The sequence below is a fragment of the Elephas maximus genome, chromosome X (genome assembly GCF_024166365.1).
Source record: "Elephas maximus indicus isolate mEleMax1 chromosome X, mEleMax1 primary haplotype, whole genome shotgun sequence".
Classification (NCBI taxonomy): Eukaryota; Metazoa; Chordata; class Mammalia; order Proboscidea; family Elephantidae; genus Elephas; species Elephas maximus.
Window position 1 is genome coordinate 157,000,111 of NC_064846.1, and position 576,716 is coordinate 157,576,826.

General features: G+C 40.5%; 4 protein-coding genes and 2 pseudogenes across 7 annotated transcripts; all 6 read right to left on the minus strand.

Moving 5' to 3' along the window:
- Positions 1-120,247: 120,247 nt before the first annotated feature.
- On the minus strand, positions 120,248-121,471 carry LOC126068873 (E3 ubiquitin-protein ligase Hakai-like; annotated as a pseudogene).
- Positions 121,472-146,768: 25,297 nt separating this feature from the next.
- Positions 146,769-390,379, minus strand: PHEX (phosphate regulating endopeptidase X-linked). 3 transcript variants are annotated; one of them, XM_049871405.1, is made up of 23 exons: positions 390,232-390,379; positions 386,646-386,789; positions 378,601-378,669; positions 371,574-371,735; positions 333,143-333,229; positions 331,855-332,081; positions 309,311-309,379; positions 300,179-300,295; positions 294,983-295,066; positions 292,968-293,113; positions 281,914-282,007; positions 279,666-279,794; positions 260,164-260,265; positions 225,543-225,620; positions 217,558-217,661; positions 197,654-197,712; positions 179,578-179,632; positions 174,936-175,003; positions 172,682-172,812; positions 162,731-162,796; positions 161,591-161,695; positions 152,855-152,931; positions 146,769-150,334 (listed from the first exon to the last, which is right to left on the minus strand). In XM_049871405.1, exons 1-23 carry the CDS (start codon positions 390,290-390,292, stop codon positions 150,232-150,234), a joined length of 2,337 nt encoding a protein of 778 aa, XP_049727362.1. In that variant the 5' UTR covers positions 390,293-390,379; the 3' UTR covers positions 146,769-150,231. The 3 variants fall into 3 exon arrangements, with proteins under 3 accessions (XP_049727362.1, XP_049727363.1, XP_049727365.1); XM_049871406.1 differs by lacking the exons at positions 378,601-378,669; positions 386,646-386,789; positions 390,232-390,379 and adding an exon at positions 375,231-375,353; XM_049871408.1 differs by lacking the exons at positions 378,601-378,669; positions 386,646-386,789; positions 390,232-390,379 and adding an exon at positions 373,858-373,920.
- A 23,790-nt stretch (positions 390,380-414,169) lies between these two features.
- On the minus strand, positions 414,170-476,433 carry SMS (spermine synthase). Its single transcript, XM_049871411.1, has 11 exons — positions 476,297-476,433; positions 453,058-453,178; positions 449,571-449,664; positions 448,550-448,614; positions 433,792-433,967; positions 432,116-432,270; positions 431,546-431,635; positions 425,695-425,809; positions 425,006-425,085; positions 416,632-416,747; positions 414,170-414,690 (listed from the first exon to the last, which is right to left on the minus strand). Exons 1-11 carry the CDS (start codon positions 476,343-476,345, stop codon positions 414,651-414,653), a joined length of 1,101 nt encoding a protein of 366 aa, XP_049727368.1. The 5' UTR covers positions 476,346-476,433; the 3' UTR covers positions 414,170-414,650.
- Positions 476,434-476,956: 523 nt separating this feature from the next.
- Positions 476,957-478,913, minus strand: LOC126068874 (cytohesin-1-like; annotated as a pseudogene).
- Positions 478,914-520,605: 41,692 nt separating this feature from the next.
- Positions 520,606-573,760, minus strand: MBTPS2 (membrane bound transcription factor peptidase, site 2). 2 transcript variants are annotated; one of them, XR_007515756.1, is made up of 12 exons: positions 573,566-573,760; positions 570,257-570,405; positions 568,664-568,871; positions 556,951-557,054; positions 555,250-555,377; positions 542,698-542,816; positions 541,588-541,768; positions 529,484-529,578; positions 528,931-529,126; positions 527,166-527,241; positions 525,052-525,701; positions 520,606-523,576 (listed from the first exon to the last, which is right to left on the minus strand). XR_007515756.1 is itself a non-coding variant. In XM_049871409.1 (11 exons), exons 1-11 carry the CDS (start codon positions 573,638-573,640, stop codon positions 525,479-525,481), a joined length of 1,554 nt encoding a protein of 517 aa, XP_049727366.1. In that variant the 5' UTR covers positions 573,641-573,760; the 3' UTR covers positions 520,606-525,478. The 2 variants fall into 2 exon arrangements, 1 of the variants encoding a protein (XP_049727366.1); XM_049871409.1 differs by having other exon boundaries at positions 520,606-525,701.
- Positions 549,495-551,360, minus strand: YY2 (YY2 transcription factor). Its single transcript, XM_049871410.1, has one exon. It carries the CDS (start codon positions 551,057-551,059, stop codon positions 549,914-549,916), a length of 1,146 nt encoding a protein of 381 aa, XP_049727367.1. The 5' UTR covers positions 551,060-551,360; the 3' UTR covers positions 549,495-549,913.
- Positions 573,761-576,716: the final 2,956 nt, after the last annotated feature.

Genomic DNA, 576,716 nt, shown 5'->3' on the forward strand with positions numbered 1-576,716 from the left:
TCAAGTTGTGCTGACTTCCCCAGCATTGTGTACTGTCTTGCCCTTTACCAAATTTACCACTTATCTATTGTCTAGTGTTTTTCTCTCTCCACCCCTCCCCTCCCTAGTAACCATCGAAGATTGTTTCTTTCTGTGTGTAAACCTTTTCATGAGTTTATAATAGTGGTCCCATACAGTATTTGTCCCATCATTTGATTTCTTTCTTTTTTTTTAATTGTGCTTTAGGTGAAACTTTACAGCTCATGTTAATTTCTCATTCAAAAATTTATACACCTATTGTTTTGTGACATTGGTTGCAATCCCCACAATGTGATAGCACACACCCCTTTTCCACTCCAGGTTCCCTGTGCCCATTCAACCGGTTCCTGTCCGCTCCTGCCTTCTCATCCTGCTTTTGGACAGGAGCTGCCCATTTGGTCTCATATATTTGATTGAGCTAAGAAGCACATTCCTCATGAGTATTATTTTTGTTTTATAGGCCTGTCTTATCTTTAAAGAGTGGACTTTGGGAATGGTTTCAGTTCTGGGTTAACAGAGCGTCCAGGGGCCATAGTTTCAGGGATTCCTCCAGTCTCTGTCAGACCATCAAGTCTCATCTTTTTAAGTGAATTTGAGTTCTCTTCTACGTTTTTCTCCTGCTCTGTCTGGGACTCTTTGTTATGTTCCCTGTCAGGGTGGTCATTGGTGGTAGCTGATCACCATCTAGTTCTTCTTGTCTCAGGCTGGTGGAGTCTCTGGTTTAATTGGTCCTTTAGTCCTTTGGGCTAGTATTTTCCTTGTGTTTTTGGTTTTCTCCATCGTTTGATTTCTTGACTGCTGCTTCCATGAGCGTTGATTGTAGATCTGAGTAAAATGAAATCCTTGACAACTTCAAACATTTCTCATATCATGATGTTGCTTATTTGCCCAGTTATGGGGGAAAAAAAAAACATAGTTCACAAAAATCATAACCTGCATCCATGGATCTTAAAAACTTGCAAGTAGCCGTCTAAGACACAACTATGGGTCTCTACTTGCCAGGGGCAAAACAGTAAGAATTAACCAAAACCTCAGAGAAGAAACGTGAGCCACAGCCTCATCTGCCCTAAGGCTAGAATAACTAGATGGAGCTCCGCTACCATCACTGACCATTCTGACTATGGTCGCAGTAGATGGTTCCTGATAGAATGGGAGAAAAATGTAGAGCAGAACTCAAAATCTTATTTAAAAAAAAATTTAAAAGCCAGACAAACTGGAATAGTAGAGAACAGAAGGCTCCCTGGACTACAGCCCTGAGACACTATTTAAACCTAGAACTCAGTCTCTTCCCCTGAGGTCACCTCTCAGTGAGACAGCAGAGTGGCACACAAAATAAAGGATATTACCCATAAGATCAGCGCTCTACTTAAAAACCATCAGTATGAGGCCAAATGGTCAACAATTACTCAAAAGCAAAGATAAGAAGATAAAGGGGCAAGGAAACTAGAGCACTAGAGTACTAGAAACGGAACAAACAACACAATTAAAGAGAATGCTGACACATTGTGATAAACGTAATTAATGTCACTGAACAATTTGTGTGGGAATTGTCAACTGGGAACCTAATTTGCCTCAACAAGACAGACACAGTGGCTGCAACAATGGGCTCAAGCACAGCAACAATTGTGAGGATGGTGCAGGACCGGGCAGCGTTTCGTTCAGTTGTACAGTGGGTTGCTATGAGTCAGAACTGACTCCATGGCACCTAACAACAACACAGACCTTTATTTGCACCAACCAATCTTTTTTAAACATTCAAATATCTCCCAGGATTCATCATCCTCATATAGGTTATTTTTGTTTGCTCCCTTCCTCTAAAAAAAAAAAAAAAAACTTTTTTAATTCTCCCTTGTTTCATAAATTTAAACTGAAGACCAGAAATTTTAAGCAATTTTTTTCCCAAGATCATCGAGCTAGTCACTGTTGGAGTATTGGATGCAAAGCTAGGTCTTCCTTTTTCCCAGGCCATAGTTCTCTTCTCTATATTATCAATGATTTCCAAGCATTTTCCCCATGAATCGTATCTACGTAGCCGTAATATATGTAACTGATAAAGGCTGCATTTTATACCTATAAACCCCCAAAAAACCCAAAACATGTTGCCGTTGAGTCAATTCCAACTCATAGCAACTCCATAGGACAAAGTAGAACTGCCCCATAGTTTTTTTGAGGTTACAGATCTTTACAGAAGCAGACAGCCACATCTTTCTCCCTCGGAGCCACTGATGGGTTGAAACTACAGTGACCTTCAGTTGGCAGTCGAGCACTTAACCACTGCACCATCAAGGCTCCTTTATAACATCAAAGAGAAAAACGAGACTTTTGAATTTTTTTTGAAATTGGGGCTAACAGATGCCAATAAATCAGTCTCTGCACTCAATTCCTTTCTTAATTTTTATTACACGGTATTGAGAAAATCCTGATTCACTCAGAAAAATAATTGCAACGCAGTAACACTTTTTAATAACTTTTCTTGCAATCCCAGGATGCTCTTGAATCGAAATTTTGCTCTTGAACCAAACTGAAAAGAATTTCAGGAAAACCCTGCTTAGAACATAATTGGGAAACTGCTGCAATTAAACTATGTTCTTTTTCTATCTTTTACACATTGCTGTCTATTATTTTATCCAGTTCAGTACTGGAAGTCAATATCAGCAAACTAAAATTCTGACTAAGGATGGTTAAAAAAAAAAAAAAAAAGGAGGCTGTTGGAGGATGGAAAGAAAGGGAAAAGCAAAATGAAAGAGTTCAGTTTTAGCTTGAGTGCAGTTAGTTGAAAATTAATCCAGCAAAAGAGTAATTTGCCAAATGACCAATTTACCAAATGTATTGATTTGTAGAAAATGTGTTTCTTACGACTGTATAGTTCAGAGCATTTTGTATTGAATGTGATGCTTTTAACAGCCTTTTTGAAGATTTCTGCTCAATTTTAGTTGACTGGCTTTCATTTTGCTCTCAAAGCTGCGTTTTAAGGACAGTGCAATTGACCTTGCTCTATCAACCCGCAACTCAACAGCAGGGGGGGAGACCTCAAGCCGGAAAAAAGCACCCCTGGGCTAAGCATCTAAGACTGGGGGTTACTAGTGGGCAGAGAGCGAGGAGATGAAGGGGTAGAAAGGGGGGACTGAGGAAAGATGAGGGGCAGAGAGCAGAGAAGCTGAATGATAGTGTGAATGAAGAGCAAAAGGCAGAGATGGGGAAAACCGAAGAGTGGGGAGAGAATTCGAAGGCCCCAGAATGCAGGAATGTTCTGGCTTTTTGTAGCCATCCTATGCCTTACCAATTCATCCAGTACTAATGGATACAGACTTCATAAGAAATTAAGTTTTAGAAATGGGTAAATTTGCTGAATATAAGATATGCATTCCTAAGATATTTAGAGAAACATGAAGTTATCATGAAATCCCAAAGTATACAATAAACAGGAAGTGAGGAAATTAGGCCTGGAATGAGGAAGCAATTTTCCCACAATTCCAACTAGAGGCAAACCTTGGATTAAACTCAGATCCTCTAACTTTTCAGGCAAATGCCTTTCTATTGCTCCATGTAGATTTCTAAGGTGGGTATCGCCTGTCTGGACATTGACCTTTGTTTGTTTTTAGAGTTTTCTCCCCCAAACAATGGCAAAGCAAAGTAAAACATATTACATTATCCAAGTTAATTAAGTGTGCTTTTTAAATGAGTAAATAAACTAATAGGCTAGAACTTAAATCAGGGCAAAAATATTTATGCTTATAAAAACGAAGTCTTTCTTAAACACGAATTTAGTCATCACGTTTTTGGACGCTTTTGTTCAAGCGTGCCTCATTTTTAGAGGTGTAAACGTTGTTATGCTTTTCCCCATTCTTTGAAGACTCCCTGCAAACGAGACATGCAGCCATTTTATAAAAATGATAAATTGGCCTGTTAGAAGTAGCCCAGGATCCTATTCCTCATGTCTTTCTCCCCTCACATTGTATCATTTTCTGGAAGTATTAATAGTTGCATTTCATTTTCCTGTATAAATATTTAAGGACTGTAATTCTGCCCAGTTGACATTGCCAGTGCCTATGCACAGCAATGCTTCATTATCCGCGCCTCGTATCAACATAATCTTGTCAAACTTTGTTTCCAATAAATAGGGCAGGCTGTATTTGGAATACTTTAATAACGGAGCACAGTCATATTGCTTTCAATCATGGTCTGCTTACAAATCCCCAGCTAAGAGGTGCAGTTATATGGAACAATAACCCGTGATCAGAGTGCCAATATATTTTCATTAGTCAATGACACCCAGCTGCAGAAGAAATTATGCTGTGTCCTTTAAAACCCATCGTTCCCTTGTGGCAGAACCACAGCAGGCCAGATTGGCTGCACCAAACCTTCCTGCCATTGTTCAGTGAATGCTCCAGCTGGGTTGTGTTCATCATAAACACTAAGTCTGCAATTTTTCAATTCCATATTAGGCTTGGATTCAAAGCCCACTGTTCTGACATTATTGGGAAGGCAGACAAGAAGAATGTCACTGAACAGCTATTGCTTAAAGAACTTCTTCTCACCTCATTATTCTGGGTCATTTGGAAAAATAGTTTATTTATGGAAACTTTGGAAACCACGATCAGTTTGGCACTACTTATGGATTTTTTTCCCTGGACTTTTAATTTTTTTACAAGACTCAAAGAAAGAAGTTACATTTTAGACTTTCCAGATCAAAGTAGCCCAAATGGGGACACTTGAAAGGAAACAAACACTTCTGCTGGAAACGACTTGTTTTTAACTTACATTTTCCTCTTTTTTGTTTCTTTTACCACTGGTTTTCCCTACTTTTTCATCAACAATCTTAAAAGCTAAGATGTTGAAACCACCATTCTCCATAATAGATGAACTGCCATTTTGATTGGCAAGACCAGCACCCCATTTCACCCTTTGCTTTTCAACCTTTCAACACTCTATTTAGGCCTCTTCCCGTGCCCCCCACACTCAGCATGCTGGCATAAATGGAGGGAGATTGTGATGGCTAAATGACCCATGCTGGAAGTGCAGCCCATGGGTGCTACGAGGTGTGATGGAAACCCCAGTGAGATGGGCAGCCCAGCTTCTGAGGAGGGATGCTATATATATATATATATATATATATATATATATATATATATATATATATATATATATATATATATATATATATATCTCGACGGCACTGGGTTGGTTGGGTATATATATACCCCAAGCCAAAAACCAAACTCATTGCCATTGAATGGATTCCAACTCATTGCAACTCTATAGACAGAGTAGAACTGCTCCTTACAGCTGGTGGATTTGAACTGCCAACCTTTTGGTTAGCAGCCAAGCTCTTAACCACTGTGCCACCAGGGCTTCATATATATATATTTTTTTTTTTTGTATTTTAGGTGAAAGTGTACACAGCAAAACAGTTCCCATTCAACAATTTCTACACATATTCTTCAGTGACATTGGTTACATTCCTTACATTGTGTCAACAGTCTCACTATTTCCATTTTAGCTGTTCTGTTTCCAATAACCTAATCTCACTGCCCTCCTACCTTCTCATCTTTGATTTAGAGTAATTGTTGACCATTTGGAAACCCTGGTGGCATAGTGGTTAAGTGCTACGGCTGCTAACCAAAGGGTCGGCAGTTCAAATCTGCCAGGCGCTCCTTGGAAACTCTATGGGGCAATTCTACTCTGTCTTATAGGGTCGCTATGAGCAGGAATCGACTCGACGGCACTGGGTTTGGTTTTGGTTTTTGGCTGACCATTTGGTCTCATACAGATGATTTTTTAAAGGACTGCAGTACTCACAGGTGATATTCTTTATTTTATGAGTTAGTCTGGTATTTAGCTAAAAGGCGACTTCAGGGGATAGTTTTGGTTCAAGGTTTAAAAAGTATCTCAGAGCGAGAGTCTCAGGAATTCTTTCAGTCTCAAGTGGTCCAGTAAGTCTGTTTTTTCTGTTAAGAATTTGAATTTCTGTTCCCCATTTTTCTCCCTTTCTGTCAGGATCCATCTATTGTGGCCCTGATCAGAACATTTGGTAGTGGAAGCCAGGGACCATGTAGTTCTTCTGGTCTCAGGGTAGAGGAGGTTGTGGTTCATGTAGACAATTAGCCCTCCAGACTAGTTTCTCCTCTGAATCTTGGACTTCCTTCGTTCTCTTTTGCTGCAGACGAGTAGAGACCAATAGTTGTATCTTAGATGCCCACTTGCAAGCTTTTAAGACCCCAGACACTACTCACCAAACTAGGATGTCGGACATAAACTTTATGAACTGTATTATGCCAATTGACCAAGTTGTCCCATGAGACTATGGCTGTAAGCCTTCAAACCAAGAAAACCAATCCCATGAGGTGACTGGTTATGTCTAAGAAGTATCAGTAACTGTGCAGAAGGGGGGCTATTCTTAGGCATGGTTTTCACTGACACCATAGATGCTGCAAAACCAGCCACGAATAACTCCCCAGATCTTCTGATGAATTCTTTAGGCTGATGTCAGTCCTTGCCATTAGGTTTACAGTGCCATTGGCAGTCTTTCTTAACCCTGGTTGCACATTAGGTCTTCTGATTTTTAAAAATATTGATGCTTGGGCCTCTGCCCCAGAGATTCTAGCCTAATTGGTCTAAGGTGAAACTTGGACATGGGTATTTTTTAAAAGTTCCCCAGGTGACTCAAATGTGTAACCAGAGTTGAGAAACACTGCTCTGTGACATTTGTGAAAACCATGACTAAACACAGCAAAGTCCTGTTCCCTTAATTTACCACTTATATTTAGACAATCCTTCGACCAACTGTTTGTGACTCTTGGAAGTCTCAGTAAAAATAAATTTAAAAATTGAGCTGCATACCTGGATGGGGTTTGTATTACACTGGCATTTCCTCATTGAGGCACTTTTCTAGTCTGGGTTGTCCGGGGTCAATGAAACCCAAATATGTACAAGGACTGGGAAAATAAGTAAACGTGGGAAGCATGTAGAGTGTAAAACATAAGCACAGAACTAGATGGTGAGCTGCCCATTCTAAAAGGGGCAGTTGCTACTCAGGTCCTGTTACAAGCCCCCTTTGGCCAAAGATTTTGATTTATTATTTTTTAGAGAAACTAGAAATCTAAATTCTTAGATGAAATATGCCAATTTTAGAACATTGGCATACATTAAAAAATACTTTGTGGGATAAATAAAAAATGTCAACATTAGCCTCAGGGCCTGGCCAGTGGGTAACTAGTTTACAACTTCTGTAGACAAAGCATAAATGGGCAAATCCATCATAATCTGTTCTAAATATTAAGTCATTACTGTTGTTGTTAGTTACCGTCGAGTCAGCTCCAATTCACGGCAACCTTATGTATTAGTACAAAACATTGCCTATCCTGAGTCATCCTCACAATCTTTGGTATGTTTAAGCCCACTGTTGTAGCCGCCATATCAATTCATCTCATGGAGGGTTGCCCTCATTTTCACGGACCCTCTACTTTACCAAACATGATGTCCTTTTCTAGTGATCTACTTCTGAAAATTAGCCAGTGAAAACCTTATGAATAGCAAGTCATTTAAAAAAAAGTTGCTTTTGAGTTGATTCCAACTCATAAAAACCTATAGGACAGAGTAGAACTGTCCCATAGAGTTTCCAAGGCTATAATCTTTACAAAAGTAGGCTGCCGTATCTTTCTCCTGCAGAGTGGCTGGTGGGTTCAAACTACTGACCTTTTGGTTAGCAGCTGAGCACTTAACCACTCTACCACCAGGGCTCCTTAGCAAGTCATTACTAGAAGCTTAAAATGTTAGTGCTAAAAGAAAACTAAAAAGTCATCCAGTTCAATCCAGCTTCTTAAAAATAATAATAAAAATGAAAAAAAAAAAAAAACCCTGAAGCCTAACTTTGCTCCTGATGCAGTGAACAGATGTGAAGGTTCCACACTCTGGGCCCATAGTCTGTGTTGAAGGCAAAGTGAAACCAGCCTTGACTCTGTAACTCAGGACTATGGTTTGAACCGGTTCTTCAGTTCTTTCTGGTGCAATCATGGCTGAGGAAACGACACTAAAACAGATCCAAATTTTCAAACTTTGGGTAAACTGAAACATAACTGGAAAAGGAAAAATTACGAGCTGAAGACCTACTAGAAACTTAGTTTCCCTCTTAGAAAACAAGGGCAGCCTACGCATTGCATAGCAACCGGATCTCTTGCCCAGTGGATCTTGCGTGGAGTGGTTAGAAACAGCGGTGCCCCACTCAAAGATCGCGGCCAACTTTGCCACTTTGAATGTGTGGCTCTCCTCAGTCCTGGCAATAATTCAGTCTCACACATCAGGCTTCTGAAAGGGCTCAATATGCCTCTCGAGTCTCCCATTCTAGGGCTTTGACCTGTCATTTTTCCTGTTCAGGTTATGGTTCCAGATCACCCAAATTGTAAAAATTCAGGTCTCTTCTGATTTCACTTCGTCGGCTAGAACTGAACTGGTTCGCACCAGTTCGAAGCCTTCCTCAGGACATTTCTTCACTGAAATGGCAAGAGCCACGGTTTGGATAACAAAAACAATAACAGGTAAACTGAAGATGTCTTATAATTTACATGGTGAAGATTAAATGCCTATAATATTTAAAATATTAATCAGTTAACATCTAGGCGACTCTGAGTCACAGTGACCCCACCTGCATCAGAGTAGAACTACACTCTACAGAGTTTTCAATGGCCGACTTTTCAGAAGCAGATCACCAGGCCTTTCTTCTGAGGTGCCTCTGGGTGAACTCGAACTTCCAACCTTTCAGTTAGCAGGGGAGCACACTGTTTGCACCACCCAGGACTTAAAGTATTAGGGAAAATCATTTCAGCCTGGGATTGTTGAGGGAAGAACGTCTACTGGTATATAAAACAGTATGAAATCCCTGCTCTGAACTGTGCCCCGTACACAGTAAAAACAGACACATGCCCACTAATTTACGGTCTAGTGAAACATAAAACTTACTCAGATCTTGCCACTCTCTGCTTAGAATCTTTCAATGGCTTCCCCAAATTTAGAATGAAAGCCAAACAAATAAACATTTACAGAAAGAAGTTAGGCAAAACAACAAAAAAAAAAACAGACAAAGAGAAGTTGGAGGTGGGGGGGCAGATGGGAATTACAATTGTGGTTACTGGTGTTTCTCTCACTTAATAGAAGAGAAAAAAAAATAATAGAAGAGAGGTTTCCCTGAAATATACACGTTTCAAACAAATCATGTATTACATTGACCCATACAAAATTGCCAATATTTGACTGTTTTTTAACAACAAAAATAGCAATTTCGCACAATTTAATCTAATATATAGAATCCTAGTTGACAGTGATTTGGATCATTTAGTTCTCTCAGGAGAATTTGATGTCATTAACCCTTTCCCTTCTCTTTTGTTGACTTCCTGAAATACTCTTTTATTGGCTTCCATGATGCCTTGCTTTTCTGATTTTTTCCCCCTCATTCATTGGCCACTCCTCTTCTAGCTCCTTTGCTGGTCCTTCCTCCTCTATTGGAACTCTAAAAATGTTGAGTTCCTAAGGCCTAGGTCCCAGGTCTGCTTCTTTTTCCTAAGCATTTGTCTATAGTTTATTTTTTAAATATCTATTTGCATACAATGTCCAAATTTACATCTCTAACCAAAATGTCCTTTCTGACCACCAGTCTCATGCATCTTAATGATAACTTGGCATTTCCACTTAGATATCTTCTCCCAGTCATCCCGAACACATCATGTTCAAAATCATGTGTTTGGTCATCTTCCAAGCCTTTCTATTCCGTTTCAGTAAATGTTACTTCTGGCCTCCCAGTTGCTTAAGCCAGCAAACTGGGAGTCATCCTGTACACCTCACACATTCTCACCACCAAGTTTCGATGGTTCTGTCTACAGAACACTTATCAAATATATCTGCTTCTTTCCATCTCTAATGTTTCCACTATAGAATAAGACACCTCTGGCTGGAATACTACAATACCTCCCTAATAGCTCCCCTTTCCTGATTCTGATCTCTTTTCTGCAATACAACTACATGGATTACTTTACTGTTTTATTCATTATTCATTTCACAAATATTTTTGAGGCTGACTATGTACCGAAAGAGTTGGTATGTTTTGGAGATTAAATATTGGGCAAAAAGCGCTCACAGAGCTTCAAGGCTAGTGGAACATAAAGCAAATACCAGATCACGACTGGAAGTCAGGAGATCTAAATGCAAGTCCTGGGTCTGTGAGAGGCTGGTTATTAGACATCTCATTGGTAAAGTGAGGGGTGAACTGTATGCCCTTCAAGGGCTCAGCATTAAAGATGATCTATTCCAAACTCTGTCTTGCTGACGTGGAAGCCAAGGCCTAGAATAGTTCAACTAACACGTCACAGCACGATGAACAGCTTACAACTCTTGGGTTGGGCAAACCTTTTTTCTTAGCACCATAGGAAGCTGTTGGACGTTGACATTGAACAGGTTGTCTTGTATTTAGGGGGAAAAGACAGGCATATTCAGCTGAGGTAGCAATTAAATATGTATGCGTTTGCAGATAGGCAGAATATAACAGTCAATTAAGAACCTGGGATGCTTAGTTACAGAAAACATGTTTTGTAATGATGTGAACATTCTGTACAGCAGGTGGACAAACACTGTTCATAAAATCACTTCGCTGGTCTATAAATTCTGAACTTTCCAGTATCAGTACTTTCATTAGAAAACTGGTTCAATGACCAAAAGATGGAACAATATGGCCATCTCCCTAGGAGATAAATACTACGAATAGGTCCTAGAGAATCTCCTGACATGAATACCTCAGACAAAGGAATCTGTTTTCTAATTCAAATCAAGCTATTAAACTGAAATAAGGAAGCAAAACACCTCAGGAAAAGGAACAGCTGGCTGAGATTGGTGGCTAAGATTTAGACTAAATAAACCACTTCCCCAGAGACCTTAAAAATTAGAGTTTGCAAGTCTAGGAACAGAGGAATAATATGGCAGGTGGCTCAGTGGGCATGTTCATTTAATTTCTGGAGCAAGAGTGTGAGCATTTATTTCCCAGGTGTCTCAAAAGAGGTGGTAACAAAGAGTCGAATATTCATTTTATTATCACACCCTGTGTGGCACTTTCACTACAAGTAGACATAGAGGTAGTTAGTAGAAGTAACTAAAAATAAGGAAGTCAACAACAGAAACTTCAGGAAAAATTCATTTGCATAGTTTATTGGTAGCAACTTATGAAAACTTGAATTTCGTCCTCTTTCATAATTAGGTATGTAGAACCCATCAGATGGCGTAAATATGAGCCACCTTATTCAACACTCAAGCAATAAAACTGAACAGGAATATTTTAAGTAGAAATCCGAGGGAAGATGAAGAAGATTTAAGTGTTATAAAGCTTTGTTTATGGTATATTTGAAATCTAAATGAGACAGCATGTAATAATTCTTCCATCTTTGGAAGAAAAAAACATAGAGAATACCAAATTATCTTTTCAAGGGAAAATAATTAAGCTGGATACAAAAGAGTCATTTTTAAAAGCTTTCTGATGCAATTCCTCTCACTTAAAATGTCTGTCCTCTTCCCCCGCACCCCTTATGATGTTCTTGTTAGGTGCCATTGAGTCTGTTTCAAATCATAGTGACTCCACGTGATAGAGTAGAACAGCCCCATAGGGTTTTCTTGATTGTGATCTTTACGAAAATAGATCGCCAGGTCTTTCTCCAGTGGAAGCACTGGGTGGGTTCAAACCACCAACCTTTTAGTTGGCAGCTGAGCACTCAGCCATATGTGCCACCAGAGCTCCTTCTTCATTTTATAATCCCACCTAAACCTCTCTTGTCCTTCTCCAATCCAATTCCCACCCCAGAAAAATATAGAAAACACTCAACCTTATTGAATTACAAATTAAAGCAATATTTTTATTTTTTTAATTTTCAAATTAGAAAAACTTTTTAAAAGTAATAATGCTAAAGTCAGTAAAGGTACAATACTGCAGAAACCTGTGTCTGGTTGGGAAGAATGGTGGGAATTTGGTAAAATATATCAAAAGGGTTAGAAAGACTCCTATCCTTTGACTTAGTAAGTCTGTTCCCGGGAATTCATACAGAAAGATATAATCAGAAATTATTGAGAAAACAACCTTTGGTGCATAAAGATATTTGTTTCCATATTACTTATAAAAGAAAATTGGAAATATTAATATGGCCAACAAGACGGGAGTTGAAACTGTGGTAAATTAACAATTGCCATGTTAATACTTTTCTTCTCCCTACTTTTTATGCTTTAAAATTTTTTTATGCAGTATTACTTTTGTAAAGGAGCCCTGGTGGTACAATGGTTAAGCACGCAGCTTCTAACCAAAAAGTCGGCAGTTCCAACCCACTAGCTGCTTCACAGCAGAAAAGACCTGGTGATTTGATCCCATAAAGATTACAGCCTAGGAAACCTGACAGGGCAACTCCACTCTGTAATATAGGGTCACTAAGAGTCGGAATCAACTCGATGGCACACAACAGCATTAGTTCTGTACTTTACTTTTTTATAATGCTGCATTTCTTTTATACTGCTGAATTACTTATTTCTTTTAAATCTTGTCTCTAAAGAGAAGTCTTGGTTCTAGTTGATTTTTAAGAAAATTCTGTAAAGTTATATTCTCACAGTTGGAGACAAAGCTAGGATTATGACTATGGATATTGTCACTGAAGGAGAATGGTGTAAGACTTTGCTTGAGATTGGCTAGTGTCCTTTGAAGACTGGGGGGCCTTGAAGATTGCCTAGCCCTTACCCAGAACTGACAAGTGTTACTTCTAACGTAAGAAGGGAGAAGTTTTTGTATTTTTTACATCCTACCAGAGGAAGAAGTTGATAATTAGAGCAGATTCAAGGTCAGAGGTTTCAGAAGAAAAGATCCTTAGGTCTAATAAGTGGACTGAATAAATGGGTGCTGTAGATAATGGGGACACTGATTTCTCTTGCGAATTCACCTGAAGAATGCTTGAAATTGCTAGGCAGATAAGTTAGGAACAAGCATTCTAGGCAGGAGGATCAACATATGCAAAGGCAAAGAGATATGGAAAGGCATGATGTTTAGACCTGCTAGAGTGTAAAGAAGGAGCCCCAGTGGCACCATGGTTAAGGGATCAGCTGCTAACCAAAAGGTTGGTGGTTCAAACCCACCAACCAGCTCTGTAGGAGAAAAAACCTGGAAATTTGCTTCCATATAGACTACAGCCTAGAAAACCTTATGGGGTGATTCCACTCTGTCACATGGGGTCAATATGAGACTAAATCGATGCAACGGCACATAACAACAACAACAGAGTATAAAATGAAAACACAAAATGAGAGATGAAGCGTGAAAGAGGGTAAGGAGCCAATCACGGAAGGCCTTTTGTACCATGTTGAAAAGCTGGAGATAAAGAGCCACAAGTGATTTTCAGTCGTGGGAGAGATATGATCAGATGTGATGATTAGAAATACATTAATGTGGAGGAGGAGGGTAAAACTGGAGGCAGAGAAGCCAGAAAGAGGTTATTGGAATAGTTCTCCAAAGACACGAGAAGGATTATTGTAGCTTGGATGCAACTTCAGGTTCTGAATATACATAATGTTGGGTTCAGAAGAATATTTAGTAGAACCCAATGAGTAATAAAAGCAAGGACAAATGCACATTTCTGCTTTCACCAAAAATGTTCAGGAATTGAAGAGCAATGACCATGACTATAAAAAGTTTGTTAGAATTTGATAACTCTTGAAATCTCCCTGTATTTGGTTGCTTAAACCTGTGGTGGTTTTAACATAAGTTCCCAAGTTCTTTGATCCTTCTCCCATTAAAAGATAGAGTCTAATTACCCTCCCTTTGAATTCGGCCAGCCTTGGCAGCTCACCTCTAACAAACAATATGTAGCAGAAGATGACTTCCGAGGCTAGACCATAAAAAAAAAAAAAAAAAGGCTTCCAACTCGCTTTTTCCCTTGGGATGCTTGCTCTTGGAAATCAGCTACCATGTTGTGAGGAAGCCCAGACAACATGGAGAGGCCACTTTTTCCAGCCTTATGATCAAATATTTGCTCAGCTGAGGTCCCATTTGACAGCCAGTATCAATGTTAAGAAATGTGAGTGAAGAAACCTTTGAGATGACTCCAGCCCCAGTCACCAAGCTGACTTCAAGTGCATGAGAAACCCCAGATGATAACTGGCCAGCAGATCCTAGTCAACCCCCAAAACTGAGAGAGATAGTAATAAAATGTTTGTTGTTGTTTTAAGCAACAAATTTCACGTTGATTTGTTATGCATCAAAAATCCACAAGAGCCAAAAGACGACCTTGATTATATTCCACCTCAATTTAGAGACCATCTAAAGAATAGATTTGATGCATTGAATACTAATGACCGAAAACCAGATGAGTTATGGGATGACATCAAGGACATCATACATGAAGAAACCAAAGGTCATTAAAAAAAAACAAGAAAGAAAGAAAAGGCCAAAATGGATGTCAGAAGAGACTCTGAAACTTGCTCTTGAACATAGGCCAGCTAAAGCAAATGGAAGAAATGATGAAGTAAAAGAGCCAAACAGAAGATTTCAAAGGGCAACTGAAGAAGACAAAGAATTATAACAAAATATGCCAAGACCTGTAGTTAGAAAACCAAAGGGGAAGAAGACATTCAGCATTTCTCAAGCTGAAAGAACTCAAGAAAAAATTCAAGCCTCAAGTTGCAATATTAAAGGATTCTGTGGACAAAATAGGAAACCTTGGTGGCATAGTGGTTAAGAGCTATGGCTGCTAATTAAAAGGTTGGCAGCTTGAATCCACCAGGCACTCCTTGGAACCTCTATGCGGCAATTCTCCTCTGTCCTATAGGGTCATTATGGGTCGAAATCAACTCAAGGGCAACAGGTTTTTTTGGGGGGAAGGATTATGGGCAAAAATGGAAACCCTGGTGGCGTAGTGGTTAAGTGCTACAGCTGCTAGCCAAAGGGTCGGCAGTTCGAATCCACCAGGCGCTCCTTGGAAACTCTATGGGGCAGTTCTACTATGTCCTATAGGGTCGCTATGAGTTGGAATCGACTCGATGGCAATGGGTCGGGTTTCTGGGTATGGGCAAAATATGGAACAACACAGGAAGCATCAAAAGAAGATGGAAGGAAAACTAAGTCACTGTACCAAAAAGAACTGGTCAACATTCAACCATATCGGGATCAAGAACCAATGGTATTTATAGAAGAAGTCCAAGCTGCACTGAAGGCATTGGCCAAAAAAAGGCTCCAGAAATTGATAGAATACCAATTGAGATGTTTCAACACAGATGCAGTGCTGGAGGTGCTCACTCGTCTATGCCAGGAAATTTGGAAGACAACTCCCTGGACAAGTGACTGGAAGATATCCATATTTATGCCTATTCCACAGAAAGGCGATCCAACCAAATGAGGAGATTATTTGAACAATATCATTAATATCACACACAAGTAAAATTTTGCTGGAGATCATTCGAAAGTGGTTCCAGCAGTACATCGACAGGGAACTGCCCAAAATTCAAGCCAGATTCAGAAGAGGATGTGGAACAAGGGATACCACTACTGATGTCAAACAGATCTTGGCTGAAAGCAGAGAATACCAGAATGATATTTACCTGTGTTTTATTGACTCTGCAAAGGCATTCGACTGTGTGGATCATAACAAAATATGGATAACATTGTGAAGAATGGGAATTCCAGAAAACTTAATTGTGCTCATTTGAACCTGTACATAGACCAAGAGGCAGTCATTCAAACAGAATAAAGGGATACTGCAGAGACAGGACAGAATGTAGGGAATTAGGCACTATGAATCACAGGCTTAGGGAGAAAAAAAAACTCTAAGGAATAGAATGGCAGTAGGGGCTTCCAAGAGAGATTTACATTAGAAATGCTAACAACAACAATGACATATATTTATTCTAATTGATAGATGATATAGATAGATGAGAGAGAGAATGGCAAGAAAATGGAGGAAGTCCTCAATGACCAACAGAAGCAAAAGCAAGAATCCAAAGAGATAAGGAAACACTAACACCGGCAGCTGCCCCGAGGCTATCTGCAGAGCCCTGGCTGCTTAGAGTTTTGAGTTTTAAAGGAACAATGATTCTAAGCAAAGAAAAAAGTTGGATAAGAGATTCCTTTATAAAGCCAGCACCCTAACAAGCTGTACCCACTATAGAAAGGGGCACCAAAAAACCAGCTCATAGAGTTATGATGAAGACATTGACTTTCTTGGCCTTGTTTTTGGTGGTGGAGGTGGCTGAGGGTTCCCTCCTGAGAATTTATTACCTCAAACTGGCACTCATGCAAAATTGGGTCTAGAAATCATGCTACTTCTGAGAACTGAAAAAAAAAAAAAAAAAAAACACAAGCAGAGGTTTACTTTAAAGAGGTCCAGAGATATCAATGAAGTAAACACAACTGCTTTCTGGAGGAAAGCACATTAAACCCAGGTTTCAAAGAATTCTCACAGACATAGTTTCTACAAATATCACTCACCTCCTCCCTCCCAAAAAAAGGAAGGACAGAAGGGAGGGAGGACAAAAGAAAGAAAATCACAAATATATAATGAAATAGGCCACTTATTTTGCACACTTCGCATCCTTTTGGCTTTTCTTTTTTGCCTCTTGTACAAGCTGCCTCTGTAGAGATGAGCTCTGTATAGATTCCATCTGATTCCAGGCAGGAGAAACCTGACAGTGCCTCGTTTCATACCTGGGTATTGCACCTCTTGTCTACACCCTGAGGCTCCCTGCTAACATTACCCTATGACTGGACACAACTTAGAAGCATAAAAGAACTCGTATGTCAAACTTAGACCAACGGGAGCTAATAGCCAAGGGATGGATTGTTCTCCTTTATTCCCACCGACAGCAGGGTGATGACGCAGTTGGTTTGGCTTATGGGAGACAGTCCCTTGGGACAAACTCTGAGAGTGTATGCTAGCAATAGACCTTCAATAAAGGAATTCCAAAGAATGCATTTCATGAAGAAGGAAGATGACAGAAGGCAGATCTGAGATACAAAAGAAATGGTGAGCCAAAACTGGTAAACATGTTGGTGTGTAAACAAATATAGTCTGTATATGGCAAAAAATAATTTCTAATTTGTGATATTATAAAACAAGATGTAATCAAAATGGTCAGGATTAAGGAAGAAAAGTTAAAGTTTTCTAAAGCCCTCATATTCTTCAGGAACAGGGTAACTGTTGTTGAACTTTAGGCTTCATTATTTCCATAAAGATTACAGCCAAGAAAATCCTTTGGGTGCAGTTCTACTCTGTCACATGGGGTTGCCATGAGTCAGAATTGACTCCAGGACACCCAACAACAACAACAGGCTAAATATACAAGTGTAACCAGATGTTCAAATGGACTCTTCCTGCCTCATTATTAATTGAGATTCCAATAAATAGAGATCAGATATCAAAGTGAATGTGCTACATAGTTGTCATAGGAAAGATTTAAGAGCCAGCCCCATGATACTCCCAGCCAGATCAAGTCTGAGGAAGCTGTTGCCAAGTTGTGATTTTCTACTTTCCCCTACGTGAGAGGACTGGAGTGGTGTTTCCTCTCCAGCTGAAGTCCAATCAGGGGAACTTTCATGGTTCCACTCAGAGAGCTTAAATATATTGCCCGTAATTGGAAGACACAGAAGGCTTGTGATTGTCTCATGTCTAAAAAAGTTAAAGCAACCGGTGATAAAAATAGCCACCTAGAGATTCCAGCTGCAAGAAGCTGGGTAGCAAATGCTGAGTTCCTAAGGGCTGTAAAAGAAAGAGAACCCCACAACAAACATCACACTGTGCAAGTTCAAAGAATCCCCTTTGAAACTAGGAACAAGAATGCTCCCTACCACCACTTCTATTCAATGTTGTCCTGGATGTCCTAGTCAGGCAATTAGACGAGAAAAATAAAAGATACAAGAATTCAAAAGCAAAAAGTAAACCTGAGAGATGCTATGATTATCTATATTGTTGTTGTTGTTAACTGCCACCGAGTCAGCCCCTTACTCATGGTTACCTGAAGTTGGCCTTCGTTTGTAACCCAGGTGGGGACTGCCTTACGCAAATGTGTGTATGTTAGCCCATTTGATTATCCAATAGGGAGGCTTCAGGATAAAAACAAAATGAGCTGATGGTGTTTCCATTGTGAGGTGAACACCCCCCCCCACACACACACATCAAGACAGCTCATAAGACATGGTTCCTTCTTTCTACTTTTTGTTGTTGTTGTTACCTAATTTTAAAATAAGGTTTGAGTTTCTTAAAACTCCAGACAGTCTCAGCCTTAAAGCTCACTTTTAAGGCATTTTATTTAACATATTGCTAGGAGCTCTGGTGGTGCAGTGGGTAAGCACTCAGCTGCTAATTGAAAGATCGGTGGTCCAAACCCACCCAGCAGCTCCACGGGAGAAAGATATGACTGTCTGCTTCCGTAAAGATTACAGCCTTAGAAACCCTATGGGGCAGTTCTACTCTGTCCTACTGGGTCACTAGGAGTCAGAATCCACTAGCCAGCAAGGGGTTAACATATTGCTATTGCCAAAGGGGATCCAGAAGGCTTTCCAAAGTTCCGACAACCCTGATGGAAACAGGTTGAATAAGACAAGTCAAATCCAAATCCACATCACTGCCGGGTAAAGGGGAAGAAAAAAAATACATACATATATATGTATGTGTGTATGTATATTTATATATATTCACTTCCTGTTCATAATATTTGTAACAGAAATCACAAAGCCAGGTTTTCATGTACAGTCGTTAACCTTGCGACTGTCAGGCAGCCAGCTCCCTGTGGATTGAAATGGACAAATCCATGGTAAGCCCATGAATACATTCGTTTCTGCCTATCTTTCAGGGCGTTCAGGAGCTCTGTCTGAAGGAAGACTTAAGGTGCATTTGCTTTTCCCATCTGTTTTGAGCCCTGATAATCTTTTAGTGTTTTGGAGGTTTTCGTTACTGGAGAACAGTGAGAACAAAAAAAATTAAGTTATTCCTCCTAAATTCGCACAATCAGTCTCAGCAACCTGGCCACATTCTTGAATCTATCTATCTTTTCAAGCACTTCTTGTCTCAAGTTTCAGATTCACGCAATTTCCCTGGCTTTGACAATCCACAGGCTGTTTTAGTACCCAAACCCGATGATTACAGTGCCAAGCCCATTATTTTCTTTAAATTCAAAGGGAAGACTTCCATTTTTTTTCTACTTTATATTCAGCATTTGCTGCCACATTCTCAATGTCTTCTTTGCCTTTCACAGTCTTCTTTCAAGTTGGAAGTGAGAAGCTAATGAAATTCAGGAAGAACAACATGTATGCAATCTCATCCCCGAGGAAAAATGCAGTCCTTCATTTTGCCTAAGATTGAAAACCTCAACCAATGCTCCTTGAAAATGTGCTTCCAGGCCATCTTCATCATCACCCTCGTTCTATTCTGGGTAAAATGAGAAAATCTATGTGAAATACTTGGAAAAGCTTGAAGCACTGTACAAATATAAGAGTTGGTTATTATTATACCCAGGAAAGCTCAAGAGTGTAATTCTCTTCCACAATGACTCAAGGGTTGGTAAGTCTTCTTCCAACTGGTCCAAGAATAGCAATTAGTAACTTATCTGACCCTCACTCTGGTACTGAATGGAGTTTGAGGGTTGAATGAAGACTGAAAACTAGGTAGTTTCATGATCTTTACAGTATCAAACCAGAGTTGGGTCTTAATGTGTTGAACTCATATCTACCTGGGCTGGGCCAGAAGAGTTTTTATTTAAAGGCCTGAACCTTAATATAAGCTGGATTCATATTACTTCATATTATAATCAAACTTCAAGCTTTGGGGCAGATAATTCAACTTATTTTACACATGGGCCAAAGACATCCAAAGAGGTAAAGTGACTTGCCCACAATGACTAAGGGCCAAGCAGGAACTCAATCACAGTTCCAATGTAGCACCATATGCTGAATCACCTGCCTTTTGCTGAGCCACAGTGATCATAGGCTCAATGATTAGTAGACATACAGGCAGACCACAGACAGATTTTTCATATAATATTTATGGATGGGCATAAGAAGCTGGTCTGAACAATGAGGATTTTGTTGACACATCTTGTGAAAAATTCTACAAAGTTATTTCCATCTGTGGTAAAGTAGCCCTTGTGCCCATTAATAATTCATAACTCCGCTCGTCAAATGGAGCAGAGAACAAACCTGAGCATTAATGGAAACTACAATTGTCAGCACTAATAAAGGTAATTAACATCGATGTTTAAGTTTTTTGCTTACCAAGTAATTGGCAAGGGTTTTAAAAATAATTTTATGAGGAAATTAACCAGCCATCCCATAACTCTGTACTTCCGTTCCATTGTTTTAAAAATCTTAATTGCCAGTAAAACTTAACCACAGAAAATGAAAAAAAGAGGTTGGAAACTCAGGGAATGTGGTTCATCATTTTCCACAGCCAACTTTTTTCATTATAATACATTTTCCATTTTTAATTAAATGAATAAAATAGCTGTGTTGCCTGTGAGATTATATACAATTGCCAAAAAAGCTGCAGACATCTCTCTCCTTAACGTGCTTAGAGAAGACTGCTATGCTGTCTTTTAAATAGACACATTTTCTGCACATATCTCGTTTTGAATTTTTGCTGGCTTATAAAATCTCAGTGGATATTTCCTGTGGGTACCTGGTACCAAATAAATTGTACATTAGTTTCCCATTGGTTTTTCTTTCTTAGCAGTCATCAGACGATTCTTTTGAGCTCAAAGTTGGGTGGGACAAACTCAATTCTATTTTTGTATCTTCTCTGTACTCTTGAATGGGGGATGAAGGCCAAGTCAATAACAGTAAACTGGACATTCAGAATTTTTTTTTAAAAATGTTTTAAAAAGGAAAAAGGGAGTTTGATTACCTGCCCATCTCCCATTGCATCAAATTTTTAAAGTCAACATACTGATACACCAACAGTCATTTACTCTGTACAGGACACAGCAAGGCACTAGGGAGGATAGAGAATTATGAGACATGATCTCTAACTTCAGGAGACTACCATCAAAAGTAATGAGGAGTTAAACACAAGAGCAACATATTGAAGGGAGCCATGGAGTTCCTCTCTCCTGAGTTCTGAAAGCATTTTCAGTGGGTAAGGACTGAGCTATAAACAAGATGGCTTCTCAAGCTTCCTTAGGTTCTATGAGTCAAACTCTACCCAGAAAAACATTGTGGGAATTTGAAATATTCGGCAAAATAATACCAAATTTCAGTGGCAAAACATGAGCTAAGGGAGATAGCATTGAAATAGGCTCTGCTATCCCCATGCCTCATTAGAATCATCCAGTATAATGATCGCACTTGGATAGAGAGGGAGAAGTTGGGAAGGAGCTGAGGGTGATGTCTTCAATGACTCACCAAGAAGTCTGTAGGAGACAGTGCAAAGAATGAGGTCTCAGATATGATTGGTTGGCGTGAGTCTCAAAGGAAGAGTGGTTTCCTAATGAGAGTGAAAACGCAGTGGCCTGGCTGCACTAAGAGAATGCTAAGTCACCTCTAGGTCCTGCGTCTCACAGAATGGTTATGAACAGCACCTGCATGGTTATAGTTTCAAGAAAGAGAAGGGATGATTATATAACTAGATTGAAGGCATGGAGACATTTGTTTACAATGGAACTGCATGCAAGAGGGCTGACTGGAAAATGTTAAAAAGCTGAAATAGCAAGGGACCTGTGAGTGAACTGTGGGACAGGACAGTCCCAGGCTGGATGAAGATAACACCAAGGAGAATGGAGGAGCAGAGAGTTGAACATTTGTGAGTGAGAAGCAGGGCTGTTAGAAGTAGAACCATGAGGCCACCAAATGGCCTCTTTTCTGCTCTCATTAACTACCAAGCCTGGAAATGCTATGTTCCCCAATTTGTAGAGAGATGGGGATATTTCACAAAGACTGACAAGCTAAGAAATAAAAACTTGTTTCAGATATGCTTTCTTATCCGAAAGGCCTCAGTGTCTTCAAAACTGTCCACATCTTAGCCCAAGGAAGACATACCCTTGTTACTTTTCCACTTCACTGTTTGGGCAACTCCCCTCCCCAGTTCTAAAGAGCCATCATCATTGTCACTTATTACTGTAAAGATGTGATGATGTGAGAGCCTAGAAATTATCATTGCTGGTCTGACCCAGCTTTTGCAAGCATGGCTATGACCTGTCCCTGTCACTTCTGAAATTGCTTGTCACTACTCAATGCAATGTGTAAATTGTGGCAGCTACAATTGGAGCAAAGAAGCTCATGCTGCTAGTTGTGAAAATTGTTCCGAAGCGTGTTCTGCAAGGCAGCTCTTTTCTAAAAGTCTCCCATTATTTCTTGAGTTTTAACCATTTTGTTCTAACAAGCTGAAGGAGCAATAGGCTAAGAAGTCGGTGTGTACAGAGTTGATGACAACCTGACCCCTTTCCCATGTCCTTTCTTGCCCTCCATAGCTCATCAGCTGAACTCACTAGTAGCCTAGGCTCAAAAAAAAAGCCTCCCCTAAAAAAACCAAACCCATTGCTATCAAGTCAATTCCAACTCATAGCGACCCTATAAGAAGAGTAGGGCTGATACATAGGGTTTCCAAGGCTGTAATCTTAAAGATTTAAAAAAAAAAGTTTTTTATTTTTTTTAATCTTAAAGAAGCATACTGCCTCTTCTATCTCCCGTGGAGAGGTGAAGAGGCTGGTGGGTTTGAACTGCTGACCTTTCAGTTGGCATCTGATCACTTAATCCCTGTGCCACCAGGGCTCCTTAGCCTCCCCTAGTTCCTGACATACACCCAGGTTTGGAAACTCCTGGCCCAGACACAGTAGCTGAGCTCCTGTGTTACAACTGGGATTTTCTTAACCAACAAACAGACCTAAGATTGTCTACCTTCTCCACCAGCCCCAACCCAGGACAATACCTTAACACTCCTGTAACCTGAATCCCCAGCATCCCTGCCATCACTATGCTTTTTCTAGTCCTCCTAGAATGCCTTAGTTGCATTCTTTAGCTCTCACTCTCAACACTGGCCATTCTAGAAAAGAAGACCCAGGGCCAGGACATGGGTCAGCACTGGAGAGTAAAAACTCTGTTAAATTTTGTGCCCTAGGCATACTGTTCTTAAGGAGGCACTCACTCTCAGGCTCTCAAAAGTGCCAGTCCTTCACTTGCATGAGCTTCAGTGTGAATGCCTCCTTCAATTTTTCACCCTGGTCACCCCCCTTGCCTTACCCTAGTCCTGGCCCTGAGAATACCCATCCTGATCCACAGTCCATTCAGCAGGACCTTGACACCTGTGTATCAGTTAGTTATTGCTGTGTAACAAACCACCCCACAACTTAGTGGCTTAAAGTAACAACTATTTGTTTATATCATAATTCTGGGCTCAGTGGGACAATTCTTCTGATCTCAGTTGGGCTCCCTCCTTGGTTATGTCTGGGTGGGTTAGGTAGCTCTGCTTCTGGGGGTTGACTGGTTGTTGACTGGGGCACCTCACATCTCCTCCATGAAGTCTCTCATCCTCTAATCAGGGCTAAGTGAAAGAAGTCAGACACAAAATGCTATATATCAGATGATTCAGTTTATAGAAAAGCCCAGAATAGTTACAATCCATAGATACAGAAAGCAGATTAGTGGTTGCCAGGGGCTTGATGAGTGCAGGGTCTCCTTTGGGGTGATGCAAATATTTTTGAACTAGATAGAGGTGGTGGTTGTACAACATTGTCAATGTACTAAATGCCATGGAATTGTCTACTTTAAAATAGCTAATTTTATGTTATATAAATTTCACCTCAATTTTTTAAAAAATGTCAGCTCTGAAAAAAAAATCAGTTGTTTTGAATTTTGCCTGTGCATTAGACTCAGCTGGGGAGTTATTTAAACACATTGATACCTAGTCCTACCCAAAAGAATTCTGATCCGATAGGTCAGGGGTGGAGCCCAGGCAGCAGCATTTACTAGAAACTATCTTTTTTTTTCCTAGTGATTCTAGTGAGTAATAATGTTTGAGAACCACTGATACACATAAAAAGGAATGACTGAAATTTAAGTGATGTAAAGCAATTTATCATTGAGTGTCCACCAAATACTGCAGCGATTTGCTTGGCACAGTGAGAGATGAAAGGATGAATTCCAATTCTCACGATTCCTTGCTCATCTTCTACACAGGCTCTACCTGTGGAGCAGTGCCAAGCAACCCAGAAGTTTTCCTGATAGGCCCCCACATATCTCTGGAGGCCAAAGATAAGGAAAACAAGGCCACCTTGGGTTCTTTGAGAGTTATCAAACTTTCTAATATGGGCTTCTAAGTCTTCCACATGTAAGAGATATTATCACAATAATAAAAAATAATTTTTTTTTCTGTGTAACAAATCACCCCAAGCCTTAGCAGCTTAAAAAAAATTATCCTCATGAATCTATGAGTTGAATGAGATGTCTCTGCTTTGGGCTATATTGACTGGAGCAGTTCTGCTCCATATGTCTCTCATCTTCTTCCTGAGACAGCAGGCTAGCTGGGATATGTGTTTCTAATGGAGACAACAGAGGTGTTAAGAGAACAGGCCCCACTGTGGAAGCACATTTCATGCCTCTGCCTGTCACAGCTTGGCCAAAACAAGTTACATGGCCAAGCCCAAAGTCAGGGGTCAGGGGTAATACTCCATTCACCACAAAGAGGCTAGGGAAACATTTCAAAGTTATGTGGCAATGAGCATGGATACAAGGAAGAGTAAAAAGTCAGGATAATAAATTAGTCTACCACACACAGTAATAATAAGTATGAAGATGGTACTAAAAATAATGTTATTTATTGGGACCTTACTATGTGCTAAGAATTGTACAATTATTGTCTCATTTAATCCTTAAGAACAACCCTGTAAGGTGGATGTTATTATCTCCATTTCCAAAAGAGGATATGGAAGCACACAGAAGCTAAGCATTAAGCCCCAAATCACACCACAAGTAAGTACCAGAGCCACGGCTCATACTCAAGTGTGTCTATCTTAAGTCCTATGTGTTCTGTCCATGCCAATATGGTCCTGATAACAGATGTTTGGTTTGTGGGGAAAACGTCTGATCCCCTGTTGAGAAGGACCAGCAGCAGGAATATGCTATCCTGGATAATACAGGGATGTAATCCTGGGGGCTGGCATCGATCTGACATGGTAGTTTTCAAGAGCATGCCAGAACAACTAGAGCCAGAGGGTCTAATACATTTTTTTAATGTCCAAGAGGAAGCAATAAGAGTCCAGAGGTAGGATACCAATTTATCACTACATTCAAAAGTCAAGTCTAAAGCTGTGAATGGGAGAGTGAGCCAGAGGTCAGGAGTAAACGGGTACAGAAGAGGAAGATAGGGAAATGACGTGGGTCTTAGGGTAGTTTCAGCTAAGCTGTTATAACAAATTATCCAAAAATATAATGATTTAACATGATAAAAGTTTATTTCTGTCACACTCGTGTGGAAATGAGACCATAACAATTTTCAGGATTAGGGCAGAATGAGGAGGGAGTTGTTTTGTTATAGACAATCATTTGGGAAACTAGGCTGATGACAGCTCTGCCACCTTCAACATGTGGCTCCAAGGTAACTCTGAGTACCATCATCTCTATCAGCTGCAAGAGGAAAATGTCATAGAAGTACATGAATGAGAGAGCTTATTGAACTAGGCCTGAAATTTCCTCTCAAATTTCATTGGTATGACTCAGTCACATGACCTCACCAAACTGCAAGGGAAGCTGGGAAAGATGGCAAAGCTGTGTTTCCCAAAAGAAGTGGGAACAAATTTTGATCAATAGCTAACAGTCTACCACAGCAGGAGAGTCGAGAACTTGTGCCTTGCTTGGGGCTGAGTCACCCAGAGGTTTCCTGGGTAGCCTGGATTATTCAAAAGATCAAATTAGACAGGTCTACTTCCTCCCTGTGGCAGATCGCCTATTAGAATCCAATTAACTACGGCTGTCTGCATCCACACCCTTGCCATGGTCTCACCATAGGCTGAATATGCTCCTCTGCCCCTTGACTTTAATTTTGGCCATGTGACTTGCTTTGGCTAACAAATTGAGGCAGGAGTGACAGTGTGTCAGTTCTAAACCTAGACCTTAGGCGAACTTGTGTTTTTCTACCTTCTCTCTTGTTGCTCTGCCATCGGAATGGAAGAACATGCCTAGGCTGGCCCACCCAGTATTCCCAGGTGTTTCTATGAGAGACACATGGAGCAAAGCCAAATTGGCCCAGTTGAGCCCAGCCTAGATCAGCTGATTCCTAGACAGCTTCCAAACTTGTGAGCCAAATAATTGCTTTTTGTTGTTTGCTGAGATTTTGTTGTCATTTGTTATGCAGTATTACTGTGGCCATAGTTCACTGAAACACCACCCCAGCCTCATCTCACCGTAGTTCACTGTTACATGGCAAACAGTGGCCTCAGACATGCCAGGTTGGGGACAGCACTCTTATCTGCTTCTTTCTTCAAGCTAGGTATTCTGCTGATTTTCAGGTAAAGGCAAGTGTGAATTGCACTCTAAATCCATGGACACCCAAGAAGGAAGACAAACATCCCTCCTTGCCAGCTGATTAAGTACACGATGCTGCTAACTGCATCATATTCAAAACCTCATGACTCCTAACATGATCCACAGAAGAAGCAAATGTCATCGTGACAGGATTTCTTTGTTTTCTCAATAGATGCTACAAGAGCTGCCCATGCTCTCTAGAGCAGGCAATTTATCAAGAGATCAAGATTATTCACTGTGTTTTATTAATACATTTTTATGCAGTCATACTGATTTCAAACAAAGGTGTCTTCTGTCCAATTGTTTTTGCCTCTTATCTGATGGGAGCATTATTTTAGAACAATTGTATCAGTCCAAATGTTATCTTCAGTATAAAATGTAAAAAGACTACATGAAGTGCTTCTACCTATAATGAGGTGTCAAAAACTTCCTGAATCTGACAGCTTTACCTAGAAATTGAAAATAACATTTCGCCTCCCCCCCCCCATAATATCATTTTTCTTTTTAAACAGGAAGTAAGACATTAGATGCCATGGAGTTCTCAGAAGAATAGCATATAGTAAGACTAGCTGCAAATCAAATGGGTAGGTGGCCTCAGCTATTTAAGCAGGCGAGTGGTGTGATCAAACGCTAACCAACATGTTTATCTCATTCCCATTCCTCCCAACAAAAGTCCTCCCTCTTTGTGAAACTACTTTCACCATGTGAAACCCTCTTTCTGAACCACTGAATGCAGTAGGAAAACAGAGGTATTGTACTGATTATTGCAGAGTCTCCAGGGGAGGTTGGAATCTTGTATATTCCGGCAGTCAATAGGGTGTGTATCGCAGAGTTCCAACTATTAGGGGCCCAGGCCCCGGGTGCTGTGCTCTAAAATCCATTGCTGCATTTGTGCTGGGGCCACGCATCCCAGAAGATGTTCCCAGTCAATGACTGAGCAAGACAGGTATACTAGGTAAACTGGCCCATTCCTGGGAGACATGGGACAACTCTGATGGCCAGTGTTGGCTGGAGAACATCCTGACAGCCTTGCCAAAACTTCCATTGACTGCGCACCAGTCTCAGATGTTTCCACCCACCCTTTTCTCATTCTCCCCTTCACTCTGGGTCCGAATTGTTTTGTAGTCTGGCTGTCCCAGTCTTGTCTAGCTCCCTCCCCATTTTCTCTCTGGGGTATTTCCCTTAATAAAAGCCTTGCACTTTCCAATGCTATCCTCCAGGCACCTCCATTCTCACTGTCTAATTCCTAAAGAATTAGAATGACATTTAAGGAGGAAGAGCTCTGGCCCTGCTTCTGCTAAGCTTGATAAACAATAAGGAAGGGGCAGCATTGATTGACTAGGAAGAAGCAGAGAAGGAGGATTAACATCTGAACATGGCTCAACATCTATGCACTCTCACCTTGTCTTTTGAATTAAGGCAGCTGATCATTTCAACATAGTGTTTTTTCCTACAGGAATAAGAGTTCCCCCTGGATATCAGCCTCCATATTGATGGACACCTGTTTTCTAAATGTTTTTTAGTTAGCAACTCTCTGAGCAGCATTTTCATTACAGTCTGTAGGAGAGGCTAAAGGATGCTAATACTGATTTGCCTGCCCAATGTACAGGAGAAACCTGAAACCTCTCTTGGTGAGACCTCATCTTGGACCCTGCTCCAGCCCTGAAGCCTTACTAGGATGTCACCTGCCAACCTATCTAAGTGTGGTCTACATAAAACTCTCATGGCTCTGATTAAATGTCATATTCCATGTCTCCCCATTTCCTGATGCCTCTACTGTCTCTACCCTGAATTTCCAAAACCATATTCTATTCTGTGCCCCAGTACTAGGCTCTTCTTAGTTCTTGTTCACTGGTTCTTGACTCCTCTTTGGTTCTGTACCATATTTGCTGCTTGGTCTGTGATTGTTCATCCCTTCAGTGCCTAGCACATGGGGCACTGTGGCACCATTCCAGGCAAACAGCCCCAGATCAGGGTGTGGAACAGACTAGAATGAGGAAGGAATGGAAAAGAGATTGGAACACAAGGCTATGACATTGCTCCTGAGTCATTTTTCAGCACCATCCAATTCCTCCCATAGGACATTAGCTACTGACAGTGAGGGTACCTACGACATCTCTCAGGCTCAAATACCACCCAGATCATTTGTGAATAAGGCCCCAACCCAGAGTGTGGGCCTGGCCAGATTAGAGAATGAAAACAGACTTTAGAGAGGCATTATTTCTCCAGAGTCTTTTTCCAAGAACTATATGTCCCCAGAATGTAATCCATAAAAAAGAAGTTCCATAAGTCATTAAGAGGTGCTATGTAAAAAAAGAGAAACTTTATTTCCATAGTCAAATAAGTCTGGGAAACTATGGCTTAAACAAAGCTAATTTTATTTACTACAGAACTTCTCAGAGCCTTTACTGTGCTAGTAGAAATTACAAATCACCAGGAATTAGATACAGCATGAAGTTCTCAACCTTATTTGGCCATGGAAGTCAGGGCTCCGAACCGGTTTGGTCCAGTTCAAACCCCTGCTGAGAATTTGCATTTCTACCCGATATACTGAATCAGAACCTACAGTTTAACAAGATCCACAGGCGATTCTTATGTATCATAAAATTTGAGAACCACTTCTCTACTAGTGTTCCTCAGAGTTGGTCCCTAACCGGCATTAGCATCACCTGGGAACCTGTTAGGAATGCAAATTCTCAGCAGGGGTTTGAAACTCTGATGGAAGCCATTTTCTTTTTCAATGAAGACCTATTTATATCTTGCGTAGCTTAGTGTTCAGAAGATCATAGTTTGGGAAACACTAAGCAAAGATAATGTCTCTCAGTCACAGATTACATACCAAAAAAACCAAACCCACTGCCGTCGAGTCAATTGTGACGCATAGCGACCCTCTAGGACAGAGTAGAACCGCCCCATAGACTTTCCAAGGAGCGCCTGGCCGATATGAACTGCCGACCTCTTGGTTAGCAGCCGTAGCACTTAACCACTACGCCACCAGGGTTTCCCGGGAGTAAAAATGATGGAAGACAGTTGTTTCCTTCCTGCAAGTGACCCATACAGTCCTCCCCCAACTGTGGAAAATTGATATTGCTGTTGGTTTCCATATTCCTGGAAATTCAGTTTGGTTGGAGTGACCTTGAGAAAGTTAGAAACCTATCTCGTCACGGTTCCTACCTTTATGACAACTGGCCATAAAAATATATCTTCCCACTCTAGTTCCCAAAGCTATAAGAATTAATGGAGCCATTCCTAAGGAGAGATATGAATTCCTTGGAGAAAGTCTCTATGTAAATACAAGGTCTTGTCATCTTAAATGCTATGAATTTATGCCCTGGACTACACAGTAACAGCCAGGCAGAGAGTGTGCCTCTATTATTTTTCAAAGCCATAGAAGTCTGATCAACACATTAGCCTTTCAGTCATTGTCATTTATAAATATAGCATCCTCCCAAACCCTGCCTTTTCACATGAAATTCGTATTTCTTCCTCTGTGAACTGATAAGATGTGGCAGCAGTGTACCCATGAAAACCAGAACTCTTTAGTATTTCAGTTTTAATATTTCTAAGAGCCTGAAAAGGTAAGGGACTAGCAATGTGGGCTGCGTGTATAACATTGAGTTACAAAATAGAGGAAAGGGCCAACATGGAAAGAGTGAATTAAGCTCTTCATTATTTATGTAAATTGGCCTTTGAAACCCAATTCATGTGTTTAATTGGGTGAAGGGAAACTGATGCAAGATTTCAAATTAATTTGGCATAAAGATATATTCACTGTATCAAGGAATACAAATGCTTTGGTGGTGTGGATGTGTTGTATTTGAAACACTGGGTTCAAACTGACTCAGATAAATTTTACTGCAGATCAAGGTTTTTGGTTTTGGTTTTGGTATGTTGAAAAATAAGCCAGGAAAGGAAGCACAAATACTAGGGTAGTCAGAAACATGAATAAGATGCCTTTTTTTTTTTTTTTGGTTGTTTTTTAGTAGCATCAGCAGACATAGAAAACACATGTTGATTGACTAATGTAAACTTGGCCAATGTCATATTGGTTGTGGGTGATCATGAGCTAAGTGGATATGGAATATCTGGCTCAGAGAAAACAGGTGGTTACATTCCCATGACAATTTTTCAGGGATTCTGTGCTTTGTACCTAATCTATTATTGTGTCTTCCCTGCCCCAGGGAATTCTTTGTTAGAGCTGAGTTCTTTCTTCCCACCTTGAGATTTGTCGTCTCTATTACTGCGATCTTTCCTCTGCCCAAAAGGCTTTTTATCTCCTAACCTATAATTTTCCTTTTGTTTCCACTCTATCTCAAGAAAAGTTTCTCAGCTCTTCAGAGACAAACTGAGAAATAATAATAAAAAAAAGTCTGTCCCCTTCAGTTTTTCTTTTTCACCCAATTTAGACTCCAGGGTGATTCTTGGACTCTGCCTAGTGCCTCGTCATTCTGCATGTACCTCAAGGTATTGATCTTAATCTAAAATTCCAAATTGCCCCTTAGGAATGAATGGCAGCTTAAGAGATTCATTTTACCTTTTTAGAGTCTCTGAAATAACCCCATTAAATAGTCAGATAGCCTGCAAGAATTTGTGAGATGACGTGGGTGGAGACGAGTGGTACTTAGGGAATTTTTAATTTTAAATTTTTTGCTGCCATTCACTAATCCAAACTAGCCATTTTACACAACAACAACACCACTTTATTAAATAACTGGGGTAGAAATATTCCATGTGTTGTTATAGGAAACTGAATCTAGTCCTTTCATTATTTTAATGTTAGTTCTTCATGGCATGTAGACATAGAAACCTTGTCAAAACCTGTGATGAGAAAAGAAGTTCTAGAAAATTCATTTGTTTTCTGAAAGTTTATATGGAAAGAAAAAAAAAACTCTTTCAATGTAATCAATAATACTTTGGATTCCTGACCCAGATTTTGCAGCATTCAGTTGTTGATTCAATAAATATCTGTTAAACACCTACTAGGGCATATTGCATGACTCCATTTATATGCTACTCTGGAAAATAAAAAGGATAAGAACAGAAAACAACAGTGGTTGCCAGGGGTTGAGGGATGGGACAGGGCATGACTACGAAGGGGCAGCACGAGGGATTTTTTAAATGATGGAAGAGTTTTATAGGGGACTGTGATGGTGAATGAAGCCCTGGTGGTGCAGTGGTTAAGAGCTTGGCTGCTAACTAAAACGCTGGCAGTTCAAATCCACCGGCTGCTCCTTTGAAACCTTATAGAGTAGTTCTACTCCATCCTATAGGGTCTCTATGAGTTGGAATTGACTTGACAGCTGTGGGTTTGGTTCTTTGGTTTGGTGCCAGTGAATACATGACTGTATGTATTTGTCAAAACCCATAGAATTGTAAACCACAAAGAGTGAAATTTACTATATGAAAATGTTTACATCAACCAAAATGTGGGGGAAAGATGGAATGTAGACTGTGACAAATCTGACTGTATTACAAATGAATCATATAACCACTCTGAACATGGCGGGGAGCTGACCTAAGTCACACTGGAAAGTAGTGTTTTGACAGGACACTCTAAAGCAAAAGGCAAAAAAAAAAAAAAAACACTGCACACAAATACTGTGCTCTAGCTGGTAAATTTGTTTCTCACAGGTTACAGGTTACCAATTCTGAAACTATTAGTATTCTAGGGGTAATGTAAGTAAATATACTGTAGATAATGGCAGCCAGGTTCTCATTGTCAGAGAAAGAAGTTACAAATAAAGTAAGGGGGAAGGCTAGAATAAACCTTGTGGAGTCAGAGATATCAATATGGGCTCATGATTTTTTAGATATATATACAGGTAAATGGAGCCCTGGTGGCTCAGTGGTTAAGAGCTATGGTGAGCTATGGCTACTAACCAAAAAAAAAAAAAAAGTCAGCAGTTCGAATTCACCAGCCGCTCCTTGGAAGCCCTATGGGGCAGTTCTACTCTGTCCTATAGGGTCACTATGAGTCAGAATTGACTCGAAGGCAATGTATTTGGTTTGGTTTTGGGTTATACAGGTAAGCAGATATGGAAATGAATATAGTTGTGTGTGTATGCATATATACCCCAGTAGCAATGTTTACATCTAAGCACCCAAATCTTGGTTTCTAAATATCATTCTCCAATAAAAGGGACCAGGACTCCTTGAAGAACTTATTGATTATTGGGGTATAGTAAGGAAAATACAAGATGAGCCTGGAGCATCTTTTGGTTCCAGAAAGAAATAAAGTGCTCCAAAATTAGAAAAAAAAAAGGGGGGGGGGGTGAAGGCATGTGGAAAGGGCATAGGAGTCAACCTGAAGGAGTTCCCAATGGCCAAAGTTGGAACAACTTGAGCAACAAAATGAGTGGATTATAAACCTATATATAAGTAAACAAATAGCCATGAGTCCATGCTGATATAAATAAATAAGTGAATAAACAAAATAAATGGGGAGAAGAGGCAATTCTTTCATAGAGAAGAATTCTAATTAAGTAATGTAGAAGGTATGAAGAAAACAGAAAATCACGATTAGAACACCACAGGAATAATTGCTGCCGGCAAGATCTACCAACGGATGCAAAAATTAGTCTGCAAAACTTTGAGTAGAAACAAGATATTTGCTTAGTCTCAAAGTACCTCTCCAGGATATTTGGTAATTACAAAAAGAAAAAATAATAATATTATAATAAAGAATCCTGGCAGGCACTACTTAGCAGATTAGCCAAGTGATCAAGATTAACATCACCAGTAATACATAAATAACATCATGTACCCCCGATATCATGTTCTGAAAAGGGTACATCGCCTCTGTGATATATTTTGCGATACTGCATAACCTCAACCTAATCATGAGAAAACATCAGACAAATCCAAATTGAAGAACATTCTACAAAATAACATTCTTCAGAAGTGTCAAGGTCATGAAAGACAAGGAAACACTGAGGAACTGTCACAGATTGGAGGAGAGTAAAGAGACAATAACTGAATGTAATGTGGGGATCCTGGATTCGATCCTGGGACAGAATAAGAATATTAGTGGTTAAAAAAAAATGGTGAAATCCAAATAAATTCTGCAGATTAGTTAATGATATTGTACCAAGGTTAATTTCTCTGTTTTAATAAATTGTTCTATGGTTATATAAGATTTTAATGTAAGGAGACACTGTGTTAAGGGTATAAGAGAACTCTTTACTAAATTTGTAATTCATCGTTAAATCTAAGATTACCTCAAAATAAAAAGTTAAAACAAACAAAAATAGAAGTCTAACTCAAGCTACTGTGGCAGGCTGTAGTTTCCAACAATGGTCCCAGCCAAGTCAGTGGTTTCCTGCCCCACTTGCTCTTCCAGAGCCTTGCCATTCCCCTTGCCTTAAATCTGGGCAGGATTTTATGACTACTTCAACGAGTAGACTAGACACTGTATGACTTCTGATTCTAGGTCATAAAAGGTGATGCACCTTCTATCTGGCTCTCTCCCTGGATACTTACCCTTGGAACGCAGCCACCATGTTGTGAGGAAGCCCAGGTCACATGAAGAAGTCACATGTCAGTGTTCCAGCTGACAGTCCCAGCTAACCTTTGAGCCAACAGCCAGACCTGTGAGAGAGCCTGCCTTCAGATATTTCTAGCCCACAGCCTTCAAGCAGTCCCAGTTATCAGTGAGTGAGACAGGGATATGGAGTCCCCATTGGGCCCTCCCCAAATTGCAGATTTGTGAGCAAAATAACTTGTTTTTCTTTTAAGCCACTAAGTCTTGGGGTGGTTTGTTATGCAACAAAAGATAACTGGAATAACAGCCTAAACTGATACGATTCATTGCTGTTAGAAGATACTGGATTATATTCATTTCATCCTTTAAAACAAAGCTTGAGTCACAATGGTAAAAGGAGCACTCATAGGTGGTGTGAGTTTGGTAGCATTTTTTGCCATTTTGTTTCTACAGTGATTTATTTTCCAACAGAGTATTACTTTCCAAAGGAAATCAATATGACAGTGAGTTATTGGGATTTGTCCTAAGGGCACATTAGTTTTGTGTTTTGCTAGGTCTCATTCTAAGCACATCCACATTAATGTCTACCTGTTCATTTTCAGAGCTAAGTCATTCTATTTATCAGTAAGGAACAAAATGGTCATTGTCCTCAATTTTCCCCAACACCCTGTGCCCTGTACTCACCCTTTAAATTACACCTGTAATCTCTTAGTTTATATGGATTCTTGCCTTGTAAGTAGAGTTGAGAAGACACAGATAACCATCATTTGTTTGCAAAAGGATATTTTAATGGTCTTCAATTGGATGTTTTTCTCAAGTTTGTCAACTTATGTAGAAAACTCATCTAAAAGTAGAAAAGCAAGACAACTTATCTGTAAAATATGCTTATATCAAAGACACTAAATAATAGGACAATAACCATTTATGGATATTTGAGAATCTCTTTTCCTTATGTATCCCCTAACCCTTAATTTTTGAAATTAAGCTAAATTACTTTCTTGATCTTAAAGAAATTGCAAAATAAATTGTACCACCTTCAAAATGTTAACATGGAAGAAATAAAACAGAATTATCAATGCTTATTTTTCTCCCTAATATAACTACGGAGCAGACTACTATTCTAGGGATGAATACTATAAAATTCTTTTGTTCCTCTCTATTAAAGTGAAGTGTGTTTCAACACAACCTCACTGAAGTCACTGCTACCATCTGAGCTCATATAAATCTGTTTCTCTCCACTTTGAGAGTAAAGAGAGATACCATCAAAAACCCACTGAGTTTTGAGTTAGAAACACCAGAGTTTGAATCCTGGTTCTCTGTCACCTACCTGCAAAGTCAGTGGTTCTCAGAACTTTACAGTGCCTCAGAATCCCCTGGAGGGAATTGTTAAAACAAGCATGGTAGTGGTGATGGTTGCTGTTAGTTGTCGTCCAGTCGGTTCTGACTAATGGCGGCTCCGTGTGTTACAGAGTAGAACTGCTCCACAGGGTTTTCTTGGCTGTAATCTTAACGAAGCAGATCACCAGACTTTTTGTCCCATGGTACCACTGGCACCACTGTGTGGGTTCCAACCTGCAACCTTTAGGTTAGTAATCAAGTGCAGTAGGGTGCCGTGGCCCTACCCTTCTAGAGTCATTTCATATTCTACAGTCTACAAACCATATTGCCTTTCTAAAATCAGAAAAAAAGGCCTGAATCCTGAAGTACTAGCCCTAAATATTTTGGATAAGGAACTGAGGACCTGTCCTTAGCATTTCAATGTATTTTCCTTGACATATTTCAATATTTTCAGCTTTTTCAACTTGATTATAAATCCCTCAAAAGCAGAATCATATCTTATATGGCATCCCCCACATAACCTAGTACATACCAAGCATGAAGTGTGTGCTAAATAAATAACCACTGGATTGAATTTGGGAACCCTGGTGGCGTAGTGGTTAAGTGCTACAGCTGCTAACCAAAAGGTCAGCAGTTCAAACTCATGAGGTGCTCCTTGGAAACTCCATGGGACAGTTCTACTCTGTCCTATAGGGTCGCTATGAGTCAGAATCAACTTGATGGCAATGGGTTTGGTTTGGTTTTTGGTTTGGATTAAATTTATTGAGCCTAATAAGATTCGGGTAAAAGACTGACATGATTCTATAGTATGAGATTCGAGAAGGAAATATGAATTAAAAGTATTGCAAAGCTCTTAAAATTTCAATTCTGACTATAATCCACATAATCCCGAGTGATTCTGACTAGAAGAAAATGTGACAATGATGATCCTGCTGTTCTTGGCACTTGTCACATGGCATACTTAAAGTATTGAAACTGGACCCCATTTCCTATCACCTTCTCAAGTGCCTTGAGCCTTCCATTACTCCCACATTTCTACATCTTTGACCTCTTTTTTCTCATTTTTCCTTTCCATCAGCATTTATAAATGCTCACATCTTTTGAATCTTAAAAAATTAAAAAGCCTTTTCAAAAAATGGTACTGCAGAATTGGACAGCCATAGGCAAAAAACGAACCTTGACCTAAACCTCACACCTTATACAAAAATTAACTCAAAATGGATCATGGACTTAAATCTAAAATATAAAACTATCAAACTTTGAAGAAATATGTAGGATAAAATCTTTGCAATGTAGGGCTAGGTGAAGTTTTTAGAACTAACACCAAAAGCATGATCTGTAAAAGGAAAATTTGATAAACTGTAATTTATCAAAATTAAAAACTGTTGCTCTGTAAAAGGGATGAAAAGACAAGCTACTGACTGGGAGATAACACTTGCAAGCTACATATCTGACAAAGGGCCAGTATCTAGAATACATAAAGAACTCTCAAAACCCAGCAGTAAAGCAAATAATTTAATTGGGAAATGGGCAAAAGACATAAACAGAAATTTTATCAAAGAGGATCTACAGGTGGCAAATAATCACATGAAAAGGTGTTTAAAATAATTTGTAATTAGGGAAATACAAATTAAAACCACAATAAGGTATCACTAACACCTAATAGGATATCTAAAATAAAAAAACAGACCGGTAAAGATGTGGAAAAACTGAATCATTCATACATTGCTAGTAGGAATATAAAAGGTTACAGCCACTCTGGAAAACAGTTTGGCATCTCCTTATAAAATTAAACATACAAATATGAAAAGACCCAGCAATTTCACTTGTGGGTATTGGGGGAAAGGAAATAATCAGACTTTTCGGGGATTACTGTATACTGGCTCTGTTGTTGCTGTTGTTGTTGTTAGGTGCCATTGAGTCGATTCCAACTCATAGCGACCCTATGCACAACGGAATGAAACACTGCCCGGTACTGCACCATCCTTACAATCATTGTTATGCTTGAGTTTATTGTTGCAGCCACTGTGTCAGTCCACCTCGTTCAGGGTCTTCCTCTTTTCCACTGACCCTGTACTTTGCCAAGCGTGATGTCCTCCTCCAGTGATCCCTCCTGACAACATGTCCAAAATATGTAAGATGCAGTCTCACCATGCTTGCTTCTAAGGAGCATTCTGGTTGTACATCTTCTATGACAGATTTGTTCGTTCTTTTGGCAGTCCATGGTATACTCAGTGCTTTGAACTGGCTCTGAACTGACACTAATTCCAGGAGACCCAAAATGTCACTGTGGCCCACTAGTCAGAGTGGGGGCATATGGAGGCCAGGTTATTAATGGAGTCTTAGCTCATGTCCATCTCACAGTAGGTCCAGTAGATCCCCAAACCCATCCTGTAGTGATTTTCCCAGTTCCAGAATGCATACTTGGAATAGATATACTCAGCAACTGGCAGAACCCCTACAGTGGACACTTGACAAGAGGAGTAAGGGCTATTATGGTAGGAAAAACTAAGTGAAAGCCATTAGCACTTCCTCTACCTAGGAAAATAGTAAACCAAAAGCAATACTGCATCCCTGGTGGAATCTCAGCAATTACTGCCACCATCAAGGACTTGAAGGATGCAGGGATAGTGATTTTCACCACATCCCCATTCAACTCGCCTATTTGGCCTGTGCAAAAAACAGATGGATCTTGGAGAATGACAGTGAATTACTGCAAACTTCACCAGGTGGTGACTCCAATTGTAGCTGCTGTTCCAGATGTACTTTCATTGCTTGAGCAAATTAATACATCTCCTGGTACCGGGTATGCAGTTATTGACTTGGCTAATGCCTTTTTCTCTATACCTGTTTTGAAGGACCACCAGAAGCAGTTTGCCTTCAACTGGCAAGGCCAACAATACACCTTCACTGTCCTACCTCAATGATATAATAACCCTCCAGGCCTGTGTCATAATTTAGTCTGTAGGGACCTTGATCACCCTTCCCTTCCACAAGACAACACACTGGCCCATTACATTGATGACATTATGGTGATTGGACCTAGTAAGGAAGAAGTGTCAATGACACTGGTCTTCTTGGTAAAACATTTGAGTGCTAGGAGTGGGAAATTAATCCCACAAAAATTCAGGCATCTTCCACCTCAGTGAAATTTCTAGAGGTCCAGTGGTGTGGGGCTTGTCGAGGTATTCCTTCTAAAGTGAAGGGTAAGTTATTGCATCTGGGCCCTCCTACAACTAAAAAGGAGGCACATGCCTGGTGGTCCTCTTTGGGTTTTATAGGCAACATATCCCTCGTTGGGTTTGCTACTCCAGCATATTTATCAAGTGACTTGAAAAGCTAATAGTTTTGAGTGGGGCCCAGAATAAGAGAAGGCTCTGCAACAGGTTCAGGCTTCTGTGAAAGTCCCTCTGCCAATTGGGCCATATGATCTGGCTGATCCAATGGTGTTTGAAGTGTCAGTGGTAGATACAGATACTGTTTGGAGTCTTTGGCAGGCCCTATTGGTGAATCACAGAGCAGACCCTTAGGATTTTGGAACAAGGCCCTGGCACCCTCTGCAGATAACTACTCTCCTTTTGAGAAACAGCTTTTGGCTTCTTACTGGGCCTTAGTAGAGACTAAACACTTAACCATGGGACACCAAGTCACCATGTGGCCTGAGCTACCCATCATGAGCTAAGTGTTGTCTGACCCACAGAGTCATAAAGTCGGACATGCACAGCAGCACTCCATCGTTAAATGGAAGTGATATATACAAGATCTGGCCCAAGCAGGACCTGAAGGCACAAGTAAGTTGCATGAGGAAGTGGCCCAAACTTTCATGGTCTCCATTCCTATCATATTACCTTCCATCTCCCAGTCTGTGCTTATGGCCTTATGAGGAGTTCCTTATGATCACTTGACTGAGGAAGAGAAAACTCATGCCTGGTTTACAGATGGTACTGTGTGACTTGCAGGCACCACTAGAAAGGGGACAGTGGCTGCACTACAGCTTCTTTCTGGGACCTCCCTGAAGGACAGTGGTAAAGGGAAATCCTCCCAATAGGTACCTAGCTGTTCACTTTGCTTGGAAGGAGAAATGGCCAGATGTGTGATTGTATACCAGTTAATGAGCTGTGGCCAATAGTTTGGCTGGATGGTCAGGGTCTTGGAAGGAACGTGATTAGAAAATTGCAGACGAGGAGGTACGGGGAAGAGGTATATGGATAGACCTCTCTGAATGGGCCAAAGAAGTGAAGCTATTTGTGTCTTATGTGAATGCTCACCAAAGGGTGACCTCAGCAGATGAGGGTTTTAAAAATCAAGTGGATAGAATGAACCTTTCTGTGGAAACCACTCATCTGCTTTCCCTAGCAACCCCTGTTATTGCCCATTGGGCTCATGAACAAAGTGACCATGGTGGCAGGGATGGAGGTCATGCATGGGCTCAGCAACATGGACTTCCACTCACCAGGGCCAACTTGGTTATCGCCACTGATGAGTGCTCAATGGCCAGCACCAGTGAGATCAACACTGAGCCCCCAATGTGGCACCATTCTTCAAGGTGATCAGCCAGCAACCTGGTAGCAGGTTGATTACATTGGACCTCTTCCATCATGGAAAGGGCAGCATTTTGATCTTACTGGAATAGACATTCACTCTGAATATGGATTTGCCTTCCTTGCATGCAATGCTTCTGCCAAAACTACCATCCATGGGCTTACAGAATGCCTTATCCACTGTCATGGTATCCCACACAGCATGGCCTTGGATCAAAGGACTCACTTCACAGTGAATGAAGTGCAGCAATGGGCCCATGCCATGGAATTCGCTGGTCTTACCATGTTCCCCATCATCCTGAAGCAGCTGGCTTGATGGAATGATGGAATGGCCTTCTAAAGACACAGTTACGATGCCAGCTAGGTTATCATACTGCAGGGTTGGGGAAATGTTCTCCAGGTGGCTGTATAGGTTCTAAACCAGCGTCCAATATAAGGTGATGTTTCTCCCATAGTCAGGATTCATGAGTCCAGGAATCAAAGGGTAGAAATGGGAGTAGCACCACTCACTATTACCCTCCAGTGACCCACTTGCAAAACTTTGGCTTCCTGTTCCTGTGACCCTAAGCTCTTAGTTCCAAAGGGAGGAACACTCCCACCTGTAGATACATCAATCACTGATTCCGCTGAACTGGAAGAACGCCACCCAGCCACTTTGGGCTCCTTATACCTCTGGATCAACAGGCAAAGAAGGGAGTTTCCATATCGGCTGATGTGATTGATCCTGATTACCAAGAGGAAATTGGTTGATATTACATAATGGAGGTAAAGAAGAGTATGTCTGGAATGCAGGAGATCCTTTAGGATGTCTCTTAATACTCCCATGCCCTGTGATTAAAGTCGATGAAAAACTACAGCAACCCAATTCTAACATAACTACCAACGGCCCAGACCCTTCAGGAATGAAGGTTTGGGTCTCCCCCCCAGGCAAAAAACACAATCAGCTGAGGCGCTTGTTGAGGGTAAAGGGAATATGGAATGGGTGGTGGAAGAAGGTAGTTCTAAATACTGGCTATGACCAAGTGACTGGTTGCAGAAACCAGGACTGTAATTGTTATGAGTATTTCTCCCTCCACGCATCTATCAGCTTGTCGCACTGTGGTGGCTTGTGTGTTGCTGTGATGCTGGAAGCTATGCCACCAGTAGTTCAAAATCAGCAGGGTCATCCACGGTGGACAGGTCTCAGTGGAGCTTCCAGACTAAGACAAACTAGGAAGAAGGACCTGGTGGTCTACTTCTGAAAAAATTGGCCAGTGAAAACCTTATGAATAGCAGTGAAACATTGTCTGATATAGTGCCAGAAAATAAGCCCCTCAGGTTGGAAGACACTCAAAATAGGACTGGGAATCAGAGCTGCCTCCTCAGTGTAGAGTCAACCTTAAAGGCATGCATGGAATCAAGTTTTGACCTTCATTTGATGATGTGGCACGACTCAAAATGAGAATAAACAGCTGTAAACACCCATTAATAATCAAAATGTGGAATATACGAAGTATCAATCTAGGAAAACTGGAAGTTATCAAAAGTGAAATGGAACACATAAAGACTGATATCCTAAGCTGAAATGTACTGGTATGGCCATTTTGAATCCAATAATCACATCTTCTACTATGCTGGGAATGACAAACTGAAGAACAATGACATCCAATTTATTGTCAAAAAGAACATTTCAAGACCTATTCTGAAGTACAATGCTGTCAGCGATAATAACAAGGAAGACCAGTTAATATGACTACTCTTCAATTCTGTGCACCAACCACTGAGGCCAAAGATGAAGAAATTGAAGATTTTTACCAACTTCTGCCATCTTAAATTGATCAAACATGCAATCAGAATGCATTGATAATTATTGGTTATTGGAATGTGAAAGTTGGAAGCAAAGAAGAAGGATCGGTACTTGGAAAATATGGCCTTGGTGATAGAAATGACGCTGGAGATCGCATGATCGAATTTTGCAAGACTAATGACATCTTCCTTGCAAATACCTTTTTTCACCAACATAAACGGTGACTATACAGGTGGACCTCACCAGATGGAATACACAGGAATCAAACTGACTACGTCTGTGGAAAGAGACGATAGAAAAGCTCAATATCGTCAGTCAGAACAAGGCCAGGGGCAGACTGCAAAACAGAACATCAACTGCTCATCTGCAACTTCAAGTTGAAACTGAAGAAAAATAGAACAAGTCCGTAAGAGCAAAAGTACAACCTTGAGTATGTCCCACCTGAATTTAGGGACCATCTCAAGAATAGATTTGAAGCATTGAACACTAATGAACAAAGACCAGAGGAGTTGCGGAATGACATCAAGGACATCATACATGAAGAAAGCAAGAGGTATTTAAAAAGACAAGAAAGAAAAGACCAAAATAGATGTCAGAAGAGACTCTGAAACTTGTTCTTGAACATTAAGTAGCTAAAGCAAATGGCAGAAATGATGAAGCGAAATTGCTGAACAGAAGATTTCAAAGGGTGGCTCAAGAAGACAAAGTAAAGTATTATGATGAAATGTGCAAAAACCTGGAGTTATAAAACCAAAAGGGAAGAACACACTCAGCACTTCTCAAGCTGAAAGAACTAAAGAAAAAATTCAAGCCTTGGGTTGCAATATTGAAGGATTCTACAGGGAAAATACTGAACGACATAGGAATCATCAAAAGAAGATGAAAGAGATATACAGAGTCATGTACCAAAAAGAGCTGGTCAACATTTGGCTATTTAAGGAGGTAGCATATGATCAAAAACAGATGATACTGAAGAAATTCAAGCTGCTCTGAAGACATTGGTGAAATACCAGGAATTGATGGAATACCAATTGAGATGTTTCAACAGACAGATGCAGGGCTGGAGGTGCTTGCTGATCTATGACAAGAAATTTGGAGAACAGCGATCTGGCCAACCGACAGGAAGAGATCCATATTTGTGCCCATTCCAAAGAAAGGTGAGCCAACAGAATGTGGAAATTACTGAACAATATCATTAATATTACATGTGAGTAAAATTTTGCTGAAGATCATTCAAAAGCGGTTGCAGCAGTACATCGACAGGGAACTGCCAGAAATTCAAGCTGGATGCAGAAGAGGATGTGCAATGAGCGATATCATTGCTGACGTCAGATGAATCTTGACTGAAAACAGAGACTACCAGAAAAATGTTTACCTGTGTTTTATTGTCTATTCAAAGGCATTCAACTGTGTGGATCATAACAAATTATGAATAACATTAAGAATGGGAATTCCAGAACTTAATTGTGCTCATGAGGAACCTGTACATAAACCAAGAGGCATTCGTTCCAACAGAACAAGGGGATACCAGGTAGTTTAGAGTCAGGAAAGGTGTGTGCCAGGGTTGTATCCTTTCACCATGCTTATTCAATCTGTATGCTGAGCAAATAATCAGAGAAGCTGGACTATATGAAGAAGAACGCGGCAACAGGATTGGAGAAAGACTCATTATAACCTGCAATATGCAGATGAGACAACCTTGCTTGCTGAAAGTGAAGAGGACTTAAAGCACTTACTGATGAAAATCAAAGACTATAGCCTTCAGTATGGATTATACCTCAACATAAAAAAAAGGAGACAAAAATCCTCATAACTGGACCAATAAGCAACATCATGATAAACATAGAAAATATTGAAGTCGTCAAAGATTTCATTTTATTTGGATCCACAATCAACGCCCATGGAAGCAGCAGTCAACAAATCAAATGATGTATTGCATTGGGCAAATCTACTGCAAAAGCCCTTTTTAAAGTGTCGAAAAGCAAAGATGTCACTTTGAGGACTAAGATGCGCCTGACTCAAGCCATGGTATTTTTAATTGCCTTACATGCATGCAGAAACTGGACAATGAATAAGGAAGACCAAAGAAAAATTGACAGCTTTGAGTTATGGTGTTGGCAAAGAATTTTGAATATACCATGGACTGCAAGAAAAACAAACCTGTCTTGGAAGAAGTACAGTCAGAATGCTCCTTAGAAGTGAGGATGGCAAGACTTTGTCTCATGTACTTTGGACATGTTATCAGGAGGAACGAGTCCCTGGAGGAGGACATCATGCTTGGTAAAGTAGAGGGTCGGCAAAAAAGAGGAAGACCCTCAAGGAGATGTATTGACACAGTGGCTGCAACAATGGGCTTAAACATAGCAACAATTTCGAGAATGTTGCAGGACTGGGCAGTGTTTCATTCTGTTTCAAATAGGGTTGCTATGAGTCGGAACCATCTCAACCAACAGCAACACCCATGAGAAGGTGACAGATTCCATTTGTGATCCAGGAAACAGGGTTGGGGTTGGTAAGCAGGGTAAGGGCAGTTAAGAAGGTCCATCTCTAGAGGTTCACAAAGATACTCCAAGAGCCCGGCTCTAATCCAGAAGATAAACTTGAATGAGAAAGGTGATACCAGGCAACCGGGTCAATTGTGGTACAGAACAACAGATCTTGTTCACCCAGGTTTGTTTTAATGGTCAGTACATATGTCAAATTTTTGCCCCCCAGAGTTTTAAAGTCACTAATCTATGAACAATCCTCTAATACTGTATGCCCTCACCTAGAAAAGCTCCCTTGAATCCAATAGCCCAAATAAAGAAAACAGCAACACGCTTCAAATGCAAGCATGGGGGCACAAACAAATCACGTCTTCCCCAGAACTGGGCCGCTTGGTAGGATCAAGAATTTCACATGATGTTGATGAACCTGGACCGCATGACCACCCCTCCAGATATATGAAGTGCATCAGTGGGCTTTCAAACTAACGGCTATAGAAATTTGGAAACCTCTTCTTTTTCTTAATTTTTCCCAGTAACATCTAGTGATCTTCACCGCTGGTATTCTGGTAAAACACATGTGCTTAGAAAGGAGATACAGGCAGAGAGAAAGAAGAAAGTTGGGGGTGGGGGGAGATAGAGGAAAGGTTATGATGCTCTATATGAAATTGCCGATAGCCTACTGTCTTTTAGGTACAAAAATGGCTATTTCATATGGTTCAACCTAAATATAAATATAAATAACCCCACATTTTTACCAGAAAAGAGAAGAGAGGCATTATACATAAGGATGATCTAGCTGCAGATGAGGAGTCCCTGGATGGTGCAAATGGTTAACAAGCTCAACTAGTAGCCAAAAGGTTGGAGTTTCGAGTCCACCCAGAGGCACCTCAGAAGAAAGGCTTGGCAATCTACTTCCCAAAAATCAGCCATTGAAAACCTTATGGAGCACAGTTCTTTGATACACATGGGGTTGCCATGATTCAGAATCGATTCAATGGCAACTGGTTTACAGGTTTAGCTGTATCGGGGTCCTACATTTCCATAATGCTATCTCTGGTCACCTACTGTTGGAGATGGAAAATAAGTGGCCATTATGCACTGAGTCACAGTTTAGGGGCCCACAAGAATGGAAGGAAGGTCTTAAAAACAGCCACATCAAAATGAATAGTTAACAGGTCAAATGCTAGACCCATGCCTTCTGAGTGGTCATTCTCCTCTTAGATTCTTAACTCAGTGGACCATCAATTGACCACTTTCTCAGAGACTGCGCTAAAATCCGTCAAGGAGACACTGGGCATTTATTCTTAGTGCTGCCTTTACTGAGAAAGTCCCAGGTTTCCTCCGTGGTATCTGTTGGAGTGCCCAGTGCCCACAGACTGATAAAACCACAGGCTTCTATTTCTATGTATTTCTTCATTCCATGGTGAGACTAGTCTGCTTCCGATCTTTGTCACTTGACAATTTGCCTTGTGTCAGGGTCAGTGTTTCTCACCTCAGGGAAAGGGAAATGGCAATAATTTATTTTCCTCTCTTTTTCCTCCAAACGTATATTTTCCTGACGCTCCACTTCTGGTTATTTGAAAACTGGATCCATCCCAGGACCTCAGAATGAGGAACATGTTGTCATCACCAGGGAGAATAAATTGGGCAGTAGTTCTCAACTCTGGCTGATTCTCACGCTTACCTGGGGGAGCTGTTTTAAAGCACATATTCTCAGGTCAGAAACCAGCTTTAAGGAGCCCTGGTGGGGCAGTGGTTAAGCACTCAGCTGCTACCTGAAAGGTCATTGGTTTGAACCCACCACCCACTCCATGGGAGAAAGTTGTGGCAGTCTGCTTCTGTAAAGATTTATAGCCTTGGATACCCTCTGGGGCAGTTCTACGCTGTCCTATAGGGCCACTATGAGTGGGGATCAACACAATGGCAGAAGGCTTCTTTTTCTTTTTTTTCTTAAACCCAGGCCTACTGAATAGGAATCCCTGAGAGGCTGTCTTCTTGGTTTAAGTCAGCGGTTCTCAACTAGAGCAATTTCCCCTCCCCCGCCCAGAGGATATTTGGTAGCGTATAGGGTCACTATGAGTCAGAATTGACTTGATGGCACAGGTTTGTTTTCTTTTTCTTTTACGAGACATTTTGGGTTGTCACAATTGGGCAGATGGGTGCTATTGGTATCTGGAGGGAAGAGGCCAGGGATGCTGCTGAACATCCTACAATACACAGGACAGCCCCACACAGCAAAGAATTATCCAGCCCAAAATGTTAATAATGCCGAAGTTGAGAAACTTTGTTTTTAAAACTCTTCAGGTAGTTCTTATGAACTGACAGGCTTCAAAACTACTGGAATCAGGCATACCAAGAAAATGGGTAAGAATGGGAAAGATCACAAGTGGGTGACTTCAACTTATTGGTAAGAATAATTGCTAATTACTAAATCAAGTCTACAAGAATATTTCTATTTTATAAGGCCTTGGGAGGGGGGAAGTTTGAGCATAATGCCCCCCCCCCAAAAAATTGCACAAATTTTGCCCTTCCTATGCGCAGTGGAAATCAAAAAGACGAATTGCATTGGGCGAATCTGCTGCAAAGGACCTCTTTAAAGTGTTGAAGAGCAAAGATGTCACCTTGAAGACTAAGGTGCACCTGACCCAAGCCATGGTATTTTCAATTGCATCATACGCATGTGAAAGCTGGACAGTGAATAAGGAAGACCGGAGAAGAATTGACGCCTTTGAATTGTGGTGTTGGCGAAGAATATTGAATATACCATGGACTGCCAAAAGAACAAACAAATCTGTCTTGGAAGAAGTACAACCAGAATGCTCCTTAGAAGCAAGGATGGCGAGACTGCGTTTTACATACTTTGGACATGTTCTCAGGACGGATCACTCCCTGGAGAAGGACATCATGCTTGGGAGAGTGCAGGGTCAGCAGAAAAGAGGAAGACCCTCGACGAAGTGGATTGATACAGTGGCTGCAACAGTGAGCGCAAGCATAACAACAATTGTAAGAACGGCTCAGGACTGAGCAGTGTTCATTCTGTTGTGCATAGGGTCACTGTGAGTCGGAACCCACTCGACGGCACCTATCAACAAAAACAACGTGCGCAGTGGTTATGTGTTGGGCCGCTAACCAAAAGGTCAGCAGTCTGAATCCACTAGTTGCTCCTTGGAAACCCTAGGGGGCCATTCTACTCTGTCATGTAAGGTCGCTATGAGTCAGAATCGACTCAACAGCAATGAGTTCAGTTTGGTTTATGTTTCTTACAGGAGTCCCTGGGTAGCACAAACAGTTAAGCTCTCAACTACTAGCTGAAAGGTTGGCAGTTCTAACATACCCAGAGGCACCCTGGAAGACAGGCCTGGCCATTTACTTCCAAAGGTTACAGCCATTGAAAGCCCTATGGGACAGTTCTACTCTGCACACATGGGAGCCTCCATGAGTCAGAATCGACTTGATGGCCATTGACAACAACAGCATGTTTCTTATATTAGTTTCTTACACACAGATTATGGAAAGCGAGGCTTGTGCATGTGGCTTGTGGCATATTCCAGAGGAAATAATGTTCATAACGGAGGCAAGGAATGCTTCTTTTTGTTTCATATCTTGTCTGATCCTCCTTGTAAAATCTAGAGCTTTATAATGAATACTGAGATTCCAATATTGACTCAGTAGGCAGAAAGAGACAGCTTCTGCTATACCTACTTGGTACAAACCTTTCTACCAATGAAAGTGAAAGGATTTTATGATCGTTGTTGTTTGTTTCAAGCCTCTTACATGGTGTCTGGGCACAGCAGTGAAGAGAACCCACCCTCATAGACTGACAGGAAAGTGGGAGACTCCATCTTTTTTCAGACTCCTGTAGTTTATGACTTCTCTCCTCACATGAATAGTCATTCTGGGAAAAACTTACATAAAAATATGAAAGTAATTTGGGCCTTATTTCTACACTCATTCATTCATTCACTTACATATTCAGTATTGCCTGAGAGCCTACTACATGCCAGGCACTGCTGTAGGTGCTGAAGCTACAGCAGTGAACAAATGGGCAAGACTCTGCCCTCATGGAGTTTACCTGTTGGTGGGGAAGATACACATACAGCCCAACCACTAAGCTAAAAAAAAAAAAAGCTAAGCCATATATAATTGTCAGGTGAAGTAAGTGGTATGAAGAGAACTATAGCAGGGTAAGGAGAAGAAGGACTGGCAGTGATGGGAGTGGAGATGCTGTTTTATAGTGGATGGTTAGGGAAGGTCTCCTTGAAAAGGGAATGTTTTGGCAGAAACCTGAAGGAAGTGAAGGAGCAGGGCTAGTCAAGTGGATATCTGGATGAAGAGCATAAGAGGCAGAGGGAATGGCAAATGCAAAGACCCTGGGGTAGAAGTGTACACAAGGAGCAGAGAGTAGGTGACAATCTAGTGGGCCTGATTGATCTCAAATTTTTGAAATTTGTTTTAGGGTTTCTTGGAAAGTTTATAAAGCTAAGTTGGGTACTATGGCTCTATTCATTTCTCTTCTCCCCACCTGAAAATAAAAAATAAAGTAACAATCAACTAAGGTCAGATAACTATGCAGTTTGTTTGCACAAACAGAGGAATTTTTATTCTGTATCTTTTTCTGGTCTATTTTTAGGGAAATATTGTGCTTATTTAATAGTGGGGTAGCAACAGCATAGGAGCTCCCACTTTGAAATGACAAGAGTTTTGGAAAGAGGAAAAAGAGGATTGACTCCAATGTTATATTTTACAAAACACAAGTGGATAAACAGAGACGTTGTATTAGTTTCCTAGGGCTGTCATAATAAAATACAACAAACTGGGTGGCTTATAAGAACAGAAATGTATTGTCTAACAGCTCTGGAAGCTGGATATCCAAGATCAGGGTGTCAGCCATGTTGATTCCTTCTGAGACTGAGGGAGGATCTGTTCTATGCCTCTCTTCTAACTTTTGTTACCTGTAGGCATTCCTTGGCTTGCAGCTTCAGGGTCATATGGTGTCCTTCCTCTGTCTGTCCCTCCCCCACTCCCCGTCTCTTCTCCATTTTTATAAGGAGTCACTCATATCGGATTAGGACTTACCCTACTCCAGTATGACCTCATGTGAACTGGTAACATCTTCAAGGACCCCAACTCTAAACACAGTCACAGGTACCAGGGGTTAAGACACATATCTTTTTGGGAGACACAATTTAATTCAATCCATAATAGACACTAATCCAGGACATGTTACTAGTTGCACAGAGTGTCATCAACCCAGGAAGTTATTCATGCTTAGGGGAGAGTCAAAAACCAATGAGCATTACTGTTAAAATTAGTAATGTGCTCAAAGCCTATGGACTCTCTTAATTAAAACACAGATACCTGTTTCAGGGGGATCAATGAGCAAGCACCTTGAGGGCCTTTGGAGAGCAGTAGAAAAAGCCCTCAAGGAAAGGGCTGTCTTTAAGAGGTTCTTAAGAGGATGTCCAAAAGATGCCAGAGAGCAAGAAGCCTCTTTCCAGCCCTTTAAAAACTCTAAACAGGGGTGGAGCTTACCCCTCCACAGTAAGCTGTGTTTCTTGCCAGAGATGTGACCTTTACATCGTCAAAGCTCCAGGCAAACCCAGTCACCTTACAGCCACGAGATGTCATCAAAAAGAGCCCTGTTGTTTTTTTTTTTTTTTTAGATTTCCCACCCTTGAAATTCACACATTGTCCTAAAGCTTCTGACTTTCTGAAATTGACTGAAAGAGGAAAAAAACAAAGTCTAATTATTCAAATTTCTGGGTCAATGGTTCTTAAACTTATGACCACAGAAAGAGAACCTGGGAGCTTGTTAACAATTTAAATGTTTGATCTCAACACCAGAGATGGTGAATGTAGTTCTAGGAAGGGACCCATGAATCTGCATCTTTACAAACTTCCCAAGCCATTCTGAAGCCAGTAAACCACAGGACCTTACTTGGATAAACATTGGCACAGCTCCTCTCTCTCATCCCCCAAAAATTCTTTTTCTCACTGATAATATGTGGTTGTTTGGGGGAGAGAAGTAACACATGGAAGTTGCCCAAATTGCCTTCTGATAATCTTGAATCTTGGCTCCTGATGGCAGAAAGTTTGTGTTTTTGTTCTTCTCTGTAGTCAGATTCAGATATTTCTTGACACAGTATGCAGCTGGCTACATGGCAGAAGATGAAGAGAAGTGACAAGCTCACCTGCCCAAAATTGTTGTTCCTAATGACCTGCCTGGAATTGCATTTTATCTGGGTCAAGTTGGCCTTCCCCCTAAGAGGACAGTAAAGTACATCGGCCATGCCTTGTACCAGCAGAGACTCTTGAGTGAGCACAAGAGGAGACAATCCAGAAAAATGCATTTTCATAGCAACTCAGTAAACTGAGAAGTGCATTATGGTCTCTTCATTTTAATGAGACCCATCAATCCGGTTCCTGTCCTTGCCTCAGAGGTTAGCTCGGATTTCTTTTAACCAAAAGCAGTGAACACTGCCTGAGGGAGTAGAGCAAGAAGAGAGCTGGGAGTTGGGACACCTGGGCTGCAGACCCCAGAGGAGCCCCTCAAGTTGCTGTGTGACGTTAGAAAAGTCACCTCCCTTCTTGTCTCCTGAAGAATCAGAAGGTGGATTTAAAAACTTGCGAAGCCCCTTCCTGTTCTCACTAGGCAAGATTCTATGAACTGAAGATTGTCCTTGGTTAGCTTACATGGTGGAGTTAAAAGCCAAGCACAGGGTTCTCTCCAGGCAATAGGGGAACACAGCAATTGAGGCCATGAGACACACGTGACACGAATTGGTTGTGAAAAACCAGGGCAGAAGAAGGGCTGGGGGAAAGGATGGAGAAGCAGGGAGAAGAATGCCTGAACCAGGGTTTCTCTACCTTGGTATTATTAACATTTTGGACTGGACAATTCTTTGTGGCAGAGGCTGTCCTGGGCATTGTAAGACATACAGAAGCATCCCTGGCCTCCACCCACTAGATGCCAGTAGCACCTCTCTCACCCACCATAGTGGTAATCAAAAATGTCTCCAAAAAAAACAAACAAAACTTGTCTCCAGGCAGTAGGAAATGTCCCCTGAAGGGCAAAATTACCACTGGTTGAGAACCACTGCTGTAACTCAAACAAAACACCATGGCTTTATCCAGCCACCCTTCTTACTAATTATCCCACACACTCAAAAGGAATATATGTAATTTATACCACTGGGCCCATAAAGTATATCATTGCTTGAGTATTTTACTTGTTAATCATGTAAATCTGAAAAGTAAAGACCACCTCTTCTCAATTCCAATCTCCATCAAATTAAGATATCGGTAGAGAAAGGAAAGCTGCCAGAGGGTATAAGAACCCACTAAAGGAGTAGAAATGGAAAATAGGTAGAAGACAGAGTGGAACTGGGACTATTGGGGGTCAGTCTGGGTTGAAAGAATGGAGAGACCCTTGAGGGTGAAGGGAAAGATGTGAGGGTGAAAGAGGAGGAAGTTGGAGCCTACAAAAGAATGAGGAAACTTGGAGAGCCAGGGACTGAGCCATAAAGGTGTGTGTGTGTGCGGGGTGGTGTGTGGTGTATATATGTGTATGTGGTGTGTGTGTGTGGTGTGTGTGTGTATGTGTTTAAGCAGGTTTCTCAGGTGAAGGCAGGGAAGTCTCTATGGATGGAGAATCACCATATTCTGAGGGAAAAAGAGACTAGATTGCAAGAAGGTGAACTAACAGCTGGACACCGGAGAGAAGAGAACAGGAGGCTAGAGCCAGAAGAAATGGAAGCACATGCGAGCGTAACACCCGAGCCGAGAACGTGAGTAAGAAAGACAGCAGCAATGATTGCTTATCAATAGAATCAGCACAGTGCTGCCTGCTGCCCCACTGACCGCTCATTTAACATCGATTGCTGATGGTTGGATGCTAGTGAGGGCCTACTAAGTGCCAGGCACTGTGTTAGCTCCTGGAGATCTAAAGAGCAAAATCCCTTGCCCTGCCCTCAAGAAGATGAAGTCTATCTGGTCAAGTTCATGAAGAGTAAAACAGTCCATGATTGCCTCCCTGGGAAGAAGCACTTGGAGACTCTCAGTTCATGTTGCTTAGAGATGAAACAGCATAATCAGGAAAGAAAAGCAGCTCCCAGCTTGCTCCCTACCATCTTCAGATGGCTTTAAAACCGTGATCGGGATAAAAGGCTTATATAAGGTTCCAGAAAACCTCCAGCCACCCCTCCCCTGGAAGAATGAAGCTGTCTGTGATTTACAGCACTGATTTTCAGGGAGACCCTCTTACTGTCAAGTCAGCTGAATTTCTGTGATTTTTAGGTGCCCAAGGGTTGGTTTGCTGTTTTGAATTAGTTCCTCTTGCCAAGGGATATAAGAAAAGGCTCCCGAAGGAAGCCTGCAAAAACAGCTCATTACTGTGCAATCCATTCCCCCTCCACCTCACTGAAGATTCAGGCGGAAAAGCTTTGTTGCCACCGTCTGATAACAGAGGTGGTGGCCTGAATACTAACCAGAAAAGCCGCAGAGAAGGAAATGTTTCTGAGAAAATGAGTCTGTTCTGCAGGTGGGAAAACAACAAGACAAAAAAATATGGGTCTCCACACAGAAAATCTCAAGTGGGCAAAGCTGCAAGCGTCTTGGGAAGGCTGGAGAAGGTTAGGTCTAGGGGTCTGGGTTTGTAGAAGCCATTTTCAGTGCCTCCCTTATGCACACTCAGACACAGTGCAGTTGGTTTGCTCAAATGAGTGCAAACAAAGGAATAAATTTGTTTGAAAGGGCAGGCTTCATTATAGTCTAATTAATGTAAATCTCACCCACAGAGAGGAACCAAAATAAATAGCTATAGTAATTAAAGCTTAGGGGTTTTGTTTTGGTTTTTGGGGGGGGCGTGCGGAATTCAGGAGCACTTGCAAAGGGTTCAGATTTGATGGAGTTTTAGAAATGGATTTTTGTAGAATAATTTTTCCACAGAACAAACTACCTGAAACAGTTGGGTGGCTGCCCCTCCTCCGGGTCAGTAAAATGCTCCTAGATAAAGAGTTCTCCCATCCTTTCTCAAGAGAGAAGAGGGAATCCACCATGTTTCCACCAGGGGGGTTTGGAAAATAGAAATCAACTTCTTTTGGTGGTGATGGGGGTGTGGGGAGCAAAGGATGTGGTTTAAAGACTCTAAAGTACCAAAGCACCTAAGATGGTTAAAGAAAAAAGCCCAAAACAGTAAAGAGGAAGAAAATGAAATTATTAAGGCATGGTCATATAGCAAGGCCAGCAAAGCTGTAAAATCAAAGCTGAGTTTATTGCTCACCCACCCATTGCTATCAAGTCGATTCTGACTCAAAGCGACCCTATAGGACAAAGTAGAACTGCCCCATAGTGTTTCCAAGGCTGTAACCTTTACTGAAGGAGCCTGTTGCATCCTTCTCCCATGGAGCAGCTGGTGGGTTGGAATGGCTGACTTTTCAGTTAGAAGCCAAGCTCTTAACCACTGTGCCACTAAGGCTCACCAGCCAAGGGAAAATCATGTCACACAAAATGAAGTTCAGTTAGTCTCCCCAAGCAGAAGGACTGGATAGGATCAGAAGAGGCAGTTTGTCATATAAGGCTGGATTCTGAAAGACATTATTTGATTGGTTAGGGAGTGGATTACAAAGTCTCTCTGGGGATTGGTCATTGCTTGATTTATGTCACAAGGGCACGAAGTTCTCAAAGTGGTCTGAGGGATGTTGCATTGACCAGTCAGGTTCATGGTCATGTAGCAGCCACTTACACATGTGCATGCTTGAGACTTGACAATTTTTTTTTCTTTAACTGGTACCCAAATAATAAAATTCCTAGCAATGGCTAGCCATTTCCAAGTTGTATGTTACAAGTTGTCCTGATGATCTTACACAGGATATCAGTAAGGCAAGTCCAATGAACACACACATTTCTTGAACTGGCATGGCAATTGATGCTGTGCTTGCTTCTATCTGTGACATATTCACACTGCCTTGGGGAGGGAGCCAAGCATGCAAAGATCCCATGTGATGAAGAATCAGCAAGTGCAAAGGCCCAGAAGTTGAAATGAGCCTGGTGTGTTTGACAAGCAGCAAGAAGGCCAGTGTGGCTAGAGCAAAGTGAGGGAGGAGAAGAGTAATAAGAAATAAAGAGATCAGGTAGGGTTCAAATCTGTCTGGGACATGGTAGGACATGGAATTTTACTCCATATGGGATGGGAATCCAATGGAGAATTTCGAGCAGAGAAGTAACATAATCCAGAGGTTTGAGTAGAAGATCCTTTAGGATGTTGAAGGTGCAGGAGTACAGTTGCCAGATTAGTAGTGGGGAGGGATGGAGGGAGAGAGCCATGGGCTGCACCACCGAAAAAGGGGAAGTGACCAGGAAGTGAGTAGATGCATGGAACAAAAGGCCAGTAGGATGGTGGCATGCATGGCAACGGAGCTTTGATTTTTTGGTGGGGGAGGGGAGGAGTAAGAAAGACACAATCCCAGCAGGCCCAGAGTAAAATGAGTGAGGGAAGTGGGCTGAAGGGAAAGCATTCTCTTGAAGGGAGATCAATTAGATAGGTGGTTCTCAACTGGAATGATTTTGCCCCCAGGAACATTTGGCTATGTCAGGAGACATTTTCAGTTTCCATGACTTGGGGGCGGAATGCTACTGGCATCTAGTGGGTAGAGGCTAGGGATGCTGTTAAACAGCCTACAACGCACAGGGCAACCCCCACAACAAAGAATTATCTGGCCTAAAATGTCAATAGTGCCAAGGTTGAGAAATCAAGTTAAATTAAGAAGGTGAAGGTAAAGGTAATGTGCGAAGGAGAAGGGGCTTTTTCAAGAGGACAGAGGGGAAGGGCTTGTGGGAAGCTGAAAACTGAATGGGGATCAGGGTCCAGGCATAAGAGAGACCCAGGAAGATTGGCTATTTGGAGGTGACTGAGGGATGCAAGACACTATGGGTTTGGTCCTAAGGAGGAGATGGCAAAGAAGTTCTATTTGCAGCCTTCTTTGGACTAGTCTCTTAGGCAAGTTGTGGAGATAAGGTAGGTAGGCTGGTGGATGGAGGCGGTGGAGTGCTCACCAGGAACAGAATCCCAGGGGCTTCTCTTCCATCTTGCTGGGAGTCCCATGGCAGCCAGAGAAGAGGCTGTCTCCACAGAAGCTTAACCTAAGCTTCAAATCTAGTCCAAGAAAAGAAGACACGGTTTTACTGTACGATAGCAAGATAAAAATAGATGCCTATAAATGGGCAAAAACTCAAAGTCATAAAATCTTCTATTAAAATGTCACGTTTTCAAAATGATGGAAACTGAATATGTGCGGTGTGATAAAAAAAAAAAAACTTGTAAAGTGTTACTGTGCCAGATGAACATACCTTAAATGTGTCATTTACATTTTGACAGTTTCAAATGCTCCCTTTTTATTCTCTCCTTTGTGTCAGAACACCGTAAATTCAGGAGAATTCGTGGCACTTGGTGTTGAAAGACATTTTCCTCCTATTTTCATGGACAGATGTTAAAGCTACGGATTTCTTAGAAATGTTTTTCCCAAGCTGATCAATAATTTTACTGAGTTTTTTTTTTTTTGAATAAAAATAACGTTAATGAAAACTCACTATATGTCAAGAATTGGGACCAAAAGGAATATACTACTTCCATTATAGCATTTCTACCTATTTCATTAAAATACATTTTCAATTCTCGCCAAGCAAATCAAAAGGCACAGAAATTTAAGATGGTTATTCATATTCGATTGTAACATTTTAAGTTCTACAAGGGTTTTTAAAGTTTCCTATGAAGGAAATTCCACATTTAAAAAGGTGCTACTTTAAATTAAAAATATATCTGTGGTTTAAGCCATTTAATAAGATTTCAGTAGCAGGTATATTTAAATCCAGCCAGCAGCCAAAACATTGTTTACAGCCCCAGGTTGTTTTATTTCAAGTACTGACTTATTAAATCATGCATTATAAATTCAGATTGTCCAGGGATGTTTTCATAATGAGAAAATGATCAAATGGTATCAATATAGCTGTTTGACTAACTTAGTTAAAACTCCACACTAGTGATATTTCAGTGGTATTTACCACCATTCCAGGTAACACCTTGTCAGGATGTGTCCTTGGTCTGAAGAGGAGCTGAGCTGTACAGTGTGGATAAACCAAGAAACTATGTTGCTGTCAAGTCAGTTCTGACTCATGATGACCAGACGTGTTACAGAGTAGAATTTGCTCCATACGTTTTTCTTAGCTATAATCTTTTTACAGAAGCACATTTCCAGGCCTTTCTTCTGCAGCTTTCTTCTGCTGGGTGAGTTCCAATTGCCAACTTTTAGGTTAGTAGCTGAGCGCAAATTGTTTGGGCTACTCAGAGACCTACAATGTGGCTATATCAGTACCGACTTAGTAATACTACTGGGGATACAAGGAGCCTGGGTGGTACGAGCAGTTTGCGACTGGCTGCTAACTGAAAGGTTTGCAATTTGAACCCATTCAGCAGAAGAAAATCCTGGCGGTCTGCTTCTGTAACGATTATAGCCGAGAAAACCCTATGGAGCAATTCTATTCTGCAACACATGGGGTTGCCATGAGTGGGGGGCCAGCTCAACAGCAGCTAAGCTAACAACAATAACTGGGGAAAAAAACCAAACACTGATAATGAGTGTAATGAAAAGAGTTTAAATTCAATTCCCACTTTAAAACATTGGTTAAATGTCGGTAAGATGTTTTGCTCTGGGAGAATAATAGTAGGTCCATAAAAAAAACTTCTGAATAACTCTAATATCAAGGTTGTGTATAAAGTTTTCTGTAGGTAACATCTTGCTAGGACTACCAAAAAAGTAGGGTAAGTCAGTGAAGTTGCACCCAGCTCCACTACCCCCACCACAATAGGTAAATCAAGACGGAAAGGGATTGAAGTGGGTGAATTAAAAGGAATCAAATCATTTATTGCTTCTGCGAAAGAAAAAGAAAAGGCAGTGGGAGGAAATGAGAAAATTACTCTATCCATCTAAAACTTCTTGTGTAAGATCTTTTCCTCTGCTTTTTAGTTTTCTGCCCAATACAGAAATAAACAAGAAGAAACAGAGACAAGAGGAGGGAGGGGAAAGAAAAGCGAGAGACGGGGTGGGGCGGGGAAGGAAGGTTGGAGAAGAGAGAGAAGGGAGAGGAAGAGGAGAGAAAGAAACAGATGCAAGGAAAGGAGAGGAGATGCTGTGTCATTCTCTCCCCTCTCCAGACTCCTCCTCTGGCAGCGGATGAAGACAGAGGCTGAGCGAGAAGCTGCAGTCCTGTTGTGAATGAAGAAGCTATGGGGACTTTAAATCAGAGCAAAGTCACAGAGCAGTAAAGCCAGAATGAGTTCAGGGAGTTCAACACCCCAGCAAGCAGATGAGAAAAAGGAGCCAAAGGTTTCTCTCTTTAAAGATGTAAAAGTTAAGAGAGAGCAAGAGCAGGCATTACCATAGGTATGAAATAGTGAACAAAAGAAGTGCTTTAACTTAGGCTCGCTTCCTTTACAAGTTGCAATTAAATAGCTTCTTTCATGGTGTATCTGTTTTATAACTTCAATAAAGAGATGCATGTTTGATGATTATAGTGTAGAAAATGCAGTTATTATTAATCTTTGGGAGGGGATTTAGGCAGAAAATGCAATCCAAGCTTCAGCCAAACAGTTGGCCTGGCCACCCTGAAACATGACCAAGGCATTGGCACTCAGTTGGCACTCAATAAATACCTGTTGAAACAATTAATGGATGGATGGATGGATGGATGGATGGATGGATGGATGGATGGATGGATGGATGGATGGATGGATGGATGGATGGATGGATGGATGGATGGATGGATGGATGGATGGATGGATGGATGGATGGATGGATGGATGGATGGATGGATGGATGGATGGATGGATGGATGGATGGATGGATGGATGGATGGATGGATGGATGGATGGATGGATGGATGGATGGATGGATGGATGGATGGATGGATGGATGGATGGATGGATGGATGGATGGATGGATGGATGGATGGGTGGGTGGGTGGGTGGGTGGGTGGGTGGGTGGGTGGGTGGATGGATGGATGGATGGATGAAAGCAAGCTGGTCACAGAATTCTTAAAATTATAGGAAAAAGTATGTTAAAATTGAAAAAGCAAGCTCTGGAAAAGAGAAAGCCAAAGTTAGAAATGAACAAAAAAATGTCTCCTTTAGTGGTCAAGAGCATCACTCAGCTTTTAATGGCAGAGTATATACATTGAACTAAACACACGGACTTGACAGCTTAAATTAGTGTTTTCTCCTCTCTACTTTGTTTCTTCAGAAATCTGCTAAACAAGAACTAAATGCCCGAATATATGCATTGCGGCATTTCTGATGTTGAATGACAACTCACAACCTTCGTGGCATAGTATGACAAGCATCTCCTCCTGGGAAAGCTTTCTAGGGCATAAAACTTGCATCCCATCTGTGGTGCTTGAGACAGAGTGATTTGCCCTCCATTAAACATGCTTTGCAGTTAATCCTCTCAAAAGTGCATTCGAAAGCCAACCAAAGAGCTGTGCACATTAAGTGATTTGGTCAATGACCATGTTTTAATGACCATCAGATCATCAGGCAGTAGAGTTCTTTTCATCTGCACTTTCACCCTGACACAGCCTTTTTTAAACATGTAGCCATAGGGAGATGGGCTGGGAAGCCAAGCCAAGAGGAGGGAGCATGAATTACCAGAACATCAGAGTCTTGGAAAGGCAAGGAAATGACAAGCGTAGTCCAGAAATAGAAATGTCCCTTAGCAGTGGCCTTCTGTCTCACACTCCATGCTGAGTCTTTTACCTGTTCTTTCAAGTGACAAAAGATGGCACAGCAGGAACTTGTTAGGTGCCCTTGAGTTGACTCCAACTCATAGTGACTCTAGGTACAACAGAATGAAACACAGCCCAGTCCTGTGCCATCCTCACCATCATTGTTATGCTTGAGCCCACTGTTGCAGCCATTGTGTCAATCCATCTCATTGAGGGTCTTCCTCTTTTTCATTGACCCTCTACATTACCAAGCATAATGTCATTCTCCAGAGATTGGTCCCTCCTGATAACGTGCAAAGTACATGAGATGAAGTCTCACTATTGTCCCTTCTAAGGAGCATTCTGGCTGTACTTCTTCCAAGACAGATTTGTTGATTCTTCTGGCAGTCCATGGTACACTCAATATTCTTAGCCAACACCATAACTCAAAGTTGTTAATCCTTTGGTCTTCCCTATTCATTGTCCAGCTTTCAAATGCATATGAGGCAATTAAAAATACCACAGCTTGGGTCAGGTGTATCTTGGTCCTCAAAGGGACATCTTTGCTTTTCAACACTTAAAAGAGGCCTTTAGCAGAAGATTTGTCCAATGCAATACATCATTTGGTTTATTGACTGCTGCTTCCATGGGCATTGAATGTGGATTCAAGTAAAATGAAATCCTTGACAATTTCAGTACTTTCTCTGTTTGTCATGATCCTGCTTATTGGTCCAGTTATAAGGATTTTTGTTTTCTTTATGTTAAGGTACAACTCATACTGAAGGCTGGAGTCTTTGATCTTCATCAGTAAGTGCTTCAAGTCCTCTTCACTTTCAGCAAGAAAGGTTGTGTCATCTGCATATTGCAGGTTGTTAATGAGTCTTCCTCCAATCCTGTTGCTGCGTTCTTCTTCATATAGTCCAGCTTCTTGGCTATTTGCTCAGCATACAGATTGAGTAAGTGTGGTGAAATGATACAACCCTGGTTTGCCTTACAGTGCCCTTCTAACCTGACTTAACACTTCCGTGACTGCATGTGCTCCCACCTCTACAACACACCCAATCTTATCTTTGTCTCCTCTGGGCTATTTTTTATTAAAATTTATTTTTGGAATTTTTATATAGATTTGGTCAGTCCAAGATCTTGAATCAAATAGATGACTTCTGGATTTGAACCCAACACTTTCACTTTCTGGCAATGTAATCTTGGAAGAAATAACTTTAACCTCTCAATGTCTTAGTTTCTTTACCTGTAGAATGGGCTAAGAATACTACCTCTTTCATGGGGTTGTTGCAAGAAATGGGATAATGTATGTAAAATGTTCAGCAGAGTGGCATATAACACACATTCATTAAATATTCACCGATAATAATAATAAAAAAAAATAGCTATCTACTATTATAACTATGAAGTATTGTTAATGTGTTAGGCTGCTAACCGAAGGGTTAGAGGTTCAAGTCCACCCAGAGGCATCTCAGAAGAAAAGCCTAAGGATCTACTTCCAAAAAATCAGCCATTGAAAACCTTATGGGACACAGTTCTCTTCTGACACACATGGGGTGGCCATGAGTTGCAGCTGACTCGATGGCATAAAATATATATATGTGTGTGTGTGTGTGTGTGTGTGTGTGTGTGTATGTCCTATGGAATTGTCAAACCTTAAAGCTCATAGAAGCCTTAGAGATCATTAAAGACAAGGCTCCCCATCAAAATCACCTGTTATAATTGTTCCGTTTTGTTTTTAATACTGATTCTTCAGGTTCTGCCCTCAGAGTTTGTGATTTAATTGATCTAGGTGGAGCCTGGTCATTGGCATGCTTTTAAGCTCCCCCAGTGATCCTAATGTGCAGGCAAGTTTGAAACCACAGACGTACTACAACCGCCTCTTCTTATAGATGAAGAGACTGAGTCCTGGAAAGCTGAACTGACCTCCTCAAGGTCACATGTCTATTTGGCATGTCTAAGACTCGACCCTAATATGCTACATTGGGAATTATATACTCTGTTTATAACCCTAAAGGGTCTCCTCGATAAAGTTCTACCTCACAAGACATTATTTATCTTCTTAAGTATATATTTTTCACCTACAACAGGGCTTTGGAAAACAAGAAAGATGCTTCATCTTTGGGTGATAGGTAGCCCCGAAGGGCCAGCACAGTCCTTGGTCTGGGGGAGCTAAGATGCCAAGGGTCTAGAACCCAGAGATATAGATGATGACACGTGTTTCCGGTCAGTGAAACAGTGCAGTGGCTCTGGGGACCTATGGGAATGAGCACTATTATTACTAAATGGTTGTGATGTTGTCACCAGAGGTGTATGTGACTGAGGGCTGTCCTGGGGCAGGGTTACCCTGCCTGGTGGTCAGCACACTGGCAGTTAAGAAACAGACAATAAAGTCCTATCTACTATAAGCCAAAAAACCAAACCCACTGGGTCAAGTCAATTCTGACTCATAGCCACCCTATAGGACAGAGTAGAACTGCCCATAGGGTTTCCAAGGCTGTAAATCTTTACAGAATCAGACTGCCACATCTTTCTCCCACAGAGCGACTTGTGGATTCAAACTGCAGACCTTTCAGTTAGAGGCCGAGCACTTTAACCGCTGTACCACCAGGGCTCATTGATATTCTGCCCATGTCTTTGCCCCTCTATTTCTCTACCTTCTGAGTTTTGGATTTCTAACTATGAAACCTGAAACCTTAAACAACATGTCATTGTTAGCTGTCCTGGAGTTGTTAGCTCCAGGAATTGGTGGAATATCAATTGAGATGTTTCAACAAACAGATGCAGCCCTGGAGGTGCTCACTCTTCTATGCCAAAAAATATGGAAGACAGCTTCCTGGCCAACTGACTGGAAGAGATCCATATTTATGCCTATTCCCAAGAAAGGTGATCCAACCGAATGTGGAAATTATCGAACAATATCATTAATATCACACGCAAGCAAAATTTTGCTGAAGATCATTCAAAAATGGCTGCAGCAGTATATCGACAAGAAACTGCCAGAAACTCAGGCCGATTTCAGAAGAGGACGTGGAACCAGGGATGTCGTTGCTGATGTCAGATGGATCCTGGCTGAAAGCAGAGAATACCAGAAGGATGTTTACCTGTGTTTTATTGACTATGCAAAGGCATTCAACTGTGTGGATCATAACAAACTGTGGATAACACTGCGAAGAACGGGAATTCCAGAACACTTAATTGTGTCCGTGAGGAACCTTTACATAGATCAAGAGGCAGTTGTTCGGACAGAACATAGGGGATACTGGTTGGTTTAAAGTCAGGAAAGCTGTGCGTCAGGGCTGTATTCTTTCACCATACCTATTTAATCTGAACAAATAATACAAGAAGCTGGACTATATGAAGAAGAATAGGGCATCAGGATTGGAGGAAGACTCATTAACAACCTGCGTTATGCAGATGACACAACCTTGCTTGCTGAAAGTGAAGAGGACTTGAAGCACTTACTAATGAAGATCAAACACCACAGCCTTCAGTATGGATTACACCTCAACATAAAGAAAACAAAAATCCTCACAACTGGACCAATGAGCAACATCATGATAAACAGAGAAAAGACTGAAGTTGTCAAGGATCAACAGCCATGGAAGCAGCAGTCAAGAAATCAAAAGACACATTACATTGGGTAAATCTGCTGCAAAGGACCTCTTCAAAGTGTTGAAGAGCAAAGATGTCACCTTGAAGACTAAGGTGCGCCTGACCCAAGCCATGGTAATTTCAATCACATCATATGCCTGTGAAAGCTGGACAACGAATAAGGAAGACCGAAGAAGAGTTGACGCCTTTGAATTGTGGTGTTGGCCAAGAATATTGAATATACCATGGACTGCCAAAAGAAAGAACAAATCTGTCTTGGAAGAAGTGCGGCCAGAATGCTCCTTAGAGGCAAGGATGGCGAGACTGCATCTTACATACTTTGGACATGTTGTCAGGAGGGATCAGTCCCTGGCGAAGGACATCATGCTTGGCAGAGTACAGGGTCAGTGGAAACGAGGAAGACCCTCAAGGAGGTGGATTGACACAGTGGCTGCAACAATGAGCTCAAGTGTAACAACGATTGTAAGGATGGCGCAGGACTGGGCAGTGTTTCATTCTGTTGTGCATAGGGTCGCTATGAGTCGGAACCGACTCGATGGCACCTAACAACAACAACAACTATGAAACCTGAAACCTTAAACAACATGTCATTGTTAGCTGCCCTGGAGTTGACCCCTGATTCATGGCAACCCCATGCACAACGGAACAAAATGCTGCCCAGTCCTGTGTGATCTTCATGACAGGTTGTGAATCAGACCTTTGTGATCCATAGGGTTTTCATTATCTGATTTTCAGAAGTAGATCACCAGGCCTTTCTTCCTAGTCTGTCTTAGTCTGGAAGTGCCGCTGAAACTTGTTCAGCATCATAGCAACATGTAAGCCTCCATTGACAGACAAGTGGTACCTGTGCATAAGGTACATTGGCCAGGAATCGAATCCGGATCTACTGCATGGAAGGTAAGAATTCCACCACCGAACCACAAAAAAAAAAAAAAATACCTAAACCAAACCTGTTGCCACTGAGTCGATTCCAACTCATAGTGACCCTATATGACAGAGTAGATCTGCCCCATATGGATTCCAAGGAGCAGCTGGTGGATTTGAAGAGCTGACTGTGTGGTTAGCAGCTATAGCTCTTAACTACCATGTCACTAGGGCTCCACTGAACCACCAGTGCCTCTTAAACGACACTGACTCTGTTATGCCCTCACTCCAGTGTAAGCCCATTCCTGCCTCTGGGTCTTTGATTGTGCTGTTCCTTCCTTCTGCAGTCCCCTGCCTTCTCTTCCTTCTTTCTCTCTAGGCAAAATTCTACCCATTCATCAAGGCCCACCTTTTTAACTAGCTCTACCTTGAAAAATTTCTCTTGCCTGTGAACTATCACAACAACAGTCAATATCACACAGTTCAATACTTACTCCAATTTAGAAACTGAATTATGAGCTCCTAAGGGTTTTTTTTTAAGGGTAGAAACTTACAACAACATTTTTCTGTATCTAATTCAATGCTGGAATGGCTGAGCACATATCAGGTTCTTGATATACAACTCTGGTTTGGTTGATTTTTGGTCTATTCTTCGAGGGAGGGTAGGGTGTAGGAGATGAAGAACGAATATTACAAATAAGCTAAGAATTAAAAATAAATAAATAATAAGTAGCAAACATAAGAATAAATCCAGGAGGAAACTAATATAACAGGGATCAAATAAGCATGTTATATAAGAGAGTTCCTTAAAACCACCTAGCTCTCAACTCATATAGACAATTTTGAAGGAGGGTTGAGGAAGTCCTTTTTCCCCTTTGAAATTCAGAGGGGAAGTCGATGTACCATCTGTGATAGTTTGGACCATTGTTCAGCAAATATTCATTCTCCTCTTCTCCCACAATGAGCGGACATATTCCCTTGCCCCATGGATGTTGGATGTTACCATATGTGATTGTTAATTTTATGTGTCAACTTGGCTAGATTATGGTTCTCAGTTGTTTGGACAAACACTAGTGTAGTGCTGTTATGGAGTAGTTACAAATTCCTTTATGGAGTAGTTACATGTTATTAAATCAGTTGGCCTTAAGTAAAGCAGGTTACCTTCCATAATATAATCCAATGTAAAGTAATGACCTTACATCTAACGTAATGTAAGAGCTCCCTGGGTGGCACAAATGGTTTGTGCTCGGCTGCTAACCGCAGGGTTGGTGGTTCGAAAGTAACCAGCAGCTTCGCAGAAGAAAGGCTGGACAATCTGCTTCTGTAAAGATTACAGCCAAGAAAACCCTACAGAGCAGTTCTACTCTGTAATACATGGGGTCACCATGAGTCAGAATCAACTCGACAGCAATGGGTTTAATGTAATTAATGCAAGGCCTTAAGAGCAAAAAACAAGTTTCTCTAGGGCGTGTTCTGCCTCCTGACCTACGAAATTTGGGATGCAAGCTTGCAGGAGTCTCCGGTCTATTGCCTGACCTATGAATTTTGGACTTGCCAGCACCTCACAATCACGTGAGACAATTCCTTGAAGTATATCAATCTCTCTTTCTATATATGTGTATATATAAAAATACATGTATATATATAGTTGATGTGTCCCATTAAGTCACTTTGACTCATAGCAACCCTATAGGACAGAGTAGAACTGCTCCATAGGGTTTCCAAGGCTGTAATCTTTACTAAGGCAGACTGCCACATGTTTCTTCCACAGAACAGCTGGTGGGTTTGAACCTCCAACCTTTTGGTTAGCAGCCCAGCACTTAACCATTGTGCCATCAGGGCTCTCCCTCTCTCTAAATATACATATATAACCATTTGTTCTGTTTCTCTGGAGAACCCTAAAACACCATATGACTTGCTTTGAACAACCGAACAATGGCATGTTAGAAGACATGATGCAAGCAAGGTCTTAAATGTGCTCGTGCAACTTGGCTTGGCTCTTTCACTCTAAAATTTACCCATGAGAAGACCATGCCTCAGTAGCCATTGCCCTTCAGCCTGGGCTGCATAATGAGACACGTGGAGCAGGCCTGAACTGAGCCCACAACCTGGAGCTAAGTCCAGCCAATCTGCAGCTTGCAGGATAGCCAACCAGCCTTAACCAGCCGAACCACGATCAACTTACAGACTTGCTCCTGTTATTATAAGTCACTGAGTTTGGAGGTTGTTTGCTATGCAGCATTATTGGGCCAATAACTGATTGATACATTTTACATAGTCTGAAGGGGAACATTGGGTTGAATGTGTTGAAAAGCAATCACCCAATAAATCCATTGTCTGAGTCTCACACACCTGGACTTATAGCTTACATGGCTCATGGCCCAAGATAGAGATAACTGGAAACAAACAGTCCCTGGGAAGGAAAATATTCCCCTGCCCATGCAAGCATTTTCTTTACTGGTAGCTCCAGAACTTGTACATAAAAGGAGGTTTGAGGAGGTAATGAGCTTGGGGAGGGGGCGGGTTGGTGCAGAGAGCTAAAATCTCTATTTGCATAACACTTAATATGAGCTTCAGAAATGTGGCCTCTCCTCCAAGTCAAAGATGGGTGGTGGCCAACAACAATAAGGAGGGAAGTCTAAAAAAATCTCTTCTGCTACCCCTTGTGTTTTCCTCCGTATGATGCCATAAACCAAAACCAAACCCACTGCCATCAAGTTGATTCTGACTCATAGTGACCCTATAGGACAAAGTAGAACTGCCGCATAGGGTTTCCAAGACTGCCACATCTTTCTACTAAGGAGCAACGGGTGGGTTCAAACCACTGACTTTAGATAGCAGCTGACCACGTTAACCTCTGTGCCACCAGGGTTGAACAAGATTCCTCTGATCCTAGAACAGATAATAAACTAACAACTTTTTTTTACATTGAAAGAAGCTAAAATTTATAGAGACATCAACAGGTGAGAAAAAAGAGAAGGTGAAGATAAAAAGCCAAAGGATTCAAGATTTTAAAATCCCTGCTAATAATGTATCATTGTGCCTTTAAATTACACATATGCGCATACATATTTATTTTTTTAAAGGTAGTACATTCATGTTGTTGAATATTTACATATATGTATATATGTATTTACATATATATGTATTTGTATGTATAGAGAGAGAGAGAGAGAGAGAGAGCCCTGGTGGCATAACTCTTAAGAGCTTAGCTATTAACGAAAAGTTGGTGGTTTAAATCCACTCAGTGGCTCTGCGAGAGAAACATCTGGCGATCTGCTCCCATAAAGATTACAGCCTAGTACAACCTAGGAAACCCAATGGAGCAGTTCTACTCTGTCACATGGAGTCATTATGAGTCGGAATTGACTTGACAGCAAACTTTATGTGTGTGTGTGTATATATATATATATATATATATATAGTGAAAAGTCTCCCTCCCACCCTGTTCCCCATCAACCAAGTTCCCCATCCCCCCCTCAAAGCCCATAAGTAATTACTTCTATTAATTTCTGGAATATATTTCCAGAGCTTCTTTATGCAAATATAAATATGACATTATAACTTCCTCATATTTTATTCTCATATTTTATAAGATTTTTAACACAAAAGATAGCATACTCTACCCACTATTCTATACTTTTTTTTTTTACTTCATAATATATCCTGGACATCTTTCCATTTCAGGACATAGAAAACACCCTCGTCCTTTTTTTTTTTATAGCCACATAATATTCCATTCTATGATTGTTATTGTGGCCTTTTAAACTTCCAATAAGACTGTGTTATTTTTTATTGCTTGAATGATTTCAGGTTTTATATTTCTTAGAGATAAACGGTTTATCACCACATTTATTACAAATGGGATAATAATGATTCAAAGTGAAAATGTGGTAATTACAGGATGAGTTTTATGGTGTCTGAAAACAATTGCTGAGATGCAGGCAACCTTAGTATTAAAAAAAAAAATCAAGACTCCCAAAGGCCTCTTGGCAGAATATGTGAATCTAGGAGTAAGAAACTCTTCCGGAAGGAACCATTCATCACAAAGCAGAAGAGTGGACTCATAGTAATGAAAGACCCCCAAGATGTGAACAAAGAGGTCTTGTCCTTCCATGTCCATGTTTTAAATCCTTTCCTGGGAGTAGGGTGTAACAAAATCCTGCCTTTTGTATCCTGTTAGAAGTCCAGGGATTTAGCTTCTGTTTCCACAGGTCTTTTAGGGCTGTGTTTTCTCTTGTTTATATCCTCTTCCAGGGCACCATCTGGGTTTGGATTAATGTCTGTTCAAACTCTCACTTTTATAAAATCAAATTCCTTGTTTTTCAGATTCTATGAGGTTTTTAAAATCTTGCATAGATAAAGCTTTCCCGTCTTTTGCTAATTAAATCCTAAACTTAGCTTGGTCTTAAATAAATTATAGCCATAACCATGGGTGTTTTGATTATCAACTGCTGTGTAACGAAATTCTCTAAAACGTAGTGGTTATAAACAAACATTGTGTTTCATGAATTCAGGAAATGCTCAGTGGATTGGGTCATCTCTGATTCACATGGCGTCAGCTGGGGTGGAGGGCTAGAGGATCCGCTTCCAAGATAGCTTATATGTCTGGAGTCTCAGTGCTCCTTGGTCTGTCTCTCTCCACATAGTGTGCCATCCTCTAAGACTTCTCCATGTGGCTTGCGCTTCTCACAGCTTTGCAGTCAAAGGATGACCAGAATTCTTATTTGGCAGCTCAGGGAGTGGTTATTTCAAGGGACATGATGTATATAACACATTTTGTTTACCCATTCCTCTGTTGATGGATACGTGGTTGTTTCCACCTTTTCACTATTGTGAATAATGCTGCAATGAACACTGGTGCTTAAGAATCTGTTTGAGTCCTTGCTTTCAAGTTTCTTGTTTCACATAATCTTGTGGTCAAAACACTTACAGAACTTGCCCATATTTTCAAGGAGAGAGGACACAGAAGTTGATTTCTCATTCATGACAAGCCCAATCAGAGGTTGAAGGTAGGAAAGATGAGGCCCCACTGCACATAGTCATTCAAGGTTCGAGGCTGAAGGAGGTTCTACATTCTTCAACAAGTATCTTCCAAGGTCACCTTGGGTGTTAACATCCAGATGTCAGATGGAAGAAGAGAGAGAGGAGGGTGGGGAGGATTTCCTGAGCAGTTTCTAAGGATTAGGCCTGCATGTGGTGTAGGTCACTTTCATTTACATTCATTTGGCCAGAACTCAGTCATATGGCCCTTCCTAAATGCAAAGAGGTCTGGGAAATGTAGTCCTTGGCTGAGCACTTTTTTTTTGCAGCAACACCACTACACTATGGAAAGGAAAGCACCAATATTTGGTGGACAACTAGCATTTCTACCGTGGTGCTCAGTAAGTGTTAGCATTTCTAACTTATTCTTACAATGAAGACTGATATTTTTTCCTCAAGCTGGAAACTGAAAAAAACAAAGGAAAGGTTAAAAACTCCATCTCATGAAGAGATCTACTATTACTATACCAGATTATTGCCAGGTAACCTTCCTCCACATCCCTACACCCCTACACCCACACATACACACCTCTGAGAACCAACAACTTTGGATCCCAAATTTCAGATACTAAAACTAATTCTCAATAGTTTGTTAAGCACTTAATAACGAAAATTAATTTTTCCAGGCCACTTCAGAGTGACTCAGTCATCTTCCCTGGGAAGGCTAGAGATACACGTCTGTGGTGGTATTAGAGAGGAAGGGCAGGAGATGATTTGAGGCTGGGATGGGCTTTTGATGGCAGGTGGCTTTGTTTTTGCCAGGGAGGGTGGTGGTGGTGAGAAAGACATTTACCTAACTGACATTCAAAATATGCCCAACTGACAATGAAAATTAAAACTGTTGGAGGAGATTAGCACCTCTTGCCTGAGGGGATCAGTAAGAGCAACACTGTCAAGAGATTCAAAATCCAGAAGTCTACACAAATTTGGGTAAGTGGCATGAACAGAACTTTTCTCTGATCCAAATTTATTATTAAGTCTTCTTAGGAAAAACAAAAACTCTACTCGTATGCTTTATTAACCTGGGATTTGTGGGCCCTTGGAGGCCCATAAGGAGCCCTGGTGGTGCAATGGTTAAGTGCTCAGCTGCTAACTGAAGTGTCAGGGGTTCGAACCCACCAGCCACTCCATAGGAGAAAAGACCTGGTGATCTATTCTTGTAAAGATTTCAGCCTAGGATACCCTATGGGCCAGTTCTACTTTGTGCTATATGGTTGCTATGAGTTGAAATTGACTTGAAGGCATACAACAATAGGCAGTCCATTGATGGTCTTCAGAGGCTCTACGTATTCCCTGAGATTGCATGCAACCATGTGTAAGTGTGTACAGGCATGCATATATATACACATCCCCTCTTGGTCACCACCTTCATACAAGCTGTTTCCTATCTGAATCACTGTCAGTCCTGCAGCAGTGTTCAGCACAGGTTCCACAACGTTATTTGGTATGAGTTAAGGAATACGCTTTATTGGGGAAAGGGAAATTTACAAGACAGGATCAGGAAAAGGGGAAGCCTCAAGCCCCCATCCTCCCATTACCCCATAGAGAGACATGCTGAGACTTCATCTGCTGGAAATGCAGCCTAGGCTTGCATTCCACTAGAGAAATGATTCACCATAGGAGGCAATTTGCCCTTTGGGATCATTTAGCAGTGTCTGGAGGTAGTGCTGATTGCCACAACTAGAGGGAGTGCTGTTGGTATGTATGGGTAGAGGCCAAAGATACTGCTAACCATCCTACAATACACAGGGCAGCCCCCACAACAGAGAATTGTTGGGTCCAAAACGTCAGCAGTGCCAAGGTTGAGAAACCCTGCGCTAAAAGGACTTTCCAATATGGCAGTCCCTCTCCAAGTAGGTTCAGACTTTCAAAGAGGTCTGCTCTGCTCCCGTGCATTCAGTTCCACAGTAGGAGAGGTATATTGCCTCTTCCTGAATTTAGTTTACACAAAAAGCAGAACCTGAGGCAATGGCTTGGATACAGGTAGTTTGTTTAAGAAAGTAGTCCCAAGGAAGAGAAGTGCAGGCACAGAGAAGAGTGAAACAGCGAGGATGGCACGTCAATATAAGGGCACATTATTAAGCTGACACCACTGTGGGCAACTGGGGCTCAATCCCCCTGGAGATCCCCTGAGGGGTCATATACAATGTACTTCAGAATTGTCTGCCCATGGGACTAATATTTACCTACTGATTTTCATCCCCTAATGGTCAAGGATTTTCCATTGGGGGTTAGCTCCCTTCAGATTTCTGCATACCCTCAGAACACAGAAGCTGCAGGCAAGCTCTGAATCAGGTACTTAGTGTAGCTAAGGTAAGGTCTTGTCAGGTTCCACTTACACAAAGCTGGTTGCCAACACAGGAAGAAAAGTAGTACAAGAGGATATGAAATGGGACGTAAGATAAGTCTAGTACACTCAGTCTAACAATTAATTATGCAGTAGGGGGCCCTGTGTTAAACCTTCCCTGTTACCTACCATACAGCTTTAAAGATGGAAACAAGCAATCAAGCTTCTGGCAATTTCTCTATCCACGAGTGAGGCACTAGCCTGGAGGGAGTCTGACTCTCTTTCCTGGTAATCTTCCATTTCTATCTGTACTGGATTTTTTCTAAACATCTCCTACGTGGTATGTTTAGGATGCCCCAGCTACCCAGATAATAGCCTTAGGTAGGACCTTTCTCACTATCCTCTATTATTAGGGCTCAGGGCTTTCAGACTCCTGAGGGAGGAGGGTGGGCTACTTCAGCCAATTGCTGCCACCTTTCAGCACCCAGGATTCTCCTCTCACAGTGAGTCCACCATTGAAGGATTCCCAAATGACCAGCTGCTCCAACTCCTAGTAATCTGCAGATGGAAGATGCAGCCACTGGAACATGAGCCATTCCTGGGCTGAGTGGCCTGGCCTGCCCTCTCAAGGGCTGTGATCACTCAAAATCACCATGTGAGTCATCCAGTGGCTTTCTCTCATTTTCAAATGACCCTGTTCACCAGCCCTCCAGATGCCTTTTCTTCACTCCCAGGATAGATATCTCCTACTTCCAGGGTGGCCGATGAGACCCTTTCAGGTGTTTCCGCGGGCCCTTCCAAAAGGCCTTAACTAGACAATCTGAATTCTCCTCTCCTGCTGTGCCAGGTGTGTCCATTTGTAGTCGTCACTTCTTGGGTTAAATAACTTAGAACAAATTCCACAGTGTCTGACCATATAGAGGAGGTGGAAACTTCCAAAGCCAGGGCCATAAGAGAAGAGAGGGCTTGTGTCTCCCACTCTCCCAAGCATCCCAGGGCCAGGGCATGAGTTGGCATTCCAGGCAAAAGACTACCCTCTTTCTGTCTTAGAGCAAACACGAGCAAATGGCCTTTTCAGAGAGGACACAAACATACTCCTGGACAACAAGTCATTTGGATTTGGGTCCCAGCTGTTGTCAGGAGTTGACTAGGACCACCAGGTGGCCAGTATCAGGGGCCCATGGGGGCCATGGGAAGGTATAGCTACTTTTGTCCAGGTATGGGAGCCACTCGGTCCATGGGAAGTTAGGCTTGGGTACAGCCACTCTCATTGGGAGAAGTGGCACTGACAAGGCTGAATCAAGCATTATATTTAGTGATGCAATATTCCATCAGAAGGTTCTTTGCTCTGTCTCTTTTTTACATTTCTGAGAAATATGATGGCTTATTTCATATAACATCCAGCCCATTTCCATATTTGTGTAAACCATATTGTTGAGAAACAGATAAGTTACTTTTTATTTGCTTGTCAATTAGTTATCTTCATTATTTAGGGACTCTTAATAGCCAATTCGGAAACCCTGGTAGCGTAGTGGTTAAGAGCTACAGCTGCTAACCAAAAGGTAGGCAGTTCAAATCCACCAGGCACTCCTTGGAAACTCTATGGTGGCAGTTCCACTCTGTCCTATAGGGTCGCCATGAGTCGGAATATGTTTTTTATATATATATATATATAGCCAATTTGCTTTTTAACAAGTGAAATGACATGATCAGATTTGTTTTAGAAAATAATCTTATGAACAAGGCTAGAGAATAGATTAACAAGTAGACATCAGGTACCCAGACATTCCTATTGGGAGAAAGCAGGGGCCCCAGTGCAGCCAGCTCAGTGGTCAGGCCACTCAAAATGAGACCCCCAGCTCACTGTTGTACAAGCCAGTTCTTTGCATCCTAGCACCACTGCCAAATGCGAAATGTTTTAGCAATGTCTCAGTGGACTACTTCACAGAGCAGTTCTAACTTCACTGCTTGGAATGCCCTCACATTCACGTGCACCATTCACTTCTTCTTACGGCATTTTCCTGGCTCTGCACGTAGGCCCCAGCCAAAAACCTCAGCTCTTTACACTGATCACAGAAAGACACGTAACTCTGTTGTTGTTGTTGTTGTTGTTGTTAGCTGCTCTCAGGTTGCCCCAGACTCATGGTGACCTCATGTGTTACAGATTAGAGCTGTTCCACGGGGTTTTCTTGGCTGTGATCTTTACAGAAGCAGTTCGCCAGGCTTTTCTTCTGCAGAGCCACTGGGTGGGTTCGAACCACCAATCTTTCAGTTAGCAGGCGATCGCAAACAGCTTGCACCACCCAGGCTCCTTAATGTAACTCTAAGTAGACAGATTTCCTAGCCAACTAGCCATGTGACTGTCCAATTCCTTAAATAAATAAATAAATAAAAATTAGAGAGATCCGCCATGGTTGTATTAAAATTTTGAAGAAGTAAATGTACTTGACTACCAAAATACAACTTGGAAGAGTGGGAAGGGGATAATGCTGGCTTTTGATATTGGACTGGGAAATAATGGGGTCCACCGACAAGCAAAAAAAGTGACTCTTTCCAGCTTCTCTCTCTGGCCACTGCTGCACTCATTCATTATCTGTCCGGATGGCAGCATGGCTCCTAACGTTTGCCTTGCCACTTTTATTTTTCCCCATCAGCTGCAGCAAAGCCCCTTGCAAAAGAAAGTAAAAACAAGCACCTGGTGAGGAAAACACAAAAACAAAGCTTCATTGGTCTAGATAGACGTGTGCCTGCATCAGCTCTGACAGCAGCCTTAGAAAGGAGCAGGCCAGATGCTTTCCTTCCATTCTTAAAAAAAAAAGACAAAATTATGATGCAGATTGGGGAAGTTTCCTCAAATAAAGGCTATAGTAAAAAAAATATTGCCATTCTGTTTGAACACAATTGATTTCCAGTGTGTTTATGGCACAGAGGAAATAAACATGAAGGACTGCAGGTAAACAAAACTGCAAATGGCATTTGGTCCCTAGGGATGCTGCACCCCAGCGACACGTGGAGGGAATCCGTAATCACATTTTCTTTCAGCCTGAGGTTAACAAATCAGATAGCAGCACAGGGCTCTCTAGGTAGAATGGTGTTCTAAAAATAACTGCCTCTCCTCCTTATGTAACCCAGAGGCAATCTCATTCCGTTTCTAAATTTAGAGTCCTCAGCAAAAACCAGTGGGGGGGCGGGGGAAGTGGTTGGTGGTGCCAGTTAGCAGAGTGACTCACCAAGCTCAGCTAATAAAAATCAAATTTAAATATCTCTGGAATAATAGATGAAGGAATACAGGTAGGGGAAGGGTTTTTAAAGCCCCAAATAAGATAAAGTAAGCTTTGTTATCGCAATCAGTGCGTGAGAGGAAGAAAGTGGGACCATTTAGACTCAAACGACCTTGTAATAGAAACAAAAATCAGATTAAGCTTATGTGGCCATCTTCTAGGGAGCGATTTTGAAGGCATCAATGAATCCTCTGCTAGCAGACTGTTTATATGTGTGGGTCAGCAACTGGGTTCACTGTGACAATTTCTGAAGCAAAAACAAGATTTACTGACTTTGAAGTTTTCCATTAAACAGACACATGCTTTCCTTCTCTGACCCTTTCTGCTATTCATCCCCTGTATTGGTTCTAACAGCAAGTTTACAAACAGAACGACACACACTCACACAATTACAAAATAATTTCTCCTTCGTAATATACCAGGATGGTTGAATAATAAAATCAGCTTTGTTTCCAGTCTTTAATCACAAATTATTATTCACTCTGGTAAAGCTTCCATTTATTCAACATGCACACTACCAGAACATTCTAATGGCCAGAACTGTTTTGCAGTAACGTTCCATACTAATAAATGGTCACAATGATGGTTCAAGTGTTACAATATCCTGAAGTATTTTCTGAATTATGAAAGACAGAAAGATTTATTCATTTTCTGGTTCGATGGAAATATATTAGGATTCCTCGAAATTGCTTATCTGTAGATGAATGAGAGGAATTTTTGATGGGTCTCAGGGACTGCAAACCTGGGTTCAGGTTCAGACTCACTGGCAATTCATTTCGGGACCATTCATGTAAACATTCTTAGCCTCATAATCCTCATGTGTAAAATGGAGCCAATGATAGTATCTCAGCAAAGTCCAGTACGCATCAAACCAAATATGATATGGAAAACTACTTTGTAAATTATAAGCTGTATAAAATTATTGGGTTTTGTTTTGTTTTTTCTTTTCTAAGGTTAGCTAGAATATAAAATTTATCAGCATAACCCTTTCCATAACCATTCTGTATTGGGGATATATCCACAATGGAAGAAAACAATTATCAAACTCATAACTTGTACTTTTATTTACATATCTATTCCCAAAGCTATTTATTCCAATATGAGCATCTTGCCTAAGTAGAGCCTGTAGGGAGATGAGATGCTGCAAATGAAGAAAATATGGTAGTAACACCTAACACTTATATTGCCCTTATCTTATACTAAGGGCTATCTTTCGCTGTTCAAAGTGATTTACAAATATCAAATAATTTAATCCTCCTAACAAGCCTCTAAAACCAAAACCCGTTGCCATCGAGTCTATTCCAACTCATAGCAACCCTAAAAGACAAAGCAGGACTGCCACATAGGGTTTCCAAGGAACGGCTGGTGGATTTGAACTGCCAACCATTTGGTTAACAGCTGAGCTCTTAACCACTGCGCCACCAGGGCTCCAACAAACCTCTGAGTAGGTACTATTATTATCCCCATTTTATAGATGGGCAACTGAGGTGCTGAGAGGTTAAAAAGAACTTTCTAAATGTCTCTCAGCATCTGAGTGGCAGATGAGTGAGTCAAACTCGATCCAGCCCTTGAGTCTGTGTACCCACTAGGCTACACTGCCTGGACCCTGAATCTTATTTTCCTCAGAGTGAGAAATCAGCGTGCTGACCTTGAGTTTGACTCAAGTTGGAGAGGCATCTCAGATATTTGTAACTATTTTCTGTTAAGGGTATACAATGCCTGTGGAGGTTTTCCCTAAATGATTGCATTAGCCAATTATAAAACACTCAATCACAGTGCAAAATGAAGCCTTCCCATGCCAGCAAGAACAAAAGAAACCTTGCCCCCAGCACCATATGTATCAAAGGATGCTCTGCTGAGGTCCGTGGCATCTGCTCTTCTTTCTACACCTGCAGCCACCTTTCTTCTGCAAAGTTTCTGATCCTTTGCTCAGTAAATCAGGTACTTGCAATGTGGTGGGAGTGGGGCCTCCCTGCCATTCCATAGCCGATTAGGAACTTGTAACAATACAGGTGGCCTGCACTTTACAAGTGTGTTTCCGCCTCCACAACATTTAAAATTCGCAAGGAAGAGCCAGTGTGACTAAAGTGCTCAAAATAACGCTAGATAACAAAACTAATCTGGAACCCAGTTCTCTCTCATCTCTGTCACTAACTAAGGGTTGGAACTTGACTGGATCCTTTAACCATTAACCTTTAAGTTCAGAGCTTCTATCTTCCTTTGTAAACTGGAGTAGAAGACTGCCCAGGCCTTGTGTATTAAGATTCCACAGCTTTGAAAGCACCAAATCCAACTTACTACTGTCAGTAGATTCTGACTCATAACAAAACTATGAGACAGAGTAGAATTACCCCATAGGGTTTCCAAGGCTGTGATCTTAACAGAAGCAGATTGCCACGTCTTTCTCCCATGGAGTGGCTGGTGGGTTCGAACCACCGATCTTTTAGTTAGCACCTGAGTCTTTAACCACTGTGACACCAGGGCTCCTTTTCTGAAGGCACAGACTTGACTTAAACATACAAAGAAACTTAAAAGTAGAAATATACACATAAACACAATTATGGAGATTTTCTTTTTTATTTTACTCAATAAAATCATAGGCCTAACCATTGCCCTAGAAAACTCCCAAAAGCCTTGGGCTCTGGAGGTGAATGGGGCCCTAAAACCCAACCAGAAAGTTCATTACAGCCATCTTCTCCTTTCAGGTGGGTCTGCCAATTCAACAAAGAACATCTGCAAAGTGTTATCCCTGCCTAACACATACTACTCTGTCAGCTACACCCTCTAACATTCCAGACAGAACCATAGCCAACCAGACTTGGAGGGCCTGGTGAGCAATAATGCTTGAGGGGAAAAAAAATTTGGTGGAGAACAAACTACTGAACACCAGAAAGAAATGGTGTCATGGTCTCTAAATTCAGAGTAAATAATCTATGAGGGAAGTCAGAAAAAAAAATCATACAAAGAATATGATCACAATTGTCTTGTCTGTAATTACCTACTTAGCTAATCTAACTACACAGAAAATAGTTATGAAATTACATGGAAAAAAAAACTCTGAGCAACCAATATAGATGGCACCAAGTTCATGTACAAAGCTCATACACTTTGCTCATAGAAAAGAGCCTTGGGTCCTCACTCAGAATTTATGGCTTCATTTTTTTTTTAACTTTATATGTTGTTCCAACAAACTTACAGTTACCTGGTTGCCATGTAGAAAAAAGATTAATAACTGCAAGTTTCAGCGAAATGTATTAAGAAAACGGTCTGCATTCCACTTTGGTGAGAGGCATCTGGGGTCTTAAACAGTAGCAAGTGGCCATCTAAGATGCATCAATTGGTCTCAACCCACCTGGAGCAAAGGAGGATGAAGAACACCAAAGACACAAGGAAAATATGAGCCTGAGAGTCAGAAAGGGCCACATAAATCACAGAATCCATCAGCCTGAGACCAGAACTAGATGGTGCCCAGCTACCACTGATGACTGCCCTGAGAGGGAACACAACAGAGAATCCCTGATGGAGCAGGAGAACAGTGGTATGCTGACCTCAAATTCTCATACAAAGACCAGACTTAATGGTCTGACTGAGACTAGAAGGACCCCACAGGTCACGGCCCCCAGACCTTCTGTTAACCATTCCCAAAGCGAACTCTTCAGACAGGGATTGGACTGAACTATAAGACAGAAAGTGATACTGGTGAGGAGTGAGCTTCTTGGCTCAGGTAGACACATGAGACTATGTTGGCAACTCCTGTCTGGAGGGGAGATGAGAAGACAGAGGGGGACAGAAGCTGGCTGAATGCACATGGAGATACAGGGTGGAGAGAAGAAGTGTGCTGTCTCATTAGAGGGAGAGCAACTAGGAGTATATAGCAAGGTGTCTATAAATTTTAGTATGAGAGACTGACTTGGTTTGTAAACTTTCACCTAAAGCACAATAAATAAAAAAAAAATAGCGCAAGTTTGAAGGGGAGGAGAGGGTGGTAATTGGTTGAAATAGACACACCGACTGGGGTAACAGACAAAGAGGGGAAAGTCACAGAAACTTAAAAAGGAAAAACCCAAGTATTCCAAAGATCGCAGGCTGTTTAAGGAATCAAAGGCTCTTAATTATATCAGTAGGCCCTGAAGACTCAGCACAACCACCGCTAAATCATTCAAAACTTTGAGACCATGTTCAGAATTCTTGAATGAAGGGATCAAAGAGGATAGAAATACATTATGAAGGATTTCCATCAAAAACTTAAAATAAATAATATGTTGACATGCATATAATTTTTCTCTAAGTGGAAAATTTCTTTAACTGGAACATATCATTTCCTTATAATGCCAGCATATTCCATGGTGATTATCTCCAAGAACCTTGCAATGCACACACTAAGAGCTTGAAGCAATGTTATGCAAATTAAGGCAAAGCTAAAAGAGAGGCTGCAATGTGATGAAGACGGTTACCAAGGATGAGACGGAAGAAGAAAGAGCATTTACAGTTGGAATGACATTATCATTTTAGACAGAAAATCCCTAAAGTGATGATAACATTATCTAAGCTCCCAAGTCCTAATCAAAGTACTTATCCTATGTGAAGGGATGAAATCTCTGAAATTTTAATCCCTGGACATTTGCTCATGATTTCTTGAGATTGCAGTCCCAACACCTCGGTTTTCAAGAGATGCTTAGAAGTCTCGAGAAGACGGCAATCTTCCACAAAACCCAGTTCCACAGCACTTCAGCGTGAAGGAACGCCACATAGGGTGCCTGCTGTTATATAAGCACCTTTTAAGGCAGGTGAGTGAATGAAAGAGCCAGGAGAGTTTTTGGGTGCAGGACCTGGCTGAACAAATCTTCTTACTTCATACTTCAAGCTGACCATGAAGCTCTAAGCAATATGGTGCTAGTTTTGTACCACCAGGGACTGGGAGCTCAACAAATCCTAATATATATACACATTTAGGTGAGTCCACAGCATAAACACTCTTTATTTCCTCCTCGAGCTGCGGAATATTGATTTGACTGCTGTCCCTGGGCAGAGAGACTGAATTAAGATTTCATCTGTCTCATTCAGAAATCCTTTCCCTCCAATGGGGCGTGGAGGAATGACCTACATGACCAGGGAATGGTCTTTCTTTCCTTCTCAGGTATTTGTGTTTTCCCTGTATGTGTGTATATACACTGTAGCTTCCCCCACAATCACATTGAACAGGAAGAAGTTGAAATAAGGTGCTGGAAAATCCCCTTACAAAAATCCCTACTGCCAAACAGCATCTCTTACTGAGTCATTTACTCCTCTAACCGTCTAGAAAACGGCCTCTTCCAGTGAACTAAATGGCATCTCAAGTGGCTTGAGAAATCTAATGCACCTCCTTCTACCAGGCAATCTGTTCTCTTTTCATATGTAGCATTAGGCCTATTATGCTTAATTCCACACCCACACAGGCTGTTACCTAGGCAACAGCATTCCCAGATCACACATTGATCAACCCCAAATTTTCATCCATCTTGGTGAATCAAACAGGTGGCTAATATGGTCAAAAATACCAAAACTAACTTTCAAAACAGTTCGAAAAGGGATTTTGTCAAAATAGCTAGAACCTCAGTGGTCCAAAGGAAGGCTGATGTATGCAGGCAAGTTTTAGTCGGTGTCCAGGCATAAGGAGAAGGCCTCCACAGGCCAGCTTAGTTCCCCCAATGCACATAGCAGCTGAGCAGGTGCTGGTGGTAATTTGGAGGAATTTTTTTTTTCTGTTTCTTGGAGGAAAACAAAAATACATGATATTGTGTCAATTTGGAATCGGCCAGAAGCAGACTCTGTGAGTCAAGGTTGTGGATGTAAGTAGGTTTGTTTGGGAGGTGATCCAGGAAACATTCTAAGAGAGAGAAGTGAGACAGAAAAGGGTGAGATGCCAACAATGTATTAATGAGCTGGTGGTTACTGCTGTGAATAACTAGGGCGCTATCCCACTGGAGATCGTCTGAAAACAGTATGGCACACACTTCAGAATTATCTGACCGATAATGGTGATGGTTGTGCAACATGATAAACACAATTAATGCCACTGAATTGTACGTGTAAAGAATGTTGAAATGACAAATATTATGTTATATATATACCACAATAAAAAATGAAAAAATAATTATCTGACTGAGGGCAAGGAATCTGGGGTATGTATCCAACTATTCCCATCCCTTACTTGTCTAGGGTCGCTCCTGGTACATTAACTCCCTGACGCTACCAGCCTGCTCTGCCCGGGGGCTAAGCAAGCACCTGCTGCCAGAGAACGTCTCTGGCAGAGACACAGAAACCTAATGGCTGATGCTGGAACTATCTGCAGTGACCTCCACGCCTCTACTGCAGTGATTAAGATGACTGTACACATAATTGAAAATCCACACCAGTTTCAAAAGCCGATCAATACAATGTTCAAGAATTCCAAATGTGCAACCAAAATATCATGATTGAAATGAGGCGACAAAACTTTTTACCAAAACAAACAAGGAGAGCAGAGATTTGAATCAGGACCAGTATTAATTACATCGTAATTACTTCTCTGATAATTATACGGCTCAGAGAGAAGCTGACCTCAGAAGATGATGTTATAAGAAGAGGATACGCATGTTTGAGGTTCTCACACAGCACAGAAAGAAGCTGACTGTTGAAGAGGGCAGGCAACCACACCAAAGAGAGAGTCAAAAGAAATGCTTCTACACACACAAGAAAGCAGGGAAACCCCCACTCTGCCCCTTGGGGCCAGCTCTGACATTTGGATGATTGGTAGTTGGCCAAAAGGTCAAGGAGAAAGCCAACATATCACGGACTGGGGAAGATGCACAAGGACGGGGTGACAGCAAAAGCACCTCAGGGAGTAGTGGAAGAGTCTATCAGCCAAGTCTGGCCCACCAGGTCAGTTAATAATCCCCCATTTTGCCCACATCTACCCCGGCAAGATTGGCCTGGAAACTCAAGGGACCCTGGGCAAGCGGGTGAGGGGAAGGGAGAAGGGCATTCTTAGATTCAGCTAAAGGACCAGGGAGAGGAGATATGCAGGGCCAGTGAAGCTGGGACTGACAAAGGAGAAGCCATGGAGAGAACTGTATAGAAGATCAGAGGGGTTGAGAGCACAGGCTTTGAATTTAAGACCCATCTAGCCTTCAGTGAGTTTTCTGACTTCTCTGTGCCTCACTTTCTTCATCTCTAAAATAGGGATAATACTAATACCCACCTCAGAATAACCTCAGAATTGTTGTGAGAGTTAAATGAGATGATATTTATAATGTGCTTAACACAATGCCTAGCACAGTACTCACTAGGTGGTAGCTTTTAGGGCTTTGGGGGAGGTTTTGTAGGCTGAGGGCACAGAAGCTGTGGAAAATGAGAAGTTTAAAGATAAAGTTGGAAAACAACATCTCAGAGGGAGAGAAAGGGGATGGAATCAAATCAAAAGCATTAAATTCCCTAGGGAATTCTGTTTAAATTTCTCAAACAATGACTTATCGTGTTGACTAATTAGTTGTCTATGGGCCTAGACCCTGAACTTCTTCATAAACATTTATTTGTTGAGCTTAACCTATGTGCCAGGCACTGTTCTAGGTATTGGGGATGAAGTAGAGAACTAAACAAAGTACTACCCTTCTAGGGCTTGCATTCTAGTAGGGGTCCCAAAAACCCAGTGCCGTCAAGTCAATTCCGACTCAAGGGGTAAACAGGCATAAATAAAGACACAAACAAATAGATAACAGGAAATGTGGTCAGGAGAGCTATGGGAAATGAAAGAGGATGGAGCACCCAGTGGAGGGTGAGGATGATCAGGGAAAGTTTGGCTGATAAAGTTGCATTTGAATAGAGACTTGAAAAGTTGGCGAAGGGGTCAATGTGGCTACCGTGAAAGGAGCATTCCAGGCAGCAGGAGCATCATTGAAGCGTGTGAGGACAGCATGGAGGCCAGTATGGTGGCCAACGTGCATGGAGTGGAGAGAGCAAGGGGGAGAGTGGTCAGAGATAAGGCCAGAGTCAGCAGGAGGCAGTGGTGTCACTAAGGAGGTCTGGGGGGTGCAGACCACACCTTGTGACACTGTCAGAGAGGGTGACACCAAAATGACTGTCTATATATTTTTTATGCAGTGTTTCAGCAGAAATTTATTATTTTTTATAAAAATATCCCTATAGTTAGTTATAACAACAACATTTCTCATAAGCCCAGCTTACATGTACCAATATACTTAATAATATACTTATAAGCCTAAAAAAAAAGCCTAAAACTCTATGCTAATTTACTTTTTGAACCTTCTAGTATGCTCTGGTCAGAGCTGTCACTATTATCCAATTACAATGGCACTTCGAATCATGTGGTTTCGTCTACATGTGCTACAAGCACATTGTTTTTGTTGTGGTAATTAGTATTTGTGAACCTGTATCAATCACTTTTTTGAGAATAAAGTAGTAATTAAAGGAAACCAAAAACCCAAACCAAACCCACTGCCGTCGAGTCGCTTCCGACTCATAGCGACCCTATAGGACAGAGTAGAACTGCCCCATAGAGTTTCCAAGGAGCGCCTGGTGGAATTAAAGGAAAAGGAGTGATATATATGGAATTACAATTTACAAGTAACATTAGTACAAAAAAAACATTACTAAGGATTCTGTGTGATCTGGTACCGGAAGGAGGAGGTCCATGGGGGTGGGGAGGTGATACCATGAATTACTGCACTGGTTGACACCAATCCTAGTGATGCCACTGGCAGGAGGGCAAGACCACATAATGCACAACAGAGTCACCTGGGCAGCTTTGAAAAATCCTCAGTTCCAGGCCACAGCCCAAACCATTTTAATCAGAATCTGGGGGTACCGTGGGCTATATTGTGTCCCTCAAAAATCTGTGTTGGAATCCTAACCCATATACCTGTGGATGTAATGCTGTTTGGAAATAGGTTTTCTTTTTATGTTAATTAGACCATACCCCAGTAGGGTGGTTTCTAAATCTCATTACTTTTGAGTTTTAAAAAGAGCCCTATAGATACACAGGAGCCCTGGTGGTGCAGTGGCTAAGAGCTTAGCTGCTAATCAAAAGGTCAGCAGTTTGAATCTACCAGCTGCTCCTTGGAAACCCCATGGGGCAATTCTACTCTGTCCTATAGGGTCACTATGAGTAGGAACTGACTTGACGGCAATAGGTTTTTTTTTTTTTTCTTTAATAGACACAGAGTCAAATACAGGCGGAGGACAGACACCATGTAAGGATTATCTACGACCAAAGGATCGCAGGCAGACACCAGAAACTAGGAGAAAGGCTCACAGATGGAATTGACCGAGACCCTGATTTGGACTTTTAGCCTCTGAACTGTGAGAAAATAAATTTCTGTTTTTTAAAGCCACCCACTTGTGGTATTTCTGTTACAGTAGCACCAGGAAACTAAGACAGGGGGTGGGACTCAGGCATCAGAATTTTTTTTAAAGATCCCTAGGTGATCAGTGGAAACCCTGGTGGCATAGTGGTTAAGTGCTACGGCTGCTAACCAAGGGGTCGGCAGTTCCAATCCGCCAGACGCTCCTCGGAAACTCTCTGGGGCAGTTCTACCCTGTCCTATAGGGTCGCTATGAGTCGGAATTGGCTCGATCGCCCTGGGTTTGGTTGGTTTTGGCAGGTGATCAATGGGTAGCAAAATCTGAGAACCACTGACCTAAATCTTTGACAGCCATTTTAAGAACTCCGGCTTCTACTCTGAGGTGAGAAGCCATTGGAAGGTTTTGAGCAGAGAAGGGACGTGATTTTCATTTTAAAACTCTGCTGTGTATAGAGTAGACTAGAGGGGAGAAAGGAGTATGAGAAAGACCAGTTAGGAGGCAAAACACTATCTTATTCATTTTTTGATTCCCAGTACCTAGGGCAATATAATTAAATTTTAGGACATAAAATTAATATTCCAAAGACATTATTCTGGCCTGAAACTTGTTATTACAGATTTGTACATGGTTTATCACCATATTTCCTTCATAGGGTTGTCACATAAAATTCAGGACATTCAGTTAAATCTGAATTTCAGATAAATAATGAATATTTTTTAGTATATCTCATGCAATACTGAAGAATTACTCATTGTTTATCTGAAATTCAAATTTAACTGGACACCCTGTATTTTTTTATTTGCTAAACTTGGCAACTCTACCTTTAGGACTTCCTCAGAGGAGAGTATCTTTGACTATCAAATACAAATGTAAAGCACTCTCCCCCACCCCTCCCCGGGATTTTCTATCTCCTTTACCTTGCTTCGTTTATCTTCAAAGCTCTAGTCATTGCCTGAAAAATGTTATACATTGATTTATTTATCAATTTTCTCCCCCATTAGAACATGAATACAGGAGACAGGCACTCTGTTATAGTCGCTATGGTATCCACAGAAGCTGGAACAGGGCCTGGCATATAATAGATACTCAACAAATATTTGTAGAAGGGCAGAAAAAAAGGGAGGGAGGGAGGAAAAGAGGGAAGGAGGGAAGAAGTGTAGGAGAAAAGGAGAAAAGAATGGATAACACTAGAGATATGTTTCCTGGAAGAGGAAAAGGAGTTTAAAAAGCTCAATTCTGACTTTTTTTCTCAGAGAATGGGAGTTGAGATTATCTTTTAAAACTGTGGGAGGCAAACTTGGACAGAAAATTCAAAGAGAGAGACAAATGTTTAGGATTTCTCGTCATAGCGAGAAAATGGGACAGTTAGTCAACAGTGGAAAACAAAGAATTGTCAGAGTAACAAGGACTACCTGAGGTTGGCAAATGCAATTTGTAGTGAGGCTCATCTAGGTGGGGTTGCAGTTATCTCCAATGGGGCTCTCAGTAGCCTGGGGTAAAAAAGAATACACATAAAGGCAGTTTGGGCAAAAGGTTGAGGTTTGAGAGGGTCAAATGATCAAGGAACCCATGGAACTGATTCATAAGATTTAGGCTGGTCTGGGAACTGAGGGACTCCTGGAGGAAGATACTAAACTTGTACCTGAAGAAGGGGCTAAGAACTGAATCTTGGCAGAGATGGGTGGAGTGTCATCAGAGGGAAGAATTTGAGAGTATGACTCTTAGGAAGTAGCAAGGTGAAATCAGAGTAGTTAAGAGCTCAGTCTCTGAAGCCAAACTGTTGAGTTTGAATCCCAGCCCTGCCATTTATTAGCCATATAACTTTAGGTGAGTTACTGAATATTTCTGTGCCTAAGCTCCCTCGTCTGTAAAATAGAAATCATAATTGTACTTACCTCATAGGTTGTGTTGCAGTGATTAAATTAGTTTTAAAAAAAAACTCTTGCCATCAAATTGATTCCAACTCATGGCAACCTCATGTGTTACAGGGTAGAACTGCTCAATAGGGATATCTTGGGTGCAATCTTCATGGGAGCAGATCACCAGGCCTTTCTTGCATGGCACCAATAGGTGAATTCGAACCACCAACCAACCTTTAGGTTAGTAGCTGACAGCAAACCATTTTTATGTAAATTACTTAGCATAATAGGTAGTTTATAAGTGTCAGCTATTATAAATATAGGTGTGGGTTGTTGCCATTTAGTAGAAATGAAAGTGATTGTAATACAGGTAGTCCACGGTGAGACAAATAAATTAAACGTGCATATTTGTTTCATCATAAGAAAAAGGCAAAAAGTAACTTCAAGGGAAAAAGTAAAACTAAAACAAATGTACGGAAAACAAACATGAAAGCATCCTAACAACAGAACAGGTCATTCAAGACTTAGTTCTCTAGAAAATTAACAAATCTACTTTTTAAATATCAAAAAAATAAAATTTAAAATAATGCAGGGCATGAAACACCATATATTCATATTTTAATAATTGCAATCACATATGAACTACTAGAGAGCAAGAGTTTCATCTTTTTCATCTTTGTACCTGTTGTCTATTACGCTAGCGTCTTATCAAATTTTTTTTAATAAATAAGTATATGAAAGGAAAGTTTACATCTTTTTTCATTTATCTACTATGATCTTATGGGTTTCTTTTGTTGTTTGTTTTTCAATTTGAATATGATTCCAGGTATAAAAGGTTAACTTGCAGCAGACCAAATGTTTACCAAGAACCACTAGGAAACACAAATGAGATGCAAAAGATAAAGAAAGGAAAGATGGAGGGAGGGAAGGAGAGAAGAAAGGAAGGAAGATCTGTTTGAAAGCATCAAAGAGCTGCAAAGGTAAACAGGACCCTAAAAAGGGAGGGAAACTGCAAGGAAGTGAGCTGGCATTTTGCATCTGCTTTTTCCATGGGGGCAAGAGGCTGAGAATACAGGATTTTCCCAGAGAGAGGACTGCTACTAAGAGACAGAGAAACAATTAGAGTTTTTGACAGACTTGGCGAACTTAAGAGTGAAAAGGTAGAAATTTCACAGTTCAAGATTTCAGTGAGAAAAGAGAAACAGAGATCTAAGTCTTGTACTTGACCAGTTTTCCCTTTGAAACATTTTCTAAATTCTGAAGCTGCACAAGACAGGAGGCTAAGAAGCTAAGCAAAAACCTGTAAAGAGAGGTGGGGTATTCAACAGTCTGTCATTGCTGAGGAGACTAAGATTAGAGTTGGAGACCTACCAGGGAAGAGGGACCACACAGAATAGCCCAGATGCTGGGGTGGAACTCTTGGAGAATTATGCTTTAGGAGCACAAAGCAAACAGTAGGCAGACATGCACTTAAGAAAAAGCAACCCAAACTTGAGGCACTCTCCCTGATTAAATTAAGGCGATCATCTCTCCTCTATCTGCCTAGAAGGGGAAAAATTAAACCTCCACGAAAAAAAAAAAACATCATCCAGACCCTCTAAAATTTTTTACCCACAATATCTCACAGTTAATCAAATACTACCAGACATTCAAAGAGGCATAAAACCAAGAGGAAAATGGATAATATTCATAGACTTCCCCCACAGGCGATACAGATTTTCGAGTTAGCAAGGGAGAACCTGAAAATACCTAAGATTGTGCTCAGGAAATACGGAGAAAATAGATGAAAATATGGAAAATATCCTCATAGAAATGGCATTTATAAAAAGAATCCAGTGGAATCTAGAACTGAAAAATACAATATTTGAAATTGCAGTGCAATGAATTACTTAATATGGTCCTTCTAGCCATGGCCTTTGCGACTCACACAAAATGATTCAGTGGGACTGTGCAAATAACATATGTGGAACCTGTGAAGGTTGCGATGATGCGTCAACTTGGCTAGGCCATGATTCCCAGTATTGTATGGTTGTCCTCCATTTTGTGATCTGATGTAGTTATCCCAATTACCCTCCATTTTATGTGTTGTAAATCCTAACCTCTCCATGTTAATGAGGCTGGATTGGGGTGGGGTGTATCTTGAGTCAGAGCTTTGTCGAAGGGCGTGACTCAAGTTCCATCCTTACTCAAGTTACGCCCTTCCCTGGGGTGTGGCCTATATCCAAGATATGCATGTGGTTTTTTTTTTTACCCTGGCAGGGCTCTCTCTCTGCATCTGGATCCTGCATCAGGTTTGCAATTGTCTAACCTCCGGATCTTGGGACTTGAGTCAGAGGCCTGCCAGATGACCTGCTGATTCTGGGATTTACTAGCTTCCAAAGCCCGGTGGTCTGGTGGCCTATCATCTGACCTGATTCTCCAGCTTCCACAGCCTTGTGAGCCAGCAGCCTGTGGTCTGACCTGCTGGTTCGGGTTTGTCAGCTCTTGCAGCCACTTGGGTCAGGAGAACCTACACCTGACCCATAGATTTGGGACTTGCCAGCCTCTACAACCACATGAGCCATTTCCTTGATACGGTTCATCAGTTCTGTGAGACATTGCAGTGAATTACAGAACCCAAAGATGAGAGGGACAGCACTGAGGGGAGGAGGAGTAGTTAGAGATGATGGAGCGGTACAGCAATTTGGAAAAGTTGGGCATTTGGGACTTCTTTAACGTCCGCCTCATAGGAACCAGCTTTGCACTGATGCTTATAAAAGAAATTATTCATTTAGAAATTAATAACTAAGTAGATGTGTTTAATGAGATAAGACATACCAAAAAATAGGATTTATAAATCGGAGAACAAGTCAATAGAAAATATACAGACTGAAGCACAGAGAGAAGAAAGAAAAATACCCAAACGAATATAAGACACACATAGGAAACGAGTAAAATATCTGACACACATGTAATTGAAATCACAAAGATAGAATGGTACAGAAGCAATACTTGGAGAGAGAATGAGAATTTGCCAAATGGATGAAAAGCATCATCCCACAGATTCAAGAAGCTTAGTAAACTCTAAGCAGAATAAACACAAAGAAAACCAAAGCTAGGCATATAGTAAAATTTCTAAAAATCAAAGACAAAGAGAAAACCTTAAAATCAGAGGTAAAAAAAAGATACTTGATGGGAAACAGTAAGACCTACAGCTTACTTCTCTAAAAAAAATGATAGAACCCAGAAGGCAATAGAAATGGCACCTTTAAAGTGCTAAAAGAAAATAACTGCCGACCTAGAATTCTATATGCAGTAAAATAGTCTTCAAAAATTAAAGTGAAATAAAGATGTCTTCTGCCAAAAACTGAGAGAATTCATCACTATCAGGCCTGCAATACTAAAGGAAGGTTTTCTGGAAGGAGAAAAATAATCTCAGAGAGAAACATGGAAACGCAAGAAGGAATTGAGAACAAGAAAATGGCAAATATGGAGGTAAATCTAAAAGAGTATTTAATATATAAAACAATGAGAATATTTTCCAAACTCCAAATTTTTTTTTAAAACTATATAGTTTAAAATATATGTAGAATTAAACTGCATGACAACGCCACAAAAGACAGGAGGGGAGTATATAAAGTTCACCTCTTCTAAGATCCTAGCATTATCAGGAAAGTGGTAAAAGCAAAAATTTATATTAAACTAATAAATTAAGAAAGCATGTCATGGTCTCTAGGGTAACCATTACATGAATAGCAAAATTATGTTTAATCAACAAGCCAATCAAGGGGAAAATTGAATAATAAAAAAATACTGATTATCCAAAGGGTAATCAGTAAGAAAGTAGAGAAAAGGGAACACAAAAAAAGGTATAACAATTAGAAAAATATATAGTAATATGGAAAGATATAAACTCAAACATACTAGTAATTGCATTAAATGTTCTTTGTCTTACTGGATTGTTGTTGTTGTTAGGTGCCATCAAGTCAGTTCCAACTCATAGCGACCCTATGTACAACAGAACAAAACATTGCCCAGTCCTGCGCCATCCCCACAATTGTTTTTATGCTTGAGCCCATTGTTATAGCCATTGTGTCAATCCATTTCATTGAGGGCCTTCCTTTTTTTTTTTTTTTTTGATGACCCTTTACTTTACCAAGCATGATGTCCTTCTCCAGGAACTGATTCCTCCTGATAACATGTCCAAACTATGTGAGACATAGTCTCACCATCCTTGCTTCTAAGGAGCATTCTGATTGTGCTTCTTCCAAGACAGATGTGTTCCTTTTTTTGGCAGCCCGTGGTATATTGAATATTCTTCACCAACACCACAATTCAAAAGCCTCAATTCTTCGGTCTTCCTTATTCATCTTCCAGCTTTTGCATGCATATGAGGCAATCGAAAACACCACGGCGAGCACAACAGAGAACACCTGAGGGAGCAGGAGATCAGTGGGATGCAGACCCCAAATTCTCACAAAAAGACCATACTCAATGGTCTGACTGAGACTAGAGGAATCCCGGCGGTCATGGTCCCCAAACCTTCTGTTGGCACAGGATGGGAACCATCCCCAAAGACAATTCATCAGACATGAAAGGGACTGGACAGTGGGTAGGAGAGAGATGCTGATGAAGAGTGAGCTAATTATATCAGGTGGACACTTGAGACTGTGTTAGCATCTCCTGTCTGGAGGGGGGATGGGAGGATAGAGAGAGTTGGAAGCTGGCAAAATTGTCACGAAAGGAGAGACTGGAAGGGCTGACTCATTAGGGGGAGAGCAAGTGGGAGTACGGAGTAAGGTGTATATAAACTTATATGTGACAGTCTGACTTGATTTGTAAACGTTCACTTGAAGCTCAATAAAAGTTAATAAAAAAAAAAAAACACCGTGGCTTGGGTCAGGTTCACCTTAGTCTTCAAGATGACATCTTTGCTTCTCAACAGTTAAAAGAGGCCTTTTGCACCAGATTTGCCCAATGCAATGTGTCCTTTGATTTCTTGACTGCTGCTTCCATGGGTGTTGATTGTGGATCCAAGTAAAATGAAATCCTTGATGACTTCAATCTTCGTTTGTCATGATGTTGCTTATTGGTCCAGTTGTGAGGATTTTTGTTTTCTTTATGTTAAGTGCCATCCATACCGAAGGCTATAGTCTTTAATCTTCATCAGTAAGTACTTCAAGTCCTCTTCACTTTCAGCAAGCAAGGTTGTGTCATCTGCATACTGCAGGTTGTTAATGAGTCTTCCTCCAATCTCAATGTCCCATTCTTCATTTGATCCAGGCTTCTCGGTTATTTGCTCAGCATACAGATTGAATAGGTATGGTGAAAGGATACAACCCTGATGCACACCTTTCCTGACTTTAAATCACGTAGTATCCCCATGTTCTGTTCAAATGACTGCCTCTTGGTTTATGTACAGGTTCCTTGTGAGCACAATTAAGTGTTCTGGAATTCCCATTCTCCACAATGTTATCCATAATTTGTTATGGTCCACAGGGTCGAATGCCTTTGCATAGTCAATAAAACACAGGTAAACATCTTTCTGGTATTCTCTTTCAGTCAGGACCCATCTGCAATCAGCAATGATATCCCTGGTTCTATGTCCTCTTCTGCATCCAGCTTGAATTTCTGGCAGTTCCCTGTTGATAGACCACTGCAACCACTTTTGAAAGATCTTCAGCAAAACTGCACTTGCCTGTGATATTAATGATATTGTTCGATAATTTCCACACTCAGTTGGATCACCTTTCTTGGGAATAGGCATAAATATGGATCTCTTCCAGTCAGCTGGCCAGATAGTTGTCTTCCAAATTTCTTGGCATAGACAAGTGAGCACTTCCACTGCTGCATTCATTTGTTGAAACATCTCAATTGGTATTCTGTCAGTTCCTGGAGCCTTGTTTTTCTCCAATGCCTTCAGTACAGCTTGGACTTCTTCCTTTAGTATCATCAGCTCCTGATCATATGCTACCTCTTGAAATGGCTGGACATTGACCAATTCTTTTTGGTGTGGTGGCTCTGTGTATTCCTTCCATCTTTTGATGCTTCCTGCATCGTTTAACATTTTCCTCGTAGAATCCTTCACTATTGCAACTCGAGGTTTTAATTTTTTCTTGAGTTCTTTCAGCTTGAGAAATGCCGAGTGTGTTCTTCCTTTTTGGTTTTCTATCTCCAGCTCTTTGCACATGTCATTATAATACTTTACTTTGTCTTCTCGTGACGTCCTTTTAAATCTTCTGTTCAGCTCTTTTCTTCATCACTTCTTCCTTTTGCTTTAGCTACTCAACTTTCAAGACCAAGTTTCAGAGTCTCTTGTGACATCCATTTTGGTCTTTTCTTTCTTTCTTGTCTTTTTAATGGCCTTTTGCTTTCTTCATGGATGATGTCCTTGATGTCATTCTACAATCCTTCTGGTCTTTGGTCATTCGTGTTCAATGTTTCAAGTCTATTCTTGAGATGGTCTCTAAATTAGGTGGGATATACTCAAGGTCATACATTCACCCTCGTGGACTTGTTCTAATTTTTTTCAGTTTCAACTTGAACTTGCATATGAGCAATTGATGGTCTGTTCCGCAGTTGGCCCCTGGCCTTGTTCTGACTGATGATATTGAGCTTTTCTATCGTCTCTTTCCACAGATGTAGTCAATTTGATTCGTGTGTATTCCATCTGGCGAGGTCCACGTGTATAGCTGCCATTTAAATTGGTGAAATAAGGTATTTGCAGTGAAGAAGTCATTGGTCTTGCAAAATTCAATCATGCAATCTCCAGCATCATTTCTGTCACCAAGGCCATATTTTCCAACAACCGATCCTTCTTCTTTGTTTCCAACTTTCCCATTTCAGTCACAAGTAATTATCAATGCATCCTGATTTCATATTTGATCAATTTCAGACTGCAGAAGTTGGTAAAAATCTTCAATTTCTTTATCTTTGGCCTTAGTGGTTGGTGCATAAATTTGAATAATGGTTGTATTAACTGTCTTCCTTGTAGGTGTATAGATGTTATTCTATCACTGTCAGCGTTGTACTTCAGGATAGATCTTGAAATGGTCTTTTTGATGATAAATGCAATGCCATTCCTCTTCAAGTTGTCATTCATGGCATAGCAGACCATATGATTGTCCAATTCAAAATGGCCAATACCAGTCCATTTCTGCACCTAATGCCTAGGATATCAATGTTTATATGCTCCATTTTATTTTTGATGATTTCCAGTTTTCCTAGATTCTTACTTCGTATATTCCATGTTCCGATTATTAATGGATATTTGCAGCTGTTTCTTCTCATTTTGAGTCGAGCCGTATCAGCAAATGAAGGCCCTGAAAGCTTGGCTCCATTCACTTCATTAAGGTTGACTCTACTTTGAGGAGGCAGCTCTTCCCCAGTCATCTTTTGAGTGCCTTCCAACCTGAGGGGCTCATCTTTCAGCACTATATCAGACAATGTTCCGCTGCTATTTATAAGGTTTTCACTGGCTAATTCTTTTCAGAAGTAGACCACTGGGTCCTTCTTCCTAGTCTGTCTTAGTCTGGAAGCTCAGCTGAAACCTGGCCGCCATGGGTGACCCTACTGATATTTGAATACCGGTGGCATAGCTTCCAGCATCACAGCATCATGCAAGCCCTCACAGTATGACAAACTGACAGATGCATGGGGGCTTACTGGATTAAAAAATAAGTAATTTTTTTAAATCCTTACTGGATGAAAAACAATCAAATCCCAAGCCTATGTTGCCTATAAGGGAAACACCTTAAAAATAAAGAATCAAAGGTTGAAAACAAAATTATGTAAAAATAAATATCATGCAAACAATAATCAAAAGAAAGCTAGTGCTGTTATACCAATATCAGATAAAGTAGAATTTAAGGCAAGCAGTAATACTTGAAATAAAGACATTTCATAACAATAAAAGCGTTAATACAGCACGAAGACTTACAAGTTTATAGCTACATGAAACCAGTGACATAGCTTCAAAATATATAAAGTAAAAATTAACAGAACTACAAGGAGAAATAGACTAATCCATAATTGTAGGATTCAATTTAATTGCCCACTCATGCAGTATGAGAATTAGACCTTCAGTAGTAATATTTCCCTTTAAAGTATTTTCCCAGTCTATTATCTTTCTTTTACTCTATATATGTATTATTTATATAGCTGTATGTCTACATATGTATTATTTCTATAACTGTATGTCAAATGCTATTATTTTAAACTGACAAATTAAATAATAGAAATACATTTAACAGTGCCCTGATAAACACTAAAAAATATAATACAATCAACTCATATCAAGTGGGAGAGTGGGGTAAAAAACAAGTGTACTCATTTTATCATTTCTCAAAATAAAAGATTAATAGATACTTTCTGAAGAAATGGAGACTTAAAAAGCATTATAGGGAGTTACAATTATAAAACTAGTCACAAAAACAAATATACAAAAATTTCTAATTGTCAGAATCAACCAACAACCACCTTGTTGCCGTCAAGTCGATTCCGACTCATAGTGACCCTATTAGGACAGAGTAGAATTGCCTCACAGGGTTTTCAAGGAGTGGCTGGTGGATTCAAACTGCTGACCTTCTGAACTCTTAGCCACTGTGTCACCAGGGCTCTAATTATCGAGTAGACTCATAAAAAAGTAAGCAATAAAACCAACCAAACAATGAAGAATGTTTTAAACGTATTTTAAAAAGAAACTACAACAGGAAGTTAAGATGAGTGGACTTCTACTTCTGATAATGACAGATTAGGTAATTTGGACACACCCTCCACTAAGAACCACTAGAAAAGGATGACAAAATGCTTTTTAACGTACCTGGAGCATCACGATATTAAAGAGATAAAGAAGTATTACCCGGACAAGATCCAGGGAAGAATGGATGCCCTGGGAAATGAACCCTGTGTTTGGGGCCTCTTCACTCCTGAGAGTGATTGATGATTCTAGAAGGGACAGCTGAGACGCTGAGAGGCTAACCAACAATTCAGTCAACCTGGTGGAGCTAAAGGAACAGACATGGGCATCCAGGAGCCAGCAAGGGGGAGGGGAGGCTGGGAAACCTTCCTCACTTTGTGTTAGATCTCCCAAGGTCAGCATCCTGAGATCAGTGTGGACTAAAGGTATGGACTATTGTAAGGACTGCAGGTAGTCTTCCAATCCTCTCAGATCTCTGATATTGGACAGAGGTGACCAAGATGGCTAGTACCTCTGCGCCTCTGGCAGAAGCAAATGTGAATCCCCTCGGAAATATAATAACACCGCCTTGGGCCTCAAATTATTTCTACAAACAATTTTTCAAATACAATGTCCAGCCTGCAAACAAAAGGTGACAGGCTGGAGACAAGACAACATGAATTAAGACCAGCAGATTAAAAAAAAGAAGAAGAAATAGAAAAACAAGGGAATTTATTGGAGTTATCAGTAAAACACTTTAAAATATGCTCGCAAATTTTAAGGAGATAAAAAGCAAGTTTGAGAATTGCCGCAGAGAAATGAAAACTACCTAAAAGAATCAATCTCCTCTCCCAGCACAAAAAATATATGTGTCAAGTCCAAAAGCAAGTAGACATTCTTTGTAGCACTGGTATGTGAAACTACTGATTCAATTATTTAACGTCTTATTTAACAACAGGCGAGTTGTGGAATGACATCAAGGACATCATCCATGAAGAAACCAAGAGGTCATTGAAAAGACAGGAAAGAAAAGACCAAGATGGACGTCAGAGGAGGCTCTGAAACTTGCTCTTGAGCATCCAGCAGCTAAACCAAAAGAAGAATTGATGAAGTAAAAGAACTGAACAGAAGATTTCAAAGGGTCTCTCGAGAAGACAAAGTATTATAATGACATGTGCAAAGAGCTGGAGATGGAAAACCAAAAGGGAAGAACACACTCGGCGTTTCTCAAGCTGAAAGAACTGAAGAAAAAATTGAAGCCTCAAGTTGCAATAGTGAACGATTCCATGGGGAAAATATTAAACGATGCAGGAAGCATCAAAAGAAGATGGAAGGAATACACAGAGTCATTATACCAAAAAGAATTAGTTGATATTCAACCATTTCAAGAGGTGGCATATGATCAGGAACCGATGGTACTGAAGGAAGAAGTCCAAGCTGCTCTGAAGGCATTGGCGAAAAACAAGGCTCCAGGAATTGATGGAATATCAATTGAGATGTTTCAACAAACAGATGCAGTCCTGGAGGTGCTCACTCTTCTATGCCAAGAAATATGGAAGACAGCTTCCTGACCGACTGACTGGAAGAGATCCATATTTATGCCTATTCCCAAGAAAGGTGATCCAACCGAATGTGGAAATTATAGAACAATATCATTAATATCACACGCAAGCAAAATCTTGCTGAAGATCATTCAAAAATGGCTGCAGCAGTACATCGACAAGAAACTGCCAGAAATTAAGGCCGGTTTCAGAAGAGGACGTGGGACCAGGAATATCATTGCTGATGTCAGATGGATCCTGGCTGAAAGCAGAGAATACCAGAAGGATGTTTACCTGTGTTTTATTGACTATGCAAAGGCATTCGACTGTGTGGATCATAACAAACTATGGATAACACTGCGAAGAATGGGAATTCCAGGACACTTAATTGTGTCCATGAGAAACCTTTACATAGATCAAGAGGCAGTTGTTCAGACAGAACAAGGGGATACCGATTGGTTTAAAGTCAGGAAAGGTATGCATCAGGGTTGTATCCATTCACTATACCTATTTAATCTGTATGCTGAGCAAATAATATGAGAAGCTGGACTATATGAAGAAGAACCGGGCATCAGGATTGGAGGAAGACTCATTAACAACCTGCGTTATGCAGATGACACAACCTTGCTGGCTGAAAGTGACGAGAACTTGAAGCACTTACTAATGAAGATCAAAGACCACAGCCTTCAGTGTGGATTACACCTCAACATAAAGAAAACAAAAATCCTCACAACTGGACCAATGAGCAACACCATGATAAACGGAGAAAAGATTGAAGTTGTCAAGGATTTCATTGTACTTGGATCCACAATCAACAGCCATGGAAGCAACTGTCAAGAAATCAAAAGACGCGTTGCATTGGGCAAATTTGCTGCAAAGGACCTCTTCAAAGTGTTGAAGAGCAAAGGTGCGCCTGGCCCAAGCTATGGTATTTTCAATCACATCCTATGCATGTGAAAGCTGGACAATGAATAAGGAAGACCGAAGAAGAGTTGATGCCTTTGAATTGTGGTGTTGGCCAAGAATATTGAATATACCATGGACTGCCAAAAGAACGAACAAATCTGTCTTGGAAGAAGTGCGGCCAGAATGCTCCTTAGAGGCAAGGATGGCGAGACTGCGTCTTACATACTTTGGACTTGTTGTCAGGAGGGATCAGTCCCTGAAGAAGGACATCATGCTTGGCAGAGTACAGGGTCAGCAGAAAAGAGGAAGCCCTCAACGAGGTGGATTGACACAGTGGCTGCAACAATGAGCTCAAGCATAACAACGATTGTAAGGATGGCGCAGGACCGGGCAGTGTTTCGTTCTGTGTGCATAGGGTCGCTATGAGTCGGAACCGACTCAACGGCACATAACAACAACAACATTGAGCTGATTTTCTGTATGAGCCACAATTAGATACAGAGGGAAATAGCAAGGTAAATAAAACATTGATAACCTGGTATCAAGGATCCCTGGGTGGCACAAGCAGTTTGTGCTCATCTATGAGCCTAAACCTTGGCAGTTCAAACCCACCCAGCCACACAATGGAAGAGAGGCCTGGCGATCCTCTTCTGTAAAGAATACAGTCAAGAAAACCCTATGAGCAGTTCTACTCTGTAACTCATGGGGTCACCAAAAGTGGCAATCCACTCGGCAACAATGAGTTTGGTTTGTTGTCATTGGTTTTTTAGCCTGTTATGAAGGATTTTATAGCTTATAGCCACACTTATCACACATAGTATCGTGCTCAAGAAAGCATTGACTGGCAATGCCCCAAGGTCCTCTCTATGTTGCTTTTTAAAAGGTGAGGAAAAAGGAATTTTTTTGATGTTTAAATGGTTTGGTCCTAAATCTATTCTGTAGGGAAGTTGCTAAAGATGGATGGATGAGAGGCCATCATTACCGTGTGATGTGGACCAAGGCTGGAATCTGGAATGAAGAGAGAGGAGCCACAATCAGTCATACCCCAGAGCACAATGGCTTCAGTCTAAGTATTATTATCACACAGGACTTCAGGTCAGCGCCATTCTTCAGCCCACATCAGAAGCATAAGAAACTTGGCCCCATCTCTATTTGAAGCCATATTGATTTGGGGACCATTGAAAGCAATATATTTCCTTTCAATTTCTTTAAAACAGAAAACTGCTAGGGCCTCCTGGAAAAAATAATCTATTCTCAATGCTGAGAGGGCACTTGAATTAAAGCATAAGTTACTTAACTCCCATGATAAATATCCCTTATAGCAAATATGGCCTTGAAAAATTTCAATTTGGAGCTGAGGAGGGAACAAAGTAATTTCTTAGAAGCGTGAACTTCTTCCCTGAGACAAATTCCCAAACAAAGGGGATGAAAACAGGTCTGTTAAAAGAAAACAGGCCCTACATATCCCCTTTAGTGTGGAAAATCAATGTCCTCTTACACCACTTGCCTAGCCTTTAACCCTGTGTAGCCACATGGTCCAGGGCATAATGCTCCTTAGGTTCTTAGGTAGTTGCTGCATGGGTTATGAAAGGAGCGTTTTACTTCCAGGGTGAACCTATGACCGTGTCCCTAAACTTCTGTGACTGATCTGGGTGATCAGGCATGGCTCTAACAACACATACAAAGTAAAGACGGAAAGTTATCCTCAAGATCTGAACAAAGCAACATATTGTCATAAAATATAAAGACAGGAGAGGCGGGGCCAAGACGGCTGACTAGGTAGAAGCTACCTCGGATCCCCCTTGCAACAAAGATTTGGAAAAACAAGTGAATCGATCACATACATGACAATCTACGAACCCTGACCATCAAACACAGATCTAAAGAGTTGACCTGAGTGACAGAGACTGAGAACCAACAACCACGGGGAAGCAACAACTGATTTCGGAGCCTGGAGCCAGCGCCCCAGTCAGGAAACCTTGGCGCCGGGCTTTGGACTAGGCGCAGGGGAGCTGAGCACGGCATCCTGAGAGGGTGCAAACACAGGACGCAGCCCTAGCCCCCAGAAGTGACCACGGGGGAAGCACAGCCACTGCACGCAGGCAGCGCGGCGACACGGTGACAGGAAGAGAAGTCACCGGGAGGCAGTGACTGGTTTTGGAGCCTGGAGTGCGGAGTCCCAGCCGGGGAACCTTGGCGCTGGGCTTTGGACTGGGAGCGGAGGAACTGACCATGGCTTCTGAGACAGCTCAAGCACGGGATGCGGGCCTGACCCGCGGGGTCAATCTCGGCCCAGCCAATGGCACACAGGCTACACACCCCTCAGGAATCTCAGATAAAACAGTCGTCACCAAACAAGATAAGCAACTTTGTATATATTCCGGGGTGCTACTCTCTCCTATTTATCTGATCCCTCCCCTCCCCTTCCCAGGTGGCTTCATTAACATTGGAATTTCCTGAGCCAGAGAGTGAACTGTGCTGTGGTTTTTCCTTTTTTTTTTTTTTTTTTTGGTCTTTTCCTAACCCATTCTCCTGGTCTGAGAGAAGCAGCTACAAAAAACCCAGGGACCAAAAATCCTTCCCTAACTGGACTAAAAATACAGAACCAGCTCCAGCCAAGCATATGTGATCCACAGTCTTGGACATTCATCCCTACAGGGAACAAGGTGGCTATTATAATACAAAGGCGATTCTGATAGGGATCTAACTGTAATTGTTTTAGCAGATTACTGGAAAGACAAGTTTCCCAGTTCTGATATCTCTGCATATTCAACAGAGCCCTCACTGACCCACAACAGGCAACTGAGGCCTGAAGCTCCCCGCAGACCACCTAGCCTCCTGCCTTAGGGGTCTAAGGAGGGTGACACCTACCAATCTGTAGAGGTACTTGCATTGGGGGCCTAAGGTACAGCTGCAGAGCCCACCCACCAAGGTGCTTTAGGAATAGAGACACACCTACCTCACTGGGACTTGGGGGAAGCCTGTCAGCAACCTGACCCCCCCCGGAGTGTGAACCCCTGCTGCTACTAGAATCTGGTGCACACAACTATCACCACTACTTCTCTAGGTGGATAGGTGACAGTCTGCACCACACACTTGATGACCCAAAATCAGATTCTACTCAAGAATAGTGAATGGACTCAGGTTTATATATCTGGTAACAGCCCAAACCAGCTGGTAATAGGACATAAGTGAGTCAAGGGCTACAAAAATCAAGACAGCACAATCTAGTAGTGCATCTACGTATATTGCAAGAAAACAAAACAAGATAAAACACAGTGAGCAAATATAAAATAAATCAGTACAATATCTTAGAGATGGCTCGGAGATAGCAGTCGATATCAAACCACATAAAGAAGCAGACCATGATTGCTTCTACAACTCCCCAAACTAAAGAATCAAAATCTTTCCCAAATGAAGACACAATCCTGGAATTGCCAGATACAGAATATAAAAAACTAATTTACAGAATGCTTCAAGACATCAGGGATGACCTCAGAAGTGAAATAAGGCAATCTACAGAAAAAGCCAAGGAACACACTGATAAAGCAGTTGAAGAAATCAAAGAGATTATTCAAGAACATAGTGGAAAAATTAATAAGCTGCAAGAATCCATAGAGAAACAGCATTCAGAAATCCAAAAGATTAACAGTAAAATTACAGAATTAGACAACTCAATAGGAAGTCAGAGGAGCAGACTCGAGCAATTGCAATGCAGAGTGGGAGATCTGAAGGACAGGGGAATTGACACCAATATAGCTGAAAAGAAATCAGATAAAAGAATTTAAAAAAATGAAGAAACCCTAAGAATCATGTGGGACTCTATCAAGAAGAATAACTTGTGTGTGATTGGAGTACCAGAATGGGGAGGGATAACAGAAAATACAGAGAGAATAGTTGAAGATCTGTTGGCAGAAAACTTCCCTGACATCATGAAAGACGAAAGGATATCTATCCAAGATGCTTATCGCACCACATATAAGATTGATCCAAAAAGAAAATCACCAAGACATATTATCATCAAACTTGCCAAAACCAAAGATAAAGAGAAAAATTTAAAAGCAGCCAGGGATAAAAGAAAGGTCTCCTACAAAGGAGAATCAATAAGAATAAGTTCAGACTACTCAGCAGAAACCATGCAGTCAAGAAGGCAATGGGATGACATATACAGAGCAGTAAAGGAGAAAAACTGCCAGCCAAGGATCATATATCCAGCAAAACTCTCTCTGAAATATGAAGGCGAAATTAAGACATTTACAGATAAACACAAGTTTAGAGAATTTGCAAAAACCAAACCAAAGGTACAAGAAATACTAAGGTAAATTGGTCAGAAAATCAATAATATCAGATACCAGCACAACACAAGGTCACAGAACAGAACATCCTGATATCAACTTAAATAGGGAAAGCACAAACACAAATTAAGATTAATTTTAAAAAGAAAAAAACACTCAAAACAGGGAATCATTGAAGTCAATATGTAAAAGATCACAATAATCAAAAAGAGGGACTAAATACAGGAGGCATAGAACTACCATATGGAGAGGGAAACAAGGCGATATAGAACAATACAAGTTAGGTTTTTACTTAGAAAAATAGGGGTAAATATTAAGGTAACCACAAAGAGGTATAACAACTCCATAACTCAAAATAAAAACCAAGAAAAACATAACGACTCAGCAAGCATAAAGTCAACTACTATGAAAATGAGGAACACACAATTTCCAAAGAAAAACGTCTCAGCACAAAAAAGTAAGTGGAAAAATGAAATTGTCAACAACACACACAAAAAGGCATCAAAATGACAGCACTAAACACATACTTATCTATAATTACGCTGAATGTAAATGGACTAAATGCACCAATAAAGAGACAGAGAGTCTCAGACTGGATAAAGAAACGCGATCCATCTATACGCTGCCTACAAGAGACACACCTTAGACTTAGAGACACAAGAAAACTAAAACTCAAAGGATGGAAAAAAATATATCAAGCAAATAACAACCAAAAAAGAGCAGGAATAGCAATATTAATTTCTGACAAAATAGACTTTAAAGTTAAAGTCTATTTAAATCCACCACAAAGGATAAAGGATAAAAAAGGACACTACATAATGATTAAAGGGACAATAGACCAGGAAGATATAACCATATTAAATATTTATGCACCCAATGACAGGGCTGCAAGATACATAAATCAAATTTTAACAGAACTGAAAAGTGAGATAGACACCTCCACAATTATAGTAGGAGACTTCAACACACCACTTTCGGAGAAGGACAGGACATCCAGTAAGAAAATCAATAGAGACACGGAAGACTTAATTGCTACAATCAACCAACTTGACCTCATTGACTTATAAAGAACACTCCACCCAACAGCTGCAAAGTATACTTTTTTTTCTAGCGCACATGCAACATTCTATAGAATAGACCACATATTAGGTCATAAAACAAACCTTTGCAGAATCCAAATCACCGAAATATTACACAGCATCTTCTGAGACCACAAAGCCGTAAAAGTGAAAATCAATAACAGAAAAATTACGGAAAAGAAATCAAATACTTGGAAACTGAACAATACCCTGCTCAAAAAAGACTGGGTTATAGAAGACATTAAGGAGGGAATAAAAAATTCATAGAATGCAACGAGAATGAAAATACTTCCTATCAAAACCTCTGGGACACAGCAAAAGCAGTGCTCAGAGGCCAATTTATATCGATAAATGCACACATACATCAAGAAGAAAGAGCCAAAATCAGAGAACTGTCCCTACAACTTGAACAAATAGAAAGTGAGCAACAAAAGAATCCATCAGGCACCAGAAGAAAACAAATAATAAAAATTAGAGCTGAACTAAATGAAATAGAGAACAGGAAAACAATTGAAAGAATTAACAAAGCCAAAAGCTGGTTCTTTGAAAAGATTAACAAAATTGATAAACCATTGGCCAGACTGACTAAAGAAATACAGGAAAGGAAACAACCCGAATAAGAAACGAGATGGGCCACATCACAACAGACCCAACTGAAATTAAAAGAATCATGTCAGATTATTACCAAAAATTGTACTCTAGAAGAAATGGATGAATTCCTAGAAAAACACTAAATTTTTTTTTAAACTAACACAATCAGAAGTAGAACAACTAAATAGACCCATAACAAAAAAAAGAGATTGAAAAGGTAATCAAAAAAACTCCCAACAAAAAAAAGCCCTGGCCCGGATGGCTTTACTGCAGAATTCTATCAAACTTTCAGAGAAGAGTTAACACTACTACTACTAAAGGTATTTCAAAGCATAGAAAATGACGGAATACTACCTAACTCATTCTATGAAGCCACCATATCCCTGATACCAAAACCAGGTAAAGACACCACAAAAAAAGAAAACTACAGACTTATATCCCTCATGAACATAGATGCAAAAATCCTGAACAAATTCTAGCCAATAGAATTCAACAACATATCAAAAAAATAATCCACCACGACCAAGTGGGATTTATACCAGGTATGCAAGGCTGGTTTAATATTAGAAAAACCATTGATGTAATCCACCATATAAATAAAACAAAAGACAAAAACAACATGATCTTATCAGTTGATGCAGAAAAGGCATTTGACAAAGTTCAACACCCATTTATGATAAAAACTCTCAGCAAAATAGGAATTGAAGGAAAATTCCTCAACATAATAAAGGGCATCTATACAAAGCCAACAGCCAACATCACCCGAAATGGAGACAGCCTGAAAGCATTTCCCTTGAGAACCGGAACCAGACAAGGATGCCTTTTATCACCGCTCTTATTCAAGATTGTGCTAGAGGTCCTAGCCAGAGCAATTAGGCTAGACAAAGAAATAAAGGGCATCCGGATTGGCAAGGAGGTAGTAAAGTTATCTGTATTTGCAGATGACATGATCTTATACACAGAAAACCCTAAGGAATCCTCCAGAAAACTACTGAAACTAATAGAAGAGTTTGGCAGAGTCTCAGGTTACAAGATAAACATACAAAAATCACTTGGATTCCTCTACATCAACAAAAAGAATATCGAAGAGGAAATCACCAAATCAATACCATTCACAGTAGCCCCCAAGAAGATAAAATACTTAGGAATAAATCTTACCAAAGATGTAAAAGACCTATACAAAGAAAACTACAAAGTACTAGTGCAAGAAACTAAAAAGGACCTACATAAGTGGAAAAACATACCTTGCTCATGGATAGGAAGACTTAACATAGTAAAAATGTCTATTCTACCAAAAGCCATCTATACATACAATGCACTTCCAATCCAAATTCCAATGTCATTTTTTAATGTGATGGAGAAACAAATCACCAACTTCATATGGAAGGGAAAGAAGCCTCAGGTAAGCAAAGCATTACTGAAAAAGAAGAAGAAAGTGGGAGGCCTCACTCTACCTGATTTCAGAACCTATTATACAGCCACAGTAGTCAAAGCCTGGTACTGGTACAACAACAGACACATAGACCAGTGGAACAGAATTGAGAACCCAGATATAAATCCATCCATATATGAGCAGCTGATATTTGACAAAGGCCCAGTGTCAGCTAATTGGGGAAAAGATAGTCTTTTGAACAAATGGTGCTGGCATAACTGGATATCCATTTGCAAAAAAATGAAACAGGACCCATACCTCACACCATGCACAAAAACTAACTCCAAGTGGATCAAAGACCTAAACATAAAGACTAAAGCGATAAAGATCATGGAAGAAAAAATAGGGACAACCTTAGGAGCCCTAATACAAGGCATAAACAGAATACAAAACATTACCAAAAAGGACGAAGAGAAACCAGATAACTGGGAGCTCCTAAAAATCAAACACCTATGCTCATCTAAAAACTTCACCAAAAGAGTAAAAAGACCACCTACACATTGGGAAAGAATTTTCAGCTATGACATCTCCGACCAGCGCCTGATCTCTAAAATTTATATGATTCTGTTAAAACTCAACCACAAAAAGACAAACAACCCAATCAAGAAGTGGGCAAAGGATATGAACATGCACTTCACTAAAGAAGATATTCAGGCAGCTAACAGATACATGGAATCTCATCGGAGTTTTAATTGCATTTCTCTAATGGCTAATGATCGAGAGCATTTTCTCATGTTTAACAGATACATGAGAAAATGCTCTCGATCATTAGCCATTAGAGAAATGCAAATTAAAACTCCGATGAGATTCCATGTCACTCCAACAAGGCTGGCATTAATCCAAAAAACACAAAGTAATAAATGTTGGAGAGGCTGCGGAGAGATTGGAACTCTTATACACTGCTGGTGGGAATGTAAAATGGTACAACCACTTTGGAAATCTATCTGGCGTTATCTTAAACAGTTAGAAATAGAACTACCATACAACCCAGAAATCCCACTCCTCGGAATATACCCTAGAGAAATAAGACCCTTCACACAAACAGATATATGCACACCCATGTTTATTGCAGCTCTGTTTACAATAGCAAAAAGCTGGAAGCAACCAAGGTGTCCATCAACGGATGAATGGGTAAATAAATTGTGGTATATTCACACAATGGAATACTACGCATCGATAAAGAACAGTGACGAATCTGTGAAACATTTCATAACATGGAGGAACCTGGAAGGCATTATGCTGAGCGAAATTAGTCAGAGGCAAAAGGACAAATATTGTATAAGACCACTATTATAAGATCTTGAGAAATAGTATAAACTGAGAAGAACGCATACTTTTGTGGTTATGATGGGGGGAGGGAGGGAGGGTGGGAGAGGGTTATTTACTGATTAGTTAGTAGGTAAGAACTATTTAGGTGAAGGGAAGGACAATACTCAATACACGGAAGGTCAGCTCAACTGGACTGGACCAAAGCAAAGAAGTTTCCGGGATAAACTGAATGCTTCAAATGTCAGCGGAGCAAGGGCGGGGGTTTGGGGACTATGGCTTAAGGGGACTTCTAAGTCAATTGGCAGAATAATTCTATTACGAAAACATTCTGCATCCCACTCTGAAATGTGGCGTCTGGGGTCTTAAATGCTAACAAGCGGCCATCTAAGATGCATCAATTGGTCTCAACTCACCTGGATCAAAGGAGAATGAAGAACACCAAAGTCACACGATAACTATGAGTCCAAGAGACAGAAAGGGCCACGTGAACCAGAGACTTACATCATCCTGAGACCAGAGGAACTAGATGGTGCCCGGCCACAACCGATGACTGCCCTGACAGGGAGCACAACAGAGAACTCCTGAGGGAGCAGGAGAATAGTGGGATGCAGACCCCAAATTCTCATAAAAAGACCAGACTTAATGGTCTGACTCAGACTAGAGGAATCCCGGTGGTCATGGTCCCCAAACCTTCTGTTGGCCCAGGACAGGAACCATTCCCGAAGACAACTCATCAGACATGGAAGGGACTGGACAATGGGTTGGAGAGAGAGGATGATGAAGAGTGAGCTACTTGTATCAGGTGGACGCGAGACTGTGTTGGCATCTCCTGTCTGGAGGGGAGATGGGAGGGTAGAGAGGGTTAGAAACTGGCAAAACCATCACAAAAGGAGAGACTGGAAGGAGGCAGCAGGCTGACTCATTAGGGGGAGAGTAAGTGGGAGTACGGAGTAAGGTGTATATAAGCTTATATGTGACAGACTGACTTGATTTGTAAACGTTCACTTAAAGCTCAATAAAAATTATTAAAAAAAAAAAGAAGAAAGAAAGCATTCTCCTGCCCCTTCCTCAAAGATATATTATGTGATAACACATAATTTTATTTCTATTTTTTAAAATATTTGGAGCTGCCTTATTTTTTAATATATGCACAAAATTATTTTGATAGACCCCCATGGTCTCTAGTTGCCATCTGGGTCATGTTTTCTTCGGTGGTATTGTTAGGTGCCATCGAGTCAGTTCCGACTCATAGCGACCCTATGTACAACAAAACAAAACACCGCCCGGTCCTGCGCCATCCTCACAATCATCTCTATGTTTCAGTCCGTTGTTGTAGCCACCGTGTCAATCCATCTCATCAAGCGTCTTCCTCTTTTTCCTGACCCTCTATTTTATCAAGCAGGATGTCCTTCTCCAGGGAATGGTCCTTCCTGATAATATGTCCAAAGTATATGAGATGAAGTCTCACCGTCCTCGCTTTCAAGGAGCACTTTGGCTGTACTTCTTCCAAAACAGACTTGTTCATTCTTTTGGCAGTCCGTGGTATATTCGATATTCTTCACCCACACCATAATTCAAAGGCATCAATTCTTCTTCGATCTTCCTTATGCATTGTCCAGGTTTCACATGCATATGAGGCAATTGAAAATATCATGGCTTGGGTCAGGCACACCTTAATCCTCAAAGTAACATCTTTGCTTGTCAACACTTTAAAGAGGTCTTTTGCAGCAGATTTGCCCAATGCAATACATCGTGTGATTTCTTGACTGCTGCTTCCATGGGTGTTGATTGTGGATCCAAGTAAAATGAAATCCTTGATGACTTCAATCTTCCTTTATCATGATGTTGCTTGTTGGTCCAGTTGTGAGGATTTTTGTTTTCTTTATGTTAAGTGCCATGATACCGAAGGCTGTAGTCTTTGATCTTCATCAGTAAGTGCTTCAAGTCCTCTTCACTTTCGGCAAGCAAGGTTGTGTCATCTGCATATTGCAGGTTGTTAAGGAGTCTTCCTCCAATCCTAATGCCATGTTTTTCTTCATATAGCCCACTTCCTCAGATTATTTGCTCAGCGTACATATTGAACAAGTATGGTGAAAAAATATGACCTTAATGCACGCTTTTTCTGATTTTAAACCACGCAGTATCCCCTTGTTCTGTTCCAACGACTGCTTCTTGGTCTATGTACAGGTTCTGCATGAGCCCAATTAAGTGAAAGTAGATAATCAGGTCCTTCCTCCTAGTCTGCCTTAGTCTGGAAGCTCCATTGAAACCTGCCCACCATGGGTGACCCTACTGGTATTTGAAATACTTGTTGCCTAGCTGTCAGCATCACAACAACACACAAGCCACCACAGCACGGCAAACTGACAGATGAGTGGTGGGTTTTCCTGGGTAACCTTGAGTAAGGTTCAGACTTTACAATCACAACTCTAAATCCTGAAGGGGGGGCTCTTTTCAATAAAATGTTATAAATCACCACAAAATTTTCATATCACTTTCTTCACAAGAAATGCCAATGATAAAAATAGAATTCTGAGTCTCTTCAAGGAGCTCATGTGTTAAGGGCAAAAGGCAATATCAATTTTAATCAAATCCCCAAAGGATAAGAATGAATATTCTGGTAGGCAGAATAATGCCCCCTCCCCAAGATGCCCAGGTCCTAATCCCTGAAATCTGTGAATATGTTATGTTACCTGACAAAATGGAATTATGGTTGTTAACCAGCTGAACATAAAATAAGAAGATTATTCTGGATTAGCCAGGTGGTCCCAATGTAGTTACAAGGATTCTTATAAACGGGGAGGATGCAGGTAGAAGAGTCAGAACCAGAGAGATGATATCACGAAAAGATTTGACCAGCCATTGCTGGCTTTGAAGATGGAGGAAGGTGCCATGAGCCAAGGAAGGCAGGCAACCTCTAAGAAGCTGGAAAAGGCAAGGAAATGGATTCTCCCCTAGGGCCTCCAGAAAAAAATACAGCCCTGCTGACACCTTGATTTTAGCCCAGTGAGATCCTTTTCAGACTTCTGACCTCCAGATGTATAAGATAATAAATTTGTGTTGTTTAAAGCCATTAAATTTGTGGTAATTTGTTACAGCAGCGAACTAATACAAGTGTTGAAATGCTTTGTAGCATTTTGCATATCCTTACAGTTGCTGGCATGGAGTACAGTATTTATGCATCTTCTTCCAAATCATTCCCATGTTTCTTAGCATGCCACCATGCCCAACCACTCTTCCCTAATCACAAGATATTTAATGATTTGCCCCCAACAGCAATTACTGGGCCCCACCCCTGGAGTTTCTGCTCTGGGGTTGGGCTAAGAATTTACATTTCTGACAAATTCCTGGGTGATGCTGATGCTGCTGGTCAGAGAACCAAACTCTAAGGACCACTGGTCTAGTGGGGAAGTGAAACATGTAAACAAACGATTAAAATCCAGTGTGTTAACTGGCATAATATAGGCATACAAATGGTACAACAATCACAGTGCAGAGGCATCAAACACCAGATTCTACCTGGTTAAAGAAAGATTTTAGAATGAAGTGATATTTACGCTTAGGCTTGAAGAATGTATAAGAAAAAAACTAGACAAAAAAGACAAGGTAAAGTGAAAAACAAACGAGAAGAGGTATGTCTGTCAGCGGGAAAACCACTGTAAAATGCTTGTAGTAGTAATAGTAGCATCAGAACCTGTCTAACTTCAGGGGGGATAATGCAAATCAAGATCAGCCCAAGGGGGATCCTTATGAGGTGAAGGTCAGACATGCTTCCACTCTCCAAACTTTTTACCAATTCTAATACCAGCCATCCCTCCCACTGCACTCTCTACTTTACCTCTCTTCTGGGTTCAATAATCTGTTGCAATGGTCACACAAAATTCAGGAGCTGTACTTACAGTTAAGTGGTTTATTAAGGAAGCAACAGGGTACAACTCAGGATCAAGATCAATAGGCTACAAATCAGCATCAGGATCAGAAAGCATGCAGGCAAAGTCTCCCTTCTTCAGTGCAGGACAGCTCTCTCGGCTCCTCTCAGCCCTGCAGGCCTCCTCTCAGCCCTCTCAGGAAAGGCTCCTTTTTACCCTGCCATCTGTCACCAACTACTCTGCCGAAGGGCTCCTCCCTGGTCTGTCACTGCTAATTCTGCTGCTGGGCCCCTTCTGGGCCTCTCACTGTCTTCAGTGCTATACCCCTTGACCCATGTTACAGCTCTTTTAGGAGGTTCCTTACCTCGTCTCTCTCTGCTTCTTTCTTCTGCTTCTTCCTGCTGCTTCCCTTCCTGCATCTTTCTGTCTGAAAAACCTTGTGGCTGCATATATACACAACTCCTTGTCATTTCAAGGCATGGCCCCTCCCAGCAGGGGCTACAAACTGACCAATCCCCTCTTGGTAAGCCTTATATACTTCATTTGCACAGTAGGCTATAGTCACCTCATTTGCATAGTCTATTGACCAGTCCCTGCAAGGTGCCTATCAATCACAGGGCAGGCTGCAGCCCAGGACCAGATAAAAAATATCAAACCACAAGTTGTTTACAGCTTACCCAGGAAATGTCAATCAACCTGGAAAAAAGAAACAAACCCTCTAGGGTAGAAAACTAGGGCAAAGGTAACTCCTCAGGGCTTAGGGGGAAAATTCCTCAAGCTGTTTTTCCAAAGAACCAAGGCAAAAGGCCACATAAAGGAACTCATTTCACCCCAACTGTACAGGAAAGCACAAAATTTGAAATTGCTCTTTCTTCAGGACACTGAAAATATACAACTGGAGAAAAGGATGCTCTTGAGTAAGTGGTGGGAGATGAGGCCTGAGAGGAAGACCAGATATAAGGGCCTTTGTGTACTAAGCAAAGGAATTTGACATTATTCCAAATGCTACAGATATAACTAGTGTCTATAATCAGACTTACATTCTAGAAGGCTTACGTGGCAGCTGCACTGGGTGAGTGGGGCTGGTGATGAGACCAGAAGCAGGGAAACTGATAAGACAGCTCTTACAGGAGTCCAACAAAGAAGTGATGAAGGCCTGCATTATGGTAAAGGCATAGCTAGGAGAGAAGCATGAAGGTAGAATCTCTAGACCTTGGTTACCAATTAAATATGGTAAGTGAGGGAAGGGCGTGGAGAACTAAAGGGTGACTACTAGTAGAGTTCTGGCTTATGCATTTGGTTGGTTAATGGAAGCATTCACCAAGAGACGAAACGCTGAAGGAGGAAGGAGTTCACTTGCAAGAAGAAGTGATGATTAGTTACGGTTTCACTGGGGTTGAGGCATCTGGGTTATATCCAAGGGAAGATGGCCAGATGGTAGTTTTAAACAGCTGTGAGTTGCCAGTTATGTGGCACAAGAAGAAATTTCATGTTCAAATCAAGTAAAAATGTTTACTTACAGACTTCCTAAAAATAACAAAAATAGTTTTATTTTTTTTATCAGATACTTTTATTAAAACAGAATGCAGCATCCTCCCACTCCTCCCAGGCCTAATGTGTGGCCAGCCCCTTTCAAAATCAACAGGGTTGGAGAAGAAAAAGAAAAAACCAACCAAAACCCACTGCCGTCGAGTCAATTTTGACTCATAGCGACCCTACAGGACAGAGTAGAACTGTCCCATATAGTTTCCAAGGAGCACCTGGGGGATTTGAACTGCTGACATTTTGGTTAGCAGCCACAGAGCTTAACCACTACACCATCAGGGTTTCCCAAAGAAAAAAAAATAGTAACTATTTGTGATAGAATACACTTCATGGCAATTATACTGCCTGAGGTAGATGATCTTTCTCAAAGCACATGCTTTGGGGTTGGCTACCACTTTTCTCCTTCTCCTCTGAAAGTACATATGGGCTTGTGGATATGTTTTCTGTTTACCCTAAAGAGAGAACAAGGCATATCGATTGCAATGAAACACAGGCAAGGTGTAGAGCATGTTTGCGTTGTTGTTGCTGCTGAGTCTATTCTGACTCATAGCGACCCTATGGGACAGAGATACCTCCTAGGGTTTCCGAGGCTGAAATCTTTACAGAAGCAGATCGCCAGGTCTTTCCTCCCATTGAGCAGCTGGTGGGTTCGAACCGATGACTTTTCAGTTAGCAGCCAAGCTCTTAACCGTTGTGCCACTAGGACTCCTTTGGAGTATGTTAGAGGTCATGTTTTCAATTTTCTTTTAAGAAACCATATAGATATTTGAGAATTAAATAAATTTATGTATATTGGGCCCTAACTAAAGTATATCAAATACCATTGTGTATTAAAATGCAAACAAGTCATGTGGTTTTAAAAGCTAAAGGTTGACCCTTTAATAAATTTAAATAATTAATTATCAATGAAAGAGAAAGAGTGGAGAAAAAGTGCATTCTGGAAACTTTTTTTACAGAACACGACATAAATGCATTTAAATATATATAGAGAAGTATATCATCTGTAAGACAACAGATAATTTTAATTCTTCTTTATCCTTTCCTATATTTTATGAATAGTCAATAATGAGCATGTATTGCTTTTATAAACTAAAACACAAAAAATATTTTAACACTATTTCCCTTAATAAAAAATGAAAGTATTTTTAAGTACCATTATTCTAAACTGAAAACCTGAGATTATGCAGACATCTGTCCCTAAAACAGCTGTTTGCCCAACTGCCTCCTCCTGTCTAAAATGCAGCCAAGTGGCGTCCAAAGTGATGTCAGTCTTGGTGACAGATGTCTGGGCTTTTGCAGAACTAGGGGGCTAATAGCTTGCTCATATGTGATCGGACTATAACAGAGTAAGGTGGGAAGGTTGGACTAAACACAGAAAAGAAAGCTTTAGGACATCAATTTAGAAAGCCATTTCAGGTTTTGGGGGACCATGAAAGGGTGAGGTTAAGTTGATCCTCCTTACACGCAAAAATAGAAAATATACATCGTGACTATGGCTCTATAGACTCCCTGAAGACAGATCTGCCTGTCATACGCACAGAGCTAAACCTTCAAGGTAAGTGCAGGCTACCACAGCTCAGGTGTCACACAAATGTCCCCACAAACATAGGACACCCCAAGACACCAATTCAGAAGAGAAAATTGGGAATGAGGATATATGCTGATAAGCACAGAACTTTGCATATAGTCTTCAGTATTTGATCACCGAGACGAAGGGAACGCCAGCTGCATATGTAATGTCTTCTCAAAGTTAAATCCTCCTCAATTTGCTCAAAGTTATTATGCAGTTTATTGAGGTTAATCATCCTTACGACTTGGGTATTAATGAGAAAACTGGGAAAATAATATGTGACGAGGACAAAACCTGAAGAAAATGTTTAGTGTGTTAAACCCTTTCATAGGTGAACTCTCCCCATGTCTAAACATCCAATATTTGTAATTTGCGTTTTGAAAACATCTAACATTAGAGCAAATTTTAATTGTAAAACTGGACAGTGTGTAATTATCTGACTACAGCGGAAAAGTAGAGTAAATATGGCTTGTGCCAGTTAGCTATTACTGTATAACAAACCATTCCAAAACCCGGTGACTTAAAATAATAAGCATTTACATTGTTGCTCACAAAACCACAGGTAATCTGGGTGGTTCTTCTTCTCTCAGCTGGGCTCCTACATGGGTCTGCAGTCTGCTGTGGGTTGGGTTGGCAACTTTCCTGATCCTGACTGGGTGCTTTCACATGTTTTGGGGTTGGCTCACTATAGGCTAGTTTAGGATGGCTTTGAATGGGAAAAATTACTCTCCTCAAGATGTTCTTTCATTTTCCAGCAAGGTAGGCCAAGTGTGTTCTCACTGTAACAGGGCCCCAAGAAAGGGTAGAGAACACAAGTCTTCTAGGTTCAGAACTGGCACATCAACACTTCTGCTACATTCTGCTGGCCAAAGAAAATCACAAATCCAGCCCATATTCAAGGGGGTGAAAAAATACTCTACCTCCTGATACTCTGTGAAGACACATTGAAAGGGCGTATACACAGGAAGGAGTGGAGATAGAGGCCAATTTTGTAATCAATCTACCACATGCATAAACCAAACAATAGAATATACAAGTCAAATATTAGGAGAAAAAAAAGTGAAAACACAAGAGAGTATGACCAATGAAGTATACCATCTCCTTCTTCTTGTGTGATGACCTACAATGAAAGAAACCAATTTCATTCAACAGAAAAAGAACGGCCTGTACCCCTACTTCAACCCAGCTGAATAGGAACTCCATCTGTATCACTTTTCACCTAGGTCTGACCTTGAAAGATATGGAAACCCTGGTGGTGCAGTGGTTAAGAGCCATGGCTACTAACCAAAAGGTCGGCAGTTTGAATCCACCAGGTGCTCCTTGGAAACCCTATGGGGCAGTTCTACTCTGTCCTATAGGGTTGCTATGAGTCGGAATCAACTCAATGGCAATGGGTTTTTTTTTTTTTTTTTTTTTTGATTTTGGTGACCTTGAAAGATACAGGTATCCCCAGCTTTTCAAAAGTTCGCTTTACACCACTTTGCTTTTTACAAAAGACCTACATTAGCACCCGTGTTTACTAACTGAAAGAAATCTGAAGAGGATTTCAATTTTATGAAAAAAGGTGAAAAGTGGAAATAGTGTTCAGGGCTTGTTTGCGGTGAGCCGTTAAAAAGGCTGCGCACACCCGGAGCAGCCAGAGTGGCGTTGCCAAGCTACTTCCCCAGGAACCACACTTCGCATCTCAGCATCAAGCTGCCATAGCTTTGACCTGGGTCTGTGAGCATCTGTGCTTCATCTCGGTTTATTTTGTGTATTCATTAGCAAGATGTGTCCTAAGGTATCAGAAAAGCCCATGAGAGCTCGTAAGGGTTTTACGCGTTATCTGGTAGGTTATCTTGGGGGTCTGGGAATGCTCAGAAATTTTTTCCGTATAAATTAATGGTAATTGCTTCTTCGCTTTAGGCCGTTTTGGTTTATGAAAGGTTTCAAAGGAGCTCTCTACTTTTGGATAGCGGGGGGAAATCTGTATTTAAAATATAACAGAGTTCTTCCTATTTGAAATAACAAACATCTCTTGACTATTTTATCAAAGAAAACATACATTACAACTCAGCATAATGTTGGAACTATTAGATGATGTGCCAAATTCTGGCACTTTTAAGAGTGATTCAGATGTTAAACTTCTGCCAAGAAAATTCTAATACCTGAGGCATTTTTCTGAATTATCTGTTTAATCGCCCACTTCTTCCCCTTCCTTTGCTTTTGTAGTTACAGGCCAAGCAGGCTGCATTTTCCCGCCCAGGGTTACTGAGCCATTTGAAAATCAAGAGTAGTTGGATCTGGAGTAATAATAAAAAAAAAAAGTTTTATAATAAAAATATTTAACAAGCAGGATGGCATGGGCACTGGCCAATCAAAACATAGCCTCGCACTGTGAGCTATGCTGTGAGTTCTACCACCACCTCCCCCCTTGGAAAAAGGGATGAAGGATACCTCCCACTTCACCTCCAGTAAGGAGAGAGGCACTTTATGAGACCACTCTGAGGGCTAAATATGTGCTCCCTGGAGCATTAGGGACACTGTGGACTGTTGTCTGGAAAATCTAAGGTGCAGGATACAGGCCAACTAATTTCTTTGACAGCTGAAGGAAAGGGAGCTGGCAACATTGATTTGCCAACACACCCAGGGTTTGTCAGGGAAAAGGTGTGTTTCTCATAGACTAGATATTGCACCCCGCTAGAGAGAGCCAGTGTGGGGTCATCTTAGATCTTGTCCAAGAGAGACACCTGGAGAGAGTCACGCAAGTCAGCAGAGAGAAGCTGTGGGTGTTGCCAGATTATCAGGGGCTGAGAAAAAGGTAAGGAACCAACTGGAGGAGAGATGCATTTATCGTCACCAAGGGAACTACAGGGGGAGATCCAGAGCAATGAGCGAAATTCCTTATCAACCACGTAAGTGCCCACAGAAGAAAGAATCAATTCATAAAACCTGCAGTCAGGCCCAGAAAACGCTAACCCAGTTTAACATCGTACCCATCAAGTAAGACCTTCCTACTTCCCTTACCTCTCTTCCCTCCATCTCTTGTACTCCAATTCTGAAGGACCAAGACCCTCACTTAATGAGATATTGTTGTTATTGTTCGTTGCTGTTGAGTCAATTCCAACTCATGGCGACCCATCTGTGCAGAGTAGAACTGCTCCATAGGGTTTTCAAGGCTGTGACCTTTCAGAAGCAGATTGCCAGGCTCATCTTCCGAGGCACTTCTGGATGGGTTCCAACTGCCAACCTTTTGGCTAGTAGTTGAGGGTTTCACCATTTGTACCATCCAGGTACTCCACTTAATGAGATTGGGAGAAGAAGTATAAGCAAAGGTGGGCAAAGCAAGAAGTTGACTACAAAACCCTCCTTGACTCCTAGTTTCCTACCAGACACAGCTGGGGAAGTAAGAAAAGGCCTCCTCCTTAAATCAGTTCTGAAGTTTGACCGTAACATGGGACTGGACGTTTTAATTACTGTACAAAGGGCTTTCTATTACCTACAAGTGTAGAGAAAGGTCATGGGATAGTCCCTAATTTTCACCATGGGCAGAATAAAATGTAAAAACAAACAAAAATAAGACTGCTTTATAATTATATACCATTCTTTATCCTCCTTTGATGGATAAGTACAAAGACCCACCTCCTTGGAGATGACATGCTAGCAGAGGAAACAAGAGTAAATAAGAAAACAATTAGTTATATAATAACACGTAGCAATAAGGTCATGAGGAAAAATAAAGCAAGGCTGGGGATAGAAAGGCATGGCTGGGAGGGAGTAGGAGGAAGCAGTATTTTCAACAGGGTAATCAGGGGAAGCATCTGAGCAGAGACATGAAGTGACAGAGCCAGCCTTATGAAGATCTGTGGAAAGAGTGGTCCGGGCAGAGAAAAGAGCAAGTGCAAAATGCAGAGGCAGGAATAAGCTTGGTGGTCCGAGGACCAAAAAGAAGGCTGTATGGCTGGAGTAGTGAGAATGGGGAGAGAAGGGTAGGTCACGAGTTCGGAAAACTCACCACTAGCCTAGTCACATACACTCATGAAAACGGAATTAGACTTGAAGTGCAATGCCAAACCATTTGAGGGCTTATTTCTGTTCTGAAATGGTTACCTTGGTTGGGGTGTTGCAGAGGAGATGGTTGGCCTGTGGGTGGAGACCGGGTGACCAGTGACTACATTTGTGAGGCAGTTGTTTCAAACTCACCTACTGTTTCAAGCTTACTAAAAGGACAGGTTACTAAACCCCGTCCCCAAGATCTAGTGCATGGAAATCTTGTGGGAATAAAGGGCACTATTTTTAGCCATCTCTACAAGATTCTCTCATGATGTCAGAATTAGGAATCACCACCCTGTAATACACAAGAGAACTTTTGCTCAGTATCAGAAAGACATATGTTTTTCATGAAATGTGCATGTTTTTATCTTGCCTCTTCGCTTTCACCACATTTATTCAGCATTAACATCAGTAGGAAACCCTGGTGGCGTAGTGGTTAAGCGCTACGGCTGCTAACCAAAAGGGTCAGCAGTTTGAATCCTCCATGCGCTCCTTGGAAACTCTACGGGGCAGTTCTACTCTGTCATATAGGGTCTCTATGAGTAGGAATCAACTTGACAGCACTGGGTTTGGTTTTGGTTTTTGGTAACATCAGTACAGGATTTTTTGGTTCAATATTTTTTTGTTATTCCAAATTTAATTTGGGCTTGATTTTACTATATGTACCTTCATTTTCCCTTTGTCCTGATTTTTTTCTTTACCTTTTTACTATTTACACTTCCATTTTATTTTTTTTTAAGAATTGAACTGCCGCTTCAGTAGTCTTCAAAGCAATATAATAAACCATGTTGTTATTGTTGTGTTCCATTGAGTCCATTTCAACTCACAGCAACCTATATGACAGAGTAGCACTGCCCCATAGGGTTTCCTAGGCTGTGATCTCTACAGGAGGAGATTGCCAGGTCTTTTGTCTCAAGTAGCAGCTGGTGGGTTCAAACCACCAACCTTTCAGCTAGCAGGCAAGCATTTAACCATTGCACCACCAGGGCTCCTATAATAAACCATACCTACACAATTTAGACTCATGTCTATTATAGCTTCAAAGACTTCTCTGATATAAGGCAGGGATCCACATTGTTTCCTTACAGAAATATTAATAGTAATTTCATTATTTTTTTACCCACCACCATCATTCAAACAATAGCTGGATGAGTTCAAGTCTACATTTAGTCCCCAGATTACGAATGAGTTCCATTCCTAAATCTATCTTTAAACCGAATTTGCACATAAGTTGAAACAGGTACGGTTCATATCTAACATCAGTTAATCAAATGCTTGTCTTAGTATATAGTATAAAAAACATTAAAGAAACACTTCCAGATACACTAAAAACGTCTTTAATATAATAATAATAATGTTTTGATGCAAGTCACAAAGTAGCACCTGTGTGTTATTACAAACCATTGCATGTACCTCAAACTTTCACGTAATAGGCTTTACTGGAGTTCGTTCATAACAGGTTGTACACAAGTTGGACATTTATAACCCAGGGACTGCCTGTAACACCAGTTACAATCTTTGCCTGCTACAACATGTTTATCTCTTCTGCTTCCCTGCATAACATATATTTCTTAAACCTAACTGAAAATAAATCATTTTTTAAAAATCTAGTTTTCTTAACATGTGGATTTTTATCATGCTACTGATTTTTTTTGTGTGTGCAGTACATAGTCTAAGTGGTTTCATATCATATTCAGGCCTAGTGATTTTCAATAACAATGAGAGAGCTCTTCATAGATAGCTGAGAAGCCTTACAGTGAATCTGGCTATTTTCTTGTCACATGAAACAAAGAATGGTATCGGACTGTAACCGCAATATTTTAATAGATTCTAAAGCGGAGCATGAAAGGGAATCAAGTTTATGCCAGTTCAAGCACCTACAGTAATATGATAAAAGCATTCACTGGCAACACTTCACAATATTGCACTTCATGCTTCTAATAACAAGACTTTTGCACTAGCAATATTGCATGAACGTTGGACTCTGCAGCTGCAAGCTGTGGAAAATCTGTCACTTAACTGAAAACAATATATGCGTTTTTTTAGCCTGGTCAAGGCTGAAATGGCCATCGATATTATTTCTAACTTCAGCTCTAAGCTCAGAGTTGTGCTTGCATCTGATTGGCCAAGACAAGGATTTGTTTTGCCTGTGCCTGACAGAAATACATATATATGGTAAATTAACAATTAGTTCATTCCTTGCCAAGAAGAAATATGTTCTAAGTATACATACTAAAAACCCATTGCCATCAACTCAATTCCACCTCATACAACCCTAGACGACAGAGTAGAACTACCTCATAGGGTTTCCAAGGCTGTAATCTTTATGGAAGTAGACTGCCACATCTTTCTCCCACGGAGCAACTGGTAGGTTCAAACTGCCGACACTTCAGTTAGCAGCCAAGTGTGTAACCACTGGGCCACCAGTGATCCTTAAATATGTGTACTATAAACTAATAAATTATGTCTGCATACTACACATTTTGTGTTTATATTATATCACTTGGAAGGAGGAAAAACTTTACAAGTGTTTATTCAGATGATATATAATAATATCCTAAGAATGTCAGTTCATACATTTGATTTCTGTATAAAGTGTAAGTGGTCATCTTACCTGGAATATAAAAAACCCTTATAATGCAAGAGCTAATCCTAAGGGCACCTTATGAAGCACTGAAATTCATATAATTTAGCCATTACTTTTTTCTTCTCCAACATTATTCACTGTTACCTTCATGCTAAAATGTTCCAAGTTTAGATTGCTTTACCAACTAAAAAAAGGGATGGGGAAGAATTAATATAAATTTCAAGTTAAAAGGAAAAATCCTTATCACACAATAATGAAATCCAAGCAAATGTGAGCTTGTGATTACAAGAACGCCCTTCATTGATACAGTATTCAAAGTCCTCCTCCACAGCACTCACACTGTAGTCTAAAACCCAGTAAACAAGAAACCACGTGCAAACACGATCAAACTCTACCATGAAATGAGGAATTATAATAAAGTCTATTCAGCTCTACTCAGTTTAGGACAATGAGCAGAGTAGGACACACTTTATCTAAATGACACCATTTAACAGTGCTATTAAAAAAAGAATCATTGCCATCAAGTTGCTTCCAACTCACAGCGATCCTATGGGACAGGGTAGAATTGCCCCCACAGGGTTTCCAAGGCTTTATGGAAGCAAGCTGCCACATCTTTCTCCCAGGGAGCAGCTGGTGGGTTCGAACTGCTGACCTTTCAGTTAGCAGTGCTATAAAAAAACGTTACTTAAGATTAAGAAGTGCGGTACATTTTGATTCCAACCATTCCGTGAGAAAGCATTAACAAGCAACAGCATCGCCCCCAGCTCGGAGCCTAGAGAGTCAATTACTTTGGCCATCTTTCCAAATGATTTCGTAATGCCTTCTAATATTCCAAACATAAATGTCTCCTACTACTGGAATTCCACTGCATTTTGGTGTTTCTGGGGCTGCCTAAAAATGGAAAAGTATCCCAGTGAAATGCAAAATTTCAGTACCCAAAATGTGAAATAATACTCTACCATTTAATTGTCTGCCGTACGGTACATTCTAGTAGATTTTTACTTCTAGGAATTTTATTGTACATTGGAAATTAGCAGTAAAGCCTGGTTGTAAAAAACATTATGTGACCACTTCTAAGCCTTTTGGCTAAAAGCAAGTGTAAACAGCATGCGGCTGTGCTTAAGTTCACATAAAAGTAGCATCTTGCACAATCATACTGAAATGTACTCCTTTTACACAGGTTAACAAGATGTATCACACACACACAAATAAACACAACACTTGAATATGGAATAATGCAAATTTATTTCAGGAAATCATATTACATATGGTCACCACTGGGTCAATTCACCACACTAGGGGAACAAAGTTGTTAAAATACTGCTGTGCTCAATCCACGCACTTGTCTATATACAGCATAGAATTTGAAATAAATCCTCAAGTCAAGCTTTAAAACCATTTCAAGAGACAAGACCCTAAGTGCTTTATAGCTAGCTTTTCCTTCTCAAAATAGTCAAAGCTTAATAAAAAAAAAAAAAAGTTGACTCTATATAAGGGTTTTTTTTTTTTTTCTTCATCAGGTCTTCAGTTCAAAATACTATTATTATTATTATGGTCTATATTTTGTCTTATCTGTATGATGTGACCCAGAAGGTGAGGTTTGAGAAGGTGAACTTTGCATTAGTGGAGGAGGTGGCCGTCCTCTTGATACAGGTCAGACACCAGGCTCATTTCTTCTGGCTGTTTATTTAAATAGTGGGCCCAGAGTTTCTTCATTTCCAGTAAACTGAGGTAAAGACTTAGGATTGTAATAATAATGAAGAGGGAACGCATTTACGTATAGACCACCATTCTGAAGTAGGGGAGATCCTTGAGGAAAATACTTCATATAATGTTGCCACTGGGCAATCATAAACCCAAATGGAGGGACCGTTAGTGGGACAGGGGTCATTGCTGGAAGTGGCACTTTGTTATAAGCCAAGTGAGGAGTACTTGCAGCCTGGGGAGAATATGGCATTGGATGGCTTACTGATGATCGAGGTGCTGGTGATACATAACGTTGCTGTGAAGGCATAGGATGACTTTGGTATTCAGGACGATGGTGAGCAGGTGTCGAGGCAGGAGGTGGTGGTTCTTTAGCCCCTGAATCTGAGTTATCCTGAAGAGGGACAATTATTAAATTCTGGCGCTTTCTTGTTGAAGTACGAAAGGTTTCATGATAGGCTGGAGGAGGTGGAGACAATCTTACTCGACGAGCACGGCGATGCTCATGTGGGTGATGATAGTGCTTGTATGGAGGTAATCGTGGCATCCTGGTGTGCTTCTTTGGCAGACTGTGGCTCATACGGTACTTGTCTCGTGGCACTGACGGTGAGGCAACACGAGGATGAACTCTCTCTAGTGAAGCACGGGGAACAGGTTCCCCAGCTCTTTTATGACGGTGCTCGATATGAGCCTTTAAATCTCTTTGAGACAAGTATGTTCTCTTGCATCTTTCAACAGTGCTACACATGAAGATAGAACCTCGTCTATATTCCTCAATTCGCAGCACAGGATAACTACAGCCTGGACACACCTTCTTTCCTTTTTCTCCATATAAGACAGCACAGGCATAGCAAAAAGCGTGCTTGCACGGAATTATTCGCCCATAGATCTTAATAGGCAATTCACATTTGTCACAGAAATGAACTAGTAAATCGTCCTTCTCACCTATGATGTTTATCTTACAGTTCTCCAAGAGGTATCCAAAATCTTTTTTCTTTTTTTCCAACAGTTCATCTCCCTTACAGCCATACCATCCTTTTTCATTATAATCAAATTCTTCACCAGCAATCATCCTATTTAAGTACAGATTTGGCTTTGTTCACTTGCTCGGAAATGATCTTTGGAGGAATTCACCGGGAATATGAAGGCCACACAGCAATCCAGAACTACTAGCACCTGGTAACCCATTATGAGAGGGAACCATGATTCCACTCGCTGAGCACCATGGGAGTGGAAGTCAACTGTGCTAAGTACCAGGTGTCCCAGGGAGCGCATGCGCACCACCTAACCAAGCCGGAAGTGCTATCAAATTCAACCCCCTCCCTCCCGCTCTTCCGTTCTTCCGTCTTTGGCCCTCAAGGGCATCCTTCTGCTGTAACTTCCCCTAATCCACCCAGGGGAGGGAGTAAGGTATACTTTGGGCAGAGAGAAAAGAGCTTCAGTGTTGAGGTTGCTAAGGCTAGTCTTCATATACTAAAAGAGAAAGTGGCTTATAACTGTAGAAAAGGAAACTGGTGGAAACGGGGAAAGCGGAGCAAGGGGAGCCGAGCACTAGCGAAAAGAATAAGCTCCCAGGAATAAGGCAGCTCTTCCCAGCAGAGTGTTGCCTTCTGGTACTTACTTATTTCTCTCGTATCGTATTTTTGTAAACCCAAACTCAAACCAAACCCATTCCCATAGAGTCAATTCCAACTCATAGCGACCCTACAGGACAGAGTAGAACTGCCACATACAAGGTTTCCAAGGCTGTAAATTTTTATGCAAGCAAACCGTCCACTCCCCCGCATCTTTCTCCCGAAGAGCAGCTGGTGGGTTGGAACCGCTGACCCTTTGGTTAGCAGCGCACTACTTTAACCACTGCGCCACCAAGGCTCTTGCGTTTTTGTAAACTGCCTTAATCATCCTTTGGAATAAGATGGGGTGGTGTTTTACACACACACACACACACACACCCTTTTAAGATTTTGTGGTTGCTTGATACAATGAATTTAAAATCACATTTGTCTGGAGGAAGGGAGCATTGCGTTTCTCTTATCAAGGAAGAATGATGTAGAAAGTAGTGAGTATGGTCATTTGCTTGTTGCTGTTCTCACTTAAAGAATAATTATGGGTTTTTAGGCCAAGTTTCTCCAAGTCTCACGTGCCTATAGGTAGAAACTGGATCACAAAAATAGAACGAATCATATTTTTCTGGCTCCACCCTCCCACCCATAATTGCGGCACCTGTAACACCTCAGAAGAAGCCCTAATGGTGCAATAGTTAAGCGGTCAGCTGCTAACAGAAAGGTTGGTGATTCCAAACCCTATGGGGCAGCTCTACTCTCTCACATGGGGTTGCTGTGAGTTGAAAATTGACTCAAGGGCACCTAACAAGAATTACACCTCAGGGAGAATGTTCTGAGTGTGCAGATATTCACTCCTTTGGCCGTGTCAACTGTCAAAAACCAAAACCAAACCCTTTGCAGAGGAGTTGATTGTGCATCATAGAGACCCTATAGGACAGAGTAAAACTGCCCCATAGGGTTTCCAAGGAGCGGCTGGTGGATTTGAACTGCTGACCTTTTGGTTAGCAGCTAAATGTTAACCACTGCACCATCAGGGCTCCAATATCAACTGTCAAGCCCCCCCCCCAAAAAAATACTGATCAATTAAAGCAATATTTTCTAGACTTTCTATAGTATGGGAGAACATTACCTTAACAAAGTCTAAGTAGTGTCCCAGAAAGTGTATGATGGGAGGATATTAGGGACTGGGATGGGTGATTTTAAGGCAGGTCTTACAAGACAGGGACCTGATTAGGATTGGACAGGTTCTATGACATGATAGCCATTGATTGCTGGGCACAGTGAGGTGAAAATCTTTAATCGAGGATTGATGAGGTTATTCTTGTTGAGTAAATTGGATCACGATCTTATCTTTCAGGAAAAAGTATTTCCTGGAACAAGTAACTAAATTTACTTATTCTCAGAATTGTTTAACATAAGAACAGAAAACTATTCCCAGTCCCATTATTGTTAAACACAGTGACAGGGCATTATGTTGGTTTCAGCACTCAGCTACCATATGGCGAACTATCATTTTCCTTTTCTCTGGCTTTGGCTACTTGGGGTGTTGATTCTTGGCTACACCAATGGTGAAAACAGAATAATGCCCAGATGGCCACAAAAGGCACCATTGCCCACTGATGCCCAAAGTCGCTGCTGCCTCAGCAAAGACACAATACCCACTGACGGTGCTGCTGAGTCCAAGAGGATAAATGGACTTCCTTTGCCCTCTTATTTCACTTGATTGCATTAGTTACAGTGCACTTCAGACTAATACTCCCCATGTCTTACAAAGATTTTTTCCAAAACCACTCTTAAAATTTTTACTTGCTCTCAATTATTGCCTCTCCTGCCAAGGACTCAGGCAGTGCAAGCTAATGGTGGCTGTTTAAATGTGAAAGTACACCACCACTCCCTTCTAGCACCCTCCTCTAGTTCTTGAACTTTTTCAGGATCCCAGCAATGCTGCCTTCCCTTAGGATTCATTCACTTCCGCGAGGCAACTTCACTTTTCATGCAAACAAATTCCTTATGGCTCCATCTCCTGGAGTCTACAAACACACCTAACCTGCCTGAACACCAAGGCCAACACAGTTTATTCTGTCAAACCAGGTCTCCCATTGTACGGTGGTATATCTTTTAGATAATTTGAAGTTTTGTTGACTTAAAAAAAGAGTTGTATTTTTTAAAAGCTGAAGTGGTTCTTACAAAAGCATGTATGTTCTGCCCCTATTATAAACCAAAAAAGCAAACAAACCCATTGCTGTCAAGTCAATTCCAACTCACAGTGACCCTATAGGACAGAATAGAACTGCCACATAGAGTTTCCAAGGAGTGCCTGGTGGATTCAAACTGCCGAACTTTTGGTTAGCAGCCATAGCTCTTAACCACTGTAATTCTGAGCAAATACTAAAACTTAAAACATTACAACACATGCAAATATTCCCATTTTACAATGACTGACTTGCCAGGCTTTTTATGAGGCCTCGGTATTTTTTTAATGATGTGCATATAATTCAAATATCATGAATGCAAAGGGGAAAATCTGTCAAATATAATGTCCATAGCTAATTCTTTCTTCTCTCCTTAAGCCAATATTTTTTATGTCAAAAATGAGACATTTTTCATGTGACAGAATTTTGTTTTTACACATAACCCTGAGGGAAAAGCCAGATCTCTTGGCTGATTGGCTAAATTTGCTTTTGTTGGTCATTGAGTCTACTTCAGATTTTACTAATAAATTATAAACTCAGCTCGGGAGTAATGAAAGCATGCTTTACTATAGACCAGCGACATTAGCTTCTAGTCTAAACATTCCAAACCCAAGGAACTGCTATGGTTCAGCACTTCGGATATCTCTGCTTGGAGTATTTGCGTGTTTATACCTGAGAAACCTGACCTGAAAGCCCTTAATAAATATTATTTGGTGAAATTGTTGATAAGATAAAGGGTATTGACCCACCACTTATCCCCCCTCAGATTTAAGAAGCTTTCTTGGTACTCTTGAAAAGCTGCCTTTACAAATTGATCCTTATTTAGTGCCTTTAAACAAAAAGTTAAATGGGCTTCCATTCAGCCGCCTCCTTTAGGGATAGAGACTCAGTCCTTCAATCTCATTGCGCTTAAAAGTTGCTAGACTTACATTCAATTGACAAAAGAGAGATTCAGGTCTGTCAGCCCGTAACCGTGATTGGATATAAAAAGGTTGGGATTTGGAGATTTAAAAGAAATTGAACCTTTTGAAATTGCTTGGATTCATGGAGGCCTGTTCGAATTTGGCTGCCTCTTAAAAAAAATCAAAATGAGGTTGATCACGAAGAATTACGGACTGACCGCAAAACGAAGGAGTATCAACATGAACAATGAATACTAGAAAACAGGTTGAGAGAGCTCCGTTTAAGCCACATGCCATCTGGCCCAGAAGCAGTCATTCTACCAGAGTAACACCAAAGGTCAGCGGGAGCAAGAGCTGTATATCCTGCTGCCAGGCTCCTTGATTTTATTTCTCATTTCAGAGAATCTGATCTGTCATTCCTCTGGCTCCTGTGGGCTTTAAATTCACATAATCAACATATCACTGCCAGAGACTTAGTAATAGTTGATGCAGTTTAAAGGTGAGTAGAGAATAATCATGCTTCCAAGCCAGATGCCTTCAGTTCTGCAAAGAAATAAAAAGTCCATCTTAGGCACCAAAAAGTGAGGCAAATTGCTCTGTGTGAAAGAGACCTGGCCTCTCCTCCCAGCTGTGCTAGTAGCTATATTGTACATCCTGGGAGGGCTGGCCCTTTGCAAAATTGTAGAGCAGTGGTTCTCAAAATATGGCCAATGGATCCCTGGAGATTCCCAAGACCCTTTCTGAGAGTCATTGAGATAAAAACTATTTCTACAGTAGTACTAAGATGTTGGAGTCCGTGGGTGGTGCAGGTAATTAAGTGCTCAACCACTAGCTGAAAGTTTGGCAATTTGAACCCACCCAGAGGCACCTCGGAAGGCAGGCCTAGCGATCTACTTCCAAAAGGTCACAGCTTTGAAAACCCTATGGAGCAGTTCTACTCTGCACACATGGGGTCGCCATGAGTCAGAATTGACTCAACAGCAACTAACAACAACAGATGTTATTTGCCTTTTTCACCGTTTGGCATTTGCACCGATGGTGCAAAAGCAATTGTGAGTAAAACTGCTGGCACCTTAGCACAAATAAAGGCAATGTTACCAAAGTATACTAGTAGTTATTGTGCTTTTCACTGCCACATAGTAAAAACAAAATGTCAGTTTCACTTAAGAATGTCCTCGATGAAGCACTAAAATGATGAATTGTGTTAAATCTTCACCCTGGAATACATGTCCTTTTGATATTCTGGTGACAAAATGCAAAGTGCATATAGGGCATTTTTGCTGCATACCGAAGTGCAATGACCATCTCAAGGAAGGCATTTATGCCATCATTGGAGTTAGAAGGTAAGCTATATTTACTTGAAAGAACAACTGACAAAACGTAGATATTCAAATGCGGGTATTTGGCAGATATTTTCTCAAAAAAGAGCAAAGTTAACCTGTCACGCCAAGGAAAGCAACTGATGGTATTTGCTGCCAATGACAAAATTCAAACTTTCAAGTGAAAATTAGAATTTGGAAAAACTTGTGTCTGCCACAATGAGCATGACAGCTTCTCAGTACTTAAAGACTTATCTGATGAGATCAGTGGTGATTAATAACGAGCTTGATTTTTTTTAATTGTATAATGAAATGTGTCAACATTTGGAAGATCTGCGTAATTCAGTGAACCAGTATTTTCCAAATGACCAATGCTTGATGTTACAAAACTATGCATGACTAAAAGACCCATTTAAAGTCAAGGCAGCAATGGATTTTAATGTAACAGACAATGAAAAATTCATTGCTATGTTTCAGATTCTACATTGCAGGAAACCTTTAAGAAACTACCACTTGTTGAGTTTTGGTTTAGTTTCAAAGAATAGCCACAGATATCTGAAAGGCTATTCAGATAACCCTACCTTTTCCAACAATATATCTGTATGAGTGGATTTTCTTCATATACTTCACCAAAATCAAATATTACAACAGATCGAATGCCAAAGCAGATACGAGAATCCAGCTGTCTTCCATTAAGCTAAACATTAAAGAGATTTGTAAAAATGGAAAACAAGGCTGCCAGTCTCATTAATTATTTTTCTTTTGGAAAATATAGCTATTTTTCATAAAAATGTGTTACTTATGTTAATGTGTAATGGATTTATTAATGATATTTTTAATAAATTAATGAATAAATATTTTTGAAGTTTCTTGATACACTCTACATAAATAAATGCTCTTTGGGGGTCCTCAATAGTATTTAAGAGGGTAGAGGTGTACTGAGAGCAAAATGTGTGAGAATCACTGTCCTGAGTGATCTTTAATGTCCTTTCATCTTCCCTCTCAGAAACACTGCCTTCCTTCCCAACCTCCACTGCTTCAACGTCTGTCCCTACCAAATCGAATTGGCCAGAAGGTCCTGGAACTTTACTATCTTCAAAATTAGCTGATGCTGGCATGGAGAGGGGAAAGAAAGATCAAGATCTCTTAACCACCAAGCACTGTGCCACACATCTAATATATAGTATGTTATTTAATACTCATCATAGTCCTATGACATACTAATGATATGCCCAAATAATGGCAGCTGGACACATGGGGCACCAAAGTGATTGCAAGGGTCAGCAAAACTACATGCTCACTCAGAATTATCTATAAACCAAATAAATAAAACCATCTTATAAATATAAAAAAAAAAACCAAACCCAGTGCCGTCGAGTCGATTCCGACTCATAGCGACCTTAAAGGACAGAGTAGAACTGCCCCATAGAGTTTCCAAGGAGAGCCTGGCAGATTCGAATGCCTGACCTTTTGATTAGCAGCTGTAGCACTTAACCACTACGCCGCAGGGTTTCCCTTATAAATATAGTACTATTAATTTTCGAATTCATGTAGATGTTACTATACTTGAATACAACTTCATTGTAAAGTGTTATCAAACTCACAAAAGCTTCTGGTCATTATGTTGTTGTGTTTTTAAAAATTACAATCAATGAGTCACTCGCACATGTGAGAGATATAAAAAAATTGACAATAAAAAGGGAACAAAGGGATCTTCATCTTTGAAAATACTGAGCATCACTGCACTGTAGCATTGTAACTACACTGAATCCATTGTAAATTCAGTACCTTCAGGACAGTGCTAGACTACTTGGAGTAATACTCTTGACTCTAAAAGCCCACCTTTCCATCAAAGTATTTAAAAAATCTAGTTAGGGGAGTATGGCTGGGTTAGTTAGGGGAGGGGAAAGCCCTGGTGGCGTAGTGGTTAAGTGCTACGGCTGTTAACCAAGAGGTCGGCGGTTCGAAGCCGCCAGGTGCTCCTTGGAAACTCTATGGAGCAGTTCTATTCTGTCCTATAGGGTCGCTATGAGTCAGAATCGACTAGACGGTAGTGGTGTTTTTTTTGGGGGGGGGTTTTAGTTAGGGGAGGAAACCCTGGTGGTGTAGTGGTTAAGTGCTATAGCTGCTAACCCAAAGGTCAGCAGTTCGAATCCATCAGATACTCCTTGGAAACTCTATGGGGCAGTTCTACTCTGTCCTATAGGGTCGCTATGAGTCAGAATTGACTAGACGACAATGGGTTTGGTTTAGTTTACTTAAGGGAGTCAACACATGCATATGAAAATCAACTAACAGCCTGGTACAGTCCAGGGTTAGATGAGGGAACCCAACGGAAAAGTGGCTTCTAGCTGAGGTGATCCTGGAGGAACGAAGACTGGATCTGTGTCTTTAAAGACAGAAATGGGCAGAGAGTTGCTTCCTTCTAAGGCAAGGAAGCAACATGGACAAAGACAGACATGCAAAGCACATCTGCCACATCTTTCTCATGAGGAGCAGCTGGTAGATTCAAACCCCTGACCTTTCAGTTAGCAGCCAAGCTCTTAACCGCTGCACCAAATCACCAAAAACAAAACTCACTGCCGTCAAGTCAAATTCTGACTCATACTGACCCTGTAGACAGAGTAGAACTGCCCTATAGGGTTTCCAAGGTTGTAAATCTTTACGGAAGCAGACTGCCACATCTTTCTCCTGAGGAGCAGCTGATGGGTTTGAACCGCCAACCTTTTGATTAGCAGCTGAGTGCTTTAATCACCAGGGCTCAAATAAGGAAGTAGTGGGAGGTAGGGCTGGGAAAGGTAACTTAGGGCCAAATGTTGGAGTGTTTTGACAGATTAATAAAGAATATAAACTTATCCTCATTGGCTTTTCAGAATCAATCATTGAATAAACATATAAAAGTAAGAAAGTAGAGTGTGGGGTAGATTGACAAATTGGGACAGGAATTCATTTACAGTTCAGGACTTAAATTGTTCAGGTCTGACCAGTGGAAATAGAAGCCAAAAGGAATGAGCATGAGGGAGACATTGAAGGGGCACAATATGATGACTAACTCAATAGGAGCAGCCAATGGACAGGTAGGAAAGAGAGAGGACTCCAAGTTTTCAAGCCCAAGAAGCTATCACATGGTCCAACTGGGAAGGAATCATTTGACTTGGGGCCCATTTTCTGACTCTACATCCTCTTAAGTTTGGTCCTGATGCACTGGAAGATCTGAGGCCTATGTTTAGTGACATGGGGGAATTTTGACCTCACCTGAAAAGGTAATCAGAACAGTATCCTGAACTCACTACTGGCCAATTCTTCAGCTGTTTGGGAAATGCCTACTCCTCCCCACCTCATGACACTAAGACCTGAATTTATCTTAAAGGCTGCAGCTGCCCACGTCCAGGCTGCTTCCCTAACTAACCGATTCTGTGGGATTCTCCCTGGGCTTTTGGACTGGCAAGGCCTTTGGACTTGGCTTGATTTTTTTGAGGATCCTATCTTGGATTGGGAGCCTTGGTTTTGTACTGACATCTTGACTTTCTGACCTATGACTCAATTGTACACAACTTTACTCCACAGCTGTGGGCAAGAAGCCCCTGTCTCTACTCTCCCTGTCACTTTCCCAGACTCTCTTTAGCCCCTACATTATCCCCATCATTGGAGAGCAAGATCAGATGGGCTTTTTGCAGAATATTGAGTCCAGTTCTGAAACACATTTGGTAACAGTTAAAAGGAAGGGGGTCATTAAAATGATGAGAAGTAGAAGGATAAGAAAACAGCTAAAGATTAAAATTTTCCGTCTGAAAAAGGGGAGGTAGGGTGGCACAATGATGAGATAATGGCCTTCAGGTACAGAAAGGGGCTCTGCTGGAGAGAGGAAGCCTGGCTGTCCTCCCTTCCAGCCAAGGGCAGACCAAGGGGGATTTACGTAAGACAAAAGAATTTCTTGAACAAATGCGGAAACGAGTTTCAGATGGGTTGTGTGTAATTGCCTTCACAGGAGATGGCTAAGAATAGCATAGCTCCTCCAGCAGCAGGAAGGCGAAGAGGTGTTCTGTGGACAAGCAGGAGGTAAACTTAGGTCTTTCCTTGTTCTCCTTCCCATATCCCCCTCCCTCTTACTATAGGAATAGAACTTCTGGAATCTGTTAGTCCACCCCCACCCTACCCCGTGAAAGAGTTGGACTCTGAGCCCTCTTCAGAGCAATTCCTGATCTTTTTAGAATAAAATCCTCTAGTAAAGCCATTGTACCAGTGGTCACCAGAGCACTGCAGTGGTGATAATTCCAAAAGGCATAGAGGCAATTTCTGACTAAATGATATCCTAGGCAGACTAAAAATTGTTTCTTTAACTGGAGGGTTGCATGGCTGGTTTTTAATTAGAATGGATTAATACAGTGTTCCCATTTATAAAAAACAAAATTAAAAGGAAGGAAATGCAATGAGGTAATTAAAGTGAGGAAAATATCCTCTGGATCCTCTATTACCTAAATATCATCCTTCAAAAGGAAAATTACATAAAAATATGTCTTACTCCTTATATACCTAGATAACCTTTGTATCTAAAATCTCAAGGATATCACATAGTTGTATAAGTTGCATCTGTCTATCCACCCATCCATCTATTGATGTGTGTTGTGTGTGTGTGTGTGTGTGTGTGTGTGTGTACGGAGCCCCTGGGTGGCACAAACAGTTAAGCACTCAACTACTAACCGAAAGGCTGGCAGTTCAAACCCACTCAGAGGCACCTTAGAATTAAGGCCTGGCAATCTGCTTCTGAAAGGCCACAACCTTGAAAAGTCTACGAAGCAATTCTCCTCTGCACACATGGGGTTGCCATGAGTGTGAATTGACTCAACTGCAACTAACAACAACAACATGTGTATATATACATATATATTTATTCATATGCGTGTATACATATTTTTGTACCTATATAATCATATAAGCACTTATAAATGTTTTTTGCTTATGATAGTGTTTGACAGAATAGGCACCACTTTTGTTTTTCATTTCCAGAATGGCATTAACATAGGGCTACTCAGATAAGTTCTCTTTTTCATCTCAACTGGCTCGTTTGGTAAAATCACGAACTTTGCATGCTACTGCATAAAATGACCTACATGACCCTCCACTGAAGAAGAAAGAAATGTGTCATTGTGTTTTCATTTAAAAGAGCAATGGGAAGTAGTTGGTAAGCCTTTTCCTGTTTGTCATGGCAACATCCTTTGACTTATGCAACTGTAGAAAGGTGCTAAAGGGAGGAAAAACAACAGGGAGAAGCCTAGATGTGTTTCATCATCTATCAAGATAAAGATTCCAGCACTATTTTGACTAGGAAAAAAAGCACCATGCCTACATAGCACTTCCAAACCCATCAATTACCAAGTCCTGTCAGAACAATTCTGTCTCCTTGATCCCGCTCATATATGTCCCCACCTCTCCATCCCATACCACCAGCATGTTATATCTTCCATGGATTATTGCAGTGGCCTCTAAACTGGTCTCCTACGCTCTAGTCTTATCCTTCTTCAAGCATTCTCCAAACCATCATCAGCTTACTCTTCTTTAAATGGAAATCTAATCACGTGACTGCATTTAAATTGTTTGGTGGCTCCCAGATGCCTACAGGATCAAGTCCAAACTCAGTGGCATGACCCTTCAAGGCCCTTCTTGATCTGGCCTCTGCCAAAAAATCCTGCTTCATCACTAACCCCTCCTTGGCTACTCTCCAAGCCCCAGCTCAAACTATTTACAAGCCCCTCCCAATGAATTCTTTTTTTTTTTTCCATCACATTTTCATGCTTTCCAGAAGTCTGGCCCTTCTGCTTGGTACACTCTGCTCTCCACTTGCTCCCCTGGCTATCTCCAACAGATGCTCCAAAACTCTAGTCCAGCTTTATCTCCTTCAGGAAGTCTCCCCAGCCACGACCCCACGCCCTGTCTAGTCTCTTCCCTGTGTTCCTACAACACATGCAGGATAATCCATGAGCACCAGCAAAGCAAGGGCTCAAAAAATGAGAGGACAGAAGATTTTTTGAAAGAATTTTATATTCTTTGATATTTCCCACAAAAAGCATCAAAGAGTTATCATGGTGGGGGGGGGGGAGTATCAGAACTTACTTGGACACTTCCTTGCATTTATTTTAGAGTTAATTTTTTTACTTTTTAGTGAAATATAACATATATGCATAAAAGTACACACAGCATTAATGTAAACAACATTCAGATCAAGAAACTTAATATTAGCAATAACCCAAATAACCCTTTGTGTGCCCTTCCAGTCACTAATCCCCAAAGGGTAACCACTCCTCTGACTTCTAATCAAGTAGATTAGTTTCGCCTATTTTTGTGTTTCATATATATATTGAGGATCATAAAGTATGTTCTCTTTTGTGTTTGGTTTCTTTCATTCACAATTATGTTTGTGAGAAACAATTGTTGCATGTAGTTGTAGTTTGTTCTCATTATCAAAGACTAATATTCAATTACTTATCCTACTGTTGATGGGCATTTGGGTGCTTTCTGGTTTGGGGACATGACAAAATGTGTTTTTATGAGCACTCTTCCACATGTCTTTTGGTGAAGATATGTGTGCATTTCGGTTGGGTATACAATAGGGTGAACAAAATGAAATTGCCAATCATCAACCATTTTTTACCTACTAAGATGGCAACTTAATACCTAGGGGTGGAATTTCTGAGTCATAGGATACAAGTATATTCAGCTTTAGAAGATACTGCCAAACAGTTTTCCAAAGTGGCCATACCAATTTATACTCCCACCAGCAGAGTATGAGAGTTCTGGCTGACTACATCCTTTTTTCTTTTTTTCCTTTTTAGCCACTCTGGAGAGTATATAATTGAATCACATTGTGGTTTTAATTTGCATTTCTTGAATGACTAGTGAAGTTATGCATTTTCCTTCTGTTTGTTGGTAATTTGGATGTCTTCTTTTGTGAAGTTCCTGTTCAAGTTGTATGCCCATTTTCTATTGAGTTATCCGCCTTATTCATTTTATTATGATTATTTTGAATCGCCAAGCTGAGGCATTGTAATTCTTTCATTGCTTAGCTCTATAAATATTTTTATCCAGTCCTGTTTCCAAAGAACACTGTGTTCACCTCTATTCTTTGAAATAATACACTGTTGAAACTGTTATTTACCTATCTACTTTTCCTTCTAAGTTGTGAAGTAATTTTTAAATCATTAAATAATTGGAAGCTAGAACTCTTACTCATCATTGTGTCCCCAACCCTAGAATAATATCTAGCAAGTGACTCAATAAATATTTGTTCAAGTAACTAATATGCATTTGATATTGTAGTCTTCTTAAATTTGTGTGAACTCTTTTATACTCCTTTGTATGGAGTTTATTCCAGCAAGGCAAATTGTGTGAAGTAGAACATTCTGCCCCTGTCTCCACTACATTGCATAGGAACAACCCTAGTTGCAAATGTACAAAGATGAGGATCAGAGAGTAGCAATTTTTTTTCTATTTAAATAAGTAACTACAAATAATAAGCAAAAAAAATTCATAAAACTGATGTGAAAAACAATCGAAGTTTTAATAGCTTAATGGGTAAAGGGCATTGGTAGGTGAGTAATTTACACCAGGAGACACAAAAACCAAAAAATCAAGTTAGTAAAATAAAACAACCAGTCACATGTCTATATATAGTTAATAGATATGAGATTAATAACACCTAAATCCTGGGTGGCGCAGGCTGTTTGTGATTAGCTGCAAACCTAAAGGTTGGCGGTTCAAACCCACTCAGCAGCACTGTGGAAGAAAGGACTGGCGATCTGCTTCTGTAAAGATTACAGCCAGGAAAACCCTACGGGGCAGTTCTACTCATTCTAATCCGTAATACATGTGGTCACCATGAGTCAGAATTGACTCAAGGGCAACAGGTTTTTTGTTTCGTTCTGTTTTGTTCTTTTAAAGCTGATTAGGTTTTACTAAGTGTGGTATCTTCTTACATTGTTCACTTCATTGTGCTTTATATTATAGTTGTTGGTTTACACATCTATTTCCCCGCAGTATACTGTAACTTTCTTATGGGCAAGACCCATTTCTGATCCCTCATGGGGTCTCAATGAGTCAGAAGTGATACTGGTGATACCCTCAGGAATACAATCTTATAAGAAAGCAATTTGTCAGCACATTTCAAAAGCTAAAAAAGCCTATACCTGTCTTCTTCAGTCAAGTAAATGCATTCCTAAGTATTTATTCCAAGGAAACAACCCAGAGGAAAGAAAAATGCTCTACACATTGAGGCATTTATCTCTGTTTTATTTACAACGGTAAAAAAAAAAAAGTCAATAATAAATTTCTAACAGTAAAGAAATGATTGAACAAACGATGTCATGGAAACTCTAAGGAATATTGTGCTACCATTAAAAATGGGATTATGAAGGACCATTGACAGCCTTGGTGATAGAAATAATGCCGGAGATCTCATGATAGAATTTTATAAGATCAATGACTTAGTCACTGCAAATACCTTTTTTCACCCACTATACACATAGATTTCACTGGATGGAATACACAGGAATCAAATCAGCTACATCTGTAGAAAGAGACAATGGAAAAGCTCGATATCATCAATCGGAACAAGACCAGGACCCAACTGCAGATCAGACCATCAGCTGCTCACATGCAAGTTCAAGTTGAAGCTGAAGAAAATTAAAACAAGTCCACAAGAGCCAAAGCACAAACTTCAGTATACCCCACCTGAAGTTAGAGACCACTTCATGAATAGATTTGACCCACTGAACACAAATGACCGAAGACCAGATGAGTTGTGGGAGGACATCATACACAAAGAAAGAAAAAGGTCATTAAAAAGACAGGAAAGAAAGAAAAGACCAAAATGGATGTCAGAAGAGATTCTGAAACTTGCCCTTGAATATTGAGTAGCTAAAGCAAATGGAAGAAGTGATAAAGAAAAAGAGTGGAACAGAAGATTTCACAGGGTGGCTCAAGAAGACAAAGTAAAGTATTATAATGACATGTGCAAAGACCTGGACTTAGAAAACCAAACGGGAAGAACACGTTCAGCATTTCTCAAGCTGAAGGAACTGAAGAAAAAAAGCAAGCCTCAAGTTGCAACACTGAAGGATTCTATGGGCAGAATACTGAACAATGCAGAGAGCTTCAAAAGACGTTGGAAGGAATACACAGAGCCACTGTACCAAAAAGAATTGGTTGATATTGAACCACTTCAGGAGGTAGCATATGGTCAAGAACCGATGGTATTGAAGGAAGAAGTCTAAGCTGCACTGAAGGCATTGGCAAAAAACAAGGCTCTGGGAATTGATGGAATACCAATTGAGATGTTTTAACAAATGGATGCAATGCTGGAAGCACTCACTTGTCTGTGCCAAGAAAATTGAAAGAGAGCTATCTGGCCAACCTACCTGAAGAAATCCATATTTGTGGCCACTCCAAATTAAGGTAATCCAACAGAATGCAGAAATAACAAACAATATCATAAACATCACACACAAGTAAAATTTTGCTGAATTAAAAAATGGTTGCAGCAGTACATCACCAGAGAACTGCCAAAAATTCAAGGTGAATTCAGAAGAGGATGTAGAATGAGGGATATCATTTCTGATGTCAAATGGATCTTGGCTGAAAGCAGAGAAAACTGGAAATACGTTTTCCGTGTTTTATTGACTATGGAAAGGCACTCACTGTGTGGATTGTAAAAAATTATGGATAACATTGCAAAGAATGGGAATTTCAGAACACTTAACAGTGCTCATGAGGAACCTGTACATAGACCAAGAGGAAATTGTTTCAACAGAGCAAAGGGATACCTCACGGTTTGAAATCAGGAAAGATGTGCATCAGGGTTGTATCCTTTCACCATAATTATTCAATCCGAATGCTGAGAAAATTATCCAAGAAGCTGCACTATATGAGGAACAGCATCAGAATTGGAGGACGACTCATTAACAACCTGCATTATGCAGGTGACACAACCTTGCTTGCTGAAAGTGAAGAGGACTCGAAGCACTTACAGATGTAGAACAAAGAGGACTCGAAGCACTTATTGGTGAAGATCAAAGACCTCAACATAAAGAAAACAAAAATCCTCACAATTGGACCAATAGCAACATCATGATAAATGGAGAAAATGTTGACGTTGTCAAGGATTTCATTTTACTTGGATACACAATCAACACCCATGGAAGCAGCAGTCAAGAAATCAAATGATGTATTACATTGGGAAAACCTACTGCAAAAGACCTCTTTAAAGTGTTAAAAAGCGAAAATGTCACTTTGAGGACTAGGGTGCACCTGACCCAAGCCATGGTATTTTCCAATTGCCTCATATGCATGGACAATGAATAAGGAAGACCAAAGAAGAACCGATGCCTTTCAATTGTGGTATTGGCAAAGAATATTGAATATATCACAGAGTGCCAGAAGAACAAACAAATCTGTACTGGAAGAAGTACAGCCAGAATGATCCTTAGAAGCAAGGATGGCGAGACTTCATCTCATGTTCTTTGGACATGTTATCAGGAGAGACCAGTCCTTGGAGAAGGACAACCTGTTTGGTAAAGTAGAGAGTCAGTGAAAAAAAAGACCCTCAATGAGATGGGTTGACACAGTGGCTACAATAATGAACTCCAACATAGCAACGATTGTGAGAATGGCAAAGGACCAGGCAGTATTTCGTTCTGTTGCACACAGGGTCGCTATGAGTCGGAATCAATTCAAGGGCCGCTAGCAACATAACAACAATGGATGCATGCCAATACTATTAAATGAAAAAATCATGCAAATTCATATTATGCTCTGACTAAAATTACACCCTGTAATTATTCTTGGACCCCAGGAGCAGCATGGAGAAAGACACATACAAAATAAATAGTTAGAAAATTTAAGGTAGCAGGATTAGGAAGGAGTTTCTGCTGTACATTCCCTCCACTGCTACACTCCTGGACACAGCCCCCCTTAGCTCTTGCCTGGATGATTGCAACAGCCTCCTAACTTGTCTCCCTGCTTCTTCCCTTCCTCATCTGCAGTCTATTCTCAACGCATTCAGAGTCATCCTGGGAATCAGGAGTCAGGTTAAGACAGAGAACAGAGGGGCCCCCAAATCTGCAAACAAAGTAACAGGAAATGGGCCAGGGAACAGAAACAAAGCCATTCCCCAGAATAATGGGGAGGGTATCAGAAAAAAGCCTGCAAAAATTCTTTAAAGTTGTGTTTCAGAAGCAACTGGATAAAACCAGCCCCAGGGACATGCACAGAACATCCACCTGTGACCACTGTGTGACCTTCCACTGGGGCAGTGAGGGGCTGCAGCCGCAGCTGGAGAATCGAACTTGGGGAGCAAGAGATTGTGCAGGTACGACACCCCATAATAAGTCCTGCTACAAATCCCAGAAACCTCCAGGACAGGAGCCATCTTAGAAAGCAGCGGCGCATGCACCGTAGTTAACATATCCCCGCCCAAAATGGGCTACTTGCTGGAAAACCCCACCTATGCCTCTGAATAAACATGAATCTTCCCCCCCACCCCAAGAATTTTTAAAAGCCCATGCAAGTCCTTTGTTCTGTAAGATGGGGGTATGTGTTGCTTAGGCCCTCCTCGTCTCCGCTTGCAAGCCTCTTCAATAAAGCTTTGCTTGTGTGGAAAACTCTTCGTGCCTTACCTGCTCATTCTGGACCAGTGAGAGGCAAGAACCTTTTTCGATTCCGGCAACAAGGTCTTGTCATTTTTCTGCTCAAGAATCTCCAGTGACTTCCCGTCTCCCACAGAGTGAAAACAAGAGTTCCCACACAAGGCTACATGACCCTAAATGATCTGAAGACCCGTTTTCATTCTGACATCATTCTATTCTACCCTTTTCCTGGCTCACTCTGCTCCAGCCACACTGGCCTCTTTGCTCTTCCTCAAACATCCTAGGAACGCTCCATCCTCCAGTTCTTTGGACTCGCTCCTGCCTCTTCCTGCAAGCCCCTCCTCCCAGGTATGGTCTTTGCTCAAATGTCACCTTCTCAGTGAAGCCTTTCCTGACCATCCTATTTGAATTTGCAACACCCCAATACCCACATGTTGTATCCCCCCTCACTTTTTTCCATAACAATTATTACCATCTAATATAAAATATATTTATATTTCACTTAATGTGGTCAGTTTATTGTCTGTCTCCTGGGGATAAGCTCTGTGAGAGTGGGAACCTTTATCTGTTTTGTTTATTGTAATATTAGTTAAAACCAGTTGCATTTGAGTCAATTCCAACTGATGACGACCCTATGTACATAAGAGTAGAACTGTGTTCTATAGGTTTTTCAGTAGCTGATTTTTCAGAAAAAGATCACCAGGCCTTTCTTCCGACATGCCTCTGGGTGAACTTGATTCACCAACCTTTCAGTTAGCAATGGAGTGCATTAATTTTTTGCACAACCCAGCAGTCCCGAAACAATGCCATTTTGTGAAATGAAGGAATAAGTTTGCTCAACATGTATCTGAGGACGTATTATGTGGCAGGCTCTGTTCTGAGTGCCGAGGATATAGCAGTGAACAAGCCAAAGTTCTGACATCGTGGAACTTACAAGCTAGTGGAGGGAGACAAACAACTTAAAAAAAAAAAAAAAGATAGAAAGACAGTACCGGTAACTAGCAAGTGTGGTTAGACCTAGGAAGGTATAGGCTCAGTAAAATGACAAACTGTGAGGTGAAGGGGCCAGTTTCTATGGGTGATATGAAAGGCATGTGAAGAGCATTTCAGGCAAAGCAGCAGACTGAGAAGACATGAGAAAGCTTGGTAAATTTGAGAAACAGAAAGAAGACAGTGTAGCTAGGAAAAAAACAATGGAGAAGTGGCAGCAGAAGAAGTTGGAGGGCCCGGTAATGTAGGGCCTTCAGGTCAAGGTAAGTTGTTAGGATGTTACTGTAAACGCAATGGAAAGATGACTGAAGGGTTTTTAAGCAGAAGGATGGCATGGCTGTTATAATATTGTTTGTGCAGCTTGTGGTTAAAGTCACCAAAGTCGCAGATTAATCAAAATGCAATGACAGCTAGCACTCCGCCTGTGTGCTGTTGTTGTTACGTGCCATTGAGTCGATTCTGACTCATAGTAACCCTGTAAGACAGAGTAGAAGTGCCCCATAAAGTTTTCAAGGCTTTAGTCTTTAAAGAAGTAGACTGCCACACCTTTCTCCCACAGTGCAGCTGGTGGGTTCGAACCACAGTCCTTTCAGTTAGCAGACAAGCACTTTAGCCATTGCACGACGAGGGCTCCCTTCACGTGCTATAGGCAGATAATAAATGACAGTGGGCTTTTATTTATTTTTTTTAATTCTATAGTAAATATCACCAAAGGAGCTCGGTGAGGGAATACTTTTATTATTACTTGCATTTGTGGAGTAAATTTGGGCCCTGGTGGTGCGGTGGTTAAAGCACTTGGTTGCTAACCAGAAGTTTGGTGGTTTGAACCCTCCAGCCATTCAGCAGGAGAAAGATGTGGCAGTCGGCTTCTGTAAAGATTTACAGCCTTAGAAACCCTATGGGGCAGTTCTACTCTGTCCTTAGAGTCGCTATGAGTCAGAATTGACTCAAAGGTAGTAGTTTTTTTAGCAGGTGGACGAATTTTAATGTGCTGAACGCTTTAAAATTGTTTTTATAAGATGCTTCCAATAAAATTGAGGCACTGAGCTGTCAGTTCCTAAAGAACCGTTTATGTCTAAAAAGGCTTTTGATTGATTTCTTCCCAACAACCTATGTGCATAACCTGAAATTCAGTCTGTGCTGGAGCCTGTGTATGTGCAAATGAGAGTTGAAATGTGAATCTCCAAGGAGCCAGCTTGGCCCTTGTTGATAAGTAAAAATTTCCTCTGAAGCATTTGTGACAAATCCACTCTAGGGTTCTCCTGGATGTATTCATAGGTAACTTTGGAAGGTGGACAGAGATGCATTCGTTTCATCTCAAATGAATTAACCAAAGACTAACTTATACATCTTTAGGAGAAATGGATGCTTGTTTCATTGAAATAACTAAGAAAAAATAGGATCAGGTTCTGCTTAAAATAAAATCCCCTAATATTCAGCAGTTTAAAGGAATCTTTCAACTCTTTACTTACAGGGGTTGCTGGGTAGAGGCAATAATTCAATATAAAACTGTATAGATAGCAGCATCTCTTTCAAAATGAATGCTATTTTATTTTTCCATTAAAAAACAAAACATGGACTTCCAGTTAAACGTAGGGGACTCAAATGCCTATCTACTCTACCTCCTACAAAAATAAAAGATACTAAAAGTATAAAAAAGGTATAAGCCCACATGAACAAAGATAATGGACCCCTACTAGAAGCAAGTTGATGTACACCATAGAATACCAGAATGCCTCAGGACTTGGAAGCACTAGGTAACAGTATCAGAATCTTGAAAACATTGTGCTAAGTGAAATAAGCCCAACCCAAAAAGACGGATGTTGTATTCAACGGGAAAATGCATATAGGCAGAAAGTGGATTGGTAGTTGCCATGGGCTAGGGGTAGTGGGGTGGGGAATGGGCAGGTAATGCTTAGTGGGTACATGGTTTCTGTTTGGGATGATGAAAAAGTTTTTGAAAAAATAATGGTGACGATTGCACAACACTGTGAATACCATTAATGCCACTGAATTGTGCACTTCAAAATGGCTAAAATGGCAAGTTTCATGTTATATATAATCACAATAAAAAACAAAACAGGGTGATTGCTTAAAAGTCTGTAACTGAAGTTACAGGCACTGAACTACCTATAGGCAGAGGTGCAAAGGTTTTGTTCTATGGAGAAAGTGACCCGGAGACATTCTGGTTTCAGGAGACTGACAGGAAGGGCCCGAGCTATCACAGGGCTGAACACAGGCAGATTTAGTAGCAGTCTACAAACTGAATGTGGGGATGCCAACTTCTTGCCTGCAATCTCTATTCCCAGAATACAGGCAGCCAGGCAGGCATACATCTTCAACTAGAAGACCAGAGCATGCTTGTCTACAAAACTGAAGAAACTCAAAAAGTAGGCTTCAGTGTTGACTTTTCACAGTCTTGACTTGCTTGCCTACTGGTGGCCAACCCCAAACAACATAAGCAGACCTTCTATCAGCTTTCTAATACCTCACTTTTAAAAATGAAGACATAGCAGAGGATTACCAGGCATTTGAAGAAAGCTTCCAAAGCAAAAGAGAACAAACATAGTAAGAGTATCTGGAGTAAATAGAGACAATGCAGAAACCAGAAGAAAAATTCAAAACAAATGATATTTTTGTGTTCATAGAGGTAAGAGAAGACAGTGCACCCCAAAACAAAAACAGAATGCAAGAAAATAAAATGAGACAAAGCTCTTGTATATTAAAAATATGACAGCTAAAACAAAAAAAAAATACTCAATAGAAAAGTTGGACAATGAAATCAAGGAGACTTCTCAAAAAATAGAACTAAATATAACAGAAAATAAGAGACAAAACGAGAATATTAGAGGATTAACCCAGGAATCTAATCGTCAGATGACAGTAGTTAAAGAGAGAACAACGAAAATGGAGAGAAGGAAATAATCACAGATATAAGTTGCCCAGATAGAACCAAAGGACCCAGGTCTCCAGATTGATAGAGCCCACCTACTGCCCAAAACAATAAGCAAACAGAGACTTTCACCGGTAGATATCACCATGAAATTTCAGAAACCAGGGATAGTTTAGTTGGGCAACAATCATCATATAAATATCTCATGACAGTTCAAAAACTATTGTTTTTGCATTTTTATCTAAGTTTTCTGAAACAAAGGTTGCATGGGCAAAATCCGATAAAATGTAAAATAAAACTGCAAGTGGCCTGAAGTACTCAGGTACTTTAGGTGTGCTCCATTTCATTTGACTCAAGCCCCCATCTCATATACAAATATGTAACATTTAGTTGTTTATTGAACAAACCACTGTATGGAAAAGAACTACATTGCATAAAAAGGATATAAAATGTATGGGAACAAATTTGAACGTGTAAGTAGAGTATCTGAAATCAGAGCTGGAAACCCAGGGCTCAGGGTCACCATAGCTATACGCTTGCCTAAGGGAACACTAGGAAAACTGGATTCAAATCTGACTCCACTGCTTGCTAGCTAAATGATCATGGGCAAATCATTAACCTTTCTAGGCCCCGGTTCCCTTACCTGTAAAATGGGAATAATAAGATGCATCTGAGTTGTTGTAATGATAAAGCTAGATAATATAAATAAGGCACTCAGTACATGCCTGGCACATGGTACAGGCTCAGTAAGTGGTACTTTGTGTTCTTGGCAAAGAGCAGATTCTGAAGAGCTTTCTGAAGGACTCAAGATGAAACTCCATCAAGTATAAACACCTGTAAACTGACTCTTTCTTCACGTTATTTTCTATCAGACGACTACAGAAGCAGAACCTGAAATCTTCAATAAGTCACATGTGAAAATCAGGTTTGTGAACATTGTTCCATATACCCAGTAGAGCATTAGAGAAGGGGCTTTGGAGTCGAAAATTGACTTTATTTCTGGCTCTTCCAAATGCTAGCGTGGGCTTGGCAAGTCACGTTGGTATTCCTCACATGTGAAGTGAGAATAGCAACAACTATTTGTAAGACTGTTGTGAGGACTGGCTACAATGCACACAAGGGCCTAGAAGAGTGCCTAGGACACAGTGGGTGTCAATAAGTGGAAGACATTTTCATTACAATGATTACATTATGCAAAAAAAAAATCATTTACAAATGCCAATTGGAAACCTGGTCAATTCTGGAATAAACAGGCTCTAGTTTTTTTTAGGATATTTGTGCCATTCATCAAACCTCACTGAGGTGGGAGGTTGTCTAACCAGTATCAGGGTCCTGATGCCACTGAGCTCTAAATCCATTTGGAAATTGACAGAGTATACTTCTAAATGGCAAGCTGTCCTTCTCTCTCTCTTCTAGGACATTTGCGGATATTGCAGTCAAACTGGCAGCATAAATGGGACTCAATATTTTAGGTAGATTTTACATTGGGGGGATTTTAACATAAGCATTTAGAGTTTTTCTTTCTCTAAAGTCCCAAGCCAGAATTACTTAGAACAGTACTTTTGTGGCTTGTACATGGACACTTCTTGGACTCTGAGATTCAATTTCTTCATCTTTCAAGTGGATAAAATGTAAAACAAAAATATGGTGAATAGCGTTTTTTATCTCATAACCTGTGAAGTAAACAAAACTGTATATAAATTCTTTAAAATTGGGCAGAGGACCTGAATAGACATTTCCCCAAAGAGGATATACAAATGGTCAACAAGCACATGAAAAGATGCTCAGCAACACTGGCCATTAGCGAAATGCAAATCAAAACCACGATGAGATATCATTTCACTCTCATTAGGATGGCTAAGATTTAAAAAAAAACTGAAAATAACAAGTGTTGGCGAGGATGTGGAGAAATTGGAACGCTATCCATTGCTGGTGAGAATGCAAAATGGTACAGCTGCTGTGGAAAACAGTTTGGCGGTTCCTCAAAAAGTTAAACATAGAGCTACCATATGACCCAGCAACTCAACTCTTAGGTATATACTCAAGATACTTGAAAACAGCAATATAAACAGACACACGTATGCCATTGTTCATTGCAGCACTATTCACAATAGACAAAAGGTGGAAGCTATCCAAATGTCCTTCACCAGATAAACAAAATGTGGTACATACATAAAACAGAGTATTAATCAGCCATAAAGAGAAATGAAGTCCTGATACATGCCACAACATGGATACCTTGGAAATACGTTGGGTGATGTAAGTCAATCACAAAAGAGCAAATACTGTACGATCTCACATATATGAAATACCTAGAATAAGCAAGTGTATAGAGATCAAAGTTTAATGTTTGTTACCAGGGGTGGGAGGGAGGGGGAAAGGGAGAAACATTGTTTAGGAAGCATTGAGTTTCTGTTTATGGGGATGGAAAATTTGACAATGGATATTGGTCATGTTTGCACGACATGATTGATATAACTGGTGTCACTGAACTAAATTTTACACATGAAAGATGTTAAACTGGCAATGTTGTGTTATCAAAATTTTTATAACAATGAAAAAATACTTTAAGATATGGTATTTCCCATCTTTGCACAAGATTTCAACTCACAGGATATTTTACTTACCATCTCAATTGGATATATTTTAAAAGCATAGACCATATTGTAAATCCATGACATAGCGAAAGAACCTTATGTTCAGTTACCTTCCTAATTGAGACCATTAACAAAACAAAATACACATTCAAATGAAACATGTATCTAAACCATTTAGGAATAATTAAAATTAGAGATCAGGTTTTCTTTCACTGATCACAAATTACGGTAATGCTTCTGTGCTGCTCATTTCCGGGCTCGCTTTGGTGTGTTTATTGAAGCACGGTATTGTCAGATCACAGGGAGTATCTCATTTTCATTTTCATATCTCCAATTCTAAAGGGGATTAAATTATCCAATTAAGCTGTTAATTAAAAAGACTCCTACAGAATAAGCTGCAGGCTACCAATGGCATTTAAATTTTTCATTATGCTGCGCTCAAAAGCGATTTTCTAAATGCAAAAGAGTTCAAAGTTAACTTGCTCTTTCACTTGAGAAGGTGTGGCAGATATTGCTAGCTGATAGCCAAACCCACTTCCTCCTCTTTCGGGCACACAGCTGGACTACATGTCCCAGCCTCCCCTGCAGTTAGGCTTGGATATAGCACTGAGCTCTAGCCCATGGAATAGGAGCGGAAGTGATGTTGACAAGTTCCAGGACTAGCCCAAATCTTCCACACATCTTCTACGGCCATTTCCCCTCCACTGGCTTCTTGCAGATGAGCATGTGTTCAAGCACGTGCTGAAGACAGTAGAATCACAATATGGAAGGAGCCTGGGTCCCTGAATCACGAATTGGAGGAGAGTCCGCTATTCATTAACACCCATTTTGTATGTAATGAAAACAAGAAATAAACTGAAATTGAATTAAGCCACTGAGATTGCCTGTTTCAACAGCTAGCGTGGTCTTTCTTAATTAATAAAGAAAGCGAGTGAACTTGAGGGTCATGTAAATACCTTAAACCTAATTGGAAACATTACCCACTACCCACTGCCATGGGTACATTAATGGAAACATTGGGCTCCCTCAAGTGTTGATCAGGACCACTTAGTTACATATCTAAGTACCTGAGCAGACTTAACACGTCTTGGGTCTCACAGACTTCTTGCCTCCATTCTTCCAAAGCCCCTCCTTCCTGTCCACATCCCAGAGATCACTCGTAAACTATTATTTCTATACATCTTGCTTTTGCCCCATCCTCGACATAACAAATTCTTATTTCAAATGTCAGCTCTCCAAGAGGGGCACCAACAAGTCATATTCAGCCACTTATTACCCATCAGCTCTGTATCACCTCTGATGTCTATTTCCTCTACAAAATGGTACGGCACACCTACTACACAAAAGGGCTTGCCTAAGACCCTGTAAGGCAGTGCTTTTCCAAATCTTATGCCAGTGCTAGAAAGCCATTCAAAATAATCAACAAGGGACTCTACTTGCACTGCCAGCCTAACCCATAAATGCCCCATAAATTAATACGGATTTGATGATATGCTTCTGGATTTGTCTGGATTCAGGCAAGGGAGTTGGGCTTTCATAGTTCTCAAACTCCCAGGCACTTCCAATTCTCTGAAAGGGCACTGGGCAAAGGGGCTCCAGTAACATGAGGGCAGCCACCCTAGAGAGTGGCAGAATGTTAGAAACAAAAGCACACAGAGGAAGCACCGACAGTGTCTGCTAGAAGAAAAAAAAAAATTTTTTCCGCTAGAAGAGAGACAGAGAATTCCTTCTCTGTGCTCCACACCACACCTGATGTATTTGTCTGTCATCACACTTATCATTCAGTATGATCATTATAACAGTTCATGTACCTGTCTCCTATGTTAGACCGGACCATTCATTGAAGTCCAGAGATTATATATTATCCACCTAAATACATTGCTTTAAACATAATGGGTGTTCAGTTCTTGTGTGTTGAATGAATGACTGTAAACTGACTAGACCGTTAAAGAGTGGTAATAGCACATGGAGATACTTTAGTTTGATAGTAAGAGTAATGTTCATTGTCACTTTTCAAAAACCAGCCCTATCATGGTTGATCATTTCCTCAGAGGCCTCTCTTTTCCCAGTAGAGATAGTGTTGCAAAGGCAATAAGCCACAGCTGCTAACTTACATGCTGGAAGAAAAAACATTGACCACTTTGGAAATCTCTCATTGTCTATGGAGAAGTTACTGCAAATCCCAATTTTCTAAACCAGGAAGGCTAGTCTACTAGAGTGCTCTCTCTCTCTCTCTCTCTCTCTCTCTCTCTCTCTCTCTCTCTCTCTCTCTCTCTCTCTCTCTCTGTGTGTGTGTGTGTGTGTCTAATTTGGTGAATAACAGTGACTGAAACAGAACTGAATATTAGAGGATGTAATAGGTATTACTGTCTTTAAAAAAAGGAGAGAAACAGAAAATCTTCAACCAACTTTTTATTGTCCTTAAAATATTTGTTCACATTGTTTCATGAGTAGGGGAAGAAAATACAACCAAATTAGTCTCACGGCGAACATTTAGATATAAAATGCACAATCCAAGAACACCTTTCTTTAAACCAGTGGGGCATTGCCACTGGCGATGAGAATGTTGTTGTATGAAATAACCATATATTCTTCCACAATTTAATATGTAACTGAGGCATTATGCTAAAAATATCAAGGAAGAAGCCTATCAAACACTGAATGACAAGAGAAATGCTGAATGCACTTAGAAATAGGGTAGCCGAAGGGATGCAGGTTAATCCAAAAGCCAGTAGCCCAAAGCGCAGAGGCTCTGCCTTTCCTGACACTGGGCTACTCGACAAGCTATTTCATATTCTCCACTCCTCTGGCAGGAGCATTTCCTGTCTGGCAAGCCATAGTTCCTAGTTGCTTCTTAGCGATGCTCCAGGGCTAAATAAGAGAAAATTTATGTGCTCTGCTTTAAGCTCCATTGAGGAAAGGCACTAAATAAACTTCAGGATAATTTATGAATCCTGAGCTTGTATTAGTCATGTCCAAGTCCATCTCATAAAAGGAAAAAATGGAAAGAGAAAGCCAATTCTGGGTGCTTGGTGAAAAGCTCAACAAACCTGGGGCAATGGTGATAAGCCCAGGCAATACCACTTCATATACATACAATCCTTAACTAATCCAGGAGAGTTTCACAAAAACCTAACTCCCTCCAATGCCCAGACAATACTTCACTGGTAGAACATCTGGTATATGAATCAGAGAAGTGTGTTATGGCATCCCTAGTCTAAGAACCAATATCTAATTTCCTCTTAATTTACCATAATTATTTTTGTAAAGCTTTATGGCTCTTGGAAACCCTGGTGGCGTACTGGTTAAGTGCTGTGACTGCTAACCAAGAGGTCAGCAGTTCGAATCCACCAGGCGCTCCTTGGAAACTCTGTGGGGCAGTTCTACTCTGTCCTATAGGGTCGCTATGAGTCGGAATCGACTCAACGGCAATGGGTTTGGTTTTGGGTTTTATGGCTCTACTCCAGTGGATGTGCATAGCAAGGATTCCAAAATCCTGTTTTCTCGTCAGAGCCAAATTCTTAGGCCAGCTTCTCCAGGCTTTATTTTCTTCCCTTCCAGTTGCTTTTTACCTTCTTCCTTCTACCACTTAATCAGTGTCTGTTTCTTTTAGCAATCTGTGCTGTCGAGGAGGGACAAGAGTGTGATTTGGAGATTGAGACATGAGCATGTTGGAAATCCAGTCCTACTAGAAAATTGTTCTAGCTTATAGCGATGATTGATATTGCTTCTTTTGGTTTGTTTTTTGTTTTGTTTTGAATAATGGCCATCCTAACTACAACGTTCAGCATAACGGAGTTCCATCAAGTAAAGTTAATCAGGACAAGGTAATAGTATCATGTAGAAACTGTGGGGGTCCCAATTGATCACCAACCAGTTTTCCCAAATTAGTAATTGACTTAATGATTTCCATTTCCGAAGTCATAATTCTATGCCTTCATCAAACACCTTCTCTGACCTGCAAAATATGCTTCTTTGGAGTTCAAAAAGAAATAAGAAGGAAAAGACTTCATATAAGCATGACAAACCTCAACGGATTTTAAATGTCCATGTGCAGGAATAAAACAAGAAGTATCTTATGTGTCTAAACCAAATCAGAATGATTCCTCCAGGGAAAAGGCACATTAATTTTCAGCACCCCTAATCTAATATCACTTGGCTTTCGAAATACAAACTAAGGTCACATTAAGCTACGGTTAAGAGGAGGGAAAGGTAGCTGCCCTTCAGAAGCGTATCCATTTGGAGAGGAGGAAGTTAAGGGGAAAATCCCTCTCTTCTGGCTAACGTGGTGTAATTGTTTTCCTCATCATGGTGCCCCTCCATTTTTCTCTCTTCAGAAGTTCCCATGGTTACAAGAAGACCTGGCACACACTCGGGTGTATCTATATTTTAAAAAAGGATAACAGATCATAGGAATGCAAAATGGGCTCCTGTGCTTACTCTGAGTTTGTCATTTTGCTTTTGAGATTCTCCTATTGCCCCACTTCCCCCAGTACCTCATGTACAATGAACAATGTGAAAAGGAGGAAATGGCTATTTTAAGAAACTGGAAATGCCAGGTAAATTGCTTTAAGGCCATGAAGATTTTATCCTCCACACACACTCATAAGAGATAGAGGAGTTCACTTAAAAGGAAAAAGGTCTGAGGATCAAACACACAGTGCTGCTCTTTCTTTCAGACTCTTAGAAGACTTGAAGAATACAAATTACGTTTCTTGGGACTGTGCAGGAAATTTTAAATTTGAAAATGTCTTCAATCAAGAACTTTTTCAAAAAGGTTTTCTAAAACAGAGGTAACATCAAACAAGCCGAAAAGGAAGGGCACTTTGCTCCCTCCTCAGGGTGGTATGTGTCCCTTTGCACTAAAGGGACACAAAAGCCATATGTTCCTAATGGGGAATTAGAAAATCATTTTCTTAGTGCCTCCTCATTTCAGAAACAGGAGAATGCACATAGAGAAGGGTAACAAGACAGACAGGAAGTAGGCTAAAGAAAAATAACCCAGGCTAGAGCTTTCTCCAGCAGATAGACATAACCACCAAGGTTTGTTTGGACAGACTAGATAAAATTGGGGAGATTACATTTCCTAGTTACCCTGCTGCTGCATGACTAGGTGCTTTGACTTCTTTCAGGGTCTGAAGCTATATCCTTTTTTCTATTTGATACGCTCAAATCCTTTACCAAGTAGCGTTTCTGCCAGCTTCATTCATGCTGACTTGAACAGGGCAATTAGCTACATCAGACACAAGTTGGAAGGCACGTTTCCAGTCCGATAGGACTCAAATTGAGGGCAAGAACTTCAACAAAAAATTGAAAAGTGAAGATCCAAAATATGTCTAATTTAATTTATCTTAGAGGTTAAAAATGCTGTATAGTAACGTACATAAAATCTAGCACTGTATTCTACAGAGCAGTAGACCTCCAAGGTGTCCAAACATGTGTCTGCATCATTGAGGGTTACCAGTTTAATAGATGATTGAATTTATATGGATCCAGTCTATTTAGGCCCCCTGCAAAGCTGTAGATTAAGATGGTATGTGCCACTTAGCTGCGCCTAACCTACTAAAATGGACAATAGCAACAATTTGGCAGATAGCGTTTTAACAATAGTAGCCTAGGCATTTATTTTTGTTGGTTTGGTTTTCTAAAGTAGCAGACTTGGTCCATTTCTCGTATTCCGTTGTTTAAGTCCTAGAACTTTGAACAGATACTATTAAGATCCAAGCAGATCCCCTATCCAAATAATGAAAATGCATTAAAAATAAAAGTTCTCAGGGAATATAGGCCTGAAGCAGTGGGAGCTGAGTGCTCAGTGCGGCATCTAACGGCACTGTTCAGCTCGCTCTAGATGGCAGAAAGCAGAGGCCCAGCTACCAGAGTCGGCAGGAGTCCATGCCTCTGTTCATCGTGGAATTGAGTGGACAGTTAAAAGCTTTCTGGAACTCTTCAAAGTTGCTAATTGCACCATTGACTCTGAAAAAGATATGTCAAAGTCCATGTCATTTAATTTTTACGTACCAACAGGTTCTGAATAGAACTGTAGCAGTGTGTTGCTAGAAGGGATATTGGCCTTTATTTGTAGTGTGTAAAGGAGAGACAACTGAAGCCTGAAATAGTTAAGTATTTCCAAATAAATAAACAGAGTTGAGACCAGAGCCTCCTGAATGCCAGGCAAATGTTCCTACTACTCTGCCTATTATATCAAATTTCTGTAAAACCGTATCATCACCAATACTTAGCTTTTCTAACTACTTTTTATTTTTTATGAAAGGTATAACATACATACAGTGAAGTGTACAAATCTTAAGGGTAGGACCCATTCACTTTTTTTTCCATGTGTATATGCCCATGTTACTATCACCTAGATCAAAACATAGAACATTTCCAGCATCCAGAAGGTTCCCTTATACCCTCTACCAATAGTACCCACAAGGATAACCACTATTCTGACCCCTGTTACCACAGATTAATTTTGTCTATTTTTGGACTTCATATATACAGAATCATACCATATATACTCTTTAGTCTCTGACATCTTTCAATCAATTTTATGTTTGTAAGATTCATCCATGTTGTTGCATTTTCAACTATTTTTAAATAATTCATTTGATTTACAAAAATACTTTCTCAAAATTCTTATTAGGTTTGGAAGGTCATATTTACCTAGAATTTGGTTCATGCAACAATCAACTAATGAATGGTGGCTAGTTGGTACCAGTGAGTAACTCTTTAAGAGGAGTTACCTCTAAAATCTGATCTTCTTGCCAGTTCCCGACTGCAGTAAAGACTTCAGATTCCTACTCAGCACTTTGATTGTAACTGCCTTTTGGAAGTGGTATTTCCATTGTGTGATTTCCACTGCACTCAAAATCTACAGTTACTGCAGACATCAGTAACAAGTCAGACAAAAAAAAAAAAAAGCTCCCCCTCATCTATTTTGCACTCAACTGCACAGCCAAAGGGTTGACTAGAGACTCGGTATTCTCAGTCACTATTTTTTCCCTGTGATTTTGTTACCTGCAGGCATTTGAATGAACATAACGACTTGTATCCAAAAAATCCGCATAACCTCTTATGTTTTAGCTGGGATCTATGGGGAGGGATGCATATTTCATAGTGTGATTCACTCTGGGCAGTGTTAAAGATGGAATTTAGCCGACAATCAGTAAACATGCTCTGCAAATTGTCGGCTAAAATCCAACATTACAGGCAACTAGTTAGTAAAAGGAAATTGGTTTCTAAAAGCTTATCTGTTGAGTAATTAATCTACTGTGTGGTTTCATCCGCACCATTTGTCAGTGGGAGCACATTTTAGTCCATTAGAGACAGTCAGCCTTCAGACAGTTCAGCCCAGTGGGGGAGACTTTCCAACACAGTGATTAGATTTTTATGCTACTGGGTAATTTATAGTCAATTTCTGAAGCATTTCTACGGCAAAGTTTTAGGAATAAAATTTTAAAATATACAAGAAATTTTAGATGACTTTCCTGCAATATGCTAATGGATTCATTTAAACATTAAATATAAAGATACCCAGATATAATATGTTCTAAGCAAAGAACGGATAAATGTAAATTATCATCGCTTCTTGGATTTCTCAGTATAATTCTCTGTCCCCTACTACAGACAGTTTCTCTCAAACTATAGAACCTAGCAGAGGGTAAGTAATATTAACCTTAATTTTATTTTTTCTCAATATTTTATACATTCTGACAATGAAATAAGATTGTAAGTCACAATCCTCTCCCCTTCACATATAACCAATTGTTTCTAAATAGGATTAAAACCAAAAGCTAAAATGTAGAGGCACTTTGGACTCTATACATGAATTATGATTGCTATATATCACCATATATCCTCCCTTGCGTTCAGAGCTATTCAGAAAGTGGGCGTTCATTCGTGTTTGATGGTCAACTTCATGAAAGAACAAGAGGTGTTAAATAGAATATTCTTTACCACAAAATAAGCCAGGGCTCTAGGCATTTTAAGGCAGAGTCTATAAGATCTCAACCATTTTTAAAACAATAAAGATTGTTATTTGACCAGACAAAAAAAGTGGGTGATTGGATAAATCAAATATTCCAGTCTACTGAGAAGTATCATATATGGCACCCATGAATTGCTGCCTTACAAAAACTGCAAGATAATAAATGAGATTTAATATGAAAGCTAGGATTTGGATTCCAAATTATCTTTGGAGTCTTGATAAAGCAGTATATTAGAGGTGTGTACAAGTTTTTTACAAGCAGTCACCAGCAGAAATTTAATTGAGAGAATGCTAACTAAACCTGCTTACTGCTAATAAAGAAAAGATGCTTAGTTTCTGCCTGGCCAGATTTTTTTTTTTTTTTTGCCTGTTAAATGGAAATCACACTGTTGATGACACAGGCTTTTGTTCAGACTACCTATTTAGTAGAGAACTGGGATGGCTGGGTGGGAGAGGAGGTGGGGAGAGGCAAGTGGAGAACTGGTGTCTCCAACTCGCTCATTTACCTAAACTGAGGAGGGCTGTGAGCACCAATCTGGACTTGTTCTCGGGCAGCTTCCGGTCTGTAGGAATTGCACCTCACCTGAAAGAGAAAAGCACCCCCTAAGTATACTTCTATTCTAATTATGTATATTTCTATTCTAATTATACATTTTCTACTGTCTTAAGTGTTCCAAATTATACTGAAAAATGATTTTAGAATCAATGGATGACAAACAGTTTTAGTAGATCAGATAAAACCTGCATCAGCAATAACATCTATTATTCTAATCCCCAGAGTAGAAGGTTTTATCAATGTGGATAATTCCAAGACTGGACTGAATTACGAAGGTTTCCAGACAAGTGCTTTAAATTAACAGAGACTAATATATGTGCTCAAGTGCTCAGGAATCGACCAATGCATTCATACAATTAATCTAATGTTTGAAAGAGCCCTTACCAAATTTAACCATATTCATTCAATAAGCTGAATCAATCATCTGTTATTGAGTATGGTCATGAGAAGTTAGTATTTTGCACGCTAGGTGCTTCACTTGCCTCACCCTAGTCTGGGCCTTGGATAGGAGTGCACTCTCCTGTCTCCTTTGAAGGTACACGTGGCTATATGAGCTGCTCTGGCCAATGAAATGCAAGTAGAAATGATATCTGTTACTTCCTGGCAGAAGCTTTAGAAACCTGGCAGAAGTTGTAAGAGCCTTAAAGGCAATTTAAGATGCAACATAAGGACCAGCGTGCATTTCATCATATCTCTTTCCTACTCCTATGGTGACCATGGAAGCACGTGTCGAGATAAAGACTCTATGAGCAGAGCCCCACAGCTGACCCATGCTGGATACAGAGCGTAAAAATGAAATAAACTTTTGTTGTGCTGTTTGTTTCTGCAGCATAACCTACTTAATCCTGACTTGAAGTATGTCTTGATGTACAATGCAGGCTTGAAGTATGAATGGGTAGGACACATAAATATGGGGAGAAAAGAACATCCCAAATGGAGGGAAAAATGGAAGCAAAGACACAGAGGCAGAAAAGAGCGAGACATGCTTCAGAAAAAAAAAGCAAGACATTTAGTTTAGCCAGTATGTGTGGTGCACAATGTGCAGCAATGGGAGACCAGGTGAGAGAGAGGATGTTGTCAGGTTGCTGAAGTCCTGAGCAACAGGCTAAAGTGTTTAAATCATAGTTGAACAGTGTTTTTGGGCAGGAAAATTATACAATCCATATTTTCAAGAGATTTACCTGGCAGAGGTGTACAGTAGGAGGAGGAAATTAGAGACTAGTTAAAAGATTACTTCTAGGCACCACACAGATCTCAATAAATGTCCACTAAACACATAGACATGGTATCATGGATTGAACTGTGTCCCCCCAAAATATGTGTCAACTTAGCTAGGCTATGATTCCCAGTATTGTGTGATTGTTCACCATTTTGTCATCTGATGCGATTTTCCTATATGTTGTAAAGCCTATCTTTATGATGTTAATGAAGCAGGATTAGAGGCAGTTATGTTAATGAGCCAGGACTCAATCTGCAAGATTAGGTTGTGTCTTAAATCGATCTCTTTTGAGATATAAAAGACGGAAGCAAGCAGAGAGACAGGGGGACCTCATGCCACCAAGAAACAAGAGCTGGGAGAATAGCGCATCCTTTGGACCCAAGGTCCCTGTGCTGAGAAGCTCCTAGACCAGGGGAAGATTGATGATGAGGACCTTCCTCCAGAGCCGACAGAGACAGAAAGCCTTCTCCTGGAGCTGGCACCCTAAATTCAGACTTTAGCCTGCTAGACTGTAAGAGAATAAATTTCTTTTAAAGCCATTCACTTGTGGTATTTCTGTTATAGCAGCACTAGATAACTAAGACACAGGGGAATGGAGAGAAGTAGAAGGATGAGGTGAATTGAATATCTGAGGAAAAAATTGGCAGGTCACAGCAACTACAGGGATATGGAAGCAGGAAAGGCCATATGATTCTATTGCTTCTGATGAAGATAAACAGCAGTCACTGTGGTTCTGAATTTGACATTGAAGATATTTTCGTAATGTGATTCCTTAATTTCTTCAGAAACTAGCTAATGTGAAGTTATTTCTGGCATTTGCTTTTACCTCATTTCTTCTTAAGTTATTTCTTCTTATATTCTTTCATTATTATATAGTATTCTCTTTGCTTCATTTATCATTTAAGAGATTTCTGAAGACACATTGTCGTTGTTATTTTTTCCTACTGTCTTCCCAGGAGGGAAAATAACTTTACTCCTTATAAACAGACTTACTCCAAAGTGGAAAAGATTAAAAATCCTCCTCATTATGTTAGTGGGAAAAGCTCCAAGATAAATTTCTCCTTAGTGATATAAAATAGCTTTCAACTTTCTTTTTCCCCAAATCTCTTTAGTTTAAAATAAATCAGATATCATTTGACATTTTATTTGTAGATGCCTCAAAATTATGACTGTAACATCACTATCAATTAGATTCTTTCATCTACAAAGAGATATTGTGGACTAGGATGTAACTAAGAACTGATGGACCTTTGTACTTTGTCTGCTAGAGCAGGGGTGGGCAAACTTTTTCTGTGAAGGGACAGATAGTAAATACTCTAGGTTTCGCAGGCCATAAGGTCTCTATTGTTAACTACTCCACTTTGCTGTAGCAGTGCAAAACCACCCACAGATGTACATAAATGAATGAGCATGGCTGTTTTCCAAGAAAACACTGTTTACAAAAACAGGCAGCAGATCATACTTGGCCCATGGGCCCTAGTTTGCCAACCCCTGCTCTAGAAAGTTCTAACTATTTTTGTATGTTTATTTTAGATATCGGACCCAGTACTGACCCAAAGGAAAGTCTCCCTAGTTGAATTTTGTTAGTCTTATCCTTTTGGATCAATTCATCTAAAAATGTCAAGTATTTTCAATGTACCCAGCATTTTTGCTGGATGCTATGGAGTTACATAAGAAGTATAAGGATCCAGAAGATTAGATGTGGGGATAAAACTAAAAGTCTTGAAATTTTAACTACTCAACTTCATGTTAATGAAGGTAAGTGTAGGAGTTGGAGATATTAATGAGGACTGGAGTGGTTGGGGAAGGGTTTGCAGAAGACGTGAAGGAAGATGGAGAAAAGATTGAATAATCTGGGGGGAGAAGGGCCAGATTACAAAAGTAAAAGCAAAGCCAGAGACAGTAATGGAGTTGTAGTGAGGAGGCCTGCCTGGCTACAGTTGAGTCTTGTGGAACTGTGGAAAACTAAAGCTGGTTGGTAGAGTGGGTCAGATTCAGGAGCACTTTGAAAGTCAAATGGAGGAAGGTGTTTGGCCTGGATGTGGTAGACGCTTGGGAGCCACTGGAATTCTCTCAGAAGGTTAGTGATGTAATAAAAGTGTATTTCAATGGCATGTAAGATAGATAATGATAGAAAGATGTCGAAGCCAGGGAAACTCGACATAAAGCTGTTGAAATAATCCAAAGTAGAAGACATGATGACCTAGCCTATAGATGACGGGATGGGGTAATGTGGAGGGTAAGTCTGAAAAGCATTTAAAAGGATGAAACATACAGCTTTTGGGACAGGCTGTAATAAGAAGGATAGATAAATAAGAAAGAAAAGGTATCCAGATTGGAAAAGAAGAAGTAAAATTATCTCTATTCAAGGATGATATGATCCTATATACATAAAATCCCAAAAACCCCACAAGAAAATGTCTAGAGCTAATAGAGGAATTTATTCAAGTTGCAGGGTACAAGGTCAAGAAACAAAAATCAGTCGGGTTTCTACACACCAGCAATGAGAAATCTGAAGGGGAAATTAGGGAAACGATTCCTTTTATGATACCATCTAAAAAGAATAAAACACCTAGGAATAAACCTAAGCAATGATATGATGATATGAAGCACTTAAACTACAAAACACTGCTGGAAGATATTAAAGACTTGTTTTTGTTGTTAGGTGCCATCGAGTCAGTTCCGACTCACAGTGACCCTATGTACAACAGAATGAAACACCGACCAGTCCTACGTCATTCTTGTAATCGTTGCTGTGTTTGAGCCCATTGTTGCAGCCACTGTATCAATCCATTTCATTTGAGGGTCTTCCTCTTTTTTGCTGACCCTCTACTTTACCAAGCGTGATGTCCTTCTCCAGGCACTGGTCCCTCTTGATAACATGTCCAAAGTACACAAAACAATGTTTCACCATTCTCACTTCCAAGGTGCACTCTGGCTATACTTCTTCCAAGACAAATTTGTTCGTTCTTCTGGCAGTCCATGGTATATTCAATATTCTTCACCAACACCACAATTCAAAGGTGTCAGGTTCTTTGGTCTCCCTTAATCACTATCTAGCTTTTGCACACATATGAGGTGGTTGAAAATATCATGGCTTCGGTCAGACATACCTGTCCTCAAAGTGTTGAGGTCTAATCCATACTGAAGGCTGTAGTCTTTGATCTTCATCAAAGGAAGAAAGAAGACTTAAATAAATGGGAAGATGTTCCATGTTCATGGATTGGAAGACTTAATATTGTTCAGATCTCAATACTACTCAGAGTGATCTATAGATTTAATCCAATCCTGATCAAAATCCAATGGCCTTCTTTACAGAAATAGAAAAATCAATCCTCAACTTTATATGGAATGGCGAGAGGCCCTGAATAGCTAAAACAATGTTGAAAGAGAAGAACAAAGTAGGAGGACTCACACTTCCTGATTTTAAAACATGCTATACAGCCAAGGTGCAGTGGTTAGAGGTTCAGCTGCTAACCAAAAGGTCAGCAGTTCAAATCCACCAGCCGCTCCTTGGAAACCCTGTGGGACAGTTCTACTCTGTCCTATAGGGTTGCTATGAGTTGGAATTGACTCGATGGCAAAGTTTTTTTTTTTTTAATACAGCTAAGTAAGCAAAACAGTCTGGTACTGGTATAACAATAGACACATAGAACAATGGAATAGAACTGAGAGTTCAGAAATAAACCCACACTTCTATGGTCAACTGATTTTTGACAAGGGTGCTAGCTAAGTCCATTTGATGGGAAAAGAAGAGTCTCTTCAATAAATGGTGATGGGAAAACTGGATTTCCACATGCAGAAAAATGAAACAGGATCCATGTCTCACGCCATACCCAAAACAAATTCAAAATGGATTAAGGACCTAAATGTACAAACCAAAACCATAAAATTCTCAGAAGAACAAGCAAGGGCAATGCTGTCAGGCCTAGCTTTCAACAATGGATTATCCAATATAATAACAAAATCACAAAAGACAAAATAAATAAATGGGACCTCATAAAAATTAAAAACTTTTGTTCATCAAAAGACTTTACCAAAAACATGAAAAGACAAGCTACCAACTGGGAGACTATCTTCAGAAACCATATATCTGACAAGAATCTAATATCCAAAGCTACTGTCAAACACATGAAAAGATGCTCAGTACCATTAGCCATCAGAGAAATGAAAATCAAAACCACAATGAGATATCATTTCACTCCCAGGTAGCCCTGGTGGCATAGTGGTTAAGAGTTCATCTGCTAACCAAAAGGTCAGCAGTTTGAATCCACCAGCCACTCCTTGGAAACCCTAGGGGCAGTTCTACTCTTTCCAGTAGGGTTGCTATGAGTCAGAATCAACTCAACGGCTACAGGTTAGGATGGCTAAGATTTAAAAAAAAAAATAGAAAATAACAAATATTGGTGAGGATATGAGGAAATTGGAACCCTTATCCATTACTGATGGAAATGAAAAATGGTACAGCTGTTGTGGAAAACAGTGTGGCAGTTCCTCAAAAAACTAAAAATAGAACTACCATATGACCCAGCAGTTCCACTCCCAGGTATATACCCAAAACACTTGAAATCAGAGACTGAAAAAGAGATTTGTACACCAATGTTCACTGAAGCACTATTCACAATAATCAAAAGGTAGAAACAACCTAAATGCCCTTCAGCAGATGAACGGATAAACAAAATGTGGTACATACATACAATGGAATACTGGTCAGCCAGTAGGAGATATGAAGTCTTGACACATGCTACAGTATGAATGGAGCTTAAAGACACTATGCTGAGTGAAATAAGTCAGTTACAAAAGGACAAATTTGTATGATCTCACTTATATAAAAGACAAGAAAAGGCAAATGTATTGAGACCAAAGTTTATTAGTGGTTACCAGGGGTAGGAGGGAGAGGGAAAAAGGAGGTTAAAGGTGATGGAAAAATTGCATTGATTAAGGGTATTGCACAGCTGATTATTGTAATTGTTGTCAGTAAGTGGTACACCTGTAAAAAGTTGAATTGGCAAAGGTTGTGCTATATATTTACAACAACGACAACAAAAAGAGTAGCTGCTGAAGCTGCTTATGTACAACCAAACACCTCACGGGATTTCATTCCTTGGTTTGGAGGTTTAGGGTCATGATTTCATGGGACATCCCAGTTAATTGGCCTAATAATGTGTTTAGTGCTTCTGTTCTACCTCTTAGTCCATTGCATAGCACCTAGGGTCTTGAAAGCTTAAAAATGGCTATCCAAGGCACAACAATTGGCCTCTATTCATCTGGAGCAACAGAGGTAGAAGGAGAATCAGGAAGGATATAGAATGTGTGGCTAATTGCCTCTGTGAACAACTGTCTCCTTTGCTATGAAACCAGAACTGGATGGCGCCCAGTTACCATTACTGAACATTTTGATCAAAGATTCCATAGAAGAATCGTGATCAAAATGGGGAAAATGCAGAACAGAATTTCAAATTCTCATGGATTCTAGACTTTCTAGAGTCACGGAGGGTGGATGAACCCCTGAAACTATTGCCCTTGTGATAATCTTTAAACTTTAAACCAAAAATATCCCCTGAAGTCATCTTAAAACCGAACAACAGTTTAACTAGTAAAAAAAAGTCTGCCTTAAGCATTATGCTCTTTTAAGAACTACCTATGTGGATCAAATTGACAACAGTAACTCAAAAGATTAGATAGGAATCTTTGGGGGCAGAGAGTTTATGTTAATGAGGAAGGAACAACTCAGAAAAGGAAGGTGAGAATGGTTGTACAGCTTGAATAATATAATCAAGGTCACTAAACTGTACATGTAGATACTGTTGAATTGGTGTATGTTTTTCTGTATATATTCTCAATAACAACAGCGAATTAGATAAAATTTAGAAAAAAAAAAGGGGGTACGTGAATTAAATAAGACCTAAGAATCCAGGCTTTCTGGGAAGACCCAAAGACTGGTGGTGTGTTGATAGAAATGGGAAAACAAAAAAGGAGAGTCATTTTGTTGATGACTCCAGTTTTGTTGACATCAGGTTAATAAATGGTGATTTATCTAGTGTTATCATGTCAGCTATAAGAAGTAAGGAAACCCTGGTGGCATAGTGGTTAAGTGCTACGGCTACTAACCAAAGGGTCAGCAGTTCGAATCTGCCAGGAGCACCTTGGAAACTCTGTGGGGCAGTTCTACTCTGTCCTATAGGGTTGCTATGAGTCGGAATCGACTCGATGGCACTGGATTGGGATAAGAAGTAAAGGACCCCAGGCAGATGAGAATCCTTTAACCAGAGTTCATAGTTAAGACGTGGGGATGAATGAGTTTTTTGGGGAGTGAATTCAAAGACTTAGGAACAAACGATTGTACTGATGAAAAATTTGCCCATGCATCAAAGCCTTCATCAACCCACCTTTGACCTCTTTGAAAACAGGGCCTATACTTTTGTGACGTACAGCGAATAACCACTAACAAAGAATTGGCACTTGCCTTGTGAGCCAGAGACTCAAACTCAGAATTTTGCCTTCTTTAGTGCACATCTTCCTTATATCAATCCCTTTCAATTTCTGCTCAGAAAACCCACTAAACTCCCAGCCGAGTGACATGACTCTCTTTGCCTTTGTTTTTTTTTGTTTTGTTTCCAGCTCTAGTAGTCTTCTCATATTCATTTGAAACTTAAAAACATAGCCATAGGTGGAGAGGAATGGATCAAGTCAGCAAATGGAGCAAAGGAGGAGGAGAAATGCAGGAAAGGGCAGGGCCATGAAAACCAAAAGAACAAGTTACTAGACATGGTTATGTTGTTGTTGTTTTTAGGTCTCATCAAGTCAGTTCTGACTTATGGTGACCCTACGTACAACAGAACAGAACACTGCCTGGTCCTGTGCCATGCTCACAATTGTTGCTATGCTTGAGCCCGTTGTTGCAGTCACTGTGTCAATCCATCTCATCGAAGGTCTTCCTCTTTTTTGTTGACCCTCTACTTTACCAAGCACGATGTCCTTCTCCAGGGACTGATCCCTCCTGACAATATGTCCAAAGTATGTAAGATGTAGTCTTGCCATCCTTGCCTCTGAGGAGCATTCTGGTTGTACTTCTTCCAAGATAGATTTGTTCATTCTTTTGACAGTCCATGGTATATTCAATATTCTTTGCCAACACCACAATTCAAAGGCGTCAGTTCTTCTTCTGTCTTCCTTATTCATAGACATGGTTATAAATGGTATCAAATACATTAAGAGGAAACATCATTAATAAAGAAATATCAAGTGAGTTACCATGTGGTTGATAACCCACTTGCTAAAAAATACCAATAAACCTTGATTCAATCAGTTAATTATGTACCATAGAATAGTAACGATGTGAAATTTATCCTAAAAATGATCATCAATATACAATTTTGGCTGAAATCAAAACTATGTCACTAAATTTTGTTTCAAAACTTTGATTACGGGAGCGAGCCACAGTGCCACAGTTCTCGATCTACTCACGTGAGCATAACTCAGGAAGAAGAGCTGGTTGTTGGTGAATGTGATGCCTGGTAGGAGAGGCTCCTCCATTCCCTGCCTGTGGTCTTTTACCCATTTCCTATAAGCCTAATGAGAGAAGAATAGATGATCTTCAGCAATGGCCTTTCTTTCTCTTTTCTCCTGTAGAGGAGTAGTAGAGATACTGAGAGAAACCGCAATGCAAATCTCTTCTGCCATGGGCAAAATGCATTGTGTCAAACTTCCCTTTAAGAAAACAAGTATCTGAAAATGCAAGTCAATGTGCTATTGCTTAATAGTGAGGCAGGTTGGCCTGCAAAAGGACCTTACACCCAATAGATACCAAAGCAAGTGGGCCAAAGGGTTCAGATGTTAAAAAAAAAACAACTCTATAAAGAAGCTATTCTTTCTATGCCTACCAGGGGACAAACAAACCTAACACAGTGGTGAGGTCTGCGGCAATAAATTTTGGGGTCAACATGTAGCCACTTTTTTTATTTTTCCAAGTACGGGGAAAAGCTATCATCTTCTGTCACCATCATTTTTAAAAGAAGATATATTTTAACTAGAATACAGGAAAGACATAGCCTCAGAATAACAGCCAGGTCTTTACATTGAATGTCCTTAGCTTTATGAAAATCTTTCCACATTATCCTTATGTGTCTTGTTTAACCACAGACCAGCGTATAATGAAAACATTATTATGGGCTCTTACCTGGCCCAGCATATGAGAACCACTAGCCCGTGGCCATAATTTAGAAGTTTGGTATTTTAGGAGAGAATTATAAAGAGGGCTATAGAAAGAGCTGTACTCAAAGAAAACTTGCATGAATCTACCCCTGAGGAGATTTTTGTAGCATGCTTTGATATTATTATGAATCTCTTTTTAGAAAACTATTCTATAAATATATGATTCTTAATAACAAATATTCTTCTTTAGGGTGACTTTATACCCCAAAAAGAAGAAAAAAGAAAATGCAGCTCTATCTATATAATAGCATCAATGGGGAAATTCAATTCTATTTACAGAAATTCTATAATATCTAATTCCTCAAGAACATGTCTGTGGTGTAAATTGAGGTGCACCCATACGGTGTTTTATAGCTTAATTTAAAAAATCACAGCCAAAGTAGCAGTGCATACCCTGAAAGCTTCCCGCAGACCTCCATTATCAGCAATATTTTCTCCCAGGGTCCTCTTCCCCTTCACCTAAGAAAAAAGAAAAAAAAAGAGTGCTTTACAGTCAACTATCATTCAACAGGAGGCATAAATATTATAGCAAGAAAAAAGTGTCATATTTTAAACAGAAAATTACATCCAATAACTCAGAGGTAGTCATAATACATTGTAAGATGGTAAACTAACCCCAGCAAGGTACTCCTGAATATAATAATTTATGTATCATTATGCTACACGTTTCTTTCTCATCCACCTCTATTCTCATCAATTTAGCCAGCTCCAGTAAAACATTAATAATATTCTGAGTGACTCTGGTTTAATGGGAGAAAAATAGAAATGTCAACATACAGGTTACTTTCCCTGATTAACGCACACAATCTGAATATTCTTCTCACCGTGCCTGTGTTGCCAAAAATTTGCCATCCATACAGAAACAAGATTTCAAGACCAACCATCATCCTTTCACCTTCAGCAATTTCCATGAAAAAGTGAAAGAAGGGTAATTCTCACAGGGAAAAACAAATCAGATAAAAATAGTGCAAACCACAAAGTCGAGGTTTGCAATACGTATGACAACCAGTCAAGTGTGGAGAAGAAATTCTTCCAAACATTTGAAGATTGTTTCTTAAAACATTAAATGAGCTAGGACAGAGTTGAGGGTCGTTGTTACAAGGAACGTATGGCCCACAGATGCTAAAATATTTGCTCTGCCAACCTCTGTGTAGCAGGCAGAATAGTAGGCCCCCAATGACGTCCATGTCGTAATCCTTGGATCCTGTGACCTTGTTACCTTACGTGACAAAAGGAATTCTGCAGATGTGAAGTTAAGGATCTTGAGATGAGAGGTTATCCTGGATTATCCAGGTGTGCCTGATGTAATCACAATGGTCTTTATAAGAGGAAGAGGGAGGCAGAATAGTCAGTGTCAGAGTGATGCAATGTAAGAAAGGCTGGACTGGCCATTGCTGGCTTTGAAGATGGAAGGCGGCCATGAGCCAAGGAATCCAGGCAGCCTCTAGAAGCTGCAAGAGGCAAGAAAATGGATCCTCCTCTACAGCTTCCAGGAAGGAACACAGCCCGCCAATACCTTGATTTTAGGCCATTGGAAGACATGTCAGTTCTGACCTACAAAATTGTAAGATAATAAATTTGTGTTGTATTAAGATACTAAGTTTGTAGTAATTTGTTTGTTAGACCAGCAGTAGGAAACTAATACATCCTGCTCTAAATTTCAAGTCACACGGATCCTGCTAACATTTTACTTTTAAGCTAGCCCAATCAGCCAGGTATCAAGCATATTCCAGTGAATAAAAACAAACTTTTAAGAACATGATTCACTGTAATCACCCAGGCTCCTCCTAGCTGCAGTCCCAAAAAGCTACCATTGCTGCTTTATAAACACTCTTTCTTTTACTACAATTATGAGGTAAGTGCAACCCTGGCGGCACAGTGGTTATGAGCTTGGCTGCTAGCCAAAAGATTAGCAGTTCGAATCCACCAACTGCTCTTTGGAAACCCTATGGGGCAGTTCTACTCTGTCCTAAACGGTCACTATGAGTCGGAATCAACTTGATGGCAATGGTTTTTTTGTTTTGTTTTGTTTTTGTTTTTTAATATAATCATCATCCTTGCTGAACAAATGAGGACTCTAAAGCTCAGAGCGTGTAGCAGTGTTGCTGGTACCACGTCCAGATCCCCATTTTCCTACCTGGCCCGTGCACCCATTCCTGCAACTGCTAACAACTTAGGAAGATTAAACTTAGCTTAAGAGAGTGGCCTCACCTGGAGATTCCCCGAAGGTTATACCCCACCTTCTAGTAACTGACTGATGTGCAATTAGAACAGCCCAGCCCAGCCCCTTGCCCCCACGCTGAACAATGTCTATGGCGCTATTCATGGCCGAGAACCCAATCTGTGATCATGCTCAGGCTAAACTTCTCCTGAAACCCACATGCTTCCCTCACTCCCTTATACGTTTCTTCTGAAAGCACTTCCTCAATAAATCATTTGCCTAAGAAACCCTTTCTTGGGCTCTGCTTCTAGTGAATCTAAGACAGGGTAAGTAAGTGCACTGCCCACATTTAACAGGGATTCAAACCCAAGCCATATGTCTCCAGAGCCTTTGCTGTGCTACCTTCTCAATTCTCAACTCCTTTTGACTCTTGGCACTTCTGTTTATACTCACTTACATTTATCATTTATATTTTATCTCCTTGCTTTTGACTTTCAGCATTATCTAAATTAGAGGCTTTGGGAATAGGCTCACCCCTCTGGCTTTTCCCACTCTGGCTGCCTCACTAGACCATATGACCCTAGGTTTGGCCTCTCTGGACTCAACAGCTGCTAACAGTCTGCTTCTGTGGTGCCCCCAATTCACTGCAAAGAAAGAATTGGACAGAGTACTGAGTACTGGCCTCCACCAATGAAGCCAGAAATATAAAGCATGGTTCTTTATATCCACAAAGGAAGCAATCCACTCTCCTGGAAATGAAATAGAAGCTGCTTTCTGATAGCTAAAATGGATGCTGTAGTATGTCACCTCTCAGGACCAGTATGAGGATAAAATTCATTTCCATAAGTGACTGAAAGGTCTAACTCTCATGCCTGGCATATAAGAATCACCAGGAAATACGCATTCCCTTCCTCCAAGGAAACAATTCTTCTATTGTGTTTTGTTTTTTCAGTCCCCAAGTCTTGTCTTTGTTCTCTCCTGGGATGGGGCACCTATGAATATTTCACAAAGTAGAGGAATACTAACTACCATTTACTGAGCACTTATCACATGTCAGGCATTGCGCTGGTGCTTTCCATTACTTAGCTCATTTAATTCTCACAACAAACTACTACATTCTGAAATATTTACCCCTTTACAGATGAAGGCTGTGAGACTGAGGAACATTAAGGAACTTTCCCACGTTCATAAAACTAGGAATTGGCTAAATCAAGATTTGGACCCATGTCTAATGGTACAACCCTTCCACTACGCTTTTCTTGAAGCAATCTAAACTCTAGATGAATTTTCACATTGTGCTAACCCCGTTGAATACAGGTGCACAAAAGCACCCACTTTAGGCCTTCTCATGTCACAGTTGTAGATATATGGTCATGTTCATGATTTTGTAGATACAAACAAACAAAACATGGGCAGAGAAATGGCTTTTGAGGACACTGGCTAAAGGAGATAGAGCTGTTTCACAGGGATATTGATTTGGGTTTCTCCCCTGGGATAAGGAGTGGGCTCGCTTGTTCAAAGTGTGAGCCCAGTTAGTATTACAAACATTCCCTTAAAAAAGAAGTGCAAAAAAAAAAAAAAAAAAAGAAGTGCAAGAGTATTTACCTAAATTCTAAATTCCTGGAGTGGTATGATAAATCCCAAATGTAATAGAGTGAAGACATAGCAACTATTCAGGTTTTCCTTAACCCCAGAAGATAACAGGATGGACTATATTCTTGGTTAAGGGACCAAGAGACCTTGGGAAAACCATACCCAGATATACTGATATGTTCCAGTTCTTTGGGGTCACCCTGCTCCTGTGAGGTGCTGTGCCCTTTGCTAAGTGAATTAGGAACATACAGTGTGTGTACATGTGTTATAAAGGCAGGTCTTCCTGAAGAGTCATACTGACAAGCAGTTCATTACTGCTATCTTATTCAGCACAGAAAAGTAAGTGGAACAAAGAAACTGTCAACAACACACACACAAAAAAAGACATCAAAATGACAGCACTAAACTCATAAAAAAAAACTTATACCTATCAATAATTATGCTGAAAGTAAATAGACTAACTGCAGCAATAAAGAGACAGAGAGTGGCAGAATGGATTAAAAAAAAAACATGATCCTACTATATGCTGCCTATAAGAGACACACCTTAGACTTAAAGACACAGACAAACTAAAACTCAAAGGATGGAAAAAATATATATCAAGCAAACAACAATCAAAAAAGAGAAGGAGTGGCAATATTAATTTCTGATAAAACAGACTTTAAAGTTAAAAGTTAAATCCACCACAGAGGATAAGGAAGGACACTATATAATGAATAAAGGGTCAACACACCAGGAGAACATAACCACGATAAATATTTATGAACCCAATGACAGGGCTCCAAAATACATAAAACTAACTCTAACAGCATTGAAAAGAGAGATAGACAGCTCCACAATAATAGTAGGAGACTTCAACACACCACTTTCAGCAAAAGACAGAACATCCAGAAAAAAACTCAATAAAGACACAGAAGATCTAAATGCCACAATCAACCAACTTGACCTCATAGACATATACAGAACACTCCACTCAACAGCGGCCAAGTATACATTCTTTTACAGTGCACATAGAACATTCTCCAGAATAGACCACATAATTGGCCATAAAGCAAGCCTTAACAGAATCTAAAACACAGAAATATTACAAAGCATCTTTTCTGACCATAAAGCCATAAAAGTAGAAATCAATAACAGAAAAAGCAGGGAAAAGAAATCAAACACTTGGAAACTGAGCAACGCCCTGCTCAAAAACAACAGGGTTACAGAAGAAATTAAGGATGGAATAAAGAAATTATTGAATCAAATGAGAATGAAAACATATCCTACCAGAATCTTTGGGACACAGCAAAAGCAGCGCTTAGAGGTCAATTTATAGCATTACTGGTATCTTATTGGCAAATACAGTTAGAGAAATATGTGTCTGGTTAGAAAAGCAGGGGTAGGAAATGCAATGGAAAAGTATGAGAAAACAATAACAGGAAAAGGGCATGAAAACAAACCTGAAAAACCAGCAAAATAAGGAAAAAGAAGTAAAAAAATGTACAGTAAATAACATGTATACAGAAAGTGGAAAATAAAATCGAGTATACCAATCATTTCTTTAAATGTGGTCAAAGTGAATTATTCCATTAAAATGCAATATCTTGAAATTAAAATTTTTAAATCTTTAACAAAAAAAGATAATTAAAGAGAAAATTATAAATTTTGCATAAAGCAACAAAAAGGAGAATAATTCATACCAAAGCTTATGGAGTAAAGGGAAAAAATGCATTCAAAGAAGAATGAATAGCTTTATAAATATACAAATTTATCTCTTTAATATAGAAATAACTTTATACATGTATAGCCTTATAGGCTGTGTTTTAGGAAACTAGAAAAAGTGAAATAAGCCTAAAGAATTTTGGAAAAAAAGAGTGAATAAAGATAAGGTCTGAAAATAATAAAACAGAACAAAAAAAAAAAACCCAGAAATGAGTTAAAAATCAAAAAGATTTTAAAATCAGAACACTAAGGTACATAACTAACTCCCTTTTGAGCATGATTAAGAGTGAGGACAAATACATGAGATTAGGACTGAAAAAAGAGACATATCACAGATAAACAATACAATAAGCATTTCTGTAGCAATCGAATTTGGAAAAATAGAAATAAATGATTTTATTGTAAACAGATGACCAATATTGACCTAAGAAAATGTGGAAAACTTAAATGGATCAACTCTATAAAACAGATCAGAAAGGTGATTAAATTTCAACCACTCAAAAGAGATCAAACCAGAATTTGATCTAACCTTTAAAGAACAGACAATGTCAAGGCCAACTAAAGTTTTCTATGTCATAGAAAAAGAGGGTAAGATCCCCAATTCATTTTATGAATCCAGAAAAACACAACAAGGTTAGTTTTTAAAAAATTAAAGAAATTATAGGCCTTCTCACTTATGAATTTGATAGCTAAAATTTTAAATAAAATGGTAGCCAAAAGAATCCACAAAGTTGTAAAAGAATAATATACTGTGATCAAATAGGACTTATTCCCCACTTTGAAGGAAATATGTCTACAAAATTTATTACATCTACAAATTAAAAGAAAATAAACATATAACCTTATCAATAGATACTGAAAAGACATTTGATCAAGTTCAGCAGTCATTCTTAATTCATTCCTAATTCATTTCATTCCTAATGAAATGCTAAGGAAAAGAGACATAGAAGAAACCAGTTAACAAAGATTACTTATTGAAAAATAACAAATATTATTCTAAGTGGCAAAACAATAAAATCACCTTTAATTTTAAGGTAATTAAAATCTAATTTTAAATTATAATTAGGAACTGGGCAAAGGTGCCCACCCAAACCATCATTATTAACATGGTATCGGAAGTTCTAGCAAATGCAATGAGAAAAGAAAACAAGATAAAAAATCCTTTTTTTTTTTTTTGATGATATGATTAGAAACTTAAAAAAGCCAAATTATTCTAGTTAAAAAATTGAAAACATATTTCAGTTAGCTGGATGAATATAAGACAAATAGATTTTATTTACTCTAAAAAAGAATCTAGAAAAAGAAATAAAAAAAATAATTAATCACAACAGCTACAAAAACTATAAAATACTTAGGAATACATATAAAAAGAAAGACACTGGATGTAAATTATTAAAACTATAAAATCTTATTTTAAAAACTAAAATAAGGACCAAATGGGAGGTAAATCATTAACTAGACAATAGACAAGTGTTAACTTTGGTGACAGGAAAGATAACCAAAATATAGGAGAAGTCAGCACAACTTGACCAAGGCAAAGCCATGGAAGCTTCCCAGACACATCTAAACACCTTGAGGGACCAAGTTATGGGGGCTGAGGGCTGGGGACCACAGTCTAGGGGTATATCTAGGTCAATTGGGTAACATAGTTCATAAAGAAAATGTTCTACATCCTACTTTGGTGAGTAGTATCTGGTGTCTTAGAAGCCTGTGAAGGGCCATCTAAGATACATCTATCGGTCCCATCTCCTCCAGAGCAAAAGAGAATGAAGAAAACCAAAGACACAAGGAAAATATTAGTCCAAAGGACTAATGGACTACATAAACCACAGCCTCCACCAGCCTGAACCCAGAAGAACTAGATGGTGCCCAGCTACCACCACCTATCGCTCTGACAGGGATCACAGCAGAGGGGTCCAGACAGAGCAGGAGAAAAATGTAGAAGAATATTTAAATTCACAAAAAAAGACCAGACTTACTGGTCTGACAGAGTCTGGAGGAACCCCCGAGACTATGGCCCCCGGACACCCTGCTAACTCAGAACTGAAGCCACTCCCAAAGTCCACCTTTCAGCCAAAGATTAGACAGGCCTATAACACAAACAATAACACACCTGAGGAATGTCCTTCTTAGTTCAATCAAGTGTACAAGACCAAATGTGCAACACCTGCCCAAAAGCAAAGATGAGAAGCAGGAAGGGACAGGAAACCCGGATGAATGGACACGGAGAACCCAGAGTGTAAAGGGAAAGAGTGCTGACGTATTGTGGGGACTGTAACCAATGTCACAAAATAATTCGTATATAAATTTTTGAATGAGAAACTAATTTGCACTGTAAACTTTCACCTAAAGCACAATTTAAAAAAAAGAACCAAATAGATGAAGAGGTATATCATGTTCTAGGACAAGAAAACTATATTATAAAATTGTCAGTTCCATACATTTAATGTGATTTAGATTAGAATCCCTCTGGCATTTAGGGGCGGAAAAAAAAATTTTTTTTCTTTTTTTTTATAGGGTCGCTGGTGGTGTTATAGGGTCGCTGGTGGTGTAGTGGCTAAGTGCTACGGCTGCTAACCAAAAGATTGGCAGTTTGAATCCACCAGGCGCTCCTTGGAAACTCTATGGGGCAGTTCTACTCTGTCCTATAGGGTCGCTATGAGTCAGAATCGACTCAACAGCACTGGGTTTGGTTTTTGGTTTGGTATAGGGTCACTATGAGTTGGAATTGACTCGACGGCAGTGGTTTTGGTTTGGTTTGGTTTTGGTGGGAGAAGTAGGCGAGAAAACTGATAAATTGATCTTGGAGTTTATACAGAAGTATAAATGCCTGAGAATAGCCAAGTATAAGAAGAGTGAGGGAGAACTTGTATTGACGGATATCAAAGCCACAGTAATATGCCACTGGTATAGAAATCAACAAATAGAGCAGTAGAATAGAATTTATAATCCAGAATAGAATTTATAATCCAGAAATATAATCTGTATACTAGATCTCATTGTATATGCAATTTTAATATTTGATAAACATGATAGTTGAATTCAGTGTGAAAAAAGAATCAATAAATAATACTGGGACAATTGGCTATCCATTTGGAAGAAAATAAAAGTGAACTCTGAAATTAAACCCCACAGAAAAATAAATTTCATATGCATGAAGATTTAAATGTAAAGTAATAAAATAATAAAAACCTTTACAGAAAAACTAGGAGACAACACGTATGATACAGGTCCTGGGGATATATTTGTAACCAAAAGTGAAAATACAGAAATTGTTTTTTGAGAAATAGGTATCTTTGACTATACAAAAGTTTTTAAATTTTGTATGTCTAAACATACCATATACAAAGTCCAATGGATGAGTATATATGTATAAATTGTATACATGTATATGTATACTGTGAATGATAGATAAAATTGTAACATCTATAATATTAAAAAGCTCTCATAAGTTGACAAGAAAATGACAAGCCAATAGATAAATATTCTTTCATGCAACACTGGTAGAAATACGTAATAACTTTTTAGTGAATGCAGGTATCTACCCCATAGGAAAAAGAATATGTACATAATATGTATAAGGGTACGCATTGCAGCAGCATTTATTGTGGCAAAATAATTGGGAAGAAAGTGTAACCCCCTCAACCAGAGGTTAGCTGAATACAGTATAGTGCATTTTATACCAGGGGCTCTTAGGCAGCCATTGAAAACAATAAACTAAAATTATATCAGTTGACTTGGATGGAGTTCTCCAAGGTTTTGTTGATTAAGAAAGCAAGATTCAGAAAAGTATAATGTGTTCCATTTTAAAAATATAAACAATGTGAAGTACATATACATATGTATATGTTTGTATACGTGTGTGTGTGTGTAGAACTAGAACTGCGCCATAGAGATCTCTATTTGATCAGGGGAAAAATTGTATCAGGGTTACTAAGATCAAGCACAGATAAGGAAGGGCAGAGTGATGAGAGGAAAAGGAAAAAGAAATACAAAGGTGAAGGCATCTCTATATGCATATAAACATTTACAAAGTGCATTTCTTTGGTTCAGACTTCTCAGAACTCTTAACCAATTCATACCCTTTAGTTCAAATTAGTGAGGTTTTATTTCAATGAATTAAACCTAATTACCACGTTTGGTAGAGGGTCATCAAAAACAAGGGAAACCCTCAACGAGATAGATTGACAAAATAGCCGCAAAAATGGGCTCAGACATACCAACAATTGTGAGGATGGCACAGGACCATAGGACCGGGCAATGTTTCATTCTGTTACACAGTGAAATCTGTGAAAGCCGGAACTCAACGGGACTGCCTTCTTTTTCCGGGTCTCACAAGTTTTTCACCTTTGACATGGTGCAGTCTTACCACTCTTCTATTGCTTGTTTTAGTGGAAAATATTTGAGTTTTCCTTTTCTGACAGTTTTCCGCCTCACACAGGTTCCGGCTTTCACAGGTTTTTACTGAACAGAAGGTCGTCATGAGTCAGAGCCAACCCCACAGCAACTAACAAAGGGAATTTCTTTAATGATACGGGATGTAAGGGATTTATAGGAATTTTATTATTTTATCTGTGCTACCGGATTTTCTATATCAGTCTAGATCTAGAAAATAAACTAGTGCTCAGGCCTGTGATTCCCAGACCTTAGCTTGTATTAGAATCACCAAGAGCGCTTCTGAAAACACAGTTTGTTGAGTCCCATCCCCAGAGTTTCTGACTCAGTAGGTCTGTGGTGGGACCCAAAAATCTGCATTTCTAACAACTTCCCAGGGGAGGCTGGCCGTCCAGGACCCACACTTTGAGAACCACTGGTCTCAAGCAAGATAATGTTCAGATGAAAAACAAAGACCCACACGATGTTCCCTTAACCACAGTTGTACTCACATTTAAGCCAGCTTTCTTCCAATAATAGTTACTATACTGGTTAACCATGCACTTTGTTTTTTCTTTAAACTTTTCTTCTGAGTCAACAGACCACCAAGGATCCAGGTTTCCATTTTTATCATATTTTCTCCCTAGGAAAATGGAAAGTTAAAAGATATTTATAGAAACAAAAGTCTTCATCTTTCTTTTCCCTCGCTTCAACAAGCCCTTGAGAAGCAGTCACAGCGGCAGAGAACACCCCTCCTGAGAGCAGCTCCTGCCTTCTCACCAACGTCACAGGTAAATTGTAAAAGGGGAAAGGAGAAAGAGTACTGAGGGAGTTCTTTCCTCCTAAGAAACAAAGAGCAATTTAAAAATAAGAGTTATCAATTTATTGCATGGACTAGTCTTATCCAATCTTGGAGTCTCTGTTTTCACCTGATCTGGCCCAAAACATCCTCTGGATTATGAAATAAAATGGCTTCATTCAGAAATCCCATGGAGAGAGTCAGAGCATCACTGCCAGTGAAATTCCAAACGACCCATAGGAATAGCCCTGGTGAGTCACTCGCACCACATGACCACAGACCCTGACTCAGCCCTACAGAACTTGTCTCCTCTAAGTTGCCAGGAGCCTAGAGACACATAAAACCTCTATTATGAATCATTCCACAGCAATCAGTGTGGATGGAAGGCCCATCTGTCCTAGTTAGACAAGGAAGGATGCTCAAAAATGAGTACTTGGAACAAGAACAACAATTTCCAAAACATAATGGGGAAAAAAAATTAGTTACATATGCTTTCTTGCAAAATGTTCCCTCTTCAGTTTCTCCACAGCCTGAAAACAAAAGTTTGAGTGCATCTGGACTATCTTCTGTGTTCAAGGTTACTACTGGAATTAGAGGCATAGTTTAAATTTAAACAGAGAACTTTCCATTGGGCTTACAGAAAAGTCCCCTAAATAAAGGTGTTAGTTGGAACAATCCAAAGCTCTTCAGCAAAACTGGATGCCACTAACATCCCCTGGAATAGCCTGGACTCACTGTCCTTCACCCATTAACCAACCAATCATTACATAGTTACTGGGCAGGTGCTTATGGGCAATGCATGGTTCTAAGCTAAGTTACAGAGTGAAATTTCCATCATTAGATTCCATCCTTTGAGAGAGATTCCAGAAGGCCCCCAGAAGACTTTGAGGAAAAAATATACTTAAATTTCCTAGGAAGAAAGGCCCAGAACCAGGAGATGGCCAAGACTCTCCTCAGATAAAGCAATTATCTAAAGGCTGAAAGTCTAGCTCTGGGGATTCAGATGACTACAAGGCAGCTATGCTTTAATAGAGAGGGGGAGTCTAAGGGAGCAAAAATTCTTTAGAAGCATTGGTGGCACCATGGGAAGAACTGTCCAGAAAGAGAAGAGCCAAAAAGGTCTCTGGCCCTGGTCAGGCATCTAGAAAAGGAGGTTGGAGCTACCACAGGCATGGAAGAAAGAGGTCCTGTATCCAACATTGCCTTGAGCCAGCCACATTCTTGAGTCTGCCTGTAAATCACTGTGGAAATGTGCATGTGACAGTAATTTGCTGCTAATTTTTAGATTTCAGAGATTTCAGGTGGCTTTCCAATAATGCTCCCAAGTTAAAGGAGAAAAGAATGCTGATCTAAAAATGATGACTCCCAAAGGGAGATCATTTCTATAGTTTATACCATATTCTGCTTTTTCCTTTTACTTCAATGTCATCAGGATATACAGCATATAGCATATTCCATATTATACATTATTAGGAAAGCTTAGACTTAAAAAAAAATCTGCCGGCATGAAAGAGATTGAGCACTGCATAGTCCTTGAAATAGTATAAAGGAACCAGTCAGCCAAACTCCAGAATTCTAACTCGGTGAATCTCATGTGGCAGAGCATTCACCTCCGGGGAAAACATCGCAAGATGGTGAATAAAGAAATGGCAAAGGGGAGAAGCTACAAAGCGATTCCCATAACCACTGTGATAGCTACAGCAATCCTGATTTAAATGCAAAGCTAATTTCATTGAAATTACAGGGACTTTTTTTCATTCTACCCTGATCACCAACGGGAACAACTATTTATTTATTGCAAACTATCACAGCAAGACATGGGGGAAAGTTTTCAATCAGCAATCACATTGCTTTGGAGAATCTTTAATCCATGATGATGCCACTATGCAAAGATAATAGCAACAATTAACATCCATACAGTCAACATTATTATAGAAGCAGCAGCTTATAAAATGAACCGTACTTACCATTATTATCAAATCCATGTGTAAACTCATGTCCAACAATTACTCCTATAGCACCATAACTCAGAGATCTACGGCATAAACACATGATTTGGAGAAAATTACCAGCATGAATCTCAGAGCATAGTCTTTTAATTTTTTGTTCAATGAAAGCCGAGATAATCTGTTTTCTAGTCACCACAGTAATAGCAATCTAATAACTATACCTACAGAACTGTAAAAAGATCAAAACATAGCCTTCTGATTGACATGGACAAAGAAAATATAAATTCGACCACAATAGAGGGGCCCAGACAGAGCTGGTGAAAAACGTAGAACAAAATTCTAACTCACAAAAAAAAGACCAGACTTACTGGTCTGATAGAGACTGAAGAAATCTGTATTTTATATTTATAAACACCCAGAGCATCAGAAGGGTTTGAAAATATCCTGTCAGTAAACATACCTTTTTTTTTTTTTTTTTTTTTATCTCAGAACTTGTTGAAAAGTCACTATAACCTTAGAGGTTAAATTGTTTTCCAAACATAGTCATCAAAAAGGAATACAGCAGAGATTAAAAGGGATCACTCTGTTTTCGAAGGTAGCCACGCTTCTCTGCTTCTGTGACAGACAAGCTCACAACTGAACAGCAAAGATTGTGAAGCCTTAACTGGGTTTAGAAAAAGCATTACACAATTTCTCTTTACCTCTGAAGAAGACTGTTGGTAGATTATCTACAAAGGTGGCCGCCAACGATTCCATCCGCCACCGACTGCACATGCCCTCCTCCCATCTGGAGGCCATCTATTTCCCTCCCCTTGAATTTGAACTGGCCTTGGGACTTGCTGCAACTTGCTGCCAACAGTCGGAGTGGGAAGGTGTGACTTCTGGGCCTAGGCCTGAAGAGGCCTTGTAGCTTCCATTTTTCACCCTCTTGGAAGTTGGTCGTAATGTAAAGAAGTTCAACTACCCAGCTAGAGACAGAGAGGCCAAGTGAAAAGAGTGAGAGACCCCGAACGTTGAGAGACTATAGAGGGGCCCAGCCAGGCCCCAGCCATTCAAGCCAGCCCAACTGAGGCACCAGATAGGTGAGTGAAGTCACCTTAGATCCTTCAGCCCTGGTGGAGCTGCCGCAGTCAACACCCCCGGAGCAAAGAATAGCTGTCTCAGCTAAAAAAAAAAAAAAGGATTTATAGAGACTCCCTATAGGAAAGAATAGAACTGCCCCACAGGGTTTTCAAGGAACGGCTGGTGGATTCAAACTGCTGACCTTTTGGTTAGCAAGTGAGTTCTTAGCCACTGCACCACCAGGGCTCCTCTGTCTCAGCTCAGTCCTGTCCAAATTGCATAAGCACAAGCCAGTAAGTGGTCATTTGGGGGTGCTTTGTTAGGTAGCGGTAGATAGAAATGAAACAAAGCATATTACTAATAGAGGAAGAAATCAGTAAGCGGGTTCCCATAGATGTGTGTCTGTGATTTTCTCTCTCAACTACAAGTTCCATGAAGGCCAAACCGTTAACTACTTGTTCACTGCTAAATTCCCTGTACCTTACACAGTAAAAATGTAACAAAGATTTAGATAATTGATTAATTGTACTATTTCATGCAAGTGACAGATCTATATGTAACTATTTGAGTCATTTAACCTGTAGATGAGGATTATAATAGACTACTTAGAATCCTTATGAAGGATTCTGGTAGGATGCTTCTGGTAGGATCTTTGGTGGCATAGCAGTTAAGAGTTCAGCTGCAAACCAGAAGGTGGGCAGTTTAAATTTACCAGGTGCTCCTTGGAAACCCTATGGGGCAGTTCTACTCTGCCCTATAGGGTCACTATGAGTCAGAAACCACTTGACGGTACCTAACAATAACATGTTTCTGATAGGGAGCTGAACTAGATGACCTAGAATCCTCATGAAGGATTCTTCATGAGATTTGCAGTTAAGCTAAAAATATTTTGCTGTTGGTTCCTGACATGCAACATCAAAGTCACCCAGCAAACAGATAGGACCCAGAACTGGAAGGAACGGAAATTTTCGAAGCAACATGTTATTACAGGACGTAATGATCCTTAACATGCTAATTGTTTGTCTCAACTATACCCAAGGAAGTGCTGTAAGATTTCATTTTTCCCTGTGGTAGCAATTCTTTCCTTTATTATTTCTTTCCTGCAAGGTAATTTGCGTTTGAAAAAAATGCTTCCTACTGTTTTTCCATCATTGCAAACCTTCATTAAAGGAGTAAGAGTAAAATTATGCATTTCAATCATACAGCTATCATAGCAGTGTGCAACAAATTTGTAATTTTATATAGTGCTAATTTTTGCAGCAGTGGCTATCACTGAGCAGCCTGTAACATTTCGTTTTTCCAGGTCTCTCATCCCTGAGAACAGCACTGAGTCCCTGACAAGCCTCAGTCAATGCCGTTGACTTGATGAATTTCAGGGATGAACAATGGAAGCTTATAGAAACTGCTCTGCAATGAATGTCCCTTAAGAGGGACTGCACCAAGGAGCTTCCTATTTGCAAAGGGTAATAGAGAATTCAGAAAATGATTGAATCATTGTACATTTCAATTCTCAGTTACATAATTACAATCCTTTAGACAAGAGACAGAGAAAAAGTAATTGTATACAACTAAGCCTTGCAATGACCATGGTTCATAATATTAAACTCACATCCTCCATTTCATCAATGGAATTTATTTAAAATAGTGTATCATTAAAAAATAAACAAACTCGTGTGCCTTTTGAAACGCGATTGGCTGGCCAGAAACAGGAAGGCTTCCTGCAGAGAAAATCTAGCCTCCCAAAAACAAAATGGGGAAGGTGACAATTTTACCAGCTACTCAATTTCTCTTTTGTTCTTACTACCCAACCCCATTGGGTTTAACATATGCTCAGGGTTTGCTGTCCACAACCAAACAATTATACTGCTGTATGGACTAACCATGATCTCAAGTTCTTAAGTCTAAGTTGTAAATTCATAAAAATCTTGGTGTTGGAGGTGGCTTTAAGGTCATCTAGTTCAGCTCCCTATCCGAAACATGTTATTGTTAGGTATTGTCAAGTGGTTTCTGACTCATAGTGACCCTGTAGGACAGAGTAGAACTGCCCCATAGGGTTTCCAAGGAGCACCTGGTGAATTTGAACTGCCCACCTTCTGGTTTGCAGCTGAGCTCTTAACCACTATGCCACCAGAGATCCTACCAAAAGCATGAGCCCCCTCTATGAAACACCATTCTAATGGTCCTGAAACTTCTGCTTGAACATTTTCAGTGACCAGGAGCTCACCTTTCCTGAGGTAGCTCATGCCTTCCTCAGGTAGTTCTAAAGTAAATGAAATAAAATCTTCTTCCTGTGTCTATAGGTCTCATGTGGTTTCTAGTCCAGTACCCTCTGACCCCCTTGAATACAGTAAATCATTGTCACCTTACTTTCCTTCAACAATGTGAAGACAGTTATAAGGTTTCCCCTCAACTGCTCTCTTCTGGACATCTTTCAACTTTTCGTCATTCATCAATTCTAGACCAGCGTTTCCCAAAACATATTACATAACGAGAGTGTCACATGCGGGTGGGAAAGGGATGTTCAGAAGCCTCTGGGTTAAACACATTTAAATAGGTTTCTTTCTTGCAGAACGTCTTGGGAATTTTTATGCTGGTGAGTATCATGATTCTCTAAAACAGAGGGAGGGGGAAGATGACTGCCTCTATTACTAGCTGATGGAAGACACTTTGGGAAATGGTGCCTTAAGCCAGTCCCAATCTGGGTCCTCTCCCCTAGAAATAAGCCAGCTTGTCGATGTCCTTGTAATCAGACCCAACACTCAGATGAGGGTTGAGCTGGGCAAACCAAAACAGAAGCGACAAAATTTCTACAATTAAAACCAATTTTCTGTGCATTAAAGTGTCAGAGCAAGAAAAGGCATATAATAAAAGTGGTGATATTACCTGAATCGTCAATATATATGGAAATTCTGAATTATGCAAGTCCCCAATTTGTCGGTATTAATGGCCTACAAACTGGTATCACTCCTTCAGACACTGTCGACTTTGACCTATTCTGAAGTTACCAAAGTTATGTTTCCATAAACAAATTTGATCATCTTATTTACATGCTCCAAACTTCAATATTTTCTATTGCCTGTTGGTGTGCAAGCTCCTGACCTAGCATTTGGAACCCTCTCATATCTAACCTTAACGTTCTTTTCCAGAATTATCTTTCACTACTCCCCTTCATACACCACTTGGGCCCACCAAACTCAACTCTCTGCCATTCTACAAGCACTTTTCCTTCCTTTTCTCACATTGTTTCTCCCATCTGGAATGGTTTTAGCCCATTGTCATCAACTCAAATCCCAGCAATCTTTAAGGTCCAAATATTTGTAGTGGGAATCAATGGGTGACTGAATAAACGCATAAACATAAAAACCACCTGTATAGAAGTTGGCTTTCCTGTCCAGCCATTCACCCGAGTAACAAGGATCAGAAAACACATACCTCAAACAGTGAGAGTGGGGCTGACCTATGCCAGGTTCCATAGCCTCTTTCTGCTGAACAACTAACTGTTGGCTTTGCTTTTTGACTTTATAGTCTGTTATCTGCCAACGCAGCATGCTTTTCAACTTCACTTGTCAATAACTGGTTTCTTTACTAATTTACTTACCGAGGATATTCTGTTCCCCAAAAGAAAGGCTTCTGGAGCTCCCCTGCTGGAAATCCTGGGAGAAAGTCAAATAGAGAAACAAAACTTTAAGGCTACAAGAGAGACTGATTCAATGAAAAGTACCTGCTTTCAGCTATAGCCTTAAGGTCTCAAAGGGCCCATCTGAAAGGTACTCCTTGTGGAGCTGGGAGCCCTCTAAGAGATCCAACTGTCTCTACAGTGACATTAACTCAACTGAGTTTGAAATAAGTGCATTAAACCAGTTTCAAGGAAAGCATTTTGCATGGATATACTATTGGCAGTGACCAGTCTGCTGTGAACTAGATGCCTTCATAAAGTATGTGCACGACACTTCAGGCTGTCCAGCAGCTTCCCCTGAAAGGGCCAGCTTCTTGGGCATGCCATCTGTGCAGTCACACGGGGCTCATGCTCAGAAGGGCCCTGCACTTGGTTTAATGCTCTGCCGTCATCATCTTGGAAACCCCGGTGGCGTAGTGGTTAAGAGCTCCGGCTGCTAACCAAAAGGTCGGCAGTTCGGATCCACCAGGCGCTCCTTGGAAACTCTATGGGGCAGTTCTACTCTGTCCTAAAGGGTTGTTATGAGTGGGATTGGGTTTTTTTTTTTTTTTTTTTTTGGTCATCATCTTAAAATTCTTAACAATTTTATCTTTGAATTTGTGTTTTTTATGTGAAGTCCAAGGGGACATTGGAGTGTGCATGTGAACAGAGGAGATACCCACAGTATGTATGCTCCTAGATGGCCCGTTCACATATAGCATTCACTGTGCCCCATGAGCACAGAATTCTGGTAGACCCACAATGCATGGGAGTTCAGTGAAACTCAAAGCAAGCACAAGGTAAGCATTTTACCTCTACAACTGGGTAAGTGGGGCTCTGACAGCCCCCAAAGGCCATGCTTTCCATTCAAACCAGAATTTGTCCTGATGACCAAAAGGAGACAGTGGCGTTTTAAGAAATATGAACAACCAAGGAACCCAATCATATTCTTCCTAATTCATGTTACTTCCCTGTATTATCCAACCATTTATGCTGAAAATGACACGGTAGGAAAGGGAAAGACAAGGCAGCCCATAGTTCCTCTTCCTTTCAGTCCTTCCTTTCTCATCAGTAAGCCTAAGGTAGAGTATTGGTAGAATGCATCCATATTAAGAAGTGAAACAGAACCAGTTGAGTTAGTTTTATGTAGTGTTTTTACTGTTCTCATGAGAACAAAATATATATGCATGTACGAGCTATGAGATACAAATTGTGCAGTTTCCCTGATTCCACATACAAGCTACATGCTCTTATATTTGCATCTAAAACTGGTATTGCACAATATAAAGATGCATGGGAAAATTCATGCCAATTATTTAAATTTTTAATTTTTTCTTTACGTAGAATGACATTGTTGTTGTTAATGGCCATCAAATCAGCTCTGACTCAGGGTGGCCCCACGTACAACAGAACTAAACGTTGCCCAGTCCTGCAACATCTTCACCATCATTGGTATGTTCAAGTCCATTGTTGTAGCCACTGTGTATTTTTAATGCTTTCCGACCTAGGGGGCTCGTCTTCCATCACCACATCGGACAATATTCTGTTGTGGTCCACAGGGTTTTCATTGGCTAATTTTTGGAAGTAGATTGCCAGGCTTTTCTTCCTAGTCTGTCTCAGTCTGGGTGCTCCACTGAAACCTGTCCACCATGGGTGACCCTGCTGGTATTTGAAATACCACTGGCAAAGCTTCCAGCATCATAGCAACACACAAGCCACCACAGTATAACACACTGACAGATGAGGGGTGGAGAACAGCATTAAATACCAAATAAAATGTACCATGACAAGTCAAGACAGAGAGACCATGGAAGACAGGACAAAGCTTTATATTTTAGTACTTTTAATGGTGCTTTTTCCTGCTTTCTGAACAAGGGGGCCTCCAAATTGTGTAGCTGATCCTAGGTACAGGTGAGTAGGAGAAATGTTTGCTTTGTCCTTGCAACTCACCACTACATTTTGTACCCTGGGGTGATTCTAGAAGCTGCACTTAGAAGCCCTCACAGCTGGGAATGCGAAGGACAGTAACACAACAACAACCAAGAAATGAGAAGCCCTCTGCCGTGTCCTTGCCTACTCCAGAGCGACTACTTTAGGCTCCATGAGACCGCAAAGCTCTTTTGTGAGTGAAAATGTTTCCTCCTCCCTTTCTCCTCTCCATACTTTCTTTCTACCTCCCCTCCAAGACAGGACACTACAAGGAGGAAATGAGAGCGGGAAAGCAAGTCCTTAATTTCAAAGTTGAAATGCCCATTCTATAAAACATATATATGTGTGTGTATATATATAATATTTTATTAATAATCATATCATAGTTTGAGATTTCAAGGTGCAAAAACCTATATTGCAAAACAGAAATGAATCCAGCCAGTGGTTCTCTCTCTTCCTGCTGCTTTCACATAAAGGTAAATGCATCTAATATGAATTTGACATCATATTAATCTTCATAATTCCTACATTTCCTTAAATATCTTGGCATCTTTGCAGTAGTATTCCATCCTCTTTCTTGCTTATTACTTTTAGCACATCAATCCGACTCGAGTATATATAATATATATAAACATATACATACGTACATATGCAAATCTATATTACATATAGATACAAATCACCATGTTTAAATGAAAATTCTGTTTCACACAACATATCATCAAAAAGCAATGATATTTCCTAATAAGAAAAATGATCATAAACCATTATGACTTAATTATTAAACTGTTCTGGCTTCCCTGCCTTGTAATGGGCCCAGCTGGAAGTATCACATCCATTGCCAAGTACTTTACAGGCAAACATCTGACACCTGCATGAGCCTCTATTTCTGCCACTTTTGCTGGTAGAGGCCCCAAATTCACACGCCTAAAGTCATCACATTACCCCGCTCAGCTGGATCTGCTCAACTTGTCAGGGCCATGGAACCTAATGTCTACATACGATGTCTACATACGATACGTCCTGTAAAATACGATGTCATGTGATTTGGACATACTATATTCTTAACCCGACCCATTGCCGTAGAGTTGATTCCGACTCATAGCGACCCTATAGGACAGAGTAGAACTGCCCCATAGAGTTTCCAAGGAGCACCTGATAGATTCGAACTGCCGACCCTTTGGTTAGCGGCCGTAGCACTTAACCACTATGCCACCAGGGTTTCCTGTTATGTACTTAGGAAAGCTATATGGGATACCTTTTGTTTCACTTCCAAATCAATACTTCTCCTTTGCCTCTTACTGCTATCACTAGCACTGGTTTTGCTGCGTTTGGGAGCCATGAAGCACTTCGCTGTAATATTTTCGAAAGAACGTTAAACAGAGAGATAATGCTACAACACTCAAGAGACGCACAATACACGAGATCAGATGCTGGTTGCTGCCTATGAGTCAAAGCATACGCTGTTACACGGTAAACTTTTTCTTTGTGAGAAGGGAAAGTTCACATTAAAATAAAGATAGAAAGTACAGTACATACATAAGCCAGTAACATAGGTGTTTATTATGACTATCAAGACATACGTGTTCTAGGTCACATATGTACTGTACCATTATATGCCTGGCAGCACAATTGTATACAAGAGACATGAGATACACGTGTTGCGTGCAGGAAGCTGTTGTGTTCACACGTCTGGTTATATTCGCTACATCCTGTTCTCTGATTGGGATTTCTGAACTCTATTATAACCTTATGGGACCATGGACATATATGCAGTCAGATGTTGCTGGTATATATATATATATATACAGACACACACACACACACACACATGCATATAAACAGACAGGGAAGAGGGAAGAGAGAGATTTTTTAACTATTGGATTGGAAAAAATTAATAAATTTGATAAAAGGTAATATTGGCCAGGGTGTAGGAAGCTCGTTGGTAGGAGTGTAAATTGTGAGCATTTCGAAGAGAGATTTAGTCATCTTTTAATGCTTTAAATGCCATTTCAAAGGAATGAGTAACTCTCTCTGTGCTTATATAGAAAAAGCACTCAGGGAAATTATTAAGTGAAAAAACAATGTTCAGTACAGTGTATGGAGTCCCTTTTTGTGCAGTACATATGAAAACTTATGTACGTATATGCAGTCAGTTCTGCTGTAACACTTGTATTGAAAAAGCTAATTTGTTCCAACGCGATACATAAGGGGAAAATTTGGGCATAAGTTCAATTTCATGTGTGCTTATACACAATTTCGTCCACAAGAAATGCTAGGTGAAAGCAGAAAACTGCACCCAGCTGAACTGGGCCACACAGATATACACAAAATGCACTCACACCCTCGGCATTAGCCAGCTTCCTCAGTTCCCGTGTGAGGAGCCACGTCCATCCACATCTGGTGTTACAAAGTTCCTTCCAATTTCAGAAAACTCCTTCAGCCCCTACATGGTAAGTCACTGACCGCAGCCCCTCCGACACCCACTTTCACAAGCACACTTCAAATCTTTTTGAGGAAAAATGACACATTTATTGTAGTATTATGTATTTCTTATGAATTTAACATGTGTAAAACTGTGCTATCATTTTTACTAGGCTCCCAGCTTTTGTTTTCTTTATGTGCCACTGATGAAGTTTTTGATTATTGTGCCTCTAACCCTATTTTTCCCATTTGCCCTCTGGCTCTTATTGCACAATTGTGCACTGTACAATGATTTTTAAGATGCCATATTATAGCAGAACTGACTGTATAGTATATGTATTATATATGTATATTGTGTGTGTACAGGTAGTCCCCGACTTACGGTGTATTGGCGTTACCACAAACCACACTTACAACTGTTTTTCAGGGGTGTAACTAAAATGAACTGTTACAGAAATAAGTGTATCTGTACGTATCATAGAAATTTCTTCTAAATGCTCTACGAAAGCAGTTAACAGTGGTTTCCTTTGGGGAAAAAGCAGTAGGAAGACAAGGAAAAGGGAATTATTACTTTTTATCTCATGTCTCTCTATACAGTGAATTTGTTAGCTGTGAGCATAGGTGGTTGTTTTCTTGAGGTCCAAGCTATGGGATAATGGCTATTTTTGTTTTCTTCTCTATACTAAAAAATAAATAAAGAAATGTGATTTTATAATAACAAAATGTATACTGAAGCCCAGACACATCAAGGCATTTATTTAACTTTTCCTGGAAAGCTGTAGCTCCAGTCGGGATTATGACTTCATGACTATAAAAGTCAAATTGTTGAACCTGAGGTAATCACCTACAGAGTGTGACCCTGAGGTAATCACCTACTGAGTGCGACAAGTTCTTTAGCAATTGTATCCTAAACAAAAGCACTTTGTCTTTTATGTCCAGAATCTTGCTAAGAATCCAACTAGGCTAGTCAGTATTGGCTGATACAAGAGTGATAATGAGAAAGCTCCAGTAAAAACTAAAGGTTGACCCATGCAGAAAACCAAAACCAGGTCCTAGTGGGTTTTCCAGGTGCGCTTTCTAATTTTAGTTTCCTTCTGTCTTCTTGCTTTCATGTGTCCTAGAGCCTGGCAAGGGCTGAGCAGCCCAACTACCTGGGCAAGTTATGGCTAGAAGATTTAACTGAACATAGGCTTTGTATCATTGGGTAATGTTAATTACATTTTAGACCTAGAGTTAAGTTTTCTTTCTTTTCAAAACTTAGTTGATTTTTTAAAATTTAACATCAATTAAAAATCCCAAGTAGAAGAATTTCAAAACTTGAGGCAAATAACACACTTGGTACCTGAGGAACCATCTGACCACATCCATTTGGCAGACAAATTGCCAAAATTATTCCCACACTGGATGGGTAGCAGGACTAGATAAATTCTAAGGTCCCTTGAGTCCTAGAGCTTGTGGTCTCTCAAGAGTATGAATGTCCAATTTAAATTTTAGCTCTGTCACTAAGGATATGTGCTGGGCTTTGCACAACACCAAAAGGGTTCCACAAGAAAACATCTTGGACCACTTGATGTATTGTCCTTTAAAGTATACTGTTTATGCTTCCGGATAATGAACATGGAAGCAGGCCCCCTTATCCCAGATTCATAAACTTCTGAAGAGAGACCCCTGAGAGTAAAGGTACAGATGGAACAGTGTGTGCCCCCTACTCATTCATCCATCAGCAGCAGTAACATTACTCCTGAGGGAGTTGGGTGACAAGGATGGGAATGAAAAGGATGTATTGCAAGGTTTAGCCTATTTTCAACCCAGCTCTCAGAGAAATTCTATTAAATCATAAGTCAGATCATGTTACCCAACCTCTCAAAACCCTCCAGTGGCTCCCATCACATTCAGAGTAGAAAGCAAGGCCCTTAAAATGCCCCACATGGCCATTATGACCCACCCTTTCCACCTCCCCTTAACTTTCTGTCCTGTCCTCCTAACATTCTCCCACTGTCAGTTGGGTCCAATAATACCAACTTTCTTGTTGTCACTTGAATACACTGTTCATGATCCTGCCTCAGGACTTTTGCACTTACTATTCCCTCACCCTGGTGGCGCAGTGGTTAAGAGCTCGGCTGCTAACCAAAAGGTTAGCAGTTTGAATCTACCAGCTGCTCCTTGGAAACCCTATGGGGCAGGTCTACTTTGTCCTCTAGGGTTGCTATGAGTCAGAATCAAATTGATGGCAATGGGTGTATCCCCTCCACCTGGAACTTTCTGTCCACCAATATCTGCACAGCTTGCTTCAGGTGTTTACTCAAATGCCACCTTCTCATTAAGGCCTTCTCCCTAGTACTATTTAAGGGGGGAGGGGTGTTATCCTACCTTGTTTCTTGTTTAATATCTCACAACGCTTACCACCATCTAAGGAGTCCTGGTGGCGCAATGGTTAGGCACTCAGTTGCTAACTGAAAGTTGGCAGTTTGAACCCACCTTAGTCACTCTGCAGAAGAAAGATCTATTGATCTTCTCCTGAAAAGATTACAGCCAAGAAAACCCTATGGGAAAGTTCTACTCTATCATATAGGGTCACTATGAGCCAGAATGGACTTGACAGCACCCGACAACAACAACATGACACTCTACATTTTACTTATTTTGCATAAATTATTGTGTCTTCCCCCAACTAGAATGTAAGCTCCATAAGAATAGGGATTTTCACTTATTTTTACTATACTTTCACTGCTATATCCTCAGAGCTATAACAACACCTAGCACACGGTAAACATACAATAAATATTTGTTGAATGAATGGATGCTGTACAGTGTGAAACTCAAAGGGGTGAGTGGGGTTGAAACACTACCTATCACTATCATTTCATCTTGTTAGCAAAGTATAACACAAAGTACCAATGTACTATTCTTGAAGTTTGCATATTCAATACTAGATCTGGGATATGTTTCATTATTCAAGCTCTGGTTTCTGTTTTCTTTCTGGATCAGGGACTTCGCTGGCTCCATTCTCTTGATGCTGTTGTTATTGTTAGGTGCCGTCAAGTCAGTTCCAGCTCATAGCGACCCTCTGTACAACAGAATGAAACTTTTCCCGGTCCTGCTCCATCCTCAAAATTATTGCCGTGCTTGAGCCCACTGTTGCAGCCACTGTGTCAGTCCACCTCGTTGAGAGTCTTCCTCTTTTTCACTGACCCTCTACTTTTCTCTTGATACCATGGCAGAACTAGTGTAGTTTTGAGGTCAGCACATTTTTTCCCAGTAAAGTTCCCAGCAGAATGCAGATATTATTAACAAGATGAAAAGCTTTCCCCAGTTTGAAGCAAGTTCTATCTCTCCTGTATCCTCCTAACCCCAAGGAACAAAAGTAGAATATTCTCCCTATTTGTGATTGTGGCATATGCTGGACAGAGAAAATTGGATAGAGTCCTTTGGCCCTGAGAATATTTAACTAATCTCTTTTACCTACATTCTTTGTATGCTTTCAGTTAACTGTCACATTAATTTTAAGTTCCATATCCACAGGTGTATGATTCAATAAAATTATCATATAGCAGATATTTTAAAAAAGCATTACCTTCCAAAGTTTTGTGTTACTTCAAAATTTTTCCTTTTTTATATTGACACAAAAACTGATTATATTAAGACAATGGTGAGTTGAACTCATGCACCTTTTCCTGTTGTTTCCATGTTGGCTCAGATTTAACCAGGCCTCCAACTTGAATTGCCAGTCTTTAAAATCCAGAAAGCTCACTTTTCCCCTTTCTCTATAGCAAGCTTTTGTAAATTCACTAACATGATGCTGGGAGACTTGAACTCATCTGAATTTGGGAGTATTTCATTCTTAAGTTCTATATCTCTTTTGACTCTTTTGAAGGAATTAGCATTACCAAATTTGTGCAGTTGGTTCCCTTCAGCAGCTTCCAGGGTAGAAGTGGCACAGCCAAGGGCAAATGACAAAGTAAGTTCAGCCCAAAAGAAGTTGACAAGAGAGAAAATTCTAAAGGAGAATCCAATGGGCTGGAGAATGTGTAGATCAAAGGAGACATTCAACTGTTTTATTGAATTAAATCGTTTCCATATTTGCTGCGGCTGCTTTCACCAGAGATATACTTGGGTATTCCAATGAGTGTGTATCTGTGTCTGTTTTCTTTTGGTATGGGTGTCTTTGATATCTTTTCTAAGAGATAACTATATCAATATATTCTATCGCATTATTAGTTTTATCAAGTTATAGAATGCTTGGTCTTTTGTATGGATTTATTGATCATTAATGTGGCCTTATTCTAGTACATGTTATGACAGTTTTTTTCAAAAGCCTTAAGTGTGTTCTTATATTACTGAACTAATCCATGGGTCAATCTACATTTCAGGGCTTACTGCTGATATAGGAGCCCTGGCGGTACAATGGTTAAGCACTTGGCTGCTAACTGGAAGGCTGGCAGTTTGAACTCACCCAGTGGCTCCATGGGAGACAAAACCTAGTGATCTGCTCTCAAAGATGACAGCCTAGGAAACCCTATGGGGCAGTTCTGCTCTGTCATTTAGGGTTGCTATGAGTCAGAATCGACTTGACGGCACACAACAATATTGCTGATATATAATCTTGGCAATATTATTATACTTCTTGGTGAGATTCACTTGTAGTTACCTTATGCTTATGTATTTGATTATTTTACTTGTTCTGTGCAATAGTTCCTAGTGCTATAGTTCACTAAGTGAATATGTTCTATCATCCTAATTGGGAAATGTTAGCATATTTAAGTCTCATTATAAAAAGTAATGGGAATAGTTGAGTTTGGTTATAATGATGTAATTTCTATATGTAACTAACAATTACTGAACACCTATGTTATTACATGAGCCAGCTTTGAACACACAAACGTCCTCAACGAACCTACAATATACTGATGGAGAAATGACATAGCCAGAAAAAAATTCTATTTTGAAAGACCTATAAAAGAAGATATACCAAGGCTCTGTAAAGTGTATTTTTTTTAATTTAAATATATTTTTAACTCAGTAGAAAAAAGAAATCCTGGATACAGGGGAGTTCATGTGTAGGGGTTTTGGGGAGAGGGGTGTATTTACACACATGCCTATATTGATGGATAAAAGATATGGTTTGTAAGATCAGTTGGAGGTTTGAAGTAGGAATGGTTTAGGGCATTGGATCTCAAAGTGTGGTCCCAGCAGCATCAGCTCCTCCTGGGCACTTGTTTGAGATGAAAATTATTGGGTCTTACTCTAGGTCTTCTGAATCAGGAACTCTGGAGGCGGGGTCCAGAGTTTTCAACACACCCTTGGGGTTATTCTTGTGCACGCTAAAGTTTGAGACCCGCTGGTTTAGGTCAGGACAAGGATTCTCAGTCCTAGCTGCACATTAGAGTCCCTTGGAGAGTTTTTTTTAAAAAATACCCATGCCGGAGCCCCTGCCCCAGCCCTGTTAAGTCACAATCTCTGGGATGGAGCCCTGGATATCAGTATTTTAAAAAGCCTCCCCAAGTGATTCTAATATGCAAACAGGATTTAGAATCACAGGTTTCAGAAAATAAGGAATCGCTTATACTTAACTTGACTGATCTATAAATCAGATTTTCTGTCTCATTCTCCTTTCTTCCCCTCTCCTCAACCCCATGCATATAACATATGATTAGATATTTTTATTATATTTTTGTGGACTACACTTTCAAAACTGAAATTTTGCATTGCCTGTAAATTATGACTCTTTTTTTTTTAATTGAAACTGCCTTGGGAAATCCAGGATGAATATGCACTCTGAAAGAGAATGAGTGTTGCATCTTACTCAGGATTAGTTCCTGCAATCAGATGAGCCAGATACCATTCTTCTAGAATCTAGGGGGCCATCAGTTGGGATATGAAAATTGCTACAATTACAAAGCACTTTTTTTTTTGCTGTGAAGGGATTTCATTGTCACCACTGCTAAGATTAATAGTGGCTTTTTTTTTTTTCAGTTTGGCATCTTGCAGAGGTTTGGTGAATGCCAACCTTTCCCTTTCCAGAATGTATCGGGCTCTAACAGCTGTGACTCATGTCAAGGGATTCAGCAAGATGCCTTAGCCATCTGCTGGCTTCCTGCAGGTAACCTCCTGCCACCACATCTATCAACCTAGAACTGACAAGCAGAAAGGAGCTTCTAAAATCTGCCCTCCATCTTGAAACCTGCTCTTCTGGCCCTTGTATTATTTTCTGCCATAATTACCTTTAGGCTGCCACAAAGAGAAACCCCCTCCTTTGCTAGGGTAACTAGCTGTCCTGGTGTGCCCAGGACTGAAGGGGTTTCCAGAATGTAGGACTTTTAGCGCTAAAACCAAGAAAGTCCCAGGCAAACCAGGATAAGTTGGTCATCCTTCCTTTACCCAACCTAGTTTGACCTTTTCCACACTTGCTGCATTTTTATAGCTCAGTGGTTCTCAAACTTTGGCATCTTGCGGAGGTTTGGGGGTTAAAATCTTATTAAAACCAATTGCTAGGCCCCATCCCCAGAGTTCCTGCTTCAGTAGGTCTGAGGTGGGGCCGTATAGTACCCATTTATCACAAGTTCCCAGGTGATGTTGATGCTGCTGGTCAGGGACCACACTTGGAGAACCACTGCTATAGTTCAACATCTGGCAGAGAAAACACTCATTTTCTCCCTCTGTGAAGCTCAGTATCTCATATTCTACTCATATTCCAACAGGCCCTTTCTTACATATAATTGCTGTCCTAGGTATTCAAAAAGGACACTTGTGGCACTGATCTAGGTTGTGTGGGTTCATTGATCCACACCTGGGTGTCAGATAATGTGATTAACCATAATAATCGGACAAAAACAGAGTCTCCTTATTCATCTCCTCCAAGCAGCCATTTACCCAACGGCACCTTTAAGATGCATAACATTACAAGTAAGCCATCCCATCTACTTTAGTGGAAATAGAAATCGGTACCACTTTTCTAAAGGTAAGCTGGGTAACATGTACTTTAAAACCCTTGAGTTGGGTATGCCATTTGACTCAGCGATTTCTCCACTTCTAGAAATTTTTCCTAAATAGCCTCAGATATTCACAAAGACTTAGCTACAAAACTTATCATCACAAAGTTTTTTTTCTTAACAATATTGAAACAACCTAAATGCCCATTAGTAGGAAATTAAAGAAATAAAGGTACTTTTTTATTTAGTGCAATATTATGCATGATGACTTAGAAGAATATGTGATAAATGGAGAAAAATATTCAGGTACATACAATTTTCAGTGGAAAAAAGCAATAGTATCAGTGAGTCGATATTTAATTTACATTTTAAAATATTTATAAATAAACATAAGTTTGAGAGGTATACAACAAAATTATTAACCATGGCTATCTTTAAATGAAGAAAGACTGAAAAATAATTGATGCATTTGAATTATGGTGTTGGCAAAGAATATTGACTATAGCAGAGAACAAATGAATATACCCTGGAATATTCAAAGAATATTGAATATACCGTAGAACAAACAAATCTGTCTTGGAAGAAGTACAGCCTGAATGCTCCTTAGAAGAGAGGATGGCAAGACTTAGTCTCACGTACTTTGGACATGTTATCAGGAGAGACCAGTCCCTGGAGAGGGATATCATACTTGGTAGAGGATCAGCGAAAAAGAGGAAGACCTTCAATGAGATGGATTGACACAATGACTGCAACAATGGGCTCAAACATCGCAAAAATTGTGAGGATGGTGCAGGACTGGGCAATGTTTCATTCTATTGTACATTGGGTCACCATGAGTCAGAACCAACTCAACAGCACCTAACAACAACATCTTTAAATGGTGATATTATCTTGTTAATTTTTTTTACTTTATCTGAAAAGTTTCTAGATTTTCTAAATAAACATGAACTACCGCATTTTCCACAAATAACGCACACGTTATATTTTTTTTTGCCAACCATGCAACCTCCCCTCCAAAACTATGGAAGACCACTCCCAAATCATAGATGTGAGCCTTATTTCCCCAGATCTCCAGAGTGTCAAGTGGATTCTGGGATTTAATTTTATTAAATCCCAATAGATGCCAAAGGTGAGTATTTGCTAACTTGGCTTCCACTTTATGGTTTTAGGCAGTCAACAAAGTATAAGAAAGTCTCCCAGTATGAAACACAGTTATTTCCTTAGCAGCAAAATAAATCTATATTTGATTTCAAGATTAATTCTATAGTTTGATAACAGCATAATCACAGCCTCTGGACAAAGGCTTATCTTCTTTAGCAGAATATCTGTGATTAAACTACATCAACCAAATCCCTTGTATATGACAACAAAGATAATAAAATCATTGGTTTTAGCCCTTAGGCCATGCTTGTTTTCAGGCCAAGGTTTTATTTGCTTAAGATAATTTGCTAATATGATTTGAGATGAATGAAAATGAAAACAAATATTGAAATGAGGCAGTTTACAGATACTCATTCTATACTGAATACGTGAAATGAATTTTATTCTAAAGATCAGTCCATGTTAGTAGAAGTGAAAACCAAATGTGAGCTGTTTACTCCCAGCTTCCACCACCTGATTAGATACAAAGAACCATCGAAACTGGCTTGAACACTCTTCGATGGCTCCCTGGATCCCATCCTCTCACCAGGGGTAGGCAAACTACAGTCCAGGGGACTAAATCCATTCTGCTTTCTGTTTTTATAAATAAAGTTTTATTGGAATATATATACCTATGCTGATTCATTGATGAATTGTCTGTGGCTGCAGTGGAAGGTTGAGTAATTGCAACACAGACTGTATGACCTGCAAAGACAAAAATGTTTACTATCTGGCTCTTTACAGAAAAAGTTTGCCAATCCCTGGTCTATACCTCTGGAGGCTTGGCCTGAGGCAATCTGTTATACACCTAAAATGTCTATGCATATCACACACTGTTCAAAAATGTTTCTGGGGGGAGGGGGATGTTACTGTTTATGTTGAGGTGTCTCTTACATACAGTACACATCTTAAGAGTAGAGCAAATGAGTCTTTGCACACATATCACTTGTCTGTGATCCACCTGCAAGATCAGGATAGAGAATGTTTCCAGTCTGGGGTCTTAAAAGCCTGTGTGTGGCCATCTAAGATATCTAAGATACTCCACTGGTCTCACCCCCTTTGGGAGCAAGGGAGAATGAAGAAAACTGAAGACACAGGGCAAAGACTAGTCCAAAGGACTAAAGGACCACAACTACCACGGCATCCACCAGACTGAGTCTAGTACAACGAGATGATACCTGGCTACCACCACTGACTGCTCTGACAGGGATCACAATAGAGGGTCCCGGACAGAGCTGGAGAAAAATGTAGAACAAAATTCAAATTCACATATACACACACAAGAAAGATCAGATTTACTGGCCCGACAGACTGGAGAATCCCTGAGAGTATGGCCCCCGGACACCCTTTCAGCCCAGTAATGAAGTCATTCCCGAGGTTTACCCTTCAGCCAAAGATTAGACAGGCCCATAAAACAAAACAAGACTAAAGGGGCACACTAGCCCAGGGGCAAGGATGAGAAGGCAGGAAGGGACAGGAAAGCTGGTAATAGGGAACCCAAGGTCAAGAAGGGAGAGTGCTGACCTGTTGTGGGGTTGTTAACCAATGTCGTAAAACAATATGTGTACTAACTGCTTAATGAGAAGTTAGTTTATTCTGTAAACCTTCATCTAAAGTACAATAAAAAAGAAAAAAAAAGATAAAGAACATTTCCAGTGCTTGCTCACTCCCAGTCAATACACCCAAAATGATAGTCATTATTTTAATCTCTACCACATAGATTAGTTTGCCTATTCCTAAACTTGATATAAATGGAATCATACAGTATGCACTCTCTTGTGTTTGGGTTCTTTAACTCCGTTGTAAGTCAGTACATTCATAGGTAGTGTGGGGTGGGGCACACACACCGCTGTGTAATATTTAACTGTATGAATATACCCCAATCTGTTCATCTATAAAGCTGCTATGAACATTCCTGTACATGCCTTTTGGTGGGCATAAGGATTCGATTACCTATGGTATATACTCAGGAGTGGAATTTCTGGGCGATAGGAGATATCACCAAATGGCCAAACACTTTTCCAAATTGGGCGCACTGTTTGTTTTAATATACAAAAATTTTGTTTTAATTTACAAAATCTTTTGAGAGCAAAAATGCAAAATATTTCCCCCAAATTTCCGTATCTTAGGCAAGTGCATAGAGCCAACAGTTTATGAATGGTTACCAGGGGCTAGGGGAGGGGAAGTGGGGCATTACTGCTTAAGAGGCACTGAGTTTCTGTGTGGGGTGATGAAAAACATTTGGGAATGGATAGTGGCGATGGTTGCACAACATAGTGAATGTAGTTAATGTCACTGAATTTTATACTTAAAAATTGTGAAAATGGCAAATGTTTTATATATATTTTACAGTATCCATATTTTTCTGTTTATCCTGTAACAAACACACTGGATATGGTGGGGATGATTGGCATGCCGGTGTTAGAAACACAAACCCTGACCTTGGCAATGGGCTGGGCTCTTCACAAATTCATCTCATTAAATCCTCACCAAAAACCCTACAAGCTAAGTAACTTCCACACATGGCAGATGAGGACAATAAGGCTCAGAAAGGAAATATATCTTGCCCAAGGCCATTTAAGTAATAAGTGGTACTCAATGCCTCCTACCAAGCATCTCACGGTTTCCCTACTAAAAGTAGGAAGACCAATTTTGCAGTTATTGCAAAGTTAGAAAAGCATAGACTTAGGCGCCAATAATCTCAGCTCCTTGTTTTCTTAACCACCTTATTAATTCAAATATAATTAAATTCTGTGACAGCTCCTGAGTATAACTCCTCATATGGCAGGTTTAAACCATCCTTATTTCACACTACACTCTGCGTATGAAGATACTGCTACCCTCCTTGACAAGTGTAGAAAAATAAGGAACTATAACCACCCTGAAAAAAATCTAACATTGAAAGATGGCCACGGTCTTAGTTAGCTAGTGCTGCTATAATAGAAATACCATAAATGAGTGGCTTTAACAGACAGAAATGTATTTTCTCACAGTTTAGGAGGCTAGCATTCCAAATTCAAGGTGCCAGCTCTAGGGGAAAGCTTTCTCTCCCTGTTGGCTTTGGAGGAAGGTCCTGGTCTCTTTTGAGCTTTTGCTCCAGGATGACTTTCATGTGGCTTGGCATCTCTCTTCCCCCATTTCTGCTTTCTTCCTTGCTTGTTTGAATCTCTTTTATATCTCAAAAGACATTGACTCAAGGCACACCCTATATTAATCCTGCCTCATTAGGTTAAGTGCTACGGCTGCTAACCAAAGCGTCGGCAGTTCAAATCCACCAGGTGCTCCTTGGAAACTCTGTGGGGCAGTTCTACTCTGACCTATAGGGTCGCTAAAAGTCGGAATCAACTCCACAGCACTGGGTTGGGCATTAGCATAACAAAGATAAACCAAACCCAAATGGGATTATAATCACAGGCATAGAGGTTAGGATTTACAAGACATATTTGGGGATGGGGGGGACATAATTCAATCCATAATAACAGCCACAAATCATAGGGTTTCACACACAAGCATGAATTTGCAAAAAAAAAAAAAAAAGAAAGCTGAACTACAGGTTTTTCTGTTTTCTACACAAGTATCTACTGCGTGCAGAAGTAGACTTAAATGGCATAAACCAGAAAATGATAATGGGAACTAGAATGAAATTCTCATAAATCACGATACTAAGTATAGTTACATCTTCGATGTGAAACCCGATTAAACAGATGGCCACATGCTGTCAGAGTCAGTCCCTAATCAATAAAGATGTTCATTTTAGAAAATCACCTCAATTTTTCACTTCTTCAGTGAAGCAAAAAGAAGGTAGTGGTGGGGGGATGGGGAAACCCAGGGAACCCAGTGGGGAAATGTATAAGGAAAAACTCCACCTGTCTTAATTTGTAGTCTAGAAAATCAGAAAGAAGAGGGGAAAAAAAAGTCACCCAAAGGATTCCCTGTCATCTTGCCTGGGAATGTAATTTACAATGAGAGTGAGCAGTGGTCATTAGGAAAATAGAAACAGCTTGAATCTCTTAATTAAAATACTGCTTCAAATTGTTCATTCCAAAACCCCTCTTCCCATGAGCTCTCACGAAACCATTGGGTTACCCTGAAATGGCTGCTTCTTCAGTAAACCTCTAATTGGATCGGCCCTTTCCAGGCAAGAAAAGAGCTGAAAGGGGATGATCCTTGGAGGCAGAACTCTTACTGGATATACTTAAGTGTCCAAAGGAGCAGTAAGCATTCACTGACATTTGAAAGTGCGTGTGGAAACACTGGCTAAGAGATTATCACATCACCTTTCCTTGCATAAGAGCTGATCTATTACATTCACTAAAACAAAACAAAAATTAAGTCTCCCAATGCCAAGTGTTGATGAAAATGAGGCACAATGGTAATGCTTCTGCACTTTGGAACATCCATTTTAGAAAACATTTGGTGTTTGTTATCTGGTAAAGCTGAGCATTTGCATACCCTAACCAAAACCCATTGCCGCTCTGAGTCAATTCCAACTCATAGCGACCCTACAGGACAGTGTAGAACTGCACCATAGAGTTTCCAAGGAGTGCCTGGTAGATTCGAACTGCCAACCTCTTGGTTAGCAGCCATAGCATTTAACCGCTACACCACCAGGGTTTCCTTGCATACCCTAGAAACCAGGAATTCCACTCCTAGGTATATACCCCAAGCACGTGTATCAAGGGACATGTACAAGAGTAGTCATAGCAGCGCTGTTCATAATACGAAAAACTGAAGATAAAAAACACATAGAACTATCAGCAGTACAACAGTAAATGACCTACTACCACATGCTATGTGGCTAAATCACAGAAACAACATGTTGAACAAAAAAACAGTTGCTGAGGATTGCATACAGTACGACATCACTTATTATGTTAAAAAAAAAGCAACTAAAAATAAACAATTTACTGCTTAAGGAGATATACATAAAATGGTCTAAAATTTTATTTAAAAATAGGAAAACGATAAACACAAAAATCTGAATGGTGGTTACCTCTACCGTTAAGGGAGAGGGACGTGGGCAGATGCAATGACATTGATAATGTTCCGGGTTCTTGGTTGGGTTGTGGATTCATAGGTATGTATTTATTTTATCACATGTTTTCTTATATACGATATTATATACTATACTAAGATATATGTTATGTATATTCTTTTGCATGGACCAAAGATAACATCATAAAATAATTTCTTTTAAAATGGGTAACCTGAACAATTTTCTATTGACCAATGGAATATTCCACATAATATTATTGTAATTCATATTGTATCAAAAAGAAGTATTATTAAGAATGTTAGCTAGAATTAATATCTCAAATATCATAAATTTCAGTGTAACATAAACCAAAACCTAACCAAACCCAGTACCGTCGAGTCGATTCCGACTCATAGTGACCCTATAGGACAGAGTAGAACTGCCCCACAGAGTTTCCAAGGAGTGCCTGGCGGATTGGAACTGCCGACCCTTTGGTTAGCAGCTGTAGCACTTAACCACTATGCCACCAGGGTTTCCTTGACCCTACCCTTAATTATATTCACTGAAAAGCTCCTTCCATTTTGTACCCAACTAGCAAGGAGACAAGGAGCCAGGTACTTACGTATCTGGTTGGTGGATGCACTGTAGAAGGCATTGACGGTCGTTGGATTTGTGAACCACCTGGAGAAAAAGAAGCAAATGCCACAGGGTGATCAGCATTATACAGGCAGAAGGGTGGCAAGGACAAATACAATGCAGCTGGACTGATGTGGAGCACAAAGGTAAATGATCACCTCAGTTTAGGGCTATTGCTCTGCTCAATGAACAATTTCATCCTAAACTGAACATAGTTCGATAAGAATATATTAATATACCTGTGGGTCATTGTTATTAACAGAAAAAGTCAGCACAAGTGCTTCTGGAAGGGCTTTAATGAGAAATTCTAGGCTCTAAAGGGCTCTCCCTGCAGATGGAAACAGCAATAAGCTGATGGTTGCCCAACGCTGCTCAATAAATTGATGGGACGGCTGCATTTCCATGCTGTATCACTTCTGACCTGTTCATTAAAATGCTTGGGGTTGGTGGTAACACATAGGGTCATGTAAAGAGAGATGAATAAGGTACAACTATGCTACCCAGAGGATCCATCTGCTTCCGTGGAAAGTGTACTTACTTAAGTACCAAAAGATCTAGTGACGGGAACAGCCTCTATTACTAACAAAGAACAAAACAAACCAGTGGCCCTTAAGTTAATTCCAACTCATGGTAACCCCATGGAGAATTGTGCTCCACAGGGTTTTCAGTGGTTGAGTCTTCAGAAGTAGGCTGCCAGGACTTTCTTCCAAGGTACTTCTGGGTGGGCTCAAACCTCCAACCTTTTGGTTAGCAACTGAGGGCTTAACATTTTCTGACACCCAGGGACCTAATATTAACTAACGGGGTTGTATTGCAAAAGTCACCTGCCTTCCTGGTATTCAGTTTTAGGATAATGTACTAGGAGATTTAGGGAGCCTCTTCCAGCCATGAAGAGTCTACAGCTCCATCTTAAATGCACAATAGGTTACATAGGTCAGGAGTTGGTAATTTGTTTTTTTTCTATAAAGAGTCAGATCTTAACTATTTCAGGCTTTGCAGGCAAAGAGGCAAAACTGAGGATATTATGTGGATACTTCTATAAAGGAGAGAGAAATTTTCCACAAGTTTTTTATTGACAAAATTCAAAAATAATAATAATGATTACATACAATTTTTTTTTTTTTAATATAACACTACTAATAAGAAGAATGTAATTCTTTGGGGGAGGATAATATTTTGCTTAATTGTAATTCAAAGTTAGTGCTTCCATTATCAAATTGACTACAAATGTTTGTTTATAAAAAATCATTCTTAGTTCATGGGCTGTACAAAAACAGGCAGCAGGTCAGATTTGGCCCACAGGCTGTAGTTTGCCAACCCCTGACTTAGATGGTTGTAAGCTTCAGCCACTACCCTGTGTGACTGAAACCAAGCAATCCTTCTTAAGCTGAACTGCTTAAAAATAAACTTATATAAATCCTTTTTAGAATAATCATTTCACTAATTTATGTCTGACTAGAAAATAATTATTTCAAACTAATAGACTAAGTTATGTTGAACTAATATGGAACAGGTAGGAAACCCTTTCATTCATGGGAGATTCTGGTTGGCCCATTCATACATTATTCCCACCTGTAAAGAATTTTATGAATATGTCATCTTCTATTATTATTACCTTACATTCACTGTCACAGCGACCCTATAGGGTCACTATGAGTTGGAATGGACTCGATGGCAGTGAGTTTGGTTTTTTGGTTTTAACATTCACTGTGCACTTATTATTCCATTTGTAGTTTATTCTCTATAGCAACTATAGGAATTATTAGCCCATTTCACAGAAGAGGACCCTGAGACTTACAAGCATTATATACTTACACAAGGTCTGGTATGTCTGACTTCAAAGCCATTTCTCTTAAATATTATCTAGAAACATTACTGGAAATGAAGGAAGTGCCTCCCCTCTCATCAAAACTGAAACCTAGACTCATTTACATCAAGTATATATTCTTTAACTTCAAATTTAGGGATAAGTATTATAATGACATGTGCAAAGACCTGGAGTTAGAAAACCAAAAGGGAAGAACACACTTGGCATTTCTCAAGCTGAAAGAACTCAAGAAAAGATTCAAGCCTCCAGTTGCAATATCGAAGGATTCTATGAGGAAAATATTAAACAATGCAGGAAGCATCAAAAGAAGATAGAAGGAACATACAGAGCCACTATACCAAAAAGAATTGGTCGACATTCAACCATTTCAGGAGGTGGCATATGATCAGGAATTGTTGGTACTGAAGGAAGAAGTCCAAGCTGCACTGAACACATTGGTGAAAAACAACCAAGAATTGATGGAATACCAATTGAGATGTTTCAACAAATGGATGCAGTGCTTGAAGTGCTCGCTCATTTATGCCAAGAAACTTGGAATACAGCTACCTGGCAAACTGACTGGAAAAACTGGAAGAGACCCATATTTATGCCTATTCCCAAGAAAGGTGATCCAACCAAATGTGGAAATTATTGAACAATATCATTAATATTGCACACAAGTAAAATTTTGCTGAATGAAGAGAATTCAAAAATGGTTGCAGCAATACATCGACGGGAAACTGCCAGAAATTCAACCCAGATTCAGAACAGGATGTGGAACAAGGGATATCATTGCTGATGTTAGGCGGATCTTGGCTGAAAGCGGAGAAAACAGGAAGATGTTTACCTGTGTTTTATTGACTATGCAAAGGCATTCGGCCATATGGATCATAACAAATTATGGATAACACTGCGAAGAATGGGAATTCCAGAGCACTTAATTGTACTCATGAAGAACCTGTACATAGATCTAGAGGAAGTCATTTGAACAGAACAAGGGGATACTGTGTGATTTAAAGTCAGGAAAGGTGTGTGTCAGGGTTGTATCCTTTCACCATACTTATTCAATCTGTATGCTGAGCAAATAATCCGAGAAGCTGGACTATATGAAAAAGAACGGGGCATCAGGATCAGAGGAAAACTCATTAACAACCTGCATTACCCAGATGATACAACCTTTCTTGTTGAAAGTGAGGAGGACTTGAAACACTGATGAAAATCAAAGACTATAGCCTTTGCTATGGATTATACCTCAACATAAAGGAAACAAAAATCCTCACAACTGGACCAATAAGCAACATCATGATAAATGGAGAAAAGATTGAAGTTGTCAAGGATTTCATTGTACTTGGATCCACAATCAACACCCTTGGAAACAGCAGTCAAGAAATCAAATAATGCATCGCATTTGGGCAAATCTGCTGCAAAAGACCTCTTTAAAGTGTTAAAAAAAAAAAAAACAGATGTCACCTTGAGCACTGAGGTGTGTGTGACCCTAACCATGGTGTTTTCAGTCACCTCATATGCATGCGAAAGCTAGACAATGAATAAGGAAGACTGAAGAAGAATTGACACCTTTGAATTAGGGTGCTGGCGAAGAATATTAAATATACCATTGACTGCCAAAAGAACGAACAAATCTGTCTTGGAAGAAGCACAGCCAGAATGCTCCTTAGAAGCAAGGATAGCAAGACATTCTTTGGACATATTATCAGAAGGGCTCAGTCTCTGGACATCATGTTTGGTAAATTAGAAGGTCAATGAAAAAGAGGGAAACCAACAAGATGGATTGACACAGTGACTGCAACAATGGGCTCAAGCACAAAAACGATTGTGAGGATGGCGCAGGACTGGGCAGTGTTTCGTTCTGTTGTACACAGGGTCACTATGGGTAGGAACCAACTGGACATCACCTAACAACAACAGCATTTCAACAAACCCTAATGTTTACCAAAAACTTTCTGACTGGCCTACTTTCCTGAGGCTCCCCTGACCTATAGAACGATAAAATAATAAATTTGATTTATTTTAAGCTGCTGCAATTGTGATAATTTCTTACAGCAACAACAGAAAACTAATACACGACTGAAAGAACCCAGCATTTGTATGTCTATTATTTGGATCAAGAGGAAAAATCCAGATGCTTCTCAACTTGGCTACTAAATGGCATTGAACTTTGCTATTTTCTAATGAAAGGCTGCCTGTCGGGGTTTTAAAATGTATTTGCAAATTTTTTTTACACTCCTACCATTAAGAGGTAGGTACAGTCTAAATTCCTCTCCCCTGAATACGGGCCTGCTTTAGCAACTCACTTCTAAAGAATAAAATGCAGTGGAAATGAAACTGTGTGGTTTCCAAGGTAAGACAATAAAAGATGATACAACTGCTCCTGGCTTGCTTGCTTGCTTGCCCGCTCGCTTGCTCTCAAAGAAGTTGCTCTTAGAACTTTCTGGGTCAGCCAACATGCTTAAAAAAGCCCAGTACACATGTAGAGGCCACATGGCTCCAGTATCAACTAGTAGGCATGGAAGAGAGGACGCCTTTGAGATGACTCCAGCCCCAGCCACTCTCTGACTGCAACTTCATGAAATACCATGAGTAAGAACCACCCAGATGAGCCTAGTCGCCCCCAGAATGAAGAGAGAGAAAAATAAATATTGCTGTTTTAACTCACTCAATTTTAGGTGGTTTGTTATGTATCAATAGATAACTGGAGCACTGAAAAGTTGGCTGTCCACAGACTAAGTCCTCCCCAATAGACCGAATTTTCCCAGAAAAATGTTTTGCTTGCCCAGCACAATGGTTAAAAAAAAAAAATTACTGAATTAGAACTCCTTTAAGTGGGATATGTAATCACCAGTTCTCTACAGTCCCCACCACTCCCTATTGTTTAGACAGGTCCAGGTCACATATTTGTTAACAGTCTAGGCCCTGAAGTCATTTGAATTTGCACATCTTATCTCCCAACAAGATTTTAAGTTCCTTATTGGCTCAGCAAAGATCACCATGAATAAACAAGTAGTGTCTTTGGGGTACTCCTGCAGTCTGTGTTTGGGGAAGGATTTAATGGATAAGGTAGGGAGAAGCCACATATAAATTTCAAATCCCAAAATATAAGAGGAGGAAATTATATCAGACAATAGGTTATACAAAGGGAGAATAATACTGAAATGTAATTATTTGAAGGTAAAGACATTGCTACCCTGATTTCTTTGAACTACATAAAACAGATATATATCAGGCTAAATTTCTGCAATTATCAACTCTTAAACATAGCCTAGGGAATATGGAATGAAAGAACCATTGGATATTTATTGCTTTATCACACATATCCTACAGATTAAACCATTCCTGTTCCATGCAATACATAATGTTTTTGCAAACAAAAATTCTGGGCAGGGCTACAATTTGTATAGACATTTGATGTATTTTTGCATATTCTTTCAAAAGCTAGAGAAAGAGAATCCAGACATGTTTGGTCACACTAGAATGAGTTAATAGGGAAGCCGGTTTAAAATCATTTCTGTCAAAGAAAGGGGATCCTGAGGGAAAGAAATTACTTTTGACTCAAGCCGAGCAGTGAAGTAAATCCTCCATTTTTAAGTAAGCTGATGAAGTGACAATTCTGAGAACCAAACCCTAAATATGTACCTTCAGGGATGACCACCCAATTAATTTCATTCTTGCTGACATTTCCCGTCACGTTAGAAACTTCTTCAATGCACATTAGTGCAGCTAAAATGGATTCCATGAGAATGAAAGATAAATGGTATTTATCTCCTATACCCACAAAGAAGCAAAATGTTATTTCAGGGCTATGTGGAGGGTTAAAGGGAATAAATAATTATGACCTGCTGCTCAAAGTAAGCTGGTGTAGTGGAGCTACTCCAGAATCATCTCCACTTGATTAACTCATGAATTTTCAGACCTGAAAGATGTCGATTAAAGCCAATGGGTATCATAAAGCTTAAATTCCCTACAATGCCTGAAAGGACCAGCCAGCCATTTCCTTAAAAAAAAAAAAAACTATCATATCACTTTACTCTGCAAATGTTGTAATGTTGACATTCCTGAAATAGACATATAGTCTGAGGAAACAAGAATTATAAGCATTGTGCTGCTTTTCATACTTAAAGAACTTTTCTAGAAATATTAACCATTTTAACACCTTTGTAAAAGAGGTATTTGTTTTCATTGACCGAGAAGAAAACTACACAAATCACACAGTTTGCCTTAGCCCACAAAGTCAGCCAGCATTTTTCCAAGGCATGAATAAAATATGAGAAATAGTCGAGACCATTAGAATCTGACAGCCTATCAGCATTTTAGGGTGATGTTAAAGATGGCACATTTAGGGATTTTTCAATTAGGAACCCAGGCATTGCTATACACCCAAATAAATAACATCATTTTGAAATTGAAGAATTAAAATTACTATCAATAATACTTACAGCTAGGAAACACCCTAAACCTGCTCAAAACTTGAGTTTTGCACTTTAGTTGCAATGGTTTTGTCAGCCTTCCTCACCCAGGGGTGAGAAGCCACTCTGGAGGCTTAACCTTTTCCCATGGCTGCACATTTTGGGGGAGTATGAGTGGAAATAGAGGGCAGGGTTTCCTTCCTCCCTAGGATCCAGAGGGTACAATATGGTATTACCCAGAGGAAGAAAGAAAAGATATGACAGCAAAAACCTGAGAAATGAGAAACAAAAGCACAGCAGAAAAGAGATTATTTATATTAAAACACTAGAGGGTGCATTTTAATCTCCAAGTTAGAATTTATTCTTCACTTACCAGAGACTCTAAAGAAATCTGTTAATTTTTATTAAATCATATTTCATAATATGTATTGTATCCTTTCACCAGACGTGTGCAGTCTGTACGCTGAGCAAATAATTCAAGAAGCTGGGCTATATGAAGAAGAACGGGGCATCAGGATTGGGGGAAGTCTCATTAACAACCTGCGATATGCAGATGACACAACTTTGCTTGCTGAAAGTGAAGAGGACTTGAAGCACTTACTAATGAAGACCAAAGACCACAGCCTTCAGTATGGATTGCACCTCAACATAAAGAAAACAAAAATCCTCACAACTGGACCAATAAGCAAGGTCATAATAAACGGAGAAAATACCGAAGTTGTCAAGGATTTCATTTTACTTGGATCCATAATCAATGCCAATGGAAGCAGCAGTCAAGAAATCAAACAACACATTTCACCGGGCAAATCTGTTGCAAAGACTTCTTTAAAGTGTTAAAAAGCAAAGGTGTCACTCTGAGGATTAAGGTGCGCCTGACCCAAGCATGGTGTTTTCAGTTGCCTGGTGTGCATGTGAAAGCTGGACAATGAATAAGGAAGACCGAAGAAGAATTAATGCCTTTGAATTATGGTGTTGGTGGAGAATATTGAATATACCACATATTGCCAGAAGAACAAACAAATTTGTCTTGGAAGGAGTACAGCCAGAATGCTTCTTAGAATCAAGGATGGTGAGACTTCATCTTACATATTTTGGACATGTTATCAGGAGGGACCAGTTGCTGGAGAAGGACATCATGCTTGGTGCAGTGTGATGAATTACTTAGTATGGCCTTTCTCACCATGGTCTTGTAACTCCCACCCAGGTGATTGGGCAGGGCTGTGCAAATACGATAATGTAGCACACGAAGAGGATTGGTCAGTTTTGCCTTAAAAGAGAGTCAATTCCAGAGCAGAGAGAAGAGCCCACCGCCACCAAGCCAGGAGAGGCCCACAGGAGATGGTGCAGTGAGCTTCCCACCCCACAGAGCAAGAAAGCTGAGTACCTCTGGGCAGAGACCGAGGGCCAGGGAGAAGCCTACACCTGACCTACGAATTTGATACTTGCCAGCCTCCACAACCGCCTAAGCCATTTCCTTTATGTGGTTTGTGAGTTCTGTGAGACATTACAGTAAATTAGTGAACCCAAAGATGGGAGGGAGAGTGTTGGGGGGGAGGGAGCAGTTGATGTTAGAGATGATGGAATGGTACAGCAACTTGGAAAAGTTGGACATTTGGGACATCTTTAACCTCCACCTCATAGAAACCAGCTCCGTGCTGATTCCTATAAAAGAAATTACTCATTTACTTGGTAAAGTAGATTAAAAAAAAAAAAAAGTAGATAGTTGGCAAAAAAGAGGAAGACCCTCAACAAGGTGGATTGACTTAGTGGCTGCAACAATGGGCTCAAGCACAATGACAATTGTGAGGATGGCAGGACTGGGAAGTGTTTCATTCTATTGTGTATAGGGTCGCTATGAGTCAGAGCCAACTCCACAGCACCTAACAAGAGCAACAGCAACATAGTATGTGAACTACGACATTACATTGCATGTTGTCAATATTGTCTGTAATGGCCACGTTTAAATACAAGAAAGCTTTGTTCTTCAGCATGCTAAGCAAAAGCATGTGAGTTTGCATTTTCAAAATGGCCAGTAACTGAAAATTGTACCACTTGGGAAGGAGGCTGGGAAAAAGATGACCAGGATACTTTTGCCAGATTTTCTAACTAGGCTGGTGACATGCTTCCTAAATCCCTAGGGCTCTATTTCTTCATCTGCAGACTAAAAGAATTAAGTCTTTCTCTGCTTTAAAATCATTCGTGTAGCAGTAGAAAACCAACTTGCTATTTAAAATACCATCTGATCTCTGTGGAGAGTAAATTCTGTTAAAGAAAATCTCAGAGTCAATTGGCTAAGCATCTTAAGGATTTTCAATATTCACATGTGGCCCTTGAGCTGAGTCTGGAAGCAGAGGCTAGGGAGAATGGAATTGCTTTGTCAGAAGAGTAAGAATCATTTGGAAGTGGGCAGTGGGATGGAGAAAGGTAGAAGGAAGGAGAGGAGAGAGGAGCCAGCCAGTTCATAAGAGGCTGAGATGCTATGAGAGAGAGGTGAAAATCCCTGGTGGCCTAAAGGGCTGGTAGACAATAACTAACACCCGAATTTAGATTATTTGTACTTTTATTAAATAGAACCCCTTTTCTCCATAAATCTTCAGTAAACTCAGCTGCCAACACATATATATGAGATAAGCTGTGGTGGGAGAGATTAGCATTCAAGGAAAGAGACGGAGTCCCACATCTGGGCCAATGTAAAGCACAACTGGGCAGTGTCTATAGCAAGTTGAGTTGCTCCAACAACTGGCAGCATCTCTAATATGGAGGAGCCCCAGAGAAGACCCTAAAAACTCACAAAAATACTGGTGAGAGCCTTGAATTTCCTACACATTGCAAAAAGAAGAATTTGAACTGATCTGAAGTAGATCTCAAAGGATGGAATGATCTAAAGCTACATACATCTGTAACTACCATATTATATGTAGATGATCATAGGGATATCAGAAATAATTTACTGAATTCATAGGATTTAAGAAGCTACTTTTAGAACTCTAAATCCAAAATTTCTATTGAATTATTTAAGTTGGGAATGAAACAGGATAGATGAACTCAGAGATAATATGATGGAAGGAGAGAACCAGGCCAGTCAAGCAGTTGGCTTTAAACCAGTGATTTCTCATTTCCATAGAAGTTCTAAAGCCGCCCACTGCCTTCTTCCTTTGTGCTCTTGATTGGAGTCAGGGATGGGTGGGAGGATAATTCAGCTTTAGGCCTACTCCTTAAAGTCAGTAACTTGGAACTAACTTTTGGCTGTGTTATAAGAAGATTTGAAGGGCAGAGGGCAAGGATGGCCAGATGGGAGTCATGGCTAAAAGGGAGAGGTGGAAATCATAGATTAAGCCAAGGTAGGGTATGGGGGTCTATGCATTCCGGGAGCCTATGGTTTCTAGAGCCAGGATAGGGTAAAGAGTTGGAAAGGAATGAGTAACAAAAGAACAGTGTCTTAGCTACATAGTGCTACTGTAACACAAATACTACATGTGGGTGGTTTTAAAGAAAATAAATTTATTTTCCCTTAGTTCTGGAGGCCAAAAGTTCAAATCAGGGTCTTGGCCATGTTGATTCCTTCCTTGGCAATAGTCTTGGGCGTTCCTTGGTTCATTGGCTTATAGACGATCCTCACGTGGCATCTGTCTTCCCTGGTATATGCTCACCTCTGTGTCTAATTTGCTCTTTTTATAACTCAAAAGTGATTAGGTTCGGGACCCACCCTATTCTGGTATGCCCTCAACTGTCAGATTGGTTACATGATAGTAGAATGTATTACAGAAGGTGATCTGCCCTTCCCAAAGTCAACTGATTTAATCCTGTGATTAAGTCATAAGAGCATATGGCCAGAATTTCAATACATATTTAAAAAAAAAAAAAAACGTATTTTAGGGGGACATAATTCAACTCCTAATACCTAAAGAGCATAAAAAGAGCTAACCAAAATCAAAACCAGAATATCAGTCAAGGTTAAAAAACTGGGCCATGGAAGCCAGGTTTCAAAAAAACCCTTTCCACAAAACTTAAGTATAGAGGTGGACCCAAGATGGCAGAATAGACACACACGTCCAGCGAGCCCACATTACAACAAAGACCCAAAAAAAAAAAAAGTGAAATGAGTATATTTATGACAAGCTAGGAGCCCTGAGCATCAAAGACAAGCTTAGAAAATGAACTGAGGGGCACGGGGAGGAAGAGACCGTTCAGAAGCGGAAAGGAGTTACCAGACCTGAATCACGGGGAGCCCTCAAGCACCATTCCCAGAGTGGCGGTGGTGGTGGGCTGGTACTAGCGTTTGGCCGCAGTTTCCTCAGGGAGACGCAGCCAGCCACACAGCCTACTCACACCTCCGGAAATGGAGAAGAACAGCGCTCTCTGCAAAAGCTAAGTACTTGCATATATTTTACTGCACCTCCCCCCACCCCCAAGCTGGCTTCAGCAGCTGAATTCCCTGGGCCTGAGAAAGGCCCTGTTGGCCGCCTAGAGCCATCCTCCTGGCCTTGGAGAAGGAAAAAATTTGCAATTGGGGGAAAAGATAATTTGCCAGCTCCACTAACCAGGGGAGCTCAGGACAGAAGCGGATCCTGTCCAGGCATAAACAGTCTGTGGACTTTGAGTACCTTTCCCTTCTGCATGGACCTGTGTGGGCCTATTTCAGAAGAATAGGCCCTTGTTGGCAGACTCCAACCATTTCAGCTGTACAGTGGAGAGGTGGGTGTTGGATGTTTGACACCACTTTGCCTATGAAACAGGGTCCTCACCTACCCACATCAGCGTCCTAAGGACTGGTAGCTCCACTCAGGTTACACAGCCACCTGCGACAGGGGTCCAAGGATAACTGGTACCTCCCAGTCCTTACAACCCAAAACACTGGGTGCCCATGGTCTGTCTACAGAGCCCACCCACCTGCACACTCTGGGAAACAGGGACATGCTTTCCTCAGAGACACTTAGGGGTTGGTTCTCATCCCCCTGCCTTGTTCAGAGCGTGACCACCTGCTGCAATCAGCTACTGGTAAATACACCTATCACCCCTACCCCACTAAGACTGTAGGACACAGCCTGTACCACACACTTGATGATCAGCTACCTGGACGCCTGAGCTGAATTCATACAAGAAAACTGAATGGATTCTTAGACTGATATACCTGATAACAGTTCTAGCCAGCTGGGGACAGGACACCAGATCTCCAAAGGTGAAAATAATCAAGGTAGCTCACTCAAGCAACCCATAGGGGTATACCAAAACAAAACAAAGCAAGCAGCTATGACACAGTAAGCAAGCATAAACTAATACAATAACTTATAGATGGCTCAGAGACAACAGTCGATATCAAGTCACATAAAGAAACAGGCCATGATCACATCAACAGGCTCGCAAAACAAAGAATCCAGGGATCTTTTAGATGAAAGTGCATTCCTGGAATTACCAGATGCAGAATACAAAAGTTTAATATACAGAACCCTTCAAGACATCAGGAAGGAAATGAGGCAATACGCAGAACAAGCCAAGGATCACACAGATAAAGCAACTGAAGAAATGAGAAGGATTATTCAGGAACATAATGACAAGTTTAATAAGCTGGAAAAATCCATAGACAGACAGGAATCAGAAATTCAGAAGATTAACAATAAAATTACAGAAGTAGACAACTCAATAGAAAGTCAGAGGAGAAGAATTAAGCAAGTAGAAGCTAGAACTTCTGAACTTGAAGATAAATCACTTGGCACTAATATATCTGGAAAAAAATTAGATAAAAGAATTCAAAAAAACTGAAGAAAACTTAAGAATCATGTGGGACTCTATCAAGAGAAATAACCTATGAGTGATTGGGGTACCAGAACAGGGAGGGATAAGGGAAAATACAGAGAGAATTGTTGAAGATTTGTTGGCAGAAGACTTCCCTGATATCATGAAAGATGAGAAGATATCTATCCAAGATGCTCATCGAACTCCACATAAGGTAGATGTTAAAAGAAAGTCACCAAGACATATTATAATCAAAATTGACAAAACCAAAGATAGAGAATTTTAAGAGCAGCTAGGGATAAACGAAAAGTCACCTACAAAGGAGAGCCAATAAGAATAAACTCAGACTACTCAGCAGAAACATGCAGGCAAGAAGGCACTGGGATGACTTATTTAAAATATTGAAGGAAAAACATTGCCAGCCAAGAATCATATATCCAGCAAAACTGTCCCTTAAATACGAAGGTGAAATTAGGACATTTCCAGATAAACAGAAGTTTAGGGAATTCATAAAAACCAAACCAAAACTACAAGAAATACTAAAGGGAGTTCTTGGGTTAGAAAATCAATAATATCAGGTATCAACACAAGACTAGAACACTGGGCAGAGCAACCAGACAGGGAAACCCAAAAAAAAAAAAAAACAAAAAAAAAACCTCAAAACAGAGTAACTGCGATGTTATTATATAAAAGAAGACAACATTAAAACAATAAAGAGGGATTAAGAAATATAATCATAGATCTTCCATATGGAGAAGAAGACAAGGCAATACAAAGAAATAAAAGTTAGGTTTAAATTTAGAAAAAATAGAGGTAAATAATAAGGTAACCACAAAGGAGACAAACTATCCTACTCACCAAAATAAAATACAAGGAAAAAATAGAGACTCAGCAGAAACAAAACCAACAACAACAAATATGAGGAAAGGACAATATATAAAGATAACCTACTCAGCACAAAAAATTAAGCGGGAAAAAGAAACTGTCAACAACGCATAAAAAAAGACATCAAAATGATAGCACTAAATTCATACCCATCCATAACTATGCTGAATGTAAACGGACTAAATGCACCAATAAAGAGACAGAGAGTGGCAGAATGGATTAAAAAACAAGATCCATATATATGCTGCCTACAAGAGACTCACCTTAGACTTAGAGACTCAAACAAACTAAAACTCAAAGGATGGAAAAAAATATATCAAGCAAACAACAATCTAAAAAGATCAGGAGTGGCAATATTAATTTCTGACAAAATAGACTTTAAAGTTAAATCCATTGTAAAGGATAAGGAAGGACACTATGATTAAAGGGACAATACACCAAGAAGATATAACCATATTAAATATTTATACACCCAATGACAGGGCTGCAAGATACATCAAACGAACTCTAACAGCATTGAAAAGTGAGATAGACAGCGCCACAATAATAGTAGGAGACTTCAACATAGCACTTTGGCGAAGGACAGGACATCCAGAAAGAAGCTCAATAAAGACACGGAAGATCTAAATGCCACATTTAATCAACTTGACCTCATAGGCATATACAGAACACTCCACCCAACAGCAGCCAACTATACTTTCTTTTCTAGTGCACATGGAACATTCTCTAGAACAGACCACATATTAGGTCATAAAGCAAGCCTTAGCAGAATCCAAAACATTTAAATATTACGAAGCATCTTCTCTGACCATAAGGCCATAAAAGTGGAAATCAGTAACAGAAAAAGCAGGGAAAAGAAATCAAACCCTTGGAAACTGAACAATACCCTGCTCAAAAAAGACCAGATTACAGAAGACATTAAGGATGGAATCCAATGAGAATGAAAACACTTCCTATTAGAACCTTTGGGACCCAGCAAAAGCTGTGCTCAGAGGCCAGTTTATATCAATAAATGCACACATACAAAAAGAAGAAAGGGCCAAAATCAAAGAATTATACCTATATCTTGAACAAATAGAAAGAGAGCAACAAAAGAAACGCTCAGGCACCAGAAGAAAACAAATAATAAAAATTAGAGCATAACTAAATGAAATAGAAAACAGAAAAACAATTGAAAGAATTAACAAGACCAAAAGCTGGTTCTATGAAAAAATCAACAAAATTGATAAACCACTGGCCAAACTGACAAAAGAAAAACAGGAGAGGAAGCAAATAACCCAAATAAGAAATGGATGGGTGATATGACAACAGACCCAACTGAAATTCAAAGAATCATATCAGATTACTCTAACAAATTTGAAAACCTAGAAGAAATGGATGAATTCCTAGAAACACACTACCTACCTAAACTAACACAAACAGAGGTAGAACAACTAAATACACCCATAACAAAAGAAGAGATTGAAAAGGTAATCAAAAAACTCCCAACAAAAAAAAAAAGCCTTGGTCCAGAAGGCTTCATTGCAGAGTTCTACCAAACTTTCAGAGAAGAGTTAACACTACTACTAAAGGTATTTCAGAGCATAGAAAATGACGGAACACGACCAAACTCATTCTATGAAGCCACCATATCCCTGATACCAAAACCAGGTAAAGACACCACTAAAAAAGAAAATTACAGACCTAGGTCCCTCATGAACCTAAATGCAAAAATCCTCAACAAAATTCTAGCCAATAGAATTCAACAACATATCAAAAAAATAATTCACCATGACCAAGTGGGATTCATACCAGGTATGCAGGGATTGTTCAAGATTCATACCAGGTATGCAGGGATGGTTCAACATTAGAAAAACAATTAATATAATTCATCATATAAATAAAACAAAAGACAAGAATCACATGATTTTATCAATTGATGCAGAAAAAGCATTTGACAAAGTTCAACACCCATTCATGATAAAAACTCTCAGCAAAATAGGAATAGAAGGAAAATTCCTCAGCATAATAAAGGGCATCTATACTTTTTTTTTTATACAAAGCCAATAGCCAACATCATCCTAAATGGAGAAAGCCTGAAAACATTCCCATTGAGATCGGGAACCAGACAAGGATGCCCTTTATCACTGCTCTTATTCAACATTGTGCTAGAGGTCCTAGCCAGAGCAATTAGGCTAGACAAAGAAATAAAGGGCATCCAGATTGGCAAGGAAGAAGTATAATTATCTCTATTTGCAGACAACATGATCTTATACGCAGAAAACCCTAAGGAATCCTCCAGAAAACTACTGAAACTAATAGAAGAGTTCAGCAGACTATCGGGATACAAGATAAACATACAAAAATCAGTTGGATTCCTCTACACCAACAAAAAGAACATCGAAGAGGAAATCACCAAATCAATACCATTTACAGTAGCCCCCAAGAAGATAAAATACTTAGGAATAAATCTTACCAAAGATGTAAAAGACTTATACAAAGAAAACTACAATACACTTCTGCAAGAAACCAAAAGAGACCTACGTAAGTGGAAAAACATACCTTGCTCATGGATAGGAAGACTTAACATTATAAAAATGGCTATTCTACCAAAAGTGATCTATACATTTAATGCAATTCCAATCCAAATTCCAATGACATTCTTTAATGAGATGGAGAAACAAATCACCAACTTCATATGGAAGGGAAAGAGGCCCTGGATAAGTAAAGCATTACTGAAAAAGAAGAACAAAGTGGGAGGCCTTACTCTACCTGACTTTAGAACCTATTATACTGCCACAGTAGTCAAAACAGCCTGGTACTGCTACAACAACAGATACATGGCCCAATGGAACAAAATTGAGAATCTAGACATAAATCCATCCACATGTGAGCAGTTGATATTTGACAAAAGCCCGAAAACAGTTAAGTGGGGAAAAGACAGTCTTTTTAACAAATGGTGCTGGCATAACTGGATATCCATCTGCAAAAAAATGAAACAAGACCCATACTTCACCACATGCACAAAAATGAGCTCAAAATATATCAAAGGCCTAAATATAAAATCAAAAATGATAAAGATCATGGAAGAAAAATTAGGGACAACGTCAGGAGTCCTAATACATGGCATAAACAGTATACAAAGCCATTACAAACAATGCAGAAGAGAAACTAGATAACTGGGAGCTCCTAAAAATCAAACACCTATGCTCATCCAAAGACTTCACCAAAAGAGTAAAAAGATTACCTACAGACTGGGAAAAAGTTTTTAGCTATGACATTTCTGTTCAGCACCTGATCTCTAAAATCTACATGATACTGCAAAAACTCAACTGCAAAAAGACAAATAACCCAATTAAAAAATGGGCAAAAGATATGAACCAACACTTCACTAAAGAAGATATTCAGGTGGCTAACAGATATATGAAGAAATGCTCACGATCATTAGCCATTGGAGAAATGCAAATCAAAACTACAATGAGATTTCATCTCACTCCAACAAGGTCGGCATTAATCCAAAAAACACAAAACAATAAATGTTGGAGAGGCTGTGGACAGATTGGAACACTTACACACTTCTGGTGGGAATGTCAGATGGTACAACCACTTTGGAAATAGATTTGGAGCTTCCTTGAAAAGCTAGAAATAGAACTACCATACGATCCAGCAATCCCACTCCTCGGAATATATCCTAGAGAAATAAGAGCCTTTACACGAACAGATATATCCACACTCATGTTTATTGCAGCACTGTTTACAATAGCAAAAAGATGGAAGCAACCAAGGTGCCCATCAATGGATGAATGGATAAATAAATTATGGTATATTCACATAATGGAATACTATGCATCAATAAAGAACGCTGACGAATCTGTGAAACATTTCATAACATGGAGGAATCTGGAAGGCATTATGCTGAGGGAAATTAGTTGCAAAAGGACAAATATTGTATAAGACCATTATTATAAGAACTCAAGAAATAGTTTAAATGGGGAAGAAAATATTCTTTGTTGGTTACGAGAGGGGGGAGGGAGGGAGGGTAGGAGAGGGATATTCACTAATTACACAGTAGATAAGAACTACTTTAGGTGACGGCAAAGACAACACACAATACAGGAGAGGTCAGCACAATTGGACTAAACCAAAAGCAAAGAAGTCTCCTGAATAAACTGAATGCTTCGAAGGCCAGTGTAGCAGGGATGGGGGTTTGGGGACCATGGTTTCAGGGGACATCTAAGTCAATTGGCATAATCAAATCTATTAGGAAAACATTCTGCATCCCACCTTGGAGAGAGGCATCTGGGGTCTTAAATGCTAGCAAGCAGCCATCTAAGATGCATCAATTAGTCTCTACCCACCTGGATCAAAGGAGAATGAAGAACACCAAGGACACAAGGTAATTACGAGCCCTAGAGACAGAAAGGGCCATATAAACCAGAGACTACATCAGCCTGAGACCAGAAGAACTAAATGATGCCCAGCTACAACTGATAACTGCCCTGACAGGGAACACAACAGAGAACCCCTGAGGGAGGAGGAGAGCAGTGGGATGCAGACCCCAAATTCTCATAAAAAGACCAGACTTAATGGTCTGACTGAGACTAGAAGGACCCCAGTGGTCATGGCCTCCAGACCTTCTGTTGGCGCAGTACAGGAACCATTCCCAAAGCCAACTCTTCAGATAGGGATTGGACTGGACAATGGGTTGGAGAGGGATGCTGGTGAGGAGTGAACTTCTTGGATCAGGTGGACACTTGAGACGATGTTGGCCTCTCCTCCCTGGAGGGGAGATGAAAGGGTAGAGGGGGTTAGAAGCTGGTGAAATGGACACCAAAAGAGAGAGTGGAGGGAGGGAGCAGGGTGTCTCATTAGGGGGAGAGCAATTGGGAGTATGTTGGCAAGGTGTATATGGGTTTTTGTGTGAGAGACTGACTTGATTTGTAAACTTTCACTTAAAGCACAATAAAAATTAAAAAAAAAAAACCTTAAGTATAAAACTGGACAAAATTGTCAACAAACAGCCATTGTAGAGCTCTAGAAATTGGCCAAAGGCAGAAAACAAATTGAAAAGTGTTTATTCTTGAAAAAACTGCTAGAGCTTGGGAGTAAGTAGAAGGGAAGTCTGTGGCCTTCTTGCCTCAGGGAGTTCCCACTGATCCCAGCTCAGCCTGTGAGAGCTTAGTTTTATCAAGAAGGGGCTGATAGAAAATTAGCAGCTCTGCTGCCACAGAGGGTAGACTTATTTTGGAGGGACTGTGAAAACTTGCAGTTTTTTTCAGCTAAAAGTGGCAAACTTGGTAGGAAACAAATGGGGAAAACCCACAGTTTTGCTAGCCTGAAGTTATGGATCCCAGTGGGATAAGTGATAGACCAGCCAGAATTTAAAAGGGAGATCCTAGAACTGAATGAGCCATAGAAGGGCTAGATAAGCTCAGTCATCCTTGGCTGCCTGGAAAACTAGGTACATGTACAAGGAAGACCCAAGAAAGTCCACAGGGAAGTAAATGCTAAGGCAGATTGAGAATCGGCTACAAATTTCAGCATGCGCCTCAACTCCAAAAAACAGATCAGTTGGTAGCAGATAGAAGCCCTACAGACTCAAGGTGTTTGAGCACAACCTCTGCCCTAATTATTGGTTGGCCATGAAATTATGCAGACACAGAGGCGGCCACTAGGAGGAAGGCAGGCAAAAAAGTGAACATAAGAATTAAGAAACCGAACAAAGACGTCAGTGGCCACATATTGCAGGAGAAACAGATTCTGTAGTGTAAGTCCAGGAAACTTACTTTTATGAAAACCTCAGAAAAATAAATCAGAATTAGGAGTTGCTACATTATTTAAAATATCCAGTCTTCAACAAAAATTATAAATTATGCAGAGAAAAAGGAAGTGTTAAAAAAGCAGTCAATGAATACTGTCTCTGAGCAGGCATAGATTTTGGATTTAGCAAAGACTTCAAAGCAGCCATTATAAATTCATTCAAAAAGTTAAAATAAAATATGTTCAAAGAATTAAAGGAAAATATGATGACTCAACAAATAAAGAATTACAACAGAGAAACAGAAACTATTAAAAAATGGAAATTCTGGAGTTGAAAAGTACAATAATCAAAATGAAAAATTCACTAGATGGGCACAACAGCAAATTTGAGATGGAGAAAGAAAGAATCAGTGAATTTGAAAATAGATCAACAGAAATTACTCGATCTGGAGAACAGAAAGTAGAAAACATTGGAGAAGTGGGTCATGGTAGAACAAAGTTTAGTCCCAGGAATCAAAAGCACCATTCAGGCAGAAGAGAGGGCAATCTAAACCTGGGCTGAAGAATTTTCTCAATTTTAAGCTTTTTATTTGTTTTAAAAGACAGAAAATAATAGCACCTACACTTCACAGAATTGACATGAGGATAAAATGAATTAAAACATGTAAAGCACTTAGAACAGCATCTGAACATTGTGAAGACAAAATAATTGTTAGCTGCTATCATCATTATCATCACAATAATATACTCTCCACTAGTGGAGGAAATTATGGCTACCCTGACCCAACACCATGTAAGGAAAGGGAAAAAGGTGAATACATGATAACTGCTACTGGATGAAAATTATATAGCTAGCAGTTCTTTGACACTGATTACCACAACAAATATATTCTAGTCACTTCATAATTTTATAATTAGTTCTGATCATACTTTATTTTAAAAATACTTATTCTTTTTTAAGATTTTCAAAAGTTTCTGAGTGTGAAATTCTAGGGAAACTTTTTTTCCACATAAGTAGATCTAGAAATAATTTTAACATTTGTACCCTAATAAGCTCTCTCTCAAATGTACTGAAGTTAGGAGTGTGGAACCCATAATTAGATTGAAGATCTGAATCACATAATACCAGAAATAAGAGTTGCCAAAACATAACACAGGCTTTGCCAAACCAAGATTAACTGGCAAGCCAGCTACTCTGAGTTGAGGGAAATTACAAAGTTTGATCCAAAAAGATCCACTCCCCACCAACATATTTATCTATTTCACTGTTTTTTTTTTTGTTTTTTTTTTTTTTTTTTTACTCACTCTGTTTTTGGAACTGCTTTTCTCAGCCAGAAGAAATCAGACTGTGCTAAATACTTGCGGGTTTGCAGGACGTTGCCAAAGTAGTCAGATTCTGAAAACTTGATCTGAATGAAACAAACCACAAGCATCATTGTCCTAAGTAAAGATAAGAGATGGCTCTGAAATGAGATTCCAGTGTACCAGTGAGAGGCCAGCCTAGAAGCTTTGCCCGTCACAGCATTTCAGTCGTTACCATTTAACCTGGTATTCACAAAGCCATGAAATTTAATCTCAGTGATTTTCTTTTAAAATAAAAAGCTTAAAAATCAATATGGTCATTTCTGAATCACAGCAGAAAACAAAAAGCTGCAGTAATTTACAATGCATTTCATTTACTTTATAATTGAAAAATCTACTTTAACCTTTATGGAACATATTATCTTGGGTTTGAAATTTCTTGCTTCACATGAGTCTTTGATCTTTTCTAAAATGTGTACTTTATTTATTTGTTACATAGGTTCTGCTAATAACAGGCAGTTTGGTCAGCAGAAGCCGCCTTTAGCTTATAGATGATGATTTAGTCAAATGCTAAAATTCAATTTACTGTAATCAGCATTTGTTCATAAAGGAAAAAAAAAAGAGATTCAGAGACCTATTTTCCACCCTAAGCACAAGGAATCACCAGAATAATTTAATTATTAACAGAATTATCTATTAACACTCAAAAAAGGCTCTAGTGACTAAAAATTAGTGAAATTACAGAGGCAAATTCATAAATTATATCTTGCATGGGACAATAGAAAGTTGACAACTCACAACAATAATGTCTATTAAAATAAGGAAACAGACAATTGATTATAGAGTTTCTTTTCTCTTTTTTTTGGAAGGAGAATGGCAGACAGTTTCAATTCTGTAGGTGCTCCGTCCACAAGATTAGCAGTATTCAACCTAGATATTGGAAATAATATCCGTGCACAGTAAAAGCAATGGTTTGTAATGATCTCTGGAGTTTGGGTTTGAAAATATATTACTGTGGCAGATAAAAAAAAGAAAAACACATAAGAAAATTCTGATTAGTTGTAACTTTCTGTAAATTTAAACCCTGATGCTCCTTTAAGAAGTAAAAATTAAAGGAGAGCAACTGCATGTATATGAAACACACAGGCAGCACATTACAGATATGAACGAATACCTACAACCTGATGGTTCTAGACTTGACAGTCGCCAATGTCAACCTCCTGTCTACCTCCTCCCTAACATACAGTGGGTGCTCATTGTGTCTGTGCAGTGACTTTTGTTCAGGATTCGTCTGAGCAAAGATTCCAGTAGGCCAGGTCCAAATCTAGAGAAAGGAGTAAAGTAACTGGAGGGATGTGGAGAAAGGCAGGAACAAAAGGATCAGTTGCTGGCGTCTTTGATATTCTGCTTGTCCAACAAGTTATAAACATGTGACTTTAAATTGTCCTTCCTGCAAAACCCGTGGTGGGTGGAGGGGAGGCTGATAAATCAATCCTGGCATATTCAAAGAATGAAAAATGCTACAGCAGTTTCCATGAATGGCCTGTATGCATGAACATGAAATAATCTCAAAAGAAACACTGAGTGAATAAGGCAAGGTGTACATAGGAGAGAATTTTAAAGTTTTAAAATACATAAAATAATACCAGATACTATATTATGAATACATACCTATGTAGCAAAAGCGTGAAGAAATGCCTGGAAATGCTAAGCTCTGAATTCAGGATAGTGCTTATATCTAGAAAATGAGGAAGGCTGGGTGGAAGGGGATTAGATCACGGAGGATTACCCAGGGAATTTCAAATGCATCTGTTTTATTCATTTAAAATGGGTACGTGCAAAAAAAAATTTTTTAATGTGTACATGCATGTATAAAGCTATCATGATAATACGTTTAATATTTGTTAAAGCTGCAACTATTCAAAATATTGTATTACATACTTCTCCATATATTTGAGATGCTTCGTAATAAAAAGAAATCTTACAATCGATTGTATTTTACCATAGCGATTTTCTCTTAGCTTCAGAAGAAAGAGTAAGCACCTTGTTTTAGGAAGCAACCTTAACTAGCAATCCTAATGCATGCCCGGATTGTATCTTTAAAAGGTGTGTCCATTGTTCAACCTGAAAAACCTTTTTCAGCTTTTGTTCCCAAGATGGCTTTGCCAGACCTTTTGTAATGTGATTATAACTGATAGAAAATTCAGACATGTTCTTGGATTAGAACGCTTTCTAGGAAATTTTCCCAAAGGCATTTCCTTTAAAAATATTAACTTTTTTGTGGGAGGGGCAGGGGTAGTAATGTCAGTGGAGTCCTTTTTACTTTCAGAAGAGTTTGCTAACTGTGATACTTTACTGTTCCATATGAAAACTTGACATTCAGGTTGGTCTAGGGGCAACCCAGACCAATATTACCAATATTATGGGTCCTTTTTCATTCCTTTTATCTGTTTCTTAAGTTTTCTGCCATGTGATAATACTCTGATAATTTCAAATATTTCAATAGGCCCTTGAGTGAGAAATAACTATGAAACCCAGCAACGATTTGGAAAGTTCTGCTTCTGGAGATAGCAGCAAGAACGAATGCTGCATGAATAGTTTGAAACCACTTGCAGTCTTCAAAACAAAGTGGTTTAAACTACGCAAGGGACAGTAATTGGCTCAAAAGCCTCTTGTCCTTTCAGTTACTGGTGAAAAATTCAGGTCAAGCTGATAATGGCTTTCAATCAATTCCATCTCTAAACTTTTCAATTGAGTGACCTTTGGGGAACTAATTGGGGCCGTTCATTTCCTAGGAACAGCTGTCCAGATCATAAAATTCAGGGGAACCTGGATTCCTTTTCTTGGAAATCCTATCCTGGATACCAATCACCAAATGCCACAAACTAAATAGAAGAATAAAGCTATTACCCCCATAGGTGAAGAACTCTCAAGAAGGACAGACGAAGGAAATGTGTTCAGCTTCTCTGTAGGATGAATAAGCACATGTTTGTAAGTCACTACATATGCCAACAGGAAGTATAGATTTTAGACCACCTTTCTAGAGCCCATTAAATTCATTTAAAGATACTCAGAGATACATTCAAATATCTATAAGAAAGATTTTATGTTACTCATCCAACAAATTTTTTGAACACTTAATGGAATCCAGAATTTGTACCTTTATTTCCCGTTATTTGAACAGCAAAGTAAAATGCAAGACTGATGTTTTTAAATGGCCTTGCCAATAAGTAATGTGCATGTATACATATATCCAAAAAAACCAAACCCACTGCCATCAAGCCGATTCTGACTTACAGCGACCCTGTAAGACAGAGTAGAACTGCACTATAGGGTTCCCAAAGCTGTAATCTTTATGGAGGCAGACTGCCATTCTTTCTCCCATAGAGCAGCCAGTGGGTTTGAACCACCAACCTTTCGGTTAGGAGCCAAGTGCTTTAATCATTGTACCACCAGGGCTTCTGTATACATATATACATATCTACAATGCAGGGCGATGCTCAAGTTTAACAACCTACATATATGGTACACTATGGAAGATGCAGTTCCCACAGGCAGCCATGGAAGGGTGATAGAGGGAGCGCCAGGCATCCAGCATACTAGCACTAAAACCAGATGCTTTGTCTCCCTTGTGGTGGTGGGGGGATCTGCTCTGGCCAGTGGATGCTCAGGATGGAGGCCAATGTGTGGGTGTGTGAGAGTTACAGAGGGCCGGCTGGAAGGTTGGACATGAAGGCACCCCCTCCAGTGACCACTCTTTGCTCTCCTGGGCCAGGGTAGCCAGGGGTCATTTGAGAGAGCTGAGGGCAATGTTTGTTTTATCAAATAGTACAGAATTATTTCAAGATTTTAACAATTTGTTTTTATGGCACATTCCATCTGAATATCACTTTGCTCTTGCATAGCGGAGCTCTGTCAGTTATACACACACACAAACACACACACACACATACACACATGAGCGTTCCACTAGCCAGAGCAGATCAAGACCCACCCCAGAGAATATTATATGGGTTCACATAAAATCTATCTCTATATGCATATTTATATGTATGTATGTGTGCATCACTCACCAAAAACATTGATGATCTCTAAAAAAAAGTACTGATATCTAATTCTCCTAAGTAAATGGGGACCAGCTATGATTCTGACTTTAGCCCCTACTGCAACTCTCCATTGGCTGCATGAGAATGCGTGAAATGCCTAATTGTGTGGGTTATTTACCTATGGTCTCTCAGCTACATGCCCACCCTTGAGTCTGTTCCACAGTGCTGTAGTTGGGAATCAGAAACGATGTTTCCCAGCACTCACTGCCAGTTGGCTTCCTGCCAATAGGAGACACTGGGGGAAAAGAGAAAGTGGTAGGAGCGGAAAGTGTGTTGTAGTATGTTCTTCTCTCCCCCCACAATTCCCCTTCTTCCTCTCCTTCTCTACCGCCTTCTCTCTCTCTCTCTCTCCTTTGTTCTTCTATCAACGACTGTAGAAGAATGTTCAGGAGCCTCCTCCATAGCCCCATCTAGCTCTGTAGTAGCAGTTTCTCCTCTGTTCTTCTAAGTGCTTCCTGAAGTTATTAATTGCTAGTTTACCTCACCTTCCCCTTTTTTGCCTTTCAAACTATTTCCTGTATTAAATTCCCTCTGTTTGAAATACCTAGTGTGCTTTTTGTTTTTCTGACAGATACAACAATCTTTCCAAAACTGGCATAAATTTGCTCTCAAGTGTCTTTCCATCAAGGATTAATGAAATGGAACACTTTAAAGGGATAACTAGAAAATGGACTGATGCCTACCTTTTTAGGCTAACTGGTAGGTTTTCCTGCATGTTGCTGTGAGTTTTCATAAAGAGCATTTCCTTCTTTCTTGTTCTTTTCAAAGACTACAGAAGGACTGCTGTTCAGAGATACTTTTGATGGGCAGCTCAGTTTACCTTGTCATCCGCAGAGAAAAAACAATTTTCTCAAATTCCTTTTTACTTTTGTCTCTAAATTCTTTTTCATTTGCTCTTGTCTCCAACATGAGCCCAACTTCAGTTTTCAACTTTTCTCCTTGAACGTCATCTGATCCATTACCTAATCTCTATCCTCTTTCCTTTCGTGTTTGTACCTGATGAATCATATCTTCGCCGGTGTCAAGTGGGGAAGCTGTTTTTCATTTGTAGCAGCCTCTCATGCTCGGAGCTTGTATTGCCAGAAATTTCCCATAGGCCCTACAGTAGTCCTTATCTACATGTTTCTTAAAACTGAAAACACAGTCCCGTTGTGTACCGGTAACACTTTAGGCTTTTTGCTATTAACCTCAGTGACACTATTTCCATCACATCGAGCATCCTTTACCTATTTTCCACTGGGTTTTATTCATTTTCTCAATCTGTTTCTGGACACTAATACATTTTTATTTTGGATTTTTTTTTCACTGTCTGTTTTTTAAACTGTTAGAAACTCTTGAGGATAATTGTGTCTACTTTAGCAATGAGTCAGATGAAGGCCATTACTTCACAAAATACTTAAAAATCTTGGTGTCTAATGCCTTAAGTGCAGGCTCTGCAGAAACAAGGAAGCATACCCAACACTGCATCCTCTTTGGCTTCTGGTTTCTTTTCACAAAAGACAATAGATTCTGTGAGTCCTTACATTGGGGCTCTCGGTTTGGACAACAGCAAGCAGCCAACAAAACTTGATCAACTAAATATTGTGAGTGAACCCTGAATGTGCCTTATTTGAGTAAACCTTGGGATTGTTCCATCTGTAGAGTCTTTTAAATAAATTTGAGGGACCTAGATACTGCATGAGTTAATTCATAATGACTTTTCCAAAGCAAAATAATCTACTATCGTAAGTGTGAATGGAGGGTGTCATAGCTAACACCTATATTGTGTTTACTGTGTGCCAAGGTCTGTTCAAAACACTTTAAACATGTTAACTTACTTAATCTTCACCGCAGCCTTATAAGGGAGGGGTTATTATCATCCCCAATTTGCAGATGAGGAAACTGAGTCCCAGAAAGTTTACTTAAATTACCCTAGGTCACACGGCTAGTAAGTGACAACCTGTAACATGAACCAAAAACCAAACCTGTTGCCACTGAGTCAATTCCAATTCATAGTGACCCTATAAAACAGAGTAGAACTGCCCCATAGGGTTCCCAAGGAGTGGCTGGTAGATTCAAACTGTGCTTAGCAGCTGAGCTCTTAACTACTTCACCACCAGGGCTCCTAAGTGACAACAGGAGAGTTAAATCCAGGCAGTCTGGTTCCTTAGGTTCCAGGGTCCATGTTCATAACCACTATACAACATTGCCTCTCAAACCCTCCCTTCTGTATCCTTGACTTGGAATGTTTGCCAATCATACATAATCATCCGGGTTTTCCTGCTAAGGTACTAGGTGCCCTGGTGATGTTCTTCTTAGCAGTAACAGTTCCCCGTGCTGCTCCACGAAGGCATAGCTACCATTTACAGGGAGACTACTATGCACCAGGCATTATCCTAGGTGCTTTTGCATTTACATAATCTCATCTCATCTTACAAACAATAGTAAGACTTAGTTATTGCCATCTTCAGTATACAAGTAACTAAAGGAAAGCTAATTGAAGTTAAGTAACTTGCCCAAGGTCAAACAACTAGTAAACAGAAGAGGCAGAGTTCAGACCCAAGCCTATAATTCCAAAGCCTGTGCTCTTTACCACTTGACAGTATGGGCTCCCCTCTTCTCTTCTCCCTTCCCAGCCAGCTCTAATTCTCCAGGACTCCTCTGTTCCTCCAGAAGAGCTGCTTGACAGAAACAATGCCTTCTCTTCAGGCTGATCTGGAACCCAGGTTCAGTCCTGGTTCTGACACTGTGCGGCACTGAACAAATCACTCAATTCCTTCAAGTCTCTACCTCCTTTTCTGCAAAATGGGAATAATACTGCCTATGTAACAGGATTACTGTGGAGATTAAAAGGTCATGTACGTAAATGTGTCAAGTGCTTCAATACTCTTCATTATCATAATAGCAATGTCATTTCCAGCATCATCAAAACAGTGTGTGATAAGATGAACTGTCTGAGTTTTGGGATACTGTGAAGGATAATTATTTTCTTCCAGAGCAACCGGATCAATATTTTGGAGGGCCATATCCTGGAGCCCAGCGGAGAAACTTTCTAATTAAAGCTTTCTCTCACTTTTGAATTGGCTTGTAAAATTCCAGTGCTCAGCTACAAAGCTAGTATTGTTTGCAGAGACGAGACTTATAGAACCACAATTTCAGAAAAGAGCTACACCTTAGAATTATAGTTATTTAAAGAATTCTATAACACAACTTTTTCGATAAAATCTAATGAATGGTGAGAATGGGGGCTTTGGTGAAGAAGAAAAAATTTTATCAGAATTATTCGTAGAAAAAGAAATAACAGTGGTTGTGATTAAAAAAGCTTGTAATGAATATATCTACTGGAAAATACGTGCCCCAAAATACTGGAATAAAAAAGACTTATAATTTTCTTCCAACACTAGCTTACTGCAAATATATAATCCAATTCACAATAAATTATAGAGTCGTGTATATAGGCCTTTAATTTGCCAAAACACTCATAAAGTTTGATGAAGTTAATTCCCAGCAGGTAGATTTATTACTATTCATTAAATATGAATGAAGCAAATAAAGATTGTTTAACAACAAACATGATGTTTCAGCCATTAGAACACACCCACTAATTATAAAATATTCAATTTGCTTAATTCTTTCCTTTATGACCAAATTTGACCAAATTCAAGTCCGTTTGTTTTATGGTACCCACTCAGCTATGCTTTCTTTCTGACATGTCTTTTGTTTTGAATCTGCTGTCAATCTTGTCATATCCCTGCCATATTCAGGCTCCATCTGGCCAAGGGATGAATCAAAACTTGGGGCTTTCTGGCACCACCAGGCTTAATTGCATGGACTGGGGTTAGATGAAAGGCATGAGGCCAGAAAAAAAAAAAAAGAAAGAAAGAAAATAGATTAAGCACTTACTGCCTTGAGGTCTTCATTAATATGAGTGTCATTCATTATAAACTCAGGATAGCCAACTTTTGCCAAAACAGCTCTTGCCTATAAAAAGGAAAAAGAAAAATGATGTCAGAGTTTCAGCACTTAAATCATTAATAATCACAGGATGTACAAATGCCACCTTCATCCAAAAACTCTATTTACTGAATATCTACTATATGCAAGCCACTGTGGCGGGGGGGGGGAATTAAGTCAGTCCTTACCTTCAATATACTAAAAATGTAGTGAGATAAGCAAAATAACTATATCTTACAAAATCAATATCAGTTTTAGTAAAAATAGACAATATTGTTATCCAAGTCCAGAGCAACGACCAATAGCTTTAGCTTAATGGAGAAGGTGACCAAGTTGAGTCTTAGAGAATGGTTAGAATTTCAACACGCAGAGCTGAGAGGAAGGACATTCCAGTAGAGGAACAAGCAGGGGCAAAGGCAGAGAGACAGGAAGCACAGGGTCTACTTGGGAGATGACAAGTAGTTAGATGTAGTGGGACTTATAAAGCCCAGGAGGTGAAGAGTAGAAAATAATGCAGGAACACTGGCTTGGGGCCAGATCACAGGGATTCCTGAATGCCATGCTAAAGAGCCAATCTTTTATTTTACAGATAAGAGAACACTAAATATTTTTTACAAGGCAGTAAATGAAAGATTTAGGAAGCTGTAGGAAGATTATACGTGCAAAATTATGAATGATGGTCAGGATGCCACAGAGATGAAAGGCAGGGGGTCCAGACTAATTTAAGACATGCCATAACATCATAGCCATCCTTTTGATAGGCAAAAAGTCTATTTAGTCCCTGTGTTTTACAGCATATGGGGAACGGATAAAGGAAAAATCAACTTAGGCACATATAAGGAGCCTCCAGAGCAGGGACTGGCAAACTATGGCCCCTGGGCCAAATTCAGGGCCCTCCCTGCCTCTTTTTGTAAATAAAGTTTTATTGGAACAGAGCCACACCCATTCATTTACATACTATGTAAGTCTGCTTTTGCACTACAAGGCAGAGTTGAGTAGTTGCCACAGAAACTCTGTGATCCACAAAGCCTAAAATATTTACTATCTGGCCCTTTTTGAAAATGTTTGCGGACCCCTGCTAAGAGAAATGTTAGTTTCACATGGAAATTTGTCTCTCTTCTCTTCCTAGATTCTGGGTTTCACAAAAACAATGGAACAGCTTACTCAAAGGGTGTGACTCCAAGTGGCAGGCATTACCAGCTCTGCCCTGGTATCCCCTTCTCACCTCTATGCATCCCTCCCCAGCATTCAACGTCTTTTTTTCTTTTTTTTTTCCTCATAGCTAGCACTTCAGACTGCTTTTGGTGGCTTACCCTAGGGTTACTAGAGACCAGCTTGCCTGCACTCCAAAACTGCTACAGGTAACCTCCGTTTTTCAAAAACTTCGCTTTATGCCACTTCACTTTTACAGAAGACCTACATTAGTACCTGTTTTCGCTAACCCAAAGATATCAGAAGAGGATTTTCAATTAAAAAAAAAAAGGCGAAAAGCAGAAATAGCGTTCAGCATTTGTTTTGCAGCCAGCCATTAAAAAGGCAGCACATACCCCAAGCAGCAAGAGTGGCGTCGCCAAGCTACTTCCCTGTGAACTACTCTCAGCATCTCAGCATCAAGCCACCGTAACTTTGAACCATGTCTGTGAGCATCTGTGCCTTATCTCGATTTATTTTGTGTATTCATTAGCAAGATGTGTCCTAAGGTATCAGAAGAGCCTAAGAGAGCTTGCAAAGATTTTATGTGTTATTTGGTATGATTTGGTAGGTTATTTTTTGGGTCTGGGGAAGCTCAAAAATTTTTCCCATATGAATTAAATTGCTTTACTTTATGCCATTTCTGCTTACAAAAGGTATCATAGAAATGCTCTACTTTCGGATAGTGGGAAAACCTGTAATTCCTGGGGACTTTATCTGCCTTCCACTCCCACCCCAGGCAGCCCGTAGTCAATGATAAAGTACAAAAGCCCAGTTCCTTTGCCTCAATAAGGATAAACTCTGGGGTCTAATTTGTACTCCAGAGTTGCCAGCAGAATCAGGCTGAAATTGAGACTTGCCCCTGAACTAATACCCTTGCTTGGCTCTTGGTCTTCCCTGCCTTGCTTCCCGCATTACCTTGCCTTTTTCTCTTGGAAGCACTTCCTTAATAAATCACCTACACCCAAATCCTTCTCTCCAGATCTGCTTCCAGGAGATCCAACATAAGACACCAGGCAACACCAAAAAAGTTGGTTTTATTACAGCAAAGCAGCAAAGCAAAACCAGGGAACTTTGCACACTGCTCTTAGTAACAATTTTTTTTCCTTTAGTCCCTTTCAATTTTCTTCACTCAAGAAATAAATGGAATAAGATAGTACATTTTCCTTATCTTCCTTGAGATAATTCAAATATTAAATATCAGCTGAAACTTGAAACTCAAAACTCAGAAACGATTTTACAAGTGCCGTAGGACACAGTCATACTGGGTTTTGCTGTTCCAGAGACTCATATTTAGCACGGATCAAATTCTGCCTCCAAAACTCAGTGAGTTACACATACTAAAAGCCTGATGTGACCCAGATAGCAGATAACTAGAGCTTACAACAGCAAACAATATGTCCATATGTTACCTTGTTCTGAGACTGTTCTATTATTTCCCTCATTATATTTAATTCCTCACTGTATTTTATCAGCTCACCACAAGTCACATGCATAATTCTAGCAAATACAGAGCTTCAGAGAGTTTCCAAAAAAAAAAAAAAAAGGAAGAAATATATGAGCTGAGTCATCCACAACATTTTTCTGAACTCTGGTCTTTCTAGAGCATGCTGGTGAATTATGCATTGTTTTCTAAGCCTCTCTCTCTGGGACCCCCACTGCATTATGGAGTTTCACAGAATATATTACCTTCTGCACTTTATGTGCAGGTCATTGAATCCTTTTGTATTACTTAGTTAGAATCACCATGTCTTGAAGGGAACCAAAACAGAAATACATAGAATTTCTATTCTTTTTCCAAGGACACATAGATAAAACTAGGTAATAATATTAGCAGCAACATTGCCAACATCAGAATAGAGTGCTCTTCTTCCCAAAACACGGTGTGTACATACTCTTCTATTCAAACTCAGATTCTCCTCCTGCCAGAGAGGTTGGTGTCAATTCCACGTTGTCCTGCCCCACCCCATTCTACATTCTTCTCTGAGAAGCTTGAGAACTACATCTCTCAAAATCCCTTGGGGGAATAGCTCCAGGTTAGACTCTACCAGTGAGATGTACTCATAGGAGATTCAGAAGGCAGAAGAGAAGGTGAAGCCATTTTGATCCTGCAACCCCACTCATAGGAATATATCCTAGAGAAATAAGAGCCATCACACAAATAGACATATGTACACCCGTGTCCACTGCAGCATTGTTCACAAAAGTAAAAAGATGGAAACAACCTAGATGCCCACCAACAGAAGAATGGATAAACTATGGTACATACACACAATGGAGTACTACACAACAATAAAGAACAATGATGAATCTCCAAAGCATCTCACAACAGGGATGAATCTGGAGGGCACTATGCTGAGTGAAATAAGTCAATCACAAAAGGACAAATGTTGTATGAGACCACTACTATAAAAACTCATGAAAAGGTTTACACACAAACAATCTTTGATGGTTATGAGGGTGAGGAGGGGTGAAGATGGAAAAACACCAAATAGACAACAGATAAGTGGTAACTTTGGTGAAGGGTGAGACAGTACACAATACTGGGGAAGCCAGCACGACTTGTCCAAGGCAAGGTCATGGAAGCTCTATAGACACATCCAAACTCCCTGAGGGACTGAATTACTGGACTGAGGGCTGTGGGGACAATGGTCTCAGGGAACAACTAGCCCAATTAGCATAACATAGTGTATAAAGAAAATGTTCTACGTTCTACTTTGGTGAGTAGCATCTGGGTTCTTAAAAGCTCATGAGCAGCCATCTAAGATACTCCACTGGTCTCACCCCATCAGGGGCAAGGGAGAATGAAGAAAACCAAGGACGCAGAGGAAAGATTAGTCCAAAGGACTAATAGATCAAAACTATTGCTGCTTCTACCAGACTGAGTCCAGCACAACTAGATGGTGCCCAGCTGCCACTACCGACTACTCTGATATAGATCACAGTAGAGAGTCCCAGACAGAGCTGGAGAAAAACGTAGAACAAAATTCTAACTCAAAAAGAAAGACCAGACTTACTGGCCTGATAGAGACTAGAGAAACCTGAGAGTATGGCCCCTGAACATCCTTTTAGCTCAGTAATGAAGTCAATCCTAAAGTTCACCCTTCAGCCAAAGATAAGACAGGTCCATAAAACAAAACGAGACTGAAGGGGTGCACCGGCCCAGGGGCAAGGACTAGAAGGCAGGAAAGGACAGGAAAGCTGGTAATAGAGAACCCAAGGTTGAGAAGGGAGAGTGTTGACATGTCGTGGGGTTGTTAACCAATATCACAAAACAGTATGTGTACTAATTGTTTAATGAGAAGCTAGTTTGTTCTGTAAACCTTCATCTAAAGTACAGTAATAAAAAAATAATAAAAACAAGGAGATACCATTCATTCGCTACTGGTAGCTACAGGCAGGCACATGGCATCTGCAGACAGCACATACAGGGCTTTGCCAGCAGCTTCCAGGCATCCTCCTGAGACTACCCCTTCAGTGTGCAGGCAGTGGAGACAGCTGGCAGCCTCTACCCTTCACTCCCCAGCCCTCTCAATGGCTGTATAAGCCTCCAATTCCCTGTATTAAACCTCTTCCTGCTTGCTGTACTTAGGAGGGATTGGTTTTCCTGAATGAACCCTAGCTTATATAACCATTTAAGGCAAATAACGACCATATCACTTCTTAACTTTTTCAGAAAGGAAGACGTAAGGCACCAAGTAGCTTGATGGCTTATCAAAGGGCAAAGTATTAGTGAGGCAAGCCTGAAATTAATTACCCCAGTGGTCCCAGGGGCAAGAAGGAAATGCAATTTCCACTGCAAATATTGAGAGAACAGTGTGATAGATATATAATTGACTGCATACCATATACTGCAAGAAATATTTCCTAGACTGCTTGTGGCTGATCAAAAACTCCAGGGTTTTCCATAACCAGAGCATGTTTCCATCCTTTATTTGCACAGACTTCTAGAGAGGGGCTGCACCTGACAACTGGACTGCTTTCCTTCAGTCCAGCCCATGTACAGGTAGAAGAATCAATGGTCACTTCTGTGACTTTGGGCAAAGTACTTAACTTTTCTGAAGCAAACACTGCCCATTGTCTACCCAATAACCATTTTACCTTCTTCTCTTACTATTAGGACCCTGATTCTGCTCAGGAATGACAGTGGACCCAACAAAAACTAGCTGCATTGCCCAGCCTCCTTTGCAACTGGAGCTGGCTATAGGATGAGATTTTGGTCAATGAAATGTAACTAAAAGTCCTTGTTGTACTTCCAGGAATCCTTGTTAAATGAGGACAGATTCTGCTGTCACGTACTTTCTGCCTTTAGCCCAGGGTTTCTCAACCTCAGCACTATTGACATTTTGGACCAGGTAACTCTTCGTTGCAGGGGTTGTCCTGTAGATTGTAGAATGTTTAGAAGCATATTTGGCTTCTACCCACTAGATGCAAGTAGCAACTCCCCTCCTCCCCCCAGTCGTGACAACCAAAAATGTCTCCAGATATTGCCAAATATCCCCTGGCAGCAAAACTGCTCGATTGAGAACCACTGCTTTAGCCTTTCTTCTTCTTCCTTCCTGGAATGCTGATGCAGTGCTGGAGGTAGAGCAGCCATCTTGTAACCACAAAGCAACAAATACAAGGAAAAATACCACATGCTCAAGATGGTAGAATGAAAAGCTGATGGCATCTAGAGCCCACTATGTCGGCCTGATTTGCCTCTCTTTTCCCTCCGTGATATTAAGTAAATAAACCCTTTATTTGTCCAAGGCATTATATGTCATGTTTTCCATGAGTTGTAGCTGAATGTAATCCTAATACGGTCTCCTCTTCAGATGGAAATTGAGGGAAACAATACCTACACTTCGTACAGTTGTCTGCAAGGATTCAGGATGACACAATAGGTAAACTTCTTTTTTAGTGTCTGCTCCAGTATGTAATAAATAAATGGTAGTAGTAGACTACACAGAAAGAGTAGAGACATGACCTCTGAGGGTTTGGAGTAACTGTTGTATGGCTGTTTAGAGGGTCTTTCCGGAGAGCCTAGGCCAGATTATACTCTTAACCAAACACCTGAACTCCCCTGTAGAATAATGTCATTCTCTTTGCCATATGTCCAGTTTCAGAGTGCCACACTTGAAATGTGAGAGAAAAGCTGCTAAAGCACCCCTGTGATTAATGGGGAGAGAGATGTGTCCATGAGATTCCTGGAGCATGGTGGAAGATTTCCCAAGCAAAGCCAGACTCTGAGCATGAGCCAGGAGAACTCAGGCTGTCACACCCCAAAAAAATTTGGGGGATTCTTTTGAGGGCAGCTATTTGCACACTTCTGAAAATGGGCACAAGAAAAACTATGAAAGCTAACTGTGGAAGAAAGCAAAGCAAAAGGCTGCCTTGAGCATCTTAGTTTCTGCCTTTCCCTCTTTGTCTTTCCTGTCCCCCTTTCTCCTACCACCTAGTAGGCCCTGTGTGCTCATACCACTTGCTCTCCCCTCATACCTAAATTGGCCTTTCCTTGACAATATACTATCCTCCAAAGTCATCTCCCCTTTTACTCCTCATGCTTCAAAACTCTTATTCCCTCAAGGCAGCAAATCCATTAGCTGTCACTGGGTCCTCAAACTAATTCAAAATAAAATGTGAATGACTAATAGCAATCTAATATATTAACCCTGGAGAAATATCTGTATTTAAAAGAGTAGTTCATTAACCAAAGATATAAAGTCAATCACAAGGAAGGTTTTTGTAGCTGACAGAACCTTCTTTCTGATACTACTCAAATTATATCAATAACCTATTTCACTTATTCACCACTGTGTTCCCCACAGGGAGTGCAGTGCCAGGTACATAGCAAGTGATTAATGCTCAATAAATATTGATTCATACAATAAGTATTAGTTCATAAGCCCACTCTTATCAATACCATTGAACAAATAAATCTGTCTTGGGAGAAATACAACCAGAACACTCCTTAGAAGCAACGATGGCGAGGTTTCATCTCACATGCTTTGGACATGTTATCAGAAGGGACCAGTCCCTGGAGAAGGACATCACGCTTGTCTGTCAGTTTGTCGTACTGTGGGGGCTTGTGTGTTGCTGTGATGCTGGAAGCTATGCCACCAATATTCAGATACCAGCAGGGTCATCCATGGAGGACAGGTTTCAGCTAAGCTTCCAGACTAAGACAGACTAGGAAGAAGGACCCAGCAGTCTACTTCTGAAAAGCATTAGCCAGTGAGAACCTTAGGAATAGCAGCGGAACATTGTCTGACATAGTGCTGGAAGATGAGCCCCCCAGGTTGGGAGGCACTCAAAAGATGACTGGGGAAGAGCTGCCTCCTCAAAGTAGAGTCAACCTTAATGACGTGGATGGAATAAAGCTTTCGGGACCTTCATTTGCTGATGTGGCATGACTCAAAATGAGAAGAAACAGCTGCGAACATCCGTTAATAATCAGAACCTGGAATGTATGAAGTATGAATCTAGGAAAATTGGAAATCACCAAAAATGACGTGGAACGCATAAACATCAATATCCTAGGCATTAAACCAAAAAAAAAAAAAAAAACCACTGCCGTCGAGTCGATTCTGACCCATAGCAACCCTATAGGACAGAGTAGAACTGCCCCATAGAGTTTCCAAGGAGTGCCTGGAGGATTTGAACTGCCGACCTCTTGGTTAGCAGCCGTAGCACTTAATCACTACGCCACCAGGGTTTCCATTAGTGAGCTGAAATGAACTGGTATTGGCCATTTTGAATTGGACAATCATATAGTCTACTATGCTGGGAATGACAACTCAAAGAGGAATGGTGTTGCATTCGTTGTCAAAAAGGATGTTTCAAGATCTATCCTGAAGTACAACGCGGTCAGTGATAGGATAATATCCAGACGCCTACAAGGAAGACCAGTTAATACGACTATTATTCAAATTTACGCACCAACCACTAGGGCCAAAGATGAAGAAATAGAAGATTTTTATCAGCTGCTACACTCTGAAATTGATAGAACATGCAATCAAGATGCATTGATAATTACTGGCGATTAGAATGCAAAAGTTGGAAACAAAGAAGAAGGATCAGTAGTTGGAAAATATGTCCTTGGTGATAGAAACAATGCCGGAGATCAAATGATAGAATTTTGCAAGACCAACGACTTCTTCATTGCAAATACCTTCTTTCACCAGCATAAACGGCGACTATACACATGGACCTCGCCAGATGGAACACACAGAAATAAAATTGACTACATCTGTGGAAAGAGTCAATGGAAAAGCTCAATACCATCAGTCAGAACAAGGCCAAGGGCCGACTGTGGAACAGACCATCAATTGCTCATATGCAAGTTCAAGCTGAAACTGAAGAAAATCAGAGCAAGTCCACAAGAGCTAAAATATGACCTTGAGTATATCCCACCTGAATTTAGAGACCATCTCAAGAATAGATTTGACACATTGAACACTGGTGACCGAAGACCGGACGAGTTGTGGAATGACATCAAGGACATCGTAAATGAAGAAAGCAAGAGGTCATTGAAAAGACAGGAAAGAAAGAAAAGACCAAGATGGATGTTGGAGGAGACTCTGAAACTTGCTCTCGAGCGTCGAGCAGCTGAAGCAAAAGGAAGAATTGATGAAGTAAAAGAACTGAACAGAAGATTTCAAACGGCCTCTCGAGAAGACAAAGTAAAGTATTATAATGACATGTGCAAAGAGCTGGAGATGGAAAACCAAAGGGGAAGAACACGCTCGGCATTTCTCAAGCTGAAAGAACTGAAGAAAAAATTCAAGCCTCGAGTTGCAATAGTGAAGGATTCCATGGGCAAAATATTAAACGATGCAGGAAGCATCAAAAGAAGATGGAAGGAATACAGAGCTTTCCAATAACACTTTATTTATGGACCCTGAAATTTGAATCTCATGTAATTTTCAAGTATCATAATCTATTCTTCTTCTTGGGATTTTTCCAACTATTTCAAAATATAAAATCCATTCTTAGCTTGTGGGTCATACAAAAACAGGTAGCAGGCTGAATATGGCCCATGGGCCATAGTTTGCCAAGCTGACATAGATAATTCAATGAGGGTAGATCAGGGGCACATTACCCAATTAGCAAGGTAAGCATGTGCTTAGGGCATCAACAAAACAGAGTATCAGTTGTCCAAAGCAAAGAGCCATAGATGCCAAGCAGACAGGACGCAATGAAAAGTGAGTGCACAACAATGATTCAAGAAAGACTCAATTCATTATCTTTATTATGTGTGGAAGTAGACATTGTCGCGAAGCTTAATTGTGACAAAATCACTGAAGAAGTTGAAAGAGCAAAGAATAGAAAGAAATGTTTTTAATTATAACATGTTAGAGATGAAAGATCTATCTAAAAATAAAATATAGTAATTCGTTGTAATATTTGTTTTCTGATCATTAAATTTTCTTTTATGATGTCTTCTCATTTGTACATTTATAATTATAGTACCTATTTTTGAAGCATGAGTCATTTAAAGCAAAACTGGTGAAAGCCAATTTTTCATTGTAGGAGATCAACAGAATTTTACATTGATTGTTGAAACAACTAAGTTCACTGACTCATTTTCTTTGTTGTAGAATATGTGGAATATTCTTTTGTAAAAAAATATAGTATATATTAAAAACCTTAGTATCCCACTGCTATGGATTGAATTATGTCCCCCCAAAATGTGTGTCAACTTGGCTAGGCCATGATTTCCAGTTTGTGATCTGATACAATTTTCCTACATGTTGTAAATCCTAACCTCTATGATGTTAATGAAGCAGAATTAGAGACAGTTATGGACTCAATCTACAGGATTAGGTTGTATCTTGAGTCAATCCTCTTTTGAGACATAAAAAGAGAGAAGCTAGCAGAGTGACACAGGGATCTCATACCAGCAAGAAACAAGAACCAGGAGAATAGAGCATCCTTTGGACCTGGGGTCACTGCACCGAGAAGCTCCTAGACCAGGGGAAGATTGATGACAACAACCTTCCCCCAGAGCCAACAGAGAGAGAAAGCCCTCCCTTAGAGCTGGAGTCCTGAATTTGGACTTCTAGCCTCCTAAATTGTGAGAGAATAAATTTCCATTTGTTAAAGCTATCCACTTGTGGTATTTCTGTTATAGCAGCACTAGATAACTAAGACACCTGCATCCACTAAAAATTTTATAATCCAGTTCATCTCATTTCGCTAAAGTGGCATACACCATTTTTGCATTCAATCACTAATATAGTCACATTTTAAAAGAAGTTACATCATGGATAGCTAAGACACACACACAGAGACCTATATACTTTTATATATCTAACTCATATATCCCGTTCAAGTGCATGAGTAAGCAAAGGAGGGGGCACTACAGATTATCAGTGTTTAGGACCCCCACGTGCCTTAATCCAGCCCTGGGGTAGACTGTTCATTGAGCTACCTCAATTAATGGCAAAGGCCTAGTACACAGTAAGTGCTTAACAATGTTTCCCAAACTGATCCATGCTGAACAGCGTGGGATATATGTGTGTGTGTGTGTGTGTGTTGTTTGTTTTGCTCTTTGCTATTACGGTTTTTTTTTTTATTACTGATATGTACATGTGACAAATCTTAGTTACTTGGCAGCTCATTCTTCACCCAAAAGTCTTAGGGCTACAGCTTTAAAAATCACAATTAATTTCTGTGGAGGCAACAGAGAGTTCATAAAGTAAAGATTATTACTTTCAGGGAGAGATGGTAGCTATCACAAATGAACTCAGAAAAACAAGGAACATTGAAAACTTAAAACACAACATGATTTAAACTCTCAAGTCATTGCCCCTTCCCAGAATTTTCCACAAGGAACGCTACAACTTGATAATGCTTGGGGGGATAAACAGAACCCAACACAATTCTGCTTTCTTTGGCTATGAGCTCTGAAACGGCATATAGTTTTTACACAGTTGACCAAACTGATTTAAAGATTGGTTAGGCTTGCTGCTTTACTTCCGAATTTTCCCAAAGCCACTTAGTATTAAGGTGATCTACAGAAAGCTCATTTGTTTTAATCCCTACTGACTTGGCTACTTAGGAGTCAGGTAAGTTCTCAAATGTCTTGCATGTATTACACCAAAAGAATCACTTAATTAAACAGCCTTGTGTTTCGTCTACATAGTAAAGTCTCTTAACATATTTTTTCTTTCTTATTAATCAAGCAACAGAAGAAAAAATGGAATAACTCATGATCAACTGCCCTTGTACAAACAATTTATAGGGCAAATTTCTTAAACTTTCAATGGCTTTGAAAGCTTCAGTCAAGCTTAACCACGCCAAGGTCTCATTTTCTCTGATAAGTTCTGTAATAACTGTCAATCAAAATTCTGAGCTTTAAGCCACCAGAAGTCCAGGAGAATGTACATGAATTATCCTATCCTTCAAAACAATGGCAGTTCCCATAATGCCAAACAAATGATTGACTAGTGTAGATACCTTGCTGAAGACATTACTTTAAGCAGAGCTAATGGTATTGATGAAAATTAGCCTGGGGAACAGGCTTTAATATCCTTTGGGTTATCAAAATCCCACAAATAATAACAATGCCGTTATCTGACAAATCAAATTATCCTCTCAATAAGAATGGCACTGATTTATTGCCTCTGGCTGTGGTTCACAAGTGGATGCAACCTGTTGGGGTGCATCCTCATCAGGAGGATAGGTAAGAGCACTCATGAATCAGAGGGCTTTATAAGTGCAAGATGCACTTATGACTTTACAAGAGCCGGAACGTAGGAGTACTCTGCCTCCAGGTTGTCCATCCTTCACCCTGCATGAGTAGTGCCCAATACAGTAGATAATCCCCATTACTTGCCAATATGGACAGCATTCTAGAAAGAACGTTTCAAATTATAAAGCAGCACCATCCATCCTCTCTCCTAAAAACACAAACTCCATGTATCTTGAAGGTGAAGAGCTTCCCCAGTCTGCAGAAGAAAACTATTCAGGCATAGGTAAATCATAAGTCAGCCGTACTGACACTAACCATTTCCTTGGTGTCTTTGTTCCTATCACTTGGGTGAGCACTGCACCACAACAGGGTTAAAAACAATTAACCAACATTTGGGGGTTTTATTAAATAGATGGAACAGGTAGCAGCAATAGAATGAAGAACCCCAAACCACCCCCTGATTAATCCACAAAACAACACACCCATCCTCCTGGGGATAGGGAGAATATTACCTTGCAAATAGAGTCACCCCTCATTTATTTCCTTTAAAACACAACAGGGGAGTGGCTAGATGACATAATTTTTTAAAAAATCAATGTCTTTTATTACCTTCAATTACATATAGTAAACTGCTCACAAAGATTTTGCAAATAGAACAGCTGCTAGATCTGCTCAAATGAATATTCTAAGCCTCAATGAGCTAAATCCATTTGTTTAGACAGAACCAAGATGAAAAAAAAAAAAAAAACCAAGAGCCAGACTCCTATATTGTAGTTAGGCTTTTATATGGGCCAAAGTAAATTCTATCTTTTTCGTCCCACATACACAGTTCTACACCAGAGGTCAGCAAACTACAGCCCAGAAGCCAAGACCAGCCCACCCTCTGTTTTTGTAAATAAAGTTTTATTAGAACACAGCCACAGTCGAGTAGCTGCAACAGAGACCGTATGGCCCACAAAGCCTAAAATATTTACTATCTGACTTTTTACGGAGAAAGTTTGCTGACCCCTCCTCTACATAATGTTGTCGTTGTTAGGTGCCATTGAGTCAGTTCCAACTCATAGTGACCCTATGTACAACAGAACGAAACACTGCCTGGGTTTGTGCCATCCTCATGATCACTGTTATGCTTGAGCCCATCGTTGGCTCTACATAATAGGTTCCCAAATTTTTCAAAACTAATAGCAAGCGGAAAATGAAGGGTAAAGGTTAATCTTTTCAGAAAAGTCCATCAAGATATAAACAAGTGTGATTAAATCTGTACTCATTTTCATGTTCTGTTGAGGTAAATATCTGAGTTTTGAAGAAACAGAGCCAGCATACAAATATTAACCAGAAATTGGAATGAATACCATGGAAATACCAATATGCTCTTTGGAAGAAAGGAAAAAAGCACAAATTCTTAAAAATCATTCAAATGTCAAAATTCAAAGGAATTAAGAGATAGATGCACACGCAATACCCAGTCCCTAACACCTAACATTTTCAGAGAAATTTAATCAGCTACTTAATCCTCCTTCCAGTTGTTACTTATTTAAACAGGAGGCAAGTTGGAGATTAATTTGAATAAACATATCCCATCCTCTCATCAACAGTTCAATTGAGTGGGAACTGTCACCATTCTTTCCATTAAAGTTTAGCTCCAACATGAACAATTCTTTACCAGCCTAGGAAATCTTTTGCACTACCTCCCTAACAGGGTGGGGGTAGAGATCAATTGAGATAATGCTGGTAAAGCATTAAGTTAGGTAAATGTGACTTGTCATATTGCTTACCTGTGAGAGGGTGGGGTTATGGAGCTGATACCCACACATACTGCTTATCCCCTTGACTTTGGAGTCCTCTAGCTCAGGACTTCTCAAAGTGCGGTCTGTGTACTGGCATCCTCAGTATCACTTGGGAGCTTGTTAAAAATGTAAATTCATGAGGCCCACCCCAGAACTACTGCGTCAGAAGGTCTCTGGATTAGAACCCAGGAATCTGCATTTAACAAACCCTACCACAGGACAGGGTTTCTTAACCCCGGCTCTACTGACATTTTGAGTCGGATCATTCTTAGTTGTGGGGGGCTCTCCTGGGCACTTCGGATCTTTAGCAGCATCCCTCGTCTCTACCTACTAGGTACCAGTTCTTTCAAGTTGTGACAATCAAAAACGTCTCCAGACATTGCCCAAAGCTCCTTGGCAGGCACTATCATCTTGGGTTGAGAACCACTGCTGTAGGGGAGTCTCACCTGTGTTTCAGCTTGAGACACCCTCTGCTCTAGATTTTGACATTTGCCAAGGTTTTTGTACCCACTTCTGAGAACCTCCAACATTGTGTTACCCATTTATAGGGAGGAGATTCATCCACTCCTTCGCTATCTCTTAGGTCTTTCACTAATAGTCACCATGACTATGCCATTGTTGCTGTCAGCTGCCTTGAGTAAGCCCTGACTCATTGACCCCATGCACAACAGAATGACACACTGCCTGGTCCTGGCCTTTCATTGGCTGATTTTCAGAAGTAGATCACCAGACTTTTCTTGGTAGTCTGTCTTACTTTGGAAGCCTGGCTACATGCAAGCCACCCCTGATAGATTGGTAGTGCACGAAGTGACCAGCCAGGAATCAAACCTGGGCCTTCCGCCTGGAGGGCCAGAATTTTACCACTGAACCATCACTGTCCCCACTGTGCCATTATGAACGCTTTATGGAGAAACCACCATGATCTTTCCTCCCACCAGTTCTTTGAATGTGCTTCAAGCACTTCTAGTTCAACCCAATTTCTGGCCAATGCCACCTAAATCCCAGGATGATAGGGACAAAGAAACCAAAACCAAACCTGTTGCCATCGAGTGGATTCTAACTCATAGCAACCCTATAGGACAGAGTAGAACTGCCCCATAGGATTTCCAAGGAGCGGCTGGAGGATTTGGACTGCCGACCTTTTGGTTAGCAGCCAAATGCTTAACCACAATGCCACCAGGGCTCTAGGGACACAGAATTAATCAATAACTGGAAAATGCTTTGTAACTATAAGTCACGGTGTGAATATATCCTAAGATCTCAGAGATGCTTAGATTAAAAGTTCTAATAACATTTCTCTCAGTAACTTGACAAAATCTATTTTTAAGTACTCTGAGGCATCTAAAAAGCACGTTAATACAATTACAGTTCACTGAAAAATTAGCATGCAATCTAGTTTGAAAGCTAAAATCAGTCATAGCAGGGTAATATTCCATTTAATTATAAAGATTAATTCAACCTTCATTTATTTGTGCATGTGTTTGGTCTTTTCATTTGTCACAGAACGCCCGAGATTCAAATACCATCTGGTAGAATTGCCACACAAGTGTCAGTAGCATCCATTAGAGTTGCAGATTTCATTTCAAAGTAGAATTGATAAAAGGACAAGGGGAGGGAGGAAAAAAAGGTGGAGGGGGTGGAGGCAATAGACTCAACAAAAAAAAATTGAGGTTTTTCACCAATCTGATGGGACTCCCCCTCCATGTTCCCAGCCATGCCTCCTGCACAAACTGACCCAAACTATAAGCCCTACCATCCCTATTTACTCTATTTTCTGAGAGCTAGGTGAAGATTTAAGCAGTGTTGTGAACAACAGTGTAAACTCTAACTAGAAATTATGAATTATGTCTACTGTTTTCCAAAATGTATGTGACATCTTCCGTAAAATGTGGCCTTAGTCACACGGTGATTAAGATTGACCGCTTTCTTCATCGTGACAGCCATTCAACCTTTTACTGCACGACTACTAAAGGCCAAACAAGCATTACATGCTGGGAAACACCTTTTTACATTTTTATTGAGTTATAATGTACATAAAGGACACCAATATTGTGTGTATAACTCAAAGAATTTTTAAACACACACATACCCCAGTGTTTCTAGCTCCAAGACAAGATTTAAAACAGCTACAGTACCCAAAAGGCTCCCTTGGGTGCCCTCCCAGTCAGTAACCCCTCCTCACCTGAAATAAACACTGTTCTGACCTCTATCTCCATAGATTAGTTTTGCTTGTTCTTGAAATTTAAAAAAAAAAAAGTGTGTTCTCTTTTGTGTCTGGCTCCTTTCGCTCCACATTACATCCATGAGACTCATCTGTATTGTTGTGTGTAGCAGGAGTTGCAATACATAGTTTAATAAATTGCATTTCTGTCCTCTAGGAGTTCACAGTTGGCCACAGGTGGCAAACAGGATGCAAAAAACAAAAACAACAATGGAAGAATGTGGAGGACAGGATGGGGTGGGAAGGGAAGGACCTTGTAAAAAGGAAGGTCATCTTCAAAGAAGAAAAGATCTCAGAGCTAAACGAAAAAATAGAAATAACATATTTACTAATGACAAAAGTAACTGCTCTTTGTTGAAACCCTACTATGTACCAACACTGTACTGGGGGCATCACTTCACCATCAGATCTAAATTTCACCGCAGCTCTACAAGGTGATCATCCCCATTTCACAGCTGTTGGAGCTGAGGCTCTGAGAGGGGAAGTAACTCAATTCAATTCACACAGCTAGTAAAAGCCAAACCAGCTTCTTAACTCAGATTAATTTAACCAACATATACTGTTTTTTTGAGGGACAAAAAATAATATTCTATTATATAAATATTATTCATTTTTATTATCCAAGTACACTGACTAATGTATAACTTACTGACCACCTCTATATCAGTAACCATATTCAACATTCCCAGACAAAAATAGTACTTTCAGCTGTAAAAATGACAGGATGCATGCAGGTGAAGTTCTAAGTATACTTTCAAACAAGTTCTCCATCCCATCCTCCAAATCATATCATTGAGCTTTTGTTCTGGACATCAGTGGACAAAATTTTGACTGAAAGCAACAGGGCAGACCTAAGACTTGGCCAATGGGGAGGTCAAAACAGCAAGGAAAAGTAGAAGAAGAAGAAAGAAGACGAGGGATAAAGGACAGGCTATTTCCAGTTTAGAAATATCAGAACATTTCTTTTTCAGACGAGTCAAGGCAATGAGGTCAATTAGATTTCACCAGCAGGGGGGAAGTTGCATCCAAGGGAATGAGGCCCCAGGGTGAGAAAGTTTTCAATCTCATGGAGGAAATCCACTGGCAAATACCACTCTGAGAAATGGAGTCTGGCATGAACATGCCTGGCCCAAGGATTTCTGGCCCTCATTCTCCTATTTCAAAAGAGGAAAAACATCTCTCCCTTAGGAATTTTAGCACTGCCATAAACACAAATGAGAGTCAGTTTCTGACTTGAACTAATTAAACTTGAAACTTTCCTGAAGCTCAGGGCTGACAGGCTTTGGGGTTAAAAATGTAGGGATGCACCAGGAACCTGATACCTTAGCCCAGAAACCCATGAGATGAAACATGGGTCTTTAGAATGATGAGTCCTTTTGGATCCCCCAAAAGTCTGGCAGCTTGGTTCTGCATTATCTGTTTGTAAACAATTATGATCAATAATACATGATTGGCAACATTTAACTGTCTGCTGCCATAATAGCTATACTTATGGGTATGATATTCTTCAATGTGGATGGCATGTATCTGGGTGCCTCACTGCTATACACCTCTCATATAGCCAGAATACCAGCCTCCACCCATTCAGACTGAACTCCAGATAAAGGAAATGCAACCTGAAGCCACCCTCTGCTTCCATAGTTCAGACTTGGTTATTTATTCTAGAATACCCATGGGTCAAGTTTTGGAACAAATCCTTGCTGTTTTGATCTAACCTTGAAAAGGCAGTCTAGGAAGGGAAATCAGAAAGGCCACCTACAGTCAAGGCAAAACAATGAGCCACAGCCAAGGTACAACGTGGGCTGTTTGTAAACAGCAGCCCAAATGTCATCATCAATTATTCATCATTCCACAAAGCCACTGAGTAACCTCTTACAAAACCACTTAACTGTTATCCAAGACTCAGCCCAATGAGAGAAGGAAGAAACAAGTTCTTAGTCAAAAATTTGAGGCTAAGAAAGTTCTAGACCAAATCGGCAAGCCACGGCCTGCAGGCCAAATTCAGGCCATTTTATTGGAGCACAGCCACACACATTTGTTCACATATTGTCTATGGCTGTTTTCATGCTGCAGCTGTGAGTTGAGAGGCCACGACAGAGACCAAAATATTTACTGTCTTGCCCTTTACAGAAAAAGCTTGTCAACCTCTGCTGTAGGCCCTTGCTACTCAAAATGCAGTCCATGGGCCAGTAGCATCAGCATCACCTGGGGACTTGTTAGAAATGCAGAGTCTCAGGCTCCACTCCTAAGGATCCCCAGAGATTGGGATGCACATTCAAATGTGAGGAGCACTGATCTAGCAGGGTTGCTTCTCGAGCTTGGCTGCTCATGGGAATTACCTGAGTTCTTAAAAATACTGATGCCTGGGTCTGAGATGACTCTAGGTCTGAAACTTTGTGGGAGCTTTCAACTCCTACTCCTATAGCCATGTGGCATCCCCTCCCCTCCACACACACATAGCTCTCATTCTCTTTAGATGATGGTAGAGGACTTGCAAATGTCAACCAATGATTAGGGAGGGTTTGCGAAGGACAGGGGGAGGAGAAGGGGAAAGAGGTTTTTTCCTCTTCTATCCTGTCAAGTCTTTTCATTTCAAAAGTGCTCTGTCTGATGAGCTTATTTTTTACGCATAAATTTTTGATGGAAATCAGAAATTACTTAGAATAACTCAGAGGACCTCATTATAACATGAATTATTACAGATCTATACAAGCACAAACCACTTTGCCAAACCTGAGCTTTCATTTTCAAAAGCCTGGAAGAACAAGCCAAATTATTCCATCAACTTGTGGATTCGTTCTGTAACTTAACATCAGAATTAAGCAGAGGCTCAGTTTTGTGGCCCTTAAGGACTCCAACACCACCATCCTCTGCTCTGCTCTGAAACAGGTACATTCCACTCACTAGTGCTAATCCATACAAACCCCTAAAGGTCAGCACTGGGAACACCAGAAATACACCAAAGGTGGCAAAGCTGTCCCTTTTACCTCAGCTCATCAAGGACACAGAGTGAAGCACTGCCCTTTCCAATGCTGACAGTCTTTGGTTATGAAGTACAGGATCCCCTAAGTCAGCACTCAAATGTAAAACTGGCAAAGATAGTTTACCTACTAAGATGGCGCTAGGTCCCTATGGCCTGGTCCACTTGAGGCTAAGTCTCTTCCCCATCGCAGTTCAACAAGAGTTAGGTTCACTCAAATAGCCCTGAGAGTAGATGTATGTACTGGCCTTGAGCTAAGCAATAAATGAATATCCAGTCAATAATAGAAAAACACGAAAACAGAAAATAAAATTTTAATTGACAGCCATGGTCAGGCATTGAAGAGAGAAGGCAAAGGTAGCTCAAAAGGCTCTCTACATAATAAAGAAAAATGGAACACACACGAGAAAGGCAAAGGTTACAGATTGTAGGTAGCTAGTCTCCAAGGATGGCTGCCAATAATTCCTCCCCTCCCTGTGCATTCATGCTGCTTCTCACATCAAGAGATGAATCCTATTTGTCCTGCTCTTGAATCAGGAATGGCCTAGTCTGTGGCTTTGACCAAGAGAATATAGCACAAGAAACATTCTGGGATTTCTGAGCCCAGACCTTAAGAGGACTGGCAGCTTCTGCTTCCTCTCTTAGTATGCTTAGCCACCCATTAAGAGTATCATGCTACCTCACTGGAGAAAGAAGCCACATGAGGAAAACTGAGATGTCAGACACATGAGTGAAGAAGCCACTTTGGACATCCAGCCACAGCCGCCATATGACTACAACTGCATGAGAGACTCCAGGCAAGGCCAGCAGAACAGCCACCCAGCTGAGCCCCAGCCAACTCACAGAGTCATGAGAAATTATAAGATACTTGCTGTTTTAAGCCAGTTAGTTGGGGATGATTTGTTATAGAGCAACAGGTAACAGAAACAGAGACCACTGCAGCAGGCAAGTCCTTTTACATACATGAAGAAAATCAAAAACTACTCTCTTCCCTCTGACAATTGACCGATTCCAGACCAAAAAAAAATCACAGCCCAAAATGCCAAAGTCCTTTATGAGGAATCAATCCTTCCATAAAATTTACCTGTCAGAGGGAATTTTGTTCCTTTGAAACAAAGAATGATGATATCTAAAATCAAAATGAAGTTTATTTTGCAAAATTGTCAGTCCTCTATCAGAATACTTCGGTAATGCTGTTCCTTCCAACACTGCGTCCTCTGAATTTTCCAACCTCAAATCTTTAGCTTTTCTCCCAGTCTCTCTCTCTCTTTCTTCTCTTGATATCAGGCTGTTTCTCTGGTTTATTTATGAGATTCTATCAGAAGTGGATTTGCTGTCACATGCCTTATGCTGGGGTCTAGAAAATGACAACTCAGAACACCGGGTTAAATACAATTTCTCTCTCTTACCCATTTTCCACTATCTGCCTGTCCAGCTCTTGGGTTATTAATGGAACTGACATTCCCATACAACTAACTGAGCAGGACCAGCAGCCAGATAACAAGGGAGCAGCTGACAGCAACAGACCCAACCCCAGAGATAGCAGATAAGCATACATGGAGTGGCTATTAGTTTCAAATCTTGGGCCAAAGAGAAGGAGCATTACAAAATATACACATAGCACTCAAACATCCCTAATGGGCTCTTTTCCCAAGAAATTACAAATCAATATATCGAAACTGATTCTTTTTATGATCCAAACTAAATATGTATTTTTAAGTAAATTTCTAACATACTAAATTTGGATTTGGTGCAAAAAAGAACAAAGTCAAGCATTAAAAATTCCCCACCCATTTCACAAATAAAAATAATAAATATTATCTAGAATTTTTAAAAAGCATCATTCTCCTCTTGGCATCTGAAATTCTATTCTGAGGATATCATGGCATTTGCCAACTGCTTTCAAAGTCCTATAACCAACTAGTCCCTCCCTTAACTCAAATATACTTACAGACTAAAATACATGTAAAGGCTAATATACACTTAAAACTAAACACTCTTGTAGTACCATCTTTATTACTGCTTGCTGATTTTGTTAAAATTGTAAAATATTTACTGTTCCAAGTTTCAGCTTTTAATAGCGTTCCATTGCTCTATACAGTTCAAATTAGTTCTAGTCCTCAACATTAGCATTATTTTAAAAAAATGTATGGCATGGCCATACACTAGTTACAAATTTATATTTTTGATGATCAGCAATGAGAATTCAATACTGCAGAAGTTTTCAAAAGCCACAGAGTAAGTATTACATGGATGTCCACTGACATGAGCTAGTGCCCCTTATGAGAGAGCATTCATATCAACCTTTAACTCATATCTCTGCAAATTTGCTTATGACTAAAACTGTCTTTCAAGTTGGTAAGGCACTTCCCCTCCCCATGACAAATACCAAGATATTACTCGTTAGTGGAAAAATCAGTTAAGGCATTGATTTGTAAATTGTTCAAAATAGTATGTGGTTAAATAGAAATCACATATTAAAGAGGCCATCTTGTCCTGCAAGGGCACTGTCAGAAACAACCAGGATCATGTCAAAATTACCTAAAGGAAGAGGCTCATATTGGCCAAGATGGGACATTGGAGCTTCAAAAAGAATAATGATTGTGATTAATTTAAACACATCAAATCCATAAAATTCCCTGAGTTTTTAATGATGCTGGGGAAGAAGAACTGATTTGGCACCTCTGGAGGTGCCAGAGCACCAAGTCATTATGCTGAAAATTAATAAAGAGAAAGAACCAGGCACTTATGCGGCCTTTCCTGCACAAACTATGTCAGGGTAATTGAATGGCTGATGAGGAAGAATTGTTTGTTCTAGCAAAAGTTTAGCTGATAAATGCAGAAAGAATGCTAGAATTTGAAAATCAGTTGTGAGCCCTAATGAAATCGTGCATCTAGGCAATATTATCAGTGACTGCTAAAACAATGAAGCCAGTGATTCTCCAAGCTACACATACGCACCTTTTGGGGAACTTGAAAAAATACTGATGCCTGTGTCCCACCCCCAGAGTCCGATGTCATTGGTCTGGGGTGTGACCTGAGCATCAGGATTTTTTCAAAGCTCCCCCAGGTGACCCTAATGTACAGCCAAAACATGAGGCCTACCCCGTGAGGTGAAAGGTTGATAAAAACAAACCCAGTGCCGTCGAGTCGATTCTGACTCTTAGCGACCCTATAGGACAGAGTAGAACTGCCCCATAGAGTTTCCAAGGGGCGCCTGGTGGATTCGAACTGCTGACCCTTTGGTTAGCAGCTGTAGCACTTAACCACTATGCCACCAGGGTTTTCCATAGGGAAGTTAAAATGGAAGGATCCAGCTGACAACACCTGAACTCACTGATACGACCATATCATTAGAAGTGGGACAACCTGGCATCGTGTGCCCCTTGACGGGATACAAGAAGAAGCACACAGCACCACCTAGGAAGTCTTATTGCCATAAAAAAAGAACCTGAATTGAATCTAATGTCTAGATTTAACTACCAATTTATAGGAAATCTAAGGGACAGAGGAATAGGTTAAAAGACAACACGAGGCTGTATTTGATTAAGAGCTATGGCTACTAACCAAAAGGTCAATAGCTCGAATCCACCAGCTGCTCCTTGGAAACCCTATAGGGCAGTTCTACTGTGTCCGAGAGGGTTGCTATGAGTGGGAACCTACTTGATGGCACACAACAACAACAGGCTATATTCAGCCAAGTCCAAACTGTGGAAAATTCTACCAGACCAATGAACTAATTTCTTCAACAAATAAATTTCATGGAAGGGAGAAGTGTCAAAGAAAATTTTATTTATTTATTTTGTTGTTGAGAATATACACAGCAACACATCCTCCAGTTCAACAGTTTCTCCATGTACAATTCAGTGACACTGATGACATTCTTCAAGTTGTGCAGCCATTCTCAGCCCCCTTTTCTGAGTTGTTCCTCCTCCATTAACATAAACACACTGTCCTCTAAGGCTCCTATCTTATCTTTTGAGTTGCTGTGGTCAGTTTGTTCCCAGACAGATAGTTCTTAAAGGAGCACAGTGCTCAAGGCAGACCTTTTTTACTAGTTAAGCTATAACTATTGTTTTGTTTTAAGAAGACTTCAGGGGATATTTTTAGGACTGTTAAAATTTTAAAAGCCTTAAGACATGCACATATTAACTGCAATGGATGGACCTTGTCTGGATACCAATTTGAACCAACCATTAAAAAAAAAAAAAAAAGACAAGCATTTTTTAAATAATTACAGAAAATTGTGCACAGACAGGATACTAATTAAATGTTAATATTGTTGAGTGAGTTAATGGTAGCATTAGTTTTCTTTTTTAAGTCCTAATCTGTGATTCTAACTAAGATCTGCCCAGTGACCAAGGAAGAGTGCCAGGCACATGTTAGGCTCTGGGGATATAAGAGTAACCAGCCAGACATAATTCCCCTTACAGGGGTCACTTCAATTCAGCAATCGATATTTTGGGAGTAGAGTTTTTTAACTATGAATAAACAGCATGATGCTATTTCAAAAAGTACAGAGGAAAAAAAACTGGAACACTCCACTCTCAGAAATGCAAGAAGGGTTTGTTATTCTTTTTCCAAGACTATAAATGGGAGGATGGATTTGAAAAAAATGAGAAGCCAGGGGTGAAAAGTACCATGAAACTGAAATGGGATAGATTTGAAAGTTGTTTGGGAGACAGAATCACCAGGATTTGAGTTATTACAAATTGGCTGGGAAGGAAGATTGAGATTGTACCCCAGGGAATGACATAATCTGTACTTAGGATCTAACACAGGACCTAAGAAAGAGTGAGAACCCAGTGAATGTTTGTTCAGCTTAATCAGGTTCCATTTTTTTTAATAGAACAATAAGTCGGTAAGTCAAGAAATGTCCTAATTACTTCTCAGCCTTTTAGCTAAAATCAAGGGAAGACATGTCCTAAATACAGTATAACTGGATTCTATCAAGGCCCTGCTGAATATCTCATGATCTTCTTGCAGGCAAAATGGAGAAATTGAATATGGAGTTTGTCTAAAGTAGAACAACTGGACTAAAAAATTTATTGGTTAGCAAATTGATTAGCACCTAACAAAAGACCTGCCACATAATAGGTTCTCCTTGAATATCTGTTCAGTAGATGAGTCTAGAATGAAGCCGCCAAAGGATGAGCAAATAGACTGATTCCATTTCCTTTTTGCAAGCATGCTCATTAATGACCCAGAAGAACAATCATACCAAACGGCCAATTTATCAAAACTATAAATGATACAGAGGTAAGAACGGTAGTCGAGACACCGAATGATAGACTTGAGATTTTAAAGATCTTTTGAGACTCCATTCTAAGGAATTGGTCCTAAATTTGGGGGGAAAGCATTATGCAAAAGATGTTCGTCATGGTAATATTTACAATAAAAAAAAAAAAACCTGCTGCCATCGAGTAGATTCCAACTCATAGTGACCCTATAGGACAGAGTAGAACTGCCCCATTGAGTTTCCAAGAAGCCCCTGGTAGATTTGAATGTCCAACCTTTTGCTTAGCAGCCATAGCACTTAACCACTATGCCACCAGGGTTTCCATAATATTTATAATAAAAAAAAAAAAACAGTGCACAAGCTAAATATCCAACCATACAGAAATGCCTAAGTAATCTCATTTACAACCACTCAAAGAATATATAATAATAGTAAAAATGCTTTTCAAAGAATAAATAATAGGGAAAATGCTTATAATATAAACGCTAAGAGAAAAAAAGGAATCAAATTTATATATACAGCAAAAGACCAGACTTAATGGTCTGACTGAGACTAGAAGGACCGCAGAGGTCATGGTCCCCAGACCTTCTCTTAGCCCAAGACAGGAACCATTCCCAAAGCCAACTCTTCAGACAGGGATTGGACTGGACTATGGGATGGAAAATGATACTGGTGAAGAGTGAGCTCCTTGGACCAAGTAGACACAGCTCCTGTCTGGAGAAGAGATGAAAGGGCAGAGGGGGGCAGAAGCTGGCCAAACAGATGTGAAAATAGAGTGGAGGGAAGGAGTGTGCTGTCTCTTTAGAGAGAGGGCAGCTAGGAGTACATAGCAAGGTGTATATAAGTTTTTGTATGAGAGACTGACTTGGTTTGTAAACTTTACTTAAAGCACAATAAAAATTTATTTAAAAAATTTATATATACAGCATTATTCAATAATACCTTTATATGTGTAGGGAAAAAAATGCAAAGTCATACACCAAGATGTTAGCTAGCAACAATTTTTTCCTTCTTCCTACTTTTGCACTTTACAGATTTTCTTAAATTAGCATAAATTTTTATAGCAAAAATAATAGACATACAAAAGATTCAGGAATTTTTTTTTAAGGTTAGAGCAATGACTCAAAACTAACTAAATGGGTTTTAGTAAGAATAAATGTGAACTTCTGGAATGAAGGTTTTTTATTAAGTCCCAAGTTTAAGACTGAAACAACATAGCTTAATTCCTGTGGGATAAAGTAAAAAGACCTAGAAATTAACTGACGGTAAATTCATTACAAGGCAACAGTGACATGGCTGAGGGGAAAAGATAGCCATAACTAAACTTTCGATTTCTTAATAGACTCTGTATGCAAAACAAAGGCAATAATAATATTCCCTTTGTGCTGTGTGAGTTGGACTATATCTAGAATACGGCCTTTAGATTTGAACTTGAGCTTTAAAAAAAAGATGTTGAAAACTGGAGCACAGTCAGCAGGATGAAGCATCAGAACCGTAGCTTAGAGTGGTAAATCTCACACTTTAGCTACATCAGGATCACCCAGAGGGCTTGTATGAAATCCAGGTTGCTGGGTCCCTTCCCAGAGTTTCTGATTCTATACATCTAGGGTGGGACCAGTAATTTCCACATCCCAGGTGAAGCCGATGCTGCCGGTCCAAAGACCACACTTTGAGAACCATTGGCGTTGAGGATAAAAGCACAGACTCTGAAATCAGACTGCCTGGGATCACGCTATGTTTACCCTCTCTGCGCTTCAATTTCTTCATCTGTAAAATAAGATGATCATACCTACCTCATACTGACATTATGGCATGGAGGTAGTTAATATTTGAAAAGCATTCAGAACATATAGCCTGGTATATCATGTTTGCTAATTTAATGTGAGGAATACTAGGGATGTTTCATCTGAAATAGAAACACATTTTTAATGTCTTCAAATACTGCAAGGATGTTTATGTGAAAGACTTATTCTGGGTGGTTCCTAAGGACAGAGTGAAGTCAAGGGATGCAAATGAGCAACAAGGAGGCTTTGAATTTCTATCAAGAAAGACTTTTTAGCAGATACAGCAAGGCTGGAATGAACGCCCTCCTTGGATTCTGAGTGTCCCAATACTCGGGGCACACACCTAGGAGAGATGGCGAAAAGATGCTATAAGGAGTAAGACAAAGTAATCACCTCATAAACAGCTATTCACAGTGTCATGGATTGAATCGTGCCCCCAAAAATATGTCAACTTGGCTGGGCCATAACTCTCAGTGGTTTGGCAGTTACATAATGATGTAATCGTCTCCCATGATGTGATCTGATGTGACCAGCCAATCAGTTGTAAGGGAATTAGGGTGCGATGCAACACCCTTACTCAGGTCACAGCCCTGATCCCATGTAAGGGGAATTTCCCTGGGGTGTGGCCTGTATCACCTTTTATCTTAGATAAAAGGATAGAGAAAAAAAGCAGAGGAGAGGAACCTCGTACCACAACGAAAGAAGAGCCAGGAGCAGAGCACATCCTTTGGAACCAGGGTCCCTGTGCTAAGAAACTCCTAGACCCAGGGGAAGATTGATGACAAGGACCTTCCCCCAGAAGAAAGCCTTCCAGACAGAAAGAGAAAGCCTTCCCCTGGAGCTGGCGCTCTGAATTCAGACTTCTAGCCTCCTAAACTGTGAAAGAATAAATTTCTCTTTGTTAAACCCATCCACTTGTGGTGTTTCTGTTATAGCAGCACTAGATAACTAAGACACACAGCCTTGTTGTAAAGGAATTTTCACCTGTAATTTCCTAGCACTGTGGCTTTCAAAGTGCCGTCCCCAGACCAACAGTATCAGCATCACCTGAGAACTTGTCAGAAATGCAAATTCCTGGGCCCTTCAGGCCAACTGAATCAAAAACTCTGGGGGTGGGGCCCAACAATCTGCTTTAACAAGTCTTCCAGGCAATTCTGATCCACATTCAGTGTGAGAACTGATAACCTTTAGAATCCCCCAAAACAACATTTATGTGAGGTTCTGTTGTTGTTGTTAGGGGCCATTGGGTTGGTTCTGAATCATAGTGACCCTGTGTACAATGGAATGAAACACTGCCTAGTCCTGCACCACCCTCACAATCATTGCTATGCTTGAGCCCATCTTTGCTGCCACTGTGTCAATCCATCTCATTAAGGGTCTTCCTCTCTTTCGCTGACCTTCTGCTTATCCAAGCATGATGTTCCTCTCCAGGGACTGGTCCCTCCTGATAACATGGCCAAAGTACATGAGGCGAAGTCTCACCATCCTTGCTTCTAAGGAGCATAATGGCTGTACTTCTTCCAAGACAGATTTGTTTGTTCTTCTGGCAGTCCATGGTATATTCAATATTCTTCTGTAACACCATAATTCAAAGGCATCAATTCTTCAGTCTTCTTCATTCATTGTCCAGCTTCCACATGTACATGAGTTTATTGAAAATACATGGCTTAGGTCAGGCACACTTTAGTCCTCAAAGTGACATCTTTGCTTTTTAACACTTCAAAGAGGTCTTTTGCAGCAGATTTGCCCAGTGCAATACATCGTTTGATTTCTTGACTGCTGCTTCCATGGGCGCTGATTGTGGATCCAAGTAAAATGAAACCCTGGACAACTTCAATATTTTCTCTGATTATCATGATGTTGCTTATTGGTCCAATGTGAGGCTCTAGGACACCAAAACTAGATTAAATTCGCTCAAACTAAGTATCAGGTGTAATATGTGCCTTTGATAAATATATGCCTCAAATCCCTACTTACCCCATATATTTGCTTTTGTGTTTTTAAAATGTGTATCACAAAGATAATGTCAAATTTCAAAACTAGAGACTCCAAAGTTCATTGGGAAAGCAATGTACTCCCATCGCTCTCTCAGCAGGGGCTGCTCACTTTTATAGCACCCGCCTGGGTTGAATGAAGGTGAGATATGGTAAGGAGAGGCAATGTTTTGACCTGGAGCATGACAGTATTTGAGAGGTAAAAGTGTTACCCATTGTCCTAACCAATAGAAAAACATAGTGACCCAGACACACAAATTCAGCCTCCCTTTTCTTCTCCCTCCTCTCACCAATCAATCTAGCCAAAGCCTCCCCGTTCCAGAGAACAGCAGTTTGGAATAAACAGCTGAACATATTTGAAGACACTTTCTCTTGCTCCGGGTACACTTCAAAGTACTCTAAGTATATTAACTCCTTTATCAGGGCCAGATTACCCAATAAGCAAGGTACCCACGAGCTTATTTGTGTGTACTTACTAATCTGTAGTGAACACTTTCACAGGGGTTTTACCACATCTTTGATGGAGTGAAAAACAGGTGAATGTGTTCACTACAGATTAGTTAGTACACACAAGTAAGCCCGTGTGTACCTTGCTTACTGGTTAATCTGCCTCTGCCTTTAAGCCTCATAGCAGATCTCTGAGGTAGGTACTAATCAACCCATTTTACGGATGCAGAAACTAAGCATCAGAGAGATTAAGTAATTTCCAAAGGGTCATACAGCTAATAAGGGGTAGATTTTGGCTTTGAACCTAGGCAGGCTTTCTCCAGAGACCATAACCTTGACCTCTATACTGTACTTCCTGTCGAGGCCAGTGAGGAATAGTGAACAGGAGATAAAAGGATGAAAATCACTATCTTGGGCTGTATGTGTGTGAGACAGAGACTGCAGGAGATGGAGCCAGAGAGCAACAGCAAGCTCAGGATGACGTGTGTGAGCCACAGATCCAGAGGCGGCAGAGAGCGCGCGCATGTGCGCGCGCAAACACACGCGCACACGCATACACACGCGCGCGCGCACGCACACACACACGCGCGCGCACGAACACACACACACACACACACACACACACACACAGGCTGTCAGTGTTCCTGGGTGAGCCAGGGTCCCTAGGTGAGTGCTGAAGTGGAGTCAGGAACCTGGGTGACTACATTCTCGAGCAGTTATGTAAACATGCTTGAATCTGTTAACAGGGAAGGGCAGGAGACAATTTGACAAAAGCCCTTCCGTTCGCTTCTTACCAAACAATTTAAAATGAATACGTGAGGTGAAGCGGGAGTGAGGGTACAAAAAGGAAAGTGACAGCTGATGGGTGGAGTTGTTGGAATTAGCCAGTAAGGGAGAGCAGAGGGGAGGCCTCACCCACAGGCTGCAAGGACAGGGAGGGAGGGACAGAGTCGGTACTCCATCAGGTGCCCACACGCAGCCTGCTCAAGCTCCTGAGAGGCTTCCTCCCCTAGACTCACAGGACCACTTTGTGCTTCCATCACATTAACAGACACTCTTCCCCATCTGCCCTGCACCCATATCACTTCTGTGCACTCCTAGGAGTATGAAGGCCCCTGAAGAAAAGGGACAGCAGCTGATCATCTCCAAATCCACAGCTTCTGGCCTAGCACCTGGCACGTCCTCAGTGTTCTGGAAATGTCTGTGGAATCAAATTTCCTGAGCTGGTTCTAGGTGCAGCAAATTGGTTCACCCAGATGCAGTGAAATGCAAGGAAAGGCAAGGAAGGCAAGGAAGCATGAAAAGGGTGCATACCACAGGGTCTGTGTCCTAATCTGGGCTCCCCCAGAAGCAGACCCCTGACAAGGATTCCAGTGCACCTAGTTTATTTGGGAGGTGAAATCAACACCAGCAGGTGACTGGGGAAGTGAGAGGGGAAAGGAAGGGTGTCTTATCAAGCCAGTCATCACTGCGAGCGAGCTACTGGCATTTCATCCCACTGGGGAAACACAGGAGGCCATGTGGAACACACTTCAGGGTCGTCCCATTAGAGCGAGGAATGGGCTGGGGCGTGTATTCATTCCCCAACTCCCATCTGTCTTTGGGTGAGGGCTGCTAAGGAGCTGGTGTTAATTCCCTGGGACTGTGGGCCCTCTGTGAGTGACAAAGCAGGCAAGAGAGAGCTTTTGGGCAAAATGGAGGTGCTGGCTATGGGAAATCAGCTGTGCAGGGAAATGGTAAGGGCAAGGGCAGTGGTTCTCACACTTGAGCATCATCACAAACACCTGGAGTCTTGTTAACACACAGTACTCAGCAGGCCTGGAGTGGGCTGAAAACGTGCACCTCTAACAAGTCCCCAGGTGATGCTGCTGCTGCTGCTGGTCTGTGGACTGCACCTTGAGAACTCTGGGCTAGGGGATGTGGTGGGGTCAGTACAAGACGGTATACCTGGGGGAAAGGCCCTAGGATTGGGCAGAGCTTAGAGACAACACCAAGGAGGTGGACTACACTTCTGTTCTGCCCACTACAAGAAAGCTCTTCCCACCTCCCTCAAAGCCTGTGCCTGGGAGCCACATGCTTATGCAGTTGAGACCACCCAGCAGATTTCTTGGGAGCCCACTGCACCTGCTATGGCCAAGGTTAAGGGCACTTAAACTCCCAATATGCTTTGGACGCTGTCTCCCTATCCTGGTATTTTTCTCTGGGTGTGGCCTGGCAAGTTTAGGTCTTGGGCAAAGAGTATAAAAAAAAAAGTTTCAAAAAGGATCCAGGTGTTGGCTCCTTAATCACACCCAGCTGGGAACTAACAAGTTCAGGAAGCTGCTGCTCCGGATAGGACCCAGGCCTGGCCTCCAGCAGAAACCCTGCTCCAGCTGCCAGGGCAGCCAAAGGAAGGTGTGCCATGTGCCTCTCCTGCCAGGCCTCAGAGTCATGGAGTGACCTTGAGATCCTCCACATCTGCTCTGGGAAAGGCAAATGCTGTCAAAGACACCCCCCCCCCCCCCCCGCCAAACAATTCTTCTATTCAACCTTACACTCATTCAACAGCTATTATGACCAGGCAAGTGACAGGCCTCCTGTCCTCTGCTGCTTGTTGACAAGAAGAGTTCATGCTTGCAGGGAACATACAATCCCAAAGAAAAAGTGATGCTTATTTCACAACACTGAATTTCCAGCTGAAACAGACATCATCAGTTTCCCAACCCAAAACCATTCATGACGTCTTAAGAGAGGAGTGGGAAAAGGCAGAGAGATGGAACAAATTTACCCTTCACAGGAGCAGAGCGTCCTCGTTTATCTTTGACAGTCTTCACCCCTTGTGAATAGCACAACAAAGCCACAGCCAGACACTTCCATCCTGAGCCCAGGGTCACTGTCACAGGAGCCAAGGTGGTAGGCCTCAGACCACCGCAGGGACCTGAACCCCTGTGCATCCAGGAGGCCCATCATGAGGGAATGCTAAGGTCAACACCTCTTAGGAGGCACTGCAATTACCTGCAGTCCAGAGCTTCTCGGTGAGGAAAAGAAACGCTTCTCTCCCTCTCAAATCGGAACATTTTTCCAGCTTTCCCAATGGGTTGCCAAGTGACTCAGCATTGGCCCAGTGTGGGCACTATTATTGATGAGAAATCTTCCGCCTGGGTGATATACTGCATACAACACATGCCCAAAAAACAGTGCCAAGTCATACCAGAAAGAACAGGCAAATTATTCACCTCCACTTCCAATGCTGGCATATCCTGGCTTAATGCAGGGGTAATTCGGTATCAGAAAGACAAAGCCCTAAGATAGTCAGAGATTTCCATCGAAGAGTCAAGGAATTATGGAGCAGAGACTCTTTTCTTGTTGACTATTAAAAGGCAATCAAATCGAGGACAGCAGAGAAAAAGGGCAAGAAAAAAAATTTTTTTTCAAAAACAACCCCAGAAGCAGAAACCCGCATGGAAGCCTTCAGCTTGCTGAATGTTGTCTTTGTGAGTACTATGAGCTCCACCCAGAGGTCATTTCAAGAACTGCATGTTAATTTAATTTTGAAAAAGAAAATACAGGTTCTGGGGTCCAGGGCAGCACCCACCTCAGAGAACTGCTGGAGGTTCTTGGACAACATCCCTCTTTCTTGCCTTTCATTAAAAGTAAATGCTGTGAACTCAGAACTACAGGAAACACTTGGGGGGACCTGTTGAGATCCAGTAGGACAATTGCCTTTGATATTTGCACCTGTCAAGGAACTAGCAGCGTCCCTGGCAGGTTGGACTTGGCTCAAAGAAAGCAGCTTTCAAAGAGTACTTTTAGAAGAAAAAGTGCCAGCTCTCATCAAAATAAAATATAAGACCGGAGAGCAGCTCAGGGGGCAAACAGGAACACATCTAATACAAGGACTAAGAATAGTCTTCCTTCGAGGAGAACTCATGGGCTACTTGCCTAGAAGGCCCACTCTAAGGGCACCTAATCCCTTATGCAACTCAGCAGATCTCCCTGAGGCGATCACAGCCCATACTTATCAAAGAACAGTCCATAGTTCTCAGAACATTCCCCTGGCATCCATCCATCTGTTCATAACACACACAGCCCTCACCACTCCTCCACACTGGTGGCCCTGCACTCATTCATACTCATCTTCCCTCATCCCACAAGGAGTCAGACTAGGGTAAAGAGCCACTAACACACTAAGAGAAGCCCTGGTGGAGCAGTGGTTAAGCACTTGGATGCTAACTGAAAGGTCAGTAGTTCGAACCCACCAGCTTCTCTGCAGGAGAAAGATGTGGCAGTCAGCTTCTGTAAAGATTACAGCCTAGGAAACCCCATGGGGCAGTTCCACTCAGTCCTATAGGGTCTCTATGAATCAGAATTGACTCCACAGCAATGGGTTGTTGGTTCGTTTGTTTGTTTTTAACACACTGAGCTTTCAACTGCCCCAGTCCAAGACACATTGTGTTCTAGATATCGCTTCACAAATAAAGGAAGCCTGCAAAAAAAAACATGTTGGTGCCGAAAGTTTCATTACCACCTGGAGAGCTTCCCATCACAGCCCGCATGCTCCTGCCCTCATCAGCTTGTGTCTCACGTGACTTAAGACGCATTTGACAGATTTTCGAGGGGAAAAAAAAAGTCAAACTTACCCTTTGTCTTCCTCCAATTTCTCCCCCACCCCTACCCAAGTTCTTTCTTCACTATAAACACTCAACAGGCTTTTCATGTCTATTGACATAAATATGTATGGTAATGTTTATCCTTCAGTGGGGGGAAGTAAAGCTCTAGAAAATATCCTTGCTAATTCTCCATACATTCCCATTTCAACATGGCCAAGCCTTCCTACAACGTCACCCTCTTTGTTTCTTGACCATATTGTTGTTGTTGTTGTTAGGTGCCGTTGAGTTGGTTCCGACTCATAGCGACCCTGTGCACAACAGAACGAAACACTGCCCGCTCCTGCGCCATCCTTACAATCTTTGCTATGCTTGAGCCCATTGTTGCAGCCACTGTGTCAATCCACCTCGTTGAGGGTCTTTCCCCTTTTCTGCTGACCCTGTACTCTGCCAAGCATGATGTCCTTCTCCAGGGACTGATCCCTCCTGACAACATGTCCAAAGTATGTAAGACACAGTCTCGCCATCCTTGCCTCTAAGGAGCATTCTGGTTGTACTTCTTCCAAGACAGATTTGTTCGTTCTTTTGGCAGTCCGTGGAATATTCAATATTCTTGACCATAAGGCACAAATATTTGTGCTCAGGCAAAACAGAAAGTACAACTAACTCTAAGCAGTGTTCCCGGGGCTTGCCTAGTGAAACGAATCACCAGAAAGACTGTCGAAAATCACAAATGTTCAGGCTGCACCTTTGATCTACTAAATCAGATTGTGCTGGGGAGGGCTGCAGAAGCTCTGCAATGTCCAGGCACCCCAGGTGTTGGCTATCATCAGGAAAGTTTAGAAAACGCCACTCTCCAGAAAAGATGCTCCTAATTTCAGAATTTCCCTGCAGAGTGGCAACCGCTAAGTGTGTAGCAGGTGTTCCCTACCCACTTGAGCTCTGGCTCCATCAGAATACCTGGAATTCAAGATGGGTCCCATTCTTTATTTTTAAACATCATGGCTGCTAATGCTTTTCTCATTTATTCCCTTATCTTGTTGCATAGAACCAGAAAATTTGACAAGGCCAAGAAGTGTCCATTTCTATTAGGAAATATTTTTGTATTCCTACACAATGGTCTACCATTGTTCAGCAGTTTATAAGCATGCTATTTGGGTCATTTGTGCAAAATGATGGGTTAGAAAGTAGATCTGCTTGGTTACAGGGAAGGATTTGCCTGAGGACACTTGCACACATCACGCGCAGAACAGAAGGACACACAGCCAATACAGGTTTTTCTTCTTCTTTACGTCTTGAGGGCTCTTCTGCCAGCTGCTCCCCAAAACTCCCCACTGCTCTGCATTCTGCCATATCTAATGATGGTTTATGGCAAAATTCACTGGGCAGCAAGCCATGTGACTCTTAAAGACAGCAATTAGGAGAGAAGGAAAGGCTAAATTACAAGGTGTTTGAAAATGCAACTAGAAAAAAGGAAAAGTCAGATCTTATTTTTTCTTACCACCTGGAGATGAAATCTATGGATTCATCCAAAAACAGACACCTAACTCTGGAGTCATTAAGAGTCAGCAGCTCAGTCAATATATCTGCTACATGGTCAACGGCAAGCATGAAAATCCATTAAACCAAAAGTTGTATTTTTTTCATTGAAAGGAATTCTTACCTTTTCTTTGGCTTTCCTTTTGGTCTCTGCATCCATCCACTCATTTTCTTTCTCCAGCATGTCAATAAAGGCCCAGCGAACACCCTCAATCAATTCCTCCATCTACAAGAAGATACCCAAAGAGGCAGGGTCAAAGTCAAGAAGCTTCAGACCAAGTTTTCTGGGCCAAAATTGCCTTGCGCAAAAAATAGTTCAATGCTAATCACAGTGGGAAAGAGGTTCCTTTCAGCCTGACTCCATACTCTAGTGGGATGTCTTCTTACAGAAAAAATGTCCCTTTTTCCCTACCATTAGAAGATGACTAACCATTTCTTTCCATGAGAATAGTAATTTGATGGACCAGTTGTAGAAGGATTATATGGGGGAAGGAAATTCCTCACAGGTTATGACTAACTAATAACTTATCTGTCTGAAGCTACTTAGTCCACCCTTATTGAGGAGGCAACTAGTTTTAATAGTTTAATAGGGGCTTGAGAGAGACAAGCAAAAGCATAGGAATTGCAGGAGACAGCAAATGAACAGCTGAGTTACTATAAACAGAGAAAGAGGCAGGGAGAGCCAGCACTCCAAGGGAAACTTCTCCGACATAAATCAGACTTATATCAGGACCCCAGTTCTTTCCCAAATTTAATGCCAGAGGTTAAACCAGATGCTTGGCCATTCTCTATCATCTTCCCACTCTCCTATTCTCTCCCTCGCAGCTCAGGAAAGATTTAGTTATTTCAAATTAAAATGGCTAGTCTAAAAGGGGCTGCTACAGAAAGGATGTCTCCTGAAAGACTTGATCCAAAGTCTGTAAGCAGTGAGATTGGCTGCCCTGGCTTTGCCTCCAGTGTTTGTGGAACAGTAGTGAGGACTGGCGGAAGTGAGATGCTAACACTTCGCCTCAGAGGCCCCCAAGGAGCAGACTGAGGAGGCCCTGCCTATTGATGGATGCCAGCCCTTCAAAACTCTACTTTCCTGCAGAGATGCTTCGGTTTTCTTTTTTTTTTTTTAATTTTTTTATTGTGGTAAAATTTATATAACATTGGCCATTTTAACTATTTTCAAGAGTACCATTCAGTGACATCAATTACATTCACCATGTTGGGCAACCATCACCATTAATGTTTCGGTTTCTTAACGGGATGCTCAAGAAAGAATAAGTACCAGTTATTTTGCATGAGAATTAAAATTTTTGTTTGGAATTGTGATGCTGTAGATTAATTATTATCATTAGTTCTAGAAGGAAGGAAGTTGCAATGTTTCCTTGGTTCTGTAATGAATTGTCGGCATGAAGCTCAAAACAATTTTTTTTCTGTTTAATAAGTTTTCAGCTATGTTTTCAGTTCAATAACAGTTGTAAGGGAACCAGAGCTGTAAATCAGTGGGCTGGGTTCCATCGTATGTAAATAAGAACAAACAGCAGATGGAAGGGGGTGGGGGGAGCTTCACAGCTATTTCTTCTCAACAAGTAAAAACATTAAAAGTAGAGAAACCTCAACTTGGGACTGGGGCATGATAAAAACATGAGACGATGGAATACAACAGGTCCTTTAAGTCATTTAAGTCAGCAGTTCTCAACACTGGGATCTTTAGGGGATCTTTGGGGGAGCTTGGAAAACCCTGAGGCCTGGGCATTAGGATGCTGATGTCATTGGTCTGAGGTGCAACCTGAGCATGGGGAGTTTTAAAACCTCCCCCAAGTGATTATAATGTGCATCCAGGGTCGAGAACTACTGGTCCAAGGGAAGCCACTTATTCTGCAGAGAGGGAAATTAAGAGCCAGGAGAGTCAACGATCAGCTCATACAGTAGCGAGGTTCAGAGCCAGGATCTGACCACAGAACTGAAATGAGATGCTTGTGAGCTCAGAGCTACTAGAAGCCACAGAAGTGTCCCTCATAAACCAGAGGAAACTGCCAGGGAAGTGAAAGGGAACCAACAGAGAAATGCAGAAGTCTCCATTAAAAGAGAAAACCCACAGAAGAAGGGTGTTCAAATGACAAGGAAATCTCTAAGGACTAGATCTTTTGCCTGTGCAGTCCCCAGCACCCCTAAGTGTTTATGACCTCATCATGTGGCAACACACACCTGCCAGCCTATGACCTTCTGTGTAAAAAAAAGAGAAATACTACTTTCCCAAACTAAGGAGAGGCAAGGGGGTATAGGAAGGAGTGGCTGGATTGATGCGAAAGAGCTTTAGTGACCAAATCAATGGAACCGGGTGATTAGTTCCATGTGGGGAGGTGAAGAAAGAGAGAGTCAGATTGATCCCCAGGTTTTTGGTGCAGGCAACTAGGGGGATGCTGCCACCATTCTCTATGAATGGGAACACTGGAAGAACAGGTGGGCCCAGGGATCAGAAGCCAGACGGCAGTGGGATGAGATGCAAGTGGAGACAGCAAGTCTGGACAACACAGTCAAAGAGTCTGTCCAGGAAAGGGAGAAAACAAAGACAGAAGTAGATGTAGGATTAAGGGAGGGGCCTGAGGGGTTTGGGTCTGGGGTTTTGTGCAATGTTTGTTACTGTTGTTATTATTGAACATGTGAGAGATTTGACTGTGTTTAAATACCGATGGAAAAAAATCCAGTAAAAAGAAGTAACAAAAAATAGGAGGGAAAAGATATGAATGGTCCCTGGGAAGGCAAAGGGGAATGAGATGCAGCGAATATAAGAAGGAGTCATCTTAGACAGGCGACAGGACTGTGAGGGGAGAAGAAGATAAAATGGTGGACTGGAATGCAGAAGAATCTACAGATTAGATGGTGGAAGGCTCAGGGAGTCCTAGTTTAGTGGCATGTTTTTCTCCATGAAATAGGAGCAAGACCTTCTGTTAACAGGGAGGTTTCTCTAAAGAATTCTTTCTTCACACACAGTGTGCATCCTGGCAGCAGGAATGTACTTCGAGGAAGAGAGGTATTTACAGATAAAGATAAAGAGGGCAATAAAGGGTTGCCTCTCAATACCCTGGGCAAGATATACCATTAATAGAAAGCACACAAAGAATAAGTAAAAAGCCAAACTTGTCGAAGGAAAATATTTATTTGGGATAAGGTATTACTCGATGGCAGTGGGTTTTTTAATATGAAAATTAATCTGCTTTTCACTAAAGATACAAGGGAAAGATTAGTCCATAAGGACTAATGGACCACTACTACCACGGCCTCCACCAAACTGAGTTCCAGTACAACTAGATGGTGCCCAGCTACCACCACTGACTGCTCTGACAGGGATCACAATAGAGGGTCCCAGACAGAGCTGGAGGAAAATGGAGAATAAAATTCTAACTCACAAAAAATAACCAGGCTTACTGGCCTGACAGAGACTAGAGAAACCCTGAGAGTATGGCCCCTAGACACTCTTTCAGCCCAGTAATGAAGTCACTCCTGAGGTTCACCCTTCAGCCAAAGATTAGACAAGCCCATAAAGCAAAATGAGACTAAAGGGGCACACCAGCCCTGGGGCAAGGACTAGAAGGCAGGAGGGGACAGGAAAGCTGGTAATAGGGAGCCCAAGGTGGAGAAGGGAGTGTGTTGACATGTCATGGGGTTGTTAACTAATGTCATAAAATAATATGTGTACTAACTATTTAATGAGAAACCAGTTTGTTCTGTAAACCTTCATCTAAAGTACAAAAAAAAAAAACTAACCTGCTTTTCATTATGCTTTAAAAGAAAAAACTAAATAAGTAAAACGAAACAAACACTCTCCAAGTCAAATAGATCACCGGCAAATATCTATTTTGGAATTCTTGGACTTTGGCACAAATGGTTTGTGCTCAACTACTAACCTAAAGGTTGGTGGTTTGAACCCACCCAGCAGCACCACAGAAGAACTGGCAATCTGTTTCCGTAAAGATTACAACCAAGAAAACCCTATGGAGCAATTCTACTTTGCAACACATAGGGTCACCATGAGTTGGAATGGACTCAACAGCAATGGGTTTGGTTTATTTTTTAGCATGGTGACCCTTAAGGTTACTTTGCTCCTATTTTCTTTGGGGCATTTTTATGATGAACTTATTGTTAAAATGGGGCTGAGTCCTTCCAGATACTTCTCTCTAAGAAACTTAGTTTCATAAGACCCTTACTGGCCATTCCTGAGTGTTATCATAGTTATCAAACTCATTAAACTTTTAAGCATATTTTGCATAGGTTTTCAGAGCTCTTAACCTGCTAATTGACATTCCAAATAGAAATAAAAAAGAGGCAAAGAGATTTCAGCCCACTGCCAGATGAAGAATGACAAACCATTTACTCATATGCAGCTTCTTTCTTCCTCTACTCCCCCTCCCCTGCCCTCACTGCCTCTAAATCCATACTTTGATAGCTCAGTCTTCTGATATATGTCAAAACTTCGGTAAATAACTGCACTTTTTGCTTTCCCATGAGCCTCAGTTGGTCTTTGCCCTTGCCCTTTCAGGCGCCAACACTCCCGCCCCAACCCCCATCAGGGGTTCTCAATTTCCTTTTTTTTTTTTTTTTTGGACAGACTTTCAAGATTTATTGTATAACATTTTCTGTGAAATGGTGCTGAACTACGCCAGCAAACTTCAAGAACAAGGGAAATCTTTGAAGGTGATTAATGTCATTGGTGGGCATGTCAATGCAAATAAGAGAAATAATGATTTTAGCATGCTGGAACTAGGAAGATAAATCACTGAACACTTCTGATTTTTATCTTCAGACTACTCTACAGCATCACATAATAACTTTGCCTTCAGTCAAGTCATGTTCCCTGAGGCAGCAAAAGCCTGTAATAATTTTAAAATGAGAAAAAAAGAGAGAGAGAAAGAGAAATAGTATTTCTTCACCAAACCTCAACCTAACATCCCAACCAGCCAACATATAACATTGATAGAAATCACTTAAAGTCGAAGTCATAAGGTGAAGTTCTCCATAGAAAATATTTCTTTAAAGTCAAAGAGCAAAATATAAAATAAAAATTAACTCAAGTGTTATTATGGTAAAAATCTGCCATATTCAATGTAAGTGTTCTCTAGGCATAGCAACATTTCATTAAGCATCTACTTCCCATTTATGGAGTCGCCCTGTGAAAATACGGTTCATTTGGTTGGTCTATGGGCAATTGTTAGTTCTTTTCCTTAACCAGTGTGATCTAAAATTGGGTTCCCCTCTTCATTCTTTGTACCCCAGGACTTTGCCCCAAGTGTTCTATATCAGATACCAGTGAGTACACACAAGTATACACATGGACATGTTACCCTTCCATTGTAGGCTTTTTTTTTTAAAGGAGATTCTCCTATCTTAGGAAATTATAAACTCTCTCACCCTCTCCTCTTTTGAACTCTCTTTAACCCTTTCTCCCATCACATGGACATAGAAATTTTGTGTTTTCTACAAATTGGTCAAGATGACCCTCCTAATGCATTTGAAAGGATTTTTTTTTATGCCAATGACACTTTGAGAAGAAAGGTGAGTTCACCTCCCTGATCATTTTAGTTTCCTTCAAAGCTTTGTCTCTGGCAATAAAGAAATCCTACAAGGCCAACTGAAATCCTACCGCACTCATGAATCCCAGACACTCAAGCTCATACCTCCAACCCTCTCCCTGAATTCCTGTTAGGCTTATAATCAGAACAACACAGGTGTGCGTTTCATTGCCTTTCCGTGTATATTTACTTGGTCTCCCCAACAAGATCTGTAAACTTTGAGAACAGGAACCATGATTTAGATTAAATGAGATCATAGATATACAAGCAAACCAAAAATTGTTCTGCAAATTTATGGGACAGTTTTATGATTTCGTATCTTATGTCGACCTGGCCTAATACTGACATATAGCAGATGCTCACTGAACACAAGTTGGTTGATTTATGCTTTTCAAACGGCTTCAGTGGGTACTTAGCAAAGAACTGAAATTGAATTAAACATCTCTTATTTAAGCTAAATGTATAACAATTATTCCAGCAGTAGAAAGAGAAAATATTGCCAAACTAATACTGATAATTTGAGATTATTTAAATATGAAAGGGAAATTTAATACTCTGGGTTGGAAAAAGAAAAGGGGCATGGGACCCTTTTTATACCCAGTCATTTTTGAAAAGAGATACCTATCCCAATTTAGTAATTCAAAGCCTGAATCCATCTAGGGAAGCCATCAGTGGGTTGCAAATTCATAATTGGAGGAAAGGATCACATCAAATGTCTCTGGACTGACTGCAGCCTGCATCCAAATACAAACTTAAGTGGAAATCTAATGACTCAGTAAGTTGGCCCAGTCCATTCTGAGACCGGTGATGCCACCGTGGTACCAGGACAGAGGACTAAGGATGGATTGAGATATACATATAACAAAATATCTGGTAGAAATAATTATAGGCTGATGGCATTCTGAAAACGAGAAGAAAGGAAAAAAGTCTTCAAGGTTGTGGGCATCAGTCTTAAACTAACATCATTTTAATAAAGATTCTTATTTAAAAAGCACGTTAGTAGGCTTTCCTCTTTGATATATTTAGGAGTTATAAGTAATAACTTAATAGAGTATGACATAAAAAAGTATCCAGGCTTCCCATTGTAGGGTTTACTTGCTGTGGGGAGTTCACCACTTAATGCTAGTGCCCTGGCCACACTCTAGAACCTGCCCTATCATTTAATGCTAAGTGTGGCTCATAGGAGAGTCTCATGAAACTACAGGGCTGTAACCACTTGACTGAGTTGTAACCACTTGATTAGTGAATGTGAAGAATGGAATCATTGTCAATAATTTATGTGGTTAACCCTGAAGGAAGAGGCTTCAATCTCAGGGGGTTCCAAAAAACTTTTCTTCTGGCAATCGTCACTTTACTAGAAATATAGATATTAAATAAATCAGTGCACTAATAAATATTAAATATTCATTCAGTAGACTGTGACTATTTCTAAAAATGAGTTTGAATTGGCTCCAGATAAAAATATAACGGCATTAAAATAAGAAGTAAAGAAGAGACCCATATTGAAGTGGGAAAGGTGATTAAGCCAGGAAAACTAAAGATAGTTAGAAAATGCTGAGATTTCTGGCAGTCAAGTCAAAAAGAGAAATCAGGGAGCTAATTTAAAAAATCACGCCAGTTTGTTAGGATTATCAAATCTGCATAGCTATTCAACATGTTGGCAAAAGAAAATGAAGTTATCTGGATCCCAGTCTCCTCAAAATATGTTAGCCTAATTGTGTAGGAATTTAGCATGTCCTTTTAATTTTTTTTTTTTTTTTTTTTTTACCAAAAACCATATCTATAAGACCAGGGTGGGAGAAATAAGGAATAAAATGATATTTTACTAGATAGGAACATATAGATGGTGTTCTATTTTTATAACCCACTGTCTTTTCTTGTTTCCTACCTCCCCACCTCTAAGAGGGAATGGATCAGAGACCAGAACAAGATTTCTAAGTCAACCAGCCTCACCATGTTTCAGCCTTTGGCTGTGGTGAACTCCTCACAGCAAGTAAACATGCCTATTCACTTCCAAAATTCAGATCTATTGGAAGAGCATAAGTGCTTTCTTTTGCTGAACAAATTTCCAATACAGGGCCTTCACATTGCCTATACATTTCACAGGTCTGATCCAACCTGCTTGACAAGACTGTGGCCAATAATATGTGGCAAGAGCATCCAATGTTACCCAGAGATGTAGAAAACAAACAAGAAATATGGACCAAATGTGTCATCATCATGGCATTGTGCTCAAGGACAAGGGCAAGAGTAGTGTCCACACTTACTTTTAAAAGAATTCCTAAAGAGCTACCTAAATTACTTGTTTTGCTGGATGTCATTTTACCAAAGGTTGCCTAAAATGAGCTGTCAGAATTGAGGTCTGATGACATTTGTTGTAACAAGATTTAGCCCACAGAGAGTTGTGAAACCTGGACCTGTTCTAGAAATTATATTTGGCTCCTTGAGTGGTTTCATGAGACTCTCCTATGAGCCAGACTTAGCATTAAATGATAGGGCAGGTTCTGGAACGTGGCCAGGGCACTAGCATTAAAAGAATCTTTATCCCAACTGAGAGCTACTACATTAGGTATGTGTGGGTGACTGTTGTTGTGTGCCATCAAGTTGATTCCAACTCATCGCGACCCTATAGAACAGAGAAGAACGGCCCCATAGGGCTTCCTAGGCTGTAATCTTTAAGGGAGCAAATTGCCAGGTCTTTTCTCCCACGGAGCCACTGGTGTGTTCAAACTCCTAAGCAGCTGAGCGTTTAACCATTTGTGCCACCAGGGCTCATATGGGGGACTAGCTAGCAACAGCAAAGCCCCCCAAGCATGTCCCTCATTCTCACTCTCTCTAAGATGAATTAGAAAGAGGCAATCCCAATGCAGGAGAGTTGCCACAGTCCATGCTAGGACTTTGACGGGATGATCTATCTTTATTATTAACATTAGGCATGGCACAACTAATGACAATAACTAAGATTCACTGGGCATTTACTATGAGCCAGGCGGTGTACAAAGCCCTCTACATGGAGTATTTCAGAATTGACTCAATGGCAATGGGTTTAGTTTTTTTTTTTTTTAATAAACTAATGAAGTAGGTACTATTTTCACCCCTTTTGTGATACACTGCAATGCTGGTTCCCATTCTTCCCCCTCCCTATAGCCCTGCCTCTCACTCAAAATGCAGGCTCTATTTCCCCACCCTGTAAATCTAGACTGGCCTTGGGATTTGATTTGACCAACAGACTGAAGCCATGACATTATGCCAGTTCTGAGCCTGGGCCTCAGGAGGCCTGACATTTTTCCACTTGCTCTCTTATACCTCTGCCATCACTAGGAGAACATGCCCAGGCTAGCCAGCTGAAGGAGAGAGACATGTGGAGCAGAGCCGAGTCATCCCCCTCACTTCTGCCAAACCCAGCCTAGATGGGCCGACCCTTGCACAAGCCTAGCCAAAATAAGCAGAGCTGCCTAGGTGACCAACAACTAACTCCAGATGCAACAGCAATAATTGCTTATTATTTAATACCAGTGAGGGTTTGTGATTGTTATGCAGCATTACTGCAGCAATAGACAACTCTTGCACCATGTATAGATGGGAAAACAGAGGCTCAAGGAGGTTAACTAACTTGCCCAGATGGGTAAGAGCAGAGCTGGGCTATGAGATACTAACGCAACTTTGCAGAAAACTGGATATAATTTCTATATAAGGTCAATATTTTATAATTATATTAAAAAGCCCTTTAAACCCCTTCAGAGAGGTCTTCGGCAAAGATCAAGAGAAAATGATCTTAATAATAATAACTGATACCATTTACCAGAAAAACAGAAACAGGTACATCTGATAGCTAGAGAGAGGGGCCTTTCTTTACATGACTTGTGTCAAAGGGACCTTTATCATTATCGGTACAACGGTCTTACTGAGAGTAACCCTTGTGAGTAGCAGTATCTGAAAGGAACACAGAAGCCTTCAGTATAAGGGCATTGTTATAATGCATGTGACTGACTTTCATATGACTTCTGCCACCAACGTTATAGCTACATCTCATTTTCTCAACCACTGAGAGAAACAGTGGACAGGGGAATTGGAGAACTTAAAGAATATTAATGGCAGTACATCAATTCAATTATCTTAGCTCACTAATGAGGTGAACTCCTAGTGTTTGGAGGTTGCACGTTCAAACTCCAGCACTGCAAATGGATCCATGTGGGTATTTAAGTCCTCAGCACCAGCTGCGGCAGGATGGGGTGGAAGGAGAAACCTGTTCTTAGGATAAGAATTACTACTGGAATTGCTCATGCAGACCCGCTCAGAAAAATGAAAGAGACTCTAGGTCATTCACAGCTTTACTTGGGACACGAACAATGTCCATCATAAAGGGAAAAAAGAATAAGCTACTAGAGTGCAGGAGAAATTAGTGAATTGTTTTACATAGTAAGGCTTTAATTCTTCACTTAATAAAATCTAAATCTGGAGTTTAATAAAAGATGTGTTCCTCCTCAACTAGATTAACCTTTGGTATATAGAATGTATTAATATATAATAAGAGGCCAGTGACTTTAGCCTTGATCTCATGGTTCGTTCTATAACAAAAACTCAAGAAAATTTGAGGAAACAGCAGAAAGTGCCTATTGGCAGAGTTCAGCTATATGAATAAAAATAAGTAGTTTGGGGACACAGTGTCTATAATGAAATAAATAAGATATGATTTAATATAGAAGAACTTAGCTCAGCCAAAATGTTCAAATGGGCACTCCAATTTATCTGAATTTTCTAGAAACTGTAGCTAAAGCAGAAAAACTTTTGCATCAACACACAATAGAAAATTGTTCTTTGATGCATATGTTTGCATCTCTGCCTTACTAAAGAACAATAAATAATTCTTTTTTAAAAAATGCTTTTGGTGAAAAAACTTACAGAGCCTTGGGGTCACCATTCCAAACATTAGGGATTACTCTTTAGAAAGATGTATATAGAAAATACTGGAAATTGAGCTCAGTGTGCACACTGAGCCAAAGATATACCCGGAAAGTTACTCTTGGATTAAATCTCTGATAATCAGCTTGTTTCTTGTTTCTCTCTTCCTTCTAAAAATTATATGAACACAAAATACATTTTCAATTCGTTGGATTCGAATTAAGTTCTCACTGTGTTTGTCTCTAAAATGTTGAAAAACTAGAAGTAAAACCTGTTCCCTAACAGTAGCTGCTAAGAAAAAAGGAAATATGTACCTTTTATTTTTATTATAATAATTTTAGAATTAGAATATTTACCAAGATATTATAATACTCTTAATGTTAGAATAATATTAGAATAAATAACTTCCTGATAAGGGTGAATTAACTACAAGATGAGCCACTAAGAAGTCTCTGGTCTCCTCCTTCCAGTCATAAAATTGGTGACGATTCAAGTGTTTTTCAGAGAGAGGTCAGGGAGTGAACCATTGGCTTAGAGCTAGATTATTTGAGATTGAACCCTACCTAAGCCATTTGCAAGCTGTATGACCTTCAGGAAATTACTTAAACTCTCTGGGCCTCAGTTTTCTCATCTGGAAATTTAGACAGTAACAGCAGTTATAGGGCTATTGTGAGGATTGGATGAGTTAACACATTGAAAGCACCTAGAATAGTGCCAGGCACCTAGTTAGACCTCAGTAAAAATTAGCTACTATTATTATCATCACCAAGCTTTAAAAAAATTTTATCCTGACAATCACAATCACATTAGGTCCATGGTGACAATCCAATTCCTAGCTATCATCAAGATCTTCACTTGCCCTCCACGGATGTGGATATCTACTTGGGGTATTTACTCATACATTACAGATGTAAACTATCATAAATTATAAAAAGGAAATGGAAAAGAAAAATAGCAAACTATAACTTTAGACAACCCACACACCTAATCCTCTTTCCTGTCATTTAAATCACAAGCATTTGGATTAGGGCTTGTAAAAATGGGAGGAGATCACCATCTGTCTTTATAGTGACAATACATCATGGATTCTCTGGGGGAATCCCACTTTCATACACTTTATGTAACTTTCCACAAAAGTTTAGCTCATATGATGTACTTTTAAATTATGCATGACCTTCCTCTAAGTGAGATTTAAAAAATTAAGTCCTCTGACAGGCAAGGTTCTGATTTTTGGTTCAGAAGATTGGATAGAGAGACAGACAGTTAATGTAAAGTTACAAAATGGTATCCCCAGGACATGTTTATTTTGGCCTAAATGGTATTGGCCATCATTTAACATTTGGGAGATTTCACATAGAATTCCAGATTTCTAGCCTCTCTAGGAAAAAGAAAAAACAGAATCTAGCAACCCTGGGCCTGCATTCCTGCAAGAAAACAGTTGGTGGAGTACAACTTGACCAAGTCAAGGTCATGGAAGCTCCACAGACACATCCAAACTCCCTGAGGGACCAAATTATTGGGCTGAGGGCTGGGGACCATGGTCTTGGGGAACATCTAGCTCAACTGGTATAACATAGTTTACAAAAAAAAAATGAGTGAGTAGCACCTGGGGTCTTTAAAGCTTGTGAGTGACCTTCTAAGATACTCCACTGGTCTCACCCCATCTGGAACAAGGGAGAATGAAGAAAACCAAGGATGCAAGGGAAAGATTAGCCCAAAGGACTAATGGACCACACCTACCACAGCCCCCACCAGACTGAGTCCAGCACAACTAGATGGCACCTGGCTACCACCACTGACTGCTCTGACAGGGATCACAATAGAGGGTCCTGGACAGAGCTGGAGAAAAATGTAGAACAAAATTCTAACTCACACACACACAAAAAAAAGACCAGACTTACTGGTCTGACAGAGACTGGAGAAACCCCAAGAGTATGGCCCCCAGACACCCTTATAGCTCAGTAATGAAGTCACTCCTGAGGTTCACCCATCAGCCAAAGATTAGACAGGCCCATAAAACAAAACGAGACTAAAGGGGCACACTAGCCCAGAGGCAAGGACTAGAAGGCAGGAGGGTACAGGAAAGCTGGTAACAGAGAACCTAAGTTCAAGAATGGGAGAGTGTTGACATGTCGTGGGGTTGGCTACCAATGTCATAGAACAATATGTGTACTGTTTAATGAGAAGCTAGTTTGTTCTGTAAGCCTTCATCTAAAGTACAATTTAAAAAAAAAAACAGTCTGCAAGAGTTAAGTTTCAGCTGAATCCTGGATACCATGTTCACTCCTGTTCACCACTATTGTGTCCCAGACACAGAGGTCAAGAGTCATTTGCCATTCATCACTTTACTTGCCCTAGTTTGTACCTACACCCAGCCAGCTTTAGTGCATGTTATTTAATGTTACTTACTGGCTGTGGGAGTATTTGAGCTTGGGGCCCCTGGCTTTCGGCTTGACTGAGTCCTGAGCACCTTCAAGGCACTGAACATCTTTAAATTGCAGACTCCATCCCACCCAATCTCTCAGCCAATGAGAGCCAAACCTACACTGCTTGCCTCAGAGTAGTCTGGAATTTGTCTCCTCCCCTAAGCCTGGTATCACAGAGAACCTAAAAGATCCTCACCAAGTAGCAGTCTAACTCCAACTCCCACCCCTGTTCCCAGGCCATGGCTCCTGGTGTGTTCTTGAGTCCTTCCCCTCTGATATTAGAGCCCTCCAAGAAATGCAGTTGGTCAGGGACCAACAACCCCACCCTCCAAGTTCTCGCTACTAGCACCCTCTCATCAGGGACTGATCCCTGCCAAGTGGAACTCCAAGGATCCCCCTTCAACTGTTTAAACTGGCATGCTCCAATATGGTAGCCACTTAGCCACATGTGACAATTGAACACTTGAAATGTGATTAGCCCAAAATAACATGTGTTATAAGTATAAAACACACATGAGATTTAAAAGATTTTGTAGAAAATAAAGAATATAAACTATCAGATTAAAATTTTATATTAATTACTTGTTGAAATGATAACACTTTACATATACCGGCTGAAACAAAATATAATTATTAAAATTAATTTCAGCTGTTCCTTTATACTTTTTTAATATGGCTACTATAACATTTTAAATTACATATGTGGGTCACAGGAAACCCTGGTGGCATAGTGGTTAAGTGCTACGGCTGCTAACCAAAGGGTCGGCAGTTTGAATCCGCCAGGCGCTCCTTGGAAACTCTATGGGGCAGTTCTGCTCTGTCCTATAGGGTCGCTATGAGTCGGAATCGACTCGACGGCACTGGGCTTTTTTATGTGGGTCACATTCTAGCTCTGTTGGACAGTGCTAATTTAGACCACAAAGACAACTGCCCATAGAGTTCTGCAACTCCCTACTCTCACTCTACTGGCCTGTCCCTCAAGTGCTAGTAAGGCTTGTAGCCATCCTACAGGGGTTAAAGCCCTGTTCCACTGAAAGGCAGAAGATTGGTCTATCTGACCTCTCTCAGTGGCTTTCTATTGAAGGGCTTTTTACACACTATCCTTCCCATTTCTAACTAAATAGGCAAGTATCCCATAGTTGTGTGTGAGTGAATGAGCGGGAGTGAGAGAGGAAGGGAAAGAGTGAGAGAGAGAGAGAGAGAGTGAGTGAGTGAGTGAGTGAGTGAGTGTATCTGTGTGTCTGTGTGTGGGGAGTGCATGTGCACACACACATGCTTGCACAAGGGAAGTCATAAAGAAATAATAGCATGGAATTATGCGTTCCCTAGTGAAAAGGAAGAACATTCTGGTACGTAAGTGTTTAAATCTGTCGTTAGTAAGAGCCAGATATCTACAGGGGAAAATACTTTCTCCTCTACAAAGGAAGCCTCACAGTGAATTGCTCTCCCCCATTCACCCTCCGTAATACAAGTACCAGTACCAACCAGAGGCACTTGGGCCAGCCCCACCATTAAGAGGCTCTATAGACACTCTAAACAGGGATATTGAGGAGAAGCAGGGAATTCCATGGAGGAATCTAGGTCCCAGTTTTCAAAGGAAAACTAAATAGTTCAGCAAAACAAACAACCCTGGAGGCCTTCACACAGGATTTGGCATGGTCCATTTAAGCCAAAGTGAATTACAAAAATTTTCAATGGTCTGAAAATTTAAACAGTTACTTCCACTAATGCAACCAGTTTTGGTAAATGGAGTATTGCTGTCCAAGTCAACTGTCCTGACCTGATCACATGAATCACCAGGGTTTGTTTTTATTATTATTAACATTATCAGTGATAACTGTTTACACCTGAATGATCCCAAGCTCTTGCTATTCAAAAGAGGTCCCTGGACCAACATCAGCAGCATCACCATCACATGGGGGAACCTGTTAACCCATTCCTATCGAGTGGATTCCAACTCATAGCGATCCTGTAGGACAGAGTAGAACTGTCCCATAGGGTTTCCAAGGCTGTAATCTTTATGGAAGCAGACTGCCACATCTTTCTCCCGCAGAATGGCTGATGTGTTCAAACCACCAGCCGACCTTTCACTTAGCAGCCTAGCACTTAACCACTGTGCCACCAGAGCTCCTTGGGAGCCTGTTAGACATGCAAATTCCTGGGTCCTACTCCGCACCCAAGCAGAATCTGCATTTTAACAGCATGATCCTCAAGCAATTTGTGTGCATATCAAAGTTTGAAAAATATCTGAAGTCTAACCTCCTGACGGTACTCATTTGCTTTACAAACTTTTTTGTAGATAAAACAATAGCAGCCTTTCATTGGACTTGAGCCTCTGAAATGTGTCCCCTTGGGGATCTTTCTGTTTTTCTTTTTCTTTTTCTTTGGGCTGTAGCTAATAATACAGAATGTTTTTCAAGTAAATCAGTGGTTCCAGGTGGTTCTTGGATAGGAACCCTGTAACAAGGCTATAAAAAGCCAGGATATTTCTCTCTTGTAAGTTTCCAACTTAAGTATTCCCTGAGGCAAATCGCTTCAGCACAGCGGAGGCAAATTATTTCATGTAGAATAGATGAGTATCTGTGTAACCATCACGCTACCCCCATGTACATCAAAATAAGGTGAGGCAGAATGCCAAAATCAACTTTATTTTAGAACATCACACCCTGACACATGAAAAATGGGCATTCACACTAAAACTGAGAAAAACAGATTTAATCCACGTGCCTTTCATATTACTTAAAATTCTACTGCCAAAAAAATAAACCTTCCTGCTATATTTAAAAAAAAAAAAAACTCCATTATCCCTTGTTTTTTGTATTCTTTCCAGAGCTTATGATGTTACCACTGTGATTATCTGATCAGTTTTCCCTCCATTTACTTCAACCAAAGAGTGAAAAAGACACCATGAGGATACTCAGTATAAGGCATTAATAAGGCATTAATCCTCAGTGGAATTATTTGCAAGAAGAGAACTTTCAAGCTTAATACAAAGTCTCAAACTTTGCAGAAAAGTCTCCAAAGTATTAAAAGACAGTTTAAAAAAATTAACAGAGGTAAACATACGTAGATTTATGGGCTCCCAAGGCAAATTCAAGCAAACGATACATAATTGTGTACTATGTGTAAATATATAATGCCAATCATTTGGTATTATTATGTATCAGTACATAATAGCAACCATGTGAATTATCACGACTTAACAGACTTTTTGTCTTTGCCTTTAAATTCAGTGTTTATTGTGCACCCACATCCAAGCTGCTCATATATTCATAACTGATTGACTACATGGATTGTTACTAGCTAATCACACTGGGATATTTTGCTTCATGCTATTTGTAAAATATAATTTGTCACACAGAAGAAAATGCCACCAAAAAAACTGGCTAAATTCAAATTTCTAGTTTAAGATACACTATCTCCTTCCATGCAGCTGAAACGGATGAAGAAAAACACACTATTCGGATGACTAGTCTCTAGTGGCCTTGAGCCTCACCTAGATAATTACTGCCTCGAGGCCACCATACTGTATTTCCTCAGTTTATTCACTCTCCCACATTCCTGGTGCACTTTTTCACACCTTCTCCTCTCTTCTCCTACCTTTAACGTCTGCTCTCCCATCCTAACTCTCATTTGATGGCCTTTCTTCCTATTTCACTAAGAAAACTGAAGACTCAAAGAGAATGCCTACAGACCTCTACCACCACTGCCTACCCACCTACCAGTATCTGCAACCACAAACTTTGCCTTCACCATGTTGCCATAAATGAGCTGTCCACACTTCTATCCAAAGCCAGTCCCTGCACTTACGCACTAGAGCCCACTCTTTTTGCCAACTCAAAGACACCACTCCAGCAATTTTCCACTTTCTCTCCTAGAGCATCAATCTCTCCTACTCTCCATTAGCATATAAACGTGCTGATAATTTCTCTTAAGAAAAACCTTTTCTCGACCCCAACTACCATCCCATTCTTTTGCTCTCTTTTACAGCAAAACCCATTACCAAAAAAAAAAAAATTGTGTCTTTGCTGACTGCTTCCAGTTACCTTCTATTCTCGCTCAAACCCCTTCCAATCAAGCTTTTGCCCTCATCACGTCACCAAAACAGTTCTCAACATCAATGATGAGCACCATGTTGCTAAATCCAGTGGTCAGTCCTCATCTTACCTGACCCCTCAGCAGCATTGGGCACAGGTGATCACTCCCTCCTGTTGATATACTTTCCTCACTTGTTTACCAGAACACCACACTCTCTTGGTTTTCCTCCTGCCTAACTAGTCACTCCTTCTCAGTCTTTTGGCTGGTTCCTCCTCATCTCCCCAATCTAGCGCCTTTGTTCTCAGTACTTGGCCTTCTTCTCTTCCTCACACTCACTGTCTTAGAAATTTTACCCAGTCTTATATACACTGATAACTCTCAAATTTCAGTCTCCAGCCCTGACCTCTCTCCTGAACTCCAGACTCATATATCCAACTGCTTCCTTGACATTTCCACTTCAAAGGCTAATAACATCTCAAACTCAACATGTTTAAAACTAAACTATTGACCCTTCCACAATATTTCACTTCTCAGTTAAAAGCATGCTTCCCCCCCCCACCCCCCACACACACCCTTTCAGCTCAGTAATGAAGTCAATCCTGAGGTTCATCCTTCAGCCAAAGATTAAACAGGCCCATGGAACAAAACAAGGCTAAAGGGGCACACCAGCCCTGGGGCAGGGACTGGAAGGTAGGAAGGAACAGGAAGGCTGGTAATAGGGAACTCAGGGTTGAGAAGGGAGAGCGTTGACATGTCATGGAGTCGTTAACCAATGTCATAGAACAATGTGTATACTAACTGTTTGATGAGAAACTAGTTTGTTCTGTAAACCTTCATCTAAAAAAAAAATAAAGTACAATTAAAAAAAGGTTTAAACAAAAAATAAAATAAAAGCATGCTTCCATTTACTCAGACTCAAAAACTCTCTTACTCTCAGATCCCTCATCCACTCTGTCAGCAAATTATTTTGGTTCTAATCCCCAAAAGGAAACTCTGGTGGCATAGTGGTTAAGAATTCAGCTGTTAACCAAAGGTTGGCAGTGTGAATCTACCAGGTACTCCTTGGAAACACTGTGGGCAGTTCTACTCTGTTCTGTAGGGTCGCTATGAGTCGGAATTGACTCGACAGCAACTGGTTTGGTTTTCTTGGTACTCTCCAAAATGTACATAGAATTCAACTACTTCTCATGGCTTCTACTGCTACCACCTGGTCCAAGCCACCATCATCTCTGGCCAGGTCCCTCCAATAGTCTCCTAATTGATCTCTCTGCTTTTATCCTTGACCCTCTACAGTCTCTCTCAACACAGCAGCCAGAGTGACCCTTTCAACATAAGTCAGATCATGCCAGACCTCTGCTCAAAACCCTGCAATAGCTTCCCATTTCAACAACCTGGACCTAACATTCTTACAATGGCCTACAAGACCTTACAAAATCCCACCACCCCTCTGTTACCACTCTGATCTCACTGCCCCTCCCCTTTGCTCATTTGGCTCCAGCCACACGGCCTCCTTGCTATTCCTGGACCACTCCAGGCACATTCTTGCCTTAGGGGCTTTGCACTGGCTGTTCCTTCTGCCAGAACACCCTTCTCTCAGATATTCACCACATCTAATTCTCACCTCCTTCAAATCTTTGCCAAATGTCATCTTCACATTGAGGCTTTCCCTGACTATCCTATTTTAATCCTACAACCCCACTGCCCGTACATACCCCTCTAACACCCCCAATTGCTCTTGACCCTGATCTACCTTTTATTTTTTCCAGAGTCCTTATCGTCTTTGAGCACACTTGTTAATTTATGTATCACATTATTTTGTATTGTCTGTTCCCCCTCCCCATTAGAATGTAAAATCAGTGAGGGCAGGGATCTTGGTTTTGTTTTCTGCTGTATCCCAAGTGCCTAGAACAGTGCTTGGCATATAATAGGTGTTCAATAATTATTTGTAGAATAAATGAATGAAATTAAATCTCAGCTTTTATTAGTTGATGTATCTGGCTGGATCATTAATCCCCTTACAGCAATTAAAAATAGGCACAGACAATAGGTATACGGACGTTCATTACACTATTCTTTCTACTTTTATATACGGTTAGAAATTTACAAAATCAAAGAGTTTTTTGTTTGTTTGTGAGAAAAATAGCTACAGAGTGTTTTCTGTGCAGTTAAATGTCACCCCTCTGAAGTTTTTAGGAAAACAGTATGATATAAGAAAAGGAGAAGAAAGTTGCATTTTATTTCTATTTCTGAGCCAGTTAATAGTTGTTAAATACATTCCAAGTCCTTTCATCGCTGGGTCTCCAGTTTTTGCATCTCTAAAACAACGGGGCCTGATAGAAAACCTCTATCTTCTGTAATTAAAAAAATTTTTTTTTTAATTACAAAAGATAAGTTCAAATACCCAATCATAAAATGATCTAGGGCCCTCTCTTTCCCTAAGCATTAAGTTCACACATTTGACTTCTCCAAGATAGATTCTGACTTTATGAGGCATGGTGTCATGTTGGTTTTCTCACTTCTAAGATTCCTTAATTTTCATGACTACTGTGTACAATATGTGTATGTTTGAGTTTTTAGTTAAAACAGTACTGCAGGAATTCCTCTCGGAAGCAAAGCTGTTATCTAAACTCATGCCTTGAAGAGCTGGAAGGCTGACGTTGGCCTAGCAATTTGAACTTCATCAACTAGGGAGTAGGACTTACCATCTCCTTCTTATCTTCCTGGAAGTGCACATCCACAAACATTTTTCCAACAACATAAGGTAGGGCGCTTTCAATAAAGTTTACACATTTGTCCCACTGAGGCAACAAAGTTGTGGTCCCCTGGATTACCTGTGGGAGATAATTGATTCAGATAGAATTTCACCTGGGAGAAAACCTAGAGATAAAGAAAATTCAAACAACCTAAAGAAAACACAGTCTACAAAACATGGCACACTCTAACCTGTATACCTGGGTCAGATCATAGAGCCAAAGGTGAAATCAGATGAAAATGTTTTAACAGTGAACAATGATGTATTTCTCCTCTTCTTCCAATCTTTCCCATTAAACCACGGGATTTTGACAATGTGGGGATGTGGGGATGCTGTCCAAGTGCTCATAGAATATTTAACATCTACTGAGAACTAAAGTTCTACCAGGAAGAGTCTAGAATCAATGGGAACTATCACAGTTCCTGCCTAGAGGGAGTTTCCTTGCTCTGGGTAGTACACTCCCAAGGCAGACCAGGATAATGTAGACTAGTATGCACAACCCAGGGAACATATTTACAATGTGTCATAGCAAAGAACACACTGGTAACCAAGTGAAATACAGATGTAAACACTTTTCCCTATCTGTCTCAATCACACCATTAAAAAAAAATTTTTTTTTTTTTTTGTAAACAAGTGAAGAGGTCCCAAAGCAGGACTTGGAAGGCTCAAAGGTTTACTCTTGTGGACAAAATCAGAGAAATAAACAGAGTTTAACTTGCCCTTGGAGGTTTGAGGTGGGGGGGGGGGCTGGAGGAGGGCTCAAAATGCAATGCGAAGGCAGGCAGTGAGAGGGATGCCTGTGAATGGTGGCCTGAAGAGCTCCTTGCATGATTTTAGGTAGAGGTTATTTGTACAGAGCAAACAGGATTAACACTGAAGTTCATCTGTTCTTCCTCTACTTTCCGGTAGCACAACCCCTCTCACAGCTAAGAAATGAATCTATTTTTAAAACCTCTAGAGAAAGAGATCCTACAACCGTCTTTGGCAATTCAATATTATATTTAGCACTTCACACTCAAGAAACATCCCCTCATACCTAACCTCAAATTTTCACACACTTCTTCTTACACCTCTCTCTCTTATTTTCTTCGCAGTGGGGGTGGAAAGCAGCTGGATACCATCTTTTATGTGATCCATAGGAGTTAAAAATACACATGCATGCACACACGCACACACAGAAAATCTACTTTCTTCCAGCTTAACCCTTTGATATAACCTAAATATATATAGTCAGTTTATGCTGTTGTCTCTAAAGCTTAATGTTCTAGTGAATTTATAGGGCCCAAATATATTCGAAATGACTGAGTTACTCCTCAAGAGTAATGACACACTCAGAATCTCTCTAAAACATCTGTTTGATGAAATCATAGGTAATAAGATTCACCATTCGCTTAATTTTAAATTGAAAGAAAACTTAAAATCTTAAAAGAAAGCTTTAAAACTTAAAATATCACCAAAAAAAAAAAAAACAAGTCACAAAACCCTTAAGCCCTCTAGTGGTGGACATTGGAGAATTATTCAGACAGAAGCCTCAAAAACAAAGGAGAAAAGAGTAACATCTATGTAAGTTAAGAGCAGAACAAGAATGGGAGAGAAGTAAGGATCGAAGAGCCAGGCGAGGGGGATGAAGAAAAGCATTTCAGGCAGTTGAGCAAGGGCTCAGAGGAGACTTAGTTTAGGCCCATTTGGCCTAGCAGAATTAGGACAGGCTCAAAGATTGAAGATCTAGGCAGAGTTAAAGACAAAACTCTACCCCAAAAGTAAAGATGGAACTACCGTCTATTATGTATATCAAGTACATTTTGATATTCAGAATATTGAAAATAAAAGACAGTTACAAGTATATCACTAAGAAATATTGTAACTATAATCACAGTGACCCAGCTATAAATGCTAAAGAGAAATGGAAATAAGTTGTTAAGAGGGAGAGAGTTTGAAAGCAATGTGATGGCCCCAAGAATTATCCTAAATACCTTTATATTGTCCCATCAAAGTAGAGCTTGAGTGGTGTACTTTATTATATGTAAGTTATACCTCAGTAGAAAGAAAGAAAGCAACAAACAAAAAGTAGAGCTTGGAACGTAAAACTCCCTCTGTTCAATCCGTAAAGCTGATTTTCCTTGGATCAGTTCATAGACAGGTTGTTCCAGCATGTAAAGTTATCCAGTGATGTAACATTGCCATCTCCTTAAACTTACCCTTGAGAATTCCAGCCACCTATACTGAAAGCGCCTGCTAAGGTTTGGAATTCTGGAATAAACCATCCTCCACACCAAATAGTTGGCAATGGTCCTGTTAACAGAGAGAGATGAGCATTTATTGTATTTTAGGTCCATACCTGATGCTCTGGCTCTGCAGAGCACCTTGGGAAAAATTGTTGGCAAAGCTCCACCAGAGGAACCTCTTGGTCATGCAAAAACACAGAACTTTCACTTGAGAAAATGACATTAAGATGATACAATGTCAATAAGCTCAACCAAAAGTGTCCAAAATTGGCTTGCTTTTCACAACCTAATCCAGACAGATGAAATGAAGATTCCAACCCCAGGCCTCAGAGTAAACATTTTGCTTTCCCTCTAAAGGCATAAAGTCTGCTGTTGCTCAGCCTTCCATGTCTAGAAATTGTCAATACCTTCCCATTATTAAGTGACTTCATAAAATGCAAATGTACTCTTTGCCTCTTATAAACAAACAGCAAGATATCTGCTAATACCAATTATCTAGATTTGTACCCTGGTTCTATACTGATTACGTATATGACCTTGAGCATGTCACTTAGACTGAATTTTACCTTTCCTTATCATACAACAAGGGTGGTCACTACCTGCTAGGGTTATTGTGAAGTTAAAATAAATGATAAAATGCTTGCCAAAGAGTAGGTTCTAGAATTTTTTTTTTGTCATTATTCACTTCCAAATATACGAACGATGCCATACACTCATGTAATGGCCATAATACATGTTGTTAAAAATCTGCTAGTGTTGCCTTTTCTATAAGCAAAACATGCCCTGACCTCAGAAGGATGTGTGATCTAAGTTCATTTCTAACTTAATAGTGATGATGGATTTTTAATGACCCATCCCCTCCCAGCTGTGCTGTTACCATGGTGATTAATAACACACATTCCTGAGAAGGCTCTGGGGTCAGCTAGCCATGTGAGAGCAGTGTGACATGGCAAAGCTAGCTGGCCCATGGAGAACAACCCACGCCCTTGACTGCATGGCGCTCTAACCTAGAAGACATGCACTCCTCTCAAGTAAAATATTTTTCAGCATATATATCCAAAATATGTATATATTTTTTAATTTATATGGAGATACACTAACGGACAAATATATTAGGGCTATTTTTAAACAAATACAGAAATAGAAATTTAGAAAGACGAGGAAAAAAGAAAAAAAAATTTTTTTACCGTTAGTTAATCCTTCAAGCACCATTAGTTAATTCTACAAGACACATTATCCACATCGGATTAGGTTTATACAATGACAACAGTGGATGTAAATCCACATTTCAAATAGTCTTCTTGATGATTTCAAAATTTTTGGACCATATTCTCATCAGATCTGCTTAGACCACCATTGTTTTTTTACCTGGTCATCTGGCTAACCAAGATGGTGTACTAGAGTGGGAAGAAGGTCACTTTGGCTATTTTCTTGCCATTCACTTGTGTTTACATTATTAATAATAGCTTTGATTTCTGTTTCTAAGCAAGAGTTTTTTAAGCCACTTGTCCATTTTGTGAGGATTAGTCTAAACTAATCCGTTAAAAACCCGTTGTCGTCGAGTCAATTCCAACTCATAGTGACCCTATAGGACAGAATAGAACTGCCCCCATAGGGTTTCCAAGGAGCTCCTGGTGGATTCGAACTGCCGACATTTTAGTTAGCAGCCAAACGCTTAACCACTGTACCACCAGGGCTCCTAGTTTAAACTAGATAATAAAATTCATAAACCTACAGATACTGTAAATTGTTCGACATTATTTTCAACATACCAAGTGAAACAAGTGAGGGTGACACCTCCCCCATCATGTGCATTGTATGCATCACATGAAGGGTCCATGCCCATGTACAGACAGATTAGAACTCAATAAAACCTAATTATCTTTTAAATAAAAATACCAAAACCAGAAAACCAAACCCGTTGCCATCGAGTTGATTCCGACTCATAGCGACCCTATAGGACAAAGTAGAACTGCCCCATATGGTTTCTAAGAAGCACCTGGTGGATTCAAACCACTGACCTTTTGGTTAGCAGCCTTAGCTGTTAACCACTATGCTACCAGTGTTTCCAATAAAAATACAAAGATACATAAAAGTTCTAAAATTGTCTTGGACCCAGTGGGTTATGTTGGGGTATGCACAATTCCCTTTGGAAACCACTGCTCTAACCAGTAACACCCAGCCCTCATCCATGCTCTGTTGAGACCACTACAATAAGTATGTGGTTTTCAGTCATTCCTTTGGAGCTTTTGAGTTCACACCTCTATTCCTGAGCCAGACAAGAAGTGTTCATTGAGCACTTCCTGTTGGCCAAGTATTATGCCAGGTGCCATGAGGAATGTAAAGCAATAGGAACCCAGCCCTACAGTCAGAGAACTTAAAGAGTTTAGTTGGAGACACATGACTTCAGATTTGGGCTGTTGGTATAATCAGTTTTTTTTAATTTAAGAGACACGCTGTATGTGCATAAGGGATCCGTCTTTTGTTCACTCACCCAACACCCCCTGAGTACCCAGATATGTACTATTAGTTCTAGGTACTGGGGAGATGAAAAGGTGAGAAAGATATAGTTCCTGATCTCCAGAAACTTTCAGCTAAGCAGGGGAGATAAGGCAAGTGCATAAATACTGATTTGGCGGCCCCTAACATCCCAAAGAGAGGCACATGAAGTGTGTGCCAGACACCTCACTGAAGGAGGCACACCTCAAACTGGGGGATACTGGTAGGCCCCATGGGAGGGACAAGGCTTGAGGTGTGCCTAAAGTTTGGAAGGTTTTTGTATGTGATGCAGGAACATGAATTCTGAACAGGCTAAATAATGGGGGAATAAGCTGAAATGTTGGAGGAGAAGGTGAGCAGGGCCGTCATTTGAGGAGGTGAACGGGGAAGCCAGCTACGTTGGGGAGATACAGGCAGCAACCAAGTCCCAGTGTCTAGAACAGTCAGATCCTGACCCTTGCACAAGGTCTGCATGTTCATTGGTCTCAAAATACTGCTTGCTGGCTGTGAGAGCTATGCTGGATCCACAGGTGCGGATTAGAAGGTCAACAGCCAGCAAATGTCTCTAATGAATTCAAAACAGATTCTCTTGACAGGACAGTGATGAGCCAGACTAACTGGGGAAGTGGTTAGAATGGGACCTGATGGCTGCAGTGGAAGAGACAGAATGGAGGATGTATGTTGGGGTTTTAGAAGTGCAGGCCTTTCCAGCTCCCCTAAAATCATACTAGGTAGGCATCTCACATTATCTGTAACCCTCATCACTATAGAAGAGATAGTATTATACCCATTTGGCATGTAAGAAAAGTTGAGGCTTAGAACCATTAAGCAACTCCTCACAATCATAGTCAGTGGGTCTCAACCTTCATAGATTCAACTGGAGAGCTTTAGAAGTCTAGATGCCCAGGCTGCCCCAGACCAATTACATCAGAATCTCTAGGGTGGGACCCAGTATAAGCATTGTCTTTAAATCTCCCCAGCTAATTCCAATGCACAGCCAAGATTGAGAACCACTGTAATAAGGGAAAGAAGCCCTGGTGGCACAGTGGTTAAAGCACTTGACTGCTAATTGAAAGGTCGGTTGTTCAAAACCACCAGCTGTTCCATGGGAGAAAGATGTGATGGTCTGCTTCCGTGAAGATTACAGCCTTGGAAACCCTATGGAGCAGTTTCACTCTGTCCTATATGGTCACTATGAGTCAAAATGGATTCAACAGCAATGGGTTGGTAATAAGGGATAGATACTAAACCAGGTCCAGGTGATTCTGACTCTAAAGTCTGTGCGGTTTTCACTGCCTACACAGGGATGAAGTAACACCTCTAATCCAGCAAAGACCCCCTGGCCAGTCCCACAGCCCCCAAAACAATCCGACAATTGCACTTCACAGAAATCTGTGTGTACAAAAAAAGAATAGTGTGTGAGGACTTCATGGCCAAACCATTACTATCTGACAACAGCATAACTAGACCCATGAGAGCTGGAAGGTGGAATGCGGGGAAGCTCACTCAGTGAGACAATGGCACTGATGAGTTTCTCCATGTGGCATAAATATACTGACAGGACGCTGTGGTATGCCACTCTGGAGTGTTAACATTACCATGCCGGGAGCAGATATGACCATAATGATTGAATCACTGCCACCTAATGCTCAGATATATCAAAAAAACAAAACAAAAATCAGACTCAGCAATAGTCCTTGAAAATAACACATAATCACTCTTTTTTTTTTTTTCCTGAGACGCATTTTCAGCAGAATGGTAATTTCGCCAAATAGCAAAAAATAAAGTACAGGAAAGCAAAGCAGTCCTGGAGAGAACACACCACCAAGAGAGCAACATGAATTTTTTTTTTTTAAGAAATGTTAGTTGCCCCATTCTCAATTAATGCCGGTTTATATTTGTATTGCATTTGAGAGATGATAAAATACCTTCTTTGATTGCCATGACAACTCTATGGGAACCCAGGAGAACGTCTCCTTGACCACTCTTGCAATGCCACACAAGTGAGGATCAAACGTGATTAGCAATGTAAAAAAAAAAAAAAAAAAACTTAACTGTGCTATGGAAACCCTGGTGGCATAGTGGTTAAGTGCTACTGCTGCTAACCAAAAGGTTGGCAGTTTGAATTCACCAGGGACTCCTTGGAAACTCTATGGGGCAGTTCTACTCTGTCCTATAGGGTCACTATGAGTTGGAATTGACTCCATGGCAACAGGTTTGGGTTTTTTGGTTAGGTGCTATGCAAATAAAGTATTATTATCAATATTCTCAAGATTTATGTACTGTCTGGAAATCTCACAGAATACAATTGATCACTGGGCAGTATCATGGATTAAACTGTGTCCCACAAAAATATCTGTCCAACTTGACTAGGTCATGATTCCCAGTATTGTGTGATTGTCCACCATATTGTCATCTGATGTGATTTCCCTATGTGTTGTAAATCCTATCACAATGATGTTAATGAGACAGATTAGGGGCAGTTATATTGATCAGATCTACGAGATTAGATAATGTCTTAAGCAAATCTCTCTTGAGATATTAGAAAGAGAAGCTAGCAGAGAGACAGTGGGACCTCATACCATCAAGAAAGCAGTGCTGGGAGCAGAGAGTGCCCTTTGGACCTGAGGTTCCTGTGCTGAGATGCTCCCAGACCAAAGGAAGACTGATGCATCACAAGGACCTTCCTCCAGAGCCAATAGAGAGAGAAAGCCTTCCCCTGGAGCTGGGACCCTGAATTTGGAGTTCTAGCCTACTGGACTGTGAGAGAATAAATTTCTCTTTGTTAAAGCCATCCACTTGTGGTATTTCTGTTACAGCAGCACTAGATGACTAAGACAGGCAGTAAACAACTATATGAAAGAGATCTGTTTTTGTCTTTATTTTAAAATGAAGCTTTATATGTAAATAATGTCTGCAGGTAACTTTCTACCTGTATTTTCTTCTATTGTCATTCACTATATTTATATTTGTCCAAGTTACAATTTGGACAAGAACCAGATTAAAATATTCCTCTAATCACAGTCCTTCCTGGTCCCTTTTGTTAAGAAAGGTCCTGCAATTCTAAAGTATAGTCATTACCATATAGATGATTTTTTCTAATACAGTAAACCAAAGCCCAATCTATGCCCTGGCTGTACATTAGGCTTCTTGAGAAATCAAATTAATGCAATTTCCAAAAGTACCTACTACCTTACAACTGAACGTAACACAGACACTAAAAGAAATTAGCTCATTAGATGTTAAAGAATGAATATATAACATGGCAAACATCATCTTCCAACTGAAATTACCACCAAAATTTTTTAAACGTGCCAAGTAACTCAATGAAATATGAGTAGAAAATCATTAGGGTCATATTTTACGGTGTTTCAGAGTTAGAAAGTACTTAAAAACAAGTCTTCTAATGCTGTGATTTCCCCCAAAACTTAATCATAAGACCCTTCTAGGGCACTTGTTAAAAATACCATTTCCTCAACTAAATAAACCTATAACAAAAGAAGACATTGAAAAGGTAATTTAAAAAAACTAACAACAACAACAAAAAAAAAAAGCCCTGGCCCTGGTGGCTTCACTGGAGAATTCTACTACACTTTCAAAGAGCTAACACCACTAGTACTAAAGGTATCTCAGAGCATATAAAAGGACGGAATACTCCCAAACTCAATCTATGAAGTCAGCATAACCCTGATACCAAAACCAGATAAAGACACAACAAAAAAAGAAAATTACAGACCAATATCCCTCATGAACATAGACGCAAAAATCCTCGACAAAGTGCTAGCCAGTAGAATTCAACAGCATATCAAAAAAATAATTCACCAGGACCAAGTGGGATTCACATAAGGTATGCAGGGATAGTTCAACATTAGAAAAACAATGACTGTAACCCATCACATAAATGAAAGAAAAGTACCACACGATCTTATCAATTGATGCAGACAAGGCATTTGACAAAGTCCAACACCCTTTCATGATAAAAACTCTCAGCAAATAGGAATAGAAGGAAAATTCCTCAACATAATAAAGGGCATAAAATTTTTTTTTTTTTTATACAAAGCCAACAGCCAACATCATCCTAAATGGAGAGAGTCTGAAAGCATTTCCGCTTGAGAACAGGAACCAGAGAAGGATGCCGTTTATCACCGCTGTTATTCAACATTGTGCTGGAGGCCCTAGCCAGAGCAATTAGGCTAGATAAAGAAATAAAGGGCATCCAAATTGGTGAGGAAGAAGTAACAGTATCTCTTTTTGCAGATGATATGATCTCATACACAGAAAACCCTAAAGAATCCACAGGAAAACTACTGAAACTAATAGAAGATTTCAGCAAACTATCAGGATACAAGATAAACATGCAAAAATCCTTTGGATTTCTCTATAGCAACAAAGAGAACTTTGAAGAGGAAATCACCAAGTCAGTATCATTTATAATAGACCCCAAGAAGATAAAATACTTAGGAAGAAATATAATGAGAGCCATAAAAGACCTGTACAAAGAAAACTACAAGACACTACTGCAAGAAACCAAAAGAGACCTACATAAGTGGAAAAATACCTTGCTCATCGATAGAAGACTCAACATTGTGAAAATGTCAATTTACCCAAAGCGATCTACAGATACAATGCAATCCTGATCCAAATTCCAATGACTTTTTTTAACGAGATGCAGAAACAAATCACCAACTTCATACGGAAAGGGAAGAGGCCCCGGATAAGAAAAGATTACTGAAGAAGAAGAACAAAGTGGGAGGCCTCACACTACCTGATTTTAGAACCTACTGTACCACCACAGTAGTCAAAATAGCCTAGTACTGGTACAACAACAGATACATGGGTCAATGGAACAGAATTGAGAATCCAGACATAAATTCATTCACCTATGACCAGCCAATATTTTACAAAGCCCCAAAGTCCATTAAATGGGGAAAAGACAGTCTCTTTAACAAATGGTGCTGGCATAACCAGATATCCATCTGAAAAAAAATTGAAATAAGACCCATACCTCACACTATGTACAAAAACTGACTCAAAATGGATGGAAAACCTAAATATAAAATCTAAAATGATAAAGATCATGGAAGAAAAAATAGGGACAATGCTAGAAGCTCTAATACATGGCATGAACAGAATACAAAACACTACTAACAATACACAAACACCAGAAGAGAAACTAGATAACTGAGAGCTCCTAAAAATCAAACACTTATGCTCATCAAAGACTTCACCAAAAGAGTAAAAAGTCAACCTACAAACCAGGAAAAAATTTTTGGCTACTGCATGTCTGATCAAGGTCTAATCTCTAAAATCTACAAGATCGACCACAAAAAGACAAATAACCCAATTAAAAATGGGCAAAGGATATGAACAGACACTTCACCAAAGAAGAAATTCCGGCAGCTAGCAAATACATGAAGAAATGCTCATGATCATTAGCCATTAGAGAAATGCAAATCAAAACTACAATGAGATACCATCTTACCCCAACAAGGCTAGCATTAATCCAAAAAACACAAAATAATAAATGCTGGAGAGGTTGTACAAAGACTGCTAGTGGGAATGTAAAATGGTGCAACCACTTTGGAAATCAACTTTGTGCTTCCTTAAAAAGCTAGAAATAGAGCTACCATACGATCCAGCAATCCCTCTCCTTGGAATATAACCTAGAGAAATAAGAGCCCTCACACAAATAGATTTATGCACACCCATGTTCACTGCAGCACACTCAACAATGGCAAAAAGATGGAAACAACCTAGATGTCCATCAACAGATGAATGGATAAACAAATTATGGCATATTCACACAATGGAATACTACACAATGATAAAGAACAATGATGAATCCACAAAACAATTCATAACATGGACGAATCTGGAAGGCATTATGCTGAGTGAAATTAGTCAGTCGCAAAAGGACTATTATAACAACTCAAGAAAAGGTTTAAACACAGAAGAAAACATTTTTTGATGGTTACGAGGGTGGGAAGGGAGGGAGAGAGGAATTCACTAGATAGTACACAAGAATTATCTTAGGTGAAGGAAAGGACAACACACAATACAGGGGAAGTCAGCACAATTGGACTAAACCAAAAGCTAAGAAGTTTGCTGAACACAACCAAACATTTCAAGGGACAGAAGAGCAGGGGCAGGGTCTAAGGACCCTGGTTTCAGGGGACATCTAGGTCAACTGGCTTAAAGTTTATTAAGAAAATGTTCTGCATCCCACTTTGGTGAGTGGCGTCTAGGGTCTGGAAAGCTAGCGAGCAGCCATTTAAGATGCATTGATTTGTTCCAATCCACCAGGAGCAACAGAGAATGAAGAACACCGAAAACACCATGAAAATATGAGCCCAAGAGACAGAAAGGGCCACATAAACCAGAGACTCCATCAGCCTGAGACTAGAAGAACTAGATGGTGCCCTGCTACCACCATTGACCACCCTGACAGGAAAAACAGCAGAGAGTTCCTTATGGAGCAGGAGAAAAGTGGGGTGCAGAACTCAAATTCTAATAAAAAGACCAGACTTAATGGTCTGACTGAGACTGGAGGAACCCCAGAAGACATAGCCTCTGGACTCTCTGTTAACACAGAGCTAAAACCATCCCTGAAGCCAACTCTTCAGATTAGACTGGACTATAAGACATAAAATGATCCTTGTGAAGGTGTGCTTCTTAGTTCAATAGATACATGAGACTAAGTGGGTAGCTTCTGTCTGGAGGCGAGATGAGAAGGCAGAAAGGGAGAGAAGCTGGTTGAATGGACTGGACACAGGAAACCCAGGGTGGAAAGGAGGAGTGTGCTGTCACGTTATAGGGAGAGCAACTAGGGTCACATAACAGTGTGTGTATAAATTTTTGTATGAGAAACTAACTTGAGCTATAAACTTTCACCTAAATCACGATTAAGAAAAACTGATTCCTGGGCCTCACCCAAGATCTACTATATCAGACTCTGTGAAGGAGGGGGCTTGGGAACTGTATTTTTAACAAGGGCCCAATGTAATGCTGCTGGTATTACTGTTCCATACAGCACACTTTGAATAGCAAGGGGTGGTGCCAATAGTTAACATGCTCCGCTGCTAACCAAAAGGTTGGCAGCTCAAGTCCGCTCAGAAGCACATCAGAAGAAAAGCCTGGCAATCTACTGAAAAAAACAGCCACTGAAAACCTTTTGGAGGACCGTTCTACTCTGACACACATGGGGTCACCATCAGTCAGAATTGACTTGATGCCAAATGAAAAAAAAAAAAACCACATATATGCATACACACCTGCCTCTAGACCCAAATTTTCATTTAGAAGTTGTTCAAAGAATCACTGCTTATCTCTAAATGGTAGAATTTCATACGAGTTATTGTTTCTTCTCTCCCTTTTCTGTGTATTTACTTTTCTGTATGTTTTCTTCAAATGAACACATATTGCTCTGATCATCAGAAGATACCGTATTAAAAAGAATGGCAGCTCTTCAAAGGTATCTAAGTGTTTCCATGAATGAGGATGGATGTTTAATTTATTCCTACGACTCTTGTACATACCTCCTGGCAACATAGCCTTGTCTGAGTCCAAATAAGAAAATATGATTTGTAACCCTGGCCCAGCAATTAGCTTAGTAAATTGTCCTTGTCAACTAGTTGACCTTTCTGTGCTTCATTCTCTGGAGTCAAATATGAATGGCTCAATAAACATGTAACATTCTCTTTCCTCGGGATTTCTGGGACTTCTTTCTCTGTAGTGCTAAAGCATCAGAGCAATAAATTTTAAACATTCTTTAAAATGAGAAAAACCTGACAGTTCCTGAAGTTGTTCCATTAGTGCAATTTTTCTACACTTCTCCTAGTGGTCTTATATCTGTTCAATGTAGATATTTTGGTTTATTGCCACAAAGTGACTTACTGGCTAAAAAAGAAACCAGAAAAAAGGCAGCTAAAGACCAAAAAGGAACTGGAAAAAAAAGAAGATATTCATGTAGAAATTTCAGAAAATAACATCATTATACTCCTAGTTCCCATAACTGATAAACAATTTAGGCCCTCAGAGAGAACAGTATGGAGAAAGAACAGATATAAGGGGCCGGAATATTGTGTATTTGTTTTCATTGCAGCAAGTAAATTATACCAGACAATGGTTTGGGCCAATTTGTCACAAAGAGCACCATGATTTTCCCTGTGTTTCCTTTGATGTAACTTTTTTAAAAAACATTTTCCCAGCCAAAGATTAGACAGGCCCATAAAATAAAACAAGACTAAAGGGGTACAACAGCCCAGGGGCAAGGACTAGAAGGCAGGAGGGGTCGGGAAAGCTGAGAAGGGAGAGTTTTGGCATGTCGTGGGGTTGTTAACCAATGTCATAAAACAGTATATGTATCAACTGTTTAATGAGAAACTAGTTTGTTCTGTAAACCTTCATCTAAAGTATGCTAAAAGAAAAAAATTGGAAAAAAAAATTTTTTCAAAGGACATGAGAAGGAAGACTCTTATAATTTAAAGGAGAAACAAAAGTCTCAGCAAAATTCACATGACAGTTCTTACTTCTTCCTCTCAGTGCCTAAGATCCTGAACAAATCCTTAAAGTACTGTGGGACTCGGACAACCACGTCCTCTGAGGGGCTGATGTCCTTCAGGTGAGGGTAGAGTTTCGTGTCAATGACCTTCTTGATGTAGCCCAGCCAGTCAAACTGAGGAGAGAAAAAATGAGAGTGAGACAACCTCTCTTAGGCAGTGTTGCAGATCGCATTGTGTCCCCCCAAAAGGTATTTTGAAATCCTAACCCCTCGTACGTATAAATGCAACCTTGTTTGGAAAAAGGGTCTTTGAAGATATTATCTGTTAAATTAACATGAGGTCATACTGGAGGAGGGTGAATCCTAATCCAATATGAGTGGTGTCCTTATAAAGAGGAGAAGAGAGAAAGGGACGACAGCTATGTGAAGATGCAACTATAAGCCAAGGAATGCCTGGCCCTACCAAAAGCTGGGAGAGATAAGAAAGGATCTTCCCAGGAGTCCCTGGGCAGCGCAAATGGTTAAGTGCTCAACTACTAGCCAAAAGGATGGCGATTTGAATCCACCCAGAAGCACCTGGAAGACAGGCCTGGCAATCTGCTTCCAAAAGATCACAGCCTTGAAAACCCTATGGAGTAGCTCTATTCTGCACACATGGGGTTACCTTGAGTTGGAGTTGACTTGACATTAGCTAACAACAACTAGTGTGTGTTAAAGAAATAAAAACACCTCATTAACCAAATAAGAATGGATCTTCCCCTACAGCCTTCAAAGGGAGCAAGACCTGGTGGATACATAGATTTGGACTTCTAGCCTCCAGAACTGTGAAACATTAAATTCCTGTCCTTATAAGCGACCAGTTTGTGGTATTTTGCTATAGTAGCCCTAGGAAACTAAGGGAGCAAGTGAGAAGAAAGGCAAATAGAGTAGGTTGGACATAACCTATTGTTCATTATTTCAGACCAAATAATTAGCTAAAGATGCAACTGCTCAAATCTGGAAAATAAACTCCTGATCATTGCCACCCAGATCTATTGCCTTAATCATAAGTGCAACGTGTGTTCTGGTATCTTCTACGCATGGATAACACAAACACTCACACAGTAATATGCACACTTGCTCCCTTTCCTTCTCTCCTTCTTCCCTCCTGCACTCTCCCTCCCTCCTTCCTGTAGTCTCCCTGTCTTGTGCTCTCCCTCCTCCCTTCTTGCACTAGAGCACATGTGTGCGCACTTGTACATTCTCGTATTCTCTCTCTCATTCACTCACTCACACTCCCTCATTTGTTTACTGGCATACACACAGATGCAGAAGCCCCAGTACAGTACTGGTCTTCTCTCTGACATGGCCTTTCTAAACACAGGAAGCAACAAAAGGTAACATGTCTCCATTCTTCAAAGCATCACTATCTTAGATTGGCTACCCTAAAGGTAATTTCCCATCTTTGCTCTATTGCCTGTCTCCACTATTGAAATGAGGAACCAGTTACTTACCTAGCCTCTCCTGTAGTTAGGGTGGTCACATGGCCCAATTCTTCTCAGAAAGAAATAAAGGGAAGAAATCTGGGGATATTCTGGAAAGGCTTTTGTTTATCCTGATAAAAAGAGTTGGACATGCCATCACTGGCCCTTCCCCTTTCTTCCTTCCCTGATGGCAAATGTGATAGATGGAGCTATGGTAGCCATCTTGCAACCATGGGTCATCAAACATGAAGTCAAAAAACCAACACACTAAGGAGCGTGGAGAAGAAAGAACGAACTTGGGTCTTTGACATTGTTAAACAGGTGAATCAGTATCAACAATCACCTATGTTTAGATTTTTGTCAAATAAGAAAACAGGCTTTAAGTTTTTAAGCTATTGTTGGAAACAGAAAGCATTCCTTATTGATGCACAGAAAAGGGACAAAATATGTGATCATTAACAAAGATGATAATAGCCAAAAAGGCAGGTTGGTTTTACAAGTCAAAAATTTAAACATGTAAAATGCAATCATTTGTACAATGACCAGTTAAGACAGACTTTCCTGGATAGTTTTTACCAACCTGGGGTATCATAGCACTCAGTTCGGAAATGTTCATTTTGTTGTACATGGCCTCACTGGTTCGGTTTTCATGTGGAATCATTATCTGTTGGAAAGAGACTTTGGTTATTGTTTCCAATAGACCATTTCTTACTGCACAACTACTTTCTACAAGTGATAAAAACATCTGCGTAGTATTATAAAGTTTTTTTAACACTTTGGTATAGTGTTCAATTGTGGAGAAAAAAAAGACATCACTTTAGGCAGGGTTAAGATTAAGGGTAAAAAAGAAATTTTCATGTCTTGTTCAGTGTGAACTATCCTCCCTAGTGCAAATTGAACTATCTGGAATCCTTGCCTCATCTATAATGCCTGCAGGCAAAAACTATTGCAGGTCAGGTTTTGACAGTTACACTGAAGTTAGATGATTGAGGCAAAGATCCAACTTTTACCTGTGGTCTCCAGATAATGACCTCAAAATTTCATGAACCACAAGATGATTCCTTTATCCCTAAAGTGGGTCAAATCTTCACTGAAGAACAGTAGACTATCAGGATGTCACTGCTACCCATAATTTTGTCAACACCTCTCACCCTCATTTTTTCCCTCACCCCTACTGGTTTTCTGGACTTGAAATTCCTCAAGTAGCACTACTGACGGTATGGATTCGATTACCACCTAGACACCCATTTCAAAATCCACATCCCCAGCCCTGACTTTTCACACACTTTCCATTTTAAATATTCATCCATTTTGCCAACACCAAATCTAAGCCCCTAGCATCCATCATGTTGAATCTAATCTAAGGAAAGCAGAACTCCACCAGAGCCAAAGTATGACCTTAAGTATGTCCCACTTGAATTTAGAGACCCTCTCAAGAACACTAGTGACCTAAGAACACACGAGTTACAGGATGACATCAAGGACCTCATACTTGAAGAAAGCAAGAGGTCACTAAAAAGACAGGAAAGAAAGAAAAGACCAAAATGGATGTCAGAAGAGGCTCTGAAACTGCCTCTTGAACATCAAATAGCTAAAGCAAATGAAAGAAATGATGAAGTAAAAGAGCCGAACAGATTTCAAAGGGTGGCTCAAAAAGACAAAGTAACATAATAACATGTGCAAAGACCTGGTGATAGAAAACCAAAAAGGAAGAACACGCTTGGCATTTCTCAAGCTGAAAGAATTCAAGAAAAAATTCAAGCCTCGAGTTGCAATATTGAAGGTTTCTACTAGGAAAATATTTAACAATGCAAGAAGCATCAAAAGAAGATAGAAGGAATACATACAAAGAGTCACTATAGCACGAAGAATTGGTCGATGTTCAACCATTTCAGGAGGTAGGGTACGATCAAGAACTAATGGTACTGAAGGAAGAGGTCCAAGCTGCACTGAAGGCATTAGCGAAAAACGAGGCTCCAGGGATTGATGGAATACCAATTGAGAAGTTTCGACAAACGGTTGCAGCTCACTTCTCACTGCCAAAAAATTTGGAAGATGGCTACCTGGCCAACAGATTGGAAGAGATCCATATTTATGCCTATTCCAAAGAAGGGTGATCCAACTGAATGTGGAAATTATCAAACAATATCATTAATATCACACAAAAGTAAAATTTTGCTGAAGATCATTCAAAAGCAGTTGCAGCGGTACATCGACAGGGAACTGCCAGGAATTCCAGCCGGATTCAGAAGAGGACGTAGAGCAAGGGATATCATTGCTGATGTCAGGTCGATCTTGGCTGAAAGCAGAGAATACCAGAATGGTGTTTACCTGTGTTCTATTGACTATGCAAAGGCATTGGACTGTGTGGATCATAACAAATTATGGATAACACTGCGAAGAATGGGAATTCCAGAACACTTAACTGTGCTCATGAGGAACCTGTACATATATCAAGAGTCAGTCATTTGAACAGAACGAGGGAACACTGCATGGTTTAAAGTCAGGAAAGGTGTGCGTCAGGGTTGTATCCTTTCACCATACTTATTCAATCTGTACGCTGAGCAAATAATCTGAGAAGCTGGACTATGTGAAGAAGAACATGTCATCAGGATTAGAGGAAGACTTATTAACAACCTGCATTATGCAGATGACACAACCTTGCTTACTGTTAGTGAAGAGAACATGAAGCACTTACTGATGAAGTATGGATTACATCACAACATAAAACAAAAATCCTCACACTGGACCAATCAACACCCATAGAAGCAACAGTCAAGAAATCAAACAGCGCATTGCATTGGGCAAATCAGCTGCAAGCAATCTCTTTAAACTGTTAAAAAGCAAAGATGTCACCTTGAAGACAGGTGTGCCTCACCCAAGCCATGGTATTTTCAATCACCTAATATGCACGTGGAAACCCTGGTGGCATAGTGGCTAAGTGCTACAGCTGCTAACCAGGGGGTCGGCAGTTTGAATCCACCAGGCGCTCCTTGGAAACTCCCTGGGGCAGTTCTACTCTGCCCTATAGGGTCACTATGAGTCAGAATTGACTGGACGGCAATGGGTTTGGTTTTGGTTTTTTAATATGCATGCAAAAGCTGGATGATGAATAAGGAAGACCAAAGAAGAACTGACGCCTTTGAATTGTGGTGTTGGTGAAGAATTTGAATATACCATGGACTGTCAAAAGAATGAACAAATCTGTCTTGTAAGAAGTGCAACCAGAATGCTCCTTAGAAGCAAGAATGGCAAGACTACATCTCACATACTTTGGACATGTTATCAGGAAGGATCAGTTCCTGGAGAAGGACATCATGCTTGGTAGAGGGTCAGCGAAAAAGAGGAAGACCCTCAATGAGATGGATTGACACAGAGGCTGCAACAATGGGCTTAAGCATAACAATGATTATGAGGATGGCGCAGGACCAGGCAGTGTTTCGTTTTGTTGTACATAGGGTCACTATGAGTCAGAACTGACTTGAGGGCACCTAACAACAACAACAACTAGGACAGAAGCATTAATCATCTTCCTCAAGGGCCAGCTTAATCACTTCCATTCAGCTCCCAATACACACATCATGATTTTGACTTAAGGCCTTCCACCATCTGAGTCCCTTGCATTAAACTTGCTATCTTCAACCTTTTATCTCACACATGATTCTCATACCCTTGCACCCCCATCCCACCATCACCATCCCAATGGTTTGAACTATGTTTCAACACCTTACCTGAGATTCATTTTCTCTATCAAGCTTTTCCAAGTAAATTCTACTTGGCTCCAATCACAAGGACCATTCCATCAACAAGACCTAGTTTTGGGCACATATCTCTCTAGCTGAGATTGGTTAAATTGCACACTTTCATGGCTGTATTTACAAGGACTTATTTGTACTTGTCCAAGCTACAATGTCTTCTCAGCCTCAAAAGTTTCTCTAGGACTATGCGTCCCACTTATTTGGAATGTCCCTAGTGACCTGGAGTGTGAGACAGAGTTGAGCATTACCAAAAATCCACACACCACAAGGTGAAATCACAGAGTGCTGAGTGGCAGGCATCCGCCCCTGTTTTCTAAACACCTCAGTGCCCTTGCCCTCCCCTCCCCCCCGCCACACTCTACACAGGAAAGATGACGTGTTCCTTACAAACAGCTTCCTGGCTCTATATGAATCATTGCCTCAGAGAATGTCCACACTTCTCCTCCCTGTTCTCAGGCTTGCAGCCCCAGGTTGAAGCCCTTTGGCCTCAGAGCTGTTTCAGCTCTCTGTCAGCCCACCCCATTCCCCACCAAGGATTTGTCACTTCATTTAGCCTCTTGAAAACTCTCAGTCTTGCCTCAGCCCAGCTGTTTTTAGTTCCCTATTTGGTCCAAGTCCCTGGCTCAGGGCAAGGCCTTCCTCACCCTATCAGAGTTTCCATCCAAATTAGAGCTCTGGGTCTCCTATTTGCCTTAGAGGGGAATCCAGACAACCTCTAGACTCTAGACATGGCTTAGAGACATAGTCTTTAACTCCAAAACATCTGCAACAGCACTAACAGGAGACCCTGAGAGCCGTCATTCCTCACAAAGTCTTCAAAGGTGACATGCAGAAGTGAACTTTTTGTACTGCAAGTGGGAGTTTGGAGAAAGGTATGCATGTATATCTCAGCAGCAGAGAGAGAGGGACAAATTCCTCCTCCTGACCTTTATCCTTCACCCCTACTCCATATCAGAACCTCCCACCACCACCTTGCCAAATACAAAAGCAGTAAAGATTTGGACTCTTACTTGAGGATTTTTACCAACTTCTGTTATAAAAGACTACCAACTCATATGTGAAAGTTTCCTGATAAAAGTTTTGTTTTGTTTTGTTTTGTTTTGTTTTGTTTTGTTTTGTTTTGTTTTGTTTTGTTTTGTTTTACTATAGGGTATCCCCACAAGCAGATTTCACTATATTTGTTCCCTCTAGTCCTGGGAATATATAGGGATTTTATTCTGGGGCAGTTCTACTCTGTCCTATAGGGTCACTATGAGTCAGAATCCACTCTCGACGGCACTGGGTGGTTATTCTCTTTGGGTTTCCAAGAAGAAAAAGTTGGCCTGTGAACAAAGCTAATCATTTAGGATTTCCCATTACGCTCCCTCGGGTTTGTTTTTATACCTTTTTGTCTTCACCATAAGCCTTAAAGAATGAATTTAAGGTGATTTACATGAAAACATACATGACACAATGACATTCATTAAAAGTAGGGCAAGAGAAGAATGAAAAACAAGGATAAGTACAACTTAGTACCAGAAAGGGAGCTAAAATTGTGTATTAGCATGCCCTACACACTTTCTACATCAAATTTTGTGTCCAATATTGGTGGAGAGATTTCCCTGAGGGCAGATCTTAGGTCAGACTGACCCTATGTAAAGACGATATAAAAAAAAAAAAAAGACTGTATTAAAGTAATCTTCCATTCAAGCCAAATCAATTAGGATTTATTCAAATGTCTATTCTTCTATTTTAGCTGTATGAGAATTTCTCTAGAAAAACATAGAGGGTATTCCCGCTGCTATTCTTTGGCCACAGCTGAGCAGGATATGGCATTGAATGAGCTTAAACTAAGGAGGTGGAAGTAATGAAGAACTCTTCTTTCCATCATGGTTCTTCTTCCTATTACTTCCCAGAGATGATGCTATTAGAGCCAAAGGGCAATACCACAGAATGTTATTATTTTGTTGCAATTATATTTTCATTCAGGATAAATGGTCTTTATATTGAAAAGAAAAATATTTTAGATTAAGACTTACCTCAGCTATTTTAACTTCCAATCTAAGCACTGACTTCATGTCATGTTCTGCTCGGGAGCTATTAGCTCCTAAAAGCACGGCAGTATCCACCATGAACTTGTAAAGGGCATCCCGATACTGTAAGAGACAAAGAAGCAAGTGACCATGACAACAGCCTATTAGGAAGTATGTTTTAGAGACATGCAAAAACAGAAACAGCAGGTGGAAATAAATGTCCCTCATTTTCACTCTGTACTCAAAGTATGGTACAGGCATTATGCAATGCCAACCACTGACCTACCACTTCGGGAGAAAGAAGAGTAATGGCTACTTGGGTACTGTTCCCATGAGAGACAGAGATGTCCAGCCATCAAAGATCAAGAGAATTACTTTTCTGACAACTGGTGGTATTATGGATGCACAAAATATCTCCAAATGAGCCCAAAATAGAAAGTTAAAGGTCAGAATCCCTCTTTCCAAGGCAAGTGAGGTTTTAATAAAAATAATGAGAAAGAACTGTACCTTCTAAAAGCAGGAGACGTGATCCATGAAGACCAGTGGCAACAGTGATTTATTCTTTTCCAGCTCAATTTACCCACACTACACACACTAAGAAGTAAAAGACCAGAAATTGCAGGCCTGTGTCTTTTCTGTTTTATACAATACTCACAAAGCTCTCCCAAGCTCAGGGGAAAAGTAAGGGAGAGAAGAGAGGAATGATGACAAGAAAACTAGCAAATAGCAAATATAGAATCTCCTCCCCGTGTGATCATGAACCAATTGTTGGGCTATATGTATATATTATTTTTCAAGGACCTTAAGGAATCTCATTAGGGGGTCACTTTTGATTTCAGATATATTTGTGAGAACACAATAAACCAGGTATTAAATGAGCTCACAATCGTGCTATAGGAATAAGATTTCCTAACATACACCTTGACTCTGTAAGCTATTTTTACTATGTTTATGACTTCAGGACCTATACAGCGCTTGGCACATAAACAAAAAAACCCAAATTGTTGCTGTTGAGTGGATTCTGACTCATGGCAACCCCACATGTGTATAGTAGAACTGCACTCCATTGGGTTTTCAAGGCTGTGGCCTTTCAGAGGCAAATCACCAGGCATTTCTTCAGAGGCCCTCTGAGTGGGTTTGAACAGCCAACCTTTATGTTTAGTAGTCAAGCACTTAACGATTTGCACCATCCAAGGAATCATGTTCAGCATGATGTTGTTGTCATTAGGTGCTGTCAAGATGGTTTCAACTCATAGCGACCCTAGGTACTAAAGAACGAAATGCTGTCCAGTCCTGTGCCATCCTCACAATTGTTGCTGTTTGGGCCCATTGTTCCAGCCACTGTGCCAATTCATCTCATTGAAGATCTTCCTCTTTTTTGCTGACCCTTTACTTTACCAACAATGATGTCCTTCTCTAGGAACTGGACCGTCCTGATAACATGTCCAAAGTAAGCAAGAAGAAGTCTTACTATTCTGGCATCAAAGAAGCATTCAGGCTGTACTTCTTCCAAAACAGATTTATTCATTCTTCTGGTAGTGCATGGTATATTCGATATTCTTTGCCAACACCATAATTCAAAGGCATCAATTCTCCTTCAGTCTTATTCATTGTCCAGCTTTTGCAAGCACGCATGCGTATGAGGCGATTGAAAACACCATGGCTTGGGTCAGGCACACCTTAGTCCTCAAAGTGACATCTTTGCTTTTTAACACTTCCAAGAGGTCTTTTGCAGCAGATTTGCCCAATTCAATACAACATTTGATTTCTTGACTGCTGCTTCCACAGGTGTTAATTGTGGATCCAAGTAAAATGAAATCCTTGACAACTTCAATCTTTTCTCTGTTTAACATAATGTTGCTTATCGGTCCAGTCATGAGGATTTTGGGGTGTTTTTTTTATGTTAAGGTGTAATCCATATTGAAGGCTATAGTCCTTAATTTTCATCAGTAAGTGCTTCAAGTCCTCTTCGCTTTTAGCAAGCAAAGTTGTGTCATCTCCATATCACGTATTGTTAATGAGTCTTCCTCCAATCCTGATGCCACGTTCTTCTTCATATAGTACAGCTTCTTGGATTATTTGCTCAGCATATATATTGAATAAATATGCTGAAAGGATACAACCCTGACGCATACCTTTCCTGATTTTAAGCCACGCAGTATCCCCTTGTTCTGTTTGAACAACTGCCTCTTGGTTTATGTACAGGTTCCTCATGACCACAATTAAGTGTTCTGGGATTCCCATTCTTTGCAATGCTATCCATAATTTGTTATGATCCACACAGTCGAATGCCTTTGCATAGTCAATAAAACACAGGTAAACTTCCTTCTGTTATTTTCTGCTTTCAGCCAAGGTCAACCTGACATCAGCAGTGATTCCACGTCCTGGTTCCATGTCCTCTTCTGAATCTGGCTTGAATTTCTGGCAGTTCCCTATCAATGTACTGCTGCAACAGTTTTTTAATTATATTCAACATAATTTTACTTGCATGTGATATTAATGATATTGTTGATAGTTTCTGCATTCCATTGGATCAACTTTTTTTGGAATGGGCACAAATATAGATCTCTTCCAGTCAGTTGGCCAGGTAGTTGCCTTCCAAATTTCTTGGCACACACAAGTGAACACCCCCAGTGTTGCATCCGTTTATTCAAACACCTCAGTTGGTATTCCATCAATTCCTGGAGCCTTGTTTTCGCCAGTGCCTTCAGTGCAGCTTGGACTTCTTCCTTCAGTATGATTGGTTCTTGATCATATGGTACCTCCTGAAATGGTTGAATGTCAACCAGTTCTTTTTGGTACAGTGATTCTGTGTATTGCTTCCATCTCTTTTGATGTGTCCTATGTCATTCAATATTTTGCCCATAGAATCGTTCAATATTGCAACTCAAGGGTTGGATTTTTTTCTTCAGTTCTTTCAGCTTGAGAAATACCACCCATGTTCTTCCCTTTTGGTTTTCTATCTCTAGGTCTTTTCACATTTCATTATAATACTTTACTTTGTCTTCTTGACCCACCCTTTGAAATCTTCTGTTCAGCTGTTTTACTTCATCATTTCTTCAACTCACTTTAGCTACTCTATGTTCAAGAGCAAGTTTCAGAGTCTCTTCTGACATCCATTTTGGTCTTTTCTTTATTTTCTGTCTTTTAGTGACCTTCCACTTTCTTAATGTATGATGTCTTTGATGTCATCCACAACTTGTCCAGTCTTCAGCTATTAAGTGTTCAATGCATCACATCTATTTTTGAGATGGTCTTAAATTCAAGTGGGATATACTCAAGGTCACATCTTGGCTTTCATGAACTTGTTTTAATTTTTTTTAGCTTCAACTTGAACTTGCATATGAGCAATTGATGATCTGTTCTGCATTTGGCCCCTGATCTTGTTCTAACAGATGATATTAAGCTTCTCCATCACCTCCTCCAGAGATATAGACAATTTGGTTCTTGTGTATTCCATCCACCAAGATCCATATGTATAGTCACTGTTTATGTTGTTGAAAAAAGATATTTCCAACGAATAAGCCTTTGATCTTGCAAAATTCTGTCAGGTGATCTCCTGCATCATTTCTATCACCGATGTTACATTTTCAAACTATCAATCTCTGTTTCCAACTTTGTTTCCAATAGCCAGTAATTATCAATGCACCTCAATTGCATGTTTGATCAATATCAGACTGCAGAAGTTGGTAAAAATTTTTCAATTTCTTCATCTTTGGCATTAGTGGTTGGTGGGTAAATTTGAATAATAGTTGTATTAACTGGTCTTCTTTGTAGGCATGTGGATATTATCGTATCATTAACAGTGTTGTACTTCAGAATAGATCTTGAAGTATTCCTTTAGAGGATGAATCCACTGTCATTCCTCTTCAATTTGTCATTCCCAGCATAGTAGACCATATGATTGTCTGATTCAAAATGGCTAATACCAGTCTGTTTCAGCTCACTAATGCCTAGGTTATCGATCTTTATGTGTTCCATTTCATTTTTTATGACTTCCAATGTTCTTTGATTCATACTTCATACATTTCACATTCCGATTACTAATGGATGTTTGCAGCTTTTTCTTCACATTTTGAGTCATGCCACATCAGCATATGAAAGTCCCAAAAGCTTTACTCCATCCACGTCATTAAGGTCGACTCTACTTTGAGGAGGCAGCTCTTCCCCAGTCATCTTTTGAGTGCCTTCCAACCTGGGGGGCTCATCTTCCAGCACTTTGTCAGACATGTTCCGCTGCTGTTCATAAGGTTTTCACTGGCTAATGCTTTTCAGAAGTAGACTGCCAGGTCCTTCTTCCTAGTCTGTCTTAGTCTGGAAGCTCAGCTGAAACCTGTCCTCCGTGGGTGACCCTGCTAGTATCTGAATACCAGTGGCATAGCTTCTAGCATCACAGCAACATGCAAGCCCCCACAGTACAACAAACCGACAGACACATGGGGGCCGTAAAGATTACAGCCTTGGAAGCCCTATAGGGCAGCTCTACTCTGTCCTATAGGGTTGCTATGAGTTGGAATTTTTTGATGGCAACAGCTTTTTTTTTTTTTTTTTTTTTGGCTGTGGGAAGTGCTAGCTTATGACAAAATGATTGAAGTTCCAGAAAATGCAGACTAGTGGAGTAACTTAGAAACTTTTTATTCACATGTGTGGTTGAGGTTGTGGCTGTATATTGCATACATATGCCATACTTCCTTTGAATAAAACTGTTCCTAGTTCACAAGATTGAGGTAAATATGTCAGAACTTCATGGTGTTTCTCAAAAGGCACCATGATTCCCAGATGTTTCACCATCTAAACCAGATTGAAAATCTCCCCTCATACAGAAATAAGCTAAAATGTACTAAAGATATACTTTGTCCTATTAATCTATTTTTTTAATTAAAAAAATTTCAGCTCACTAATGCCTAGGATATCGATTGTTCATGTGTTCCATTTCATTTTTGACGATTTCCAGTTTTCCTAGATTCATACTTTGTACATTCCATGTTCCGATTATTAATGAATGTTTGTAGCTGTTTCTTCTCATTTTGATTCATGCCACGTCAGCAAATGAAGGTCCCAAAAGCTTTACTCTATCCATGACATTAAGGTCGACTTTGCTCTGAGAAGGCAGCTCTTTCCCAGTTGTATTTTGAGTGCCTTCCAACCTGAGGGGCTCATCTTCTGGCACTGTATCAGACAATGTTCTACTGCTATCCATAAGATTTTCACAAGCTAATTTTTTCAGAAGTAGATCGCCAGGTCCTTCTTCCCATCTGACTGAGTCTAGAAGCTCCACTGAAATCTGTTCACCATGGGTGACCCTGCTGGTATTTGAAATACCTATGGCATAGCTTCTAGCATCATAGCAACACGCAAGCCACCACAGTATGACAAATAGACAATGGTAGATTTGGCATATAGCAGGCTTTTCATAAACTTTTGTTAAATCAATAAGCAAGTTGTAAATAGCCTTGGTTAGAAACAAGATTTACCATTCCCAGTTCAATTCAAAAAATATTTATTGAGCGCCTACTCAATATATGTACAAGGTTTCATGCTAGGTATTTCGTATATATGCGGGGGGTGGAGGGACAATACAGATGAAAAATTAAACAATGCTTGAGTCTGATTCTCAAAGAGTGTGTGATCCAGTAAGGGAGATAAACATGTGATTACTAGCCACAGCATTAGAGAGACCAAAATTTGTTCCTTAATAAAGCTACTAAGTGTTTGAAAACCCAAGAGCTAGAGGAAGAATTATAGCCTGGAGAAATCAGGGACACAGCATTTGTGGAAGACAGGTTCATGATAGTGAGGAGGGGGATAAGGAAAAGCAGTTGAGACAGGAAAGGCAGTCTGGGAGGTCATGAAGAGGCCCTTGAACTCCCTCTAAGGAATTTAGATTCTGTCTTAAGAGCAAATGCAAAGTGAAAAGACAAGCTACTGACTAGGAAAATATCTTCAGAAACCATATATTCAACAAGAACCTAATAACCAAAATTTATATAAAATGTTGACAACAACAAAAAGACACATAACCCAATCATAATATAAGCAAAGAACTTGAATAGACATTTCATCAAAGAAGGCATTCAAATGGCCACCAAACACATGATAAGATGCTCAGTGTCATTAATCACCAGAGAGATGCAAATCAAAACCACAATGAGATACCATTTCACTCCCACTAAGATGGCTAAGATAAAAAAATAAAATAACAACTGTTGGTGAGGAAGTGGGAAAATTGGAACCCTTACGTATTGCTGGTGGGAATGCAAAATGGTACAGCTGTTGTGGAAAATAGTGTCAAGGTTCCTCTAAAAACTAAAAATAGAACTACCATATGATCCAGCAATTCCATTCCTAGGTATATACCCAAACGACTTGAAAGCAGAGACTCAAACAGAGACTTGTACACCAATGTTCATTGCGACACTATTCACAATACCTACATGTCCCTCATCAGATGAATGGATAAACAAAATGTGGTATATACATACAATGGAACACTGCTCAGCCAGTAGGAGAAATGAAGTCTTGATACATACTACAATATGGATGGAGCGTGAAGACATTATACAGGTGAAATAAATCAGTCCCACAAGGACAATTATTGTATGATCTCACTTACATAAAAAGACAAGAAAAGGCAAATATATAGAGAACAAAATTTATTAATGGTTACCAGGGACAGGAGAAACGGAGTGGGGAGGCGGGAATTAACAGTGATGGAAACACCTCATTGATTAAGGGGTAGGGTCGCACAGCCAATTATTGTAATTGCTGTCAACAAGTTGTATACTTTTAAAAATTGTATTGGTAAAAGTTGTGTGATAGATATATTTACCACAATGACAAAAAAATAAATAAATAAAGATTAGCTGCTGAGGGATTTGGTTCCTTGGTTTGGCATTTAGGATCATGGTTTCATGGGGCATCCCAGTTAATTGGTCTAATAATGTGTTTAGTGCTTCTGCTCTACCACCTAGTTCGTTGCATAGTGCTTGGAGTCTTAAAAGCTTACAAGTGGCCATCCAAGGCACAAAAATTGGTCTCTATTTACCTGGAATAACAGAGGAAGAAGGAGAGCCAGGAATAGGAGAAAGGTTTGCAATGTGCGGCTAATTGCCTCCATGAACAACTGCCTCCTTTGCCATGACTACTGTGCTTGGCTACCATTATTGAACATTTTAATCAAGATTCTATAGAAGAATCCTGATCAAAAGGGGGAAAATGTAGAACAGAATTTTAAATTCCCATGGACTCCAGACTTCCTAGAGCCACGAAGGTTGGATGAACCCCTGAAACTGTTGCCCTGACATAATCTCTAAACCTTAAACAAAAATATCCCCTGAAGTCTTCTTAAAAACAAACAATAGTTTAGATTAACTAGTAAAAAATTTCTGCCTTGAGCATTTTGCTCTTTTAAGAACTATATGGGATCAAATTGATAACAGCAACTCAAAAGACTAGATGGGAACCTTAGGGGGCAGTGATTTTATGTTAATGGGGGAGGTACAACTCAGAAAAGGAGAGTGAGAATGATTGCACATCTCAAAGAACATAATCAATGTCACTGAAGTGTACATGTAGAAACTGTTCAATTGGTGTATGTTTTGATGTGTATATTCTTAACAACAACAAAATAAAATTTTTTATAAAAAAGCAAATGCAGCATGGAAATGGCATGCTGGGAGCTGTGCTTTGAGAAGAGAACTTGTCAAGTGTTAAGAAGGAAATGGAATGAAGGAAAGGAGGCTACTTGCAGTAGTCAAGAATTAACAAGGACATTATATAATGTAGTAAGGATAGAAAGGAGGGACCAGGTGGAAGAGAGCTTTTGAAGGTAGAATGAATAGGACTTGACTAATTGGCTACAGGGGGAGAAGGAGGTTTCAATTTACTGAGAGGGTGGTGACCCCAGCAGACACAGGTTGGTAAAAGTTCATTCTGTCCACTTTCAAGAAGGAAAACTTGTCAATCCTCTTTGATGAATGTCCTCAGCCATAAAGCTGCCTGGGCTCTTGGATAGTTTCCTACCCTCCAAAGCCTTCTAGGTATAGGGGTTAGAATCAGCACGGCACCAGCGACTTCTGTGGGCCAGCACATCTCAGTCTAATTTCAGTGCATTCTCAGGCTGCATGGAAACCAGAGAGTTCCCTGGGTCCTTTGGACGTTCAATAAAGTCTCCAAAACAAATTGAAAGTGTCAGGAATGAACCAGCTGTAAACCCATCTCCAGGGAACCCTTAGGTTTCCAAGCCAGCCCAAGAAATCTAACGTGATTGATCCCATCTGCTTCTCATTAACCCTCCACTAACCGGGGGAAGGAAACCCTGGTGGTGTAGTGGTTAAGAGCTATGGCTGCTAACCAAAAGGTCAGCAGTTCAAATCCACCAGGCACTCCTTGGAAACCCTATAAGGCAGCTCTACTCTGTCATACAGGGTCACTATGAGTCAGAATCGACTCGACGGCAATGGGTTTATGGGAACCTGGGGAAACCCCGGGGTGTAGTGGTTAAGAGCTATGGCTACTAACCAAGAGGTCGGCAGTTCAAATCCACCAGGCACTCCTTGGAAACCCTATGGGGCAGCCTACTCGGTCTGATAGGGTCACTACAAGTTGGAATCAACAGGTTTGGTTTTTTTTTTTTTTAACCTGGGGCACGTGTTAAAAATACAGATTCCTGGGCTTCACTTCAAGTCTACTAAATAAACTCTCCAGGGCTGCTGCCCAAGAAGCTACATTTAATAAAAGCTTCCCGAGTGACTCTCAGGCAGTAAAATTTTAGAACCAATGGTCTACTGGGTATCCCTCCCCACGCGTTTACTTTTGCAATGTATAGTGAGTTCTCTGCACTTCGGAGGAATAACTGCAATCTTGGTCGCTTCATTTGGATGTGCTGGCTCCTCAGCTATATCATGAGGGCACTGAGCACAAGAGCACAGGGCTTATCCAATCTTTATGCCCAGACTTCCAGAAGACAGGGAGTCAAATTTATCTGCCTGAATAAAAGGCATTTGCTTCCTGCATTGAGAATTTGGTCATCAAAGACCCACACTGCTCATTTCCAGGAAAGAATCGGGGATCTTAGAACAACTTATGAACCCGACAGCAGCCTGAAAAGGCACATAGTTGGGTATGAGTAAAACTTACAGACTTGGCTTCTGTGCTGTTATCAAGGTAGTCTTCTCTCACGGCTAGGGAGAGGGTTGCTTGGTCCAGCTATTAAAACAAAAACAAAGCATTCTGCTAGCACTTTAAATTCTTAACAAGAGTCATGAGATCACCTACCTCCCAGCCATATTTTGAGCTTGTGTCACCATTATAAGAACTCACTGCACTCAGAACTACATACAAATAGGTACTTCGGATATCACAAAGTGTCAGAGATTCATGGTTTCTAACCCTTTTGAGGTTCTATCTATACTTAATAGCACCAAAGCTACTTGAGTTGGCATAGACCTGAGAGATTATCTGGCTTTCCCCCTTATTCGATGGGTGACAAAACAAAAGCCAGAGAAGTGATGTGACTTTTCCAATGTAATATGGTTGGGCTGAGCTCAGAGTAGAATCGTGGTCTTTTGTCAACAGATTCAGTATTTTTCTCACTACAGTATTTTGTAAAATGCCAGTCTGGGTTGAGTTGACTAATCAGACTTTCTCTCTCTCCACCCCTAAAATACGGTATTGCATTGATTTTTTTAATTAAAAGTAATCAAATAATAATTTTGCTTTTACAAATCTTTGCAAATTTTAGAACCCTCTCTGGAGAGTTTAAGATAGGTGATTACAAACACAAATAATAATGAGACAATAAGTAGAATTATTATTATAAAGAAGCATATTATAAATTATTGAATTAAAACTGTCAGCACCTTAAAAGCAGTTCAATGGGGAAAATGGTAGTCTTCTCAGAGAAGGTGCTAGAACAAGTGGACATCCATATGCAAAAAATGAACCTCAACCCGTACCTCACTACCTCACACCTTGTACAAAAATTAACTCAAATTGGATCATAGGCCTAAATGTAAAACCTGAAACTATAAAACTTCTAGAAGAAAACATAGAGGAAAATCTTTGTGATTTGGGTTTAGGCAAAGAGTTCTTAGACATGACACCAAAATCATAATCCATAAAAGAAAAAAACTGACAAATTGGACTTCATTACCATTAAAAAACTTTTGCTCTAAGAAAGACACTGTTAAGAGAATGAAAAGACGACCCTCAGATTGGGAGAAAATATTTGAAAAATCATATATATGACAAAGGGCTTGTATTTAGAATATTTAAAGAACTCTCAAAACTCAAGAATAACAAAACAAGTAACCCAATTTAAAAGAAAGCAAAAGATCTTAACAGACACTGCCCCAAAGGAGATAGACCAATGGAAAATAAGCAAATGAAAACATGCTCAATATCAATAGTCATTCTAAAAAAAAACCAAACTCATTGCTGTCGAGTCAATTCTGACTCATAGTGACCCTATAGGACAGAGTAGAACTGCCCCATAGAGTTTCCAAGGAGCGCCCGGTGGATTCGAACTGCCGACCTTTTGGTTAGCAGCCATAGCTCTTAACCACTACGCCACCAGGGTTTCCATAGGCTCACTAAACCAAAAAAACCAAACCCGTTGCCATCAAATCGCTCCCGACTCATAGCGACACTATAGGACACAGTAGAACTTTCCCATAGAGTTTCCAAGGAGCACCTGGTGGATTTGAACTGCCAGCCTTTTGGTTAGCAGCTATAGCTCTTAACCACTACACCGCCAGGGTTTCCATACAGTCATTAGGATATAGGGTCATTAGGGAGACGAAAATTAAACCCACGATAACACATCACTACACATCTATTAGAACAACAAAAAAAAAACAGCAATGCCAATTGCAGGCAATTGCATCACTCATATGTTGCTGGTAGGAATGCAATGCGGTACAGCCACTTTGGAAAACAGTTTGACAGTTTCTTATAAAGTTCAACATACCCTCATATATGATCCAGCGACCCTACTCTTAGACATTTACCCAAGAGAAATGAAACCTATGCTAAAACAAAAACCTGTAAGGAACTTTATTCATAATCACCAAAAACTCAAAACATGTCCTTCAACTGATGAATGGATAAACAAACTGTGGTACACAATAGAATATTACTCAGCAATAAAAAGGAATGAACTACTGATACATGCAACAACATGGGCGGATTTTTATCACATTCTGAAAAAGGCAAAACTTTAGGGATAGAAAACAGATCAGTGGTTGTGAGGGGTTAGGATGGGGAGAGTGGTTGATTACAAAGGGGCCTTACGAGGTAATTTGGACCTGATCTCTCTTGATTGTGGTGGTGATCGAACAGTTCAAGCCAATTCAAGCTGCCTCTTGAACTGTTCTGTCTCTATGCATTTGACAAAACTGATAGACATGTATACCACAAAAAGTAAGTCCAACTGTAAATTTAAAAATAATTTTTTAACTTCCAGCAACTTCTCCAAATCTATGACTTATTCCTTCTTGAATATCAGCAATTGCCTAAACACTGAATAAAACCAATCCCAACAGGTTTTCTCATTTAAATCTCTGATTCACATATTAAAATATTAAGCCAAATTAACAAGACACAAACTCATCTAAACAACAAATCAAAAAATTAATAGCATCTGGGGGGCCAAGATGGCGGACTAGGTAGATGCTACCTCGGATCTCTCTTGCAACAAAGACTCGGAAAAACAAGTGAATCGATCACATACATAACAATCTACGAACCCTGAACAACAAACACAGATTTAGAGATGGAGAACGAACAAATACAGGGAAGCAGCAACTGTTTTCGGAGCCTGGAGCCAGTGTCCCAGTCAGGTAACCTTGGCGCCAGGCTTAGGTCTGGGCCCAGGGGAGCTGACGGCGCAAACAAGGGGTGCAGCCCTACCCCCCTGAACTGACCTCGGGAGGGGGCCCAGCCAGTCCGCGCAGGCGGCGTGGCGACGCGGTTGGTGGGAGAAGTCCCCGGGAGGCAGTGACTGGTTTTGGAGCCGGGAGTGCAGCGTCCCACCCGGGGAACCTTGGCGCCGGGCTTTTGCTGGGTGCTGTCAGGGCACAAGCAAGGGGCGCAGCCCTACTCCCCTGAACTAACCCCGGGAGGGGGCCCAGCCGGTCTGGGAGGGGGACCAGCCAGTCCTCGGAGGCGGCGCGGCGACGCGGCTGGCAGGAATAGAAGTCCCCGGGAGGCAGCGACTGATATTGGAGCCGGGAGTGCAGCCTCCCAGCAGGGGAACCTTGATGCTGGGCTTTGGACTGGCAGCGGAGGATCTGACCGTGACTTCAGCGGGCCAGACCCTTGGGGGCAATCTCCACACAGCAAGCACACATAGGCGACACACCCCTCGGGAATCTCAGATAAAACAGTCATTCCAAGCAAGATACACAACTTTGGCTATATTCCGAGGTGCTACTCTCCTATTTCTCTGAACCCTCCCCCACCCTTCCCAGGCAGCTTCATTAACATTGGAATTACCTGAGCCAGAGGGAGAACGGCTTTGGCTCCACAGCGGCTTTGCTTCCCCCCCCCTTTTTTTGTTTTTGTTTTTGTTTTTGGTCTATTCCTAACCCATTCTTCTGGCCTGAGAGAAGCAACCACAACAAACCCAGGGACCAAAAATCCATCCCTAATTGGACTAAAAACACAGAACCAGCTACAGCCAAGCATATATGATCCAAATCTCAGACTTTCATCCTTACAGGGAACAAGGTGGTGGTTAGAATCCAAAGGCAGTTCTGATAGGGATCTGACTGCATTTTTTTTTTTTAGCAGATTTTCTGGAAAAAAAAAGTTTCCCAGGTCTGATATCTCTGCTTATTTAACAGAGCCCTAACTGACCCACAACAGGGAACTGAGGGCTGAAGCTCCCCCCAGACCACATAGACTCTTGCCTTAGGGGTCTAAGGAGGGTGACATCTACCAATCAGTAGAGGTACTTGCACTGGGGGCCTAAGGTACAGCTGCAGTGCCCTCCCACCAAGGTGCTATAGGAATAGAGACACACCTACCTCACTGACACTTGGGGGAAGCCTGTCAGCATTCTGCCCCCCCTGGAGGGTGAACCCCAGCTGCTAATAGAATCTGGTGCACACAACTATCACCACTACTTCTCGAGGTGGATAGGTGTTAGGGTGAAGCACACACTTGATGACCCAAAATCAGATTCTACTCAAAAATAGTGAATAAACTCAGGCATATATATCTGGCAACAGCCCAAACCAGCTGGTAATAGGTCGTAAGTAAGTCAAGGGCTACAACAAACAAGACAGCACAATCTAGTAGCCCATCCATGTATATTGAAAGAAAACAAAACAAGATAAGCCTCACTGAGCAATTATAGAATAAACCACTACTATTTTTTTTTTTTATATCTTAGTGATGGCTCGGAGACAGCAGTCGATATCAACCATATAAAGAAGCAGACCATGACAGCTTCTACATCCCCCCAAACAAAAGAATCAAAATCTTTCCCAAATGAAGATATAATCCTGGAATTATCAGATACAGAATATAAAAAACTAATTTACAGAATGCTTCAAGACATCAGAAACGAAATAAGGCAAACTGCAGAAAAAGCCAAGGAACACACTGATAAAACAGTTGAAGAACTCAAAAAGATTATTCAAGAACATAGTGGAAAAATTAATAAGTTGCAAGAATCCATAGAGAGACAGCATGGAGAAATCCAAAAGATTAACAATAAAATTACAGAATTAGACAATGCAATAGGAAGTCAGAGGAGCAGACTCGAGCAATTAGAAGGCAGACTGGGAAATCTGGAGGACCAGGGAATTAACACCAACATAGCTGAAAAAAAAATCAGATAAAAGAATTAAAAAAAAAATGAAGAAACCCTAAGAATCATGTGGGACTCTATCAAGAAGGATAACTTGCATGTGATTGGAGTCCCAGAACAGGGAGGGAGGACAGAAAGCACAGAGAAAATAGTTGAAGATCTGCTGACAGAAAATTTCCCTGACATCATGAAAGACGAAAGGATATCTATCCAAGATGCTCATCGAACCCCATTTAAGACTGATCCAAAAAGAAAAACACCAAGACATATTATCATCAAACTTGCCAAAACCAAAGATAAAGAGAAAATTTTAAAAGCAGCCAGGGAGAAAAGAAAGGTCTCCTTCAAGGGAGAATCAATAAGTTCAGACTACTCAGCAGAAACCATGCAGGCAAGAAGGGAATGGGACGACATATACAGAGCACTGAAGGAGAAAAACTGCCAGCCAAGGATCATATATCCAGCAAAACTCTCTCTGAAATATGAAGGCGAAATTAAGACATTTACAGATAAACACAAGTTTAGAGAATTTGCAAAAACCAAACCAAAGCTACAAGAAACACTAAAGGATATTGTTTGGTCAGAAAACCAATAATATCAGATACCAGCACAACACAAGGTCACAAAACAGAACATCCTGATATCAACTCAAATAGGGAAATCACAAAAACAAATTAAGATTAATTAAAAAAAACATGCTCATAACAGGGAATCATTGAAGTCAATATGTAAAAGATCACAATAATCAAAAAGAGGGACTAAATACAGGTGACAAAGAACTGCCATATGGAGAGTGATACAAGGCGATATAGAACAATACAAGTTAGGTTTTTACTTAGAAAAATAGGGGTAAATATTAAGGTAACCACAAAGAGGTATAACAACTCCATAACTCAAGATAAAAGCCAAGAAAAATGTAACGACTCAACAAACATAAAGTCCAACACTACGAAAATGAGGATCTCACAATTTACTAAGAAAAACGTCTCAGCACAAAAAAGTATGTGGAAAAATGAAATTGTCAACAACACACATAAAAAGGCATCAAAATGACAACACTAAACACTTATTTATCTATAATTACGCTGAATGTAAATGGACTAAATGCACCAATAAAGAGACAGAGAGTCTCGGACTGGATAAAGAAACACGATCCGTCTATATGCTGCCTACAAGAGACACACCTTAGACTTAGAGACACAAACAAACTAAAACTCAAAGGATGGAAAAAATATATCAAGCAAACAATAAGCAAACAAGAAGAGAAGTAGCAATATTAATTTCTGACAAAATAGACTTTAGACTTAAATCCACCACAAAGGATAAAGAAGGACACTACATAATGATAAAAGGGAAAATTGATCAGGAAGACATAACCATATTAAATATTCATGCACCCAATGACAGGGCTGCAAGATACATAAATCAAATTTTAACAGAACTGAAAAGTGAGATAGACACCTCCACAATTATAGTAGGAGACTTCAACACACCACTTTCGGAGAACGACAGGACATCCAGTAAGAAGCTCAATAGAGACGCGGAAGACCTAATTACAACAATCAACCAACTTGACCTCATTGACTTATACAGAACTCTCCACCCAACTGCTGAAAAATATACTTTTTTTTCTAGCGCACATGGAACATTCTCTAGAATAGACCACATATTAGGTCATAAAACAAACCTTTGCAGAATCCAAAACATCGAAACATTACAAAGGATCTTCTCAGACCACAAGGCAATAAAGCTAGAAATCAATAACAGAAAAACTAGGGAAAAGAAATCAAATACTTGGAAAATGAACAATACCCTCCTGAAAAAAGACTGGGTTATAGAAGACATCAAGGAGGGAATGAGGAAATTCATAGAATGCAACGAGAATGAAAATACTTCCTATCAAAACCTCTGGGACACAGCAAAAGCAGTGCTCAGAGGCCAATTTATATCGATAAATGCACACATACAAAAAGAAGAAAGATCCAAAATCAGAGAACTGTCCCTACAACTTGAACAAATAGAAAGTGAGCAACAAAAGAATCCATCAGGCACCAGAAGAAAACAAATAATAAAAATTAGAGCTGAACTAAATGAATTAGAGAAGAGAAAAACAATTGAAAGAATTAACAAAGCCAAAAGCTGGTTCTTTGAAAAAATTAACAAAATTGATAAATCATTGGCTAGACTGACTAAAGAAATACAGGAAAGGAAACAAATAACCCGAATAAGAAACGAGAAGGGCCACATCACAACAGACCCAACTGAAATTAAAAGAATCATATCAGATTATTACGAAAAATTATACTCTAACAAATTTGCAAACCTAGAAGAAATGGATGAATTCCTGGAAAAACACTTCCTACCTAAACTAACACATTCAGAAGTAGAACAACTAGATAGACCCATAACAAAAAAAGAGATTGAAACGGTAATCAAAAACCTCCCAACAAAAAAAAGCCCTGGCCCGGACGGCTTCACTGCAGAGTTCTACCAAACTTTCAGAGAAGAGTTAACACCACTACTACTAAAGGTATTTCAAAGCATAGAAAATGATGGAATACTACCCAACTCATTCTATGAAGCCACCATCTCCCTGATACCAAAACCAGGTAAAGACATTACAAAAAAAGAAAATTACAGACCTATATCCCTCATGAACATAGATGCAAAAATCCTTAACAAAATTCTAGCTAATAGAATCCAACAACATATCAAAAAAATAATTCACCACGACCAAGTGGGATTTATACCAGGTATGCAAGGCTGGTTTAATATCAGAAAAACCGTTAATGTAATCCACCACATAAATAAAACAAAAGACAAAAACCACATGATCTTATCAATTGATGCAGAAAAGGCATTTGACAAAGTCCAAAACCCTTTTATGATAAAAACTCTCACCAAAATAGGAATTGAAGGAAAATTCCTCAACATAATAAAGGGCATCTATGCAAAGCCAACAGCCAACATCACTCTAAATGGAGAGAACCTGAAAGCATTTCCCTTGAGAACGGGAACCAGACAAGGATGCCCTTTATCACCGCTCTTATTCAACATTGTGCTAAAAGTCCTAGCCAGAGCAATTAGGCTAGACAAAGAAATAAAGGGCATCCGGATTGGCAAGGAGGAAGTAAAATTATCTCTACTTGCAGATGACATGATCTTAGACACAGAAAACCCTAAGGAATCCTCCAGAAAACTACTGAAACTAATAGAAGAGTTTGGCAGAGTCTCAGGTTATAAGATAAACATACAAAAATCACTTGGATTCCTCTACATCAACAAAAAGAACATCGAAGAGGAAATAACCAAATCAATACCATTCACAGTAGCCCCCAAGAAGATAAAATACTTAGGAATAAATCTTACCAAAGATGTAAAAGACCTATACAAAGAACACTACAAAGCACTACTACAAGAAATTCAAAAGGACATACTTAAGTGGAAAAACATACCTTGCTCATGGATAGGAAGACTTAACATAGTAAAAATGTCTATTCTACCAAAAGCCATCTATACATACAATGCACTTCCGATCCAAATTCCAATGTCATTTTTTAATGTGATGGAGAAACAAATCACCAACTTCATATGGAAGGGAAAGAAGCCTCGGATAAGCAAAGCATTACTGAAAAAGAAGAAGAAAGTGGGAGGCCTCACTCTACCTGATTTCAGAACCTATTATACAGCCACAGTAGTCAAAACAGCCTGGTACTGGTACAACAACAGACACATAGACCAGTGGAACAGAATTGAGAACCCAGATATAAATCCATCCACATATGAGCAGCTGATATTTGACAAAGGACCAGTGTCAGTTAATTGGGGAAAAGATAGTCTTTTGAACAAATGGTGCTGGCATAACTGGATATCCCTTTGCAAAAAAATGAAACAGGACCCATACCTCACACCATGCACAAAAACTAACTCCAAGTGGATCAAAGACCTAAACATGAAGACTAAAACGATAAAGATCATGGAAGAAAAAATAGGGACAACCTTAGGAGCCCTAATACAAGGCATAAACAGAATACAAAACATTACCAAAAATGACGAAGAGAAACCAGATAACTGGGAGCTCCTAAAAATCAAACACCTATTCTCATCTAAAGACTTCACCAAAAGAGTAAAAAGACCACCTACAGACTGGGAAAGAATTTTCGGCTATGACATCTCCGACCAGCGCCTGATCTCTAAAATCTATATGATTCTGTCAAAACTCAACCACAAAAAGACAAACAACCCAATCAAGAAGTGGGCAAAGGATATGAACACACACTTCACTAAAGAAGATATTCAGGCAGCTAACAGATACATGAGAAAATGCTCTCGATCATTAGCCATTAGAGAAATGCAAATTAAAACTACGATGAGATTCCATCTCACTCCAACAAGGCTGGCATTAATCCAAAAAACACAAAATAATAAATGTTGGAGAGGCTGCGGAGAGATTGGAACTCTTATACACTGCTGGTGGGAATGTAAAATGGTACAACCACTTTGGAAATCTATCTGGCGTTATCTTAAACAGTTAGAAATAGAACTACCACACAACCCAGAAATCCTACTCCTCGGAATATACCCTAGAGAAACAAGAGCCTTCACACAAACAGATATATGCACACCCATGTTTATTGCAGCTCTGTTTACAATAGCAAAAAGCTGGAAGCAACCAAGGTGTCCATCAATGGATGAATGGGTAAATAAATTGTGATATATTCACACAATGGAATACAATGGAATACTACGCATAGATAAAGAATAGTGACGAATCTGTGAAACATTTCATAACATGGAGGAACCTGGAAGGCATTATGCTGAGCAAAATTAGTCAGAGGCAAAAGGACAAATATTGTATAAGACCACTATTATAAGATCTTGAGAAATAGTATAAACTGAGAAGAACACATACTTTTGTGGTTACGAGGAGGGAGGGACGGAGGGTGGGAGAGGGTTTTTTACTGATTGATTAGTAGATAAGAACTGCTTTAGGTGAACGGAAGGACAACACTCAATACATGGAAGGTCAGCTCAATTGGACTGGACCAAAAGCAAAGAAGTTTCCGGGATAAAACGAATGCTTCAAAGGTCAGCGGAGCAAGGGTGGGGGTTTGAGGACCATGGTTTAAGGGGACTTCTAAGTCAATTGGCAAAATAATTCTATTATGAAAACATTCTGCATCCCACTTTGAAATGTGGCGTCTGGGGTCTTAAATGCTAACAAGCGGCCATCTAAAATGCATCAATTGGTCTCAACCCACCTGGAGCAAAGGAGAATGAAGAACACCAAGGTCACACGACAACTAAGAGCCCAAGAGACAGAAAGGGCCACATGAACCAGAGACCTACATCATCCTGAGACCAGAAGAACTAGATGGTGCCCGGCCACATCCGATGACTGCCCTGACAGGGAGCACAACAGAGAACCCCTAAGGGAGCAGGAGATCAGTGGGATGCAGACCCCAAATTCTCACAAAAAGACCATACTTAATGGTCTGACTGAGACTAGAGGAATCCCGGCGGTCATGGTCCCCAAACCTTCTGTTGGCACAGGACAGGAACCATTCCCAAAGACAACTCATCAGACATGAAAGGGACTGGACAGTGGGTGGGAGAGAGATGCTGATGAAGAGTGAGCTAATAATATCAGGTGGACACTTGAGACTGTGTTGGCATCTCCTGTCTGGAGGGGGGATGGGAGGATAGAGAGAGTTGGAAGCTGGCAAAATTGTCCCGAAAGGAGAGACTGGAAGGGCTGACTCATTAGGGGGAGAGCAAGTGGGAGTATGGAGTAAGGTGTATATAAACTTACATGTGACAGTCTGACTTGATTTGTAAACGTTCACTTGAAGCTCAATAAAAGTTAATAAAAAAAATTAATAGCATCTGAATTAAAAAAACTGAATCCTACATGTCTGTATCATTAGTTTATATGACTTTAAATTGTTTTGATCCATCTCCTCTGGTTTCTTCTTCATCTTATTATAATCTTAAATATATACATTTTTTTAATACAGAAAAGCTGTATAGAATCACAGCTTTTCAGGAAAATCACCTTCGTGTGCAACAGATTGTACAAAGGCTAAGTAAAGAGTTAGTGACATTAAGAAAAGTTCAAGGAAAACTATTGCTCTTGTTTGAGGGGGAAAAAAAGATGTTTTCAAAACATCCATCTTGTCTGTGTATATTGCTAAAAATCCTCAAGTTATTTTGTTTGACCTTTTTCTCTAATTGGCTTGAAACAACCAAGTCACAAGGCAACCTGGCTTCAGGCTACAATTCCCAATCTACCAAAATTTCTTCCAAAAAGTCAGCAAGCCAGGATCATGAAACATAATATTATGATTAAGATGCTTTGGCTTCCAATTAAACTTGGACCACTTGGGGACTTTTTTGAGCTTCAGTCTCATAGGAGAGGAAATTGTGTAGATAAATCAAGAAAGCCAAGGTTTCTCTCTCATGAAGTAAAATCCATTCATCGTAAAAGCTTAGATAATTCAAGTGAGGTTACCAGACTTTTTTCAAACCTTCAGATTTTTACGGTTTCTAGGGAACATTTGGAAACCCTGGTGACATAGTAGTTAAGAGCTACGGCTGCTAACTAAAAGGTCGGCAGTTCGAATCTGCCAGACACTCCTTGGAAACTCTATGGGGCAGTTCTTCTCTGTCCTACAGGGTTGCTATGAGTCAGAATTGACTCGACGGCAACAGGTTTGGTTTTGTTTGGTTTAGGGAACATTTTAAATAGACCAATGGATTGAATAAGGTCAGTCAACTAAATCCCTTCAGAAACATACAAACTCTGAGGCAAAAACCTTTCTCAAGAAAACGACATTAGGACACTATGTTATTTGGGGTCTTTTAATCCTTGTATTTATAACTGACCTGAATATTGCAAGTAGAAAAAAAATGTTTTTATCAACCCCAATGCACTGAACTGAAAATGTGAATTTTTTTCTCCAATTACAATTAATACTCTTATTACAATAAAACTCTGGTTAGGAAACAAAATAACTAAAAGAAACACCTGGCAAATTATGATGTAGGAAAAGGAAAGACAAAGAAATGAGAAAAAGTTCCTTTCCAATAGAATCTCTTCTAGTCATCCTTATGAATTTTGCTGGGAAGACAAACAAATGCAGACCACTGAGTGATAATGACTTTAAGTCATTGTTTTCAGTAAATAGTAACATATTCTGAGACAACCCTTGCCTTCCAAACACTCTTTCAGGAATCACATATATTAAAGTCTTTTATTGTCCCTTAAATCTTAATTCTGGCTCATTCTCTATCTAAAATAAACCCAAACATGTATAGCAAAATAATACTTTCAGAGATTAACTTCTGCTGTTTCCTATATTTTTGTATTTCCATTCTCCCATTTAAACCTTGAGCAAATTCTGTGCCACTGTGCCACAGGGGAGCTTTACCAAATTGTATGTCCTTGGCATGGGGATGCATCTGCCCGGAGAAATGGGTGCTTTTTTCTTCACCCAAAGGTGTCACATCACATGCACACCAAAAATTTGCCCACAGTGTTGTGCCTGCCCATAAGGAGCCCTTCTTATCCCTGTGATCATGTAGAATTAGAGAAACTAAGACCATTTAAGAGGAGCTGCCTGGTGGCACAGTGGTTGAAGAGCTCGTCTACTAACCAAAAGGTTAGTGGTTCGAACTCATCAGCTGCTCTGTGGGAGAAAGACATGGCCGTCTGCTTCCGCAAAGATTTACAGCCTTGGAAACCCTATGGGGCAGTTCTACCCTGTCCCACAGGGTTGCTATGACAGCTGTGGGTTTGGTTTTTTAAGACCATTGAGGAAAATAGAATTTGATGAGAAAGGAAGCCTAAGTACATTGAGGAAAGAGTTTGAAATAAGAGGGATTTCTCCCAGAGCAAAAAGAGGATCTTCTAGGAGCAAAAGAGATCAGCGGTTCTCATGAGCAGAGGCACCAGTGCCCCTTGAAGCAGCAGGACCTGAGAGGGAATGGGAAGCCCAGGCCCCAGCCTCAGAGAAGCACACCTAAAGGGGCCACATGGGCTAGGACAGTGGATATCTTCTCATACACCAGGTAGCTGTTGGCTGGAGGGTCTCCTGGTACCCTTGGAGAAGGCTGAGAAACCAGGCAACCAGGAGGTGGTGGATGTGCCAAGACTGAGGTTCAATTTCCAAACAAAATGGTGGGGTGGGAGTCAGAGGTTAGACTCACTAAAACCAAAAAAAGCCAGATCCATTGCCGTCGATTCCAACTCACAGCAACCCTGTAGGACAAAGTAGAACTGCCCCACGGGGTTTCCAAGGCTGTAATCTTTATGGAAGCAGACTGCCACATCTTTCTACCACAGAGAAGCTGGTGAGTTCAAACCACTGACCTTTCAGTTAGCAGCTGAGCATTTTATTTATCCACTGTACCACCAGGGCTCCTAACAGACTGACTAAAGAAAATACCTATTTCTTGCACAGGTGAATTTGGGATCAGAGAGGTATGTTGGGTACACAGATTGAAGAGACACATTCTCCAGATGGTTCTGACCAGTTGCCTGGTCAAACTTTAAGAAAAGGGAACCTTTTGCCATGGGCTACTGCGTACCAGTCTCTGTCTTGTGCACTTGCACAAAATTCATCTCATTTCAACCTCATAGTGAGAGGGAGAAGTAAATTTTACTTCACCCTTCTTTATACATGGGGAAACTGAAACTTAGAGAAGTCAGGCAATTTACATGAGGACCTCCCATGAGTAAACCACAAAGCCAGACTGTGAGCCTCGATCTCTTTAACACCAAAACCGACTCTTTCCACTACAGTAATTGTTTTCAAACTACGTTCCACAAAATCTAAAAGGTGCTTCAAGGGCTCCAAACATTCCATTTAGATTGTGTTTTTATATTTTTAACTTTGTTTTTTAAGTGTAGGTGAAGGCAATTTATTAACAGAAAACAATAATTCGAGGAGCCCTCTTCTTTTTTTTTCTTCACAGATGGTGACCATGGTGATCCCTCCCTGTCTGTGTGTGCTTTTGGAAGGGATAGGGGTGACATCCTCAATCTGCCCCATCTTCATTCCTGAATAGCTAAGAGCTCTGAGGGCAGACTGGACCCCAGGCCCAGGGTTCTTGGTCCGATTTCCTCCTGTGGGGCAGATTTTGATATGTAGGGCAGTGATGTCCAGGTCCTTGCACCTTGGGGCCACATCCAGGGCAGCCAACATGGCATCGTATGGTGAGGATTCATCTCAGTCAGCCTTTACCTTCATCCAACCACTCACCCGGCAGGTGGCTTCCTTCCCAGAGAGATGGGTGACATGTGCAAAAGTGTCATTGAATGGAGCAAAAAAGTGGCAGACACCAAATATATTTTCTCCTTCAGTCACCTGAGGGCCCAGGCTGATGATCTGCTCTTCCTTCTTTTGCTTCCTTCCTTGCAAGATGCCATTTCTGCATGTCATCTCCAGACTCCGCCACCAGAAAGCATTTTTAACTATTTTTAAACTAATAAAACAAACCACACACATATTCCACAACATTGACACTCACCAATATACTAACTTTTCTTGCCAGGTTCATCAGATTTTATGCAGATCTCAGAATAAAGCTTCTGCTACCAACTCTAGGTACATGCTTGAACTTCTTGTAACTGTGTCATGATTAGGAAGGCTGTGGTTCTATTTTGCGTTTTGGGGAAGGTAGTGAATTCGGGCGTGTGAATATTCACTTATGTAAAATGGTACAAGCAGGGACAAAATAACTAAAGAAAATGGGTGCTTCACTCAAATGCCAAGCAATGCTCAAACATATAGGTTTGGAACAAGCTGCCATCGTGACAAAGAAGAGCAATAATGAGTACATGAGTACCTCCTTACATTTGGAAAGTATTCTGGTACTGATAGATGAATTTTTCTAGGATCAGTTTAACTGAATCCTATATTAAGTTTGCAAGGCAAGCTGTTAAAAATTGGTTATCCTGTTCCTCTATTCCCCATGTTTTCTGTAAACTGGTATTAAAACTAGAGGCTTGATTACATTCGGGGGGGGGGGGTTTTGTTTGCTTATTTGTTTGTTTTTGCTTTTTGGCAAGAAGACCTCATTGGTGATGGTGTGTACTTCCTACCGCATGGTATCAGGAGGCACACAATATTGGTTGTCCCACTTTTTGCAACACAACCATTGATAGTTGGGTTCAGATACTGTCAGTCTGATCTCTCTATCATGAACTTCCCATCAACCATTCATTTAATGGTTTTAGCAGCTATTGATGATAGTTGCCAGTCTACCTATTCTAACAAAAAAAAAAAACCTACAAAAACAAACCTGCTGCTGTCGAGTTGATTTCAACTCATAGAACTGCCCCATCGGGTTTCCAAGGCTGTAAATCTTTATGGAAGCAGACTGCCACATCTTTCTCCTGTGGAGCGGCTGGTGGTTCAAACCACCAACCTTTCAGTTAGGAGTTGAGCACTTTATCCACTGCACCATCAGAGCTCCTATCTATAGCTAATAGGGCTTGAATATGTTAATTTTCTAATTCCTTCATTTCTCCTGCATTTCTTAGCTATGATTTGCCTATAACGAGGAACTTTCCCTCATCAGCTATTAGGTTAACCTAAAATCAGTGAAGTCCAGAATGTGGAACAATCTATAGGACAAATAATCCAGTTTCTTCAATAAATAAACGTGGTTTTAAAAAACAAACAAGAAGAGGAGAAATTGTTATAGATTGAAATAGACATATCAACCAAATACACCACGTGATTCTTCTTTGAAGGCTGAATCAAACATCAAATTTTTTTTGAAAGATAAGGATATGCTTAAGACAATTGAAGAAAATTTATAATTAATTGGGTGTGAAGAAAAAGACTTTTTTTTCGGGTATTAGATATTAATTATGGAATTGTGGTTACTTTTTTGGTTGTGATAAATACTATCTACTGGCGTAATGGATTTGCTTTAAAAAATACTCTAACCCCACTCCTCAAAAAAAGGAGGGGTTTAGATGAAACAAGAACAACAGAGAGTTGATGGTTGTTGCAACTGGGTTGATGGGTACATGGAAGTTTATGGTACTATTCTTTTAACTTTTGGGTGTTATTATTTTCCATAATAAAATGTTTAAAGAAATAAATTCAATTCTCAGACTAGGTCCAGAAATTGGTGACAAATAGAATGGTTACCATTTGCAATGACTTATTTGTGTGTGAATCAAGATCTTCTCTCACTCAATACAGTGCATAAACTTAAGTTTGAAAGACAGTCTCCAGCTTAATTCAGAACATCTCTTACAGTATTTGAAAGGATATCATGTAACATTTTCATAATTGAAAATGCGAGTCTTAAATCTTAAGTTTTAAAAAAAATGAGTAATCTATCAACATAAAACAAAGGTCATTTGGATCATCACCATCATTGTTTCTTTACACGGCAGGTCTTATCCTGATGGCATTCGAGTGTCTCAGTACCATGTTACTATTTCATCATCCAACACAGAAACTGCTTCTGGAAATGAGAATTTCCTCTGGAGTAAATGGGAATTCCTTCAATGACTGAAGATTTTTATCGAGTCTTCTGCTGTCTAAACCAAGGGTCAGCAAATGACAGCCTACAGGCCAACTCACCACACAGTACCATGCATTCACATACATACTATCTACAGGCAGAGTTGAACAGTTGCCACAGAGACCATATGATCTGCAAAGCCTAAAATATCTCATTCTCTACAGAAAATGTTTGCCGACCCCTGGTCTAAATCAAAAGATAAACTTCAGGGTTTAGATTTTGCAAGACTGACTTATATCGGGTTAGGGTAATATGTTCTAAAGGTCTTATACCTCCATGACTTGAATATCAATATATCATTAATATTTTCTAGTTTGACAAAGGACAGAAAAATCAGTGGTTCAATAAAATTTTCATTAGTCAAGTAACTGTGGGAGCAAAAAACCAGCAGGATCAAAACATGACACCATTTCAGAAATGTTATTTGAATTCTTACAAAGCTCTTTCATTGACGAATCTTTCATTAGTGGGAGTTTTCTGACACTTTCCTGACCGTAACAATGCACTCTACCTCAGGGTTCATCCACATGGCTGACCCCCTTATGGAAGAGATGCTTACTCTCCCAATCAAAAATGCAAGGAAGCATTTAAAACAGGACAAGTTAACTGGTAAGGTCAGTTTTTGCCTTATCTTTTGAAAGGAAGTAGGAGAGAAAGTCAGACTGAACTTGACAATAAAAATTTAGGGGCAGGGGGTGGGGCCTAGAAGGAGTAGTCAGATGCTTCCGTTGAGCCCTCTTACAACAAAGACCCAAAAAAAAACAAGTGAAAAGATTACATGTATGACAAGTTAGAAGCTCTGAACATCAAAGGCAAATTTAGAAAATGGACTGAGCGGCAGGGGAAGGGAGAGACGGTTCAGAAGCGGAGATGAGTTGCCAGACCTGAATCACCGGGAACCCTCAGGCACCATTCCCGGGAGCAACTGCAGCAGGCTGGTGGTAGCGTTTGGCCGCAGTTTCCTCAGGGAGAAACAGCCAGCCACACAGCCTACTTACACCTCCGGAAACAGAGAAGAATGGTACTCTCAGCAAAAGCTAAGTACTTGTGTATATTTTACCGTGCCCCCCACCCCCAAGCTGGCTTCAATGGCTGTCAGTTTCCCTGGGCCTGAGATAGGTCTGGCTGCGCAACCTGAGCCATTCTCCCAGCCTTGGAGAAGGAATGAATTCAAAACTGGGGAAAAGATAATCTGCCAGCTCCACTAGCCTGGAGAGCTCAGGACAGAAGTGGCTCCTGTGCAGGCATAAATGGTCCATGGACTTTGAATACCTTTCCCCCCTGCATGGACCTGTGCGGGCCTATTTCAGGAGAATAGGCCCTTGTTGCCAGACTACAACTGTTTCAGCTGTGCAGTAGTGAAGTAGCTGTTTGATGTTCGACACCGCTTTGCCTATTAAACAGGGTCCTCACCTACCCACATCAGGGGCCTAAGGACTGGTGGCTTCACTCAGGTTACCCAGCCACCCATGACAGGGGTCCAAGGATAACTGATACCTCCCAGTCCTTACAACCAAAAGCATTGGGTCCCCAAGATCTGTCTGCAGAACACACTCACCTGTGTGCTTTAGGGAACAGGGACACACTTTCCTCACAGACAGTCAGGGGATGGTCGTCAGCCCCCCGCCTTGTTCAGAGCATGACCCCCTGCTGCAACCAGATACTGGTACCTACACCAATCAACCACACACCCCTAAGACTGTAGGACAGAGCCTGTACCACACACTTGATGACCAACTACCTGGACACCCGAGCTGAATCCATATAAGAAAAGTGAATGGACTCCTAGGCTCATTTACCTGGTAACAGCTCTAGCCATCTGGTGACAGGACATTAGAGCTTCAAAGGCAGAAATAATCAAGCTAGCTCACTCAAGCAACCCATCTGGGCATATCAAAACAAAAAGTAAGCAAACATAAAATAAACTAACACAATAACTTATAGATGGCTTGAAGACAACAGTCAATATCAAATCACATAAAGAAGCAGACCATAATTGCTTCAACAAGCTCTCAAAACAAAGAATCAAGGGATCTTCTGGATAAAGGTGTCTTCCTGGAATTACCAGAGGCAGAATACAAAAGATTAATAAACAGAGCTCTTCAAGACATCAGGAAGGAGATCAGGCAATACACGGAACAAGCCAAGGAACACACAGATAAAGCAGTTGAAGAAATTAAAAAGGATATTCAAGAACATAATGAAAAATTTAATAAACTGCAAGAATCCATAGAAAGACAGCAATCAGAAATTCAGAAGATTAACAATAAAATTACAGAATTAGATAACTCAATAGAAAGTCTAAGGAGCAGAATTGAGGAGGTGGAAGGCAGAGTTTGTGAGATTGAATATAAAGCACTTGCACCAATATACTTGAAGAAAAATCAGATAAAGAATTTTTAAAAAATGAAGAAACCCTAAGAATCATGTGGGATTCTATCAAGAGAAATAACCTACGAGTGATTGAAGTGCCAGAACAGGAAGGGATAACAGAAAATACATAGAGAATTGTTGAAGATTTGTTGGCAGACAACATCCCTGATATTATGAAAGATGAGGAGATATCTATCCAAGACGCTCATCGAACTCCATGTAAGGTAGATCTTAAAAGAAAGTCACCAAGACGTATTATAATCAAACTTACCGAAAACCAAAGATAAAGAGAATTGTAAGAGCAGGTAGGGATAAACGAAAAGTCACAAACAAAGGAGGGCCAATAAGAATAAGCTCAGACTACTCAGCAGAAACCATTCAGGCAAGAAGGCAGTAGGATGACTTATATAAACCACTGAACGAAAAAACTGCCAGCCAAGAATCATATAACCAGCAAAACTGTCTCTCAAATATGAAGGCAAAATTAGGACATTTCCAGATAAACAGAAGTTTAGGGAATTCATAAAAACCAAACCAAAACTACAAGAAATACTAAAGGGAGTTCTCTGGCTAGAAAATCAATAATATCAGATATCAACCCAAGACTAGAACACTGGACAGAGCAATCAGGTGTCAACCCAGATAGGAAAATCACAAAAATACAAAGCCAACTGCCACCATCATCCTAAATGGAGAGAGTCTGAAAGCATTCCCCTTGAGATCAGGAACCAGACAAGGATGCCCTTTATCACCTCTTACTCAACACTGTGCTGGAGGTCCTACCAGAGCAATTAGGCTAGAAAAAGAAATAAAGGGCATCCAGATTGGTAAAGAGGAAGTAAAAGTATCTCTATTTGCGGATGGCATGATCTTATACACAGAATACCCTAAAGAATCCTCCAGAAAACTACTGAAACTAATAGAAGAGTTCAGCAGAGTATCAGGATACACGATAAACATACAAAAATCAGTTGGATTCCTCTACACCAACAAAAAGAACATTGAAGAGGAAATCACCAAATCAATACCACTTACAGTAGCCCCCAAGAAGAGGAAATAGTTAGGAATAAATCTTACCAGAGATGTAAAAGACGTATAAAAGAAAACTACGAGACACTAATCCAAGAAACCAAAAGGGACCTACATAAGCGGAAAAACATACCTTGCTCATGGATAGGAAGAATTAACATTGTAAAAATGTCTATTCTACCAAAAGCCATCTATAGGTACAACGCAATTCTGATCCAAATTCCAATGATATTTTTTAATGAGATAGAGAAACAAATCACCAACTTCATATGCAATGGGAAAGAGGCCCCAGACAAGTAAAGCATTACTGAAAAAGAACAAAGTGGGAGGCCTCACTCTAGCTGATTTTAGAACCTATTATACCGCCACAGTAGTCAAAACAGCCTGGTACTGGTACAACAAGAGTTACATAGACCAATGGAACAGAATTGAGAATCCAGACATAAATCCATCCACATATGAACAGCTGATATTTGACAAAGGCCCAAAGTCAGTTAAATCAGGAAAAGACAGTCTTTTTAACAAATGGTGCTGACATAACTGGATAGCCATCTGCAAAAAAAATGAAACAGGACCCATACCTCACACCATGCACAACAACTAACTCAAAATGGATCAAAGACCTAAATATAAAATCGAAAAAGATAAAGATCATGGAAGAAAAAATAGGGACAATGCTAGGAGCCCTAATACATGGCATAAACAGTATACAAAACATTACTAACAATGCACAAACACCAGAAGAGAAACTAGATAACCAGGAGCTCCTAAAAATCAAATACCTATGCTCATCCAAAGACTTCACCAAAAGAGTAAAAAGACTACCTACAGACTGGGAAAAAGTTTTTACCTATGACATTTTTGATCAGCATCTGATCTCTAAAATCTATACGATACTGCAAAAACTCAACTACAAAAAGACAAATAACCCAATTAAAAAATGAGTAAAAGATATGAATAGGCACTTCACTAAAGGAGGCATTCAGGTAGCTAACAGATACATGAGGAAATGCTCTCAATCATTAGCCATTAGAGAAATGCAAATCAAAACTACAATGAGATTTCATCTCACTCCAACAAGGCTGGCATTAATCCAAAACACACAAAATAATAAATGTTGGAGAGGTTGTGGAGAGACTGGAACACTTCTACACTGCTGGTGGGAATGTAAAATGGTACAACCACTTTGGAAATCAATTTAGTGCTTCCTTTTTCTTTTAAAAAGCTAGAAATAGAACTACCATACGATCCAGCAATCCCACTCTTTGGCATATATCCCAGAGAAATAAGAGCCTTTATACGAACAAGTATATGCACACCCATGTTCATTGCAGCACTGTTTACAATACCAAAAAGATGGAAGCAAGCAAGGTACCCATGAATGGATGAATGGATAAATAAATTATGGTATAGTCACACAGTGGAATACTATGCATCCAAAAAAGAACAATGACGAATCTGTGAAACATTTCCTAACATGGAGGAATCTTGAAGGCATTATGCTGAGTGAAATTAGTCTGTTGCAAAAGGACAAATATTGTATGAGATCACAATCATAAGGACTCAAGAAATAGTTTAAACAGAGAAGAAAATATTCTTTGATGGTTTCAAGAGTCGGGGGGGAGGTTTCACTAATTAGATAGTAAGTAAGAATTACTTTAGGTTCAGGGAAAGACAACAGACAATACAGGAGAGGTCAGCACAACTGGACTAAACCAAAAGCAAAGAAGTTTCCTGAAAAAACTGAATGCTTCGAAGGCCAGCGTAGCAGGGGCGGGGGTTTGGGGGCCATGGTTTCAGGGAACATCTAAGTCGATTGGCATAATAAAATCTATTAAGAAAAACATTCTGCATCCCACTTTGAAGAGTGGCATCTGGGGTCTTAAACACTAGCAAGCGGCCATTTAAGATGCATCAGTTGGTCTCAACACAGCTGGAAGGGCCACATAAACCAGAGACTACATCAGCCTGAGACCAGAAGAGCTAGATGGTGCCCGGCTACAACTGATGACTGCCCTGACAGGGAACCTAACAGAGAACCCCTGAGGGAGCAGAAGAGCCATGGGATGCAGAACCCACATTCTCATAAAAAGACCAGACTTAATGGTCTGAGACTAGAAGGACTCCAGAGGTCATGGTCCCCAGACCTTCTGTTAGCCCAAGACAGGAACCATTCCCAAAGCCAACTCTTCAGACAGGGACTGGACTGGACTATGGGATAGAAAATGATACTAGTGAGGAGTGAGCTTCTTGGATCAAGTAGACACATGAGACTACGTGGGCAGCTCCTGTCTGGAGAAGAGGTGAGAGGGCGGGGGGGCGGGGGGGCAGAAGCTGACCAAACTGACAGGAAAATGGAGAGTGGAGGGAAGGAGTGTGCCGTCTCATTAGAGGGAGAGAAACTAAGAGTACATAGCAAGTTGTATATAAGTTTTTGTATGAGAGACTGACTTGGTTTGTAAACTTTCACTTAAAGCACAATAAAAATTAAAAAACAAATTAGGAGCATATTCAAGAAGATGTCAGTGAAAGGGGAACAAGGACCCATGGCATGTTTTCTCTCCTCTCTCAGAAGAATGAGGAGGCAAGGGGAATAGCAGAGTTCAGAAAGTCTTTGCTAACCAAGGGAAACCGTGGCCCTCTCCACACTGAACTTAGGAGCCCCCACAGATGCTCTGAGTAGGGATTTGAGGGCCTCATCACAGATCTCTTGAAACTTACCTACTTCCTGGAAGGCTGGCAAAATTTGTCTGCTAATGATTTACATTCTGAGGGGCAGGGGAGAAAATATCCTACTACTCAAGAGAATTTTTACCTTTAATTTCCCTAAGGCAGCAGGAGTCTCTGTCCTCAGGAAGGCACCCCAAAAGGAGAACCTTGGACTGAACTAACAGGATGAACAAAGTCTCCACTATACCTTCAAGATGTGTTCATTGGACGCCTTGTCATCAGGGGACACATACAGACGGATGAACACAGAGTTGCTGTATTGACCACGAAAAGTTACAAGCGTCTGCAGAAGGCTGAACTTCCTCTCTGACCAAAGCCCTTCAGGGCCAATATTCGATTCCAGCACCGGCCAGCGGAAAGGTGAATGCCGTAGGATGCGCAGCAATGGTTTGGCATCTGCTTTTTCTATTGCTTCTGAAAGGGAGCAGACATGAGGGGAGAATTAGAATTGCAAACTGGATAACCAGACCAGAACTACAAGTGCATCTTCTTGAGAGAAAAATTTCTGGAAGGCCCCAACTAAAAATTTCAGTCCTGGACCTTGGCATAGCTATTAGGGAGAGGGTGGGAGAGATGGAGTGGAATGAGCATAACCACAGAGACAGAACTACCTACAACTCATACTTCAGCGTGACTGTCTAAACCTAGTGTTCTCACCAGGACAGCTGACTAGGGAATCTGCTGGATAGTCCCTACCAATAAAAGATGGGCTAGCTAAATCAACCCCAGGCAATGAAAGATGTTAGGCTGATAATACTCTGCAGGACTGAACTACAGGCCTAACTCGAGGAAATGGCTCAGTGAAGTCAATCACTTCCCAGTGGAGTTGAATTAATGCTTCAGGCTCTCTCATCTTCTACTGCATCCTCTAGCTCACCAAATGACATCCCAAATCCTAAACCAGTAACATACTTCCCAGAGACACTGGCTTTTTCCTGCATGGCCTTGAGAAAGCAGACCAGACAGAATGGCTATTCTGAGGATAAGTGTATCTTCTAATTCCAGCTGGACCCCAAGATGTGTAGACAGGCACCTGACAGAGATGCCTGTCAGGCTGCCCTGCCTGGGAATTAGAATTTCCCAACCCAGTACGTCCTATGGAACAGATCAACACTCCCAAGTGTCCTCCACCCAGGTGCCTTCTCAGACCAGACCTGGCCTCTGGATTCTGGTTTCTGTACCAGGTACAATGGGGTCCGCCTTCTGACTGCCCAAGTTTCTCACAGAAGAATTGCTATCCAAAGAATCCAAACTGTAGAAATAAAAGTATTTTCTCCATCAAGCCAGCAATGGAACATTAACTAAGACACAGCTAGTCCAAATCCAGTCTTTGAGAATTGTTCCTTTCCTTAAACAATACCTTTCAACATGAATAGATTTCTTAGTAGTTCTCTTTTTCCTTAAACAATATCTTTAAACATTAACAGAGCTTGGAAGAATAAGTGTGGTAAATATTTACTTTCTTTATTACTCACTCTCATTCATGCAGGATGCATAAAGGATTTTGGCTTTCTGTATGGCTTCAGTGTCCCGCCTTCGACTGACTGATTTCTCCAAAAGTGCTGGGAAGGTTAAAAGAGGATTCGTTAGTATCTGCCCACACTTGGTGCTGAGTTGGAGGTCATTTGACAATGACAGTGCCCGGCCTCCAGAAAATGAAATGTAAAGGCAGACAACCCTGGCAAAGACAGATCTGTAAAAGACACGGATACAGCAGAACCTATTCTACGTTGCTGGAGATTCAAATAAAAACAATTTAACATCCTCTTATCCAGGGTTCTCCTAACTCGAAAGAAACCAAAAGTTCAATTTCCAATGGAGACTAGACCTTCTGTGGGGGGTTAATTTCTTCTGCCATCTACACGAAAGGAAACAGAGTTCATTTATTCAAGAACCAAAAATAACTGACTTCTGTCACTTATTTCTGCTCTGAGTAATATTCTCAATGGAGGAAATTTCATCAGGCTTGGGTTTCTTAAGATTCCTTCACAGTCCACCCTCACAGGGAGGTCAGCTGGAAGAAATTTCTCCTTAAAAGTGTGATTCAATGTTGCATAAAGAGGCTGTGGACTGGAAGAAGTTGTTTAGACTGGAAATGGAGAAGCAAGATCGGGAAGCCTACCCGAACTGCCTGAAAACTTGCCCATTTACCCCTGGGAAGCCCTGGCCATTTAAAGGAGGCTGTGAGTGCAAAATGGTCGCTAGGATAGACAGAGGCTCACTTTGAAAATGAGTTTCTATTTACAAAAGTCTGAATGCTATTGTCTGAAGGTGGGAAATGACCGTTGGTCACTATTTCATTAAATAAGACGAAAGCCAGGAGTCAGTAAAAGCAGCCCCTCCCAAAGCAGGACACCTGAGTGTACTTTAGAGTATCCATTTACCCAAAATGAAGCCCAGATGATGAAAACCCCTGGTGACTGCAGCCCGGTAGCACTACCTGCATCTATGTCAAACTGCTGTTGTCGAGGCATTTGTGGCTTATTTTTGAAGCAACCTAGCAGCCTCCAAGATCATGGTACAACAGATGCTCCTACAAGACACAATGTACAGTGCTAATCAAAGTAATAAATAATCACACATCCCCTGAAGAATTTGCTTCTAAACTAGGCCTATGTTTCCAAAAAAAATTGCAACCCCAAGCTCCTGCCCAGTGTTTCATAAACACCTCTATGAAGAAGAAGTCCATGTAACTAGTTAGATTCAAGTGAAATAAATTAAGTTGGGCTGAATGTGTGCGTTTTCAATTATTTCCACTTGTTTGGTGTTTCTTTCTTGCGTATTATCATAGCAATAGAAAGGGAAAACTAGCCCCAAGGATAAAGAAAGGAGATTGGTTTTTTAATAAACAGAAAGTTCTAAAACCATCCCCACATATATTTCCATTCAAATCAGGTCGTGTGCCTTTCCACCATATTGCTTACACAGTCATTAGATTGTTGGGAGACACATTTGGAAGTAAGTAATCCGAATTTCATTTAGGAATGTGATGTCGTTCCAAGGCTATAAACACTCCACAAGCTGTAAACGCGAATGCCCTGAGGACCAAAAACAAGCCACAGGAGCAAAAAGAACTAAAAGTATTAAATATTTACCTGCATGTGTGCCCAAAGTAAGCTGTGTATCACAAGAAGGGAGAAAAAAGGGCATGAATACGCTTAGTAGGGCAATCCTGAAACCCTCACCACACATAAATATTAAATTTGTATATGTCAAAATTCTGGTTTCTGTATCCAAATTAGGCTTTTCTAACAGATGCAGCTAGCACCGGTTCCTTGTCATGTCCTTTTCTGTCTCCTTTCCTTCTCTTCCTCCCCAGGCAGGCAGGACAGCATTGATATGCAGACAGTGATGTGGCAATCAGTGGGTAGCATCCATTTTATGTACCGCTCCACGTGAATTAGGGGCAAGACGAATAAAATCCAGCCTGGAGAGTCATTACTGAGCATAAAACAAAGTCTGCCTATCAAAGGCAACTCAGGTTATTAAGACATTTTTTTTAAAAGTGCTGGGACGGGCTCATGCATGGGTCACCCATACAGGGGACATTCCCATCAGGACTCCTGTGTTGTTTTCTTGGAGGATTTCTTAATCCCCTCCCCCCACCCACCCACCCAGGTATTCCTTCCCACGGTGCAACAGAAAAGGAAAACTCCAGTTTATAAAAACTTCTGGGCCGACAAACCTCAGACTTTAAACTCGGTTTGAAAAGTACTTCTGGTCATCCAATTTGAACATTACATATATTATAAAGGTATTTTTCTTCCCCTCATTAAACTCAATAAAATAAAACTGGCTTAAAAATCATAAGGCAATGCGATAGATACGTCAAGGTGGTGGGCTTTCAAATCACAGGGACGTGGGTTCCAGTCACAGCTGGTTGCTGCTTTCTAGATGGAATTAGAGCAAGTTATTCAGCCTCTCAGAGCCTCCATTTCTTCATCTGTAAAATTCACATAATAATAGTACCTACCTCCCAGAGTTGTGGTGATGAGTTAAAAAAACATAATGCACAGAGAGTTCCCAGCCCTGTGCCCAGGCACATAATAAGTGATCAATAAATGGTGGCTCAAACAATATTATAGGTTGGTAACCCGTTGCCGTCTTCACACAAAATGGTAAAGTCATCAACTTGTTCCTAGCACTTCCTCCAGATGTGTTTTGTTTCCCTCCTCCCCTCACAGGATATTGGTAGCCAAATGCCTCATGCTAACCCAAGGCACTACCACTCTGTGTGTAGGGTTATTTCACAAGCTGGACCTACCCTAGCCACCTTGCCAAAGCCCCCTGCTCTCAACGCATCCTCTGTCCTCTTAGTAGAGACAATGCTCGCTAACGAGAGGTATTTTGCAGTCAGTGTTAACCTCCAAAAATATTTTGCTCATATTCCTTGTCCTGGACAAGATATTTTCTTCTTTTTTTTTAATGTAACTTTTTCAATTAAAGTACAGTGTAACATGCATCCAGAAAAGTGCACAAATCTTAATTTCAAAGATTTTCCCTAAGTGAACATATCCATGTAACCCCCATTATTAGCAGAAACACAGAAGCACCCTTGTGCTCTGTTTCACTCACTATCCTGGATCAAGAGCAACTAATGTCCTCTCCTGTAAAGTGCTTATTCAAGTCTGTTTCTCATCTTTCCATTGGGTAATCTACCTTTTTCTTAGTGATTTGTAGAAGTTCTTTATATACTCTGTATACAAATCCTTTGTCGAATATTTGTATTCCAAAATCTTCTCCCCATTTCATAGACTTCATTTTCTTAATGTTGCCTTGGGATGAACCGCAATTTTGAATGCTGATGAACCAAAATTATTAATGTCAATGCAGTTTAATTTGTCATTTTTTTTCCCTTTATGGTTTGCATGGAAACCCTGGTGGCATAGTGATTAAGTGCCACGGCTGCTAACCAAAGGGTTGGCAGTTCGAATCCGCCAGGCGCTCCTTGGAAATTCTATGAGGCAGTTCTACTCTGTCCTATAGGGTCGCTATGGGTCAGAATCGACTCAACGGCACTGGGTTTTGGGTTTTTGGTTTTTGGTTATGGTTTGCACGTTTTTGTGTCCTGTCTAAGAAACCTTTGCCTGCCCCAAAGTCATAAAGAATATCTCCTATGCTCTCTTTTAGAATCTTGACTGTTTCACATTTAGATCTATAACGCATCTAGAATTTGTTTTTGCCTATGGCATCGCATCGACAACCATGCGTTTGAAACAAAAGCCTGACCGCACAGAGAACTAATCATGTGGGAACTTTAATAAAGAAAACATATTTTGTTACCATGCCTCAAATAATAATACTTTAAAAAAAAAAAAGAAAAGAAAAAATATTTTTTGTGCATAAAATTGGTATTAACTGTGGATTATACATTTTGCATATTCAACTAAATCGAGTACTGTTTGGGGCAGGGGCTGGGTCACATTCATCTTTGAACACACAGGGCCTGGTGTTTAGCATGGATAGTGCCCAATGTATGCTTACTGAATTGAATTCCTAACAAGGAAAGTTTGAGAGGTGTTTTTGGGTCAACTAAAAAGCAATTGTGAGTTACAGGACTGACTACTTTTATGATTTCTTTCATAATCAGCAACGTCCTGATCATGCCAACATCCACAATCTCTTTTTCTCACATTCCAGTCCCAATGTCATGCGATGAAATCCAAGCCAATTTTTAGAATACCTGAGTTTAATTTTACCAGTTTTCTCTGCTTAACCATCTACTTCCTTCCTATGCCCTGCTCTTCTGCACTGGGAGAAAGAATATTTATTTGTCATGTGTCTCCCTTTAAGCTCAGAAGCCAAGAAAGGACTATCAACCCTACTCACTCAACTCCCTTCTGCTCATAAAGGACATTTATTGAAAGCTCTGGCATAGAAAGGAGAGATCCCAAAGGGAGGACAGGGCTCCTACAGAGTTTACAGTCCACTGGTGTTGTGGATTGAATTGTGTCTCCCAAAATATGTGCTGTAAATCCTAACCTCTATGCCTGTGGTTATAATCCCATTTGGGAATGGGTTAATGAGACAGGATTAGTGTAGGGTATGTCTTAAATGAATTTCTTTTGAGATATAAAAGAGATTAAACAAGCAAGCGAGAGAAGCAGAGATGGAGGAATGCCGAGCCACATGGAGATCTCCAAGGAACCAGGAAACAGAAGCTGAAGAGACAAGGACCTTCCTCCAGAGCCAACAGAGAGAGAACGCTTTCCCCTAGAGCCAGCACCCTGAATTTGGACTTCTAGCCTCCTAAACTGTGAGAAAATAAACTTCTGTTTGTTAAAGCCAGCCACTTGTGGTATTTCTGTTATAGCAACACTACATAACTACGACACCTGGTAAGTCAAGAGCTCATGACAGTCACTGGCAGCTTAGACACTCATTTGAAGGTGCTGCAATATTTAGGACTTTCCCACCTAAATGCTGGTTTCAAAAATTCCACACGCACAAAGTTTCAGGTGTATGAGCAAACACCTTGGCATTGAGCTGCCACCACTTGAATGAAAAGGCTCAAGAACACAGAGAATCTTACGAAACACACTCCCTTGTAGTCTTTCTCCTAACCTTGCAATACTTCTGGGTACCTCTTCTTAAGGATATCCTTTAGCTGTTTGCTAAGAGACCATTGAATCCTGGAGCTGTCTGCTTGATTTAGCTTAATGGAAACAGAAATTGCATTCTAAAGCCTTTATATCAAACGTCGTAAAGGTAAATTCTCAATTTCATGCAGATTCATTCCAACATTTCTCAATCGGATATCTGGGGGAGAGCCGTCTTAATTCTAGTGAGAGAAAGAACATGAAGAATCAAAACTTTGGAAAACTGAATCTACATTTTAAACTGCCACATCTACATAATGAACAGAATGTTCTCTAGACATATATATTTTTTAGACCTAGCATATCATGGCCTGGTTTCTCCTTTGGTGGTACTTAAAAACCACCTTTGGAAGGTCTATGATGGAATGTCACCTCTAATCTTACTATTTTTAGTCCTTGTTGATTTTCCAGGCTACAGACTTCAATTTGGTTTCCAGGCTCCTCAGTTTATTTACTGTACTGAGAAATTTCATTTTTCTAACTCACACTGCATGCGTATTAAACTCTTATGTAGTTAGACCCGAGAATCTAAATCAGCTGGCAAAGCCTGTTGTTATTCTCATTAAAAGAAAAAAAATTCAAGTTAACTAAGTCATGGTCTGTGGATCCCATAACCTTCATGTTTTCACACAAATTGTGTGACACTCAGCTTTTCAGTTCCTCAGCCCCACAGCCAGTCAAGCATGGGATTAAGGGAGTCTGTTTGACATACTGAAAAGACAATAAGAGCTGATATTTCTCATTCTTCTGGAAAACTCCCACCTAAACATCAGGAGAGAAACTGTCAGAATTATTTTCTCTGTTCATTTTTTTATGATCATCTTATAAATGGTAATTGTTGGTTGGCATCAGCTTAAGAAAAAAGGGGCAGAAGATGATTTTCAGAAGCTTAAAAACCTCTAACTCATCAATCTAAATCATGGGTTACCAAATAACACAAAAGTACCCCCCTTTTAACACAAAAGACCTCTTTGTCCATAATGAAATCAATTTTCTAAAACTGCCAGACACTAAATGAAGTCTAATGGAAGGTAACTCTTATTATGTTCACTTATAAGTGAATTTATAAGCATTACACTTAACAGGGTTACACTTCAAAATAAATTAAACTTTAGCATAACTCTTCGAAAGGATAACATTACAATGAATCTGCCAATATGATATTTTAATTCATAAAAACCACTTTCCTATTTAGATTATTTGTATCCTCGCAGATAATTCCATGTAAGGCCTGCACCAGACTTAAAGTCATTAAAGTCCATCTTTGAGTTTTTTCCTATAGTAAAAACCCTAATGATATTTTTTTTCCTGCCTTGTATTTCAACCATCTTAGCATTATGAAGAAAAGACGATACGTGGTTATACACCTCCTGTAATGGTCCTTTCTTAGTGGTCCTGAGACATCCAAGGACCCAAGAATGATAGTGTTCATGTATCAAGTACCCACTCAGTGCCAGGTGTGTTGTATATGACCTCAATTCATCCTCCTACCGACCCTAAAAGGTATGCATCATTAACCCCATTTTATGGGTGAGGAATCCGTAAGAACTTGTCTAAGGAGACTCAGCTAGTAAAGGTTGGAGCTTAGATACAAATACAGGTCTCTAACTCCTGCTCTTTGAACATCAAGTACCCAGAAAAGTTCCACAAGATGTTTTTCTGTGACAGCACAAGGACCCTACCTTAAAGGCAGCAATGCCCTCATGGAATTTCCTGACAGCTCTCTCAACCACAATTGAAGGAAGGCCTTCCCTGGTTACGTCGAGACTTGCTTTTACAGTGGTGGAGTGACTTTGTGCTGAGCCTCTTTGTCCTGTCCCCTTATTTGCGATCAGAGACAACACTCCTGAGGAATCTAGCCAGAGGTGGGAAGACCGATATGGTTAGAGCAGAACAAAGTTAGCTAGTCCCCCAGGCTTGACTTCATCCACATTTTGCTCTAATATAAATCAGTGGTTTTCAAACTTGACAGTGTATCAGAATCACCTGGAGGCCTTGCTGAACCACAGCTTGCTTGAACCTATCCCCAGAGTGTCTGGTGTCTGATTTAGCAGATCTAAGGTGGAGTCCCAGAATCTGCATTTCCAACCAGTCCCCAGGTGATGTTGATGCTGCACGTTGGGGAACACACCTTGAGAACTACTACATTAGACCAACAGCGCTCACCAGTCCTTCTTGATGTCTGTGATCCCAGGAAACCTCACCAGTCCAAATTCTCTCCTCCCTTCCCCACCCAAAGTCAAATAAGCAGCCTCTGTCCTTTCCTTGCAGATTTCCTCACCTGGCATCTCCATTTTAATTCAGTGCCAACATTCTCCAACAATGGCACTAAATCAAATTTGTTTTGTTTTGGAAACACTCTCCTTGCATTGGCCCTTTGGGGTCTAAGTTCCTTAGTTCAGAAAACCCTGGCTTTGAGAAGTTCCTTTCTTAGAGATGAAATACAATAGGGGTTTGAGGTGAGGGTTGATTGATCGTATAAGAAGAAAACAAAAATCAGCACTATGCTAGGACGACTTCCAAAGTAGGAAAAAAAAAGAAAGAACACAAGGCAGCTATTTTCAATTCTAGCTTATACCACACCCTAAGGGGAGGAAGAATAGGATAAACATTACGTTCCTGAAATCCTAAAAAATCTGAGCTCCAGACTTCACAATGCCTCCCTCATCTAGGAAAGCAACATCAAAACACTGTAAACACAGGATTAAAAAGCCACTTCCCAGCTCAGCCCTGTTTTCACTCCCACCTTCCAGGAGGAGGTGAGAAAAGCAGTGGTTCTATTCCTGGCTGTTTAAAACCACAGTATGTGGTCCAGAGGAGCTGTCTCTCTAGAATTGGGTTTCTTATGATGAAACCCAATTTCTTTCCTCTTCTATCCAGAATCCTCTTCTCCAAAAGAAGGGAAGCAATGGCATCTTCGGCATGAGCAGTGGGTCCAGGTAAGGACCTAGCTACACAGCCTCAAAGGAGTAAAATGGATGGTGGGCCTCGAGCTAACAACCATGCCTACCAGCTGAGGTGGTGGCTTCCTAGTAGACAGATTCTCCCCTGTGGCTGAGGGTGCTTGGCAAGTATATCTTCCAAGTTCGAAGAAACCAGGAGAAACAGAGCAGAGATAAGGACCTTTCAAGCTAATCAAATTAAAAAATGGAGAAAAGGATAACCAGTGATACTTTGGATTGTCCTGTAATGAGGAAGACAAACTCTACCTTCATTTGGATACCAAGATAGAAAACAAATCAGCATGACGTGGCCTTCTGAATTGGTCTCCATTCATCAACTACCTCCTCCAAGCCCTTGTGTACCCACAGCCAGCGTGCTCCAGCAAAATGCATCATTCGTCCATTCATCATGATCCTCTACGTGACATTTGCGAATGGCTTCCCACTGCCCTAGGATAGAGTAAAATCTTTACGCGACCTATAAAGTCTGCACATTCTGGTCCCTGCCTTTCTCTTCAGTTTTGTCTTTTGCTCCTCTTCCCCCAATCCTGAGCGCCAGTCACACTGGGCTTCTTGGGTTTCCTCAAAGGCACCAGCTGGAGAGAGCTTCAGTTCATACAACTCTTTCCGCCCGGGTTAAAATTGGAGACATTTGAAACGTTAGACCCGTAATCTGTGGGGGACAAATTATATGCCTGGATTGGTTTGGGCAAGTCGCATGATTTCCTTGACCTTCGTTTCCTCGGATGTAGGGCAAAGATCAAAATAAACAATGATGGTCGACATCGCAGAGTTAGAGTGAGGAATGATGGAGAAAACAAAAGATTTCCTAAAGGAATAAAATTAGTAGCAAGAAATGCTTGATCTTTGGGGAAGTGAATATCTGAATTTCGACTAGATCAGCAGGTAGTAGAAGTTGCTCAATTTGGAACTTAATCAAATGGTCATTATAGGAAGTCTCCCTGGTGACTCACATGGGCAAACTTGTGAGTATACCAGCACATATTTGTGTGTGTGTGTGTGTGTGTTTCTCCTCATAAACACCTGTTCCTGACCTTACCTTAACTGTTCATGAAAATAAAATTCCCTTCCCCTTTTTACAAATTAAAAGGTGCATGAATATTGTAAAAAGTACCTCACTGTTCAAATATCAACACCAATGAGGCTTTCCAAACAAACAGATCTTGTTTGTGACAAGCTATGATCCAGCCAGCATATAATTAATTTTCCTCTTATGGGTAGTGCCTTTTTACATGGAATGTTCTCTTGACACTTCAAAGCAAATAGTCCATCATTACCAATTCATTAAGCACTCACATAGATGCTATTAATCATGATGAACAAATGTGGTATTAATGGGTAAGTTATTAATCTGCAATTACTTGCAGATTTCCTAATTCAAGTTTCCCAAGTCTTTTGGAGGAGGAAGGCAAAGGAAGACGAAATGAACACATCTGTCAGAAAACAAATTAAGGAGGCGAAATCGCTCTCCCTGTACCACAAGACCACACATACAAAATTCTTGTTATCTTTCTTTAGCCTAAGAAATCTTTGTATTTACCCAATACAATGACATTTGCAAAACATGTGTTTTCATCAAAAGGATAACGTGAATGGAGGACAAACCAATACATCCATGCACCATGGAGAGGTGCAGAATTTCTTTAGCGACGTGTGCTGTGTCCTTACTACAACCTGGCTGCTCTACGGCTCTGAGGTCCGCAGATCTGCAAGGTGGGCATCACCTAAGAACTTGCCAGAAAGGCAGACTCTCAGGCCCCTTCTCAGACTTACTGAATCAGAGTCTGCATCTTAGAAAGATTCCTGAGTGATTCATATGCACATTAAACGCTGGAAAGAAGAACTGTACTCAAGGCCAGCTTTGTCACTGCCACATGGAGTGAGTGGAGGAAGGAAGTGGGGGAGCATTGTTTCTACATCATTGTAGGTTAACGCCCCGGAATGCTGAGGCAGGGACATCGCATGAGTCTCACTGAAATTGTTTAAAGCACGTAAATGTGGTAAATGTGACAAGCAGTTGGGGGGCCCTGGATTACTTGAAATACAATTCACTTACCATATTTCATCAATTCTAAGATGCACGTTTTATGACATCTTAACAGCTCTGAAATCGGTATCCATCTTAAAATTGTCAGCCAAGCACCGTCACAATGGAGTAGCCTGCCCATGCGTGAATTTGATCAGAGCCATTTTTACAGTGGGCACTTCAAAAGAGTTGGGTGCCTGGCTGGCAAATTGCTGTTTAAAATGTCTTGAGAAAGATTCCACTGTGACTCGGCAATGAACTTAAAACTTACTGCATATCCAAAAAGGCTGTCTTGGAGGAAAATCCCTGAGACAATCAGGTAACACTTTTTCAAGAAATGCTAGATCGCTACTGTTCTTAAGGAGACAGAGGACAATGCTGTGTGGGGAAACATAGACATTGATGATTCGAAATAAAAAAAGACTGTGAGGAAGTCTTAGGGATGTCTTAACCAATCTTTTTTGCCTGCATTTTCCTTTTTAATGAATGCAAAGGGTAATATATGATACAAATGAACATCTAAGTCTAAAGGAACTCTTTTCCAGGAATATAAAAATTCTAAGTGGCAAGAAAGCATTGTGTCATTGCTTACTCTTCCTTAGCATACATGAAATAATGGCGCATCTCACAGCTGATAGCATTTTTGATTCAATGAAATATGGTATTAATTTTGGTAAGGCGACAGAAGACTTTGCAGCCTTGGTGTGTGCTTTGGCTTAATTTTAAGTCAAATAAATATGACCAATAAAATTGCATATAACTAAAGAGTTACCACTTCAGAAGACCCAGTATTTTTCATTCTGGAAATAATAAATATGTCAGGAATATTGAAGCTGTGTTTGGATTTAAATAAAAGAGGCCAATATAAAAATTATTCCAAAATTGTTTTAAGGATAACTGAACCTCCAGGTGAGATTAGACATTTTCCTTCCTAAAGATTGAGTTTCACATCCAAGTCTCAGGGGCAGAAATACAAGTTTGGCCGCGTGGAAAGGCAGGCATGAAGCCTCTGGTGAGAGCAGCTTCGTGGGCGTCCCAAGACATAGTGGGCTGTGCAGCCTTCAAACCTCAGCCGGAACCACAATTGCCTCCTTTCTTCACCCAGCACTTCCCACGTATCCCCACTAGACAGTGTTTCATTCTGGCAACAACCTACAGCTTTTAAACCCCAACTTCCTCTTCGTCACAGCCCAGAGTTTCCAAACTGACACAAACACTTCTGTCCTCAATCAAAATAAAATAGAATTTTATGTCTTATTTTACTTTTTCTGGTGTGTATCCAGACCAGTATGTGTATCAGAAAAAAATCTCTTTTCTTTTTTTACATTATTCCTGGGACTCAGGCAAACATTGGGGAATGTAAATTGAGAGAAATCATAAATTAGCTAGGGCATTGCTTGACATCCTTCAATGTCAACTAGCAAAGCATACTGCCAGTGTGGTTATTTTGAACGGATCTCATTTCAGAAAGCTCATAGAACCTTCTCCAATGGACGGTGGTCACAGTTCTCCACTCAGTTAGTTTGGACATCACCCTTGAATGTTGTTGTTAGATGCCATCAAGTCGATTTTCAACTCATAGCAACCCCGTGTGACAGAGTAGAACTGCCCCATAAGGTCTCCTAGGCCGTAATCTTTACTGAAGCAGATTGCCAGGTCTTTCTCCCATGGAGCAGCTGGGTAGGTTTGAACCTCCAACCTTTCAATTAGCAGCCAAGTGCCTAACTGTTGTGCCACCAGGGCTCCATTCATCTTTGAATAGGTTCTCATATTAGAATCATCTCGAGGGGGCTTTTAAAAATCCTAAAGCCCCAGCAACTTTCCTGACCAATTAAATGAAAATCTCTAAGATGGGACCCAGGTATCTGTGCTTTTACAAGCTCCTCAATAATTACAACGTGCACCTAGGGCTGAGAAGCACTGCTCTATAACTTTCTTGTCCAGTACAGGTAGTCCTCAACTTACAATGTATTCGAGTTACAACAAACTGCACTTAACGACCATCCACTTGGGTTTTTTTTTTTTTTTACATCTTATCATTAGTAATATGTACTACATACAATGTCGCAGGGCATAATTTGCTGATATTATCATTCTCAGATGTTCAATTTTATGATTTCCTATTTAAAACACTGCCATATAGCAAACTATGGCCTGGCCTACAATGCAGTTGGTGTCGGTGTCAGGAGTCATAATGGGTAGAAAGTTGGGCAGTGTTCAACTCTAATGACGTACTACAATTGAACTGTGCGTGAAGTTGCTTGAAAACATGGACCCAAACGCTGATCACTTTGCTAAAGTCGATATGCAGATTCAGGAAGCAGTGAGATGTTATTACGAAATATATGAAGAAATGCCATCCCTATTCCCAAGGATAATCCAGATGATTCAGAACCTTCCACAAGTGGAGTTATTACCACAACTGGCAAAATGCCAACATCGTTCAATTCTTCTTCATTGTTAAAGTAAATTTTAATGATTTGTGTATTTTTTATATATGTATGTGTGTATTAAAATCTATCTGCAAGTTTATATGTAATGTTTCCAACCCCCAAAGACAAATAAAGATCAGATTTATAAAAATACTGATAATAAAAGGTAATAATAATGACAACTAAAAAAAGAAAAAAAGATATTTGACTTACGTCAGAACGGACTTACAACAGAGTGATTGGAACAGAGCCCCGTCATCAGCTGGGGACAACCTGCACACAACCAGTAGCCACATGGGACTCTTGAGTCCCTGAAATGGAACTAGTCCTAACAGAGATGCGTTGCAAGTATAAAATACACACCAGATCTCATAGACTTAGTAGGAAAAAAAGAACGTAAAATATCTCATGAATTAGTTTTTCATATTGATTACATGTTGAAGTGCTATTTTATTTAGATACCCTGGGCTGGATAAAATATTTAACTGTATCATTTTAAAATTGAATAGTTCACTTTAACTAGTTAAAAAAATCCCTGCTTTGAGCATTGTGCTCTTTTAAGAACGTGTCTGTCAGTTTGCTGTACTGTGGTGGCTTGCGTGTTGCTATGATACTGGAAGCTTTGCCACCGATATTTCAAATACCAGCAGGGTCACCCTTGGTGGACAGGTTTCAGTGGAGCTTACAGACTAAGACAGATGAGGAAGAAGGACCTGGCAGTCTACTGAAAAAATTGGTGAGTGAAAACCTCATGAATAGCAGCAGAACCTTATCTGATATAGTGCCAGAAGATGAGCCCCTCAGGTTAGAAGGCACTCAAAATAAACCTTAATGATGTGGATGGAGTCAAGCTTTGGGGACCTTTCTTTGCCGATGTGGCACGACTCAAAATGAGAAGAAACAGTTACAAACATCCATTAATAATCGGAAAGTGGAATGTACACAGTATGAATCTGGGAAAATTTGAAGCTGTTGAAAATGAAATGGAGTGCATAAAGATTGATATCCTAGGTATTAGTGAGCTGAAATGAACTTGTATTGGCCATTTTGAATCAGACAATCATATGGTCTACTACGCCGAGAAAGACAAATTGATGAGGGATGGCATTACATTCATCTCCAAAAAGGACACTTCAAGATCTATCCTGAAGTACATGCTGTCAGTGATAGGATAGTAACCAGTTGCCTACAAGGAAAATCAGTTAATTCAACTATTAATCAAATTTACACACCAACCAATAAGGCCAAAGACAAAGAAATTGAAGATTTTTACGAACTTCTGCAGTCTGAAATTGATCAAACATGAAATCAAGATGCATTGATAATTAGTGGGGTTTAGAATGCAAAAGTTGGAAACAAAGAAGGATTGGTAGTTGGAAAATATGGCCTTGATGACAGAAATAACGCCAGAGATCACATGATAGAATTTTTCAAAGATCAACCACTTCTTCATTGCAAACACCTTTTTCAACAACATAAATGTGACTATACACGGGGACCTCATCAGATGGAATACACGGGAATCAAATCAACTACATCTGTGGAAAGAGACAATGGAAAAGCTCTCTATCAGTCAGAACAAGGCTAGGGGCCGACTGTGGAACAGCCCATCAATTGCTCATATGCAAGTTCAAGTTGAAGTTAAAAAAAATTAGGACGAGTCCACGAGAGCCACCTAAATTGTACATATATATCCCACCTGAGTTTAGAAACCATCTCAAGAATAGATTTGACGTGTTGAACACTAATGAACAAAGACCAGACCAATTGTGGAATGATATCAATGACAAGCAAGATGCCATTAAAAGGACTGGAAAGAAAGAAAAGACCAAAATGGATGTCAGAAGAGACTCTGAAACTTGTCTTGAACACAGAGTAGCTAAAGCAAATGGAAGAAACAATGAAGTAAAAGAGCTGAACAGAAGATTTCAAAGGGTAGCTCAAGAAGACAAAGTAAAGTATTATAATGAAATGTGTGAAGACCTGGACATAGAAAACCAAAAGGGAAGAACACAATCAGCATTTCTCAAACTGAGAGAACTGAAGAAAAAATTCAAGCCTCGAGTTGCAACAGTGAAGTATTCTATGGGCAAAATGTTAAATGACGCAGGAAGCATCAAAAAAAGATGGAAGGAATACATAGAGTCACTGTACCAAAAAAAAATTGGTCAACATTCAACCATTTCAGGAGGTAGCACATGATCAAGTATCGACGATACTGAAGGAAGAGGTCCAGGATGCACTGAAGGCATTGGCAAAAAACAAGGCTCCAGGAACTGTCAGAATAGCAATTGAGACATTTCAACAAATAGATGCGGCTCTGGAAATGCTCACTCATCTATGCCAAGAAATTTGGAAGACAGCTACATGGTCAACTGACTGGAAGAGATCCATATTTGTATCCATTCCAAAGAATGGTGATCCAACAGAATGCAAAAATTATTGCACAATACCATTAATATCCCACGCAAGCAAAATGTTGCTGAGGGTCACTCAAAAGCAATTGCAGCAGCACATCGACAGGGAACCGCCAGAAAGTCAAGCCGGATTCAGACGGGGACGTGGAACCAGGGATGTCATTGCTGATGTCACATGGGTCCTGGCTGAAAGCAGAGAATACAACAAAGATGTTTACCTGCGTTTTATCGACTATGCAAAGGCATTCAACTGTGTGGATCATAACGAATCATGGATAATATTTTAAAGAATGGGAATTCCAGAATACTTCATTGTGCTCATGAGGAACCTGTACATAGATCCAGTGGCAGTCGTTTGAACAGAACAAGGGGATACTGCATGGTTTAAAGTCAGGAAAGGTGTGCATCAGGGTTGTATCCTTTCAGCATACTTATTCAATCTGTATGCTGAACAAATAATACCAGAAACTGGACTATATGAAGGAGAATGGGGCATCATGAATGGAGGAAGACTCATTAACAACCTGCGTTATGCAGATGACACAACCTTGTTTGCTGAAAGTGAAGAGGATTTGAAGCACTTACCGATGAAGATCAAAGACCACAGCCTTCAGTATGGATTACACCTCAAACAGAGAAAACAAAAATCCTCACAACTGGACCAATAGGCAACATCATGATAAATGGAGAAAATATTGAAGTTGTCAAGGATTTCATTTCACTTGAATCCACAATCAATGCACATGGAAACAGCAGTCAAGAAATCAAACAACCTATTGCATGGGGCAAATCTGCTGCAAAGATGTGTTTAAAGTGTTAAAAAAGGAAAGATGTCACCTTGAGGACTAAGGTGTGCCTGACCCAAGCCATGGTCTTTTCAATCACCTCATGTGCGTGTGAAAGTTGGACAATGAATAAGGAAGAAGAATTGATGCCTTTGAATTATGGTGTTGGTGAAGAATAGTGAGTATACCATGGACTGCCAGAAGAACAAGCAAATCTGTCTTGAAAGAAGTACAGCCAGAATGCTTCTTAGAAGTGAGGATGGCATGACTTCATCTCAAGTACTTTGGCACATTATCAGAAGGGACCAATCTCTGGAGAAGGACATCATGCTTGGTAAAGTAGAGGGTCAGTAAAAAAAAAAAAAAAAGAGAAAAGAACCTCAACGAGATGGATTGACACAGTGGCTGCAACAATGGGCTCAAACGATTATGAGGATGGCGCAGGACTGGGTGGTGTTTCAATCTGTTGTACATAGGGTCATTGTAAGTTAGAACCAACTCAATGCCACCTAACAACAAAGGTCAAACAACTGAATTCTGAGCCTGGCTCCATCACCTATTAGCTGTCTGACCTTGGGCTAGTTATCATATTGCTCAATGTCTCTTTTTCCTCATCTCCCAAAATATGGATAAATCTTATATCTTACAGGGTTGGTGGAGGTCCCTGGGTGGCGCAAATGGTTGGTGCTTATCTACTAACTCAAAGGTTGGCAGTTTGAACCCACCTAGTAGCCCTGCAGAGGAAAGGCCTGGCGACCTTTTTCTATAAAGATCACAGTCAAGAAAAGCCTATGGAGCTCAATTCTACTCTGTAATATACGGGGTTGCCATGAGTCAGAATCGAGTCAATGAAAACAGGTTTGTTTGTTTTTTGGTGGGAAGGTTGGTGGGAGCTCGGTAGGAAATCAGGGAGAAATGGGGATTTTGTTATATGGTAAAGATGCTTGACGCGTCCACACCTTCAAGTTCCAGCTGAATGGGTCTCAGAATTGAGGGTGAGAACGCAGCTGAAGCCATCTAATTAGGGAGTTTGGAAATGCAAGAATGAAATTTTAAATTCAGTTTTGCCATTCATTTTGTGTGCAACCAGCTTCTTCATTTTTCTACTATCTCAGTTTTGCCATTGACCAACTGGGAAGATTGTAAAGGTAAGCAATTGACCCATTTCTCTGAGGTGCAGGTTTCAAGGCCCAGGAAATCTGAGCCATCAACTTCTGCTGTTAAATCCAGATGACCCTTGGAAGTTCCACAAGTATCCCATATTCCCAGCTCCATTATGATTCCAACTTTTGGCAACCAACAGCACGAACTGGTGGGTACTTGGAGGAGTTTCAGGTACCACTACCACCAAGCTCACGTGGCTATGCCTCCAAATTGTTGCCATTAAAGCCAACTAGGAGTTTTCTTCCGTTTCCCAACAGTCATCCTCTGTCAGGAAGTGGTTTTTCAAAAGTCTGTGACCCTCCTGAGCAACTGCAAAGTAAAATACATTTAAACACATGAGCCATTGAAAATGGTCCCTGGGTGTGGGCAGGTTCCACAGTGTCATTGTGGGTGTGTGTATGTCTTCCTCAGGATGCACGTATCCTGTGTCATTAGCTGTGCCAAAGAACTTATATTTAGTCCAAAGGGCTATATTTATTTGACGGTCTTCTAAAGGAAAATGTTTTATTCCTCCTACAGCATTCAAGCTAACTCACCGGAAACTTTTCGGAATGTGTTGCAATATTTACACTACAAAAATACCCCTTTATCTGCCTGTCCACTTCTTTTTTTTCACTCAGTGTTTCCATGCCTAGCATTTTCAGGCTGTTGCTCCAGGTCTCAGAAATCTCAGCACTCCCTGCTGCAAGCCAACGTTCTCACAAATGGATTTTGACATCTTCATCAGTGCCCATCTCACTCCTGTCGTCTCTCACCAACAGCCCTGTTCATTCCTTCCAACAAAGCCAAGTTATATTTATTCAAGCTTCCCCTTGGAACTTCATTCACAGTACCTCCAGATTTATAGTCTCCCGCTGTTCCCCACCACTCCAAGTTCAACCAAGAGTCTACGTCTTCAAGCTTAGACGTTGAGTGAGTTCTTTCATACATCGTTTAGTATGTACTGATGATTAAAGACTTTACCTTTGTGTGTTATTATTTTCAATCATTTTCACTGTTGGCAAATATTTTGAACTACACCACAGCAAAAGCTGTATCATCTGTAGTTGGGTACTCATCCTTAACTTCCTGCTTTCATAATAGGCAAGTGGTAAGACTTAGTAATTTCATCTATAAAGATGTTTATTCTGTGGCATACAAAACCTCATAAAGCCTGCACCTGAAGAATTGGCACTGGCACAAATCTCTGAACACAAATTTCTAGTTTCATCAAATATCCTTATAAACACGTTAACTGCTAGTAATGTGTTCCTTACCCAGGGATTCTTAACAGTAGACTATTCAAAGATTTGACTAATCTTTGGACCCATGAACCCATGGGGCCATGTAATAGCCAACTCCACTCAAAACAGCTGAGTTAGGATGTATCAAAAGGCTGGAGTTAAATAAAACTATACCTTTTTGAGGCCTGCCCCAACAATCCTTACATACACAGGGGTTCTTAATCTTTTGTGTGCCCATTGGAACCTATGAACCATTCTCTGAATAATGTTTATAACTGCATATGATAAAATTTTTAAAACGCTTACCAAGGAAACCAGTTATACTGAAACACAATAGGAAAAAAGTTTTTTTTATTTTTTAATATGTGATGTCTTAATATATGTGCTACTTCATTAACTCAAGAATAGTAAGATCTAGCATTAGAACTAACAACTACTATAATTTTGAAGTAGTGATGAATGTGGATAATATTTCAAGATAGTGGCAATATCTATAACAAGATAGAAGTGCTCAAAAGCCACACGTGGCTAGTGGCTACTATATTAGACAGTACAACTCTAGAATCTTGATTATAATACCTACTGGAACATTTTGTGAAATGGATATTTTAATTTTCATGAGGGTAGTCTTGGGGACCTTATTAATCTCTGACCTCTGTATCCCCAGTGTCTAACACAATGCCTCTTGCTGGACACGAGTCAGGAAGTGTAAATTCTGGTCACTATTGGCAACAATCTTATGGCCAAACAGGCTTAGAAAAAAGCATGACATAAGGGATGTCTGAGTAGAGAAAGATATGTGACCTTTAATACCATGGTTCAGCTGCTGGATCAACCTTTACCTGAAGTCCACATAATTACTAGACTTTTTTGGTTACATGAACCAGCAAATTTCCTTTAAAGTTTAAGCCAATTTGAGTTGGAGTTTCTGTTACTTGGGACTGAAAGCGTTTGGTGCCAGGGAAAAAAAATAGGTTCTCATTAAATAGTCTTGAGTTTGCAGATTAATTAGTACAAATAAAATGCTATGCATTTCAATCTAATTGAAGAAAGTGCATTTCCCCAAATTAAAAAGCATATAGCTCAGAACGAATGCAGGGAATAGAGCTGGTTCTTGTCAAGATTACCTAACTCATTTGTGATATTAAGCACTAATGACAAAAGAGCTACATTAAAGCTACAGGAGATCAGATCTTCAGATTGAATGCTTGGAGCAGATGAGAGTCAAAAAGTAAGGCAAGGACATGTACTGGGAGTGAGAAGGGACAAACAAGAAGAAAACCTAAAATGCTGACAGAATTATGGGAACACAAGCTTTTACACACAGGGGCCATTCCTCATGGCTTCTTTAGTTCCTTTAGCTATTTAGAAAAAGAACATAGCCTAGAGATGCAGTTGTTTTCTCCACAGAGCATTCAGGAAGAAATGCATTTCTATATTTGAAGTGCAGCCCTGGTGGAGAAGTGGTTAAAGTGCTCAGCTGCTAACTGAAAAGTCAGTGGTCGAACTCACCACCTACTCCACTGGAAAAACGTGGACAGTCTGCTTCCATAAAGATGTACAGCCTTGGAAACCATATGCAGCAGTTATACTCTGTCCTACAGGGTCGCAATGAGTCAGAATCAACTCGATGGCAATGGGTATATTTGAAATGAGTGGCTCCTAAACAGGCAATTGATAATTTTTTCAATTCGACAATTCCTTTCCTCTTCCTCACACTCTACCATCCCCACCCATGCTCAAATGGTGTATGAGATTAGGACAAACATGAACAAACAAACAAAAAAACGTTTCAAGTAAAACCATTTCACTTCACATTCTAATAGTCTTCAATACAGGCCCAAATATTCATGGAGGACTGATGGTGATATCTGTGTAATTTAGTAGTTTTTTAACTTCCTGTGTGGCCACATGAAAAAGAGCCAGCATGGTCTGAGAAAAATAGGAATGTGCTCTGAGTGGGTACACCCAGTTTGTATAGAAGAAAACCCAAACCAAACCTTTTGCTTTCAAGTCGATTCCAAATCATAGCAACCTATAGGACACCATAGAACTGCCCTATAGGGTTTCTAAGGAGCCACTCGTGGATTCAAACTGCCCATCTTCTGGTTAGCAGCCAACTTCTCCAGGGGGCTGAGTTTTCACTTGGAATAATAAGTCCACCACAGTGGATGGTTGGTCCTTAGCACTAGCTCATTGCATGCCCATTTTTACTGGTCTGATATTATTTATGTCAAAGAACTTAATGGAGTCAAGGCTCAAACTGGTACATCATTGTACTATGTATATGATATGAGAAAATAACACAATTCACTGTCTTCAATAACCTGAACTTCCTAAGCATCAAATGACTTCATAGAAGCTGAACTGAAGCTTTCAGCTTTCTATTATTTATGAAAGATGGTCGGCCTAGGAACATTTATAGGAAAAACAAGATTATAGAGGGAGTTATTTAATTATGAAAACCATTTGAATCTCAGCCAGTAGGTATTTACAAATAAATAACCCGTCTATGAGTCACAATCATCATTTGTCTGCTCACTAATGCATAGTCCCTACTTCATCTTATTGTTCTGCTGGTTCTATTTGTGCTTGAAAAGAATAAAATACTGCATTTCTTTGCAAAATATTGGCACAGAGTGTTATTCCATAACAGAGATGATCTGGTCCTACCTTGAGTCATCTGTCTTCTGTTTGACATAGCGTTCTATCTCACTCATTACCTCATGTTTCATAAATGTTAACGTTGCTAAATTTTCATGTGCTTGTTCATAACCAATGCATGCTGTGTTATCTTCATGATCCCATGAAGATAAATTTGGGGGAATTAGTAGGATGGAAATTTTAAGACATTCAAACACATAACTATATTCAGCCTTTAAAAAAAGAAAGAAAGAAATCCTGCTTCTTAGAGAGAACAAGAAATAATCTTGTTTTCCAAGTAGAAATATGAGTCTTATATGCCATTTAAAGAAAAAATTCACAAAGCTATGTTGCTGACTTCAATAGAGGGCAATTTTTCATCAGCCAGGTCTGTCAAATCCATTTTATTTCACAAATTGGACAGCCGTAACTGTGTGTTCTCTATCAGCTATAAGAAAATGTTATTCGTTTGATTGGTAGTATTGGGTTTTATTTTTGGATGTTCTCTCTATTTATCAAGAGCAGGAAAAAGTATCTAGACAGTATTCAATATTTTTGAAAACATGATATTTATAAAAGGATAAGGCCAAAATAAAACTTAAACCATTTGGTAGACATTACTTCATGAACCTTAGAACTATCTTTGAGACAAAATGGAGGCATGAAGGACAAACACTGATTGAGGGCCTATTATGTGCCAGGAACTGGACTGGGAAATTTATATATGTCATCTCCTTTACTTAAACACCCTATGAGATGGATATTCTTATCTCCATTGTAAAGATAAGAAAATTGACCTAGGTAAGATCAGTAATTGGCACAAGGTGACAGAAACGGCAAAGGAAAGGGAGCCAGGATTCAAATCCAGCTCTTGTGGCTTCAAAACTCATGTTCTGAGTGGCTTATAATGAGGGAAAAGCTGCCATAATCTAAACAGTAACATAGGAATTGATTGAAGACCAGTTAATATGAGTATTATTCAAATTTACACACCAATCAATAAGGCCAAAGATGAAGAAATCGAAGATTTTTACCAACTTCTGCAGTCTGAAATTGATCAAACATGGAATTAAGATGCATTGATAATTACTGGGGATTGGAATGCAAAAGTTGGAAACAAAGAAGAAGGATTGGTAGTTGGAAAATATAGCCTTGGTGAAAGAAACGATGCCAGAGACCACATGACAGAATTTTGCAAGACCAACAACTTCTTCATTCCAAATAGCCTTTTTTGAATAACAAAAACAGCCAACTATACTCATGGACCTCGCCTGATGGAATACACAGGAATCAAACTGACTACATCTTTGCAAAGAGACGATAGAAAAGCTCAATATCATCAGTCAAAACAAGGCCAGGGGCTGACTGCAGAACAGATTATCAATTGCTCATACACAAGTTCAAGTTGAAGCTGAAGAAAATTATAACAAGCCCACAAGACCCAAAATATGACCTTGAGTATATCCTACCTGAATTTAGAGACCATCTCAATATCACTAATGACCAAAGACCAGACGAGCTGTGGAATGACATCTAGAATATCATACAAAAAGAAAGCAAAGGGGCAGAGCCAAGATGGTGGAATAGACAGACGCTTCCATTGAGCCCTCTTTACAACAAAGACCCAAAAAAACAACTGAAACAAGTATATTTGTGACAAGCTGGGAGCCCTGAGCATCAAAGGCAAGCTTAGACAACAAACCAAGAGGCAAGGGGAGGAAGAGGCCATTCAAAAGTGGAGAGGAGTTACCGGCCCTGAATCGCGGGGAGCCCTCAGGCACCATTCCCGGAGCGGTGGCAGCGGCACCGAGCTGCTCCTAGCTTTCAGCCTCAGTTTCCTCAGGGAGAAGCAGCAGCCACACAGCCCACTCACACCTCCGGAACCTGAGAAGGGTGTTCTCGGCAAAAGCTAAGGACTTGCGTATATTTTACCACACCCCCCCCCACCCTGAAGCCAGCCTCAGCGGCTGAATCCCTAGGCCTGAGAGAGACCCTGGTGAGCACCTGGAGCCATCCTCCCAGCCTTGGAGAAGGAAAAAATTTGCACCTGGGGGGGAAAAGATAATTTGCTAGCCCCATTAAATGAGGGAGCTCAGGACAGAAGCGGATCGAGTCCAGGAATGGACCTGTGTGGGCCTATTTCAGGAGAATAGGCCCTTGTTGGCAAATGCCAACCATTTCAGCGGTGCGGTAGAGAGGTGGGTGTTTGATGTTTGACATTGCTTTGCCTATTAAACAAGGTCCTCACCTATCCACATCAGGGACCTAAGGACTGGTGGCTCCATTTGTGTTGCCCAGCCACCCGCGACAGAGGTCCAGGGATAACAGGTACCTCCCAGTCCTTACAACAAAAACTTTGCGTGCCCACGGTCCCTCTGCAGAGCCCACCCACCAGCACGCTCTAGGGAACAGAGACGCATTTTCCTCAGACACACCTAGGGGTTGGTTCTCAGCCCCCAGCCTTGTTCAGAGAGTGACCCCTCTGCTCCAATCAGATACAGGTATATACACCAATCGCCCCTGCCCCTCTAAGACTGTAGGACAGAGCCTGTACCACACACTTGATATCAACTACCTGGAAACCTGAGCTGAATTCATACAAGAAAACTGAGTGGATTCCTAGACTGATATACCTGATAACAGCTCTAGCCAGCTGGGGACAGGACACCAGAGCTCCAAAGGCAAAAATAATCAAGCTAGCTCATTCAAACAACCCTTAGGGGTATACCAAAACAAAACAAAGCAAGCAGCTACAACACAGTAAGCAAGCATAAACTAATACAATAACTTATAGATGGCTCAGAGACAACAGTCGATATCAAGTCACATAAAGAAACAGGCCATGATCACCTCAACAGACTCTCAAAACAAAGAATCCAGGGATCCTTTAGATGAAAGTGCATTCCTGGAATTACCAGACGCAGAATACAAAAGTTTAATATACAGAACCCTTCAAGACATCAGGAAGGAAATGAGGCAATATGCAGAACCAGCCAAGGAACACACAGATAAAGCAACTGAAGAAATTAGAAAGATTACTCAGGAACATAATGAAAAGTTTAATAAGCTAGAAAAATCCTTAGACAGACAGCAATCAGAAATTCAGAAGATTAACAACAAAATTACAGAATTAGATAACTCAGTAGAAAGTCAGAGGAGCAGAATTGAGCAAGTAGAAGCCAGAATTTCTGAACTTGAAGATAAATCACTTGGCACTAATATATTTGAAGAAAAATCAGATAAAAGAATTTTTAAAAAATGAAGAAACCTTAAGAATCGTGTGGGACTCTATCAAGAGAAATAACTTATGAGTGATTGGAGTGCCAGAACAGGGAGGGATGACAGAAAATACAGAGAAAATTGTTGAGGATTTGTTGGCAGAAAACTTCCCTGATATTGTGAAAGATGAGAAGATATCTATCCAAGATGCTCATCAAACTCCACATGAGGTAGGTCTTAAAAGAAAGTCACCAAGACATATCATAATCAAGCTTGCCAAAACCAAAGATAAAGAGACAATTATAAGAGCAGCGAGGGATAAAAGAAAAGTCACCTACAAAGGAGAGCCAATAAGAATAAGCTCAGATTACCCGGCAGAAACCATGCAGACAACAAAGTAATGGGATGACATATTTAAAAAATTGAAGGAAAAAAAATTGCCTGCAAGAATGATACATCCATCAACACTGTATCTTAAATATGAAGGTGAAATTAAGACATTTCCAGATAAACACAAGTTGAGGGAATTCGTAAAAACCAAACCAAACTACAAGAAATACTAAAGGGAGTTCTTTGGTTAGAAAATCAATAATATCAGGTATCAACCCAAGACTAGAACACTGGGCAGAGAAACCAGAAGTCAACCTAGACAGGGAAATCCAAAAAAACAAAGCAAGATTATTAAAAAAAAAAAAAAAAAAAAAAAGCCCAACACAGGGTAACGGCGATGTTATCATATAAAAGAAGACAACATTAAAATAATAAAGAGGAACTAAGCAATGTAATCATACACCTTCCATATGGAGAGGAAGATAAAAAGTTAGTTTTAAATTTAGAAAAATAGGGGTAAATAATAAGGTAACCACAAAAGAGACAAACTATCCTACTCATCAAAATAAAATACAAGGGAAAAATACAGACTCAGCAGAAACAAAATGAACCACAACAAATATGAGGAAAGGACAATATATAAAGAAAATCTACTCAGCACATAAAATCAAGTGGGAAAAATAAGTTGTCAACAACACACAAAAAAAGACATCAAAATGATAGCACTAAATTCATACCTATCCATAAATACCCTGAATGTAAATGGACTAAATACACCAATAAAGAGACAGAGAGTGGCAGAATGGATTAAAAAACAAGATCCGTCTATATGCTGCCTACAAGAGACACACCTTAGACTTAGGGACACAAACAAACTAAAACTCAAAGGATGGAAAAAAATATATCAAGCAAACAACAATCAAAAAAGAGCAGGAGTGGCAATATTAACTTCTGACAAAATAGACTTTAAAGTTAAATCCATCAGAAAGGATAAGGAAGGACACTATATAATGATTAAAGGGACAATACACCAAGAAGATATAACCATAGTAAATATTGATGCACCCAGTGACAGGGCTGCAAGATACATAAAACAAACTCTATCAGCATTGAAAAGTGAGATAGACGGCTACACAATAATAGTAGGAGACTTCAACACAGCACTTTCAGTGAAGAACAGGACATCCAGAAAGAAGCTCAATAAAGATATGGAAGATCTAAATGCCATAATCAACCAACTTGACCTCGTAGACATATACAGAACACTCCACCCAACAGCAACCAACTATACTTTCTTGTCTAGTGCACATGGAACATTCTCTAGAATAGACCACATATTAGGTCATAAAGCAAGCATTAGCAGAATCCAAAACATTGAAATATTACAAAGCATCTTCTCTGGCCATAAGGCCATAAAAGTGGAAATCAATAACAGGGAAAGAAATCAAACACTTGGAAACTGAACAACACCCTGCTCAAAAAAGACTGGATTATAGAAGAATTAAGGATGGAATAAAGAAATTCATAGAATCCAATGAGAATGAAAACACTTCCTATCAGAACCTTTAGGACACACCAAGAGCAGTGCTCAGAGGCCAGTTAATATCAATAAATGCACACATCCAAAAAGAAGAAAGGGCCAAAATCAAAGAATTATCCCTACAACTTGAACAAATACAAAGAGCGCAACAAAAGAAACCCACAGGCACCAGAAGAAAACAAATAATAAAAATTAGAGCTTAACTAAATGAAATAGAAAACAGAAAAACAATTGAATTGAATTAACAAGACCAAAAGATAGTTTTTAAAAAAACTCAACAAAATTGATAAACCATTGGCCAAACTGACAAAAGAAAAAACAGGAGAGGAAGCAAATAACCCAAAAAAGAAATGAGATGGGCGATATTACCACAGACCCAACTGAAATTCAAATAATCATATCAGATTACTATGAAAAACTATACTCAAACAAATTTGAAAACCTAGAAGAAATGGATGAATTCCTAGAAACACACTACCTACCCAAACTAACACAAACAGAGGTAGGACAACTAAATAGACACATAACAAAAGAAGAGATTGAAAAGGTAATCAAAAAACTCCGAACAAAAAAAAGCCCTGGTCCGGAAGTCTTCACTGCAGAGTTCTACCAAACTTTCAGAGACGAGTTGACATCACTACTACTAAAGGTATTTCAGAGCATAGAAAAGAATGGAATACTACCAAACTCATTCTATGAAGCCACAATATCCCCTGATACCAAAACCAGGTAAAGACACCACAAGAAAAGAAAATTATAGACCTGTATCTCTCATGAATGTAGATGTAAAAATCCTCAACAAAATTCTAGCCAATAGAATTCAACAATATATCAAAAAAATAATTCACCATGACCAAGTGGGATTCATACCAGGTATGCAGGGATGGTTCAACATTAGAATAACAATTAATGTAATCCACCACATAAATAAAACAAAAGACAAGAATCACATGATTTTATCAATTGATGCAGAAAACGCATTTGACAAAGTTCAAAACCTCATTCATGATAAAAAAAAAAAAAACTCTCAGCAAAATAAGAATAGAAGGATAATTCCTCAACATAATAAAGGGCATTTATACAAAGCCAACAGCCAACATCACCCTAAATGGAGAGAGCCTGAAAGCATTCCCACTGAGATCAGGAACCACACAAGGATGCCCTTTATCACCACTCTTATTCAACATTGTGCTGGAAGTCCTAGCCAGAGCAATTAGGCTAGATAAAGAAATAAAGGGCATCCAGATTGGCAAGGAAGAAATTGAAGTATCTCTATTTGCAGATGACATGATCTTATACACAAAAAACCCTAAGGAATCCTCCAGAAAACTACTGAAACTAACAGAAGAGTTCAGCAGAGTATCGGGATACAAGATAAACATACAAAAATCAGTTGGATTCCTCTACCCCAAGAAAAAGAACATCAAAGAGGAAATCACCAAATCAATGCCATTTACAGTAGCCCCCAAGAAGATAAAATACTTAGGAATAAATCTTACTAGAGATGTAAAAGACTTATACAAAGAAAACTACAGTACACTTCTGCAAGAAACCAAAAGAGACTTACATAAGTGGAAGAACATACCTTGCTCGTGGATAGGAAGACTGAACATTATAAAAATGTCTATTCTATCACAAGCGATCTATACATTTAATGCAATTCTGATCCAACTCCCAAGGACATTCTTTAATGAGATGGAGAAACAAATCGCCAATTTCATATGGAAGGGAAAGAGGCTCCGGATAAATAAGGCATTACTGAAAAAGAAGAACAAAGTGGGAGGCCTTACTTTACCTGATTTTAGAACCTATTATACTGCCACAGTAGTCAAAACAGCCTGGTACTGGTATAACAACAGATACATGGACCAATGGAACAGAATTGAGAATCCAGACATAAATCCATCCACATATGAGCAGTTGATATTCGACAAAGGCCCCAAAACAGTTAAATGGGGAAAAGAGTCTTTTGAACAAATGGTGCTGGCATAACTGGATAGCCATCTGCAAAAAAAATGAAAAAAGACCCATACCTCACTCCATGCACAAAAACTAACTCAAAATGGATCAAAGACCTAAATATAAAATCTAAAACGATAAAGATCATGGAAGAAAAAATAGGGACAATGTTAGGAGCCCTAAAACATGGCATAAACAGTATACAAAACATTACAAAGAATATAGAAGAAAAACTGGGAGCTCCTAAAAATCAAACACTTATGCTCATCAAAAGACCTCACCAAAAGAGTAAAAGGAGGAGGGAGAGAGCAGGCTGTCTCATTAAGGGGGAGAGTAATTGGGAGTGTGTAGCCAGGTGTATATGGGTTTTTGGGTGAGAGGCTGACTTGATTTGTAAACTTGCACTTAAAGCACAATAAAAATTATTTTTTAAAAAAGAGAAAAAGGACTACCTACAGATGTTTTTAGCTACGACATTTCTGATCAGTGCCTGATCTCTAAAATCTACATGATACTGCAAAAACTCAACTGCAAAAAGACAAATAACCCAATTAAAAAATGGGCAAAGGATATGAACAGTCACTTCACTAAAGAAGACATTCAGGCAGCTAACAGATACATGAGGAAATGCTCACGGTCATTGGCCATTAGAGAAATGCAGATCAAAACTACAATGAGATTTCATCTCACTCCAACAAGGCTGCCATTAATCCAAAAAACACAAAATAATAAATGTTGGAGAGGCTGTGGAGAGATTGGCACACTTCTACACTGCTGGTGGGAACGTCAAATGGTACAAACACTTTGGAAATCAATTTGGTGCTTCCTTAAAAAGCTAGAAATAGAACTACCATACGATCCAGCAATCCCATTCCTTGGAATACATCCTACAGAAATGAGAGCCTTTACACGAACAGATATATGCACACCCATGTTTATTGCAGCACTGCTTACAATAGCAAAAAGATGGAAGCAACCAAGGTACCCATCAATGGATGAATGGATAAATAAATTATGGTATATTCACACAATGGAATACTACGCATCGATAAAGAACAGTGAGGAATCTGTGAAACATTTCATAACATGGAGGAACCTGGAAGGCATTATCCTGAGTGAAATTAGTCAGTTATAAGAACTTGAGAAATAGTTTAAACTGAGAAGAAAACATTCTTTTGTGGTTACGAGGGGGGGAAGGAGGGTAGGAGAGGGGTGGGTATTCACTATTTAGATAGTTGATAAGAACTATCTTAGGTGAAGGAAAAGAAAGCACACAATACAGAGGACTTCAGCACAATTGGACTAAACCAAAAGCAAATAATAAATAAACTGAATAAACTGAATGCTTTGAAGGCCAGTGTAACAGGAGCAGGGGTCTGAGGACCATGGTTTCAGGGGACATCTAAGTCAATTGGCATAATAAAATCTATTAAGAAAACATTCTGCATCCCACTTTGAAGAGTGGTGTCTGGGGTCTTAAACGCTAGGAAGCAGCCATCTAAGATGCATCAATTGGTCTCAACCCACCTGGATCAAAGGAGAATGAAGAACACCAAGGACACAAGGTGATTACGAGCCCAAGAGACAGAAAGGGCCACATGAACCGGTGACCATATCATCCTGAGACCCGAAGAACTAGATGGTGCCCAGTTACAACCGATGACTGCCCTGACAGGGAACACAACAGAGAACCCCTGAGGGGGCAGGAGAGCAGTGGGATGTAGACCCCAAATTCTCATAAGACCAGACTTAATGGTCTGACTGAGACTAGAAGGACCCCAGTGATCATGGCCCCCAGACCTTCTGCTGGCCCAGGACAGGAACCATTCCCAAAGCCAACTTTACAGACATGGATTGGACTGGACAATGGGTTGGAGAATGATGCCGGTGAGGAGTGAGCTTCTTGGATCAGGTGGACACTTGAGACTATGTTGGCATCTCCTGCCTGGAGGGGAGATGAGAGGGTGGAGGGGGTTAGAAGCTGGCGAAATGGACACGAAAAGAGAGAGTGGAGGGAGAGAGCAGGCTGTCTCATTAACGGGAGAGTAATTAGGAGTGTGTAGCAAGGTGTATATGGGTTTTTGTGTGAGAGACTAACTTGATTTGTAAACTTTCCCTTAAAGCACAATAAAAATTATTAAAGAAAGAAAGAAAGAAAGAGGTCATTACAAAGACAGGAAAGAAAGAAAAGGCCAAAATGGATGTCAGAAGAGACTCTGAAAGTTGCTCTTGAATGTAGAGTAGCTAAAGTGAACTGAAGAAATGATGAAGTAAAAGAGCTGAAAAGAAGATTTCAAAGGGTGGCTTGAGCAGGCAAATAAAGTGTTATAATGAAAAGTGCAAAGACCTGGAGTTAGGAAACCAACAGGGAAGAACAGTCAGCATTTCTCAAGCTGAAGGAACTCAAGAAAAAATTCAAGCCTTGAGTTGGAATAGTGAAGGATTCTATGGGTGAAATACTGAACGACGCAGGAAGCATCAAAAGAAGATGGAAGGAATACACAGAGTCACTGTACCAAAAAGAATTGGTTGATATTCAGCCATTTCAGGAGGTAGCATATGATCAAGGACCAATGGTACTGAAGGAAGAAGCTCAAGCTGCACTGAAGGCATTGGCGAAAAACAAGGCCCCGGAATTGATGGCATAGCAATTGAGATGTTTCAACAAATAGATGCAGCTCCGGAAATGCTCAATTATCTATGCCAAGAAATATGGAAGACAGCTACATGGCTATCCAACTGAAAGAGATCCATATTTATGCCTATTCCAAAGAAAGGTGATCCAACTGAATGCAAAAATTACCGAACTATAACATTAATCTAATATGCAAGTAAAATTTTCCTGAAGATCATTCAAAAGTGGTTGCAGTGGTACATCGACAGGGAACCGCCAGAAATTCAAGACAGATTCAGAAGAGGACATGGAACCAGGGATATCATTGCTGATGTCAGATGGATCCTGGCTGAAAGCACAGAATACCAGAAAGATGTTTACCTGTGTTTTATTGACTATGCAAAGGCATTCAACTGTGTGGATCAAAACAAATTACAGATAACATTGTGAAGAATGGGAATTCCAGAACACTTCATTGTGCTCATGAGGAACTTGTACATAGATCCAGAGGCAGTCGTTCAAACAGAACAAGGGGATACCGAATGGTTTAAAATCAAGAAAGGTGTGTGTTGGGGTTGTGTCCATTCACCATACTTATTCAATCTGTATGCTGAGCAAATAATCTGAGAAGCTGGAGTATAAGAAGAATGGGGCATCCGGATAGGAGGAAGACTCATTAACAACCTGCAATACACAGATGACACAACCTGCCATATACAGATGAAGAGGACTTGAAGCACTTATGAAGATCAAAGACCACAGCCTTCAGTATGGATTACACCTCAACATAAAGGAAATAAAAATCCTCACAACTGGATCAATAAGCAACATCACGCTAAACAGAGAAAAGGTTGAAGTTATCAAAGACTTCATTTTACTTGGATCCACAACCAACACCCATGGAAGCAGCAGTCAAGAAATCAAATGATGCATTGCGTTAGGCAAATCTGCTGCAAAAGATCTCTTTAAAGTGTTAAAAAGCAAAGATGTCACTTTAAGGACTAATGTGCACCTGACCCAAGCAATGGTGTTTTCAATAGCCTCATAAGCATGCGAAAGCTGGACAATGAATAAGGAAGACCGAAGAAGAATTCACGTCTTTGAATTACAGTGTTGGGAAAGAATACTGAATATACCATGGACTGCCAAAAGAACAAACAAATTTGTCTTGAAATAAGTACAGCCAGAATGCTCCTTAGAAGCAAGGATGGTAAGATTTTGTCTCACATACTTCGAACATGTTTTAAGAAGGGACCAGTCCCTGGAGAAAGACATCATGCTTGGTCAAGTAGAGGGTCAACGAAAAAGAGGAACCTCAATGAGATGGACTGACACAGTGCTGCAGCAATGGGTTCAAGCCTAATAATGATCATGAGAATAGTACAGGATGGGGCAGTGTTTTGTTCTGTTGCACATAGGGTCGCTATGAATTGGGACCAACTCAGTGGTGCCTAACAACACACAAAGGAGTCATGGCAAATGATGGTATAAATCTATTTTTATTGACATGAAAAGATGTTAACAACATGTCAAGCAAAAAAAGCAAATTATAAAAATAGAATATATTATATGATCCCTTTTGATACACATATATTTAGTTTTTATGCATATTTGCATTTAAAAAGTTGTTAACTCTGGGCGATGGAATTGAAGTATGTTTCTTCTTGTTGTTCATTCATAGTTGGTCTACAATGAACTTATATTACACCTGGATGGAATGGTGAACGGATGGATGGTTGAATGGCTAGGTATAGCAACTGATACATAGATACAGGATATAGAAAGATATAGATAGAATATAAAGCTGCAGTGTTTAATAAAAAGAAAATTGTCAGCACATTTGGTATTTGGAAAGCTCTATTTATACATTTTAAGAATATCTAGTCGTCTACAGTATACTGGCTCTCATGGACTTGCTCTGATTTTCTTCAGTTTCAGCTTGAACTTGCATATGAGCAATTGGTGGTGTGTTCCACAGTCGGCCCCTGGCCTGGTTCTGACTGATGATATTGAGATTTTCCATCATCTCTTTCCACAGATGTAGTCAATTTGATTTCTGTGTGTTCCATCTGGTGAGGTCCATGTGTATAGTCGCCGTTTGTGATAGAAGACCGGAGGAGTTGTGGAATGACATCAAGGACATCGTAAATGAAGAAAGCAAGAGGTCACTGAAAAGACAGGAAAGAAAGAAAAGACCAAGATGGATGTCAGAGGAGACTCTGAAACTTGCTCTTGAGCATCGAGCAGCTAAAGCAAAAGGAAGAATTGATGAAGTAAAAGAACTGAACAGAAGATTTCAAACGGCCTCTCGAGAAGACAAACTAAAGTATTATAATGACATATGCAAAGAGCTGGAGAAGGAAAACCAAAAGGGAAGAACACGCTCGGCGTTTCTCAAGCTGAAAGAACTGAAGAAAAAATTCAAGCCTCAAGTTGCAATAGTGAAGGATTCCATGGGGAAAATATTAAACGATGCAGGAAGCATCAAAAGAAGATGGAGGAATACACAGAGTCATTATACCAAAAAGAATTAGTCAATATTCAACTATTCCAAGAGGTGGCATATGATCAGGAACCAATGGTACTGAAGGAAGAAGTCCAAGCTGCTCTGAAGGCATTGGTGAAAAACAAGGCTCCAGGAATTGATGGAATGTCAATTGAGACGTTTCAACAAACAGATGCAGCCCTGGAGGTGCTCACTCGTCTATGCCAAGAAATATGGAAGACAGCTTCCTGGCCAACTGACTGGAAGAGATCCGTATTTATGCCTATTCCCGAGAAAGGCGATCCAACTGAATGTGGAAATTATTGAACAATATCGTTAATATCACACGCAAACAAAATTTTGCTGAAGATCATTCAAAAACGGCTACAGCAGTATATTGACAGGGAACTGCCAGAAATTCAGGCTGGTTTCAGAAGAGGACGTGGAACCAGGGATATCATTGCTGACAGATGGATCCTGGCTGAAAGCAGAGAATACCAGAAGGATGTTTACCTCTGTTTTAGTGACTATGCAAAGGCATTCGACTGTGTGGATCATAACAAACTGTGGATGACATTGAGAAGAATGGGAATTCCAGAACACTTCATTGTGCTCATGAGGAACCTTTACATAGATCAAGAGGCAGTTGTTTGGATGGAACAAGGGGATACTGATTGGTTTAAAGTCAGGAAAGGTGTGTATCAGGGTTGTATTCTTTCACCATATCTATTCAATCTGTATGCTGAGCAAATAATACGAGAAGCTGGACTATATGAAGAAGAACGGGGCATCAAGATTGGAGGAAGACTCATTAACAACCTGCCTTATGCAGATGACACAACCTTGCTTGCTGAAAGTGAAGAGGACTTGAAGCACTTACTAATGAAGATCAAAGACCACAGCGTTCAGTATGGATTGCACCTCAACATAAAGAAAACAAAAATCCTTACAACTGGACCAATGAGCAACATCATGATAAACGGAGAAAAGATTGAAGTTGTCAAGGATTTCATTTTACTTGGATCCACAATCAACAGCCATGGAAGCAGCAGCCAAGAAATCAAAAGACTCATTGCATTGGGCAAATCTGCTGCAAAGGACCTCTTCAAAGTGTTGAAGAGCAAAGATGTCACCCTGAAGACTAAGGTGTGCCTGACCCAAGCCATGGTATTTTCAATCACATCATATGCGTGTGAAAGCTGGACAATAAATAAGGAAGACCAAAGAAGAATTGATGCCTTTGAGTTGTGGTGTTGGCAAAGAATATTGAATACAGCATGGACTGCCAAAAGAATGAACAAATCTGTCTTGGAAGAAGTACAGCCAGAATGCTCCTTAGAGGCAAGGATGGCGAAACTGCGTCTTACATACTTTGGACGTGTTGTCAGGAGGGATCAGTCCCTGGAGAAGGACATCATGCTTGGCAGAGTACAGGGTCAGCGGAAAAGAGGAAGACCCTCAACGAGGTGGATTGACACAGTGGCTGCAACAATGAGCTCAAGCATAACAACGATTGTAAGGATGGCGCAGGACAGGGCAGTGTTTCGTTCTGTTGTGCATAGGGTCGCTATGAGTCGGAACCGACTCGACGGCACCTAACAACAACAATAACAACACAGTATACTGGCAAACCCATTGCCTGTTGCTGTCGAGTTGATCCCGACTCATAGCGACCCTATAGGACAGAGTAGAACTGCCCCATAGCAGTTCCAAGGAGTGGCTGGTGGATTCGAACTGCTGACATTTTGGTTGGCAACCTGAGCATTTAACCAGTCCGCCAGCAGAGCTCCATATTCTATACAGATAAACATATCTAAATAGCTATAAATATCTTAGTCATCTAGTGCTGCTATAACAGAAATACCACGAGTGGATGGCTTTAACAAAGAGAAGTTTATTTTCTCACAGTAAAGTAGGCTAAAAGTCCAAATTCAGGGCATCAACTCCAGGGGAAGGCTTTCTCTCTGTTGGCCTTCTCATCAATGTTTCCCCAGACTAGGAGCTTCTTCGTGCAGGGACCCTGGATCCAGCATTGCTTTCTTGGCGGTATGAGGTGCCCAACTCTCTGCTTGCTTCCCTTTCCTTTTATCTCTTGAGAGAGAAAAGGTGGTGCAGACCACACCCCAGAGAAACTCCCTTTACCTTGGATCAGGGAGGTGACCTGAGTAAGGGTGGTGTTACAATCCCACCCTAATCCTCGTAACATAAAATTACGATCACAAAATGGAGGACAACCACACAATACTGGGAATCATGGCCTAACCAAGTTAATACACACATTTTTGGGGGGACATAATCAATCTATGATAATGTATATCTGTTTTATATATTCTATACAGATAAATATAAGTACGGATATACATATATCTATATCTATTTTGATATAATACATATAGATACATAAATACAGATACATATAAATACTTATATCTATAATATAAATATCTATACAGATAGATATAAATATATAGATATAAACACTGGATCTTTATATTCTGTGCACACCCAAAACCAAACCCACTGCTGTCGATTCTGATTCATAGCGACCCTATAGGACAGAGTAGAACTGCCCCCATAGAGTTTCCAAGGAGCGCCTGGCGGATTTGAACTGTGGACCTCTTGGTTAGCAGCCGTAGCACTTAACCACTACGCCACCAGGGTTTCCATATTCTGTACAGATAAATATAAATATAGATATCTGTATATTTTCTGACCTCTTTGCAAGTATACTCTAGATGACTGGATATTCTTAAAGTGTACAGCTTTCCAAACATCAAATGTGTTGACAATCTTCTTATTTTATTAAACACTGGATCTTTATATTCTATCTATATCTTTCTATGTTCTATATCTATCTATGTATCTATCAGTCACTCTACCTAGTCATCCAACCATCCATCCATTCATTATTCCATCCAGGTGTAATATAAGCTCATTGTAGACCAACTGTAATCTATCTGTACATTTATGAGGCACTCTGGTGACACAGTGGTTAAGAGCTTGGCTGCTAACCACAAGATCGGCAGTTCAAATCCACCAGGCACTCCTTGGAACCCCTATGAGGCAGTTCTACTCTATCTTGTAGCGTCACTTGGAGTCGGAATCAACTTGATGGCAATGGTTTTTTATATCTATAAATACATAGAGATAGATAGACAGACAGATAGATAGATGATGGATGGAGAGATAGATAGTATCTATACATTTATGAAGCCCTGGTGGTGCAGTAGTTAAGAGCTACGGCTGCTAACCAAAAGGTCAACAGTTCAAATCCACCAGCCACTCCTTGGAAACCCTATGGGGCACTTTTACTCTGTCCTATAAGGTTACTATGAGTTGGAATGCACTCGATGGCAATGGGTTTTGGGTTTTTGTTTTTTTGTTTTTTTTTATCATTGCTGTTATTCGACACGGAAACCCTGGTGGTGGAGTGGTTAAGAGCTATGACTGCTAACCAGAAGACTAGCAGTACAAATCCACCAGGCACTCCTTGGAAACCCTACGGGGCAGTTCTACTCTGTCCTATGGGGTCACTATGAGTCGGACTCAACTCAGTGGCAACGGGTTTTTTTGGTTTTTATTATTCAACACTGCTCTGGAGGCTCTAGCTAATACAGTAAGACAAGAAAAAGGAAAGGAAGAGAAAAAATTACAATTTCCTAACTTTATGATTAGCTATCTAAAACATACAAAAGAAAAAGCTATTAACCAGTGAGACAGTTCAATCAGATCCAATATAAATATATCAAAGTTTTACTTTACACCAGTCATCAGGGGTTGGCAAATTTTTTCCATAAGGGCCAGATAGTAGATATTTTAGGTTTTGTAGGCCATATGATCACTGTAGCAACTGCTGAACTTTGCCACTGAAGTGCAAAAGCAGTCATACATAACGTGTAAATGAATGGATGTGGCTGTGTTCCAATAAAACTTTATTTACAAAAACAGGCAATGAACTAGATTTGGCCCAGAGGCCAAAGTTTGCTAACCTCTATACTACAAAAGGAAACCCTGGTGGCGTAGTGGTTAAGTGCTACGGCTGCTAACCAAAAGGTCAGCAGTTCGAATCCACCAGGTGCTCCTTGGAAATTCTATGGGGCAGTTCTACTCTGCCCTATAGGGTCGCTATGAGTCAGAATCAACTCGATGGCAGCGGGTTTGGTTGGGGTTTCGTATACTACAAAAAACAGTTGATGTGGAAAAGTTATCATTTAAAAAGTCAAGAAAATATATAAAGACCTAGAAAATAAACGTTTTAAAATTGTGAGTACTATTTCAACCCAATAACTCCATTTCTGGGAATTTATCCAAGGATACATTTATATAAATACACAAAAATGTGTACACAATGATGTTTACTATGGCACTATTTTCAATAAGAAAAGGTATCTACCAATACGAAACATGACTAGAAGAAACATATAATTCTTCGAAGAAGTTTACAGAGTAGTATGCGTAATACTAGCTCATTTGTAGAAAACATGGGTGTATGTGTGAGGGTATGCGTATGTACCTGTATATGAAAAAAATCTGGCAAGATACATACCCAATTCCTTTATTGGCAGTTATTTCTAGGGGTGGATTTATGGACAACTTACTTTCTACTTTTTACTTGTTAGTGCTGCTCTTTTTTATTCTTCTAACGGAGCTTGGAAATAGAATTTTTCATTTTTAAAAGGAGGCAAATAAAAGCCCCTGTATTACTCTGAACCGTTTACTTTCATTAGTATGAATTTTGAAGGAATCTCTATGTAGCATCCTCCTCAAACAAAGCACATCAATAATGATTTCCTAAAAAATTCTTTATTCTCACCACTTCATGCCCTGATTATAAAACTCTTTTGGCTATAACTTATGTAAAAGGATCATCTATCTAGAAACTGTCTCTTTTTCTTAGCCTTCAATGATATTTCTGGATGCATGATTAGAGTGTGGGTGTGTGCACACGCACGTGCACAAATCAGTATTTCTGTGTGAGCTTGTCATTGGTAGAGCAGTCATGGGAGAAAAGAGTCTCCCTGGAGCCAACTTAGAAGTTAACAGAAACAATATGACAACCACGAGGTCATCCAGAGTTCTCAAAAGTGATGTCAAAAGACAATGAGGTGTTAAGTATAGTTTGTAAGCCCTGGAAATCCAAAACACACTGAGCAAGAGCTGAAGTTTACTCTGTACAGCACAGACAAATAAGTATATTGATTATAACATAATCTTTATCAACTGTTCTTTTGCTCTCAATCTCAGTCAAATGCAAGCTATTTATCCTTCACTCTCCACTAGAGCTTACTATTATCACATGTGAGCATAACGACCTACCCTATGATTGCGTTGAGATCTGGGACACTGGAATTTCCCAAACTTTCCGTTGAATTTTCCATTTAAAACATTCTTGGAAATTAATTTACTATAGTTAGAAAGTGAGCAATCCTGCTTCAAACCTCAAACTATGTTTTCTTGTCAAATATTGCTGTCTGTATAGTACATCACCAAACCCAAGAGAAACTTACCCTTCAACTTGAGGTCAACATTACGTCTGAGCCAAGGATAAACCCCATAGCTTGGCATATCTTCAGGAATTGGATTATTGTTTATCCAGCCATCACAAGAGAACCGGAAGAAATTATCACAGGGATCCACAGACAGATTTACTTTACTCAAGATGACAGCAGCTATTCGAAAAGAAAATCATAATATTAATAACAACCACTGAAGGTTTGTACTATTCTTTTCTAAATTAAACAACTTTCTCATATCGACCAGTTCCCAAGCCTGGGCTTTTACATTTCCCCCCAAATGACTCTCTGAATCAACTTCACTAGATCAAATTTAGTGCATTCGGAGTGAGTGGGTAAAAGTTTGGTGGTATTATTGTTATTGGTTTTTGCGAGCCGTGGGACAAGAGTACAAATGAAGCCTGTGGTAGGTTGTTTGCAAAGATGAGTGCAACTATTCCTTCCACCCTTCTGTCCTTTCACAAAGAGACTTTGTCCCTCTTCCCATTAAGTGGTAGAGTCTGTCTCCCCTGCCTTGAATCTGGGCTGGCCTTGAGACTTGCTTTAATCCAAGTTACTTTTTTGTGAGTTTCAAAGCCTAGGCCTTAAGAAGCCTTGCAGCTTCCACTGCACTCCCTTAGAATGGAGTTCTGGGGCTGCCCTTTAAGGAAGCCTCCTGAAGGATACATGGAAGAGAACCAAGCCTGTACCCACTGCCACATATGTGACTGAGGCCATCCTGGACCGCCCAGCCCCAGTGACCCTCCAGCCAAATGCAGCTGCGTGAGTGAGCCTGGTCAGAGTCAGCAGAGGAACCTCCCACCCAACCCACAGAATCATGAGAAATGCTAACTCATTCTTGTTTCGTGTCTCTAAGGTTCATGGTGGTTTGTTTCACAGCAAAGGCTAACTGAAACAGAGGCCCTCATGACATATAACTAAATATTTACAAAGTATATTTACAATATACTTTCATAAAGACCTGGAAGGCCAGGTTTGAATTTAGAAGTCTTGAGTTCCTTGACATTCAATGCAGCTGGAAGAAGGCTTGGGGCCCATCTGGCAGGGAATTCTGAGGTATAAAAGGAAAGGGCCACCGGCTTAGTCCCACAGACTCTTGACTGGGGGAGAGGCATGGCCAGAGGAGGGCAAAAATGGGGCCCTCTAAACAAGGGCCCAGGGCAGGGCCCCTCTTGCCCAGATCTAGAGGGAGAACTGAGTATAAGTTAAGAGAAAGATACAATAGATGGATCTACTGTTTTTTCTTCTTCCATAAGCTCATACACAATGACATGTGGAAGACAGTGGATAGGTAGAAAATTTGCAAACCCTTAAATATGTATCCATAGCTTGAAAAAAAAAATCTTTCATTACAAAATGAGAAGGTTCCAAAAATTCCTGATATCGAACTTCAACTCTCTTTCAGCTGTCACACAATTGCTGGCTACCACTCTAGCACAGAGATATGCGCTAATTGATAAAAAGTAGCCAGTATTTTAATGACATTGGAAAGATGGCCTTGTGAGCAATTTCCCTATGTTAATGCCAAAATACATTTCTCTTTGAAGTAATGAAAACCCAGTGAGTTTTCAGCTACATATGAATGAATTGCTGAAAAAAGTACAATCTGCATAAACTTAGATATGCACCTTACAATTTGCTTACATATGTAGTTTCTCCAGGTTTGAGAATAGAGTCTAGCCTAGACTCTCTATGAAAATTTCAAACAGCTTTTTGTCCTCAATTAAATGAATAATATACAAACATCCTAATTTCAAAATCCCCACCATTTTCAAACTCCTAATTCCAAAAAGCAAAGCAAAAAAAAAAAAAAATTGGTTTAAAAGTTTGAGAAATTTCAAACTGGCTTAATATTTTAGCTTTCCAGCACTAATTCAGTTGTCTCTAATTACATTTTTACTTCCTGCTACTATTTTATTGTTAATATTTAACATGCAAATATGCCAGGACATTCAAAATCTTCTTTCTGGTTTGTATGTCTAGTGACCCTGGCTGTGCAGCTACAGAATGAAGCTGCTGTGTGACACCTCAGGGACATGGTTCCATCAGTTTCAGTCCTACACAATATTTACAGTCACACAAGGGAGCTCTCACATTCATTTTTATTCACATAAGCGCATTGCTTTCTGGCCTCCTTCCCAAACTTCCTCCCGCCCTCAGCCCTCAGCCCTCAAATGTATCTTCTCCATCTCCTCTGTATTCTTGCAGGTACCTAGAAAAACTGCAAGATCAGCTCTGACCTTGGCCCTGATACAAAGTGGGAGAGTCCATCACTCACACTGAATTTGGAAACGATCCTGCTGAGTGAGAAAACTCTAGCTTCAGCTTCCACAATTCACAGCTGGGCACAAGACTGCACTTTCTGCCGGGGAACTATGACTTCAAATTGCAAAGGACTGTAGGTGTCCAGACACCAAAATCCCTTTCCCGCTACTCAGGGGGAATATCCAGAGAGAATGTCCAAAGAGCCTTGTTTTGATAAAAGGAATATGATGATAAAGGAAATCTGTCAAAGGTCAGGCTGAGGATTCTCTCAAATCACTGCATATATGGTAAATTGTTAAGCAGTCTCCAGCAAGTGTTTATGTGGTACAGATAGAGGCCTCCCCCACGTACCAGCCTGGGCTTTTAGGTTTAGACAGGGATCAAGGGAGGGAATGAGAATCATAATAATAATGATAATATCACTGACATTGAGCATTTAGTCTGTGATAGAAACTAAGCTAAGCCCTTTTTAGGCAGTATAGCATCATCACGGACTCTGGAACCAGACCACCTGGGTTTGAATCCCAGCAACACCATGTAGCAGCTGTGGTAACATTACGCAGTTTATTTAACCTCTCTGTGCCTTGGTTTTCTCATCTATACAATGGGGATAATAATAGTACCTCTTGGTACTATATGTACCAAATATTGCATGAGACATATTTATACAAAAAAAAAAAACTCATATAACTGCAATTCAAATTTAACTGAGCACCCTGTATTTATTTATTTAGCTAAATCTGGCAACCTTACGTATTTGCTACTACAATTCCACAATCACTCATCTGAACCCCTTGAGGCCAGATATGTCTAAGAGCCCATGATTTTTCAGATTTTGGAAACGTAACACAATGTATACACCATAGATTACACAATACCACCAGCAATGTCTGGGGTGGCCCCTCTGAAACAAGCACATTAATATTTCTATAGGGAAACGTGCATATTCTCATAAGTGGAATAAGCAAAGTCTAAAACAGCCTCACATGACTTAAGGTCAGGTTTTGCCAACAAATGAAGTCAGGTCAGGTCTTGCCACTGAGAATTACCATGCTTTCTGAGTTTGGGGTTAAGCATCAAGCATTGGGGTTAAGTGGGCTGGGACGACTCCGACTACCATTATTGTTTTATTTTCTGTTCACAAGTAGTATGAGAAGTACACACTGTTATTCCCATTTTACAAATGCAGAGACTGAGGCTTAGGATGGATACACAATTTGCGCAAATCTGCCTCTCCGCCCTTACCCACAATCCTTAGCAAGCCCTTTCTTTGTTTCTTTGTATTCTTTCTCCAGCTCTTATTTTGAAAGAGGAATTAGGAGAGAAAGAAACGGAGAAGAGGCAGAAAGGAGTTACGAAGAGGAGCCTCTCAGAAACAGTTGGCACCTGCTCAGAAACGGTCCACAAGGAGATACAAACACTCGCATCTTCTGTGCTTTCTGCAAACTTCCTCCGCATCCTGGAGACCCATGCCACGCGCAAGCTCGCCCACACACAGCTTCTTGTTTAAAGCCTTCCCTCGGCCACAGTTCTCCTGATGATGCGCACCCACCAGCTGTCCCTCAGAGCCCTGGCCACGCTGAGGCCCACGTCACACAGCAGAGGAATGGACTGTACCTTGGCGAGCGTTTCACTACAGAAACAGCAAGATCGATATTTATTCCAACATCAGAAAGGCCATTCGCCAACGTGAAAATTCAAAACAGGACAGCGTGGCAAAACACACCAGCTGGCAGGAGGCGACGTTATTCTGTAAGTTTTACTCTTGCATTGTCATGATTCATAATAAAGAAACAAAACTCATGAAATCAGTGGCCCTCTATACAAAAAGTTCTCTAAACCCAGGTTGAAAGCTTATGAGTTCAAAATGTTCAATTTTACTCGTCCACAAGAATCCAACAACAGCAAAAGTACAAAACGAAAACGTTGCCATCGAGTCAATCCGGACTCATAGTGGCCCTATAGGACAGGGTAGAACTGCCCCATAAGGTTCCCAAGGAGCAGCTGATGGGTTCGAACTGCCTTGCTTTTGGTTAGCAGCCAAACACTTCACCACTGCGCCACCAGGGCCCCAGCAAAATCACACACACACAAAAAAACCAAACCTGTTGCCATCAAGTCGATTCCAACTCAAAAGCACAGGGTGATATAAAATCTAAAACCAGTTCTCTGATATCCCCACCTGGTACCCCACCCTACTCCACTCCACCCTCTCTCCACTGGAGAAAACCCTTACATTGTTATGACAAAAGAACAAGACAGAACCAAGGCCAAAGAGAGTTAGCTGACATGACCCCATGGCACCAAGAAAAAGATGGAGAGGTAGAGACATAGCATAGAACCTGACAGCTCAGACTCAGGAGCCAGACATGGCCTTGAAGCCCAGCCCTGACACTAACTCAGGATGTTACCCCAGACACGTTATTTAGCCTCTAACCAAAAAAAACCAAATCTGTTGCTGTCCAGTCAATTCCGACTCATAGCGACCCGATAGGACAGAGTAGAAGAAGCCTACGTTTCCTCTTCTGTAAATGGAGCTGGCAATAGCACCAACTTCATAATGCTCTTATGAAGATTTTGTGAGATGGCGCAAGTTAATCACTTAACACATTGTCTGGTTAAAAAAAAAAATACCGATCACTTAAGAATGGAACAAAAAATTCTAATAACGTGATTATCTAACCCATTACCTTTGTATCAGCCTCAGGGTTTACAAGCTCTTTCACCAAAGCCTTTTCCGTCTCACGATGGAACCACATGGTTCCATCTCAAGACCCAACCACAGCAAAAAATTTAAGCATCTCACTCTTGATTTTCTGCTTCTTCTTACATCCCATATCCAATCCTTCAGCAAGTTCTCTACCTCCTAAGCTCTCCAGGTTCTCCATCTCTCAAATTCAAGACACCATCATCTCTCACTTGGCTTACTGAAGTAACCTCCTTCTGCTTGAGTGTTCTCCTTCCATTCTTGCTCTTCTCCACCCAGACTGACTACCCTAAGTATAGCTCTCCATAGACAGACTTTTGTAAACACTAACTAAGACATGTCTCTCTCCTTCCTAAAACCCTCTAGAGGCTCTTGAGCACACTTCAGCAAAAACCGAAACTCGTTGCACCACTTGGGCTCACCCTGGATTCCCCTCTGACCCCATCACCTGCACTCTGCCCATTGCCCAGCAAGCTCTTTCCATTCCTCAGGTCTGCCAACCTCATGCCCTCTCTAGGACCTTGGCACCTGCTTTTCCCTCCACCTGGATTTCCCCAAATCCTCTTCGTTAATGGTCACCTTCAGCATCATTTCCTCTGTCACTTGCTATCACATTATTCTATTTTAATTTTCTACAGAACATGTACCACTAGCTGATCTTTTTCTGGTTCATTTATTGCCTTGTGTGTTTATTGATTATCTTTCTTCCCCTACCTGGTCATTCTCCTTCACTTTTGTGTTCCCCAAACCTAGCTCAGTGCCTGGCATGCAATAAATATTTGGGGAATTCATTCATTAATCTCTTAAGGCCAAGAAGAAAGTGAAAGGGCCATGCGCTTAACTTGTCTTATGGCTTTTCCTTTGGGAAACACACTGATATCTGTGCTCAAAGAATGGGGGAGGAAGAATGCCTGGGATCTGAGTCCTTAAAACCTATGCCCCGGCCCTGATTTATGGGGGAAACTTAAAGCTGTGGCAAACCTGAGGCAACATTCATCTTCACCCTGGGGCACCCACTAACATGTGGCCTGGTCACTTCAAGAGAAGTTTGACTTGTAATATGGACTAGACAGCATGTGAAGACCCAAAGGGCTTCCAGGTGACGGTGGAAGCATGGATTTACAAAGGATCCCTGCTTTGTGGCAGACAGGTCAGACCCACTGGACACCCAATACAGGAAGACTGCTTAAGATGAATAGGAACCTCTATCCAGCTGAGGCCAGAGAATGGCTGATGGTCCCTGTCTTCAGTTCTGACAAAACCATTTTGATTCTCCTGGAATCCACACTTATGGGTTCATAGAGTTGAGGTGACCCATCCAGGCCATCTGCCTTTAGTGTTCTTTTGAACCTTGAGCCTTTAAGGATCTATTTTCCTAAAGGCACCTTCAAGTCAAGCAATAGCCTAGTAAGCAGTTTAGGGGAGAGTGTCTTGCCTTAGGCTTTGGGCTCCTTCAGAGAATTATCTCTGTTTTTTTAGCCAGTTTCTAGGAGCAGGAACCCCAGGGTCTGACTGGAAAACGTATGGCATGTCCTTAGTGACTCTAGTTTCTCCAACCACCTGGAACTCTGCGCGTGTTCTGATGGTATCTTCTGAAAATTAACATAACAATGACCCGTATAACCCACTTTCACTGTCCCCTCTTTGGAGCTCCTTCTCCATAAGTTCCAGTAGACTATATGCGATTCAAATCGTTACTCGCAATTAAGTATATTCTGAGTTACAATAATTTTTGGTGGTTCTCTGTGTATTTAGGTTTTGGACAGATCTTAAGAATGGCTATTCAGCCTTCCAAGCCCCTTCCTAATTTCCTTTTAACAACGCCTGGAATATGGCACAGCTGTTTTTTGCAAGTAAAAAGAAAACAGGAAATCTATGCTCCACTACTTCACATCGAGACTTGAAAGTAAACTTAAAATTTCATCAAAATTGCATTTAGTACTTGGTGAACCTCAAGTAAACACAATACTAAAAATACCACCTGTTTTCTCTTCCACTCCCCAAGGTACCATAATTATAACTTGAACAGGATGAAAAACTGTGACTTACCAGCTTCAACGCATTCTGGCGTCAAGCAGTACTCCGGTTTAGCTTGGAGACTTATGAGACCTTGACTCACTGAAAAAACATACCAAAATAAAATAAATTAAATGACTGACTTGCAGTGGACCACCATCAGGTAAACCACCATCAAGATATGATATGATATGATATGATATGATATGATATGATATGATATGATATGATATGATATGATATGATATGATATGATATGATATGATATGATATGATATGATATGATATGATATGATATGATATGATATGATATGATATGATATGATATGATATGATATGATATGCAAGACACTTGATATCAGCTCATCCTTCTGAGTATTGACACAGTATTTAAAAATCCAGTTGGCCCAGTGTCACAGAACCAGATTCTGACCTTGGTAAGACTCTTAGCTACTCTGAAACTCAGTTCCCTCGTGTGTACAATGAGTATACAATGAGTGGGTACAACCAGACCAGTAGTTCTCAGAGTGTGATCCCTGCAGCTGCAGTAGCTGCATGCCTTTACCTAGGAGCTTGTTAGAAATGCAAATTACCCAGCCCTACGCCTGAGGAGGCTAGGGGAAGTGGCGGTTCAGTGACAGGATTCTCACCTTCCAAGGGGGAGACCACGGTTTGATTCCCAGTCAATGCACCTCAAGCACAGTCACCACCCATCTGTCAGTGGAGGTGGTGTGTTGCTATGATGGTGAACCAGTTTCAGTGGAGCTTCCAGGCTAAGGTAGACTAGGAAGACTGGCGATCTACTTCTGAAAATCAGTCAGTTGAAGACCCCCTATGGGTCACAGCGGTCTGATCGCCAACTGATTTGGGGGGATGGCCCAGGACCGGGGCAGCATTTAATGCTGTTATGCATAAGGTCGCCCTGAGTCGGGAGAAACCCATTGCCGTCGAGTCGATTTCGACTCATGGCGACCCAATAGGGCAGAGTAGAACTGCCCCATAGAGTTTCCAAGGAGTGCCTGGTGGATTTGAACTGCCGACGTTTTGGTTAGCAGCTGTAGCACTTAACCACTGTGCCACCAGGGTTTCCTGAGTATGGGGGGAAGGCAGTTAACAACAACCACCGTTCCAGACCAATTTAATCAGAAATGCTAGGGGTGGGGCTCAGCGGTCTGTGTCTTAACAAGCCCTCCAGGCAGGCTGATGCAAGTTCACGTTTGAGAACCCTGGTCTAGATACTCTCGAAAGACTTTTCCATCTCCGATTATCTGGGGTTTAAGTCTCATAATTTTACTCTGGTGCATATAATTACATCCCTGTTTTGGAGATGGGAAAACTGAAACACATTGTTAAAAGAGAGAAACTGAGGAACAGGAATTGACAGATTCCTCTGAACATTCACAAAGGTCACTGCCCAATGTGACCTTTGAACATAAGAACAGAGACAAAAAAATGATGTGGGGCCACAGTGGCCACGAAGGAGCGCAGATTCCCCTTGGTGACAAAGACATTTGTTACCCATAAACTAGTTCAGAGTTTATCTTATGCAAAGAATTTAACTTGAGGTAATTTCCCTTGCTTCTTGAGAGAGAATTCTAAAACTTTAGAGTTTCCTGAGTAATTAAGATGCTTTTATCATTTTAAAGAAGGAGCCCTGATGGCCCAATGGTTAAGTCCTAACCAAGAGGTCTGCAGTTTAAACCCACCAGCCACTGGGGGAGAAACATGTGGCAGTCTGTCTTGGAAACCCTATGGGACAGTTCTACTCTGTCCTATAGGGTAGCTATGAGTCAGAATTGACTAGATGGCAACGGGTTTGGGATTTTTTCAGGGGCGAATTACCCAGTAAGCACGGGTTTATTTGTGCTTATTTACTAATCTGTAGTGACCAATTTCACATGGGTTTCGCCACATCTTTCAAACTGGTCACTAAAAATTAGTAAGTAAGCACAAGTAAGCCTGTCCTCACCTTGCTTACTGGGGAATCCGTCCCTGTCAGGGACTGCAAATTGGAAAAAAGGCTTTGATTCTACATGTAGGAACATGTTGTAGGATTGAGAGTGAAACAGATGCCAGCCATACCTAGAAGCCGAATCTTTGATGTGGTGAAAAAAACGTGAAATTGTTCACTACAATTGATCTAGTGCTTACTTTGCCTACTGGTTTTTGTTTTGTTTTGTTTTTAAACCATTTTAAAACCTCCCGACTATACCTGAGGAACTGTGCAAATGAATGGGAGAGGGGTCAGCCAGGCCACAGACCACCTAGTAACCTGATGCCGGCTGATCTCAGTAAGGGGGGGTGGGCGTGAGTCAATCAATTACCATAAGATTCGAAACCAAACCAAACCCGTTGCCATCGAGCCGATTTTGACTCGTAGCCACCCTACAGGACAGAGTAGAACTGCCCCATAGGGTTTCCAAGGAGGGGCTGCTGGATTTGAACTGCAGACCTTTTGGATAGCAGCCTGAGCTCTTAACAATTATACCACCAGGGCTCCTCGTTAAGATTGTTGTTGTTGTTGTTGTTAGGTGCCGTCGAGTCAGTTCCAACTCATAGCCACCCTGCAGGACAAATTAGAACTGCCCCATAGGGTTTCCAAGAAGTAGCTGGTGGAATTGAACTGCCGAACTTTTGGTTAGCAGCCAAGCTCTTAACTGCTATGCCACCAGGGCTCCACATCAAGATTAGCAAATGGTTAATTTTCTCTTCTATTCCCTCCTCTCCTTGAAAGCCTCATTGTAACTAGCCTGCATTGAACCATTTGTTTTTTTAGAAACAAAATGGTCTCCCTTTATGCATACAGATTAACCTCTCAAATAAACCCTATAAGTTTTAATTTCTTTGTGCTTTGATTTTTTCTTTTTTCCTTAACAGTACAAACTATGTGATTTGGAGCAAATCCAGAGTGGAAAGAGAAAGCTAGGACATGCGGCATTTAGAGTTCTGGATCTAATCTAAACCATTCATACGATATGGCCCCAACAGAGAGGAGTAAAAATATACTGTCTATATCAGCCAGCAACGGAGTCTCACCCTCACCCCCCACCAGGGATATGCAGCTTTGTAGACCATGCCTCCTAAGAGCCCTGGTGGTGCAACGGTTAAGAGCTCGGCCGTTAACTGAAAGGTTGATGGTTGGAACCCATCCAGCGGCTCCGTGGGAGAAAGAACTGATGATCTGCTCCTGTGAAGATTACAGCCAAGAAAACCCTATGGAATAGTTCTACTCTGTCCTATAGGGTCACTATGAGTCAGAATCAACTCAATGGCACCCCACAGACCAAGCCTCCAGTTACTCCCACCAAAACAGAAAACTAAAAAAACTGTGTAACCCAAAGAGCTTTTCACCAATGGCTTGATTTCCCCATCTGCCTGGTGACATTAAGTGGATTTCTGCAGAAGTCCAGAAGTGAGCCCTATTCATGAACTCCATTGTGAACTCCAGGTAACACCAATGTGTCACTTCACTAGCAGCCCGGTCATCAGCAGATGTGAATTTAGATTTCAAAAATATCCCTGGTAGCCGAGTAAATCATGGGGAACTCATAATTGCTGTTTTCTGTGAGCAGAATCAAGGAGTCATTTGCAGATGTGGCCATGGGGAGAGGGGTAGTGGGGAGGGACTGGGGGCAGGGCTTTTCCCCGTGGCATCCTCAGTGAGGAAGCAGGGTTAGAAAGCTGAGCGGAGCCTCTATTTCTGCTAGAGATGGAATGCCTATAGATCACTTGCCAGTGTGGTGATTTTTATTATTTATTCACCTACATTCAAAGAGGACCTGCTTTTTCTGTGTTCTTTTCTCTGCTGCCATCCAGCCTTTTCACCTGTGTTACATTATAGATTCAAGAAAACTGCCTATGGAATATCTCAGGCCTATTTTTAAGAAAAAAATGAGTCTTAGCATGAAGTTGTGTGTTGCGATTTCTTTAAAAAGAAGAAAAAAGGTAAAAATATACATGCACAGCACCAAGATTAGGATGAAATATTCCAACATGCCTGGGTGGTGGAACCATGGGGGAACTTTTCCCTTCCGTCTACTGTTATATGTTTACCAAATGTTCTAGAAGTTTCAGTTTAAATAATGATAATTTCATTTTTATGATTCTGGACAATTCCTTCTTGCTACCAGCCTTATTTTATTTAAAAAGCCAATGAAATGGTTAATTTGGAGGCTTATTCCTTTCATGGAAAATAAATGTTGACCCAAAACTCCCAAGGAAGCAGGACTAAACTCAGATATTCTTTATCTGATGGTAAGTAAAGGGAAGGTTTAGATTAAATTAATTGGGACACAGACAGACCTGAGCCCTCAAGGAAGAACATTATACCCATGCGGGGTCATTTTAAGATCCTGAAAATAAATAAGAATCAACAAGCCCAGATCATGTGAAGACAATAAGTGAAGGAAATAGAGACAATAAAGAAAACATTTTAATATCAAAAATTAAAATGTTACTTTTTACAGGATAGGAGTTTAAAAGAAAAATAAAGAGCAGTTTGGTTTCTCCTTCTCAATTTCTCTACAACCAGTAGAAATGACCTCGGAATGCAGTCAAGTAATCCACAGATCAAGAGCAGGAGCATGACCACAGGGCAGAGGTCAACAAGCTATGGCCCACGGGCCAAATCAGACTCACTGCCTGTTTTTCTCTGCCCTGCGAGCTGAGAATGGTTTTCACAGTTTTAAATGTTGGGGAACAATTGAAAGAAGAATAATATTTCATGACACATGAAAACAATATGAAATTCAAATTTCAGTGTTTGTAATAAAATTTTATTGGCACACAGCCACACCCATTTGTTTACATACTATTTATGGCTGCTTGCCTGCTACAACAGCAGAGTTGAGTAGTTGAGACAGAGTCTGTGGCCCACAAAGCCAAAAATATTTACTATCTGGCTCTTTACAGAAGTTTGCTGATCTCTGCACTGGAGAGACAGTGCAGGGAAGGAGAGAGGAAGGAAAGAAGAAGAAAGGACACTTTAGAACTAACTGGTTATAGGCATATACCTGATGTTTTAAATTCTAGAACTCTAGGTTCTCTGAAACCATCTCAAGGTCACTGGCAATCACTCTTACTGTTGAAGGACTAAGGTTTAGAAAAGAGATTATCTCAGAGCTTAAAATACAGAGTATGGACAGATGCTGGGAACTGCAGACATGTGACTGAACTTTGACTGGCAGAAAAGTATACTTCAAAATCAATCAGAAGAGGACCTTAACCAGAATGTCATAGAGATGGCAGGTCCTTGGAGGTTTTCAGACGAAGACTTTGTAGGTACAAGGTGGAGGGTGGAGCCTGGGGCACTAGGCAGTGAAGAGTGGGAGGAAGGGGGTAGGACTGAAAAAGTCCAGAGATACTTGATGAAAATCTACTAAGAGTGTACATTTAATTTAAAGCAAGTGCACTTGAACTGGAGTGGTTAAAGCGCTGGGCTGCTAACCAAAAGGCTGGCGGTTCAAACCCACCAGCTGCCCTGTGAGAGAAAGATGTGGCAGTCCGCTTCCATAAAGATTACCAAAAAAAAAACCAAACCCCTTGCCGCTGAGTCGATTCCAACTCATAGCGACCCTATAGGACAGAGTAGAACTGCCCCATAGGGTTTCCAAGGAGAACCTGGTGGATTCAAGCTGCTGACATTTTGCTTAGCCGCCATAGCTCTTAACCGCTACACCACCAGGGTTTCCCCATAAAGATTACAGCCTTGGAAGCCCTATGGGGCAGTTCTACTCTGTCCTATAGGGTCGCTATGAGTCGGAATCAACTCAACAGCAATGGGCTTGGTTTTGGAACTTGAACTTCCAAATGGATGTGGTCACCTGAGAAACAGTGCTTCTCTCCCAGGGATCTTGTTAAAATGCAGATTCTGAATCAATAGGTCTGAAGTGGAACTCAAGCTCCCAGGTGATGCTGATGCCTCTGGTCCATGGACCACACTTGTGAGTAGCAAAAGCATACAGAGGCGGCACCCTTCAAGTCACCTTATTCTATAACATCGTTAGAGCTCCTATCTTAGAGAGCCCAGTGAGAGATTATTGTACCCACTAGAGAGTTATTTTTTTTCTATTTTATGCAGGCCTCTTTACCCATATATAGCACTGCCTGGCTTGATGAATTTTGTTGTTGGCCCCTGACTCATGGTAACCCCATGCACAATGGGATCAGACTATTGTGATCCATAGGGTTTTCACTGGCTGATTTTTCAGAAGGAGATCACCAGGCCTTTTCTCCTAGTCTGTCTTAGTCTGGAAGCTCTGCTGAAACCTGTTCAGCATCATAGCCACAGACAAGCCTCCACTGACAGACGGGTGGTTGTAACGCGGGAGACTCATTGGCCAGGAATCGAATTCCAGTCTCCCACATGGAAGGTGAGAACTCGAACACTGAACCACCCCTTGCCTCCAACTGATGAATTTTACTCTTCTTTTAAAAATCGAGTTTTCCAAAGGATCATCTTCCCTCAAACAACGAAGATTTGCTGCCACTGAGAATATTCCAACTAATATGCCAGGACCTCAGAATGTAATCATAAAAGTAGAGTTTCAAAAAGATTTCAAGGAGCAATAACATCACTAAAAGAGAACATATTTTTACACAAACAATAATCATTTGGATTTTTTAAGCTTGGCAGTGTTTGTAAAAACGCAAATAGTCTAACCTTGTAGTCACTGCCCGCATAGCGTGTACTCCTCTTGGCATCCCCATATAATTTCTCCTCCCGTTTTGAATTTCAAGATATGACACTCGTCAAAACCCCAAGTGCTGAGAAATCTCACAAGGGCCACTAATTCAGCTGCAGAAATAGGAGGTTTAGCTCTACCAAAAAGCAATAAACACATCTAATTCCCTAAATCTTTAGCCACAGAAAACATGGAAAGATGGTTTGCTCATTTTTAGCAGCATTTTCAACCGCACAACGCTAAATCTTTTAAAGTTGAATTACTGGTTTTCCCCTGCCAAAATCAACATGGCCTCCTGCATCCCGTATATGCCAAGGACTGTCTCCAGGCTTGCTACACCATAAAGTGCACCTAAAATCTCCCAGGTATAGGGCTTGTTCCTATATGACATTCAAGCTAATGAAATATGAGGGGTCTATGAGAAAAACTGGCGCAATGGTTAAGCACTTGGCTGCTAACCAAAAGGTTGGTGGTTTGAACCCACCCAGCAGCTCCACAGAAGAAAAGATTTGGCAATCTGCTCCTGTAAAAACTGTAGCCTAGAAAGCCCTATGGGACAGTTCTACTGTGTCATATAAGGTCGCTATGAGACGGAATTGACTCACAGCATACAACAACAATGAGAAAAATTTAAAGGGTTTAATAGTCCAGAGTTGAAAATGCCCTCACCCCTTTCCAAGATACTTTATTCTTTTTCACAGAAATAAGCTTATGTCATCATATATACTCTCTGGGTACATCATTCTCACAAAGAATCATTAAAATAATTCAATCAAAATACCGTTCAAATCTTGGGAGAAAAACCTTTGTTTCCCTTCATATTAATTTTTTAAAATCTAATAGAAAGGCAGAGTTTAAATTTCCTCCCACCAGAGAGTCACTGTATTATGAAGGAATTGAATAATACCATTACAGATGCCTTTTAAAGGACTGGTTTGTATTTTGTGAATTAAATTTTATGATTTGTTCAGGCAAACATTCACAAAGAACCAGATGGGAAGACATCCCATCACGGTTTTGATCACAATGCTAAGTAAAGTCTTTCCTCACAAAATACATAAAAGTATCTGGCTGTGAATTCATAAACACTCATTTTGCTAAATGGAATACATAACTTATTTTTTGCAACTGAATCGTCCAGCCACTCCAAGCCAATTGATGCCCACTTCACGCTCTGGGTTGTACATTTGGTACTTGCGTGTATTTATTTATTTAGCTTCCTGAAAGAAAAGCCTTCTTTTTTCATTTGCATATTTAATCGAAACTCAGGATGCACCACCTACTGACGTAAGAAAACAGCCCTACACCTGCATTAGAACAACCTTTGCTAAAAGATAGCACAACAAAACTTCACCACACATGCCCAGTTCTCCTGGCCTTCAGTGTGACACTTACCTAGAAAGAGGAGAGTGCCTAGCACCACGGTGCCAGCTACAAACACGACCAGGGCAATTCGAGTGCCCCTGTTGGCCATCTTCCCAGTAGCAACATTGTTCCCGGTTTCTGGTTCCATCAGAAGGGACGGACGTAGACGGCACACTAGAAGAAAATCGTTTTTCGTGGTTTGGTGGCTGGTCTCAAAATTCTGTTAGAGGTTGACATCCAAGGTTCTCTTGCTCTTCTACTAATGGGCAGCTTACAAAAATTTCCTCAGGAACTCTCCCCTCACCACCCTTTCTCAAATAATTCTTACAAACGAAATAAAAGAAACCCAAAATATTGGTTGCCTTGGCTTTCCCCCTGACTAGACAAAACAAACAGTGGTTGCTTTATCTAGGTGCTCTCCCTCAGCAAAGTCCCTCAACCGACCACTTGGCAGGCTCTTCTCTCAGGCGTCCTGAGTGTACATGTTTTACTATGTTGCTGAACAGATGTTTTAGCTATTTAAATGTATAGTCACTTGGGGAGGAAAAAACAATTGTCTCTATCAAAACTGGATTCTCGTCAAATTCCCCCAAACCGTGATAAGTGAGGTGGCAATGATTCTCCTGACCCACTTAAAGATCTCAATTAATCAAGTAATCTTTTGCAATATAATTCAGCTGGCCTGAATTATCTTCATCAAAGATAGTCTTTTAGTGTGTGAGTCCCTTTTTAAAGCCTTCTAAGAGTTCCTGGGATATCCTGTAGCATTTTATTTTGGGAACTTTGTGTATGATAGGATGTGCCAAAAATCAGAGTCATAGTCAAGTGCAGTGCAAAGTAGCAATTAAGACAACCTACAGAGGCTGATGTTTTGGGCTGGAACTTTTTTTAAGAAAAAAAAAAAGCACTTCCTCTTTGTAGTGCTAACAACTGTACAAAAGACAGTTAAGCGTATGAATTAAGCTTATTAGCAACCACAAAAGATATGGTAAAAGATGTTTTTCCCTGAACGTTTTGATGAAAAGTACCTCCAGGTACTTCGCCCTCAAGCCCCACTCGGGCAGCCACTTGTTAGTACATTTCTGGATTTATGTAAAGTGTCCATTTCAGCAGATTCCCCAAGATTAATTCAAAGGGAATTGGTTTCACTGGAAAAACTGATTGACTAATGACTGGGTCTTCGACTTCTTTGATTATGATAATGATTTAAATTATAAAAATCTACTTTCTTCGTGGGGAAGAATGACTGATATTCTGACACTACTGATATAACACAGATTTTCTCATTCACTGATATAAAACCAAAACCAAACCCATTGCCATCGAGTTGATTCTGACTCATAGCGACCCTGCAGGACCCAGTAGAGCTGCTCCATAGGGTTCTAAGGCTATAAATCTTTACAGAAGCAGACTGCCACATCTTTCTCCCATGAAGCGGCTGGTAGGTTCACACTGCTGACTTCTGGGTTGGCAGCTGAGCACATAACCACTGCACCACCGGGGCTCCAATGATATAAATAGCTATCATTAATTCACAACACAATGGCTACCTGTTTTCTGTTTTGCTGGAGATTATAGGGCAGTGAGAGTAAGGGGAGGAGGATTCTGCTATATCTAGAAACCAGTAGGGCAATTTTCTCCTTGCAAAATTTGTGCCTATGACCTTGGGGAGTCAGTCACGGTAGAGCTCAGCGGAACATGGTCACAAGTTCTTGGTCCTACCTGACTAGTCATGGCCAGGCCTTATGTCGCTAGCAGGGATTCTCCCGAGAGATGTTGGTCTTACTCCATAACACATCCAGGCAGGCCTTTGGGCCTCAGCATGGGATTCTTCCAAGAGTTTTTGGACTTGAGTCCACACTACATCTTAATAGTACCCCATAGTACTGAGACCTCCACGAGGTCAGGAACCATGTCTTTCACATCCAACGCTGTTGCTCCAGCATCTATGGTTCCTGGCCCATAACAGTGAAGGGAGAAATAAGAATAATGAAAATCATCCAAGTCAGCCCTGACCCAAAAAAAGGAAAACCAAAACAAAACCAGTTGCCATGGGGTCAACTCCAACTCATGGCAACCCCATGTGTGTCAGGGTGAAACTGTGCTCTGTAGGGTTTTCTTTCTTTCTTTTTTTTTAATAATTTATTTTATTGTTACCATTGTTGTTGAGAATACACACAGCAAAACATACACCAATTCAACAGTTTCTACATGTACGATTCAGTGACATTGATGACATTCTTTGAGTTGTACCACCATTCTCACCCTCGTTTTCCAAGTTGTTCCTCCCACATTAACATATACTCACTGCCCTCTAAGTTTCCTATCTGATCCTTTGAGTTGCTGCTGTCAATTTGATCCCATACAAATAGATTCCATAGGGTTTTCCATGGCTAATTTTTTGGAAGTGGATCTCCAGTTCTTTCTTCCGAGGCATCAATGGGTAGTATCAAACCTCCAACCTAATCGCCCACAGCTGAGCGAGTTAACCATTTGTACCACCCAGAGATTCCCTAGCCCTGACCACAATAATGTCTGGGGGTTTAAAAAAAAAATGCTGTCGAGTTGATTTCGACTCATAGTAACCCTATAGGACAGAGTAGAACTGCCCCATAGGGTTTTCTAGGCTGTAATCTTTACGGAAACAGACTGCCATATCTTTCTCCCACAGAGCTGCTGGTGGGTTTGCACTGACAACCTTTCAGTTAGCTGTCGCGCCTTAGCCACTGTTTCACCCAGGGCCCCTTGTCTAAAGGTTAGCCCCCTATTTCCTTCTAAATGCTCAAATGATGATACCTGACATTTTGGTATAGCACTTTCACATCTCATTTTAACCTAGTGGTCAACCTATGTACTTGATAGCAAAGGCGATTTTATCTGTTTTACAAATGTGAACACTGAGACCCAAGGAATGGCCTCATGGGCACAGGCAAACCAATAGGGGTGGTCACTGCCAGACCCTGCACGTCTGCAGCCTGACAAAGCTCCCTGCACACGGGGGAGACACAGCCACACAGGCACCACACCTGGATCCACTTCTTCCCTCGTTCCTTCCCCCCAAAATCTGGACTGACATGCAATGGTGGCCGCGGGCTGCCAGCTGGGCTAGCCTTCACCCACCTTGATCTGGTGACTCCCCCAAAGGGGAGGGCAATTGGAGCCTACAAGGAAGTACAGAGCCCTGGTGGTGCAGTGGTTAAGAGCTATGGCTGCTCACCAGAAGATCGACAGTTCGAATTCACCAGCCACTCCTTGGAAACCCTATGGGGCAGTTCTACTCTGTCCTATAGGGTCGCTATGAGTTGGAATCGACACGATGGCAGCGGGTTAAAGGAAGTACACCTATTCCTCACTTAAGAACATTAATTTGTTCCTGAAAACCTAACTGCTAAGTGAAAAGCTATTAAACAACAACAATAAAAAAAATAAATAAAATAATGTCCATTAATTGTAATAGTAAAATCATGCCTTCCATCCCCAACTGAGGTATGTAAACACAGAGAGAAAAATGTTTTAATTGGGTGATGGAAACACGCCTACAAAAGTAATAAACAAATTTTAAGACATTGAAAATATAATTTGTTCATATAAAGTAATGAAGGTTTATTTTACTCACCAAAGGAAGACTTGAGAGTGAGTGGAGATTGGTGGAGGAGGGGTGTGAGAGAATCATCCATTAGAAAGTGCAGTCTTCATTCTGTGCCATTGTCTGCATTAATTTTTCAACCTTTTGGGAGAGATGATTATCTTGCACCGAAACTGCACTTAAAAATAAAATTATAGCACAGGACAAAAAAACCTCTAGGACAAAATAAAGAACTTTGAAGCACAGGGAATTAATGAGGTCTCACAAAAGACTATAGCAGGGGTCTACAAACCAGGGCCACATGGCCCAAATCCTGCCCAGCATTTATTTTTGTAAATAAAGTTTTATTAGAAAAAAAATCATGCCCATTCTTTTAGATATTGTCTATGTTTTCATGCTGCAACAGCAGAATTAAACAGTTTTGTAACAGAGACCTTATGGTCTCAAATATTTATGCTAGGCTCTTTACAGAAAAAGTTTACCGACTACTAGGCTAAAAAGTGGTAGAGGAAGCTCCCCCTTCATCCGCTTCCATGGCACAGACACAAAACAAAATGTTCACCGAAACTCAGCACGCAACTTGGAATTGTTTCATTCCACATTCTTGGAACAGAAACTGCTGTGTCAGTGTTATGGATTGAATTCCCCCCGTTGCCGTTGCCGTCAAGTCGATTCCAACTCATAGCGACCCTATAGAACAGAGTAGAGCCGCCCCATAGAATTTCCAAGGAGTGCCTGGTGGATTCGAACTCCCAACCTTTTGGTTAGCAGCTGTAGCACTTAACCACTATGCCACCAGGGTTTCCTGGATTGAATTATGTCCCACCAAAAATATATGCTGTAAATCCTAACCTCTATGCCTGTGGTGGAAACCCTGGTGGCGTAGTGGTTAAGTGCTATAGCTGCTAACCAAAGGGTCTGCAGTTCGAATCCACCAGGTGCTCCTTGGAAACTCTATGGAGCAGTTCTACTCTGTCCTATAGGGTCGCTATGAGTCGGAATCAACTAGACGGCACTGGGTTTTTATGCCTGTGGTTATAATCCCATTCGTGAATGGGCTGTCTTTGTTATGTTAATGAGGCAGGATTAGTGTACTGTGTATCTTGAGTCAATCTCTTTTGAGATATAAAAGAAATTAAACAAGCCAGTAGAGTAGAAATAGGGGAAGACACATGACAAGTCACATGAAGATACCCCAGGAGCAGAAGCTCAGAAGAGACAAAGACCTTCCTCCAGAGCCAACAGAGAGAGAAAGTCTTCCCTCTAAAACTGGCACCCTGAATTTGGACCTCTAGCCTACTAACCAAACCAAACCCACTGCCATCGAGTCGATTCCAACTCATAGTGACCCTAGAGGACAGAGTAGAACTGCCCCATAGAGTGTCCAAGGAGCCCCTGGCGGATTCCAACTGCTGACCTCTTGGTTAGCAGCCGTAGCACTTAACCACTACGCCACCAGGGTTTAAACTGCTAAGAAATGAAATGACGTATTGCATTGGGTAAATCTGCTGCAGAAGACCTCTTTAAAGTGTTAAAAAGCAAAGACGTCACTTTGAGGACTAAGGTTCACCTCACCTTATATGCATGGGAAAGCTGGATGATGAATAAGGAAGACTCAAGAAGAATTGATGCATTTGAATTGTGGTACTGGCGAAGAATATTGAATATACCACGGGCTGCCAGAAGAACGAACAAATCTGTCTTGGAAGAGGTACAACCAGAATGCTCCTTAGAAGGGAGGATGGCGAGACTTCGCCTCACGTGCTTTAGACATGTTATCGGGGGGACCAGTCCCTGAAGAAGGGCATCATACTCGGTGCAGTAGAGGGTCAGCAAAAAAGAGGAAGACCCTCAATGAGATGGATTGACACAGTGGATGCTACAATGGGCTCCAGCATAACAGTGATTGTGAGGATGGCGTGGGACTGGACAGTATTTCGTTCTGTTCTACATAGGGTCTCTATGAGTTGGAACCGACTTGACGGCACCTCGTAACAACAAGCCATGAGAAAATAAATTTCTGTTTGTTAATGCCACCCATTTGTGGTATTTCTGTTAGAGCAGCACTAGATAACTAAGACAGTTGGGAAACTGGTAAATGTGTCTTTGCCTAAAACTGTAATATTAAAATTTACTGCATATTGTTTAGTGTGTTTGGGGGTAAAAAGTCATTATTCTGACAAATGGGGGCAGAGTCCAAAAAAAAATTATAACTTCTGAAGAGATGTGAAAATTAGTCAACTGAAAAGTTACTATGTAAATAAAATAAGTCTGTGTTAACAGGCTGGTCTGCACCCATTCAATTCTCTCAGTTAAGAACCTCCAGGATTGTTCTGTGCCTTAAGTGGAGTCAATCAATGAATCAACAGAAGTTTCTTCAGAATTTTTCAGGTGCCTAGTCCTGTGCAAGGCCCTGTGAAGGAAGCCAAGCCAGAGATTCCAGACTTATGCGACCTGGCCATAAGGGCAATAAGTGTCCAGAGAAACAGAAACCCCTGAGTGGTAGATTTGTAGGGAAGACTTCCAAAAGGAAGACCTGGAAGAATGGGCAGCTTGAGGAAAAATGAAAACTTCCAAATGGGCCAAACCCCAAAGATGGGACTTGCCTGGGTATTTCCATCCCTCACCCTGTAGGACTCACAGGTAAGATTATTTATCTAGCAACTACAGCCCAAGCTGCTCACTGGGCAGGATGACAGCTAAAGCTGAGTCTTTATGCTAGACACGAGTGCATCTGGTCATTATTTGGTTGTACTGGGTCCCCTATTTCAGGCAATAAAATCCCATGTGAGCCACAATTTCAGTGAAAAAGAAGGAAATGATTCAAATCCTGAAAAATGTACTCATCCATCCACTGGAAGGAGGAGAGAAGGAAGAAGAAAATGCTGAAAACTTGGATCTGGTGGCTGTGGGGGAGCAGAGTCTTCAGATTAGGAGGCTTCAAGTCCCAGCCCTTCTACTAATGAGACACATTACTTTACATTATATCTGATATTCTTAAACATCTTTCTTAGGTAGGTGTTCTTATCTCCTTTCCCAGAAGAGGAAACTGAAGTTTGGAGATACTAAGTGATTTGCCCAAGGTCACACAGCATTTATGTATCTTTTAAGGCCTGAATGATTTCAAATTTCAACCTCTTGTCTCTCCACCGTGTTACTTGATAAGTTTGCTAATCTCCCTCAGGTAATTAGTGAATGGTAGGTATAACATGTCAAAATGACACTTGAGCCTAGGAAAAGTGATAAACTATGCTTCCTTTAATTCTCTTGTTTAAAAGACTAATTATTGGATTTTATTTCCTTAACAGGGACAGCAACCATCATTTAGTAAGGGGAAAAAAAAGATTTTCAGTTGGGGAACAGAAAGAGCAACACACACACAAAAAAATCCCTTGATTTGTTGCTGCTGGTAATTGAACATTGTTATTGTTGTTGTTGGGTGCCAGTGAGTTGATATTCAACTGATAGTGACCCCATGTGACAGAGCAGAACTGCCCCATAGGGTTTTCTAGGCTGTGATCTTTATGGAAGCAGCTCTCCAAGTCTTTCACCAGCCCTTCAGTTAGTGGCTGAGCACTTAACTGTTGTGCCACCAGGGCTCCTTAATTGAACATTAGGAAGGACATGGGAATTTGAAAGGCTACCTATCCAAGTATTTATTATACCTATTCATTTCTGAACCTTAAGGAGGATTTTATTCCTTGATTTCCTCACTGTCTTGGCCACACGGTTATTATTTCTTCATGCTCACTCCCACTATGTGTCTTACCATCAATCCTTCAGCAATCCTACAATATAGGATTTTACAGGTAAGAGCACTGAAGCTCGAAGAAGGTAAGTAATATTCCCAAAGTCAAGATCACATGATGGGTAAATGACAGAGCCTGGTTGGAGTCAAATCTGTCTGGTTCCAAAACCCATAATACCTTTTCCAAAACATTCGATGGCATAACACTTTTTAAAACATAATAACTATTCATCCAACTTAATGCTTACTTGCTTCATCTTCAGACTGCTCAGACCCACCCTGACCTCTTGGTCAGACTATAACCCTATTCAGGTTTATATGCCTTTGGTTAACCACAACCAATTGTTCAAGGGATGGCTTAAAAAAAAAATTGTTCAAGGGATGGCTTACTCAGGTGTTTATGAAGGGAAGAAGCTTAGAGTAGTGGTTCTCAAATTTTAGTGGGCACCAGAATCTCCAGGAGGGCTGATTAAAACACAGATCGCTGGGTCCCAGCCTTAGCATTTCTGATTCAGTAGGCCTGGGATGGGTTGAAAATGTGCATTTCTAACAAGCTCCCAGGTGATGCTGATGCTGCTGGTCTGGGGACAGCACTTTGAGAACCGCTGGCTTAAACAAACCATTGAATCTCTCTACAATGTAGTAAGGGGACTGACCAACAAAACTAAACACTGAATTTATGTAGTGAAATCAGGGATGACATTCCTAATATTTAATGGGGTTGCCATGGCTGGAATCAACTTGATGGCAACTAATACCACCACCACCAACATGACATAGGCACTGACCAGTGCCCATGGGGCTGGAGCAGGGTTTCCAAGGCCCCTACTGTGCTAGGCATTAACTCTTACCTGATGGATCTGGAGGGTACCAGGAAAGGGGCTGGGGTGGGTGAGGCTTCAGGGGGGAAACTCGGTGGGCCCGCAGCAGCAGCTGTCCACAGCTAGTGTGGAGGTGTTTCAATATTTAACAACAGCTTCAGCCACACTGGTATGAACCAACTAAATTGCAGTCCCGACTCATATTTCAAATGGACTTTTGATGGTGCTTAAAATCCTTCAGTGGCTGCTGTCAGCTTTTAGGAAAAAACAAAATGTTTCTGTATTTGTTTCCTAGAGCTGCCAAAATAAAACACCAACTGGGTGGCTTATCAGAACAGAAATGTACTGTCTCATGGTTCTGGAGGCTAGAAGTCCAAATCGATGGGTTCTCCCAAGTTTCTAGGAGAAGATCCTTTCTTATCTCTCCCAGCTTCTGGTAGCCCCAGGCCTTCCTTGGCTTGTAGGTGCATCTTCACACGCCTCTCTTTCCTCTGTTTGTCTATGTTCTCCTTTTTTATAAGCGCACCACTCAGATGGGGGAGCCCTGGTGGCACAGTGGTTAAGAGCTCGGCAGCTAACCAAAAGGTTGGCAGTTTGAATCCATCAACCGATCCTTAGAAACCCCATGGGGCAGTTCCACTCTGTTCTGTAGGGTCACTATGAGTCAGAGTTAACTCAATGGCAACGGATAAAAAAAAATTCAGATGAGACTAGAACCCACCGTACGCCAGTATGACCTCATGTTAACTTAATTGATAACATCTTCAAAGACCCTATTTCCTAACAAGGTCATGTTCACAGTTACAGGTGTTAGGACTGCAGCATACCTTTTAGGGGGACATGATTCAATCCATAACGGCTTCACATGGAGGTTGTGTGTGATTGAAATCATCCCTCTGGCTCATCTTTGGACGCCCTCAACTTACACCCTACACACTAGTCATCTGACAAACCTCTTAAAGTTCCCAAATGCACCAAACTTTACCCAGCTTTTGCGCCCTTAGAAAATATTTCTTTTTTTGCCCGGAAAACCATTTCCTCAGGAAACCCAGATTCATCTTTCAAGACTCAGCTCAGATTTTACCCCCTCAGGAAAGTCCTCCAAGACCCCTCTTCTTACCAAGGTCATAGGGCAACCTGCCATATCACTTAGATCCTATTATGAGTCTGTTTTTAGAAATTAGACTACATGTAAGTAGAGGGTGGGCATTTGCCATGTCTCATCAATTCTAAGAGGCATTTTTTTTTTCAAGTTTCAGCATCTCTCACAACTGGATGCACAGCCGGTAGTGTGGCATAAGCTATTTGTCAGTATTTTTCTTTCTTAATGGTGCATAGTATTATGGTACATCTTACAATCAGTTGTGTCTTAGATTCAATGAAATAAACTTCTCTTTCAACTCTATATCCACGCGTCCTTGTGCAGTACCCAGCATGCAAGATATGCTTTGGCTCTCAGCCCCTCTCTTACCTTTTGTTGTGTCCAATGTATTGCTGGTAGTAAACTACATTTTCCAGGTTTCCTTGCCACCTGCGTTCCTGTTAGATTTTGTCAGTGGGAAGCATTAGCAAGAGATTAGAAGGCAGGAGTAAAGTAGAAGCCTGGTTGGTTTCTGGTCGTGGTTGTTTTCTGCTTCTGGTTCTATCAGTGGCACCAGCAGGCAACTGTGGGCTCCCACAATAGCAGCTGCAGATGTGTCAAAGCAGCAGTAGCCTATGGCAGCAGGTGACTGCCGACTCCAGTAGCAGCAGCGGAACTAGGGCTCCTGGGTAGCTCCAGCAGCCTCAATACTGACAGTGCTTATGGACTCTAGATAACATTCCTTTCCCTCTTTTGCTACTCCAGCCTCAAGGGCAGTAGCAGCTTCCTGAAGTTACTGAACTCTGGGTTATTATTGTCAGATGTCGTCGAGTCAGCTCTAACTCATAGCGACCCTGTGAAGAACAGAACGAAACACTGCCCGGTCCTGCACCATCCTCACAATCGTTGTTATGCTTGAGCGCATTGTTATGGCCCCTGTGTCAATCCATCTCATTAAGGGTCTTCCTCTTTTTCACTGACCCTCTACTTTACCAAGCTTGATGCCCTTCTCCAGGGATTGATCCCTCCTGAAAACATGTCCAAAGTAAGTGAGAGAAAGTCTTACCATAAAAAAAAAAAAAAAAAATTTGCTTCTTCTGCTCTTACAATACCTTTTGGAACCAACTACCTGTATTAAATACCCTCTATTTCAAGTACCTAGAGAGGTTTCTGTTTTCCTGACTGAACACTGACAGCTACAGTTCCTTTCTCTTCCCTTTTTCTGTAACTCTTAGCTGTGCCATTCATGTTGATACTTGCTTCCAGGCTGCCAGGCAGTATAGCACAGTGTTTAAGTACATGGTATCTTGAATCCAGCTCCCCAGGTTTGATTCCTAGCACTGCTACTTACTGCCATATGACCTTGAGCGAACTGCTTAATCTCTCAGGGTCTCAATTTTCTCATCTGACAAATGAAGATAATAATAGTTCCTATCTTACAGCAGTTATAAGGATTAAGTGCTTAAAATGGTGCCTGAATAAATGTCAGGTGTTATTATCACTATCACTGTGCTCCTTAATATTTCAGATAAGTGTTGTTACCCATTGTGATGGTTAATTTTGTGTCTCAACTTGGCTAGGCTATGGTTCTAAGTTGTTTGGCCAAATACTAGTCTAGCTGCTATTACGGAGTAGTTACATGTGCCCCTCTCTTCTTGTTTGGTATAGACCCCAGTATGCTTCCAACATGGGGCCGCTATGAGTCGAAATGGACTCAACGGCACCTAACAACAACAATGCCTCCAACCCTAGTTGGTTGTGTTCATATTGTAGTAAGGACAGCCAGGTGTGAGTATACACCTGTCTGCTCCCTCCTGTCTTTGAGCACTAACAGTGGTGACTAATAGTGGGTACCTAAGAGGGCAAGATGAATACAGATGAAACCCCAATGAGATTATAGAAGTCTGCCTTGAACAAAGGCTAGGTTCAGAATATAATTTTGTAGCTGGAATAAAGAGAAGGTAATAGAGGGGAGCAATAACAAACCTTTTTTTCTTAAGTTACCCAGCATAGTCAAGGACAAAAACCAAAGCCGTTGCCATCAAGTCAATTTCAACACATAGCAACCCTATAGGACAGAGAACTGCCTCATAGGGTTTCCAAGGAGCAGTTGGTGGATTCCAACTGCCAACCTTTTGGTTAGCAACCAAACTCTTAACTACTGTGCCACCAGGGCTACAGTCAAGGACAAGAGGGAAAAAATTTCTGTCAAGAAAGTGGCCCCGGAGTCCCGTTCACGCATCCTCTGGCAGGTTGCTATAACTTACCATTAGATTCCTTAATGCCATGTGCTTCCTGAGTGCTTTAGGCCTGGATTTTATCAAATAAAGATAGATTCTTGTTCTAGAACCTTCCACCAATGGAATATTCAGTGGGAAAGAACCAAAAAAAGATGGATGCCCATAAAATATGGCACCTTCTGCAAATGGGGAAAGGGAACTAAGATAACACGGTTTTCAGATTTAGACTGATTCTTTTCTGTTTTATAACGCATTTGAAAGTTTTCAACTCTACAAAGAGCTTGTTAGACACAATATTTGTCAGTATTCTTCCTAACATAGCTTAATGAGTGCTTGTTGTTCATATTTTTAAAAAATAATGATATAATCCTTCAGGCCCATCCTATATTTGTGGAGTCTGAGACTATAGTACCAATGGAGGTCTGCATCCCATTTAAAGCTGTAAATCAGATAGAAATTGTGAAATAAATAAATTCTACCCTCCCACCTTGCAAATATACCTCATGACTGCCTTCTGCTCACTGGCCCCCTCAACAGTAGCACCTTGGGCAATGAACCTAGAAAGAGATCCCCACAGGCCCTGGAAGTGGACTCAGAGCAGTTTGGGCAGGCAATTTCAAGTCTTGGGGATACAAACTGTGTTCTTCTGAAGAAGACACAGGCACATTGCTTTGGCTCAGCACACCCCTACCCCATGGTGAGGGGCCCAGCCAGAGGAAAGCCAGAGTCAAGCCCCCTTAGGCCAGGACTCAGGGCAGGGCCTTCTGTTATCTTGGGCCAAGGGCAGAACTGCAGCCCCTTCCCACAGAAACCAATTGTTGTTAACTCCAACTCATGGCAACCCCATGTGTGTCAGAGTAGAACTATGCTCCACTCGGTTTTCAATGACTGATTTTTCATAAGTAGAATGCCAGACCTTTATTCTGAGGTGCCTCTGGATGGACTCAAACTGCCAACCTTTCAAATAGTACCTGAGCACCCAGGGACTCCCCTTACTATGTAGCTTACGATTTAAATCTTTTCCCAGCCATCCTACCCACACAGATTTAAACTACAAGAATTTAGATACAGATACAGATCTCATGTGTTGGGGATGAGCTACACAGTGCAACTAAGGGCCTTGACGGCTGAAGCCAAAAGGAAAAGACCTCAGTTATTAGTTCTTAGCTAAAGTAATGTATGCAAGTTCCTCTGTTTAGGGAGTCAGTGTTTTTCAATGTGTCGAATTCTAGGACCATTTTATTGTGTTATTGTTATACATCAGGTGATATATGAATTTAAAAAAATGTAATACATTATACAAACAGAAAAGATCATTTGTCTTCCTAAGGAAGTGATAAATACATTACACAAGACTGCCTTGCCGATATTATTAGCCATGAATTCCGTTTGGAGCTTACTGCCTGTCTCAAAGGCTTAGCATTATTTAACTGTAATAACTCCCAATCATAAGCACTCAGACAATCGATTTTGTTTAATCACCGATGTTCCCATGATGGTGAAAAGGCTGGATTATTTTTGTTTGAAGCTAGCTCACCAAGTCCCATGGTATGGTATAATTAAGAACAACTGTTTACTTTTTCTTAAATTCAACACCCCTCACCCCCACCTCAAAAGCTAGACATTAAAGTACTAAATATAATGATCTTGGTAAACCAAATTGCTATGTTCCTGGCAGCCCTTCCCTGCTGTTTCCCTTAAACATTTCTATCTGAAATGATGATGAATAAAAAAAGACAGACAGAAACCTGGAAAATATACAGCCATCCCTAAACTGTATCTTCCACCTAACCATCAGAATTTCCGCTCAAGTGCTTAAAAACACTCTCCTTCCTCTGTCCCTTTTTGGCCATTTTATATTGTTACTCGCATTGTTTCAAATATTCACCGGGGATACCATACAGGATCATGAAACACCAGCCCGCTATGTTATGACTCTGAGTTAGTCTCCCCAAGTACACTGGGGGAGGTTCTTGAGGGCCTTCAAGGCATCTCAGTACACTAAGTACCCACACCAGGACCTGACACATAGGAAGTACCCATCATGTTATTGAAAAAACAAATAATCACCTTGCTGCCCTCATGAACTCTGTACTCCTGAGAGTCTGGCATAAAGAATATCAGATATCAAAGCCCATGGATGTGAATTACCACAATGCACACCATTATAAATTTTGGAATCTGAGAATTAGAAAGGTCAGATATAAGATACTAGATGATTTCATATAAATCCCACTTGGTAGGGAATGACACATAGAGAACTCCGTTATGGATTGAATTGTGTCCCCAAAAAATATGTGTTGTAAATTCTAAACCTCTATACCTGTGGATGAAATCCCATTTGGGAGTCAGACTTTCTTTGTTATGTTAGAGACCATATCAGTGTAGGATGTGTCTTAAACCAATCACCTTTGTGATACACAAAAAGCACATTAGACACAGAGAAAAGGAAGCACAAAAGAAGGGGAAGATATACACCAAGCAAGATCGCCAAGGAACTGAGGAACAGAAGCTGAAAAGAAACAAGGATCTTCCCCCAGAGCGGACAGAGAAAGCCCTCTCCTAGAGCCTGCGCCCTGAATTCAGACTTCTAGCCTCCTAAACTACAAGAAAATTAATTTCTGTTCATTAAAGCCACCTACCTGTGGTATTTCTGTTATAGCAGCTCTAGGTGGCTAAGACAAACTCCCAGAACTTAATGGCAAAGACAAGATTGACAAGACACACCCTCGTGAAATCTTTTTAAGATGCACTTTGTTTTAATGACATTTTATAATCATCAGGACACTAGCTTTGGCTATGCTTTGAGAAATTATACAACATTGCACTTAATTCAAGGTTATTTTTTAGCAGTGTAACTGAAAAGAAGCAAAACTCGAAAGGTACTGGAAGAGTAGTTAAAAAAAAAAAGTCTACAATGAGGCCATTCCAAAAGGAATTACAAGTTTCAAGGCTAGGGGCAAGCAGTGGGAGGTAGCAGATAGGAAAAGGACACAGTTGTAGGTCACTTCTGATATATTTTGTCAAGCACCTTTCTCATTTCTGATGGGTTTTGCTTATTAGTCCCTCACATACAGTGACTTAAGTGGCTGGTGGTATTAGTTTGCCTTTGAGTCAATTCCAACTCATGGCGTCCCCATGTGTGCAGAATAGAGCTGCTCCATAGGGTTTTCTTGGCTATAATCTTTACAGAAGCAGATGGCCAGGCTTGCCTTCCAAGGTGCCTCTGGGTGGGATGTTTTAACAAAGCTCTATGACACTTCACAAAACTCCACAGTAACATGAATATCTCCGACTTCCCCACTGCTTTCAGTGACACTGTAGCCTTCTGATGCTTCCATGGGGATGCTGACATCAGTCTTCCAAATTCCGAAGACCTCTAGATTTAGGTCTGGTTGGATGCTTTTGTTCCATGAAAGACAAAGCTGCTCATCTTCTTTAGTTGTTCATTTCTTTCTCCATGGGTCAGTGCCAAGTTGAAACACCAATTAATCACTATTCTTATTGTTATGTTAAGTCACTGCTAAGTTCCTTATACGGGTCTCCCACAGCCAAACTACCAGACTTGTTATCTTTTTGATGATTTACATTTCATGTGATCTCTTTAATCATTTATATTTTCATTCTCTTTTTATTGGGTACTAACTGTGTGCTTGCTTAAACGCTGGGTATGCAAAGCTCAAAAGGGCATGGTCAGAGGGGGCCAGAAGCTCCCCAAATGGACACGAGGAGAGAGAGTGGAGGGAAGAACTGTGCTATCTCATTAGAGGGTGAGCAATTAGGAGTGTATATGTAAATTTTTGTATGAGAGACTGACCTGATTTGTAAACTTTCACTTAAAGCACAATAAAAATTAATTTAGAAAAAAAGGGCATGGCCCCTACTTTGCAAGAGTTTATAGAGCTCTTCAACATAAATATTTAACTCTAGCCAGTTTGAACACACAAATGGAAGATTTCGATCCTCACTTAATTGACTCCTTCTGGTTCACATCAAGAACGTCTAAGCTTTTTACTGTTCTCCCCCCCCCATTTAATTATCATTTAATATAGCAAGGGGAAAAAACAGTTGAGCATTTGGGGGGATTATAGCAGTGAGTTTTACAAGCAAAACAAAACCAGTTCTGTACAACTGTTCCTGGGGAAATGTAGATACTAAGGAGGGTATGTCTATTAGGGTCCTTTAAGATTCCATCACTTGATTTATTTTAAAGGCAGCATTGGCTCAGCATAGTAGGTAGTTGGCCACACTGGTATAAACTCTGATTTTGTGTAACTAATTTTTGAAACCTGACATTTTCTGGTAAATCCTAAAAGCTAACATTTGAGCACTTACTCTGTGCCAGGCACCAATCTAAGCATGCATTATTTCATTTAATCCTCACAATAATCCAGAGGGAGGTACTGTCATTACGATTATCTCTATTTTACAGATGCACAAACAGAAGCCAAGGTCCCAGGGTCAGAAAGTGGCAGAGCCAGGATTTGAAACCAGCGATCTGAGTCCAGAGCCTATGCTGAAAACCACTTTTACGTTCTGCATCTCATAAATAAATAGTATTTGCAGGAGTTGGCATTGCTTGTCATGGCAGCTAGTTATCCTTATATCCACATTTCCATTTCCAAGGGAGCCTGTAATATCACTGAGTAGGTGTGAAGCACTACTGACTTTCTCAACTGGTCTTGATCCTGCTACTAAGGCCAAGGAGTGAAGAAATAATGTTACCTTGCAGCTCTTAACTTCCATGTCCAAGGATTGAATCTAATTTAGTCCTGTGTTTCAGACTCCCTAATTACCATCAAATGGTACCCTTCCTAAATTTCCAGAACAATGTTCCTTCCAGGAAGCCACAAGCTTTGGCTATTTTATTTATGAGGTATCTGTTAGGGCTTTTGCTTCCTTCCTTCAAAGATTTGACCATCTCTTTGCTAACAAGAGGTCATCTGTTGAATGCTTCACTTACGCTGCAACACATGGATATAAGAGTCAGTCTTCACTGCCTTTGTCAGAGTCAAGCTAGACAATTTATGCTGTCATCTCTGAGTAAAAAAACTTTCCTTTTTGAGTCGAAATCGACTCCACAGCAATGGGTTTTTAAACATTAATTCTGAATGATCAGCAGGAAGCACACCATGGATTCTACATTAAATTCTGAAGTAAAATGTGGAAGACCGAATTATCGTTCCCAATTCTTCACTCCCCTGTCGGAGTATTTAACATTCATATTCTTGCTGTGGCGTCAACTTGCTTTGGCCAATGATACATGGACAGACGTGACACAGAGTCTTGAAATGAGCTTGCATTGTTGCGCTTTCACTCCTGCCTTTCACCATGACAGGAACATGTCTCAGGTAGCCACTGGTCCAAGGAGGATGAGAGGCATGTGCAGCAAACACACGGCTTGAAGCAAAGGCCAGCAGAGCCCAGCCTAGATCAGCCCAACCCCAGCCAACCGAAAAAACAGATGGGTGAGACAGAAACAAACACTTGTTGCTATCAACTGTTGAAACTTCAGGTTTGTTTGTTGTGCAGTATTATTGCAGTAATAGCTAACTGATATACAAACCCTCCTCCATCTGCTGTCTAATTACGTTGAGGACCATCCTTGGTCCCTTTCTGGTGGTGAGAAAATAAGACTGGAACAGTCTGATGGCTTTTTGGTTAAGGGAGATATCCGAGTTTACGTTTTTTATAATAGCTGTAGCTGAGCTAAATAGTATTGTATCTTCTACTAAATGGTACACTGCAGTAAACCACCTCCATCCCTACCCATCCCTTAACCAAAACCCATGTGCTTTCTTTATAACATTCACCTTAATATGTCTACACTTCCTCCTTTACACTTCTATTTCCAGCAGCCCTCATAGTGCCCTGTTGCTTTGGGCTGGTGTTTTATGCTTATTTTTCTTTGCTGCTTTACAGGCTGCCCACATGTTCCTTCCCATACACATTGCTCTGAATATATCCCAAACGTTGTCTTCTGTGACCCCCTACCCAGAGGCTGTGGTAGAAGTGGTCTGTAAGTGCTGCTGCAATCTGTTCTAGTACATGCCAGAACTGAATCACATAACCCCTATTCATTCCCCTTACTGTTCTTTGTATTCTGAATAAATCTGCAAAAGACCCAAGCATGGATGGATTAAAATTTGTTATGGTTTTACTCGCCACAGAAATAAACAAATTTATCAAAACCCATGAAATCAAAGCTCAATCCAGGCTTCAGTAAATTGCATGTTTGTTGAATAAAAGGCATAATCCCTCATTGTTGTGTTTAGAACCTTCTAGCTCTCAAGCAATATCTGCAAACTAAATGGAGGTCTCCAAATACTTTCAAAATCGTAGTCAAGGAGGACTTGAAAATTTCAGCACTGCTCATTGCCTCAAAGTCTCTACTAATTGGCCTCCACCCACCACCACTGTTTTGTAATTTTTCAAATAATGGGGGTATAAATGCCTTTTGGGAAGTACTGGGAATAGAAAATCAAGCTTGAATTAATGGTTTACTAAATTGCCTTTTTAACAGTATCCATGAGAACGTTTCCAACCCTTGGAAATCAAACAGGAACTCATTTTAGCAATTACTATGGCAACATCCGTTGCTTTCAAGGTTGCTTGTAATAATAAGTTGATATTTAAAACATTTCAATCCAGCAGTGGTTCGTGCAACAGCTTTTGGCATTTTCCTGCAGTGCAACCCATGCAATTCTCCACTTACAGCACTCTAACTCAGTGCGACCCAAAGTGTGGTCTGCAGACCAGCCGCATCAACATCACCTGATTAGATGGCTAGACTTGCAGATCCTTGGGTCCACCCAAAACCTACTGAATCAGGCATTACTTTAACAAGATCCCCAGGTGTGGTGCGATGGATTGTTTTTATATGGTCTTGTAATCAAATGATTGGGTGGGACGATGGAAAGAAGGTGCTTGTGACCCACCAAGGGGATCGGACAGCTTGCTAATAATGCAAATAAGGTTCATGGCATCCTTATGGGGGTGGGACCATGCAAATAAAATGCATGGAACCATAATGAAGGGATTGATCAGTTTCGCCATCCCACTAGGCTTAAAATAAACCATTCTAGAGGCAGAAAGGGGGGAACCTCACTACCACCAAGAAAGAGGAGACTAGAGTGGAGCACATCCTTTGGACCTGGAGCTCCTGTGCTGAGAACCTCCTAGACCCAGGAGACAGAGACCTGTAACACCAGACACAGTGCAAGACGGCGAGAATCGGTGGAAAGTGCAGCATAGAACCAGCAGCAGCAGAACCAGGAGACTGGCAAGAGACAGCGCATTGGGCTTCCCAGCCTACAGAGCGAGAAAGCTGAGCTCCTTCAAGGAGCCTTGCTGGCAGAGTGGGGTATCCCCGGGCACTTACTGGCAGAGATAAAGAGCTTTGTGACGCTTGTCCAAGCAGGACAGAGGACTGCCTGTGTGCACAGCTGAGAAAGAGCTGTCCTGATCGAAGAACTGTATCCTGAGTCATTCCTGATCCTGAATTGTAACCTGTTATTTCCCTAATAAACTCCATAATTGTGAGTATGGTCTGTGAGTTTTGTGCAGCCACTGCAACAAATCATTGAACCCAGTAGAGAAGTAAAGAGTGCCATGGGAGGGAAGGCTGGTGTCAGAATCGGTAGGTAAAAAGGTTGGAGAGAAGACGTATGTCTGACCTCTGCCTCATAGGAATCAGCCTTGGGCTGCTGACCTTGATTCTCCTTCCTCCTCGTGAAGTTAGAAGAGTTCAGACACCCCCACCATCATGCCATTTTTTACACCAGGTAATTCTTCCCCACACTCAAGTTCAAGGAGCATTGCCCTAGTTTTCCTATTCCTATTTCCGGACAGCAGGACAACTATAGGTAAGCCTTTTAAAGTCCTCAGCCAGTCTTCTGATTTGAATAGCTTTTCTTTGAGTATCTTTTTTTTTTTAAATTATTGTAATAAAATACATATAACATAAAGTTTGCTGTTTTAACCATTTTTAAGTGTACAATTCAGTGACATTAATTACATTCACAGTGTTATGCAACCATCACCGCTGTTTATTTCCAAAAGTTTTTACCACCCCAAACAGAAACTCCGTACCCATTAAGCCATAACTTCCAATTCCGCCTGCCAACAACCCCGCCTTCCACCAACCCCTGGTAAACACTAATCTACTTTGGTCTGTAGGCATTTGCCTCTTCTAGATATTCCATATAAGTTGGATCATACAAGATTCGTCCTTTTGAATGGCTTTTTCATTTTATCCTACTTTCAAATCTTAAATATTATAACATAGGGCCCTTTACCTGAAACAAAAGTTCGGCAGTTCGATTCCACCCAGAAGCGCTCAGAAGAAAGGCTTGCAGATCTACTTCGGAAAAACCAGCCATTGAAAACCCTATGGAGCACGGTACTACTCTGACACACATGGGGTTGCCGTGAGTCGGAATCGATTTCACAGCAACTGGTGTGTATGGTATAAAGAGACGTGGCAACTAAGTGTGAGAGCTGACCCTCCACTGGAAATCTTCAGACCCCCTGTTACTCTCCAGTCCCCTCTCCTGCCACATACGCTGGGGGCAAAACACCAAACAGAAACAAACAAAAAAATCTTCATGCCCTGCGGCATCTTAGCAGCAGCTCAGGAAAAACATCGATCAGCAAAGAAGCAGTGGAGTCTTGGAAGCACGATCTTTACCCACGTTGTCTTTTGTCTTTAAACCAGTAGGACCCACAAGAACCAGAGTGCAGATGTAGGGTCAACAGCTGAACCATCCTTTTATGCTTGCTGGCATCTCCCTTTCTCATTTTTACTACCGTAGGCCCTGTGGGTAGAGCCCTGCTCCGTTGGCCTTCATGAGCTCCTAGGGAAGCCCCTCTCGGGTAAGTGTCTCCATTGTGAGACACTGTCAGACCGCCTCAAAGACATCATTTGGCCACTAGAACTTCTGCTGCCTGACAAGCATCCCCTCTGCCTCCTATGATAGATCTTAAAAGCAGTAGCATGCTTTTTGTGGTGCTACACAAGTCCCTTGAGCCTTTTTCCTATTATGGTTTTGATCCTGTGTCCAAATATCTTGCTATCATGTCCCTCAGGCAGACAGGAGACCAACTGTGTCAAGAGAATCCCTCTCCATTTAAAACAAAAAAACTTTTAACATTTTATTTGGAAATAATCTCAAACTAACAGAAATGTTACAATAAGAACTTCAGCCAATTTAACACTGATACAATACTTGTATAGTGAAACCTGCGAAAGCTGGAACTTTGCGTAACGTGGGAACCTGTCGGAGAAGGAAAACTAAAACATTTTCCGCTAATAGAGACCAAAAGAAAAGTGGTATGGCTGCACCCTGTCAGAGGCTGAAAACTTGCAAGACCTAGAAAAATCAGGCAGTCCCGTTGAGTTCCCACTCAAGGGTTTCACTGTTTCCAAACTACTGTCCATATTCCAGTTTGTCAATTGACCAAACAACGTCCTTTATTACAACACTTTTTCCTCTAATACTGGATCCAGTGGAGGGTCAGCTCTCACCTTTCATTGCCATGCCTCTTTACACCATTCACACCAGTTGCCGTGGAGTTGATTTGGATTCATGGCAACCCCATGTATGTCAGAGTAGAACTGTGCTCCACAGGGTTTTCAATGGCTGATTTTTTTGGAGATCTCCAGGCCTTTCTTCCAAGGCTCTTCTGGGTGGAATCAAACTGCCAACCTTTCGGTTAGCAGCACAGTACATTAACCATTTGCACCACCCAGGGACTTCCATGTCTCCTTAAACCAGTTGCCATCGAGTGGATTCTGACTCATCACGACCCTATAGGACAGAGTAGAGCTGCCCCATAGGGTTTCCAAGTCTGTAAATGTTTAGGAAGCTGATGGACACATCACCCTCCCACGGAGCAGCTGATGGGCTCAAACCGCTGACCTTCTGGTTAACAGCTGAGTGTTTAACCACTGCACCACCAGGGCTCCCTCGTGTCTCCTTAGCCTCCTTTAATCTGGAACCTCTTCACAGCCTTTGTCTTTTATGACATTAATACCTTAAAAGAATACAGTGCCTCCAGCCCTTTTTTAAAAAAATAGAACATTTCTCATTTGGGGTTTGCCTAATGTTTCCTCAAGATTTGAGTCAGGTATTGCATTCTCAGCCAAATACCGCATAGGTGGTGATGGACTTGTCTCAGGGTATTACAACTGAAGGCACAGGATGTCCACCTCCCCCTGGTTTATGTTTTGATTATCGGTTCAAGGTGTCTTCCAATTTCTCCACTGTAGTTACCTTCTCTCTTACGACATGAATAATGCCCCACCCCCAAGAAAGTCCACATTTTAATCCCTGGAAACTGTGGATGTTATTTTATACAGCAAGAGACTATGCAGACAGGATCAAGTTAAAGATCCTGAGATGGAGAGATCATCTAGATTATCTACGTGAGCCCAATGTAATCACAAAGGTTTTTATAAGAGGGACCCACGCAGGAGGAGACAGACAGAAGGCAATGTGCTGATGGAAGCAGAGAGATCAGATGATGCTACGCTGCTGGCTTTGAAGATGGAGAAAGGGGCCAGGAGCCAAGGAATGCAGGAGGCCTCTAGAAGCTGGAAACAGACTCTCCCCTAGAGCCTCCAGAAGGAAGGCAGTCATACTGACACCTTGATTTTAGTCCAGTGAGGCCTGTGTTGGACTTCTTACATATGTTAACTGTACAGTAATAAATTCATGTTTTATGCCACTAAACTTGTAGTAATTTGTTGGAGGGCAACAAGACATGAATACACAGCTCCTAAGCCATCTGGGGGATACTTTAAAGCTATGTAATATCAGGCTTCTCATCAAAATCCCCCCTAGATTTACCATCAACGGATGATTCCTGCCTGATCCAGTCTTCATTAGGATAGCCACAAAATGCTCACTTTTCCAACTCCAGCACTTCCTCTGTCATGAATGGAGGGGAGCAGTCAGAACCACTGAGCGAGAACCTACGTACGCCACCACCATAAATCATTAACCAACCCCCTATCCCTGCCTTCTTTAAAAGGTAAAACTGTTGTAGAACAAGGTCAAGAAAAAAGTATTTCCTAACAGGTGAAACAGTAGACTGGTGGTTCAGTGGCAGAATTCTCGCCTTCCATGCTGGTGACCTGGGTTCAATTCCAGCCAATGCACCTCATGCCCAGCCACCATCCATTCTTCAGTGCAGGCTTGCATGCTGCTATGATGCTGGACAGGCTTCAGCGGAGCTTCCGGGCTAAGACAAACTAGGAAGAAAGACCCAGTGGTCTACTTCTGAAAATCAGCAAATGAAAACCCTATGGATCACAACAGTCTGATGGGCAACTAATCATGGGAATGGCACAGGATCAGGTGGCATTTAGTTTTGTTGTGCATAAGGTCACCATGAGTCAGAGGCCAACAACAATAGGTGAACCAGCAACAATCTTAAATAACTTCAGGTTCAAAGCCAATGTCTAGAGACCTGTCCCTTGACAGTCTTTACTATCCTGGGCTTCCCATCTCTGGGAAATGGCATGGGGCAACACTGCCCTGTCTGGATATTGGAAGTCTTCTGTTAAAACACACCCAACTTGTTTGTTGTTGCTGTTGTCAGGTGCTGTTGAGTTGGTTCCGACTCATAGTAACGCCATGTACAACAGAACAAAACACTACCCAGTCCTGTACCATCCTAACAATTATTGCTATGTTTGAGCCCATCATTGCAGCCACTGCATCAATCCATCTCACTGAGGGTCTTCCTTTTTGGCCAACCTTTTACCTTACCAAGCATCATGCCCTTCTCCAGGGACTGGTGCCTCCTGATAACATGTCCAAAGTACATGAGATGAAGTCTCACCATCCTTGCTTCTAAGGATTCTGGCTGTGCTTCTTCTGAGACAGGCTTGTTCGTACTTCCAGCAGTCCATGGCATATTCGATGTTCTTTGCCAACACCATAACTCAAAGGCATCAATTCTTCTTCAGTCTTCCTTATTCATTGTCCAGCTTTCGCATGCATATGAAAGGATTGAAAACACCATGGCTTGGGTCAGGTGCACCTTAGTCCTCAAGGTAACATCTTTGCTTTTTAACACTTTAGTCTTTTGCACATTTACCCAATGCAATATATCGTTTGGTTTTTTGACTGCTGCTTCCATGGGCATTGGCTGTGGATCCAAGTAAAATGAAATCCTTGACAACTTCACTCTTTTCTCCATTTATCATGATGTTGCTTACTGGTCCAGTTGTGAGGATTTCTGTTTCCTTTATGTTGATGTGTAATCCATATTGAAAGCTGCGGTCTTTGATCTTCATCAGTAAGTGCTTCAAGTCCTCTTACTTTCACAGCAAGCAAGGTTGTGTCATCTGCATGACACAGGTTGTTAATGAGTCTTCTTCCAATCCTGACGCCACATTCTTCATATAGTCTAGCTTCTCGGATTACTTGTTCAGCATAGAGATTGAATAAATATGTTTAGCCTGCTTCTTTCCAGGAGAGCCCCGACTCATTTATTCTGTTACGTTCCTGTGCAGAGCTGCACAGAAAGGGCCCTATTCCCTAATGCTTCATCATAAAGAAACAGCTCACTGAAATGATCACATCGTTGCTTGTTGCACAGGAAAGCTGTCTGCATTAATGAGCCAGGCAGGGCATCTGTGGGACCCCCAGACACAGGAGACAAGTACACCTGTCCAGTCACATTTATCATCCGACTTCCAAGGGAAATCACATCCAAGAATACTCAAGTAGCTCTCCAAAAGCACTGGGCTGTTTCCTGTCCATGTTCTATTTCTCGTTTTTTTTAAATAATGAATAAAGCATAAATCAGTGGAATGACTGCATCAGGTAATTGAGATTTTAAATGGTTCTGGCTGAGAAGAACTGAGCTGCCAGAATAGATTTGAGGTTCTGACAGAAGGGTGAAGGGACTTGCCTCCCCTACCCCACCACACAACTACAATGAAACAATGGGAAGTAAACACTGTAGGTCAGGGGTTCTTAACCTGAGGTGCATGGACAGAACTCTATGCGTCCGTAAACCGGATGGGAAAACTGTCTTTATTTTCACTCACCTGTAATGAAACTCAGCATTTCTTTTAACCCTGAAGGTAGCTTGCTTTTCATTTCAGTTGCTGCAGAACTTTTATTTATGCTTATTACTACTTCAAAATTATGGTATTCAACCCACTACTAGAGCCAGCTATGCAACAAGCTAATAAAGAAGCACAAATATTAAATCATAAATTTTTGAAAAACAATATAACTTATTTCCTTTTAATTGTGTCTATTTTATGTATTAAAAAGCATGTTTCTGAGAAGGGGCTCATGGTCCCATGTCACCAGGCTGTTGAAGGGGTTCAAGGTACAAAAAAGGGTAAGAACTCCTGATGCAGGTGTTCATATTAGAAATTTAGAACGCTCAATCCTAGACTCAAATTTTTATTAGCCACAGGACCTTCAGGCACAGTTCCAACTTTGACTGCTGGCCTACCCAGTAATATTACCATCTAATTCACAAAGCTTTTTAAGACTGAGCAAGATAATGTAAATGAAAGTGGTTTATTAACCAAAAACACAGCAATTCAACAGATTATTTGGTACAAAGATACTCAGTGACAGGGTGATAGAGGGAGGGGAAGGATTTCTTCAAGGCCACATAGAAACCCATATATAATAACTATCAAATACTGCTGCCCAACTGACCTACAGATCAGTGTCACTCAAAGTGCAGCTTCATGACATGGTAAGGAGCTTGCACCAGAATGTAAATCAATGTACTGCTTCCTTCGTTGAGAAAGTCTTGCTATGAAAAAAAAGTTCAGCTTAGAAAACAAACAACTGGTTGATGGACCACACTTTCAGTAGACTGCTCTAGAGTCTTGAATATAGGGGAATGATATATGACAACATACACACACACTACAGTTTTGCCCTCTCCCCCAGGAGTCATGGAAACAGAATAAAACTTACCAATTTACTGGAAATCCCAAAAGCAAATCAATAACTACGGTAATTGGAAACAGTTGCTAGGGGCGCCAGTGCAAGACAGACAGTAGACAAAAATCAAACTCTTACATGGCAATAGTTGACACAAGCAAAAAAGTGGCTATTCAATTGCACGGGAAGTAATAACACATCTTCATTTTAACATCGGCACTGCTGCAGCCCGATAAAAACACTGTCAACACCGCCTCCCTCCAGCCCAGTCAGATCACCATTAATCAAGTTTTTAAAATATTCACATTTCTAGTAGAAAGCAGCATTTCATTCTTTTTAATAAACCAATTCTTAATTATCTGCTAATGTGCTGAAGGGAATTTAAACTACGGCCATATTTGTCCTTAATTTAAAAGCAGCCACAGGTTTTTTTTTTTTTTATATATATAGGTTACTACAGTCTATTCCATTTTAATTATAAAGGCTACTAGGAATTTTAAAGTTAACACTATACCCACTAAAGTAAAACAACAGTCCTTAGATCATACAGCATTTCTTTAAAATGCATCTTATAACATTTCCTTAAAACGCAGCAAAAACAGAGATTGTTTTTAGTTATCAGAGCTCAGTCCGCACGCCCTTTTTTTAAAAAAAACACTTACAAGGGTGTTCCAAGCAATCAGACATCACCCTTTCTCCAATATTATGAAATCAGTGGACTCTGAAGTCACTATTATCACCCAAAATAAAAATTATTCATTTTGTTCCCATTGTTCTCCTTCCCCTGCACCACATCCCTTATTCTCTCCTGAGTGTGTCTTCCGTGGTTTGGCACAAACTCATCTGCCTCATTTCTAACTCTCTGATCTTAGCAACAACTGTGTGTCACCAGACTTGTGGCTTTATTGCCTCAGAATCAAGCTAGTCTCCAAGCATAAAACTATGTCCACATATTGGTAACACCGTATTTGGATAGCAAATGTACTTCGCTTCTTTTCAAAAAATGGGGGGGGGTATGCCCTGATTCTATTAACCCAAAACAGTGTTCTAACAGTAATGGTAGTATTATTTGAAATCTCACACACCACACCGAGCTCTGGCAAAGCATTATAGAAGAGTTGGTAGGGGCAGGGAAGGTTCATAATGTCAGCCAATGCCATTTTTAACCTACATGCACAAGAAAAACATTTGTTACGAGCCTAACAATGACTGCGAGGATGGTGTCAGACAAGTGTTTCCTTCTGTTGTACACAGGGTTGCTATGAGTTGGAACCGACTTGATGGCACCTAACAACAACAGTTCAAACATACTGACTCCAATTCCTTTTGTTCTTAGTTATTAATTGTTCCTTCTTCCCTACCAATACAAAAAATAAAAAGAAGAGGAGGAAGAGGAAAAAAAAAAAAAAAAGTAGGCAAACACTCATTTTTTTTAAAGAATATGTGTTACATACCTTGACCCAACCTTAGGAGAAAGAATGTTCTGCATTGATACTAATTTTATCTCAAAATGGACACTATTTCATTCTTAATGCTTTTCCTACAGCAAATTCATCATAAATTAACTCATTCCACTGACACTATGAAAACAACAGAATCCAGTGATATCCTTCTAACAATCCAAGTCACTAGAACCTCGTCTTTGATGTGGATTATTACCCACAAAGACAAGGCCAAGCTGTTAGTTCTATGCATTTCCTTGAGTTTTCAAGTAGCTCTTGTTGCCCAGGGCCTCTCTACGAAGTCTTATCACATACCTGTGCATCCAAGAATTTTCTCAAAAAGCTTCATAGCAGCTATCCAAAATGAATTTTTATTTCCACATCTCATACACCAGTAAGTGTGGGAGTAGATATAAGCTTCTGACTTTCAACTTTAGAAGGCGGCACATTCTTTCACTATCCTCAGGTCAATTTTATAATGAAGAACTGGTGAATGTAACAGGTTGTGTATCATTTACCAGGGTGGTAAATGAAGTCATTACTACTGCTCAGAAAAGGCCCCAAGACCATTCTGCTATGGAGAGGTAATGACACTGGGTGATACAATAGAACTAAAAAAAGACCAGGAGATACCTGTGTTCTATGAGAGCGAAGCGAGATACAGGACCAGGCTGAAATAAAAACAACGGAACACGTGAATTTTTTTTTTTTTTTACCTTTAATGGGAGCAATGCTATTCATTTTTTTAACTCTCTTTCATAAGCACCAAATCTTAATAACTAAGTCGATTTTTTTTTTTTTTAAAGAAACACAATCAAGAACTTTTCTCAGGAACAAAACAATGATGCTTATTCCTCCAAACAACCAAATTGAAAGTCTACCAAAAGCAAAACAAAAACGAAAAAGCCCACAGAAATAAAAAGTAACAAAAATCACATTCTAGGGGTTCAGTGCAAGTAGCAGCCTTGAGTGTGCTGCCAGATCATCTTTACGCTGACTTTGAAAAAAATAACACCCTAGCGCATCAAAATATACATTTTCCATTTGCTTTTTTAAATTAAAAATAATAATAATTAAAAAAAAATCCTTAAGGAATTCACAATCAATTGCCTGACTCATTCCGATGTCATCTGAGCATGTAAAGGTCAAGATGGCTATTTGCAGCACACGTGATAGGTGATACTCATCTTCAAGGCTTAGTCTTCTTCCACACAGTGTAAAATACCCACCTGGACAAGGAGTCAAGGCATAAAAGCAGGTAATTCCAGGAAGAACCGGCAGAACTTTAAATTTGTTTTCTCACCTACAACCTGGAAGACGGATAGAAATCTTCCTGACTTAGAGGACTGGGGTCACCTTTGTAGCCTGGGATGCCCATCACCTGTGATGTTCAAATGGGGGCTGGATGGACAAGAGGCTGGAGACACGAAAATATTCTATCAGGTAACACTACTGCTTCCACAGTCTCTAAAGAGTTTTAGGGGATTAATATGAGATGGGGGGGAGGAGGGAGGGACAGAGAGAGGTGGGAGTGAGAAAGGGAGGGGCAGAGGTGGGGGCAAGAAGGGAGGGAGAAGGGAGGATAGAAAGAAGAAAGGGGGAAGGGAGAGGAAGAGAGGGAGGGAGAAGTGGAGGGGCTGGAAAGGGAGGAAGGAAGGAGCAGGGTAACCAGAGGGAGGAAGCCTTTTCTCCAAATGTTACTAACTGGTTCCTAAAAAATCTCTGAACATACAAACACAGACCTGACTGGAAAAAGTGGATGGTTGGTGGGGGGCACAGAAGACCAGGGAAGCCTACCAAGCAGAAAGTACACCACTCAACACACTGAAGACCTAAGGGGCTTCTTCAGGACAGGTGCCTCCACAGTTGTCTGTCACAACCTGTCCCAGGCTCTTGGGAACAGTGTCACTGCAGCCCCCGCAGTCACAGAATCTCCCTGGACAGTAATGACAACTGCCTGCCCACCATTCCGAGGGAGCAGATAAGGATGCTTTTGTCTGTATTAACATAGTCCGCATATTAGAAGGAAACCCAAACCAAACCCACTGCCATCGAGTTGATTCCGACTCATAGCGACACTGTAGGACAGAGTAGAACTGCCCCATAGAGTTTCCAAGGAGTGCCTGGCAGATTCGAACTGCCGACCTCTTGGTTAGCAGCCATAGCTCTTAACCACTACGCCACCAGGGTTTCCTCAGAAGAAGGAAGCACATTATAAAATTTTCAATGAACACACATTTCAGTTTCTCTCTAGGTTCCTTTCTTATTTCTCTGGACTAGCTTTACTAAGGGGAACTACTGCAGAACAAACACAAAAGTGAAGCCCTCGGAGTCCCAGTGTTATTTTTAGCTGTTGATTTCTACTGGAAATTAGGATGAAGTGAAGTGCAGAAATTAACAATAAAGTAGGATAATTTTAATATTAAAAGAGAATGAGTGTCTTCATACATTTAGCCTGCTACACGTTAGGTGGTGTCTTAGACCAAAAAATACCCTCAAACCAAACCAGCTGCCATTGAGTAAATTCCAACTCATGACGACCCCGCGTGCTTGGGTGGCTCAAATGGTTAAGCACTCAGCTACTAACGGAAAAGTTGGTGGTTCAAACCCACCCAAAGGTACAGTGGAAGAAAGGCCGGGCAACCTGCTTCTGAAAGGTCATGAAAACCTACGGAAGAGTTCTCTTCAACACATGAGGTCACCATGAGTTCTAGACCAGGGTTTCTCAATGTTTTCATGAACACATACTTCCTCTGGAGAGCTTTTTAAAACACAGATTTGCTGGGCCTTACCTCCAGTGTTCTGATTCAGTAGGTCTGGGGTAGGGGTTTGAGAATTTGCATCTCTCAGAAGTTCCCAAGTGAAGCTGCTGATCTGGAGACCAACTGTGAGAACCATAGCCTTAGACTACCGGTGCTCAATCATGAAAACCACCTGGGAGTGGTTACAACTCCTAATGGGAGGCCACACCCCAGAATCAGAGGGTGGGACCCAGGAATCAGCTTTTTTAACACTCCCAGGGGATTCCAACGTGCAGCCAATTTTGAGAACAGAAGCTTTATATACTAGAGAGTCAATTCCTTTTATTGCTGAAATTTACAGCTTTAAACTGGTTTAGGATTTACTAGAGTGTTCTGATCTGGCAACACAATCTCACACTCAAAGGATACAATTCCAAGTATGAAGGGACACAGACGATCTCCTTGGAGAATTCCACAGGACAATACAGGCGCCCGAGCTGTTCTTCATAGAGCGACAGGGCTTCTGTCAAATTGACACAGTTCCCCTAAATCAAAGAGAGAAAACCAAACAATGGCATTCTTGAATCCTACTGAGTGTCACGCTCATTTGAAGTTCTTTAATAAAGGAGAACAATTCTAGCTTTAGATAAAAGTTCATCTCTGAAAATGAGATAAGGCCTCTGTACTTCCACAAATTGCATTTAATTCTATTTATAGGCCTATTAGCTCATTATCCCTCCACCTCATCTACCAAGCCATTTCAAATTATTAAGAGTATGAAGCATCAGCAAGCGGTCAGACCAATTTCTCATTAGTGACATAATCGTTATCGACATCCTGCAATTACTGTAAGAGTCATACACATAACCCACTCAAAATAAGTTTTCCCACTAACAACCACCACTGGGTTGAGGATGAAGTACTGGAAAGATAACGGTCTTGATTTCTGGAATGGTTTAAACTACAACCTCCTATTCACACTTCACACTTTCCCCAAAATCTGTGATGGATTTGAAGGCACAAGAGAACAAAAGTTTCCTCAGGACATTCCCCAGTTCCACTCTTCTATCAAAAACTCTCTCTTGACTTCATTCATTGTTCTAACCTTTCTGTAGGCTTGAAAATTTCCTTAAGTTAAAAAAGCAATCACCATACAAAATGCTGTATTTCACCTAACCTTAGGTGCACTGGTTAAGACCTTGGCTGCTAACCAAAAGGTTGGCAATTCAAATCCACCAGCCGCTCCTTGGAAACCCTATGGGCAGTTCTACTCTGTCCTATAGGGTTGCTATGTGTAGGTCGGAAACGACTTGCCAGCAATGGGTTATTATTTTTTTTTTTTAAATAAGACCAAGTGTTTTTCTCCACCGTATGATAAGCAACATTCCACCAGGAGAGAAAATGCTACTCATCCTTAAAAAAAACAAAAACATAGGTGCATGAAGTACCCCAATCATGTTTACGTGTATCTTTTCCTGTTTTTCTTCAAGTAAGTGGTAAGCACTCACCCCACCTCACTCCCCCCAAAAAAACAAAACACGCTGGTGTGTCCCAAGGAATGCCAGTACCCACAAAAACTCTCTAAAAAAGTGTTCAATGCACAAGTAAGTGCCGACTTTTAACTATTCCCATTGACCTGGTATGCCTTTCTTGCCACCACTTTTTCAGCCTCCCCAGCAGCTAGGGGTGGTCAATGAGATAATAATGAAAGGCAGCTGGGGGCTACTGGGAACGCTTTTGATTCTGGACAATGAAGGATAGACAGTGACCCTGCCCCTTCAATATTCTTCCAGCCTATAACCTAGTATGACATTTGGAGCTGCAGCAGCCATTCTAAGACCAAGAAGAAAAAGTGAAGAATATCAGAGATGCTGGACAAGACATAGTAGAGCTATTAAAATGATATACTATCAATCTGCCTGGCTCTAGAGCAATGCTTCTCAAATTCTAATGTGCGTATGAATCACGCGGGATCTTGTTAGAATGCAGATTTTCATTTGGTAGGTCTGGGGTACAGTTTATCATCATTTTAGCACAATTTTTCCCACAGGAGTTTTCCTAACAAATGTAGAAAACAAGATGAGTCTTTAACACCACTTATTTCCTCTCAACATCTGAAGTTTTTAACCTTTGGAATAACCAAACCCATTGCGGTCCAATCAATTCTGACTCACAGCAACCCTATAGGGCAGAGTAGAACTGGCCCATAGAGTTTCCAAGGCTGTTATCTTTACCAAAGCAGACTGCCACATCTTTCTCCCATGGAGCAGCTGGTGGGTTCAAACAGATGGCCTTTTGATTAGCAGCCAAGTGCTTAACCACTGCATCACCAGGGCTCCTTAACATTTGGAAGACTAATGAATATACAGAAGATGCCATCTCTTCTTAAGAACTTTATTATCTATTTGCCTCAAAATAGTCAAGTACAATGTAAGAGGAAGACTATTTACAAATGAAGACAGTCTGTGATGTAAGCACTTCTGAGAATGGCATTTCAAAACCAACCAACCAGTCATGTGCAAGAGGGTAGAAAGAACTATTCCAAGACCGGCCTTGGTGGTTTTAACTTAGCACAGTCACTCAGCATGATGTCGTCCTTCAGTGCCAGCCTGTCTAGTAACCCATCATCTAGGGGCCTGCAGTGGGATCTGGCCAAAGTGCCCTTCACCAGCATATAATTTGGTTTCAACATCAAGTTCACCATGAGAGCATATAAACAGCACACGTGTAATTTAAATTCACAAATAGAAAATACTGCTTGGTTGTTTTTAGAACACATCACCACTAGGGAAGCTATAGAATGGAAATACCACCAAGGTGCACAGTTAGATGGTCTTCCTTGTCATCTTAAAATTGACACCACTCTCTCTCTTTGTAGAGGGTCTATGGGAGGATCTCCTTACAGAGAATGCGGTAAGGAAATAGGAAAGTTTCGGTTTGTTCTTTTCCAAGATTGTCAAAAAGCAGTTTAAAAAAGAAAACTCACCACAAATGGAGAACTACCCAAAAAAAGTAATGTGATACATTTCACTTTTCCTGTGTATTTTAAATGGAACAAACGGCATTTGTCTTTTTCATAAGGCACATGGGAAAAGTGGGACAAAAATCTAATAGCAAAGAATTAAGTGCCTATTATGGATGAGAAGAAGGGAATAATGGGGCGATGGGAGCCCTGGGGGCACAGTGGTTAAGGGCTCGGGCTGCTAACCAAAAGGTTGGCAGTTCAAATCCACCAGCTGCTCCTTGGAAACTGTATGGGGCAGTTCTACTCTATCCTATAGGGCCACTTGACAGCAATGGGTTTGGTTTTTTGGTTTGGGTGGAGGGGGGCACACTTAGGGGTTAAGTCGGTAGCTTTGGTTCGCCTAGAAAGGTCTCCTCACCCCATGTTAGATGTGGGCAGGTGGCTCCTGCTTTTTGATTTCACAGATTTCTGTATTGTTTGCATCTTCTAAACTTAGTTAAACAGTTAGCATGTATTATTTCTGTAATATAAGAAAAACAGGCACAGAAGAATATATCCCTAATGACACCATTTTTATCAAGTTCAAAAGCAAGCAAAACTATGCAATATAATGATTTAGGAAATCACACATATGTGAAACATCCACAAAGAAAAGCAGAGAATACTACAAAAAATAACACTAAGAATGGTTACTTCCGCAAGATAGGCAAGGGCCAGGGAGGAATCTAGACACGTCAACAGCACCGGTAATGTTCCAGAGTTCTCAAGTTGGGTAGTGGAGTCAGGGGTTCACTAGTATTTTGCAGCCATGTATGTTAAAAAAAAAAAAAAAAAAAAAGTACATCTTTTTGTATGTGTCAGATAACCTACAGTGTTTTTAAATGGGGGAGAGGAGAGGCCAAGTCCCAGGATCTGCCTCCTAGCGATTCTGCCTGGAACATTCTGCTGGCCGCCAGCCATCCGGGACGCTTTCCCCAGCCTCAGGGCAAGCTGACAAGGCTGCCCTGAAGCAGCCATGGTGACAACAGTGACATCATGAACTGGCCACTGTGATGCAAGCCATTTTTGGTGGGACCATTTAGTTTTTGTAAATCACCAATTAACAGGCCAAACGACACTCTCATCCTGTCATTGACCTTAACTCCAGTGCCAAGCTACATGCTCGGGGAAGGGGGCTAGAGTGGCAAGAATCAAGGGCATATTGCCTGGCAGGTTAAAACAAATACACTGTGGCAACCACATCAATGCGTCCCTAGTCAAACCACCCTGCTTCTCAACTACTGCTTCCTCAAAGGCCTAAGCTCCTTGGTCTGTATGAATCTCCTCATGTGGCACCATTCAACCACCAAATATACTGTGGGATCCCTGGGTGTCAGAAAATGAGATAACCTTGTTTCCAACTGTAATGAATGCTGGGAAAGGAAACACGTCTTCAAATATCTTCTGTACAATTCCTAGAAACCAGCACAGCCCAGGGCATGATACTTGTGATTCTGAGTAGAAGTGGCCCGGCAAAGCCTAGGTATCGAAGCCGGATCGTTAATACTGACAAATGGGCTGTGGTGGTCTCTCAAGCAAGCATTTCTATTAGTCTTCAATGCTAAGACAGCGGTTCCCCATAAAAGGCAGTCTACCAGGCAGATAGATATTCAGGACAAAAGAAAACGGTCACGCTTCCTTTCTAACTCCACCTGTTGTCTATTACAAACTGACTGATTTGCAGTAGATTCACATTTTTTTCAGTCTCTTTTGGTTAAAGATCCCGGAGCCTCAAACTCTTCCCTGACTTAAGCTGCGTGAAATTTCCTTCTATTTGCAGAAATGTAAGAAAAAACAAATTCTTTGGTTATACTCTACTCTGAGAAATACCCACTTATTAAAAAACTGACTCACTGAACTGAGTTGCTTTTACAACAAGAAGAATCCTTCATTTGAGTAGGTTTCATTGTAGATTTCCTTTAAAGCAGGGGTCAGCGAACCTTTACTGCCAGGTAGTATTTAAGGCTTCGCAGTCCATACAGTCTCTGCTGCAGGTACTTAATTCTGCTGTTGTAACATGAAAGCTGCCACAGGTAGTATGTACACAAATGGGTGTCGCTGTGTGCCAATAAAACTTTATTTACAATAAGTGGGGGAGTGGAGAGGCAGATTTGGCTTGTAGTTTGTAGACCCCTGCTTTAGAGTCAAGGCTAGAATGTGTGTTTTGGGTTTTTTTTAATTAGTTCTAAACATCAGCAGAAAATAATCCAGTAAAATAAAAAGTTCTCGACAATCACCAAGATTAATACCCAAAAGGAAAAATGAGAAACATGGGCAAAGGGCAAAGACAGACAAAAGAGGACTCACAAAAGAAATTCAAATGGCCAGTAGGCTGATGAAATGCTCCACATTACTAAATAACAAATGTAAATCAAGGCAAGATCATCTTTCCACCAAAGATTTTAGAAGGGCACCACCCAGTGTGCGTTCTTGAGAATGCACTGAAACAGACACCCACCACCGTGGTGGGCCTTTGTGTGCTACGGGCACACTGAAACCCTCACACCTGGTACACTCCACAGCCCGCCAATTTCACCATAGTCTTGTGCTTTAGATTCCCCCGAAACCTAAATGTTTATGTACATGCATACTTATCACAGTGCTATGTGCCTACAGCAAGACACTTAAAGGTCTAACAAAAAGAGATGTATTAAAATACAGGCAGTCCCCAGGTCACCAAGGAGATCCATTCCTGAGTATGTCTTTAAGAATTTGTAGTGAAGTCGGAACAGGTGCACAGGGCTCTTATGTAGCCTTACTTCAGTGCAAGAGGATCCCCGGTGGCATAGTGGTTAAGAGCTACAGCTGCTAACCAAAAGGTCAGCAGTTTGAATCCACCAGGTGCTCCTTGGAAACCCTATAGGGCAGACCTACTCTGTCCTATAGGGTCTCTATGAGTCGGAATTGACTCGACGGCAGTGAGTTTGGTTCTGGTTTGGGGGCAACAAAAGGCCTGAAACCTTTTCAATGATTTAAAAGCTGCACGCGCAGCAAGTGAAGGCGACTGTGATGAAGAAAGTGTTGAGAGTAGGGGTTGGCTCCATCAGCAGGGGTTGGTTCAGTCATTTCAAAGTGAGGGCAAATTTACACAACATTCAAGGGCAAGTCTGAGTTGTCTATATGGCCTCCAGATAAAGAATGGTCAGTTTCTGAAAAATGGCACGTGCAAATCCTTCCAATGCATCACGATATAAAAAGCAGCACAGAAACAGTGAACACAATCCCAGATTTGCAGAAATTCTTCTTTCCCTATGCAAAATTTGCTTTGTTCTTTGGTGTAAGTTTTCATGTTTTATCAACGAAGATGTATCACATTGACCATTGTTTTTGAAAGTCAAAGGGGAGAGTGACAGGATTTATTTGCAAAAATTGTATTATAAAAACTTTTCCAAAAATCATGCCCTGGTGGGACAATGAAAGAAGTAACATTTATTTAAGCATCTATAAACCAGATACCCGTTTATACCCTTTCCACACTATCATCACAAGAGCAACATAAAATTGGTATCATCCGTGTTTTATGATGTGGGAAACTTAGGCTCTTGGGCATTTCAACCAACCTGATTTGTCAGGAGTCAGCCCACGGCTGGCTGCCTGTTTTTGTAAATAAAGTTTTATCGAAACACAGATATGCCCAATCATTTACGTACTGTCTACAACTGGTTTTGTGCTACAATAGCACAGTCGAGTAGGTGCAACGGAGACTATATGGCACCCAAAGTCAAAAATACTTACAAACTCGCCCTTAACAGAAAACATATGGCAACTGCTGATCTTCCCCCACACTGCTGAACTGTCTAAAAGCACATGTCCCAGCACCCTGTTCCCCTAAATGGCTGCTGGGTTAATCTGCCAAGACTATGCTCTTGCACAGGCTCTGGTAGGCAGAAAAGAAGCCACTCCTCCCCAGTGGCAGTTGCAGGCAGATGTGAGGGTTGCAGAGCTGTCCTGTTGAGCTCCTTGAATCACCTACTGTAGTACTGCAGAGACTTCCCAGACAGTCCAGACTCGCGTAGCCTCAGAGAGTTCTTCAGAAATCACCGAGATCATTAGTGGCTGATTCCATGACCTTCACTGCCCCAGCCCTCCCAAGCATGGCTTATGTCTTTCATTTTCTGTATTAAAACCCTTCCCACTTAAAATACCTGAGGAGCTTTCTCGTTCTTGACTGATACACCCATTAAGGAAAGCAAGTGTTTGAGGTCACCTGAACAGTTGCATTCTCAGACACTTGTTGACCAATTTCTGGAAAATATTAAGTATAGATCACTTCATAATATGAAAAAAGATACAGTGGAATGGAATCCCTATCACACCTCTCTGAAAAGGGAAGGGACAGACATCCTACCGCAGAGAGCGGAGACGCTGATCTGCAAAGGGCACCCTATTCGTCCTGCACAATCAGCTTGCAGTCACCAGAGTGGCACACACATCCCTGCGTCCAAGCCTCTGAGATCCCATTTTCTTGGAATGCCTTTCCTTGCTCCTTGTTCACCTTCAGGGTTCAGTTCAAGTAGCTCCCCTGGGTGGTCCCCTCTTAACTGCTCCTTCCCTCCTGCCCCCAGCATAGTCTCAAAAGTCCTTCTGCGATGCTTTGTTAATATGGATCCTCAGCCATTGAACTTGACAGTCGTCTGTTGCCCTACGAGCTTCCCAGCCGTTTCACTAAGCACAAGGTCCACGATTAACCGCCGTGTGTCCGCATCTCTTGCGTGCAGGGGAAGGGGAGGAAAACAAGATAGGCTGGGGCCTGATTCAAGGTCTCTCAGAGTTGCTAAGCTGTTTTCAGCATCAACCTCTGATCTTATAAAATGTCTAGGATAGGGTCAGCTTGCAAATGCTTTCTCGGGAAAATAAGGTTAAGGCCTCTACCTGTTTTTGACATTTAAATATATTAATGCTTTATACCACTGAAACACCACCAGCCTCTTAAGAGGCTTCCTAGAGAATGAGAAAAACGCTGCAGTTTATCTCCATCTGGTGGCAGCAGCTCATACTACAGCCAAAGCCCACGCTTCGTAAACAGGCTTTTGAATTGAACAGTGGTGATTCAGTGGTAGAATTCTCGCCTTCCATGAGGGAGACCTGGGTTCAATTCCCAGCCACTGCACGTCATTGTGCAACCCCCACTCCTGTGTCAGTAGAGGCCTGCATGTTGCTATGATGCTGAACAGGTTTCAGCAGAGCTTCCAGACTAAGATGGACTAGGAAGAAAGGCCTGGTGATCTAATTCTGAAAATCAGCCAGTGAAAACCCTATCGATCACAATGGTCCAATCTGCAACCCATTATAGCATTTCTGTTCCATTGTGCACGGGGTATCTATGAGTTGGGGGCTGACTCAATGGCAGCTAACAACAACAGAGAATGAGAAAAACAGCGCAATGTGTCTTCACTAGTGGCAGGAGCCCATGCTATAGCCAAAGCCCATGTTGATAAATGGGTTTCTCAATTAAGGAAATCTTTTTTTTTTTTTTCCTAGAGAACAAACAAGGAAAAATAAAATCACAATCTCTGTCTCCATCTGGTGGTAGCAGCTCATACTACAGCCAAACCCTGATGTTCCGAAGAAATCAAGAGAACAGGACACAATAAAAATAAAAAAAAAATTTTTTTTTTTTTTACTTCGTTAATTCCCAACAGGTCAGCTACTGACAAACGTGTTCCTTAAAAGAACGTAATTCAATTATGCTGTCCTATTCCTAACAGACAGAAATATCAAGATACACGCATCAAATTTCAAAATATAAAATTCTTATTGAGAGTTTTTGGAAAGGAAACACACGGTCAGGGAGCCTACCTGTGTAAAATATTTCCCATCCTGTTTCAATACTTTCATTGAAAGGTCAAGAATCAGTCTGAGAAACTCCCATGTGGAATCTGGATGTATAAAATAGAAAATAAGTTTAAGGTTTATAAACGTGGGTTTGCATGCATCAAAAGCAACATCTAAAGTCAAGCATTCACAGTAATAACTCAAAAATACCAAAACAAATAAATAATAGCCCTGTCCTGAGCATTGTGCTCTTTTCAGATCTATCCATATGGGATCAAACTGACAACAGCACCTCAAAAGATCAGATAGGAACCTCAGGGGGCAACGAGTTTCTGTTAATGGGGGAGGAACAACTCAGAAAAGGAGGGTGAGAATGGCTGCACAACTCGAAGAATGTCATCAGTGTCACTGAATCATACACGGAGAAACTTAAATGGGTGTGTGTTTTGCTGTGTGTATTTTCAACAACAAAATAAATACAATTTTAAAATAAATAGCCATGAGTTATTGCAATCATTTAGAGGCAGAGTAGGAATTAAAGCCAGATCCCAATCCAGCAACCTTCCTACTATAGGTTTCATTTTAACTACCTTTAAAAGAAGAGGAAATTTAACTAGACATTCTCTAAGATTCCTTCACCTTCACATTGTACCAAGAGAAACATTTCCCTGAACAATATCTCGTTTAAAATAAAAAACAAAACCAGAACCTACCTTCCTCTGGAGATGTGGAGATTGGAACAGCTGTCAAATCATTGATCACATAATCAAACTTTCTCCCTTCTTTGGCGTACCTCTTCAGTACGGGAATGCAGTCTTCTATTAGAACCTTCCAGAGAGAACCAAAACATTCGGGTGAGCCAATAAGTGCAGATGTAGTTAAACAACACTTGTAGAGGAAGGGGAATATGCCAGCTGGGGCTCAAGCCACAGCTCCTGCCACTTTCGTCCATGTTCACAATAGTGAAAATTAAGTTCTTACTACATGTGCTTTCTATGCCTCTTCATTTAATCAAAAGAACAACTCTTGTAGCTACTATTATTTAGCCGCATTTTACAAATGGAGGAACAAACTTAAGAGAGGTTACAAAGCTTGTTCAAAGGCATTAAAAACAGAGCCAGGAAATGCATCCAGCTCTATCTGAAAGCCAAGTTCATACTTTATACTGCCCCTCTCACTACTATCCGTACTCTATACTTTTAATTTTTCTTTTATACTAAACACCTGAATGACTCTGTTATCTATTGATCTATTTTTGCATCTTTTAAACTATTAACCTATGGTTTTTCAGTGTTCTCTAACACTCCAAGTACTGCTGATAATTGTTGTTGTTGTGTGCCAACGAGGCAATTCCAACTCACGGAGACCCCATGAGACAGAGGAGCACTGCCCCATAGAGTTTTCTTGGCTGTAATCTTTATAGAAGTAGATCACCAGGTCTTTTCCCCCATGGAGCTGCTGGGTGGGTTCGAACTGCCAACCTTTCAGTTACCAGCCAGACACTTAACTACTGCACCACCAGGGCTCCTTACAGTGGAATCTAGAAGCTAATTATCTAGAAGAAAATAAAACCAAAACCAAACCAAACCCACTGCTGTCAAGTTGATTCCGACTCACAGCGACCCTATAGCACAGAGTAGAACTGCCCCACAGGATCTCCAAGGCTGTCATCGTTATGGACGCAGATTGCCACATCTTTCTTCCACAGAGTGGCTGGTGGATTCAAACTGCTGACCTTTCAGCTAGCAGCCAAGCACTTAACCACTGCACTACCTGGCTCCTTAGAAAACACGGCCATGTAACTGTAAATAACAGCTCCTACAGTCACAGTCATTAACAACGAGTGGAGGACAGCAGTTAAGCACTGGAATTCTTATACAGATCCTATGTAATAAATAGAGGAAATAAATGTGGCGTTTGCTTAGCTTTGAAGTGTTGAAGCTATATACTGGGGACTCATCGGGCTCTAGGCAACATCCTGAACTAGTCAAGAGTTATTCTCCTTGTCGTATTTTTCTAATTACAAAAACTATGCTCATGTTTTAAAAATTCACACATAACAAATAAGCTAGCAATCAGAAGCTTGGCACAATTCCCTGAAATAACCTATTCCATATTTTTTCCTGCAAACCTTCTTAGACATACCCTCACAATCATAAATTTTTTAAAGAAACTAGATTTTACCCTACTATCGTTTTGTAGGAGTCCTTGGGTGGTGTAAACAATTAAGCACTTGGCAGCTAAGTCTAAGGTTGGTGGTTCAAACCCACCTAGAGGTGCCTTAGAAGAAAGGCCTGGCAATCTGTTTCTGAAAAGTCAGAACCATGAAGACCCCTTAGAGCACAGTTCTAATCTGAAATCAGGATTGACTCAACGGCAACTGTTTGTTTTATAACTGGCTTCAGTTAATCACTTAACCTAAGTCCATCTATGAAAACATACAAAAGGCACTAACATCCCAACTGTCTTCAACCCACACATTAACCCTGTTTCGTATGTATCATGCTCTTAATCTTCCCATGCTTATATAAATTCTTATAAACACCCACACATAGACAAAAAGGTTCTCTTTTGTAAAACTTTGATCACACACATCATTCTGAACTTGAAAATTTTCATCTAACATCTCTCCAAATATGGCTACATGAAAATTTAATCACTTCACTAAAAATGTTGTACTCAGGTCATCCCCAACCTTTGGCCTCTAAGAAACAGAGCCATAATAAACCTCCTTGTACTGGTGGCTGTGGGCTTGATTCTCAAACACTGGGCTGCCGACACAAAAGGCATGTATACTTGTTTTTTTTTTTCTTTAGTTTTTAATTCCGACAGCAATTCACACTCCTAGCAGCAGTGTGTGCAGGCACCTGCTTGCTTACATCCTCTGCAGCATGGGGTGTTGTCCCTCTTCTTGCATTTTGCTAAGTATGGTGCCAGTGTTTCACACGCACTTCCTAGCCCACTAACAAGGGTGAGCATCTTGACATATATTTACAGGTTATTTGACTTGGCTTTTGGAGCCCTGATGGCACAGTGGCTTAGGTCGGCAGTTTGAATCCACCAGCCACTCCTTGGATACCCTATGGTTCAGTTCCACTCTGTCCTAGAGGGTCACTGTAAGTCAGAATGGACTCCATAGCAACTGGTTTGGTTTTTGTTTGTTTTTGACTTGGCTTTTCTGAGAACTACCAGTTCATAGCCTTTACACTTTTTTTTGTTTAGATGACTTTAAGTTGTAGAGACTCTCTGTATTATTACAGACCTGAACTCTGTCGTTTGTTACCAGCATTTTCCCGAGTCTGTCTTTTGGCTTTATTTATGGAATCGTGTTGTCATGGCAGTTTCTTGTCTTTCCTTAATAAGGTCTCCCCAACTCCAAGCTTACATACAGTAAATTTTTCTAAATGCATTAATTTTTATATCTAGAGGTTGTAGCCACCTGAAATTAATTTTTCTGTGGTGCTTCCTTTTCCCTGAGTGAATTGAAATGCACCTTGGGCCATATATTAGAGGTCCCTACATGCTCAGATGTGTTCAAGTCCCTGGGATAGTCCTCTGATTCGTCTATTCCCATGGCAACATCTGACATACTCCTGATTACTGTGCTTTGTAGTAGATCAGTAACCAATAGGGCACATCTCCATTCACTATGATGATTTTCCAAAACATTCTTGGCCATTCTTCAATATTAATTTTTATAAAAGGACTACAAAATCATTTGGTCTAATTCTAAAACCCCCCTTGGGATTCTGATCGGAATTATTTATAATTAGGATGAAATAAACAATACTCTGATACTTTTGCCCGAGAAATATAGCATGCCTCTCCATGTATTTGGGCCTTATTTGTTATCCTTCAATGAGATCATAAGCTAATTCATTATCAATTTCACAATACTAATCTTGTTAAACTTATTCCCAGGTATTTAAAAGTTTGTCACTTTTCGAATAGGATTTCTGCCCTCCCCCATTTGCATTCAAACTGTTTGGTGTTTGGCATAGCATAACCCGTTGCCGTCAGTCAATTCCGACTCATAGCAACCCTGTAGGACAGGTAGAACTGCCCCACAGAGTTTCCAAGGGGCACCTAGTGATTTGAGCTGCCAACCTTTTGGTTAGCAGCCACAGCCCTTAACCATTACGCCACCAGGGTTTCCTAGCATAGCATAGAGAAAAAAGTTAATTGTCTTTATTCAATCACTTTACCAAATTCTCATGAATTCAACTAATTTTCTAGACAAGTGTCCTAGGTTTTAAGCAAATATTCATATCACCAACAAATAATTTGATTCTTTCTATATTTATACTGTTTTCATCGTCCTACTTTATTATTCCAGAGTGTTTATTAAGAATGACTGCTAAATATGCTCAAATGCTTTGTCGTCTGCTAATATCATATTTGTCTCCTTTCAATTATTCACATAATGAATTATGTTGACGAATTTCTTCAGGTTCACATCCTTACATTTCTGAACTAAATCCTATTTGGGCATAATATATAATTCCTTAAACAGCTAGATTTAATTTACTATGATTTTACTTAGAAATTTTATACATACATAAAATCAATCTTTAGTTTCTTCCTGTACTGCCTTAATGATTTTAGTATTAAGATTATTCTATCATCATAAAAGGAACTGGGGAGCTTTGGGACCTTTTCCATTTTCTAGAAAATGTTAAAATGACAGAGCAATTACCTGATTTTCAAATGCAAAACAACTGCAAACCCCTGCTTATCTTTTCAATGACAGCATTTTAATGGCCAAAGGGCTCAATCTTTTACCGCGTATACAAGAAGCTCCCACTAGGCAGCCCCACCACTTGAGCTCTTATCTCCAGGAGAACTTTGGGCTTCCGAGGAATTTTCCAGGCTCCCCATGGTAGTTGCACTGTTCCAGAAAGGCGGCCAGAAGGAGGATGCATTCAGACACCCAAGTTCCTCAAGAGCCCGGTTTTAAGTAAAAAAAACTGCTTTTCCCTTCCCCCAAATGTCAGCCTGTCTACAGCATCACAAAACAATCACAACTGCATTTTAATGTGGACATAACTCCTCTCTCAATTTAAAAAGCTAGTGTGCATGTTCCAAATGAAATCCAATTTGGATGTCCACATACTTGGGAAGATGGAGGGGGCATTTAAGTACTTTCCATATCAACAAATTATTCATCAAAATGGTTTATAAATTTGGAGACACACATTTAAGACTGTTAAAGTATCTATTTGCTTGAATACCTTGGAAACCCTGGTGGCTTAGTGGTTAAGAGCTCGGCTGCTAATCAAACGGTCGGCAGTTTGAATCCACCAGGCGCTCCTTGGAAGCCCTATGGGGCAGTTCTACTGTCCTATAGGATCACTACGACTCGGAATCAACTCGAAGGCAAGGGGTTTGGTTTGGTTTTGGATACCTTGCTTTGACAAGTACTGCATATATGGCCACCAGATACGTGTGTCCTGAAAACACAACACAAATGTATCCTAAGTAATAACTGGTCAACTTTCAAGCACAGTAGGATTTAGGACAAACTAATTTGCTTATCAAACAGTAATTGTTCTTATCTCAATATTTTAATTCCCTACAGCTACCAATTAAATACCCGAATTCCCACTGAAAGACACAGACCCAAAGATTATGGAGAGTAGAGAGACAAAAGGCAGGGGGGACCAGGTCAGGAAAAGGTACAGACACGTTTTATGTAAGAATTAATAAACGTTACTAAATTCAGAGAATCTGGAGTTAGTGGTGTCGTTTTTATTACATGTGTATAGAAACCAGTTGCTATGCAGTCAACTTTGACTCACGGTGACCCCATGTGTGTCGGAGTAAAACTGTGCTAGGTAGGGTTTTCGATGGCTGATTTTTCAGAAGTAAATCACCAGGCCTTTCCTCCGAGACACCTCTGGGTGGACTCGAACCTTCGATCTCTCAGCAGCCAAGTGCTTAACTATTTGTACCACCTAAAAACTCATATAAGTATATAAAACTAAAACCAAACCCATCGCTGTCAAGTTGATTCCAACTCAGAGCTCTACTTCTAGACACAGCAGAACTGTCCCATAGGGTTTCCCAGGCTACAATCTTTATAGAAGCAGACTGCCACATCTTCCTTCCGTGGAGTGGCTGATGGGTCCAAACCGCAAAGCTTTCAGTTAGCACCCAAGCGTTTAACCACTGTGCCACCAAGGCTCCTTCATATGTATATACCCACCCTATATACAAATACAGAGCTCTGGTGGCACAATGGTTAAGTGTTCGGCTGCTAACCAAAAGGCTGGCAATTTGAATCCACCAGCCGCTCCTTGAAGACCCTTTGAGGCAGTTCTACTCTGTCTTATAGGGTCGCTATGAGTCGACAGCAACATTTTATATATATATATATATATATAATATATATATATATACATACACACAAATATATGTATAATTCACACGAGAAGAGGATTTGCTAATCTTCGTAACCAATTATATACTTAAAGCTGTTTTAAGAAGGTACAATTATGATCAATACTTACATCAATTATATTATTGGCTGACTTAAAAAATAAGTTACCTGCAAAATATAATTACCTGATAGCATTCTCCTTTAAGATTGTCTAAGACTTCGCCACATGTTTTTCGCATATACTTCTTACACCCATCAATCACCATTTGGTCAATGTCCAAAATAGGTTAAGGAGACATTTTTCCTGAATTTAGACGTACCAAAGAATTCTGAAATAGCAATACTTTAAAGAAAAGGTTAAGACACAAACAAGAAGGTTTTATAACACTAATTTGGGTATCATCAGTTTTTTAAAAACGGTGAATGAAACAATAATTTTATTTCTCCACCAACAACACTCGAAATGAACTGAATTTTCTTTTCTTTCCATGAAACAGCTTAGGAAGGCCACTTCAGCAATTGCTGAGCAGCAGACACAGTGCCAAGGCCACGTGCTCTTTAACCCACAGCTACATTATCTCTGCTCCTTTGCTGGTGGCCATATAAAAGGCTAAGTTGAAATATTTGTTCAAGAAGTCTTTATAACACATTTGCCTTCAATCCACAGTAACATTAATTGAAGTCCTAAGACAAAAAAGGAGGAAGAAAATACAAAGAAGCCCATTGAACTTGATCTCTTATACAACAAAGGATATCTCCACCATAGTGACCATCTTTGGTTTCAGTTTGACTATTTCACATAATATGCCCCCATCTCCGCCTCCCAGAATCAGCACATCTTTGCCAGTGTAATCTTCTTTCCCACTGCCCATGATGGCCTGGGTATACGCCAAATCACTCTCTGCCAAATCTGGGGAGACACAGATAAAAAAATGGTGAACTGACCACAACCCACAGCACACCTGACCTCACCACATCAGAAAGTGCTGAAATCTAGCCTAAAACTCCAGGTTTTCATTTTCAATCTTTAAAAATAGTCAACAATGTGCAAGGTTTTATGTATAAATATGCATATCTGTGTATATATATTCTAAATTGAAGACTTCTCACCATCCTGTTCATCTGATACCGAACATAATGGGCATTAGACAGTGGGGAAAAAAATTCAGTCTTAATAATGTTCTGAACGCAACAGAGAACCCCTGAGGGAGCAGGAGAGCAGTGGGATGCAGACCCCAAGTTCTCGTAAAAAGACCAGACTTAATGGTCTGACTGAGACTAGAAGGACCCCAGAGGTCATGGTCCCCAGACGTGCTGTTAGCCCAAGACAGGAACCATTCCCAAAGCCAACTCTTCAGGCAGGGATTGGTCTGGAGCATGGGATAGAAAATACTGGTGAAGAATGAGCTTCTTGGATCAAGTAGACACATGAGACTATGTGGGCAGCTCCTGTCTGGAGGGGAGATGGGAGGGTAGAGGGGGTCAGAAGCTGGCTGAAGGGACACGAAAAGAGAGAATGGAGGGAAGGAGTGTGCTGTCTCATTAAGGGGAGAGCAACTAGGAGTATGTAAGTTTTTGTATGAGAGACTGACTTGGTTTGTAAACTTTCACTTAAAGCACAATAAAAATCTTAAAAAAAAAAAGAATTTTCTGATATGCTGGATAATTAAAATCAATTAAGGCTTTACAAGATGAAATAAAATGACATCTCAGAGTTGCTTGAAAATAATATTCAGAGGCAACTCAAAAGGTTGGATGGGATGCTTAGGGGACAGTGAGTTTAAGATAATGGTGGTAGAAAAATGTGGAAGATGATAGCAAGAATGGAAGCACAACTTGGAGAATGTAACCAGTGTCACCAAATCGTACATGTAAGAATTGGTGAAATGGTGTATTGTTGGCTATGCGTACTTTCAACCAAAATTTTAAAAAATATATATCTGATGGAGAAAGTGGACTAGGGTTTAGGTGAAACAAGATTGGCCAGGAGTTGACAATTGTGGATGCTCGACAGTGAATTTATGTAGGTTCTTTATACTATTTTGTCGACTTATGTTTGAAATGTCCCATAACAAAAACATATTTAAAAACGAAAACTACATTTCCATTTGAAGTACAATCCAAGTACTCATCACTAAGAAAAGAAAGGTCAAGACAAAGTTGTTATGGCACTAAAGTACATGAGGGCCCAGACGATCCACAGGTTAATACTACGTAATTGTGCAGTTCCTAAACTGCACACCTGAAAAACGTTCAAATGGCAAATGTTGTGTTATATATACTTTCACAGCAATACATGCACATCTCGACCAAATAGCAGGGCCAAGGACAAGCTTGGACAAATCCACAAGGGCCCCATTTGTCAGGAAAACACCGTAATCCAACGCATCACTACGTTGTCCCACATATAGGGAAGGGATGGTATACTTACTGACGTCCCCACTGAGGATGAGAATATTTCCAAATTGCTTCGAGTGCAGAATTTTAATGTTCTGATAGGGTGAGTCCTCATCATACACCACCTCATCAATGTCATATTCCACCAGGCGCCCGTCAGCAGTGGGCCAATATCTGTCGATGGCCCCTCCTCGAACTAAGGGTGGTAATCTGGAAAAGAGGAAAACCAAAATGAGGCTTACTAGGACACTGTTTATGGTTAGAGGACCTTACAACTGGACCTGGGATTAAGAGTACTCTAATGAAAGCCACAGAAACCCTGGTGGCATAGTGGTTAAGTCTTACAGCTGCTAACCAAAAGGTTAGCAGTTTGAATCCACGAGGCGCTTCATGGAAACTATGGGGCAGTTCTACTCTGTACTATAGGGTCGCTATGAGTCAGAATTGACTTGACGGCAGTGGGTTTGTTTTGGAATGAAAGCCACATGACTCCAGGCAGGCTCCTGAATGGCTACCATCAAATGTCAACAATTGTACAGAAGAGTTCACCTTTGTAAGCCTTTCTGATACGCTTTAAATGTTTCCCAAATCAAAGCTGAAGAAGAAAATGGCCACTGCATACACATCTCACCCCAAATACCTTAGCAGGTTATCTCTTAGATCTCCTATATCAACACATCGCCATCATTACATTCACACACATTCCCATGACTGTAATACCTCTATCTAGTAAACAAAAAAAAACCCTGTTGCTGTCAATTCTGACTCACAGAGGCTCTTTAGGGACAAAGTAGAAGCTGTCCCACGGAGTTTCCAAGGCTATAATCTTTACGGAAGCAGACTGCCACATCTTTCTCCCATAGAGCAGCTGGTGGGTTCGAACCGCTGACCTTTCGGTTCCCAGCTGAGCACTTAACCATGTGCCACCAGGGCTCTTCAATGTCTAGTACAGAATCCATATTCAGCTGTCCCCAATTGTCCCACTAATGTTCTTTATAGCTGTTCTAGGAGCCCTAGAGGCGCAGTGGTTAAGAGTTCAGCTGCTAACTGAAAGATCGGCGGTTCAAACCCACCAGCAACTCCATGAGAGAAAGATGTGGCAGTCTGCTTCTGTAAAGATTACAGCCTTGGAAACCCTATGGGGCAGTTCTACTCTGTCCTACAGGGTCACTAAGAGTTGGAATCAACTCAATGGCAACAGGTTTTTGGAGCTCTGGTGGTGCAGTGGTTAAGAGCTCAGCTGCTAACCAAAAGGTTGGCAGTTCAAACCTACCAGCTGCTCCTTGGAAATCCTAAGGGGCAGGTTCTACTCTGTCCTCTAGGGTCACTATGAGTCAGAATCAACTCGATGGCAATAGGTTTGTTTGTTTTGGTTTACAGCTGTTGGGCTGTTGAATAAAGGATCATACACTGCATTTTCTTTCCTTTTTTAGCCTGATTTAATCTAAAACGGTTTTTTCTTTTTTCCTAGATTGTTTCATGACTTTGACATCTCTGAAAAAGTCCAAACCACGTGTTGTGCAGAAAAACCCTCTTATGGGTTTGCCTGTTTTTCTCTTCATGATTAGCTTCAGGTTAATATCTATTACACAGGTGTCCCACTGGGGACACAAGATGTGTGTTTTTCCTACTATTGGTGATGCTAAGCTTAATAACTTGGTTAAAGTGATATCCACCAGATCTCTCCATTCCTAAAAGAACTCTTTTGCCTTTGAAATTACTAAGCAACCTGTGGGGTGGTCCTCTGAAACTATGTGAAGGCCCTGATCCCTCAACAGACCTCCACCAGTGGCTCTGGCAACTACTGAAGATCCTTGCCTGAAACAATTATTATGTTGTTACTGTTGTTATGTACCATTATCCTGACTCCTCACCAGACCCACTGGCTCCTAGCAACCCTATATGACAGAGTGGAACTGCCTCACAGGGTTTCCTAGGCTGTAATCTTTACGGGAGCAAATCACCAGGTCTTCTTTCCCACGGAGCCACTGATGGGTTTGAACTGCTAACCTTTTAGCTTGCGGATGAGCGCTTTAACCGTTGCGCCACTAGGGCTCCTAACTATCACTATAAAACCAAAAACCGAACCCGTTGTCACTGAGTCGATTCGGAATGAATTGTTACTATAAAAAAAAAAAAAAGGCAAAATGATGATTTTCTAATTCTACTCTTTTGTAAATACTCAGTATTTTTGATAGGTTGAACTTAGCATAAACTACCACCAACCATTGCCATGGTGTCGGTTCCGACTCATAGTGACCCTATAGGACAGAGCAGAACTGCCCCGCAGAGTTTCCAAGGAGCACCTGGCGGATCTGAACTGCTGACCTTTTGGTTAAAAGTCGTAGCACTTAACCACTACGCCACCAGGGTTTCCAAACTACCACCAGAGGCTGCAAAATGGCAGGGGAAAAGAGCCCTGGAAAAATATCCTGGCAAATATACCCCAGACCCAAACAAAATGAGAACACATCACACACGTGACACAACAGGGTGCCTGTCACGTGTTCTCAAACACGGCATCACACGCAGGCATAAAAACCTCAAACGCTACAATGTGCCACCTGCCGTATTGCTCAGAGTCTTTCTCTTTCCACTCCCTGTTTGCCTGATTCCAAGAGTACAGTTTGAACTGGTTAGTAAAGAGGTTTTCTATGAGGAAATACTAGCATTTGTAAAGAGCACTGAGATTTACAAAGCATGTCCCCAGAAGCTCTCGTTCAATCTAAATAGCTTCTTATTTAACCACGTCTTAATCTCTCATGTAAACAAATTCAGCTTTGGGGATTTTCAGCAGACCAGAGGTTTTTCTTGTAAAATGTAAAAAGCTCCAGTCAAGACAACGCCAGAGATGAGGCAAAACAGGATCTGAAAGAAGTCTTTTCCATCCTGACTGAAGCTGATGGGCAGTGCATGGAGTGAGATGAGGCAAGGTAGCCACATATGGTGGGGTGCTAAGTACAAAGTCACCTGCACTTAGGGGGGAACCCACTCCCTGGTTGACAGCCAGCCAGCTAGAGGCAATGACTGAACTAAGGACAAACCCAATGAAAAGAAAAAATGTCTATTCTCAATTGTGTCAATACTGCCTCGGCTACGTGGAAGAACTTGGCTTCACTGCAACACAGTAGTTTTTAAAGAATGGCAAAGAAACAAGCAGGATCTCTAACAGGATGCGGAAGTCATAACCTTGATGAACCACTCAGCCTAGCGTAAAGCACCTCTCTCGGTTAACCAGCTACTTACAGAATTCTTGTTTCGGCCTTCACTGCTGAAAACCTAAAACGGGTTGTAGAGAGAAAAGTTAAGCAGAACATGGCCCAAGCCTCAAGTACGCTGTATAAACTGTGAGAATTTGGGTGTGGGTTAGGGAGTAGGGGGACATGCCAGCTACCAACACAGGCCTTTGCTTATGAACAAGAGCAGGGACAAAGCCCTCCACTTTGGAGAAAACTGAAGAATCAGCAAGTAGTTCGAGACAACCAATCAGCAAATGGCTCCTTGTGAAAAGATTTTAGGTGGCAAAGGGGGGAACTTTAACAAAAGGGTCAAAATGAATCAGTGATCTCTAAGGCTCCCTCCATCTCTAATATCCTAAGAGTTGATGCTGGTGCTTTATAGAAATACAAATTTAAATGGAAAATAATGAAGTAATAAGTGAGGACTTCATGGCAAGTCTTTTTTTTTTTTTTAATTAACTCCCTATTTCCCAGCTTCCCCCCACCACCCAGTTCCTGGTAACTAACTTAATCTACTTTTGTCTTAAATGTTATTTGCCTAGTCTAGATATGTGCAAGTTTTTAAAAACAAAACTTGCTGATGTGAGCTTGTTTTCCTGTTTCTTTTTTCAACTAGATTACAAAAATAAAAGTTTTCTAATAAGCCCCACGGCTTTAGTTTAGCATGGCTTCTTAGTTGAAAACTCAGATTTAATTCACTGGCAAAAAGGGCAAGTGATAACTGCGGGCACTGTTAGTGAGTTATTTGTTCATGATTTCATCTTTAACAACGTCATCCCCCAGATAGAAAAGTACAACCATCCTCATTCTTTTGAGTTTTGAGGACAATAGTTCCATGACAAGGCATTCCCAAGTTCTCAGCCCCCTCCACCCTCATTTTATATGAAGATGTAAAAATTGTGACAAGCAAAAACAAGGACACTATGCAGCATCCAAAATCTGAAGCGCAGCTCCACTCTCACTTTAAAAACTTACGAAGCAAATAAACCCCACGGCTCATGAACGCTGAAGCCCGTAAGTGCAATTCATTTTTTACTCGCTCCCAGAAGCAAACCTGATCAAAACCAGGCCTCACTTGCATATTGGTTGATTCATCATCACTGAGTTAAGCCACCGTGCCACTCAGTGGGAATCAGTTCAAGTCAATGCTGGGTGCAGATAAAAAAAACTCTGCAAGCAGAACAAGCTGAAAGATCCCGAAAGGGGCTAAGGGTTTGTCTGTGCTTTTAAGAGGGGCGAGGGGGAAGGCCGCAGTCCCGGACGCATAAACTGAGCTTGTTGTTGTTCTTGTTAGGTGCCGCAGAGTTGGTTCTGACTCACGGTGACCCTATGTACTACAGAACAAAACAATACCTGGTCCTGTGCCATGCTCACAATCATTGTTATGCTTGAGCCCACTGTTACAGCCACCTCGTTGAGGGTGTTCCTCTTTTCCGCTGACCCTGTATTTTACCAAGCGTAACGTCCTTCTCCCGGGACTGAGCCCTCCTAATAATTACACAGCCCAAGTATATAAGACTGTCTCACCATCCTTGCTTCTAAGGAGCATTCTGGTTGTACTTCTTCCAAGACAGATTCGTTCGTTCTTTTGGCAGTCTGTGGTATATTCAATATTCTTCGCCAACACCACAGTTCAAAGGCGTCAATTCTTCATTCTTCCTTATTCATTGTCTAGCTTTCACATGTATATGAGACCACTGAAAACATCATGGCTTGGGTCAGGTGCACCTTAGTCCTTAAAGTGACATCTTTGCTTTTTAACACTTGGAAGAGGTCTTTTGCAGCAGATTCGCCCAATGCAATGCGTTGTTTGATTTCTTGACTGCTGCTTCCATGGGTTTTGATTGTGGATCCAAGTAAAATGAAATCCTTGACAACTATAATCTTTTCTCCGTTTATCACGATGTTGCTTATTGGTCCAGTTGTGAAGGTTTCTGTTTCCTTTATGTTGAGGTGTAAGCCATACTGAAAGGCTGTAGTTTTTCATCTTCATCAATAAGTGCTTCAAGTCTTCACTTTCAGCAAGCAAGCTTGTGTTATCTGCATAATGCAGGTTGTTAATGAGTCTTCCTGCAATCCTGATGCCCCGTTTTTCTTCATACAGTCCAGCTTCTCAGATTATTTGTTCAGCATACAGACTGAATAGGTATGGTGAAAAGATGCAATCCTGACACACACCTTTCCTGATTTTAAACCACTTTAAACAAGTATCCCTTGTTCTGTCCTAACAACTGCCTCTTGATCTATGTACAGGTTCCTCATGAGCACAATTAGGTGTTCTGGAATTCCCATTCTTCGCAATGTTATCCATAGTTTGTTACGATCCACACAGTCGAATGCCTTTGCACAGTCAATAAAACACAGGTAAACATCCTTCTGGTATTCTCTGCTTTCAGCCAGGATCCATCTGACATCAGCAAAGATATTCCTGGTTCCACATCCTCTTCTGAAACCGGCCTGAATTTCTGGCAGTTCCCTGTCAACATACTGCTGCAGCCGTTTTTGAATGATCTTCAGCAAAATTTTGCTTGCCTGTGATATTAATGATATTGTTCAATAATTTCTGCATTTGGTTAGATCACCTTTCTTGGGAATAGGCATAAATATGGATCTCTTCTGGTCGGTTCGCCAGGTAGCTGCCTTCCAAATTTCTTGGCACAGACGATTGAGCACTTCCAGCACTGTATCCATTTGTTGAAACATTTCAATTGATATTCCGTCAGTTCCTGGAGCCTTGTTTTTCACCAATGCCTTCAGCTTGGACTTCCTCCTTCAGTACCATTGGTTCCTGATCATATGCTACCTCTTGAAATGGTTGAACGTCAACCAATTCTTTTGTGTATAATGACTCTTTGTATTCCTTCCATCGTCTTTGGATGCACTTTGGATGCTTCCTGCGTCGTTTAGTATTTTCCCCATAGAATCCTTCACTATTGCAACTTGAGGCTTGAATTTTTTCTTTAGTTCTTTCAGCTTGAGAAATGCCAAGCGTGTTCTTCCCTTTTGGTTTTCTATCTCCAGCTCTTTGCACATGTCATTATAATACTTTGTCTTCTCCAGCCGCCCTTTGAAATCTTCTGTTCAGTTCTTTTACTTCATCATTTTTTGCTTTTGCTTTAGGTATTCAACATTCAAGAGCAAGTTTCAGAGTCTCTTCTGACATCCATTTAGGTCTTTTCTTTCTCTCCTGTCTTTTTAATAGCCTCATGCTTTCTTCATGGATGATGTCCTTGATGTCATTCCACAACTCGTCTAGTCTTTGGTCATCAGTGTTCAACGTGTCAAATCTATCCTTGAGATTGTCTCTAAATTCAGGCGGGATATACTCAAGGTATTATTTTGGCTCTTGTCAACTTGTTCTAGTTTTCTTCAGTTTCAACTTGAACTTGCATATAAGCAACTGATGGTCTGTTCTGTAGTTGGCCCCTGGCCTTGTTCTGATGATATTGAGCTTTTCCATCGTCTCTTTCCACAGATATAATCGATTTGGTTCCTGTGTATTCCACCTGGCAAGGTCCAGGTGTACAGTCGCCGCTTAAGTTAGTGAGAAAAGTATTTGCAATGAGGAAATCGTTGGTCTTGCAAAATTCTATCATGTGATCTCCAGCATCATTTCTATCACCAAGGCCGTATTTTCCAACTACCGATCCTTCTTTCTTTCCAATTTTCACAGTCCAATCACCAGTAATTATCAACGCATCCTGACTGTACGTTCGATCAATTTCAGACTGCAGAAGCTGGTAAAAATCTTCAATTTCTTCATCTTTGGCCTTAGTGACTAGTGCACGTCTTGGCCATCTAGTGCTGCCATAACAGAAATACCACAAGTGGATGGCTTTAACAAAGAAAAATTTATTTTCTCACGGTCCAGTAGGGTACAAGTCCAAATTCAGGGCACTGGCTCCAGGGGAAGGCTTTCTCTCTCTGTCAGCTCTGGAGGAAGGTCCTTGTCCTCAATCTTCCCCTGGTCGAGTAGCTGCTCTCAGGCGCAGGGACCCCGTGTCCAAAGGACGCACTCTACTCCTGGTGCTGCTTTCTTGGTGGTATGAGGTCCCCAGCTCTCTGCTTGCTCCCCTTTCCTTTAATCTCAAGAGATAAAAGGTGGTGCAGGGCACATCCCAAGGAAACTCCCTTTACCTTGGATCAGGGAGGTGACCTGAGTAAGGGTGGTGTTACAATCCCACCCTAATCCTCTCAACGTAAAATTACAATCACAAAATGGAGGACAACCACACATGGCCTAACGAAGTTGACACACACACTTTTGGGGGGACACAATTCAATCCATGACAGTGCACAAATATGAATAATAGTCGTATTAACTGGTCTTCCTTGTAGGCATATGGATATTATCCTATCGCTGACAGCGCTGTACTTCAGGATAGATCTTGAAATGTTCCTTTTGACGATGAATGCAATGCCATTCCTCTTCAAGTTGTCGTTCCCAGCGCAGGAGACCATACGTGACTGACTGATTCAAAATGGCCATTACCAGTCCATTTCAGCTCATTAATGCCTAGGATATCGACGCTTATGCATTCCGTTTCATTTTGACGATTTCTGATTTTCCTAGATTCATACTTAGTACATTGCACATTCTGATTATTAATGGATGTTTGCAGCTGTTTCTTCTCATATTGAGTCGTGCCACATCAGCAAATGAAGGTCCCGAAAGCTTCACTCCGTCCATGTCATTAAGGTCGACTCTACTTTGAGAAGGCAGCTCAGCTCGTCCCCAGTAGTCTTTTGAGTGCCTTCCAACCTGGGAGCTTATCTTCTGGCACTATACAATGTTCTGCTGCTATTCATAAGGTTTTCACCGGCTAATGCTTTTCAGAAGTAGACTTCTGAGTCCTTCTTCCTAGTCTGTTTTAGTCTGGAAGCTCAGCTGAAACCTGCCCAACATGGGTGACCCTCCTGGTATCTGAATACCAGTGGCATAGCCTCCAGCATCACAGCAACATACAAGCCCCTACAGTACAACAAACTGACAGACACGTGGGGGAACTGAGCTTGGGTAGGGCAAAAAATCTGGGTGCTTAAACCAAAAAAAAAAAAAGTAGGAAGTCCTGCACACTGTCATGTTCTTTTCACTTTAAGTTTGCTTGCTGTCCTTGTCCACCCTACTCAGCCCAGACCCAGTGCCGTGGAGTAGATTCCAACTCATAGCGACCCTATAGGACAGAGTAGAACTGCCCCATAGAGTTTCCAAGGAGTGCCTTGTCCACCCTACCTGAGGTTAAACAGCTTTCTAGTTATCTTATGTCCTGGGGCCTTCCTATGGGCTTATCAAACTTAGCACGCTGTGAGTCATTAAGTACCTAAAGATCAAAGCTCTTGTCTATAAGGTTTCCCTCTTCTGGAAAATACCAAGAATTGGCAAGACCTGTATTCTGGTTGATTCCATCAGCAGAATGACCTTAGTAAGGTCCCTCCAGTCTCTGCATCTAAGTGTTTGCCCCTATGAGCAAGGGACAGGCCTCCTACCCCTACCCCAGGGGGCCTAATGAGAAGCTACCCACCTAGACCAGCCCACCACAAATCACTAATAATTAAGTGCTAAATATTAAAAAAAAATTCTGTTGCCATTGAGTTGATTCCAACTCATAGAGATGCTATAGGACAGAGCAGAACTGCACCATAGGGTTTCCAAGGAGTGGCTGGTGGATTCGAACTGCTGACCTTTCGGTTAGAAGTTGCAGCTCTTAACCACTGTGCCACCAGGGCCCCATCCCTATCATATAGATGAGTTGTTAATGTGTCATTTCCCCCACTGCCCTGTAGGGGAGTCCCAGTTCTTTGGTCCAGTTCCTCTCTGCCAAGGTGCTTAAATCCAAATGTAAAATTAAGTATCCTTAAGATAGGGGTGTCTGATACCAAAACCAGGTAAAGACATCACAAAAAAAGAAAATTACAAACCTATATCCCTCATGAACATAGATGCAAAAATCCTCAACAAAATTCTAGCCAATAGAATTCAACAACATATCAAAAAATTAATCCACCATGACCAAGTGGGATTTATACCAGGTATGCAAAGCTGGTTTAATATTAGAAAAACCATTAATGTAATCCACCATATAAATAAAACAAAAGACAAAAACCACGTGATCTTATCAATTGATGCAGAAAAGGCATTTGACAAAGTCCAACACCCATTTATGATAAAAACTCTCAGCAAAATAGGAATTGAAGGAAAATTCCTCAACATAATAAAGGACATCTATACACCAACATCACTCTAAATGGAGAGAGCCTGAAAGCATTTCCCTTGAGAACGGGAACCAGACAAGGATGCCTTTTATCACCACTCTTATTCAACATTGTGCTAGAGGTCCTAGCCAGAGCAATTAGGCTAGACAAAGAAATAAAGGGCATCCAGATTGGCAAGGAGGAAGTAAAATTATCTATATTTGCAGATGACGTGATATTATACACAGAAAACCCTAAGGAATCCTCCAGAAAACTACTGAAACTAATAGAAGAGTTTGGCAGAGTCTCAGGTTATAAGATAAACATACAAAAATCACTTGGATTCCTCTATATCAACAAAAAGAACATCGAAGAGGAAATAACGAAATCAATACCATTCACAGTAGCCCCCAAGAAGATAAAATACTTAGGAATAAATCTTACCAAAGATGTAAAAGACCTATACAAAGAAAACTACAAAGCTCTACTACAAGAAACTAGAAAGGACCTACTTAAGTGGAAAAACATACCTTGCTCATGGATAGGAACACTTAACATAGTAAAAATGTCTATTCTACCAAAAGCCATCTATACATACAATGCACTTCCGATCCAAATTCCAATGTCATTTTTTAATGTGATAGAGAAACAAATCACCAACTTCATATGGAAGGGGAAAGAAGACTCGGATAAGTAAAGCATTACTGAAAAAGAAGAAGAAAGTGGGAGGCCTCACTCTACCTGATTTCAGAACCTATTATACAGCCACAGTAGTCAAAACAGCCTGGTACTGGTACAACAACAGACACATAGACCAGTGGAACAGAATTGAGAACCCAGATATAAATCCATCCACATATGAGCAACTGATATTTGACAAAGGCCCAGTGTCAGTTAATTGGGGAAAAGATAGCCTTTTTAACAAATGGTGCTGGCATAACTGGATATCCATTTGCAAAAAAATGAAACAGGACCCATACCTCACACCATGCACAAAAACTAACTCCAAGTGGATCAGAGACCTAAACATAAAGACTAAAACGATAAAGATCATGGAAGAAAAAATAGGGACAACCTTAGGAGCCCTAATACAAGGCATAAACAGAATACAAAACATTACCAAAAATGACGAAGAGAAACCAGATAACTGGGAGCTCCTAACAATCAAACACCTATGCTCATCTAAAGACTTCACCAAAAGAGTTTACCACCTACAGACTGGGAAAGAATTTTCAGCTATCACATCTCCGACCAGCGCCTGATCTCTAAAATCTATATGATTCTGTCAAAACTCAACCACAAAAAGACAAACAACACAATCAAGAAGTGGGCAAAGGATATGAACACACACTTCACTAAAGAAGATATTCGGGCAGCTAACAGATACATGAGAAAATGCTCTCGATCATTAGCCATTAGAGAAATGCAAATTAAAACTACGATGAGATTCCATCTCACTCCAACAAGGCTGGCATTAATCCAAAAAACACAAAATAATAAATGTTGGAGAGGCTGCGGAGAGATTGGAACTCTTATACACTGCTGGTGGGAATGTAAAATGGTACAACCACTTTGGAAATCTATCTGGCGTTTTCTTAAAAAGTTAGAAATAGAACTACTATACAACCCAGAAATCCCACTCCTCGGAATATACCCTAGAGAAATAAGAGCCTTCACACAAACAGATATATGCACACCCATGTTTATTGCAGCTGTTTACAATAGCAAAAAGCTGGAAGCAACCAAGGTGTCAATCAACGGATAAATGGATAAATAAATTGTGTTATATTCATACAATGGAATACTACGCGTCAATAAAGAACAGTGAAGAATCTGTGAAACATTTCATAACATGGAGGAACCTGGAAGGCATTATGCTGAGCGAAATGAGTCAGAGGCAAAAGGACAAATATTGTATAAGACCACTATTATAAGATCTTGAGAAACAGTATAAACTGAGAAGAACACATCCTTTTGTGGTTACGAGGAGGGGAAGGAGGGAGGGTGGGAGAGGGTTTTTTACTGATTAGCTAGTAGATAAGAACTGCTTTAGGTGAAGGGAAGGACAATACTCAATACATGGAAGATCAGCTCAACTGGACTGGACAAAATCAAAGAAGTTTCTGGGATAAACGGAATGCTTCAAAGGTCAGCGGAGCAAGGGTGGGGGTTTGGGGACCATGGTTTAAGGGGACTTCTAAGTCAACTGGCAAAATAATTCTATTATGAAAACATTCTGCTTCCCACTTTGAAATGTGGCGTCTGGGGTCTTAAATGCTAACAAGCGGCCATCTAAGATGCATCAACCGGTCTCAACCCACCTGGTTCAAAGGAGAATGAAAAACACCAAGGTCACACGATCACTATGAGCCCAAGAGAAAGAAAGGGCCACATGTACCAGAGACTTACATCATCCTGAGACCAGAAGAACTAGTTGGTGCCTGGCCACAATCGATGACTGCCCTGACAGGGAGCACAACAGAGAACCCCTGAGGGAGCAGGAGAACAACGGGATGCAGACCCCAAATTCTCACAAAAAGACCAGACTTAATGGTCTGACTGAGACTAGAGGAATCCTGGCGGTCATGGTCCCCAAACCTTCTGTTGGCCCAGGACAGGAACCATTCCCGAAGACAACTCATCAGACATGGAAGGGATTGGACGGTGGGTAGGAGAGAGATGCTGATGAAGAGTGAGCTAATGATATCAGGTGGACACTTGAGACTGTGTTGGCATCTGTCTGGAGGGGGGATGGAAGGATGGAGAGAGTTGGAAGCTGGTAAAATTATCACAAAAGGAGAGACTGGAAGGGCTGACTCATTGGGGGAGAGCGAGTGGGAGTATGGAGTAAGGTGTGTATAAACTTGTATGTGACAGTCTGACTTGATTTGTAAACGTTCACTGGAAGCTCAATAAAAGTTAAAAAAAAAAAAAGGATAGGGGTGTGTATGTTTTTTCTTTTTTTAATTTCTGAAATAGCTTTTTTTGACCTTTTGAAGCTTTTTATGTGTAGAAACTACAATCTGGGTACAATTCTAAAATTCCCTTGAGGCAGAAGGGTCTCAACTGTTCTCCAGAAAGTCCGACTTTTTTTTCTTTCTCAAATGCTTGAATTTGAGGTAATCACCTGGCTATGAGGAGACTATCTGCTTCTCTACAAAAAGATGTAATGAAAAAGAAAATATACAAATAACCATACTTACAAACGTTGAGAAAACTCACAATATTTCTTAACCCTACTATCTGGGCATCCTGCAGCTCTCTGACACCTCAGAGGACCGAAAACCACAGGAAAGATTCCAAAGCACCATGGGAAGGGTGGGCCTCAGTCCAATTTTACAGAGGGGACATGAGGCTCAATAACAGAAGATTTTGAATCCTGATACAATTTTCTCCACCTTATCTCACCACTTCCCCATGTGCTAAGGTTGTTTTGTTTTCATTTAAAGAGGGAAAAAGACCAGTTCGTATTCAAAGCACAAGTTCACTGAACAGATATGAGACTTAGTTAAGATACCATGAAATGCAAATATTCACAGAGGAAAATGTGCTCAAGAAGGGATCACAAAACAAACCTGCTTATGACCTAACCACGGGTGAAAGGGTCAGGCAGGGAACAGGTATGTAGACTGGACAATGGTGTAGGACAGTAATTCCCAAACTTTGTTGCACATTAGAATCACGGGAGAAGACTTGGAAATCCCAGTGCCTCACTCAAAGCACATACCAATTAGATCAGAATGTCTGAGGGTGTGATCCCCAGGTGATTCCAATACAGAGCCAAGTTTGGGAACCACTGCTGTAAGATAACTGGGAGTAGTGGGGACTGCATCAAACTGGGCAGTGCAGGCCTACTTATGGAATTCCAAATCAAATTTTAAAACATTTAGTCAAAGCCCCTGAGTGGTGCAAATGGTTCAGTGCTTGACTACTAACTGAAAGGCTGGTGATTCAAACCCACCCAAAGGTACCTCAGAAGACAGGCCTGGTGATCTGCTTCTGAAAAGTCAGCCTTGAAAACCCTATGGAGTAGTTCTATTCTGCACATGTAGGGTTCACCATGAGGCGGAATCAACTCAACCACAACTATCATCAACAATAAAATATTTGGTCAACAAAGGCAGTGCCAGAGCAAATCTAGCCGTCTATCTCAGACACTTAATATGCCCAATTTTGATCTACCAAATTCACCTGTTTTCTTGCAGGGAGTGTAGGCTGTCTTCCTCCTCTCATCTCCTGACCATTTAAACAAACAAAAAAACCCCATTGCTGTCCAGTGGACTCCGCCTCAGAGCGACCATACAGGACAGAGTAGAACTGCCCCATAGGGTTTCCAAGGGGTGGTCGGCGGATTCAAACTGCTGGCGTTTTGGTTAGCAGCCAAGCTCTTGACCATTTAAACAGTTACAACATTAATGTGATGGTCTGTAGTGTCTGCCAGCACTCTCTAGGTGGATCATTTCCTTGCGTTACATATAGTATCTTGTGATAGCTCATCTTTAGCAGGGGTTGTTACAGGTGAAAGCAAGGACCGTGTGCTCAGGCTGTACTGCCAGGGCAGCTTTGCTTTTGTTTCTACCAGGCTTTCCAGGGACTTCCGGGATCCATTTTTAATTTTTGCTTGGCTTGGAGATTCCTGTACCACCCAGCGAGTAAAATTCATTCTTCACTGGGCCAGATACCTGGGGCTTAGACCATCTGTTATGGATTGACCTGTGTCACTCAAAAACGTGTGTCGTAAATCCTAACCCCTGTACATGTAATCCCAGATGGGAATAGGGTTTTCTTTGTTATGTGTTAATGAGGCCATATCAGTGTAGGGTGTGTCTTAATCACTTTTTGAGCACAGAATCAAGCAAGCACCAGAGGAAGACAGACAGCACATGAAGATCACCAAGGAATTGAGGAACAGTAGCTGAAAAGAGACAAGAACCTTTTCTCAAAGCTGACAGAGAGCTTTCCTCTAGAGCCAGGACCCTGAATTCACAATTCTAGCCTCCTAAACTGAGAAAAAGCCACCCACTTGTGAAATTTCTGTCACAGCAGCACTAAGAAACCTAGACACCCTTTGACTGAGGTGGCAGTCCTGGCAGGGTCTCCGCTTTATACAGTTCCAGCCCCCTGGAATCACTCCACATCTTTCTGCTTCGTTGTGTGCATGTGTGTGTGTGCACGCACGCACTCATGCGTTTTGTCTTATTTTGGTGTGAGGGGCCCATTAGCTCAGCCCACCCCGTGCCAGAACCAGGGGTTGATTTCGTTCCTTCCCACATCTTAAGCAGACGCTAATCAGGGACAACACTGCCATTACAATGCCTTTACCAATTAAACAAACATAAAAGGCCATTCGGGAGGACTTACCGTTTCACCCTCCCAGTAAAGTCCTGACTCAGTTCTTTCATTCGTTCTTCTACTTTGTTCAAAAGCTACAATTAAAAGGAAAAGACAAAAATCAATAGACTTACATAACAGGCTGAGTGTAAGAGCTAAATTACAGACCAGAAAATTGAGGTCATGTTGACAGAGCTGTGCGATATTGGCAGATATCCGGATACACCTGTGCTGCCCTCCCCAATCCCCCAACCCCCAAACCCACCCCCACCCCACCCCACCCCACCCCGCTAGGCCTGGCCCGGCCTGATTCCACAGGCCCATACCAACTTCCCTCTCCTTGGCGCAGACCTTGCATCAGTCTAAGCTAACAACAAAACAAAGGGCAAGGGGGAGGCTAAGGGGTAATGCAGATATAAAATCCTGGTCACATGCTACAACATGGATGAACCCTGAAGCCATTATGCTGAGTGAAGTAAGTCGGAGAACAACGGACAAATATTGTATTATTCTGCTTATATGAGGAATAGGCAAATCCACACAGACAGAAAGTAGATTAGTGGTTGCCAGGGCCTGGGGGGAAGGGCTAAAAAGGAGTTATTGCTTAATGGGTATACTTTCCGTTTGGGATGACGAAAACAGATGTGGAAATAGCGATGGTGGTTACACAACACTGGGGACATACTTAGCGCCACTGAATTATACACACAAAAATGATTAAAATGGCAAATTTTGTTATGTGTATTTCACCACAATAAAATAATTATCACATTAAAAAAAAGGTTCTGGTTAAAGGTTTTACATTTCCTCCAGTGGAAAGTAAAATCATTACTCAGTACTCAGGCAATGACGGGAAAGATTACGACCAGGCTCCTAAAAACAACCGAGGAGCAACTATTTCTCTTCTAAAGCCACTCATCTGGAGGGAGAAAAGGTTAACATGTGTTAACTGGGAAGTCAGCAATTAAGGGAAAGAATTTTAACGACATCATTAAACTAAGCGGATTTTAAGATCCTTAAACTACTGGATAAGTAAAAGTAAAAAACCAACACTGTCAATTTCTTTGTTGCCTTGCACGTCATTGTCGTAACTCTGAAGGTCCAGCAACACCAATCCATGAGGGTAAATTCTCAAATTGGCAAAGCTATAAAGGAAAGCATATTTTTAAAATTAGGAACTGTGTCATGGGACTCAAAAAAAAAAAAAAAAGGCGCCACACCAATTAAGAGAAAAAAACCACCGCACCCTGTTTGCCCTAAATTATATTGTTAACCCTTTTGCTTTCTTACACAGGCCTCTTTTTAGGGGGAAAAAAAAGTTACCAATCATTTATGGGAGATTCAGAGGGAGTCATCAAATGCTAAAGGTTTCAAAACAGATAACTGGAGCCCAGAAAGTGATTCGGTAGCAGGGTGGGAGAATCTGATTGTTAAAAAGTCGATTGTGCCAGGTTTAGTAAGTGCAGCCTTAAAAGAAAGGGAGAGGGAGGAGGAAAGATCAAACTGGTTCTCCCAATTAACCTTCAAAATGGAGTTGTGGCAAGGTGAAATCCATGTAGTGCCCCCAAAAAACCACTGCCGTCGATGCCAACTCATAGCGACCCTACAGGACAGAGTAGAACTGCCCCGTAGGGTTTCCAAGACTGTAATCTTTATGGAAACAGACTGCCACATCATTCTCCCATGGAGCAGCTAGTGGGTTCAAACTGTCAACCTTTCGGTTAGCAGCCAAGCACTTTAACCACTGTGCCACCAGGGCTCCTCCCACTTAGTGCAAGGGTCTGCACACTCTGGCTCTATAGCCGTCAGCCGAATTCAGCTTGCAGCGGGCTTTGGTAAAGCCTGCGCACCAAGAATGGTTCTTACATATATAAGGGTTGTTTACAAAAAAAAAAATACATGACAAGAGACCTTATGTGGCTCCTCACAGAAAGAGTTTTCTGACCCCTGATTTAGTGGCTCTGACCAGCTCTTTTCTGTATGAAATAGAATATATTAGAGTGCACGACATACAATAACAGTTCGTAATTGCCTGATGAGACCTTGATTTCAATTACATGCAATTATATTCAAAATTCAATTAAAATTGATTTTGTTTCAATTGTAATTACATACGCAGATGTGTATGCACAGAGTTATGAGATTACCTCTTACAGTAAGTTGTGGTTAAAGAAAGAATTGTGTCCAGACAATACAAGTAATGTGCTTGGATTAAAAAATAAATATTAACTGGTTAAAAATTTTTACCTTCAATCTTACCAAAAATAAGTAAATAAACAAACCCATTGCCACTGAGTCAATTCCAGCCCATGGTGACCCCACGTGTTACAGGGTAGAACTGCTCCACAGGGTTCTCTTGGGTACAATCTTTATGAAAGCAGATCACCAGGTCTTTCTTCCACAGTGCCACTGGGCGGGTTCAAACCACCGACCTAACAGGTTAGCAGTTGACTGCAAACTGGTTGCGACACCCAGGGACCTCCTTCAACCCTTAAATGGCCTAAAAATCAAGGTTAGGCCCTACAAATCAAATTCACACCCCACGAACTCATCTACACCTGAGTGAGCTGATTATCTTTCCTTCCCCCTCCGCCACTACCAGTGGCACAAAAAGGGATCTAGAAATGCCACCCCTAAGCAGGTGGTTCTAGCAAAGAGCCTTCCCACAAGAGACTTACACCGCAGACAGTGCTGGCAGGTAGGGTCAAGTACCGACCTCCAGGATGAGAGCGCTTAGGGATAAAAACAGAAACAGAGAGAAAAAACAAAAAGCTGCCAAGGGGAAAGAAAAGGGGAATCCGAAAAAAAAGGTGGACAAGGACCAGGGCCAGGCTACTCAGCATCACAAGAGGACCATTAACCTAGAAGCCAGCTCATAAAAGGAATATGGGGTGGCTGGCCTTTCCCCTAAACCATACATGGCTAGGAGAAGTGGGGTTTCAGGAAAGGCACCCTTGGCATGTGTCCTAGTTAAGTGAGAAAATTATTTTGTAGCTAAGCACATTCATTTTTATACTTTCTGCTTTCAAAAGTAATTTCCGAACAGCAGTCAACTACTACTCCCTTCCAGAAGGGGAAGAATTCTAAGCCCTCTGTATGACTGGAATTGGTGCCTATGGTAGAAACTTCAAGGATCGTGGTAGAGAGGCAGGCAGGGGCCCACCCGCAAAGGCCTTTAGGAGATGGCAAGAGATTTAAGGCTTTGGTCTGAGGGTGGAGGAAGAGCTTAACCAGGTGGTGGAGAGGCAAATTCTGATTTGCTGTGGAGAAAAACTGGCCCTGAGTGTGGACAGTGAAAGAACAATGGCAGGGAGGGTGGAGAATGGAAAAGGAGGAAGAGGGTGGGCACAGGAGGTATAGTGATGGTGGTGTTGATTTTGGGTCACCCTTAAGAAATAATTTTTAGATACACTGGAACTAAACACATATATGAAGGTTTACTACATAGTTAGCAATACAAGTCTGGGCTTGGGGAAAGAAGGGTTGGGCTGTCTCTGAAAGGCAGCAGGATAGAGAACAAGAATTAACGCCATAGGGTGGACCATGGCAGACTTACAAAGAGAATAACAGAGGTGTGGGGGTAGCGGGATGTTCAAAGGGTAAAAGTTTCCCTCACCTCCCAGCATTGTTTTCTGTACTTCTGTCAGATGGTAGGGTGGTTATTTTTTCTTTTAATAGGAACACAAAGGAGGGAGAGGAAGCCAAGTGGAATTCAAACCCATTAGGGGAACAAAAACCATCAGAAATACCCAAGAGCTCACATTTTAAAATTAGGAGTGCAAATTGCTAAGATCTTAATTAATAATTTGCATACTAAACTAGTCAAGGTAGAAGAGAAAGCAAAGTATAAGAACATACAAAGAGCTCCATGCCGGCTGTCTTCTGTGATCAGTCCTTTCCTAATTTAGGCTTTCTTGCCCACTCAGAACATATTTACTTTCATCTGCATATTGACTACATAAAGTCTAGTCTTTAACACCTTTAAAAAAAAACATCACTTGGGCTCTTGGATCAGCTCTGCTTCCTGTCTTAACTGCATGTTGACTGTATCATCCTGCATCTTACTATGGTCTGCATTCACTGATAATCACTTAAAACAGTGCTACTACTCCAAGTGAGGTCCATAGACCAGCAGCATCAGCCTCATCTGGGGGGCTTGTTGGAAAGGCAGTCTAGGGCAGACCCACTGCATCAGAAAACTCTTGGGATGGGGCCCAGGAATCTGTGTCTCAACTATCTCTCCATCACTGCCTGCCAGTTCACACTACTTACCCAGGGGTTCTTAGTCCTGGCCACACAGTAGAATAATCTAGGAGGCTGTGGAGAAATACTGATGTCCAGGCCCAACGGCATCATCATCTCAGGGAGGGTGACCAGGCATGGGTATTTCGTGAAAGCTCTCCCAGGAACTTCTAACGTGCAGCTAGGGTTGAGAAGCACTGAATTCTAGCCCTCTTCTAAAAGTTGGCAAAAGAAAAAAAAATCTGGACTTCCACCCTCCTCCTTAAGATCCCAGATCTGGCTCAAGGCCACCTCACCTGCCATTTTTGTTGGTGTAGGTTGCTAAGTAGCCATGGTCCTGCCAGGTGTGCACCGACTCCGTCATTCCCTGCTCCTGGAAAATGGACTGGAGGCCTTTTAGAATGGTCTCACCATCAGCTAAAAAACAGGGGGAAAAGGCAACATGGTGAGAATGAGACCTGTTCTAGAGGAAAGCCGATGACGCGTGGGTTGACGACTGAACTCCCTAAGAGAATCTGAACAGAGTCACCAGCATCACTTATCCCCTTTGTCATGGGCTATCTACACTCTCAACCCTGCAAAGAAAGGCTCTGCAGACCACCAAGTTACACAAGGAGAACACAAGAATCCACCAGAAACAGCTGTGCCAAAGATGCAGAGAGAGAGATTAGCCGAACTGGAGGAGCACAACATAAAATATTTAGTGAACCAGAAATCAAAGAAATGCCAACGAATGCAAATCCAACCAGTGAGATTCCACTTTAAGTAAAATTAATAAGGACTGGCAAGGGGATGTCCACACACTGTTGACGGGTATTATAAATGACTTCAAACCTTTGGTTTTATTTTCCAGGTGTTTTACAGTAAGAAGGCATGGATTTTATAATCAGGGAAAAAAAAAAAAAACTAAATGGTGACTTAGCAACATATTTTTAAACGGTAGAAGTTGAACAGCGATTTCATATGGGACATCTTGCTTGGCACTGTGACATCCACCCCCCTCCATGCCCCATGGTCTAGAAGCCAATCCTCCTCTTTTCCACCCCACCCCACTCCAAAGTAGAGGTCAGTATCCCCAGGTCAGATTAAGGTGAAGGTTCTAGAAATTGCAATAACCACCACAGGTTCATTTGAAGCCAGAATCTTCAAGGACATTCAGCATTATGATACTTACAGGAAAGGCCAAATGCAATTTATTCTTCTCCAGGTATATCTGCAAAGCAGCTCTTTCCTAATAAGGGTAAGGTGAAGACACAGGATGTGACCAAAGGATGAACCATGGCCTCATCTACCCTGAGATGAGAAGAACTAGATGCTGTCTGGCTACCACTACCAACTATTCTGACCAGAGCCACAATAGATGGACCCTGATAGAATGGGAGAAAAATGTTGAACAGAACCTCAAATTCTGGACACCCTGCTAACTCAGAACTGAAGCCACTCCTGAATTCCATCTTTCAGCCAACGATTAGACAGGCCTATAAAACAAACAATAACACGTGTGAGGAATGTGCTTCTTAGCTCAATCAAGTATGAGACCAAAGGGGAAACGCCTGCCCAAAAGCAAAGACGAGAAGGCAGGAAGGGACAGGAAAACTGTACAAATGGACACGGAGAACCCAGGGTGGAAAGGGAAAGGGAGAGAGAACTGACACATTGCGGGGACTGAAACTAATGTCACAGAATGATTTGTGTATAAAATTTTTTAATGAAAAACTAATTCACACTGTAAACTTTCACCTAAAACACAATAAATTTTTTTTTAAAGCAAGGGAAACTATTATATGGAAAAAAAAAAAAAAAAAGCAGACTTACTGGACCAGTTGAGACTTGGGAACTCCCTGTGACTATCGCCCCAAGATACTCTTTAAACCTTGAACTGAAACTAGCCCGAGGTCACCTTTTACCTAAACGACAGATTGGCTCACAAAATAAAGATTATTGCCTGTGAGTACTGCGCTCCTTTAAAAATATCATCTATACAAGGCCAAACAGTCAACAATTACTTTAAAACAAAGATGAGAATGCAAGGGAGCAGGGAAACTGGATTAATGGAAATGGAACAACCAGAACAGAAATACTGAGAACGTTCACACATTATGAAGAATGCAACCAATGTCATTGAACAATTTGTGTAGAAATTGTTGAATGGGAACCTAAAGTGCTGTGTAAACCTCCAACGAAAACACAATAAAATAGAGAGAAAAAAGACGTGACCAAAGGAATCACTCTGTATTGTTCCACCATCCCTCCTCAAGCTGGCTCCACATGAAGGAAAAGAAACACAGCCTGCAAAGCATCAAGACGAAGCATCCTTGAGACCTACATACCTCTTTTCTCTGACCCAAAGCACGACAAAAAGATTCACAGCTGACAAAAATACAGCTACACAAGAAAATTACACTAGCAATTCCTTCCAGAAACTAAGGCATGCCAAAGCTTGAACTGAAAGTTGAGCATTTTTCACTATACATAGTCTCCCTCTAGTAACTTTTGGAACATTTCCACACCTTCTAGTGAACAGTAAGAATGAAGGCCACAAACTGAGGGTTCAGAGGCCAAACTGGAAGCAGACTCGGCTTATTCTGACCTGTACAGATTTTTTTTTTAGTATGAAACTAGTTTAAAAATCAGAAGATTTCACCCTGCCCCACCAAAATTCACATTTCCAGCTTCTCTTAAGAAACATTAGCTAAATGGAGTTACCAAAATGGCAGTGAGCTAAGTGAAAGAAGCCAAACGCAAAAGGCTACATATTGTATGACTCCATTTATATAAAATGTCCAGAATAGGCAAATTCATAGGTAAAGTAGAACCATATTTTATGCAAATAATGCACTCATTATATTTTTTTGCCAACCCTCGTTATTTTCCTAAGCATTATATGTGTGTGTGTGTTATTTACGTGAGTGCATTATTTGGGAAAAAATACGGTAGTGGTTTCGAGGGGTTGGAGGGAATGGGGGTTGATTACTAATGGGTATGGGGTTTCTTTCTGGAACCAGACAGTGGTGATGGTTGCACAACACCGTGAAGGTACTAAATACATTGGATGGCGCTCTTTCAAATGGTTAAAATGGTGAATTTTATGTTATATGAATTTTACCACAATAAGAAATGTTTTAAGCCCTGAGGGTATAAATCTTAATCTCTCAAATCCCCAAACACAGACAATTAGGGCAGCAGAACCTAAATCCACAAATTTACAACAAAACCACACAAAAGAGTGTAACCAAGTCCCGGAACAGGATCAGAGACACCAACGGACCATAGTCCCAGATCTGTAATGGTGCAAACATCGGTGGGAGAGGAAGAGAAAAAAGCAAGGGGCTTCAAACAGCCCTGGGAACTAGAGAAACCCCCACAAAAATCACCAACTGGTATTCATCCCCACAGGAAGGACCTCTGTTCAGAATGCAGCACCTTTGGCAAGCCAATGTGAGGATGAAGCTGATAATCCACAAGGCAGTACAGGTAAAGGACCCTGGTAGGATCTGAGAGTAGGGGTGTCAGGCCCTATGGGAAAGCCCCACCGCAGGGAGAAGCCACGCACCCATCTAAACACAAGCATCTACGAACAAGAACAGTTACCCGATGTCTCATTAAATTCTCACTCGCTCCTGGCAAAACTGTGTCTTTGGGAAATATCTAGCTTGCTTTGTTATTCTGAAATGGGTCTCAGGAAATTAAAAGGGCAGGCCTGAATTATATCCCCAGAACTGTGGTGTTTAAGACTGAATTCCATTAAAAAAAAAAAATCCAATTTTCAAACTTAAGAACGAACTAAGCTTGTTCAGTTTGTCTGTCAATGAATCTGGTGGGGTCAACCCACTGTGGAAGTGACTGAGCCACAGGGCACGATGGTAGAGAAAATCTGTCCAGCACATCAAAGTTCCACGCTTTTACAAACAGCCCAGCAGTACTTACCCTAAATATGAAAGCCACTCTGTAATTATTCAATCCCTCCTTGGCTAGAACAGATGTTTTCAATTTGGAAAGTGAATAAAACAAATCATCACTCCTGGTAAACGGACTCAAGATTGGGTTCTGTTGACATATTACAAAACAGAAGACAAATACTTCATGCTGGAGAAGTGAAAAATCCAGGCAGGGCCACTGTGTATATGACTGGTCAGGTTCTGCCATTAATAAGGTCCCTCGGCCAGGGGCTGAACGAGGGTGACCTCTCTCCCTTGGGGCCAGAGGAAAAGGGTATCTTTGCCTAACTCACGTCAAGGCTTTGACTGCTGGCCAAGCCCAACATGGCAACCATCCCCTTTTTTGGAACTGGCACAATTAGCACAAAGGCATCCCATGGGCTAACGGAAGCCCTGGGGCTAGGTTTCAAACTGAAGAAAAAATGTCGCAAAAGAAATCAAATCTGAAGAGTTACTTGTTTCTATGCTGTCTACTAACACCACAGTTCAGTGAAAATATACCAAGTCTGAATGTATTTTTGGCTATAGATTGTTCATTTACCCACATGCCACTGGGTGCCACCTTGCCCCTTGTGGGCATTTGAGTCTGCCAGCCCTGCCAGAAAGGTGTCTGAAGGGGACCCTGGGGATGATGATGTCAGCAAAGGGGCTCAGCATCTGTTCATCCACTGCCCACAGCTTGCCTCACTCCATGTACACCTTCCGCCTGATCTAGGGGCTCCCACATCACTCGTGCTATTCCCAGACCTTAGGGAAGATTCCAGAAACAACTCTCCAGCACCACTTTTCCAAGATCAGGCTCTCAAGGTGAGAAACAAATGCCAAAGACACACATTCCACTGGGCTGAAAGAAGAGGCCTGCTTAAGTCACCTTGATCTCAGGTGCTCAATGAATGCTTTGGGGCTCAATGAGAAATGATTTCATTTGGCTAAAATGATTATCCTTGTTATCATGACTTTGTAGTTTCTAGAACACCTAGACCAGTGGTTTTCAAACCTAGCTGCACATTAGAATCACCACCACCATACCCTAGACCAATTAAATAAAAATCTAGGGGTGGGACCCAGGCATCAGTATTTTTAAAAGCTCCCTGGGAAATTCCCCATGTGCAGCCAAGGTTGTGAATCATTGAGCTAAACCGCCCTATACAAAAAAAGAAAGAGAAACCCCCTACTAGCTCCACAGTAAGTACACCCAAGTCACAAAAAAATTTCAGAAAATGTTCAACTAAATAGCAGGTTTGAGAAGAGTCCAAACCCACTAGCCCATGACATGCCTCAGGAAATGGTTGGCAATTCTTGTCAAATTTTAACCTTCATGCCTATCTAGCAGGAAACACATAGCATGACCAAACAAAATGGACTTGCTCTACTGGTATATCTTCAATAATGGGAATGGAGTTGACAATCAGCATGTGAGACTGGCCTTCCCTACAGGACTTTAGCAGCCCCAGCCATGTCCACTTAATGTCAGTAGTGCCCCCTCGTCAAAAAAGATCCCACTCCCCTAATGCCCAGGGGCGGCAGAGCGGGATACAACGCCTTGAGCACTAGTAGAAACAAGGCTGGGATCAGAGCGTATGCAAATTGGGAAACGCAGGATAGAGACGTCACAAATGCCTATAAATCAGAAATTTTGAAGGTAGATTGGAATGCTAAGAGAGATACAGCCATACCACTTTCAAGTACACTAGGCTAATTAACCATCAATTCTTGTTATTCACGATACTTATGTTCTCTAAAGCCACAGCGAACACTGAATTGGGGAATATCAAACCAGCCTTGTTTACCTCAGCTGCTCTGCACATGCTCATTTCTGCAATGACCAGGAAAACACCACAATAGCAAATAAGCAGATTCGAGAAAGTGGAATCTGCAAATAATGAAGATCATCTAAAAATGTTGCTTGGCAGAAGTTCTTACAAAACTTCCTTCAATGAGCAGGCAAGAATGACGTATAATTAGTGCCTCACTCAGAGCCTTCCCAAGTGCTCAGAAACACAGTGGCCTCTCCTGGGCAAAATGTGTTCTTTGTCCACTGAACAACACAGTGCCGCGTTTCCAGACCACTGCCCACTTCATGTTTGTTTATTCAACGATAAATTGAAGAAAAACAAAAACACACGGAAGCTGGTCCAAATTAAATACCAAAAAAAAACAAACGCACTGTCTTTGAGTTGATTCCGACACATAGCGACCCTATAGGACAGAGAAGAACTGCCCCAAAGAGTTCCCAAGGAGCGCCTGGTGGATTCAAACCGCCAACCTTTTGGTTAGCAGCCATAGCACTTAACCACTACACCACCAGGGTTTCCAAATTAAATACATCACTACCAAAAGAAGGGACAGGAAAGGAAGAAGGGAAGGGGTACAGAAGGGGAAAGGGAAATGAAAGGGGACTGGAAGAAGAAAGGCTCAAATTTCAGCTCTGCCTCATTTCCCCCCAGGGACCTGTTCATAGGCCTTTCTTGGGAGAACCTCATTCCTGTGACTTTGATCACCAGCTCCAGACCACCAAAACCCAAATCTGTATATCCAGCTGAAACGTACCTCTGATCTGACTGTCCTCTGCACTGTCCCAATCACACATCTTAAATCAAAATTAGGCTCATGACTTCCCTACTCCGATCCAGTCATACCACTTGCCATTTAAGGCCTCTCACAGTAGTACTCCCTGAAGCTTTTCTCACAAGTTTCCCATCACAGCCCCTCTGTCCCACATGAACTCACTGGTCCAGGACACCCCTCGCAGACCTAATTTTCTCAACCATAAAACTGGGGGACACCACCTACCTTGGAGGGTTTCTGTAAGGAACTAGCACCAATGTTAGCTCCGTGCAGCCCTGGATATCTTGTACTGCGATTTAATCATTGATGCAGATGGCTGGCAGCCCTGTCTGTGTAAGTGGACTGACGACCGCCAACCTAACCTTCCTAGCCCAGGCAATCCAAGGATTCATGCTTGAATAAAAACCTAAGACACCATTGTACCCTGGCAAAAGGCGGGAAAAACATTCTTCAGTTATATTCCCAGTTCTTCTTCAGCTTTAAGGGGACAAAATACTGCAACGCCCCTTAATTCCATTAAAGAGGCTGCCCTCAGTCTTTCCAGTAAATAAGCAATTCTCACACATCCAGAGAAAGCGCTTGACTATCTATCTGCACTTGTGACCTTGGCTTGCAGCTTTCAGTCTTTTTCAACTTCAAAAACCTCAGCTAAGAAAACTCATGACAACAGCCAACCAGGTGGTCATGGGCTTTCTTAAGGCCACACAATCTGCCAGTGTGTGGACACCAACCCTTCTGGAGAGTGGTGAGACTCTTCCAGGCCAGCCAGGCCTGCCCTATCATTGGCCAGAGCCTTAACATTCTCTGCAAAATCATGGGGTTAGAACAGCAAATTTGGGTTCACTTTCCTTTTAGCTCTGACATTCTCTTACATTTAAGCAGCAACTGGCTTATGAGATGAATTTCTATTCTTGCCAAGTATCTTCGTTATCTAGTGCTGCTATAACAGAAATACCACAAGTGGGTGGCTTTAACAGAAAGAAATGTATTTTCTCACAATTTAGGAGGCTACAAGTCTGAAATCACGGTGCCGGCTCTATAGCAAGGCTTTCTCTCTGCTGGCTCTTCAGCTTGTTTCCTGGTTCCTTGGAGATCTCCATGCGGCTCGGCATCTTTCCCCATCTCTGCTTCCTTGCTGGCTTGTTCAATTTCTTCTATACCTCAAAAGAGATTAACTCAAAACGCATCCTACACTAATCTTGCCTCATTAACATAACAAAAACAATCCATTCCCAAATGGGATTATAACCACAGGTATAGAGGTTAGGATTTACAATACATTTTTTGGGGGGACATAATTCAATCCATAACACCAGGCATATTTTTAATTATGAAGGCTAGAAATTCCATACCTCACCATCAAGCATACACATTCCCCTCCTCCCATTTCTTTGCCTCCTAGGTCCTTCTCCCACAAGCTGCTCAGCTATTTAAGCTCCAAGATGCTGGTTAATTATTCCCATCACTGCATCGCATCTGAAGTCAAAAGATCACCTATTCCAGGAATTCCACTCCTGTCCATTTCATGGACTTGCCAAGAGTTTCGAAGGTCCATGGCCTCATTCCTCTTTTTTCTCCACTCATCCTGGTCTGCCTCACCCACTCATGCTTACCACTGAATGCCCAGCTCAAAGGACCTACCTCTGGAGATTCCTCCCCCATCCAGTCAAGGTCCACCCCACACTCCCTTCTTCCTCCTCCTCCCAGGGGCCTGAACTCTCTTCATGGGAAGACAACTCAGAAACTGGCTGGCAACAGAAAAGGGTTTGCAGCTCACTGCAAGGAAAAGCATAAACGCAGGCATCCTTTTCCCAAAACTGAAAAATCTAAAGTTAGAGAACCCAAGAGCCAGGCTTGGGTTGTGTTTATTTCCTGTTCACACATAAATCAGCTCTCTGGTTTTCTTGCTAGGCCCCTAAGCCTAAAAGAGGAAGAAAAAGGGAACCTGTACTCCAATACAGTTTAAAGTCATCCCAATATCTGCTTTAAAAACCTGTTCTATATCTTGATTGTGGCAGTTACATAACTACGCATTGGTCAAAACCAATAGAACCATACAATAAAAAAGGGTGATTTTACTCTATGTAAATGTTATGGATTGAATTGCATACCCCAAGAAGATATGTTGAAGTTCTAACCCCTGGTACCTGTGAACAGGGCCTTGTTTGGAAAATAGGGTCATTGAAGATGTTATCAGTTAACGAGCTCATACTGGAGTAGGGTGGGCCCTAATCAAATATGAGTGGTGTCCTTATAAGAGAAAATACACAGAGATAGAGAGACACAGTGGTAAGATGGCCATATGACCACGGAGGCAGAGATCTTTGAAGGCAGGGCTGTAGACCAAGGAACACCAGGAATTGCCAGGAGCCACCAGAAGCTAGGACAGTGGCATGGAACAGATTCTTCCACAGAGCCCTCAGAAGGAATCAACATGGCCAACACCCTGATTTCAGACTTACAGCCTCTAGAACTGTGAGACAGTAAGTTTTCTGTTCTTTTAAGCCACCCAGTTTGTGATACTTTGTCATAGAAGCCCTAGGAGACTATTGTCTCTTATGAGACACAATGTTGTTTAAGCTATGAAGCCCCTACCACTTCACTTCACTGACATCTATCTCCTACAGTCCCTTTCCAAGTAACTGAAACTCCTCATCGAAGTGGGTCTCTTGGGAGTATATACTATTTCTTTCTAACAAATAAGAGGCGGAGGTGGGCTGTCAGGTCTAACTCTTGTGACACTCATCCACTAAAAATTTTAGAACGCAGTTCATCTCATTCCGCTAAAATGGCATACACCACTTTTGTGTTCAATTGCTAATATAGTCACATTTAAAAAGAAGTTACATCATGGATAGCTAAAACACGCACACAGATACATGCATGAATACATATAACTCACATATCCCATTCAGATGCATGAGTAAGAAGAGGAGGGGGCACCACGGAGTATCAGTGTTTAGGGCTGTCAACGTGCCTTAATCCAGCCCGGCTCAGAATATGTGCTAAATTTAATCCAAAACATGGCTATTGACAGTCAGTGAGTCCAGATTACTCAAATCAAGCAATATACAGGAAAAATCTTCATATTTCACGATAAAAAAGGGCTTAACATTTAAATTCAGAATTATATTTTGTTTTTTAAAAGAATCTTCATCAGAATTATCAGACATTCAGAAGCCTAATGAACATTCGGGGATTAAAGTGAAGTCAAGAAGGTAGTTCCTTGGCATGGTCTACACCTACAGCTTGGTTTTATATTCCCATTGTCCAGCCCTTTTACTAAAACAGCTGCATGATCATTCATCTCATCACACAAAACCTAAGCTGACAGGACTGTTCATAGCAGCATTACTTATAACTGCCAAGAAGGGGAAACAAGCAAATGTCCGTCAACTGGTAAATGGATAAACAAAATCTGGTATACACATACAACGGAATATAACTCAGCCTTAAAATGAAATGACGTTCTGATACATGTTACAACGTGAATGAGCCTTGAGAACATTACGCTAAGTGAGAGAAGCCAGACACAAAAGACCATATACTGTCTGACTCCACAGAGACAGAAAGCAGATCAGTGGTTGCCAGGGTCTAGGAGGAACGGGGGCATTGACGGGTAATAGCTAAGAGGTGAAACGTTTCTTTTGAGAGCGACAAAAATGTTCTAAAATGGACAGTGGTGGTGGCTGCACAACTGTGAATATACTAAAAGCCAATGAACTGAATACTGTAAGTATGTGAATCTATGGTATGTGCATTGTATCTCATGAAAGCTGTCAAGAGAACCCCAACAAGCTAAGCCTTCAGAGTTCCAGTGACTGCAAGGTAACCAAAGCAAAAGAGAGAGAATCCCAGAAAAGACAGTTTCTCCCCGTCACTCCACCACTAGCCAAACACGCATGCAGCGCACACCAGGCCATGGGGCTGCCTGGAGTGGGCTCCTCTACCCATTCCCACCAGTCAAGCCCATCACTGAATGGCAAGTGTCCGCTATGCACAGGTGCTGTCCCAAACACTGATCCAGGCACTGACGATGGCACAGCAAGGAGGTCAGGGCCCTGTTCCCACGGAGCTCGCCTCCCAGTAAAGCAGCCTACAACCACAGCCTCAGAGCCTGCATCAATCACAACAGCAAGGTGGGGCTGCAAAATACAGAAAGGGAAAATGATGTAAACAATTTGGAGAACTTATTTTTAGAGCATGGCTTCTGATGTTCATAAGGAACAGCAACCAAATCGGGAAAAATTAACTACAGAAATAAAAGAAAAAAGCCCTACTGAAGTTGGATTAACAGCCATGTAACACCAACACATCAATAACACCCAAGCTTTTTTCATGCAAACATGCATTAAGGAAAACCATATGGGAATGTTTACAAGTCACAGTGACTATTTCTCAGAACTCACATTACAGTAGAACTTGGTTTATTGTAAACGCGCTAATTATTTCACTGCCATGACTTCCCTTTCCCATTGCAAGGGAGAACAGTTCAAGGGGCGTTTCCCATATATGCTTGCGGCCAACTCCATCACCCCCACACCCTGACACTGACACCACCTAACACCTACTGTAAATGGTCTGGGTCTCATCATTCTACTTTAAAGTAACACCGGCTCAGGTCCTCCAGGAGCCAATCTCCTTACGAAATTAAAGTAGGGCTTACCAAATATAATTTATGACACATGATCCTAACCCCTCTTTAGTCTGGAAACTGAACACTAATCCAATATTGTGCCCTCTTCTTCCCGGTAAGGTAAGCCCATTTTCCACAAGACCAGAGAGTCTTAAAAGTAGGGACACAACCCACAAACCTTGATTCACCTGTATTGCCTCAAACGGCATTGGAGAGGCAGGATCTTGGTAGGTAGAACTGTACGTTACTCAAACTCTCCTGCCCTCACATTCTGACTTAGCCCACACAGGATTCTAACCAAGATTTAGAAAAGAAAGCAAAGAAAGGAGGGATTATGATAAAGCTTGGCTTTAATTTCTCAGGAAGGTAATACTGTTTGTGGTTATGAGGCCACTTGACCTCTTCCCGAATGAATTATTCAAGCAATATAAGGCATCCCATGACATTATGTGGACACCATGGGCTCAAGGAACGTGTTTTAGGAGAAAAGGAGTAAACTCGGGCCAAGAGCTGTAGAAGATAACAAGGCTGCCAAGGCAGAGGACACAGACTGACAAAGAACCCTCTCTTGGGTACCCATGCTACAACACAACCGGAAGGAGAAGTTTGAGAAGTGAAACGAAACCAGGCAGACCAGCACCATAAAAAGGCCAAGGAAGAAAGTGTCAAGAGGGAGTTGTAGTGTCTGAGGCTGGAGGGTAAGAGAAGACAGATTTCATAAGGCATCTGGACCAGGTAAAACAACCAGGCCTAAGTTTGAGTTCAAAACTGGTGTCCACAGTCCACTCTGCAATGGGTCCTAGACACCACCTGTCCCCACAGCTTCATCTTACAAAGCAAGCAGTATGAAAACAGTTGACAGGGCTGGCCCAAGGTCAGATGGTAACGGTTTCCTTCATCTCTGCCCAGAAGGGGAACAAGATTGCTTTCCCAAAGAACTTTGCGATTGCCATTTTTGACTATGCAGGAAGGTAAAATATGCTTTTCCAGTACTTAACCTATATTATAAATATCCAGCTTTCTTCCCACTAAACTTAAGTGGGCAGAACCCCTTATAGGTCATTACCTATTACCATTTGTGTTGCTATGAGCAAGTCAAGGGTTTCTGCCTAAGCTTTGATCCCAGGTTCCATGTGAATCAACAATGAAGTCTCATTTCCAAAAAGAAAACAATTTGTCTTTGTGAATTTGGCAATGTCAAAAATCACATTTATATCAGAGCTGTTCTTAAGGAGGCTTCTCCATCTTCCCTTCCTTGTACTTTTGCCAGGACATTCCGGTATGTCCCCTTCAGAATACGCCTCCAAGATTACACAGCATCTGGGAGGCAGTAAAAAAAAAAAAAAATAAGTGAGACTGGAGAATAGTACAAAGATGAAAGATAAAGCTCACAAGTGAAAACCACCCAAACATCAATAGGGCCGTGTATGATGGATTCCAGATGAGAAAAATGCCATGGGGGAGGGGCCTCGGAATCTGTACTTTCAATTTTTCCAGATGGCTCTGAAGCAGGCAGCCAACATCACTGGACTTAAGATAGTCTAAAGGCAGGGGTCAGCAAACTTTTCTGTGAAGAGCCACATAGTAATTATTTTAGGCTTTGTAGACCAAATCAAGTCTCTGTCACATATTTTTCTTTGTGCATATGCTTTTTTTTTGTTTCCCCCCACAACCTTTTTTGAAAATGCAAAAATCATTCTTAGCGGGAGGGCCATTTAAAAACAAGCCATGTGGATGTTTGTGCAGTGAAACCTGTGAGGGCCAGAACTCAACAGGACTGCCTTGTTTTTCGGGTCTCACAAGTTTTCTGCCTTTGACAGGGTGCAGTCTTACCAGTTTTCTATCATTCATTTTAGCGGAAAATATTTGGGTTTTCTTTCTCTGACAGGTTTCTGCCTTACAGAGGTTTCAGTTTTCACATGTTTTACTGTACTAAAGAATTTAACATATATAGTTTGGCAACAACACCAACAATGACCAAAAATCAAGTGTATGATCACATATGTACATGTATAGACATATACAGGTAGGTACAGGTGTATACATATGTGAGCACAGACAGAAGTATCTATAGGTATGTATAGGTACAGATATGTGTGTACAGGCACATATATTCAAACCCACTGCCGCTGAGTCGGTTCCGACTCATAGCAACCCTATATTCATAGAAGACACAATTATAGATGCTTCTCAGATATAACCAAACACCTTCCAAGATTGGTTTTCTAGGTGTGAAGGCTTAGGACCTTAGTCTCATGGGACAACACTGGCATAATACAGTTCACAAAGTTCGTGTTCTGCACCCCAAGTTTGAGAAACACTCATATTCACCTCCAAACCGTAGGGCTGGCAGAGAAATTCAGAATGGCCCTTGGCATTATTACAGTCTTGCATGACCACGAGGATCTGCAGCCCTTGAGAAAAGATAATTTGGTGTTAACTGTAACAATGTCCAAATAAATGGCTTAGGATTCTCACTGAAGGAATTTCCATTATAGAGAAAAATGAAATCATGTAACATAAACATGTACACGATAATTTATAATTTATAAATCAACGTGTCCTTTAAAAATTCTGCTTTAATAAACTGGGGGGAAGTTCTTTAAATAAAGTTGACCAATCTTCAAATAACACACGAACTCATTATTTTCTGCCTCTTCTTTTGCCAAGAGAACTTCACTTTATCTTTCAGTAAGTTAAATTCACGCCTCTTTATAACTGAGCGTCTTTATCGACTGGCACAATTTCAAAGTACTCAGCCCTGAGTATTGCAATTAGTGTTAAGTACTTTATGTATCATCTGACATTCTTCCAAACATTTTATCGGACATCCCACCCGACACATTGTGTGGGATTTTGGTCTCATTAGTACCTTCATGCAGAGGGAGAAATTAAGGTACACGTTAACCTACCCACAAAGTTTCAAGTCAACTCCGGAATCTAGAACATGCTCTTAGGAGCTCCTTTGAGTTTGCAGCTTAGCATATGAATGCATTTGATCACAAGTATCACCACTTTTTTTTTTTTTTAATCACCACTAGCTCAGTGGCTCCTTCTGGAACACAGGTGACAGTGTCAAGCTAATGATATCCAGGCTCACCTTACCTTAGGACCTCAGAGTTGTTTTTCCTGGGGTCTGAAAAGTGCCTAGTTGTAGGGGTTTAAAACAGCATTTGTGCCTGATTGACATACTTGGTTTGCAGATCCATCTAAAGAGGTTTCCCAACTTTTTAAAACAGCTGAGCCTGTAATTAAACTACCATGAAATGGCTGAACCCACAGTACACACCGGCAGGCTTGGGTTACAACTGCAGTGAAACGGTGGATTCAAATGCCTGGAGTATTTGTGACTCAAAAAACGAAACTCAGTAATAGCTTTATTGAACATGTTTTTAAACACACCTCCAACCACAACCAAGTAACTTTCTAACTAATTCTTACTTGCTAAAAAAAAACCCCACCGCCATCAAGTCAATTTCCGATTCAGCGACCCTATACTTTCTAAGGGTTCGCAAAACAGTGGTAGTCTCAATTTAGGGGTCCTGGTGGCGCAGTGGAAACCCTGGTGGCATAGTGGTTAAGTGCTACGGCTGCTAAACAAAGGGTCGGCTGTTCGAATCTGCCAGGCACTCCTTGGAAACTCTGTGGGGCAGTTCTATTCTGTCCTATAGGGTCGCTATAAGTCGGAATCAACTCCACGGCACTGGGTTTGGTTTTTGGTTTTTCTGGTGGCCCAGTGGTTAAGAGCTATTGCTGCTAATCAAAAGGCTGGCAGTTCAAATCTACCAGCCTCTCCTTGGAAACCCTATGGGGCGGTCCTACTCTGTCCTATAGGGTCACTATGAGGCAGAATCAACTCTATGGCAACGGGTTTGGTTGGTTTTGGAGTCTCAAGTTAAATGATAAAGCCTGGAATTCCAAATCTTACCCACATACCCAGTCTCATATCAAAAGCTCCAACTTTTCAAAGCTACTCAAGACGTAATTTAAGACTGTAACTGCTAATTCAAATTTGGTAAATTGAATCCTATACTGAGATGGAAACCCTGGTGGGGTGGTGGTTAAGTGCTACAGCTGCTAACCAAAAGGTCAGCAGTTCGAATCCACCAGGTGGCTCCTTGGAAACTCTATGGGGCAGTTCTACTCTGTCCTATAGGGTCGCTATGAGTCGGAATCAACTCGATGGTAACGGGTTTGGTTTTGGTTTTTATACTGAGGATGCAAGAAACATTTCAAACTGGTAACTCCTTCACTGCGAAAACAACCTGTCTTCCCCCACCCCGCCCCGCCCCACCTCAACAAACACAAATTGGGACTGGTGTTTGAAGTAGAAAAAACTCTCCGTAAGAACTGTCTCATGTGGGGCTTTAAACTATATGCAAAAATACCTCCTCATTGTTAGCTGGAACTTAGGTCCCTCCCCCTCTTCCCAGTGCTATGGAGCCAATTCCTTAAAAATCCCTTCCGAAGCATTAAAAACACAGGAGACACTTTGAAATGTGGCATCTGGGGTCTTAAATGCTAACAGGCGGCCATCTAAGATGCATCAATTGGTCTCAACCCACCTGGATCAAAGGAGAATGAAAAACACCAAGGTCACAGGATAACCATGAGCCCCAGAGACAGAAAGGGCCACATGAACCAGAGACCTACATCATCCTGAGACCAGAAGAACTAGTTGGTGCCCGGCCACAATCTATGACTGCCCTGACAGGGAGCACAACAGGGAATCCCTGAGGGAGCAGGAGATCAGTGGGATAAAAAAAAAAAATTTTTTTTGATGCAGACCCCAAATTCTCATAAAAAGACCAGACTTAATGGTCTGACTGAGACTAGAAGAATCCTGGCGGTCATGGTCCCCAAACCTTCTGTTGGCCCAGGACAGGAACCATTCCCGAAGACAACTCATCAGACATGGAAGGGACTGGACAGTGGGTACGAGAGAGATGCTGATGAAGAGTGAGCTATTTGTATCAGGTGGACACTTGAGACTGTGTTGGCATCTCCTGTCTGGAGGGGGGATGGGAGGGTAGAGAGGGTTGGAAGCTGGCAAAATTGTCCCAAAAGGAGACTGGAAGGGCTGACTCATTAGGGGGAGAGCAAGTGGGAGTATGGAGTAAGGTGTATATAAACTTATATGTGACAGGCTGACTTGATTTGTAAACGTTCACTTGAAGCTCAATAAAAATTAAAAAAAAAAAAACAGGAGAACCAGCAAATAAAAACTAGGTTAAGCTTCTTGATACAAAGCACAAGCTAATTTTACTATAAGCTACCTCTTCAGGGTTAAAGAAATGAGTATAAATAATGTAGGAACTACACACTGGAAAGAATCATTACGGTTTATACCCAATTTTTTTTTTAACGGCAAGCTCACAAAACTAATTCCTAGCAATGTGAAATTTTTCAGCCTGCAGTCATATGGAACATGATCAGTGCAATTAAGAATCTTTTGCGGAGTTGGGATAGAGAGCTTAAACACACACACACAACAACAAAGCAAAAGAGCACGCCAAATGAGGGCAGACTGGAACAAGAATACTCAGTGAGGGACCTCCAGGAGGTCACCTCCCCCAAGCACAAAAAATAAGCAGTTCATGAAGCATTTTCACATAATTAACGTATGGGCGTAAAATACCTATTTAAAGTGCAAAATACCCTCCCCTCCCCCCCTATTGCCTGAACCACCAGCCTTCCAATCCAAAGCAGTTAAATTCTGAGTCCAGGTGCCTCCTGGCTACTCAGAACCACAAGGAATGTGAGACTATGTATTGGACCCATTGAAGGACATTGGGTAAAAAAAAAAAAAAAAAAAAGAACTTTGAATGGGCAGATAAGGAGTTTAGAATTTACCCTTAGGGACCCAATGGAAGGGTTTTAAAATGGGGAAGGGGACAGAGATGCCACTGAGCTCCTGAAAATCGCAAACTCAGAAGCCTGGTGGCATAGTGGTTAAGAGCTCAGCTGCGGAACCAAAAGGTCAGCAGTTTGAATCCATCAGGCGCTCCATGAAAACCCTATGGGGCAGTTCTACTCTGTCCTATAGAGTCACTATGAGTCAGAATCGACTTGATGGCAACAGGTTTGGTTTTTTTGGTTCCGGAAACAAATGAGGTTCTGATCAAGAAACCGCAGCATGGAGACAGCTGAGAAATGATTCTGAGAGTTTAGCAGGCTGATTAAACAGGGATCAGTCATTGGGGTAAGACCCGTGTGCCACCAAGGCTTCAGATACAAGTTTTTTGTTTGTATTGAGGAACCTACTATTGTAGTTTGTAGACTTAGGAGACAGAATCCATAAACCACCTAACAGACTTTAATCAGCATCAGAATAACCAGGAAGGGCTGATTAAAATGCAAATTCCAGGATCTCCCCCCACCCCCTCAAGACGTTGTTAAGTACAGATTCAATTCATAGCTACCCCAGGAGACACAGAACTGCCCCACAGGGTTTTCCAGGCTGCAATCTTTCAAAAAAAAAATTTTTTTTTTTTTTTTTAATCTTTCCAGGAACAGATCAAGTCTTTTCCTGCAGAGCTGCTGGGTGGGTTTGAACTGCCAACCTTTAGGTTAACAGCTGAGGAGTGCTTAACCATTGCACCACCAGAGCTTCTTCCCCAAGATAAGGATTCAGTAAACCTAGAGTGGGTCCAGTCCCTGCCAGGAGAAGGACATCATGCTTGATAGAGGGTGAGCGAAAGAAAGGAAGGCCCTCCATGAGATGGACTGACACAGTGGCTGCAACAGTGGGGAGGACTGGGCAGTGCTTTGTCCTGTTGTACACAGGGTCACTATGAGCAGCAACCAACTGGAGGGCATGTAACAGCATTTCCCACCCCAATGTATCAACTCCCCCGCCCCCTCCTGATTAAAATAACAGCAGGTGTGTGTTGTTGCTTTTTATCAGGCAGACCGATGGCTCAGGAAATGGATGGATGATAAGTGGAATGGAACATGGGGTAATGATAGCGCTGGAGGGAGCTAGGGAGAAAGCTTTTTCTATTCTTGAGCCACAATGAAAAAAAAAAGGCTAGATGGAGTCAAAACAAAAACCAAACCCAGTGCCGTCCAGTTGATTCCAACTCATAGCGACCCTATACGATGGTAGCTACTTAAAACCGAGACATAAGGACAATATGTTTCCACCAGAAAGCCGCTCAACAACTACACTGGAGACTGGGAGCTTGGGGTATGGTCTGGTGGTTCAGGAAATTGGGAAGGGTGGGTCACCTCCAGCCACAGGCTTGGCTGGGTGGGAAACACTGGCCAAGGCCTCTGCTCCTAACCAACTCCAGCGCAAACCCAGGAAGGCGAGGCCCATTCTCTATGACTAACCTCCCAGAGGTTAAACGCATTGTGCAAAATGGAACGGCCAAAAATGGATGAGGGAAATTTTAGTGACGAATTTTCATCTGGATTACTGCAATGGCCTATTTAGGCCTATTTAGACCTATTTAGACCTTAAACCGTGGTTTTGGGGTGTGATAATTCTTTAGGGGGACTGTCCTGCGTATTATAGAACGTTTAGCAGCATTATTCCTGTTTTCTATGCACTGGATGCCAGTTAGCACCCTGCCCCCCATCTCCCCACCCCCGAGTTGTGACAACTAAAAATGTCTCCAGACATTGCCAAATGTCCCCTGGGGGCAAAATTACATGCCCCCCCCCCAATAATTGCCTTAAGCTAAGAGTTGTGGAATTAGGCGAGGCCTTGTTTGAATCCCAAGTACACCATTTACAAGGAGCAAAAGCTATAGACTCTTCATCCCCATCAAATGGGGATGACAGGACCTACCAGAGGGAGGTTGTGAGGATTATATAAAATAACCTGTAATGCATTTGGGCAATTAGCACCGGAGGCAATTAATAAATGTCGGCTTTTATGTTTTCAAAGAGACATTTTGGAAACCTACTCCATCAAAAAGGAATCTACAACATACACACCCTGTGGTCCCAGTTCTCTCTAGCCTAGGGGGTCTTAGCCAGGGAGTCCATGGACTCTCAAGGAGCCAGTGGATACAATTCAGGGTGTCTGGGAACTTGGATGGAAAAAAAATTATATCCTTATTTCCAGTCATTGAAATTTAGCGTTTTCTTCAATTTTGATGGCAGGCCAAAAGCCACATATTATTCGGCTCTGATTCATGGCGATCTTATATATAATAGAATGAAACTTTGCCCAGTCCTGTGCCAACCATTTTCACGATCATTGGTATGTTTGAAACCATTGTTACAACTATTTTGTCAATTCATTTCACAGAGGGTTTCCCTGATTTTTTGGTGACCCTCTACCACACATGATGTCCTTTTCTAATAACTGGTCTTTCCTGATGTGTTTGAAGTGTTACAGTGAACTGTGTCCCCCCAAAATGGGTGTTAGAATCCTAACCCCTATACCTGTGGAAAAGGAGCCCTGGTGGGGCAATGGTAAAATGCTTGGCTGCTAACCAAAAGGCTGTCAGTTTGAACCTACCCAGGGCTCTGAGGAAGAAATGACCTGGTGATCTGCTCCCGTAGATTACAGCCTAGCAAATCCTATGGGGCAGTTCTACGCTATCGTACGGGATCGACAGAAGCAGAAATCTACTCGAGGGCACCTAACAACAACAACATACCTGTGGATCATGTGATCCTATTTGGGACTATGGTTCTTTGTTGTGTTAATGACGTCATATTAGTGTATGGTGTGTCCCAAACCTAACCACTTCTGAGTTATAAAAAGAACAGGGGAAGACAGACACCAAGGAAATGAGAAAGGAGAGGGGCTACGGAAGTTGAAAGAGACAAGGATCTCCCCCTACCCAAGAGCCAAAAGAGAGTCTTTCCCTACAGCCAGTGCCCTGAATTCGAGCGTCTAGCCTCCTGAACTGTGAGAAACTGTATTTCTGTCCTTTAAAGGCACCCCCTTGTGGTATTTGTGTTACAGCAGCACTAGCAAACTAAGACAATAAGCAAGCCGAAGTCTCACCATTCTCGATTCTCCATTCAATCAGCATTTGTCAAATATGCACTGCATCCAGGACACAGACCCTGGAGGTCGGCCTTCAAAAGCTTCCAGCCCAGGGGAGGAGATGGACATAGAAAGGAGGACTGCTAGACCTTGCTCTCGAAAGGTCTAGCTGGCCAGCTAGAGACTGCACCAAAAGGGCAGGCAAAGGCTGTGTGCACCTTACTTACCATTGTGTATCCAGCACTGTGCCTGGAAAACAGGACTACGGGACATGTTTACTCGTGTTACCCTCAGGATAAGAAATCACAAAATGTTTTCTTAGGCTCAGAAAACTCCTCAGAGTCTAAGGTTTCACTCACAGACCAAATACAGGATTTTTAGCCAAAAAAATTTTCTGGGTTACCCCATCAGCCAGTATACTAAATAGGAAACACCAGGCCCAACCCACAACTGCCCTTGGGAGTCCATGGCTGCTGGTTGGCTTGCATGGGTATCTAAGTTATATGGAACTGCAACATAATAATATAACTAAGTGGTTCCTGTTTAATTCCACTAAAATCACATCATGGAACTGAGCATTAGGAAGGATTACTGACAAATGGGAAAAAAATACCATGAATCCAGGCTCCACAGGCATCTGACTCATGCTTGAGCCACATCCAATACGCACATGCCAAGAGTAATGCCTTTTGACTCATTATTATCAATTAAAATAAATGTTTTTAGAGACCTCACACGTGGATTTCTCACCAAGTGCCCCTTACTGAACACCGAAAAGAACTTCAGAGTTCAGTCGAAACAACTCCTCTTATTTTACAAATGTGGATACAGACTCAAAGGGTGACACGACTCACTCCAAATCAAGTGACGGGGCAACACAGTAAGAGTCAGAATTCTGACTCCCAGAATACTTTTGTAGGGTGCTCAAAATCTAACACAGATGCACACATCCATTCATACACACACATGCACACATCCCTCCCTACTTATATCAGTATTATTTCTTTCTAGAATGTTCTTCAGCTTGCCATCAAACCTTTCTCATCTCTGATTAAGAATAGACTGGGAATTAAAATCGTAGCTGACGTTTGACTTTTCCCCTTTAAGACCCTTCTGTCTCTCCACACACATACCCATTGGCATCGAGTCGATTCTGAGTCACAGCGACCCTAAAGGACAGAGAAGAACTGCCCCATAGGGCTTCCAAGGAGCACCTGGTGGATGTGAACTGCCGACCTTTCGGTTAGCAGCCGGAGCTTTTAACCATTACACCACCAGGGTTTCCTCCGCACACGTCTTTATCCTCAATCTCTTTTACTTTACTTTTTTTTGCACAACAAAATTATCTAGATGCCACGTCCACACCTTGCCAATGTCCGATCTGCTAGTTTTTCCTCCTCCCTTCCAAACTGGGTGCACTCGGTTCTCTCTCCCTCTGGCCAGCGTCAGCCTAAGTGTTGATATTCTCTTGTTTTTTCTTCATACTGTTAAGTGAAGATTTCCCTCCACTTTTATAATGGAGCAAGAGAAGAAGCCCATTGTGAGCCAGTATTTCAGGATGGAGCACCTTAATTCAGCTGAAGGAAGATGAAGGCTCCGGGCAAGAAAACCCAAAGGAGCCCTGGTGACTAAGAGCTTGGCTGCTAACCGAAAGATCTGGGGGGTTCAAACCCACCAGCAACTGAGGAAAGTACCTTAAGCTCTGGGCCCCATCCTGAGATAAGCCTCCTTAAAGCCTAGAAGAAAATCCAGGCTCAAAAAATATGGGCGAGTTCACACAGTGCTTACAGCCAGGGACACTTCCCAGACTCATCCTACAGCTGGGTGACCTTGAACCATTCACTCACTCTCCAAAAAAAAAAAAATCAAACCAAACCCACTGCCGTCCAGTCGATTCTGACGCACAGAGACCCTATAGGACAGAGCAGAACTGACCGAGAGAGTTTCCAAGGAGCACCTGGCGGCTGCCGACCTCTTGGTTAGCAACTGTAGCACTTAACCACTATACTACCAGGATTTCCTTACTCACTCTCCACACCTCTAAATTGAGTATGCTAGAATCTTCCCTAACTACCCAGCACTAAAGCTGGCAAGGTTAATTACTCAACAAAACCTTAGCTTTCTTATACCTCACCAGCTCCGGAATCCAAGCACTGTTTTATCTCCATTCCCCCCAGCAGTCTCCCTTCCCTCCATCCTCACCTAAGAAAGGCAGGAACAAAAAAATGGTTTATTTTCTCCAAGTCGCTTTCTGACCACCCGAATACACTGAAGTTGCCTGACAACCCTACAGTGTTTCACAGCTCCCCCCCTTAATATCAAAAGCGCTTTGAGGATATGCACCATTTTCCCCCTTTTACCGACAGGGAAGATGAGGCTTAGAGAGGTTGAGAGATTAAGGCCAAGGTCACAGGCACAGTCAATCAGGATTCAAACCCTGGTGTCGCTCCAAACGCCAATCTTTTTATTAAATCATGTTCCTTCGGAGATCCTTTAAATTTGGGGAAGAACATGCAAAATGAGTACTTCGAAGTTCAAAACAGAAAAAGATGAAAGAGAAAGTCCAATGTTGAAAAACGATAACTGAAAAGGTTGCTCCAGCTATAATTCGAGGAAAACAGGGGGAAAGTAAGCAAGGTACGGGAGAGACACTCCAAGTGGACCGTCCGGGAAGCGTAGATTCAAGTCTGTAGGAGTCACAGGTTTAAAAGCCACCAGAAGAAAGACGGGCGGTCCAACCCCTCCTCCATGTTAGACGCACCCAGAGAAAAGCCCGCAAAGCCCCTCCCACCGCCGCCACCCCAGTCCTGGTCACGCACACTTCCAACTTCCCCAGCCAGCCTTCTCGTCTTCACCGGCTCTCAGTCTTCCGAAGGTCCCCGGTGCGGGGAGTTTAATTTCCGCGCCCAGACCTCCCCCCTCCCAATTATAATCGTTTCCTTTTCCCGTGCCTCCAGTCCTTTCCCGGGAATCCGTCTCCTGCGCAGTCGGTTAAGTCCGCAGGGCGGCCCAGCCGTCCTCCCCCAGCCGACTCCACTAGGGGCAGCCCCCGCCCCGGGAGGGAAATTTACCGCCTCCACCACCGGGAGAGATCCAGCGGGCGCCCCGGGGTGCACCCCCGCTCCGGGCAGGCTGCAGCCCCCGCACCCCCGGCCTTGGGGGACCCGCGGGCCGCGAAAGGGGGTCCCGGGGGCGCCCTCCGCCGGGCGGCGTGAACCAGGACCTCATCGGCCGAGCCCGCGTGGGGCGCGCTGGGCATCGGGGACCGGAAGGACGGACCAACCGAAGGGGGCCCAGGCGGCCCCCCCAGGCCCCGCGGTGCGGCCGAGACGGAGCTGGAGCGCGGCCTCCGCGGGTGCACGCGGCCACCCCGCATTGTTCGGCCCCGCGCGCCCGCCCGGTCCCCGCCGGGCCGACGGGCAGGTGGCGGCGCGCGCCCTCACCTTTGGCGCCGAGCGTGAAATCCAGGGTGCTGTGCCGTGCTGCTGCCATAGTGCGGCGAGGCTCTGGGCCATGCCTGGGAGGCGGCGGCGGGAGACTGCGGGCGGCGGGGAGGCGGCGGCGGGAGGCCCAGGGCGGAGGGGGAGGGGCCGCCGTGAGCGGTCGGGGCGCGGGGCGGGGCCGGGCGCCTCCGGAGGGGGGGCGAGGGGAGGCCGCGCTAGTGGTGGAAACGTGGGCGCCTGCTCCCCGGCGTGCGTCACCAATGGCCGCGCCCCGCGCGGGGTCCGGCGGCGCTCCCGCCATCCGTTAGGTCCCCTTAGGTTTAAACAGCTCAGCCGGACTTCCGGGGGTCCCACCCAGGACAGTAACCCCAGGGCCACCGCCCCAAGCCCCGGCCCCTCTGATTTCCTGGCCAAGTCATGGAAATAAAATGCTAGGGTCCACCCCTGTCGTCAAAAAGTCCTGCCTGCTGTTTTCTTAACTATTAAAAGGCTACACAGATAAACCCATTAGGATTATTACGGTCATTATTATTAGCAGAGGTCAGTTTTGTATTGGAGGCCCAAATAGAAAGCTCTTGGGCATTTAGACCATGTACGTTTTCGTGGCAAAATGGCGGTGGAGAAGGAGCAAGTAAAAGGGATAAACATCGTTGTGGACGTTTAATTGGGAAATGACAGAATCAAGAGTTCCTCCTCTTGCGGGACTTCGTCACTGATGCCTCAATTCGTGGCAATGAACTTTTCCACAGTGGGCTTCTCTTTGATATTGGGGTTAGGACGGGCATTCAACACAATGATGGCGGAGGAGAGAGCATAGGGGCCGGTGGCCTAAAACCCCCCACTGACAGTATCATTGGGCAAATGACTCCATGGACCCCCATCAATCTTCTGCCCCTCTCCCAGCATTCAGAAGCTCCACAGGACTGCTGTAATGCCTGGACAAAGTTTAGATCCTTGAACTCATGTGTCTTAGTTACCTAGTGCTGCCATAACAGAAATACCACAATGGGTGACTTTAAGGAACAGAAAATAATCTTTTTTTTCACAGTTCTGGAGGCTAAAAGTCCAAATCAGGGTCTTGGCCATGTAGATTCCTTCTTTGTTGGTAGCTGCAGGTGTTCCTTGGTTCTTTGGCATTCCTTGTCTTGTAGATGACCCTGACATGGACATGATTAGGTTTAGGATCCACCCTACGCTTGTATGACCTCAACTGATTGGTTGATTACATTTCATTAGATTGCACTGTGGAAGGAAATTTGTTGTTAGGTGTCGTCAAGTTGGTTCTGACTCTTAGCAACCCCATTTACAACAATGAAACACTGCTCGGTCCTAGGCAATCCTCACAATCTTTGCTATGTTTGAGCCCATTGTTGCAGCCACTTTGTCAATCCATCTCATTGAGGGTCTTCCTCTTTTTCAATGACCCTGTACTTTACCAAGCATGATGCCCTTCTCCAGGGGCTGATCCCTCCTGATAACATGTCCAAAGTATGTAAGACGTAGTCTTACCATCCTTGCTTCTAAGGAGCATTCTGGTTGTACTTCTTCCATGTGTTCATTCTTCTGGCAGTCCACAGTATATTCAATATTCTTCACCAACACCATAATTCAAAGGTATCAATTCTTCTTCAGTCTTCCTTATTCTTGTCCAGCTTTCACATGCCTATGAGGCAATCGAAATATCTTGGCTTGGGTCAGGTGCACCTTAGTCCTCAGAGTGACATCTTTGCTTTTTAACACTTTAAAGAGGTCTTCTGCAACAGATTTGCGCAATGCAATGTGTCCTTTGATTTCTTGACTGCTGCTTCTGTGGGTATGGATTGTAAATCCAAGTAAAATGAAATCCTTGACAACTTTAATATTTTCTCCATCTATCACAATGTTGCTTATTGGTCCAGGAAGGTGATTATCATAATTTTATGCAAATGAATGCCACTATGCCAATTTTTTTTAACATGTTGTTATAAAAAAGATTAGCACAGCGCACTTATGAAAATACCTCATGGGGAAAGGTGTTATTGGCAAACAAACTTAGAAGGCGCACGTTATTTTTGCAAAAATATGGTCCCGTACATTAAATATAGGGTCATTACATTGTATAAGTTTATCTCTACCCAAGGCCAACTTACCTAATCACATGTAACTACCCCATGACAGCAAATAAACTAGTGTTTGGCCAAGTCACTGGAAACCAAAGTCTAGCCAAGTTGTCACATAAAATTAACCATCAGGCACAAGAACCTGAATATTAAACTCATCTCTCCCGCCCAGTGTAGTACCCAGTGGCTCTTTGCTGAGTCCTTCACCTTTCTATAAGAGCTGGGCAATGCAATGTCTTCGCAGGTGTTCTTCAACAGACCATTCTCTGTTAAGAACTGTATCCCCTTTTACGGCCTGCATTAAATGTTTTCCTAACCATGGCCACTTATTTGTTCCTCTGCCTGTTTTTCCTTTCTTCTGTGAACCCCAGGTTCTTAATTGTGTTAGCTATTCTGCTATCTCTTCCTTCAGTCTCTGTATGTCAGCCTGTAACTCCTGCTTTCTTCCTCGATGTTCTCCAGTTCTTGACTTTCCCCTGGAGTCAGGTTACTAGAACATAGTTGTCCTTCCCCTCCATGTCGCAGGGCTCCAAAGGCCTCAGGTGGGCTCCTCCAAGCCCCTTAGGAGCAGGGTCGTCCTCCTGGGCATTCATCCTGTGCAGTCACATAGGGCTTCCCACTCAGAAGGGCCCTGCCCTTAATGCTCTGCTGTCACGGTCTTGAAATCCCTAATTTTTTGAAAAGAGGATTCATGTTTTCATTTTGCACTGGGTCCCATAAATTACGTAGCTGGTTCTGTTCAGCAGCTTGTGTCCTGCAATTCAGGAGCAGTCACGACTCACCTCGGGCTCTGGCTCCTGCTTGGGCTCAGACTTGAAACCTCACCCCAGCACTTTTGCCTCACCTTGTCTGCTGCAAGGTGCAAAATTAATGGAGATTTAAAAACCCTGAGATGCTTTGCCATTAACTACTAAAATAGCCATAACAACAAAGTGGAGTTTAACAAAAATACTTCATGATGTTAGTACAACTTCAGAGATAAATGGGCCACAATATGGAACTAACATTGTTGGGATAATTTTAGGAAGTATTGCAAAGATGTCCCCAATGCATGTCCCACCTACCAAGGACACAATCCTGGCAAAACTGTAAAGGTAGGACATGGACAGGAACCAAAGCCACAAGGCCTCTGTAAATACCTCTGAGTGGGCTGTGAGTACTTATTTGAATTCTGAAACACATTTTCATTGCTTGGGCTTTATAATCTAGGCCCCTGGCTTCAAGACCTATTACAGGACTAATAATCATTTTGTTTCTCGTAATTGTGTTACAATCGACCAATGTCTCTTGTGTGGAGTCTTAATGTGATTGCGCAGTCATTGCTACATCAGAGAATTCAGCAATTCATCCTGCAACAAAAGAAGCAGGAGAGACTTACTGCACACTCGATGGCACTAGTCCAATCACTGACTACATTCTCTAAACAACCTCCTGCCTCAACAAAGGTAAAAAAAGGTAGATATCATGGATTACTGTCCTCTGGCCTAACCTCCTCTGCTCTTGGTCAAAAGGGAGGACCGAGAAAGAGTGAGGCAGCCCCTGCTATTCAGGAGCTGGCCTGGTGCTATCGGCTGGGCCTCAGAGTTGCTGTGAGCTGGTGGGGTGCTCAGACCAACACTGAGGCCCATTCCCAAGGTGTTTAGAGAGGCCTGGGAATTTTGGTTCCTGTCAATGTCCTACCTTTATAGTCTTGCCAGGATTGTGCCATTAGTAGGTGGGGCAACTGGGTTTGGGTATTCTCCTAGTGAACACCAACATTAGACAAGGCCACTCTATGACCAGGATAAATCAAGACAAAAACAAGACCACTCTATCATCGCCTCTGAACACAGACAGAACATGAATCTGGTCCAAACCATAAAAATGACCAAATGCCCTGCAATCCTGGCTCAAGTCAGTGACTGCTGCTTCTATATACATCACAAGCTTTAGCCTCATTTTAATTTTCCCTTCTTCTAGATAAGATTTATTAAGACACCCAATCATAGAATTACCCCTGCTTTCTGACAGCATCCAATCCAGAACAAAGCCCTGCTTCCTTCAACCTGCCCTAAAATCACCTGACACACGGCAAAATCCTATAGAAAGTGCTTTCTACCACCCTCTTCCTCAGATACCAGGGACCCCCATGCCGTGTACTCTCCCTCACTGCAACAACAAACTTGATTTGTTTAACACAGGTGTGTTACTGGTGGCATGTGGCTGGAGGGAAATGACAAAATGGGCAGAAGGATGAAGTCAAAGCTTAAAGTGAAAAAACACTGGTCATCTACTGAGCAAAATGCTAAGTATTAGGTAACACTCTGATCCAAAACTCACTTTCAAATAGGCCGACTTGTTTGTTGGCAGTCAGGCCAAGTCGGACATCTGCAACAGATTTTTTTATAAATTTAGAGGAAGAGTCACTCCACCCTGCCCAGTTAGCAACAGTAACAACCTACTGGGAAGAAGGAAGGCAAAAACAGAAATGAGCCCTTTTGCTGAAAAGGAGAATTTAGTGGTGGCGGGGGGAGGAGCAGTGTTAACTGGAATCATCCACAGGCTATAAGGACCAGGAGGTTACCAGTGGTGCTGCCATCCCAAACCCTCCTTGTGAAGAGCGGGAATGCATTAAAGCCTTTTGTGTTTTGCTTTTTTGCCAGTTCACTTGGGGTCCTTGGAGACATTCGGCTTCCCTGCCCTCTATGTGTTTTTTTTTATGGGCAGCTGTGGTAAAATCACTTCCTCTCTTAAAACAGCTGGCATTAGCTATTGGGATTAGAGTGGTCAACAGAAATCTGGTTCATTCCTCCACCATTTTTTAGATGAACGTGGGACTCACCCAGCTAGTTAAACACTGTGTGTTGAATGGTGACCACCACAACGATATGCCCTAAACCCCAGAAACTGTAAATGTGACCTTATTTGGAAAAAAGGTCTTTACAGGTATAATTAAATTAGGGATCTCCAGATGAGACTACCCTGGATTATCCAGGTGGTTCCTAAATCCAATGACAGATGTCCATAGAAGAGAAACGTAGGAGGGGATTTGACACAGACACACAGGGAAGAAGGCCATGTGAAGATGGAGGGAGAGACTAGAGTCATGCAACCCCAAGCCAAGAAACGCCTAGAGCCACCAGAAGCTGGAAGAGTCAAGGAAGGATTTTCCCCTAGAGCCTCTGGAAGAAGCGCAGCCGCGCTGACGCATTTCATTTCATACTTCTGGTTTCCAGAACTGTGAAAGAATAAATTTCTGTTGTTTTAAAGCCACTCAGTTTGTGGCCCTTCATTACAGCAGCCCTAGGAAACTATTTATTTAATTTTTTTTTTACTAAAAAGAGTAACCAAGAGGAAGCCTGGAATCTTTGACAGTGATTCCCATCCCCCTGCATTCTCACTCTGGCATGGGGGTAGGGGTGGGGCTTGAAAACATACTGATGCCTGGGCCCCATTCCCAGAGATTCTGATGTAACAGGTCCGGGGAGCAGCCTGGGCATCAGAACTTTAAAAAAAAAAAAAAACACAGGGGATTGCTTTGTGAAACGAAGAGGGCCACTGCCTAATGAAACAGCAGCTCGTGGCCAAGCCAAGTTTGCAAGGTAAAGCAGCATAAAAAAAAAAAAAAAAAAAAAACCCGTTGTCATCCAGTTGATTCGGACTCATAGTTACCCTATAGGACAGGGTAGAATTGCCCCTTTGGGTTTCCAAGGAGCAGCGGGTGGATTTGAACTGCCGACCTTTTGGTTAGCAGCCCTAGTTCTTAACCACTGCGCCACCAGCAGCACAGAAATTTTTAATGCATCAACTTCGCCACCAGAAGCAAATTGCAAGTAGATGCCTGATGGGAGGGGGTTGGAGTGAGGTGTTTGCAAAAAGGGGCAAAAATGAAGGCTGCTGGAAAGCCAGCCTCATGACTGTGGTTTTCCCAGAGACAAACTGGATTAGGAGGAGCAAGCAGCCCTGTGACCATTATGCTGCCACCCGGGTGATTTATAAGACCCCTTCCCCCCCCACCACACACACATACACAAAGTTTCTTAAGTCAAAAAATTCCAAATATTTTAGGACCCGAGGTGAAAGACATTTTCTCACAGTCTCCAGAGCCCAGGCCCTGTGCAGCCTATAGAATGTCCTTGGAGTAAATATCTTCACTGGGACACTAGGGCCAGGGGGTCAGCTCTCCTGACCCCTGCTCTGATAACTTCTTCAGCCTCTCTCCACATGTCCAGCAAACACACAACGTTTTCCTTGGGCAAGGCACTCTTCTGTGCACTTGACAAATGCAAATTTATTTAATCCTTGCAATAGCCCTATGAAAAAAAAAAAAATGAGGTACGTGCAATTCTTCCCATTTTACAAATGGGTTAACTGAAGCACAAAGAGGTTAGGTAGCTAGGAAGTGGTACAGCCAAGACTTAAACCCAGACAGATAGCTCTCTGTGCTCTTCTGATTGCCCTGCCTCGGTTATCCTGAAGTATCCCCACTTTTCTTATGACTTGCAGAGTTCCAGATGTGTGAAGCTGCCTGCCTCCCGCCAGCGGGCACCCCTCCCCGTCAGGGAGTGTGGGATTGGAGAGGGTGCTCTCCCTCCTCTCTGGAGCTATTGCCTAACTCCACCTATTTCTGGGGATGAAATCCCTCTTACTAGCTGTGTGGAGGTGGACAAACTCCTCAATCTCTCTGTGCTTCCTTTCCCCCTCTACAAAATGGAGTTAATGGTATCCACCTCATAAAGTTGTTGTGAGAATTAAATGACTATATATATGAAAAGCACTGAGGCAGTGCCAGACACACAACAAGTATTCAATAAATGGTAGGTAGTGACAGTGATGATGACATCTGTATTATTATTGAGGCACACCCTACGCTAGGCACTCAGCTCCTCCAGGACAGCCATCTTGACTTTTCACCCTTGCACTCCCAGTGTTAACATGGTGTCTGGCACACAGTAAACCCTCAATATCTACATCTTTGAAATGAACGGCGGGACAGAACATCATGCTCATCACCCCCAGAGAACCCCAGCCAACCCATGCTCCCAACAGAACCAGGCTCAGTGTGACTTCCCCAACTCCATTTCCGGTCATTCAACTCATGTCCCTGGATCCCCGGGGCTGCCAGGCAGTCCACAGCCAACTCAGAAGCCCTTTAAGAGTATATTGGAAAAGTGTGGAGCAGAACTCAAATTCATGTAAAAAGACCAGACTTAATGGTCTGACAGAGATTGGAGGAACCCCCGAAACTATGGCCCCCGGACACTCTGTTAACCCAGAACTGAAGCCCACTCTTCAGACAAAGATTAGACAGGGCTATAAAACAAAAAATAATACATGTGAGGAGTGTACTTTTTAGTTAAATCGGGTACACGAGACCAAATGAGTGGCTCCTGTCCAGAGGCAGGATGAGAAACAGAAAGGGACAGGAACTGGTTAAACGGACACAGGGAAACTGGAATAGAAAGAGGGAGTGTGCTGTCACATTGTGGAGATTTCGACTAATGTCACAAAACAAAACATGTATAGATTTTTGTATGAGAAATTAACTTGAAGTGTACACTTTCACCTAAAGCACAATAAAAAATAAAAATAATAAAGTAACTTTTAACAGGGGAAGAAAAGAGTTTACTGGTAGAACTCTTTGGATTATTTAAGAAAAGTAAATGGCAAAATAGGTTTTCCTCGAGACTTTTCAAGCCAGCAGCCTAAGTTGCTCGTCATAATCCTCATCATATCCCCGCCGACCCATTAGAAGTAGCATATAGAACACAAAAGGATGAGAAGTCTGTCCCTGCCTTTAACCTGCAGTCACAGTCCTCCCCCCTGAAGGCTCACGGTTCCCTGAGATATGTCTGTACACCCTCAGGTGGCTCCTCCAGATTGAGAAAGCCTGACTTACAGTGAGGCTTGGACACCTTAAGCTCGTCAGCACCTTATACACTACTCAGGCTGAGAAGACACAACTCAGGCAGAAAAGAGAGCTAGCCCCTTCTTAAGAGAACCTCCATTTGAGACCCTTTACGAAGTCCTCCCTTCACCACATGAAATGAGGTCCAACCTACCCCACTTCCTCCATTTCTCTCACCTCAAGCAAAGAATGAGCCATTAGGGGAAAGGGAGCTTAATTGTTGCAGTGTATTGTCTTTCTTTCTTCTTCATTTCCTAAATCCTTCAGCCGAAATAATGAAGCTATTAAAGTTGTTTACAAAGGCAAATAATAAAGCTTGGTGTGGTCCACAAAGTAACTCTCTGGCTTCTCTTCTGAATGTAGCATTATTTAACATAGCTATACTTGGAGAAGAATGGGAATTCCAGAACACTTAGTTGTGCTCATGAGGAAACTTTACATAGATCAAGAGGCAGGCAGTTGTTCAGACAGAACAAGGGAATACTGATTGGTTTAAAGTCAGGAAAGGTATGCGTCAGGGTTGTATTCTTTCACCATAACTATTCAGTCTGTATGCTGGACAATCCCAGAAGCTGGACTATATGAAGAAGAATAGGGCATCAGGATTGGAGGAAGACTCGTTAACAACCTGCGTTATGCAGATGACACAACCTTGCTGGCTGAAAGTGAAGAGGACTTGAAGCACTTACTAATGAAGATCAAAGACCACTGCTTTCAGTAGGGATTACATATCAACATTAAGGAAACAAAAATCGTCACAACTAGACCGATGAGCAACATCATGATAAACGGAGAAAAGATTCAAGTTGTCAAGGATTTCATTTTACTTGGGTCCACAATCAATAGCCACGGAAGCAGCAGTCAAGAAATCAAAAGATGCATTGCATTGGGCAAATCTGCTGCAAAGGACCTCTTTAAAGTGTTGAAGAGCAAAGATGTCACCTTAAAGACTAAGGTGCGCCTGACCCAAGCCATGGTGTTTTCAATCGCATCATATGCGTGTGAAAGCTGGACAATGAATAAGGAAGACAGAAGAAGAATTGACACCTTTGAATTGTGGTGTTGGCGAAGGATATTGAATATACCATGGACTGCCAAAAGAATGAACAAATTTGTCTTGGAAGAAGTACAACCAGAATGCTCCTTAGAGGCAAGGATGGCGAGACTGCGTCTTACATACTTTGGACATGTTGTCAGGAGGGATCACTCCCTGGAGAAGGACATCATGCTTGGCAGAGTACAGGGTCAGCTGGAAAAGAGGAAGACCCTCAACGAGGTAGACTGACACAGTGGCTGCAACAATGGGGTCAAGCATAACAACGATTGTAAGGATGGCGCAGGAGCAGGCAGTGTTTCGTTCTGTTGTGCATAGGGTCGCTATGAGTCGGAACCGACTCGACGGCACCTAACAACAACAACACTTGGAGATGTAACTAAATTGTCAGCCGTTACCAGTTTCAGTTACCTTCCAGTCCACTCCGACTCATGGCAACCCCACGTGTGTCAGAGTAGAACTGAGCTCCATAGGATTTTTGGTGGCTGATTCTTTGGAAGTAGATTGCCAGGCTTTTCTTCTGAGGTACCTCTGGGTGGATTTGAACCTCCAACCTTTAGGTTTAACAGAGTGCATTAACTGTTTGTACTACCCAGGGACTCCCTCTCCATTGGTGTTGTTGTTAGCTGCCACCAAACCAATTTTCAACTCATAGTGACCCCATGTTACAGAGGAGAACTGCCCCATACGGTTTCCTAGGCTGTAATCTTTATAGGAGCAGATTGCCAGGTCTTTCTTCCGTGGAGTGGCTGAGTAGGTTTAAACCCTCAACCTTTCAGTTAGCAGCCAAGCATGCTAGTTAAATATATTTGTTTCTGTGAGATTGATTCCTTACTTCCTTAGTCTTTGGAGAGGCAATACAGCAGTGTTGAAGATCATCACCTTTTGTTAGCCTGTCTGGGCTCTAATCTTGACTCTTCCACTTGCTTGCCAGTGACCTTGGGCAAATCTAATCTTTTTGGACCTCAGTTTCCTTTTCTGTAAAGGAGGGAGAATACTAGCACCTCCCTCATATAATTGTTCTGAAGATTAAGTAAATTAATAGAGGTATCACTTAGAACAGTGCGTGGCATCTAGAAAGCCTCCTGGAAGGATTAGCTGTTCTTATTGAGTGAAGATTAATGTTTAACTGTTAGCCCCCTTTTACCCCAGTCCAAATGGTGGGTACCTGGGGGCTTATAAGGCAATTCCCGTCTCAGTTACCATTTCGTACAGGAGATTTAAAAGATTTCAAAGCCTACAGAGGGTTCACTTACGTTTAAATGCATTTGATACAACCCAACAGTCAGGGTTAGTCCTGGAAGCTGATTGCAGTGGGATTTGATGTGAGCCACCATTTCTGCAGGGCCGCAGCATTGTGCTCTTTGGATCTTTGGGTGTTTGTTCTTTCTTGCCTGGAGCACAAAACCTACACGTGCGTCTTCAAGGCCCAGCTCACGTGTACCCCCTAGCCCAGGCAGAGCTGGGCACTCTCTTACTGCTTCTGTTTCTACAGCACGGCATTCAGATCACTAATGAAGAACTTTCCACCTTGCATCAGTGGGAGCATGTTAGCCCTGGTTTCTCTCTCCTTGAACTTAATCCATGTTTCTCCTCCCCTAACTTACCTTCTTTAATGGGACTAAAGTTCAGAAGGTTTGAGGGAGCAGCCCAAGGTCAGGCAGCTTGTTAGTAAAATGAAGGCTCAGGGACCAGAACCCTGGTGTCCTAGTTCCTGGTTCAGGGCTCTTCTTTAGCCCACATTGACTTTATGTCTGGGGGCAGTGGCGGTTCAGTGTTTCATTCTGCTTTGCATGGGGTCACCATGAGTGGTGGGCCCAACTCAATGGCAGTTAACAACAACCATCTATGTTGTTCAACTGCATGATTGAATGGATGCCTAGTACGGGCCGTGGTATCTGTAAAGTGCTGCGAGTTTTTTACAGATTTTATTTCTAATCCTCCTAACCCAGCCCTGTTTAACGACACAGCCACTGACACCAAGTGACTTTCTCAAGGCCACACGCCAGTCAGAGGCAGAGCGAGGCTTGGAACATGGGTCAGTTTGACTGCAGAGTCAGTAGAATTTCTAGTCTATCATTGCTGCTCAGTACTGCAGATGAGTGCAGAAAAATGCACTGAATGGTTCATTTAAAATACACCCACTCTACATGCCGACAATTGTTGTTTTAAGGAAAGGGTAGAAGAAAAAGAGATTACATTTTGGCATGCAAAGATAAAACAATAAATAGTCTTTTTTTCCTCTTCCTGGATCCCACTGCAGCTTCTTCAAAGCAAGTGAATTTATGCATGTTGACACAGCTTTTATTTTAAAATCTACTTTGGCTCAGTTTTCTACTTCTTCCCCTTGGGCACAGCCAGTCTCATGACTCCCTTTTGTCAGGCTCTGCAGATCTGCCTCCAATCATTTTGCAGCAGTTGCTGCTAGGAGTCACGCAGCAAACTACCACTCACTCCTCCCTACAAGCCACAGAGCTCTTCCGGTTATAGGGTATACTGCCTGGCATAATACAGTGTTAATCACAAAGGTCTTGTACTTTCAGGGCACACTAATATTGCTACTTTAAAAAATTGTGTCAGGAACTTTGTTCTCATAATCTTAAATTGCAAAATTTTCAAAATTATTTACAAATGTCCAGTTTTCCAATTTTGGTCTGAAATAGGTAGCAGATTTTGTTTCTAAACATACCTGTTGACGTGAAAACTCTACCAATAAAAAAAGAATGTATATATTTTATGCTTGCTTCTTAAAAAAAAAACTAGGTTATTGCTCTTTGGTTACTTGCAGTTAATCCAAAATAATTCAGAAACTTCATGTTATCATGCTTTGGAAAAAAAAGAAAATTTTACTGCAGTGCACGATGCCTGCCAAATGGAAAAATTAAGCTAGAAGAAATGTTCTTTTCTGTTACAAAGCAATAGTAAGATCTCCAGTTGGGCCACATCACCATCACACCTCCTGGTGTGATGCCCTGAGAAGGGCCCAACATCCTTTCTGTGGTCTTCTTGCCAAAAATGCATAACCTGAATCTAATCATGAAAAAACATCAGACGAACTCTAACTAAGGGAACTTCGACAAAACAAATGGCCTGTACTCTTCAAAAAATGTCAAGGTCAAGAAATACAAAGAAAAGTCGAGGAGCTGTGCCAGATGAAAAGAGACTAAAGAGGTATGACAACTAAATCACAATGTGTGATTCTGGATTGGATCCTGGACCAGGAAAGAAAAACAGCCATAGACGACATTATTGGGACGCTGGAGGACTGTGGGTTAGACAGTAGTATTTTATCCATGTTAAATGTCCTGACTTTGATCATTGTACCGTGGTTACATAAGAGAACCTCCTTGTTCTTAAGAAATACACACTGAAGCATTTACAGTAAAGGGACATAATGGCTCCACCTTACTATCACATGATTCAGGGGAAAAAAAACACATGTATAAATAAAAATATATAGAGAGAAATAAAGCAAAAGCAAATGGGTCAAAACGTCAATTGCTGAATCTGGGTAAAGTATGTACAGGAGTTCCTTGTACTACTTTTGCAACTTTACTCTGTGTGTGTTTAAAATTATATCAAAATAAAAAGCTATCCAAAACGGTAAACATATAGGAAATATAAGGATATTAAAAAAGAAAAAAGCAATGCTCCCGAAGTATATGTGACACAGAAGAGCCTAAGATATGTTCAAATCTCTCTGTAACAAGCAAGCTTGACTTAGGGAAACACATTCTGTCTTTTGAAGTGCAGGGTTGAGAAAAACAGGAAGTTCACCCTTTTGATACTTTCAGTCTATTGTTCATAGACTTTAAAATAAAAACAAAAATACACACTCCTCCCTTGGGAGGTTCATGTCTCATCCAGCCCCGTCACTCTCAGCCAGGCCTCCAGGTGGGTCCCTCATATTCACTGATGGCTTTGACATCTGGATGACCTGAATGCCTGCCTCATCCTGGCTGTAGCTTTCTTTGGCTTCTCTGTGGATGATGTGGCTAACTCCCCATCTCAGTTCCTTGAGCTCCTCCACTCAAGTAATTCTGGATATGGGCGAGAGGGTGAGGTTTAGAGGGAGGAGGCAGCTACATTTAAAGGGCATGGGACCGCTCAGATATGTGTAGCATGCCAGTTATTTGACCATATCAGGACCTTCAGTCTATTTCCTCCTCACTTTATTATTCACCTTCTTGTTTCAGTTTTCTCCCCTGGTTCATCCTAACTCTCTAAGTAATTCTAAGGTACAGCCAAAGTTGGCGACCTCTTTCTCCAGGTGATCTCATCTACTGCTACAGTTTCAGGTGCCTATATGCAGAAGATTCCTAAATCTCCATCCCTGGTTCCTACCTCTTCCCCTGAGCTTTGGACTTGTAATTTGGTTATTTTTACCCACTAGAATGTCAAAGTCAACCTGACCAAAATGAACTCTTATCTTCCTACCCAACATGGTCTTTCTCGTGTAATCTCAAACCTGACACATTTGAGATAATAGTAAATAGTGAGTAAACATAGGCTCTGTCTGTACCACCGTCCACTGAGCAGCCTACATCAGAAACTTCAGACTCATTTTTGACTCCTCTTTCCTTTCCTTCACTTTCCACACTCCATCAGTCACCAGATCTTTCTTAAATCATTGCATCATTTCCCCTACCCCCTCTCCCATTGCCTAAGTTCAGGCTCTTATGCTTTCTGTCCTGTAGAGTAATAACTGGCTCCCTGCATCCCATGCTCCACCTGCTTCAATAGTTATTGTGATGGTTAAGGTTGTGTGTCAACTTGGCCGGGCCATGATTCTCAGTGGTTTGGCAGTTATGATGTAGTTTGGCAGCTATGTAATGAGGTAATCACCTCCATGATGAGATCTGCTATGAGCAGCCAATGAGTTGAAAGAGAGTTTCCTTGGGGGTGGGGCCTGCATCCAATATATGTGGACTTTCTGGCAAAGATTTCTGGCTTTTGCTCGCTCTGGATCCTGCGTCTGATCTCCGGTTCTTGGGATTTGAGCTGGCAGTGTATCTGCCAGTCTTGGGATTCATCAGCCTCTGCACCCTGTGAGCGAGCAGCCTGCAGTCTTACCTGCCAGTCTTGGGTTTGTCAGCCCCTGCAGCTACATGAGTCACAAGAAGCCTCCAGCCTGACCCATGGACTTGGGACTTTCTAGATTGCAGACAACCATGTGAGCCATTTCCTTGATATAAATCTCTCTCTCTCTCTATGTATACATACCCTATATATATATACATATATATGCTTCACTGATTTTGCTTCTCTAGAGAACCCAGCCTAAGACAGTTACCTTTCCAGAATGCAACTCTAATGATAGAACAACCCCCCTCGATAAAACTCTCCACTGCAATGCTATGGTATGGCCTAAAGACTCTTCATGATCTGGCCTTAGCCTTCCTTTCCTTACTCAACCCCCCCCCCCAAAAAAGCCTTCATACTATGCAACAATAAAGAACAATGATGAATTCGTGAAATATCTCATAACATGGATGAATCTGGAGGGCACTATGCTGAATAAAATAAGTCAATCACAAAAGGACAAATATTGTATGAGACTACTATCATAAAAACTCAAGAAAAGGTTTACACACAGAAAAAAAAATCTTTGATGGTTACGAGGGAGAGGAATGGTGGGGAGGGGAAATCACTAACTAAATAGTAGACAGGTGTTAACTTTGGTGAAGGGAAAGACAACACACAATATAGGGGCAGTCAGCACAACTTGACCAAGGCAAAGTCATAGAAGCTTCCTAGACACATCCAAACACCTTGAGGGACCAAGTTACTGGGCCTGAGGGTTGGGGACCATGGTCTCAGGGGACATGTAGGTCAATTGGCACAACATAGTTCATAAAGCAAATGTTCTACATCCTATTTTGGTGAGTAGTGTCTGGGATCTTAAAAGCTTGCGAGCGGCCATCTAAGATACATCTGTTGGTCCCACCCCATTCAGAGCAAAAGAGAATGAAGAAAACCAAAAACACAAGGGAAATATTAGTCCAAAGGACTAATGGACCACATGAACCTTGGCCTCCACCAGCCTGAGCCCAGAAGAACTAAATGGTGCCCAGCTACCACCACTAACTGCTCTGACAGGGATCACAATAGAGAGTCCCGGACAGAGCAGGAGAAAAGTGTAGAATAAAATTCAAATTCACACAGAAAAGACTAGACTTACTGCTCTGACAGAGACTGGAGGAACCCCCAAGATTAACAAACAGTAACACATATGAGAAACTGCTTCTTAGTTCAATCAAGTATATCAGACCAAATGGGCAACATCTGCCCAAAACCAAAGACAAGAAGGAAGAAAAAGGCAGGAAAACTGGATGAATGGACACAGGGAGCCCAGGGTATAAAGAGACAGAGTGCTGACACATTGCAAAGATTGCAACCAACATCACAAAGCAACTGGTGTATAAATTTTTGAATGAGAAGCTAATTTGCGCTGTAAACTTTCACATAAATCACAATAAAATTAAAAAAGTTAAATGGCAATAAATACCATAATAAAATAAATTTTTTTGGTGGTAGCAAAGAGAAACTAATTTTATCTTAATTAAAAAACCATGTACCTCTTTGAAAATGCCTTCAAAGACACAGGGCGCTAAAGCTGTTAAACTACTGCCAAGTCTCAGACACACTACAGTCTTTCATGAGCCTGTAATGTTAAGACAAAATTATCCAAAATTTGGAAATAAGGTAAAGAGATTATCCCGAGCCCTTTTAATGTGATGTAGGAGTAAAAATAAACAAGTAAATAAACCCACTGCCACCGAGTCAATTCCTGTAGTACAGAGTAGAATTGCCCCATAGGGTTTCCAAGGTAGATTTGAACTGTTGACCTTTTGGTTAGCAGCCGTAGCTCTTAACCACTTTGCCAGATGCTAGAATTTTGGTGAATAAATCCACCTAGGTTGTCTGATATAGAGCATTGCTTTCCAATAGAGTTACATATGCAATTTTGAATTTTCTAGTAGCCATTTTTTTTAGTAGCCATATTTAAAAAAAAAGTAAAAAGAAACTGATATTAATAATGTATATTATTTTACCTAATGTATCCAAAATATATTATCTTTTCAATAAGTATTCCATATAAAAAATTAATGAGATGTTTTACTTTTTTCATCCTAAATCTTTGAAATCCAGTAGGTATTTTACACTTAAAACACAGCTCAATTTGAATGCTAATTTTCATCAGAAGTACTTTATTTGTATTTAGATTTCATAAAATTTATAGTTCAAAAAGTAGATTCACATACCTAAGTTGTATCAACATACCTAAAAGTTTTCCAGTAACTGATGAGTACGAAAAAATCACTTTTCTTTAATATTTGCATCTGCATTGACAAGCCTGATTTATTATTTTTTTTAGAAGAATTGATTTAACTTTGAAGCAAAAGCATGACAGTTTCAAAAGTACGTATGTCCAAGTTACTAATTTGTGTCAACTCAGTCTTATTAACACTGAATTCAAAGGGGTATTACATGATTTGAAAAGCAATTCTAAATTTATCAACATAAACAAAGCATTCTTCAAATTTTTCTTATAGTGTTTGCAGGCAATTTACACAATGCTGTCTTTTGCAGCTAAAATCTGCACATGGATTCATGTTAGAAAAATGTATAAAATCGTTATTATTGTTTTACATCAAGAAAAGTTTCAATTTCAACAGAAATTCTTGTACCTGTCTAGCTAAGTCACAAATAAGCTTTTCCTTTCCTTGGAGCTTCACATTTATCTTGTTCAAATGCAGTGTGATACCTGTGAGAAAACGCACAAAACCACACTGCTATTATTGTCTTTGATTTCTCAATTTTTGGCCAGCATTCCTTTTCCTTCAAGAAAATCTAGGGTTGGAGTTCACAGCACAGTAAATCTTCGTAAAACTGTTAGTGACTCAACCAATAAGCATTGGCAGAGAACACAAGATCATTATTAAATTCATGGTCTTCCATTTCCTTGAACACTTCCATAAACTGGTGAGTCACAGCATTTGCACGTATACACTGAACAATTTTAACAGCCATATTTGTGGCTCTTTCCACAGCGATGTTTCAGAGAACTGAGCACACATATTTTCAGTATGTATCACACAGCGGAATGAAGCAACCAGAGAAACACGTCTCCTGTTTTAAAGTCCCCATAAATCTGGATTTTTGATCTAACATAGCTGGAGCACTGTCTGTCTTGACAAAAAATATTTGTTTCGTATCTAACTGAACTTCTTCTTTGACAGACATAAAAGATTTAACAATATCTGTGACATGAATTTTTGGGGCTGTGAATGGATGTTTCTTGTAAATTTGGAAGTCCTTTGAGACAAAACGTACCCATAGTAGTAACTGGGTGGTGTGACACATTATATGAATCATCTGAAATTAAAGAAAAAGATGTACAATTTTTCACATTTTGAATCAGTTGATCTTTGATATTGTTAGAAAGATCTGGTATTCTACAGGCAATTGTTTTGTGGTTTATCTGAAGATCTTTCATTTTTGGTAAAACACCCTTTTTTAGTTTTTTCCTTATAATTTTTAAACAAAATCTCCATGACTGAAATAATGTATACATATATATATATTTTACTATCACCATCTAAAAATGGCTTTTTTTTCTTTGTGCAAGAATCCAAGCCAGTATAAAGCTGGCCAAAGTTACAAGCTCAGAGCTTGTCAACATTTTTCAAACAATTTTTATTTTGAATGTTCAATTATGAATTCAGGTGACTAATTTTGTTGATTCTTTTTTGATTGTTCTTATCAAATTCACCCTGTGTTTGCTGAATATGTCTCTTAATATTGTCCACTCTACTATCTTTAAACGATTTTTACACAACAAACAACATTTTTGTTTTGCTGTGCTGTGGCACATTACATGAACTTTGCAAACCTACCTTCTTCCAGTCTCTTTGTTTTTTTCCTGTTCCAGCGTAGTACTTGTTTCTGTGTCTCCACTCAATTCTGTATCAGTAGTATATCTTCCTTTTAAATTTAAAAATTTGTCCACACTTTTTTTTAAATAATTTTATCGTGTTTTAAGTGGAAGTTTACAAATCAAGTCAGTCTGTCACATATAAACTTATATACACCTTACTACATACTCCCATTTACTCTCCCCCTGAGTCAGCCCACTCCCTCCTTCCAGTCTCTCCTTTCATGACCATTTTGCCAGTTTCTAACCCCCTCTACCCTCCCATTTCCCCTCCAGACAGGAGATGCCAACATAGTCTCAAGTGTCCACCTGATGGAAGTAGCTCACTCCTCATCAGCATCTCTCTCCGACACATTGTCCAGTCCAATCCATGTCTGAGGAGTTGACTTTGGGAATGGCTCTTGTCCTGAGCCAACAGAAGGTTTGGGGACCATGACCGCCGGGGTCCTTCTAGTCTCAGTCAGAGCATTAAGTCTGGTCTTTTTACGAGAATTTGGGGTCTGCATCCCGTTGTTCTCCTGCTCCCTCAGGGGTTCTCTCTTGTGTTCCCTATCAGAGCAGTCATTGGTTGTGGCTGGGCACCATCGAGTTTTTCTGGTCTCAGGATGATGTAGTCTCTAGTTCATGTAGCCCTTTCTGTCTCTTGGGCTCATAATTACCTTGTGACCTTGGTGTTCTTCATTCTCCTTTGATCCAGGTGGGTTGAGACCAGTTGATGCATCTTAGATGGCTGCTTGCTAGCGTTTAAGACCCCAGACGCCACACTTCAAAGTGGGATGCAGAATGTTTTCTTAATAGATTTTATTTTGCCGATTGACTTAGATGTCCCCTGAAGCCATAGTTCCCAAACCCCTGCCCCTGCTTTGCTGACCTTCGAAGCATTCAGTTTATTCAGGAAAAATTCTTTGCTTTTGGTTTAGTCCAGTTGTGCTGACCTCGCCTGTATTGAGTGTCGTCCTTCCCTTCACCTAAAGTAGTTCTTATCTACTATCTTATCAGTAAATAACCTTGTCCCATCCTTCCTCTCTCCCCTCTCTCATAACCACAAAAGAATGTGTTCTTCTCAGTCTAAACTATTTCTCAAGATCTTATAATAGTGGTCTTATACAATATTTGTCCTTTTGCAACTGACTAATTTCACTCAGCATAATGCCTTCCAGGTTCCTCCATGTTATGAAATGTTTCACAGATTCCTCACTGTTCTTTATCAATGTGTAGTATTCCCTTGTGTGAATATACCATAATTTATTTATCCATTCATCCGTTGATGGACACCTTGGTTGCTTCCATCTTTTTGCTACTGTAAACAGTGCTGCAATAAACATGGGTGTGCATATATCTGTTTGCGTAAAGGCTCTTATTTCTCTAGGATATATGCCAAGGAGTGGGATTGCTGGGTCTTACGGTAGTTCTATTTCTAGCTTTTTAAGGAAACACCAAATCGATTTCCGAAGTGGTTGTACCATTTTACATTCCCACCAGCAGTGTATAAACGTTCCAATCTCTCCACAGCCTCTCCAGCATTTATTATTTTGTGTTTTTTGGATTAATGCCAGCCTTGTTGGAGTGAGATGGAATCTCATTGTAGTTTTCATTTGCATTTCTCTAATGGCTAATGATCGAGGGCACTTCCTCATGTATCTGCTAGCTGCCTGAATGTCTTCTTTAGTGAAGTGCGTGTTCGTATCCTTTGCCCAATTTTTAATTGGGTTGTTTGTCTTTTTGTGGTTGAATTTTAGCAGAATCATATAGATTTTAGAGATCAGGTGCTGGTCGGAGATGTCATAGCTGAAAATTCTTTCCCAGTCTGTAGGTGGTAAACTCTTTTGGTGAAGTCTTTAGATGAGCATAGGTATTTGATTTTTTGGAGCTCCCAGTTATCTGGTTTCTCTTCGTCATTTTTGGTAATGTTTTGTATTCTGTTTATGCCTTGTGTTAGGGCTCCTAGGGTTGTCCCTATTTTTTCTTCCATGATCTTTATCGTTTTAGTCTTTATGTTTAGGTCTTTGATCCACTTGGAGTTAGTTTTTGTGCATGGTGTGAGGTATGGGTCCTGTTTCATTTTTTTGCAAATGGATATCCAGTTATGCCAGCACCATTTGTTCAAAAGACTATCTTTTCCCCAATTAACTGACACTGGGCCTTTGTCAAATATCAGTTGCTCATATGTGGATGGATTTATATCTGGGTTCTCAATTCTGTTCCATTGGTCTATGTGTCTGTTCTTGTACCAGTACCAGGCTGTTTTGACTACTGTGTCCACACTAATTTTTAATGAAAAAACTAATTTAATTATAATTTCAACAATAAGCATTTCAATTAAATTACCATTTACAATTCACATATATGTATCACTGTAAATTGTTTTGTTTGTATAAAATATTCAATTAGATACATTTCAATGTTACATCAATGCATAGGAAAAAATAATTCGAATTGTGGTTCAATCCGTTGGCACTGACTAGACTGACATGTGCTTATCTGTAATGCTATAACCAACACATGCATGGTACTCCAGTGCCCAACACACATCACAGTACAATAGAGCTGTATAAGATGCAACAGTTAAAGTGAAATGTAGTCCTACGAAAACAATACAGTTGAGTTTAACGGGAAAATATTTCAGTGCTTCAGTTTTGAAATTAAAATTAAATAAAATTTAAAATTCAGTTCCTCAGTTGCTGCAGTCTTTCAAGTGCTCAGTAACCACACGTGGCTACTATACTGGACAGTGCAGCTCTAGAGAAATGGAGCTTTAGAGCTCCCCCCTTCAAAAAAAAGAAACCCGTTGCAGTCAAGTCAATTCTGACTCATAGTGACCCTATACGACATAGTAGAACTGCCCCATTGGGTTTCCAAGGAGCACCTGGTGGATTCAAACTGCCAACCTTTTGGTTAACAGCCATACAGCTCTTAACTACCATGCCACCAGGGTTTCCCTTTAGAGCCTAGGCTCTGTAAAATAACATATTTATATATTAACTTGTAGAAAAGATTGATAAGATTGTGAGTGATTTGTATGTGTGTGTCTAGCAGGAAAACAAATGATTTCTACCTGGTAAAAATGATAACACCCAGGTTGCATTTGTATCTTACTTTATATCATACTTTGCAATCTTATTCCAGCATTCTTTCTTTTCATATAGTGCTGCCCTTAAATTTCATATTGTAGAATATTTGATGACATAGAAAGTTATTCACAAACTATTGTTAAGTGAGAAAAAGCAAGTCACAAAAGAGAATATATGAATTGGGCCTATTTTCATGTTATTTTTAAGTATGTATGTTCTAGAAAAATGGAAGGATGTAAACAAAGATGTTTACTGTTATTTATTGAGTGGGTTGGAGCCCTGGTGGTGAAGAGCTACGGCTGCTAGCCAAAAGGTCAGCTGTTTGAATCCACCAGTTGCTACTTGGAAACTCTGTGGGGTAGTTCTTCTCTGTCCTATAGGGTCACTATGAGTCGGAATCGACTCAACAGCAATAGGTTTTTGGGTATGGATGTATTTACACACTATTTTAAAATATTCTTCTTCTTTTGACTGTCTTTTAAAATTATGGTTGTATGAAGAAAGTTCTCGTAGGAGTACCTCCTCCAGGAGGCCTTTTCTCACCCTCTGCAGATGAGTTCTATGCCTCTGTTCCAACACTCTACACTCACTGTGTATTTCTATCAGTGCTTGCCTCCCACATAGTTTTCATAAGTTATTGTTTGTGTTTCTCTTTTTCTTTCTATCCTGTGAACCCTTGAAAGCAGGGGCTGTGTTTTATTAACCGCTGTGGCTCAGTGCCTAGAATAAGTTCTAGCATATAACAGGAGAGTGGGCATGCTATAAACCTATGAAGAATGGATGAAAGAGAGGGCGTCCCCATGCCTTCAATGGTCCATGCATGTGTACGTTCAGCTCCTACTATGTGCCATCCTAGGCACTAGGGATATAGCCATGAACATCTATAAACTTGGAACAGAAGAGGACCATGATTTATCAGGAGGGACTACCTCTGGAGAAGGACATCATGCTTGGTAAAGTACAGGGTCAGCAAAAACAGAAGAAGACCCTCAACGAAATGGATTGACACAGTGGCTGCAACAATGGGCTCAAACGTAGCAAAGATTGTGAGGATGGTGCCAGACTGGGAAGTGTTTTGTTCTGTTGTACATGGGGTGGCTATGAGTCGGAACCGACTCAACCACACCGAACAACAACAACAACATGATTTAATTGCATGAATATGACCAAATGATATATTTAAAAGCAGAAATGAAAAGACACGGAATCAACACAGCAACACAGACCCAATTGGTTTTATACAGTAGGATGTTCATCCTAACTGTGAAACAATTGCATTACTGTTAAAGCGAGAAGCAGTGTCCTCAACAGACATCTTTCTCAGCAGGCACCCAATCCTAACTCCATATGAAAAGCTTAATACAAAAAGACTGCTCTTTTCTTTCTCCAAATCTCGTGACTTGGGATCAAGAGTCACAAGTTGGCAAACCTACAGAGAGTTTGTAGCATTCTCTTTTAAGCACAGACTCTGTTGAACTACAAATAGAATCAAATGTTTTCATCACAGCTGGATTTCTACCTTCTCTGACAGCTGCGGAGCCCACCTGCTGAATACTCAGTCAATAGGTGTCCCCTTTCTGTCTGTATTCCTGTGGCGTGAAAGCAGCCATTTCCACAGAGAAAAATGTAAATTTGAAGGGAAATCCCTAGATCATGGTGCTTACAGTGGTCTTACGTCGATATAGCAAGAATTACTAAGGAAATAAGATGAGACCCCACACAGATTACTTATTAATTATAATAGAGAGATCTGGTAGACAAGACCTTAACCAAATGATCCAACTCCCATCAGCAATAACAGGACAAACTGATATCACGTGCCTCCTGATGTGATGCAATGGAGTCTTGGCCATCCACTGCTGTATAACCAACCACCTCGATTTTAGTAGTTTAAAATAAGTTTGGAGGGGGAACCTTAAACCTGAACATGAACAGAAAGAAAAAGAAAAGAACTAAAGTGTCTTTCAAATAAATAACATAACCACATCAGGGTGGAGGGATACTAATCCAAGTAAATTTTATACACACTGTTTGGACTACAGAGGCGCTAGGTAGTGCCAAGGGTTATGTATTATGCTCGGCTGCTAAATGGAAGGTTGGAGGTTTGTATCCACTCACAGGCACCTTGGAAGAAAGGCTTGGCAATATACTTCTTAAAAATCAGCCACTGAAAACCCTGTGGAGCATGGTTCTACTTTGACACATATGAGGTCACCATGAGTCAGAGTTGACTTGATGGCAACTGGTTTGGTTTTTATTGTGTGTGTTGGACTGGAACTGGAGGTATCAGTGGGAAGTCATGGGTTTTGATACACAGACAGATAGACTTACAGAGAGAGAAATGGATATAGACGTGTGTGTATACGTATTCAATATGTGTGTGTGCACGTGGTATGTATGCACACATGTGTATATGCGTAGAAGAATATGCATACATTTATTTCTAAGCTCTGTCTGGTGAGAGGGCCTAGAAGAAATGACATCCTGCTAACAAAAACACATCTAAGCACCCAGATCTTGGCTTCCAAACTACATTATCCACTAAAAAGAATCAGGAATTCTTGGAGGAATGGCTGGTTCCAGGACTAGGGCAAGTAAAGTGCAAGATGAGCCTGGAGCACCTTGTTGTGCTAAAAAGTAGCAGAATTAAGCATTTCTTTCGACTGTGAATGTAAGCATCAAACCACAGTAGTATTAGCAGGACCTGTAAATTATCACCAATAGAAATCACAGATATTTTCATATCATATGACAGTTGTCGCAGATATCTTGAAGCATTGTTTATGGTCATCACCACTTCAAAATCATGCTAGTTACTAAAAAAAAAAAAAAAAAGGCTGCTACTAAATCTTGTTATTTAATGGATTAATAAAGAAACACATATAGTACTATATCATACAGTTATAATTTTAAATATTTTGATAACCACATTTTCAGAATAATTGGCTTCCTTTGAAACCCTATGTATGGTATTTTATGCATTCAAAACATTTTTCCAAGACGCCAGACTGCCAAAGGGCCCGTAGGTCAAAAAATATTTAGAACCCTTGGGCTGGACGATCCCTGGTTTTCAATGTCCACATTTGGTGTGTATATAGGCTCTCTATCAGTCCCTTGGGAGAATGGTTCATAACTTAGACAGTCATCTCTGTGATAAGGTCAGACTGACATTTTGATCATTCCATAGATAGTCTGAAGTGCAACCTCATTGGAAGCTGAAGTGCTCAAACCTTTAAGCTCAACATTCTAGACAAACCTTCAATGAAAATTATTCTCTAATAATTTCACAGCAAAAAGTAGGGAAAACAGCACCAGACACTGAACCAGAAAACTCATGTCTTACTCCCAGTTCTGCTGTCTGATCCTGGGAACGTCATTTAACTTCTCTGAACTTCATCTGTAAGCACATTTAGATGATCTTTAAAATCCACAAGTTCCTTTTCTAGTTGTAAATTCTCTACTTCTGAAACTCTGTATCTTTCTGCATTTTTGCTGGGTGTGTTCTTTGGGATTCAGTTCTTAGTATTCTACATTTAACTAACTTATTCACTTATCAAATATTGAATAGGCAACTAAGCCAGGGGGATTCAGGGAAGATTTTCCAATGAGTCATGTTTGGGCTGGGTTTTGAAGGCTGTCTAGGAGTCCATCAAGTGAGGAGAGAACATGTATATTCCAGGCACAGGGGACACTGCAAGTAAAGGCCTAGTGCGCTCAGGGCCTACAGTGCACAGAGGGCCTCAATAGGAGCTCAAAGAGGACCAGTACAAGTCTGGCACCGAGTCTGGGCTAAAAAAAAAAAAGAAATGGGAGAAGGTGTATAAACAGGTGAAGTGGCATGGTCAAGTTTGTGTTTTGGAAAAACGGCCCGAGAACCATGTGAAAATGTAGGAGATTGAAAGCAGAGAGACCAGCTAGAAAGGAAGACACTGCAACATTTGAGGTAAGAGATAACGAAGACCTGAACCAAGGCACTGGCAATGGAAATAGAAGGAAAAGATTGGAAATAACCAATCTTTAAGAGAGACTGGTTGTAGCAATGAAGTAAGAATCATGTGTGACCCTAGTTTCTAGCTGGGACAACTGGTTGAAGAGTAATGTTGAAGGGTGGTGCCATTAGCCAGAATAGAGAATACATGAGGAAGGGAAGGCTTTGGGGGGAAGAACATTAAGCTTTGAAATGTTGGGTGTGAAGAGCCTCTCTGACCTCCCACTAGAGATTCTGGCTAGCCCTTGGAAGTTGTTTTTGTTGTTAGGTGCTGTCGAGTCGGTTCCGACTCATAGCGACCCTATGCACAACAGAACGAAACACTGCCTGGTCCTGAGCCATCCTTACAATCGTTGTTATGCTTGAGCTCATTGTTGCAGCCACTGTGTCAATCCACCTCGTTGAGGGTCTTCCTCTTTTCTGCTGACCCTGTACTCTGTCAAGCATGATGTCCTTCTCCAGGGAAGAAGGACCTGGCAGTCTACTTCTGAAAAGCATTAGCCAGTGAAAACCTTATGAATAGCAGCGGAACATTGTCTGATATAGTGCTGGAAGATGAGCCCCCTAGGTTGGAAGGCACTCAAAAGATGACTGGGGAAGAGCTGCCTCCTCAAAGTAGAGTCGACCTTAATGACGTGGATGGAGTAAAGCTTTTGGCACCTTCATTTGCTGATGTTGCATGACTCAAAATGAGAATAAACAGCTGCAAACATCCATTAATAATCGAAACCCGGAATGTACGAAGCATGAATCTAGGAAAATTGGAAATCATCAAAAACGAAATGGAACGCATAAACATCGATATCCTAGGCATTAGTGAGCTGAAATGGACTGGTATTGGCCATTTTGAATTGGACAATCATATAGTCTACTATGCTGGGAACGACAACTTGAAGAGGAATTGTGTTGCATTCATCAGCAAAAAGAACGTTTCAAGATCTATGCTGAAGTACAACGCTGTCAGTGACAGGATAATATCCATACGCCTACAATGAAGACCAGTTAATACGACTATTATTCAAATTTATGCACCAACCACTAGGGCCAAAGATGAAGAAATAGAAGATTTTTATCAGCTGCTGCAGTCAAGATGCATTGATAATTACTGGTGATTGGAATGCAAAAGTTGGAAACAAAGAAGAAGGATCAGTAGTTGGAAAATATGGCCTTGGTGATGGAAATAATGCCAGAGATCAAATGACAGAATGTTGCAAGATCAACGACTTCTTCACTGCAAATACCTTCTTTCACCAACATAAACAGTGACTATACACATGGACCTCGCCAGATGGAACTCTTGGAAGTATGGGTGTGGAATTCTAGAGAGATATGCCAAGAGACACAGAATTATAAGCGTGACGCAGAAGGTATCTGAAGCCATTTCATCAGCTTCCCCATCACTATCAATGGCACCACCATCTGCCCACTCACCTCTGAGATGCTTCAAATTACCTGGCCTGTCATATCCTGAGCTTATTATTAATGCTAGCAACAAATGCTTTCTCCTCACCCCCACCTTTCCAAATGACCCTTGTTACTCCTGTAAGTCTCTGTATTAGTTAGGATATAGGCGAAGTACTGCAGTAAAGGAACCCCAAGTACGTTAGCTTCTATACTATGGAGGCTTAGTTCTCTCTTATATAATAGTCCAGTACTTGCAGGTCAGCTGTATTCCACGAGAGCACGTATGAGTCTAGGCTACTGAGCAGCTCTGCCATCCGCAGCATCCCTTTGGGATCCAGGGAGTTCTTCTAATTGTTGTCATTTTCCAGATGGTGTTTTTGTGGAGATAAATACACATTACTTCTGCTCACATCCCATTGGCACAAACTTGGTCATATGACCACACCTACCTTTAAAGGAGGTGGGAAATGTAGTCTCTTGGTGGGCGGCCATATGATGAGTTCACACTCATGGGGGCTCTGTTACTAAAAGCGAGAAAGGGAAAATGGAAACAGGGAACAATTAGCAAACTGTGACACTTCCAGCCCCTTTGCCATTTAAGTATCTATGCACACCGTCATTTCTACACATAGAATACACTCATAATTCACCTGGGGAGACAACCCAAACTACAAGCCACTTACTGAATACAAATAGCATTTCTGGATAATATGCAGTCCTCTCTATCAGGTTTAGATCTAGTGTCTCATGGTATAGCAATCTATATAATAATAGAATGCTATTCCCCCACCACTACTCAACATTCAATATATAATGTGAAGCAGGAAAAGGTTACTATCTACAGAACCAGTACCAGTTGCCATCTAGTTGACTCCAACTCATGGCACCCCATGTATGTCAGAGTAGAACTGTGTTCCTCAGGGTTTTCAACGGCTGGTTTTTCAGAAGTAGGTTGCCAGGGTTTCCTTCCAAGGCACCTTTGAGTAGACTCAATCCTCTAAACTTTCATTAGCAGCTGAGCAACTTAACTGTTTACACCACCCACAGACTCCTATTTATAGCAAAATCCACCCATTGGAAAAAAGGAAGAATGGAAAACGCTCAGCAGTCACTGGCACATACCAATGACGAGATCATGTTGGGTAGGAAGTGCAAAGACTCCCTGCCTCAGTAGTGAAGGAAGTTCTCTTGTCAGACTTTGGTTCTGCTCTTGAGGAGGAATTTCCTTGTATATAGTCCTCCCTGGACTTTGTCTTTGTCCTACGGGACATTCTTCCTTGTCCATTATTCTCCGTGGTTGTATCGGGAGTGGGCTGTGAAGGTATGTCTATGCATACTTCTTTTTTGTTTGTTCTGTTCTTGTTCTTAGGTGCCACTGAGTCGATTCTGACCCATATCAATCCTATGAACAACAGAACGAAACACTGCCTGGTCCTGCACCATCCTTGCAATCATTGCTATGCTTGAGCCCATTGTTGTAGCCACTGTGTCAGTTCATTTCGTTGATGGTCATCCTCTTTTTTACTGACCCTCTACCAGTTATTAAGAAAAAAAAATTTTTTTTTAACATGTGTTAAAATCTCCCACTATGATTAAGGATTGTCTATTTCTCTTTATTATACCATCAACTTTTGTTCTATCTATTTCAAGGCTGTATTATATATGGAGCCCTGGTGGTGCAGTGGTTAAGAGCTCAGCTGCTAACCAAAAGGTCAACAGTTCAAATCCACCAGGTGCTCCTTGGAAACCCTACAGGGCAGTTCTACTCTGTCCTTTAGGGTCTCTATAAGTTAGAATTGACTGGATGGCAATGGTTTTCTTAGATATATAAGAAGCCCTGGTGGTATAGTGTTTAAACGCTCAGCTGCTAACCGAAAGGTTGGCGGTTTGAACTCACCAGCTGCTCCATGGAAGAAAGATATGGCAGTCTGCTTCCGCAAAGATTTACAGCCATAGAAACATTACGGGGTAGTTCTACTTTGTCCTCTAGGGTCGCTATGAGCTGGAATCGACCTGACGGCAACAGATTTGGTTTGTTTCTTGGCTTTATTAGATGTATACAAATTAAAAATTGTTCTCTTCCTGGTGAATTGAGCCTTTTTATTATGAAGTGGCCTCTAATAATGCTTTTTGCATAGGAGTCTGTTTTGCGTGATATTAATAAAGCTATATCAGCTTTCCTTTGGTTAGCAACTGTGTGGCAAATGTTTGTCACTCCTTTATGTTCTACTTTTCTTTATTCTTATATTTTAAATGTGTCTCTTTAAACAACACAGAGTTATGTTTTGCTTATCTATTTTCCTTCTCACAATCTTTGTTTTTTCCCACTGGAAAATTTAGTCCACTTACATTCAGTGTAACTATAGATGTGTTTGTATTTAAATCTACAACTATATTGTGTACATTCTCTTTTTCTGCCTATACTGTGTTCCTTTTTCTTTCCTTCCTTGCCTTCTTTTGGATTATTTTATCATTCAGTTTTTAAATGCCTTTTAGCTTGGACATCATGTACTCTTCTGCTATTCTTTCAGTGGTTGTGTACCCTCAAAATTTGTGTTGTAAATCCTACTATACCTGTGGGTATAAACCCATTTGGAAATAGGGTTTTATTTGTTATGTTAATGAGGCAGTATTAGTGTAGGGTGTGTTTTAAGTCAATATCTTTTGAGATCTAAAAGAGCAGATCAAGCAAGCAGCAAGCAAGCACAGATGAGGGAAGACAGATGGCATGCCACATGAGATATCCAAGGAACCAAGAAACAGAAGCTGAAAAGACACAAGGACCTTCCCCCAGAGCCGACAGAGAGAGAAAGCCTTCACCTAGAGCTGGTGCCCTGAATTTGGACTTCTAGCTTCCTAAAGAGTGAGAAAATAAATTTCTGTTTGTTAAAGTCACCCAGTTATAGCAGCACTAGATAACTAAGATAGTGGCTATTACAGCACGAACCCTTCACTTTTAAAAATATAATGTTAATTGATATCTTTCCTCACTCCTGGGTAATGCAAAAAATTTAGAATACTTAATCCCATTTAAACCCATCCCAAATCTTTACATCATTATTGTCATGCATTTTAAAATCTATCTATGTGTCTATCTATGTATCTATTCCCACAAGGCATTATAATAATTGTTTCCAAAGTCAGCGTTCCTTTAGATTTACTCAATATCTGGAGTCTCTTTGGGTTCGTTTTTATTGTTTGTTTTTCCTAGCGGTTTTTTCTCATGCTTTTCTGTTTCCTATTAGTCACAGTTATCATTGATTGTCTGCTGGATATTATATATGAAAAATTATTTGTAGAAATAATTTGAGGCCCAAGTTGATGTTATCTTCCGCTAGAAAGGATTTTCATTTGCTTTTTTCAAGATCAATTTAGCCCAAGTTCAAGACTTGAGATTTTCTAAATAAGCCACATCCAGTTCACCATTACTCCTAGGAAGTGTATACGTGTGTGTGTGTGTGTGTGTGTGTGTGTTGGGGAGCAGGGGGATGGTTTACCAGGGTCTCTTTGGCAGGTCCTGTTCTCTGGCTTTTGTCCCTTTAGCCCCACAAGGTTGCCAAAGTGACAGCTTACCCTCTCAGTTGTCTCTTCAGATCAGCTAATGAGCCCAGGACAAAAATGGCCCAGAGTGCCAAGCCCACCATTTTGGATTTTCATTCTCTTCTGGATCATATCCCAGTAATTTATCATTGTTTTCTTAGCTTTTTGGTGATTTTAAGAAGATGTTTAATATGCTGTGTTCGGCAGGAAAGTTGATTTTAATTACCTAGTGTGCCATTGCTGAAACTGGAAGTGTTATTTTTTAATATCTCCTGAAACAGTGTTTCTCAAAACAAGAAACAATTTTTCTCAAAACATACAGATCCAAATCACATGTTTTGTTTATTAAATTGAGATTCCAGGGCTGTCATCTCAGGCTTCACTTCAATCTGTGGCACTAAAACCAGTAATCTGTATTTTTGATAGGTTCTCAGACTATAATAATGAAGACTTAAGTTTAAGAAATTCTGCCCCAAAGCTTAGCCCAGTGCTTAGTGATAGGCTTTTGTGGAATACTATTTGATTGATTCCTGTGTAAAGGGCAGGTAGGGCCAAAGAAAGGTGAATAAACATCCCAATTGGAATCTGGTCAATGTTTAAATTTCCTATCCTCTCACCATTTGAAACAATCCTCCTTAAGACAAAAAAACAAAAAACCAAACCCATTGCTGTCGAGTCGATTCCAACTCATAGCAACCCTAAAGAAAAGAGCAGAATTGCCCCATGGGGTTTCCAAGGAGCACATGGTGGATTTGAACTGCCAACCTTTAGGTTAGCAGCCACAGCTCTTAACCACTACACCACCAGGGCTTCCTCCTTAAGACAAGGGGATCCCAAAGAAAAACTCTCAAGAACAAAGCCCCTATCTGGAGCCAGAGTCTAGCCCTGTCCCATGTATCCATCTAAGGAGTACTGTTCATTTTGATCAGTCATGGCAGTGTTACCTCAATGTGCGTGTTGGTCACTAGTGAAAGGTTCGAGAAGGAAGTTTGGGTACCTTGACCCGAAATTCACTGGTGAATCTAATTATGCACTAGCCTCAACAACAACAACAAAAGTCTGCAAACCCATTTCTTTTAAGAAATAATGGCAAATATCAAATATAAGTAGTAAAGTTTTCTCAATATTATTATTTGGTAAAATAAGAAGTTGCTAACACCACATTGGTCTTCAACATTATCTTGAAATTTCACTGGTCCAAGAAATCTGTAGATCTAGGAATCACTGACTTACAGCTCCTCAAGTCCCCCCAGATCCCAGCATTCAGTCTGCCCGCTAAAAGTCTCTGCAAATAGCAGGCGGATCTGCATTCCACACTGTCAGGAACATGATTAATTGTCTATTTGGATTAGCCAACAGGATCTATGCTCCCACGTTTCTCTGACACAGTGACTTAAATTTCTTAGCTTTTGTGATGCTTCTGAGTTACAATTCTTTCCCAAATGTTTGTCTTTGCTTTCTCGCGGGGATAAAAAACACAGCCAAGCAGTTGGTGAGCAACACCACAGATTTCTCCTCTCTGCGCCACCGTCTAGTGTCTTAAATTGTATTTAACTTTTAAAGGGAAAGGTTTGTGTGAGTTTTTGTGTTTTCCACAGCTGAACACTCTTAATATGGAAACGTGATCATGTTACACACCTCAGGTCTCAATAGAAAGTTTCAGAAAATTTGAGCTTTTTAATCAGATGGTCTTGCTCTCTACTCAGAAAATGAAATTCCATGGGGAGCCTGCTCCTCAGAGCAGGCTTTGTTCGTTTATAATATTCGTTTTCTTTTATTTCTCTCTAACCAAGAGGACACTTTTCAAAAACTCTGAATAGGGAGGATGGTATTACAAACGGGCTTTTATGAGACCTGAAATAATCAGGTGTTTTTAAAACTATCAGTTGGAGAGTGGTTTGTATGCGAACTGTGGTAAATTCCTTAAAGTTAAGCCAACTCCGAATATGCTTTATCAATGAAATAGTGTTTATCATTTCAGTAACCTAATCTGAGAGCACACATTTCACGGGCTATAGTAGGCTGATAACCTATAATGACTGAAGAATACTTACCACCTACCCTATGGTTTCATTTACCAAGATTCATCTGTTTCAGGCCTAGTTAAACTCATCTAGATTTTGATTCTGAGGAAAATGTAGTTAGTGAGTAATGAGACGCCTGTAAAATCTCTAGGATTGGATCATCGTCATAATTTTAGGTGTTCATTTGTGTTTGGAAGGCAGAAACCTGAACTTGTTTTAAATTCCCATCTTTTATTTCTCTAGGCTCTTTATAAACCCATTCACGGTTCTGTAGGTAATTCCATTGGCTCTCACCAGACTGGGCTTGTGTCTGTTAAGGTGGGTGGGATGTAAGTAGTGTCTGACTGACTTTACGAAAAATTACCCTAACTTGGAAACAAGGCCAGAGGATGGTTGCCTGTCCTTTCGATAGCCCACGAAGCTTTATTTGAAGGGCTTTATCAATGGACCCCCTGAGGATTACTGTATTCAATTCTTTAGGAGAGTGCACTATTGCCTGATTTACCCTTTTACTCTTGATTAAGGCCCAGACATGTTATCACATAGATTTTTGTCTGGTAGAGACGCAAATGACTTTTGTAGTAGAAGAGATAACCCCAAAGATTACAGTTTTGTTACTCTGTTTTGTTTCTAATCTAGCAAATTTATCTCAGCGTTCTTTTCCATTTTGAAAATATAATCCTCTGTCTCTTGAAATCTCCTTTGTATCAAGATTTAGAAACCTGCTGGTTTTCTCATTAATGCATAAAACCTGTTACATGTGTTCATCCTATATATCATTAGGGTCATGTTTTTGAAGAAAAAAGTCTGTTTCTGTAAAGAAAAGAGATGGATCTCACGAGACACTGAGGAAATGAATCTCGTTAGTTTAGTTCATCCAATCTTACCTCTCTGGGAAACCCACTTTATAAATACAAAACCCATGCATTTTGATTTCCTCCTTTAAACCCTATTTCCTGGTGGCCTGATGACAGAGTCATCAAGCTTATTGTCCCAGGAAAGAATGGAAAGACAGGTGCTGCCTAGAACAGAGAGGCCATTGATCAGCTTTGAATTCCAAAGATTTTCTTAACTTCTTTTTAGTAAAACAATGTATTTAAAACCCAGACTTTGGAGAAAGGGATTTCTACACAACAAAGCTTCTGTTTTAACACACAGGCCTTGCGCAGTAGTTAAGAACTCGGCCGGTAACCAAATAACCAAAAGGTTGGCAGTTCGAATTCACCAGGTGCTCCTTGGAAATTCTACGGGGCAGTTCTACTCTGTCCTACAGGGTGGCTATGAGTCAGAATCGACTTGAGAGCAACAGGTGTGTGTGGGGGGTGTGTGTGTGTGGGGGGGGGTGTGGGGTGTGTGTGTGGGGGGGGTGTGTGTTGTGTGTGGTGTGTGTGGGGTGTGTGTGTGTGTGTGTGTGTGTGTGTGTGTAGAGGCCTCTCAGGCCAAGAGGAAAACCCAGCCTTTCAGGACTTGGGGTTGTAAGGAAAAGAAAGGGAGAGCAGAGTCAGAGAAGCAGGTCATGAATTTGTCCTGATCGCCTCCTTCTGGAATGAAGTTTTTAGGGCAGGAAGTGTGTCAGCTAGGGTGCTGGGAAGGAAGGGGAGGCTTGGATCCCTCTTCACAGGCATACCTTGTTTTATTGTGCTTCGCAGATAATTGTATTTTTTTACAAATTGAAGGTTTGTGGCAACCCTGCCTCAGCAAGTCTATTGGTGCCATTTTTCCAACAGCCTGTATTCACTTCTGTTTCTGTGTCACGTTTTGGTAATTTTTGCAATACTTCAAACTTTTTCATTTTATCTGTTATGTTAAGATGCTACTACTGTAATTTTTTGGGGTGCCACAAGCTGTGCCCATATAAGACGGAGAACTTAATCAATAAATGTTGTGTGCGTTCTGACTGCTCCACTGACCGGAAGTTCACCCATCTCTCTCCCTCTCTTTGGCCTCCCTATTCCCTAAGACACGACACTATTGAAATAAGGCTAATTAATAACCCTAAAATGGCCTCTAAGTGTTCAAGTGAAAGGGATAGTCCCACATCTTTCACTTTAAATCAAAAGCTAGAAATGATTAAGCTTATTGAGGAAGGCATATCTAAAGCAGAGATAAGCTGAAAGTTGGGCCTCTTGTGCCAAACAGTTAGCCAAGTTGTGAATGCAAAGGAAAAATTCTTGAAGGAAATTAAAAGCGCTACTCCAGTGAACACGCGAATGATAAGAAAGGGAAATAGGCTTATTCCTGATTTGGAGAAAGTTTTAGTGGTCTGGATAGAAGATCCAAATCAGCCACAACATTCCCTTAAACCAAAGCCTAATCCAGAGCAAGGGCCTAACTCTCTTCAATTCTGTGAAGGCTGAGAGGGGCAAGAAAGCCGAAGATAAGTTTGAAGCTAGCAGAAGTTGGTTCACGAGGTTTGAGGAAAGGAGCCGCCTCCATAACATAAAAGTGCAAGGCGCAGCAGCAAGTTATCCAGAAGCTCTAGCTAAGATAATTGATGAAGGCGGCTACACTAAACAACAGATTTTCAGTATAGATGAAACAGCCTTCTGTTGGAAGAAGATGCCATCTAGGGCTTTCATAGCTGGAGAGAAGTCAATGCCTAGCTTCAAAGCGTCAAAGGACTGGCTGACTCTCTTGTTAGGGGAAAATGGAGCTGGTGACTTTGAAACCAATGCTCATTTGCCATTCCGAAAATCTTAAGGCTCTTAAGAATTATGCTAAACCTACTCTGCCTGTGCTCTATAAATGGAACAACAAGCTGGACGAAGCACATCTGTTTACAACACGGTTTACTGAATATTTTAAGCCCACTGTTGAGACCTACTGCTCAGAAAAAAAAGATTCCTTTCAAAATATTACTGCTCATTGACAATGCACCTGGTCTCCCTAGAGCTCTGATGGAGATGTACAAGGAGATTAATGTCGTTTTCATGCCTGCTAACACAACATCCATTCTGCAGCCCATGGATCAAGGAGTAATTTTGACCTTAAAGTCTTGTTATTTAAGAAATACATTTCGTAAGGCTAATGGAGTCCTGGTGGTGCAGTGGTTAAGAGCTCACCTGTGAACCAAAAGGTTGGCAGTTTGAATCCACCAGCCACTCCTTGGAAACCCCACAGGGCAGTTATACTCTGTCCTATAAGGTTGCTCTGAGCCAGAATCAACTTGATGGCAAAGGGTTATAGCTGCCATAGATAGTGATTCCTCCGATGGATCTGTGCAAAGTAAATTGAAACCCTTCTGGAAAGGATTCACCATTCTAGATGCCTTAAAAATATTTGTGATTCATGGGAGGAAGTCAAAATATCAACATTAACAGGAGTTTGGAAGAAGTTGATTCTAACCCTTATGGATGACTTTGAGGGGTTCAAGACTTCCGTGGAGGAAGTAACTGCAGATGTGGTGGGAATAGCAAAAGAACTAGAATTAGAAGTGGAGCCTGAAGATGTGACTGAACTGCTGCAATCTCTTGATAAAACTTTAACAGATGAGGAGTTGCTTCTTATGGCTGATTAGAGAAAGTGATTTCTTGAGATGGAATCTGCTTCTGGTGAAGATGCTGAGAACATTGTTGAAATGACAACAAAGGATTTAGAATACTACATAAACTTAGTTGCTAAAGCAGCGACAGGATTTGAGAGGATCAACTCTAATTTTGAAAGAAGTTCTACCGTGGGTAAAATGCTATCAAACAGCATCGCATGCTACAGAGAAATCTTTTGTGAAAGGAAGAGTCGATGTGACAAACTTCATTGTAGTCTTATTTTAAGAAATTCCCTCAGCCAGCTCAACCTTCAGCAACCACCACACTGATCAGTCAGTATCCATCAACATCAAGGCAAGACCCTCCAGCAGCAAAAAGATTATGACTCGCTGAAGGCTCAGATGATAGTTAGCATTTTTCAGCAATAAAGTATTTTTTAATTAAGTTATGTACATTGTTTTTTTAGACATAATGCTATTGCACATGTAACAGACTACCTAAACCAAAAACCCATTGCCGTCAAGTCGATTCCCACTCATAGTGACCCTACAGGACACAGCAGAACTGCCCTGCAGGGTTTCCAACGAGTGGGTAGTAGATTTGAACTGCTGACCTTTTGGATAACAGCTGAGCTCTTAACCATTGAGCCACTAGGGCTCCTAGTAGACTACAGTATAGTGTAAGCATAAATTTTATATGCACTGGGAAATAAAAAAATTTGTGTGACTCACTTTATTGAGATATTTGCTTTATTGTGGTGGTCTAGAACTGAACCCACAATATCTCCAGGGTAGGCCTGTACTTTGGAAGGATTAACACCTGCCCTTTGCCTGCATGAGATCACAGGATCCACCGGCCTCCCTCACACAGCCCTTTACCATCTTGGAGAGGAGCAGAGGGAAGGGTTGGAACTCTTACTGGTTCACAGTATTTCACTGAGACATCCAAGCAGAGGCACTTTACCTACAAAATGTTTAATATTTGCAAAATTTTAAATTATGGGACTGAATTGAGATGAATAAATTCGACCCCCTCCCGGCCCCTTGCTACCTAGTAGGTGAGGCTTTTCAGGGAAATCAGCAGATACAGAGAAATAAGGAAGCTACATTTTCTTTGCCCAGCTGAGTACATTGTGAGTAAATCTGAAACTGCTGCGTATGTATCACATGTTCTTGCATCCTCTCTTTGCCATACACAATCAACAAACACATTCTTACTCTCTGATTTCACAAAGACCATGTCCTTTTTTTTTTTTGGTTTCTGATCTCCATCTGGCACATATGTGCACTTTCTACAATGCTTGTGTGTATCCAGATAGAGCCTGTCACAGACTTTAGCAGCAGGTGCCAGGAGGATGACCACTGGGAGTAGAAATTTCTTTCTCCTTATAGCTCTTCCAGTATCTGTTTACTCAATTTTGAGCCTGTTAGGAGCCTTTCACCAAATATAACCTGTTCTACCCACTTCTTCCCCTTCGGGTTGGGTAAGGCCATGTGACTAATCATGGCCGTTGTGTAATGGGTGTTACTTCCAGGCCAGAGCATTTTGTTGCTGATTTGCAACTCTCCAGAGTTTTTTTTTTTCCTTTGCCATTGTAGGTGCGTCAGAGTTGTATCCTGTCACCATACTTATTCAATCTGTTTGCTGAGCAAAATAACCCGAGGAGCTGGATGATATGAAGAAGAACACAGCATCAGGATTGGAAGAAGACTCATTAACAACTTGCGATATGCAGATGACACAGCCTGGCTTGCTGTGATCATTAAGGTTGTGTGTCAACTTGTCTGGGCCATGATTCTCAGTGGTTTGGCAGTTATGATGTAGTTTGGCAGTCGTGTGATGATATAATCACTTCCATGATGAGATCTGATATAATGTGACCACTTCCATGATGGGATCTGCTATGAGTAGCCAATCAGTGTAAAGGGAGTTTCCTTGGGAGTATGGCCTGCATGCAATATAGGTGAACTTTCTGGCAAGGCTCACAGGCTTTTGCTTGCTCTGGATCCTGCAGCTGTTCGTCTGACCTCTGGTTCTTGGGACTTAAGGTAGCAGCTTAACTGCTGTCTTACCTGCCGGTCTTGGGATTCGTCAGTCTCTGCAGCCTGTGAGCCAGGAGAAGACTTCAGTCATAAGATTTCAAAGTCACTTTTTAAACACCAACAGTTAACTCAAAAAGAAGAAATTAGAGAATGGGAGCAGGCCAGATGTCATCAAGATCCAACCACTAGATTAGGGACTGGGCCTATAACAAACCTGTTTTACCTGAGTGTCTGCATGTCCTTATGGTTTAGAGTTTTTTTTTTTTTTTTTTTACGTATGATATAGGGATTAAAGAAGATGACCCAATTCAGGCTTTGGCAAATTACTGCTGGGGAGATTTTTCCACCACAGTGGACCACATCCTTTTTCATAGTTTTGATTGTCCTCCTACTGTCTTAGCTTGCATTTTAGGTCCTATGAAGTGGGGTATTGTTGTAGATGATAAGCAACCTTTTAATATGCTTATAGAGAATTTTTCTTTTCCCAAAGGAGTTGCTGCCAAGGATTTACTTGAGCATGAGAAATCAGCCTCATACGAAGAAATGGAGAAATGGAAAAGATCGGGTTGCTCTCAGTGTCCCACCTCTGGAATATGGATAGGTCCTAACGAGAAATTAGTTCTCCGCAAATCTTTACAAATCCCCATGCCAGCAGCATTACATGCGAACACCTGTTTGGGAACAGACAAAATGATGGAAATCTTAAAATAGTATTCGTGGGGGTATTTTTATGAGACTGCTGACTATGTGGCATCCCATTGCCCTATTTGTGCTCAATTTAATTCAGCTAAACCCTACAAACCTCTGCCTGGAAGGTACTCCCTGCATTCAGGACCTAAGCTTGAATAGCAAGCTGATTTTATTCAGCTCCCACCATCAAATGGTTATAAATTTGTATTAGTGATGATTTGTAGGTTTTCTCACTGGGTAGAAGCTTTTCCTGGTTGTCAAGCTACTGTCCACCTTTGTGACCAAGAAGCTTCTCAAAAATATCATCCCCACTTGGGGAGTCCTGAAGGTCCTTTGTAACAACTGGTGTATGCATTTAATTAAAGAAATATGCAAAAAGTTTCCTATCTTCCAGAGGTTTCACTGTCCTTATTATCCTCAATTCTCTGGCCTAGTTGAAAGAACTAATGATATACTAAAAACTCAATTAGCCAAACTTTCCAAATCTTTACAATTACCTTGGACTAAAGTGTTACCTCTAGTTCTCTTAAATTTGAGAACTACTCCATTGGGATCCCACAAATTAATCCCTCATAAAATTATTACTGGGCGGCCAATGGTCCTCCTTTATTGGGCAACCTGTCCTGAATCAAACTGAACTCAATCTGACTTGTTCCAGTATTGCAAGTCATTAATTCAGTATTCTAAGGAATACCCTTCACAAGTTAAAGATCCTTCTGTTAAGCAGAAACAAAAGTGTACAAGCTACCCACTATTCAGCCCGAAAACCAAAAAAACCCAACTCACTGCCATCGAAGGAATGTCTTTTGGGCAAGCAACTGAAAGTGTGGACCAACTTGTATTTTGGGAGAACATTCCTTAATCTAAAAAACTGTGATATTACAAAAGTTCTACAGACATCCTAAACAGCCACCTTTTCTCTATATCTCATTTTGAGTTAAAAACAAAAAGTGAACTTTAAGAAACACTATTCAGTATAAGAAATACTTTACACAGTGAAACCTGTGAGAGCTGGAATTCAATGGGACTGCTTTGTTTTTCTGGGTCTCACAAGTTTTCCACCTTTGACAAGGTGTGGTCTTGCCACTTTTCTATTGCTCTCTATTAGTGGAAAATATTTGAGTTCTCCTTCTCTGACAGATTTCCACCTTACATAGGTTCCGTCTGTCACAGGTTTTACTGTACCACAAGTATGTTAAGGTTATAAATTGCTAAAATCAAAACCAGCTTGATTTCCCCCCTAGTAAGGGAGATCCTGTGTGTTGCTTTACCTCCACAGAGCTTGATGTTCAAAAAAGATGTTAGGAAGTCACTTTGTATGTTAAACAAAACAACTTTACTTTTCAGGTTGTGTCCAGTTGTTTCCTTTGGAACTCATTTCACACCACCACTCTCCAAAATGTGCTAGAGGTTGCAGTTGGGTTCAACCCTTCAAGTTGCATCTATTATGGGTGCCCTGGCTTGAAGTAGACATATGCTGGTTGAAGTGTAGCCTTTCTTCCTAGGAATAGGTGGTTACCACATTTCTGACACACTCCTTGAATGTTTGGCTCCAGGAGTGGGACAGGCAGCATGTGGTCCAGCAGCAGCTCCTGCAAGAGAAGGCGAGTCTAGGCCTTTGAGTTTCCTGGGGCTGCTCCTGACTGACCGTATTCCCCTCTGAGCTCTGAAGCCAAGTTTACCCTTGGAGCTCTGTTGCTTTACAGAGGTGGAGGCAGGGGGACGCTAGTAAAACCAAACCCATTGCTGTGGAATTGATTCCAACTCATTGCAACCCTATATAGGGCAGAGTAGAACTGCCCCATAGGGTTTCCAAGGCTGTGATCTTTCTGGAAGCAGATTGCCATTTTATCTTTCTCTCACAGTGCAGCTGGTGGGTTCAAACTGCTGACCTTACAGTTAGCAGCAGAGTGCTTAACTACTGCACTACCAACCAGGGTTCCTTAGTGAGCTGAGAAGGGACCTGAAAACCTACACCTTTTGAAAGTCACTAGTAGGTGGCAGGGCTAAAACCTGGACCCAAAATATTTCTTGCTCTATGTTTTCTCTTTTTATCCTTTAATGTTTACAGGAATTATATAACAACCAAATAGCGAGGCAAATGCATTTCCAGTGTACTCAGATGACACCAAGGATTGATGATCAATCATCTGAAAAGTTCATCATTACCATAACATGACAAGTACATTTTATTTTTCTCAGGGGAGGAAAAAAAATACCATGACCAAACTCTCCTTCACCTATTATAATAGACAAGATCTCTTCCTCTCATCAAAAATATCTACAGATGTTTCTACAGTGGGCAGGGAACTAACTCTACATGCCTAATATTCATGTGCCTGTTGTACTTCCAGCCTGTGGAATCTTCTTAATTTCACTCTGGCTCCCATTGCAATAGTAGAAAGAAAAATTATGCTCATACATCTCCTTTTCGCCAATAGTGGAGAGAAGGGGTGAAAGTGGAGTGTACAAGACTAAGAAGGGGGATCATTTTTTTTTTTACTTGGGAGGGGCCTGTATCCATCCATTCAAGAGATCTTAGTGAGTACTGTTATGAACCACTATGAGGGTAGCAATGCCAAGAGAAAGCATGTGGTCACGGTCCTCGAAGAGTTTATAAACCAGGAAAGGAAAAAGGATGCATGAGCTTGCCCATGGGTGTCACGAGCACAAATGTTTAGAAAACCCAGGAAAGAGAAATATTAAATTGTGGTGCAAGATAAAAAAACACAGGACTTGGGGCTAAAAACCCTGAGTTCTCATCCTGGTATTTTTATACACTAACTGTGTGATCTTAGCCAAGTCATTTAACTTCAGTAAATGTCCTCACCTAGAGAAAATGATAACCTACCTTGTAAAGTTATCGGGAGAATTAAGAGATAATGCATATGAAAGCCATTTAGTTAAATGTATGGTGTGGTACAAAATAAGTTCTCGTGGGGGTGACAAGTGAATGTCTCATAAGGACATTTGAACTGGTGATTTGAACTGGTCCTGAAAGAGTAGGGAATAGCATTTATTGAGTGCCTACTGCGTGCCAGGAGCTCCCGTGTAATACAAACCATTAACATGCTTGGTTGATAACCAAAATGTTGGAAGTTCAAGTCCATGGAGAGGTATCTCAGAAGAAAGGCAGGTGATCTATTTCTGAAAACTCAGCCATTGAAAACCCTAAGGAGCACAGTTCTACTGACACACATGGGGTTGCCATGAGTCAGAGTCACCTCCCTGACAAATGGTTTTACTGTGTGCCACCACAGTATCTATAGCAAAATTTTGAAGGTATTATCCTCATTTTGAGGAGCCTTGGTGATGCAGTGGTTAAAACACTTGGCTGTTAACCAAAAGGTCGGCAGTTCAAACCTACCAGCTGCTCCACGGGAGAAATATGTGGTGGCCTGCTTTTGTAAAGATTTACAGCCTTAGATACCCTATGGGGCAGTTCTACTCTTCCCTATAGGATCACTATGAGGCAGAATTGACTCGATGGCAGTGGGTTTGGTTTGGTATCCTCATTTCACAGATGAAGAGATATAATTTGCCCAAACTCAAAAAGCTGCTTTCTCAAATTCATCCTTTCTACTCATAGGAAGTTATGAAATAAAAAGTTGTTGAGATCAGAAATAGAATAAAATAGAAAATAAAAACGTAGAGATGATCAATAAATTCAGAAGCTGTTTTTTTAAAAAAAACTTTACTTTGAAATTATTTGAAACAAAAGTTTCAAAAGCAGTACCAAAAACTCAATACTCTTCACCCGGATTCAATAATTGTTAACATTTTGCCACACTTGCTTTATCACCCCTTTGAACCATTTGAGAGTACGTTTCAGACATCATGCCCTTTATTCCTATACTTTAGCCTGTGTTTCCTAAGAATTTACATAAACACAGGACATTCTCAAAATCAGAAAATGCAATGCCATCATCCCAGAGCTGAGCTCCCTGCGCCTGTTTCTGAAGTACTGCACCTTAAGCTGGCAGATCTTAATATTAACTGGAAGCCTGGTTGGCTAAGCTTCTTGCAGTTAAGTGAGGAGCCCGTCTTACTCAACAAAGACTTCTATAGCACCTGCTCTGTGCCAAGGATGGTTAGGCACTTGATGACTGATGGAAACCCAAGTGAAGCTCCCTATCAAACCTACAGACAACTATACCTATGCCCATCTTTCCTCTTTTCCTCCTTCCAGAAAGGGCAATCCTCTTATCAAAGGCTATGGCTCTAAATTGAGTTGCTCCAAATTGAACTGCCCCTATTCTGGTGTTTCCTGTATCTGTTAATGGCATTAACTATCTATTTAACTGTCTACTCCAGAAAGCTGGAGTCTTCTTAACTCCTTCCTGAACCTAACTTTCTACATCTGACCATCAAATGCAGTGGATGCTACATTTGAGTTTGTCCTGTCTTTCGATCTCTACTGCCACCATCCCATTCTATGTCACCATCGTCTCTTGCTGGGGATTACTGAAATAGTCTCCTAATCAATTTCTTTGCCTCTAGACTTGTTTCCCTCTAATCCATCCTTTACTCTCAGGCAGTATGATCCATTCAAAATGCAAATCTGATAATGGCACTTTCTTGCTTGAAACTTTCCATTTGTGATTAGGCTCCAGTCCAAATTTTCCCTAACACATTTCTTAGACCTGGCCCCTGCTATATCCTTAGCTTAATCTCTTACCACCCCATGCCTGGGACACTTAGTAGTGCTTAATATATACTTATTAAAAAAAAAAAAAGGTCTTTTTTTCCTTATGAAATACAAAAAAGAAAAATTGTCTTATTTACTCTGCATTCTTAGAACCTAGAACAGTGCTTGGCACACAGTAGGTGTGCAATAAATATTTGTTAAATGAATGTAAGAATATATACAGCAGTTCTAGTGAGTGAAGATGGGGGATAAGCACGCAAAATGGAACCTTTTTTTATCCAATAAGCATCTCTTATTTATAATAGTCATACTCTAAAGTTGGGCAAGTTTAAAAACTCACTACAGCGATCTCATAAGAAAAGCATTTTAAATGGACAAAGCACGCTTAACCAACTTCTTTGAAACTGATCATTTATTACGAATTGAAAAAAAGTTAAAATTTTACAAGAAATGAAATACAAATTCATAGTATCTTCATTACCCTTTATTTTAATAATTTAAACCTGTGATGATAAAAAACAATGCATGTATTGAACAAGTGATCAAGGATGCCATATTATATAGTTAATCGTCATATAACTAGAACAGATGAAGATAAAATATTTACTTTAAAATTAGGACAACTATTCCAAAGACAGATTTTTTTTTACCCTTTAAAGGCTAATGTTAAATCCAGACTAATTAGAGCTTGAAAAATCTAAGAAGTAAAAAAATATTTCAATTAAGAGGTTGATGAAAACATTATCTTTAGACAATGATATGCATCAAGGATAATCTCCAGATTGTTAGTCTCTATTGTTTAGAAATGAGAAACACTAGTTCAATAAAAATACAAATACCTTAAGGAAAAAAACTGTTTAAGCACTCCATTCAATTAAAACACATGAAACATATACTCACTTCATCGTATTACTGAACTGAAAAAGTATAACAAAGAGTTATCTCCTATATAAATGAGAAATATTATATCAAATAAGAGATAATCTCACTTATTACATTTATAAAATCTTGGGGTGAGGAAGACTTTCAAAGTATATCACCAAAGGTGGAAAACATATGGCAAATGTAAAAATAAGCATTATACTTAAAATGAAGTTTTAATATATTCACATGTAACAAATCAAATGGTACAGCTGAGCTTATGATGAAATGCAGTAAGAAGACAATAATCACTTCCATGAAAAATGAACAACGGATGTAGATAAACAAAAAGAACACAACAGCCAATAAACACATTTTAAAATGTCCAACCTTTTTTCTAATCAAAGAGATGGAAATTAACATGAGATGGCATTTTTGCCTACCCAACTAACAAAAAAATTTCATTACAATGTATATGTAAATGTACATATTTTTAAGTTAGCAATTTTTCTTCTAGGATTTTCCTAAGTTTCTAGAATTAAAAAAATCATGAATGTGCAAAACGACTTAGTTATAAAGATAGTCCTCACAATTCTGTATGTAATATTGCAAAACTGAAAATAACAGAGGTTGATTAAATTATGGCATATTTAACAATGCAATATCATATTGTCATTAAAATAACACTAACCCCCCCCCCCAAAATCCACTGCCGTTCAGTCGATTCCGACTCCTAGCAACCCCATAGGGCAGAGTAGAACTGTTCCATAGGGTTTCCAAGGAGCGGCTGGTGGATTCAAACTGCCGACCTTTTGGTTACCATCCGAGCTAACCACTGCGCCACCAGGGCTCCTGAACAACGGATAATAACACTAGAAGAATACCAATAACATGAGAAAATGTTTGATATAACGTTGTCACGTTTAAAAAGCAGCCTATCAGTATAATGTACTCCTTTTTTTTCCCCAACAAATTGCAATTTAATTTCATTTAATATGTTTTCGATAATGAGTGTGTATTTCTTTTCTAGTAAGAAATCATTTTTTATAAAGGCTGAAAATTTTATACTATCTATCTCTTTATGTTCCAATTCTATTCTACCAAAGCAAACTTCTGACTACCAACCTCTTTTCCTAGGTACTTTGATAACAAAAAGGAGGTGCTCTGAACTGGAGAAGTGAATATTCTGTAAATTGCAAAGTGCTACCTCCTGCTGTAGATTTCTGGTAATATATAAAGCCTAGAAAGAAAATTAGAAATCATTAAAGGAGGGAAACAAAGTGGTTGAAAGGTTAAAAAAGGAATGCTAGGAACAAAGTATGAAAGGCAGGGACCACCCCAGGGAAATATGGGCAAAGGCTGTGGATAAACAATTTACAAAAGAACATACATTAAATAAAAAAGAAAAGCTTAGCCTCTTTTCTAACCAAAGAAATGCAAATTAAAAACGAAGTTGTAAAAAAGCTTATTTTGACATATAATATCCTAAAAGGTGTACAGAGTAGATAGTTTTCTACTGTCTGATTTGGTGGTATCAAGATAGAAAAGTTTGAGAATCATTTCATTAATAAAAAGGGACAATTATTGAATATCCATCAATTTTTAAATAAAGAAAACTAAAAAGTAATGATTTCCTTCTCTCTTTGATGGGAAAATAAATTACACAATATAATGCTTGGAACTAGAATTGCAACGTCCTTTAACCATTTTTCTCTACCTCTATCCTGAGTATAACCTACTGCAGCATCAGTAAATTCTGAGATACAGGCTTTCCTTTCACTGAGCTCATTTGCCATGGTCTGAAAAAACAGACAATGGATTGTTCAAACTGGTATGGCCTAAACAGAAAGAACAGCTTCAAAATTAAAATACTGTAGAACACTGGTTAAAAAAGCTCATTGTCTCAAAGAACGTATATGCACACATGCTTTACCTTAAATTTGTTATTCAACTCTATTCCAGTGCTGAAAATCACTCCAGAATGAAAAGACTTTGGAAATAACTAAAAATGCATTTTTTCTTTCTAGTCTTTTATCACATGTTCACTTAAAAGCTTGGGTTTTATGAAAGCATATGTATACTAATGTTTGATTAGACATACAAGAAAAATTGTTTATAATGAATTGTACACTTTAAATGAGTGACCTTCATGGTATATAAATTACATTTCAACAAAGCTATTAAAATAAAAAGAATAAAAATGGTTTAGATAATCAGTTATCTAGTGTTGTGGCTCTCAACTATAGAGTAATGGGGTCAGAGGAGAGAAGGAGTGGAATAACAGACTAACGAATCAGGAACTGGGCTAAATTCCCAGCCTATTTTACCTGCCCTTTAGTAACTGTGAGAATGTGTGACTGTAAGTGTGTGTGTGTGTGTGTGCGCATGTGTAAGTGTGTAGGGGTGGGAGGTGCTAGGGACAAGGGAGGAAGTGCTAGGGCAGAAGGTCAAGAAGAACCAAATGTCATAGTTAAAGCTCCTTCGAGAATTTCTAGAACATGGAGTAACTTACAGAAGACTTCTGTCAGACACTAATGAAAGGAAACAAGATAGTCCTCTTCCATCATCTATTAACAGGCTATTTCCAAAACCATAGCAAGAATGCAAGAACCTCATTTTAAAAAGGCTTCTCTCCTTGGACTGTTAACACTCGTGTACAGATGACTTGAATGAAAATTGAAGGCTGCTTGTAGAATCAATAATTTTAAAAATGACTAGGATCTTACTCTATGTAAAAGGAACAATTTCGACAGAAAAGAGTACAAATTTAAAAGAAGACAACACATAGATGATGAGAAACATAAAATGCTGGTACATTTATTCTTTTATTGCTAAACATCAAATGCCAGCAATTATGGTATCTTCAAGCTAAAGCTTAAGAATGAATTACAGCACAGTCAAAAGATTTCTAGAATAAAAATACTTGTGCACCATTAGTTATGTGGACATTCAATAAATACCACAGGACGAAATGATGACTGAAAGCTATATAGCCATAAAGCATACATTTACAATTTACTGTCAGAACAGACAGTGACCTGTAAGAACAATTATTAAAAGGTCAAGTTTAACTGTACGTCTTTTCAAACTGAGATGTTGAAAAGAATATGTGTATTCTTTACAGATTATAGGTGATTAAAAAAAAAAAACCCTCAAAAATGTAAACAACGCAGAGTAGGAACACTGAGAATAAGGTTTTACTGTTAAAGTGACAACAGAGAAAGAACACTTTCTTCAAATCCTTAAAAGCATTAATTTTTCTAGTCAATCCACAGAAACAAAAGTGGATTATGTCCAGAAAGGTGATAATACACTAGGGACACAAAGACCTTCCAAGTTGTTTTTTCATGTTAACATATTTACAGTAAATATTTAATAATACTTTTTACAGCTTACTTAAATAGAAACATGCTTTTCTACTCCATAAATAACACTCTTCGCCATCCATTCCACCACGTTTATTAAGCACTTACGATGTCTCATGCGCTGTGTCAGACATGCAAAGATGAACATGACATGGTCCTTGCTCTAGAAGTGCCTACAATCGAGCTGAAGAGACAAACATGTAACATTTCCTTTCTTAGCTAATGAGGCCATTTCTAAACAAAATGGTACTTACTGATCTGCTCAATTTCCTAGTAAAGTGGTTCCCAATATGGTTCAACAAACCAAGGAATTTAACAGCTAAAATAAGTTTTGTTTCGTTTTTTTAACCCAGAAAAAGATGTTAATGGATAGGATTTCTCAGTTCTTAAAAAAATAGACCTGCACATATATTTCATGGCATTTCTCAAGCTCTACTATCTGCACAAGTCTGAGCAGTACAATGCTAATAAATGTTGATCCCAAATGACTGTTTTCCTAAGGATAGAACAAATGCCATATTTTCCTCCTGGGATCATTTTTCTGCTTTTAGTACTGGTATTCACTGATAGCCCCGAGTCATTAGTAAAATGTCAAAATTATATTCAATATACAACTTGTTTCAGGAGAGAAGCAAATTTGTAATAAAATTTTAAAAGTTTCTTAAAAATGACTAAAAATTCTAGTGCTCAAAGAGCAACTCAATGATCTGAAAAAGGTAATGCCATAGAATAGTTCACTTAGTGAAGAAGGTGGACACATGGTTGTCAAAAGAGTTATTGCCTTTCATTGCTTCTTGAGTATATGAGAGAAGCATGTGTTTTTCACCAAAGAAACGGCATGCTTATACACCTGTAAGACCAGTATCTCCATACTGGCCTGCTAACTTCCCAATTTCCCAGGGCGGTATCTCCAGTCCAAATGACTTTGAACCAGGCATCACCCTTTTGGGCTCAAGAGTCAGTTCCCAAGCTCTAACAAACCCATGTTTGTACTTGTGTATAGCCATTCTCATTGTACTACAAAGTCTTCAGTGGACCCACACTGGAAGCTTAGGGCAAAGGTGGAAAGCAAGGGCTAGGTGTTTCATCACCCGACACGGTGAAACATGGGAGCAGCTGGTGAGGACAGAACATGGCTCAGGGCTTAAAGTGGTTGCTTCTCGAAGACAGGAACCCAAGAGCTAGGCCCAATATGGCCTCAGCAGCGCAAGAGAAAACGTCTACAGTACACCCTGGAAGGGTTCCAAGCTTCGAAGCTTGTGACCTGTGAAGCTTGCGATCTGTGAGAAGCCCTGGCTCAGTTCTGCTGCTCAGCTCTGACTGCCGCATCTCACATGCTGCAGGCGTGAGACACCTGCTCGCAGCTCATGCCGACTATTGAGGCTAGTGACATTAAAAAAAAAAAAATATTAGGAAGGTACAAAGACACAAGGAGGCAACTCTTAGGGGGAAAACATGTCTCACAATATCATAGATCCTACTTCCCATATGTTTACTTGGCATCTTTTGAGAAAGATTTTCCCTTTCACATCAGCAGATTCTTTTATAGAACTTTATTATGTAATCAGGCCTCAGTTTTCAGAGTACAAAACAATATACCATTAAATTTTAAAACACTTTTCAAGCAGGACAAGAGATACAGGCCTAGAAAACACTTACTCTTCCACTTGGCCAAAGTCTGGTCTCCTTCAAATCCTGATTAACGATGCTTTTTCAAGACGTTTTTCCTGATTAATTCCATTCCATTTTATTCTGTTTTACTCTATTTCAACACATTATGTAGTCACATGAAATGGTATTACAGGAATTTTCAGTTCTTTAAAAATTGCTCCATAGCAACTGAAGTGTGTATGCTTAAACTTTAAAACTAGAATGTTGTCAGGTACTATGCCTTCCGTTTGTTTTGTTTGTCCTCAACCCCAGAGTCTGGATACTCTGGAGATAGGAGGGGCTCAAAGTTGTTGGCTAAGATGTCATTTTAAGGAAGCACTTTATATTTCACACCAAGTCAGGTTTTGAATGGCAAGGGATGTTACCTCACAGCTGTATACCGTAACTCAGAGATTCCGTTGGAAGACTGCAAATATTACCGTGCTGTTACCATCCAGAGTCCCAGGGTCACGTTGGCAGCCAAAAGCACACTGCCCCCAAGCAAGATGAAAAATCCTATCAGATCTTTGACATCACTGTCTCCAATTACTGAGGTCAGGGTGGCATCCAGGAAAGAGTTTAAAATCCACTGTCCATCCAAAGCGAAGCAGGGCACTGCATTAACGATAGCCAGAGCTCCGGAGAGTGAAATCAGGTATCTGGTTAAAATCTGTTAAGGAGCAGACTGTGAGGGCTGGGTGGAAACAACATTTCAGTCGGTCAGAAGAAGAAATGTTAACACTACTGAACTTGACATTACTGTTGATTTCTCTACTTTTTAAAAAAAAATCTTTGCCTACCCATACAGGCCATTCCTTCTTAGATCTCTATTTAAAAGAAATTAATTTATACTATTTCAAAGTCCAAAAACCTTGACTAGAAAAATAAAGGCCAACCACTTATAAACTAAGCCACTCTACAATGAATTCTTTAATAATACAAGGAAAAGAAATATGAAAGGAATAAGAAATGAGGGAAAATTACTTTTTGATCCTCATAAAGTATTACAAAGTATTATTATATACTAGGAAACATAATTATGTTGACCCTTGAACCCTACTTTATTTTACCATCATCTATAAGTTTATAGCATAAATCTCTCTGAGACAAAGCTGCAGAATCTACAGGGTATAGTCTTGATTGTATGCATTTTTTTTTTTTTTGGTAACTGTTTTCCAAATCGTTGAGGAAAGTAATAGAGCTTTAAAAGCAACAAAATTAAAGAGCCCTTCTACCTTTCAGTTTATTCAAATTCTCCATAATAATAAATTTTTAAAAAATTTTTAAAAATAATTTTTATTGTACTTGAAGTGAAAGTACAATAAAAAGTAAGTGAAAGTTTACAAATCAAGCCAGTCTCTCGCATATAAACTTATATACACCTTACTACATACTCCCTAATGAGTCTCCCTAACGAGACAGCCTGCTCCCTCCTTCCAGTCTCTTTTCTTGACCATTTTGCCAGCTTCTAACCCCCCTCCACCCTCCCATCTCCCCTCCAGACAGGAGATGCCAATATAGTCTCAAGTGTCCACCTGATGCAAGTAGCTCACTCCTCATCACAATTTTTAAAATTTTAATCTTTTTTTATTGTGCTTTAAGTGAAAGTTTAAAATGTTAATCTTTTACATGCAAATATAATACCCTAAATACCAGTTAAGATTTTTGTCCTTTGAATTTCTAATTTAGTAGTGGAAATCAATTTGATCTCCTCTACCCATTCCTCCCTGGGACCGACAGAATAAAAAATAATTCCTGGTAAGAGTCCTCCATTTAGTCAGAGCTAACAGGCCCCGAGGGGGCAGAACTCACCACGTCATGGGTAAGTCAGGCTTTCAACCTTTATAAACTTACTAAAAAGGTTTTAGACCTGTAAAGTCAACTCTCAATTTACAATGTGGGTTCCATCCCTTACATATCTTAACCTTTCTTCTTCCCTGACCAATCTTTCTCCTCTGACTTTTTCCCTCCTAGATACAAGCTGATCTCTTTCAACTTTAACATCACTTTTTTAGTTCTTAGCAATTAATTGATACTCGTAAGGTCTTTGTGTCTGTTCAAGGCAAGACTGCTCAAGCCCAAAGTAACACACTTTACAAATCTTTTCACACTAGGAAGGATACTTGACAAATGTCTCCACAACCACAGGCAGATCTATGCTTAGAAAGTTGAAACGTGGGATAAAACTGGTGATGCTCACTAAAAGAGAAAAATAGGTAATAATGAATATTATTCATACCAGATAAGCAACAGCATTATGAGTTTTATCAGTGTTGAGCCAGACTTGGTAACAGATGGTCACGAATTGGGCTAGTCTATTAAACTGTTGAGCAAAGCCCTTCCCAGAGAAACGCAGGCAGGCCATATGCCTCACATATAAAAACAAATGGTTATCCTAGAACATCAAATACAAACCAGCGCAAGGCAGAAATTTACGTCCCAATGTATTTTTGAGTGAGAATAAAATAAAGTTGACTGTATACCAAATGTGGCTGCCAAATACAGAGACCAATTTTAAAAATATACTAGAATTTATATCAAAAAGAGTCCATAACCTTTCAAAGCAGCATAACCTTAAACTCACATTACCTCCAACTATTACGACACTTAATTTCTTTCTGGTCTCAGTTTTTTTCTTCATTGCTAATACAAAGATTAAGACTAGGAGATTTTTAAGGTCTCTTCCACTCTGTGGATCCCATAGTCCTGTTTTTGTTCAAAACATTTAAAAACTCTCTTATAATTATCAATGGCACACACTTCTTAATTACCCTAATTGGTAATCTTTCTTCAGTTGTTGAAGATGTATTTAATATTTGCAGTCTAGATCACTTAGTGTCAAACTAATGAATAAGGAGAATGACCCAGGCTGTATCTTCGGATATGATTATAAAGCCACGAGAGAGTCTTTTAAAGAGTAACATAAAACGCAAATGGTTTCACGGATAAATAAAATGCGGTATTATCCATACAATGGAATATTATTTGGCAATAAAAGGAAAATACTAATACATGCTATAACATGGATGAAACTTAAAAACATTATGCTCAGTGAAAGAAGCCAGTGGCAAAAGACTAGATATTGTATGATTCCATTTACATGAAATGTCCAGAATAGGCAAATCTACGCACAGAGAAAGTAGATTAGTAGCTGTCTAGGGCTAGGGGAGAGTGAGGAGTGACTGCTTAATGGGTACGAGGTTTCTTTTTGGGGTGATGAAAATGTTCTAAAACTGATTGTGGTGATGGTTACACAACTCTGTGAATATACAAAAAACACTGAATTGTACACTTTAAGTGGGCAAATTGTATGGTATGTGAATTATATCTCAAAGCTGCTGTACAAAATACAAAAGGAAACGAAAAATCTTGTACAACAAATGTGTTAGATTATATGATCTTCAGCCATATGAAGACACTATATACTTAGTCCAATCATGTTATCACTGTTAAAAACAATTATATTGGCCCAGTTTTGAAATTATATTCATATAAAATTCATGTGTCATTACTTTATGGTCACATCCTCATGCATCCTGGCTTTCTCTGGGGTATGCTGCTCCCCATGGTTCTGGGGAGTTCAGATAATCAACTCTCAGAGAATATGTGAGTGATTATCCATTTGACATGGATATAAACGGTGGTGAAGGAAAAACATGTTACTCTCCATAGGCACAAATAGGACTCAGCTGCAACTTGCTTTATAAACTCAGATTTTCTCCTACTGACTAAATATCATTTAATGCTTAAGAACAAATTAACAAGACTTTGATAAGTGATCAAATTTATAATAAATGAAATCAGTGCAAGGATTAGCACTAAGTTTCCATCACTGAGAATATATGTGATCTTAATGATTTCCTGAGGGTCTATCACAATAATACCCACCTGTGTAGTGGAGGTGCAGTGGATGTCCTACATACAACATATCAATTTGAGGCGGGTGCTTCACTTTAATTAAGCGAGTGTGAGTTTCCAAAGACGGTATTATACAGAAACTTGAACTAGAGCCTTTCTTACAATCTTTATTGGTTCTACAAACTTGAGTGGCTTCCACTGCTTTCCGGGCAGGTAGACATGTATGCTACAAACAAAATATTAATTAGTCAATATTAAAAGTGGTTTATTAACAAGAAAAATCCAAGTTATATTCCTTAAATATCTTTCATGTCATCTAACATATTAGGAATGAAATTCATATGAAAGAAATGTCATTTATGCATAATCTCCTACAAATTAGATTCAAGTATTCCATTTTGGCCACGTTAGATATTACCACTATAAATTTTTGAAGATTCTCTGATGAAATGTGACATCTGAAATGTAGACACTTTAATAAAATGATACAAAGCAGACAGAGCAAAAGGGAGGTTTCAATAGATTTCATGTTAATTCTATATGCTTATATCAGACAAGCAAGACTGCTTCAGGGACAACTTACCAAACGCTTATTAAAATTATTTCTGTAGGCAAAGCACACATCTGTGAGGCTGTGATTGTTACAACATTCCGTCGAACCGTCTAGCCGTTTGTATGCTAAAGAGAAATACAGTCCATTAGAATCTGTTACATAGAACTACACTGGTAAAAAAATCTTGTTTTCAAGATAAAAAAAAAGTAACATTGCATGTGAATTTGGGAACAGTGGTATAATTCAAAATTCAGCTTGATGGTTGCTTGCTGCAGTTTGATTTTACATTAAAAAAAAAAAAAAAGAGGGATACATCCAATCGAGAAGCAACGCTTACCCTAGGTTAGTTGAACCCACCCATAGAGCTGCAGTTCCAGGGTTTCAATAGGATTCACAATAAGAACTCCAGGTGGCCAAGAGCAAATACTTAGAGGATGGCTAAGCGACTCTTATCACTGAGGACATCCCTATTGTTTCCAAATACTTATCTCACCCCCAGGCTTACCTTGGAGCTGTCTCCAAAGAACCAGGGCAGCCCTGTTGGACCTCACAGATGTACACACATTTGCCTGCACAATCCAGTTATCATTTTTGGAAAACAACAGAAACAGGGCAACTATTTATTTCCATTATTTATTTGCTTCTAAAAGTTCTCTGCTGGACTGCTTCACTTGTATCTGAGGCAGAATAAAGAAGTTAAATCACGGATACAGATGGGACAAAAAATGATTTCTTTTTGTTTGGGAAGATTTCCTGCGTTCAACACATCGAACTTGTAAAGTATAAATTCACATGTGACAAGGACCAGTTAAACTTAGAATCTTACATACATACTACCATACTAAGATGTGCTGAGGAGGCAAACTCAAGAGCAAAGCCATGTTGTTTGCCAAGTAGTACAAAAAAGCTCTTCTATTACAAGTGTGTCTTCAGGAGCACTTGCATGAAAATGCTAGTTGATAAGCAACATAATTTTACAAGGATTTTGTATTTCAGCCAAAGGTTTCTGTTTGCTTGTTTTTCAAATAGGTTTTTTTTTTAAAAAAAAAACCTAGATCTGAGGAGGACATTTTGTATTGGTTATACTGGGTCTCAGTCACATGCTGTTCTATTTTTCCTCAGCCAACACAAAGTGAAGCACTTGGTAACAAGAATAAACAGAGGCAAAGCAAGTAGGCAATGCACCAATTCTTCCTTTGGGTTGGGTGGTTATGTGGTTAGTTTTGTTTCATATTATAACTGAATGGGCATTTAATTTGGGGGACAAATACTATTTACAATATTAAAGAGAACTGTGAGAACTAATGGCACAAACCTGTGCCTATAATCACTTGTCAGCTTTGTTATGGATTGAATTATGCCTCCCAAAAAATATGTGTTGAAATCTCTGTACCTGTAAATATGACCCTGTGTGGAAACAGGAATTTTCTTTTGTTATGAGGTCATACCAGCGCAGGGTGGAGCCTTAATCTAACCACTTAAAAAAAAAAAAATTATTTCATTGTCTTTAGGTGATAGTTTACAGATTGTTTTGTGACACTGGTTGCAATCCCTATAATGTGTCAGTGCTCTCCCCCCTTTCCCTTTCCACCCTGGGTTCTCCGTGTCCATTTGTCCAGTTCTCCTTTCCCTTCCGGCCTTCTTGTCGTCGCTTTTGGGCAGGTGTTGCCCATTTGGTCTCGTATACTTGATTGAAGTAAGAAGCACGTTCCTAACGTGTTATTGTTTGTTTTACAGGCCCGTCTAATCTTTGGCTGAAAGGTGGAATTCCAGAGTGGCTTCAGTTCTAAGTTAGCAGGGTGTCCGGAGACCATAGTCTCAGGGTTTCCTCCAGTCTCTGTCAAAGCAGTAAGTCTGGTCTTTTTTGTGAATTTGAATTTTGTTCTACATTTTTCTTCCACTCTGTCCAGGAGCCTCTACTGTGATCCCTATCAGAGTGGTTGTTGGTGGTAGCTGGGCACCATCTAGTTCTTCTGGTCTCAGGCTGGTGGAGGCTGTGGTTCATGTGGTCCAAATTAGTCCTTTGGACTAATATTTTCCTTGGGTCTTTAGTTTTCTTCATTCTCCTTTGCTCTGGATGGGATGGGACAAATAGATGTATCTTAGATGGCCGCTCTCAAGCTTTTAAGACCCCAGATGCTACTCACCAAAGTAGAATTTGTAACATTTTCTTTGTGACTATGCTATGCCAATTGACCTAGATGTCCCCCGAGACCATGGTTCCCATCTCTCAGCCCCAGTAACTTGGTCTCTTGAGGTGTTTGAATGTGTCTAGGAAGCTTCTATGACTGTGCCCTTTGTGCTCTATTATCTATATGAATATACATGCTAGACATACAAAGATGTATGTAAAAATATCAACAGCCTAATCTATATATGTATGTGGGTATATTCCTATATGCCCTCCTTCCCCTATTCAGCATATGTACCTGCCTATGTATCTGCTTCTAAGTTATTATTTTCTTTTACTGTTGGTGTACGATTGTATATGCTATAGTATTTACTGTGGTTGCCTTTTTTTTTTTTTTCTTGTGTTTCTCTGAGTTGTCTTCCTGTCAGGCCAGCATGACTTCCCCCATATTTTGTATTGTCTTTTCTTTCACCAAAGTTAACACTAGTCTACTATCTAGTTAGTGATTTCCTCTCCCTCATAAGCATCAAAGATTGTTTCTTTGTGTGGAAAACTTTTCTTGAGTATAATAGTGGGCTTATACAGTATTTGCCCTTTTGTGTTTGACTTATTTCACTCAGCGTAATGCCCTCCAGTTCGTCCATGATGTGAGATGTTTCATGGATTCATCATTGCTCGTTATCATTGCGTAGTATTCCATTGTGTGTGTGTACCATAATTTGTTTATCCATTCATCTGTTGATGGGCACTTAGGTTGTTTCCATCTTTTTGCTACTGTGAATAATGCTGCAATGAACATGGGCGTGCATATGTCTATTTGTATGACGGCTCTTATTTCTCTATGATATATTCTTAGGAGTGGGATTGCTATATTGCTTTCCATAGTGGTTGTACCATTTTATATTCATGCCAGCAGTGTATGAGAGTTCCAATCTCCCCACAACCTCGCCAGCATTTATTGTTTTCTGAATTTTTTACCGGTACCATTCTTGCAGGGATGAGATGGTTTTGATTTGCATCTCTCTAATTTTTTTAATGGCTAATAATCGTGAGCATCTTTTTGTTATTTGTTGGTCGCCTGAATGTCCTCTTAGGTGAAGTGTCTGTTCATGTCCTTTGCCCATTTTGTGACCGGGTTGCTTGTCTTTTTAGTGTTGAGTTGTCGACGTTTTCTGTATATTTGAGAGATGAAACCTTTATTAGATTTGTCGTTGCCAAATATTTTTTCCCAGTCCATAGGTTCTCTTTTTATTCTGTTGGAAAAGTCTTTTGATGAGCGTAAGTATTTAATTTTTAGGAGGTCCCTATGATCTAGTTTATCTTCTGGAGTTTATGCATTTTTAGTTATGCTTGATATTCTATTTATGCCACAAATCAGGCCCCCTAGCATTGTCCCAATGTTTTCTTTCACTAACTTTATAGTTTTAGGTTTTACATTTAGGTCTTTGATCCACTTTGAGTTAGTTTTTGTGTATGGGGTGAGGTATGGATCCTGTTTCTTTTTTCTGCAAATGGATATCCAGTTTTGCCAGCAGCACTCATTGAAGAGACTATCTTTTCCCCATTTAATGGACTTTGATCCTTTGTCGAAGATCAGGTGTCAATAGGTGGATGGATTTATTTCTGAGTTCTCAATTCTGTTCCATTGGTCTAAATGTCTGTCATTGTACCAGTACCAGGCCATTTTGACTACTGTGGCTATATAGTAGGTTCTGAGATTGGGTAGTGTTCTTCTTTTTTCCATAATGTTTTACTTATCTGAGGATGCTTCCCTTTCCATATAAAGTTGGTGATTATTTTTTCTATCTTATTAAAGAATGTTGTTGGATTTGGATCGCACCATATCTCTAGATTGCTTTGGGTAGTACTGACATTTTCAAAATGTAAAGTCTTTCTATCCATGAGCATGGTACGTTTTCCATATATGAAAGTCTCTTTTGTTTTTTTGCAGTAGTGTTTTGTAGTTTTCTTTGCCTAAGTCTTTTACATCTCTAGTTAGGTTAATTCCTAAGTATTTTATTTTTGGAGGGACTATTGTAAACGGTATTATTTTCCTGATTTCCTTTTGGGAGTTCTCTTTGTTACTGTTGAATTATAACAAGACCAGAATTGACACAGAGACACACAGAGGGAAGACAAGACTCTATGTGACAACAGAGGCAGATGAATCTACAAGTCCAGGAACTCCAAGGATTTCTGGCAGCTACTAGAAGCTGAAATAGATAAGGAAGGACCTCTCCCTAGAGCTGTGTCCCGAATCGAGATTCTAGCTTCCTGAACTGTGAGAAAATAAATTTCTGTTCTTCAAAGCCATTCACTCGTGATATTTGTTATGGTTTACGTAACTAAAACGAGCTCAAATGGTAAAGTATAAGGCAGGATTTTAAAAATAAACTCAGGCTAAAACCCTCAGTGTTCTCTTTAAGCACCTGCCACATCTCACCAATTATTACCTCCTCATTAATTTTTTCCTTATCTATTCCCTCTGTTCCCACTTGGGAGCAGACTCTAATTCCTTCTTACCTGACCCAACTGAATAGGCTCCTAACACGTTTGTACACCACCTCACTATTATATGCCAACCTGTCTAACATACTGACTGCTTTAGATCAATCTTCTAATGTATAGCTCTGAACATATAACTTCCCTAACTCAAAATTTTCCAAAGGCTCTGTACTACTCCCAAATAAAGTCTAAACTCCATAGCTTACAACTTGAAGACCAACACTTTCTTATCTCATTATCATTATCTCATACTATTCTCTTGCTAAACTGAATTACTAGCAGTTCCCTGACCACCTTCTACTGTATGATGCTGATGTTCATTTTCATCTTGGCATCCTGAAGTTAAACTCACTGTTGAGGCCCAGCTTGAGCACTGCTGTTATGAAACCTGCCCTCATCTTCTCAATCAAGAGGGACAGTTATCATCTCCCACAATTCCCAATATTGCCTCTCATTACTTAAATTAAACCTTGTACCATAACAATTAAGGAACCCTGTTGGCGCAGTGGCTCAGCACTCAGCTGCTAATTGAAAGCTCAACGATTTGAACCTAGCAGCTGCTCCTTAGGAAGAAGATGTGGCAATGTGTTTCCGTAAAGATTACAGCCTTGGAAACCCTATGGGGCAGTTCTACTCCGTCCTATAGGGTCACTATGAATCAGAATTGACTCAACGACAATGGGTTTTACTACTGTAATAATTTGGGTACTTTCTGTTTCTTCAACTAGACTGTGATCTCCTTGAGGGGAAGGTTTCTTAGTTATTTCTGTTAGCCCTCAGTGTCTCATATAAGGCGGATAAGTCAATAAACCCAGTGCCGTCGAGTAGATTCCGACTCATAGCGATCCTATAGGGCAGAGTAGAACTGCCCCATAGAGTTTCCAAGGAGCACCTGGAGGATTCGAACTGCCAACTCTTTGGTTAGCAGCTGTAGCACTTGACCACTACGCCACCAGGGTTTCCGGATAAGTCAATATATATATTAAATACATAAATGATATTCAATGCCACTTGCCTTTGTATTAGCAGTTATTTAAAAAATTAGCAACTAATGCTTAATCACCAAACTTTCCTGGAGAATGGCATAAAATACATAATTGGAAGTTGAGAATTTGATATCACTGTTGATACGGCATGTCTGGTAACACAAAAACTTAAAGGGGCCAAATAGGTACCAAATAAATGAAGTGGGTCATGTGTGGAAAAAATAGGAAGTGGTAGGACTGTGATGAATTTGAGAGTACATACTCTGTTCTCAAGGGTTAGCAGACAGGCCACTCAGCTTGGGGCCCAGTATTGACAGATCTTCCATTTTGTTCCAAGAGAAACCAGAAATCTGGGCCCTCATGTGAAACCTCTTGAATTTTAAGTCTTGACAGCCAATTAAAAATTTTAAAAATACTGTATAAATCCAGTCAGTTGAGGCGGGATTTGGTGTACAGGCTACCACCAATTTGAGACCTCTGGGCTAGGGGGACTTCCTATGGCGATTATTCCAACCAAGACCTAAGTCCGTGGCCTTGACAAGATTAAGTGCATTCCTAACATACAGAATTTTTCCAATTCACAGCTAAATATCTTGTTTCTATGTGTGGAGTAAACTTGATGTTTCTGTTTGCCTTTATCAATTAAAAAAAAAAAGTTGTATTCTACTTGGTCACACAAAAGACAAGTCGCTTAACCAATTTCTGTCACTGAATTCTTAACCTATAAAATGGGTATGTCACAGATAATTTTTACATTAGCGCATTACTATGGAAACCCTGGTGGCGTAGTGGTTAAGAGCTACAGCTGCTAACCAAGAGGTCAGCAGTTCAAATCCGCCAGGCGCTCCTTGGAAACTCTATGGGGGCAGTTCTACTCTGTCCTATAGGGTCGCTATGAGTCGGAATCAACTCGACGGCAGTGGGTTTGGTTTTTGGTTTATTGGTGCCCTGGTGGCGCAGTGGTTAAGAGCTCGGCTGCTAACCAAAAGGTCAGCAGTTCAAATCCACCAGCCACTCCTTGGAAACCCTATGGGACAGCTCTACTCTGCCCTATAGGATTGCTATGAGTTGGAATCGACTCAACAGCAATGGGTTTTAATGGCACTATCAGCCACAGGAGGACAATCCACTTCTGCTTTGGAAGGAGCATTCACGACTGCAGTGGGCGGTCCAGTAGGTATTCCTGGTTCAATTTAACTCTAGGAGTTTAGATTTGTCCCTTAAATACCTTCAGTCTGAAAGACAATTAGAAAAATCTAACACTAGAGCCATTTTATAGTTCCACTACCGGGAGAACTCTAAATGTACCTTAAAGTGGGCCTTATGATACTTATACAAATAGTCTAGTCTTCAAAGCATGCTCTAAACCAGAAGCGATTTTGGAATAGGCTGAACAGAAGAAACTTTTTCATTCTATAGTTCAGTGTCTCCACTATTTTCAGTATCGCCTAAATGAACTGAACACTTTTCTTACCCTAGCTTATTAAATATATAAACATAGCTAGAGCTCCAACACGGGAAGGCAAGCCTATTTATTCTCAGTTCTGCAGTAGACTTTATACCAGTAGTGCCTAGTAACGAGTACTTAAAAATTATAAATATATACACACACACGCACACACGTATACACACACTATCTCCAATTTAGGATAGCAGAGAAACCTTGAGCTGTAACTTGGTGCTCACATCTGAAAACAGACACATTTTTTTTTCCACACAATTGAGAGGAGTTGGGCATAAAAACAACCTGGATACTCAAAATATGTACAAAAGAAAAGATCTCTGGAGTTTTTCTTTTATTATTTTAAACTAGGTCAGGAAGGGTCTTTTCTCACTTCAGTTAAATATATGTAAGGCAATAGAATAGCCTTCTTGCCAGGCAATTAAGGGCATTCACCGCCCGTGAATAGGTATATAGGCTATTCAAGGGGGATGCCTGAGTTTGGGCTCGTAGATTCATTTTAGTGTCAGTTTCCTTCAGTATTCAACCTCATGCTCCTTAAAATGTAGTTCAAATGCTTTCACTTAAAGCACAATCAAAATTAAAAAAAACAAAATGTAGTTCAAATGTCAGACTTGTTGAATACAGCCTTCCTTACCAAAGATAATGCTTTTAGGAAAAAAAAAAAAAACGAATTTAAACTCTGTGCATATATCAAATGGGAGTGCGCCTCAAACCAAAGACAGAGAGTGGAAAGTAATTTTTAGGAAAATAGTTCCAAGAAAGAGCCACATTAGTCATTGGCTTTAACTTTCAGCTCTAGGGAAATCACTAACTGGCAGATGGACACCCAACAATCCTAAAAGTTGAGGCTTGAAGAATGGTGGAAAAGCTTTTGTTTTCTATCCTGACCCAGAAATCTGAGACAGAGGTCTGTGCCAGGTGCAAAGGGCTGTAAGCCCCGTCTAGTGTCCTTTCTGGGGCTTCCCAGAAAGTCTGGATTCACTATTAGGCCATTCACTCTCCAGCGAGTGTTTGGACACGCTCCCTAGGCTTGCCCCATTGCACCAAGGGCAGAGGTAGAATTCACCCAGCCTTGGCTATGTTGGCGATGTTCGTGAATGAGCAGGTTAATGTTTGAAAAACAAAAAAAGGAAAGGATTAACGGAAGAAAAAAGTAGGTCCCAAAATTTCATAAAATGTATAGTCATTGCAAGTGGATTAACCACAATTTTCTCTTTTGCCAGAAATCTACTTGTTAATATTTTAAGAACATCTAGTCTGATTAATTAATACCTTAATTGAGTAATAAAAAAACCAAAACTGCTGCCGTTGAGTCGATCCAACTCACAGCGACCCTATAGGACAGAGTAGAACTGCCCCACATGGTTTCCAAGGAGTGGCTGGTGGATTTGAACTGCTGACCTTTTGGTTAGCAGCCGATCTCTTAACCACTGCACCACCTGGGCTCCAATTAAGTAATATCTTAGATAAAAATCTTTAAAATTTAACACTGATCTAGAAGAGTCAGGGTATGAAATAAGAGGCCAGAAATAATTGATTGGAGCAGCTTATGAGCTCTTCCTAGGTCAGATCTTCCCACAGTCACTTTACTGTTTTTGAATAGTATAAATTCCTAGAAATTTTTAGTTATGTGTACTGAATTCCATTCTAAATTGAACATGAACAACTTTTGGGTTACTGGCCACTTTGTATGACCATATTTGGCCATCTCCTTCATCTCATAAGGATACCAAAGTAGCCTAGATACATGGAAAATGCTATTAATCAATAGCTTTCTTCAGTGTCCACAGCCCCAAACCTGCCATTAAAATGAACCTAGTATATCCTTTAAATAACATTTATAGTCATTAACATTCCTATTATAGAATTTCAAATTCTCATGGACTCCAGACTTTCTGGAGCCATGGAGGCTGGATGAACCCTTGAAGCTATTGCCCTGAGATCATCTTTAAACCGCAAACCAAAGATATCCCCTGACGTCGTCTTAAAACCAAACAACAGTTTAGCTGAACTAGTAAAAAATGTCTGCCTTGACTATTATGCTCTTTTAAGAGTTATCTATATGGGATCACACTGACAATGATCCAAGATCAGATAGTAAACTTAGGGGGCAATGAGTTTATGTTAATGGGGAAGGAACAACTCAGAAAAGGAGGGTGAGAATGGTTGCACAACTAGAAGAACGTAATCAGTGTCACTGAATTATACATGTAGAAATTGTTGAATTGGTATATGTTCTGCTATGTATTCTCAACAATAAAAATAAATTATATACATAAAAAAAAAAATTCCTGCTGTAAACTGCCTAAGTACATCAACCCCAATTTAAAGTGATTAAATACACACAGGTGTATTAGATAGAGTAATTACGTAAAATAAAAATGTACACTGATCCAGTCACTCCTACAGAGATGAAATAGATACTGAAGAAGAATTAATTTGGGTTTGATTCTGAAGTAGATATTGAAAAATTATTTTGGGATTGATTTTTTATTAGTATGGAAAGAATACACCCATTTTAGGTTTTTAAATGAAGACCCCTAAAATATAGCAATGTGACCCATAATAGTGAAATATTTAAAAAGTTAATAAGGAAAGAGTTGCAGAGTATTTCAGGGAAATTTTTCATTTGTATTCTGACAGAAAAAAGAAAAACTCTAAACATCTAAAAATGCATATAAACAAAACAATCCTATTGTAGAGAACTTTATTTGATTGATGTGTCCTTTTGGCTCCTGTAGTTCAATACAGATTATAAGAAACTTAGAGGAACTAGAAGAAAATGATGAAGAACTTAAGAAGTGTGAATTAATGAATTATTTCTCTTAAAGAATACATTGTGGGTTACATATCAACCATCTGAAAGGTTTTGGAAGATTTTAAGTGGCTTTTAACATTTAGAAATATTTGAATCTTAGATAAAAATGTTTAAAATTTAGCCCAACGAACAAACTTAACTAAAATTGAGACAACCAGACACTGCACACCTCCTGATAGGCTGCAAGAGGAAGTACCAAGCATCACCTATGAAATACTTCTGCCAACAAAACTAATCCTCAGTCTAATCAAGCCTATAGATCTAATTTCTAGTTTATAGGAAATCCCGGGAATAGATAAATGTGTTAATGGTATCATGAAGGTAAGACAAATTCAGATTATGGGAAGTTCAACAAACAAATGACCCGGTTTCTTCAACAAATAAATGACATTAAAAAAAAAAAAGTCAGGGGGAATTATTACAAATTGAAAGAGACTTAGAAGACATACCATCTAACTTAAACCAACTATATAAAAAAATTAAGGAAAACTGAGTATCAACTGGGTATCAGGAATTACTATTAATTTTGTTAGGTATGATAATGATACTGCAGTTATGCTTAAAAAAAATAATTTATTACAGGCGTACTGAAATTTATAGATGAAATAAAAGGATCTCTGGGATTTGCTTTAAAATCCTCTCCCCAAAAGTGGAGTGATTACATGAAAAAATTGGCAAAATGTTGATAATTGCTGAAGCTGCGAGCCTACGTGAGGGCTCATGATACCATTCTCTTGACTTTTATGTATGTTTGAAAAGTCAGTTATAATAAAAAAATTCTTAAAAATGGGTTGTATGTGGAAGATTACATTTGAAAAAATTTTAAAGGATCAGTTCTTACTACTTTACCTTTGTCACACATAATATTTTAGTAAAATTATTCCTGATTATTAATCACATTTCTTAACACCAGTAGATATGGACAAGTATCCAGGCCATCTCTTGACTTAAAGATATATTCTGCAAGCATAATTTCTATTTGCCAGTACTTTCAATAAATCGGGCTCCCAAAATTCTGTATACACAGTTGGGGAGCTGATATTTCAGAGGTGAAAGAACTCAAGATAAGTTTAGTAGGTTCTGAGAAGAAACTTGCTTCACCCCATCACCTGCTACACAGCTACCTACGTGACTTCAGGGGGTACTCTGGATGCCAAGATGACTTCCACTAGATGTCTGGCACATAAAAGGACTCTGCCCCAAGTGCCTTTGGACATGCCACCATCCACATAGCTACCACTGGAACTGTGTAAGTTTAGGTCTATTTGAGAATACCGGAGTCTTTTCTAAATCTCCAGTGCGGTTTGTGTTTGTCAAGTTCCTTTAATTTTTTTTTTTAATCTTTCCTTATTGCATGCCTGTGTTTAGCTAACAGTATGTTAATATACAATATTTATACTTTAATTTTATCTAGTTGGGCATTTTCTACCCATTGCTGTCCAGTCGATTCCGACTCACAGTGACCCTGTGGGACTGAGTAGAACTGCCCCACAGAGTTTCCAAGGAGCTCCTGGTGAGTTCGAACTGCTGACCTCTTGGTTAACAGCTGTAGCTCTTAACCACTACACCACCAGGGTTTCCAGTTGGGCATTAGCTGTCAGTTATTTATCTGTTCTGATATAAGCTTATACAAAGAAGAATTGCTTCTTGTTACTTATATTAACAGTTTTTCTTATATATATATATATATATATATAAAAGCCAAAACCATACCAGTTGCCATCGAGTTGATCCCAACTCATAGTAGCCCTACAGGACAGAGCAGAACTGCCCCATACGGTTTCCAAGAAGCAGCTAGTTGATTCGAACTGCCGACGTTTTGGTTAGCAGCCAAGCTCTTAACCACCAGGGCTCGAGAGATATATATGTATATATGTAAATTAAATGTTTTATTAGGTGGGTATTTAATTACTGGAATTTAGTTAACTGTTTATCATTGAGTTTGAATGATAACACAAAGTTTTTTTGAAAGCAGAAAGAATTAGATACTAGACTCTTCAAAGTCAACTATATTATGAAATCAGTTAGAAGTTCAACAATATATAATAAAGGAAACAAATATTGGTACCCAACTTACCAAGAAGAATGCCTACTCATTTGGGCCTATTACTTTACTGACATGCTTTGAAAAGATTAGAACAAAATAAATCCATAGACACGTTCTAAGGAGCGCTGAATGGCAAGAAGTGGTGCTTGAAGCATTATATTATATTGAGGAAAGATACGCACCTCTAACTGGGAAGCTTAACTGCTGTAAAGTTGACGCACTTATACAGTAACCAATCTGAGGCTCATATGCGATGGTATCTAGACATTCATTCCAATCTTGCACATTGGTAACAGGACAATCTTGTAGATGGGTGACAAGGTCTCCCACAAAAAGGCCTCTGGGTCCAATGGCAGGTGAGTCCTTGGGAAGAAGGCAAAAGCAAATTAGATAATTTGTGAAGACAAGCTATGATTAATCTGAGCAACTAATGGTTAAGGACACTGAGTGAATTAAGTATAATATTTTGAAGAATGCAGAAAATAATCCAGCTACAATGGGTTTAAATCCATGAATATAGACCTAGAAAATTAACAAAATAAAACCCAACAATTATATTTACTTTTTTGATTCTCTAGGATTTTGAATTTTTGGCAATTGAAAAAAAAAAAATCCACTTGCTGACCGTGAACATTAAAATGAAAACCAAGTTTTTCTCAAACTGCTAATTAATTCTTTTGTGTGTAAAAAGAATGCTTTCTTTCCTGTTTCCTCAGTGGGTAAAACTGTAAGACAAGTCCTTATATAAACAATCCCAAATATGCAGACAATACTGTCAGCACAGTGAATCACGTAAGCTCACTCGATTGCTCACAGAAGTAATTTTCTACTTCCTAACGTCTCAATAAAAGCCTTGATGTCATCATAGTAATTACTGTCTAAGGGAGCAAAATACAGAGTTGAAGACATTAACGTAAACTCCTAGCACAGGTTCTGGCTGGCTAGCTCAGGTGTCATCGTTTTTACTTCTTAGGAATAAATACAATTGACACAAAAGCAGAAATAGAAACAAACAGTAAAGGTAAATGATGGATTTTATCAACAAACTTCAAGTAGAAAATCTTGATACTATCTTCATAATTCAGAACAAAACCGATTTCCATTGTACTTCGTAAAAGCTAATGTGTTTCACATCATTATTTGTTAGATTTAAAAGGATTCTAGCAATTTCTTCACAAGAAACTGAGCATTATGTATACTAAGAAAACTTGAACAAAAGTTCCTGACATAATATGCTAAGTATTACATCATAAAAGCTGGTAAAAGAATGCCCCCAAGTAACCCTTACTTACCTCAGCGACTTCAGTGATAAGCACTCCGACTCCAGTGTAGTAAAATGGCAAGAGAATTACCGGGAGGAGAACAAGGGCTAAAATACCCAAGAGTGCAAGGACAAAATTATGCCAGATACCTGAAAAGAGAGAAAAAAGGAATAAGCTCTACAGGGCAGAAACAATATAGGTACTTGAACTTCTTAACACCTGGGCATTCTGCTAAATTAGTAAAGTGACCAGAAGAAGCCGTGAGGCAGATGAGTCTATTTATTAGTACAGCAGACAGATGTTCAGTTAGAGGCCTCCTTCGTTTCAGATACTGAAATCTAAAAACGAGCATGTTAATACCAAATTAGGAAGACCACAGGTTAATATAGTTTAACACTAATAGGATTCATACCTTTTACTTACTACACCCTCTCCAGAAAATGTATACGTTATCAATTTAAGCATACTTGTGATCTTTGAAAGGCACTTGGAAATTATTCAAATAAAAGTTAAAATGAAAAAAAAAAAAATTCTTGCTGAATTGGGGAGCAGAAACCCAAGTGGCACTTGGAAAAAGAGACTTTTAATTTTAAGAATTAAACTATTATGGTGAATAGTATTGGTGGAACAAATAGAATATGTATTTTACATCATGACTATAATTAAAAACCATAAAGCAACTGTGCCATTCTTTAAAAAAAAAATAATAAAAAAATAAAAGGGAACTGCAGTCACATAGAAAACTATGAAAAAATAGAAAAACAAGAAAATTAAAGCCATCACCTCTACTGTCACTGGTTCACAGAAAAGCACAATGAAAATTTGGTCTATATTCCAGCTTTTGTTTCTTCATACAGGTATAACGGAAACCCTGGTGGCCTGGCGGTTAAGAGCTAGGCTGCTAACCTAAAGGTCGGCAGTTTGAATCCACCAGGCGCTCCTCGGAAACCCTATAGGGCAGTTCTACTCTGTCCCATGGGGTCGCCATGAGTTGGAATCGACTTGACGAAAACGGGTTTGGTTGTTTTCGTTTTGGTCTTATAGCAGTGACTAGAACTTCCAGAACAATGTGAAATAGCTTTGATGGCATGCCTTCCCTTGCTTTCATTATTTTAATAAAAGAATAGTCAAGCAACACCAAGGGTTTAGATGAGATTGAGGGCCAATTTTACTCTGGTTTATATCTAGGGCTTTGAAGCGGTTTGAACCAGTACAATCATGGCCGACAAAGCAATACTGGAACAGACCTGAATTTTTATAATTTGGGTGAACCGGAAGGATAACTGGAATGTGAAAATTACAGGTCGAAGCCTTGGAATGGGAGATTCGGAAGAGGTGTAGTGAGCCCTTTCAGGAGCCTGAGGCATTAGACTGGATTACTGGCATGCCTGTGGAGAGCACACACATTCAAAACAGCGTCGCTGACCGCCATCTTTGAGGGGGACACCACTGTTCCCGATTCTGCTCAAAATCCTACTGGCAAGAGATTTGGTTGTTATGCAACTCATACACCGCCCTTGTTTTCTAAAAAGATTAGGTTTCTAGCAGGGCTTCAACCTGTAATTTTTCTCATTGCAGTTATCGTTCCAGTTCACCCAAATTTTAAAAACTCAGATCTGTTTCCGTATCGCTCCCTTGGCCATGACTGAGCCGGAAAGAAATGGTTCGAAGTCCTGTTAATACCCTAAGCAGCAAGACTGGAATGAGAGTAGGAAAAGCCGGCACTTCATGATCCAGGGTTTAAGAATGACACAATGGGTCAGGGGAAAAGAAAATCCATGGCTGCGATGGAGGCAGCAAGGTAGCTCTACTAGTTTCCTAGGGCTGCTGTAACAAATTACCACAAACTGGGTGGTTTAAGACAACACAACTTTATTGTTTCACAGTTCTGGAGGCTAGAAGTCTGAAATCAAGGGGCTAAGATTTACCTCAATCAAGCCCCACCTGTTCTCAGTATAGTTTGGAAATAAAACACAAAACACAACTATTTGATTTCATTTCTCTAAACACACAGAAGTGATTTTCAGGTCCCCAGGTGACTTAAAATAACAACTTACATACTTATTCCTCTAGTCACCCACAGAAGTTACATCTGATAGAATACAAACCATCACTGTGGCAAGGATCTAGCTTATCATAATTACAGCATCATTTCTACAGCCACTAATGTTTTTACTTCACCCTCAAATAAACTTACAACTGGCTAATGTAAAAATGTTTAACTGGTGTTTTAAAAATTATTAAAAAATACACACTAACTGTAAAAAATTCAAACAGTATTGGACAAACTAATAAGAAAAAGTCATCTTTCCTAAATACCATTTCTCAGCCACAAGTCCAATGACTCACAGTAAACCTGCTGTTATCAATTTCCTGTTTATGCCTCCAGAAATTTTCTATGCTCACACAAGCACATATACATGTACGTAATCATTTATTCAAGAGTATAAACCAGCAAGTTCCCTAATAATAGGATAATTGTAAGTGGATTTTTAAGATAATTAGCCACAAAACAAAATTGCATCACTTTATTAATTGAAGAATATATTTGGCATGCACCGATAGGCTGTGATGCTTCTTGGTTGTGTCTGGATACACACACATGTAATAAAAGGCTTTGCAAGACAGTTTTTCTTAACAGCTCGACTGCAATGGGTATGGTAGAGATGGCTAGATGAACCCAATGGTGTGCTAGAGCCTGCTCCTACCACCTTGCCAGAGCCAACTGTGTATACCTCTTCCCAGTTCTTTCTCCGGGGACTTTAGGTTGGTAGCTTGAGATGACCATGGTGGGACTATTTACACCAGAAAAGTCAGCAAATGCTGCATATCAGAGCTCATCTCTCCAGAGCCAGTTAAGCATTTAATAGCACACCACTAGATAACATCCTCCCATATCTATTCTTCTGTTTTTATATTACAGTATTTGGTGGTTGGGGGGACATTAGTAGTACTTTGGGTAGTACAATTCTTTGTTGTGCAGGTCTGTCCCTCCCATTACAGGGTATTTAGCATCCCTGACTTCCATCAACTAAATCATTAGTACTCTCCAGTCAACTAAGGAACACCTCCCACCCCACACATTCCAATCATCCCCAGGAGGGTGAGTTCAGAACCAATGTTCTATATCAATAGAACTTTAACCTAGACATTTCCCAATGTTCTATATCAATAGAACTTTAACCTAGACATTTCCCAGACTCTCATGAAGCTGAGTATGGCCAAGCGACTGCATTTTAGACAGCAGGATGTAAGAGGAAGTGATGGGGACAACCCTTTCCTGCTGGCTGGAATGCAGCTGTGATAAAAAGAGCTGGAGCTGGACTTTAGTCCATGATATGGAAGCTGCATGTTGGGAAGAGCAGAGCTAACAAGACAGAAAGAGCCAGAGTCCCCAGAATTATATCAGTGCTGAACTACTTACAACCAGAATGTCTGAGGTGTTTAAGCCACTGTTATTTTTAGCTTTTATTACAGCAGCCAAACAGATACCTAGCTAATACATGTTCCATCTACCATATTACCGTTGTCAAACGTTCCTCGGTTGTTTTTGCTTTTAAAGTGTTGTAAGTTGTTATCTAGAAATATCCAGACCAAGTCTGGTCCAGGACATGTTAGGTAAACGATCTTTCCCATTATATACGTAATCTTTTTTCTCCCCTCCAAATTTTCTTTTGTTGTTATTGTTGAAAATACACACAGCAAACCATACACCAGTTCAACAGTTTCTACATGTACAATTTAGTGACGCTGATTACATTCTTCGAGTTGTGCAACCATTCTTACCCTCTTCTGAGCTGCTCCTCCCCCATTAACATAAAGTCACTTCCCCCTAAGGTTCCTATCTAATCTTTTGAGTTGCTCTTGTTAATTTGATCACATATAGGTTGTTCCTAGAAGTGCACAACGCTTAAGGCAGACCTTTTTACTAGTTAAGCTATCATTTGGTTTTCGGATGATTTCAGGGGATATTTTTGGTTTATGGTTTAAAGATTACCTCAGGGCAATAGTGTCAGGGGCTCATCCACCCTCCATGGGCTCCAGAAAGTCTACAGTCCATGAGAATGTGTACACAGATAATCTTTTAAAACATCATTGGTTATCGAGGTATTTCCCAGATACTATATTTTGCTTTTTTGCTGATATATTTTGGACATCTTTCCATAATTACACATTCATATCTAGGCCATTTCTTATATCTGCTACAGAGTCAACAATTTTATACACATATTTGTAAGGTTCCCTACTAATGATCACTTACCACTTTTAACTTTTTCATACAATGTCACAATAAACAGCTTCGTTTATACTATCATACTGTATTTTTATGTAAATAACACATGCCTTCTGCATTTGTTTGCTGGCTTAGCGCTCCCCCCTACCCCAAGGTATTTTCCTAAGCATGCTATCCTAACTTTTTTCTTATAGCAACACGTAGAAAAGGACTGGCATTGCAGTGCTTGTGAGGGTGACTTGAGGAGGGAGGGCACGGCTGGCAAATGCAAAAAAAACCCAAAAAACCAAACCCAATGCCGTCTAGTCGATTCCGACTTATAGCGACCCTATAGGTCAGAGTAGAACTACCTCATAGAGTTTCCAAGGAGCGCCTGGCAGATTCGAACTACCGACCCTTTGGTTAGCAGCCATAGCACTTAACCACTACGCCACCAGGGTTTCTGGCAAACGTGAAGGGCGTGCATTATTTGCATAAAAATATGGTATCTCTAAATAAGTATGCATCTGTGAAAGTGTGGAAAATTACCTAGAAATGAAAATGTTGGGTCAAAAAAATATATGCATTAAAATTGAGCTCCAATGAGTTTGCATTAATTTATGCTCTCATAATCAGCATATGAGTGGCCATTTCTCCACCCTCTAAACAGCACCTGAAGTTATAACTTTAGTCTTTGACAATCTGCTGGGTGAAAAGTGAAATCCTATTGTCTTGATTTCTATTTAAATATTAGTGAACTCGTTCATCTTCCATGTTTACTAAAAAGCTATTTGTATTTCTTCTGACAACTGCCTATTTCTATCCATTGTCTGTTTACACCTTTACTCATTCTCTTGACTGGATTGTCTTTTTTTTTTTTTTTTACTAATTTCTAAGTGTTCAAATACATTGAGGACCTTGACTGGGTTGTCTTTTGCCTACTAATTCATAAGTGTTCAAATACTATAAGGAATTTGGTCCTTTGTAACAGGTATAATTTTTTCCTCTGGTTTGCTGTCTTGCTTGGTTTGTGGTTTCGACTATATAAAAAACCCAGTGCCCTCGAGTCGATTCCGACTCATAGCGACCCTATAGGACAGTGTAGAACTGCCCCATAGAGTTTCCAAGGGGCGCCTGGTGGATTCAAACTGCTGACCCTTTGGTGAGCAGCCGTAGCATTTAACCACTACGCCACCAGGGTTTTGGCTATATAGACATTTTAAGTTTTGGTATGGTCAAACGGCTCCTTGGTATTAAGCCTTTCCCATTTCAGAATTATAAAAGATACCTGCGTTTTCTTCTTTTTTTTTATAGCTTCAGGAAAACAAAACAAGGCAAAACAAAATTAAATCCTTTGATTCATTGGGGTTTACACTGGTGAAACTAATTTAGGAAGAGAACTAAAATTTTCCCCCAGTTGCTAGTCTCAACACAATTTTGCAAAATAATCCATCTCCACTGACTGGAGTTGCCATCTTTATCATGTGCTACATTCAGCTTTCCCCCAATTCATAATTATGGAACAGTCTTCCAGGACTGCGTGGATGCTTGCACTCTATGTGTCCCTCCCTCATCAGGATGATGCCACTACACACCCTGGCTTTTCCCACTTGAACAGAAGCCAAAGAAACAAGGCATGAACAAATGTGGGGGCATACAGCAGCACTAACCCCTTGACTCTCTGGGTAGGCTCCTATGTCAGGCATGCAGCTGGTATCAGATCACCCCTCTGGACTCAGGATCTGCCCATGCTGGCTCAGTGGCAACCAAGGCGGTGGCGCACACCATTTCTTCCACCTAAACAACTTTTTGTGCATTAAATGATCTGTTTGTAAATACACCTATGGAATCCTTGTTACAATTTTTATTTTCTCTAAAGCAGGGTTTCTCAATGGTGGCACTTCTGGTATCCTGAGCCAGATAATTCTTCATTGTGGGGAACTGTCTTGTGCACGGTAGGATGTTTAGCAGCATCCCTGGCCTCTATGTATGTCAGTAGCACCCTCCTCATTTCTGTATTTTGTAGTTAGCTATGGTATTTACAGAGACAATCTATTTTATTTTACTTTTTAAAACCACTATTTTATTGTTGCTTTATCTATTACATGAGAGATACATATCAGATGCTAAAAATTCAATGTCTATACAATATATTCTACGACTGACCACCACTCTCTATAACTGAATAGGCAAAGAAATTACATTGAAGAAACAGTATTGAGCAGTATTTTTGGAAAATAAATGACTATAATAGGTTTAAATTGACTAATTATCAAATCACATCTAACACAGAATACTACATAATACAACTAAATGATAGTTATGCAAAATGTGTTAACATCAAAGACTACAACCAAAATTAAGGTAACAAAACCTACATGACTTCTTTTAAACAGGAAAACTACTTTATGTATGCCTAGAACTGTCCCATTCTTTTAAAGAAAATCTACTGTAAGTAAAGTTATCAAACTCCAAACACCCACAGAAATATCCCCAAAAGTATAAAAATAAACACTTAGAAAATATAAAATGTTAAAAAACTTAAGCAATGTATGAACTTCATACTTATATGAAAGTGAAAACACAGAATTATCCCCAGTAGTATAAACACTTAGAAAACACAAAATGTTTAAAAACTGTAAGCTATGTATGAGCTTCATATTCATATGAAAGTGAAAAGTCCCAGTTTTAGCACAGCTGTATAAAAACTGTGTTTTGAAGTGAAGGTTTATTATTTATTATTTTCCTATTTAGACCAAACTTTACAAAAACACTATTTTTAAAATGGCATTACAGAACAGAAAAGGCATCTTAGCAATACTATCTTACAGCGTTAGTATATAACATTACTACACACAGTTATAACTTTTTTTAATCTTTTATTTTTACTACTTTATCAAAACATAACCCTTAGATGTGTAGGATTTTTTAAATCCTTTCCTAGAAACAATATACCAAAGGGAGGCATATCTTACTCCCCCTCACACTCCTGGAGATGCTTCCCCAGTTTGAGAAGCGTGTTCTCTCTTCTTCTCACGGGTTGTTTTTGTTCTTGGCATGCGTTAGGATATGAGATTTCAGGTTAGTTGACTGAGCAAATTTCTTATTACAACCATCAAAGGGGCACACGAAGGGCCTGTCTCCGGTATGGATTCGCACATGTGTACGCAAATTGAAGTCCAGTGAAAAGCGTTTTCCACAGCCTTCAAATATGCACTGAAACGGCTTCTCTCCGGTATGAACCAGTTGGTGTCGTTTTAGTTTTGAGCTCTCAACGAAAGCTTTGCCACATTCTGCACAGACGTGGACTCTAGGCCCGTGGGTATGCAGATGTTTTCTCATAGCAGAGTTATCCCTGAACATTTTTTCGCAGCCTTTATGAGCACAAGCTATCGTTCTGGGAGTATCTTCTTTAGAACTTTTTGGCTTCATTCTAGTAAATTCTGCCAATTGTTTGGGATCTGAGAGGTCCACGCCAGGTAATCCTTCAGGAGGAAGTTTCTTCCCGGTCATGTACTCTGAATAATCAGGAGGTGAATTGTCCCCACTCTGTTCTCCAGGCCCTGTCTCGGGGTTTTTATTTTCATTTGAGGACCACATGGCGACAGAGAACTCACCCTCTAGAGTCTTGATCTGCATCTGCTTCTGCTCCCACTTCTTACTGCTTTCTCCTGCGTTGGCCTCACTGCTGGGATGACTCTCCTTGTCGCTGTGCTTTATGCTGCGGCTGCGCTTCCTGCCACGGCTGGAGGCCGATGAAGATGAGGAGGCAGACAAGGATGCCAGCGTCTGCTGGAAGTCGTCGTCTTCGTTGCCGAGTGGGAGGAGCATCCGGTCCTCGAAGTCACTGTTGGTCTGCAAGTTATCTGACTCGTAGCAGCCCACTACTTCCTCTTGTGTCTGCACCATAATCATTTCTTGGTCGTGATCCCCCTGGCTGCTGGTGATGAGCGGCTGCAGCGCGATCAGAGGTGGGTGGTTGTGGCCTCCGTGGACCCAACTGCCGCTGAAATCTCCGTACTCCTCTATGGTTTCCATCTGAAAGGTTTCCATAGGGATGGTCGTCACAGAAATAGTTTCCACAGGGATGGTCTCCAGCTCGATCTCGTGCAGTTCTACAATGTCCGTCGGCAACTCTGAGTTGTCCGGAAAGACGGAGGCAGAGTCCTCTGAAGCCATGGTTGTGAGCTCAGGCCTTGGCTACCGGCTGCAGGTGGAAAACCGGAAAATGTAGAAGGAAAGCTGAGAGGACGCCAGCGGCGAACGCGTGTGCACTCGTTGCGGAAGATCAGGTGCTTCCGGGTAACCTATGCAAGGGCTTCTGGGTACTCGCGCAAGCTCTTCAGGGAATCCGTTGCTGGCACAAGCCACGCCCATGCCCGCATGCCCTTTGTGTGCGCCAGCCCTCGGGCTCCGCCGCGCCTGCGCATTCAAGCTGTTGTTTTTTGAACATTAGTAACTACGGTCTTAATGTTTATTTCGTTTCAGTTTTCTTGATTTCTCCTCCTCTCCAGACATATAACGGTATCTGCAAACAAAAAAATGCCCACTCTTTTCTAATATTTATACTTTTTTCCCCCTCCTAATTGAACTGACCCATACTTACAGAACCCAAGGAAACCCTGGTGGCGTAGTGGTTAAGCGCTACGGCTACTAACCGAACTGTCGGCAGTTCGAATCCACCAGGCACTCCTTGGAAACCCTGTGGGGCAGCTCTACTCTGTCCCATAGGGTCGCTATGAGTCGGAATCGACAGCACTGGCTTTGGCTTTTTTTATAAAAAAAAATTTTTTTGTAGAACCCAAAAAACCAAACCCACTGCCGTGGAGTTGATTCTGACTCATAGCGACCGTATAGGACGGAGTAGAACTGCACCATTGTTTCCAAGGAGCGCCTGGTGAATTTGAACTGCTGACCTCTTGGTTAGCAACCATAGCACTTAACCACTACACCAGGGTTTCCTAAGTATAGACCAACATTTAATAATATCAGTGATAGTTTATAGTGAGCTTGCTTGTCTTGACCTTTCCTTTAACAGATATGCTTTTAAGTGTTCTACCATGAAGAAGTCTCCAGCTACTCCTCCTTTTACTAAGGATTTAAAAAAAAATAATAAATATCAAATTTTGTTAAATAACGTCTTAACATATCCTAACATGATGAATTTTTCCCATAATGGTAAACAATATTTATCACATTCAAATAGATTTCCTAACGTTGAACCGTCCTCGTATTTTTGAGCTATATCATGTGTCTTGTAGGTTTCTTTCTTGTGCTTTGTCAGGTGTTACAGGTCAATGCTGTATTAGCTTTAACAAAATCTTAGTTTCCTTTTCTCTGTGATCTGGAAAGTTTATAAAAAATTGGAATTACATCTTTTCCTTCAATATTTGAAAGTCCCCCTTACGAAATTCTCAGGGGCATTCTTTATCAACTTTCTTCATTTCTCCCATTATAATTAGCCTAGATTTTTTCTATCTCCTGGTTCATTTTGGCTATTTATATTTTCTTATACTTATCCAGGTTTCTGAATTTTTTTTTAGAGATGAACAAAGTATTCTTTTACAATTGTTTTAATTTTCTCTAACAGTTGTCATTCTCCCATCTGACTGCTAATTCTATTTTTCCCATTTCCAACTACCATTTTTTTCTTCAAAGAACTCTTGGATTTAGCAGTTCCATTTTCCATCTTTCTAATTTATTATTTATGCCTACATCTTTACAATTACTTTATTATCCTTAAGCATTTTATAGTCCTTTTCTCACTTAAATCGAATGCTTAATTCATTTATTTTCATTTCTTAGTTCATAATAACTACCCAAAGCAGTGAATTTTCCTTTCAGTATAACTTCGGACATTATCCCAATCAAGTGCTCTCATTATCATTATTTTTAGATATCCTACGATTATGGTTTTCAATGAAATTGATCCAAAGTATGATTAAGATAAATTTCCAAATTTTCTGTACTTGCGTTCCAACTCTTGGGAATTTATTGGGGCTCTCTTTGTGGATTAATAAAGGGTCAATTTTTGTAGATTTCATGAGCGTTTGAAAAGAAGTTGTCTTCTGTGTTCAGGGTACTGAATTTGACATATCTATAACCAAAAAAAAAAAAACCCAAACCCAGTGCCGTCGAGTCGATTCCGACTCATAGCGACCGCTATGAGTGTGACATATCTATACTGGGCTGAAACTGACTCGATGGCAGTGTGGGTTTTTTTTTTCAAATTGATTTTTACCTAATTAGACCTTCTATACCCTGATTTTTTTACACTTATTTGCTATGTGTTGAGAAAGATGAGTCTCCTTTATTACATTTGTTTCTCCTTTTTTTTTTCATTTTTGTTTTGTATGTTTTGATAATCTATTACTTGATAAAGTACAATTTATAATATTTTATTTCCATTGTGGATTATACTCATTGTTATTAAATGTCCCCTCTCCCCCTCATGCCTAATTTAATCCTTTGAGTCTTGTTTTCTGTTCACGTTTGCTTGGTATGTTCTCATCATTTTACTTTCAATATTTTGAGTAGTTTAGATGGATTTCTTTTCTACGTCATCAACTTGGGATATGCTTTTAATTCAAGCTAAGAGTCAGTATTTTTAATAGGTGAGCTTATCCCATTTACAATGATAAAATAAATGTGTTTGGGTCTTAAGTTGGTTACATTATTTTTTGACATACAATCTGTTTTCTTTGGTCTCTGTGTTTCATGTGTTCACTCCGATAGCTTGAAAGGTTTATCATGTGTTTTTAGATTTTATAGTGTTTACACTTGTAATTTTAAATGATGCACTCAAATCTCTCTTTTTTTTTTTTGATTTACCAACTCCAGGCAGAATCTGTCTCTCTACTATAAAGCTGAGGAGATTAGTACTTAGACTTCCTGATAACTTTTTTTTTTCAATTTATTTATTGTACTTTAGATGAAAGTCTATAGAACAAACTACTTTCTCAAACAGTTGGTACACATATTGTTTTGTGACATTGGTTAACAACCCCATGACATGTCAACACTCTCCCTTCTCGACCTTGGGTTCTCTATTACCAGCTTTCCTGTCCCCCCCTGCCTTCTAGTTCTTGCCCCAGGGCTGGTGTGCCCCTTTAGTCTCGTTTTGCTTTGTGGCCTGTCTAATCTTTGGCTGAGGGGTGAACCTTGGGAGTGACTTCATTACTGAGCTAAAAGGGTGTCCGGCGGCCATACTCTCAGGGTTTCTCCAGTCTCTGTCAAGCCAGTAAGTCTGGTCTTTTTTTGTGAGTGGGAATTTTGTTCTACATTTTTCTCCAGTTGTCTGGGACCCTCTATTGTGATCCCTGTCAGAGCAGTTGGTGGTAGTAGCCAGGTACCATCTAGTTGTACTGGGCTCAGTCTGGTGGAGGCCCTGGTAGATGTGGTCCATTAGTCCTTTGGACTAATCTTTCCCTTGTATCTTTAGTTTTCTCCATTCTTCCTTGTTCCTGAAGGGGTGAGACCAGTGGAGTATCTTAGATGGCCACTCATGGGCTTTTAAGACCCCAGACAGTACTCACTAAAGTAGAACGTTGAACATTTTCTTTATAAACTATGTTATGCCACTTGAGCTAGATGTTCCCCGAGACCATGATCCCCCCAGTCCTCAGCCCAGCAATCCTGATAACTTTTTTACTTTTCCTCCCTCCAGTTTTTTTATTAGTTCTATTATATTCACGGTCTGTTCAAGAATTCTAATTCTAAATTTGCTTAGCCTCAGAGGTTCCATTTAAATAGATACAGAGCTGTGATGGAGTTGTCTTATGTGAATTTAACTCAGATGAAACTGTGTTTCCCAGAACTTTTTCCCTACATAGTTATGTATCTCCTAGTGGTTCTGTTTCTCTGATCAAACTCAGACCATGCAAGAGCTCACCACCCATCCTTGCATACCATCATCCCTTCTCCACTCCTGAATTCTTTCAGTTCATCTCTTGGCTGCTTCCTTGTGTTATCCCTTGATTTGATGCAGATTTTACTATATTTCAGCTGAGCTGACAGTCTTCATGGTCTGTGGTTTCAGGTTGTGGCCATTTCCTAGCTTCAGTAAAAATGAAATTTTCTCTTTCTTTTTTTATAATTTATGTTATTTTTAGTAGGTTTTAGAGAAGAAAATGAAATGTAAATTATCTTACTCTACTTCTTTTGACTAAGAGTCTTATAAACTGAATTTATCACCCAGTGGATAAGCTGTTTTCATTTGTAATTTAAGTACTTTTACAGAACCTATGAGTTCTACAGAACGCTATGAGTCGGAATCGACTCAACGGCACTGGGAGAGAGAGAGAGAGGAGGGAGACAGAACCATTAATAATACACAGATAAATATTAAAAAAAAAAGTTAAGTCTGTTACCTGCACAAAATATCCTTAGCTGCTGGACTGGTGATATAAGTTGCAAATGAGTGGTGAACAGATCAACAAATGCTCCAGGATAAATAATGAAGAGAAAAATCCCAAAGCCATTAAATCGAACTTGTTCCCTAAGAAATCACATAAGAAAAATGAATTTACTAATGCTATCACGTTTATTAAATTAATAATATATATAATCTTAAGACTTTTTAGTAAAATTCAATTTTTTGTTTAAAAAACAAAAAGTCCTTCTGGATAGCCCCCTCCCATTATACCTATACATAATCATAATTTTATAATAGTGTACAGATTTGCTTATCTGGGAAACTGAATTCTGTAAAACAGCATTCTGAATAGACCTACAACTTCAAAATTTTTAGAAACCAATATGCTAAGGAAATAAACTTGACATTAATCACATATATAAAGAGGTGGTAAATATTTCTATGAGAAACTAAAGGAAAAATATTTTCAGAGAGAGAGACACAATAGAATATATGGGAAATTATCTAAATACTTACATTTGCTATTATAAGTAATAGCAGAGATTTATCTAACTATATTCCTGTTGAGCTAACATTAAAATAAGTGCACTTCAAAATGCATAATGCTTAGATTGTCCTTAAGAGAATCATTAAAAATATTTTCCTTCATTAATAGTTTTATATCGATTCATTCACTACAAATAGATGTTACATTTAATAGTTTCATAAGATCAAATAGCTACTCAAAAAAAGCATCACCCAAATATACCATGCTGTCACTTCATACTGAATACATAACTGTAAAATTAACTTTTTCTTGGCAGTTGGGATTTTATAAAAAAATTACCTAAATTATTTTATAAACATGTTGTGAATGATGAAACTGCTGATAACGATGCTTCTATACGTAAAACCCTAAAGGCTGCAAAGCTAAAAATTTGAAGCTAAGGTGAAAGGGATAAAAAAAAAAAAAAAAGAGAGAGACGCGCACTTAAACCACTGCTGTGCACACCTGTGTAGCAGTATATGCTCTGTCAAGAAGATGAGGAATTATTGCCAGTCAATAGACTCTTGTTCTTAAGCAACTGGAAAGTAATAAGAAGTGATTAAATATTCTCCTCTAAAACAGCTGTTCTTAACCTTTTAACTGGTCTACACACCCAAAGGATAGCACAGAACACATTCCCATCACTACACTTGTTCATCATGGCAGTAATTATCACTGGAGGCCAGGAGGTGGGACTCATCCTCTCTCCCATGACTAGTTTAGAAGTTTAGTAAAGTTTTAAAAGCTGAGGTATAATTACAATGATAAATTTGGGGTAGTCAATGCCAAGAACAAGGCATGATACTTGGAGCAAGTCGTGGGCTTTGCGTACAACGCCTATTATTCTGACCCAATGATGAATAGCAAGATTAGGTTTCAGGATTGGATGAAAAATCAGGAAGCACAATGAGGTTATAGTCATGCTGGCAAAAGGCAAAGGATGGCAAGTCCCAGATTACAGATATGCACACAAGTACTGGACATATTCATCAATTTATTAATCTTCTTTATAAAAGATAAACTATCTCAAAGTAATAATGGTGGATATGCACTGAGCAATATCCACAGAAAGAAAAAATGCTGAGATATCGAATTACCAGATTTCAGTAATAAACCCTCCTAAACTAAAAGTTTCTTTGTCTGCAGTAGAAAGGAAAAGGTAACTATTACCTAATAGCTGCTATCCCATGTCCAATTTCATGTACAACACCACTAATGAGGACTGCAGCGAAGAAATAGGTCAGTTGGTTGACGGGTAAATTTATACCAGGAACCTGTTCATAGACACAATAATAAATACACACGTGAGCACCAAGAGATCTCGATGTTCACTCTGTATTAAAATGTAAACCTCCAAGGTGAATGTTCTATAAAGTAAAAGCAATACAAATATCAATGGTTCAATTCTCAATTTCTAACAGGGCTTTGAACCTGTTATTTCCAGTTTGACCCCTCTGCTAAGAATGTGCATTTCTACCCCAGTTCTGATTAAGTATAAATGCAAATTCTCAGCAGGCAACTGAACTGGAAACAACTGGTTTGAAGCCCCGGTTTTTTGAATGAGGCAGTTTCTCTGTAGGGAGCAAAAAACCAATCTAAAGGTTAAAAAGTTGAACCTAATTTTCCGAAGTCTTCACCATGGGAAAGGATTAGGGAGCCCAGCAAAGTGCCCAGGAATGCAGAGCGACAGTGAAGGAGTCAGCTGCTGATCTGATCCACCTTTAAGGGCTGGGTGCCAGATTCGGGAGTTCTTATGCAAATTCCTACTCCCTCCTCTGAATTCAGTTACTGCAAGTTTCCAAATACCTATGCTAAATCATACAGGATGTTCCTCCCCCTCCAACCAAAGACTTTCATTGTAATATTCTCAAGTTATACGAGAGTAGGTAATTAAAGCTAGGGCAATCAAGTGCCTTATCGGTGTGGGCGCATCATGCCCTCCATTTCTTCTATTTCATCAGTCTGTCCATTATATTAGTCAGAAAAGTGTGAAAGGGATACATAAACATTATATTGAAACTGAAATTTCAGGCTGAAAGTACACCTGGAGCGCAGACATGTGAAAGACATCGGAAGACGCCGGAGTTGCCTTACAATCATGTGCTCTTAAAATGTTGTGCATACGTGTCTGTAACACTGCATACTCAAGGGAAATTTGCTATTGTAAAGGCTGCACTGTAAATTTTTTTTGGTAGCCAAGAATCTTCCTGTGAGATAATTACTTCTGAGTTATGTCATCTCTTAAGGAGAGAAAGATTCTATAAGTTTGGCTAAGCAGGGTACACCAGGTGTCATTAATCCAGTTTACATATTGAGCATCCATTTCTCACAGTTCAGGAACTGGGACTCAAAAGGTATCCTTCTGGAGGAAATATCTTCCTTCTTTTATTAATTATTATTATTTTAAATTAATTATAAAATATATGTTTAATGCAGGAAAACTGGCAAAACTCAAAACTAAAAACCTATGTAGAATCCTGCTCCCAAAGCACAAAACTTGTCAACGTTTTTTTAATGCATGTCCTAGTTTTTTATGTATGCATATCTTCAAAAATTATACTATAAATATAAATATGGTTTTGAAACCTGTCCCTTTTACTTAACAATATTATGAACATTTTCCCATGAATATTTTTTGGCTCAACATGATTTTTTTTTAATTTCACTATGTTTCAGGTGAAAGTTTACAGTACAAATTAGTTTCTCATTCAAAAATTTATACACCAATTGTTTTGTTACATTGGTTGCAATCCCCACAATGTGACAGCACATTCCACCTTTCTACCCTGGCTTCTCCCTGTCCATTCATCCAGTTTTCCTGTCCCTTCCTGCCCTCTGGTCTTTGTTTTTGGTCAGGTGTTGCAGATTTGGTCTCCTATACTTAATTGAACTACAAAGCATGTTCTTCATGCGTGTAATTGTTTTATAAAACCCAACCCACTGCCATGGAGTCGACTCCGACTCATAGCGACCCTATGGGACAGAGTAGAACTGCCCCAGAGAGTTTCCAAGGAGCGCCTGGCGGATTTGAACTGCCGACCTCTTGGTTATTAGCAGCTGTAGCGCTTAACCACTACACCACCAGGTTTGCTTTATAGGCCTGTCTAATCTTTGGCTGGAATGTGAATTTCGGGAGGGGCTTCAGTTCTGAGTTAGAAGGGTGTCCAGAGTCCATAGTCTCGGGGGTTCCTCCAGTCTCTGTTAGATCCGTAAGTCTGGTCTTTTTTTTTGTGAATTTGAATTTTGTTCTGTATTTTTCTCCTGCTCTTCTATGATTTCTTTTTGCAATTTTAATTCAGTTGGAATTGATTTTTGTGCAGAACAGAGGAATGTCACTTGGTAAGCCTCCTTTAGTAACTGAAGAGAACGTTCAAACGATGCTGCTTAGATCACTTTCTTAAATTCCATTAATTCCAAGTGCCCTTTCCCTGATTATAAAACAAGTTTCCATAGTCATCATTTTTAACGTATGCATAATATTCCATTAAGTGACAATCCCATCATTTATCCACTCTTCACTTATTATTTTGGTTGTTTCCAACTCTTTATAACGTCAGAATGAAGAGTTTGATGAATACTATATTTTCTTGACTATGCTTGGAAGTGTTTCCTTAAGCTAGAGTCCCAGACATGGAAGTCAGGATCAAAGAATATGGACATTTTTTTGATGCTCATCATGGTAAATCCTCTTTTGTCCCAGAGCCTACTAAGCTCCTTTTCTCAAGAACACCAGTGTCCCTTTTTCTACATACCCACTACATTCCCATGCTGTCAGGGGCCTGCCTGTTCAGCTTACTAAGTTTTCTTTTCTCTGATTACTCTCTAAATTTATGTACTTAAGATTAATTTTCATATATTCCCTCTTTATCACAAAGTATCCTGGTTACTTTACCTTTAATTCAAATAAATCGGTAAGCTTGATTCAATAGGATATTGTTTCCCTGTCTTTTATTACTTTATGGATGAAGTAAAGACAGAAGGTAAGGACTTGAGCGAGTGACTATACCAGCAGATGGTAACGGTACTGGATTGCCCATCTGTTCCTGCCATGATCACACAGGGTATTAGACGTACCGGAATACTGATCTCTCAATAACACAGAGTGCCAGGTTTTGGGGAATACCGAACAAGACAGTAGGGAATTATACAATAAACAGAAAGTACATTCGCTAAGCTTCAAGAGGTTATAATCAAAGTCAGGAGACATCACACCCTTAAAGTGATCCATAAAAATAGATGGTGGGCCACAGAGGACAGCTGACTACTTCTTTTCATTAAAGTTTTATTGTGGTAAGATAAATTTTTTTTTTAATATATATCTACGACAAAAAAATTTGCCATTTTAACCATTTTTAAGTGACATTAATTACATTCACCTGTTGTATGACCATCGCCACTATCCATTTCCAGAAGTTTTTCATCATCACACACAGAAACTCAGTGCCCCTTCAGCAATAACTCTCCATTCTCCCCTCCCCTTGCTGACTTAATGATTATCAAAGCACAGCTCTCCTACACAGCTGATATTTTGTGAGCTGTATGAATAAGCCGAGAAGCAAACTGCAGAAACAATTTCTTCTCAAAACAAGGAACGTTTTGCCATTCTAATCCTATCAAACAGGCCAATGATCATATTTCCTCCAACCTTGCTTCCTTCTCTTGTATTCACTTTATTGATGAGCAATAACCAATTGCATAACCTGAGAATCATCCTAAACTCTTCCTTCTCCCTCCAGACTCACATTCAATTAATCACCAAGATCTGAGAACTCTATTCCAAAAGATCACTTGAACCCATTCCCTTCATTCTCCTTGCCACCAATTTAGCTTAGGTCTTTAACATTTCTAACATGATAAATTACTCCAACTGCCCTCTCAAATGGTCTTCCCATGTTTGGCCTAACCCTACTTTGGTTCATTTTGCATAAACTGGTAAAATCAAAACTTCTTAGAATGGTCCTTTGAAATCTGGCCCCTATAAGACCTATAACCCCATCTTATCTCCTGCACTGTCTTATACCCTTACTGCCATTCCTAACTCCTCCTCCTACCATATTCCCTTTAGACACAGGTCAAAATTACTTATATCGCAGATGACACAATACTGTGTATAAAAAATACCAAAGACTCGACAAGAAAGCTACCAGAGCTAATAAATAATCCAGCAAAGTGGCAGAGTACAAGATCAATACACAGAAATCAGTTGTGTTTTTAGACACTAGCAACGAACAACTTGAAAAGGAAATTAAGACCAATCCTTTTATAATAGCATCTAAAAGAATAAAATATCTAAGAATAAATTTAACCAAGGAGGTGAAAGGCCTTAACACAGAAAAATATAAAACACTGCTGAAAGAAATTAAAGGAGAACTAAATAAATAAATAGAAAGACATCTTGTGTTCATGGATTGGAAGACTTAATGTTGTTAAGATGTTAATTCTACACAGTGATGTACGGATACAACACAATTCTTATTAAAATCCCAACAGTCTTTATTGTAGAAATGGAAAAGCGGATCCTGAAATTCATAAGGAATTAATTGCAAGGGGCCTGAACAGCCAAAACAATTTCAAAAAAATAAAGTAGGAAGACTCATACTGCTTGATTTCAAAACACATTACAAAGCTACAGTAATCAAAACACCGTGGTACTGGCATAAGGATGGTCATATAAACCAATGAAATAGAATTGAGACTCCAGAAATAAACTCATACATCTATGGCCAATTAATTTTTTTTTATAAGGGTGTCAAACCCATTCAATGGGGGAAAGAATACCCTCTTTAACAAATGAGGCTGGGACAACTGGATTTCTACATGGAGAAGAATGAAGTTGGACACATACTTCACACCACTGAAAAAATTAACTCGAAATGGATCAATGACTCAAATATAAGAGCTAAAACCATAAAACTCTTAGAAGAAAATATAGGGGTAAATCTTCAGGACCTTCTTTCAGGTAATGGATTTTTAACTATGACATCAAAAACACAACAATAAAAGACAAAAGAGATAAATTAGATTTCATCAAAATTAAAAACTTTTGTGCATCAAAGGACTTGATCAACGAAGTGAAGAGACAACCTATAGATTGGGAAAAAAACTGGGAACAATATATTGGATAAGGGTGTGTGTTTTGCTGTGTATATTCTCAACAAAATAAGTAAAAAAAAAAAAAAAGGGCAAAGACTTGAATAGACATTCTCCAAAACAGATATACAAATGGCCAATAAGCACATGAAAAGACGCTCAACATCATTCCAAGAACCAACCAAACCCATCGCTGTCGAGTCAATTCCAACTTATAGCAGCCCTATAGGACAGAGAAGAACTGCCCCATGGAGTTTTCAAGGACCGCCTGGTAGATTCAAACTGGTTAGCAGCCGTAGCACTTAATCACTATCCACCAGGGTTTCCTCAACATCGTTATATTGTTGTTAGGTGCCGTCAAGTCGGTTCCGACTTATAGTGACCCTATGTATCACAGAATGAAACACTGCCTGGTCTTGCGCCATCCTTACAACCATTGTTATGCTTGAGCCCATTGTTGCAGCCACTGTGTTAATCCATCTCGTTGAGGGTCTTTCTCTTTTCCACTGACCCTGTACTCTACCAAGCATGATGTCCTTCTCCAGGGACTGATCCCTCCTGACAACATGTCCAAAGTCTCAACATCATTAGCACTATGGAAACGTAAATCACAACCAAAATGAGATACTTCACACCAACTAGGATGGCTATTAGAAAAACAAATGACAAACAATAAATGTTGGCAAAGATTTGGAGAAATTGGAACACTAATACATTGCTAGTGGGATTGTAAAATGGTGCAGCCACTGTGGAAATAGTTTGGTGACTCCTCAAAAAGTTATAGAATTAGCATATGAACCAGCAATTTCACTCCTAAGAATATACCCAAAAGAACTGACAGCAGCAACTCAGACACATGTAAAACCAATGTTCACTGCAGCATTATTCACAATAGCTAAAAGGTGGAAACCACCCAAGTACCCATCGACAGATGAATGGATAAACAAAACGTGGTATATACATACAATAGAGTATTTTTCAGCCATTAAATGAAGTTCGGATACATGTCATCACATGGATGAGCTTTGAAAGCATTATGCTGAGTGAAATAAGTCAGACAAAAGAAAGAATATTGTATTATCCTACTTATATGAGTTATGTAGAACAGGCAAATGCATTGAGACAAAAGATTAGTGGTTGCCAGTGACTGGGGGGAGAGGAAACTGGGCAGTTAGGGAAAAAGTAATAATAAAGGAATGATTTGGGTCTAGGATCTCAGTGATTTTGCTGATGGGGCATATTACTGATTGTGTTGCTGTTTTTGTTAAGTGTCTTTGAGTCAGCTGTGGTTCATAGTGACCCTACATACAACAGAACGTAACACTGCCAGGTCCCTCGCCATCCTCACAATCATTGATATGTTTACGTCATTGTTGCAGCCACTGTGTCAATCCATCTCATTGAGGGTCCTCCTCTTTTTCACTGAACCTCTACTTTACCAAGCATGATGTCCTTCTCCAGGGATTGGCTCCTCCTGATAAAATGTCCAAAGTACGTGAGAAGAAGTCTCACTTCTAAGGAGCATTCTCGCTATACTTCTTCCAAGACAGATTTGTGCATTTTTCTGGCAGTCTATGGTATATTCAATGTTCTCTGCCAACACCATAATTCAAACGCATCAATTTTTCTTCAGCCTTCGTTATTGTCCAGCTTTTGAATGCATATTAGGTGACCGAAAATACCATGGCTTGGGTCTGGCTCACCTTAGTCCTTAAAGCAACATCTTTGCATTTTTTTTTTTTTTTAACACTTTAAAGAGGTCTTTTACAGCAGATTTGCCCAATGTAATGTGTCGTTTGATTTCTTTTTTTATTTTTATTTTTCGTTTGATTTCTTGACTGCTGCTTCCATGGGCGTTGACTGTGGATCCAAGTAAAATGAAATCATCGACAACTTCAACATTTTTTCCATTTATGATGATGTTGCTTACTGTGAAAAATTTTTTATGTTGAGGTGCAATTCATACCGAAGGCTGTAGTCTTTGATCTACATCAGTAAGTGCGTCAAGTCCTCTTTACTTTCAGCAAGTAAGGCTGTTACCTGCATATCACAAGTTGTTAATAAGTCTTCCTCTAATCCTGATGCTCTGTTCTTCTTCATATACTGCAGTTTCTCAGATTATTTGCTCAGCATACAGACTGAATAAGTATGGTGGAAGGATACAACCCTGACACGCACACTTCCGGACTTTAAACGAATCAGTATCCCATTGTTCTGTTTGAACAACTGACTCCTGGTCTATGTACAGGTTCCTCAAGAGCACAGTTGAGTGTTCTGGAATTCCCGTTCTTCGCAATGTTATCCATAATTTGTTATGACCACACAGTCAAATGCCTTTGCATAGTCAATAAAACACAGGTAAACATCCTTCTGGTATTCTCTGCTTTCAGCCAGGATCCATCTGACATCAGCAATGACATCCCTGGTTCCATGTCCTCTTCTGAAACTGGCCTGAATTTCTGGCAGTTCCCTGTCGATATACTGCTGCAGCTGTTTTTGAATGATCTTTGGCAAAATTTTGCTTGCATGTGGTATTAATGATATTGTTTGGTAATTTTCACATTCTGTTGGATCGCTTTTCTTTGGAATGAGCACAAATGTGGATCTCTTCCAGTTGGTTAGTGAAGGTAATATATTAAAAATATTATAGTTTATTGAAGAATTATTGATCTTTCTTAAGAGGAGTAGAGCATAATGTTGCGTAATATCAGTGGTAGGTGACTGATGGATCCTCCACTCACTAGCTGTGACCACAGGCAAGTTATTTAACATCTCTGTGCCTTGATTTTTTTCATCTGTAAATTATTGTTGCAAGAATAAAACGGGCACGAAAAAGTCACACACGAAGCACTGCATATTTACTAGGCTTTATTATTACTATTATTATTCCCTGTGCCTTTCCATGTTATATGGTTTCCTGTATTACTGGGATGCTCAATCTCCACCTTCCCTTTTTTCCCAGGATGTGTGGACTCTGCTCCTCTTTCTCTTGAAGCTCCCCTTTACTCTCTTTTCAGTGTGAGGCACACCTCAGCATCTGTTCTCTCTGGTTCCCACAGCACCTTTGGTCAGTATGAGGGCTAACTGTAGCACAATCATAGCAGCTCTCCCTCTAGATTAAAAGGTCCATGAGTGCTAGGATTTGATTGTGTTCCTGGTATAAGCAGGATCCAGCACATGGCCAGTAGGCAGAACACACAAAATGACTGCTGCAGAAATAAATAATTTCTTCCGGGTCTTCACCTGGTGAATCTTTTAAACCTCTGAGAAAGAGCTATTACTATGGAAGAAATGATCATTCTCTACAAATGACTTCTAAATCTCCCTGTTATAGCAGCACTAGATAACTTAAGACAGATGGCAATACTACCCAAAGCAATCTATAGATTCAACAAACACAATGCCGATCAAAATTCTAACAGCTTTCTTTGCAGAAATGGAAAAGTGAAGCCTCAAATTTATGTGGAACTGCAAGGGGCCCCAAATAGCCAAAGCAATCTTGAAAAAGAACAAAAAAGGAGAACTCGCACTCCTCATTGCAAAATGTACTATAAAGCAACAATAATCAAAACAGTCTGGCTCTGGTACAATAATAGACATATAGACCAATGGAATAGGATTGAGAGTCCAGAAATAAATTCATACATCTATGGTCAACTGATTTTCGACAAGAGTGCTAAGTCCATTCAATAGGTAAAGAATAGTCTTTTTAATAAATTGTCCTGGAACAACTGGATCTCCACATGCAGGAGAATGAAGCTGGATCCATACTTCAAACCAGATATGAAAATTAACTCAAAATGGATCTAATGTAATTAGATAATATTCTTACCTAAATGTAAGAACTAAAACCATAAAACTCTAAGAAGAAAACAAAGGTAATGCTTTGGGATCTAGTCTTTGACGATGGTTTCTTGGCTATGACACCAAAAGCATGAGGAAGAAAAGACAAAATATATAAATTGGACTTCATCAAAATTAAAAATTTTTGTGCATCAAAGGACTTGGTCAACAAAATGAAGAGACAACCTATAGACTGGGAGAAAAATTTTGGGAATTACTATTTGATAAGAGTTTAATATCAAGAATACATGAAGAACTCCTACAACTTGTAACAAAAAGACAACCCAATCAAAACATGGGCAAAGGATCTGAACAGACATTTCACCAAAGAAGACATATAAATGGCCAACAAGTACATGAAAAGATGCTCAATGTCATGAGTCATTAGGAAAATGATAAAACGACAACAAAAAGAAAACTGGTGTTGGTGAGAATGGAGCAACTGGATCCCTCATCCATTGCTAGTGGGACTGTAAAATGGTGTAGCCACTGTGGAAAACAGTTTGGTGACTCCTCAAAAAGTTAACATGCCATTACCATATGACCCAGAAATTCCACTCCTAGGTATATACCCAAAAGAATTGAAAGCAGGAATGCAAACAGCTACTTATATACCAGTGTTCACTGCAGCACTTTTCACAATAGCCAAAAGGTGAAAACAACTCGTGTCTGTCAACGGATGAACAGAAGAACAGATGGATAGATAAACAAAATGCGGTACATACGCTAACGATCTGGGCTCACTGCTAACTGAAAGGTTGGCGGTTTGAACCCACCCAGTGACAACAAGAAAGAAAGGCCTGGCAATTTGCTTCCATAAAGATTACAGCTAAAAAAATCCCTATGGAGCTCAGTTCTACCCTATAATACACAGGGTTGCCATGAGTCAGAAATGACTCAGCTGCAACGGGTTTTTTTTTTTTTTTAAATAAATGTAGTATACATACAAAGGAATATTACTCAGCCATTAAGAGAAATGAAGTCCTGATACATGCAACATGTATAAACCTTGAAAACATTATGCTGAGTGAAATAAGTCAGTCACAAAATGACAAATATTGTATGATCGCATTTATTTGAAATACCCAGAAATAAATTCATAGAGACAAAAGTTCCTTTGTGGTTACCAGGGGCAGGAGGGACAGGGAAAGGGTGAGTCATTGCTTAGGGAGCACAGAGTTTCTGTTAAGGGTGATGGAAAAAATTGGAAATGGATAGTAGTGACGGTTGCACAATATGATAAAGAAAATTAATGTCACTGAGTTGTAAAAAATGTTGAAATGGCAAATGTTTTGTTATACATATGTCTACCACCATAAAGAAAAAGTTAGCCAATGGTAAAGCCCCCTTCCAAACTCCAGAGACATAAATGATAAAGTACAGGTACACACGACACTTTAAAGTGAGAATCATTATAAAGAGTTTATAATTTAAGAAGTACAACTTAGCACATTATTGTTCACATCAAGAAATCACAGTGACCATTCAGAAAGGTCTTATACCAGACTTAATGGTCTGACTGAGACTGGAGGGACCCCAGAAGATACGGCACCCAGGCTTTGTTAGGCCAAAACTAAAACTGTTCTCAAAGCCAACTCTTCAGACAAAGATTAGACAGGACTATAAGATATAAAATGATACTGACAAGGAGTATGCTTCTTAGCTCATGAAGAGACTAAATGGGCAGCTCCTGTACAGAGATGAGATGAGAAGGCAGAAAGGGACAGAAGCTGGTTGAACGGACACGGGAAATCCAGGGTGGAAAGGAGGAGTGTGCTGTCACATTACAGGGAGAACAACTAGGGTCACATAACAATGTGTGTATAAGTTTTTGTATGAGAAACTAACTTGAACTGAAAACTTTCACTTAAAGCACATTTAAAAAAGGAAAAAAAAAAAAAGAAAGGTCTTATACCTTTAAATAAAAGGATATTATTAGTTAGGCTCTGAGAGCCAAGAAAAGGAAAGGGAAGCACTTTCCATAGGATTAAAATCCAATTTATTTATACATTATAGACAGTTTAAACCAGCATGTTTATTCCTTGATAGCAACAGTCTTTTAACATTTCAAGAAGACAATATGAATTAAATCAAACATCCGTAATTGTTTAAAGCCTTGATAGAGGCCCATTTGTTCTACCACTACCAAATACTGTGATAATGCCTTGCTATATTCTTATCAATATTTTTGTTAAAGCATATAATTTAAAAAACTGTGAGACTCGTACTGTATTTTTTCGTGTTATTCATTTTCTGCCAACCGCACAACTCCTCCCACATTATTTTCATATGCATGCTATGCCAATTTTGTTTTATATGTTGCTGACTCCAATTAACCCTAAGAAGATATAATTAAACTATGAAATAAGCAGACCTAACATAACCTGATGGCTCCACTTAAGGTGACCTCATAAGGTTTTCGCATTCAACTGTTAAGCTAATATGCTATAATTATCAACTTAAATTAATAGAAACAAACACAGTTTCGATTGTTTATTTTCTGATTACTGGGGGGACTACCAGCCTCGATTCATGACTTCTTGACCATGGCTTATACTTTTATTATACCATTATGACCAAAAGTAACATTTTTGGACTATTTTTATACACATAAGCAGATTAATGAAAATGAACCACAAAAGAAAATGAACAGAACAATATGATTTACTTGTAATATGGGAGGACAGGTGAATGAGACCAAAATTCACCTCTGGAAACGTCACTAGACATGCGTGGTATATGCATGGGCACACTATGCCAGAACTGTTTCACTTAATTTCATCATTTACTGTGCATTATATGTATGTGCGTGTTATTTATATGGGCACATTATTTGCAAAAAATACAGTAATTTATCTTCATATTTATATTATGGATAGGAGTTATACTATACAGAAGAAATATACTTCTATTTTAACAAAGCTATATAAAAAAAAATGTAGGCACTTACCACAACTTGTAGCACCTGTTCATTGTGAATTGAGGATGAGGAGGAGGAGGAAGAAGAGGAAGAGGAGGAAGACGAAGAAGAGGAGGAGGAAGAATAAGATGAGGGAGAGTCAGCCATCATTTGTGCCAAAGTCTGCATCAAAGTTTTTCCAAGGAGGAAAAAAGAGCTAAACATAGCAATTACTCCAAACACCATTCCAAAATTGAACCTGTCAAAAGGAAAGAAATCATATAAATGGACAATTTCTCACAATTCATGAAGGAACACATTCATCAACTAGTCACATTTCATAGTTTCAAAATAATGGCTAACAATTTCAACAACTCTGCATCTTTTTCCTACCTGAACTTCAGATACTTGACTAAAGCACAAGCACTAGTCTATTTAAACAAATCTAACAATTTATAACTCCGTGATAACTGAAGACGCTAAATATTGTTCAAAAAAAAAAAAAAAAAATTTTTTTTCAAGAGGCTAAATATTGTTCACACACACACACACAAAAGTGTCTGTTTCCTCTCCTGTCTTTTGCTCTTGTATATATCATTGTTTTGATCTTGTTTTCATATGGTAATGAAAGCTCTTTTGACTTTATAGACAGCACCTTTTTCATCTATCGATTCTACTGTTTGCATTTTTATTTTAGTTTTATTTTGTGATAAATGACTTTAAATATTAACAGGGTAAGATGTAACAATAGTTTCTTTCTTCTGCTGTTTTAATAATTAAAAGTTGCCCTTCTATAGTTGGGAAAAATCTATTACTTCTTCTGCTAACTTAAAAAACAATTTTTTACTGTGGCAAAGTATATATAACATAAAATTTGCCCTTTTATCTGCTAACGTTTTCAGAAGTTGTATTTTTCAAGGAACTTATCCATTTCATCTAAATTGTCAAATTTATAGGTGTAGAATTGTTCACAATAGTCTTTATTTTTTTAATCATCTATACAATCTATAGTAATGTCCTATTTTTCACTTTTGATTTTTGGTTACTTATGTTTTCCTTCTTTTTTGATCAGTCATGGTAGGGGTTTATCAATTTTATTTATCTTTTCAAAGAACCAACTTTTGGCTTTGCTGATTTTCTCTACTCACCCACCCACTGCCGTTGAGTCGATTCCGACTACTCTACTGTATGTTTATTTTCTATTTCATTGATTTCTGCTCTTATCTTTATTATTTCCTTCCTTCTACTTTGTTTCCTTTGATTTGCTCTTGCATGTTCTGCAAACTCTTTGATGACCTGATTGTTTACATTAAACTCTATTCCATTTCAAACAAAATTTTTAATAAAAAGAAAATTTAGACAACTCCCTCCCCCCATACTAGAAAGTATCTCAACCACAGAACTTGTCGGTGTTAGGTCTTAGAGAATACTGTAAACCCCTTAACTGTAAACCCCATAAAATTCTTTGACTTTTAATGTATGCAAAAACACAATGATGCAATCCTATAAGTAAATATAAAACCAGAAATTTCGTATACCGTCAACCTTTTAAAACTCAGTAGATTGAAAAATGATTGAAATAGCTAAGTTAATGAGCTATTTCTCACCACTACAATGACTAAAGCAAAAAGAGAAGATAAATACCACTGGTAAAGCATTCTCGCTTTCCGCCGTCCCCAACTGTAAAAGGTACGATTGAAAACAGCAGTTTGCCATCTTATGTGAAAAGGGGAGATGCTCAATCCGTTGTTTTCCAGCCAGTCTTCGTAAGAATGCTTAAAATAGACAGATGACTAGAAAAGAAAGAAAAAGTTCCATTCAATTTCGAAGAACTTGTAATGTTTAAGAACATCAAAAAAGTATTTTCTAAAGAAAATCGAGACACTGACTGCTCAAATGTTTAAATTTTAGAGCTTTATGTTCATTCTTGAGGATATTAAAAGGAGGGTGTCGATTAGCTAGTCTGCTGAGGACAGACTGAGCAAACTATGGCCCATGGGCCGAATCCAGGCTACACCCCGTTTTTGTGTAGTCTGTGAGCTAAGAATAGTTTTTTACATTTTAAAAGGATGGCAAAAAACCGTCAAACTAACCAAACCATCCATCCAAGAATATGCAACAGAGACCCTTCATGGCCCACAAAGCCTAAAATATTTACTACCTGGCCCTTTACAGAAAAAGTTTGCCGACCTCACCTTAGAACAGCATTGTCCAAAAGAAGCATAATGCAAGCTACATATGTAATTTTAAATTTCTTAGCAGCCACATTAAAAAAAAAAAAAAGCATACAGAAACAGGTAAGATTAACTTTAATGTTTTCTTTAACCCAAATATTATAATTTCAACATGTAATTAATATAGAAAAATCGGGACACTTTACATTCTTTTTTTTGGTACCAAACCTTTGACATCAGTGTTACCTTGACACAGCACATCTCAATTCAGACTAGCCACATTTCAAGTACTCAGTAGTTACCTTACTGGACAGCACATGTCTAAAAGCCTTGTTACCACAGGAAAAAAAGGGGTCTTGTGCTATAATTTAAAAACACCCCCCAACCAATGCAACAGAAGGGTCCGGTTAGTTGGAATCAGTGCTTTCTATCTTCTTCTGAGCAACAACACTAAGAAGTTAGGCTGACTTAATCATGTAAACGTAGAAAACTTATCTAAAGCCATCTTTGTCTTGGTGACTTCTTGCTTTAGTTCTCTGGGGTCGGGCGATAGATGCTTAAATGCAGCCCTAACAAGTTTTAGCTTCTGGGAAGTTTGAAGTCCTTGACTTATGTAGGATTTTGGATGTCTGGCTGTATTATACACCTGACACCGATCCCTATTTTCACAATTAAAGTCAAGTATTCTGTCTTACTGATGCTCACCCACCTAAGAAATTTACCTGTCCCTAGAAGGATATTTCAGCCCCATCAGAGCTATAAAAAATTACCTGAGTCTGAATACCGATGTTTGTTTGCTTTTGGATCTATAATGTATGTTCTCTGCCCTCAGTCTTCTGGAGAAGTTTTAAAAATCTGCTTGTTTTCCAGGAGTTGGAAAGTGAGAGTGACACACCCCTTCAGCAGATGTCTACTGAGGAAATCCTAGAACGAAGGGTGGAATGGCAGACCAAGCTGGAAGCAGAGAAGTTGAAGGTGCAGGCTCCAAAAAATCCAGGTCTCTCCATTATGGAGCAGACCCTCTGAATGAGTATCAGGTCTTGTGCTCTGAGGATCTTGTTCTCTTAGGGAGCAGGGGTTGTCACTGAAATTATAGGGACATCCTGATCACCTCACACATTTGACCAGGGACTGTAGAGGTTTTCAAGTCCTTTTTATTTTGGATTTTTTCATATATGCAACACAAAGACATCACGTGGCTTTTTTTTAAACAACAAAATCATTGTTTAAAGAAGCAATGGCCTGGAGTGCTTATCATATGCTAAGCACTATGCCAAGTACTTTACTTCAGTGCTTCTCAAACAAAAACGTGCACCTGAGGATCTTGTTAAGATGTAGATTCTGATTCTATAGGTCAGGGGTAAGGCCTGAGACTGTGCATTTCTAATAAGCTCTCAGATAAAGCAATACTGCTGGTCCTTGAACCTCAAGTTGGGCAGCAAGGTGTTATGCAGATGAACTAATGTAATCCTTTCTACAATCTCAGGCGATCTCTACTATTATCACCACTATCTTAAAGATAGGAAACCGAGGCATTGAGAGTAGTTTGCCCCAAGTCCCAACGGCTAGTAAATGGCAGAGTCCAGCGCTTGCTCTAACTACTACACGTATAACCTCCTGCGCTTTCCAAGTTCAAAGGCAACAAAGAAGCACAAGTCTCATTTCATTTTACTTTTAAATCTAAAACACACAATTCCAAACCATAGTATTCCATTTAAAAGGTAATCATATTAAGACTCTACTATTCATAATTGGAATGTTTATTAAACATTCGAGAATTTATGACTATGATTTTATTTCACACATACAGTCGTTCCTCCCCCCAAAACCAAAAAACCAAACCCACTGCCGTCGAGTCGATTCCGACTCATAGCGACCCTATAGGACAGAGTAGAACTGCCCCAGAGTTTTCAAGGAATGCCTGGTGGATTCGAACCGCCCACCTTTTGGTTAGCAGCCACAGCACTTAACCTCTATGCCACCAGGGTTTCCTTCCTCCCCCACCCCCATTCAATTCCAAAAGGCTGAACCATGTGCTCAGATTTTGCTACCCTTCCCGAGTGAAGAGTGCACCCTTCACCCAGGGTGTGGGGGAGGAGGGAGGAGGGAGGGGGGAGGGGGTTAGTTTGAGGGAGATGCAGGATACAAAGATTAGAGTTCAAGTAGTCAGAAACTAGTTATCTGAATCCTAACTACTTAATTACGCTACTCTGAGGTATGGTTTGAGGGCTAGCAGCATCGGTAGCACTTGGGAACTCATAGAAATGCAGAATTTTAGACCCCACCGCCGACAGATCCAATGAATCAGAATCTGCATTTTAACCGGAAACACATTCAAGTTTGAGACCGCTGCTCTAAATCACCTGATTCAGATTCATTCCAATACCACAGTCTCCAGAAGGTAGTGGTGACCTTAAAGACAATGAGGGAAAATGCCTTTTATAAGCAGACGCTTTATTTTCCTCCTCGGTGCACTGCCGCCGAATCTGGCCGGCTCTAGCCCTCCCGAGTCCGCCACCAGCGCCTTCTGGGGCAGGACCCAGCACAACGACTGCAGCAGCGACAGCCACGCGAGCCGCCACACCCCTCCCACTGCAGACCTTGCTAAAGCTCCACTGGGCCGGGGCACTGCACCGAAGGCCGCACGTGGGTACGAGCCGCGTGGCTTCCAGCCCCGGAAGCGCGGGCCAGAGGAAGAGAAAAGACCTCAGGCGATGCAGGGCCTTGCGCCTCGGGCCCTGGGCCCCGCGGGCTTGGGACTCAGGCCCGAGATCCTCACCTTCAGCACCAAGTCCGTCAGGTAGACGGCAGTCCAGCCGCCCACCACCACTACCACCAGCGAAACCGGAATCATAGCGGCGGCGGCGGCAGCGGAAGGAAGGCAAGCCCCGGGGTCTTCCTCCCTGTGGTCCGCAACCAGCCGACCGCACGGCGCCTACAATCCCAACACCCGCGGAGGAACCAAGGTGTCTCCGGTTCCTTTCTCACGGCGGTTCCGTTTCCCTCCGGACTCTTCCGGCAAGTTACGCGGACGTCCGCACGCCCGCCGGAAGAGGCGCGGGGACTTAGTGTCGCGGCACAGTCGCGTGCCGCCCTCAGGGCGCCGGCAGCACCTCGGCTTTCAGATCACCAGTGTTTAGACTTCTATCTATTTCTTAGGCTTTAGCCCTCCGGGGTGTGTACTGTCCGTTCTCACCGGTTCTGGATTGGGGTTTGCTGTTCTTTTTAGTCGAGTCAGGGTGTGGGGGTCATCTGAAGTAATCGTCTCCGCCTCCTCGACCCCACCATAGTTATCCAGATATTTTGAGTTAAGTTTGTTGTTGCTTTTTATTGAAGTGTAATTTACATATTGTGAAATCATTCATACAAATCTCAACTGCCCATTTCGATAAGTTTGACTATTCCATCTCCCGGGGAAGTTCCGTCGCGCCGCTTCCCACTCAATCACCCCCCACCACCAGCGTTCATGCATTCTCTCCATGTTTAAATCTTTAAAAGTTACTGTTTTAAATTTTCTGCAGAGCTTCGCAAGCAATAATAATAATAACCCCAGCCTAGTGCCGTCGAGTCGATTCCGACTCATAGCGACCCTATAGGACAGAGGAGAACTGGCCCATAGAGTTTCCATGGAGCGCCTGGCGGATTCCAACTGCCGACCCTTTGATTAGCAGCCGTAGCACTTAACCACTATGCCACCAAAAGAACGACAATTATTATTTTGGTATAATACCAAAATAATAATTGTCGTTCGTTGCCATGGAATTGGCTCCGGCCCATGGCCACCCCATGTACAACAGAACAGTGTCCTGCCCTAGCCATCCTTATGTTCTTTGGTATGCTGGAGTCCCTTGTTGCAGCCACTAGGTATTTTGAGTGCCTTCTTTTTTCTTTTTCTTTTTTCCAACCTACGGGGCTCATCTTCCAGCACTCTTTCAGTCAATATTCTGTTGTGATCCATTGGCTAGTTTTTGGACATATATATATTGGGCAATATTCCACTGTGATCCGTAGGATTTTCATTGGTTAATTGTTGGAAGTAGATTGCCAAACCTTTCTTCCTAGTCTGTGTTAGTCTGGTAAAAAAAGCTCCTCTAAAACCTGTCCACCCTAGGCGACCTTGCTGATACTTCAAATACTGGTGGCGTAGCTGCAAGCATCATAGCAACACACAAGCTACCACAGCATGACAAACTGACAGGCTCATACCCAAATATCAAGAACATAATGCTATTTTAAGAATAAGAGTCCCAAATAAAAATGCACCTTCAGCCCCTTCAAGGTGAAAATATAATACTAGGAACCTATATTATAGAAACTGCCTCTAATTTGCCTCACTTGTCCATACTTTTCCTAAAGTTTTAATCATTTAGCAACATATTTCTCTAGCTTCAGGAAACTTCAAATCTCAGTTTTACATCTTCTTGCATATCTATGTGTATATATGCCGTTATAAATTGTTTAAGTTTAAATTTCTTTTACACTTATGTAGTTTTGTCAATTTTGAATAATTTAATATTTTTAGTCCCTCTAATGGAAGGTGGCAAATACAGACTGAAACAGATGAAAATAGATTTACTCTTCAAAAATTCACAAAACCAAATAAGCATGAAAAAAAATTAATTTTACTTTGAAATGATGTTTTGTGTAAGTTTGTAGAATTTATACTTCTGAAGTTATTAAAGCTTAAAACTGCACTGAGTCTAGTGGTGCATTATTGTATTTGAAATGATCTTTGTTTGCTCTTGTATAATGACTGTAGTTTTTAACAATATTCATCCCCGGGAGGAGAATATTTACTTAAGAATGGAAATGTCTTCTCACTTGTTAGCCTGAAGCCTTCTCTGGACCACTTGCTAAGACAAGTACCAGCTACCATGTGGCTGTTTGATAACCCAAAATATGTAGGAAATGAGTTGATTGTGCTTTTCTGTTCTCAACCTAAAAATTTAATTATTCAACTGACTTGGTGTTCTCATCAGCGACCCAGCAGTCAGAACAAAACGCTGAATTGAATCCTGCTGGTTGCTGGAATTTGGCAGCAGAGCAAGCCAGCTGGTGGCAGCAGAAGAGACAAGATAGAGGATACAAGATGGGAGCAAAGAATGCCTGAATTCCCGAAGATGAAGGTATCCATCCTTAGAATAAATTTGTGACTTAACTTACACATCACTTTAGGTTTTTTTCAAGTAACTGTTTTATGTAAAGGACACATAGTCAAGTTTTTATTGATATCATTTTTATTTAGTATATTATTCTTAGAGAGACACCAAATGTACATTTTGACTCTATACAAAATAGCTGCATGTTAAACATCAATATTTGACTAAAACAGAATATCACCATTATGTAATAAACTTCTGAGATAAAAGAATAAACATAAAGCTTAAAAATTAAATATTATTAAAATTTTTATCTTATTACAGTTTTATTATTAAAAATATTTGTATTCAAATTTTTCAAAGTTTGACATTATATTCAGTAATATTTATTGCTCATTAATGTAAGCTGATAGTTTCCTTCTGGGGTCATCGTACCCTACATTTATGACACCAGACTGCATCACTCAGAATAAGCTATGTTATACTTTAGAAACAAACTCTAAAATCCCAGTGGCTTAAAACACTAAGGATTTATTTTTCCTCATGCTACGTATTCATCAAGGAGCACTGGTGGCGCAGTGGTTAAAGCAGTAGGCTGCTAACCAAAAGGTTGGTGGTTTGAACCCACCAGCCGCTCTGTGGGAGAAAGATGCGGTAGGCTGCTTCCATAAAGATTTACAGCCTTGGAAACCCTATGGGGGCAGTTCTACTCTGTCCTATAGGGTTGCTGTGAGTCAGAATCGACTCAATGGCAGTGGGTTTGTTTTGGTTTTTATGTATTCATCATAGATAACTTAGCAGGATGTTCCAGTGGGAGGGTAGCAGGCTGAT

Bases quoted from the DNA above. Each gene is read 5' to 3' on its own strand.
- PHEX (XM_049871405.1), bottom strand. From the start codon at position 390,292: ATGGATGATTCTCTCACACCCCTCCTCCACCAATCTCCACTCACTCTC. The intron at 386,790-390,231 runs GTGAGTAAAATA...ATTTTCTTCTAG, and splicing joins CACTCTCAAGTCTTCCTTTG to TGTGCCGTCTACGTCCGTCC. The intron at 161,696-162,730 runs GTATGCACTGCT...TTCTCTCATTAG, and splicing joins GTCTGCGGGAAGCTTTCAGG to GCTTATAGGAAATGGGTAAA.
- SMS (XM_049871411.1), bottom strand. From the start codon at position 476,345: ATGGCAGCAGCACGGCACAGCACCCTGGATTTCACGCTCGGCGCCAAA. The intron at 453,179-476,296 runs GTGAGGGCGCGC...CCTGTTTTTTAG, and splicing joins TTTCACGCTCGGCGCCAAAG to CTGATGGTGAGACCATTCTA. The intron at 414,691-416,631 runs GTATCCTTTGAG...CTCCTTGTCCAG, and splicing joins GTCCCTTCATACTTGGAATT to GTGGGTATTTTACACTGTGT.
- MBTPS2 (XM_049871409.1), bottom strand. From the start codon at position 573,640: ATGATTCCGGTTTCGCTGGTGGTAGTGGTGGTGGGCGGCTGGACTGCC. The intron at 527,242-528,930 runs GTGGGTATTATT...TTTCTCTTTTAG, and splicing joins ACTGCACCTCCACTACACAG to TGAGCATCACCAGTTTTATC. The intron at 525,702-527,165 runs GTATCCTTCCTA...GATTTTAACCAG, and splicing joins GTTGTGGAGACATTTGTCAA to ATACCTGATTTCACTCTCCG.
- YY2 (XM_049871410.1), bottom strand. From the start codon at position 551,059: ATGGCTTCAGAGGACTCTGCCTCCGTCTTTCCGGACAACTCAGAGTTG.